Genomic DNA, 567,284 nt, shown 5'->3' with positions numbered 1-567,284 from the left:
TTGTGTCCTATCTTAAGCCCCTAGTCATACCTCTCAGACCCCTGCGCTCAGCCTGATGCCTGTGGCTCTTAACTGTAGCAGGTGAGGATGGGCCCCACCCAAGCTGGGGTTTGGCTGGGTGCCTGGGGAGGGAGGGCGGGGTGGACCTCCTAGTGTTGCCTGATGGCATTTGTACTGGCTGGTTCTGTGTGTCAACCTGACACAACACAAGCTAGAGTCATCAGAGAGGAAGGAGCCCCTGTTGAGAAAATACCTCCATGAGACTAGCTGTAAGGCTTTTTTTTTTCAACTAGCAATCAATGGAGGAGGGCCTAGCCCATGGTGGGTGGTGCCATCCCTGCGCTGGTGGTCCTGGGTTCTATAAGAAAGCAGACTGGAGGGCTGGAGAGATGGCTCAGAGGTTAAGAGCACTGTCTGTTCTCGCAAAAGTCCTGAGTTCAATTCCAAGCAACCACATGGTGGCTCACAACCATCTATAATGAGATCTGGTGCCCTCTTCTGGCATGCAGACACACAGGGGGACAGAACATTTTATTTTATTTTATTTATAAATAACATTTTAAAAAAGAAAGGAGGCTGAGCAAGCCAAGGGAAGCAAGCACGTAAGCAGCACTCCCTCCTTGGCCTCTGCATCAGCTCCTGCCTCCAGGGTCCTGCTCTGTTATCATTTGGTGATGAACAGCAATGTGGAAGGATACGCTGAGGAAACCCTTTCCTCACCGCAACTTGCTTTTTTGGTCATGATGTTTCACTGCAGCAATCAAAAGCCTAACTAAGACAGAATTCTTAGGACCAGATTTTGAAGACTCAACTTCCTCACTCTCCAAGACTGGGAAATCTATGGACACTGGGCCTAGGATGTGACACGCCTGGTCTGAGGCTCCCAGAGCTTGCCTTTTTCAGGCGACTGTGCCTAAGAAACCTAGTCCTTCTTGACCAGTGTCAACACCTTGTGTGGACGAAGTAAGAGCCTGATTTTGCTCATTAAGTCTATCTGATACCAGCACAGCGGGCAGGCAGTGCTAAGATGGCTAAGACCTAGTAGGTAAGGCCTCTCCTCTAGGTCCCTCGGAACTGAGCAAGGGGCCTGCCTGCCACAGTGTCTTCCTAGCCAGTGAGTTGAGAGTCAGAAAGGGCTGCCCGAATCAGCTCCTAAGTATGAAGACAGGACCTGTTGGCTGAGAGGCTGATGGAGATAAATGGCTCTTGTCCCAGGTTGGGGTCAGGGCTGGGTAAAGCAGCATTGGGCCTGATGGATGGATGACTCAGGGCTGGGCCAGGAAGAAAGGGAGGCCTCCGGTAGCAGCTCTGTCCAGATAGGAGATACCCAGTGCCCACAGCTTTAGAGTGAATGCCAAGCCACTGCAAAAGCCTGGTCCCCAGGCCCTGTTTATTCACTCAGCCACGCATCCATTCTCATGCCTGCCTCTGCTCTACTTCCTGCCTGCTATAAACTTTCTCTACTGGAAAGAACAGGCTATCATGTCTCCTGCCCTCCTACCACACTGGCCTCCTGGCTGTCCCTCTAACAAGCTTCTGGATCTTTGCCTTTGCCAACCCCAACCTAGTCTAGAACCTTCCTTTGCAATGTCCTCTTGCAATATTTTGACATTCGTGCCTCAACTGGTACTGGTGGTGGCTGCCCCCTCCCTCGCTTCCCTCTTTGGTTTCCTCATTTTGGAAGCATCCACACAGGCCTGAAAAATGCCTTTTTTTTTTTTTTTTTTTTAATTTCATCAGTTTATCACCTATCTTGACCAGGAATTGGGGAGTCCCAGAGAAAAGTCCCTCATCAAGCCCTCCCTAAAATGTGAGGTACTAGTTGCTTTCCCCACAAGGTCCCCAGGGCATTCAAATCAGGGTAAAACAGGATCAGCCCACGGGCCCGAAAAGAGAAGACTATTGTCCATCTCTGAGGAACTCTACAGAGGCTCATGGCTTTGGGATCCAGGCTATAGGAGGGGCTGTCTAGATGGTTCTGTATAGCCAGAAAGTAGATTGTTAGAGCCCTGCCTGGGATAGACCCCGTGGCCAGAGCCCAGAAGCGATGTTGACATAAAGTCAGGGCATCTCCGCCTCCAACATGATGGTGACAAATGAGAGTTGTCTAGAGCTTTAATAAATGACAGGGTGGCTGGTGCAGCCTGACTGATGCAGGGCTTTGTGAGGTGGCCAAGGTAAGGCGTGGCGGCGGGGGGGGGGGGGGGGGAGGGCATGACAAGATGCTGTGAGAATCCATAAACCCTTCAAAACTGTCCTTGATGGGGGGAGGGGAGGTGGCCCTGATGGCAAAGAATGGTGTAAGTCTAGGGCCCAGCTCAGCCTTAGCCACAGAGCGGTAGAGGCCTCAGCATCAATCTGGTGCTGATCTTTGGGTGGGGACTGGCAGCGGGCAGTGGAGAAACGTCACCCACTACTCCTGGCTCCTATTCCATCTACCTTGCCCTTTTTTCTCTCCTTCTGCCCGCCCTTTAAACCTTGATCTCCAGGAAAGGTCCTTCCTGGTTCACTGAGGGTGTCAGAAAGCCTGGTAGGGGTGGGTGTCTTATGCAGCCAAGCCACCGAGACCCACCCCAGAACCCCACTGCAGTTCCTCCACCCAAGCTTCTTCTTAGATTCTTTGCTTTAGAGTATAGACCTCATCTTTCCTCAACTCTTGCTGGGTCAGAGCCACAGAGAAACCCCAGATCTCTTTGGAGGTCAAGTCCACAGAACCAAAGGGATCAAGCAAGACAGCCTACCACTGCTGCCACCTGCTGGCTGAAGGAGGCAATATATTTAGTTTTTGGTTTGTTTGTTTTTAACCCACAACAACAAAACCCAAACCATGCTGCTCCAATTCCAGGAAATGTAATGGGTGAAAGAAATTACATAGGGTTGAGGCAGAGACACAGGTACTGGTGGTGGGCGGGGTAGGATTACAATGTCTTTTTTAGGCCAGTATCCTGGGCCTTCAGTTTGCTTGGTCTAGGTGTCACCAAAACCTTGTGGAAAGCTATAAAAAGCTGTGGGGCCAAGGAGCCCCGAGTAAGAGAGTGGGATCACACATAGCCCTGAGCCCCTATCTCTCCCCCATCAGGAGATCACACAGCCTGGAAACCAGGTTAACCTTCCTCTCTCCTTGTAAGGTCATCTCTAGCAGCACCTGGAATTCCTCCTTATGCAAATGAGGCATCTCCAGAACCCTGACCAGCCAATGATGTATGCTCACCTCGATAGCCCCTCCTATCCCCCCAAAAGGTTTAAGTAGACCTTGTTCGGCACCCCCAAATTAAATGAGCTGTCCAAACTGAAGCCTGTTTCACTGAATCCGTTCCTGGCAGCGGATCCTGAAAGCAAAATGTAACTTGACTAGGATCTGGGATGGCCTGTCCTGCCTGCACTCTGTTGAGCTCCTGTGACCCTGGGGGCCACATCCTGTGTGTCTAGGTGATGGAGAAGAAAGGCAAGAATGGGACCAAGAAGAGCAGAGGCAGGAAGCCTCACTGGGAGGAGGGTACAGCCCAGCCAGGCCCTTCCTGTATCATTTCATCTTCCTCACAAGTGCAACTGATCCTTTCTCGGAATGATCTGGAGTGAGACCTAGCAGGCTCTGTTTAACACTTGGCTGTCACCCACTTGAATCATAACTGTATTGTGCATAACTGTATTTTCTTGTTGCTGCGGCCAGATAGCTGACAAGAGTAACTCAAGAGTTCCTTTGACTCATGGGTTTTCCAAGGATACAGTATGCCCATCATGACGGGAAGGCGTCGCGGCAGGAGCATGAGATGGGCTGACCCAGGAGGCAGGTGAATTCTGGCACTCACTTGCTTTCTCTGCTGTTTCCAGCTCAGGACCCCAGGCCCTGGAATATGGTACCATCTACGTTCAGGTGGACCTTCTTATCTCAGACAAGCCTCTTCCCACACCTGAGGCTTGCCTCCCAGGGGATCTGCAATCCCATGACGCTGACAACCAACATTAACTATCATGAACTGGGGAGACAGTTCAGTCTCAAAAGCACCTGCCACACAAGCCCAAGGATCCGAGTTCAGATCCCCAGCATCCATGCAAAAAGCCAGGCATAGTGACAGGTGTCTGTAACCCAAAGCAGGGGATATGAAGATGATTGGATCCCTGAAACCCACTGGCCGGCCAGCCTTATTGAATTAATAAGCTCAAGGTTTAGTGAGAGAACCCACATCAAAGAGAGAGAGAGAGAGAGAGAGAGAGAGAGAGAGAGAGTCTTAGTTTGTGTTCTAGTGCTATGAAGAGACACCATAACTACCCACGGCAACTCTTATAAAAAGAAAGCATTTGAGTGGGGCTGGTTTACAGTTTCAGAAGATCAGTCCATTACCCCTGTAGTGGGAAGCACGGCAGCCTGCAGGCAGACATGGTAGCTGAGAGTTCTATACCCCGATTTGAAGGCAACAGGAAGAGAGAGCAGCACCTCTGGGCCTGGCCTGGACCCTTGGAAACCTCAGAGCCCACACCCTGTGACACGCTTCCTCCAATAAGGCCACACCTCCCAACCCCTCTCAAACAGTGCCGCTCCCTAATGACCAAACATTCAAATCTATGAGCCAATGGGGCCCATTCCTCTTCAAACCACCACAGAGTGCTTTTGTTCTGGTCTCTCCAGACTTAGTCTTGCTGCAGCCTCTCCTGGATCCCCTCCTGCCCGCCCCACCCCCCCCCCATTCTCTGGGAGCCTCATCTTTTGGTGCAGACCCAGAGTCTCAAGAATCCCAGTGGCCACACTGAGATGAAATGCAGATCAGTACCCTACTCGATGCACATCAGAGAAGCTGCTTCGTGCAGGAGATGGGGACTGTCACAGAGGCCCACAACTGGACAATGCAGAGAGTGAGACACTTTGGAGAATTCAGTCCTAAATGGATATCTCCACCAAAGCCCTCCTTCAAGGCTTAGGGATCTATTCAGAATAGGAGGAAGAAGAATTGTAAGGGCCAGAGGTAACAGGTGACTTCAAGGAATCGGTGTCTTCAAGACACGACAGGGCTGGTGTACATATGAACTCACAAAGACTGTGGCAGCACACAGCCCACCCGCCCAGGTTCAAGTTAGATGCGACCAGCACCGAGGGAGAAGTGGACACCGGTCCCACACCTGATCAAGAGGTTATCTGCAGCTGATACTGACTAACGAAGATAAAACCAGATTTCTCCAGTGAGTGTCACTGGATATGTCAACTACACTTGAGGGCAGGCCCCATGCCCAGAAATAGTTGGCCAACAGAAAACAAACTCAGTGGTATTTTTTGTGGACTTTTGGTTTTGTTTTGCTTTAGTTTTGACTTTTTTTTTTTTTTTTTTTTTTTCCTTTTTGGTATTTTGCTTCTTCATTTTGATTTTCATTTTTGAGGGTTTTTTTTTTTAATGTTTCTTGTTCCTTTTGCTTTGTTTTAGAGAAAGAGTACAAGCTGGTGGGGAGGGAGGTGGGAAGGAACTAGGAGGAGTTACAGGAAGGGAAAACATGATTATAGTATATTGTATAATTTTTAAAATAAAAAACATATTTAAAAAGTAGAAAATAATCTAGGAAGACACCAGAGACCAACTTTTGTCTCTGGTTCCACGAGCACACACACACTCACGGCATATGTGTTCTTATGTGTACAGAAACACATACATAAACGAACAGGCATATACACCACACACACACACACACATTTAACAATTACAGCAATACACTGCCATCCCCATGTTTCTCCAGAAAAATTCTGGACCTTTGCTTTTGCCAACCCTAAGTCATTCTGGAACCCTCCTGTGCAAGATCACCTGGTGAGTTACACAGAGACTTAGGCTACAGAGATGGTGTCTCAAAACCAAAACCCAGCTGGACATGGTGGCACACGCCTGTAATCCCAGCACTTGGGAGGCAAAGGCAAGCCCATCACTGTGAGTTTGAGGCCAGCCTGGTCTACAAAATGAGTACAGGCTACACAGAGAGACCCTCTCTCGAGAAAGAAAAAAAAAAAAAAGAAGAAAGAAAGAGATACGGGTGGAAATGAACAAATAGTTCACATCAAAGGAAACTTGCAGACATGCCCTTGAAGGTACAACTGCATTCCTCTAAGAGAAACAGTTAAACAGGCAGAGCTGTGTACTTGCTGACCGTGGTGGGAGAAGCAGAAATTAAAGCTATTTGTTGGGAGGAAATTGCTCAACTTCCCTGAAAGCAATTTCACAATGTCTGTCAAAATTTAAAATGCACAACCCCCTTGACCCACCACTACCCATTTCTAGGAAATAGCCTACAGATGAACTCACACACGTGTGAAATTATGCCCAAGGGTGTTCACTATGTAGTGTTTGGAAGAGTAATTGGAAACAGCTAGCCTGGGGAGCGTGTCTGGGTAAATAGGGAGTGGTCTCTTCATGTGTATTTTCAGCTACTAAAATGGATGAAGGCTGGTGGCCACATGCAGTGACAGAAACACAAGGTGTCCTGAATCTCTAGGATGTTAATCTGGTTGTTTTGTTGTGTTTGTTTTTAAGAAGCCAGTGGGGTTTGGGGAGATGGCTCAGTGGGTGAGTGTGCCTGCTGTGCACAATGAGGTTCTGAGTTCTGATCCTCAGCATTCACGTAAAATGGTGGGTTGGGGCTGGAGAGATGGCTCAGTGGTTAAGGACACAGGCTGCTCTTCCAGAGGACCCAGGTTCAATTCCCAGCACCCACATGACAGCTCACACCTGTCTGTAACTTCAGTTCTAGGCCTTCCGACACCTTCACACATGCAGGAAAAACACTGATAAACTAAATAAAAAGTTTTTAAAAAGAAGATAGAAAGAAAAGGCCGAGTTGTTTCTTCACACACATCTGTAACCTCTGGGAAGGCTGGTGGAGCTTACTGGCCACCAATCCAGCTGGAAAATGTTGAACACCAGGTTCAGTGAGAGAGTCCATCTCAATGGAATAAGGTAGAGAGTCCTAGGAGACTCCTGTGAATTGCAACTGCTCACAAACATGTACACACACACACACACACACACACACTAAAAGATGATAGCACAGAACTTAGCAGTGTCCTCCAGACTTATCTGTCTCCATCTTTACTGTCCTGTTCCAAGACATCTAGCTCTACAGTCTGGTGCCCAGTACCTAGGAGCTTAGCAGGTAGGAGGCAGAGGCCATATTCTTTGCCTTGGGCTCTCCACCACTGCATCCTCCACTTGAGTTTTCTAAGCCAGGCATCTGGTCGCCTGTGTCTGTGTGTCTCTGACTTTCTCTCTCTGTCTCTCTGTCTGTCTGTCTCTGTCTCTGTCTCTCTCTCTCTCTCTCTCGTGTGTGTGTGTGTGTGTGTGTGTGTGTGTGTGTGTGTGTGTGTGTGTGTGCATTCAAAACACTGTGGTTCCCTATTGCCCTTGGGATGGATATCGGAACTCTACAAGGCATCCGGATGTCTATTCCAGTGAGCAAGCCCATCCTGTAGACTCTATAGCATGGCTCTCAACCTTCCTAGTGCCATGACCCTTTAGTAGAGTTCCTCATACCGTAGTAACCTCCAGCCATAAAATTATTTCATTGCTATTTTATAATGGTAATTTTGCTACTGTTACAAATCATAATGTAAAGATCTGATATGCAGGATATCTGACACGCTGACCCTCAGAAGTTGAGGAGCACTGCTCTCTACCCTCTCCCAGGCTCCTAACCTCAGCAACCCTCTGCTCACTCCAGGGTGTGCCCTCAAAAGACCTTTTCATCCTCCTCAGGCTTCTGTCCTCCTGCCCTTACAATGTCGACACTACTCTAGTGCCTGCTTCCAACGCGGGCTCTCCCAGGTAACTAAAAGCAGGAAGTGTGCCTGGCCCCACTCCAGTGCCTGTGGCAGTGCAAGCTGGCTAAATGGACAGAAGTTCTGCAGGGTTCCTCACCCCTGAGGCCCTCCAGCCTTGTTGCAGCAGCCAGCTCTGGCTCTTCCAGACTCAGGAAGAAAGTGATCCTGCTAGTGGGATGTGGTGGCACACGCCTTTAATCCCAGAACTTGAGAGGCAGAGGCAGGCAGATCTCTGTGAGTTCAAGGCCAGCCTGGTCTATAAAGAGAGTTCCAGGACAGCCAGGGCTATATATAGAAACCCTATCACAAAAAACAAACAAACAACAACAACAACAACAAAAGCCACAACAACAACAACTCCCCCCCAAAAAAGTGATCCTGCTTGCCTCACCTTGAAGGCCAGTTCAAAAGAAGCCAGGGGAGCCCAGGGACTGGCACCTGGCTCACAAGAGATCAAGGCTCTGGTGTCTGGCAAGAACATCCAGTGGTTGAGGCAAGGTGGGAAAGCACATGTGTACAATCATTAAGATGCCATGTTTTTTCAAAATGACTGTACTGCCAATGATGGAGGAACAATGTACTAAATATGAGAAATAAATCTCGTTACCACGTAATGAGCTGCCTTATTAATGTGTTAAACTTGTAAGAAATACTTAAGTGTTTAATTGGCACCTAATGAGGGTGCCAATTAAGGATCATTACGCATTTCTTTAAAAATCATAATTGGCAGGGGGGCATTTCAATCAATGCCACAGGGCTGGCTCCACAGGGACTTCATTTTGGCAGTGCATCTGGTGGCTAAAAGTGTGGGCCACCATCTGGTTGCTAGCCCCATAGGAGCTCACAGCAAGGTCAGGGCTGCCTAGGTTGGACCTAGCTCCCAACCCCAGCCCCAAACACCAAGACCTACTTTCCCCACTACCACCAAGTTCTGGCATCCATCAAAGCTAATCTGAAATGACACCTCTGCCATTCTTCCTGGCAGATAGGAGGCCTCAGAGGGATGGGACCCACTGAGGACCAGGCTCACAGCTCTCCACCAATGATCTCATCTTCTAGGATCCTGAAAGAAGTTTTCCAGGATGTTCTGTGAGAGCTGGGCAGGAGGTGGGACAACTTCTTCTTCTTCTTCTTCTTCTTCTTCTTCTTCTTCTTCTTCTTCTTCTTCTTCTTCTTCTTCTTCTTCTTCTTCTGTTTCTCAAGACAGGGTTTCTCTATGTAACAGTCCTGCCTATCCTGGACTCGCTTTTGTAGAGCAGGCTGGCCTTGAACTCACTATCTGTTGGAGGTTGGTCTGATGTATTTTGATGCTAATTACTGCTTGCTGTCCCTGTGACCCACCTTGCCTAAGAGCTTAACTTATTTGACCAATAAAAGGCCATCAAACCTCGGCAGGGCAAGTGGGGTAGGTGTGGCTATGGTTCCTGGGCTTGGGGAAGACAGAGAGAATCTTGGGACGATACAGGAGGAGAAGGGAGAAGGAGTAGGCTTGCCATCATGGGTTAGATGGAGGAGAAGCACGTGGCCCGCATGGATGGAGAGTTTGGCCCAGATGAAGAACATTAGTAATTATTTGGGATCATGGATGGGAGGTAGCTTGATAGACATTATTAGAAGCAGATGGCACAGGATTGGGGCAGGGATCCCATACCTGCCCCACTATGGGAAGTAGTTTAGGGCATTGATAGCTTCCCGGTCCCAGGTTAACTAAGGCTATTTTAAAATATAACAGGTGTCTGTGTCTTGATTGATTACTACTGGGTTAGAAAATACTGTAGTAATAATTATAGGCCTGATAATAAACATTACTAGGCCTACTGGTAAATTAACAGCAACAGCCATCTGCCTGCCTCTGCCTCCCAGGTGCTGGGATTAAAGGTGTTGGCCACAATGCCCAGCCATGGGACAACTTCTTTAGGAGTAACAAGTCCTCACACTTGGGTACAGGCTGGGTACTCACTTGGGTATAGTGACAAACTACAGCTTGGAGCTCCCTCAGGGCCTCTGAAGGTGGGGCTGGGTCTCTCTCTCCCTGCTAAATCACATTCTGAATGTTTTTACAGGAGCTGTTGTATGCCTGGGCTTGCTTAGGAGCATTCAGAAAAGACAGGGCCCCTCCCACTCCAGTGTTCAACCCCCCTTCCCAGGAAAGCAAAGCTAAGCGGGTCTATATTCTAGCCCAGGCTAGCTAAGAAGAGCATCCTGAGAAGCCGGAGCATGATTAATTGCCAAATTAATTGGCAAATTAATCACCCAGGCAATTGCCAGAAAGGTGGGTGGAAGACAGAGAAAAAGGCCGGTGCCCACGACGGGCAAGGCCAGGCCAGGGGCAGAGTGAGAAGTGACCACAGCCCAGGCAGAGGGTGAGAGGGCAGAAGCAGAGACTGCATACTCTAGGAGAAGAGGGCACGGACACAGTGAGAGGCAGCACACAGGGGTCTGTGGTGGCCAGACTGGCATCTTCCTGAACTGACTTGAAGCCTCACAGGTGGAAACTATAGAAAGGCCAAGAAGGGTATGGAGGGAGCATAGTGGGGAAGGCTGGGATGGTCAGGCGAGGGTGACCAGTTAGTAAATATACGTGTGCATATAAGACTTGACGGGAGGGCTGGAGAGATGGCTCACAGGTTAAGGGCACACGCTGCTCTTCCAAAAGTCCTAAGTTCAATTCCCTGCAACCACATGGTGGCTCATAACCATCTATAATGAGATCTGGTGCCCTCTTCTGGCCGGCAGGTGCAAATGCAACAGAATACTGTATACATAATAAGTAAATCTTTATTTAAAAAAAAAAAAAAAAAAGGACTTAACAGGAAAGAACGACTGGCCTTTGGGGCTAGATAAGGCATGGTGTCTGACTTGACTACTGGCGAGGGAGTGGGTGTCGAAAGCCGGAAACTGGGGCAAAGTGCCCCTTCTACGACTGGCATATTAGGATTGACTGGGGAAGCAGCTGAGTAGCTCCCGCCATTTGCCAGTCTTCACAAACCTTAGAAACCTCACCCTTGCCCATGCAAACAATTCCCCAATGGTCTCATGAGCCAATGCTGCTGCTTGAAGCCAGGTGAGAGGGTTCCTGGCTCCAGAGCTCAGGCTCTGCCCCAGAGTCCCCAGGCCAAATCATTCCCAAGAGGTACCAGGTTAATCTGAGTCTGAAGCAGGAGACTTCCCTGCCTGGCTTTGAGGAACATGGAGGAAATCCATGTTTTCTGTTAGCCAAGGGCCACTTTACCTTTCACAGTGCTGAGGATCAAAGTCGGCTTTGTATGTGGTAGGCAAGCGCTCTACCGCCTGAGGTGTAGCTTCAATCCCCTTTTCCCCACCCCCCTTTGAGACAAGGTCTCACTCTGGAGCTCAGGTTAGCCTGCTCCAGTCTCCTAAGTGCTGGTGGTAGGAAGCCACTTCAGAACTTAAGTGTCTTGAGAGAGTCAGAATAGAGTCTGAGCCTAAATATGATTCAGAGACCTCAGCCCTGCAAAAGCCCCAGTATTTTCCAGGCCACCCTTTGGACACCTAGAATGCTATTTACTTACTAAATACGTATCTAGCATTCCTACATGTCAGGTGCTATTCAAGCTCCCTACATGTATGAGGTCTTTTAATCCGATCAAGCATGGAGGGCGTGCTCCATTTTGCAGATGGGGAAACTGAGGCAGGCGTTCAGACATTTGGTTTGGGATTTTGTGGTAGTAAGCTGGGATTTAGACCAGATTGTCAGTACAGCAAGGGACACCAAGGAAACCCCAGCTGTTGCAAGTCCTTGGGCAAAGGTGCCTTTGGCATCCAGGGAGACTAGCTGAGCTGATTAAGACGCAGAGGACCTCACCCCATCTTAGCTTCTCTGGCGAGAGGCTGCCTACTGCCTGCTGTTTGTGGCATCACATTGACTGAGATGTTGGCTTGTTGCTGTCTGCCCCATAGGGGGTGATGTATAGGGAGGAGGTGACACTGTTTCTGTCCCCCTTGGGCATACAGCTCAACAGGAACACAGGTGTGGTCTCCTGTGTCCAACGGACCCATAATGTCTTAAGGTTTCTATTGTTCTGACAAAACATCATGACAAAAAGCATCTTACACTTACTTCCACATTGCTGTTCATCACCAAAGGAAGTCAGGACAGGAAGTCACGCATGGCAGGATCCTGGAGGCAGGAGCTGATGCAGAGGCCATGGAGGGGTGCTGCTTACTGGCTTGCTCCTCATGGGCTGCTCAGCTGCTTTCTTTCTTTCTTTTGAAATCTTTTTTTTTTTTTTTTTTTTTTTAAAGATTTATTTATTTATTTTATATAGAAGAGTTCTTTCTCTGCACGCCAGAAGAGGGCACCAGATCTCATTATAGATGCTTGTGAGGCACCATGTGGTTGCTGGGAATTGAACTCAGGACTGCTGCAAGAGCAGACAGTGCCCTCAACTGCTGAGCCATCTCTCCAGCCCCCAGCCCACTTTCTTATAGAACACGGGACAACAGTGGTACCACCCACCATGGTCTGGGCCCTCCCCCATTGACCATTAATTGAGAAAATGCCTTACAGCTGGATCTCAGGGTGGCATTTCCTCAGCTGAGGCTCCTTTCCCTCTGATGACTCTTAGCTTGTGTCAAGTTGCCACGTAAAACCTGCCAGTGCGCATAACTACCAGCCCTAGTCCCAGACAGAGGGACTTAGGAAAAGAAGCAGAGGAGGCTTGTCATGTAGTGCAGGCCTAGCACAGTGACGTGCTTCATGTTTGTAGGGGGTCACTGCTGAGACTCCTGCTTCTCAAGAAGTTCTTCATCCTTTATAACTTGCTGACTGATTGTCCTTCTAGAAATGCACCCCTCTCCCATAGCCTCCTCTGAAACTTAATGCAAACCAGAGCAAGGTGAGCAGATACCTGTGTCTTTCATGTTCATGTGTGGGGATGCAGGAACCAGAAGAAAGGGACCCTCTGAGCACAGGACCCACCCTGAGGGATGTAGAGATAAATTAGACCTAATTGGAGTTTGGTCCAGGAGTCCATGACTTAGGACAAGTCATTCAGCGTCACTGAGAGTTGGCTCCAGATGGGACAGCAGCTGACTAACCCGAGCTCAGTAGAAAGTGGGGCGACACATAAGTTTATTACCATGCTGAGTGGGGCGCCAAAGAAACCAGACCTCTGAGCCCAGGACCTTCTAGAACAACCAATCATCCTGACTTAGCCCCACTCCAGATCAGCTCCTAGCAGACCACGCAGGCAGCTTTTGTACACCAGCTGCCAGGACCTCTGAACTCCGCCCCTCCCCGACCTACCCCAAATCTCCAGGCTAAATTTCAGTCAAGGAACTCCGGTCCCAGTTCCAAACCCATACCCACTCATCGCCCCTATGCCGCCGTTCCAACCAATAATCTGAACCTGTACTGCCACCTGGTGGTCACAGTGAAAATAGCTCCAAACCGTGCAGCTCTCTCCTTTGGCCAAGGGAACGGGATTCCATATCACTCATTGTCAAAACTTGGGAGAAGTCACTACTTAGAGGGTAGGAGCTGAGGACATGGGTGTGGTCTCAAAACAACATCCAAATAGATCCATCTTTACCAGCACTGGTCTCAGACAAGGCGATTTAGAAAGGGAAGAACGGGTCCACCATCTGGTGTGGGCTCCATCCCGGCGACCCCATGTTTGCAGGGGTCACCGGTGAGACGGCCATTGTTACCGGCCTTCCTCTGAAGAAGCTCTTTACCCTTCCGATTACTGTCTGCCCCAGTTGGAAATATGGCTTTATATCAAACCTAACTGAACCCAGCGCAAGGTCCGATACAAAATGCTTGTACCTTTCCTCACTTCCTGGGGAGGGATGTTGTCATTTCTCGAAGCTCTCACAACAGATGGGATTCTTCCAAGGCCAGCCCCATCTGTGCCCATCAGCATCGGAGCCCAGCAGAGGACCTTGTGGGGACAAGTTGAGAATGACCGAAGAGATCAAATAGCTAGATGGGTGGCGGCCCTGGCTTCAGAGAACATTGTCCATCTCTGGGAATTTTGGCAGTTGGCTCTGAGGTGAATGAGGCTGGGGGTCAAGTTCAAGTCCTGGTTTTTACTAGATATCCCTATTGCTTTGTGCCTTTGTTTCCCCTGTCTGTAATCTGGACACACAGAGGATGCTTACCAGGAGGTTGCTGGGAGATTGGGCGGCTCTGTTCTGTCTGTGAATGTCCAAGAGGTTTGCACACCTCGCTTGTCAGGACTTCACCTTACCCAGGCTTCAGAGTGGCATTTTATTGACTTATTATTGAGCTGATGATAGATCTCTTAAGTCTCTCATAAGCTTGTGTTCTTGGCTTCCTTCAGCGAATCAGTCTTTTACTGAATGCCAGGCAGGGAGAGTTTGGCCCATTTTGTGGCTCTCTAGGTCCTGCAGTCGGCCCGCCAGCAGGAGAGTAGAGTAGGGCCTGTTGGACCACCTAGAGACGCCTGGGTAGCGTCATGGGTCCTAGGGTGGGGTGAGAGAGGCGCCCAGGGGGTTAGTGCTCTAGTTGGTGGGAGTGCTATTGCTTTTTAAATTATCTGTATTATCTATATTATCTGTAGGCCCGGCTAGCAATCACTTAAGACACAGACACTTGTTATACTTTAAAATAGCCTTAGTTAACCTGGGGCAAGGCAGATAGCAATCCTCTAAACTACTTTTCATAGTAGGCCCTCAGGCATGGGATCCCTGTCTCAATCCCATGCCATCTGTTTTCAATAACCTCTATCAGGATACCTCTCATCTGTAATCCCAAATACTGGCTCATGTTCTTCATCTGGGCTGGATTCTCCATCCACGCCGTGGGCCATGTGCTTCTCCTCCAGCTAACCCTTGGTGGCCTCCTCTCTTCTCCTTGGGTCTCCTCTCTCCTTTCTCCTTCTAGTGGTCTCTCTTTTCTTCTTCCCAGAATTCCTCTCTCTCCTAGGCCCACCTATTTCGTTTGCCCTGCCCAGGTGGGATGGCTTTTTATTAAGCAAAAGGTAAGTCACAGAGTCAGTAAGCAGTAATTAACATCAAAATACATCAGACCATTCCCCTCCCCAACAAGTGCCGTACCAGGTCACGAGAGTGAAAGACTGGGGTTGATGGAGAGAAAGGGGAAGGGGATGGGAGGGGAGACAAAGGGAAGGGAGGGGATCAAAGGATAGGGCCAGATGACAGCTTTTGAGCCATCCGATAGGACTTGCCTGAGGTCGTCAGTGTCTGGAGTTACCAGCAGGTGGCATCATAGTTGCTATGAGAAGCTCTAAAGTAGATTAGGATCTGAGTCTTAGTTGGGGACCTGTCAGGCCCCAGAATCCCCACCCCCACTGTGCCCCACCCATGCACACCCTTCACCCCACCCCCTGCTTCTAGACCTTATCTAAAGCTCCTATCTGGAATGTTCCCAGCCCAGCCAGAAGCCCCCAGTCTGTAAGTCTGGATTGCAGTGCAGATGACCTTCTGCCTCCTGGAGAGGCCAGTCATGCAGAATGGCATCAATCAAGGGAGACTGGGATGGCCACACCTTGCCTCGTGTCAGGACCATGTACCATGGGACCAGAGTCACCAGCTGACGCCACTGCCAACACCTGCTCCATGTACTTGAGTTGAGGGGCACGGTGGATATTTGTGGGTTTCCCCATTGTAGTGAACGTAGCAGAGGGTACTTTTCCAGGCGTAAATTCTGCCTCTCCACTCAGACCGCTGCTCAGTGCCCTCTCGTTCTCACCTGGACCAAGGGGAGCGGGCTATCTCTTTGATGGGGTCTCCATAAGCAAGTCAGTCTGATCAGAAAGTGTCCCGGGCGAGTGAGAAATCAGCAGCCTTCCTGGGTATCATCAGCTCTACCAAGAGCCAGGCATGTTCCAAGATGTCCCCTGCCACCCTGCTCCCCAGCTGTGTGACCCTGAACTGGTCCCATGCCTCTCTGAACACAATTGTGCTTTCTCTGATAAAGGAATTGAAGGAAGGGATGGATGGATGGATGGATGGATGGGGCACACGTAGCAGGTACCGCGCAGTGGGCAGGAGGCCGAATACAGGGCATGAGAAGTTACTCTCAGGTACTATGCCTGGCACTTTCTTCTTCCTTCCTCCTCTCCTCAGTTTTGCCCTCCTCTTTGTCTTTGTTTTAGATAGGCTTTTCTTAAGATATATCCCAGATGAGTCCCAATCTTACAATCCCACTGTCCCTACCTCTAGAGTGCTGGGCTTGCAGATAGATGCTGTCACACTCAGCTTCCCTTTGCCTTGTTTTAGGCAAAGGAGAAGAGCCTATTGGCTGGGTCAAAGACAAGAGACAGGTGAGTATGGAAGAGAAAAGGCGAGTACACTAAGGGGTCAGGAAGAGCAGCCAGGTGCGGGATGGCCAGAGGGAGGCCCCTATGAGGGTGATCTGTACCAGGATTGTGTGTTCACCTTGCCTTCTCTTCCAGGTTACAAGGCAGCTCTCTGTGAGTTGTGACAGCCAGCAGGAACAGATGTGTCCGTGGCAGGAGGGTGTTCTAGGTTCCAGCTGGACTCCAGGTCTTCACCCAGCCTCCAGCCTTTGCCTAACCATGTCTTCTGGCCAGATGGGTGTCCGGGTGCCAGGCAGGCAGGTTTCCTTTTACCCTCACCATCTTGCCCCCGCCCCCCCCCCATCCCAGGCTCATAGGTGCCAGGCCTCTAAGATGACTCTACCTATGTCCCCTTCCCTGGACAGCTTCTGAGGGATGGGCCCTTATCCCCAGCTTTAGACCCATATTGCTCCAGGACCTGGGAAAAGCTTTCATGTATATGATTAGAGAGGTTTGTCTCCGGGGCTGTGAATGAGGGACCTACTGTGCTGGTCTTCCAGCTGGCTCAGAGATAGGAAGCCTGTGTGGCCAACACAAGGGAATCTGTTAGGAACATGACACCTTCTGGACACTGCTGTGCTTGCTGGGGTAGAGAGCAAACTTCCACAGGATTGCCTGGGGAAAGTCACAGGTGGAGTTACGGCCACAGTCACAACCACATCCCGGCCATGGCCAACAAGTGGGAAAGAGAAAGTGACTGGGCGTGACCCCGTGCCTCCTTCAGGCAGCTCTCCCTAACTAAATCTTTGGTAGCAGGTCCGGTCAGAATCCTTTCTGTAACCCAGCAGAGTCGGCCCTGGAAGTTGAGAAGTCCCTCATATGTTGTCAGACACACTGAAAATGCTTGCTTTGGCCTGGAGAGATGGCTCAGAGGTTAAGAACGTTGCCTGTTCTTCCAAAAGGTCTTGAGTTCAATTCCTAGCAACCTCATGGTGGCTCACAACCATCTATGCTGAGATCTGGTGCCCTCTTCTGGAGGTCAGGGGCACATGCAGGTAAAACACTGTATACTTACTAAATAAAAAAAGAAACTTTTTTTTTTTTTTAAAACGCTTGCTTAGTTCTGTGTACTCTGTGGGTGAGGTCTGGGAGGCCCAGGGAAGAGAGGGTGCCACATGTCGAAGACAGGAGAGCCCCCCTCCCCTTGCAAAGGGGCTTGTAGGAGCACCCAGCTGGACTGGATGGAGCAGGGAGAAGAGGGAATGTGAGTAGAATCTAGCCCAAGTCTCAGCTTCTGGGACAGGGGAGGAGGATTGGTGGGAGGGCTGACTGGAGTGATGTGACCTAGTCAGACCTGGACTCTCAGAGGGATCTTCAGGCCTGTCAGTCGCCTGATGGAGCAAGACACTGATGGGCTTGGGGCCCAGGGAGAATGGAAGAGGCAGTGGGTGCTTGGCCCAGGGATTCTCCTGTCTTGCTCTGGGCCAGGCCAAGCCTCCGATGGGGAGGTGTAGGCTGGAGACCATGTGGCAGTGTGTCTGTGAGCCTCAGGAAACTTCTCTCAGAGACAAAGGGCTTGGTACGCATTCTCCTCAGCTGGGTGTTGCAGGAGGCAAGAGAGCATCTCAGCCTCTCTCTGGGCTCACCACCCAGGGGGCAGAGTCTCAGTCCCTCTCAAGCCCTCCACAACTCTAGCCTCTTTACATTTCTGGCCACTTTGGGCAATGTTTGCCACTGTCATCTTTTAGGCCACTGTGAGGATCCATGTATGGGTCCACTCGGAAATATCACTTAGAAGGTTTGCTTGCTTGTCCATGGAACTTAGAATCCAGGGACCCATTGAGAAGCTTCATGGGTTTCTTGGGTTTACTAGTGATGTTGTCTGCACCCCAGACCTCCTCCTGCCCTTCTACCCTCTACACATTCTAGAAACCTTACACTGTGGAGGCCACAAGAAAGGAGGCCCCATCCTGTGACTGATTTTCTCTGCTTCCAAGCTAGTAGGATTTCAAGGTTGCCTGGGGCTTTTCCTCTAAAAGTGAGGACTGGGCTGTTCTGTAGTCTCATGTCAACTTGACATGGGCTAGAGTCATTTTGAAAGAAAGAGCCTCAGTTGAAGAACCCCATCCCCCACCCCTTGCCCCAAATTGGGCTGAAGAGAAGCCTCTGGTGCAGTTTCTTGAGCAGTGCTCACTGCGAGTGGTGCCACTCCTGGGAAGTTGGTCCTGGGGTGCATAGGAAAGCGAGGAACAAGTCAGTAAGCAGCACCCCTACAATGCCTCTGTATCAGCTCCTGCATATAAGTTCTTGCCCTGACTTCCCTTGGTGGCAGACTACAATGTGGAACTGTATACTGAAATCAAGTCCTTTTTTCATCAATTTGTTTATGGTAATGGCGTTTGGGAACCCTAAGACACTAGCCCAGGCTGTAAGCCACTCATCAGAGCTGGTCTGAGTCATCAGAGATAGGATCCCTGGCCGTCTCTCCCAGCCTCTCCCCTGACCTCCGAGGGACCTCAAAGTGCTCTAGTCTTCCACTTTCTACTGACCTGTCCGTCATACAGGCATCACAGGCCTGCCTGATAGGTGGTCCAACCAAGTTCCAAGGATGTCACCTTTCTGGATGTACCGTGAGAACTAGGAAGTGCAAAGTGGGATGATCTGAGAAACAGGCTTTCTGATGCATGCTCCTGCTCCCGGAGAGGGGCTAGGGAAGGAAGCCACCTTCTTAGGTAAGTCTCAGCACCATCAATTCCTCTACTCCCTTTGGAGTCTCTCTCTTGAATGAAAGCTCTCGCATTGGGCTTTGCTCTGGGGGTCTTGGTATTCTTTACCACAAAAACAAACAAACAAACAAAACAAAACCTGCACAAGATTTATTTGTTCTTTGTAAACTTATCTGTATGTGTAGGTTTGTGCGCATGAGTGAAGATGCCTCCTCTGGAGCTGAAGGTACAGGGGGTGTGGGATTCACCTGACATGGATGCTGGGAACAGAACCTAGGTCTTCTGCCAGAGCAGTCCATGTGTTAACCACTGAAAAATCTCTCCAGTCCTTCTGGAAGATTCTTATCATTATCTTGCATGTTTACTTCCCCTCACCTAGGGGGGGTTACCCAGATGTGCTTAAGAAGTCCTGTCCCCTACCCTGATCTGCCTCTGCAGGACCCAAGCTAAGGAGTATGGGGCAATGCCCACTGCCAACTAGCTCTGAGGGTGAAGTGGCAAGGGCAGACCTGGTCCCAGGTGGGATGGCACCTGCTTTGATCCTGCTTGGTCACACCTAAGGGGCCCCATGCTCTTCCCTATCCTTTTCCTCTCCTTGTGCCTGATGCTCACACAATTCTTTTTCATTTCTCAGTGTTCATGGCCTTTCGAGAGTGTTCTCTGGGAAACGGAGGCTGTCTCATCTGCAGTGGTCCTCAGGTCGTGAGCACTCAGAAGCTAGGATATCCTGAGGTTTCCCTCCCTCAGGCACTCTTAGAGAAACCCCGCACTCCCACCCTCACCCCCACCCCCAACACTGCCACTCTCCCCCCTAACATCCCCCCCCCCCCCCGCGCCAAAGGAGCACAGCTTCACTGCCTAACATGGGGACATCTGCCTTGCAACGCCTTGTGCATTCCCTGGCCTAACCTTCTGCCTTGTTTTCCATTTAGCTGTAAGAGTAAGGATATGGACACACAGGACACTTGCTCGCAGCGCCCCTCATCCTCCCCCCGCCCCCAACTTGGCATCTTGCTCTTCTGTGTAGAACAAAGTACAGTGTGGGTTGGTTCACTGAGGGAGTGCTGGGCTAAAGGGAGATGTTTCTAGAAGGAGTCTACAGGAAGGTCAGAGTATGGGCAGAGTTTCTGAGCTCTCCCCCACAAGAGCTTTCCTTTACATTCTGAAGGCGTTCCCACTGTCTGCCTGCAGCCAGCAATGGGATTACTTTATTCACTTTGGCTCCAAGGTGACACCTCACTGTTAAACAAGAGATGGCCTCCTTTACAGGCGCCCACCCGCATCCTGCCTCTTATCCCTAAACCACCCACTACCAGTGCTGATTCTTCAGACCTGAGCCCTCTGGTTGCTATTCACACACACACACACACACACACACACACACACACACACACACACACACACACAGAGAGAGAGAGAGAGAGAGAGAGAGAGAGAGAGAGAGAGAGAGAGAGAGAGAGAGAGAGAGAGAGAGAAGGACTCAATTGCCAATTTTAGAAGCAGCAATGGTGGACAATTCTGTCTTATCCTACCAACGAGGGCAGTGAGGAGAGTCCCCTTGGGCTTGATTCCTCAAGAAGAATACAACCACCAGAACCTTTCAACCCAATATTTTTCAATCCAGCACCCGGTGAAAGACATGGGAAATTGGGGATATGGATTTTCCTCAGAGAATAGAAGAAAGAGCTAGAAAACAGAACAATGTGAGTAGAAGGGACAATTTACTGCGAGGGCACCAGTCTAGGAGTAGGTGGCCTGTCACTCACGATATAGCAGCCTGCGTCTGTCACTCAGCCAGGCCTGCCCCTCAGGAAAAGGGGTCTGCTGCAGAAGAGAAGGGCACATTATCCCCCACTATCCCTGCTCCCTGGTGTCACCCCTGCTCCCCAGGCACTATTACCTCAGGATACCGAGGGACCTGCAGCGTCCACATTGCTGAGCCAAGGGGCTGACTACTAAAATGGAAACATACAGCCCGCTCGCTCACCTCACGTCCCTCCAAAGTCCTGCCAGTCTTCTGAGAGGAGAGTCCTTCCTGAGAGCAAGTCTATCACTGACAGGTCCAGCAGTAACCCTTGTGGGTGGCCCAAGGGTACACAATCCTCAGTCTTGCCTAACGTCCTATCCCAGAGCCCCCACCATCAGCCAAGCCCTTCATCATGGATCCCAGAAGAGAAGCCCCCTCCGTGTTTGATCAGGTTAGCCCGAGACTCGGTTCTCTCTCATCTCTCTCTTTTTCATCACCGACCCTGGGGCACTCCTGGGCAAACTGGTCACCCTATTGCCATTGTCCTTTAAATCTTTCTGAGCCCGACAGGTGTGTCACATACATATAGCCTGATGGACTTCCCGTTCCGTGCCATACACCCTGTACTTTGTGCTCCACAAGAAGCTGTTTTATTTTTGTGGTTCAGACATAGCTCCTGAGGATTCCGAGACACCATCTGCCACCCCACAATCTTGGGGGCATCAGGCCTTCTTCCTGACCCAATCTCACAAGATTCTGTCCACTTGATCTCCCCACAGGTATTGCGGGCACTGTCATCCCATGAGGCCCCATCCCAAAACATTTCCATGGATAGATCAATGGAAAACAGCCAGGCTGCCTGCCATCTCATAGCTGAGATCCAAGTGACTGTCCCCAGGCCTCCCACAGATCCTAACCTCACCCATTGTGTCCCTTCCTGGAGTTTTGCACCCCAAGTGTCACAGACTCCATTCCCTTTATCTAAACATCTTAATTACATCTTTAATGCTCTCACACACTGAGATGCTGCGAGTTAAATTACAGCTTTGTGCATCCTAAATTACTCACAGCCCTCCAGTTGCTCAAGCGCTAACGTATTTATAGCATCTAGAGGCAGGAATAAAACCAGAACCAGCCTCACGGGGTCCTCCTAGTCCCTCACCTCCTGACGTTTGGTATCTACCCAATTGCATATGTGCCACCCCCACATCCTTGTAACCAGCAGAGGACAGTGATAACAGTAAAGCTGGGGACACGCCTCTGCACATGCTCACGTGTGTCCCAGTGTAGAAAAACTGCCCTGTCTTTGTGGTCTGGTCTGCCCAGATGCACCTAATATCAGCCTTGCACCTCCAAGGCTTCGAGGGAGGACCAAGGGCAGAGACTCTTGTCCACATTCCAGGAACGCTGAATGGACCTTCCTTCTGATAGGATGGAAGGGAAAAACTAAAACCAGACTCATAAGTCTTTTCCTCAAAGGACACTCCCTTTCAGGCATCCATCGCTCTTCCTACCAGCTTCTGGCCTGGGGCTGCCCTTAGACCGATGGGCTCTCCCAGAACCCCGTATGGGAAAGGGAGCCGTTTCTAGAAGCAGGTCAGCCCAGCTTCTGGAGCCCACTGAAGAAACACGGTGAACAGAGGAACCCGGCCTTACTTCCCTCTTCCATGTGCCCTGAGCAATGAAGACGAGGAAGTGGCCTATGGTGGGAGTGAGCTTGCGAGGTGGAGCAAATGCAGACAGCCTCCAGCTTACTCTTCTGCTGGACTAGGTACATGCCTGTGTGACCCGCATGCACGAAGCCTTTCTCCACATCTGGGGAAATGCATCTTCCCAGTTTCCTGGTTTCATCCCCCTCAGCAGCTACCTTGGCTGCCAGGGACATGGCAGAGACCCCTGGGAGGCCTCATGCTTACCCACTCGCCATAATATCTTAAATATGGATAGTCCCTGGGTTTGGGGATCCCTTCCTTTGGTGTCTACTGGACATTTCCAGCTCTGTCCCTGGGCCTCTTGGGCCTATAAATGGTGACACCCTAACTGGCTGTGGTGGCACATGCCTTTAATCCCAGCACTCAGAAGGTAGAGGCAGGTGGGTCTCTATGAGTTAGAGGCCAGCCTGGTCTACACAGTGAGTTCCAGGATAGCTAAGACCCTGTCTCAGGAAACAAACAAACAAAAAAACAAAAAACAAGCAAACAACCCCCCTGCCCAAAAAAAAAAAAAAAAAAAAAAAGTGTTGCCTTGCCCTGTCCCCTGTCATCTGGGTGTTTGTCTTTCTCTACTCTAGACGAGGTTCCAGGCTCATAAAAAGAAATGCTAGGTGGAGCCTGCCTTTCCTCTCCCTTCCCCTTTAACCTTGTGCTCTTCCTCCCCATCAGAGAAGCAGACCTTGATGCAAGGGTTATGGCCAGGAGATCAGGAAGCCAGCAATGGCTCTTCGCCTTCCCGCACGAGGAGGGCTGTCTTCCGTGCTAGGGCCATCAGTTCAGGAGAAGTCAGTGGCCAGATGGCCAGCCTGGTCAGAGCTCTCTCTTCAAGCCTGAGAGTCAGTGGGTGGGGCCTCTCAGCACAGCTGAGCTCTGTTGCAGCCCTTTTCCTGTCTTGGTGGTGACGATGGCTCGGGTCCTGAGAATAGGTCTTGACAGTCAGGAAGTGGGCAGCACTGCCTGCACTGTGGCAGGTGTGTTTGTCTGAAGGCCGGGCCTGTTTTCAGGCCTCTCACGCGTGGATGGCATTGGCTACATCAGTAAACACCAGCCTGCTAGGCCTCTGCATCGGGCCCTGGGAAGGGAGAGTGCTCTGCAGGAAGAAAGGCAGGCGCATCAGAAACCTTGGCCAAAGGCAGTATCTGGTCCAGTCACTTCCACTCTCACTTCCTGGTGCCTGCTTTTGGTATCGGCTACGCCTTCTGCTTAGAGTAACCTTCCACTAAGATCAGCCTTGATTCTGTAGTAGAAGCTTTGGTGTCTTTAAAAACTCAGCTACTATGTTATATAAACATGTTTTTCTTTTAATCCCCGGTGTGGGATATGGGGCAGATTCAGATTGTCTACACCAGCTAACTATTTGCCTCCTGAGGGCTCAGAGATGGGCGTGGCCTTTGCCAGCTGCAGATAGTTTAATTCCGAGGACTCCGGAGAGGAAATAAATGACAGAGCCTGGAAGAGTTGTGGCCCCCGTTTACCCCCCCCAATCCCCCCCTCGAGAAAGACGAGGGATGCCGGTGCTGCCCCCTGATGCTCCTGGTTGCTGTTGATGCAGTTTGATGAGAAAAAGCTGGAGATATCCTAGAACAAAGACTGGACTTGCCCCCAAGGAACCCAACAACCCTAACCAGCAGGAAGTAGCTAAAGAGAGCTATGCCCTCTCTCCCCACTAACACTCTCTCTTTCCTACCAAGTGTTGAGTGATTGGGGTGAAAGGGACAAAGAGGCATAAGGAACCACAATTAAAACACAGTGTTTTAAAAAAAAAAAAGGGCAGAACATGATTCCTCCCCCGCTAAGCCATTCCCAGCTTGCCCTGGCACCTTGGCAGCACTTACTGTGGATTTAGCATAGGTTACTTACGCATGCATTCTTTTCTGCCAGCAGGAATATCTCAGCCCTTGACCTTCCCCCACCCACCCACCCACACAGAGGCAAACACAGGATGAATCCAGAACAGGCCCAAGCCCTTCATGATATCACGGCTGAGGATTTGGGAGAGTGGTAGCAAGTGATCAGATTGCCCAGAGGCTCTGACAAGATACGGGCATGGTGCCCACCCCTTTGCATACAGGAGGTGTGTTTGGCTTGGGTCTCCACTGCCCTGGATTGTCAGTGGCTAAGGTTCACTAGCCTATTGCAGAAGTGCCTCTGCTGAAGAGCCTGATTCACACACACCTGACTCGGGTCCATAGAACCTAAGGCTCCTTCCCCCTGTCATGTCTGCCTTTAGGTTTTGTTTGTCTCCTTTTCTGATTTCCCAGCTAGTATACGAGGATTCACAGGGCAAGAATTAATATTAGATGAGAAAACTGGCTTCAGAGATTCTAGCTGGGCCTCCAAGATCTACAGGCTGTCAGAGCTGAGCCAGGCTGGATCCCACAAAGCCCAGCTTTGCATAGTGAGTCTGCAAGGGCCACAGAACAATCTAGCAGTTTCTGGACAAATCTGAAGAGACCCATATGCTCAAGATTGCTACCTCATCACCTGGCAGGTGCTGGCAAGATGCATAGTAAGGATAGGGGGTGAGTCAGAAAGAAAGGACAGCTCCAGGCCGGTGCCCACCTTGCCCTGTGCGGCCTGCAGGGAAGCAGCAGCCTGCATGGAGGCAGCATCTCGCCCGTGTTCCAGAAGCTCCTGCTCCAGTTCATCTTGCTCCTCCGTGGGGTCAAAGTTGTACATGGGCATGAGCTGGTGGCGTAGCTTCTCCAGCCTGGGGGGTAGGACAGAGGCTGTCTGGGGGTGGGGAAAAGCCTTCTGCCCTCAGTCCTCATGGCCAAAGGAGCCACACACCAAGTTTAAGGTGTCTAAGTCTTCCTTTAGGATTCACGGACAGATCTGAACCTACAGTACCAATCTGACCCTCAGATGGGCAGCCTTAGGATGAATAAGTAGCCATTTCCCATCCCCCCACCCAGGGAAAGGAGCCTTCACGCTGTGGGCTCTTTCTGCCTTCCTACTGACATCCCCTGGATCCCAGTCCAGCCCTTCCCATAGGCTAAAGCTTCAGGGGCCCGTCTGGGGAGTTACCTCTTCTTCTTCCTGATGTATAAAACCTGCAAGAGAAGGGACAACATCAGATGGTGAGGGGAGGAGGTCCCCACCAATCCAGCCGCGCCATCAGGGTGGGTGGACTGTAGAGTACGAAAAGCAGGGTGTTTGTGGGTCCCCATACCCTCAAGGTCCCATCCCATCTTACATATATGCTTCACGTTCCCAGCGCCCCCAGCCCCCACCCCCCCAATAACCCAGTCTTGCCTGGAATTCCCTATGCAATCTAGGCGGCTTTGAACTCTCCGTCCTTCTATTTTAGTCTCTGAGTGCTAGAATAACAGGCCTGCACAACCCCACTTGGCTCCTTTGATATCTTTATATGTCAACAGATCCCAGACTGAGTCTGGAGACGCTGAGATGGGGGGCCAGGCATAGGAAAAACCAGTTAGGCCTGCCTGGAACTGGCTGTTTCCAGCTCTCCAAATCCTGACTAGCTGCCCACTCCGGCATCTGCCTGGAACTCCTCCATGCTGAAGGGGAAAGGAGAGATTTGAGCATGTCCCTTCCCCTCAACCCTCAGCGAAGCCTACAGGCAAAGAGAAAAGGAGATCAACAGCAGGCAGACCGCAGAGCAAGGCTCTAGGCAAGGCTTGGCTCACCTGAGCCCCAGGGTGACCCCAGAGCCCTGATGCCATAGGAACCTAAGGAAGTCCTTCCGTTGTCCAGACACAAAGGTAAAACGTTAGTAACCAGCTAATGCCTAGAACCCACAGGCAGAAGCAGGAAGCCTTGGAACCAAACACCAAAGAGAGAGAAGGCGGTGGGTGATGTTTGGGAGACCACGCCATGGACTACTGCCACCATCTGCTCTTCCCAAAATTGGCTTGTTTGGTTGGTTGGTTGGTTGGCTTTTTGGTTTTTTGAAACAGGGTTTCCCTGGCTGTCCTGGAACTTGCTTTATAGACCAGGCTGCCCTCAAACTCATAGAAATCTGCCTGCCTCTGCCTCCCAAGTGCCTGGATTAAAGGCGTGCACCTCTACCACCTGCAACACTGGCAATTTTTGACCATCAAGAATATGACAGCTGGCTGGGTGCACGCCTTTAATCCCAGCACTTGGGAGGCAGAGGCAGGCGGATTTCTGTGAGTTTGAGGCCAGGCTGGTCTACAAAGTGAGTCCAGGACAGCCAAGGCTACACAGAGAAACTTTGTCTTGAAAAAACCAAAATAAATAAATAAATAACATCTTGGCAGGGCGGTACTGGCGCACACCTTTAATCCCAGCACTCAGGAGGCAGAGGCAGGCAGATCTCTGAGTTCGAGGCCAGCCTGGGCTACAGAAAGAGTTCCAGGTTAGCCAGAACTACACAGAGAAACCATGTCTTGAAAAACCATACCAAAAAAAGAAAAAGAATAAAGAATATGACAGCCAGGTGTGGTCACAAATACCTTTGATCCTAGGGTCCTGGGAGGCAGATGTCTGTGAGTTTGAGGCCAGTCTGATCTACATAGTGAGTTCCAGGACAGCCAGAGCTACATAGTAAGACCCTGTCTCAAAACAAACGAACAAAAACTAGAAAAAGAATACGACAGTTTCTGCCCAGGGAAAACCACATCCTCCAGTTTTCCTTAAGCCCCTGTGGCTCCCACAGTCTTTGTAGCCCACTTAGAATTTTTTTTTTTTTCTGAGACAGGGTTTCTCTGTGATATCTTGGCTGTCCTGGACTTGCTCTGTAGCTGGTCTCGAACTCACAGCGATTCGCCTGCTTCTGCCTCCCGAGTGCTGGGATTAAAGGCATGGGCCACCATGCCCAGCCCACTTATAGTTTTAATCTGTGTAATTCCCAGTCTGGCCCAGAGCTCTCCCCATATGATCTCAAGTGGAAAAAAGCTAGTGTTCCTAGCTCATTGACCTGCCCCAGGGAGTGACTCCTTCCTGTCCTGTGGGTAGACACAACAGAAACTCAGGTCTCTGGGTCATCCCCAGTCCCTTTCCACCCTGAGCTCCAGGCATGATGACTCTTGCTCCAAATCCTGTCCCCTGTGGCCTGTGACTCAAGATAGTCTACAGGAAAAGCCAGACGAAAGCCTCGTCCCTCGTGAGCGCCTTTGCCCTGTGGCCCCTCTGCCCCAGGTGAGGATGCGCTTCAGCTTCCTCCTCAAACCTCCCTGCCTCCCACTGTCCAGCCTCACATCTCTCACGGAGCTCCCCTGCTCTGTTCCTGCCTGTACCAAGATCTTCTCCCACTCCTTTGTGAGGCACACGGGCTGGCACCAACTCCATGCACCCATGGCATGGCTCGAGGCTGGCACCAGGGGGAAGGAAGAGATATTCAGAAGACATTGCTAAGAGCCGAGCATGGTGGCGCACGCCTTTAATCCCAGCAGATCGCTGTGAGTTCAAGGCCAGCCTGGTCTACAAAGTGAGTCCAGGACAGCCAGGAATACACACAGAGAACCCTGTTTCGAAAAACCAAACCAAACCAAACCAAAAAAATCACAAGCAAACAACCTCAAAACCCAGAAAAACAGAAGACATTTCTAGAGGTCTTTTCTTCTCCTCTGTGACTTGCAGCTCTTTCCTGCCCTCCACTATCTTTGTCCGGCCACCTTCTGCCTCTCTACCTTGGTGGGAAGGTCATGCACTCTGGCCTGAATGTCCCTTAGAGACAAAGAGCAAGACAGCCATATCAAATCCCTAGGTCAAAATCTTTTGCTTAGAGCAGGACAGCCCCTGGTGTTAGGGTGTCTCAGGGTGTTTTAGCCACCACACAGGTGCCAAGGGGAAGCACTGGCAGTCTACCTCCCTCCTGCCCCAGGAAAGCTCTCCTCCCTGGCCTCTCTGCCCGTTATGTATCCTGGCCCTACTTGCTGGCCAGCAGTTGTTCCCTGGCAGCTGTCCGAGCCTGCAGGGCCCATATGGCAACCCTAGTTTAACACAGGCTTTAGCCAGGCCATGATTATCCCTGCCCTGTTTTTCTTTTTCTGTTGTTTCTTGTTTGGTTTGTTTTGGGGTGTGTGTGTGTGTGTGTGTGTGTGTGTGTGTGTGTGTGTGTGTGTGTGTGTGCTGTTTGTTTGCTTGCTTGCTTGCTTTTAGCCCAGTGCTTAAGATTGAACCTAGGACTTTGTACCTGTTATATGTGCACTTGGCTACTGATCTATATCCCCAGACCCCTGTCCGGCCCTGTGTGTCACATCAGAGCTCAAGGCTAGGCATCATTGCCTGTAAAGGGCAATGGGCAGAATGCTACTACTACTAGGCCCCCCGAGGGACTTCAGGTGCACCTCATTTTTCTTAGTCTTAACTTGTACACGCTACAGTTGGCTCTTTAGTGACATTCCTGGTGCCTGTCACCACTGAAGGATACATACAGTGATCTTCTCGCTCACCTCTGTCCCAATGGCTGCCTGTCCCTGCCCCTTCTCACGACCATGAGGTCAGGCTCCTACCTGGAGTCAGAACCCTAATTTTTCTTCCCAGCTGTCTCTGACCACCCAGCCCAGATCAACCCCCTTGCCTATTAACCCCATCCCTCATAAGAAACACAAGTCCGGACCTTGTCTCTTCTGGCCCTGGTATGTCCCCAGGGTAAAGGAAGACAGTCAGCGAATAATTGCCGAATGAACGCAAAAATGAACTGCTAACAGCCTGCCACGGCCAATGCATCCCACTCGGACTCTGTACCCCATAAAATATCCAAGCCACCTTCTGGCTTCTACTGCCATTGAAACTCCCACACTCCTCTGCTTCACTGCCCGGCTTGCTGCTTACAGAACTTCCTACCCAGTTCAAACATCTGCCTATCAAGACCCTGTGTCTGGACCCCTCTCCATACCTGATCTTATATGGCCCCAGCTCAGACATCATGTGTTATTCAGACTCATTTCTGGGTCTTCCAATTAGAATTGCTTAGCTGGGCCCCAGGAAATAAATCTCGGGGGGTAGGCGAGAGGGAGCTGCATTATCATTAATGGATGATTATCTTCTAATTAGATTGTCTATAAATCTAAACACTAGTCACCCTCCCCTAAAGGACAGACTTCCGGGCCTTCTCCAGCTCGCCCCGGCTCTCACCATGGCCACAGCCAGGCCAATCACTGTGATGATCCCAAAAGACAGAAGCATGGTACCCACACCAGCTGCACCACCCGCCATATCAGGCATTCGGGTGTCATTGAAGCTTGTGGTCTCTGGGCCGAGGGTGCTGGTCTCTGTGGTGGACCCTTCAGTGGCAGGCTCCAAGTCAGGCTCAGTGGTGGCTGGGTGGCCGCTGAACCAGCTGTGAGTAGCTGGGACCCTGGAGTTCATGCTGTTGCTGGGCAGACTGTCAGTGCTTTGTCAAACTCTGCTGGCTTCTGACGTTAGGAGTCCAAGGGTGTAGTTTCCACTACCGTGATGACCATTGGCACAGCCAGATCCTTAACAGGAGACCCCTCCTCTGCCAACCTAGGCTCTAGAAAGACAAGAATAAAAGCAAGAGTTACAGCTGGGGGCCTGCCCGTGAGATAAAGAATCTGAAGGCACCGATGAAGTAAAGGTTTCAAGACAGAGCTAAGTCAAGTTCGGGGATATTAGGATGCAGGCTTTGTCTATGGGTCCCCTATGGACATAGGGCGTGAAAACAAAGCTCCGCCTCTGCCACCTCTGCACGATGACTGTCATGATCGTATTTGGAAGCTGGGAGAAAATCCAGGAGGGCTGAAAGAAAAAGTCTACCCTTTGCACAATTATCTCTGTACTCGCTGTTTCTCCTACTCCTGCCTCCTCACTCCCTGCAGCACCCCACATCCCTCATTCTGCTTGAGGGGAAAATTTTTTTCCTGTAGCCTTTTCCTTCCTTTAAGGGAAACACTCGCCTAAAATTCAGACAGACCTGATAGACCCCCCCAGGCAAGTCACCCCTCTTATCTGTGTAGAGACATCCTCTCAGTGGGAAATGTTGTAGTTAGTGGCATTGTCAGAATGAACAAGTCCTCAGGGGGGAAAAGAACTTAGCCAAACACAAGGCCTGTCCACAGACAGGTGCCCAGTAAATGTCTCAATTCCCCCGCCCCTTCCCCCACTGTCACCCACAACCCAGGAGAAGGAGAGTACAGGAGTCTCTGGACTTAGTGGGCTGTGTGACCCAGGCTGTGGTTGGGACTGGTGCAGAGACACCAAGAGTCAGGAAAGATAGGCTGAGCCAGATCCTCTGGCAGAGGGCGGTTGGCAGGGGTGGTCACTGGACCACTTCCTTTCACTCTTAGAAATAAGGCAAGGAGTTACATCGTCAGAGGCAGTGATGGAATACCCACTTTGAAATGCCTTCTCCTCTCCCGCCCCCGCCCCATTTTGGAAGCAGAGGGTGGGGTCCGTGGGTCTTGGGTAAAACAGAGCGGGAAGGGGGTCCCTAGCAGTGCTGCAGTGGAGCAGACCTAGAAAGAGAAAGGATCCCTAGCTTATGGCTACATATATGTTTTTCTGTGTGGCTCATAGGTAGGCGTACATGGGATGCCTCCTCTCGCAGATGCAAAATTATGTGTGAGAGGTGTGCACACATCCTTCATGGTCCCTTAGGAAGGAGCAAAGCTGGCAGAGCGTCATGCATGGAGTAGACTCATTCCTTTCTGTGCTCTCCAGCTTGGCTCAGCAAGAAGTCTCAGGTTCACTTCTGGGCTCCGCCACTGATCCCAGCCGTGACCTTGGACCAGACCCTTAACTTGCTCTGAGTCTGTTTATTACGGGCCAAAAAAAGAGAGAAGGCGTCCTGCCGACTATTTTCTTGGCCTGCCTCGGGGTCCAAATAGGAAGGAAAGAACGCCGGGGGCGGGGGGCGGGGGGAGTGGTGGGCACCGCGACCTCCAAGAAGCGGCACGCCATTCTCTGTCAGGTCTCAGTCCTCCCAGCCTCAATCCCCACACCCGCCTCCGCGACCCTGTGATTCCTCCATTCTTGCTCAGAAGCTGCGGATCTCTGCACTTACTTAATCCTCTCCGGGCCGCCGAGCTCAGTCTGAGAAGCTAAGGGTGGTGGTGACAGGCGGGAGGTGTGGGCGGGGGTTTAACACCCAGGCCCGGTCGGGGGGCGACAGGTCCGACTCAGGTCCGCCCTTCCCAGCACGCAGTGAGCAGCTAGTATTAGCCTGCGCCGGCTGACAGCCTGAGCTGGGGTGGGTTCAGCCCGGACCACGGAGGGGGTGGGGCTGGGATGAGCAGCCTCGGGGGATCCCCAGGAACCTGAGTGCCTTGCCTCCCCGCCCGTCCGCGCCCCCGGGCTCTGATTGGCTGCGAGGTCTAAAGCCCGTCCAGCATTGGCCCACTCGCCTGTCCCTCGTATGTAGCTCCACCTACAGCAGGAGCCCGGTGCTGAAACCCGACTACCAAAAGAGATTCTCGGAGACTACCTCTGACCCTGGTGGCCTGCCGGAAGTTGGGCCGTGGAGTGTAGGTGGCCAGGATCTTTCCTGGGCCAGAATTCAGGCTCCTGGCCAGCTCTACCCGCACTGGGGTAGACTTGTAAGCCGAAAATGCATACATAGGTAGGGAGGTTTGCTGATAGCACTAGACCCAGAGTCTGATACGTAAATTGAACTCTGGTTCAATACTCTGCTGAGTTTATGACCTTGAATGCTAAACTGCCTCTCCACCTCTGTTTCGGCTTCCTGCTTAGATAGGAACTCTGATGAAAGGGCTTTTTGGTAAATGACTCCATCAAATGGGGCTATAAATGGAGAATCCAGTCCAGAGATGTCAGAGACGGAGAACGGAATTATCTGAGTGACATAATTGTGTACCCTGACCGAAGCAATCACACCGAAACCCGCTCATAATAGCAAAAACTCATGTCAGGACAGAAGCGCCAATTCGCTCTACCTCAGAGCTATATTCCCCAGCCTTTAAAAACGACTCCCTCCCCACCCCACAGAGTATCGCACTGTTGTCCAGGATGGCCTGATGCTATGTATCCCAGGCTGGTCTTGAACCAAGGCCATCCCTGGGTGCCAGGATTTAAATTTTTAATTAATTTTATGTGTAAGGATGATTTCTCTGCACATATGTCTGTACACTATGTTTGTGTGTGATGCCAGAGGAAAACAGAAGAGGGCGTTAGATCCTCTGGTATTGGAGTGACAGACTGCTCTTAGCCTCCATTTCCAAGAGAGAATTGAACCTAGGTCTTCTGGAAAAGCAGCCAGTGCTCTTAACCACTGAGCCATCTCTCTGGACCTTCTTGTATTTGGGACTTATAGGAATGTACTAGTATACCCAGTTCCAAGTCCCCCTCCTCTTTTTCTCCAGTTTTGTTGTTGTTGTTGTTGTTTTGTTTTGTTTTTGTTTTTTTACTTTTTTGGAACAGGATTTCATGTAGTCCAGTCTGATCTTGAAAGATGAGCTTCTGGTTTCCATGCCTCCATCTTCGGAGAGCTGGGACTGATAAGTGTGTATAAACCACACCCCATTTTATGGGCATCAAATCCAGAGTTTTGTGCATGTTAGGTGAGCAGGTCAACAACTGAGCTACTCTATGAACTATTTTTTATTTAAAAAAAACTTTTTAAAGGATTTATTTATGTATATGAGCACACTATCTTCATGCCCGCCAGAAGAGGGCGCCAGACCTCATTATAGATGGTTTTGAGCCACCATGTGGTTGCTGGGAATTGAACTCAGGACCTCTGGAAGAGCAGACACTGCTCTTAACCCCTCCCCTACCTCCCCATCCGCCCACCCTTTCCCCGCCCCCCAGCCATCTCTTCTGCCGTTAGATTTTTTATTTTATGTCTTAAAAATGTGTGTATGTGTGTGTTTGGGTGGGTATGTCCACATGGGTGCTTGGAACTGAAGTTCCGTCCTCTGCAAGAGCAGTTATGTGCGCCTAACCGCCGAACCATCTCTTCAAGGTCCCTTCCACCTTTTAAATTTTGAGACAGGCTTTTTACTAAATTACCCAGGCTGGGCTTGAACTTATGATTCTCTTGCTTCTGCCTCTCCAGTAGCTCCAATTACATGTCTGCACATAACCAGGTCCTGAAACTGCTTTGAATTTTATAAAAGGGACAACTAAAGGCTAGAAGGGTCTGGGCACTTAAACAACGAATTGCCAACATAATCAGGACTCGAATCTAGTTCGCCCGTATTCGCTGTTCTGCTATCTGTTCCAATATTCTATGTGCCTGTCAAGAGGGTCCTTAGATATTCAGGTCCTTTCCGAAAACAGAGACTGCCCCCAAACAACTGAAACCCAACCACACGCTGCTAGACCCAGCTTGCAAGGTGTTAGAACAGCTCCCTTCCTCCTCCAACTAGTCTGGCTCTCAAACCAAGCGCACGTGGGTGACACTCTCGCGGCTTGTTTCTGCCCACACACCGCCCTAGCTGGATATGTAAACGTTTGCTTCAAGCAATCACCGCAGGCTGGAGACACATCTTTGCTGCGACCTGACGGAAGACTAGTGGGTACAGCTCCCTACAGAGCACTCGCACATCTCTGCACTTTACCCCCAGTGAGACTGCGATCACGTCAGTTCAGCCTCCCCGCCATCCCACGGTCTTCAAAGGGGGAATCCGGCCTCTGCAGGAACTCTAGACCAGGGAGATGTGGTCCACCCGAGCCCTTTCTCAACTGCACCGAGGCGGAAGCAAGGCGCAGAGGGAGTACACTTCAAGCTACGCACATCCGGGGCCGACCCCGAGCCTGTTCCTGGTGCCAGTGTGTGGGTAGGGCACACGTGCATCCCCTGTAGCAGGTATGCATCAGGTGTGGAGATCTGGATGAGAATGCTTGGACCGCCACGTTGACTTTTGAGACAGAGACTATCCCTCACAGTCACGGGGAAGCAGGCTTGGAGAGAGGGCGCGCTCCCCTGAGTCGTTTCGTATTTGGGATAGAGTTGTGTCAAGACGTCGAGCTTTGGTTCCTTCTGAAACTGGGAAGGAACAGGCGGACCGAGTTGCCTCAGGAGTCCGTCTGAGCCTAATTTGTGTCCTGCCCAGTGTATTTTATAGCTTAAGTAACCGTGGGCAAGTTGCTACCTTCTTCTTGGAGCCCTGCCTTTGAGTATGTGGCAGTTAGCAGGTACTCAGCAAATGCCAGTTTGGACCTTATTTAGTTTGCTTGAAAGTACAGGGGGCCACCGATTTTAAGTCAGATAATTTATTTGTGTTAACTTAATATAGCATTGTTAATTTTTCAACCTTCAATGTATGCTAATGTCTGGGATCATGGATAAATTAGAGGGATAATTTCAGCTTCCAAATAGTAACGGTACACAAGCAAGGCTCCCAAGCATGACAGTCTCCTGCCATCTATTAGTGACTCCCTGGTGTGTGATATACTATCTTCCAGGCCCTTGACATTCATTGGTCAAGACACCATTCACCAGAGAGCTGGTGGTGTTTTCCCCCACACTTTGGATGAACAAACTAGAAGTCAGAAACAATGACTTGACTGAACTCACTCACACTGAGGTCTGACATAGGTCTGCCCTACTCCCAAGCCTACACCTTGACTATCAACAGGGAGCAAGTTCTACCAATTCAACCTACTTCAGCTGAAAATAACAAAACATTACTCGCCAAGACAAAAAGAAATCAGACGGGTGGTTTGAGCATGTGGATATAGTCCAGGAGGTGACAGATTAAACGCACACTCTTGTCAGACAGTTTTTTGAGCCTTTCCGCATCTTCCTTTAGGGTGACGACATCTGAGAAACAAAGCAATGGAGAACCAGAGCCCATGACCCATCCTTCTCCACCCAGCCCAGCCCAGGGATCACTCCCAACCCCTACCTCGGGAACTGATAGCACAGGGGAGACTTAGGAGCACGGAAACCTTTCTCCAAGACATGAAGCTTTGGGGCCGAATACTTTGGACCTTCCTATCTGGTCCCAGGGGCAGGAGGGGAGTCCCCCAGGGCTGGGCCTGCAACTCACGGAAGCCTTACTCATGTCTGGCTGGGCTGTTGAATGCCACAGAGATGGTCAGCCACTGGACGAAGGTCTTTGAGGAAAGAGGTATCCCAGAGCCCCGGGAATCCAGTGAGTACATCGTGGCTCATGTCCTTGGAGCCAAAACAGTTAAGTGCAATGTTAGGGAGGCTAGGAAGAGGGAGGAGGGAGAACTCTGGGGAACAGATATTGAGGGGCTTTTGTTTGTTTTATTTGTTGCCTCAACCAGGATGCTTGATTGAGACTGGTGGGATTTTTTTTTGGGGGGGGGGGAGCAAATGTTTCAGACATATTTATTCATTCATCCAACAAAGTATTACAGTGCGTTCCAGGCACTGTGGGTTCAGGGATGATTAAATGGCTAGTGTTGACTGAGTCCACAGACATTGTCCACACAAGAAACCTGGCTGCGTGTCCCTAGACCAAGGGAACCAGCCTCTCATATTCTCCATGGGGACAGTTTCAGAGCCTGAGACCAGAACTTTGGACCAAGCCACTGACCCCTCAACAACTGGAGTGCATCCAGGAGCTATGTAGCCATCGGTTACAGAGGTGAGCGAGCGCCCGTGGACAGATCTGAGGACTCTACAGAGATCCGTCCTTCCTTGGTTCCACCAAACTATGGTCAGGGAGGAGTGAAATGTCTACGGACTAGGGATCTGTTGGCGAGGGGATGCCTAGACTGTCCTAGGGTGTTCCCGTAGCTACAGCAGTCCTCAGTTCAGCGCTGGCTTTATTAATCCTGGCCCTGGTACCGACGACTCTCTGGATGCTCCTCCTGCAGGATGCCGGTGCAGTATATCCTTGGGGAGTGGGACTTCCAGGGCCTGAGTCTGAAGATGGTACCCCCAGTGTTCATTCCTCGGCCAGAGACAGAAGTGAGTATGTCACTAGGGCAGGAGGGAAATGAGGAAAGGTTCATGGTACCTGTCTTGCCCAAGACTTCCTCCAGAGGGTGCTGGAGCCCTGTGAACGCCACTCACTGTGTCCTCCCACTCTGTCTTGCTGGCTAGGTTGGCTGGCTGTGATAGAGGCCCTCTTGCCCTCTCTCTTTGACACTCTTCACATTCCAAGCCTCTGCCCCAACTCCAAGGACTGGAAGGGACACAGAATGCTTCAAGTAGTGCTGTTCCTGTGCTCAGCTCATCGTGGCCCTTCCTCAGGAGCTGTCTACCCTATAGGCCGTGGCAGACTCAACCCATGGAAAGTAAATGGCCTCCAGCAACTTAGAGAGCATGGGGAAGAAGAGAGGGCTCTAGCTGGACACTGAGGCCTGGCATGAGCAATGTGACTTCATAGGTGATTGCTACCTACTCTGGGCTCAGATGATGGATTGTTGACCTGTCAGGACAGGCTGTGGCTTGGTGGTCCACTCAGGTGTTCATTGTCTGGTCAGGTGATTGCTTGTGTCAGGCCCTCAGATTACTAGAGCTGATGATTGTGTGGCCCATGCACGTTGTCCCTTGGGGATACACCCTGATCTGGGAGAGATGTTTCTCTATCTTTGGACTTCCTCTTTGTTGAGGCAGAGCTGAGAGCTAAGGAGTGGATTCTGGAAGCCAGGCATGGTGGCGGCAGAGGCAGGCAGATTGCTGTGAGTTCAAGCCCAGCCTGGTCTACAAAGTGAGTCCAGGACAGTTAAGGCTACACAGAGAAACCCTGTCTCAAAAAAAAAAAAAAAAAAAAAAAAAAAAAGAAAAAAGAAAAAAAAAAGTGGACTCTGGGGTGAAGTGGGACTGTATAGGCCATGGTGACAAAAATCAGAGGGCACGAGACTCTGAAAAAGGTATTTCTGGAGAGATCTCCCAGCACATAAACATTTCTTGGGAAAACTGTCCCGTTCCACCTTTACTAGCCAGGGCCTTTGAGCTGCCAGTCTTTCACCCTTTCAATCACTGTCCCTTGGTCATGACTCCTCTGATCTGTCTGGAAAGATGGCTCAGTGGTTAAGAGCACTGGCTGCGCTTTCAGAGGATTCAGGTTCAAGTCCCAGGGCCCACAACAGTGGTTTACAACCATCTGTAACTACAGTCCCTTGAGATCTGATGCCCTCTTTTGGCCTCTATGGGCACTTCATGCACCTGGTACATACATACATGCATGCATACATGGCTGGTACATATGCATACAGGCAAAATAGTATACATACCCATTAAAAAAAAAGCATCCATTAACCACCTGGCTTATTCCCTTATCGTATGGCAGGGCTGCAGGAAGTCTGAGGCCTTGAGAAGTCAGGGTGGTCAAGGCAGGGACCCATGGGCAGCACCTGAACTTTCTGGCTCTATCCTGTTTAGAAGTGACATGACTTGGGATGGGGTATGGATACTCCAAGCAGGATGTTGCCTGTCTTTGAGGGGATTATCCTGTAGCTTTCTCCAAATATGTGACTTCTGGCCAGATCACTTGTCATCCTTGGAGAACATAGGAGGGCAGCTCTCATGGTGGCCTTTGTATCCTCTTGGAGCTGACCTGGTATCTGCCATGTGTTTGTGGATTCTGAGTGCTCGGTGTGAGCTTTCAGCTCCTGTGTGCCCCACGCACTCGCACTCGAGGTGGGTCTCAGCCAGGAAGGCAGCTTTGCTGCTGGAGGAGGGGGAGAGTGAGGACGCTGTGGTTGGCTGGGAGGCCAGGTCTGCCTCACTGTACAGACATTTCCGAGAACTCACCAGGTTTGCCCCCATGGGAAGCCACATCAGACAGGGGTGCTTTACTGAGAAATCAAGAGGACGTGGGTTGTGGCAGGGAGTGGAGAGAGCGGGTGCAGGGGAGGGGGTCACGGAGTCTATATTCTCTATCCATCAAAGAGCGGTTTTTGATGGTGGGTGTGAAAGTCTGAAATGCAGAGTTGCAAGTGGCTTGTGGCCTGATGAGTTTGGTTTTCCCTGGGGCCATATATACAGTGGGAAACCTAAGGCTGGGGTGTGAGCCATTTGCATCTCCATGGTGTGGTCTGACTGTAGGCTGGGAGAGGCTCAGTGCTGTAATTGTTTCAGGGAGGCAGTATACCTGACTAGGGCCAGCCCACCAGGGATGTGATCCTGATAGAGGGTGTGCATGGTGCTTGCATCCCGCTGAGACTGCGGGGCTACCCAAGCTGCCCCTTCCCTGCCATGGTCTCACAGTTCTCTCTGTCATACTATGCTTTGAATTCTTGCTGGATTCAGTTGGAACAGATGACCTGGCTCTGTGACTAGCTTGGCTCAGAGCCAACAGCTTTAGGTAAAGGGACTGTCTTCACTGCACAGGGAAGAACTTTCTAGACTTCCTGGATGTGGTAGCAACATAGATAGTTCCCACATAGTCCCCCAGATGGTCCTAAAATTAAGACAAGCTTTCCATAGTCTGTGGTAGAAAGGAAAGGAAGAGGCTACTGGTAGCAGTGGGGGCCCAGTCCGCCAGCTTCACACCCTGCCCCAGGTGGCCATTTGCATAGTTGGTATGCATGTCTGAGGTCAGGGATGCCTCTGTGAGGTGGCTAGCCAGTGTGGGCTGGCTGAGGGGTCATCCTCCAGCCAGAGTGGGCCATTTGTGGCCAGGAAACCCAGAGAAACTCACACCCCTAACACAGGCAGCCTCACAGTCACAGCCCTAGATTGCAGGTCCTTCACTGGTCATACGCCCAGCTTGCTGCACACACCCCTCTGCTCCTCACTCCCTCCCGGCATAGGACTGAACCAAGCTTCCTCACCTGTGGGAGTATAGAAGAGGCTTGAGGCACGGAGGGCTGCTCCAGCTCTCCAGCTTCTGTTTGCTTTGGACTCATTTCCTTTGGTGTAAGTGAGCACTGCCACTGAGATTGGGGGCCTAGAAGGACAAAATGCCTGTGGGACTCAGCAGGACAAACTTACAAGGAAAGTAGGTTTGGGTGACCTGGTGCCGTTTGCTCCACAGGGCCTGGCTGGTGCTGGTGGGTCAGGCCCAATGTCCTCTCACAATTTAACATGACAAGAGAGGCAAACCCTGTCCTAGATCTTCAAGTCAGGTTGAAGACCTTTGGGTTGTAGAGATGCCACTGCTCTGGCAGAAGTGATGATGCTCTAAGGAGACAGATGTGTCCCCCCGGTCTCTCAGATGGTTGAAACAGTGGACCCCAAAGAAGTAGGAATTTCCTGAGAAGTTTCATGCACTAGTCAGAGGGGGAACATGTCTCCCACCAAGAGATATCAGCTGTAATCACTTGGAACCACCTGTCAGAGCACCTGACAGGGTGAGAAGACTGAAACCCAGATAATGGAGGGTCAGTAGTGGGCAGGACCACACCTTGGCGTGAACTTTTTAGATTCGCTCATCCTTGGCCTGCTGCTTACATTTTGATCTCACTTGAGGACTCTGAAGATCAGCTTGAGGGGTTTGCAGATCTCTTTGTTTCTCCCCCCAGTGTGGCCACACTGAATAAACTAACTTACTTCCTCCTTTTTTTCTTTTCTGCTTTCTACTTTTAATTTGACTCTTTTTATTGGCTTATTGAGGATGAGTGTCCAGGTCTGATTTGGGGCACAGTTTGTGAGCTCCAGGTCTGATAACAGACACAGGGGCTAAGGGAGGTTTTCTTCGAAGGGGATCTCACCTGCTGCTTCTTCCCAGCTTCCTGAGCCTTGAAGGGGCCTCTGCCCATATCCAAGGGGGGCCATCTTTGAGAAGAGGCCACGTTGCCCCTCCCCTGATGCATGCCTGGATCCCCTGTACTCTGGCTAGAAACATTTCAGCTATGGGACAGCAGCAACCTTCACCCTTCATGCCCAGCTAACCCTGTATCCACCATATACTGCCTGTGCAGCCAGTAGATGGTGAGCGAGCCCCCAAACCCTGTCACAGTGGTGGGTACCATCCAGACAGGCTCTTATGCTTTGCCATGTTCTGTTTATGACACAACCACCTGCTAGTATGAGACTCGAGCAAGGACGTGTCCCTGCCCCATTAAGGGAATTTCTTGTCCCTTTGGCCTAAGAGTCTCCTGGGAAATTCCCAAAGTCAGCTCTGTGTAAATGCTGCGGACATAGTAGCCACCTCTGGTGTATTTATCTCTCACCACCCCCATGGTACCAGGGTGGAACCCAGGGCCTTACATATGCTAGGCAAGTGCTCTGCCTTTGAGCTATATTCTCAACTCCAAGCCTGATTCTTGACCCCTGTGAGCCACAGTTCAGGCTCCAGGTAGGGCCTTGACCCTTGGGTGTTAATATCTATGTGAGCCAGTGGTGACAATCCAACAGATGAACACAGGCTCTAGAAGCAAGACCAGGCACTGCGGGGTTGGCTGTCAAACATGGGTCTCAGCATTTCTTGAATATAAGGATGGGTAGATGTCTGGAAGGGCATAGCTGGGGCTTATTGTGCATGGATGCAGCAGGTGAGGGATCAGTATGTGGTTCTGATTACTCTTCACTGTGTTCCTGAGAGGAATGCTCAGTTCTGCACACGAGTAAACTGAGGCGTGGAGGGACAGAATGAACCACCCAGGGTCCTTGCCAATGTGAAGATCTGTTTGGCTATGGCTGTCCCCCACCTCCCTTCAGTAGGAGCCAGCTGCTTGGACTTTGTTGTCAATTGCTTAAGTATGGCATCCAGTCTGATCCAGACCCTCTGCCTTCCAGGAACTGGTTGGCTGGGTTTTAGAGGAAGTGGCCCAGAGGCCCCCTGCAGTGGGAGCCCAAGGTGGTCCCCTCATTCTGGAGGTGGGCTGTGGATCAGGAGCCATTGCCCTCAGCCTGCTAAGCCAGCTCCCCAAGGTAAGCCCCTTCTACATCCCTCTACCCTGCCTTTAGCACATTGAGACAGTCACTTGTGGTCTCTTCCATTCACTGGTCCTTCCTTCCCCCACGTCCCTCTGCTAGAAGCGCTGAGGGAAAGTGGCTGGAGAAGGAAGGTATGCCCAGGCCAGCACGGCCATAGCCTCTGACTTGCAGCCTGGCTGTCCAGCCAGAGCCTAACCACGGGAAGATTTCGTTACATATTCCTTTCTTCTTGGGACCTAGAGGAGGATTCCTAGTCAGGCATCTCCCAGAACTCCAGCTCTCTTCCTTTGTTCCTGGGGCAGAGTCAAGTCGTTGCTGTGGATAAGGCAGAAGCTGCTGTTAGCCTCACCCGTGAGAATGCTCAGAGGTAGGTGGGCTGGGAGGTCCAGAAGGCCAGCGCTGGGCAGTCGGACCCTTTACTGGACTCTGAACTTGACCTTTATTCTAGTGTCAAACCTACTACTAGTGTCTGACTTGCACTCTTGAGGGAGAGAGGCAATGAGGGTAGCCTGGCACTGGTGCCATGGGTTTATGAATGGACGGACTATGAGCAGTACTGCTGATATAAGGACGGCTCGCTTTCCCTCCTGGTCCTTGTAGGCAAGGGTAAAGGCTTGCATTCTGTGCTCACCACCACGTCTCCATCTCTCCAGGCTTCAGGTGCAGGACAGGATTCGGATCATCCCTCTTGACGTCACATCAGGTATATTCCTCTACACATATTCTTGGCATGGGAATCTTGGAGAGAGGTGCTGCTGGTGGGTGAGCCAATGCAGAAATGGGGTAAGGGTTTGCCAGTAATCATACCTGTGGACCATCTCAGACCAGTCCTTGCTGAGGGCTGACAAAGTGTTATTGTCTGTGGGGTCAGGGAACCATTGGGGGAGGGAGGAAAGGGGCTCAGAGCAGCAGTGGGGTCAAGGCATGCCCAAATCCCAGAAATCTATCCTGAGATCAGTAGGAATAGGACCACTCCCGCCCTGTCTGCGGCCTGTGTGGCCTTGCACATTTAGCCCTGTGCCCACACCCTTGCCCTCCTTAGGAGGTCACATAGCCTGACAGCAGGTTAATCTTCCTCTCTCCTTATAAGGTGATGTCCAGCAGCACCTGGAATTCCTCTTTATGCAAATGAGGCATCCCCAGCACACTAGCCCTGGCCAATGATGTACACTCACCTCAATAGCCCCTATGCACCCCCAAAGGTTTACATAGCCTTTGTTCCCCACAAATAAATGAGCTGTGTCACTGAAACTGTCTCTGAGTCTCTCAGCCGCCTGAGGTCTCCATCTCCAGCCGTTCCTGCCTTGCTCCCCTCCAGGGTGCATGGAGGGGAAGTGGGCCAGGAATGGAAATGGTCTTCTTGGCTGACCTGACCCATGAAGGCCCATGGAGTCACTAGCCCTCCCCCCTTTTTCCTCGAGACAGGTTTCTCTGTGTAGCCATGGCTGTCTGTAGAGAATTTTGGCCTCAAACTCAGAGATCTTCCTGCCTCTGCCTCCCAAGTGCTAGGATTAAAGATGTGCACCACCACCGCTCAGCCACAAGGTCTTTCTTACCTGCTGGATCCCCTAATACAGATAAGTTTAACTTGGGTTTATTTACTGACAAGAGGTAAACAGATGTTCAAAGGAAAGTAGTTGGGAGACAAGTATGGTGGCTTATACCTGTAATCTTAGCAGCAGCGAGGCAGGAGGACTTCTATGAATTCAAAGCCTGTCTGGGAAACATAGTTCTAGACTGGCGTGGGATACAAAGTGAAGCATCTCAAAACAAAACAAACAAAAAAAGTCAAACAAATTAAACAACATCAAAGAGAAAACCTTAGGATCAAAATACATATGTGCCCTCCTTGCATCCACCTGGCCTGGAAGAGGTGGTGAGGCATTGCCTGGCACCATGTCAGGATGTGTGCCAGTTCTGATTCTTCTGTTACTCATGGAGTCCCCAAGCTTTGTGTGAGTGTTATACACCTGGGTTAGCATCCGGTACAAGTGGGGCCTAGAGACAGCCATGAGGGGTTGTCTGAGGATGGCAGAGTAGCCCTCCATATGCTCTCAGACTATATTGGTTATAAAGCAGCACGGTGAGGCCAGGCGCCTGCAGAGCAGAGAAGCCCGTCCTCTGCCTCTGCATCAGGGAGGGCTTGCTGGAGGCGGCACTTGAATGTTGCTTACTGAGGAAGCCCTGACAGGGAGGAGAGAGCACATGGATAGTCTAGGTAAGTGGCCGCATGTCAGAGCATGTCCACTCCCAGGCAGCCTGCTAAGCAGGGACTGGAGCTTATCAGGTCTAAAGACAGGCCCATAGTATGCCTTGGGGAGTGGGATTAACTAAGGGACAATGGGCAAGTGGAGCTTTTACAAGTTGTGGGTCATTGATGCTGTGTATCCACTTCTTTGCCCATAGAGGGGTGCTGGACACAGCTTCTACCCTGGGGCCCCGTGGACTTGGTGGTCAGCAACCCTCCCTACATCTTCCACAAGGACATGGAACAACTGGCTCCAGAGATCTGCAGGTACAGGGTGGGTGGGACAGCAGAGAAGGTCTAGGAGGTGGCCCTCCCATCTGGAGAAACAGTGCAGAGCTGGAGAGTAATGCAGAACTGCTCTGTAGAGCCTGCAGGCTTCCTGGGGACGTTTTTGCCTTTGTGCTTCTGACTCCTGGAGCCCTGGAGCCTCTCTGAGCATCTGTTTCCCACTTTGAAAGAGGAGTGGGCAGTAGTGCTTGCAGGCCCTTGGGAAGGATTTTGCGTCAGGCATAGTGAAGCCCTGTAGAAGGTACTCACAGGGGATGTGTCATTTTACACAAGACCAAGGCCTAGGAGGGAAGGTGTCCTGTTAAAAGACCCACGAGAGCTCAGTGGGAAAGCCATCCTGTGTTCACATGGCCAGAAAGGCCAGTGTAACCACACGTCCCTACATAAGCAGTGGTAATATGGGTTGGGGGCTGGCTCTTCTTTTCTGGGCCTAGTCAGGTCAGCTTTAAATGCTCCAAGGGCTCTGTCAGTGGGACTCAGCAAGTCCGTCCATCCCTGCTCCATGGAGGGTTGTCTGCAAGAGAGGGGAAGGAAGGGGAGGCTGCTAATGGACCCTCAGCTTACCTATCAACCTGAGCCCAGCGGGCCCTTGTGAAGGCCTACCTGGGCTCTCAACATCAGCACACACTCCTTCCCCAGGCTCTCACCTTCCACTGTTTTCCCATTCAGTTATGAAGACCTGGTGGCCCTGGATGGTGGTGAGGAAGGCATGGACATCATTACCCACATCTTGACCTTGGCACCCCGGCTCTTGAATGCCTCTGGGTATGGACACTGGCCTCCTCCTCTTCCATTGTGTAATTGGCATGCCTTAGCAATCACTGTGTCCCCGCCTCTTGCAGGCCAGACAACCTAGAAACACAGGTCCTGGCCCTGGCTACTCGAGCTGACCCATCTCTCCTCCATGTAGAAGTATCTTCTTAGAAGTGGACCCAAGGCACCCGGAGCTTGTCGGCAGCTGGCTTCGGAGCCGGCCTGACCTGCACCTTAGTCTTGCGGCTGTACGTAAAGACTTCTGTGGCAGGTAAGGCTACAGCTCCCATAGCCACGTCACTTCCATGCACTCCACAGCCCCCACCACTTGCACATTCCTTAGAGTTCAGTTGGTACCCAGATACTCATTCTGTCTCCTCAGGCCCCGGTTCCTGCATATCCAGAAGTCTGCATCATAGTGTGGCTTATCTATAAAGGCCCGGCCAGGGCGCTAGCCTGCTGGGCGCTTGGCTGACCCTGCGGGGTGTTCTAGGAGGGAGGTGTACAGTGCCTTCCCAAACCCGAGGCATGACCCATGGTTCTGTGATTCCTTATGATGGATGTTCCTAGGAGACTCAGAAACATGGATGGAGTGTTCTTCCTAGGGCAGCAAAGAACAGAGATCCCAGAGCTGGGTGAAACTGCTGTGAAGATGTTGGGAAGTGTGACCAGTGAGGTCTTGAGAGAACAATAAATGACGAACCAGCGTTTTTTTGTTTGGTTGGTTGTTGGTTGTTTTGTTTGTTTGTTTGTTTTAATGTGCATGGTGTTATGCCTCTCCTGGGCATGGCTGTGTCTGAGGGTGAGGATGGGGCTGAGGGTCTTTGACATGTGACCCTGGGGTTGTATACACACATTCATTTAAGTGAAGGTTTGAAACAGTAGGGTGGGGGGAAAACCTACAGGACTTTAGTTTGCTTTTACTGACTATCCTTTCCAAACATAGAAATTCAAGTTTGGAATTAAAATAACCCACATATGTCTCCCTGGTTGGTGCACTGGCTTGTGACCATGATCCCAACTCTGGGCAAATTCCCAGCTACCAGAAGGCCCATAGACTAGCCTGCTGTAAACACCAACAGGAAGCCGCTCCAGTTGGTGAGTGTGGACACAAGACTGCATCTGGGTGGCTCCCAAAATGTTTGAGACACTAAGCAAGTTCATCCCACCTAGCTCTCCCCTCACCCCACCCCCCACATTTGCAAGGACCTGACCTAAAGTGCCACAGCCAGAGGCAGTGTGCTCTAAAAGGCAACAGCTCTGCCAAGACAGGAACTGGGTCCCAGGCCAGAGTCTTGCAGTTGGACCTCAGTCGTCTCCTTTCTCTCTGAGGAGCGGACGCTTGAGTCCAGGACCAGGGCAGGAAATAGCCTCGTTTTATTCTACTCTACATCAGCAGAGTAGAACATTCATGCTGGCATCCGACTGCCCACTGTCGAGGCAGGAGGGCCAAGCTGGTAAGGCCTGCCTGAAGTCCTGTGATTCAAGGCACTCACAAGGGACAAGTCCCGTGAGAAAGGAAGTTAGGGCCTCACCTTCTGGAAGTCTGTGTTTCTGGACTCATATCTGGTGTAAGTGATGTCTGCTGCTGTGGTTGACAGGCATGTGTGTGCTGGCAGAGATCACACTAAGGGTCGCAGAGCCCCAGGATCCAGCCCTGGTGACCTACCCTGTGTCCAGCCCTAGATATGTGGCCCCCAATCTGTCTCTGGCTTCCTCTAAAGGAAAGAGCCCGGCCTTTCCCTTATGCCTGTTCCAGAAAGAACCTAGGTGGGTAACCTGGGCTACAACCAGAGCAGGGCTCCTCACCTCCTGAGCCTCCTATGCCATTTGACCTTTGCTTGTCAAAGCCTGTGTGAATAGTGCCTTCTCTCTCTCTTGCCTCTGCCCTTTGGCTCTGGCTGTCTTCAGACATCTCAGGGCAGCTGTCCTGACCTCACAGCAGTCTGTGGCCTCTTGTCTCAGTGCTCAGTTCCCTGACGTTTTTTCTGTGTTGGCCTTAGGCCTGTTTCTGAGGTAAGGCCTTGGGGAGCCTGCGGGTCTGGCACCCAAGAGAATACAACAGTGGAGAGAGACGGTGGAGGGGTAGTTGGGGTCATTGGAACAGGATCCACCCTTGGGACAACTTCCTTCCCAGAAAAATGTGGGACTTGACTCCACTGGGATAAAAATCCAAGCCAAGTAGAGTAGCAAGGCAGGGCCTCCAGACTGGAGCTACCAGCCTAATTTGGTGAGCCATTGCATGTAGGGTGCTGAAGCCATCCCAACCAAGTCTGTCCCTCACCAGGGTGTGACCTCGAGCAGATGACTTTGACTTTTTTCAGCTTTGGCCTCTAAACCTTGAGAACGGGACCAAAGTCCTTTACCCTAGAGGGTGGTTGTGAGATTTTCTTGCTACATTGTGGGTGGTTTTGTTGCCTCAAGCCATGATAGAGAGAAGTCCCTGCACCCTGCTGGGTCAGCTCAGCACCAGGATGAGGCAGGCAGAGACAGTGCACTGAGCGAAGGAAAGGTGGCAGGATTTTAATCCTGAGGGGCTCTTGGCGACTCTGCCCTCTGGAGATGGAGCCACCAGGAGCAGCCACATCCTCCCATCACTGCATCTCCCCACCAGGGCCTGAATCCCTGAGGCCCAAGCCACAGCAGCCAGGGCTCCACTCTGAGAAAGACAGGCTCACATGCCCTGTCCTCTTCTTTCTCCTGGTGGGAGTGCCAGAAGCTTGGCACAAGTCAGGGAATCCCTTGGGGACAGTGCAGGAGAATGCAGTTGTACACGATGCTGTCCAGGCCCTTCAGGCCCTGAGGTCTTAAGTCCAGAGCCTGGGAGAGCAGTTCTGTCCCCTTCAGCAGGTGGAGAAACTATGGTCTTGCCTCACAGTTAAGTGCTTTTTGTAGCTCCCCATGGGGCTTATTCAGCTACCTTATGAAAATCTGTCCCCAGCTACCAGTATATCCTTTTCTGCATGTGCACTTCCACGGTCACTAGGCATCTTCCCAGTCTCTGTTCTAAACCTTAACTGGATCCCAGGACCCCAGGATGGTCTCTGTGTCCTCCAGAGTGCTGTCTGAAGAGGCCATAAGTAAGCGGTCAGGATAGAGGGTTCCACCACTGACAGGTCTGTGAACTGCTGGGATGAGGTGGGAAGCCCATTAATCTCTGCAGCCTGGCCTGTTTCTCTCTATTCACCTTAGATTCCTTACCGCCCTGGACCTCAGCTACCATGCAGTGCCCTCCCCTGAACACCTTCCCCTAGCCCAGGCCAATGCAGCCTTCTGGAGTGCCCTTGGCCACCACTGCCAATCCATGTCATAGCTGCTAAATTCAAATGCACCTGCCCTGACCTTGCGCTCTAGCTGTCCCCTACACACATCTCTGTCAGTGCCCTGCCTATATATCTGTCCCCTGAATTCAGAAACTTTCCTCAGGTCACATTCTGGGAACCCCTGTGCGACTGGCACGTTCAGGTTTAGTAAATGTCCCCTGATAAACAGACAGGATATCCATTTTCTAGACTAGAGGCTGGAACTTCCTGAGTGGTCCATATCTGACCTGACAATAACACCCACATATTCCAGATGGTAGAGAGAGGAAGCCATGAGGTCTGGCCTCCTGCCTGAGCCAGGCAGCTGTTCAAGTTGAGCCATAATCACTTTGAGGGCTCCAGTGCACCTGACACCCGCCCTGCAGCCATGCCAGGAGAACAGGCTGTCCTTGGCGGCAGCGGGAGCAGGCGGCAGCGGGAGCAGGCGCCAGGGTTCCTGGAGCTCTTGGCCTTAAGCAGCCCCCAGTCAAGGTGGTGACTAAGGTGGTGGCCTGATCTCTATGAACTCTTTGCCCCAGAGGAGACCCTGGGTTTGACCCTGTAGGCACTATAATGGTGAGTAAAGACACCTATGTCCTCATCTTCTAACCCATGACTATTACCCTATATGACACATGCAAGTTGTGTGTGTGTGTGTGTGTGTGTGTGTGTGTGTGTGTGTGTATACATACATGCACATGGAGGCCAGAGGCCTCAATCACCAGCTTATGTTTTGAGGCAGGGCCTTCCACTGACCCGGACTTCTCCCATTACACAAGCCCCAGGGTTCCTGCCTTTGTCCATGCCGGGCTTACAGAAGCATGCAGCCATGCCCAGCTTTTGCACGGGTGCTGGGTATCCTAACCCCGGTCCTTAAGTTTGTTTACCAATTGATCCTTCTTCCCAAACATGTAACTAAAAATCTAAAAAAGTAAAAAAAAAAAAAAAAAAGTGCAGTACAATCACAGGTGTCTACAGGAAGGAGAAGACAGAGGTGTCAAGGGAGAGGAACCAGGTCAGGATGGTGTGGTTGCAGGAGGAAGGAACTGAGAGCCAAGGAATGCAAACAATTTCTTCCCTAATGTCTCAGGAAAAGAATGAAATCATTTAAGCACAGTGGGATTCATTTTGGATTTCAAACCTCTACAATTATACAATGTGGTGGTGTGTATTGTTTTAAGTTTCAAAATCTGTGATAATCTTTTACAGCAACTATGGGAGATCTTGGTGCTCTATGGAGCTTGGGTTAGTCACTTTGTATTCTTTTTTACTACACTGTGTGTGTGTGTGTGTGTGTGTGTGTGTGTGTGTGTGTGTGTGTCCCTGCCAGAGCATGGTAGTGGATGTCAGAGGTAAACTTGCAGGATCCAGTTTCTATTGTGTGGGTCCCGGGGATTAAACTCACTTCTGCAGGCTTAGCCTTCAGTACATTTATCCAGGGTCATCCTGGCTAGCCTTACTCTATTCTTATGCCTTACAAGGAGGAATGATTAGTTTGGCTCAGAGCTTCAGCCCAGGATTGGCTGGCTCTGATGGGCATGTTACAAGGCAGAAGCACGGTGGAGGAAAGCTCCTCACCTCATGGCAGCCAGGATGCAAAGAGAAGAAAGAGTCCAGGGACAGTGCAGACTTTCATGGCTAGCCTTGCTTGTCAACTTGACACACCTGGGAAAGGGAGCCCTCGAGTGAAGAACTGTCTCCATCAGTTTAGCCTGTAGTCACATCTGTGGAACATTTTCTTCATTGATAATTGACGTCAGCGGGCCTGCCCACTGTGGGGAGCACCATCCCTGGGCAGGTGGCCCTGGGCTGTACTAGCTGAATGGGAAGCTGGGAGCAAGCAGTGAGCAGTGTACCTCCACGGTCTGTGCGTCAGATCCTGCCTCTGCTCTCATGTGTGAGCTCCTGTCCTGGCTTTCCTAACCTGTAAGCTGAAATAAACTCTTCCCACCACAGTTGGAAGGGGGAGGTTTTGATCCATGTTTTATCACACAGCAAAAGAAACCAAATGACAACACACACTTTAGTGTTGTTGCTTTGACACAACATTTCTCTGTGTAGCCCAGGCTGTCCTGGAACTCACTCTGTAGACCAGGCTAGCCTTGAACTCAGAGATCTGCCTGTCTCTGCTGGGCAGGGATTAAAGGCATATGCCACCACCACCCAGCCAAAAACACATACTTTTATATAAATCCCAGCTTCTTTTTCTTCTTTCTTTCTTTCTTTTTTTCTTTTTTCTTTTTTCTTTTTTTCTTTTTTTTTTTTTTTTTTTTTTTTGAGACAGGGTTTCTCTGTGTAGCCCTGGCTGTCCTGGACTCCCTTTGTAGACCAGGCTGACCTCAAACTCACATCCACCCACCTCTGCCTCCTGAGTGCTGGGATTAAAGTCTTGCACTGCCGCCACCACCACCACCTGGCCCTTGGGCTAGTTTTAATTGTGTAAGTTCTGCCTGGGTCCTTGTCCCTGCTTCTCACGGAGCTTGTGTGGTTGGCCCAGCACATCCTCCATATGTATGTCATGATGTGAACTGAGCTGTGACTAAGCGGAAAGCCTGACCACCCTCCATGTTGGTGGATAGCTGGGCTCTTTCCAATCACCCAGATAGCCCTCAGCTTGTGTAGGACTGTGTCACCACTCTATCCTGGAACTGAATCTGGTTGTCCCTAAGGATCTTAGTGTTCTGGTTCAGATACCTTGGAATAGTTCAGAGACCTGGGACTAAGGAGGCAGCCTGGACACAGATCCCCTGGACATAGTTTGGATGAAGCCAGAGGACTTGTTGGTGCTAATAAACGTGAACCGTACGGAGACTTGTATCTAAGTTCCAATTCTCCCTTCCCCCAAGCAGAAGTAGGCACAGCAGACTGGAAGGGGATGAGGCTGCCACTGGTGCCCACCTCACCATCAGAGACACAGGGATTGGCATAGCTAGGTCCTGAGCCATCTCCTACAGAGCTCAGGGCTAAGACCCACCTGTTGGAACGGGAGTGGAAGTTGCCAGAGCTGTCCCACAGGGCTTCCCACAACCACAGCAGCTGCCTAATCCTGGCACATGGAACACAGCATCAGGATCTCAGTCTCTCAAGCCAGGCTCCAGAGGGACAGCCAAACTCAAGGATCTTACCAGAGTTCACACAGCGCTTGCCTCCTGACTCCTGGTTCAGCACTCTCAGACGCCATCGTTTCCAAAGCCCTATGGCCAATAGGTGGCGCTTCTATGAGTCCCCGGATAGCTAAGTGGTTCTCAATGACCCTTTCACAGAAGCCACCTAAGACCATCAGAAAACACAGCCGTGTACATTGCAGTTCATAACAGTAGCAAAATTACAGTTAATGAAGTAGCAACGAAAATACTTTTATGGTTGGGGGTCACCACAGCATGAGGAGCTATATTAAAGGGTGGCACTAGAAAGATTGAGAGCCTCTGATACAGCTTGTATACTAAGAATTCTGATGCATAAAACCCTCTGGGTTAGGTTCATGAACCCACATAAGCCACATTTGCTCAACTGTAGCACTGGCTATGTGGAAACCTATGTCGAGGTCCTCTCTGAACTCCTGACAGTTGTGAGGAGAGGGGAGGTCCTTCACTAGACTAAATGAGTGCATCTACTCCTGAAGGAGTTAGTTGTGCACCCCTACCCTGGCTGTCTGGGCTTCCTGAGGGACTGTCTTAGGTAAGGGTCCTATTGCTGTGATAAAACACCAGCTTCCCAATGTAGTGTGTCTTTGGGGGGAAGGACGACTCAAAACAGGGCAGGAACCTAGAGGCAGGAGCTGACACAGAGGTCATGGGGGTGTGCTGCCTACTGGCTTTGTTCAGCCTGCTTTCTGAGAGCACCCACACCCACCAGCCCCAGAGAGGCTTCATCCATGGTGAGCTGGGCCCTATCACATTATCAATCAAGTAAACACACCACAGGCTTGCCCACAGGCCAATCCGGTGGAAGTTTTCTTTGTTTTTTGTTTTTGTTGTTTGTTTGGTTTTGGTTTTTTGAGACAGAGTCTCTCTGTGTAGCCTTGGCTGTCCTAGACTTGCTTTGTAGACCAGGCTGGCCTCGAACTCACAGCGATCCGCCTGCCTCTGCCTCCCGAGTGCTGGGATTAAAGGCTTGCGCCACCATGCCCAGCCCTTCCAGTAGGAGCATTTTCTAAACTGGGCCTCTTTCTTCCCAAATGACTCTGGCTTGTGTCAAGTGGAAGTAAAACTACCCAGCATGGCAATCTAAAATGACCACTGGGTGTCTCTGGCCTTATAACCAGGCCTGTGAAATACAATTTTAAGTCTCAAAGGCCTCTTTTCTTCCAGATAACTGCCTACTAGTCCTGTAGGTGGTCAGTAAAGGCCAATTTACTAGTTGAGAGAGTAAGACAAACAAAGGAAGGTTACCTTGGTTTTGCTAGGGGCCTGAACTGAGCTAACAGAGCATCCCTGACCCTTGGCCTAGCCGGGTCGTCCCTTTCCCAGGGCCTGGGTCTCCTTATGGCTTGTGCTTCTCAAAGCAGAGGCAGCCACCGAAGTAAGTGTATGCCTGTGTAAGGGCATCAGATCCCCTGGAACTGGACTTAAAGACAGTTGTGAGCTGCAATGTCGGTGCTGGGAAACAAACTGGGTCCTCTGGAAGAGCCGCGCACGTGTTCTTAACCACTGAGCCATCTCTCCAGCCTCATGTTGGATTATCTTAATCAGCCTTCACGCTGTCCTATAAGTCGGAAGCTATGAAGCCCTCATTTTACAAATAAGAAATCAGAGCATGGTCTAAAGATATGGTGGAGAGCGGGGATGGGGGGGGGGGGGTGAGTGTAGGGAAAATGCCCGGGGGCTGGAAGGCGCACAAGTAGCGATGTGTGTGTGTGTGTGTGTGTGTGTGTGTGTGTGTGTGTGTGTGTGTGTGGTGCAAAGTGAGTAGGAGTGGCCTGGCTGAACTCTTACTTATTTTTGCATGGTACAGGTGCTTTGCCTGTATGTACGTCTATGCATCCTGTACATGCCTGCTACCCATGGAGGCCAGAAGAGGGCATCAGATCCCCTTGGACTGGAGTTTCAGATGGTTATGAACTCCCGGGTGGGTGGTAGGAATTGAACCAGGATCCTCTGGAAGGGCAGTTAGTATGCTTAACCACTGAGCCATCTCTCTCCAGCCTTGGACAGGGGCCATGGGAGGCGGCTAAACACAAGGTTTTTGAGCTGAGTTCCAGGGTCATGTAGGCACTGACATTGCTCCTTCTGGGCTCAGGCAAGTAGCTGCGACCATCCAATCTCTAGAGTTGGTCCTGGGCTACAGTGGTGGCAGGAGGCATCCTGGATGAACTGACTCACAGCCATCACTGAGGAGCTGAATGGGGGTAAGGATGGGATAAGTGTGGCCCAGGGCCCTGATTGGGACTGGAGGAGCTTGGGACTTCTCTAAGCTGAAGACTGAGGATCTGGAGACAGTGAGTCTAAGAATAGAGGGTACTCTCAGAACATCCCAGAGGTAGCACTGGGCATCCAGAGATCTAGATGTGGCCATATGGGAGCATGGCATCCATTTGGGAAGATGCTCCCAGGCCTTGGGGCTGACCATAACAGTAACAAGGCATCTGCCATGTATAAGCAGTGATGAGCACAAGCCCTTGGTCCTAAGTCAGACATCAGCACATCAGGTATGCCTCCCTGGCCCACTGTCAGGATAGACCAAGGCCTGTCCAAGGTCATACAGCAAGTGTCTGTGCTGGGGATTGTGCCCCCTAACATCTGGGCCCGAGAGAAGGTGAGCAGGCCATGGAGGCCACCTGCATCCTAGGGCCTTACCTCACAGAGGATTTGGCAGCTGGTTACAGTCCCAGAGCCAACATAGGCCAGGCCCCTAGGCAAAGGAGGAAATGGCCAAACCAAATAGCACCAGGCTTTGGTGAGCCCTTGGCTGGCCAGCTTTCACATCCCGCTGCAGAGAAACCAGACAAGGAGCCCTGGGTGTGGGGCAGAGAAAGTAAGTGGTACCGAAACAGGACTCCCTGACTCTGAAGCTGAGGTGGGGCTGGCAGACTTCATGCTCTGGTTCTTGACTGGCAGGTGAGTTAAGGAGGTAAGTCCCCACCCAGCTCATTGTGAGGAGGAAGTATTTATTTCAGGTCCTCAGGGCTGGAAGGTTCTAGAAGGAGGCACTGGATGGATTTGCCTAAAATCTCTTTTTGCATACACTCCACTGCTGAGGACTTTTTTAAAAAGAAGAGTCTCACTATGTAGGCCTGGCTGGCCTGAAACTTGCTGTGCACACCAGACTGACCTCGAACTCAGCAGAGAGCCACCTACCTCTGATTCCTGATTGCAGGCTCTAAAGGCCTGTGCCGTCATGCCTGGCAACATTCTTTTTCATTTCACCCCAGCCCCTTACAACTGAAGAGCTTGTTCCTGCAAACCAAGTTTCATGTGACATTCAAATACATATTTTTTAAAAGGGTGAAAACAACATTTTAATGTTTAAAGATTGAAACTCTTCCTTAGCATAAACTCTAGCAACATGAACAGCAAAGAATGACAGTGCCTGCCCCGGGGCCTATGATGGGCTGGTTTTTGTTTTGTTTTAATTTAAAAATGTATTTAAGCTAGGCATAGTGATGCACAGCTGTAATTCCATCACTCGGGGAAGCAGAGGCAGGTGGATCGCTGTGAGTTCCAGGCCAGCCTGGTCTACAAAGCAAGTCCAGGACAGCCAAGGCTACACAGAGAAACTCTGTCTCAAAAAACCAAAAAAGAAAAATCCATAAAGATGCATTTATTTTAATTTTATACATACAGGCAGCTCGCCTGCATGTATGTCTGTGCACCACAGGCATGCAGAACTTGTAGAGCCCAGAAGGGACTGGAGTTATAGGCAGCTGGACGTGGAAACTGGAATTAAAGTCCCAGTCCTCCGTAAGAGCTGGAGTCACACTGCCTGCGGTGGGTGCTGGGAACCAAATCCGGGTCCTCTAGAAGAGCAGAGATACTCTTAACTGGTGAGCCTTCTCGACTGTCGCAGGGATTAGGAGGATGCTTACACGGGCCTAAGAATCCTTTTTCTTTCAATGCTTGATTTTCATAACAGGACCAAGGGCCGGGCATGGTGGCGCACGCCTTTAATCCCAGCACTCGGGAGGCAGAGGCAGGCGGATCACTGTGAGTTTGAGGCCAGCCTGGTCTACAAAAGTGAGTCCAGAACAGCCAAGGCTACACAGAGAAACCCTGTCTCAAAAAACTCTAAAACCAAGCAAAACAAAACAACAGGACCAAGGGACTCACAGATCAGTTAGGAGCAGTGACGGTACCTGACAGTCTCCGACTGCAGCAACAGGAGAAGACTCAAGCGCAGGCCATGGGGAAGACCGATGTGTTACAGTGGTGGGCTACACTTGTTCGGGTCTGTGGTGTTTAGTTGTGTGGGACGGGGATGTACACACACCGCAGCGGACCTTTAGGGGCCAGAGCACAGTTTGTGGAGCCTAGTCTTTCCTCCCACATTTACGTGAGTTCCAGGGATTGAAGTTGGCTTCATTAGCCTTGCATAGCAAGTGCTTCCCTCACTGAGCCATATCACTGGTCCTAAAATTGCTTATTTATTTATTTTTTACTAACTCTTTTAGTTAGCATAAAAAGATAATGCATTTTAAAGATTTATTTATTTATTGTATATGAGTGTTTTATCTGCAGAAGAGGGCATCAGATCACATTATAGATGGTTGTGAGCCACCATGTGGTTGCTGGGAGTTGAACTCCAGACCTTTGGAAGAACAGGTGGTGCTCTTAACCACTGAGCCATCTCTCCAGCCGGATAATGCATTTTTATTGTTAGGTTTTCATATATATACACATATACATTGTATCCCTCTCCCCCTGCCACTTCGGCTACCTGGGCAGGGTTTCTCTATGTAGCCTTGGCTGTCCTGGAACTCTCTTTGTAGACCAGGCTGTCCTCTAACTCAGAGATCCACCTGCCTCTGCCTCCTCAGTGCTAGGACTAAAGACATGAGCCACCATTGCCTAGCTATGTTGTATTGTGTTTTTATTCACTCCCCACTGTTCTCCCACCCCTTCCCCCATCTCGTTTGTCCTCTTCCTTCCAAATGGTTCCCCCCTCCCACCTTCCTGACATATGTAAGTATGTAGGTGGCATAGAGAGAAATATTCTTTACGTATGGGAGAAACAACCTGTCATTTTGTCTTGCCCCCATTACCCTCCTCCTCCCTCACAATCCCTCTTCTGGATACTTCCATGCCCCGTGTATGCTTGTATATGTATTCTGCTTACGATATTTGTCTTTCAGAATCTGAGTAATTTCACTTAGCGTGATGACCTCTGCTCCGTCCATTTCCCAGCAATGTTTATTCTTTAATATGAAAAAGAGAAAAGGGGAGGTGGGGGCGGGGGGAGGGAAAGAGGAGGGAGGAGGGAGACAGGAAGAAGGAGAGAAAAGAGAATGGAAAGAAAGTTGGAGGAGGGTCAGTAAGATGAGGTAAAGGTGCTTGCTGTCCAGCCTGATGATCTGTGATGCCTGCGGAAGGAGAGAAACGCAAATTGTCTTATGATCTTCACATGCACAAATAACGTGATACAAGAGATAAATGTTAAAACATTTTACGTTGCCCAGCTTTGGTGGCACACACGCCTTTAATCCCAGCACTTGGGAGGCAGAGGCAGGCGGATCTCCATGAGTTCGAGGCCAGCCTGGTCTACAGAGTTCCAGGACAGACAAGGCTACACAAAGAAACTCTGTCTCAAAACCCTCTCACCCCCCCCCCCAAATTACATTAGAAGGGAGGGAGGAGGAAGGGACGGGTGGGTGGGGTGTCAGGGGCATCATTTTCTGCTGTTGACTGTTCAGTTCCTGAAGCCTCGGGGGTCCCCAACTCTCCTGTCCTGGAGGCGCCTCCTCCCACCCAGCCTCTGTCCCTACAGCTAAATCTGGGCCATTTGTTTCTGATAGGTCCCTGGAGTCCATAGCTCTGACCTGGTGGCACAGGACACGTGCCAGGTACATGATGCCTGGTTTGAGACAGGAGAAAAAAAAAATCCGAGCGGTAGGCGTGGCCTAGGGGCTTCCCCAGGCTTCGTGGTGCCTTTTAAGATGGGCAGACTGGGGAACCCAGGGCCCCACAAAGCCTTGCGTTTCTCTGCTTCTGGGTACCTTCATTTCTGGGAACTGGCTGTGCTTTGGAAAGAGAGAAATGAGAAGCAAAACCCCTTTGGGCCCCAGCATAACTTCCACCCCCACCCCACCCCCGTTTCTGCCTTCTTCCGCTGAGTCACAGTTAAGAGCCAGGCACCTCAGCCTTCCTAGGGCCACCCGGGTGGGGCAGGATTCAGGGTCAGGTGAGGACACAGCATCCTAGACAGATTCTCTTCCCCAGTGTCCTCTTGCGAGTGGTTCTGGGGCAGCTAAGGGCTGAGACCACCTCCCCAAGCTTATGGGAGGGGCAACGGAGATCCTTTCTATGTCCTATCAACTGTATGCCAGAGCCAGGGAGGTGGGATGGTTCAGGTGGTCCTTTGGTTCCATGTCTTTAGGGAGCTGATGGATGGAGTAAACACAGACTCCTCCTGATTGGCTCCCAGTGACAGGGTCTGGGTCTTTAGGATTTCTTTTGTCAGCAACAGGGACAGACCCAGGTTTTGTCTTCTAGAGACAGCTGGCCATATTATACATGCCTATTACAGGGAACTACACACATGCCTCTTCACAGGAATGTGCGAGCATGTGCATGAGTCTGACACTTGAACACTGTCTGATATTTATGATGATAAGTTATCCATACAGACCCTCCCTTGGGTGGAGGAGCTCTAGGCTCTAAAAGCTGGATCAGAGCTGTGTGTGTGTGTGTGTGTGTGTGTGTGTGTGTGTGTGTGTGTGTGTGTGTGTGTGTGTGTGTTTGAGTATTTGTTGTGTATCTGAGTGTATATGTGAGTGTGGGTGTATGTATGTCTGAGTGTATGAGTGTGTGAGGGCGTATGTGTGCGTGTTATTATCCTGTCTCAGAGGCCCAACCACCACCTCTGAGTCATGGCTGCCTGTGGAAACTCCAGCACATCATCTCCATTTCATAGAAAAGAAGGCTCAACCTCTGAGGATCTCTCTGACTTTGCTTGCCTAGTGTCACACAGCATTTTGGGAGTAGGTATGGCAGGGAGATTACGCAGGTTCCTGATCTTTTTTGGCCTGGTAGTTGGAGCCTGACACCTACTAAGGGCTGTCCTCTATCAGCCACCCAGAACAGAGGCCATTGACTCAAAGAATCTAGCTCAGGCCCAACCCCAGGTCCTCCTAAGCCCCAGTGACCTTTCCCTAGGCTCCTCTATTCCCCACAGCTTTGCTAATAGTCTTGGCCTCCTGGGATCCATTCTCTCTCTTTAGCACCCCACTTCTGCAGAAATGTTCCCCACCTTCTTCATCCTTGGGATTTTCCTGTGATTCTGGCCTTCCATTCTAGCCTTTGTCCACTTCATGTCCACCCACCAAGGCTAAAACTGGCCCCTGTGTCACTTTCTCTTTTCCTTTATACTGTTGTGTTGGGCTGGGGTAGATATCTCAGCAAGTAAAATGCTTAACATGTCATGCGTGTGCACACACACACATGCATACACACACATGCACACACACACACACACTGTGAAAGCTGAGTTTGTATCCACCTTGTAAGCAAACGAGTTAACCTGCCATGTCAGAAAACATTAAACTTGTTTAGAAACAAGGGTCAGAGTACCTCTGCTTTATTGGAAACAAGGGCTGTCAGCTCCTCAGCTGAGCTGGCAAGGGTACAGAAGTGGAAAAGAACTGTGGCACGCAGTCTCCTAACACCCAGCCATGGCTCCTTGGCATCACTTCCATAAAAGCTACCTGCGTTAGGGTCCTTGTCTCAGTGCTCTGCTGAGGGACACAGGGAAGCTGTGTCTAGAAGGGAGCTTTGTGGTCCCAGGATGGGATGTGAAGCACATTTTAGATGCCATCTCACTTTGCCATCTCATTTTGGCTTGCTTTGAGTTTTGGTTTTTCAAGGCAGGGTTTCTCTGTGTAGCCCTGGCTAACCTGGACTCATTTTGTAGACCTCAAACTCACAGAGACCCACCTGCCTTTGCCTCTTGAGGGCTGGGATTAAAGGCATTGTGCCACCATGCCTGGCTAATTTTGAAGTATTTCATTTATCTAAGAATTCATGGTGAGGTAGACATTGGATGTTTTTGCCAAAATTATTCCAAATTTGCCTGTTGGAAATTACATCTGGACAGTTACCATTCTTTCCTCACCTGAAGCACAGTCCAAACTTATAAAATACCAGTTTCAGATAGATTTACAAGGAACGCAGGGGCATTACCAGTGCCAGGGACTGGATATAAAGTGGCTGGTGCAGGGGAGTAAGTCTGTAATCCACTCCCATGATAATAGTTCAGGCTCCAGGGAGACACAGGCAAGGTCTCCTGGTCTGACACAGTGTAAACGCAACGGCAACGCAGCCATTGTGGAGGATTTGAGCTGTAGACTGAGAAGATTCATTTTTATGAGAACATCTAATGCTCCCCTTTTCTGAGGGGTAGGGGAGGCGGGATATGGGGGAGAAGGAGGGAGAGTGGGACTGGGAGGAGAGGAGGGAGGAGGCTACAATTGGGATGTATAAATAAATTAATAAAAAAGAAACCATTTAACACATCTTAATAAAAACTTCAGGACTAAGGGTGGGCCTCAACTAGCCTGGCATATAGGAGACTGTGACTTGCGTTACCATCTCGCCAGCAAGAACGACGCTGCACACACAGGATCCTTCTGCAGTAAAGCTTTAATGCGTCTTAAGAGGGAGAACATAAGCTTACGACAAGTAAAATGGAGACCCCAAACAGCAGAAACCCATCCCTTATATAGGAAACTGTTCTCCGCTTAGGATGTGTCAGTCCCTGATTGGCTGTTACTCATCAGGCGATATGACGCCACGGGAGAGGCAGAGCACAACAAGTGGAAAGTTCCTTCGCACATGCGCAGATTACTTGTTTACCAGTTTGGGACACAGGATGTCAGCGCCATCTTGTAATGGCGAATGTGAGTGCGGCCTCTCACAGGAGACCCTGGGTTCAATCTCTAAAAAGATAAAATAGAAAAGTGAAAAATTAGGCTGGGTGGTGGTGGTGCACACCTTTAATCCCAGCACTCGGGAGGCAGAGGCAGGTGAATCACTGTGAGTTCGAGGCCAGCCTGGTCTACAAAGGGAGTGCCAGACAGCCAAGGCTATACAGAGAAACCCTGTCTCAAAAAAAACCAAGGGAAAAAAAGTAAAATTTTAATAAATTAATTTTAACTTCATCTTCACATTTTACATTATTATAAAATATATAATTTATTACTTCAGTTTTTGTTGCTGCTGTGCTAAGTTTTTGAGACAGGGTCTTCCTCTGTAGTCCAGGCTTCCTGGAACTCACTCTGTAGCATAGGGTGGCCTTATACTCATGTCAATCCACCCCCAACCTCCCAAGTTAATTTCTTTTAACTAGTTAATGATTAATTTTGCGTCTGTTTTTATCTCCGTGTGTAGGAGGGGCCCCACATGTGGGTGAGCACACATCATGCACATGCGTATGATCATAGGAGCCCCTGGAGGGCTGAGGCTACCCTCAAGAGTCTTCCTTGATTTCTCTTTGCCTTGCTCTTTGATGCTCTCAGACTCTGCCCTCCTAACCCTGGAACCGTGGCAGGCCACCATGCCTCAGGGACACTTAACATGGGTTCTGAGGAAGGGAACTGCCGTGGTCACCACTTCACCCGCGGAGCTCCCTTCCCAACCTGTATTTCATCTCTAACAAATCATCTCACGCCTAGCATGGTGGCGCACGCCTTTAATCCCAGCACTCAGGAGGCAGAGGCAGGAGAACCGCTATGAGTTCAAGGTCAGCCTGGTCTACAAAGTGAGTCCAGGACAGCCAAGGCTACACAGAGAAACCCTGTCTCGAAAAACAAAAAACAAATCATCTCACAACAACAGATGTGCCGATTTTTCTGTGTGTGAGTGTCTGCGTGTATCTGTGGGCACCACGTGTGTTCCACAGAGGCCGGAAGTGGGCATCAGAATCCCTGGAACTTGAGTTACAAGTAGCCGTGTGCACTGGGAACTGAACTTCTATAGACCAGCAAGTGCTCTTCACTGCTGAGTCATCTCCCCAGCCCCGATTTTAGTCTTTTAAAAATATTTTTTTTGGGGGGGGAGGCTAGGTGCAATGTTTGCCAAGTATGCCTGATTGATTCCCAGTACTGTATAAAACTGTGCATGGTGGCACGTGTCTATAATCCCAACACCCAGAAGTTTAAGGCCCTGTCTCAATAAATACAAAATATAAATGCTGAATCTGTGTTTTAAAATACTTTCCAGTTTTGGTATTTTTTTACTTAACATTTTAAAAATACTCTTGGGTTATACTGTGTTATTTTAACTTTGCAAACCATTACTGTCAAAAGAAATAATTACATGCAATTCTTATAATAAATGATCTTGTAAGTGCTTATAATAACATGATCATCTTTTCTAGAATAAATACAAGAACAACTAGTGATCCAGGAAACATAGAGAATGCATTATGAGCTAAGTATATCATTCTTCTTACTTAAACTGCAGACCCATCAGAGAATACCTAGATACAAATAATGATCATGAGGTTAAAAATCCTTGAAGTCAGCCAGGTGAGTGCAGTAGCACACTCCTGCAATCCCAGTACTTGGGGAGGCAGAGGCAGGCGTATCTCTGTAAGTTCGAGGCCAGCCTGGTCTATAAAGAGAGTCCAGAACAGGCAAACCTGTCTTGAGACTCTGTCTTGTAAAACCAAACCAGAAAAAAAAAAATCCTTGCTAACTCCTGACTTTCAGACTCATAAAAGCTGTTGATACTTTTATTGCTGTGTTTGTTAAGAGGTTGGCACATATTTTACTAGCTGTTTGTAGTTTATGATATTTCAGTATTTCGATTTGTGTATTAGGACCTCAGCTTGTCTCTTTGCCCAGAGCTCTGCACACATCAGCGCCTGCGCTCCATAGGGAAGGGAAGGTGGGAAGTGCAAAGTGAAGCAGAGACAGTGCTGTTGGGCTCCTGCTGGGGTGGGGTGGGGCCCAGAGGGAAGGAGATCTCAAAGACAAATGAAAAGACCAAATCTACAGTTTACTCAGTACTCCTTAGAGTGATGCCTTAAGGTAAATGATGGCACATCACAGACGGGGAAACTTGAGTTTCAGGGACTCATGACTTTCTGAAATCACAACACTGTGGGCGACCTGGCTCTGGAACTGTGTGAGCAAACCTAGCACTTCTGGCAGCTCTGTCACCTGCACTGAGCAGGTCTCAGTTCCCCACAGCAGGCTCTTTCTAACCAAGGCCAGCCTACCCAGGAACTGGGGCTCCAAGTGGCAGAGAAGTGTAGCACTTCCACTTTTTGTCAGCTGCACCAGATGACTGGTGGCTCCAAGGTGAGGGCACAGTGAAGGACTGTGTGTGTTCTGGGTTGCCTGAGCTGCCTTTCTATATGGGTTTAAGGATCTCTCTCTCTCTCTTTCTCTCTTTCTGTTTTTTCAAGACAGTGTTTCTCTTGTATCCCTGGCTGTCCTGGATTCGCTTTGTAGACCAGGCTGGCCTTGAACTCACAGGGATCCACCTGCCTCTGCCTCCTGAAGTGCTGGGATTAAAGGCGTGCACCACCACGCCCAGTTGAGGATCTCTTACTTATAGGTCACCTCTTAGCTACTCCCAGCCACTGCCCTGGCCTTCAGTCCCAGGACCAGCCTTGGGAGGGGGCCATGGTTTTCTCTGATATATGTAGGTGGGTAGGTTACAGGCTGGGAACGATGTTCAGGGAGGGCCAAATAGTGACATGCAAATGTGAGCGGAGAGGCAAGTCTCTGCTCACAACTGAGAACCAAGGCTGCATGACTGAGTGATGAGTGATACCGTCAGGAGAACCCCAGGTGACTCACTACCGAAGCTGCTCCTCCCCAGCCCCCAGCCCCCAAACACCCCCCCCTCCCACTAAGGTTCAGGGATCTGAAGCCAGAAACAACACTAACCTGGAGGCTGCCTGGAACTAACAGGAAGTCCCCTCAGCAGGGCCTGGCTCTGCTGACATCGCCTTGCATTCCCACTCTCTCTTACACCCCTTTCCTCGGACCTGGCAGTGCACTCATGCCTAACAGCCCTCTTCACCTGTGGACATGCACTCTCTTTTCTGTCCACACCCATATCTAGTTGCTCACTCTGCCCCAGGTTGGACACAAAATACCCTAGAGCCCACACCACACCTGGGCCTTCTGAAGGAGAGGCCTTCGTGTGATGATAGAGGTGAAAGAAACACATTCAATCCAGGAGGGCTTCCTGGAAGCGGGGACCTAAACTAAAGCTTTGACATTCCATCCCTTCCCCAGGTCACTTGACGTCCTCTAAGCCTCTCCTTTAAATGAGCATCGGGTTCCAGGAAGTGTCCCCTGTCTCTGCATTGCTGGTTCCAAGAACCACAGCTCCTGGCAGCAGTTGCCTGGCATTCTTTCTTAGAACCTACTTAAGCGTCCAGAGTCTCGGGGCAGGGAGAGTTGGAAGTGGAGAATGGACAGGGATGACTTCTCCACAGAGAGGACCCTTCATAAAACTGGCCACTGGGAGGTAAGCCATAGACTGTCAGGCAAGAGGGGGTAAACACACCGAGGTTGGCCATAGGGGGTCGAGATCTTCCTGCACAGGAAGGAAAACGATTCCCTCAGCCCATCACTTCCAGTAGCTTCCTGTACTCCAGCCCGGATTCCACTAGCCTGGTACCTAGAGTCCCATCCCTTAGCGAATTGACCCAGGTCTTCTTCCCCTGGCCTCAGGCAAGCAGGCATTCTGGGGCCTTGAAAGAACGTGACGTGACACCTACGCTATCAATCCTGATACGATGTCGCTTTGCCTGCTTAGAACAGAGTAAGCCGTCCCTCCAAGTCCCGCAGGCAGCACGCTGGGTGGGTGAATGGGGTCAGGGAGAGACACGCCTTGACAAATTAGCAGAGGCAAAGTCCAAATTCCCTCAAGGTCTGTTGGGCCTCTCCTCTGGGTGACTTCCACCCACCCCACTTCTGAGCTGGCACCGGGCCTGCCCGCCCGCCTGGGACCTGCCCGAGCACATTGAGCAGCGAGTTCCTGAGAAGCGTGGAAAAGCTGTTTGGTTTAAAATTAACTCCCCCGCGCACCCTCCCACCCGCCCTCCTCTGAGTTCTTGGAAGAGGCGCTCTGCTCTTCCTGGGAAGAGGCCTCCTGCCACAGCGGCTATGATTCTGGCAAAAACACCTTACCCCAGGGTGGGGGCGGAGCTGCCCACACTGTGCCTTCTCTGCCCTCCACAAGCACCCACAGGTAACCTGCTGAGGCCCAGGAGAGAAACTGGGCATAGTCAAGTTGCTCAAAGGGGGTGCTGGAGTGCTCAAAGCCCACAACCTCCCAACCCTGATACTGACCGGCCGACTCCAAATGAAAGGTACTGGGCACCTCTTGGGTAGGACACAGAGCAAACGGACCCCACAGGCAGTAAACTCAGAATTTTGGCCCGTGATGAGGATGAATATGTGTCTCAGGAAGATAAAAGCAGCCTGTTCAGAGTTGCCCGGCTTTGCCTGTCAACGCCGAGCCTACCCTGTCGATGCTAGCTAGACTCATTGATGATGGCAAGTTCCCAGGGGCACAGGCACCCGAGTGCCAGGGTTAGCAGTATACCCTTCCGGGAGGTCTCTTCCTGTGGCCCCTCCACCATTTCAGACTACCGTGGGGACCGTCTCCGTCTGCATAGACCTTCATGTCTCTGGGCTTTGAGGAAAAGTTTCCTGGGGACCTCTCTCCTCTATGACTCCTCCTACCAAACTGTACCCTGGAAGGAGCTGAAGAAAACAAAGGAATGTTGGCCAAGGGGAAAGGTCAGCGCTGTGGGCAGGTGGACACCCCCACCCCACCCCCACACACGTGCTCAGTGAGAGGATAAAGTGCTTCTCAGGAACAGGCTGAGAGCTGAGAGAGGCTCTGAGAACAGCACCTTGCCTAACATAGGCAGGAACTACAGTCTGTATCTCTGGTGGAAAGAGAACCCATGTTCTGCTTTATGAGTGCTAGAGTCGGGGAAACCCCCCAGGACAGGGTTCTGCCCCTGGAAAGTGTTTGCTAGATGCCATGCCCCGCTTCAACCACACCATCGGGATATCTCTGGGGACAGTAAGTTCCTGTGTGGGTAGAGCAGTCTTGGAGGGCTGCCTGGAGGAGTTACAGTAGCCCCAAGTTTCCCCAGCCTTCAGAGACGACCTATTGCACCCTCCCTGGGCTGTGCTTGCTTCATGTAGGCTTGGGTCACGGAGGCCATTGTCTCTCCACTGAGCAGACGGCTTTGGCTCCTTCTTTCTGCCCTCAGCGGACTGCATCTCTGGCTCTTAAGTGAGGATTGGCTTCCGTGTGCTTGGCTTTCCCCCAAAGCCAGGCTCAGCCACTCTCTATTCACCCTCTTGCCTGCAGTCTGGCCAGAATTAACCCTCCAGGGACCTCCTCTAGCTTGTGTCCCTGCTGCCCTACAGTGACCACTGGGGTGGCCCCCCAGTTGGCTGGCTGTGCTGCTCCACTGAGCCAGAGAGGGGCGGGGGAGGCCAAGTGCAAGCCTGCTTTAGATTAAAACTGGTCTAACAGGTTGGTGTGAAATGGGCTGCCCAGGCTCTCCTTCCAAATGAAGCCAGCCTCAGTGAGGTCTGTGGGGGTGGGGTGGGGTTGGAGGGGGTGGGGTGCAGATGCCCTGTGCACACACTCTAGACCTTCCTGCCTGCTGTACAGTACCCGATTTCAGGCCCCAGACCTCTGGCCCTTCACTTCACCTCAGACACATAGAGTAAGAGGGTTTCTGAGAGTGACCACAGCTGGTTGGTCATGGCTTTAGCTCCATGCAGCTGCATTTAGCCCTGGTCTAGCAGGATTTGCCCAGAGGGCAAGTTAAATGCTGGACTTAGGTCCCAAGCCCTTGGGACCAAGGGAATTTTGTTTCACTCAATACTCTTGATTGAAGCTGGGCGTGGTGGCGCACACCTTTAATCCCAGCACTTGGGAGGCAGAGGCAGGCAGATGGCTGTGAGTTCGAGGCTAGCCTGGTCTACAAAGCAAGTCTAGGACAGCCAATGCTACACAGAGAAACCCTGTCTCGAAAAACAAAAAAAACAAAGAAAACAATACAAACAAACAAACAAACAAACAAATCTTGAATGAAACATCCTAGCAAGACACGGGCCAGTTTGTCCTGCCAACAAGAGATGGGCTTCGTGGCATCTGCCCCTAAACCATTCCAGGGGCACTTTAAGTCCAGAGAGGACTACCACATAGGACCACTCTCCAAGCCCATCTTCCCCTGGCTGGGCAGAATCTTCCGGGGCCAGAATTCCCTCTAATGAGCCCCACTGTACGCCTCTCCCCTTCTTTCTGACTGACTGAGGTGTCGGCAGGCGAGAGTCTTCAGAGACAGGGTAGAGTAGTGGTTACACAAATAAGGTCTAGAGACAAGGCTTATGACGCTAAGCTGGTCTTTGTCTTTCTCTAGGCCAGTAGTTCTCAACCTTCCTAATGCTGTGGCCCTTTAATACAGTTCCCCAAGCATACAAATTATTTCTGTTGCTACTTTATGGCTGTAATTTTGCTACCGCTATGAGTCATGGTGTAAATATGTGTGTTTTCTGATGGTCTTAGGTGACCCCCCCCCCGTGAAAGGGTCTTTCAACTTCCCAAAGGGGGTCGTGACCCCACAGGTTGAGAATTGGTCCAAGCCACACCCTTACAGCTGAAAACGAGGAGACCCTCTGTTAGTGTGCAGGGCTGGAGTAAGAATTAATGGGGGAATGAACTATACCCAAAGTTGGCACCCTTGCCTCCTCAGTGTTTCCTATGGCACCCCCCGTTGCCCCCCCAAGTTCCATACCTATGAATCTTCTCATTGGCCACCTGCTTTGAAGCCTTCATGGAGCCATCCGCCCAGAATCCTTTAGTAATGAGCATCAGAGCTGAGCACAGTCCTCTGAGACACTCCACTAGCTAGAATAAAATCAGTCGCGGCCCCCTTTACCCTCCCCACTCATCCCGAGGCATGTTTCTGCCTTCCAGCCATTGTACAGGCTAGTACAATGATTGTTCCCAGTATTTGGGACAGCCCTTCCCCATGGCATCTATATGACCAAGCCCTGCTCTTTGCTCTGACTGCCAGGTACACAGCCACCCTACTCAGCACCTTCCGGGACCCTCTTTGCTCCAAGGCGACCCCACACCTAAAGCCACTCTCTGCCCCCCACCTCCTGCCTTTGCCTTCTTCACCACTCAAAACTTGCCTGTTTGCCCACGTGGTTACTAGCTTTTCCCATACGCACCACAAACCCCATGAGGATAGGGGCCATGTTTATCTTGTTCCCTTCTGTGTCCCCAGGGCCTTGATGAAGTCTGGTTCGGTCAATAGCCAAAGATTACACGTGTGAAGGGATTCAGTGGGCAAAAGGTTACCATTAATTACTGTTTTCACTATTGCGTGGGGTCCAGCATGCCCATCTCATGGCTAGTACCAGCAGGGTGGCCTTTTAGTAACCCAGGACTATCCAGGGGTGAGTGCACTGGACACCTGATTTGTCTTTTCTGCTAGGCTTGGGTTTGAGGTCCAATGACATGTTTTCTGGGCTCCCTATCCTAGGCATTGCTGTTCCTCTTTTATATGTAAAAGCTGAAATGTCAGTAGCTGGCAGCCCCTTCTCTGGTTTGAGGTGAGTTAGGGACAGCCCATTCATTGCCAGGCAGGCCTGTGGCTCCAGAGCTCTCTGCAGGTAGAGACAAGGTAGATACAAACAACTGTCAGAGATGCCATCTAGTTGCCTGTCCCCATTTTACCAAGAAGCCTGGAGACAGAAGGGCAGCTAGGGAGAGTAGTATTTGGACCCCAATCCCATGGAACACAGAGTCCTCATTCAGACTTGCACCCAGCAGGCATTCTTAGACAGTCTCGTGTGTGGGCTTTCCTGTGTTTCCTTCTGTTATAGTGGCTGAGTGTCCAGGTTGTGACACGAGGTGTGGAGAGCCAGCCTCTGGCCCCTATGTGCTCACTTCTTTCCCATTAAATGACTCAGATCTGGAGGTTAGGGGGAGCAATAGGGATTACCTCACATCTTCCAGGAACCACAAAAAGGCTAGGACCAAAGTTGAAGGAAAGGCCCTACCAAGGGCCATGGTGACATTCGGACAAGGTACACTGTTGGGCCCCACAGCCAGCAAAGGTTTTACCAGCTGCTACCGGTAGTGGGGAAGGTGTCAGGCCAAAGAGATGGGCTTGGGCACTACTTCCAGTTTTTAAAAATATCATCCCTCCTTCATTTACCTCTTGGTCACTCTAACCCAATGTCATTCCTTAACAAAACGTATTGTTGTTGTTATTATTATTACCTCTGTGTGTGTATGTGTGTAGGTACATTGAGGCCAGAAGACACTGTCACCAGAGAACATTGACTCTCTGAAAGAGTAGCAAGCACTCTTACCCTTGCTTTGAGCCATCTTTCCAGCCCTACAATGTCATTCCTATTCTGTCTCCTTGCCCTCAGCCCTGAGCCTCCCTGATTCTGGTTGTTTATTTATTTTTTTTTTAGCCTCTTCCTTATCAGGATGCCAGTCCCTGCAGCTTCCTGCTCTCAAGCCACCATTACCAGCCTCCCATCACTTGTAGCTTCCAATGGTCTCAGGACTAAGAACACATCCTGAACTGTTTCTATAAGAAGGTTATGGCGCCGGGCGTGGTGGCGCATGCCTTTAATCCCAGCACTCGGGAGGCAGAGGCAGGCGGATCGCTGTGAGTTCGAGGCCAGCCTGGTCTACAAAGTGAGTCCAGGGTGGCCAAGGCTACACAGAGAAACCCTGTCTCGAAAAACAAAAAAAAAAAAAAAAAAAAAAAAAAAAAAAAGAAGGTTATGGCTGTGAGCACACTTTAGGGGTGCTTTGCCATGAGACCCTCACACTGTATGTAGAAAGATCCCAGCAGCCTAAACAGTCCTGAGGCAGACCATCAACCCTGGGCAATGGTTTTATTTTAATTCTATTTCTGATGTACAAGATCTTGACTGAGAGGCGTCCTCTGACCCCAGACAATCTGAACCAGAATTTTGACACTTCTACTCCAGGCCAGATTCTACCAGCTCATTGGTCACTAGCCCTGCTTCAACTGATCTGCTCCACTGTACCGGAAGAGTCCTCTCAGGCCCCACGTCCTCCTGACCTTCATCATACGTTACTGCCTTTGTGTCCACTGCACTTTCCTCCTTGTAGGGCTGGCCTGAGTTCTGTGCCTCCTCTTCTCAGGTGACCGCCCTCTGTGCCCACTTGCACTTTGAATGGGTACTTCCTCTTCATACACCTCTCAGGCTTGGAGTTCCTCTGCAGCCCGCTTCCTCCCTGTCCAGCAGTGCAAGGGACAGCACCGCAGAAGGCATGCCCATGGACCTTCCCCTCCTGACTCTTGTTTCTCAAGGAGAACAAGGGAGAAGGTGAGAAGAAAGGCACCTCTGTTTCCTGCCCCCCTCTGTCCCCTGGCAGAGACCACGGGGAGTCATTAAAGGTTCTGAGCTTTGGCTTTTCCAGATGAGGGGGCGGATTGTGATCCTGGGATGAAAGGGAGCACAATATGCTCAACTCCAGATGCCCCACAGAAGGCTTCATACATGGAAGGCATCGTAATTTTATTATGATTACAGAAACATCAGTGGAAGAAAAGCTACCAAACTGGTTCTTGTGTTATAGTAACTGTTTCTATAAAGTCTCATTAGGTATGTGTACCTCCCCCTCTCACGTGCAGGCAACTTCCTGGGCAGGAAACCGACACAAAAGAGCTGCAGCAGCAGCCCTTGAGCCAGCATCTCCTTTCTGTTCCAGCAGATGTGTTCCTCTACAGGGGCCCCGCACCACAGAGAAGCCAGCTCTATGGACACCACAGCCCGGCTCTGTGTGAGCTGTTTTTCTGGCTCCTGTCTGTTTGGTTACACCAGCCTCCCAAAAGAGGCTAGGAAGAAAAGAGGGTGGGCACATCCATAAGCAAGTGGTCAGGGCAAGGACATTCAGGACTGCTTTGGGCCCATCAATATATCTTGGGATGAGGGCGGAGGTGTCTCCACAGGGAAGAACCAGATCTGCAGGGAGGAGGTGGGGGTGGGGGGGGTGCTTTGGACCACCCAGGGCTTAGGGCAGAGAAGTGGGATGGCTCGTGCCATCACCCAAAGCCCAACTCCTGCAAGGAGAATAAATAAATAAATACTGTATAAATGTATAGTCCTCCAGCCGGGCCTGCTTCCCCACAAGGGGGCTGGCATTATCAACCTCAGTGCCTCTGGCTGACACTCTCCCAGAAGCAGCAGGCCAGCTGCTCTATTGATGGGGAGGGGGCCTGCCCTACCCAGACAATTGAGAAACCAGGGCTGGGAGAACATACAATGTTTGGGTGGCTAGGGCAGGCAAGTGAATGGAGATCTGGGTCCGGCCTGTGGGGTGAGACGAGGTCCTGCCTGTCTCTGCTGTGATACATGGCTCACCACCAAGAGTCATACGGGATCTGCAGGCATTGACTTCAGAGTTGTGCGACAACCCCTCCTCCACCTGCCTGTTCTTGCTGGCACTTTCTGGTCCAGCTGTCACATGTATGCAGGCACCAGGGTGACAACTGGAGACAGCAGGACTCCAAGGCCAGCTGGGGCCTGTGTCCCCTCCCCTCCCCTCCAGGATATAACTGTGTGAGGCAGGGCAGGATGCCTGGTTCAGTCAGAGTTGGAAGGGGTACTGTCTGAGGTAGTCAGCCATGCGCCGGGGCAGTGGTAGGCAGTCCACGTCGGCCACCAGACGGTTGATAACTAGGCGACAGAGATGTTGTAAGCTTCGGGCACTGCTCCTGCGCACAAAGGGTTGTACCAATTTCAAGTGCACAGCAGTAGCCATGGGGATAGGTGACACTGAGTCACCAGGTGCATCTTGCTTAGGTAGAGGCAAGGCTGGGGTGGGAGCAGGATCTGGACTGTCATTCCGGGTGTCAGCAGCACAGGAGGCCACATAGTGCTGCACGAGGCTGACCACATCTGGGAAGGCCAGGATTCGAGGTCTTGACAAGCAGTTGGAGTCCAGTCGGAAGCTAGAATCGGCATACTCGATGCGTACGTTGGTGGGGCCACGGGTGGTTTTGACTGACAGCGTGAACAGGTAGCTGGGGTGGGTGCTATCACGTACTAGGAATGTACCCTCTGGCATCTTCTGGAGGTGCTGCCGGGCCTCACTGGCCGTGATGGAACCCCAATACCATCCTAGGAAAGTAAAGAGGAGGACTGGTCAGAGTGGAAATTTCCATAAGGGGGGGGCACCAACCCCAGGGTAGGTCAGGGTGAAGTGGCCCTTCACGTTTCCCTGGAAGATGTGTATCTCTACCATTAGTTCTTGGGGGGGGGGGGGCAGGAACCATGCTTCTCAAACCAGATACAAAAATCCAAAGCACTTAGCTCCTCCACAGACTTCGCATGACAAGGTGTGCAGCTCCCCTGAGACTCACCAGATTCCCGAAGGTAGGAGAAAGTCCTGGCTATGCACAGCAGGTCCTCCTCAGGGTCCAGCACCGTTGGTTCACTCTCTGGCTGGACAGGCGTCTCCTCTGCTGCCTCCTCTGGGAATGCCCCAGTGGGCAAGGGCTGCATGGCTGGCCCAGGCAGCTCCAGGGACTGGGCCCACAGAGGCCGCTGCCCAATTTGCTCCAGAGCCAGCAAAGGACAAGATCTAGAAGACAGGGAAGAGAGGTCTCACACAGTCTCCACTTTTAGAAAAGTCCTTTGATGGTTTCACCCCAGTATACAGATTTTAAAAAATTTATTTATTTACTTTCATTTTATGTACATTGGTGTTTTGCTTGCATGTATGTCTATGGAACTGGAGTTACAGGCAGTTGTGAGCTACCATGTGGGTGCTGGGAATTTAACTAGTGTCTCTTGGAAGAACAGCCAGTGCTCTTAACTGCTGAGCCATCTCTCTAGCCCCCAGATTTTTTTTTTTTTCTAAGACAGGATTTCTCTGTGTAGCCTTGGCTGTCCTGGACTCGCTTTGTAGACCAGGCTGGCCTTGAACTCACAGCAATCCACCTGCCTCTGTCTCCTGAATGCTGGGATTAAAGGCGTGCACTACCACACCTGGCCAGATTTTTTTTTTAAAAAGCAGGGTCTCACTACGTAGCCCTGGCTAGCATGGAACTTGTTATATAGGCCAGGCTGGCCTCTTACACTCATAGAGATCCACCTGCCCCTGTCACCCAGCTCCTATATAAAAATCTGTCTTTCTATTTTTTTTGTTTGTTTGTTTAGTTCTAGGAACTCAACACAGAAGTTCATACATGCTAAGCAAGTGTTTTACCACTGAGCTATGTATACCCATACTCCCACGTTCATAGAACCTGCTCTAAAACAGTCTTTTCTACTCTTCTGCATTTACTAGATACAAATTAACCCTCATCTTATATCACCAAAAGCACAGGCCATTCCTCATGAGCACTTTCAGCATCCCAAGCACCAGAATGGGGACCCTGTCAATGCAAAAGCTGTCTCACAGTTGTGCCCTCCTGCCTGAGGTAGCCTGTGAAATGCCAATGTACCCGGTGGAGTCACAGGATGAACTAGGGTGAGGTTCTCAGGGAGACCTCAAGACTACAGTAGAAAGCCTAAGGTCACAGGGTAGCTTCCTGTCAATAGGATATCTGTTGGGGAGTTGGGAGGGGTGATGCAGTCCACACTAGCTAGGACTTCAAGACTTTAACAAGCTCCTACCTATAACGGCCAGATTCCCATCCCAGGCTCTGCTCCTGCCAGCTGAGGGGTGACAGTGTCCTCTAAAGGCATTGGTGGGTCTCATTTCTCCTAAGTATCAGCTCTCACCAAAGGGCAGGGTACTCAACCCACATTCCAGACTCCATCCTGTCCAGCCAGCCCTGCTACACTGTATGCTTTTTATGTATAGTTTGCTCCTCTCTGGTTGCAGTTTCCCCTCCTTCTCCTCTTCCTTCTTCCAGATGAGGGCATACTTGTCCTGAGGGATTTGGCAATATTAGAGGGCTAGTGTTAGGGGAACTGAGATGGCTGAAATCTTCCTAGAGGAAGCCTACCCAGCTGGTGATGCAAGGGCCCTGCTTCCTGGGGAAGAAATAGTTGGTTCTCTCTAATTTCTAGTAAAATATGTCCCAGGCCTCAGGTCTGTGTCTAGTCCCGTGTTGGATTTTTTGTTTTTGTTTTTGTTTTTGTTTTTCCGAGACAGGGTTTCTCTGTGTAGCCTTGGCTGTCCTGTACTCGCTTTGTAGACCAGGCTGGCCTCTAACTCAGATCAATCCACCTGCCTCTGCCTCCTGAGTGCTGGGATTAAAGGTGTGTGCCACCACTCCCAGGCTTGCGTCTCAAAATAATGAAACCCTAGGCTCTGCCCACACTTGCTGGGGAAGCAACAGTGTATCAGGTATTGCTTGTAAACAAGGGCTGGCAAGGAGAGAAGCCAGAACTGACAGTGTAAGCCGTGTTGAGAAAGAAGGTCATGGTCCCGTGGCCACTCGTGAGAACGGGTGACAGGTTCTGGTATACCACAGCCTACCAATGGCTTTTCCACACCTACTCTGACTGTGCCGTGAGAGCTCTGGAATCCCACTTAGTGAGCCACAGGCAGAATTTTGAGGTGAACTGCATGCTGGGTCCCATGGCCTGATTCAGGCACTTTCTGAGAGTATGCGAGCAGTTAGCCAATCCTTCCACAGCCACTTGTGGGAAGTATCACCAGGCAGCTTAGGAAGGCCCTCTGTATAGATGCCACAAAGGTAGGCAGTAGGCATCTCTGGGGGGCTGGAGTGATGTCTAGATGTAAAATGACTGCTAATCCCCGCAGGTTGTTGGGGAGGGACTATATATCCAGGGAGGGGTGTGTCGACTACCACTGTGTCATCACGGTGGGAATGAGAGCTGGTGTGTTCCAAGAGCCTGTGTGTGCATGTCTTGGGAGTCTAGCCATGAAGTCCTGCCTTGAAGACACATGCCAGTGAGATGAACCAAACCCAGAGAAGGTGGGTTACGTTCACATCTGTTAACAATCTTGTTTTCCTAATACCTGGACACTGGCCCTGAGGTTTTCAGGGGCCTTTGTTTAGGGCAAAGTCAAAGAGGCTGTAGGGACCCAGAATGGAGACAGGGGGGTGGGGGGGGGGGTTGAGGCACCTAAGAAGGAAGGTAGTGGGTCTGCTGAAGAGTCCCCAAGTTCAGAGGATGAAGGAGCAAACATGGTAGGAGCTCCCAGGGAATAGTCTTTGTAGTGTGTCAATGTCGCCCAGTGCTGCTTAAAGCAAGGGCACTTCTGCCTTGGCCCCACCTTCCACTCTTCCTCACTTGGCACCATACCCATGTCATTTATAACAACTGCTATCGGACCACCCAGCTTTCTCTGGATTTGTAACACACACACACACACACACACACACACACACACACACACACACACACACTTTCCTCTCTTCTTGGCATTTCCTGAATTCCTGACTGATCAATGACGAAAGGGGGCGCTGAAACCTAGGGCGAACAGATGTGCCAAGACCACTCTGCTGAGGCCAAGACTTTTTTTTTTTTTTTTTTTTTAAATCAAAGCCCCACTCTCACCATCGTCCTCTAATTCCACGTCTTTGGGAAACCTTAGAGAAGACAGGCTGAAGTCTTTATCACACTGTGGCCTCAATCTGGGCTAAGAGAAGTTGTAGGGTGCTTCTAAGAGGTGGTGATTATCAGGTGCCAGCCTGGGGAGAGTCAAAGACCTCAGGCTGGCTTCCCAATGAGACCCTATTTGCAGGCCTGGGATGCAGGAATGAACACCGGAACCTCTAGAGACGGGTCTAGGAGCAGGCTCAAGGTCACCGATAGGTGTGGGGCCGGAAGGCAAGGTAAAATCTGAGCTCAAATAGTGGTCTAGACTTGAGAGCCCCATTCCTGGGGATCTTTTACAATTGGCGCCCGTGGGATCTCAGGAATGGGGGCTCCTCCCACCGCTCGCCAGCCCGGTTTCCCTATCCACACTAAGTGTGTATGTGGGTATCCTAGGCGCACCACTCGACGTTCTTTTGCACTCCAACCGGTCAAGCCCTCCCAAAATCCCGCAGCCAGCTCGAGGCCTGTGATCTCCCGTAGTTTCCGCATGGAACCTGGGCAGAGAAAGAACTGAGCTTACCCCTGTACGCAAAGGACCATGTCCCAGAGGCAACAGCGGCTCGAGGAGTCGGGGCTCGGTGGGACGGAGGCAGAAGGGAGCCAGTGAGTCCCGAGGGCGCGAAGGTCAGGGTCCCGGGGCGCACGGGCGGCGGTCAGGGACTGAGAGGCTGTGGCGCGAGGAGCCTGGAAGGACGTGGGGGACGGGCTGGGCGGGCGGGGCGGGGCCAGGCGCCTCCTAATCTTTTGTCCGCTGCGTCCCAGCCCTTCCGGGAAGCCGCATCTTCCTAGAACCGCAGGCTTTGCGGCGGCCGGGAAAGGAACAGGGGTACAGGCGTCTAGGGCTTCGGACTGAGAAAGGAAACACCTTTGACAGATTTCCAAGAACTTTCCAGGAAAACTGGGCGGGAGGTCCTCGAATTGACCAATCGCATCGCTGGGGGTGAGCCGAGCCGCTGGGCGGACCAATTGAAGTGCATGGACCCTGGACTGACGTGGCCGAGTGGGGCGGGACCTAGAGACTGGTAAGGCGAAGACTGGGTTGGGGCCAGGTGAGGGAGGAAGACTACGGATGAGACTTGGGCAACTCGAAGTCAGATTGTCTTCAGCCTGCTTCTCTGGGGACGGGTGCGCTTATCTCCCTATAGAACTACAGCGCGGGGGCAGGGACGGGGCAGGTCGTCCTAGCTAGCCGCTCCTAGCTGAGCGGACATTGTACTAGGGCTCCCTATTGGGTTACTCTTACAAGAGGACACTATGTGGAAGTGGGTGGTAAGGTGTGAAATCTGGAAAGAGACGTAGGGAGAGGCGTGGAGTGCTTAAAGGGGGGGGGGCGCGAGGAAACAAGTATGTCCATTGTGGTCACCACAGCCAAAATGACTCAGGCCACATTTAATGTTTTGTATCAAACGAGCCAATCCCATCTGTGCCTGATCTCTGAGTGAACCCCAGTCGAAATTACCCTCTTGAGGAGGTAAACAGAGACCATCAGCATCCACGTAGATAGCCCAATCTATGGCTGTCGTACCGTAAATATGGCAACTACCGTAAATACTGTGAGAAACCTGAATTAAAGCAAAGGGGGACGGTTTGGGGATTGGCTTCTAGAGGTAAGGGACAGAACAGTGACACCGCTCTCCTGTACAACAGAAAATTTGCTCCCCCCCCCCCAGTAACTCACCAGGGAGCTTTAAAAAAAAAAAAAAAAAAGGAGGATGTAGACTGTCTGGAAACTCAGTATGTAGACCAGGCTGTCTTCAAACTTCCGGGTACAGGCTTACAATGTGGAGTTACAGGCTAAGCCACCGTGTCCCGTTTACCAAGGAACATATTGAAGGACAAGAGAGTCTATGAGAACTCCCTCCAAACCCTTGGTCCAGGATATGGGGAGATAAGACCTGGGGAGCCAGCACATCTATCTACTCCTTCCACACACCCCATACAGGACTCTCCACCCAGGTTCCTCAGAAAGGCTGACTGTAAGATCTTTGGCAGGGATGACAGGCTTCTGGCAACGTGTAGAATTCTGAATAAGTGTCTGGGGATTTCCCCCAGCACAGGGAAGGCTTTGGGTGCCCCACCCAAGATAGAGAGCTGAAGATTAAGCCTTGTGAAAAGGAAGGCGTATTTAATGGTGGTAAGAAATGACTCCAGGGACCCAGGTCTCTCTGTAGCTGCCTTGGAGGGGAAGTTAGGCTCCACACAGCCCAATCAAGGCTCCCAGAGTAGAGAAAGAAGCCAGCTTCTTGGAATATAGATACGGTGGTGTTGGGGTACCCAGAGAGCATGGGGGTCCCTGTATGGCTGTTAACTCCTCTGTAGAAACTGTCTGTAACCACCCTGGCATGAAGATATGTTTTTTGTTTGTTTATTTGTTTGTTTGTTTTTTACAGGTGCCATGCAACACAGCTGTGACATACACTTTATTTACTTATTTGACAGGATTTCTCTGTGTATCCTTGGATGTCCTGGAACTTACTATGTAGACCAAGCTGGCCTTGAACTCACAGAAATCCACCTGCCTCTGCCTCCTGAGTGCTGGGATTAAAGACATATGCCAGCTGCGGGTGGGGTGGGGTGGGGTGGTGGTGGCAGCAGCGGCGGTGGCGGCACACGCCTTTTAATCCCAGCACTTGGGAGGCAGAGGCAGATGGATCGCTGTGAGTTCGAGGCCAGCCTGGTCCAAAAAGTGAGTCCAGGACAGCCAAGGCTACACAGAGAAACCCGGTCTTGAAAAACCAAAAATAAATAAATAAATAAATAAATAAAATAAAATAAAATAAAGACATGTGCCACCACTGCCAGGCACGACTTCATTTTTTAAAGAGAGAGAGAGAGAGAGAGAGAGAGAGAGAGAGAGAGAGAGAGAGAGAGTGTGTGTGTGTGTGTGGGGGGGTGTTTTCATGTGTTTGTAAGTGCCACGGCACTCATGTGGAGTCAGAGGGTGACCTGAGGGTGTCACTTCTCTTCATGTACTATGCGGGTCCCAGGGCCAAAAAATTAGGTTGTCAGGTAGTGGGAAGCACCTTGCTTGATTTGCTGATCTATTTCACTGAACCCCAGAGCTGTGATTTTTGGACTTGGATTTTTATAATGCCACATTTCAAATACTCTGCCCCAAAGCTACGTCTCTTCCATTTCCCTGTGACTGTTGGACACTACAGTGTGCTAGACACGATAGTTTCACTTTTCAGTCACAACTACCACAAATAATGCTGTCTTTTATGTAAGGAAACTAAGATACAGATTACAGCGGGCCTTAGATCTTAGAACTGGCAGGTGGTGGATTGCAGCCAAGGCCCTACATCCTTCCGCACACTTCTGGGCAGCCTCCTCTGCCCTCGCTGTAGTCTGTATCAGGACGCTGGGTATTCCCGTGAAAGTGTCCCCTACAGAGGTCAGGGATTAGGACGGTTTGTGCAAACCAGTGTCCTAAGGCTCTCTCCAATAGTCTTGTGTGATTTTGACAGTGTTATGCGTCTCGCCTGCATCCTGGAAACCGTGGTGTGCCCCTGTTCTGCCCAAAACTGCCTGCTTGCTTCATTTAAGCTTCAGTGGATAGCTGTGGCTAGTTCCTTATTATCTCTCCAGTCTCTGACTTCAATGGACCCCCTCCCTGACTACTGGACCCACACTGCCACCCAGTGGTGATCCTTCTTAAGACCTCACTAGACCAAATACCCAGAGTCTTTTCTATTGTGTTCCTCTCCAGGCACTGCAGGAATTCCTGTTGCTGCATCACAAGAATATACTGAACTGCCGGGCGGGCGTGGTGGCACACGCCTTTAATCCCAGCACTCGGGAGGCAGAGGCAGGCGGATCGCTGTGAGTTCGAGGCCAGCCTGGTCTACAAAGTGAGTCCAGGACAGCCAAGGCTACACAGAGAAACCCTGTCTCAAAAAGCAAAAACAAACAAAAAAAAAAGAATATACTGAACTATTCCCTCAACATCTGGTTTCTGTCCTTTCACAGTGAGCAGATTCCCTTTCGTCAAAAGGCAGGTGTGGGGAATGGGGACTGCCCTCCATCAGGCACTTACTGGATTGTCTATCTGGTCTCAGTTACTTTGAACACATAACTATTATGAAGGGCTAAGTGGCAGAGTCTGCTGCCATGAACCCAAGTTGCCCAAGCCCTGAACCCTGTGTTCTGAATCTTTCCAACAGTGTGAAAGGGGACATGATTCCCGGTGGTTACTACAGCTCAGCACGGAGAGAAAGCTACATATTCTGATTTCCCTGGGTTGAATAAACAGCCGGAAAACCTCTGTTTGCGATTGGTATGGGAAATGCATGTATTTGTATCATCATAGGCATTATAATTTAACATTTTGTTATTAATGACTCTGTGTGTGTGTGCGCGCACATGGGTGGGCATGTATGTCACGGTGCAAGCCTAGAGTTTAGAGGGCAATTCTGCAGTCTGTTCTCTCCTTCCATCTTTGCATAGATCCTAGGGGTTGAACCTACATCACCGGGCTTATGTAGGTAGTGCACAGTCACCCACTGATCCATCTCACCAGCCAGGGAAGGGCATTTAAAAAAATGGGGGGCTGGAGAGATGGCTCAGAGGTTAAGGGCACTGACTATTCCTCCAGAGGTCCTGAGTTCAATTCTCAGCAACCACATGGTGGCTCACAACCACCTATAATGTGCTCTGATGCCCTCTTCTGGTCTGCAGGTGTACATGCAGGCAGAACACTGTATACATAATGAATACATAAATAAGTAAATAAATAAATAAAAATTTTAAATGGGACTACTTACAGCGGGGCAGTAGTAACACATGCCTTTAATCCCAGCACTTGGGAGCCAGAGGCAGGTGGATCGCTGTGAGTTCGAAGCCAGCCTGGTCTACAAAGCGAGTCCAGGACAGCCAAGGCTACACAGAGAAACCCTGTCTTTAAAAACCAAAAGAAAAAAATGGGGGAGGGGGGCGGGAGACTACTTACTTTTTATACTTCAGTGTGATTTGAACAAATGCAGCAAGAAAGTTAGACTTCTATGACCATAATTTTTACTGAAATGCAGTGTATGGTGGCTCCTATCTGTAATTATAACACTTGAGAGGCTGAGACAGGAAGAGCCAAGAGTTGAAGGTCATCCTTGTTCCTTGTAACTTAAAGGGAAACTCCTAGCAGTGTCTGGAGGCATTGCTGTCCTGCAGAGGAAGGAAGAAGATGTCCTCAAATTCCTTGCTGAAGGAACCCACTTGGGCGCCACTTACTGTTTTAAAATTACATGTATTATCAGTAGGCTTGCCTACCAACCAATTAAGACATAGTTATATTTTTAAAATAGCCTTAGTTGACCTGGGGCAGGGCATATTATCAATCCTCTAAATTACCTCCCATAGTGGGGCAGGCATGGGATCCCTGCCTCAATCCCATGCCATCTGCTTCTAATAATTTCTACCAAGTTACCTCCCATCCATAATCCCAAATACTTGCTAATGTTCTTCATCTGGGCCAGATTCTCCATCCACATTGGCCATGTGCTTCTCCTCCACCTAACCCATGACAGTCTTCCTCTCTTTCTCTCAGGTCTCTCTCCTTGCTCCATTCTCCTACTGGTGGTCTCTCTTCTTTTCTTTCCAGGATTCCTCTCTCTCTAAGATCCACTTATCTCCTTTGTCCTGCCCAAGTGGGATGACTTTTTATTAAACAAAAGTTGGGTCACACAGATAACAAACAGTATTAGCATCAAAATATGTCAAACCATCCCCCCAACAAACCCGCTTTGGTGGCACCAACCCTGACTTTCGGATGGACCAGTACATCCACAGCAGGCTTCCTCATAAATCTGAAGAGGACCTGGGAGAAGCTGTTGTTTGCAGCTTGGGCTAGCACTGCTGTTGAGAACCCTGCTGACATCAGCGTCATCTCCTCCAGGAACACTGGCCAAGCGAGCTGTGCTGAAGTTTGCTGCTACCACTGGAGCCACTCCCGTTGCTGGCTGCTTTGCACCTGGGACCTTCACCAACCAGATCCAAGCAGCCTTTAGGGAGCTATGGCTTCTTGTGATGGCTGATCCCAGGGCTGACCACCAGCCCCTCACAGAGGCCTCTTATGTCAACCTGCCCACCATCGCTCTGTGCAACACGATTCTCTTCTGTGCTATGTGGACATTGCCATCCCATGCAACAACAAGGGAGCTCAGTCAGTGGGTCTGATGTGGTGGATGCTGGCTCAGGAAGTACTCCGCATGCATGGCGCTATCTCCCATGAGCACCCATGGGAGGTTCTGCCTGATCTTTACTTCTACAGAGACCCAGAGGAAATTGAGAAGGAGGAGCAAGCTGCTGCTGAGAAGGCAGTGCAAAGGACGAATTCCAGGGTGAGTGAACTGTGTGCCAGCTCCTGAGTTCACCACTGCTCAGCCAGAGGTGGCAGACTGGTCTGAGAGTGTGCAGGTGCCCTCTGTACCCATCCAGCAGTTCCCCCACTGAGGGCCGGAGAACCCAGCCAGCCACTGAGGACTGGTCAGCAGCTCCCACAGTGCAGGCCACCGAGTGGGTTAGAGCCACCACTGAGTGGTCCTGAGCTGCTCTGCAGACACCTGAGCAAAGGGGAAAATGGAAGGAAAATAAAGTTCCTAACAGCTGGTAAATTAATTAATTAAACAACAAATAATCAAACTTAAAAACACAATTATAAAATTTTAGAGTAATTAAAAATCTAAAAAAAACTTTGTAAAAATTTTTATTTTTAATTATGTGTGTGTGTGTGTGTGTGTGTGTGTGTGTTTGTGTGTGTCTGTACATGAGTGTGGATGCCCAAGGAGGCCAGAGGTGTAGGATCCCTTGGAGCTGATATGAGGACTGGAACTGGAACTTGGGTCCTCTGAAAGAACAGTATGTGCTCTTAACAGCTGAGCCCCCTAACTATTTTTATTTATTTATTGTTTAAAGAAAAAAAAAGAGGAATTTTTACAGGACACACACTGAGATGCCCAACCCGAGCCTCTACCCTTAGCTGCCTAATTTTCTGTTCCTTGTGGAGCCCTGCTTACAGAGGAGACCTTAAAAACAAAACAAAACAAAACAAACAGAGAAGGAAACCTTGCTGAGCCTTGGGTTCACCAGCTTCAAATAGGCTGCCTACAGAAAGCAGTGCCTGCCCCAGCCTCTTAGAAGCAAAAACTTCCAGATTGTCTGGCTTCCTTCAAGCTCCTAGATCTCGGGTCTGATTATTAGGTTGGACTGATCCTAGGTACAGCTAGGCATAAATGTGTGGGTGTAAGCATGCACGTGCCAGTATGTATCTGTGTATGTGTCTGCCTTGCACATCTATGTATATGAACATGTGTGTGTTTTGTGTGCACTGTGTGAGTGCATGTGTAAGAATATACTTGCACATGTGAATGAGTAGGCCAGGAGATAGATGTACACACACACACCTGGAAGGAGACGCCTTTGGATGGGACAGAGGTCCGGGTGGATGCAGTTCTGAATATAACCTGTAGATGGCAGCAGAGACCAGTTCAGAAGGCTTGCTTGTGGCGCCACTGGTTCTGTAAAATCTGAGACTTGTGGAAAAGCTGGCTTAAAATATCTATGACAGGCTAAGGTGGGCTCAGAAGTGGAGATCTAAATGCGGAAGAGCAAATTTCAAAGCTAATAGAGAATCTGTTTCTGGGATGGGGATAAAAGGCTTTTAATGTTTATTTCTTTATTGTTTTTTTCTTTTTCTTTTCTTCTTCTTTTCTTTTTTCTTTTTTCTTTTGGTTTTTTTTTTTTTTAAAGATTTATTTATTATTTATACAGTATTCTGCCCACACGTGTGCCTGCCCACCACAAGAAGAAGACAGCAGATCTCATTTCAGGTGGTTGTAAGTCACCATATGGGTGCTGGGAATTGAACTCGGGACCCTTGGAAGAGCAGACGGTGCTCTTAACCTCTGAGCCATCTCTCCAGCCCCCTTTCTTTTGGTTTTTCAAGACAGGGTCTCTCTGTGTTAGCCTTGGCTGTCCTGGACTCACTTTGTAGACCAGGCTGGCCTCGAACTCACATCGATCTGCCTACCTCTGCCTCCTGAGTGCTGGGATTAAAGGCATGTGCCACCACGCCCAGGTTTATTTATTGTTTTTTCAAGACAAGGTTTCTCTTTGTAGCAGCCCTGGCTGTCCTGGAACTCGCTTGGTAGGACCAGGCTGGCCTCGAACTCACTGAGATCCACCTTCCTCCGACTTTCGAGTGCTGGGATTAAAGGCATGCGCTACTACGCCAGGCTACTTTTATTTATTTTTTAAACATAATCTCACGATGTAGCCTATGTTGGCTTCACAATCCTCTTGCCTAAACAAACCGTCCTTGCGCTGGCCAGAGACATGAAACGGAAACCAAAGCCCAAAACCATGGTAAGGTAAAAAGATGATACAACCGACCAAATGGAAAAATCAAGATTTCAGATTCAAGAACGTCCTAGGTGTGTTCAATCTGCCGCCAAGGGGTCATATGCGTTCCAGGACAGCATGACTGTGGCCCAACCCATTTGTAGATGACAAGTATAAATTGCTAAGTAAAAAGGTTGGTCAGGGAGTGCACTGAAAAGAAAGCTGCCTGCTGCTAGAGAGGTGCCCTAAACCACCAAGGAATGAAGAGTGGCGAATTAAACAACAATATGCCACTTCCCAGGGCAGGCTGGCAAAAATTAAGTTGAATTCTGAAGCGCTTAGCCACCTGGAAACGTGCAAAAAGAACACCGCACTCGAGAGCCCTCAAGAGAAACAAAATGTCTTTTGGCCTGCCTCTGCCTCCCGAGTGCTGGGATTAAAGGCATGCGCCACCACGCCCGGCTGAAACAAAATGTCTTGCGCTGTCACTTTTCTAGGTCGCGGGTAAAAAAAATCCAAGGCTGGTAGGGCAGTCGGAGAAGTTTCAGCGTGTGTCCCAGGGCGCCGGTAAAGTTACAGCTACTTCAGGAGGCCACGCCCGATTTTTGTCGGGGCGGAGCCAGCCAGAGGCTCTGCCCAGGCCAGCTCAGTCCGGACTTGCCTGGCCCTTTAAGGCTGACCTAGCGGGGCCCCAAGTCCGGATGACGTGCGGGGAAGGCGGGTGGGGGGTCACGTGGGGTGCGGGCAGCGAGACTCTGGGCCCCGGGCGCCCCTCGGTTGGCAGCTCCCGCTCGTCGGCAACATGGTTTCCGTCTAGTGCATTGCCACCAAGTGCGCCTTCGCCAGGTACGCCTTTTCTGGGCCCCTGTGTGGCTGGCTCTCAGGACCTGGCGGTTACTCCCTATTCCTTCCTTACTCGACACGTGCCCGGGCTTGGGGGCGATCACCTCCCCGCTGCTGCACGTTGGTAGTCTCAGGCAGTTTCCAGCTTGTCTTGGGCCAGCAGCCCCGTCAATCTAGTTCTGGAGAAACCAAGGCTGGGGTGTGTCCAAAAAGTTCCGGTGGGGAGTGACTCTCTCCCTTTCTCTCAGGTGCCTCTGGACGCGCCAGGCTGGGGTTACCTCCGAGCGCCCCGTGGGGGCCATGGATGGCGAGACAGCAGGGGAGAAGGGGAGTCTTGGACCCCCACCAGGTGCACTCGGTGGGCCCGCCTTGGGCGGTGCTCCGGCCCCAGGTGTACGAGGAGAGCCCAAGAAGTACGCGGTGACTGATGACTACCAGTTGTCCAAGCAGGTGCTGGGTCTGGGTGTGAACGGCAAGGTGCTGGAGTGTTACCATCGGCGCACTGGGCAGAAGTGTGCCTTGAAGGTTAGTGACCCATCACTTTAGGGCTGGGGTCACCTGGAAGGACCAATATCCGTGGGTACATCTATGTCTGGGGCCTCTGTTAAACATCTACACTCAGCATCATGTTTTACTTTCGTATTCGTCCTCTAAGGTCAGAATCATGGTCTTCCCAGCCTCCCCACATGGGGACACAGAGGCTGAGCCTACCTAAGCTCCGGGTGTGTCCCGGAGAGCAAGGGGAGGAGTTAGTGGGTGTAGAGCTGTTGGACCCGGAAGGCAGGAGGGAGTGGCTGCGTGCTCTGGTTTTGGCTTGGGCTAAGTGTTCAGGCCCAAGTGGTGCTCTTATTGCTAGGCTGTTCCCTACAAGTAGCTCGTTATGGCGACGGGTCTAAGTTTCTCTCTGCTTGAGAGCTGAGCACCCCTCAAGGCTCAGAGTGTGGTTGCTTCCTCCTCATGGGCCCTGCCTGATTAGGCTGGACTATGGAGCCTCTTAGGGTGGGTGTTCTTTGCCTACTGGATTCTTGGTAACTTAGTGACCTCTTGTGGGAAAGGGGCAAGTTTTGCTTCTAGGCTAACCCACCCTGGACAAATGATGGGCGGCCGTTTAGTCACATCATACCCAAGGTCTCCTAAAAGCCTGGAACGTTGATGTTGGGTGGCATGAGAGAGTGGCTGATCTCACTCCCTGAATCTGGTTCAGGCACACAGTTCCCACCCGGAAACCCTTACCCCTACCTGTGTATCCTATCCCACTACCCCAGAATTGCTTGAATCTTTGTCCCTGGGAACTTGACTCAGTTACAGGTAATGCCGTTGGCACCTGGATGGTACAGCATGGTGGAGAGTGAGTGGCTCCTGGAAGTTAGTAAAGTCCTGATTTACAGGAGCTGGAGTGCAGAGTCCTATGGCTGTGGCTGTAATCTCTATCTTGTGTGTGCCAGCTCTGTGACCTTGGGCGATACCGTCAACTCTCATAGTTAAGTCTCTGACTTTGTTCAGGGACAAGGAACAGGAGTCGGTGTGAACTCGAAATGAGATAAAACGGGCGGGAGTTCTTGATAATAGGCCTGGAGTAGTAGGCTAGAGAGGTTCCCGAACAGACTTAAGGCATGGGATCCGCAGGAATCCGAGTGAGGGCCTGGGCTCCGGTCTCTGTCTTTGTCTTTGGTGTGAAAGGGCTGATAGTGGAGGAGGTCACCTCCCAAGAAGGACCCTGGAGGGGACCATGAAGCTGGGGCAAGGGCAGGGTAAGGGACTAACCTGGGGGCTCTGAGGTCACAGACAGGGATTTTCTGAGTCCTTCAACAGGGAGATGGCTTTTCTTTTCTTTTCTCTCTTTAAATATATTTTATTAATTTATTCATAATACATCTCAATTGTTATCCCATCCCTTGTATTCTCCCATTCCTCCTGCCCTCCCTCCCATTTTCCCCATACTCCCCTCCCCTATGACTGTGACTGACGGGACCTCCTCCCCCTGTATATGCTCATAGGGTATCAAGTCTCTTCTTGGGAAGGTGGCTTTTCTAATGACATATACTTATGAGGAGATGGGGAAAAAAATGCACCTTTATCTTCACCCTTGCCACCAGGTGTTCTCCTGCCTGAACGAAGAGGTAGTGAGCCTGGGAGAGGGTGAGTGGTTGATCGAAGCCAGAGAAGAGTCTCAGGTGCGAGGCTTTTTGACCCTGATCCCTTGGGGTTCAGATATTTGTGAGCACAAGGCAGTTTCAGCTTTGAGCAGGGCTGGGCCTACTCCTCCCCCCACAGATGATGTCTGATTGATGACTGGAGGAATTTAGGGTGGCAACAGCTTCCACTCTAGCTCTTTTTACTTAAGGGCTCCCAGGAGGGTCTCCCCGCCCTAAATTGACCCTTAAGGGAGATGTGGCCCTTACCCTGATTCTTTCTGATCCTGCCTCCTACCCTCAAGAAGGGGCTCAGTGACATGCTGTTTTAGTGACTTGGGGAGGCAAGTGGCACTTTCAGAAAAGCAAAGATGTGTTGGAGGCCTCAGCACAGTGGCAGATCTGGGCCCAGGAGCTTAGCCAGCCTCTGAGCGGATCCTAACCCTCTCTCCGGCTGTTCTAGCTCAGCCTAGGAAGGTCATGGGCTCTGGGCTCTGTGTCTTTCTAGAGCCATACCTCAGATCATTGGGCTGTCCAATCCTCATCTTGTAGCCTGAACTTGTTCAGGCCATCACTTTTTTTTTTTTTTTTTTTTTTTTTTTATGCCCATCCTTGGGCTTTGTTGCCCAAGAGGTCAGATAGCACCTAACAGGAAGCCAAGATGCAGCAGGCCACCCACAAGACAGGAAGACTGTGGTTGTTGTCCCTGTAGCTACTGCCGTTCAGTGGGGCCCTAGAGGAGCAGGCCTGCCCCGCTCTCCCCCTTTTTCTCAGCCTCTGACCACTGGTGCTTATTCTGGTCTGGTCTCGTGCGCAGCAAGGCCTCTCTCCCTAGGCCAGTTTCTGCGGCCAGCAGAGCTTTCTGTATTTCCCCAAGCCCTTGTACCGCATGTACTGTTGGAACTGGGAGGTGGGGGTGCCCTCCCGGGGAGAATATGGGGGCACACAGTCTTCATGTGCCTCCTGCTGACATCTTGTGTTCCTTCCTAGCCCCAACCAGTTAAAAACCAGATGTGACCAAGGCACTTAGTAAAGTAAAAACATGGAGGGCCCTGGGGAGACTTGGGGGGGGGGTGCATGTGGGAGGACAGGTAGGGTCCTTTTTTTCTGCTCTGGCTGCTGGACAACAGGGCTTGGGGACCCTTCCTTCCGATCAGCAGAGCCTGATGGAACCCCCTCTGGGTTCCCAGTGTCTCCTCTGCTCTTTGTTAAGGAGAATGGAATGGTGGGGTGTGGTATCTCCTACAGGGATGGGTCTCCACGGGGAGCATCCCTTCCCAGTCTCAAGGTCAGGGAGTGTCGGGGCTGAACTGTTGTCTTTCCGTCGGTGCTGGTGCTGAGGAAGGCTAGGCTGCTCTGGATGTGTCTCTGTAGGACCACAGCGACGTCCCAGAGCCCAATGCTGCAGAAGATCTATTTCCCTTGATAGATTGGAAATAACACTCTCACGACCAAGTTTACAGAGCCGGGTGTGGTGGCGCACGCCTTTAATCCCAGCACTCAGGAGGCAGAGGCAGGTGGATCGCTGTGAGTCTACAAAGTGAGTCCAGGATGGCCAAGGCTACACAGAGAAACCCTGTCTCGAAAGAAAAAAAAAAAAAAAAAAAAAGACCAAGCTTACTTCCTGTCACTGGGGGGTCTTAACTTGACTCTGTACGTTTTGAGCCTCTGAGTATGGCATACAAGCCTTCTGCAGTTCAGCCCTCTGCTCTTTGCTTCCATAGGTGGCTGACTTTCTTCTGTGACAGAGTCATTCCCACGGGTGGAGGCTCAGTCCCACTGCCACCCCCTCCAGGAAGCTGTCTGTGGAACAATGGGGTCTTTGCCCCTAAAGCTGTACTGTCTTTGTAGCCCCTGAGCTCATGGCCTGGCATACAGTAGTGGCTCGTAATGAATGCTTAGTGCTATAGCCAAGCCCGGCCCTTCAGAGTTTTGGAAGGAGCTGGACTTTTCCTAGTCTCAGGAACTAAGAGAAGGAAAATGCTGTTTCCCAGACTAAAGGCCTGGAACTTCAGAAAGGAAACCGCCACCTTCACTTTCCCAGATAGAGGCCACTGGGAAGGCTGCAGAGGAAGGAAGTACCCTTCTGTGAGGTCCTTTTGCCATCTGTCTGCCTGGGCCACACCTGTGAGCAGACTGCCTCTCTCCACCCAGAATGGCAGGAAGAAGTCTTAATGAGAGCCAAAGGCCCAGAGAGGTGGGGGGGGGGGGGTGGGGGAGTGGGGGGGGGGGGAGAGGTCGAGGGAGTGTATGTGTTGGGGGCAGGCCCCAGGTCGCCGCCCCGCCTGTTGTGCCATGGGCGGGGATGGCTTGTTGGGGCTGGTGCTGTAGAGCTGGATTTGAGGCTAGGTGGGGCTACCAAGCAGGGCAGGCTCTTTCTCATTCGGCAACCACCGCCCACTCACCTACCATCTCCAGACCAGTCAAATCAGCCTCTGCTCCATGTTACTTTAGTCAACAGGTCAGAAGCACGTGCCCAGCACTGTCCTTGGAAATGAAAGGGTTTCACTGGCCAAAAGGTCTCCACAGGCGACGCCTCACTTAGTAGGAAAAAAAAAAAAATCTGGGGAGCCTGGTGGAGGTTCCTGAACTGCCAGGGCTGACCCATTTGGTTAAGCAGGTTTCAGAAGCGCATCAGACCTACAAAGTGCAGAAGAGGGTTTAGATTTGGCTTGAGTGTCCTGAGATGGTTGTATTAGGGGGCTTCCCAATTCTCCCCACCCCCCTTTGCTGGAGAAAGCTTTACACAACTCTGGGTCCATAGATCTATAAAATAGGTATATAAATCATACATTCAAGGCATTTATTTTAAGATAATTCTTCTTCGTTATAGCCACAATATGACTCTTTATTAAAGATGAAAGCAAAATGAATGATATAAAATGTGCTTGCTTATTTTTGACACAAGAAAATCTTGGCTGAATATTTGACACCCTAGGACTTAAGAGTGTTTTTTAGAGTTGATCAGTATTATGGTTTTATAGTTGTTAAGGCTTTTTTGCATAAACATTACAAAATGAAGCTGGGCGTAGTAGCACATGCCTTTAATCCTAGCTCTTGGGAGGGTGAGGCAAGTGGATTTCCGTGAGTTCGAGGCCAGCCGGAGATACACTGTTAGATCCTGTCTGTAACAAAGAAAGCGTGCCAGATAGACGACTGAGCCGTGAGGAGCATTTGTTGTTTTTGTTTTTTCGAGACAGGGTTTCTCTGTGTAGCCTTGGCTGTCCTAGGCTCACTTTGTAGACCAGGCTGGCCTCGAACTCACAGAGATCTGCCTGCCTCTGCCTCCTGAGTGCTGGGATTAAAGGCGTGCGCCACCATGCCCGGCGAGCATTTGTTGTTTTTGCAGAAAAGTGGGGATTCTGTCCCCCGAACCCACATGGTGGTTCACAGCTGTATGTTACTCCAATTGTAAGGTATCTAGAACCTTCCTCTGGGCTCTGTGGGCATCAGACACACATACATGCAGGCAAAAACACATAAGAGAAAAAAATAAAATTGCAGATATTTGTTTAGGGCCTTTTCAGAAGCTATTGGAAATTCTGTCCTAATCTCAAGCCAAAATCCATTTTAATGATTAAAAAAAAAAATGTGACTCAGCTGCTCAAACAGCAATTTTAAAAGTCAAATATTTTCACAATGTAATGTAAAGATATAGTAGTTCAGTCATGCTGAGGAATGATGGTAGGGAAATATTAAAGGTCTTGTTTTCTGTAATTAAACCATTGTTTCTGTAAGAGCAGACAACTTTGCAAACATGGTTTAAAAAAAAAAACCTGCCACTGCTATTCATAATATACAACTGTATGAACTCTCCACTGAGGGGAGTGGTGTCAGGCCCACAGCTTCCGTGTTGCAGGGCACAATGGCATGCAAATTGCAAAGCGTGTGTGTTGTGTGTTGAAAACCAAGGCTGCGGGGAAGGCACATGATCAGCATAGGCCAGCCCTGCAGCTAGCACCTTAATTTTTGGTGGTTTTATATTCAGGAAACGTTTATTTTTGCCAAATTTTTGACAACTCCCACAGTCAGTTAGGCAGTTCCATATGGGGGGGTCTCTACCTAGTTTACTTTATACCATGCTTTGGTTGAAAAGTGGGATGCCAACCTACTTTCAAGATTCACTCTGCTGCTCTTCCAGAATCTTCTCCCCACTGTCCCCTGCTCCATCCTAAAGTAATGCCAGCCTTCCTTTGTACTGTAAGCTAAAAGTTTAAAAAATATATTTGTTCATTTGCATGTATGTGCACATCTATGGGTGTATGCATACCATGGCCTTCATGCGGAGGTCAGAGGTCAATATGCAGGAGCCAGTTCCTTTCTTCTACCATGTAGGGTCAGGACTGAAGTCAGGTTGTCAGCTTGGTGGCAGTAATCTTTACCTGCTAAGCCATCTTGATAGAGCTGGTTCTGTAGATTTGTTGTTGTTGTTGTTTTGTTTTTGTTTTTTGAGACAGGATTTCTCTGTGTAGCCTTGGCTGTCCTGGACTGGATTTGTAGACCAGGCTGGCCTCATACTCACAGAGATCCACCTACTTCTGCTTCCTGAGTGCTGGGATTACAGGCATGGCTACTACGCTTGGCTCTGTAGATTTTTTTTTTTTTAATTTGGTTTACTGTATTTAAAAAAAAAAAACTGTGTATCTGAATGTGGGTATGTGCACATGAGGGCTGGTACCCGCAGAGACCTGAAGAGGGTGTCAGATCCCTTGGGGTTGAAATTATAGGTAGTTGTGAGCTGCCTGATGTGGTTGCTGGGAAGTAAGCTCAAAGGCCCCTTGAAGAGCAATACGTGCTCTTAACCACTGAGCCATCTCCCCAGTCCCTGGTTCTGTAGATTCTCACCTGCCCGTGAACAGCTGACAGTTTTCTAGAGAAGTCTCCAATGTATGACACACATTGTTTTAATGAGTTCTCATCACTCATTGGATGAGGATACCTAGGTTCAGAGAGACCACAGACTTGCCTAAGGTGCACATCTGGTAGATGGCAGGGCTGGGGTAAAGTCTAGGAAGTTTGATGCCAGTCTTGGCATCCATGTCACCCTTACCTTGTGCAAGTCCTTAGTGACAATGGGAAGGTCTCTGAGACCTGACCTCTAGAAGGATGCTGGCATTGCCCTCTATAATTGTATTGGGAATCTTTGCATAGTCCCAGCTTAGCCCTGTGTGATACTGCTGGTGTTTGCGTGTCTCGATCCAGTTCACTCACTGGGTGGAAGTTTGTGTGTGTGAATTCTTAGATGTGACTCGATGAGGTCCGTATACAAATTTTACCTCCTGAATATGCAAGAACTCTCTGGACTGGGGCACAGTGGGGGTGGGGACTTTCTAGAAGGTGTTGCCCTCTTTAATCCAGACCTCTGGTCTGAGAAGGAAGTACAGTGACAGAGAACGGCCTGGTGTGTGTGTGTGTGTGACAATGTGTCTGGTTTAGCGCCTGCTGTGGGGTACCACTTCCTCCCTCTCAGATCAGGTCCTGGCAGGATGTGGCTGATTTCAGTGGGGCCAGTGTCACAGGCTTGGGAAACAGGAAAGGAAGAGCTTTGGGGATGTGGGTAGCTGCTAAAGCACCATTGCTGGCAGTGCCTTAGAGATGTATGGGCCAAATGGGTAATTGTTCAGGGTCTGGTCTCCATGACAACAGATGTCTCTTTTATCTTCCCCAAGCTTTGAATTTGGGATAGTTTTCCTCTTCGCATTATCACGGGAATTGGAAAACCCTGGCTCTGCTGCTCTTCAACCTCCTGTGGTCCCAACCTTGTGGCTGGCAGCTGATGCCCACATGTGAGGGCTATTATGCAAGAGCTGAGGAAGGCTGGTTTTTATCTCTGTGGTTGAACCTAGGTTTGTGTGTGTGTGTGTGTGTGTGTGTGTGTGTGTGTGTGTGTGTGTGTGTGTGTGAGCAGCATTCAGTTTTGGTGGCTGTAACTATCTTTGCATTCATGAGGAGACAGCAAAGGCTGACACACACTCTCAGAGGGTGGGGGCTCTCCTTTGGGTGGCCTAGGTACAATTTCCTGATGGTATGTTATTGGCTCTTATAGGGCTGTGCTGTGTTTTCCTCTGCATCTGGAGGAACCAGCCCTCATGGGGTGAAAGGATGGTATGCCGGAAGCTGGGGTTGCCGAACTCCTCCCCACCCTCTTGCCCTTTGGAACCGAGTGGATTAGACTGTGGGTTTCAATTGTGATAGAACCCCTGCTGTGTGGGAACCGCAGAGGCTTTTCCTTGGGCTGGAATAGAGGGCACCTGCTTTGGGAACCAGGACGCCCCGAAAGCCTTTTCATCACAGGACAGACAGACGTGCCGAGAATTTTGATTTTGCTTTCAGTGCAGGCTTGGGTTTAACGTTGCTATTTTCTTTAGACTAGGGCTTTGTCTTTGCCACTTCTCTGCACAGCACCGGTCGTTTCTTTCTCTCTTTGTCCCTCCCATTTCTCCGCTCCCCCGTCTATCACCCCTTCTCTCTCAGGCCTGGCCACTGCTTATTTCAAGTGTTTCCGGCTGGGATGGGTTCTCTCTGCTGCAGCGCACAGGCTGAGGACAGGGCTGGACAGGTGCTAGGAATTCATTCTGGTCAGCGCACCACTCCCCCATGGGGAGGGGGGCGGGAGTAGGGTGCGCAAGAGCAAAGAGTGCCTGTCCCCATGCCACTCCCAACGTCCCCTCCTCCTGTCAGCTTTGACCAGGTGCTGGCAGACTAGTGGAGTCAGGTTCACTTGGGCAGAGCTGTAACTTGAGGCGTCCCTGTGGAGAGTGGAAGTCAACTTTAGCTGCTGTCTCTCCTTATTGGATTTCTCTTTATGTCCCAGTGGTCTGAGATTCTTTCTTGGACAGCAGGGTGACTAGGCATATTATGACTCGTGAGGTTACCAGGGTCTTTTTACTAGAGCCTCAAAGCTAGCAGAGGAGCCAGGGGGTGGGGAATGGAGGGGAAGTGGGGGGGGGGCGGCGAGATGAGGGGACCAGGAAGACAAGAATGAGACTTAGAATGTGATAATCTCGGAGGCTATTTCCAGCTCTGATCAGCCACACCCATTGCTTCATTCCCAAAAGGTTCAACCTCTACAGGGGACAAGAAATCTAGTCATGCTGGGCGTGGTGGTACACACCTTTAATCCCAGCACTCGGGAGGCAGAGGTGGGTGGATCTCTGTGAGTTCGAGGCCAGCCTGGTCTACAAAGCGAGTCCAGGACAGCCAGGGCTACACAGAGGAACTTGGTCTTGGAAAACCAAAAAAAAAAAAGTCCTGTCTTGCACATTTCTCCAACACGAACAGCCCTCTTCTTGGGATGTGGCAGGAGGCCTGGTGGGGATTCTTCTCTGCGATCTCTGGTAGGGCAGCTAACCGGGTGCTGGGGGCGGGGCGTGGGGAGAGATAAGAGCCCCACTTGCTGCTGAAGGCAGTCAGCAGAGTCTGAGAATGGGCGCCCTGTCATGGCTGCAGCCACAGAGGTTGAGAAGGCAGAGTACCTTACCCATACTCACAGAGCAGGGTTGTGTCCAAGCTGGGCTGGATCCCAGGCTTGGCAGGTGGCCAACCCCTGGCTCTCTGCCAGCCCTCCCTGTGTGCCACAGGCGGCCCATCTGTAAAATGAGGGGCGGGGTGCTTTGCTTGGCAAAGGGTCTCCCTTCTAACCGGGACGCTTTGGGTGGGCAGTGCCAAGGAAATGGGCAGGCTGGAGTCCTACTCTCTGTTGGGTTTGGTCTTGCAAGCCGTTGAGCTGCAGGATGGAGACAGGCCAGAGACCACCCCCGGGGTGACTGTCCCCTAGCCACTCAGTGAATGGTGTTGCCAGGGAAAGTGCCAGCTGCGCGATGCCACCCAGCAGGGTCTGCAGTCAACTAGAGACAGGAAGTTCTGGGGTCATGACTCAGGTCTGGGGAACTCCTCTCCGTTCTTCTCCGTGGCTCAGTTAAATGTTTGAGTCAGGCTGAGCCAGTGCCAGAGAGCATCTTCAGAGGGCCCACGAGAGCAGAAATGAGTCATTGTAGCCCACCCCTTCACAAGGGTGTCTGTCACCACCATCCTGGTCCTCAAGAGGAGAGACCATGGTGGTCTCTCCCTTTCTGCTCTCAGAGACAGGAAAATTCTTCTAGAAGCTGGCTAGGTGCTAGGGACTTAGGCATACTCTGGAAGGACAGGAACAGGACTCGGGAGAGCCTGGGGGTGGGGGTGGGGTCAAGGGAATCTCGAAGTCTGGACACATCACCGGTGCTTCTGGAGGAATCCGAATGGAGAGATGGCTGCCTACGCTTGTGCAAACCTGTATGGGGAGCTGCAGGGCCGCGGATGAAGCTAAGGGAAGAGGGAACAGTGCTGAGCTGGGCTGATAGAGGCTTCAGGAACTGCAAGGCTGGAGGGTGGGGTCAGAAGGTTCCCTAGGGTCTCTTGCCATGCCAGCAATGGGATCTAGGTCACCTTTCCTGCCCTCACTTCGTTGTTTTTTTTTTTTTTTTCTTAATTACTTATTCATTTGTGTGTATGGATGTTTTGTCTGCTTGCGTGTCTGTGCATCACATGGATGCTTGGTATCCTCAGAGCCCTGGGAATAGAGTTACAGTCAGTTGTGAGATCCCTGATGTGGGTGTTGGGAATTGAACCCAGGTCCTCTGGAAAAGCAGCCAGTGCTGGCAACCACTGAGCCGTCTCCCAAGCCTCCTCCCTCACTATTTATACCATCATTTCCGTGACGGCCAGAGTAAGAAAGACTATCTCCAGAACCCGAGTGACTCAGTAGGAGTCATCTGTGCGTGGCCTCGCTTGTGCAGGTCACCCATGCTTAGACAGAGTAGCCACTGTCCCCTGTGACCCTATGCCAGCAATGTGGCCATCACTACAGCACCACAACTGAGCAGTTGAGGCACACATTTATGCCAGGCTCAGATCTGCTCCCAAAGACAGATCACCAAGGAGGCATTATTTCTGAGATCAAAACAAAACACTGTGTTTAATAAAGTCTCAGTTCTTAAGACGAAGAATCCTCTCTTTTTTTACACTATTGTGGAAGAAATAGTACTGGGGTTAACGTGAATGTTTAACAAAGTGTGAGGGTTTTTTGTATCATTAAAAAAAGTATATGTAATATACAAATATATATGTATAGATATACATATATACATATCTGTGAGTGTATATTATATATACAAATATATAATAAATTTTTTTTCTCTGTGTAATAGCCCTGGCTGTTATGGACTTGCTTTGTAGACCAGGCTGGCCTTGAACTCACAGAGATCTGGTTGCTTCTGCCTCCCAGGTGCTGGGATTAAAGGCGTGCGCCACTGTGCCCAGCTCTAAAAATACAATTTTTATTGACTAGAATTACATCACTTTCCCTCTTCTCTTTCATGTACACACACACACACACACACACACACATCTTCAAAATGGCAAGTAAGACTGTAAATTCTGCAAGTGCATACTCACTTTTTTTGTTTGTTTGTTTTTTGAGACAGGATTCCTCTGTGTAGCCTTGGGTGTCCTGGAACTTGCTCTGTAGACCAGGCTGGCCTTGAACTCAGAGATCCTCCTGCCTTCAAATTAGCCTTCATTGTTCAGGTATGTCCCACCTGAGACTCTGTGGCCACAGCTGCTGTTGCCATGTGTGACCTGAGGCACTGGAACCCTGGTTTACCCCAACTAGACCCTCATGAGCCTACTCTCCTTGCCTGGGAGACCAGTTTTGCTCTTTTTCTGGCAACATTTCTCTCCCATCCTCAGGCCCACCAGATTGGGCCCCTTTGCCTTTATTTCTGGGTTGTCTGGAACTGGCAGGAGGCAGACAAACTGAGGCCATCAAAATTTAATAAATTGGAGAAGTCTGTTCTGAGCCTGCTGACATCAGAAGGTGCCTTGGCTCTGCTGTCGGCTGTGCATCTTGGGGAGGTTGGGGTTTGGCGCTGCAGCTGCTCTCCTCCTCCCGGAACTCTCTGAGTCGCGGTCAGAGAGGTTCTAGCCTGCCAGAAATCCTGGCCTTGATCAGGAAGGGGCGCAGTCATCTGGGAGCCCTCTCTGCACCTGGATTCCCTTGCAGGGCGCAGTCTCCCTCATCTCGCCTGCTCTGCAAGGGTACAGCTCCTGAAAAAAGGGAGAAGAGAGGGAGCCAAGGCCAGTTTCCCCAGACCTAACTTCCTCATCAAACATGGCAGTGACTCACGCATATTGCCACCCCCATGCCCCCTCCCCCCCTTCTCCGCAAATACTTGAGGACAGAGTGACTGTAATGGGCATTCTCTGCCAAGTTTTGGGCCTGGCAACCAAGGTAGGGCCAGTAAGGGTTTGTGGGACCTGGGAATGGATAGGCCATGCTAGGGAAGAGAGCAGAAGCTGGGATCTCAGGAATTTCTCAGACTTGGAGATGGCCTTATGCGAATCACATGACCTGGGGGAAAGCCACAAAACCTCTGAGCCACAATCTCCTCAGCTGAAAATGGTAGGTAGCCATGCAGCTGTTGAAGGGCAAGAGCTAATGGATATAACGTGTCTAGGACAAGGCATGAGATCTGCAAACACCTGCCATTGTTGACACAACTGCCAAGCCTGTCTAGACCCAGAAGTATGGGGCCTAGGTCTAGGAAGGCCGGCTACTCCCACCCTCGCCCCAGTTTGCCCACTCAGCTTTGGAAAGAAGGTCAAACCTCTCTCTCTTTCCATGTATGTGTGTACTTAGAAGCCAACAGCTCTGGGTTCAAGTGTTGACTAGTTATCTGGCTGCATGACTTTGGAAAGTCACTTACCCTCACAGAGAGACCGTTTATTCATATCTTCTTTGGATATGGAGAGCAAAGCATGAGGTGTGTCAGCACAAACATCCTCTATACTCCCGGGAAGAACAGTTGCTTTGAAACAGGGTGCACACATTGACCCAAAACTGTCCTTCTGTAGGCATCCAGCTTGGGGCTGGACATTTGGGGGGGCAGTCATTGGTATCCTTTGAGCTGACCTCCCTGGAATGTTGTATCTGCGGAGGAGAAGGTAAGTGACCGGGGTGCTACAGAGGACACGCTGTGGTCAGAGCTTAATGAAGTGCAGCCTGGTCTGGCTTGAGGCCAGCTAATCCATAGCTGCAAAATTGGTTCCATTAGCTCGCTTAATGAGCTACAAAAGCTGAGGAAATGAGTGTGTGAGAATAATGGCACATGTCTGAGGCTCTAATTTGGAACTGTGGCTAAGGAGTTAGATTTGACATCACTACCAGCTCTCTAAATAGCACTGGTACTCCAGAGGATGCGGCCGAGGGAAGTGTGTGTGTGGGGGGGGGGGCGGGTAGGGGAGTTGTGACGCCTTTGGTTTTATAAGGTCCATGCGTAAAGAAACTCTTGTTAAGCCAGTGAGGTGGCTCAGGAGGTAAAAGTGCTTGCCACCAAGCCTGGTGGTTTTAGTTTGATGCCCAGTACCCGTATGGTGGACGGAGGGAATCCACTCCAGCAAGGTGTTCTCTGACCTCCTCCACATGGCACTACTATGGCACACGTGATCCCACAAGCTTACAGGTGTGCGCAAAATAAAACAAGTATTAAAAAAGGAGCAAAGTCTTGTCTCTGCACCATGAACTGACCTGGCTGGTGTTTGCACCCTGACCTGAGGCTGTGGCTCATGCTCTCAGAAGGCAAAGCAGTCAGAAGGGCAGGCGGAGGCCAAGGTCAGTTGTGTCAGTAACCCTTCCAGAGCGCGAGGAAGGGTGGTCTCATTAATAGGATGGAAGCAGGTATGGTTGTGGTACCTACCTGTAGTGTACTTGGGAGGCTGAAGCAGGAGGACCTGAGTTCGAGGCCAGCCTGTGCTTCATGGTAAGCTCCTATAAGACAAGCAAAAAGGTTGAAAAATGAACTCCACTATTCCAGTGTTGTCTTTTATAAGAACAGAAAAATAGCCCCCATGGGGTCACAGTCTCCAGCCACTGTAGAATTAGGAGCCAGAAAGGACCTTGGAGATGGCTGAGGTGGAGGCTCTTGACAAGGAGGAAGTGTGGCCTGTCCTTTATTTTGTAAGACAACACATACAGTATTAGGTTTTATTATGGCATTTTCAAACACAATTTGTTTTTGTTGCTCCTCTTTCTCCCACATTTCCTACGTTCTCCTCTTCCCCGCTCCACCTCCAGCAGCCCTCTTTCAGTTTCTTCGTCACATGTGTTCATGTGTGTTACCCTCAGAGACCTCTTCTCTCCCAAAACACCTGTGTCCCCCTCCCCCTCAAGTCCCCTTTCTAATTTTAGTGCATTTGCTTATTCGTAGCATCCTCTGTGAGAATATGAGCTTCCTACAGGGAAGACAGTGTGGGTCAAAAGCTGTATTTTCCTGTAACGCTGTGTTTAGTTCCTTTGCCCTAGTGCTTGACACAGGGCATGCAAGACCCTGGTTCATCAACATCTGTGAAGAAAGGCAGTGTTTCATCTTTGGGTCTGCTGTGGCCTGAGGCCAGGAGGAAACCTTTTAGGTGTTGTAGGGAACATGCCAGCCCTTGCCAATTGTCTCCTCTCTGTCCTCTGGAATCCAAGAAAGTAAAAGGTCTGGCTAGCTCGCTACTCCTGGCAAGGGTGTCCAGCAGGTGCAGTGTGCTAAGTTGTCTTTATGGGGAAATCCATATTAAATATGCCCACCTCTATCTTCCTGTATCTTCTGCAGAATTACTGTGGAATGTACTGGAACGTTTGACTGCTGCTGCCTTTCATGGAAGGAGCGATACTGAATCCCTTTTGGAGTTTGGTCTCTTGTAAAAGCAGGGGTGTGCTACCTGGTTTGTTTCATTGCCAAGTCTTCCAGGAAGCTCAGAACTAAAAAAAAAATCTGTCTTTGTTTACACTTACAAACTGAAATGGGTTTCTGGTCATCTTGGCTTTTCATTCTAGAGACAATCAAAGGCTTTTGTTTTACTTGGCTGATTCATGATTTGGAGTTACATGTAACGCTGAAATCTTGCAGTCTGTGGGCAAGGTGCTTTGTGGGTAACTGGGAGATGGAGACCCTGGGCTTGTGTCTGTGTCTGTGGACAAGACACACAGGTTTCATCTTCTTGACTTAGTACTGTCTCACTGATGGGAAAGATTAAAAGTCAGCCCTAAGCTGGGCATGGTGCCTTTTTATTCCCAGCACTCGGGAGGCAAAAGCAAGTGAATCTCTGAGATCGAGGCCAGCCTGGTCTACAAAACGAGTCTGGGACAGCACGGACTACAAGAGAAACCCTGTCTCAACAAAACAAAACAAAACCAAGTCAGTCCTTTTTCCTTGGAACAAGCGGGTGTTCCACCCTGAACCAGATCTGCCATACCTGTGTGGCAGGGGAACCGGCTAGGGCATGTGGAGGTTGTGGTTTTTTTTTTTTTTTTAAAGATTTATTTATTTATTATTATGTATACAATGCTCTGCCTGCATGTACACCTGCAGCCTGCAGGCCAGAAGAGGGCATCAGATCACATCACAGATGGTTGTGAGCCACCATGGGAATTGAACTCAGGACCTCTGAAGGAGCAGCCGGTGCTCTTAACCTCTGAACCATCTCTCTAGCCCAAGAGGCTACCTTTCCAGACCAATAGTCTTGACGACTTCCATGTGAGAGACAGATGGGGCTAGTGTGATCACTTTGATTTGAGAGAAGCCCAGATCCAGGGTAAGCTGAATCCACACAGGATGTGAGGGTGGGTGTGTGCATGCTCATAAGCGGCCCTTCTTGGGCTACAGGAGGCTGGTAACAAACACAAGGAGCTGCTTTCCAGGGCTGTGTCATTGTTGCCTCATGTGATAACCCTGAGAAGACAGAACATGTTCCCAGGCTGTTGACAATGGCAAGACAACAATTGTCCTGCAATGGATATGGGACCTCAGTGGGGAAAGACGTCTAAATGGAATTCCAGCCTCTGTCTTGGGCAAGGCTGTCATAGGTTGAGTTGTGGGCTGGACGTGGTGGCGCACGCCTTTAATCCCAGCGCTCGGGAGGCAGAGGCAGGCGGATCGCTGTGAGTTCAAGGCCAGCCTGGTCTACAAAGTGAGTCCAGGATAGCCAAGGCTACACAGAGAAACCCTGTCTTGAAAAACCAAAAAAAAAAAAAAAAAAAGAAAGGTTGAGTTGTGGTGGCAAGACCATCATTCTTTCTTGAGAATCTTCCTGTGGCCAACTGCTATTCACATTGGAGAAGCTGAAGCTACTCAGAGAAATTATGGACAGATCTTTGAAGCCCACCCTGAGAGTTCCAAGTCAACAAAATAGAGACCGGAGATGCATGCATACCCAAATGCCTGATTCCCAGCCCACCTCGTACTTTCCATACACCTTGCATATACTCCCACCCATGCACTTTGGCACACATGCACATGCCTACGTTTTGTGCAAACTTCGTGGCTCTCCAACTTGTAGCCATCCCACCCCCCACCCTCCCCTTAGATGCTCTCTCAAACCTTGGTTCTCCTCTCTCAGCCTCCAGAGTGAGCCTGAAGGCCCCAGGGCAATGACTTCATCTCCCTGAGCCTCTCTCTCTCCTTAATCTGCAAATTGAGGCTAATGGTCCCCACCCTGCTTTCCTCACAGGGTGGCACCGAACATTCCCATGAGATAAGGGATAGCTGATTGTTGGCTAAATTGCAAATTGTTTTCCAAACAAACAAATGCAGCTGTTGTATTCTTAGCCCTGGAACTCAGGAATCAATCCTCCCTTTAAGCCTTTATTTGGATGGGAATGGGCCAAATTCTGAGGTGGTGTTGGGGGGTGGGGTGGGGGTGGAGGTAGCTTTTCTGAGGCCCAGTTCCACCTGGGGATGCCAGAAGGGCACCAGCAAGTCAATGGCTTTCTAGGGTCTGGCCATCTGGCTGCCAGTTCTGAGGGCAGGAGAAAGAATTTGGCAAAGGCGAGAGAGGGAAGAAGGCAAGGTGGAAACCACTGCAGAAAAGGTTTAGACCAGAGAAGTGTCATTTCTTCAAGGGCGTGCCACCTCAAATTCTGTGCTTTGCGGAGATTCAGTGGGGTCCAGACTTCAACTATAGCCAGGAGCTCTGATTCCTCAGAAGGAAGCCTTATAGTGTGTGTGTGTGTGTGTGTGTGTGTGTGTGTGTGTGTGTGTATGTACACAGATGCCCCTCTGGGTGACTGTTTGTGTCTGTTGGGTGCTAGCTGTAGTTGTGGAGCTGCCCACATGTCATTGCTGACCCCCCCCACCTCCCCAGCTTTGATGGATCCCTGGGGAGCCCAGGAGATTTAGGACTGGAATGAAGCAAGGGTTTCTGGCTATTGGTTTGTCATAAGCTCTTGCTCTAATCATTTTGTCCCTCTCACAGCTGTGGCTGGGCAGGCATTGCCCATTCTGAATGGACCTGGGTTCAGGTGTGTGGCTCCGGGGCCCCTCCATGGGTGGTGGTGTAGTGGAAAATACAATAGGTATTTTGCCAGTAGGCCCTGTCCAAAGGATCTCTTTGTTACTAAAGCTTAGTTTTACGTTCGGCCGGGGGGGGGGGGGGGGGGGGGAGACGACGACGACACAGAGGTCCAGAGAGAATAGAGTCTGGGTCTCGTGTCCCTAAGCCGGTTCTCATTCTCATGCTTGGGGGTACCTTAAAAAAAAAAGTTCCAAGACAGGCTTCCCAGTATGTAGCCATGGCTGTCCTGGAACTTGCTCTGTAGACTAGGGCTGGCCTCAGACTCAGAGATCCGCCTGCCTCTTCCTTGAGAGTGCTGGGATCAAAGGCATGCACCACCACTACCTGGCTTGGGGGTGCTAATTAAGAGGGACCATGTAGAGTCATGAACCTGTACAAATACAGTCAACTTGTCTCGGGGACTAGAGTAAGTTGTCACGGGTCCCCGGAAGAGAAAGTAAACTCCGGGTCACCTGGGAGAACGGAGGAGGAGGGTGTACAGAAAGTTGGGGCCAGGATGCCATGCCAGTCCTCTGTGGAGCCTGCCTCTTGGTCTTATCTTGTTCTCATACGGCATTGTAAGTGTTTCCATTCCTCCTTCGTGGATGTAGTCACCTAAGAGAGAGAGCTGTGCTTTGTGGCAGGCTCTGTGCTCCAGGACTGGGAACCAGAGGTGATCAAGCAGACAGAGCCTGCTCTGTGGGCTCATGGCTTGATGAGGGGGAGGCGGCAGGATGCTGGCGTTGGGAGAGATTGGGAGAGCAGTCATGTGATCAGGGAGAGATTGGGAGGGTAGTCATGTGATCAGGGGCTAGTGGCTTCCTCTCTTTGTGTTTCAGCTTGTTATCTAAAAAATAATGATGTCCTCCTCTCCCAGTACTTGTATCATGCTCTGAACAAAGCCAGGCACATTGAAAGTACAAAGTCTATTTGTTTAGGAGTCATCAAAGAAGGAGCTAATTGGAGGCTGTGAGCACTTGGGCACGGGAGGTGGGAGGTGGAAAGGGTTGTGCTGCGCGAGCTTTCCGGGGAGTTGGGAATGTTTTCTGTCTCAATGAGGGTGCGGCTCCCAGGGTGTGTGGGATTGTCTAAACTCATTGAACCAGACCTGTGAGACCTGTACCTTTTACTGACTGTAAATTATACTCTATAGATAAACAGAAACCATGCAGACAGAAGGAGAAAAGCAAACGGTGAAAGGAGGCTGTTGGAGTCCTTTTTTTTTTTTTTTTAAAGGAAAGATGGTCAACAGAGCTTCTGGAAGGAGGTGACTTTAAGGGGAGTCTTGGAGGAGGGGGACAAGCTGGGGAGATGGGGAGAGGAGGAGGCACCAGCTGTAGGGAATGAAGATGAGGAGACAGGTTTTACAGAAGGTTGGAGGCTGACAATGTAGCTCAGTTGGTAGAGTGCTTGGTCCCCAACACTTCGTAAACCAGGTGCGGTGGCCCATGCCTGTAATCCCCGTACTCCAGAGGTAGAGACAGCAGGATCAGGAGACCGAGGTCACTCTTTGCTATGTCTATATATAGTGAGTACAAAGGCACCCTGGCCGACTCAGTGGCGCATGCCTGTAATCCCAGCACTCAGGGGAGGCAGAGGCAGGCTGATCTCTGTGAATTCGAGGCCAGCCTGGTCTACCAAGCTAGTCCAACACATCCAAGGCTACACAGAGAAACCCTGCCTGGAGAAAACAAACTAACCAAACAAATAGTCTTAGCTCTATGAGGCCTTGTTTCAAAAAGAAAAAAAAAAAAAAGAAAAAAGAAAAAAAAAAAAAAAAAAAAAAAAAACCTCAGACATTTGGGGCTAGAGACATGCTTCAGTAATAAGTAACCACTTCCTGAACAAGCTCAGGCACCTGAGTTGGGAATCCCCCGGCAGTGGCTGAGCATGTCTGTAACCTCAGTGCTGGGTGGGGCTGAGATGGCAGATTCTAGGGATTCACTGGCCAACCAATGTAGCTGTGATGGAAAACATCCGGTTCAGTGAGAGACCCTGTATCAAAAAAAAAAAAAAAAAAAAAAAAAAAAAAAAAAAAGAAAGAAAGAAAGAAAGAAAGGAAAGAAAAGGGTGATGGGGCTGGAAAAATGGCTCAGTGTTTAAGAGCACCCACATGGCAGCTCATGACTGTCTATAACTCCAGTTCCAGGGGATCTTCTGGCCTTCTTGGGTACCAGGTCCACACATTCAGTGCACATACATGTATACAAGCAAATAGTCGTACACATATAATAAAAATAATATTTTAGCCAGGCACAGTGGTGCACACTTGTAATCCCGGCCATTTTTTTTTTTTAAAGTAGAGAAGAGCCGGGCGGTGGTGGCACATGCCTTTAATCCCAGCACTTGGGAGGCAGAGGCAGGTGGATAGTGTGAGTTCGAGGCCGGCCTGGTCTAAAAAGTGGTCCAGGACAGCCAAAGCTACACAGAGAAACCCTGTCTCAAAAAACTAAAAAATAAATTAATAATAATAATAATAATAATAATAATAGTAATAATAATAATAAAGTAGAGAGGAATAGAAGAAGGCACCCGTTGTTGATCTCTGGTCTTCGCATGTTCATGAACAGGCAAGTACGTCCACACATATGCTTTCATACAGAGCGCGCACATACACACACACACACACACACACACACACACACACACACACAGATTTGAAGCTATGGTGAGGGACAAGTCAAGGCGGCAAAAGTGATAGTCTAGGAGATTTCTTGGCAGCTAGGCCTGAGTGGGCCGAGGTGTAGGGCTCTGACCCCGGTGCTCTCACCTGAAGTGAGAACGGAAGAAGCACTCGTTGCTTTACTGGGAACAGCCACTGCCCTGTGCCTGGGCCTGCTCTCAGGCCTCAAGACTATTTAGTCTACATGGCAAATAGGGTGGTGGCGGCGCCCAGCTCTGCCTCACAGCTGCTCCGTCTGCTTCTCTGTGTCAGGCCCAGCTCTGAGCTTCTGTGGCTTCTCCATGGCCATCCTCTTCCCTCCCTCGTCTCCTTCCTTCTTCCAGACCCTTCCATCTTCCCCTCCTTTGTGTGCTCAGGAACCCAGTGTTTCTTTTGAGGGCCTGCCAGGGAACCCCTGCCCACCTGCCTTGCTCTGCCCCTGCTATAACCTGGCTGGTAAAATGGAAAGAGGGGCTGTGTGGGAAGAGCCAGTGCAGCCTTCTGGCCTGGACAAACCGTTTAGGGCCCAGTGACAGCAGATGATGAGGTGGGGGAAGAAGACAGGTCTGGGTGTTTATCTAGCGGGCCCGTGGAAAAGAGACCTCTGTCTCCAGGTGAAGAAGAGGAAGGGCAGCTGGCCCGGCTGGATGCATTCCAGCTCTGGGTTTGGGCTTTCTGAGAAGAGAAAGGACTTGAATGGGAATGAGTGCCCAAGGGAGGCAGCCTGAGGAGCGGTTTAGAGCCAGTCCAAGAGGCCTGACAGGAGAAACAGGTCAGTGTGGGGAGGAGCAAGAGGTGGACGAGAGGGAAGGTTGGAAGGTACAAGAGAAACAACGTGCCTTCGAAGAAGGCTGGCTGGCTCTCCTCCAACCAAGCCTGTGGCTGAGAACGAGGGTATCTTAGCTACACCCCCCTCCCTCTCCCACCCCTAGCTCCCGGGGACACAGGGAGGTAGGCTGCTGCAGTGGTTGCAGGGGCTGAGATAAAGCCCCCAGCTCTGGTAGCAGGAAGCTGGTGCTCCAGTGTAGACCCCAAAGGTGTTCAGAGACGCCAGGCTCCATAGTATCTACTCAGTGGCCTTGGCCCACAGCAGTCCCAAGCAAGCCTACCCTGGCCAGAGTAACAGAGTAGGACACCCAGAAGTGACGGTGTGGGGGTGGGGGGTGGGGGGGAGTGAGGGGGAGGTGCATCGTAGCCCCTTGGCTCCCTGTATTTCTTGTACTGCCTGTATTCCCAGGTTGAAACAGAGAGTTGGAGGAACAGCCAAAGGGCAGAAGATTCCAGAAACTACTACTTTCCTCTCCCTTCCCTGGGACACTGCCCCTATCATTATCTGAGGAGCTTGGTTCCACAGCTGTCTTAGTTGAGCCCTGTGTAAAAGTGGCCTGGCTCTCCTTGTCTTTTTTTTTTTTTTAAAGATTTATTTATTTATCATTTATACAGTATTCTGCCTACACATATCCTGCAGGCCAGAAGAGGATACCAAATCTCATTATAGGTGGTCGTTAGCCACCATGTGGTTGCTGGGATTTGAACTCGGGACCTTTGGAAGAGCACACAGTGTTCTTAACCTCTGACCCAACTCTCCTCGTCTTATATGGGGGGAAACTGAGGCCAGTGTGTCCTAGGTCCCCAGAGGTGCTGAGCAGGGCAGAGATGACCTGATCGCTGGTCCCTGAATGAGCAAGCCTGCTGGGGGTGGGGTTGCTTGTCACTGTTGTCTCCACTCCGGGCCCTCTCCCCTGTATGCCATCTTCTTTCCTAACTCCTCCAGGCTCTCTCACTCCAGGCTTTGCTCATTTCCGATGAGCACCCTCCTGGAAGGCAGCCATAGCCCCAGGCTCTTAACCAGAATGAGATTTCTGACACTTGCCTACCTCATGCCCACTTCATTGAGATGAGTCTTGCAGGGATGGCTCTGCTATGACTACATTTCACAAGGATGTGGGCGTGGCTTAGAGCCATGCATACTTATTTAAGGTCACAGCAAGTCACTGGAGGGATTCAATCCCAAGCCTACATCCAACTCCTCTCAGCTGTCATTTTCTTCAAATGAGGGTCCTCCCTGCCCTGGGTTTATACCTCTGTGTTATAACCTGGGGTGTATAGGCATGGGATGAGGGGGAGGTCACCTTGAGGTGGCTCCATCTCTCTAGCATTATCCCTTCCTCTCCACAGAGAGATCAGGGAGGCTACAGAGTTCTGTTGAAAGCTGGAGGTCATGACCAAACAACTGTTATTGTTGTTGTTGTTATTATTATTATTATGTAGTGTGTGTGTGTGTGTGTGTGTGTGTGTGTGCATTTAAAAGACAACTTGCAGGTGCTGGTTCTCTCTTTCCACTTTGTGGGTCCCAAGGATCAAATTTAGGACATCAGGCTTGGCAACAGGCGCCTTTACCCACTGAGCCACCCCACCACCTCCAAGCATCTCATTTTAGAAGCACTTTTCTTGGTAATGACAGTTTTATTTTTTGCTCCCACTCCTGGAGAATGTGATGTCTTAATTACCTTTGTTCTTACAAGAATGCAGCCTTGTCTCTCCACTCAGGGCCAGGTCCCAGAGGGACAGACTGATGGACACAGGTCTCGACAGCCTCTGTGTGGTTCCAGAGCCTTCTCTGTATGCTGGGCTCTACCTTTTGCCATTGTCTAGGATCCCCACTTTCCCATAAGATACAGGATGAGGAACATAGGGCCTGGCTTATGTAGATCCCAATCAGCCTGGATAACTGGGTGACCCTGTCATCAACTGTAAAAATGGGCTTAAAAGATATGTGGCCTCTGGCCTGGCCCCCCCCATGACTCATGGGATTCACCACAAACCTTGCTCAGTCTCCACTTCATTGTTCCCCCGGGAAGAGAAGTAGGGACTTTTCTGACCTATGAACTCTGGCCTGTCATCTACCCACCAGGGCCATCTAGACTTATTGGCCAAGCAACTTGTGTCCAGGGCTGACCCCTCAAGTCTGGACCATAAGGCAAGAAAAACTGGATTTGAATTGTCATTCTGCTCCTCCTAGATAAATGTCTAGTGCTTGGGCACTTTGAGCAAAGGGACAGTAGCAGGAGCCTGATGCCCTTGGTGCCTACCTCCCACAGCTCCTGTACGACAGCCCCAAGGCCCGGCAGGAGGTGGACCACCACTGGCAGGCCTCAGGCGGCCCCCACATCGTGCGCATCCTGGATGTATATGAGAACATGCATCACGGGAAGCGCTGCCTCCTCATCGTCATGGAATGGTAGGCTGGTGCCCCCCAGGACCACTGCTAGACCAGGACTCTCTTCTTCAGCTAGCAGCTCCGAGTGCCACTCCAGCAGCAGAGGAGTAGACAGCCACAGGCCTCGGGTCTGTAGAGCTGGTCACCAGGGCATTTTGGCAAGGGCAGGGGAAAAAAAAAATACTGCCACAGCTCTCAGTTTCCTTCCTGGGCAGGACTTCTACCCTGCAAGGAGTTGTCAGAAAAGGCTGCCAGGCCTTGAATGTTTGAGCAGGAAGCTTTGGGGGAGGAGCAGGAGACACACAGCTCCTTGGCTTTTCTTGTAGTCCTATTGGATGCTGCTGATGAGGCCTGAGGCCAGGAGCTATCAGCCTCCGACACCTTGGGCTTCTGCCACCAGTACCCGGGGCTCAGCCTTAGTCTTCTGCAGACCCTATATCCCTTGCCTGGGTTCTTTTCGTCTGCCTTTCAAGTTAGCAAGGTTAGCCAACTGTTCAGATTTGGGGTTCAGTTTTGGCTTTGCCACCCACTAGCTGTGGGACTGTGGGCACCTGCTAATCTTTCTGAATCTCTGTAACTCACAGCTTAAATGTGGAGGAAGATTGTAGTGAGGCGTTCACCCCGAGCTTGTGACTCTGCTCCAAGCTTTCGCTGTATATCACAGAGTCAGTCTTCCTGACTCCTGGAGGCTGGTCTTATTATTGTCCTTTAACAAAAGAGCTAGGTGAGGGAAGGAGCCAGACCAGGCTTAGGCGGCAGTCTACGTGAAGGGTGGAACTCAGGGCACAGTGCACACGGAGCACTCAGGGAGCAAAGGGCTATGAAGACAACAACTGACACCTCATCATGATTCCTGGGGGGAGTACCCTTGGATAGGGTTGGGGGGTGCCCAGGGTCTCACAGCTGGCCAGAGCCAGCAGCATGGGGAACATAAAGGCTTCAGGGCAAGGATCCAGCCTTTACCACCTTTTCTTGGTTCTGAAAGTTCAGACCAACCCACCCGAGCTGACAGCCCACCATCTGCCAGGTTCTCTGTGGCACAGGGACCCAAGCCCCTGATCTAGGGCAGAGCGTGTTGGTGACACCCAGCTCTCCTCCTTTCTGCTTGTTTTGCAGCATGGAAGGTGGCGAGTTGTTCAGCAGGATTCAGGAGCGCGGTGACCAGGCTTTCACTGAAAGAGGTGTGTGTGGGCCCTGGCACCAGTGGGGGAGTTAGGATGGGAAGGCTCTACTGGGGTTGCTGTGACATACTAGGCAAGGCCTGGCCCTCGCTGAACCTCAAGATTTACTCAAAAACCAAGAAGAGTGAGACATGGTGTCTCATCCCCTCAGGGGGTTCTTTCTCTGAATCTGCAACATTGTAGATGGACTATGTATGGGTGTTAGGTGGAGAACTCAGAGGCTCTTGGTTCTCACCCACCGTTCTCACCCACCGTGGATCGGATAAGAAGCAATACAGACCTGAGGAAAGAGGCCTCAGAACATCCTTGGAAGAAACTGGAAAGCCTGGCTGGGTATCTAGGATGCAAGACCTGGGTTGCAAGACTGCCACCTAGTGTTAGCCTCCCAGACCATGCTCCAGAGAGATTATAGGCTGGGTGCCCCTCAGGTCACATGACTTTTCACTGCCCATTGTTGTGCCTGCAGAGGCTGCAGGGATAATGCGGGACATTGGCACTGCCATCCAGTTCTTGCACAGCCAGAACATCGCCCACCGAGATGTGAAGGTGAGCTGCCAGAACTCAGCCCCCCGCCCCGGGTGGGGTGGGCCTGCGGGGGGGACAAGAACGGAGTTACTCACCCTGGTGGCTCACAGCACTCACTGGATTGAGGCTGGACTCTTTGCCTCAGCTTCCCAGCTCAGACCGCTCTTTTCTCCTCCCGTGGTATCACACACTAATTCTGCTCTTGCCAGATGGACCTCCTTGTTTTTTTCAAACACCAGGTGATCCCAGTAGCCATGAGAATAGCTGCCCTCTTCCAGCCACCGGGGCCCCAACAAGCATCTCTTTTACTCCTCACCTGGCTCTCTCTATGGGATAAGGACCATTACCCATTTCATAGACAAGCACACTGAGGCTCCTCGAGCAAAGAACTGCTGTCTTGCTTTAGGCTGTGAAGTTGCTGCACTGGGATTCATTCGTCTGTTCACTTGCTCAGCAAGAAGTTTTATGATCGTCTATACGCTAGACCATAGAGAGGGGCTGCCTTGTAGTGTCGGGTCTTCTGTGACATTAGAGATATAATTTAAGCAAATTAGGCCACCGAGCAACAAACATTAGAAGCCATTTGCTGGCTATTTGAGGAAGGAACCCAGGTGGTCCCAGGGCTGGACCCTGCTTGCCTTTCCAGTGGATGGGCTTGGAAGAGAGGAAGCGTAACGCCCCAAGTTTTCTTTCCTGGGAAAACTAAAGTCTCCCAGGCAGCCCTACATCCATCTAACTATATGCATGCACACACATAAGCATTTGTGTGTGAGCCACTATTAGCACAGAACCTGTTTGTTCCTCCTTGTCTGGGTGTGCTTGCCTTATTTCTTCCTAAGCCCAGACCTAGGAGAGCAGAGAGGCTAGCTGACATGCCTCTCTGGTTGAGTCATGCCAGCCTATGCACTTACCCTTTGCTTAGGATACATAAGCAGCCAAGGCAGACCCACCTTCTAAATCTCTGCTTTGTTTGAGGACCCCCCCCGACCGAGTTCCCTTCTTTCTAAGGGAAGAAAAGCCTTCTGCAAGCAGAGTATGCTAAACCATCTCTTTGTTTATTCCAACCCAAGGTCATATCATCTCAAACAGAACCTGCCAAACAGCTCCCAGTGCATCCAAATTGGAGCACTGTCCTTCCACCCAGCCAGGTTCTGCTTGGGCATCATCCCTCCTGCCCTTCGGCATGGACCTAGATCTACCTGTTCACTAAAAGCCAGCTTTCAGGGCTGCCTCCTCCCTGGAGCCCTGCTGGCTGTCCCCATCTGCCAGCCCCATCTGTGCTTTGCAGCTAGGAAGATTTCTTCTGTGTGGCTCCTGGGGGCACGTGCTCCCCTGAACAACCTCAGGTGGGCCTGGCCCGCTGCATTTGTGGGCTTCCTTCTGGCCTGGGTGTGGAGCGCGTGCTTGGTGGTACTGGCTCCTGAGCTGTCTGCTTTCTACCCCAGCGTCTTTCTTTCTGGCGTTCCATGGTATTCACACCAACTCAGAAACAGAAGTTTCTGCCTAGGGGCTTTCTATGGCACCTGGTTATTCATGGTCTTGGCTGAGCACCTGCCTTACTTTTTCTCTCTGTGAATGAAGGTATCACTTCTGATCTTTGTTGGTGGTGACCAAGGTCCAGATATTTTCATAAAGCAGAGCCGGCTCATCATGCATTGGGATGGAGGAGGCAGGGAACCTGATTAAAGGTTACCTTGGGGCCGTGTACCCTCCTGGTACCTTCCTCTATACCAATGCTTTCTTTCTCTTCCGATGCAGCCTGAAAACCTACTCTATACATCCAAGGAGAAGGATGCTGTGCTTAAGCTCACCGATTTTGGCTTTGCCAAGGAAACCACCCAAAATGCCCTGCAGACACCCTGTTACACTCCCTATTATGTGGGTGAGTCTTAATGTGTGTGTCTTGTATGCCCTTTGCTGTATTCTGCTGTAGAAAAGGGTAGCCAGTGGGTTGCGGAAAGCAAAGAGTTAAAGCCTTGTGAGGAGGGAGGAGGCAGGAGAGAGAGGAGGGAGCACTCTTATCTGCATGGAGGCGGTGACGTGGGGGGCCGGAGGCTGCAAAAATATTCTTCCAAACTTCAGCTTCTGCTTTTGAAAATAGATCCAGGAAAATTCTGGCTGTGGCCTGTGAGCTGAATGACGTCACGGCAGCTCTAAATATATACGTGATAAAAGGCTGCCATCAGCTCAGGACGGAGCCCAACCGTGGTTGTTTTTCTCCAGTTTTCATCTTCATATGTAGAAAGTGGGCAGGGTTTTTTCTCCTACATTAGAGAGATTCAGGGTACTAGTCACCTGCCTTGTGGGAAAGGGTCCCTTGAGCCAAGAATTAGTTAGGGTTTGGGGGTGTTTCTGAGGTTGCCAAAGGCTCCTGTAACAAGTGCCCCTTCCTTAGCCGGGTGTAGTGGCGCACGCCTTTAATCCCAGCACTCGGAAGGCAGAGGCAGGCGGATCGCTGTGAGTTCAAGGCCAGCCTGGTCTACAAAATGAGTCCAGGATGGCCAAGGCTACACAGAGAAACCCTGTCTCGAAAAACCAAAAAAAAAAACCAAACAAACAAACAAAAAAAAACAAGCAAGTGCCCCTTCCCTAGGAGTTGGAAGGGCATCTAAGGGGCAGAAAGCTCCAGAAATGATCCCTTGTTTATCAGAGTGTATTCTGCAGTACTTTAATGTGAAGTCTGGCCTGCTGACCTCATTGCATTGACTGGAAGACTGGGGCTGATGGGTGGTTTTCCAAGCCGACAGTGGTGTACAGAACCCTGTGATCTAGCCTGTGCATTTAGGGACCTGAGAGGCACGGCACAATGCAGCTGGCAGACTGAGACCCACTTGTCGATGGCAGGGCCTCACCAAACTTGGGGCTGGCCTTTTCTCCTCCTCTCTCTTGCTAAGTTGAGACTGACAGAGGGGGTTCAAAGTAGCTAGGGGGCTGTCTAGAAGCATTTTTCCCCCCTGGGAGCTGTCTCTCCTCCCCCCTACTTCACACACATGCTGCCTTCCCAGAAGGTGCGAGACGCCAGTCTGCTCTGCCCTACCTCCCAGCCTGGGTACCTGTTCCTCACCTTACCAGGGCTTAAGACTCCTTCCTAGTCCCCAAGACCCTTGGGGCTGAGAGATGTCCTTATGCCCTCTGCTCTGGTAGCTCCTGAAGTCCTGGGTCCAGAGAAGTATGACAAGTCATGTGATATGTGGTCCCTGGGCGTCATCATGTACATCCTGTGAGTATCTCTCCTCCCTGACCCTCTCACCCCTGCCTCCACCCTCTGCCTCCACTTCTCCACATGGACCTTCAGTAGCATGTCGGCTTCTTACCCCTTGTGACCTTAGGGAGGGATTTATGCATGTCATCTTTGGGCCAGTTTGTCTTTTGTTTCTTGTGTTGTGAGACACACTCTTGGAAACTGCCTGAGGGCTTCCTTATGTTAAGGCTGATGGCATTCCTGGGATATGTTCAAGAGTCCTCAGGGCTGGTGTTACTGCTGTGGTGTCTGGGTGCTTGTCTCCCTAGCGAAAAGGTGAGATTGGATCTGCCTGACCCACTTGTGCCCAACCCTTGTACCAAATGACCTTTTCTTTCCCCCAGTTTGTGTGGATTCCCACCCTTCTACTCCAACACTGGCCAGGCCATCTCTCCAGGGATGAAGAGAAGGATTCGCTTGGGCCAATATGGCTTCCCCAAACCTGAGTGGTCAGAAGTCTCCGAGGATGGTGAGAGAGTGTCTCGACCCAACCTGGTCCCTTCAACCTTCATTTTTGGAGATAACCCTTTGGTGATCAAGCTGACCTGTGTTCAGATACTATCTATGTTGACCTAGACAAGTTGTCTGAACTTTCCAAGTCTCAGTTTCTATATCTGTCAAGTAGGCTCAAAATTTGTCTCCTCAGCCAGGTATAGTGGTGTATTCCTTTAATTCCAGCATTTGGGAGGCAGAGGCAGAGGCAGACAGATCTCCATAAATTCGAGGCCAGTCTGGTCTACACAGAGAGTTCTAGGACATCTGGAGTTATATAGAGAGACTCTGTCTCAAGACAAAAAGAATGCCTGCCAGGTGGTTGTTTAATCCCAGCACTCAGGAGGCAGAGGCAGGAGGATCTCTATGAGTTCAAGGCCATCCTGGTCTATGGAGCTAGTTCTAAGACAGCCAAGGCTACACAAAGAAACCCTGTCATGAAAACAAAAAACAAATGAAAAAAAAATTGCCTACCCAGGCCCCATCTTCATTGTAATTTTGTTCATATTTTCCCTCCTAGGTAGCACAAACAATTCTGCTTTGTATCAGTTATCTATTGTTGCTTAACAAATTATCCTGAGCACCTAGTGACCTCAAGCAAGAAGGAGCTGCTAGTCCACCATTTCTGATCATGAAGAATGTAGGAGGATTGATAGGCCTGTCTGACAGAGCTTGTGGTTCATGTGGAGGATTGAGGGACTGGAACTCACTGCTCCCTCTTTTCTGGGTCCCCTAGCCAAGCAGCTAATCCGCCTGCTCCTGAAGACAGACCCCACAGAGAGGCTGACTATCATGCAGTTTATGAGTCATCCTTGGATCAATGTGAGCGTGGTCTTGGCCTGGAGTAGGGCTGGCAAGGCTAGAAGGTGGTAGCCCTGGAGGTCTGGGCGTGGAGGTGGACTGGGTCCTTGTTCACTGATGTACGGTAACACCCCACCTATAACATGGCTTCGCCATTGTCCCACTCAGGCTCCTTCACCTCTCTGAGCCACTATTTCCCCACCTGACAATGGGAGAAGGGTATGTGGTGGAGGTAGCCTATGTTGTACCATACAGTTCTAGGCTCTAATCCATGGCCTTGGGGTTCCTTCCAGCAATCAATGGTGGTCCCACAGACCCCACTCCACACAGCCCGAGTTCTACAGGAAGACAAAGACCATTGGGATGATGTCAAGGTGGGTAGATTCCGTCTCAGCCTCTATACATTCCAGGATGGCATTTCCTTAGAATCTGAAGTTTGGCCCTCCCCCTGTGTTTAGAGAATGTCAGTGACTGCCTGGGTGATCCTGCTATGATTAAGAAATAAGATGCCAGGCAACAGATATGATATGGAGAAGCTTATTGTACAAGTGTGGGGAGAGCAGGAAAGGGGAGGGGTACCCCAAGGTGGGGAGAGACAGAAAAAGGGAGAGGGAGAGAGAGACAGAGACAGAAACAGAGAGAGACAGAGACAGAAAGAGACAGGGAGAACAAGAGAGGAAAAGGGAGAGAGAGAGAGAGAGACAGATAGACAGACAGATGGATGGACGGACAGACAGAGGAAGAAAGAAGAAGAGGGAGGGAGGGAGACAGAGAGAGGGGGGAGGGAGAGAGAGGAGAGAGAGGGAGAGAGAGAGATGAGGCGGGCTTGCCCTTTTTATATCCTGGGCAGCTGGCATACTTAGTGGTGGGCTGACAATGGCACCATAGGTTGCTAGGCAGGCAGGGGGCAGGTATGCTAACAGATCCAACCAGGAAATGCCACTGAGCACTGGGCACTTTCCCATGCTGCTCATGGCTTACTCTTTAGGGCGTAGATTTTAGGCCAGGGACTCAATGAAAGGATTTGCCAAGTATTGGCCGTATATTCTCTTGTGACCAACAACACTCACGACAGGAACCAGTCTTGTTTCAGACATAGTACAGACCAGGTGTGTCCCTATGAGGTAGCATCATAGAGTACTGGGGCTTCCAGGCAGTCTCAAAGCTTCAGACCATTGGGGACCCAGGGAAAATGTCATTGTCTGCAGGCCTTGTGGGTCTGTCTGAGTAGCCTTGGTATGGTCCCAGGGAGTTATCTCTTTCTTTTGCCTTTGTGAATAAACTCAGTGTCCAACACACACACACACACAATTGTAAGGAGAATTGTGTGCCCAGGGCCAAGCATAGTATGCCGTGGAGCAGTGCACACTGTTATCCTGCTGGTGATATTATTAAGAGCTTCCCAGGCATCCAGGTGGTGGTTTTTTTTTTTTTTTTTTTTTTTTTGGTTTTTCGAGACAGGGTTTCTCTGTGTAGCCTTGGCCATCCTGGACTGACTTTATAGACCAGGCTGGCCTCGAACTCACAGCAATCCGCCTGCCTCTGCCTCCCGAGTGCTAGGATTAAAGGCGTGCCAGGTGGTGGTTTTTAATGCTAGTCTACCGTCACCTTTTCTTTCTCCCATGCTATTGATACACAGGAGGAGATGACCAGTGCCCTGGCCACCATGCGAGTAGACTATGACCAGGTGAAGATCAAGGACCTGAAGACCTCTAACAACCGGCTCCTCAATAAGCGGAGGAAAAAGCAGGCGGGCAGCTCCTCAGCCTCCCAAGGCTGCAACAACCAGTAACTCATGGAGGAGCCAGTGTGACAAACTGCAATGTCCCGTCCCAAGGCTCTGGCCAGGAAGGGCCGGAGTCACTCTTCTAACAAAGGACAATTTTGTTGTTTTGAAATGCGTCACATTGGACTTGAGGATGAAGAGTTTGGCCCAAGAGTCCTAGCCAAAGTCTCAGCCTTCAGAAAGCTGTGGGGCCTCAGGGATGGGGAACCCTCTGCTACAACTGAAGCAGTTTGGACACCGTGGCTTGCTTGACGGAGGCCACGGTTATGTTCTGCCTTAGGGCGCAGCCTTACTTCCAGGCCACTGGGAGTTGTGGCAAACCTACCCTTTTTCTGCAAAGATGTATCCTGCTGTGTGGACAGATGGGTCTGGCCTTGAGAAAGGTATCAGGCCATTGGTTGCTATGGTGACCAGAGGCCATGTTGCTGTCTGTGAATACTGAACAAAGGAAGAAGGAGGGACAATCAAGAGGATCTACCTTCTTGGGGAGGTTTGTCTCTCTCACACTGGCTGCTCTTCCCCAGGCTTACTTCTCTTTGGTCTGCCAGAGGCTGCAGAGTCCAGCCTGCTTACTTCCCTGGGTGGTCCAGCCTTGTGCCTTACTGTAGCACCAGCCCATATAACATTCAGAGAGATGACCGCTCCCTGGGGCCAAGCATCCTTTCACTACCCCCTTTATCCAAAAGGTAACGTCTCATCTCAATTGAAGGTGTGGGTATGTGTGTTGGGGGCAGGTATCCTTAACCTTTTTCCATTTTGGAAAACTTCACTGTGACAAAAGCCCCTGTCTCTTCCTGCTCACCAGATCTCAGGTAGGATAACCCCTCTCTGCTGACAGCAAGGGCTACCTTTCTAGGGTATACTTTTGTAAAGGGGAGAGTTTGGCTCCCTGTTATCCAAGACCTCTTTCTCTACTCTGATCAGGCCTGAATGGTGAAGGGCTGCCAAGCCATGCTGACAAGGTCTGGTCTTGGCTTTAGCCTGAGTTAGAGCAGAGATGGTCAGTCTTCTCGGCTGACCCTAGATTTAGCCAGCTCTGCCCTGCTCTGCCCGGCCCTCCTCTGTCTAGGGTAGCGTCCAGGTGCTGCCTGGGAAACCTTAGATCTTATCAGTTAGAACAATGCTGCTGGGTTTTTTCATCCAGATATTAATAAACACCATTTAAACACTTTTCAATGATTCCTAGGTTTCTTTTTGTCTACCTAGGGGTACAAAAGTGGTTAAAGGGCAGCTCCACACCCCTACCGGTGACTTTATCCTGGCTGGAGAGGGCGCCGTGGGCCTGGTAAACACGGCCAGGCTGACTCCAGCACTCCTGCCTCACTGTGGAAAGGTCAGAAGGACCTAGGGATGGCAGCTGCCACATGCCTCCAGCTCTGTGCCGCCCCTGTGCACTGTATGTGTGACACCCACCCCCGGCCCCGTGTGTGCCAGCGTCTGCCCACAGTGGCCACCCCCAGCTGTGTGCCAGCCTGCTGAAGGGCGGGCAGAGTGCCTGCTGCAGCGCGGAGCTATTTTCAGAAGCTGCCAGGTTTCATTTGGCAGTGAGACTATCGGGGAGGGGAGGAGTGGTATGCTGCAAGACTGTCTTTTTACCACTCCAGGAGGAGAGCACCCTCACCCCTTGGGAGCCCTTGAGGGCAGCCTCAAGGGGCCCTGACTGGAGCATTTCTCCTCCCAGCTTCACTCTTGAAACCTCACAGTTTTCCAAGAGCTCATTTGGCTCAGGAGGCCGGGGGGGGGGGGGGGCACTCCTCTTCAGCTGCCCCCTTCCCTCAGGGCACGGGCGGGGGGGGGGCATGGGGGGGTGCAGAGGTGTTAGAAGGCAAGCACTCCAGAGAGATCCTGCTGCTTCCTAGCTTGGTGACCTTGGACAAGTCCCTCAGCTTTCCTGACTTCTAGCTCCTTAACTGAATACTGCAGATGAGGGTGCCCATCTCATAGTGTCAGCTAGGGGGTTCGGGTAGATGCCATTTCTGCAATACTTTTTTTTAAAAAAAAGATTTATTTATTTATTACGTATACAGTGCACATTAGATCACATTATAGATGGTCGTGAGCCACCATGTGGTTGCTGGGAATTGAACTCAGGACCTCTGGAAGAACAGACAGTGCTCTTAACCGCTGAGCCATCTCTCCAGTCCCCACTGCAATACTTTTAAGAGCATGCCTAGGTACATGATGCAAGCCTAGCCCCGTTTAGCCACCTTTGGTACCCAAATTCATTTAGAAGGAGAGAACCTAGAGTGGACTAAGGAGAAGGGAAGCTCAGTCCAGTCTCAGTTCTACCTCTGGGACTCAGCATCCATAAAAATTAGATCTTCCATATTTGTGGGGCTTCACTTCCAAGGACTTGCTTTTTGGGATAGCAACATGTGGGCTACCCTGGAGCCTTTATTGCATCTTTGGGCCTCAAAGGAGGGTGATTCGATGGCTTTGAGGGTCCCCACAGTGCCCGTGGTTCCCGTCAACATTCCTAGTGTGCTCTCTAAGGCTAATAGAATGCTGGCCATGTAGGAAGGTACATACGGCATACGAGGCATAGATGGGTTCTTTCACTTGACTGCGGAGTCCCCATGATGCCTGAGACTTGTGTTAGGTACAGAGTAGGTGACAGTAAAAGCATCAAGCAGGGTTCTCACTTCAAGGAGTTTACATTTGTGGAAAGAGGCAGAGGATACCAGGGTGGCTAATAGGGACTGAGCATCCACTGTGTACCAGGCACATCCCCTTAAGTATTGTGCAAATGGCCTTCATGTGGTCAAGGCAGTTTAAAAATTCATGGGGAGTTTAAACCAGAGAGAGAGTCTATGCAGCCTGAAGGACAGGCAGGGTACCCGATAGGTACAGGGTTTAAGAGTAGAACAGCTAGAATCAGACACTCACTCAGGAAAGACTACCCTAGGGCTCTTTCAGTCTGTGTTTCTCCTTGGGGCTGGCCTTGACTCTCTGCTGTACCCACTTCCTCCACAGGTAAGACCACAGCTGCAGAGGTTTTGGAAGAGGCTGTTATCAGGTCTAGTGTCTTCCTGCCAGCCCCAAGGGAGGGTTGTTTAGTCAGTCACACATGTGGCCTGTTACTGTTGCAAGGGAGGGAGCTTGCTCTCTTGTGGCTCTTAGGAAGAGGTGCCACAGGGGCAGTTAAGTTAAAGAGGATGCGAAGCTTATCCCTTTATCTCCTGTGTCTCCTTGGCCACTTCCATGACCTCATGAGAAAATCTAAATAAGGGACAAGCCCAGCTCAGGGCTTGGCCCCCTGATCGCTGGCATTAGATGTAGTTCCTACCAGCCAGGACTGGGAGGTTGTGTGCTGGGGCCTCTGTGTGGCTACCTGTGAAATGGACAATGGAAAATGACAATCAGATGGTAGGTATTCGATGAGCTAAGGAACCTACTGGCCACACATTCACATGAGCTAGTCTAAACACAGGCATTTATTATACATAGTAACTCTGTTAGCTTCTTTAGGAGAGAGAGAGAGAGAGAGAGAGAGAGAGAGAGAGAGAGAGAGAGAGAGAGAGAGAGAGAGAGAGAGAGAGAGAATGTGTGTGTGTGTTGTACAGAGAGAGGAGAGAGAGCACACATACAAAACACCTCTCATACACATATGCATAACACACACACACACACACACACACACACACACACACACACACACACACGTGCAGGGCCTGGGTGGGGAGTCATGACTCTGTCCTCAGAACCTGAGGCTGGCTGGCTTCCAGCAGTCTGGCTCATTGCTATTCTATACCAGCCCCTCTCCGCCCTCGGCCTGGATTCAGCCCCTCCACTGTAGCATCAGAACTGAGCCTCAAAATAAATGCAGCTTGCTACCATCTCTGCAGGGGTTTCAATGTTTTCTGGCCTCTTGAAACTTCCCCCATGAAAGACAGGAGGGTGCAGTGAGAACTATGTTGCCTGGTTCCCTTAGGTTGGATCTCTGTAGCTCTCATGGATGCTCAACGCTGCCTTTCAGCCCAGAAGGGTAAAATCCCTCCTTTTGTCCCATTGAACAGCCAGCCTGCTTTCACTTTGGAATCCAAATCAGCAGGCAGGAAGCCCACCTCATACCCTATGTGTAGGATGGGGTCTGCACCTAGCCAGACCTGAACTTTGGATTGACCAAGGCCTTGGTCAACACTGTACTCGCCTTTGAGGTTTCCTATCTATAAATAAGTGTTGATTAAGCAGGACCAGATTATTCCAGTAGCCTGGCAGACATGTAGCCACCAGTTGACGACTGAGAGGAATGCTCTGTGGTCTCAGGCAGGCTGTGAGCCTTGCTGGGTCTTAGTTTTATTATCCATTAAATGGGAGAAGCCCTCATTTAATTAGAAACAAGGGGGGCAGAGGCTGAAGAGATGGCTCAGAGGTTAAGAGCACTGACTGCTCTTCCAGAGGTCCTGAGTTCAATTCCCAGCAACCATATGGTGGCTCACAAACATCAATAATGTTATCTGATGCCCTCTTCTGATGTGCAGGTGTACATGCAGGCAGAGCACTGTATACATAAAATAAATAAATCTTGTTTAAAAAAACAAACAAACAAGGGTAGAGTAGGAGGACAATGGGAAAATGAACCACCAAAAGTTTTGGTCACCAGCATTGGTTACTAGGTGAGTCTAGTTGCCTGGCATTCTGCTAATTCTTCCTCCTTATTTCCTCTGCCCTCCCCGCCCCCCAATATAGCTGCTAACTCAAGGTAGCCAGTTTCTTGGGGCTCAGAGAGCTAGTGAACCCCAAGACCTGTTTACTGGGATGTGAGGCCATCTACAGTTCATCCAGTTAAGCATTTTGTTGATACCTACTGTGTGCCAGAACTTGGAAGAGGGTGCAAACACATCATGATGAGCAGTTTCTGCTCGCTTCCTACCTACTATGTGCTGGGCTTTACCTAGGCCACTTAATTTAATTCTCACATTCCTATTTAATAGATGGAGGAACTGAGCCCACACTCAGTTTCTGTATACTCTCCCCGCCTCCACGCCATAGGAGACAGAGGAAGGAAATGCTATTCCCAGTCTTGGCTGCAGACAATCACGGAAGGCCTCTGAGACGTAGTAACAACGTGAACTCAAAAGGATGTGCCAGATTTGGATAGAGAGATTAGGGAAAGGGCACTGCAGCTAGCAGATGTGGGGGAGGGCCAAGGTTTTCTGTGGGAAGAACAGATAACACGTCCACTGAGCAGCTGCGAGGCGGGGCCGTCTCTTGTTTCTTCATGGAGTGGGGTCCTCAGTATGAGATGGTGGACACTTAGAGGCAATTTCTTCCTCTACATGCCCCCAGTACACCCATTTCCCATCGCTACTCTTCACTCCTGTCTCTCCTAGAGATACACCCACCTTTGATGCCAGTTTGTCAAACAATCCATCCACCTCCTCTTGCTGCTGTGGCATTTGCAGTTCACTCCAGAGCTGGCTGTCAGTTGGAGCCAGGTCTCAGCTGTGTTGGACTCCCCGAACTCCCAGCATTTGGTGGAGGAGTCCTAGCTCCTTGCCTCACACTTCTGCTGCCAACAGGGAGCTATTTTATACCCTGGGATTTCTCTTGAGATTTAAATTGAGCATGAATTTATGTGCTCTAAAAAAAGTTTATGGACCACTGCACTAGACATTATCAAAATACATCTTCAACCCCACAAAGGCAAGCACTACGATCCCCAGTTTACATATGGAAAAAAACAAAAAAAACAAAAAAACAAGATTTGGAATAGTTCAGTGGCTTGCTAAGGTCCAGAGCTGGAGAGGACAGGAGACAGGGCTCTGGGATGGCAAAATGACCTCTGGGTTATTCTTTCTCCTCCTAGGCCTACCCTCAGAGAGTCCAGATTCTGCAAAAGTTGCCTCTGCTCCAGGCATAGTGTAAACTGTCCACAGCAAACCAGGGGCAGTTGCCTCTCTTGTCTGGCAGAGGTTCTCTGTGCAAGGATGAGGTATGCTTCTCAGCTTTTCCACAAAGCAGGCTTTCATCCCAGTGTGTGTAAATATCCCAGTCCAGCCTCCCTTTCAGGTGGTAGGACACCTAGGTTATTCAGCCCAACATAGATAGCTATTTTTAGGAACTGGATGAAGGGTCTTGGGCTACTGAAGAAGGCCAATCTGTTGAGGGGCTGGGCTCATTGCAAACAGAGTTTTCAGCTCAAGTTTTGTGTGCCAGATATATCTCACACGGCCTCCCTTATGTTTCTGTTCTTCCAGTAGCTTCTGAAGCAGAAGTTATGCCCATATTGCAAGCAAAGTCCCTGGAGCTTGAACAGCTATGGCATGGCCAGGGCCACGGATCTCCATAGTCTCCTCCCAAAGAAATCTGCACTGGCCAAAGAGGGTGGATGCTCTGCTCGCTTCCTAGCTGAGACATCAATGATCGGTCCTTCCCCTCCCCTGATCATCGTTATTCCTGGTTACTGGGAAAAGGTGATCTTTTGTGGCTCTGGCTGACCATGGGCATGGACAAAATGTTTAAAGTCAGGGTATTTATCTGCAAATGAGAACACCAGTCATACAACCTAGGGTTCCTTTTTGACTCTGCTGCAAGACATCAGTAATCCCTTTAGTCACTCTGATCCCATTGCTTATTAGGATAGATGGGTAACAATGCCTGTCCCTTAGATTATGAGACTAGAAAAGGTAAAACATGACATTCTGTAGAACTCTCAACTTGTCACAGGTCCTGAAGAAAAAAATCGCCTCGCACAGACATCTGTGGGGGCATGATGGCATTCAGAAGTGTTGAGTCATGGGTTGGAGCCTTCCTGGGAGGGGCTGCATCGGAGCTCCTGTCTGATGGAGCTGCCCACATCTTTTGGGCCTCTTTGTGAAGGTCCCTGCCAGGCATAGTAGGCTGTGTCATGAGACTGCCAAGGCTGCTAGGGAGATAAGGGAGGCAGGTCCAGAGATACTTACTCTCCTATAGGGTTGTAAAGGGAGCAAGAGGCTTGTGGGGGCACAGACATGCACACCGAGCCGGCTGGGTGATGGAATGGACTGGCTCTGGATGTCTACAACAGGCAAGCTTCTTGTACTCTGGCTGGAGCTGGCCAAGCAGATGGGACTCCATGTCCAAAGTTGGAGCCCACATTTGAGGAGTCAGGTAGGGGCGTTCAGCTAGGGATAAATCACCAAACGTTGGCTACAAGAAGAGGGAAAAGAAGGACACCATGGGCAGAAAAAGGAGCAAGTGATGAGGCACAAAGCAGAGGGGTAAGGAGTTCACGTTGCTCCTGGAGAGGCTGTTTCCCACCAGCCTCTTTGAAACAAGAGCGAGCATGTGGACAGCCTACCGGGCTTCAGGAAACAGCTTCCCCCGCCCCTTTTTTTGGAATGGGGTGGGATTGAGATAGGGTTTCCTCATGTCATTCTGTTTAGCCTGGAACTCTAGATCGGGCTGGCCATGGATTCACAGCAATCTGTCTGCTTCTGCTCCTGACCCCCAAATGCAGAGATTAAAGGCGTTGGACATTGTACCCAGCTGAAACAGCTCTTTGGAGGTGTCTTTCACTAGATTAAGTACTGACTGCACAGAGCAGGCCAGGCCCAGGGCTTAGGGTGGTAGGTTGGCTCAACGTATATCAGCCCTCTTCTGGCCTTTGAATCTATGGAAGAACCATATTGGCCGGTGGGGTGCACTTACTCTCTTAGTGTTGGCAATAAGTTGAACACACTAATCTGTGGATACACAGTTTTCTGGGGCTGTTAGTATCAGCAAATGCAATGGCCATGTCTTCTTATACTAAGATGTAAAAAGATATACATTGGGTTGGAGGGAGAGATGGGTTAGCAGTTAAGAGTGTGTACTGCTCTTCCAGCAGATCTGAGGTTGGTTCCCTTCTCACAAGTCGGGTCACTCACATCATCCTGTAACTACAACTCCAGTGGGAATCTGATGCCTCTAGGCCCCAAGGCCATCTGTACTCAACACACACTCCCCCATATATATAATTAAAAATAATAAAATTAAATAGTGAAAGAGATATAACTCACATCAGGATGTAGACTTGAGTGTCTGCTTTGTTCATGTGCATAATGTGTGTAGGTTTGTCTACATGTGTCTGGTGGTTGGAGGTGAGCATTGGGTGTCGCTCCTCAATTGATTCACCAACTTGTTTGTTGAGGCAAAGACTCTGACTAGACTCAAGCTTGTCAATTCATTTGGTCTGGCTGGCCAACAAGCCTCGGGAATCTTCCTGTCTGCCTCCCCAACTTGAGATTATATGTGTGCTTTTGCATAGGTGCTGGGTATTGAACTTGGGCCTTACACTTGCACAGATAACACTATATATACTGAGTCATCTCTCTAGCCTAGAGATAGAGTCTGTAAAGATAGAGTGTGCTATATCTACTAGGCCAGGGAAAGAGGGGGGCAGGTTCCTCTTGGTGAGCTCTCATACATTTCACTGGAGTTTATGTGGCTGCCTGGTAGGGTCATGTGCTCAGGTTGGGGTAATCAGAAGTTCTCAGTAATAGTTGTATATCATAGTCTCAGCCAGCAAGAGTCAAGACCCTCCTTCCCCCAGCTTGTGATCAGGACTCCCTGACTGTACCTGAAGCTGTAGAGATGTGGAAAGCCACAGCCTGTCTGTAGTGGAGCCCCTCTCTCTGGGTAGAGAGATGGCCAGCCCCTACAGGCTGTCCAGGGGGTTGTTCCTAGAATCAGGGCTGGGGAGAGATCCTGGGAAGAAAGTGGCCACTTTGCTTGATCTCAGGGCTTGAGGTAGGTTTAGAAGAAAGAGGGGACTTGGGAAAGGTTGAAGCCTGATTCTGGGAAGGGACTTGCTGAACTTGGCTATAAGAGGTGTGGCCAGCCGGGCGTGGTGGCGCACGCCTTTAATCCCAGCACTCGGGAGGCAGAGGCAGGCGGATCGCTGTGAGTTCCAGGCCAGACTGGTCTACAAAGTGAGTCCAGGATGGCCAAGGCTACACAGAGGAAACCCTGTCTCGAAAAACCAAAAAAAAAAAAAAAAAAAAAAAAAAAAAAAAAAAAAAAGAGGCGTGGCCTTAAGAGGATGGGAGTACTGTCAAGGAAGCACAAAATGTTCCCACAAGCAAACAAGAAAGATCCACCTGCCTCTCAGAGTGTGCTTTTTGGAAGGTCTTTGTCCTGTTGCTCTGGAGGTGGGGCAGGAGGGTTGGTTACTTCAGAGAGCTAGCCTCAAGGAGTAACTTGTTTCCACATGACGTGGCCTGGAGGAGGTAAGGACGAAGTGAATTCAAGGGAGCTTAGGTTTTTATGGGTGTGATGGTTTGTCTTGGTTATCAGCTCTGTGGGATTTAGGATCACCATGGAAACATGGGCATGCCTGTTGGGAGTTTCTAGATTAAGTTAATTAGGGTGGGAAGACACTACACTCTAAATGTGGGCTGTGTTGCTGTACTGGATAAGAAGGGGAACGTGAGCTGACCACCAGCATTCATCCCTTCTGTGTCATAACCCTGGACAGTCCTGCTACCGTGCCTTCCAGCCACGACAGGCTGCGGCCTCCCGTTGTGAGGTGAAATAAACCCTCCTTTCTCTAAGGTGTTTTTGTCAGGTAATTTGTCACAGCACTGAGGAAATTAACAAATTCAATGGATGATGGGATTCCATAGTTGAGTTTGGGGACTTTGGGCCCAGATACCAATCCTAGTGGTCTGCCTGGCTAGTGGTTGCCAGTGACACGGATCTGTTGGAGGATGTTTTAGTGCACTTGTGTATTCAAATGCTGGTTTCTGGTTGCAGCCTGGACTTTGGCACTGTCACTATTATGAAGCATCTTCTGTTTTGGTATGTTGTAAACATTGTTCTTCATCACCTTCTGATTGGTTAACTAAAGAGCTGAACAGCCAATAGCTGGGCAGGAGAGGGTAAGCTAGGACTTCTGAGCCCAGAGAGAGGGTCTCAGGTAGGAATCAGAGGCAGAAGTCGCTATGAAGACATGGATGGAGAAGCAGCCAGGGTGAGACTAAGATGGCAGGTAACAGGCCATGTGGCTGGAGGTAGTGTTAGAACAGCTGAGTATTTACCCAGCTATAGTGCCTGAAACATTAATAAATATAAAGGTCTCCACGTCATTATTCAGAGCTGGGTGGGGGGACATTTTACAGGATTCACCTTCGCTTTCTTCACCATTCAAGAAGCCCTAGGGATTCTCCGCATCTAGACATGAGTTCACAACCATAAGCTAGGCTGCCGGATGGTGGTGGCGCATGCCTTTAATCCGAGCACTCGGAAGGCAGAGGCAGGTGGATCAATGTGAGTTCGAGGCCAGCCTGGTCTAAAAAGTGAATCCAGGACAGCCAGGGCTACACAGAGAAACCCTGTACTGAAAAACAAAAACCAAAAAAAAACAAAACCAAACCAAAACAACCATAAGCTGTGTCCTGTACTGGCAAGGGGGAAGAGAAAACCTTCCTAAAGATGCTCCACAGTTTTCATATTTGGTCTTGTGGAATGTCACAGTCATGGATTGGGCACTTCCCGCTCAAAGGCGCTGCAGAATTTCCTAGTTCAGTTCCTTGAAGACTGGCCCTTGCCAGGAAACGCTGGAGCTCTGGGACCAGCTGTTACTTGTACTCTTTTTGTTTGTTTTTCAAGACAAGGTTTCTCTATGTAGCCCTGGATGTCCTGGAACTTACTCTGTAGACCAGCTTGACCTTGAACTCAGAGATTCACTTCTGCCCCCCATGTGTTGGGATTAAAGGCAGAGGCAGGCACATGTCTTGTGAGTTCGAGGACGGCTTGTTCTACAACGAGAGTTCCAGGGTAGGCAGCGCTACACAGAGAAACCCTGTCTTGAAAGAACAAACACAAACAAGCAAACAAGAAGGATTACATAGAATGGAATCTGAACGAGAATTTAGCTAATCTTTTTTTTTTTTTTTTTTTTTTTTTTTTTTTTTTTGGTTTTTCGAGACAGGGTTTCTCTGTGTAGCCTTGGCCATCCTGGACTCACTTTGTAGACCAGGCTGGCCTCGAACTCACAGCGATCCGCCTGCCTCTGCCTCCCGAGTGCTGGGATTAAAGGCGTGCGCCACCACGCCCGGCTTTTGAATTTAGCTAATCTTGCTCTAACTATTATGAGCATGTTATGAATTTCCAGGCAGGATTTAGAACATGTCCATCATCAGTTTCTAGTCATTTCTTTTTCTAAACCCAGGAAATAGGGCCTGATTTCTATTACCATAGACAATATCTGTCTATTCTAGAAGTTCATAAAAGGAGATTTTATGGCATGTACATGCACAGCCCTTTGTGTTTGATTTCTTTTGGAGATTTATCCACATCGCATTAGCAGCCCTTTCCCTTTTATTGCTGCTAGTATTTTTAGTTTTTGGATGTGATTGTAAGTGACAGTTAAGAATGTTTTAATATCCCAGTAGTTTATTGCTGGTTTATGGAAGTATAATTGTTTTTCTTACATTGACCTTGTGTTCTATGATTTTACTAAATGTATTTATTTACTCTTCTGTTCACCACACATAATTATTCTATCTGTGAATAAAGACAGCTTTATTTCTTCCTTTCTAATCTTTTTTTTATTTTTTATTTTTTATTTTTTATTTTTTTTTCCTTTTTTTTTTTTTCTTTTTTTTTTTCTTTTTTCTTTTTTTTTTTCCTTTCTAATCTTATTTTCTTCTCCATTCCATCTCTTTCTTGTGCATTAGGGCCTCACAGTCCAGGCTGGCCTTGAACTCACAATATTCTTACCTCCACCTCTTGTGTGCTGGTATTACAGGTATGTAATTCCTGGAATTTCCTTTTCAGTCTTGTGTGGCTCTGTTTTCCTTCCCTTGTTGAATTGATCATGACTTCAATTCAACACAACATACAGGTTGGGACTTAAGTTCTCAAGAAGTCATTATTCTTGGGGTCTGACTTTCACACGTACTCTGGTGCTTCATATTTGACCATGACTCCTGAATGGGGAGGCCTGGTGGCACTCAGAGGAAGGATAGCAGGCTACCAAGAAGAGACTTGATACGCTATGAGCATATACAGGAGGAGGAGGTCCCCTCAGTCACAGTCATAGAGGAGGGGAATAAGGGGAAAATGGGAGGGAGGTAGGAATGGGAGGATACAAGGGATGGGATAACCATTGAGATGTAACAAGAATAAATTAATAAAATAAAAAAAGAAGTCATTACTCTATGCTACACTTCACACTTAATTCCTCTGGCAGCCTGGGAAGAATCTTAGGGGCAAATGTAGAAGAAAGCAGAGAACAAGGAGATTGAGAATTCCAAGCAGAAGAAGGAGGTGGTTTGGCTTGAGAGAATGGGAGGTTTGGATGGATTTGGAGTTAGAGTCATTAAACCCACTGTGGATGAATATGGGAGAGGGCGAGGACACCAAGGATAACCAGTAAAGTCATTTGAAGAGGTGAAAAAGCTTCCACTCGAGATGAGGAGACTGGAATGGCAGCATTGTCACCTTCATTTCAAGGTATTATTTGACACTCTTGATCTTTGGAAGGCAGCTGTAATATTCCAGTTACTCCAGACACTGGGAGACAGCATGACTTAGATGTGGCTCAAAGCTATAAAAGCAGACAGAATTGGAGAGAAGCAGAGAAGAGAAGAGAATTGAGGAAAGGAGAGAGGAAAAGAGCCTGTGGTTGTTTGAATTGACAATAGCCTCAATAGGCTCATATATTTGAATGCTTGATCCACAGTTGGTAGAACTCTTCAGGAAGGATTAGGAGGCGTGGCATGGCCTTGTTGGAGGAGGTGTATCACTGGGGCCACTCTCTGAAGTTTCAAATGTCCATGCCATTCCCAGTTAGCTTTCTCTCTGCTTCCTGACTATAGATGAAGATGGAGGATCCCAGCTACTGCTCCAGCACCATGCCTGCTTGCCAGCTACCATGCCTCTGACCATGATGGTCACTGACTCTCACCTTCTGAAACTGTGGGCCCCTAACAAACTCTTTCTTTTATAAGCTGCCTTGGTCAGGGTATCTTACCACAGTACTAGAAAAGTAACTAAGATAGAAATAGGGATTGAAGGAAGATATATTAGATACCTTTTCATGACCACTGATAAAAGGCAACTTAAGAGAGGAAAGGTTTATTTTGGCTAACGGTTCATGGGTCCACCATGGCGGGGGCGGGGGAGGTAGCAAGAGGCTGTTCTTTCATATCACAGAGGATCAGGAAGCAGAGAAGAGAGAAAACTGTTGCTCAGTTGGTACTTTCACAGACACTAATGCCTTACCTGCATCTCTTAATCCACTCAAGTTGACACTCAAAATAACCATCACAGGCAATGAGAAGGTTATCAGAAAAGTAAATGGACAAAGAACAGCCAGATAGGAAAAGCAAGAGAAGACAACTGTTCCTTGATATTAATGGAGGATTGATTCCAAGAGCCCCACATGTACTAAAATCTGTAGATGCTACAGTCTCTTACATAATACGACAGTATTTGCATGTAACTTATGCATACTCTCATAAGTACTTTAAATGATTTCTAGATCAGTTTTAATACTTACTACAATGTAACTGCTATGCTAATAACTATTATACTGTTTTGTTTAGGGAATAATGATGAGAAAAATTGTGTTTAGTGCAGATGTAATTTAAAAAAAAATCTATTTCCCAATGTTGGTTTAAACCACTGATGTGGAAATCCACAGCTCTGGAGGCCTGACTAATATATAGTTTATTATAAGACTCTAAAACGCAAGTGTTCCCAGAAAGGGCTGGTTAATGCATACGATGCTTCGGAGTAGGAAAAGTAGGACAAGGACAGAGAAGCAATCATGAGAGCTGGCATTAGAGGCATCCTCTGTAGAGTCAAGGAAGGCATTTCTGTGGAGCAATAGTGCTGGAGGCCTGTTTGGGTGATGCGAGAGCTATTGATGTGGAGGCAGAGGTGTGCAGCCCATCGTGGGTGGTGGTGGTGGTGGTGGTGGTGATGGTGATGGTAGAGGAAACCTCTCTCCCTTACCTCTTAAAAAAGCTTTAAGGAGCTTTTGGTGTTCAGAGGCCTCACTGGCCACAAAGAAAAAAAAAATAGGCCCAGTGTCCTGCAAGGCAGGGTTTGGAGGCTGGCAGATGGTATAGATCAACCAGGCTAGGGAGGGTAAAGCAAGTGTAGGAAGCCCTTCTCAGAGTTGTACTGCATCTCTGTCAGCCCTGTTTGTGTCCAGCAGAGGTGAGGTCCAAGGAAGGTGCCAGGGTGGGCTCCAGTGTTGTTCAGCGCCACATTCTGCCTATGTGTGTTAGTATACTGAAAAAGTTACCATGCTTTATACATTTGACTTTAAGACGGAAACTATACATACACATTAGGAAATTGCAAGAAGAAATGGATTGTCTTTTGACATATTTTATTCTGGTTTGTATTCACATGCATTTGTTCTTGCATAAGCTCTATTATTTTTCACTGAATGTTGTATAATACATGTTTTCCATGTTGATATATGGCTTTCATAGTGAAATTGCATAGTGCAATGTCTCTTGTTCAAGCAATTCTATAGATGGTCAGTTGGGTCATATCTAATATTTATAAACAGCATTACATTGAATATCCATAGAAATAAAATAGAAATAAATACTCTTGGTCCATGTCTACAAAACTAGTAAGTGCATTTTTTTTTGCATTTATAGCCATATTTTTGGTGGGGGATCAACTGGACCCACCCCACTTGGAATACCCAGTTCAACACTCCCAACTGCCTACACATTTGTCATTTAATTTTTTAAAAAATTGATGCGCCAAAGAAGAGGTCTCATGATAGCTTCAATTTGTCTTCCTTTGGTGGTGAAATAAGATGCTCATTTTCCCATCTGTTCATTTACTGATTCTATTTCTCTCCATGGGAGCAAGCAGCTCCGAAAGAGTGAATCACATTGGTATCTTTCTCAGTGAGGTCTCTGAGTGGCTCCCCGAGCCCTGCCTGGTCTGTCCTCACTTACTGAAGTAAACCAAGTCAAATGATTGTGCCCTCCTGCCCCTCCCCCATCTTCAACCACTCTCCATAGCCACTGGCTTTCTCTATAGCCATTCTTCATGGACTTCAGAGAAACTTCTGGAAACACCTCTTAAGGGATTTATTAGTCTAGTCTCTACTGATGGCTCAGAATTCTTTAGTCTCCACCTACTGCTATGTCCCCAGAGGAAACCCTGGGCTTTAGTTTGACTTGTTTTGTTTCCTTCTATAGACCTCTATTTCTCCCCTCCCCCTCCCCGCATCTTAGTTTGTGAGACCCTCTTCCTGGAGTGCCTCTACTTACTCCTTGGCTATGTCAAGTCAAATATTCTTTGAGACATAACCTCTTTAGCCAAGCTTTCTTGGATTTTTCTTCCAGTCTACGTAGCCTCCAGCTTGCCTCTGAGTATCTTAAGCACTTGCAATATGTAGGGACCTCTTAAAAAGCCATCAGCACTCCAAAAAGTATTATTCCCCTCCTCCCACTCCACTTCTGAATAAGTTGAAAAAGGAAAGCCTAGGTAGAGGTAAAAACATTAATAATAATAATAATAATAATAATAACAACAACAACTATCACCATCATCATCATCATCATCATCATCATCATCATCATCATCATCACCACCACCACCATTTTGGTGATACAGGCTTTTTGGAGGAAACAGCTTAGTGTGAAGTCAAATAGAACTATGAACTGACCCCAGAATTATTTTCCTATCTCTCCCCAAGACTCAACTGCTCTGAGGAGGGCGCTTATATGCCACAGTCACTAGAGACACATACATGCAAGGGGACATTGGGAATGAGGTATTTGCTGCCCTCCTCACAGAGGATCCCCCAAGAAGAAATGCTAAATTTTGTCGGCAATTATAATTTTGTCACTTTGTGGATGTGGCTGTCTCAACTATGCATTGACCACCTTAAGGCCCGAAGTATGTAGAACTTCATATCTACACTGTGCTTTTAGGCAGGTGAAAAAAAGCCTCCTTAGCAAGCACACCCACTCCAGCCAATCTGAGATTCTGTTCTCTTTTGAGGGCCTCGTTTTTCTATTGATGACGGCCTAGTTATGCAAGCAGAGCTCATGGGACTAGGTTAGGAAGCTTCCATGAGGGTGCAGGAAATGAGGACACTGTTGTCCTTGCACTAGAATGGGGGGGGGGCACCTAAATAAGAGGTGTCTTAACTTACAATTGTGTCAAGAGTTTCCTGAGCCTTTATTGGACTTAGTGGTGGATGACCGGTCACCCAAGGCATAAGGAAACAACATATTTTTCACTTGCCAGGGATTTGTGGACAGAGCCAGGTTACAGAATCTGCTTTTCCACTGGCCGCTGCTTTCTAGAGCAATTTGAGCCCTCACAGAGTTTGGAGCCCACCTGCTAATGCCTGGATTCCAGAGCTGTGGGGGCACACACATCATTGCACCATGTAGAGTTAGAAAAAGATCTCTCTAAAAATAACCACCGAGGAATATTTAATTTGATAGCAAGACTGTGACTAATCCATGAAACAGAGAGTCTGTGTGACAAGACACAGTACAATAATGGGGAAAAATTCATGTTTGACCTTTAAGCAAGTGCAAAATGAAACATATCTATGGCTCAGCAGCTGAGGACCCTGTGGCTGGAGGGAGAGGGACTGTGAGCAGGGGATTTGATGGCCATGGAGGAGAATGAACGGCATTTATAGATCTCGAGGGTATTGTATCACGAAGATAGAATGGGGAAATCAATACTTTTGGTGTTAAATAAAGAGAGGAGGCTGGTGCTCATCTAAGTGCTGGCTGATAAAAGGTAGACATGGACAGCCCAGCTGGGCAGGAGTGGCCAAACCAGTTCTCTCAGCCTGGCTTGGCAGAAAGGCAGGTCCTACCCAGCACTTATGGGTCTAAGATGAGGAGAGGAGCGAGATTCCAGTGTTGAATGAGCTTTTGCCCTGTGCCATGCTCTATATTGAGAATGTTACAGGTATTATTTTCATAGGTGTCTATTGAAGGCATTGTAATTTTCACTTGCTAGAGGAAACTGGGTTCAGAGAGGTTCAATTATGAGGGTCACACAGCATGGAAGTGTCCAGGGCTGAATATGAGCCCAGTTCTGAGTCTAGAGCCTTAAGCTCTATTCTTTATTGCAAAGTTACCTGAAATTTGAAGCAAAGTTAGGAGTGGGCTAGAGTGACTGGGGCCAGGGGTGGGAGGCTGAGTGCAGAAGTAGTTTTAGCAAGGCCATTCAATGATGAGTTCTCATAAAAATTTTCAGAGGATTCTGGCACAGCAGGTTGGTAGACCAATATTACTTCTCTGCTTTATAATTCATGACTGTGCATAATACGTTCTGATCCCTCACCCTCAATGTTAATTGAAGACTAGTCTCCACTTCTTCATGTTTTTCTTCCTCAGTGGCAACAGGGTGAATATTGTTTCTCTCTGGGTCAGGACCTTGCATTTTGTAAGCACAAATTCAAGATCTGTTCTTATGAAAGTCTTTCGAGTTTTGTTTTGTTTTTCCACTCTCAATAGGATGTTTCTCAAGGAAAAAAATCACCAAGGTCCCTGATCAGATTTAGGCCCAGTTGTTTGCTGGCATGCTCAGTGCTCTTCTTTCCTCAGACCCTTAGCGTGCACAGAGTTGTAGGAAAACCCAAATTGCTAAGTCTGCACCTTGAACAGGGGGTCCCTGGACTCTTCTGCAACTCTAGAGCCTAGGCTGAGTGTGGAGGTGCACTGCTTTCTCCTTCTGAGCCTGGGGAATGGGGGCTGGAGGCCATACAGGTAGGCTGTCCTGAGAATAAAGAGGGATTGGCTCAGGGAAGAGAGAGAAAGCTGGAGTGATCCTGGGTGAGGAGTGGGCCTAGGTCATTTTTATGCGGTTAGTCTTTATTGGGGTGCTCAGAAAACTGGAAGACAAAGGTAATCTCTGAGCCCAGTACTCCAGTAGATGGGGCCTTTTCCTAGACTCGTCCTAAACATGCTCAAGATTTCTTCTAAAAGCTTTGTCTCAGAGGCCTATCTTATTCATGTGTCTTGGGATGGCTTGTTAGAGTCTGATAATGGCTAAGGCACAACGCCACAAGACCCCCCAGTGTCCCTAGACCTGGCTCTACCTCTTACTGCAGACATATCTCTTCCTGCTCTCCACTTGCCTACTTATATCCTAGGTACAGCCAGCAGTTTTCCTAGGGCATCTACCTCCCCAGTGCTCCTTCTGTCTAGAATGGTTTCTCCTTTATTTGGCTGATTCATCTGCTTCACCAGGCTCCAAGTCAAGTAGCATTTCCTCCAGGAAGTCTTCCCTGACTTGCAAACTAGGTCAGGCCCCTGACTAATGTTCCCTTCCTATAGGGGTTTTGTGTCTCTGATTAGAGATTTGCTTATGTGATAACTGGCTCACTTTCTCTTTCCCATGATTATATCATAAATCCTATGATGAAAAAGACCATGAACATCTTCTGTCACAACCCTCTTCCATCACAGGCTTGCTCTCTCTTTCTCTCTATCTCTCTCTCTCTCTCCCTCTCTTCCTGCCTTCCCCCGCCCTCTCCCTTCCCCCTCTCTCCCCTCTCTATATATGTGAAGGAATGCTGTAAAAATTTCGCATTCAATGTGAAAAGCATAGGAACAAAGTCTCAGTTCCCTTCTTAGTCCCAGTCCCATAGCAATTCAGATACTGGGTAGATAGGGCTGCGTCAAGCAAACAGGCTTAGTTTTGCACTTCAGTGAGTTGGTGAATGCATTGCAATTGGTTGCTTTTTATGTGTAGAGAAATTACCTCTGTCCTGATTTGCAATATCTGTGCTATTTTGAGCTGTTTTTCTCTTTTGGGCCTATTTGTATTAGAGCAATAATTTCACCATTTGGCTACACAGAGGCTCAATTAATATTACAAATATGGCCCCATAAAATTCACTTCTTGACATTAGAACGTTTTGTTGCTAATTACTCTCCAAGGTTTTTAATTTCAATCCCTCCTTGGTGACTTGGTATAGAAATTCAAGGGCAACGTTATTTTCCCCAAGAGGAAGGAGAACTAAGCAATGCCAAACTTCTATCTGTTGGCCCTTCCTTCTGGGGGTATCTCACTTTGCATCCTGTTTTTGCTCATTTCCTTAGCCAAAAAATAATAAGCAAATGAAACAAAGAGATAAAGTGAAAGCCTTCTTTTAGTAGTGTATTCATTCAAAGGATATTTATTGAGTGCCTACTAAGTGTGGCATCCACTGGGTCAGGCACTGAGGATAAAAAAAAAAAAAAAGGACATCATGTTACTGTCTGCAAGGACCTCAGTGTTGGCTGAGGCAATAAGTGCTGCAGGTTCTTGGGCAAATTGGGATACATCTTGGGGTGCTCCTTTTGGTGGGAAATGCCCTATCAATCCTCAAGGGTTGAAGTCAGAAGAACCTTGGTTTTTCCTCATTTGAAGACACTGGCTAACTGCAAAAAAAAAATCTGCATTTTAACAATATTTTGAATGGGTTGATTAAATAGGAACAGATGGTTAAAGTTTGTCATTTCAGGAAAAATAATGAAATATTGCATTGCTTAATCTGCTTTCTCTTTCATACTTGTCCCCATTCCCTCCCCACTGCATAGATATTCATTGCAAAAAAAAAAAAAAAAAAAAAAAGCAAAATGCTAATAATGCTTTTTTTTTTTTTTAGCCGCTTTAGGTCTCCTTACCTAAAAAGACCCTAACTTGGACAGCTATCTCTGTGTTCTGGGTTAGCCCTTTGTTCCTGGGCTGCCTCAGAGGCAGCTTCTTACACGGTGTCAGTTTGGTGGGAAAGAGGCTACCTTGGGTGTTTCTCTCCATAAAGAAAACTAGCGCTGCAGGCATTCTACCAACCGGAGGAGGCTCACACCTGGAGGGAACCAGCAGGGCAGAGGTTAATTGTGTAAGCCTCATCCTTTGCTCCTGGGCTTTGTGTGTGTTCCTCCTGGTCAAGGGAAGGCAAGGTGCCACCTGTGTCCCCTGCATTCTATTTGGATTTGCCTCTATGCCAAATGCATTTCTCTGAAGTTTTCTTACCATTCTGTTTAGACAGAGCATCATATGAGATCAACTGCTGGGAGAGAAAATGAGTGCTGTTTTCTCTCTGTTACCAGAAACTCTTGGGAGAATGAGCATCGTGTGCCACATACCCACAGCTTGCCGACTTCAGTAGCGAGAGCCTCCAGAATGCTCCTGGATAAACATCATCTTTGTGGCCACACATTGTTTTATGAGCTGAGTCATCAGCCTGGCTGGCTCCTTAAATGCTGCTTGTCTGAATCTTGAGGCAGAAGGGAACAAGAAGGTTTGAAGTGCGAGCTGACAGAGCTGTAGAGAGGGTCAGTCTCATTTGCCAAAGGTGATGAGGGATTTGCCATTATAGAGTTAGCTCATGGTAAAAGGGTTATTGATCAACGCAGGAAATATGATACTTTTCTGCATTTCTTATACATTATTTAAGAAATCTGTTTCATTACAGCTACTTTTAATAGCCACTAGAATAAAGGGATTTCCTGCTGAAAATTTGATTCCTTCCTCAGTCATCAAGTTGCAATTTATCATTTAAGGTAATGAGGCAAAACCAACAGTAATGGAGAAATGCTAAGTCAAACTGTTTGCAGGCTTCTTTGTTTCTTAAATTGTTCTACCATGTTTATCTTTTTATATAGCTGTTCAGTAAGATGGCTCATGATTAAAACTGATGTTCTTATAATAAGAAAATTTATTCTGATTAATGTGAGCTTCTGATTGGGAGGTTTGTGATTCGCTAAAGTATCCCTGTTTTCTTTGTCATCCTAATTTTATTATGGTTCCAGTGGATGTGCAGGTAGAGCATTCATAAGAGAGGATATGTCACATTCTTGTTAGGTGCCAGGTACTGTTAGCCTCTGTGTGGGCCTAAAATAAACGAGATCCTCACCACAGAGGAATAAAATGGATGGTCGTCAATGTGCCAAGCAGACACACTCTATCTTTTAAAGCAAGGTGGAGGAGTCAGTGCTGCAGGGAAGAAAAGCCCTGGTGGTAGAGAAAAACTTACTTTCTACCTGGAGAAAGTATTAGGATGAAAGAGGTTGTGGGCCGTGGGATTTTGTTCACAAACGCCCCAGCAGATCAAGAAATGGTAGACGGCAACGTCTGGAATTAGGATAGCTCTGGAGAGTTCTTAGAGAGCAGGTTTTAGGTGATAAGCTTAGAAATCGGACCGCGAGGGGCTGAGGAATCAAATAAATGACACTGACATAAAAGGACCTGGACTTAACAGTTCTCTTCTGAAGTCAGATGGAAGAGAGGTAGAAGAAATGGCTGAGGAGTGGTGAGGCTGCTGACAAGCTGGTCTTCCTGGACCAGGAAGCAGTAGAAGCCTGTGGAGCAGGGCAGGCTTCCAAAGAAAGAGTAAGAGCCTGGGTACTGGCTGGAACACAGCAAACTGGATAAAGAGGACATGGAGGTCAGTGAGGATTCTGATTTTCAGATGCAAGCTGGAAATCAGCTTACGGCTGGAGGGTTGTGTGTTGGGGGTTGTCACGTGGGCCGAGAGCCTGAGGAAGGGAAGGCATGGACCAGATGCTACTGGGACAGGAGAGCAGGCGCATTGTCCCGCTGAGGTTGGATTCTCCACAATGGATGCTGTGTCCTCCTGCTTTATTTCAAGAAAACAATCTAAATTTAGTGCCGACAGCAAAACTAAAGAGTCCAGAACTTAACCAAATGCCCTTTTACTCCTCCTTGCCTCCCCTCCCCGTATTCTCTGACTTCAGAGCCGAGATGTGCAGAAGGAGGGTGGAATTTCTTTGTTTGGAAATGGGAGTAAACTTTGAAAAAAAAAAACGGGACCTTAGGCTCTGCACCTGTCATTACATACACCACTCAAGGGGATGAAACAGAGGGTGAAATCAGAGCTTCACGCGTGTTCAGAAGACCTGTGCTGCCCGGGCCTGCCTGCTGGTCAGAGCTCTCTGGAGAGAGCTTTGTGGGAATGTGGTTCCATTCTGTGGCATGCCCTCCGTGACTGACATTGTACTGAGGTCTAAGTTCCTGGAAGAGCTAGCTAAATAAATAAGGGCATCTCTGTTGTTGTGCTTTGGCTCCTGATCTCTCTTCTGCTTTCAAAGTGTATCTGGTTATTGAGAGATTCAGTTGTTCACAGAACAGTTGTTTTCTGGGCAGGAGTGCCAGCCTTCATTGGTGGAGGAGAGAGTTCATAGACCCTTAGGTAGTGTCAGTAATCCAGGTGAGAATGAGGATAGTCAGGACACTTTGAATAAGGAACGGACAAGATCTGGCAATTACTAAGGTACTTTTTTAAAAAATTGAAACATTTTATAAAGCAAGGTCTCTGTATGTAGCCCAGGCTGGCCTCAAACATAGGATTCTTCTGCCTCACCTTTCAGAGTGCCGTAATTACAGGTTGAGTGTCACATGCCAGTTGCACCAGAATATTCTTATTCTAGTCTTGCTTTTTAATTAGTGGCCATGCACTAAATGTTGACTTGTGTAGAAGCTGAGAAATCAGAAAGACGACTTTAGCCTAAAGCTTGCCTACAAGCTAATAAGCTGACAGTCCTATGGGAGAAAGATTAGAGCTGTTAGGTACAAATGGATACCCGAAATCCCAGACAAAAGAGGTAAGGAGGAGGCTGGGAAATGGCTGCTTTTCCAGGGGACCCCTCCTCTTTCTGTCTCTCACACACACAGGCATTAAAATAAAATAAATCTTAAAACAAAAGAGAGAAAAGCTGCCGTTGTGTTACTGTGTTAACTGCAGTACCAGGTTAGGCTTCCTGGAAGAGATGCTGAGGTGGGCTTTGACGGACGAACAGGGCATCCAAGAGTGCTAGCGAGGCATGACACCAAGGCTTTGAACTTACAGTACTGGTGACAAGAGATGATTTGCTATATGCTGCGTTCAAATGTTGAGTCCTGAAGTTCCCGGTCTTTACTCAGCAGTTGACAGCAGGGGGCCATAAGGTCATGTTGGTAGCCATCAAGGTGAATGAATTCTAAGAAGGAGAAGAAGGAAGAAAGTTCTAGGAGGGAGCCGGAACTCAGGATGGCTGGAGGCAGAGACCTACGCAGCCTGCCTGCGCTTGTGGCATAGGTCTGGTGTACCTATCTACAAAGAGTCTGGAGAGGAAAGGCTTCTTACTAGGAAGGCCGCTAAGCTTCTCCAGGCTCCACACATTTCAACCATAGCAGCCAACTCAACAAAAGAACTCAGGAGGTGTTAGAGGCCTTGGCCTAGATACGACATCCTGGCACAGGGACCTGTGCACTTCACTTGCTTCCTTTGCGGTGATCCCACTCTGCTAGCCCCACTCCCCAACCCCCATGGCAGAAGAGGACCTTTTGGAAGATGTGGCTGTGACTGCACGGTGACAACGAGATGAGGTTAATGACGATGTCCTCCCCCTTTCCCCCCCTCCCCCTGGTCCCCCTATTGCTGGTCCTCTTCTCTCTGACCAGAGGGCGAGCGGCCATCTCGGTATATGCCTGGCAGGAGGCACTGTGGCCTTGCACCCGCAGGACCGCGACCCCCTTCTGCCCTAGCTGCAGCCAAAGGCTCTGGGTGGGCGGAGGGACCTGGCCTCCTAGGCCGGGCTATCCAATAGCCTCTCGCACATTTCCCTCCGCCGGCCCGCAGCGGCATCTCGTGGATTCGCGCGCGGGCTCGGGCGGCGCGAGCCCGGGTATTCGCGAGCCCCCGCGCGCCAGGGAGCGGCGCATGCGCGGGCGTCCTGCGAGCCCGCTGAGGGGATCCGAGCCGCGGCGGCGCCGGGAAGCCAGCGACCGGAGCTGTGAGGGAGCGAACGGGCGGCGCGGGGGGACGGTGGCGACGGACAGGTGGTGAGCCCTTCGCCCGCGTCGCCTGGGGCTGTTGGGCCGCCCGTGGAGCCTCGCGGTCAGGACGTGGCATCCGGCGGTGGCGGTGGCATCCCGGACGGCCTGTGAGGGATGCGCCGCCTGCTGCCCCGCGCCGCCTGACCGCCCCCGCCTTGCCTCGCGGTGCGCCACAGCCGGGCCCGCGGCCGTCCCTGCGGTCGTCCCCTCCGCGCTGTCACCCAGCCGCCGCGCCCGCGGGGCTGCGCCTAGCCCGGCCATGTGGACCCCCACGGAGGAGGAGAAATACGGCGTAGGTAGGTTGAGAGGCTCCGGCCCGACAGCCGCGGGAGTCGGCGGGGGGACAGGTGCCCGAGTCCCGGGCCCCGCCTCGATTGCTGCCCTGGCTCCTCCGCCCCTGTCCGCAGGCTGTGCGGCCTCGGCGCGGGGCGGGTGCGGTACCGGCGCGGGGCTGGGCCCGGGGCTCTTGGTGCGGGAGGGCGGCAGGGGGCGCTGGCGGTGCGGCCTCAGCAGGGGCGGGAGGGGCCGCAAGGCAAGGGGCAGTTGCGGGAGGTTTGTGGTGTGAGGCGCAGGACAGTTTACCCAAGAAGACACATTCTGAGAATCTGCTTTTTCCAGCAGTGGGGGGCGGGAGGGGGGGAACACGCCTCGATTTTTAACGAGTTTCTGCACCAAAAGTTGATGAGCCCGATGGCGGTTTATTTTTCCGATTGGAATCGTACAAAAAAGGATGCAAAAAACGTTGACATCATTTTCTCAGCTCAAAATGATCGCATATACTTGTTTTGCTTTAAGTATCAGAAATAGTTACCCTACTACCGTGGAAAGTGTTTTTGACATACATCATTGTTAAAGTTGAGTGTATTTAGTTGACATTTTTTTTTTTAATGTTTTTAAATGAGAACATTACAACTTAGTTCCATCGTAACTGTTAGGTGAAACTCCAGAAGGCTAACGGTTTCTTTTAACATTCCATTTGTTTAAAGAGAATATTCAGTTATTTAAGGGACCGAGTGCTTTACTTTTACAATGTTAGTATTTCTTGGTCATTACACGAGAAGAATGCTCAGCCACTTTACATTATTGGAAATAACTTATCGGATTTACTTAGAAATGTTTAAAATGTTGAGTGTGCAGGGTTTTTTTTTTTTTTTTCCTTTTTTAGCTTGAAATGGAAAATTTTAGAAAATTTATAGGAAATATATTGCCTAGAGGCAGATTACTATTTCAATTATTGCAACAGTTCTATCGGTATTTCGTTCATAATTCAGTACAAAGTAACTTGTAAGCTGCAGTGGTAACAATTGTTTTGTAATACAATCAGGCAAGGTGTATAAAGAGAGTATTTATAACAGAGAAACTCTATCTTGTTCTGAAAAGTAACATTTCAAAGTTTTTAATTAGCTATGCAACAGTGGACCTGGTAAGAAAGACTCCCAAATCCTAGAGCCACTTGAGGAGGAATGAGGAAACACACTGGGATTCACACCCAGGGACTCTTGCCTTTTCTATTTAAAGCATCCCTTGAATACCAAGTTGGTACTGTGAAATGAGGAGTTGATGGTTTTTCTTCTGCATAACTTGCAGTCAGGACTTCATTGGAGAAACGTGCAGTCCAGGGGAAGGTGGTCAGCTGTCCAGTGGTACTTGATTAATTTCTTTCCTTCTGGGGAGAACTCTCAAGTAGTGCTGATAGTGGGGTTCAAAGTGCTGGCTTCTTTTAGCTGGCGCTTTGAGCAAATTACTTAAATCATGTTCTTAATGTGTAAATGAGGGCTCATGTTAACATATTTTACAGGGTTGTGAAAATCAAACAAGTACACACTAAGTAGTTTGTAAATGTTAATCCCCCATCAGTACTTAGAGAGTGATAACACTATGATAACAGTGGGTGTGTTAGTTCTGAGGCTGGTATATGTGGCTCTTCAAGTACTAGGATTTGATGATTTACCAAAACAAAAGATGGAATGAGATTCTTGAATTCTTGGATTGTGTGCTTAGCTTTAGAACAATTGTTATTCCCTGTAGAGGGGCACAGCATTGGGAACAAAGTAGATCTTAAGGCTTGTTATTCCGAAGACAGCTTCTTTGCAGCTGTGGGCTGGTATAATTTGGATGGTTTTTCTTCTTTAAAAAAAGGGGGGAGGAGCTGGGTGTGGTGGCACAGGCTTTTAATCCCAGCACTCAGGAGGCAGAGGCAGGCGGGTCATTGTGAGTTCAAGGCCAGCCTGGTCTATAAAGGGTGTCCAGGACAGCCAAGGCTACACAGAGAAACCCTGTCTCGAAAAACAAAAAAACAAAAACAAAAGGTGGTGGTGGGGAGGGTGGTGGTGGGGGTAGGGTGGGGTAGGGAGGGACAACTACTTGCTATTTCTCTCACATTTTCTTCAACTCTGTCTCTTCCTGTTATGGCCTAAAAGTTTTTGTTTCAATTGTTATAACTCAATCAGTAAGGTATCTTCGATACTGTACTTAATAGTGAAAAAATAAGTTAATTAAGATGATTTTTTTCATTTGTTCCATTCTTAAATTGCTTTAAGGACTAGCTTAAAAGTTTAACTGTTACCATTGTTTCTATAAGAAAACGTTTTGAGTTCAGCTTTGATTTTAAAAAATTAAACATTTATTTATTTGTGTGGGAATGGATATACCTATGTTATGACACACACAGGACACCTTGGGGAGTCTGTCTTTTACTTTACTATGTGGGTCCCTCCCTCCCCCTTTTTCTTTTTATGGAGACAGGGGTTTTCTGTGTAGCCTTGGCTGTCCTTTACTCGCTTTGTAGATCAGGCTGGCCTTGAATTTACAGAGATATGCCTGCCTCTGCTTCCCTGAGTGCGGGATTACAGGCCTGCACCACCTCACCCTGCTACCATGTGGGCTTTGGGGATTGAACTCAGGCCATCCAGTTTGATGGCAGGTGCTTTAGCCCACTGAGCCATCTAACTGGCCCCAGCTTTGTACTAAGTGGAGTACAGATTTCTGTTTCTTTTTGGCAGTTTATAATCCTGCAGCAAGGAGGAAAGCATACTATCCATCTAATCTGGAGAACTGTGAGAAGGAACTCCTGATGCTGATGAGGGAAGGAGTCCCTGTTGCAAAGCCTCCCCTCCTCTACCTTGTATGCAGTTGTTCCACTGTGTTTTGACATTTGTAATTTGATGTTTTGAAATCTAGTAGTAATTAACTTTTTTTTTTTTTCAAGACAGTTTCTCACTATGTAGCCCCTGGCTACCCCCTCCTGAATAATTGGAATCAAAGGCGTGTGTCAACAACCTGCCCTGCCTCACAGAGTGCTGGGGTTACAGGCGTGGGCCACTGCCCATGGCTTACCCTTTGATCCTTATCTTTACAGTGTTATTGTGTTACAGGTTACACCGTTTGTGAGTTATTATTTTTCACTTAAGACTATGTCATACCCGAACCCCCTTTTGTTACAGTATTCTGTGACTGGCTTGAGAGGGTGGGGAGGGCCCTGCCCTTTTGTGAAGGTGAGTGGTGTGCCAGTCAGTTTGCTGGAGGTACCCAGTTGTGTTGCCATGCGCAGATTCCCATGTCTTAATATGGTCGCTATTAAACCGGTTTCTAATAAAACGACCTCAAGTTGGTTTTCTTCCTTCCTGTCTTTCTTTGGCCATTCAACAGTTGTATAGTCTTTTTCATTTTTTGCAGTGGGAGGTATTTTTATGACATACTGGACTGTTTTTGCTATTCTTCATTAATATTAGGGGATTAAAAAATTCTTTTCTCTGTGTTTTTAAACAAGGCTTTACTCTATAGTTTAGGCTGGCCTGAAACTATGAGTCCTTGGAAAATTGTTTTATTTCTTGGGTTGTCTTTTCAAGGAACTTCCTGCTCTACCGTGCATTAAATAAGAAAAAGCACTCGCCCCTCTCTATACTAATTGTGCTCAAACTACCAAACAGGGAAAACCAAAGCTAAAAAGAACACTTTTCTCACCCTCTAGTAACAAGAACGGGAAAAGCCCACAGAAAATAAAAATGTAATTAAGTTCATTTATTCAATAGATAAACAGCAAAGGTGTGAGTGTGTATATATTGTTTTGTTGTCCTAGATGTGTATCCTGGTTAGTTTTTGTCAACTTGACAAAAACCTCTGGGAAGAGGGAATCTCAATTGGCGAGTCAGCTTCATCAGACTGGCCTATAGTAAGCTTTTTGGTTTTTTGAGATAGGGTTTCTCTGTGTAGCCGTGCTGTTCTGGACTCACTTTGTAGACCAGGCTGGCCTTGTACTCACAGCGATCAGCCTGCCTCTGCCTCCGGAGTGCTGGGATTAAAGGCGTGCGCCACCACGCCTAGCAGTGTATTTTTCTTGATCAATGATTGATGTGGGAGGGCCTACTGCTGTAGGTAGTACCACCTGTGGACAGGTAGTCCTGGGCTGTGTGAGAAACAGGCTGAGCAAGCTACAAGGAGCAAGCCTGTGAGCAGCAATTCTTTGTGATCTCTGCTTCAGTTCCTGCCTTAGTGTCCTCTGATGGGGGACTGTAACCTGTAACCTAAGCTGCTTTTGATCATGGCCTTTGTCACAGCAACAGAAACCTAACAGAGAATGTGGAAACTGCCTCTAAAAGCTGTCTTGTTTATCCCATTACTGTTAGTAGGTTAAAAACAAACAACAATGAAAAACTCCTGCATGTGTGCACTAGGCAGGCGCTCTGCCAGTGAGCTACATGCTAAACATTTTAATAATTCAAAAAGTTGATTCTTGTTTGCTATTTTTCAGTTCTTTGTTTTTTTTTTTTTTTTTTTTTTTTTCGAGACAGGGTTTCTCTGTGTCGCTTTTGGCTGTCCTGGACTCGCTTTGTAGACCAGGCTGGCCTTGAACTCACAGTGATCCACCTGCCTCTGCCTCCCAAGTGCTGGGATTAAAGGCGTGCGCCACCACGCCCGGCTTATTTTTCAGTTCTTATACCATGAAATGTTTCCCTCATTACACTCCAGCATATTTAACATGTAGTTTTGCAATGCAATATTAATTTTTTCCTAATTGACAAAAATTTTTTTTGCTTTAATTTTCTGTTCCTTGGTTTCCCCAAGACCAGGATATGTGTGTACAGTCGTTTATTTTTCACTTAATTAAATCACTGAGGTTAACAGAAAATTAACTTCTAAGGGTCTGTGGTAGAGCCTGGTGTGGTTCATACCTCCTTGAATGAATTCAGGAGACCCAAGGATCAGGAGTTTGAGGAGGGAGAGAGCTGGTGGAAGGAGGGAAAACAGAAAGAAAGGGTGAAACAAGGAAGGAAAGGGAAAAAAGATCAGTAGTACAGAGGAGTCTAAGGTGGAGCTGGAGCCGTGTGGGAAAGAACCAGGGTCCACAATATTTGAGTAAATCCACTGGTTCCTAGAATAGTCTGAAGACAGTGGCTTCTTCAGTTATTTTATGGCCTATCAGTCCCAGGAAGGAAGCCCAGTCTTTGAAACCTCTGAGAGAGAGCCAATTCCTCTTTTTGAGGCAAAAAGGGGAAGAAATGTCACATCTCCAGAACTTTATTTTGTTCTGAAAAACAAGGATACGACCTGCATTTCATAATCATAGGTTTAGTAGTTTCACAGAATGTTAACATTTAGGATCTTACTTGAGCTTATGGCAAAAGTAAAGTAGTAAGTGCTGAGTGGAAATTTGAACCCAAGATTTCAGAATTCTAAGGCACAGATTCTTCTCTTTCACAATTTTATAATTGTTATTATCTGTGTGTGTGTGACAGATGAGGTCCCATGTGGTAGGAGACAACTTTTGGGAGTGGTTCTTTCCTTCCACTGTGAGTTCCAGGGATCAAACTCAGCTTGTTAGGCTTGGGCAACAAGTGCTGTTTTATCTGCTGAGTCACTTTGCCAGCTCTACAGAATCTTTTTTAAGAATTTTTTTTGTTTGTTTGTTTGGTTTTTGAGACATGTTTTGTCTGTGTAGCCATGGCTGTCCTGGACCACTTTGTGCATCAGGCTGGCTTCAAACTCCGAAGACCCGCCTGCCTCTGCCTCCTTGAGTGCTGGGATTAAAGGCCACCACGCCCGGCTCTCTACAGATTCTGTTATTACACCCTTTGCCTTTGAATGGAATTTGTCAGTACTGTATGCCTAGCTTAGTAAATTCAGACGTAGTCTAGAGAAGTGTTTCTCAACCTTCCTAATGTAGCAACTTTTAAATACAGTTCCTCGTGTTGTGGTGACCCTCAACCATAAAAATATTTTTGTTGCTATTTTGTTAACTGTAATTTTGTTACTGTTATGAATTGTAATGTAAATATCTGTGTTTTATGATTCTCTTAGGAGACCCCAAGAGAGGGTTGTTAGGCCCCCAAAGGGGTTGAGACCTATAGGCTGAGAACCATTGGTCTAGAGTCTTCATTTTACTTATTTTTATTTTTTAATATTTTTGGTTTCTTGAGACAGGGTTTCTTTGTGTACCCTTGGCTGTCCTGGATTCACTTTGTAGACCAGGCTGGTGTTGTGGTTAATTTAGAAGTAGGGTCTAAAAAATGTTTATTATTAACCCTATAGTTATTATTACAGTGGTATTTTCTAACCCACTAGCAATCTGTAAAACACAGACACCTATTGTATTTTAAAACAGCCCTGGTTCACCTGGGGCAGCATAGATTTCAATCCCTTAAATACCTCCCATATTGGTGCAGGTATCCCATACTCTGTCCCCAATCCCATGACTTCTGCTAATAATTTCGATTGAGCTACCTACCTCACATCCATAATCCCAGGTACTTGTTAATGTGCTTCATCTACAGTGGCCATGTGCTTCTCCTCCACCTAACCTATGGTGCTGCCTTCCTTTCCTCCTTCTTCTCTCATCTTATCTCCCAAAGGCCCAGGAACCTTAGCCATGCCTATCTCATTTGCCCTGCCCAGGTGTGATAGCTTTTTATTGGTCAAATAAGAATAAGTTCTTAGGCAAGGTTACAAACATTTTGGGGTACATGAGCCTACTCATTTGGGCAGCAACCAGACCAACCCCCAACAGGCTGGCCTCTAACTCACAGAGATCAACCTGTCCCTGCCTCCTGAGTGCTGGGATTATATCACTTATAAGTGGGTATCAGCCATAAAGTACAGGACAACCATGCTACAATCCACAGACCCAAAGAAGCTAAGTAACAAGGAGGGTCCAGGGGAAGGTGCTTGAATTTTCCTCAGAACAGGAAATAAAATAGACATTAGAGGTGGGTGGAGGAAGGGAACTGGGTAGGATAGAGCATGGTACAGGAATAGAGAAGAGGGAGAGCTGGTGGTGGAAGGCAGGTGAGAGAATGGAAATTGGAGGTGGGGGGGGGCATCTCTGAGATGTATCAGAGATGTGGCATAGGGGAGGCCCCAGGAAGTCTGTGGGGGTCACCTTGCTGAGACTCCTAGCAGCGGGGATATGGAGCCTGAAGTGTCCACCTCCCATAGCCGGGCAGGACTTCCAGGGAGGGATAAGGACACCAACCCACCCACAAAACCTTCAACCCAAAATTTGACAAAATGTGTGGAGACAAAGATGGAACAAAGATTGAAGGAGTGACCAACCAAAGATTGGCCCCACTTAAGATCCACTCCATGGGACAGAACCAATTCCTGACACTATTAATGTTACTCTGCTGTGCTTGTATACAGGAGCCCAGCATAAATTCTCTGAGAGGCGTCATCCAGCAGCTGACGGAAGCATGCTGGGAGCAATCACATGCTGGATTGGCAAAAGCAAGCAAGTGGGTTTCCTGGAGGAGGCCACTAGTTTTTGTATGGCTGCTGAACCAGTATATCTCTGGTTTAGGCAAAGCCCCAGAGGTTTTGCCTCAAGACTACTTATTGTTGCTATACTGCCCTTCCACGCTTGTCCCATATGCCTGGCACAATGCAGTTGAGCACGAACATACCCTCACTGCCTAAGCATAATATTATTGCTCCATAGATGCTGCTTTCTCTGTTGGGCAGACTTCCCACAGATGATTTTTATAATTCTTGATAATGGTTCCTGAATTGATTAAGGTAATTAAAAAACCCTCCTGCTGTATAACAAAAACAGGAGCTCTATGAACCTCCATGTGAATTACAACAAGAAGGAAAACAAGATTGAAACATTAATAATCAAGGAAATACATTCATTCTAAGTTTAGTACAAGGATAAAGCCCAGGTGTACACTATGCTAAGAAAGATCACATAAATATAGAAACAAAAAATAAATGGTTGGGCTGGAGAGATGGCTCAGTGGCTAAGAGCGCCACCTGCTCTTCCAAAGGTCCTGAGTTCAATTCCCAGCAACCAGGCCAGGCGGTGGTGGCATAGGCCTTTAATCCCAGCACTTGGGAGGAAGAGGCAGGGGGATCTCTGTGAGATCAAGGCCACCCTGGTCTAAAGAGCGAGTTACAGGACAGCAAGAGCTGTTACACAGAAAAACCCTATCTCGAAAAAAAAAAAAAAAAAAATCAATTCCCAGCAACCACATGGTAACTCACAACCATCTATAATGTGATCTGATGCCCTCTTCTGGCCTATCGGTGTACATGCAGGCAGAGCACTGTATACATAATAATGAATAAATAAATCTTTTAAAAAATGGTTATCTATACAAGACTAAGAAAGACACCTGTTTCTTAGAAAAACCTTGACATAAAAACTCTCTTTTTGGACATATAGCACATATCTCAGTATATCTAAATGGACAAATATTGCTTGTTTCTAGCTATTTACTTTCTACTTGACTTTGAAAACATACACAAGAGTCTAAATAAAGCTTATTTTGGTAAGTAACTAAACTAGTACCTAACAAGACTACAAGTTTGATTATTTTAGGTGACTGACTACTAACTTGCATTTTTAAATTGTTCTAAATAGTTTGCAATAGTAGCTTTCAAGGACCAGAACTTTATATTACATTTTAAAATGAATTGTATATGTACAATACCTTAAACAAGATTTGAAACATAGGTGCAGTATGTGCTGTGTTTGGTGAGAAATTATAAGCAGAGACATTTTCAATGAACTACATACTTTTCACATCAGTGGTCAAGGTTTTGTTTTGTTTTCTGTAACCTGGTGACTCTTGGCTGCATTTGTCTGAAATGGCTTGTACTTTTTGCTGTGGGGCCTTGAGCTACCAGACTCTCCATTGATGGCAAGACGTTGCCTTGGATATCTCTCTTGGACCTGCACTCATTTGATCAGTGATACCCCTTGCCACAACATCAGCAAACCCTGGGAAGCTTAGGGGTTCTTTTGAAGATCCCAGAAACAGCTTGTTGGCATCTCCAGCAGAAAGTACCATATTTCTCACAGTTAATGCACCAAGCATTTTAAGATATGCCTTGGAAACTGTATTTTTCAGTTATTGCATTGGACATTTTGAGATCTGAGGCTTTTAGTTTGGTCACAATTTCTTTGTAAATGGCCAAATTTGCCACAATTAAGGCACCAGGCATTTTGATATCTGAGATCTCTAGCTATAGTTTATTCTGTAGTATTGGCATGATGCTACTGAAAGCCAATGTCACTTGTGTCCCTTTTCCACTCATTCACTGGCACTGCTCATACTTTAAATGGTCTGATAACGTAAAAAATTTTTTTGTTCACTTTACATCCCGATTGTAGCCCCCTCCCTCCCTCGTCACCTCCTGATCCCACCCTCTCTCCCTCACACCCTCTCCCTCCTCTAGTCTGATAACTCTTTCACATTCAGTATTCACAATCTGGAATGCCAAGGTCTCTATCGACACCTGTCTCAAATCAGGGTCCGATACGGTTTTGTCTATAGCTGAAGCTATCTGCAAAAACACCTGTGAAGGCTTCCCCTGAGCATGGACAATCTTAGCGAGTGAAGTGGGCTTTTTCTTGAGCTTTTAAAGGCAACAGTGATACTGTGTTATAACAGCATCGTCAAGTCAGATCTGTTATTGTAGGTCAGAGTGCTGCTCTTTACTAAGGAATTGATCTTTAACAATATTCACTCCCCTTGCTCTATTTCGCTATTCAATATTTGCGACTTCCTCATTCTACCATGTTAACAATTGTAACTGCTGACAGGCATAGCTGTTCCAAGATCCTTCCAATCTTGGGGAATAATTCTATTTTGGGTAGCCCAGTTACTTAATATTTGTCTTACATAAGAGGAATGCATCTGAAGAAAACAACAGCCTCTTTAAAACTCCTCAGATCTATCATTTCTATAGGATACTATGTTATCTCATCATAACCATGATCAGCGTCATTAGCAGGCATGTGCTATACAATTACTGGGAAAACCAATAGTGATTTTAAATTCCAGGACACCCTTCCTCTGGCTGCTCAGTTGGCTCAATATTAACCCTTTCTCTGGAAAAGGGCTGTTTTTCTTTTCTTTTTTCTTTTTTTTTAAATGAGATGTGTGCTAATTTTGATTTTCTTTTTATTTTATTTTTATTAATTTATTCATGTTACATCTCAATTGTTAGCCCATCCCTTGTATCCTCCCATTCCTCCCTCTATCCTGCTTCCCCCCTACTCCCCTCCCCTATGTCTGTGACTGAGGGGGACCTCCCCCCCAATATGTGCTCTTAGGGTATCGAGTCTCTTCTTGGTACTTGCTTCCTCTGAGTGCCACCATGCCTCCCCATCCAGGGGACGTGGTCAGAGATGGGGCACCAGAGTTTGTGTGAAAGTCAGATCTCCTTCTCCACTCAATGGTGGAACAGGGACATATGCTCAACCATGTTCATAGCAGCCTTATTCATAATAGCCAGAACATGGAAACAGCCTAAGTGTCCCTCAGTAGAAGAATGCATAAAGAAACTGTGGTACATTTACACTATGGAATACTACTCAGCTATTAAAAACAAGGAATTCCCAAAATTTGTGGACAAATGGATTGAATTAGAAATTATCATGAGTGAGTTCACCCAGAAGCAAAAAGAGTTAAATGGTATATACTCACTTATATCGAGACACTAGTCCAATGGGCACGTCCCATGAAAAACTTTATTTACCAGGAAAGTGGGTCAGAGTGGAGGACATCCTTTTGAGGCTTTAGGTGAGAGAAGCCTGGGAGAATGAGGAAATAGAAGGATCCAGAGGGTCCTGGAAACCTACAAGAGGAACTTTATGACAGGCAGATCTGGGTCCTGGGGTCCTCCTCAAACTATGGCACCAGCCAAGGAAAATATAGGCAGTAAACTTCGAACCCTTACCCAGACTAGCCTTTAATCCTGTCACCTTGTATGGCTTCCCCCACCCTGCTGGCAGCACATCCAGCTCCCTGCCCCTTCCTGGGCTGAGGGGACTTGGGACTGAAAGCTTGTTCAGTCACTTGGTTTGAGCCTTTTTGTTCTCCCTCTTCTGGTGCTAATCCCTTCCAAACACTTCCAACTCTACTGTAACTTATCCATTTGTATAGTCAACTCTGCAATCTTTTCATCCACTTTTTTTTTTTTTTTTGATTTTTCGAGACAGGGTTTCTCTGTGTAGCCTTGGCCATCCTGGACTCACTTTGTAGACCAGGCTGGCCTTGAACTCACAGCGATCCTCCTGCCTCTGCCTCCCGAGTGCTGGGATTAAAGGCGTGCGCCACCACGCCCGGCTTCATCCACTTTTTGTTTCTTAGATTTCTTCGTTTCTACTTCCAAACTGCTCAGCCATTCTCCTAATCTTTTTTTGATACAGAATACAGGAAGAAGAAAAAGAACAATAACAACCACCACCACCACCATCCCCATCACCACCACCATCCCCACCACCACCACCACCATCCCCACCATCCCCACCACCACCACCACCACCACCACCATCCCCACCACCACCACCACCACCACCACCACCATCCCCACCATCCCCACCACCACCACCCACCACCACCACCATCCCCACCACCACCACCATCCCCACCACCACCACCACCACCACCACCACCCCCACCACCACCACCACCACCACCACCACCACCCCCACCACCACCACCACCCCACCATCCCCACCACCACCACCACCACCATCCCCACCACCACCACCACCACCACCATCCCACCACCACCACCACCACCACCACCACCACCACCATCCCCACCACCACCACCACCACCATCCCCACCACCACCACCACCACCACCATCCCCACCACCACCACCATCCCCACCACCACCACCACCACCATCCCCACCATCCCCACCATCCCCACCACCACCACCATCACCACCACCACCACCACCACCACCACCACCACCACCACCATCCCACCAGAAAATCCCCTCTGGGAGCAGATCAGTAGGGAACCCAGTGGCAGAAGTCTCAATAAACTTTTTGTTGATATCTTGAATAGTCATCCTTTCTTTCCTTGTGTTTCCTCTACAACATTAGTAATCAGATTTCTCATTCTGACTAGCCACTGGCCTGAGTGCTTGTAACTGGGCTTTTGGCTACTTTATTGGGTTCCTATATTTAACACCCTTCTCCACCCCAATCCCTTCCATCCCCCCAACACTAGGTAGGCAAGAAAGTTTAGAGGGGAAAGAGGGGGTAGACTGTTTTTATTTGGTCCTGTGTTTTGTTTTTTGTTCCTCAAGACAGGGTTTCTCTGTGTAGCCCTGGCTGTCCTGGACTCACTTTGTAGACCAGGCTGGCCTCAAACTCAGGAAGATCCACCTGCCTCTGTCTCCCAAGTGCTGGGATTAAAGGTGTGCACCACCATGCCCAGCAGGACATAGACTTCTTTAGACTACTTCTTGCTGATTTAGGGTGCCAAGTTCCTTGGGTCAAGTCCAGTCTTTGTTGTCAGAATATCAGTGACCAACAGTCCAATAACTAGCAATCCAGCAATGCAGCAATAGGAAAAGCAGTAGCAGGAACTGGCAGCAGTAGGGGGAGCAGCGGCCACCACAGGCCCTCTGGGGCTCTCCAACTTATACTCTCTCAAGAGTCCTCAGACTTCCAAACAAACACTCTGCAGCTGGCAGAAACCGTGCCCCTCCTAGAGCACGAGACAAATCCTAGTAAGCTGCTGTGGACAATCTAAAGCAGCCTCATATCCCACACCTGGGATTAAAACAAAAACATGTTCATATAACTGGGTTTTAAAAGAAACCAAAATTCTTACTACACTCAAGTCTCTTGCATTCCTCCTGTTAGCATTCTGCTTCAGTCGGCCTGCTTGTGATGTCATTGCTTACCTGCCACGGGAGTGTGACCCTCCTCATGGTCTCTCTCTCTACCTCCTCCGTCCCTCTTACTTCTCCCTCCCTCTTCTTCCTTTCTCTCGGGGGTTTCCTTCCCCCTTTTCCTACTCCCCCCATGCTCATTTAATAAACTCTACTACATACGTCTGATGCCTGGTGCCTTATTATACCTTCCTACTGTATACCTACCTTATCTTATCTTACCTTATCTTACTGCTTTAATTTTTAAGCATAACACCTCCCACCAGACAAATTTTGTATGGAGAAGCAAGACTTTTTAAAGTTTTTGCACATAGTCTCTGAAGATCTTTTTAATTAAAAAAATTATAAATATATCACTACCTATTTTAGTTGTGGTCCAGGTACTTGCTGTGTTACACATTAGGGGATATTGTCTTTCAGAAGCTTCCTATTTTTCTGTTTATCTACAGTGGTATAAAAATCTCAACCTCCTACTTCCATATATCCCCCCTCTTCCTTTCTTTTTTTTGTTTTGTTTGTTATTTTGTCTTTGTTTTTGTTTTTTTTTTTTTGAGACAGGGTTTCTCTGTGTAGCCTTGACTGTCCTAGACTCGCTTTATAGACCAGGCTGGCCTCGAACTCACAGTGATTTGCTTGCCTCTGCCTACTGAGTTTGGGATTAAAGGTGTGCACCATAACACTTGGCTTTGTTTGTTTATTTTTTTGGTTCTTTTTTTTTTTTCCTAGACAGGGTCTCTCTGTGTAGCCATGGCTGTCCTGACTCACTTTGGAGACCAGGCTGGCCTTGAACTCACAGAGATCCACCTCCCTCTGCCTCCTGGGTGCTGGAATTACAGGCCTGTCCCACCACACCTGGCTCCTCTCTTCTTTCAAAGAAGAAAACTAAGGGCTAGAGAGATGACTCAGCTGGTAAAGTGCTGCCATTCAAGAACAGGGACCTGAGTTTGGATATGCAGAATACGTGTCAGAAGCTGGGCATGGAGGCATGTGTAATTCCAGCCAGCCTACCTGAACCGGCTCAGCAAACCCTTTCTCACAGAGGCTGACTAAGGAGGAGATCATGGTGGGAGGAAAGGCTTAACTCCACAAGTTGTCCTCAGACTTCAAATTGTGTATGTGTGTATGTGTGTGTGTAAAACAATATGCTCCTAACATTATTTTAAATGCCTATTTACATGTGTATACAGAAAAAAACTAGAAAGATGTCAATATGTTAGCAAGAGTTATATCTGTAAAAAAACATTTACTTTTTTGCATGTGGTTTTTTTATATCTACTGATATTTCTATAATGAATATGTATCTTATATAATTAGGAAAGTGAATACAGATAAATAAACATCAAAGAAATTTAACATACTAAATTCACACTATAGAAAGACTGGAATACATTACATTGTGGAAGAACTTCAACCAAAATAGACAAAAATCTCTTCGTTGTGCTTTTAAAGGTGGAAAATCCACTCATCCAAAACACAGAATTCCCTAAAGATGCTGAACAAAAGGTAACAGGGAAAAGTTAAATTATATTGCAATTACCTGATGTAAGATTTTCTAATCACTGTTGTGATAACTGCAGTTCAAGGTGAGATAAATTGCTACTGGAATCCCCAGGCTCCCACCCAGAATCAGTCATTTGAACTCAGCCATAAGCAGTAAATCCCTAACAGGCTTAGGAAAGAAGAGTCGAGCACAAATATATATTCACAGTGTTATGTGCCTAACAACTGTATATTAGACTTCCAGCCTGTGTTTTAAAACAACCTTAAGGGGATCAAAATAAGTAAATAAGCTCTTTACTAGTTCAGACTAGACCCTGATGATAGAAACATGAAGACAATTCCATGTCCTAAAGCTGCTAAATTTTCTGGGGCAAAGAAATGCAATTAAGCACATTTTTTTTTCTAATTTTAATTTGAAATCTCTTTTATCAGGTATTAGAATTGCTATACATACTTACTTTGTTGTGCTATTAGTTTAGATTTTTAAAATCCTTTTTACCCCCGCACCCGCAGGCTATGTTTGGTTTTGCCAGTAAGGTATATTTCTTGCAGACAGCACTTAGATAGAGCTCAATTTGTTTATAAATTTTGTTTCACCGTGTAGTCCTGGCTGGCCTGGAACTCCTGTGTAGACCAGGCTGGCCTTGAACTCAACAGATCCACTTCCTTTTCCCTCTCAAGTACTGGCATTAAAGGGGTGTACCACCATATTCAGTGGAAGCTGTTATTTTAAAAATCCATTCTGTTTGTATCTTTTAGTTGAGGAATTAAGAATTAGCATTCAGGGATTTTATTGGAAGGTTCAGGAATGACATTCATTCCTGTCGTTTTGTTGCTTTAGTATTATTTACTACTTTCCTTATCTTCATTGGCTTATTTATGATTCTAGTGAATCCCCTTTGTCCTCATAGTCTCACAAATGTGTTTGTCTTTCTCTTTTGTGTATAAGATTCATTCAGTTATCTTCTGTAGTGTTAGTTCAGTTGTCATGAATGTTTTTTAGTTCTTAATTATTATGGAAAAGTTTTTCTTTCTCTATCAGTGATAAAGAATAGCATCTGTAGATATAGTAATCTGGGTTGACAGTTATTGCCAGTCATTCAGAGATTGAAATATCTTATCCTATGCCCTTTTGGCTTTTGGGTGTCTGCTCAGAAATGTGCTGTTACTTTGATGGTTTGCTTTTATATCTGACTTAGTGCTTCTCTCCTGTAGTTTTCATTCAGTAAACTTTGTTTTATATATTTAGTTTTATGGTTAATATTGTTTGTCATTTTCACAGTATCCAGAATTATTTTGGAGACAAAACTCTGGGCTTCCTGTGAGGGAGTTTCTAGGTTGGCTTACCTGAGGTAGGAATACATATCCTTAACTGTGTGTAGTGTCATTTCATGGGCTGGATTCCTAGACCAAATAAAATGAGGCAAATAAGCTGAGTGCCAGCTTAGTGTGTCTCTACTTCCTGACGGCAGGTACAGCGTGCCAGTTGCCTTATGGTTATGACTTCCAGGAAGTGATGGACTCTACTCTCAAACAGTAAACCCAGAGTGACTCTTCTTGAAGTTTGTGTTCTAGTTTTATTTCTGTTGCTATAATAAAATGCTCTGACAGAAAGTGACTCAGGGGAGAAAAGTTTATTTTAGCTTACAGTCCATTATTTTGGAGAAGTCAAAGTAGCAGAAATTCACAGCAAATCTCCAGAACAGAGAGAAATGACTGCATGCATGCTGCCTGCTTGCATATACTTAGTTCAGTTTCTTCACTCATACACAATCTAGGGCCCCTACCTAGGGAATGATGCCACCTACTGTGTTCTGGATCCTCCCACATTAAATTAGTTAAGACAATCCACCACAGACATACCCAGAGCCAATCAGTGAAGACAGCCTCTCAGAGTTCCTTACCAGGTCATTTTGTATTACATCAGGTTGACAGTTAGCCGCAGGTGGTTTTGTCACAGCAATTAGAAAAGTAAACTCGGGCTGGAGAGATGGCTCAGTGGTTAAGAGCGCCACCTGCTCTTCCAAAGGTCCAGAGTTCAATTCCCAGCAACCACATGGTGGTTCACAAAACCATCTATAATGTTATCTGATGCCCTCTTCTGGTGTGCAGGTGTACATGCAGGCAGACCACTGTATACATAATAATAATAAATAAAAATCTTTAAAAAAAAAAAAAAACAAAGAAAAACTCTTAGTTTTTAGCAGCAATATGGCATGGGGAAATAATTTTCTAGTCTTATTTGGTGTTCTAAATTTCTCCTTGGTCTGGATGTATGTCTCTTTCCGTACATTTGGGAAGTTTTCTGCAAATAATTTTATTGAATGTTTCTGTGCATTCTTCTTCAAATTCTATCAGTCATAGATTTGGATTTTTAATAGTGTCCTGTAGACCTCACATGTTTGGTTATTACTTTGTTACTAATTTTAATATTTGCCAATGATTGAATGTTCTGATTCTTCTTACTTGTCTTCAACTCCTGGTACTTGATACTGTTTTCTGCTTTATCCATTCTCTTGGAAGGCTTTCACTCAGTTTTGTCTTACTGAACTTTTAAAATATGCCAGTAAGGTGCTCGCTTCGGCAGCACATATACTAAAAAAAAATTGGACCGATACAGAGAAGATTAGCATGGCCCCTGCGCAAGGATGACACGCAAATTTGTGAAGCGTTCCATATTAAAAAAAATATGCCAGTAAGATTTTTCTAGTCTTTCTCTTTATTGAAACCTACTTTCATATCTTGTATTTGTATAGATGCCTTTTGGTTGACTATAATTCGTAGTAAATTAAAGTATTTTGCATTTTATTCATTTACCTGTTTGTGTGTGTATGTTTGTAGACACCCATTTGCTGTGGAAGACCGCTTAAGAGCGTTGATTCTCCCTTTCCACCATGAGCCTGCCAGGGATCCAACTCAAGACTGTTAGGCTTGATGGCAAAAACCGTGTTTCCCCGCTGACCTGTCTTATTTCATCTAGCAATTATAAAAAATGTTTTATTTTTAAAGTGTGTTTGTGTACATGTGTGTATGTACATGTGTATGTGTGTGTAATGCTCACAAATGCAAGATTGGATCCTACTGGAGCTAGGAGTGACTGTGAGTTGCCTGAAGTGAGTGTTGGGTGCCAAACTTGGGTCCACTGTAAGAGCAGTACGTGCTCTTAGCCACTGGGCCATCTCTCCAGCCCCCAAACCTAGGACACTTTTATATTCTTCCTGACTTCTTCAGTGACCTACTGGCCATTCAAGAGTATATTGTTCAATCGCAAAATATTTTCTTATTTTCTGTAATTTTTCTTACTATTGGTTTCTAGTTTTCTTCAACTATCTGAATAAACACAAATTACTTTGAACCTTTTCTGTTTCTATGACATGCTTTACAGGAATGGTTAAGAGCACTTGTTGCTCTTGCGGAGAACCCATGCTTCTTTCTCAGCACCCATATGGTGGTTTGGGGCTTTACAACTATTCATAATTCGAGTTCCAGTGGATCTGATACCTTCTTTTCATCTCTGGGCACCGCATACATGTACTTTACATACATACATGCAGGCAAAACACTCATACATAAAATATCTAACTATATATATTTTAAGCCAGGTATGGTAGTGGATGCCTAGTAAGATTAATTCAGCTCCCTAAGGTAGAGGCAGGTAGATCTCTGTGCATGAAATGCCAGCTTTCTGGGCTAGAATGAAGCCTGTTTTAAAGAAGATACCATGGGCTTCTGACGTGTGTATTTCATACATAGTGGGTCTCTTTACCAATTGTCTTAGTTACTTTTCTATTGCTGTTAAGAGACACCATTGCCAAGACAACTCTTATAAGAGAAAGCATTTAATTGATGGCTTGCTTACAATTTTCGAGAGCTTCTCCATGATCATCATGGCAGGAAGCAGACAGGCATTATGCTGAAGCAGTAGCTGAGAGCTTTACATTCTGATCTGCAGGCAGCAGGCAGCAGGCAGCAGGCACAGCCCCCCTACCCCCACCCCCAGCCCTGGGCCTAGCCTGGGCTTTTGAAACCTCCAAGTCCACCCATGGTGGCATATCTTTTCCAGTAAGGCCACGACCTGTACTCCTTCCCAAACAGTTCCACCAACTGGGAACTAAACATTCAAACACAGCCTATGGGGGGCATTCTCATTCAAACTGTCATATCAGTGAAGCATATTTCTTGGTGGTAACATATGTTGGGTCTTGTTTTTAATGCAGTAACCCAATCTGCATTGGTAAGTTGAGACCATTTACATTTAGGCTTATTATTGAGAGATGCTTATTAATTTTCACAATTTTGTTGGCTTGGTTTTGGTTGTTTTCTTTCTCTCCTTAGTAGTCTTAGGAGTTGACTGGTTGACTGTGTTGGATATAATGGATTTCTTCTTTAGTTTGTCTCCCAAGATTATAATTTTCTTCATGCTTGTGATTGAGACTATTTTTTTCTTTCTCTGTGGATAGTTTTTCTTTAAGAATCTTGCAGTGCTCACTTGTTATTCATGAACTGCCTTAGTTCTGGTTGTTAGATGTACTTTATTTCTCCATCAATTTTAAATGAAAGCTTTGCTGGTTATAGTAATCTTGGATGGCAGTTAGGGCTTAATATTCACTGTTGCTGTTGTGACTTTGACTTGCTGATGGGTGGTCTGATATTCTTATATATTTGCCTTTAAGTGAATTGGTGTTTTCTTTCACACATTCTAATATTTGCTTCCTTTCTGCTTATGACATTTTGAGTATAATATGTTGTGGAGAAGTTCTCTGAGCATGTCTGATTCCTTCTTTTATTTGGGTGGCTATTCTTTTCTCTATATTTTGAGCATTTTCTGTTCTAATTTTATTAAATAGATGTTTCATGCCTTTAGATTCCCCAAGAATGATGAAGGTCAAGAAAAAAGTTAGGTAAATTATATTTAGGAGAATGAAAATTAAAAAATGTATTTTCATTTATATAGAACCAATAAGATAGTAAAAATGCTATTCATAGTATAATTGAAAGAAAAAAGTGAATACTGGGTATGATAGAAAAGAAGGAAACTAAAATGATAATGGAAAAAAGATTGTTCAATAATAAAAAATTCATAAATAGAATTAGAGTAAAAATAAGAATATTTCTAGTTTTTTGTTGTAATCTCAATTTGTTTTCTGAAGCTTTCTTCCATGTTACTGACTTTTTCATTTATATTATTGATTTTTCTCATCTATTTTGCTGACTTTCCTCTGTTGTTTTCTATGTGTTGTATTGACTTTATCTGTTTATTTCTAACATCCTATTTGAGGTCATTAACTATGAAAAATTTTTTATATTATTTTACTGTGTGTGTGTGTGTGTGTGTGTGTGTGTGTGTGTGTGTGTGTGTTTTACCTGCATGTATATATATGTAGCACTTGTGTGCTTGTGCCTGCAGAGGTCAGATCAATGTGTCATTCATTGTTTTCTCTGTACGCTTCAAGTATCCTATCTACCTTGGTAAATTATTTGAAATTCTTATTGTGGAAAAGTCTATTTTTTCCTTTTTTTCTTATTCTGACTCTTTTCCTTCACTGGGTTACTTGAAAGCAACTTCTGGTCTTACCCAGAAGTCTGTATTTCTTTATGATTCAGATTTGGTAGGTCATAGTTTCTAGGCATATTTTTCTATTTCTTCTGAGTTATGAAATGTTTAGGTCTGAAAGTTTCCTAATAATTTCTTAAGGACCATTTGCATTTCTGTAGTGCCAATTATGATGTATCATATTTGTTTAAAAAACTATTTATTTATTTATTTTATGTATATTTGAGAGCTCTATCTGCATGTACACCTGCATGCCAGAAGAGGGCATGGGATCACTTTATAGATGGTTGTGAGCCACCATGTGGTTGCTGGGAATAGAACTCAGGAACTTTGAAAGAGCAGACAGTGCTCTTAAGCACTGAGCCACCTCTCCAGCCCCTGATGTCTCATATTTCATATACAATTATCATATGAGAATCATAAGAAGTGTCTGCTTTGTTCTTCATCTATTTGTTTTTGTTTTCAAAAACCAAATGCTATTTTCATTTTGCTTTTTTTCTGTTTTCTAGTCTCTATTTTGCTTTTGCTCTTATCTTTATTTTCCCTCTTCTGTGGATTGGGTTCAGTTTGTTTTTCCAACTTTTTGAGTTTTTATCTTCATGTAGGTATCTATTATAAATTTCCTGCTTAAAATTATTTGCTTCATCCCATGATTTGTATAGTTCCCAGAAATTATTTTGTGTGTGTGTGTTTGTATACTTGTGCCATATGTGGAAGACAGTAGAAAGCTTGTAGGAGTTGGTTCTCTGTACCATGTGGGTGCCAGGTATCCAACTGAAGTCCTCAGGCGTGGTGGTAAGGGCCTTTATCTGCAAACTGTTGCACTGGTCCTAAATGAGCTTTATATTTTTATTTTTATCCTATTAAAACTTTATTTTATTAATTTATTCAGATTACGTCTCAATTGTTATCCCATTGCTTGTCTATTAAAAATTTTTATTTACACTTAGACCCATTGCTTATTCAGAATATGTTCTTTAATTTCCATGTGTATGTGAACTTTCTATTTTCTTCTTATTGATTTCTAGTTTCATAGAACTATAATTTAAAAAGATAATGATTATAATATTTATTTATTGAGACAGGGTTTCTCTATTCAGCCTTGGCTGTCCTGGACTTGCTTTGTAGACCAGGCTGGCCTCAAACTCACAGAGATCCTCCTGCCTCTTCCTCCCTGAATTGCTGGGACCACAGGTGTATACCACCACACCCAGTTAAATGCAAGCATTTTAATTGAAAATGTTTTTAAGTGGCTAGAGAGATAGCTCAGCTGTCAAGAACGCTGGCTGTTCTACCAGAGGACCTGGGTTCAATTCCCAGTACCCATATGGCAGCTCACAACTGTATGTAACTCCAGTTCCAGAGGTTCTGACACCCTCACATAGACATACATGCAGGGAAAACACCAATGCACTTGAAATAAAAACAAATTAAAAGACAAACAAACAAACAAACAAAAAACCCCAAAACGAACAAAAAAAAAAAAAAGAAAAAAAAAGAAAATATTTTTAGAAAGTTTTTTTTTTCAAGACAGGGTCTCTCTGTGTAGCCTTAGCTGTCCTGGACTTGCTTTGTAGAGTAGGCTGGCCTAAAACTCACAGCAATTTACCTGCCCCTGCCTCCCGAGTGCTGGCATTAAAGGTATGTACAACCACTGCCTGGCTTGAGAGGCACACTTTGTCAGCTAGATATAAATTTAAAAAATTCAACTCCCCCATATGATATTTTCTTTCCTCTCTACATTTTATTTAATAATTTTTATCTTTTTTATATTGGACATTCATGAACAGAAACTGGAGATGAGTTACTTTTAACTCTGTGTTCTTTTAACTTTTGTACTGGAATGATACATTATATTATTCCCAATTTGACCATGTTATCTCACCTTTAGAGTGAGTGTTTTCATTTTGAAGAACTCCTTTTGATATTCCTTATGAGGTAAGTCCAGTGGTAATGAAATGTCTCAGCAGTTGTCTGGGAATCGAAACCTCTATCTCTTATAGTTCTGAAGGATAGCTTTGCTGAGTAATCTGTTCTTTGTACACATTTTTTCTTTTCTTTCATTAGATTGAATGTGTCATTCCACTAACTCCTCTCTGGAAAGTTTTTGCTGAGAAATCCACTCACAATCTTATGGAAGAACTCTTATATATGATTTGTTGCTTTTGGTGCTTTCGGAATTCTGTGTTTGACATTTTAAGATTTGATTATAATGTATCTTGGTTAAAAGCTCTTTGTTTTTCTTTTTAAATTTATTTATTATGCATACAGTGTTCTGCCTGCATGTAACACTTGTAGGCCAGAGAGGGCACCAGATCACGTTATAGACGGTTGTGAGCTGCCATGTGGTTTCTGGGCATTGAACTCACGACCTTTGGAAGAACAGCCAGTGCTCCTTAACCTCTGAGCCACCTGTCCATCCCAAAAGCTCTTTATTTTTTAGTCACTGTGTTTCATGGCTGTGGATGCTCTTTGCTTGTTTGTTACTCAGGACCTTGAGCATGCTGGGAAACCAGTTTGCTCACTAAATTATACCCCCAGCTCTGTCTTTGTTTTTGTTTGTTTGTTTGTTTCAAGACAGGGTTTCTCTGTGTAGCCTTGACTGTCCTGGAACTCACTTTGTAGGCCAACCTGGCCTCAAACTCAGGGAGCCACCTGCCTCTGCCTCCCAAATGCTGGGACTAAAGCCTGTACCACCACTTGGCTTCTGCCTTTTTTTTTTTTTTTTTTTTTTTTAAGACAGGATCTCACCATGTACCTGAAGCTTGCCTAGAGCTTGCTGTCTGTCTCAAGTTGACTCCAAACTTGTGATTCTCCCGTCTTTACCTTTCAAGTGCTAGAATTACAGGCACAAACCATGTCACACCTACTTTTCACTTTTCACTCATTCTTTAAAAACCTTCTCTACCTCCTCCCTTCTTTTGAAATTTCTATAAAGATATATAATTGGTTTACCTTTTTTTTTTCCCATTAGTCATTGCTTCAGGGATAGAGTATTTTCTTAGTGGTGTATATTGTTGAATTTTTTTTATCTTGTCCATTTAACTCTTTTCTTGATGTCATGTAGTTGTCTATGTCCTCATAGCTTACTCTGCTTTTTTTTTTTTTTTTCCTTCTGTTTTTCTGAGACCGGGTTTCTCTCTGTAGTCTTGATGTCGTGGATCTCACCCTTTAGACCCTGCTGGCCTCCAACTCATAGAGATCTGCCTGCCTCTGAGTCCTGAGTGCTGGGATTAAAGGCATACACCACTACCACTGGGCTTCTTTTTCTTTTTGCTAAGGCTTTGCTGTATTCTCCAGATTTATTCTGCTTCTTTAGGTGCTTTTTTTTTTTTTTTTTTGTGGCCAGGCATTATCTATTTTTTAAAATCTATCTATCTATCTATCTATCTATCTATCTATCAATCTATCTATCGTCAATCACTTAGTCTATTTATAATTTATGAGTCCAATATTCAAGTTAATTAAGTATTTTCTTTTATAGAGAATAGCTCTTTTCCTCACAGAATATATCCTGATTATGTTTTTTTCTTCCTGCACTCCCCTTCCATCTGGATCATTGTTTCATTAGAAAACAAACAGGCTTATAAGTGATAATAATATATAATAAAATATGTTGAAACAAAAGTGAACACATTGGAATAGGAGAAAACAAACAAGCTGAAGGAAAAGAGCGCTCCCAACAGGCACAAGAAACAGATAAAGTCACAGAGATGTATCCGGATGTACACACACTCAGGAATCCCATAAACACACTAAACTGGAAGTTGTAATACACATACAAAGGACCTATAGGATAAAAATAGAGAAAAATATAAACAATTAATCCTGCTGGGTTGCCTCATCCAGCCTTGATATGAGGGTTTATGCCTCGTCTTATTTTAACTTGTTATACCATGTTCAGTTGATACCATTGGGAGGCCTGCTCTTTTTCTGAAGAGAAATGGAGGAGCAGTGCATCTGGGGTGGGGGTAAGGGTTGGGAGGAGGGGATGTATTATATGAGAGGATAAAGAAAGAAACAAACAAAAGATTAAAAAAAAAAAAAAAAAAAAAAAAGAGCCAGGCATGAGGATGCACATCATTAACTCTAGCACTCGGAAGGCAGAGGCAGGTGGATCTCTGTGTCAGCCTGGTCTACAGAGTGAGTTCCAGGATGGCCACAGCTGTTACACAGAGAAATCTTGTCTTGAAAATCAACAACAATAACAAAAAAGAAAGAAGAAAAGACAAGGTAAAAGAAAAAAAAAAAGAGGAAAGAGAAGGAAAAGCCCTGTCATGATATTATGAGACAAGGAACCTCCTTGATGCCCCAAGATGCTGTTAAGTTCACTGTTGGCCATCTACTGCAGGGTATGTATCTTACTTACCCTTACGTAGTTTGTTTCCCCAATAAGATACTTTTGGAGAATTTGCAAGTGGTTATCAGTTGGAGGTAGCTTCTGGGTTAGGCATAGGGGCATGTGTCTACTTCTCCTTACAGTTCTCTGACCCCATCTGGTGCAGACCCGTGCAGGCCCTGTGCATGCTGCCTCAGTCTCTGTGAGTTCATGTGTGTGTGTGTGTATCCAGCTGATTGAGAGGGCCTTGTTTCCTTGGTGTACTCTATCCCCTCTGGCTCTTATTTCCTTCCTGCCTCCTCTTCTGCAGGGTTCCCTGAAACCTGAGGGGGAGGGATTTGATGAAGAGCTTCCATTTAGGGATATGTTCCAAGGTCTCTCATTCTCTACATAATGTTCAGCTGTGGGTCTCTGTATTTGTTCCCATCTCCTTCAGGAGTAAGGTGCCTACCTTTAATTGCGGTAGAGGCAGGTAGATTGCTGTGAGTTTGAGGCTAGCCTGCTTGGTTTACATAGTGAAAGCCCACTTAGGGCTACATAGTGAGACCTTGACTCCAAAAAGGGGGAAAAAAGAGGATTTTTTTTGTTTGTTTGAGACAGGATCTCACCCTGCAGCCTACAATAATTTTAACTCTTAGTGCTCCGCTAAAATGATCGTTTTGGATTGGTAAGGCAGTTTGTAGGTCTTGATTTCTTTGGTTATTTTCCTCCTCTTCCTCCTTTTTTTGTTTTTTTGAGATAGAGTTTATCTGTGTAACCCTGGCTGTCCTGGAACTCACTCTGTAGGCCAGGCTGTCTTTGAACTCAGAGAGCTACCTGCCTCTGCCTCTCAAGAGTTAGGATTAAAGGCGTGTGCCACAACCACCTGACTTCTTTTTCTTTTTGATAAGGTTTTGCTGTATTTCCCCAGACTAACTTGAACTTAACAATGTTCTTACCTCTGTTATCAGACTTAGGGTCACAGTTTGCACTAACAAGCCAGGTTCAGCCTCCTATTTTTTAATGTGACAATTAGGATAGTCAAATTAATGGTGAAAAGCAGAAAAAGAATTATTTAATGTGGTTATATTAGTAAGAGGGACAAAGAGCTCCAGTGATCCATCATCTACTCTGTAAGTTGTAAATCTCTTTCAGAAAGAGTCTTGGCTTCCCACATGCTGACACTAAAGGCAAGTGTTATTATGCCCAGTGTGACTTCATTTTAATATAACTCCCTGCCTTGTCTCTGAAAGCATGAACTATTTGCTAGTTTGTTCTCTTCTATCTTCATCTTCTATGGTGATATGACAAGGTTTGTCCCAGTTGGTGTGATTTGATCCCATTTGAGGGAAATAAATGACAGTCGTTAAGGAGCTAATGTCAGTGAACCCTTTACAACCAATTAAAAGCAGCTAAGAAGTGTTGAAGGGATGGTTCTTATAACAGGCAAACCTGAAGTTCATTCTGCTTGTCCTGTGGACACTTCCGCATAATGTCAACAGTCTAGAAAACAAAACACAGCTGTCAAGATTATCAAGTGCTTTCTCAGAATTAGCATCCAGAAGTTACAAAGCTTTGTGATAACACAACTAATGAAGTAAACCTGGCTTGAAAATTAAGTACTTGTTCATAGATTTTTAATTATTAAAAGGCACTGCTTGGAGTTCCCAGTCTTAGGGCTTGTTGAATTGCCTCTGCTGAAGAGAATAGTATTTATCAAAATTCAGATATCTATAGGTGGGTAAATTTACATCTCATTCTTTGGTTTGATCCCACGGATCAACCTGTTTTTGTGCCAGTACCATGTGGGTTTTATCACTGTTGCTCCATAGTACAGCTTGAAATCAGGGATGGTGATACCTCTGGAAGTTCTTTTTTTTTTTTTTAGTTTTTCAAGACAGGGTTTCTCTGTGTTATCTTGGCAGTTCTAGGCTCGCTTTGTAGACTAGGCTGGCCTCGAACTCACAGCAATTCACCTGCCTCTGCCTCTCGAGTGCTGGGATTAAAGGCGTGCGCCACCACACCTGGCTTGGAAGTTCATTTATTGTATAAGATAGCTTTAGCTATCCTGGTTTTTTTGTTTTTCCATATGAAGTTGAGTAGTGTTCTTCCAAGGTCTGTAAAGAATTATGTTGGAATTTCGATGGGGATTGCATTGAATCTGTAGATTGCTTTTAGTAAAATGGCTATTTGTACTATGTTAATCCTACCAATCCATGAGCATAGGAGATGTTTTCATGTTCTGATAGCTTCTTTAATTTTTTTCTCTAAAGACTTGAAGTTATTGTCATACAGGTCTTTCATTTGCTTACTTAGAGTTGTACCAAGATATTTTATGTTATTTGTGGCTCTGGTGAGGTGTGTTGTTTCCCTCATTTCATTTGTTATTCGTATATGGGAGGGCTACTGATTGTTTTTTAAAGTTAATCTTGTGTCCAGCCATTTCCCTGGAGGTGTTTATCAGCTGTAGTGGTTCCCTGATAGAATTTTTGGTGTCACTTATGAATACTATCATATCATTCCCTTGATCTCCTTAAATTGTCTTATTGCTCCAGCTAGAACTTCAGGTACTATATTGGATAGATATGGAGAAAGTAGACATCCTTGTCTTGTTCCTGATTTAAGTGGCCTTGCTTTGAGTTTCTCTCCATTTAATTTGATGTTGGCTATAGGCTTGCTGTAAATTGCCTTTATTATGTTTAGGTGTGCTCCTTGTAGCCCTATTCTCTCCAAGACTTTTATCATGAAGAGGTGTTGGGTTTTGTCAAAGGCTTCTTTGGCATTTAATGAAATAATCATATGGATGTTTTTCTTTTGGTTTGTTTATATGGTGGGTTCTATGGGTAGATCTATGGGTAGATCTTCCTATGTTGAACCACCCTGAATCTCTGGGAAGAAGACCACGTGGTCATGGTGGATGATCTTTTTGATGTGTTCTTGGATTTGGCTTGCATGTGTTTTATTGGGTATTTTTGCACTAATGATCATAAGGGAAATTGGTCTGAAATTCTCTCTTTGTTGATTAATTGTGTTTGGGTAACAGGGTGACTGTGGCCTCACAAAATGAATTTGGCAATGTTCTTTCTGTTTCTATTCTTTGGAATAATTTTAGGACTATTGGTGTTAGCTCTTCTTTGGAAGTCTGGTAGAATTTTGAGCTAAAACCATCTGCTCCTGGGTGTTTTTTTTGGGGGGGGGCAGGGTGTAGGGGGGCAGGGAAAGATTTTTAGTGACTGCTTTTACTTTTTTTTTTTTTAAAGGAGTTATAGGTCTATTTAAATTGTTGATCTGAACTTGATTTAACTTTGGAAAGTGGTATCTATCAAGAACATTGTCCATTTCTTTTATATTTCCAATTTTGTGGAGTACAGATTTTGAAGTAAAACCTAATAATTCTTTGGATTTCCTCAGTGTCTGTTGTTATGTCCCCATTTTTGTTTCTGGTTTTTCTTGATTTAGATATTCTCTCCTGCCTTTTAGTTTGTTTGGAAAATGGTTTGTCAGTCTTGTTGATTTTTCTCAAAGAACCAACTCTTTGTTTCATCGATTCTTTGAATTGTTCTCTTTGCTTCTATCTTATTGATTTCAGCCCTCATTTTGATTATTTCCTGTCATCTAGTACTCGTTGGGTGTGTTTGCTTCTTTTTGTTCTAGAGCTTTCAGGTGCGCTGTTAAGTTGCTAGTATGAGATCTCTCCAATTTCTCTTTTCCACTTAGTGCTATGAGCTTTCCTCTTAGCACTGCTTTTACTGTGTCCCATAAGTTTGGGTATGTTGTGCATTCATTTTAATTGAATTCTAGGAAGTCTTTTTTAAAAATTTTTATTAATTTATTCATATTACATCTCAATGGTTATCCCCTCTCGTATCCTCCCATTCCTCCCTCCCTTCCATTTTCCCCCTACTCCCTTCCCCTATGACTGTGACTGAGGGGGACTTCCTCTCCCTGTATATGCTCATAGGGCATCAAGTCTCTTCTTGGTAGCCTGCTTTGCTTTCTCTGAGTGCCACCAGTTCTCCCCATTAAGGGGACTTGGTCAAATATGAGGCACCAGAGTACGTGTGAAAGTCAGACCCCACTCTCCACTCAACTGTGGAGAATGTCCTGTCCATTGGCTAGATCTGGGTAGGGGTTTGAAGTTTACGGCCTGTATTGTCCTTGGCTGGTGCCATAGTTTGAGCGGGACCCCTGGGCCCAAATCTGCCTATCATAATGTTCTTCTTGTAGGTTTCTAGGATCCTCTGGATCCTTCAACTTTGCCATTCTCCCATGCTTCTCTCATCTAGAGTCCCAATAGGATGTCCTCCCCTCTGTCCCAGTTTCCTGGTTAGTGAAGACTTTCATGGTACGTGCCCCTTGGGCTAATATGACTCTTTCTGCTTCTGGGTGGGACACTTAGGCTGTTTCCATGTTCTGGCTATTATGAATAAGGCTGCTATGAACATGGTTGAGCAAATTTTCTTCTTGTGTGCTGGAGCATCTTCTGGGTATATTCCAAGGAGTGGAATAGCTGGGTCTTGCAGAAGCCCTATTCCCATTTTTCTGAGATAGCACCAGATAGATTTCCAAAGTGGCTGTACTAGTTTGCATTCCCACCAGCAATGAAGGATTGTTCCTCTCTCCCCACATCCTCACCAGCATGTGGTGTCACTTGAATTTTTGATCTTAGCCATTCTGATGGGTGTAAGATGGAATCTCAGAGTTGTTTTGATTTGCATTTCCCTGATGACTAAGGAGGTTGAGCATTTCTTTAAGTGTTTCTCAGCCATTTGATATTCCTCTGTTGAAAATTCTCTGTTTAGTTCCAAGCCCCATTTCTCAATTGGGTTATTTGGTTTGGTGATGTTTAATTTCTTGAGTTCTTTATACATTTTGGATATTAGACCTTTGTCAGATGTAGGGTTGGTGAAGATCTTTTCCCAGTCTGTAGGCTTTCGCTTTGTTCTCTTAACAGTGTCACCTGCCTTACAGAAGCTTCTCAGCCTCATGAGGTCCCATTTATTAATTGTTGACCTCAAGGCCTGAGCTGTTGGTGTTCTGTTCAGGAAGTTATCTCCTGTGCCAATGTGTTCCAGGCTCTTCCCCACTTTTTCTTCTATCTGACTTAGTGTCTCTGGTTTTATGTTGAGGTCTTTGATCTACTTGGATTTAAGTTTTGTGCAAGATGACAAATATGGGTCCAGTTGCATTTTTTTACACATAGACATCCAGTTAGACCAGCACCATTTGTTGAAGATTCTATCCTTTTTCCATTGAATGGATTTGGCTTCTTTGTCAAAAATCAAGTGACCATATGTGTATGGATTCATATCTGGGTCTTTGATTCGATTCCACTGATCCACCAGCCTGTTGCTGTGCCAGTACCATGCTGTTTTAATTACTGTTGCTTTATAGTACAGCTTGAGATGGGGTATGGAGATTCCTCCGGAGGATCTTTTATTGTACAAGACTGTTTTAGCTATTCTGGGGTATTCTAGGAAGTCTTTAATCTCTTTCTTTATTTCTGCCTTGACCCAGTAGTTATTCAGTAGAGAGTTGTTCAGCTTTCATGGATTTGAAGGCTTTCTGCTGTTTCTATTATTATTAAAACTGTTTTTATCTGCAGTGGTCTGATAGGATACAGGGGGTTATTTCAGTTTTCTTGTATCTGTTGAGTCTTGCCTTGTGACCAAGTATGTGGTCAGTTTTGGAGAATGTTCTGTGAGGTGCTGAGAAGGTGGCATATTCTTTAGTATTTGTATGAAATATTCTGTAGATACCTGTTAAGGTCTATTTGGTTCATAAATCAGTTCCTGCCTTGATTTCTCTGTTTAGTTTTTGTCTGAATGACCCGTCCACTTGTGAGAGTGGCATGTTGAAGTCTCCCATTATCAAAATGTGTGAGTTTTGATGTATGATTTAAACTTTGAAATGTTTCTTTTACAAATATGGGTGCCCTTGTGGTTGGAGCATAAATGTGAAGAATTGAGATGTCATCTTATTGGACTTTTCCTTTCATGAGTATGAATTTTCCTTCCCTGTCTCTTTTGATTAATTTTGGCTCAAGTCTGCTTTGTTAGATATTAGAATGGCTACGTCAGCTTGCTTCTTGTGCCCATTTGCTTGGAAAATCTTTTTCCAAGCTTTTACTCTGAGGTAATGTCTATCTTGGATGTTGATGTGTGTTTGGTTTCTTTTCCTTTCCTTTCCCTCCCCCTTTTCTTTCTGTCTTTTGTTTTGTTTTTTTCCAGATAGGATTACTCTATTGTACCCTTGGATATCCTGGACTCACTTTGTAGACCAGGATGGCCTCAAAATCACTCATAATGATCTGTCTACCTCTGTCTCCCTGAGTGCTGGAATTAGTCATTTGCCACCACGCCTGACTGAGGTGTGTTTCTTGTATTCAGCAGAAGGATGAATCCTGTTTTGCATATATTTTGTTAGCCTGTGTTCTTTTATTAGGGAATTGAGTCCATTGATACTGAGAGATATCAGCAAACAGTGATTTTTAATCTTGTTATTTTGTTGTTGGTAGTAGTAGGCATGTGTGTGTGTGTGTGTGTGTGTGTGTGTGTGTGTGTGTGTGTGTGTATGTTTGCTTGCTTTCTTGCTTTGGTTTTTCTGGTTGAGATTATTTATTTTCTGTGTTTTTATGGGTATAATTAATTTCTATGGGTTGATGTTTTCCCTGTAGTACTTTCTGTAGGTCTGTCTGGATTTGTAGATAGATAATGTTTAAATTTTGCGCTCATGGAATATTTTGTTTTCTTCATCTATAGTGATTGAAAGTTTCACTGGGTATAGTAGTCTGGACTGGCTTCTGTGGTCCCTTAGAGTCTTGCAAGACATCTGTCCAGCCCTTTATGGTTTTTAGAGTCTCTATTGAGAAGTCAGGTTAATTCTAATAGGTCTGCTTTTATATGCTACCTGTTATTTTTTTCATTGTTGCTTTATTATTCTTTTTTTGTTCTGTATGCTTAGTGTTTTGATTATTATGAGGAAAGGGGAATTTTTCTTTCTGGTCTAATCTACTTGGTGTTCTGTAAGCTTCTTGTACTTTTATAGACATCTCCTTTAGATCAGGAAACTTCTCCTATGATTTTGTTCAAAATATTTTCTGGGCCTTTGAGCTGAGAATCTTCTTCTTTTACCATTATCTTTTAGGGTTGGTCTTTTCATAGTGTCTCATATTTCCTGGATGTTTTGTGTCAGGAGCTTTTTAGGTTTAACATTTTCTTAGACAAATGCATCAGTTGCTTGTATCTTTTATAGCACCTCTAGTATTCTGTTGGTCACGCTTGTGTCTGTACTTTCTGTTCATGTACCTACATCTTCCATCTTCAGTATTTGCTCAGTTTTTTTATTTTCTTCATTGTTTCTTTTCCCACTTTCAGGTCTTAAATGGTTTTATTTCTTTCTTTCACTTTTTTTTTGTGTTTTCTGGCTTTCTTTTTCTTTCTTTCTTTGTTTCTTTTTCTTTTTTCTTTTCTTTTCTTTTTTTTTTTTTGGTTTTTCAAGACAGGTTTCTTTGTGTAGCTTTGGCTGTCCTGGACTCACTTTGTAGACCAGGCTGGCCCTCCAACTCATAGAGATCCACCTGCCTCTGCCTCCTGAGTGCTGGGATTAAAGGTGTGTGCCACCATTGCCCAGCTTGGCTTTCTTTAACAGGTTTATTTCATTTCCTCTTTATGAACCTCTATTATCCCTGGGCATGGTGGCACATGTCCTTAATCCTAGTAGTTGGGAGGTAGATGGATCGCTGTGAGTTTAAGGCCAGCCTGCTCTACAAAGTGAGTTCTAGGACACCCAAGGATACACAGAGAAACCATGTCTTGAAAAAGAAAACAAAACAAAAAACCTCTATTATCATAAATTTGCTTGTAAGGTTGCTTTCTTGTGCTTCATCTGCATTGGAATATTCAGGGTTTGCTGTTAGAGGACAGCTGGGTTCTGGTTGTGCCATATTTCCCTGCCTGTTGTTGATTGTGTTCTTATACCGGTGTTTAGTTATCTAGATTTGGGATGAGTATAGGTTTAGGTGCTTTTTCTGAATTTGTTTTTGTAGGGTGGTTGTTTTATTCCTTGGTTTCTGTTTTATCTAAAGTGTTCTGGTCTTTGTGGTCTGTATTTCTGGTGGTTGGTGTGACCTCTGGTCCAGCAGGGAATCTCTTCAGAGTTCGAGACTGGACTTCTGGCAGCTAGTTTGGACTTTTGTTCATGGGTGTGTGTGTCTCTGTTCTTCTCACTGGTGTGGTCTAGACCGGTTCTGACGGGCATGGCTTGCACTTGAACAGTGTATATCTGCCTGTGTACTGGTGTGTGTGTGTGGGTATGACCATAGGGATGCAGAGTGAGGTGGAAAGTGGTGTCAGCTGGGTGGGTCATTGGGATCTGAACTGAGGGTATGGGAGAGTTCCAAGGGCAGGTGGGGCTCTTACCTGTTCTGAGTGGTGTGGCCTGCATCCGAGCAGCAGATCTAGCATTGCATTCTTACACATAGAAGAATTACAAAGAAAGGTTTTAAAAAAATTACTCTTAGAAAAATTTATGGAATAGTGTTAGTTATTACAGACAGGTTGTATACAAGTATATGCCATTTTATTATATTATTTTGTTAGGGAAAAGTACACATATATGTATATATTTTTAGACACATATATTCATACATACACACACACACGTACATACGTTTCAAATAGCATGATTGTTCAGATGACAGGTTTTTTTCCAGATGCCTTTTTAAGTCTGTAAGACATTAATAGGGCAATGTTATACCACATGTAATGAAACTTTTAAAAAGTTAAAAACAATTTTATGTGTATGAATTATGCCTGCATGTATGTCCATGCACCACATGCGTACAGTGGCTTTGAAGACTAGAAGAGGGTACTGGGTCCCCAGAAATGGAATAACAGATGGTTGGGAGCCATCATGTTGGTGCTGGGACTCATACCTGAGTCTTTTATTCATTTTTAATTTAACTTAATTTAATTTTTTAAAGGTTTATTTATTTAGCTAGGAGTGATGGCACACATCTTTAATCCCAGCACTTGGGAGGCAGAGGCAAGCAGATTGATATACGTTCCAGGCCAGCCTGGTCTACAGAGTGAGTCCAGGACAGCCAAGGCTAACAGAGAGAAAACCCTGTCTTGAAAAACAAACACAAACAAACAAAAAGGTTTATTTATTTATTATTATACATGAGTGCTCTGATTGTATATACACCTGCAGGCCAGAAGAGGGCATCAGATCACATTATAGATGGTTGTGAGCTACCATGTGGTTGCTGGGAATTGAACTCAGGACTTTTGAAAGAGCAGTCAATGCTCTTAAGCTCTAAACCATCTCTCCAGCCCCACCTAAGTCTTTTAGAAGAACAGCTGCTACTCTTAACAGTGGAACCATTTCATCCCCATAATGAAACTACTTACAGAAAGTAGGATCTCCAAAGGCTCATCACAATCAGGTTCTAGTTTGTTAGTAGCTAAGGGAACTAGAGAAAAACATTAGCAAGTCCAGTGCAGTATGAAATGATCCCATCATTTGTATCAGTTAGTATAGCTGCATGGATGGGAGGAATTTTCTTGTTAGCTTTCCATAATTTACTATCTCTGAGTTGTTTCTTGTTCTCATTCAGGGTATTGGCATGGAACTGCCTTGCATTTCTATGTGCCCAGGGGGTTATCTCAACCTATTTATCCTGACCCAGAGCCCAGGGAAAGCAGGGCTGTGCTCTGGCCTCCTGTGCCCATTGCTCAGGCTGGCTCTGGTTGCAGCTGCTGTATTGTCAGCTGTACTTAGCTGCTGAGAAAGCCCTGGGTGAGCAACAGCTGTTAGCTGGCTGTTTTGAATGCATTGACTTTATATGTCTTTCATTATGTAAACATTTTTATATTATATGAAGTTCAGATACATAGTTAATATAATTCTGAAAGTCATATAGATACATAGGGTATCATTTAAAGATAGTTGCCTACAAAGCTGTTATTTCAAAGACACAAAGAGATACTTAAATGAATTTCAGTTTTGCTAAGGTAATTTCCTAAGAGCCCAAGTCTGAAACATTAAAACAAAACAAAACCTTGTCTTTTTTTGTTTTTCAAGACAAAAGTTTTTGTGTAGCCCCAGCTCCCCTAGAACTCACTATGTAGACCAGGCTGGCCTTAAACTGGCAGATCTGCTTGCCTCAGCCTCCCGAGTGCTGTGATTAAAGGCACGCGCCACCACTGCCTGGCCAAAATTTTGTCTTTTAAGTTAGACATAAATTGTCATTAGAGCAGAACAGTAGTCATATATAAGTTTTAAAATGTCATAAGATGGCATGTAGCTATTTAGGGCCACAGGCTGCCTTATATTTTTCTCATGTCTCTAACAGACAATTTAAAAATAACCATCCATATTTTCAGAGCCAAGAAAGTGAACAGTCAAGTTTCTCAGCATCCTCATGATTCTGAACTGTTGATAACATGGTTAGTGGATGACTAGAAAAGAAAACCCAATTTTTGAATTTATTTTGGGTGTCTGTTCCTTAAATTTTGATTTCTTGAAGACTTGAACTAATCTAATTTTTAAACTCATGAGTATTTTTAAGACTTTTACAAATATCAAAATGTTAAAAAGGAACCTATGCTTACATGAACATGGGGGTTGGAGGGGATGGGGGAAGGACAGATGGCAAAAGCTGCCCAAGCTGCCCAAGCTGCCCAGGCCTCCCAGACACCACTATGGAGAACAAATGTGTGATGGAGAGGTGGGAATGATGGAAGGGAGGAGTGCTGTATGTGCTATGGAGAGAGGCCAAGTGGGAGCTGTGAGGATGGTGACGGGTGTGAGAAAGGGCTGTGGTTGACAGTGGAACATGTCTTTTCCCAGTGGGATTGGCAAGGTGGTGTGCAGCAGTCTGGAGCTTGTGCAGGCACAGACTCAGATGCCCAAGATGTTTCACTTCTTGAACTAGACATCCTCAAAGGATTGCTGCGGCCAGTGATTCTGCTGAGGGCTTGTGTGGGTTTGTGGTCTTGATGCTGCCAGGCCCATGTAACACCATGTGATTGTCCGTCTATTTGTGGTCTGAGGCCATGTTGATGGGGGGGGGGGGAGGCATGCTGCCACAGAGAACTGTCTGGGTCTCTGGTCCTACTGCAGCCAGGATCTGTGTTGATATCTGTGCCCCATGTCACCACCAAAGGCCATGTAGATATCTGTGGCCTGCACCAACTGGATTTGTTTGCTCTTGTTTTGTTGAGAAGCCGCAATTGCTGTGGGTATGTGGATATATGGAAGGACTGGGATGTAAGTGTGGTGAGGTGTAGGATGTGAAATTCCACAGAATTAATAAAAATATTATTGCGAAAAATGTTTTTAAAAGCTACTGTTTTTTCCTGTAATAATAACCAGGAGCTTGTAATTGAATGATATTTTTAAATAGTTTAGCAAAGTGAAAGCCTACAAAACTAGTTGAATAGTCAACTTATAATTTCTACTGAAATCGCTTAAATCAAACATACAATGAGATAAGAATTCAAGATACACAAGTACAGTAACATTTTCAAACCAATTTACAGGTCAAAATACTAAAATGTCAAGTCTTAGGGAAGAGTGATTGAAAAGAAGATTGTATAAACCACAGACACAGATGTACAGAAATTAGATTTTGTGAAAGCTTTTGCCTTTCTTTTCCTAAGATACTTCATACCTACCTATGTAAACTTGAGCTGGACAGTGCATTCAATTCTAGTCATTAGGACATTTCTTTAAAAAAGACTAGGCAAAAAGGAAGGGTGAGTGGACTGGTGCTGTTTCTTAGCAGTATCTATGGTTCTGTTTAAGTGTATAACAGACAAATTTAAGTTAAAACTGCACATTTTAAAATCAAAGCATAGGACACAGGTTAATAAAGATAAATGTTAATTCTAGAAGTGTTTTACCATTAAAAATATTAGTTCCTTCTTAGAAAGAGTTTACATGGAGCTCATCTAACACCCTAAGCACAGAATCATCACAGAAGGGAGAAGACGCAATATTGCAATTTTAAATATGTAAAATAGCAATCTACTACAATACTGGATTTTCCAACAAGTTTCATATACCTAGGAAATTTGAACAAAGGGGAATATGAAGGAAATGGTTAGGTAAAGATGGCCAGGGCTGCTGCCCTAATGCCTTTATTACAAGAATGAGGTTCTTTATTAAAAAACAAACATGAAAAAATAAGTTCTCAAATTGAATTGATGTTGAAACTGTTATATGCTGCTAATAGCAGTAAATATGCATATGTAAAACAAAAAGGTGAACAAAATCTCCAGTAGCATTTTCTTCATTGCATATGTCAAGAGTTACATAGCATATCTATAAGACCATTCTGTCTACAGATATAAATATGGAGTTTAATAGTCCAACAAACAGAGACCCTAAATTCAATGTCTTTTTGTGAGCTACTGGTTTTCTCTTTTCCCCTAACAGCTGCCACGAAGTGTTTTTATATAGGAGGATGTTCACACCGCTCAGGAATAATAATTTTGCCACAATGTGTGTAACTTTCTGATGAAATGATATTAACCTTTCACAATATATTGACTATGTTAAAGAGGCTTACACATTAAAACAAGAATTATTAAATAATGGAGAGTTTATAAGGAAAATTCAGTGTTTAACTCAGTGACTCTGATTGTGAATATTTAAAAAATACTAACTGATATGTTTATCCTTGCTTTTCTAGTGATATGCAGCTTTCGAGGATCTGTACCTCAAGGACTGGTCTTAGAAATAGGAGAAACAGTTCAGATTCTTGAGAAATGTGAAGGTAAGTATGGGCCTATAAAACACATAAATAGTGCTCAGTTACTGTTAAGGTTATGCTAATAGATTTTAAAGCAATCCTTGTGAAGCCATTATCAACCGTATTAAATACTGTTATAAAATCTTTGCTAATTTATATTCAACACAAAGGTGTAAATTTTTGGCCTTAATGTAGTAACAGACATTCCTGGCCATCAGAATATTAATTTAACATATTATGTCAAATGATCATTTTTAATTTCCTGTAAATCTGTTTGTACTTATCTGCATTTGAGTGAATTGTTATTGGTTCATCTTTGTTTTTCTGTCAGATTGACTAGGTATCTTTAGCTGTTGTAAGATCAAATATATGCTCCAGTGAAGTCTGATTCCATTACTTTCCTTTTCTCTTATATATGTCCCATTTTTACCATGACATTTATACATTCTGAAAATATACTTTTCAAAATTCTGCAATAAAATCAAGTTAGAAGCCAGGCGGTGGTGGTGCACGCCTTTAATCCTAGCACTCCAGAGGCAGAGGCAGAGGCAGAGGCAGGCAGATAGATCTTGTGAGTTTGAGGTCAGCCTGGTCTACAGAGTGAGGTCCAGGACAGCCAGGGCTACACAGAGAAATGCTGTCTCTAAATACCAAACAACAACAACAACAAAAAAATCAAGTTAGAAATTATACAGAATCAAAGCATTAGCAAAAAATTGGGGTTCAGGGAAGATAGCTCAGATGTAAAGGTACCTACAGCTCACACAAGAAGGTCTGAGTTTGGACCTCCAGTGCCATATCTGGAATGCTAGCACTAGGGTCTCAGACAAGCAGATCACTGTAGCCAGCCGGTTTAGCTGAATCTCTCAGCTCCAGGCTCAGTCTCAAATATAAGATGGTGGCGGCTCAGTGGTTAGGAACACGCACTGTGCTTTCAGAGGACTCAAGTTCTATTCCCAACACTCACATAAGGAGGCTGACCTGTAACTCTAGCTTTAGTGGGACCCGGCATGCTTGGCCTCCGTGGGCACCTACATTCTCATGCATATTCACACGCATACAAGTGAAAAAAGAATGAGTGGTGAGTGATTGACAGCAACACCCTACATCAGCCCTGGCCTCCACATGCATACGCACACAGTACATACAGCCACTTGTACCAGTGTACCTGCATGAACATTTGTGCACACATGATTGCACACACATGCCATACACACAAACACATATTCAAAACCAAGTAAGCAAACAAGCAACCGTGCCCCCCCCAAAAAAGAATAAAATTGATGTAATTGGAAATAACTTCAACAGCGTAGTCTATCCTTTCAGTACGACTAGAAGTCCCTTTAAATGATACAAAGGAGAGGAGCTGCTGTGTTGTGGGCATGTGGTAGTGACGCTCTGATCCAGTTGGTTTGTTGCTATGCGGGCTTATAAATTTAACCTAACATGACTGTGGAAACATATAAATTTTCTAAAAATATTTTTAAATTAGATTTAAAAAAAAAGCTTATGTATATAAATGTCTTACCTTCCTGTTCTCCTAGTATCCCCAGAGGTCAAAAGAAGGCCTTGAATCCCTTGAAACTAGAGTTATAGATATTTGTGAGCCACAGAACTAAACTCAGATCTTCTACAATAGCAACAAGTGTTATTTACTGCCGTCTCTCCAGCCCCTGGAAACAAACAAGTTTAGTAGTATGCTTTGCTGGAAAATTATCTCCAACGCAGTGCTCATTTTAAATATTCTTAGAAATCAACATTTTTTCACATTGTGATCAAAATACAGTTTTTGAAAGAATAACCAAGAAAAAAAATCATAGAACTAAATTAAACATAACAAATTAGGAGTTATGAAACATAGTGGAGAAAGTTCTAAGAGGAAACTTTATAGTTATTAAAGTGCCTCACTAGCAGCAGCAGCAGCAACCACCACCACCATCACCACCACCACCACCACCACCACCACCACCACCACCATCACCACCACCACCACCAAGACATCAACCAAATAAATTCTCAGGGTCTCAGAAAAATAAACCCAGAAAAAATGCAAAGAAAAAAGGCGGGGAGCTGAAGAGACGGTTGTGTGGTCGAGAACATTTACTACTCTTGCAGAGGATCAGACTTGAATTTCTCTCTCTTTTTGAAAATATAATAAGGTTTATACAAGATAAAATTTATTTATATTTAGGTGAACTTTCTCAGTTGGACTTGGTGTGATTCAGTGGCAGTTTTCCCACCCAACACATTCAAGGCATTTGGGTCTCACCCCTAGCACTATACAGAAGAAAATAAATAGTGACAACTACATCATAAAAACAAACATGATATGGAAATGAAGTAATAACTAATTTAAAACAAGAACCCTTACAGCACCAATAAGAATAGCAAAGAAAGGGACAATAAACAATGAACTAAATAGTAAAAAAGATGAAATATTTCAAAAAGTAGTAAAAAAAATAAAGAGGGGAACAAGAGAAAAAATCTGAAGAATAAGAGAAAAAGAAAAAAGTAAGAAATTTTAAAGAAGAAAAGAGAAAAGATATGTGTGTATGTGTTCAAGCTAAGCAGATATAACAAAAAATCTTAGTAGAAATAAAATTACATGAATTAAAGTAAAAGTCTCCTGTCTGCCAACATTAGTTACATGGAAGGGATGGATTCTCTTAACTTGTGCTAAACAGATGCTCTTTCAGTTATTTCTCAGCTGTGTGCCTCTTGGAGAGAACCTAGGCCATAGATGGCTCTCTTCAGTGCTTAACACTGCTACTTCTGTATTAGTTACTTTTCTTGTTGCTGTGATGAAATACTTGACAAAACCAGTCTATAGAAGAAGAGTTTATTTTGGCTAACAGTTTGAGGTCAGTTCATCCTAGAGGGAGGCCATGGCCATAGGAGCATGAGGTTGCATTTGCAACCTGAAAGCATGGGATGAGTGCTCTATTGGCTTTCTTCCTTTTATTCAGTCCAAGACCCTATAGAATGGTTTTTACCAACATTTAGGGTATGTCTTCATTCTTTACCCATTTTTGGAGATATTCTCATAGACATGCCAATTGGTCTGTTTCCATGGTGATTGTAAATTCAATAAAATTGACAGTAAAGAGTAATCATCACATTGTAATGGTTGGTTACTAGAGCCATGTATGACATTTCTGTTATCTTGCAAATAGGAGATAGGGCACTATCCTGCTCTCCTAGCAATTTGCCCTAGTATTTGTTTGTTTGTTTGTTTGTTCACATTCATATAACACAGTCTGACACTACAAGCCTATCTGATCCTGGCACCTTTGATGACGCCTGCTGGGGACAGATAGGGTGATGCTATGGGTTAACTATCTTCCACAGTAAAATGGGGAGGGCAGTATAATGGCAACTTCTTCACACATTACTACTCCATAGACTCTGCTGTTTCTAGACTTAGCTCCTACACTTAGTCATATTTGATCACTTGTTGCCCTACTTTATAGTCTGGGGGCGAAAGCAACCTTTGTTCCCTTGTATACCACAGATGCATTTACTTCTACATAGTCTACATATCAGTGTCTTTTGCTTTTTTTTTTTTTTCAGAATTTTTTTCTTATAGGCAAAGTAGCTTGCAAGGCAGATACCTTAGTCACTTATTCAGTAAATTGATACTTGCTGTGGGCTAGAGATAGGAACATACAGAGATTTCTGACTTCAAACTAAAAGTCTCAGACGAGACCTTCTCAAGATGACTAACTCCCTGAGGACCAGTGATGTGACACTTACCGTAATGTCTGATGACCTGAGTTCGATTTTTCAGAACCCATGAAGTAGGAGAGACTTGACTTACACACACACACACACACACACACACACACACTCTCCTTCCCTCCCTCTCTCTCTCTTTCTCTCTCTTACTCTCTCTCCCTCTCCCCTCCTCCACCCCCACAGACATATATACTAAGCTTGCATGTGTGTGTGTGTTCAGAAAATGTCTCCCTTTTGTCTATAAGATATTTTGGGAAGTGAGTATATACCATTTGAGTCTCTCTGCTTCTGGGTTAGCTCACTCATTATGATCATTTCTAGTTCAATCCATTTGTCCACAAATTTTGGGAATTCCTTGTTTTTAATAGCTGAGTAGTATTCCTTAGTGTAAATGTACCACAGTTTCTTTATCCATTCTTCTACTGAGGGACACGTAGGCTGTTTCCATGTTCTGGCTATTATGAATAAGGCTGCTATGAACATGGTTGAGCAAATTTTCTTGTTGTGTGCTGGAGCATCTTCTTTACCTACCAGGAAAGTGGGATAGAGGTGAGAACATCCTATTGAGACTCTAGGTGAGAAAAATATAGGGGATAGAGAAGTAGGTAGATCAGAGGGTCCTAGAAACCTACAAGAGGAACATTATGATGGGTGGATCTGAGCCCAGGGGTTCTGTTTGATCTAAGGCACCAACCAAGGACAAAACACGCAGTCATCATCAAACCCCTACCCAGATCTAGCCAAGGGACAGAACATTCTCCATAGTTAAGTGGAGACTGGGGACTGACTTTCACACGATCTCTGATGCCCCATATTTGGCCATGTCCCTTTGTTGGGGAGGCCCAATGGCACTCGGAGGAAGGATAGCGGACTACCAAGAAGAGACTTGATACCCTAGCACCATATTTAGGGGAAGGAGGTCCCCCTCAGTCACAGTCATAGGGAAGGGGGATTGGGGTGAAAGTGGGAGGGAGGGAGGAATGGGAGGATGCATGGGATGGGATAGAAAATGAGATGCAATATGAATTATTTTATTTTTCAATAAAAATGTGTTAAAAAAAAGATATTTTGGGAAGAGGGGAAATCTACCCAATCTGGAATGGCACACAGATTCCCAGATCTATTGCTTTTTTAGACTGGTTCATGATTTATAAGCTATTTTGACTTTGACTCTGTCATGTGCTTCTGTAGGTTTTTCACTTGATTCCAGTTTCTACTGTAGCCATAAGGTTATTGTGTAATTAAAATGCTGATTTCTGTACCCTCGATATCTGGTTGCAATCCTTGTTCTGAGACTCTCTTGTCTCATGTTGTATACTGTTCCCCAATTTTCCCCTGTCAGCAAAGAGGCTTGGCAGCTAGTGTCTGTCTGAGCAAGGGAGAGAACAGGGCTGGACTTCCTGCCAGCCAGAGGAGTAATTGGAGGGGAAGTAGGATTCAGCCATGGGAGAGGTCCAAATACATCAGAAGGGGCTGAGGCAGGAAAGCTACAAAGTGCAAGTATCTCTGGAATGTTTGCTGGGAAGGAACCTGATTAGCTTAGAGGGTTAAGAGTCGAGTAATAACTACTCAGTTATTGTTTTTGAAGCTTATTATTAAACACATATTAAAGAATCTCAACTATTGTGTGATAGCCAGGTTAAGAGAGAAACTGAGAAACAAACTCAGTTTTATAAAAAATAATTGCAACATTTACTTAACACTTCTGCCTTCTAATTCTCTTATTATTTTTGGACTTAGCTGTATGTTCTTGTATTACCTATAGTCTTAAAATTGATGCTGGCTGTTCTATAAGAGTGTTTCTATTATCAAGTTGGAGAGAATAAATCTGTTTTCTTTTTTGAATTATATTGTAGATACAATTTCACACAAGTTTAGTAGTCTTTTTTATTATTTATTTATTTATTTATAATTTTTTGAGACAGGGTTTCTCTGTGTAGCCGTGGCTGTCCTGGACTCGCTTTGTAGACCAGGCTGGCCTCAAACTCACAGAGATCCTCCTGCCTCTACCTCCCAAGTGCTGGGATTAAAGGTGTACACCACCACGCCCGACAGTAGTCTTTTTTTAAAAGTAGTATTGAAGAAATGAGTAAGCCAATGTTAAAAAATAGTTCTTTTATGGCTGAGCAGTGGTGGTGCACGCCTTTAATCCTAGCACCCAGGAAGCAGAGGCAGGCGGATCTCTTGAGTTCAAGGCCAGTCTAGTCTATAGAGTGAGTTCCAGGACAGCCAGGGCTACATAGAGAAACCCTGTTTTGAAACAAAACAAAACAAAAAAGTCTGTACTTTTTCCTGAAGCTTGAAGATAGCTTCTGTTGGGCAGAGGAGGATTTAATTTGTTTTGTAGTTTTGTGTGTATATTTGAAACCAAATTTATTAGAGTTTCAAAATGACATTGATAATCTCTCATGTGTCTCATGGAATTGAATGGCTTCTGGCAACTCAACATGATAGATATTCTTTGTGTTTAGACATCTGAGCTACTTACTGTTGTCTCGTCTAATATTGGATATGCCCTTGACTTTGCTATTGTCTCGTCTAGTATTTCCGTTGGATATGCCCTTGACTTTGTGGAGGTGATAGTGAGGTGGGTCATGAGAAACCAGAATTTTGTATATAGCTTATTATGGGTGATTTAGTGCAGTGAGCATGACCTCGCTAGCCCTCAAGTTTTCTTTCTGTAAAGTAATTAAAATTGGTACTTGTAGTTATTCTGGGCATGTGAGGCTGCTTCCAGAGCAGCATAGCTAATGGGGAAGACTCATCCTGGATGTGAGTGCTACCATTCTGTGGTAGTATTATTAAATTTTGTTTAGGGCTCTCTAGAATAACTACTTTCAAGACAGTAATGACTCATTTGGAAGCATATTCTCAGATTTTGAATGCATATTTAGTTATTGCTGATTACCAACTTTTATAGTTATAGGTCATAAATAGCAGTAAATTATGTGAATAAATATACAAGATTATTCTTTAGGCTTTTCAGTGAAAATAGTGGAAAGATAATTTTGAAAGTCAGCCTTTCGAATAATTATGTTTCCACTTTTTGGGGCTGAATTCTGCTAAAATTTTCTTAGTTTTATAATTGATTGGCACTTTCTTGCCTATTATTAGTTACATAATTGGAAACTACACCAAGAATTTTCCAGGCTATGCATATTTTTATTGACATACCAAATTAAGAAAGTAGTTTTTAAAGATTGTAGGATTTGTGTTTGGCCCTCAAATTCACAGTTGGTTTCTTACATGATATTTAGAATGTGCACTCAGTCCAATCTGTCCTTCACAAACAAACAATTAAAATTCTTTTTTATCATTATTTGTGTGTGCAGGCATGTGTGCCATGGTGCATGTATGGAGGTCAGAAGACAATGTTGTGGAATTGGTTCTTTTTTTTCATCTTTACTTGGTGCTGAGGATTGAACTCAGGTCACCAGGCTTGCGCAGCAAGTGTTTTCACCTGCTGAGCCATCTTACCAGCCAGCATGATTTTAAAAAAATTAAATCAGACTAATTTAAATTATGGGATGGATAAGAGAGTGTACTTGCTTTTTATGTATCTTTTGCTTGTCTGTGATCTCCTACAAAGGTATTTGTTACTCTAGTTAAGGACCAATAAGTTTGGATTCTTTTACTTTTGTCAGTGAAAAATGTGTTACATCTTTGAAATAAAAGGCTTGAAATTTCATGTCAAAGCATATACCTCTTCGAGCTGCAGTTGGTACTTTTGATATGACTTGCTTGATTTGCACCTGGTTTGGCTGCTGATTGTTGACTGTCACATGGCATGGTCTGTATAGAGGCTCCATTCTTTGAGTTAACACTGCTCACATTGTTCTGTAGCCTCTGTATCAGCAACAGTTGGAGTGGTACTTTTTGCCTCTTTGGGGTTGGCTTCACTTGCATTGGGGGACTAGCAAGTTCATTTTACAAATCTCAACAGTAACACATATTTACCAAAGTGATATTCATCAGTGTCTGAGATAATAGATGGTAAAACTTCTAGCACAGAATGTGGCACAAGCCTAAGTCATTACCACTTTACCCCCTCATCATTACCATGTTATGCATGTGTTTAAATGTTATGCCTTTCACATAAATTAATCTCTTATTTATACCAAGACTATTTTTCAAATAGATTTTTATTAGTATTTACCTTATTTGTTTGCTTATTTAATATAACATAATTAAAATGAAATAAATAAAACAAACAATTTTCAAGTTGATTTGAAGTGACTTTAAGTTAATATGAAGTGTTTGGTGTGACTAATGACCAATGTAAATCTCACAGCTCTCACTTTATTTTCACATCAGGTAGTTGCTGAGAACTTAATTGATGTAATCACAGTTGCAAACTATTGTGTGTCCTCCTTTTATGGAAACTGTCTAGTGTTCTCAGTTTCTTCTCTTGGACATTAATGACATTTAAACAGTCTATAATATTTTTATGAATTTATTACCTTTGAAAGTATTGTAAATCCAGGTCTTCTAAAACTCATGGTTTGTTTTTTTCTTTTCAGCCTAACACAGTTATTTTTGTTTAAGAAGAGCTTCCTATAATATTTTCCTTTTCTTTGGGAGCCAATTACTTAAGCAGAATGTGCTGTGGTTAACCTTACCACATAGGAGATCTCTAGCATATACAGAGATGTAATTTAGCAGAGAAGGGAAAATTGGCCATAAATGTGGGCAGCATCATTTCTCAGGTTGGGGCCTGGGAGTGAAAAGAGAAAAAGAAGGGAGGTATCTTGAGTACTGGCATGTGTCTTTCTTTGTTGCCTTATTTTAGAGGTAGTGTGGCCAGCTGTCTTGTGTCTGCTCAGTGGACTGTCTCTTCAAACCATGAGCAAAACCAATCCTCCCATAAGTTGCTTTGTCAGGTACTCTGTCACAGTACAATAAAAGTAACCATTACACTCATAATTTTAAAATCCCTAGTATAAGAGAGGAATTAATATTTATATGCCAGAAATTTAGTTTTATTTCATACCTTAATTTTGTGTGTGTGTGACTTCTTCCTTAGATCATGGGCATGAAAAGCCCCTGAATATGGATGCCTATTTTTATTTTTTCATTTGAAATTATTTATTCATTTTACATCTGATTGCAGCCTCCTCTCTCCTCCCAAGTTCCCCTCCTTGCATGACCCTCTCCTCATTCTCCCTTCTCCTCTTCCAGAGAAGGGGGAGGTTCCCCATGGGTACCAACCCACCCTGGCACATTAAGTCATTACAGAACTAGGTACGTCCTCTCCCATTGAAGAAACTAGGTGGTCCAGTTAGGAGAACTGGATACAAAGAGAGCATCAGAATCAGAGAGGGCTCCCATTCCTGTTTTTGGGGAGATGCACATGAAGACCAAGCTGTGCATCTGCTACATATGTGCAGGGGGCTTAGGACCAGTCCATGTATGTAGGTCTCTGCATCTGTTCCCATCAGCTGCTGGGTGAAGCCTCTCAGAGGAGTTATGCTGGGCTCCTGTCTACAAGCATAGCAGAGTAACATTAATAGTTTCAGGGATTGGTTCTCTCTCATGCGATTGGTCTCAAGTCCCTGCATATCTTGTTCCTGCACATCTTGTCAGCAGGACAAATTTTGGGTTAAAAGTTTTGTAGGCAGAAGTCCTGCCTGGCTACAAGCTCCATATCCCCTGCTGCTAGCAGTCTCTGCTAGGGCGACCCCTATAGACTTCCTTGGGCCTCCCCTATCCCAGAGATGCTGCCCATCTCTGATTTCACTTTCTTACCTGGCTCTCTCTCCCTTGCTCTTCCTACTCCTATCCCTAACTCCCCTCCCCATTCCCTCTCCTATCCAGCTCCTTCCTTCCCTCCATCTCCAGTGCCTATTTTATTGCTTTTTCTGAGTGAGATTCAAGCACCCTCCCTTGAGCCCTCCTTGTAACTTAGCTTCTTTGGGTCTGTGGATTGTAGCATGGCCATCCTGTACTTTATGGCTAATACCACCTTATAATCAGTACATACCATACATGTCCTTTTGGGCTTGGGTTATCTCACTCGGGTGATTTTTTTCCTAGTTCTATCCATTTTCCAGTATATTTTAGGATGTTTTTGTTTTTAATAGCTGACTAGTAGTTAATTGTGTAAATGTACTACATTTTCTTTATTCATTCTTTGGTTGAGGGACATCTGGGTTTTCAGTTTCTGGGTATTAAGAATAAAGCTGCTATGTACATAGTTGAGTAAGTGTCCTTGTAGCATGGTGGGGCATCTTTTGGGTATGTGTCCAGAAGTGGTATAGCTAGATCTTGAGGTAGAACTATTCCAAATCTTTTGAGAAACTGCCAGATTGATTTCCACAGTGGTTATACAAGTTTGCACTCCCACCAGCAATAGAAGACTACTCATTGTTCTCCACAACCATGCCAACATGTGCTGTTGCTTGAGGTTTTGATCATAGCCAAACTGACAGGTGTAAGATGGAACTTCAGGGTTGTTTTGATCTGCATTTCCCCTCCCCTAGACCTCTGCCCTATTTCCCTCCCCTAGACCTCTGACAGAAGGGGACCTCCTCCCCCACCATATGACCACAGCCTATCAGATCTCATCCAGATAGCTTGCTTCCTCTTCCTCTGTGTACCCACTGGGCCAGGATTGTTTTAGCTATACTGGTTTTTTTGTTTTTCCATATGAAGTTGAAAATTGTTCTTTCAAGGTCTGTAAAGAATTGTGTTGATAGTTTGATGGGAATTGCATTGAATCTATAGATTGCTTTTGAGAAGATGCCATTTTCACTATGTTAAGCCTACCAATCCATGAGCATGGGAGATCTTTCCATCTTCTGAAATCTTTTCAATTTATTTCTTCAGAGACTTGAATTTCTTGTCATACAGGTCTTTCACTTGCTTGGTTAGAGTTACACCAAGATATTTTCCATTATTTGTGGCTATTGTGAAGGGTGTTGTTTCCCTAATTTCTTTCTCAGCCCATTTATCATTTGTATAAAGTAGGCTACTGATTTTTTTAACTTAATTTTGTATCTTGCTTCTTTGCTGAAGTGTTTGTCAGCTGTAGGAGTTCTCTGGTAGGATTTTGGGGGTCACTTATGTATACTATCATATCATGTGTGAATAGCAATACTTTGACTTCTTCCTTTTCAATTTGTATACTCTTGATCTCCTTCAGTTGTCTTATGGCTCTGGCTAGGACTTCAAGTACTATATTGAAGAGCTACAGAGACAGTGGACATCCTTGTCTTGTCCCTGATTTTAGTGGAACTGCTCTAAGTTTCTCTCCATTTAATTTGATGTTGGTTATGGAATTGATGTATATTGCCTTTATTATTTTTAGGTATGCACCTTGTCCCCTTGGCCTCTCCAAGACTTTTAACATGAAAGGGTGTTGCCTCTTTCAGCATCTAATGAGATGATAATGTGTTCCCCCCCTTTTTGGTTTCTTTATATAGCAGCTTACATTGATGGATTTTTGTATATTAAGTCATCCCTGCATTCCTGGGGTGAAGCCTACTTGATCATGATGGATGATTTTTTTCTTTTTTAAAGATTTATTTATTTATTATTTATTATGTATACAGTACTCTGCCTGCATGTACACCAGCGGACCAGAAGAGGGCATCAGATCACATTGTAGATAGTTGTGAGTCACCATGTGGTTGCTGAGAGTTGAACTCAGAACCTCTGGAAGAGCAGTCAGTGTTCTTAACCTCTGAGCCATCTCTCCAGCCCCGGATGATTTTTTTAATGTGTTCTTTGATTTGGTTTACAAGTATTTTATTGAGTATTTTTGCATCAATTTTCATAAGGGAATTTGGTCTGAAATTATCTTTCTTTGTTGGATCTTTGTGTGGTTTAGGTATCAGGGTGACTGTGGCCTCATAGAATGAGTTGGGCAATGTTCCTTTTTCTATTTTGTGGAATAGTTTGAGGGGTATTGGTATTAGCTCTTCTTTGAAAGTCTGGCAGAATTCTGCACTGAAACCATCTATCCCTAGGCTTTTTTTTTTTTTTTTTGCTTGGGAGGATTTAATGACTGCTCTATTTCTTTAGGGATTATAGAACTATTTAAATTGTTTACTGGATCTTGACTTAACTTTGGTAGGTGGAATCTTTCAAGAAAATAATCTAGTTCATTTTGATTTTCTAATTTTGTGGTGCACAGGCTTTTGAAGTCGGACCTAATGATTTGGATTTCTTAGTGTCTGTTGTAATGTCCCCCTTTTCCTTTTTGATTTTGTTAACATGTATACTTTCTCTGTGACTTTTGGTTAGTTTGGTTAAGAGTTTCCTTATCTTGTTGATTTTTCTCAAAGAACCAGCTCTTGGTTTTATTGATTCTTTGTATTGTTCTCTTTGCTTCTAATTTATTAATTTCAGCCCTGAGTTTGATTATTTCTTGCCTTCTACTCCTCTTAGATGTGTTTGCTTCTTTTTGTTCTAGAGCTTTCAGTTGTGCTGTTAAGATATCTCTTCGATTTCTTTATGAAGGCACTTAGTACAATGAACTTTCCTCTTAGCACTGCCTTTATTGTATCCTATAAGTTGGGGTATGTTGTGCCTTCATTTTCACTGAATTTTTAGCAAGTCTTTAATTTTTTTCTTCCCTCACCCATTGGTCATTGAATAGAGAGTTTTTGTTTAGTTTCTATGGGTTTGTAGGCTTTCTATTGTTTCTTTTGTTGTTGAAGTCCAGCTTTAATCTATGGTGATCTGATAAGATACTCTGGGTTATTTCAATTTTCTTGTATTAGTTGAGGCTTGCTTTTTGACTGGATCAATTTTGGAGAAGGTTCTGTAAGATGCTGAGAAGAAGGTATATACTTTTGTGTTTGGATAAAAGTTCTGTAGATATGTTAGGTCCATTTGACTCAGGGATATTAGTTTCATTATTTCTTTGCTTACTTAATGTCTTGATTACCTGTCCATTGGTGAGAGCAGGGTGTTGAAATCTCCCATTATTAATGTGTGGGGTTCAATGTGTGATTTAAGATTTAGTAATGCATCTGTTTACAATGTGGGTGCTCTTGTATTTGGGACATAAATGTTCAGATTTCAGGTGTCCTCTTGGTGGATTTTTCCTTTGATGAGTATGAAGTGTCCTTCCCTATCTTTTGATTAATTTTGGTTGAAAGTCTATTAGATATTAGAATGGTTATACCAGCTTGTCCTTGTGTCTGTTTGCTTGGAAAGCCTTTTTCCAGCCCTTTACTCTGAGGTAGTATCTACCTTTGTTGCTGAGATGTGTTTCTTGTATGCAGCAGAATGATAGATCCTGTTTTGGCATCCATTCTGATAGCCTTTGTCTCTTTATTGGGGAATTGTGTTCTTTGATGTTGAGAGATATTAATGACCAATGATTGCTAGTTCCTGTTATTTTGATGTTGTTGTTGGTGGTGTGTGTGTGTGTGTGCGCGCGCGTGCGCGCGCTTGCGCTTCTTTTGGTTTTGCTGAAATGGCGTTATTTCCTGTGTGTACTTGGGTGTAGTTAACCTCTTTGGGTTGAGTTTTCCTTCTACTATATTCTGTAGGGATGGATTTGTGTATAGATATTGTCTAAATTTGGTTTTGTCATGGAATATCTCGTTTTCTCCATTTATGGTAATTGAAAGTTTTGCTGGGTATAGTAGTCTGGGTTGACATATGTGGTCTCTTAGGGTCTGAAAGACATCTATCTGTCCAGGCCCTTCTGGCTTTTAGAGTCTGTGTTGAGAAGTCAAGTATAATTCTGATAGGCCTGCCTTTATATCTTATTTGGCCTTTTCCTTTCACAGCTTTTAATATTCTTTCTTTGTTCTGTATATTTTGTGTTTTGTTTATTATGTGGTGGGAGGATTTTCTTTTCTGGTCCATCAATTTGGTAAACTTCTTATATGTTTATAGGCAGCCCTTTCTTTAGTTTGGGTACATTTTCTTCTATGTTGTTGTTGAAAATATTTTCTAGTCCTTGGAGCCAGGAATCTTTTCTTTCTTCTAGTCCTATTATTCTTAGATTTTGTCTTTTTATAGTGTTCCTGATTTCTTGGATGCTTTGTGTCAAGAACTTTTTAGATTTAACAGTTTCTTTTATTAATGTATTGATTTCTTAAATTATATTTTCTACACCTGAGATTTACTCCTCATTTTCTTGTATTCTGTCAGTGATGCTTATATTTGTTGTTCCTGTTCTCCTCAAGTTTTCCATCTCCAGGATTCCCTCAGTTTGTGTTCTCTTTATTGTTTCCATTTTCATGTCTCGAACCATTTTATTAATTTTCTTCACCTGTTTGTATTTTCCTATATTTCTTTAAGGAATTTATTTGTTTTCTCTTTAAAGGCCTCTATCATCGCCATAAGAATAGATTTAAGGTAATTTTCTTGTATTTCAACTGTGTTAGAATATTCAGGGCTTTTGTAGAAGGATCACTGGGTTCTGGCGGTGCCATATTGCCCAGGCTCTTGTTGATTGTGTTATTACCCTGATATTTAGCCATCTGGTTGTCCCTGGTGTTGGCTGGGTGTTTTTGGTGTCTACAGGCCTCCTCAGGAAGTCGTGTATAGCCCTGGGCCAGAGGCTGGGAGTTCCTGGTGTCTGACAGCCGTCCTCGGTAAGGCAGGTTGGGCCGTGGGTCAGAGGCTGGAACTATGTGTCCCTAGGGCCCTGGCAGACTGAATGATCCTGTGGTCTGGTCTGACAGGTCTCCTCTGGAAGGCAGGTAGAGCTGTGGGTCAGAAGCTGGACATTCCTGGTGTCCAGCAGCCTTCCTTGGTTCTTACCTTAATTTTTAATTACATTTGGTTACACATGACGTTTAAATTATTTATTTATTGTGTCCATGTGTATCATCACACATATGTGTGGTATTTGTTTATGGGAACATGTGCCGCAGTATTTGTAAAGAAGCTAGAGGAAAACTTTGTCAGTTTCTTTTTCCACTTTTTTTTTTCCGAGACAGGGGTTCTCTGTGTAGCCTTGACTGTCCTAGACTTACTTTGTAGACCAGGCTGGCCTCAAACTCACAGCGCTCTGCCTGCTCCCGCCTCCTGAGTGCTGGGATTAAAGGCGTGCGCCACCATGCCTGGCCCTCTCTTTCCACTTTTATGTCTCATTCAAACTCAGGATTCTGTGCTTACAGAACATGCACTTCTACCCACTGAGCCATCCTGTAGTCTTTTTTAAATAAAGAGTTTAGGTTTTTAGTATTTTAATGTAGATTTTTTGAATATACATTACTGAATTTATATCTTTACTAAATGTATTTAGATAAATAATAAATTTGTTGAAATGATTATTATTTGATATTGATTTATAATTTCAGTAATATCACTGGTTATTCCTTAAACTAGTTTATATACCCAAATAACCACACAGAGACACCAGGACCTATTTAATTAGCCTAAAGCACAATGTTGCACAATGATTAGTCCATTCTAAACCTCCAAGCTAGTGTAGTTTCCTCCCATTTAAATTTCCCATATTATATTTGATTTTTACTCATATCCTAGGTCTGGCTCATTCTTCCTGCTGCTTCCTGGTCCTCTCCATGTGCATCCCTCCTGTCCTTCCTGTTCTTTCTCCTCCTCTTACTGACCAGGATGTCCCACCCTATTCTTTGTTACTGCTCAGCTTTGGCTAGTTGGCTTTTATTCGCAATACAGAGAACAAATAGTGACGTGTTTACACAAACGACGCAGGAAATACTTAGAATAAACATCACAATGCAATGTACAGATTGAAACCAGATAGTGAGGTAGAGAAATCAGCATTTGAATGAACAAGTGTAAACTGCCGACTGTCCACAAGAACATTACTTAACAATTTTTTTTTTTGGTTTTGTTTTGTTTGCTTTATTTTTTATTTTTTTTTTGAGATAGAGTTTCTATGTGTAGCCTTGACTATCCCGGACTTGCTTTGTAGAGAAGACTGGCCTTGAACTCAGTGTTCTACCTGCCTTTGCCTCCCTAAGTGCTGAAAATAAAGGTGTGCACCATTATTCCCAACTAAATTTATTATTTTTATTCAATGTAATTAGTAATGTTTGCAGTGAAAGAGAAACACTTCATTTTCAGTCATCCTCACTATAATTACAACGTCTGAGTGAAAAAATTAATACAGAATAGGGCCATTTCTATTTCAAATTAGGCTAATTTTAGAAGAGTCAAAACAATATTTTAGAGCCAGCTGGGCGTGGTGGTGCACACCTGTAATCCTAGCACTCAGGAAAGCAGAGGCAAGCAGATCTCAGAGATCAAGGCCAGCTTGCTCTACAAAGCAAGTCCAGGACTGCCAAGACTACAGAGAAACCCCATCTCAAAAACAAACAAACAAACAAAACAAAAAAACCCCCAAAAACCAAAAACCAAAAAAAAAAAAAAACCAAAAAACAAAAAACAAAACCAAGAACAAAAACCCCCACCAAAAACCAACCAAACACAAAACAGCAACAAAACTTCAAACCTTTAGAGCTCTTAGTTTTACTGTTGCCTTTTCTGCATTCCTCTCATTATTTTGTTTTTTTTCTATTTCATTTTAGAGGCCTTAAAAATCAGTCATTCTTAATATAAGCATTCTGATTATCTAGTCTTTTAAAAAACATATACAAGAAACTAAATAAAGCTTATTTTATAATTAAATAATTTAATATCTAATAAGATTTATACGTGACCAACTATCAATTTCTATCTCCAACCATCGTGAACAAGTTATAACAGTTAGCTTTCATAAGACTAGAACTATACATCACCTTTTCAAATGAGTTATACATGTATAATACATTAAGTAAATGTCGAGCAAAATGATCTTAAATTTCAACCAACATACAATATACAGTTTTAAGTTTCTATCAATATACAATGTACAGTACATAAAACAAAAGTTAAATAAAATAGTCTTAAATTTCCATTGATCTACAGTACCAATGTAAAATATTTAAATACCAATATAAAATATTTAAAACTAATAGATTCAATAATCTACTTTTTATTCTATAAATCTATATCCTCCCTTATATCCTTCCCTTATTTCCTTCCCTTAGAGAATTACAGACCAATTTCTCTTATTAATAAAGATCAGTGGTTCTCAATCTGTGGGTTGCGACCCCTTTAGGTCATATATCATATATCATATATCCTGCATCTCAGATATTTACATTATGATTCATAACAGCAGCAAAATTATAGTTGTGAAGTAGCAATGAAATAATTTTATGATTCAGGGTCAACACAATATGAAAAAAATGTACTAAATGGCCACAGCATTAGAAAGGTTGAGAAACACTGACATAGATTCAAAAATTCTCAGTAAAATACTTGTAAACAGAATCCAAGAACTCATCAAAAAAAATCATCCATCATGATCAAGTAGGATTCATCTCAGAGATATAGGGATTGCTCAACATACATAAATTGGTAAATATAATCCACTATATAAACAAAGTGAAAGAAAAAAACCACATGATCATCTCATTAGATGCAGAAAAAGCCTTTGACACCAACATCCCTTCATGATAAAAGTCTTGGAGAGATTAGGGACACAAGGGACATACCTCAACATAATAAAGGCAGTTTACAGCAAGCCCATAGCCAACATCAGCTTAAATGGAGAGAAAAATCAAAGCAATTCCACTAAAATTAGGAACACAACAAGGTTGTCAGATAGTTTTTCAGGTGAGTTTGCATTGTTATTTGTGAAGCTCTTGATGGATTGCTCATCCATTTTCTTCACCTAAGTCCTTCCTGCTTCTGACAGCTCCAAACTAGCCTTCAAACCAGCACTGGGAAATGGGGACCACGTGATTGAACACATGATTCTATGGGAAACATCTTACATCTAACCCTAATACTTGGAACACTGAACATCTCTGTTTGTAGAAGAATAAAATATGACCCTATCTCACATTACATAAACCAACTTAAAATGAGTTAAAGTTAAATGTCAGACCCTTAAAGTATAAAACTTCCAGAAGAAAAACATTGTGGAAACATTTTATGACTTTGGTTGAGCAAGGAGTTTTTGGATCAGGTCTGAAATGCACAGGCAACAAAAGCGACTATCAATTAATGAAATGGAAATTTGTGAAATTGAAAAGCTGCTGACTGCAAAGCAAAGGGAAATAACAGAGTGAAGACATAACTAACAGAAGGGGGAATACTTGTAAACTATGTACGTGACAAAGAGCTATTATTAGGAATATAGAAGAACACACTAGCAAAGAAGCAAGCATTTTAAAACGGGGCAAAAGTTTCTTTTTCTTTTTCTCTTACTGTCTTTTAAAATTGTATTTCTTTATTACACATAAATAAAATAAACTACACACAGCAAGAAGAACCACAAAACAACCAGGAAATATATAAATGTTACATTCATAGTGTTTTGGCTATTTATATTTGGCAACCTTGAAGAAAACATCTTTCCTATTTTGGTGAGCCTAAAATTCTGAATGTAAATCAATATCTATCATATCTCATTTCTGTCAACTTAAAACATCTATCTCGACCTAAAAACATCTCAACCCCTAAACAACTAAGCTTAATTGTAAGACTAAACTATCTGGTCTTCAACCCCATCGGAGACTTGAGAAGGAATAAAACTAATTACCCGAGTAAACTGCAAGTGCAGGTTAGCAGCTTCCAAAATGAAAAAAATGACAGAGATAGTTTACTGCCTCAGCAGTCACACAAAACTCTCTATAATGGTGGAGCATCATCTTCAGCCTTCAGGTTCAATATATTTGACAGACATATTTGTGAGGCAGGAACTATTGAGGACCTGCCTACCCTGTTTTGGCAGAGTTGGCGGTGGAATTTGCCTGCATCCAAGCTTGCCTATTTTTAGGCAGAACTCTGTCAATGGTTGAAATGAGGACATTTTCCCCAGTGGCTGGTTTGCCACATTTGAAGCCATCTCCATAAGGAGGTTCTCTGATGTTCTTTGAGGTAGGCTGGGTGTTGCCAGGAGATAACCTGTCTTATTGTCAAAGAATCCTTAAAACAATAAAAAATCTCTAAATGCAATATTCTGTAGGATTCTGAGGTTTTTGAATACCTTATCTAACTATTTTGCCTTATCTGTATATAGAATTACACCTATCTGTTACACCTAGGATGTATATATTCTTGTGATAAAATAGACCAGTAATTGACATGACCATGATTTGATCAACTAACAGTAAAGTTTCAAGCAGACATTTCTCAAAGGAAACTAAAGTTGCCAGGCAAAGTAACATGTGAAAAATACCCAGTATCACTAGTCACCAAGGAAATACAAATAAAAATCATAGTGTGTTGTCATACCCCTGTTAGAATAACTGTTATTAAAAAGTAAATATAAGCGGACAGGTCTGTTCAGTATTTCACCAAGGAGTCCTCAACCTTTAGATGCTCTGAGCTTTGTGCTGGTGGAGCTGCTGTTTGTATTTCTTGTTTCTTCCAGTGTTTTGAGGCAGGAGACTGTAAGTGCTGTTCTCACACATACTTAGTGATGCACTTGATCTAACAAGGCCTACGTATTAGAGGTTGTCCAAGGACTATAAACAATTCTTGAAACAAGAGCAGTATTTCCCAAAATGAAATATTCAATTGTGTTTTGTTATTTAAGTTGTAATTTGGCGTGACTTGTGATTATGGTGGCAGAGGTAAAAAAAGAAATAAAATTAGCCTTCAAGTACTTACTATCATCATTGTTAGATAAATACAGTTCAAAACTCCAAGGAAATACCTTGTTACTTCAATTAGAAGATATTATAAACAGACCAAAAGTAACGAATGCTGGTAATGTTGTGGAAAAAAGCAACGTCTATATACTCTTGGTAGGAATATAAATTAGAACAGCTATTATGCAGAACAGTTTGGAGATTCCCCAGAATGCTATAAAATTAGAATTACCATATGATTCAGTTATTCCTGTATCTGGTAGCTGTCCAGAGAAGATGAAGTCAGTGTAACAAAGAGGTACATGCACGTACACATTTATTGTGGCACTATTCATAGTGGCTAAACTAAGTATTCAACCTGGATGCCCACCAGAGTATTATTAAAATGTAAATAAGATCAGAGTCCTGTCATTGGCAATACAATGAATGGAGCTAGAGGACATTGTGTTTCATGAAATAATCTAGACACAGAAAGACAGTTACTGTCAATTCTTTCTCATATTTAGAAGTTCAAAAAGTTAACCTGAAAATTAAAGTTATTGCTAGGGACAAGTATACATTGGGGTAAAGTTGGAAAAGACATTAGAGTTTATCACTGCACACCAAATATAATTGTACAGAAATAGTACACTCTGACTCAGTAATATTACAATTAATTCATGATAAGAAAGAGAAAATGTGATACCCAAAGTTCAGTGAGATCAATGCTCATGACCCTCAGAGTGGTTGCAACTGAGGGTTTCTTTGTGTAGACCAGGCTGGCGTTGAACTCAGAGACCCACCTTCCTCTGCTTCCTGAGAGCTGGGATTAAAGGTGTGCAGCACAACTGCCTTGCTCATAACACATTTTTGAAGCTACATAGATTGGTACTTGCCAGGAAAGATGGCTTGGGAAAAGGGTTGACTGCAAGGGAACATGCTATTTTACATTTTCCTCATGTGGTATTAATAATGAACACATTTAAAGGACTACCTAGCATTTGATGTTACCAATATTCCGGATTTAGGTGATTCTGTGTGTAGTTGTATCATTAATTTGCAATTCTCAAATCAGTTAATGATGATGACTGTCTTTTTTATTCCATCTACCTACCTACCTACTACCTACCTGTCTGTCTGTCTGTATTCTTTAGTAAGATGTCTAGTTTTATCTTTTATCTATCTTTAAATTTGGTTTCCTCCCTTTCCCTCCATTCTACTCTCTTCATTTAATCTTCCTTCTTTACACCTTTTCTCCTTTCTTTTCCCACACTTTGACTAGCTGTTTATTTTCTTCCTGTTGAATTGTATGATATATATATATATATATTTATTTATTTGAGGTACTGCTATTTTTACCAGATATGTTCCCTGTAAAGGTTTTCTCCTACTCAGTAGACATTGTCTTTGATAGGGCAGAAACTTTAAATTTTTATGTAGTCTAGCTTATCAGTTATTTAATGAATCATGTTTTTGGTTTTGCATCTAAAGAGTTATTATTATACCTAATATTATAGGAGTTTTCTCCATCTTCTGAGAGTTTATAGTTGGCACTTTACATTTGGGTATATGGTCCATTTGAGTTAATTTTTGTTAGAGGTAGAAGGCCTGTCTGTCAGTCTGTCTCTCTGTTTCTGTTTCTCTGTTCGTCTGTCTATATATCCATAGAATATATAGATACATAGATTATATAGTCTTCTCTCATACAATACATCTCTTGGCCACAGCTTCCTCTCTCTCAAGTACTTCCCCTACCTTCCCACCCCCCCGTCCACTCCCAGAAAACAACAAGCCTCCCAGGGGTATCAACCAAACATGAAACAACAAGATACAGTAAGACTGGCCATAAACCTCACATTAAGGCTGAGTGAGGCAACATAGGAGGGAAAGGATCCCAGAGCAGGCAAAAGAGTCAGAGACAACTCAATCCCATTATCAAAAGTCCCCACCAAAACACCAAGCCAACATCCACAACATATATGCAGAGGACCTAGCACAGATACATGCAGGCTCCTCAATTGTCTCTTCAGTCTCTGTGAGTCTCCAAGAACTCAACTTAGTTGATTCTGTGGGTTGTTCTCTCCCGATGTCTTTGAACCCTCTGGCTCCCACAATTCTTCCTCTCTGTTGATGACTGGACTAGGCACCAATCTATGAGTAGAGTAGAACATCATTAGGAAGCCTTTTCTGATTTTTTTCTCTAGTTGTGTTTGATTCTATCCTAGGTCTCTGGCTATCTAGCCTACTGTTTTTGGTCATCCAGGCAGTGTCTGGAATGGACTCCCTCTTCTGTCATGAGCCTCAAATTAGACCACTCATTGGTTGGTCACTCCCATATGTTCTTTGTCACCATTGCCCCAGCATATCTTGCAAGCAGGACAGGTCAAAGGGTTTGTGGTTGTGTTGGTGTCCCAGTACTACCACTGGAAGTCTTGCCTGGTAACAGAAGATGGACAATGATTCAGCCTCTATATCCTCTATTACTAAGAGCCCTTGCTAGGGTCACCTTTGTGGATTCCTAGGAGTTTCTACTGCACGAGGTCTCCACACCGCCCCCAATGCCCTCCAATTTCAGTCATCTCTCCCCATACTCTCTCCCTTCATCCCTCCTCTCACACCTGATCCTTCCTGTTCCCAGCCCCATCTTCCCCTACTCCACTTGCAAAAAATATCCTATTTTCCTTTCCCAGGGAGATCCATGCATTCCCCTAGAGCCCTCCTTGTTACTTAGTCTCTCTGGGTCTGTGGGTTGTAGCATGATTATTCTGTACTTTATAGCTAATGTCCACTTCTAAGTGAGTACATACGATGCTTGTCTTTCTGGGGCTGGGTTACCTCAATTATTATTATTTTTTTCTAGTTTTATCCTTTCCCACTGAGGCCATACAAGGAAGCCCAGCTAGGGGAAAGGGATCCAGAGACAGGCAACAGAGGGAGAGACAGTCCCTGCTCCAATTGTTAGGGGACGGACCCACATGATAACCAAGCTGCACATCTGTTACATATGTGTAGGGGGCCTAGGCACAGCCCATGAATGCTCTTTGGTTGGTGGTTCAGTCTCTGTGAGACCCAATGGGCCCAGGTTAGTTTACTCTGAAGGTCTTCTTGTGGAGTCCCTTGACCTCTCCAGTTCCCTTTATTCTTCCTCCTGCTCTTCCACAGTACTCCCCACGCTCAGCCTCTTGTTTGGCTGTGGTCTCTCCATCTGTATCCATCAGCTGCTAGATAAAGCCTCTCAGAAGACAGTTATGCTAGATTACTGTCTGCAAGCATAGCAGAGCATCATTAATAGTGTCACAGGGGTTGGCTCTCTCTCATGGGGTGGGTCTCGAGTTGGGCCATTGTTTGGCCATTCCCTTAATCTCAGCTTCATCTTTATCCCTGCATATCTTATAGGCAGGGCAAATTTGTGGGTGGGTTGGTGTCTCTCTCCCTCCACTGGCTACAGGAGGTGGCCACTTCAGGCTCCATATCCCCCATTGCCAAGTGTCTCAGTTAGGGTGACCCCCATAGACTTCTGGGAGCCTCCCTTGTCCCAAGTCTCAGGATCATTTCAGAGATGAGCCTCCACTGACTTCAGTTCTCTCTCCCAACACTCTTCCAGCCCTGCTTTCTCCACATCTGATCCCCTCCGCCTCCATTCCCCTCCCAACCCTGTTTTCCATCCAATTCCTTCCTTCTATCCACGTCTGATGTCTATTTTATGTCCCCTTCTGTGTTTCAAACATCCTTCCTTGGACTCTGCTTGATACTTAGCTTCTTTGGGTCTACGGATTGTAGCATGGTTATCTTATACTTTATGGCTGATACCCACTTAAAAGTAAGCACATACATGAGTGTCTTTCTGGGTCAGGGCTACCTCACTCAGGATGATATTTTCTAGTTCCATCCATTTGCCTGCAGATTTCATGATGTCCTTCTTACTAATAGCTGAGTAGGATTCCGCTCTGTAAATGTAACACATTTTCTTTATCCATTCTTTGGTTGAGGGATCTCTAGGTTATATCCAGCTTCTGGCTATTATGAGTAAAGCTGCTGTGAACATAGTTGAGCAAGTATCCTTGTTGTATGGTAGAGCATCTTTTGGATTTATGCCCAGGAATGGTATAGCTAGGTCTTGAGGTAGAACTATTTCCAGTTTTCTGAGAAAGTGCTAGTTTGATTTCCACGGTGGTTGTGCATGCTTGCACTCCCACCAGCAATGGAGGAGGGCTTTGAACATTTCTTTAAATGTTTCTTAGCCATTTGAGATTCCTCTGTTGAGAATTCTGTTTAGATTTCTACCCTATTTTTAAAATTGGGTTATTTGGTTTGTTGATGCCTAGTTTCTTGAATTCTTTATATATTTTTGATATTAGCCCTCTGTCAGATGTGGAGAAGGTGAAAAATCTTTTCTAATTCTGTAATTTTGTAGGCTGTCATTTGTCCTGTTGATATTGTCCTTTGCCTTACAGAAGCTTTTCATTTTCATGGAGTCCCGTTTATTAATCTTAGTGCCTGTGCTATTGGTGTTCTGTTCAGGAAGTTGTCTCCTGTGTCAGTGCATTGAAGGCCATCCCCACTTTTTCTTCTATCAGGTTCAGGGTATCCTGCTTTACATTGAGGTCTTTGATTTACTTGGACTTGAGTTTTGTGTAGGGTGATAGATATGGATATATTTGCATTTTTCTACATGTGGACATTGTTAGACCAGCACCATTTGTGGAAGATGCTTTTTTCCCCATTGTGTATTTCTGGCTTTATATAAAAATAATCAAATATAGATATAAGACTGGGTCTTTTATTTGATTCCATTGACCAACCTACCATGTGCTATCACTATTTCTCTGTAGTGCAGCTTGAAATCAGGGATCATGATACCTCTGGAAATCCTTTTACTGTATAGGTTTGGTTTTGGTTTATTTATATATATTTTTTCCCAAGATAGTTTTTTTCTGTGTAGTCTTGGCTGTCCTTTGTAGACCAGGCTGACCTTGAACTTAAAATGATCCACCTGCTTCTGCCTCCCTGAGTGCTGGGATTAAAGGTGTGTGCTGCCATGCCCATTATAGGTTTGTTTTACCATCCTGGGTTTTTTGTTTTTCCTTATGAAGTTTAGTGTTTTTTCAAGGTCTGCAAAAATTGTGTTGGAATTTCAATGGGGATTACATTGGATCTGTAGATTGCTTTTAGTAAAATGGCCATTTGTACTATATTAATCCTACCAATCCGTGAGCATAGGAGATGTTTTCATGTTCTGATAGCTTCTTTAATTTTTTTCTCTAAAGACTTGAAGTTATTGTCATACAGGTCTTTCATTTGCTTACTTAGAGTTGTACCAAGATATTTTATGTTATTTGTGGCTCTGGTGAAGTGTGTTGTTTCCCTCATTTCATTTGTTATTCGTATATGGGAGGGCTACTGATTGTTTTTTAAAGTTAATCTTGTGTCCAGCCATTTCCCTGGAGGTGTTTATCAGCTGTAGCGGTTCCCTGATAGAATTTTTGGTGTCACTTATGAATACTATCATATCATTCCCTTGATCTCCTTAAATTGTCTTATTGCTCCAGCTAGAACTTCAGGTACTATATTGGATAGATATGGAGAAAGTAGACATCCTTGTCTTGTTCCTGATTTAAGTGGCCTTGCTTTGAGTTTCTCTCCATTTAATTTGATGTTGGCTATAGGCTTGCTGTAAATTGCCTTTATTATGTTTAGGTGTGCTCTTTGTAGCCCTACTCTCTCCAAGACTTTTATCATGAAGAGGTGTTGGGTTTTGTCAAAAGCTTCTTTGGCATTTAATGAAATAATCATATGGATGTTTTTCTTTTGGTTTGTTTATATGGTGGGTTCTATGGGTAGATCTATGGGTAGATCTTCCTATGTTGAACCACCCCTGAATCTCTGGGAAGAAGACCACGTGGTCATGGTGGATGATCTTTTTGATGTGTTCTTGGATTTGGCTTGCATGTGTTTTATTGGGTATTTTTGCACTAATGATCATAAGGGAAATTGGTCTGAAATTCTCTCTTTGTTGATTAATTGTGTTTGGGTAACAGGGTGACTGTGGCCTCACAAAATGAATTTGGCAATGTTCTTTCTGTTTCTATTCTTTGGAATAATTTTAGGACTATTGGTGTTAGCTCTTCTTTGGAAGTCTGGTAGAATTTTGAGCTAAAACCATCTGCTCCTGGGTGTTTTTTTGGGGGGGGGCAGGGTGTAGGGGGGCAGGGAAAGATTTTTAGTGACTGCTTTTACTTTTTTTTTTTTTTAAAGGAGTTATAGGTCTATTTAAATTGTTGATCTGAACTTGATTTAACTTTGGAAAGTGGTATCTATCAAGAACATTGTCCATTTCTTTTATATTTTCCAATTTTGTGGAGTACAGATTTTTGAAGTAAAACCTAATAATTCTTTGGATTTCCTCAGTGTCTGTTGTTATGTCCCCATTTTTGTTTCTGGTTTTTCTTGATTTAGATATTCTCTCCTGCCTTTTAGTTTGTTTGGAAAATGGTTTGTCAGTCTTGTTGATTTTTCTCAAAGAACCAACTCTTTGTTTCATCGATTCTTTGAATTGTTCTCTTTGCTTCTATCTTATTGATTTCAGCCCTCATTTTGATTATTTCCTGTCATCTAGTACTCGTTGGGTGTGTTTGCTTCTTTTTGTTCTAGAGCTTTCAGGTGCGCTGTTAAGTTGCTAGTAAGAGATCTCTCCAATTTCTCTTTTTCACTTAGTGCTGTGAGCTTTCCTCTTAGCACTGCTTTTACTGTGTCCCGTAAGTTTGGGTCACAGTATTATATATACAATACTCTGCCTGCATGTACACTTCAGGCCAGAAGAGGGCATCAGATCACATTATCGATGGTTGTGAGCCACCATGTGGTTGCTGGGAATTGAACTCATGACCTCTGGAAGAGCACGCAGTGTTCTTAACCTCTGAGCCATATCTCCAGCCCTGGATCCTGTTTTCCCATCCATTCTTTTAGCCTGTGACCTTTTGTTGTTGTTGTTGTTGTGTTGAGGAATTGAGTCCATTGACGTTGAGAAATATCACTGACCAACGATTGTTAATTCCTGTTATTTTGTTGTTGTTGGTTGTGGTGTGTGTTTGTGTGTATGTTTGTGTGTGCACGTGCGTGTGCATTCACTTGCTTCCCTTTTTTGTTTTTCTGGTGTAAGAGTATATATTTCTTGTGTTTTCTTTGGTGTAGTTAACTTCCATGGGTTAGAGTTTTCTTCTTACTACCTTCTGTAGGTCGGCATTTGTAAATAGATATTGTTTAAAGTTGATTTTGTCATGGAATATTTTGTTTTCTCCATCTATGGTGATTGAAAATTTCCTTATATAGTGCTGGTATCTGTAGTCTCTTAGAGTCTACCCAGCATCTATTCAGGGCCTTCTGGTTTATAGAGTCAAATTAATTCTAATATATCTGTGTTTCTTTATATGTTACTTTCTGTTTTCCCTTTGCAATTTTTAATATTCTTTAATAGGCTTTATATTTTAATATTCTTTCTTTGTTCTATATACTTAGTGTTTTGATTATTATGTGGAGAGGGACTTTCTCTTCTGGTCCAATCTATTTGATAGTTTTGTGCTTCTTGCCCCTTATTATAGGTACCTCTTTCTTTCAGTTAGTAACCTTTTTCTATGATTTTGTTGAAAATATTTTCTGTGCCTTTGATCTGAGATTATTCTCTTTCTTCTATTCTCATTCTTTTCATGGTATTCCAGATTTTCTGTTTTGTGTCAGTAATTTTTTAATATTTAACATTTTCTTTCATGGGCATATCTATTCGTCTATTGTATCTTCAACAGTTGAGATTCTCAAGTGTTGGTAAAGCCTGTCTTTGTAGTTCCTGTTTACTTACCTAGATTTTCTATTTTCGGCTTTCTTTCAATTTGTTCTTTTTTAAAATTGGGTTCTCTGTCTCCCCCTCCCACTCTCCCTCACCATTCCCCTTCCCCTCTCCCTCCTACTCCCCCTCTCCCTTCCACTTTTCCCCTCCCTTCCCTCTCCCTTTCTTTTTTCCTTTTCCTTTTTCTTTGAGATAATGATTTTCTGTGGTGTAGCCCTGGCTATTCTGGAACTCACTCTGTAGACCAGAATGATCTTGAATTCAGAGATCTGACTGCTTTTACCTTCCAAGTGCTGAGATTAAAGGTGGGCACTACCATCCTCTGACAATTACTTTTATTTCTGTTTTCAGGTCTTGAACACCTTTATTCTTTTTCTTCAACTCTTTTTTTTTTCTTGTTGGTTATATTTGCTTTTTCAAAAAGATTTTTCTATTTCTTCCAACTTTTTGTTTGTCTTTCCTTGATTTCTTAACCACTGAAGCCATCTCTCCTTGATGTATTTTTGGATTCATTCATTTCTTCTTTATGGACTTATCTTCTTCATAACACTGGTTTTAAGGTGTCTTTTTTGTGGTTCAGCTCTGTTGGTATATTCGGGGGTTGCTATAGGAAGATAGCTGGGCTCTGGTAGTGGCATATTGATTTGGCTGTTGTTGATTGTGTTCTCATGATGACCTGGAGGCATCTGAGTTTGGGGTGATTATAGGTCTTGGTGATGTCAGTTTGTCTTTGTTATATGGGTATTTTTTTCTTGATTTCTGTTTCCCTTCTGGTGTTCTGGCAGCTGTGGCTTTTGGTTGAGCCTGGGATCTCCACCAGAGTTGGACTCTTGGTGGTTGGCATGGTCTCTGATGAAGCATGAGGTCTCTGCCTGAGTTGGGGGCTAGGACACAGTGATGAGAGGAGGGTTGGATTAGGGTTCTAGTGGAGGGGCACCAATAGAGTTGGAGAGGTGCCAGCTTGTCTACTTAGACTTCTGATAGCTGATGTGGCTTCTGATTAAAAAGTAGGGGGTCTCTGCCTGAGTTGGGGTCTGGGATACATATACAATGTATGTATTTTGCAAGTTGATGCCAGTTGTTTAACAGCATTTGCTGAAGACATCTTATATTGTGTTGCCGTTGTTACTTTGTCAGGAGTCAGTTGAATTATGTATGTCTGCTGATGGATGTTATCTGTAGTTTTGTATTGGTTGCCTATTTTTTTCTCAGTGGTCCACAGTTTTGAATGCTGTAGCTTTGGAGCTTTTTCATGGCGCGCATATATATATATATTTTCAAGGTTTTTAGAGGCCCTCCTTCTGCCATGTGGTGTCTCTTAATATATTCATGTTATGTATAGTAAAATTATAATTTAAAATGTTAAACGAAGAACTTCAGGCTCTGCTTGTGAAAGTAGTTATTGGAATTTATTGTAGCTATTGTTACTAAAAGAAGCAGAATTTCCATTCTTTTGTAGTCTGTTGTTTTCTTGTGAGAAAATTATGTTTCTTCTTTCTTTCATAGCAGTGTCATGAGATTTGAAGATGAGTACATGGAAAAATTCCTAGCCAAGGGCAGTGGCACAAACATTTAATCTCAGCATTCTGGGAGGCAGAGGCAGGTGGATCTCTGAGTTCGAGGCCAGCCTAATCTACAAAGTCCAGGACAGCCAAGCTACACATAGAAACCCTGTCTTGAAAAAAAAAAAAAAGAAGCAGAAAAGAAAAAAAAAAATCCCTCAATTCCAATATTTAGAATTAATAACAAAATTTCTCGGTTAACATTAGCTGTTATACTCCATTTTATTTTTCTTTTGTAAGTGCTTTTCTTGGTTTATATTTTTACATGCTGTTTCCTCTCAAACACAAGTGAACAATAGCAAAGCTCTGAAAATAATAGATTAGTACTGAGAAACATTGCTAATAAGATTTCCCTTGCTTCTTTTATTATACTTCTCTTGTGTAGTTGGAAATTTTGTTAGCATTGCTGTATATGAATGCAGAAAGGAAAAGGGTTGATCTGTCTGCAGGAGTAGGGATATGGACATTATCAACTTAGCAGAAACAATAACAACAAAACAAACAAGGGAATAATATAGAATGCTGCATCGGAGAGTGAATGAATCAGGAAATACAGTCTGAACTGTACTTCCTATCTGCCATACAAAACAAAATTAAATAAAAATAAAAGCCTGAGACCTGGTGGCACTCAGAGGAAGGACAGCAGGTAGCCAAGAAGAGACTTGATACCCTATGAGAATATACAGGGGGAGATAATCCCCCTCAGGAACAGTCATAGGGGAGGGGAATAATGGGAAAATGGCGGGGGTGGGGGGGAGGAATGGGAGGACACAAGGGATGGGATAAACATTGAGATGTAACAAGAATAAATTAATAAAAAAAGAAAAAAAATTAAATCACTGACATTTGGCAGAGACAGCTAGCTAAATTTTAGCCTTAAGTGTCACTCAAGATTCAATTCTCTGGCCTAGGTCTCTTTTGCTAATAAAGATATAATTCTCTGAGTGTAAAAAATAAATAAATAAATAAATAAATAAATAAATAAATAAATAAATAAAAGCCTGTTTCTTCAGGAGTAACCTGCTAGCACCCTTGTAGATCCTAATGAAGCCAAAATATATTAAAGAAAATCTCATATGCATCTGCTGTTACAAAACTGCTATTATGTCTCTTACAGAATAGCAATAACATTATTTTAATATCTTTTTAGGTTGGTACAGAGGAGTTTCAACAAAGAAGCCTAATGTAAAGGTAATGGAAAGTTCACTCTTGTGTTCCTTCACGTGCAGGATCTGCATTGTATGTCATTGTAACAGTCAAGAACAACAGTCTCTACTTGACGGCCAGCCCTTTATAGCAGCTGCAGTCACCTTTCTGACAGAACTGTGAAAGTCTCAGAATGTTCAGGCAATATTAACATGATTTTCAGAAATTACAGAAAATGCAAATGTGGCCATAGTTACATGCTTGTCATGAAGAAGCCTATTGATACTGTTAAGTGATTTTTCTTTAAGATTTGACAAAAACTAAATTGATTTATTTATAGTTTTAGTGTTACAGAACTGTATGTCTAGTTAGATGAATTTACTGCTAAGATACAAAGTGGGAAAAATGAAAATAATGCCCAACTAGGTATTCATTTGTTGATAATAAGATTGCATGGAATACTGATGTCATATAATAGTTTCATATTTTCAGTCTGGCATAATTAGTAGCAACTTAATAGAATATATTTTAATTAGTAGCTGTAAATAGAAACATTGTTTTACAAATCCATTTTATAACATTTTTTTTGCTTACTCTAATTTTCCAGTGCAGTGCTGGGGATTTGAATGACAGGGTGTTGCACATGCTAGACAAGTGTAGTACCACTGACTGAGACCCCTGTCCCTACTTACTCCTTCATAATTAATATTGTTCACATTTCCTATCTTTTGGTAGCCTAATATTGAAAGCATCATTCTTTTTCTTATATTGAAAACTATATATACATTATATTATCATTATTTTCATTAAAATGTATTAAGAGATTTAGGCATTAGTTTGCCAGTGGAAGCCTGCATTTTACTACTTTTAAAGGTAATTCCTAGAAGGAAAATAGTACCTTCAAATTTTAATACAGCACTGCTAGACCCTTTCTTTGTTGGCATGACGTTTTGTTCTGGGCAGTTATTTGCTATAAGAAACCATCTTGTATGATGTAAGCTGTTTAGTATAACATGTGGCCTCTATCCACAAGAAGCCCTATTATTCCCTTCTCTTCTGCCTGTTTCCCCCCATGTTGAAAGACTGAAAAAGGATGCAAAACGTTACTAATGTTATGGGGCCGAACTTGAGAACTTACCTTTCAAAGGTAGTTTTCTCCATGTATTTTCTAAACTTGCAACACTATAGGTTTTATTTTCTTTCAACAATGTTTATATGAGAATAGGTAATTCTACATTTGTTTTTAAGAATCTTGATTAACTTGTGACATAGTTTGAAGTTAGATAAATGTGAATCTTAAATATTAATGGAAAGTAATAATTAGTGATGTTACACACTTTTTATTTGTGCTTAGTATCTGTGGATTTTACAACTCCTTTCCTTGCTTCCAGTACTAGTGCTTGTGGTTACTGTTCAGACTGTGAATAATGCTACCTTTAAAATGTTAAAAATACTTTTTTTTTCTGGGTGCATGTGTATGGAAGCCAGATGACAATGTTGGGTTTATTTCTTAAGTGCTGTCCAGCTTTTAGTTTTTGAGACAGTGTCTCTCACTGGCCAGGGATTCTCCAAGTAGGTGAGCTGGCTGGCAAGAGAACCCCAAGAAACCATGTGGCCTCTACAGCTCTGAGAGTACAAGTGTGCTGTTGTGTCCAGATGTTTTTATGTGTGTTCTGATGATCAAACTCAGGTCCTCATATCTGCAAGGCAAGCACTTTATTCCTAATGAACTTTCTCCCCAGCCCTAAACATATTATTTTCATTATCTGTTGATTGACAATAAAGTACTTCAAAATATCACAAATTAAGTAACTCGACTGAGTGAACTCACCCACTCATTTATTTTGATTCTTTGAGTTTATCTGTAGCTATAGTTGTCTGCAGTCCTACCTGGCCATCTTGGCAGATGGCTGCCTTCTTCATTATTTCTTCTTCAATAAGATATTGAAACCATACATTGTGCATTAATTCAGAAATAACACATAAAACAGTTAATTCAATGACTACTTTCTTCACTCTGATAACAAAATACTACTAGTAGAATCATGATAGAAAGGTGGCATAGACCTTAAGCATCACGATAAATGAATTACAGCCTTCCGTTCTTTTTAACAGTTCTTACTAACTCCTATTTTAGCTTTTGGCAATTTGGTCATGATTTAAAACATAATGTACTGGAGAGATGCCTCAGAGGTTAAGAGCACTGGCTGCTCTTCCAGAGGTCCTGAGTTCAATTCCCAGCAACTACACAGTGGCTCATAACCATCTATGATATGATCTAATGCCTTTTTCTGGTGTGTAGGCAGAGCACTCTATAAATAATAAATAAATAAATAAATAAATTTAAAATAAAATTTAAAAATAAATCTATTAAAAAACATAATGTACAAATAGAAACTTCCAGGACCACTGAACTATGGTAATTAGGCTACATGGTCTTTAGGTGTGCTTTCTTCTAGCTTCTTAACTGATTTCTCCAGAAAGGTAACTAATATTTATTTTAGAATGAAACAAAATTGTATACCTGTTTCTAAATTCTTTTTTATGATATAGTTACTTGGATTTTGTGAGAGAGTCATTTTGTGGTTAGTCTTTGAAACATTTGATAGCCAATTAAATTGGAAAGTTACATTAAGCAATGTTAGAAAAATCTTTGTGACCAATTAGATTTCATTATTTTTATGCAAATATGGTAGTTCGGTGACTGTATAGTTTGGTAATACCAACTTTCTTCTAGAACTTTGATGGCTATAGCATTTACTTGTACTAGATATTCATGTCTTAAGTTTGTATTGGCATTCCTTTTCAACACTACTAAAAGAGTTCAGTTTTGCCAACAGAGTTCATACACAGTGTGAACAAAAGATTGAAGCATGCCTGTAATATCTTCACCAGTTAACATTGTAAACATTCGAGAAGAGAGGGGACTGACTTTCATGCGAACTCTGGTGCCCCATTTTTGACCACGTCCCCTGGATGGGGAGGCCTGGTGGCTGGCACTCAGAGGAAGGATAGCAGCCTACCAAGAAGAGACGTGATACCCTATGAGCATATATGGGGGAGGAGGTCCCCCTCAGTCACAGACATAGGGAAGGAGAGTAGGGGGAAAGCAGGAGGGAGGGAGAAATGGGAGGATACAAGGGATGGGCTAACAATTGAGATGTAATATGAATGAATTAATAAAATATAAAAAAAATAAATGTTCAAGAAGTAATTTTTTGTTATTTGATGTAATTATATATGTGAGAGGTTTTTTTTTTTTTTTTTTTTTTTTTTTTTTTTTGTAAAATGGCTGAGGCTATTTGATAAATACAGATTTATAAGTTAATTTCTGGAAATTTCTCTGAATTATGTAATTTTTTTTTCATTTCTGTCCAGACTTCTAACTTTTTTTTTTTGGTGGTATTTGGGATTGAATTCAGTCTCAGGAAGGTGACGCAAGCACCCAACCCCAGACCAAGACTACTTATTAGCACAAATATAATCATAGTATAGTGATATAATGGGTAATATATGTGCGTGTGTCCGTGCGTGTGCACGTGCGTGCGTGTATGTGTGTGTGTTTAGGATACAAAACAACCTTGGGTTTGTTTACTAGAAAATTTCAAATGTTCCTGAAGTACATATCTCATATATGACTTACAGCACTAATGAGTCAAGCACAAAATACTCTATACTTAAACATTGTTTATGCATCTTTCATTTCATTGTCTTTAGTCTGCTACTAAAAGTTGATATGAACTACTTAATGTAAAAAAAAACCAAAAAACTATGTGTATACCTGAATCAGCCACAACTTACCACATTCTCTCATGTAAACACTTCGCATAAATGATTTTAGAATTGAACTGTATCAGTACTTGATTTAATACGGTGTTAATGCAGTATTGTTGTTGTGTCTGAAATTATGTCTGTGTATTTGCATACCTGCTACCTGTGGAGACCGGAAGAGAGCATTAGATTCCCCTGGGCCTGAAGTTACATACAGGTGGTTTTAAGTTGCTGCGTGGGTGCTTGGAATTGAATGTAGGCCCTATGGAAAAGCAGCCAGTCCTCTTAACCACTGAGACATCTCTCCACATCCTAATCATTACTTTTTATAAATAAATAAGTAGACAAATCTCAAAATTTTGACTGTAGAAGTGTACATTGAAATTACAATATTAATCTCTTCCCAGTTTAAAAGTGTACATCAGTTACTTGTTTTGACTATTCAGTGTTAGCAATATCTAAAGAGTAAGTGTCTTAGTAGTTTCTAGTGTGAGTCTTATTTTCATTTTGATTTTAAGACTTAATTAATTTTTTTGAGACAGGGTCTCTTTATGTTGTCCTGGCACTTGCTCTATAGACCAGGCTGGCCTCAAACTCAGAGATCATCTGCCTCTGCCTCCGGAGTGCTAAAATTAAAGACGTGTGCTATCACACCACCACACCTGGCTTAAAATTTTAAATTTTAATTAAAACAGAATTGTACCATTTCCTCCTTTTTCCCTTCAATTCCTTTATTTCCCTCTGCCTCCTCAAATTATGGCTTCTTTTTCATTAATTATTGGTACACATAAATATACCCATATATATGAATGTGGACTTGTTTTTTGATTAATTTTTTTCATATTCATTCCTTGTCATATTTTTTTCACTTCAAATTCTCTGGTGTTTTCCAAGGTATATATTTTTGACAAAGAACTTTTTATATTTATACATTTAAATTATCTAACACTGAACAAAGTTTGAATGACAGCCCAAGGCTTTGGACATTCATGGCAGGTTTTTCTTCAAGTATACATTTTCTTAGATGCAGGGAAGGACAGACCATAGTGCCAGTCAGCGGGCTGTTTCTCTAGGCAGATTGAAATCTTAAGTAGTGGCTGGGGAGATGGCTCATTGGTGCAGTGCTTATTGCAAAAGCCTGATGACCTAAATGCAGATCCCTGGGCTCACATAAAAAGCCAGCACAGTTGTGCAAGTGTCTGTAATCCCAGTATACTCCTATTGAGAGACAGGAGGTGGAAAGAAGAACGGTCTGGAAGATTGGTACACACAACAGTGAACAACAAACTAGAAAGCAAAGGCCTGACCTGTACCTGACGTGTCATGTGATGTTCACATGTGCTCTGTGGCACATGCATATCACACAGAGGTGGGGTGTGAGGGGAGAGCCAGGCTGGAAACTTATTGTTCTAGGCTTTTAATTGGTAGTTATTTAAGCCTCATCTTAAAAAAAAAAAAAGTATATTCTCTCTCTCTCTCTCTCTCTCTCTCTCTCTCTCTCTCTCTCTCTCTCTCTCTCTCTCTCTCTCTCTGTGTGTGTGTGTGTGTGTGTGTGTAGTGACACACATGTAGAGGTCAGAGGACAACTTGAGGGAATTAGTCTTGGAGAGAACTCAGGTGGTCTGACTCGGTGTTAAGTGCCTTTACCCACTGAGCCATCTTTCTAGTCTTCAGCTTTTAGCAATAAGTGGTCAGTTCCCAAAGCCTTGGCTTCTAATAGTAGCTAGTAGCTCTTGGGGATCGGGTATCAAGATTCTAGAGTTTGGTAGTTCCCTGGAACTCTCCCAGTAGTCACCACCCATAATGCCTTGTCTTTGGCTCTTCACAGCCATCTCTGTACCTCTACCATCCTTTGTCCTCTCAGATACCTGTTTCCCACCATTTCTGCTACTGAAGCATTTTCTGGAATTCTTCAGTCACTTTTTTGTCAGTATTTTATTTCTGTTACCACTACTATGGCTGCTGCTATTGTTGCCACTGCCATTACTACCAACCCAATTTTCTTCTTTGTTTTTACCCACCCAGCCTTCTCCATTTTCGAATAAAAACCCAATTCCCATTAAGAAGATGCCTTTTAGTAGGCTTAATGTTGCAACACCAGTGTTGTTTCAGGATATTTGATCCCATCGTGAATCCCAATATTGTGAATTGTAAACACCTGTTTATTGTTTGTGGCTCAGCCCTGGCACACACCTTTAATCCAAGAACTTTCTGTACACAGGATTTAATAAAGTTAACCCTAAGTCAAGAGGCAAGAGGCAGAGCAAGAAACTAGGTGACAGGAATTAAAGGGAGGGACTTTGAGAGAAGAGTATTAAGCCGGGCATGGTGGCGCACGCCTTTAATCCCAGCACTTGGGAGGCAGAGGCAGGCAGATCACTGTGAGTTCGAGGCCAGCCTGGTCTACAGAGAGAGTCCAGGATAGCCAAGGCTAACACAGAGAGATCCTGTCTCGAAGAAAACAAAAAACAGAGAGAGAGAGAGAGAGAGAGAGAGAGAGAGAGAGAGAGAGAGAGAGAGAGAGAGAGAGAGAGAGAGAGAGAAGAGTATTTAAGACAGCTTGGAGAAGAAGAGGGGTTTCTTTAGCTCTTTAGCTTTTTGTCTTTAAGCTCTTGGCTTTTTCCTCCTGAGCTGTGTGGTGAGCTAGCAGCCCTTTTCCTCCTGAGCCATCAGCTGAGCTAGCAGGCTTTTTGGCTTTTGGTTTTTCTTTCTGGGATGTGAGCCAAGTAGGAAGGTCAGCTGGGTGCTTTCTCTTGTTTCTGCTCTGAGCTAGCAGGTTTTCACCCCAGCATCTGGCTCCTGAGTCTTCATTGGTAAAATCGAACATTTCGGGTTTTCTTTCATTTCTGGCAAACACCAGAGACTAATACAAGAGGGTGTTTTCCAGGTATCCTATTTATATATCAGGGGAGGGTAACTGTTCGTGCAGATGATGGGTTGTGTTTACACTAATTAGAAGCCTTTACCTGGCCACCGAGGGAAGTGCTCACTCTCTGGTATGGTAGGATGAAAATGACTGTAAAATATTTTGGAGTACTGCTTTCTAAGCAAGATATAGCCATGCTGTGGTTGTAATGGTCCTCAGAGTGACTGTGTCTAAAATAGCTATGTTTCTAAGGGACAATTTGGCTAGTTGACAGTAAAGGATTTCTTGGCTGACAGTTGCTTTCTTTCTCTCTTGATTTTTTGAGACAGTGATTGACCTGCCTCTTCGTTTTGAGTGCTTGGATTTAAGGCATGCACCACCATGCCCGGCTACAGTTAATCTCTTAAGGCTACTATGTGTAAGAAAGAGACTTATCAATCAAAGGTATCAAATATTAAGTAAACATTTATAGTTTTAAAGAACATACTCAAACTAGTAAAGAATCAGAGAACAAAATCAGAAAAACCTATTGCTTAATTACAGTTTTTGCTTTCTATAAAGCAAATGCTTAAGAGGGAAAAACAAACAATTCGGTAAGAGTTGATATTTACTTGCATTATGTGATTTCAACTATACACTAATTATCAACAGACACCTAGAATTACATGAGTTAGGAAAGGGGCCTTATAGAGTGTTTTATATGGTAGAAAAATTTACTAGGCATGTTCAAGCAACAACAAATAATGCAAGCCAGGTAGAGTCCATTGTTGCGAGAATGATGGTTGTTATGATAGGAAAGTCAGACTTGTATTTAGAGTGTTACATGCCAAAGAATACAGAGAATGGTAAGGACTTTAGGCTTTTCACTGGCCACCTGAGTTGCACATGCACTATTGTCACATAGTATTCTAACTTTCAGTTACTACCATGAAATACATAAGAAAATTAACTTAATGAAGAGGTTTATTTTGGGCACATAAGTTTAAAGCTTCAAGTCCATGATTAGGCAGCCTGTTTCATGGAGCCTTTGGGATGGTTGTACCAAATGGCAATGGCCATGGGGCATACGGCCGAGCACTCTGTGCACAGTATGAGCCTGGAAGCAAAGCAAGGAAATCTGTATAGGTGAGGATACCAGAATTTCTCATGGATGCTGCCCTTAATGACCTCTCACGGGCTTTACTTTCTAAACAACCCATTAATTCCCAGTAGTGCCACCCTGAGGACCTTCAACACATGTAAACCACAGCACACAGTATAAGACTTATAAGAGAAACTATTATTTTATTTATTTATTTATTTATTTTGGTTTTTCGAGACAGGGTTTCTCTGTGTAGCCTTGGCTGTCCTGGACTCACTTTGTGGACCAGGCTGCCCTTGAACTCACAGCCATCCACCTGCCTCTGCCTCCCGAGCACTGGGATTAAAGGCATGTGCCACTGCCGCCCGGCAGAGAAACTATTATTAATGAAACATACTAGTGAATTTATAGATGCTTTCTGAAGTGTACTCTATAGTACTGCAGTGAGTGTAACTGGGGAATGATGAATCAACAGTGTGTAGTACTGTTTAGAATTGTTAACTACTGTTAAGTACTTGAGTGAGAATTGCATTTGTTTCATTTTCTGAGATAGGGTCTTGCTGTTTAGCTCAAGCTGGCCTCAATTCAGTATGTAACCTAGGATGAACTCAACATTTAGAATCTCTGCAGAAGTACAGCTAAACACTATTGGAATTGGTAGTTTATTGTTGAGGTTTCCTTAAGTCTTTATAGGAAATACCCTTCTTAGTGCTTTCTGTGACTCATTTTGTTGGGGTCCTTTTTCTCTGAGAGGTTGTGTGTAGGTAAGGAGTTCTGCTGGCCTCGGACGGTCTTTATATCTCTTGGCATTTGGCAGTGGTGAGTGGCAGCAGCAGACAAGAATGAGCATCAGCAAGCGTTTCCCTCTGACTTCACAGCTCTTGTCTCAGGTCCTACGTACAAGGACCCTTAATTGTGTGTTAATAAGCATTACTGCTCTTCTTCAGGCGTAGCTTACAAGGGTTACATCTCTTACAGAAGGCTGGGAAGTTGGAATTCCTTAGCCCTTGCAAGTATTGCAGTTAATAGATCGAGGCATTGAGATTCAGCTTTTGTTGTTGCTTGTGTCTCTCAAGGTTCCTCCTTGTATGTGGCTATCAAAGCAACTTGCAGCTCCACTGCTGCTTTTCCACCATCTCTGCTGATGTTGTTTTCTTTCTGATTCATCCCAGCTATCTCTATTAAAATTAGGCAAGAAAAGCTCTCAATCCCTAATGCCATGTATGCGCCATCACCTTTCCCTCAGAAGACACGGGTTATTAAATGAAAATTCCTGTACCGGGTGTGTGATACCTCCTCACAAGTTATTAGTCAGGGAGGCTCCAAAGTTTGATTTGCATTTCCCCATGCAGAAACTATTAAACAAGCTTTAAAATAGTAACAACAGCCAAGCCACACCTGGGATGCTGAGATCCTGGAATTGGGAAATTGGGTCTTTGGTGCTGAGAGCCACAGTAGTTGGAGTAGTGCCAGAATAACTCTCATTGGGGGTCACTCAGTCCACAAGGTGGGATGACGCAATAGTCCCAGTCTGGCGCTAGAGCCCCAGTAAGTTCCTAGAAAGCTGCTGTTCTCTGTTCCCTGATGAATTCTTAGCAATGCTGGCTCTACTCATTGAAGCAAGCAGTAGTAACAGCAGCAGCAGCAACACCAGGACAAATCAACACAGTGGCAAGAGAGCAGGCCAAGCAAGCAACAGGAGAGAGAACACACTTCCTTTAAAATACCCTTAAAAAAAAAATCTGAGCTCCTATTAGTAGGTGCTACCCACGATTGCATTGAGTCTTCCCACAATAATCAGGACGGCTCTTTAGGTGCACCCTCTTACTCAGCTGATTCTAATTTGTAGTAAATTAACATTAAAACAATCCATAATAACAGCTACGGTTATTAAACATGCTTTCGTATTTTTGTTGGCCATTGTTTTTTTCTTCTTAAATAAAAGATTTATTTATTTTTATTTTATATGTATGCATGAGTGCCTGTATGTATTTATGAGCACTATGTGCATGACTGGTGTCCATGGAGACCAGAAGAAAGTATCAGGCCTCCTTGAACTGGAGTTACAAACAGTTGTGAGCTACCATGTGGGTGTCAGGAATTGAATCCAGGTTCTCTAGAAGAGCAGCAAGTGCTATTGACTGTTGAGTCATCTCCAGGCCCTTGTTTTTATTCTTTTGAGAGCTGTTTACTCAATTCATGTACCTATTTAATGATTAAATGGATTGGCTTGTATGTGTTTTTAATTTTTGGTGTTTTCTTTTTTTTCCCCTAAAGATTTATTTATTATTATGTATACAGTGCTCTGCTTGCATGTACTCCTGAAAGCCAGAAGAGGGCACCATATCACATTATAGATGGTTATGAGCCACCATGTGGTTGTTGGGAATTGAACTCAGGACCTTTGGAAGAGCAGGCAGTGCTCTTAACCACTGAGCCATCTCTCCAGCCCCTTGATGTTTTGTTGATGTGAGATGAACATGAGATATTGCATACAAGATAACTATCCAACAAAATTTTTCTCCATTATGTGGGCTCGCTCTTCACTGGTAACTATTTTCTTTGTTGAATAGAGGCTTTTAACTTTATTTATTTTTATTAGGTTTTTCTTACTTCTTTCTTTTTTCTTTTGCTTACCTTTATTTCATGTGCATTGGTTTCCTGCCTGCATGTATGTCTATGTGAGAGTGTCAGATCTTGGAATTACAGATAGCTGTGAGCAGCTATGTGGGTGCTGGGATATGAACTTGGGTCCTCTGGAAGAGCAGTCAGTGTCCTTAACCGCTGAGTCATCTCTTCAGCCCCTTTTTTTTTTTCTTTCTAAAAGACAGGCTCTTTATATATAGTCCTGACTGTTTGGAACTCATTATATAAACCAGGCTGGCCTGGAACTCACAGAGATCCACTTGTCTCTGCCTCTAGAGTGATGGGCTTAAAGGTGTGCACCATTGCACGTGACTATTTGTATTAGTTTTTAAAAGATTAATATAAAAAGTAAGGGGAATTCACCATAAGATCCTCATACATATTTTTTGACATTTTAAAGTACTTTTTAAAAATAAGTTTCTTACCTGTGAACTTTGTATCTTGATAGTATCATTGTCCTTCCCCCTCTTTTGGCCCTTCCCATCTTCTTCATCTCCTCCTCCTCCTCTTGTTTCTTGCTGCTTGCTGCTTGCCTGCACATCGGTGTGAGGCCGATCACCAGAACATGAGCAACCTGCCAGCAGCCACATCCCCAGAGAAATACAACTCTCCCTCTAGCAGCCCTGACCAATAACTCTTTGGCTAACAATGAAGCCTCATGAGTCCTTCTCCCTTGCATGATTGGATATTTCTTGGCTTGATCTCGTGTGGGTCTTGTGCAGGTCACCACAGCTGCTGAGGTTCCTAAGTCTAAGGCCCATGCCATTTCACAGAAGACACACCTCCTCATCCTCTAGCTCATACATTTTTTTTTTTCTCTGCCCCAACTTCTGTCATCTTACCTAAACCATGTGTGTGTCCCTCCCCATCCTGGTTTGTTTCGTTTACTTATTTGGTCAACTTGATGTAAGTTAAAGTTATTTGAGAAAAGGGAACCACAACTGAGAATGCTTCCATAACATTGGCTCGTAGGCAAGCCTGTGGGCATTTCTTTTTCTTTTTTTTTTTTCAAGACAAGGTTTCTCTGTATAGTCCTGGCAGCCCTGGACTACCTTTGTAGACCAGGCTGGCCTTGAACTAACAGCAATCCACCTGCCTCTGCCTCTGCCTCCCTGAGTGCTAGGATTACAGATGTGCACCACTGCACCTGGCTGTGGGGTATTTTCTTAATTAGTGATTATTGAAGGAGGTCCTGGCCCTTTGGTAGTGTCATTTCTGGGCAGTTGGTCCTGGGATGTATAAGAAAGCAGGATTCCAGTAAGCCAGTAAACAGGATTCCTCCTTGGCCTCTTTTTCAGTTCCTACCTCCAAGTTTCTGTCCTGCTTGAGTTTCCTGCCCCGACTTCCCTCAACCATGGACTGTAATGTGCAAGGTGATTTAGCATCTTCCTCAGGTTGTTTTTTGATCATGTTTTATCACAGCAATAGTAGTAACAGAATAAGAGAGTGGGAGAGAGCATGTGTGGTCTTATTTAGGGCTGAACAATCAGGGTCACTTACTCTCAACAGTTTAACCAGTTATATATGTCTGTATTTAACTGTTGCCCAGAGCAAAAAGAGATTTTTCTGGCCAACATGGACTGCAGCATTGCTGTATAAACACAATTTAGGAAGCAGTTTGACAACATGTCAGTTTCCCCTCTAGAGGTGGTGGGAGAATGGAGCCTCTGCATGAGGCTGATTAAAGTCTTATGCAGTAGCCAATTTTATTCAGAGCATTAGACAATCTGTTCTCTGAGGGTTAAGAGGAGTCACATGAGTAAAGTACGGGCAAGCCACATGTGGTGGGCAAGCTGCTTGTAGCAAAAACATGTTTTCCAGCGAGACATATAAACAACAATAGCCAGTTTCAGTGAAGTGTTGGCCTAATGTTCTTGTGGACAGTGGGCAGTTTACACTTGTTCATTCAAATGCTGATTTCTCCACCCCACTATCTGGTTTCAATCTGGACATTGCCTTGTGATGTTTATTCTAAGTATTTCCTGCTCCAAGTTTGTGTAAACATGTCACCACTTGTTCTCTGTATTGCCAGTAAGATCCAACTAGCTAATGCTAGAGAGAATAGGGTGGGACATCCTGTTCCAGTGAGAGGAGGAGAGAGAGAGAAGGGAGGACAGGATGGAGCCAAGAGAAGGAGACCTGGAAACATCAGGAGAATGAATTGGGTCTAGGATATAAGTAAAAAGCAAATGTAAAGCGGGAAATCAGAATGGGAAGAAACTATACTAAACTAGCTTAGAGGCTTAGGATGGAGTAATTATTGCGCAGCATTGTACTACTGGCTAATTAAATAAATCCTGGTCTCTCTGTGTGGTTATTTGGGTATAAAGCTAGTTAAGGAGTAACCGCTGATATTACTAAAATAATAATTCAACAGTGAATTATCTGAAGTAAACCCACTCCTATCTATGATATTTGGGAGGGGCATGAAAGCATAATGTAAGAACAACTTTATGTTTTTGGAGAAAAAAGTTATAAGACTTTTTATTTTTACATAATAGTCAACTTTTATTCAGCACATCAGACAATTTAAACTCTGAGGTTTAAGAGGAATCACCTGAGTAAAGTATGCAATCACAAGGATTGACTTCATGTGACAAAAGCATGGTTTTCTATAGAAGCATATAAAAAATAACAATAGCCAGTTGTAATGAATAATTTGAAATAAACTCAATCTGCTACACCCGGGAGGAGCACGAAAACACACTCCAAGTACAATTCCATGTTTTGAAAAAACTGAGGTCACAAGCCATTTTGTCTTGTTTTCTCACAAGCACTCAGAATTCTCCTCACGTGACTCCTTTCTTGGACCTGCCATCTAGTGTTGCCCTAGCTGCTCCTGCTCGATCTGTGTCCTCATAACTTTCCCATGGAGACCTTTTTTTAGTGACCTTCTTTAGTTACAGCACTTTTGGAGTTTTTCACAACTACTTAGAAGTCTCACGTGAACTTCCTTCTATGGTATAGGCCTTGTCTAGTCAGATGGTTGGTGACTCTCATAATAGTCATGTCACTCTTTCATCAGTGGCTGCCTGGCAGGCTGATGTTTTAGCATTCAGAGTCTACTGCTAGGTAAGACTGTAATTGGCTTTTCTCCCGCAGTAGCCTGCATAATACTTCTGGCTATTAGGGAAAACATTTCCAGGTCAGTGCTAGTTTGACTTCTCTGCGTCCTGTACCACAGTTGTGTCTTATCTTCTAATTACAGTGAGTAACCAAGACCAATGACAATGGCCTGTATTGTTTTGGGGGCATCTATGTCCCCTCTGATTAATAACTCACAGGACTATATATGATGTCTGGTACTGAGATTTTCATTTACTATTGCAAGTCTTCCTGAAGAAGCATTGTTCACTGGTGTTCAATTTTTTAAAGTTAAGTAATATTTTTAAATTAACATCCAAAGTAGTGGTTTCCATATGGCTTTTTCATACATTGTTACTTTTCTCTCCTTTACTGCCTCATACTTTGTTTTGTTGTTTCCTTTCCCTTAATCTCCCTGCTTAATTCCCCTGCACCCCTCATGCTAATTGCCTTTCTTATTTTATGTTACATGTATTCTGCTATCCTGTTTTTTCCCCAACTGCAATCCTCCCTTTAAATCCCACTTTCCTTTCTTATGATCTACTTTCTAGTCTTATCACCTGTACGTCCCCACATATATAGTGCATAAATAAAAACTAAAATCTAGAATCTGCATATAAGAGAAAAACCAGGATATTTGTCTTTCTAGGATACTTAACTCAGATATAATTTCCAGGTCAATTTATTTCCTATGCATGTCATTATTTTATTTTTCTTTATGGTTCAATAATATTTGTGCATATACATCACATTTTCATTATCCAGTTATCTTTTATGGACACCTAGGTTGGTTCTGTTTTCATGTTAATGTGAACAGTGCGTCAGTAAACATAGATATGTAAGTATCTCTTTGTGTCTATTCCCAGTAGTAGTATAGTTCCACCATATGTTAGTCCCATTTTTAGTTTTTGGAGAGAGATACATCCTGATTTTCATAGTGGCTGCACAAATTTGCAGTCCTGCCAGCAGTAAATATGGGTTCCTATTTTCTTTTGTCTTCCCAGCATTTGCTGCTTCTTGTTTATGATAGCTATTCTGACTGGGATGAGATATAATCTTAAAGAGTTTTAATTTGTATTTCCCTGATGCATAAAGCTGTAATGTACTTTTCAAATATTTGCTGGCCATATGTTTTTCTTCTTTTGAGAACTTTCTTTTTGGCTCATTTACCTATTTATTGATCAGAAGATGTAGCTTTGGCATTAGATTTTTGCTATTTTTTAAAATACTCATCTAGATATTATTAGTTTCTCATCTGAGATATAGAATCTGAGATTCTATAGCCAATCTCTTCACTCTGTTTGACTTATTGTGAGGAAGCCTTTTGATTTCTTTTAATACCATTTGTCAATTCATTTATTTCCCACTATTGTCCTTTCCAGAATAACAATTTAAAAAATCTTCAGGTGATTTCCCTAGATTTTCTTCCAGCAGTTTCAGCATTTCAGGTTTTAAAGATCAATTTTAATATAAACAAATAAATAAAATGCAGGGCAAGAGATGCAGGCTAAGCTTCACTCATGCATACAAGATACCTGTTTTTCCCAACACTCATTTGCTGAAGAAATCTTCCCTCTCTGACTTCAATTTATGGTTTTAACACCTTTGTCAAAATTTAGGTCGCCATAGCTGTGTGAGTTTATTTCTGTATTTTTTTTTTCTTTCTATTCCCTTGGTCCACATGTCTGTTTGTGTGTTAGTACAATGCGCTTTGCCACACTGGCTAATTTGAGGTCAGATATTGTGAAGTCTGGGTTTCTTTCTTTTTTTCTTTGCTTCTTTCTTTCTTTTTCATTTAGAAATGCTGTGGCTTTTTGAGGCCATTATATTTTTCTATGAGTTTAGACTTTTTTTAAAATTAAGTTCAACAAGGAATGTCACTATATTTTGATGGGGATTACATTGAATCTTTAGAATTCTTTTAGTAATTTTTTCCACAGTATTAATTGTGCCAGTCTCTAAGCATGCAAGTGTCCTTTTATTTTCTCGTGACTTTATCAATATCAGTCTTCAATGTTTTCATTGGAGGTTTTCTTTTCTTTTTCCTTTTTTTAAAAAATCTCCCCAATGAGGCTTATCCCAAACTTTAAAAAAAGACATATCTTGTAATTTATGTTTGTGTGCATGTGTGTGTATGCATACATGTGTGCCAGTGCTCATAGAGCCTAGGAGAGGGCATCAGATCTCCTGGAGCTTGAGTTATAGGACATTGTGAGCCCCGGACATGAGGGCAGAGGAGCAAGGTCCATTCCTCTGCAAGAACACTCTTTTCTCCACCCCTCCCCCATTTTCTTTTAAAGCTACTGAAAATGAATTATTTTCCTAATTTCTTTGTTGGCCACTTTGTTACTGGTATATAGAAAAACCTACTGTGTTACAATAAAATGGATCTGTTCAGCCTAGGAAGCCAATAACTGACACAAAGAAACTGAAACATAATTCAAAGCTGCAAGCACTATGCCCGGCAGAACTAAAATAAACTACTCTAATCCTCATAACCTACATATGTCGCAAGCACTTGCCAATCTGCTACTTCTTGGGCAGCTTCTCTCTTCCAACTCTCCATCAACTGTCAACTGTCAACTCTAACTGTCCACTGCCCGCTCCTTCCACTCTCCAGGAAGTCCTGCCTTACAGTGCCTGTTCTTTTGCCCAGCTGATTGGTTAAACAGCACTTTATTGACAGTTGTTACATCCACTCAAGACATTCCTCCACACTACTGATTTTTTTTTTTAATGTTGCTGCTTTTTTTTTTTAATTCTGCTGCTTTGATGAAAGTATTTATCAGACTTAAAGAGTTTTCTGGTGGTGTCCATAGCATCCTTTAAGTAAAAGATCATGTCATCTGTAAATAGTGATGATTTAACCTCTTACTGTCTTATTTGTATTTCTTCTCTTATTGCTCTAGATGAAGTTTTGAGCACTATATTGAGAATGGGCCCCTTTGTGTCATATCATATTTTGGGGGAAATGTTCTTAGTTTCTCCATTTAGTATAATGTTAGGTTATAGGTTTGCTATATGTAGCCATTATTATATTGAGATTTGTTTTTTCTAGTCCTAATTTCTGGAGGATTTTGTCATGAAATGATGTTGGATTTTTATCAAAAGGCTTTTCTGTGTCTATTTAGATGGTCATGATGTTTAAGTCTTTTTTGTATAGTTTATTACATTTATTACTTTGCATATACTGACACAACCATGCATCTCAAAAATGAAGCCAGCTTGATGGTCATGTAAGATCTTAATGTGCTTAAATTTGCTTTGTGAATATTTTGTTGAGAATTTAAAAAATTATGTTAATTAGGGAAACTGGGGTATAGTTTTCTTTGTTGTGTTATTTAGCTTTAGTATCATGGGAATACTGGTTTCATAGGAACTTAGTACTGTACCTTTGTATTTTTCCAAACAATTTAAGGAGAATTGATGCTAGGTATTCTTAAAATATTTGGTATCAATGAGTCCTTTTGGTCGTAGAATTTTTCTTTTTCTTTTTCTTTTTCTTTCTCTTTTCTTTGTGTGTGTGTGTGTGTGTGTGTGTGTGTTTGTTTGTTTGTTTGTTTTGTTTTTGTTTTTGATTTTTTTGGTTCTGGAATTTTCAGTGTGAGGATTGTAACTAGTGCTTCACTCTTATTGCTTCCTATCCATAGATCTATTTAAATTGTTTATATATTATTTAAATTTGGTAAAGATCACAATTGTTTAGGAATTTAGTTTTTTTTTTTTTTTTTTTTTTTTGTGGATATTCCTTCTTTTGCAGTGTAAAATTTCAAAATAGTTTCTCACAATCACCTGGATCTTATTGAAGTCTGTTATAAAATACTCTTTTCATGTCTAATTTTATTAATTTATCTTTCTCTTTTGCTTAGGTTGGCCAGAATGATCTTTTATTTTTAAAAGATCAACTCTTTGATGGATTTTATGTATTGTTCATTTAGCCTATATTTCATTAATTCTTGCATTGAGATATATATATATATTATAATATAAATAAAAATATGTTGTTTCTTGAAGCCTAGTACATTTAGATTTGTCTTCTTATTTCTCTAAGTTTTGGGGGTATACCATTAAATTATTTATTTCAGAGTTTACTGATCTCTTTCAATGTAAGCACTTATGGATATGATTTCCTCGCTGTATCTCAGAGGTTCTGGGAAAATTTTGCTTTTTGTTTTTGTTTTTTCATTAATTTAAGTTTATTTTTAAAAAATTATTCACTTTACATCCCAATGACATCCCCCTCCCTCATCTCTTCTTGCTTCCTCTTTTCTCTTCCTCTTCCCCCCTGTACCTCTTCCCTAGTCCTCAGAGAAGGGGAGCCCTTTCCCCCATCAGCTGACCCCAGACTACCAAGTCTCATAAGGATTGCCTGCATTCCCCATGGGGAAGCGATCAAATAGCAGGCAACAGAGTCCATGGCAGACACAGCCCCTGCTTCCCTTTCTAGGGGACCCCTATGGAAACTGAGCTGCCTATTGGCTACATCTGAGCAGGGGGCCTAGGTTCTCTCTAATGCATGCATGGTCCTTATTTGGTACATCAGTATCTGCCAGCCCCCCTGGGCCCAGATTTGTTGGCTCTGTTGGTCTCCTTGTGGAATCCCTGTCCCTTCTGGGTCTTTCTATTCTCCCTCCCCACACTCTTCCATAAGGCTCCCTGCCCTCTGCCTAAAGTTTGTCTGTGAGACTCAGCTTCTGCTTTGATCCCCTGCTGGGTGAAGTCTTTCAGAGGAAGTCTATGGTAGGCTCTCATGTTGTTCCCTGTCTTGTACAGCTTCCAATGTCAATTCTATTCGCCCTTCTGAATGAAGTTCTGGGAAGTTTTGTTCTTATATTTTAATTTGATTCTAGAATTTTTTCAATTGCCTTCTTGATTTCTTAGTGACTCAATGTTCAGTCAAGTTTGTTGCCCAAGTATTTGTGTAGATTTTCTTGTTGATTTTTAGTTTTATTCTACTGTAGTCTGATAAGATACAAGGAATGGTTTTGATTATTTTTGTATTTGATAAGGCTTTTTTTCCTATTAAAGTCTGCATTTTTTATTCCTTTATCAGTGGATTAAAAAAGTTGTGTTTTCCAAAGTACTGATTCAGAGATTCTAAGTTTCACAAAGAATTAATATTCAGTGACTTTTTAAATGCAATTTTAATCCTTATTATAAAATAAGTGAAATAATAATTTAATACAATAAGTTAAATATGCACAAAGTCCGCATATTTTGAATTATAAAAGTGGTTTATAATACACTTGATTAAAATCATTTGTATAGTGAAATATGCATTTCCACAATGAAAGTGCTTACAGATGTCAGTAAAACACTACTCCCGACATCAGCTTTGTGAGCACAGCCATTCCTGCTGCTGAAAGCATTTACATTTAGCTTTAATATCATCAAGGAAGGTGAGGTCTATCAAAGCTTAGCAAATATGTTATAAACACCAAAAGTTTTTAAAATAAAAATCACTTCAATACAGAAAAACTGATATAAAAAATTCAGTTTCTTTAAAACACTGCAGTTCTCTGAGGGGTGCTGACTGAGGAGTTCACTGAAGAATGACAATACAGCGCCTTCCTTCCAGGAAAATAACAACTGTTCTTTAGAAAATAATATTAAAACAAATGCTTTATTACAACATAACCATTCTTTAAAGGTGTGTTTCCTTAAGAGAAACACAAAGCAGTCACCGTCTGTAATGCCATCCCCGGCCATTGCTGTCTAAGGACTTTAGATGCATAGAGCACATGCCTCAGCTTTCACAGAGTCAACAGGATACTTAGATGTCACATGTTGTGCACCTACGGCACATTGCTTGTCATGCACAAATGTACTTATCCTTTTCAGGTGGCACTAGTCACCAAAACCCAGTAAGCAACTCAACTATGGTCAGATAAGGCAGGAAATCAATGATGTGCATTATGAATCTAAAATGAGAGACCTGTTTTATTGCATGCCTAGCTGCCAGGATATTACTGTAGAAAACAGTTATGATGTATAGTTTCCACAGAAAATCACAAAACTTCAGAATTTACAAAAGGTGTCAAGACCCATAGTTGGCTTTTTCAAAAACTTTTCTAGCTCCTTTCATTTCTTCCTTCTTGGTAAATAATCTTCAACTCTACCAAATCTCCTTGGGCCCTCAATCTTGGCTTCCAATTACCATTGCCTTGTGAGTATTTTCAGTGGTGAACTCCTCTGACAAGATCATCAAGAAGTTCCAGTGTTTTCAAGGATTCTGTCATCCCTAAACCCATACACTTAGGCCATAATTCTTTTTTGGGTAGAGGTTGTTTGTTTGACACAAAGTCTCTCTAAGTATCTCTGGCTGTCTTGGAGCTCACTATGTAGACCAGGCTGGCCTAGAACTCACAGAGATCTGCCTGCCTCTACCTCTGCCTCCCAAACCTTGGGATTGAAGTCATGTGCCACTATCCCTGGCATGCATTGTAATTCTTTAGGAAAAAAGGTATATTTCTTTTACCCTCTCCCCTTTATACTTCTCCTCCAATTTCTTCCATCTTCCTCCTCAAACGTGGAGTCTTCCTCTTCATCTGCCATCCTGCCGACCCAGCAGCCTGCCAACTACCTCCTGTTTGTTAAGATGTGTTCTAAGGCTGTAATGGGATCAGTTTTGAGAAGGTTCCTTAGGCCCTTGAGAAGAATATGTATTCTTTTTACAGTTAAATGAAATTTTTTGTTTATATTTGCTAATTCCTACTAATGGATTGTATGATTATTTAATACTGAAGGTTCTTTATTGGTTTGAGTTACAAAGACCTACCTAAAACTCATAATGAGGCATTGAAACCTCCTTTTATTGTTGTATCAATATTTATCTGTCCTTTAATGTGCTTCAGTGTTTATTTCATGCTATTGGGAAGCCTTTACATTTTTTTGAATTTTTTACAGTAATTATACCATCATGATAAATTGTTCCCTTTATTAACATGGAGTTGTTTCTTTACCTCTTCTACCTAGCTTTTCTTGGAGGGTATTTTATCACACTTGAGAGTTTTATTTTGTTATTTCTGTGTGCAGTTGCACATTTTAAGTCTATATATTCTCTTAGGTTATTATTCCTTATCAGTGTACATATTATCTTTTGTTATGAGCCATTATATAAAATGAATTACTATAGTTCAGTTGCTGGTAGCCTCATATGTACTATATATTATTAGTTGACTTTATCATTTATTATACCATGGGTTAAAGGATAACACTTTATGCCATTGGATATCAGATTTAGGCCATTCATGTTTTATTTCAAGGAATTTTCATGTATCAGGATAAAGTGAAGTGATTGGAAAACTGAAATGGCTTGTTAAAAAATGTCTTTATGGGCGGGTAAGATGACTCAGTTGATAGGACACCAGTCACCAAGCCTGACCACCTGAGTTCAAGCCTCAGCGTTCACGTGGTAGGAGAGAATGAACTCCCATAAGTTGTCCTCTGACCTTCACACATGCTGCACACACATACAAACTAAATTAATTAAAATGCAATTTAAAAATTAAAAATATATTTCTAATAAGTGAAAATAGTTTGAAAAGAGTAAAAGAAGAAATATTTATAAAATCTTCCAAATTGATGCATTCTTAAACATTAGCAAGAGTCTGAAAATTGGTTCTCTCACTCAGAGCTGGATAACTCTAAGTCATGATAAGATGATGATGTGGGTTTAGGACACAAATGACCTGTACACAGTACAGGTAGCTTGTGAGTCATTTGATAGACTATTTCTACTTTGCAATTACCTTGTTGTAATTTTTAGTATTTTATTTATGAAGTGTTCAAGGCGGTAGTTTTCTTTTTAGGATACAGTTTACTTATATATGGCCATAAAACCGTAACCTAATGCTCTTTGTTCAATTCTGTATTCTTGATGTGCAAAGTGATTGATTGTTTAATAGAATATCTACTGATTTCTATTCTCTTTTAATGTATATGAGATGTTAATCACAGTTTATATTTTATTAACTGGACTTTTGTTTGTTTTACAGGGAATCTTTCCTGCGAATTATATTCATTTGAAAAAAGCAATTGTCAGTAATAGGGGGTGAGTAATTAGCCTAAATTAATTTATAATCATTAGAGGTTGCAGAGGAAGTCTGACTTGGTTCATAGTTTAAAATATATTATTGACAAATGTTTTTAAAAATATATAGTTATTATTATATAGCATCCTAATCTCTAAATATTTTAAACCATATTCTGGAAAAATACTCTTAGCTATAAGTTTTGTCAAAGCAGCTACATATGTAGAGTGTTTATAAATATATTAGGTATGATTTTGAGAATAATCATTTATATACTGGGTTTTAGAGATAAGTTTGTCATTGCATTGTTACATGTCAAAGAGAAGGAAACTTTTAAAATCTTTTGTTTTATAAGTAGAGATTAAAATGTTTAAAGATATACCTTATGGATACAAAGTGTTATGTATGCAAAATGGATACATTAAAGCACACACTTGGCTTTGTTTTTGAGACAGGGTCTTACTAGCCTGAACTTGCTATAAGTCTGGCTGGTCTTGAACTCATAGAGACCTGCTTGCCTCTTCTTCCAGAGTGCTAGAATTAAAGGCATGTGCCACTACAGTTTAGTATTTTTATAGGTTTCCTGGGTGTACAAATGAGTGGTCTCTGACTCTTGTGTCTAAGCTGGACTCTTTTTCTGTTTTTTGAGAGTTTGATGTGATTTTGTTTTATTTTGTTTTATCTTAATATTATCCCTTAAAAGCCTGTTTGTCTTCAAATGAAAGATAGAACAGAAACGATGTGAATCTGGATAGGAGGGAAGGTGGGGAGAAACTGCGAGGAGTAGAGGGGGGCGGGAAACTGTAGTCAATATATTATGTAATTAAAAATTATTTTAAGTAAAAGAATATAATTTAAAATATTAAAAAGACATTTATTTTTATTATTTATTTATTTATTTTTTAATTTTTAATGATGGAAATGAAAATATACCTAAAAGCGAAGCTTCTGGAAAAACCATTTGTTCTTTCCTGTCTTGTATCGTTCCTCAAACTTGACCTTGGCCTCCCGCCGGGCCTTGCATTTCAGGGCTGGGTCTCTAAAGACGTCCTTGTTGACAACAGTCTTGTCCAAGGGGATATCCACAGAGTACCTGGTGGGCATGAGGTGATTGTAGTTATAAACTTTCACAAAGGACTTGATCTTTGACCTCTTGGCGATTTTCTTCTTGCCCATGGCAGCTGTCACTTTTCGGGGATAGCAGTCAATTCCAGCCACCAGGGCATGGCTGTAAGGGCGGTCTGAGGTGCCATCAGCCACCAGGGCACGCCTGTAAGGGTGGTCTGAGGTGCCAACATTGATGTTCTTCACGATGATGGCTTTGTGTCCGGAGTAGTGCCCAGCCAGGACCAGCACCACTTTCCCGGGTTTCATGAACTTGCCCATTTCAGCAGCAAGCAGCCGGAATCCAGCAGAAAGGCTAAAAAGACATTTATACAACAATAAAACAAAAAGAAAAACAAAAGTAATCCTCACAAAAAAGAGATGAGAAATAAATATACCAAGTGCTACCATTGTCTTTTTTACATGTTGAGAGTGCTTTATAAGAAATTTGTTATTGTCACTATTTTATAAAGTGATTTACTTTTTCAAAATTCATTTTAAGTGTAAAATTTAAGTGCTACTTAATTTTCAACTAAAAAAGCTTTTGAATAGAGAGTGAATAAGCCTTGGAGTATTGTAGTCATTTAAAGTTCAATCATGAAAACATAAAATAGATTAGTAAAATTATGACATGGAATTTAATATAGGACACTATTTATGCTCATGTTTAAAGAGTGAAAACCAAAAGAGGAAATACTTATATCAACCAAATAATAATAACAGATATCAATCTACTCAAATGTCTAGGACACAGAGTACAATAGGATAGAGATACCAGATCCTCAGAACTGGAGGGAATGGGTCTTGAGATATTGGAGCAAAAAATATTTGAGAAAGAGGGAAGGCAGGGCTGCTGGTGGTGTTTGTGAACAATGTCGCAATAGGGCAGACTCTATCCTTGCCAAAGAAAACTGGATGCTAAACCAGTTTTTGTCGCTAGAGAATTGTTTATAGGAACCATTTTTCTTGATATCTTTCTAATGTCTGCAGCTGACAAAAGAGATTGTGTAACAGAGTTTACATGCTCAACCTTAAGATCAATTCTCAAGCTGGGCATGGTGGCGCACAGCTGTAATCCCCAGCACTCAGGAAGGCAGAAACAGACTAATCTCTGTAAGTTCAAGGCCAGCCTAGTCTACAAAGCAAGCCAAGGCTACACAGAGAAGTTCTTCCTGTCTTCGGGACAAAAAAAATCAGTGCTCAGAAGGGTATGTTTGGAAGTGGTAGTTACTAGTAAGTCACTGATCTGTCTCTCAAAGTAAAACTTGTTATTAGAGAATTATAAGAATTATTTCAACATTAAAATACTTATTTATTCTCTTCCTCTTTTTTTTTTTATTTTGTGTGCTGGGAAGTAAACACAGAGCCCAATGTGTTATAAATAAGTAGTCTACCATTGCACCCTGACATATTTCTTATTTTTCCCTCTTTCCTTTGTATAAAATGACATACAATAAGTGTATGTGTGTGTAAACTTGAAAATCCCACAGTACAGAATCTTTGCAAGATATAACTTGGCACTTCAAATGTTTAAGTAAGGACTGTCAAAAGTATAAACACTATGTAGAAGTCGTAGGAGTAAAAGGGTGTATCTAGCCTCAGAAGAGGGAAGGTACAGATCTCAGAAGTTACAAATGTATATTTTCTGAGTTGAAATGGCCAATAGCAAAACATAAAATGTTATTCTTGATCTGTAGCATTGTGGTCTTTGACAGAAGTACCATGGGAGTGAGTAGAAGGACTTACAGAGAGTAAGTAGTGATATAGCAATAGAGTGCCTCAGGAAAACCCAGCAAGACAGTTCTTCCTCATGATGTGTGACTCACCTTGAGTTCAGGAACCATGCACCTTATTTTTAATAACCATGAAGGCTTGAGAGACAATTTGCTAGCCCAAGAACATGCACCTGAATTCTGTTTGCTTAGGGAAAGCAGAGTAGCTGTAGCTATGCTGAGGATTACTCAGAGCAGTTGTGTTTATTGTATGCGCTCTTTCTCTGTGGGTGCAGAGCAGCCGAGGTCTTTGGATATAAGTCTTAGAAATCTACCTAAAATTAACTGTTGCACCTAGATGCTTAGCAGGGTCATTGTACAGAACAGACGTTCTAAAACCCAGATTAAGTATGAAAAAAAAAAAAAAAAACCCACTTCTGCAGGCACTGGAAAACAAGTGGCACAGACAGGATCTTTAAATGCTCTTTTGCTTATTTTCTTTTTTACTTGTTGATATGTGGTTTTTCTAGCCTTGGCTACCCTTTTAAAATTTTGGTAAGGATTTTTCAAGGTTCTTATTTATTAAGGAGCAGATGCACACAGGAGGAACTTCATGTTCACTTTCCCCCCTCAGAAATTGTCAGTTTGCCGTCATGTGGTGAAACAGAGCCCAGGAAGACAATGGTAGTCTTTCTTGGCATCATCAAGATGGAATGGTAGAATAAGTGCTCACTTTGGCAGCACACATAATAAAAATGGAACAATACAAAGATTAACATGGCCACTGTGCAAGGGTGGCACATGAATTTATGGAGAGTTCATATTTAAAATGATAAAAGATAGAACAGGAAATTCCGTCCCTCATCCTTTACAGAAACACTGATTTAACAATCACATACACAGTAATATATATTATATATAATATACATTTAAAGATTAATTTATTTATCATGTATGCATAGTGTTTTGCCTACATGTACACTAGAAGAAGGCACCAGATCTCATTATAGATGGTTGTAAGCCACCATGTGGTTGTAGGGAATTGAACTCAGGACCTTTGGAAGAACAGCCAGTGATCTTAATCTCTGAGCCATCTCTCCAGCCCACAGTAATATATTTTTATGAGTGGTTCAGAATCCAGTTAAGATGATTCAGGAACCTAGAAAGCACAAAACTGGTAACACCCACTTTTGAAACATTTAGGAACAATCTCATTTTTCCTGAACCATTTCTTCTCCATGAGAGCTAAGATAGAATTTACATCAGCTGATCTATTCCACTAAAGCAACATAAAATGAATGGAGTATACTTAACATCTTTAGCATTTCTGGGCACTGCCCAAGTGGCATATTTTAACCTGCTTTACAACAACACTGCTGAAGTTACCTGCATACTTTAAACTTTCAAGGAAAACTAAAAACAAAGAAGAGGAGTAGCAACTCACTGAAGCTTGCACAATTCTGTAAGACTGAGAATAGTGCAAAATCAAGACTTCTTTCCATATGGAATAAAGAGGAGTGTTAACAGTGTTCCAGCTTTTTAGTATACTGCTTTAGATTAAAGGGATATGTATCTCCCTGTGGTCAGTATAGTTCTGCAAGATTGAGAAAGGATATATAACTCAGAGTTATTCTTAAAGGGAGAGAGAAGAACAGAATAGATATCTGGTGCCCTGGTCTTTTCAATACTGTACCCTAGTGAAAAGAGATGTGTGATTTACTGTGTCTATTAATGGGTCTGAAAGAGTAGAAGAAGATTCATGATCTTGAGACTCTGGGGGAAGAATGGGGCACTAATACATATCCATAGAAAAAGTCTGAGAGGTTCCCAGATTCTCAGGTGGATTGATTACTGAGGGTCTTTCCTTATTGAAGCCACTCCATAAACATCAGGGAAGGTGGCTCGTTTATTTTCATTTTGCTAATAGAAAAAGTCAAATCTACAGGGAATATGAAGTCAGATAATATAATATCTTATAACTGATGCTAAAGAAATGAAGTTCTATGAATCCCCTGAGAAAAAATTCACATAATCTCTTATAATACACTGGCTAAAATATAAGAAAATAGATACAGACACATTAATTAGAGAAATTCTGTCAGAACAACATAATAAACAAATAAATAGGAAAAGGAAAAGAGAACCTAACATAAATTCTGAAGCTGAAGAAGATACACGAATTGAAATATCCAATAGAACAGCATTCTTGGAATAAGAGAAATAATTGGTGAACTCAGAGGTAGATCACCTGAAGTAATCTGTGCATGGGAAAAAGAAAGCCTATGACGTTTATGGGATACTAGGAAGTACCCTATTATATGCCATATGGAATTACTAGGGGAGGTGAGAGAGAAAGGGACAAAAACTTGAAAGAAATAATGACTTTTCAAATATAAGGCGGGAAATGTACCCAAAGCACACTATTGAGATAAATTTAAATCTAGATCAATGCATGCTATAATCTGATTGTTACAAGTCAAAAACAAATATACCACAGAGGTCCTCTGAAAGACTCCATCCAGCAGGTGTTCAAAGCAGATGCTTAGACTCACAACCAAACTTTGGGGTGGAGTGCAAGGAGTCTTCTGGAAAAGTTAGGGCGTAGAATGACCTGGAGGGGACAAGAGCTCCGCAAGAGACCAATGGAGCCAACAAATCTGGGCCCAGGGCGCCCTACAGAGACTGATGCACCAAAAAAGGACTGCATGATGAGGACCTAGGGCCCCTGCTCAGATATAGTTGATAAGCAGCACAGTCTCCTTGTGGGTCCCACAATATGGGTAGTAGGGGCTACCTCTGACATGGACTCTGGTGCCCACTTGTTGATCACTTACTCCTGGTGGGGGAGCCTTGCCAGGCCACAGAAGAAGAGGATGCAGGCATCCAGATAAGACTTGATGTAGGCTGGAGCCAGATAATAGGGAAGGAGGACTCCTCCTTTCTGAGTACTAGGGGAGAGGACAGCGGGGATGAGAAATGGAGAGTGGCACTGAGAGGAAACAAGATGGGGCTACAGTGGGGATATAAAGTGAATAAATTAAAAATAAAAATAAAGATAAAAAATAAAACATAAGTAAAAAGAAAAAGAAACATGTATAGAAGAAGCCTTTATAAGATACCGCAGACTTCTCAGTAGAGACTTTTCAGAGTAGAAGGGAATGGAATTATGGATTCGGCGTACCATAGAAATAAACAATCTAGCAGAAATACTGTGCCTAGTAAAATGACCTTTTAAAGATGAAGAGAAAGATTTTCCCATACAAATAGTAGCAGAGGTAATTTATCACAAATAGACTTGTTTAACAAGAAATACAAGGAAAGAGTTCTTTAAGTTGGAACAGAAAGGGTGGTGCTTGCTATACGGCATAAAGGAAAATGAAAGTGTAGACTTTATAGATAAAGGCAAAAATAGAAACATGAAGACATGAATGTTAGCAAGGTAGTATATAAGTCACTTGTAATTTTAATACAACAATAAAAGACAATTATTAAGAGTAATTATAGTTGTAAAACTTATCAGCAAATGCATGATGTTAATTATGATGTCAGTGACAGAAATTTGGAGAAGAAATTGAATTTTTGTATGCAATTAAAATTATAAACTTAGAGGCTGAGGAAATTGGCACATAAGATAACATGAGATTCTGACTCCAAATCCCTGGCACCCACATAGCAAGGCAGGCGTGGTCATGTGTATTTGTAACTACTGTGCTGCCTGGGATAGACTGGAGGACCTCTGGAGTCTGCTAGCTTGTAGAAACCCTGCCTCTAGAGAATAAGGTGAGCAGGAGTGGTGGCACACACCGTTAATTCCAGCATGCAGGCAGCAGAGGCAGGCAGATCTCTGTGAGTTCAAAGCCAGCCTGACCTGTCTACAGAGTGAGTTCCAGGACAGTCAAGAATATACAGACAAACTCTTATCTTGAAAAACTGAGGTGGGGGAAGGGAGAGAGGAAAAGAGGGAGGGAGAGAATGAATGAGTGAGATTAAGATGGAGCATGATAGAGCAGTATACCTGGAGTCCTCTTCTGGCTGTCACATGGAGACAGACAGACAGACAGACAGACACACACACACACACACACACACACACACACACACACACGCTTCCTCCCCAAATCAGCTTAGAATAGCTGGTTATAAGATGCTTTATCTAAGCGTCACGGAAACCACAAAGAAAATACATATAGAAATCTAGAAGTGGTTTAGGCTATGCATAGCTTTGTAGAAAAGTGGTTACCTGGTATGCAAATGTCCTGTGTTCAGTTCTCACCACTGGAAAATCAGAGAAGATAAAGGAAGATTATACTAGTTCTTGGAAGACACTGTGCTGGCTTAGATGCAGATGTTTATTAGGGTGATAGAAATGGTAAGGTGCTGTATCAATTTTAGCATTTGAGCTAAATATATACACATATATGCATATATATGTAGAAAAAGATGAAATTTTCAACCAAGGATGCTGTCACCATTAAGAGAGATGTGTAGTTTAGAAAAGGATATGTTTTTAAGACATAAAATATTGCAAACTTGAATATGTTAACTTTGAAGACTTACATGTTTAAGGAGAGGTATAAATTTGGCAGTTGCCTGACTGAATGTGAAATTGTATAGAGTTGGAAGTCAACAGTTTTCAATTGATTTTAAAGCCAAGGGGCTGGTTGAAAGCAATTAAGGAGTGAATGCAGTTAGAGATAAATTGTAATGTAGACAGATTCTGGGGAATTGTAGCATTTCAATTTAGAGAATTGAAATTCTCAAGTGCAGAATTCATCATAAAGTAATGAAATGAAGCACAGAAAATGTGCAGAGAAAGAACCAGTCAGATATGTGTTAATGTTGATGTTGAATAGAATCAAACCTGAAAGTGTGACTATTGTATTTGGCAACAGGAACTTATTGCAGATTTTGAAGAGCATAATTTTGATTAAAAGGAAAGAGAGGAGACTTGAATGAGGACAAGGGAAGAGTAAGTAGAGTGTAATGACTATTCCTTTTTCTCTAGTTCTTTTTTTAGTCATTTGAAAAAATTTTTTTACGTATACATTTATATCAGTACACACACATACAATAAACTACATCAGGAAGAACCATGAAACAATCAGGAATTGTATAAATGTTATATTAATAGTGTTTTGGTTATTTGTATTTGGCAACCCTGAAGAGAACATCTTTCCTATCTTGGTGCATCTAAAATCTGAATATAAATCAATATCTAATGTATCTCATCTTTATCAACTTAAAACATCTATCTAGACCTAAAAACATCATAACCCCAAAACAACTAAGCTTAATTGTAAAACTAAACTATCTGGTCTTCAATTCTATCCGAGACTTCAGAAGGAATAAGATTAATTATCTGAGTAGGCAGGAAGTGTAGGTAAGCAGGTTCCACAATGAGTAATGACAGGGACAGTTTGATGCCTAAACAGTCACCCAAATCTCTCTAGAATGTTGGAAGATCATCTTCAGCCTTTTGGCCTAATATATCTGATGGACATATTTGTGAGGCAGGAACTATTGAGGACTTTCTTACTCTGTCTTGGCAGAGTTTGCCCATCAACTCTGCCTGCATCCAAGCTTGCCCATTTTTAGGCAGAATTCTTTCTGTGGCAGAAACGAGGACATTTTGCCCAGTGGCTGGCTTGCCACATTTGAAGCCATTTCCATAAGGAGGTTCTTTGATGCTCATCATCTTCTTTGGATAGGCTGGGCGTTTCCAGGAGTTAACCTGTCTTGTTTCAAAGAATCTTTAAAATGATAAAAACATCTTTAAATGCCATATTCTATAGGTCTGTGAGGTATTTTCTTTGTTGAAGGGTGGGACCTCTTTAGTATTTTCCCTTTCACGTAATCATGTCTAGTAGTGTTGTCATTGTTTGGGTTTTGTTAGGAAGACATATTTATTGTTGAGGTATCATGGGTATAACTTTCCTGCCATTTCTAGGAGACGCAAACTCACATCAGACTTCTATTCATCTGGCTCTTAATAATCTTTCTACTTCACATATCTTGTTTTCTGAGTCTTAGGTGCAGGAGTTGAGTTATAGATGTATTCATTGGGTCTGGGCATACACAGTCATTCAAACTCAAATTTTGATACATATGATTGCTTTAAATAAAGCGCAAATAAACATTTTTTACCCTCTTAGAATCTGCTTTTCATATTTTATAAGCCTTCTTTCAACATCTACCTATAGTTAAAGGCTATAGACAGTAGGAAGGTATAAAATTGATGGTTTCTGGGGAGGGAGAGTGAAATTTCTCTGTGTAGCCATGGCTGTCCTGGACTCACTTTGTAGACCAGGCTGGCCTCGAACTCACAGAGATCCACCTGCCTCTGCCTCCCGAGTGCTGGGATTAAAGATGTGTGCCACCAAGCCCAGAAGAGTACATTTTCTTTAAGGATGTGACTTCTGGTAGGTTGACCACACTACCGTGGTTGGTCTCACACTCAGAATTTAGTGAATAGCACAAATTAAATACAATGGATTATTGAAAAAATTTTTTGAAAAATGCACAAAATTGGGGCTTAAGGGGACATAAGGGTAAGTTTGGAAGGAGTTAAGGGAGAAATATATATATATATATATATATACACCCAAATTCTGGTCCTGCTAGAAAAAGCACTAGGACCCCAAATCCTAGTCTAGTTGGGAAAAGTACTCAGGATATTTGGATTGCATTTCTGCCTAGATTTTGTTATGGAAATAGAGAATCAGTTTTTCCACTGAGATTTTTCCAGGGTTGGGGATATTATTTCTTATTTAGAAGTCTGATAAATTATGGGGCTGAAAAGATGGTTCAGTGGTTAAAAGCACCAGCTGCTTTTCCAGAGGTCTGAGTTTGATTCCCAACAGCTACAATGGCTAAACCAGTTCCAGGAAATCCAATGCCTTTTTCTGGCTTCTGCAGGTATTTTACACACACACACACACACACACACACACACACACACACTGCACAAACATACATGCAGGCAAAATACCCATACACATAAAATAAAATAAGGGATCCTAAAAAGATTTAATAAATTCATTAGTAAATCCATCTGGTACTGACCATCTATTTGTTGTAGACTTTTAATTATTATTTCTTCAATTTCATTGTTTATTATCCATCCATTTAGGTTCTTAGGGATTTTTACTTTTTGAGGTAGGCTATATATTTGTAGATATTTGTCTATTTCTGTTAGATTTTTTGATATAGTGGGATATAAGTTTGCAATATGTCCCTAACAATCCTTTGGATTTCAGAGGTGCATGTTGTAATAGCTTCATCTTCACCTGTAATTTCATTGATTTTAGTCTTTTTTATTTTCCCGAGACAGAGTTTCTCTGTGAAGCCTTGGCTATCCTAGACTTGCATTGTAGACCAGGCTGGCCTTGAACTCACACGGATCCACCTGCCTCTGCCTCCTGAGTGCTGGGATTAAAGGAGTGTGTCACCACCACCCGACTGATTTTATTCTTTTATTTTAGCCGTTTCTTTGTGTAGCTCTGGCTGTCCTAGAACTCTCTCTCTGTAGACTAGGCTGGCATTGAATTCAGAGATGTGCTTTCCTCTGTCTCCCAAGTGCTGGGATCAAAGGTGTGAGTCACCACTCTCTGAGCTCCCATGGACCCAGGGCTCATCTTTTATTTTATTAATGACTTACTATTTGTTCAGTTGTGTAATTTAATTACATGTAGATGTGTATATATGTATATGGGTTTGCACATGTGAGTACACTGCCCTTGGAGGGCAGAAGAGGGTGTCAGATATCCTGGAGTTGGGGTTACAGGCCTTTTTGAGGTGTACAGTGTGGGTACTGGGAACTAAGTTAATGTCCTCGAAGAGTATGATGTGCTTTTAACAGCTCTCATTGTATATTTTTTAATTAGTTTATGCTTATGTGTATATTTTTTTTCTTGTTATGGATTTTCAGTTTATATATATTATGATTTGATAACTTATACAAAATTATTTTAGTGGTTGGTTTTGAGTTTAAAACTTGCTTTATGGAGTTTCAGTTTATGTTTAAACTGAAACATCTGTATTGGAAAAAGTCTCAGGTTTTTAATGTCCATAGGGTTGGATAGGATAGTTGTTGATGTTTGTTAAGTCTATTTGCCCTATAGAATAGATTAATTAAAAAAATTTCTTGGACCACATTATTAGTGGATGCTGAATTAATCTGTTTTTATATTGATGCTCATCTTTTTTCTTTTTTATGTTTGGTTAGTCTTTTTGTTTGTTTGTTTGTTTGAAAATAGATAATTCACTCATACAATATGTCCTGAGCACAGTTTTCCTTTCTTCCACTCCTCTGGCTTTTATCTTTTAGATGCCCAATTGTTTATGTCTAGCAATTAGGTTTTCCCCCTATTAATTAATTTATTTAATTACTTTACAGCCTGATTAAAGCCCCATCCCTCCTCTCCTCCCAGACCTACCATCATAACTCTTATCCCTAACTTTCCCTCCTCCCCCATGGGTACCAACCTGCCTGGCCCATCAAATTGCAACAGCCCATCCTTTCTCACTGAGGCCACACAAGGCAGCTCAGCTAGGGGAAAGGGATCCAAAGGCAAGCAACCAAGCTGCACATCTGCTACATATATGTAGGCGGCCTAGGTTCAGCCCATATATGCTCTTTGGTTAAGTCTTTGTGAGCTTCCATGAGCCCAGGTTAGTTTATGCTGTAGGTCTTCTTGTGATGTCCTTGGCACCCCTTCCCCCTGCCCAGTTCCCTCTATCCTTCCTCCTACTCTTTCAGGAGACTCCCTATAGTTGGGCTGTGGGTCTCTGCATCTGTTTCCATCAGCTGCTGGATGAAGCCTCTCAGGAGACAGTTATGCTGGGCTCCTGCCTGCAATCATAGCAGAGTATCATTAATAGTGTCAGGGATTGGCTTTCTCCCATGGGGTGGGTTTCAAGTTGGACTAGTCATTGGTTCTCTGTTCTATCTTTATCCCTGTATTTCTTTCAGGCAGGACCAAGAGTGGGTTGGTGTCCTCCACCTCCACTGGAAATTGCACCTGGCTTCAGGAGGTGGCGATTCAGGCTCCATTTCCCGTGTTGCTATGAGCCTCAGCTGTGGTAACCTGCATAGACTCTCCTGAGCCTCCGCAGCCCCAGAGATGCCCCCAATCGCTGACTTCAGTTCTTCCTTCCAGTCCTCCCCCTTCCCCTTGCTTTCCTCACACCTGATCCCCAGCCATGTTCTCCTCCCCACCCTTCATCTACTTCAGATGTCTATTTTATTTCCTCTTCTGAGTGATATTCAAGCATCCGCCTTTGGGCCCTCTTTGTTACTTAGCTTCTTTAGGCCTGTGAACTGTATATGGTTATCCTGTACTTTTATGGTTAATATGGACTTATAGGTGAGTACATACCATGTGTGTCTTTCTGTGTCTGGGTTATCTCACTCAGGCTGATCTTTTTTAGTTCCACCTACTTGGTTGCAGATTTCATGATGTCTTTGTTTTTAATAGCTGAGTAGTATTCCATTGTGTAAATGTATGAAACTGGGCACAGTGATGTTCCCTGCACATTTATTTAGAATCTTTATATTATCTTGATGACTTATTTCTTTAGTTAATATGTAGTGACATTCTTCGTCTCATCTAAGTTTTGCTTGAAACATGCTTAAGTAATAAATACAAGGGTGAACTAATGTTTGAGTTCAAATTCCATTTCCTTAGAATATAATTTTCTGTCCTTGCATCCTGGCTTTGCAGGTGAAATCAGTATCTTTTAGGTAGACACAATTGAGTTTTTATGTTTTAATCTAATTGCTAAGCCTGTGTATTTTAGTTGGAAAATTAAGACTATTTGCACGCCAGTTTATTGTTGAAAGCTATGTCTTCTATTGGGACTCTAGGTGAGAGAAGCAAGGGAGAATTGAGGAAAAAGAAGGACCCAGAGGGTCCTAGAAACCTACAAGTAGAACATTATGATGGGCAGATCTGGGCTCAGGGGTCCTGCTCAAACTATGACACCAGCCAAGGGCAATACGTGCAGTAGACTTCAAACCCCTAACCAGCTCTAGCCAATAGACAGGACATTCTTCACAGTTGAGTGGAGAGTGGGGACTGACTTTCACACACAAACTCTGGTGCCCCATATTTGACCACGTCCCCTTGATGGGGAAGCCTGATGGCACTCAGAAGAAGGATAGCAGGCTACCAAGAAGAGACTTGATACTCTATGAGCATATACAGGGGGAGGAGGTCTCTCTCAGTCACAGCCATAGGGGAGGGGAGTAAGGAGAAAATGGGAGGGAGGGAGGAATGGGAGGATACAAGGAATGGGCTAACAATTGAGATGTAATATGAATAAATTAATAAAATATATTTAAAAAAGAAATATATGTCTTAATTTTGATGTTGTTGTTTTTGAGACAGGTTTCTCTGTGTAGCCTTGGCGGTTCTGGACTCACTTTGTAGACAAGGCTGGCCTTGAACTCACAGGATCCACCTGCCTGTGCCTCCCAAGTGCTGTGATTAAAGGCATGCACCACCATGCCTGAGTCTTTCTTTCTTCTTAATGTATTTGAAGCTTTCAACTGTGTGTGTGTGTGTGTGTGTGTTTGTGTGTGTGTGTGTTTTAAAAAGAAGACAAAGCATGCAGGTTTATTTTTAATGTTTTGTGCACGAGAGTGTCATAGAAGAAATGAATACCCAAAGCAGCAGTGAGATTTGAGAGCTCATTATACTATTTTAGTAGAGGAAACAAAGGGGAAGAGAGGCACTTCTGCGAAAATAAATGGCTTTTTAGACGAGTGTGGGGGGAACAGAGATGCGTGGAAGCACAAATGACATCTGAAAGGTAAATAGGTTTTGAGAATAGTTGGGAGACTTGAAAGTTTGCAAAATGTTTATCCTGTGTATTGTGTGAGTTTTGCCTGGTCTCTTATGATGCATTAATTTTTGGCTAAAACTCCTACTAACAGGAAATTAACGATGATTTTTTAAAAAGATCTATTTTTGCATAGTGAAAAGAAAACTTCTTCCTTCATCAATTGATTTTCAGATGTCTTCATCTGTAAAAAGTCTTTATGCCCTCCTAGCAAAGCTGGACTTTTTTGGTATTAATATGCTTTTAATGGATTATGTTACTTTGTCAAAGAAAGACTTTTTTTGTTTTTTGTTTTCTTTTCCCTTGGTTTTTCGAGACAGGGTTTCTCTGTGTAGCCTTGGCCATCCTGGACTCACTTTGTAGACCAGGCTGGCCTCGAACTCATAGCGATCTGCCTGCCTCTGCCTCCTGAGTGCTAGGATTAAAGGTGTGCGCCACCACACCCAGCCATCAGAGAAAGACTTTTAAACGCAGTAGGTGCTAACAAGGAACTAATTCTAAGTAATTTTTTTTCTCCCTGAAACAACTTATTTTTTCACTAACAGTTTGGGTTTCTGTTTGGGGTCTTTAAAAGCAATCATTGTGTATCAAAACTGCTGAGTATTATCATTTAATATTTTATATAACTTGTGGAATTATATACATGGAATATAACAAATTTATCAAAATGAAAATATATCTAGACTGAGGAAATAATGTAGTGGGAAAAACACTTATTACATAAACATGAAGACCTGAATTCAAATACTCAGAATTCATGTATAATCTGGAAATACATCATCAGCATCTATAGTCCCAGTGCCTCTATAGGTAGAGGAGATAACGGAGACAGGAGAGTCACTGAAAACTTGTGGGTCAGCTAGCCTGTCATACATAGCATGTGTTAGTTAGGTTTGTTTGTTTGTTTTTTTAACAGAATTGATATGATGAAAAAGATATATGCTAGTTGTTAGAGTGTCTTACAGTCTGTGGTCCAGGTAATACAACCACGGCCATTTTCTGTGGGAAAGGCAAAGAATCTGGTAGTTGTTCTGTCCGTAAGACTGCGTGTCTCGCCGGATGATGGTGGAGGTACCCTTTAATTAAAGGAGCACGTGCCTTTAATCAAAGCACTTGGGAGGCAGAAGTAGGTGGGTCTCTGAGTTCAAGGCCAGCCTGGTCTATACAGCAAGTTCTAGGACAGCTGGAGCTATACAAAGAGCCCTTATCTCAGGAAAACAAAATCAAAAACAGAACAAAACAAAAACAAACAAACAAACAAAAGCAAACAAAAGACTGGATGTCTCAGCAGCCCCAGTCTAGTCCTGGAGTCCTGGGGAATTCCTAGAAACCTTCTTGTATTCAGTCTGTGTTGGAATCCTGAAGATGCAGAATCTGATATGAGTAAAGGAATATCAAAGCAGCAAGATAGATGAACTGGCCAGCAAGAATGAGGACAAGCAGACAAACATCAAGAGCATCTTTCTTCCACGTCCTTTTATGTGGGCCACCACTAGAAAGTGTTGCCCAGATCTAGGGTGAGTTTTCCCATCTCAAATGATCCAATCAAGAAAGTTTTTTCACAGGCTGGGTGAGATGGCACATGCCTGTGATTCAGCAGTTTGGGAGGGAGAGGCAGGCAGATTGCTGTGAGTTCGAGGCCAGCCTCATCTACAAAATGAGCCCAGGGCTCAGCTACTTGGGTTTTTAGTTGACTGAAGATTAACCATCACGTGGCCAGAAAACATCAGAGACCTTTGGAGGGGGAAGGTGAAGACTGACATGCCAGGTTGCCTTCTGATCTCCACATGTATACTTACCTGCATTCATAGGCATGAATACACACAAAACCATACATATATTGTATATATTCAATGGACACACACACACACACACACATACACACACACACACACCCCTACCTCTTTGTCAGTGGTAGAGAAATTTAGCTGAGTGCTTTTGTTATTTTGAATTTTTCATTTTCAAGATTTCTGTTTCTTTTCTTTTTTGAGCTTCCTTTGTCTTATTTTGGTTTCTCATACCTTGCATTGTTTTATGTCATTCAATTATTTTCCTGTGTTTCCTTTTGAGGATGGGTAGGACAGGTCTTAGCTATAGATCATTGTCTAAGAATCAGTATCTGTTTAATTAAGATACTTAATTGTGTGGTACTAGATTGTTTATGAATCTGTATTCCAGGTAGGGAACATCATCAGCGCCTCAGATAATCAGTACCCAGGACGGAGGCTAACTGGTTCGTGGCTAGTAAGGCTTCAGAAATACAGTTGTTTTTTCCAGTAGACTCTATCAAGCCTTGAGATCCTTTCACAGCCTATATCAGAACCCTAATCAGAACATCAGAAGTATATTAGCTGTTTGGGGCCATTTGTCCTTTGTCAGAGTCTACAGTTGAATCCACTCTGGTCTGTGTACACCTTTACCTCTTCAGGAGGAGATATAGCAAATGTCTCTAATGCCTGTGTCTGATTAACTACTAGTTTTGCTTAATTGAAAGCCATAGTACAGCTTCCGTACTAATTCCCACTCATATTTTAAAGGGACCTTAATATCTGAACCAGATGTGAGACAAAAGCCCACAAGTAGCCTAGTAGCCTCACAAGATTCTATATTGACTTGCTCATGTGAGGAAGACGAAAAAGTTGTGCTTTGTCTCTTACAATCTGTGGCAATACTTGGATCTTACTCAACCAGACAAACTCCCCCAAATATTACCAACAAACCAGGTCATTTGGACTTTGTTTATATTCATGGCCCCTCTCCTCTCAGGTGACCTAGAAAGCTTCTAAACAAGACTGTATATTTGGAGGAGAAAGAGGTTTGAATATCATTGATATACTGAGACATTTGAGTGGTTGGTGTGGTCCATGGTACTAGATTAAATATCACTATCCTAATGTTTATGTTGGGCTGTGCATCTTCTCTGAGGCAACACAGTAGTCCATTAAAGGCTACCTGAAGGAGAGATGAACCTGTTTTTGTTATGTTCCCAAGTGTGGGATGGGGAACGGTGTTGTGGGAGAACAGGTGATGTTAATCCACTAGAGGCAAACCACCTTGTATGGGAGCTTGATTGTTGCCAGCTGAAAAGATCCCGTGACCAGACTCTGGGAGGAGATATATAAATGAGCCCATATCTGGAGGCGGGGCCTTTGGAGTCTTGGGATAGTTTTGACTGTTCATTGCCTCACTTGGAGAGGCTCCTAAAGAGAACCGCTTGAGGAAAGGCTTCTTTCTGGGCTCTGGGCTCCTGCTGAGGTTCCAGGTTCTGGTTACTCCAGGTTCCAGCACAAGAAATCCTGCTGATTACACTAGGAGAATCATTCCTCAGAACTGATATCCTTACAGTTTTGCTATTCTTTAATCTCCTTTTCCTATCATTTAGGTTAGTCGGGTTATAAGTGATATACACTTGGTTAATAAGTTTGTAATAAAATATATTTGCTAAGAAAATTGAGCCTACAGCTACCAGTTAAGATTGTTCTTGTGTCTATAATTACTTATCATGGGCTTTTGGGACTATCTGCTTTTTTTTGTTGTTGTTAGAATCACCAAAAGCTTAATTTAAAAGTTTATTTGCAGGGCTTGACTTACTGAGTAAAAATGCTTGCTAAACATGAAGGCCTGAGGTCAAATCCCAGAATCCAGTGAAGATCTGGGTATGGTCTTGTGAGTCTGTAATCCCAGTGCTGTGGTGGGCAGACATAGGAGGGTTGCTTTGGCTTGTTGGCTGTGAGATACAGGCTTCACAAGAGGCCCTGTTCCAAAGGAGTAATGCAGAGAGTGAAAGCACGACACTTAACTCTCTCCTTTAGCCTCATCCACTCTTGGGCACTCAGTTACATGTGGTAATAGACTGTGCACTTTCAACACACATATATATGTACAATAAATGAAAAAAAATTAAATTAAGTTTTCTTTGGAGTATCTGAGATTCCACTGCCTCCGTGTGAGGTTTCTTCCTAATGTCTAGAGGAGATACTGCTTGAACTAAGTTTGTAGTAATACCTGGCCCTAGGGAAAACAATAACTGAGTCATATTTATGTACCATCCTTCTTTAAGTTGGGTGTTTCTAGATCTTATTGTGAATTACTCAGACCTTCTGCAATGTGCTTAAGCTTTCTAGGCTTGTCTTCACTGTTTTCTATTTCCATTTTAAAATAATTCTTAACTTAGGACATAATGACCTGAAGTCCTTTCTTGCCTAAAGGTATTTTCTTACTTCTTTAACCTTTATCAAAATACATTTATATCTATAACTTTTTATATATGTAGTTTTAGGTTATAAGTTATTATTGGTCTTATTTAGAGAGAAAACAAGATTGGATGCAGGGATATCTCTCTTTTCCTTTATCTTCCATTCGTAGGTTTGGACATAGGGGTTGAAAAGAAAGAAGGAGGAATATAGAAATATATAGGGAAGATAGAACAAAAAGTAGATTAACGAAACTACTCCTCAACTTAATGCCTTAATTGTTACTCACAAGGTTATTTTTATTTCATTGGTATAGATTTTAAAAAATTAAAATATGTGTGTGTGTGTGTGTGTGTGTGTGTGTGTGTGTTTGAGCCATTCCATAGCCCTTCTATATCTTTTTGCACTTGGTGGCTTCTTTCTGTCCTTTAGAAAACATTTCTTTCTTAATATATTTCAATGAAAACACAGGAAGTTATAGCTGAAACACAGGCAAAACATATTTACTGTCCTTTATATATATTTTTTCTTCTTCCGAAGACAGGATACAAGTATCACTGCTCTGCCTGTACTCACGTTTGTCTTCTTTCCCTTGGCTTTTCTGCTTTACTCTGTACATAGGCATATCCCAGCATAGAGATAAGTAACTGTCCTTAATAAACCTCTGACTAGCTGAGCAGGCAGCAACAGCTTGGTTTAAAAATGACAATTTTTTTTTTCTGTAATCCCAAATTGGCTAAGATAAGAATGTCGGAAAACCTGTTTTTCAAAAGAAGGGAACACAGGCAGATAGGTTCCTGTACCTTTATGCCATAATTGAAAGTTTAAAAATTATACTAAAGTTTTATTTTCAGATATATGCATACATACATTTTAATGAGATATGCCAAGAATGATAATTCTGGTTTACAATAAGTTAAAAAGTATAAAATGCAGTGAGATAGGTTTTGTTAAACAGTTATTTCAAGAATTCTAGTGGCAGATTGAGTTTTTTGTTCCATGTTGTTTTAGATATAAAATGACACACAAAAGCAATATTCATGGAAACACATTACACAGTTGACTTAATAAAAATATATTCTTAGTAAAAACAAAATAGGAAGTCTAGTAAAAATAAAGTAGAAAGGTTGCATGTGTGTTATGTTTGAGAAGTCAGAAGATAGTTGGTGAAAGCAGAGACAATGAGGAGGTGGGACTTGTTATGCAGTCTTGCTAATTATTACCTTCTCCTGTACAGTGAGTAAGAAAAGCTGCAAAGGATTAGCTGAGGCAACTTAAATTATTCTCAAACCCTTAGCTATTCTCAAACCCTTAGCTAGCCCCTGGAGAAAAAAGGGTAGGATTTTCCCTTGTGTACATAACCTCTCTAATCTTGTCATAGCTGACAAATTTCTTAAAACAGTTTTCTTGGGAGGAGGTTCTCACCCTGTGTCCATTAAGGTGTTGTAATCCTAAGCAGTGGGGTCTTGGCCTGGGAAGAGTCTGTGCTCTAAGGAGGTGCCTTTTGGGGGTTTTTGAGCAAATGGTATTGTCTGATGTCTCTTTGCTTCTTCCTAGCACCTTTGTTTTATTTCAGGAGTATAAGAAATCTGATTAACTGTGACCCATTTCAACTTTGAGACAAACTTTCCTATCACACATCTTTTATTGAGTCTAGACAATGTTAAAGTAAACTATTAGACTTTTCTTTAGGATTAGACTTACCCAATTCTTGAAGATATACTATAGTGGAGGAACTAGAAGCAATTGTATTTTGGAGATAAGAGAAAAAGAGGACCTTTGAAGTGGATGTAAGCATTAATACAGCTCCTGTGCAGAGTCCTCACAAATTGGGGTCTCCCCTAGTTCCATCATGCTACTAAGTGTCTCTGAGGAACTGAGAATGGCCTAGTAGAGGCTTAGAAACACTGATTTGAACTCTAAACCCTCCTGGGGTTTCTAATCTCTCCTGGCATTTGAACCAATTCTAGTACTGTCTCTAGGGATCATATATTTCACAGTAACTGTCCTGGAACTGAGATAGGAACTGTTGCTATGAGCATATCTGAGGTTATTTCTTTTTACCCAGGTTGAACAAGATCTCTTTTAAGGACCTCTATAAGGGCTCAGTTTATTAGGTTCATCAGACAGAGGTTTGCTTGTATGAACAGCTGTAGACTCTCCCCAGCAAAAGTACAAAATGATCAGTCTGTTTCCTAGATCTCATGTTGAGGCAAGCATCTTACTACTTGGAAAGTAAATCTCTTAGAGATGGCTTTTTTCTATTATGAAAGAGCAGAAAGTGTCCCAACAAACTAAAAGTAAATAAACTTAGTAATCCAAAATGGTGGTAGGGAAGTCTGAAGCACAGTTACCAAAAAGTGCTGAAAAGGATGAGTGGGGATAGGTAAGCAAAGCTCCTGTAGTGTAGGGAAGCCTAAGAAGGCAGGAGTTCTTGGTGGAGTGGAGGGGTAAGATATGCCACAGCTTGGGGGCACACTGCCATTGCTACTTCTGAGAAACATCCAGCATGATGCTTTCTGCCTGTGTCTGCTGGCACTGCACTGCCTTTGGTCAGGGAACTGAACCCCTAGAGTAAAAACAATAATAAGCACCTAGCCAGCCCCTCCCTGTCTCATATCTACCATCCCTGTGAGCCTCAGGAAATTGATAGGAGGAGGTGAAGGGAGGGAAGAAACTAAAAAATTTCTCAGCTTTTTGGAAATAATTATGTTTTTATCAGCAAGTTGTCATAGGATATTTTTGCATTTTTTTGTTTTGTTTGTTTGTTTTTGTTTTTTCGAGACAGGGTTTCTCTGTGTAGCCTTGGCTGTCCTGGACTCACTTTGTAAATCAGGCTGGCCTCGAACTCACAGTGATCCACCTGCCTCTGCCTCCCCAGTGCTGCGATTAAAGGCGTGTGCCACCATGGTAGGCTGTCATAAGATGTTTGCAGGCATGATTTTACAATGTGCCTTGATGGATGAACATTTACTTACACCTGGCAAGGGACAGTTCTAACCTCAGCTAATGACTAGATTATTCTGCCATAGAAACCGAAGCAGAAGTGGCTCTCTAATGGTGTTTAATTTCCAACCCATGCTTACAATTTGGAGTGCCGTCTCTCAGGTGCCTCCAGAATGATTACAGCATTTAAGAGAGCAATGGCATACATCTTTCTGGTTGTGTCACAAGTTGATATCAGTGTACAGTATGCAATCCAGAGGGATTATAGGGTTTTTGTTTGTTTTTCAAGATAGGGCTTCTCTGTGCCATGGTGTCCTGGCACTCACTCTTTAGACCAGACTGGCCTTGAACTCACAGAGATTCGTCTACTTCTGCCTTCCAAGGCCTGAGATTAAAGGCATGAGCCACCACCACCTGGTGGGTTTTAGGTTCTTGTTGTACAGAGACACAGTTGTAGTAGTTGTGAAAGGTGAGGGAGGACACTTTCATGGGAGGAAATTCACTAGAGCAAAGAGAGCCCTGCTGCAGCATGGATGAGGGTTTTGTTGTTTGTTTTTTAATGCCAAGTAGTATATTTGCTCTTTAGGTGATTTGCATGATACTGGCTTTCTGTCACATGTTCTGTTTATGTAGTTCCACGTACAACTTCAGGCGTTTTCTGTTTGATTAGTGTCCCAAATCTCCAACCAGGGTGTGTGTTTTAGTATTATAATATGCCATAAGGTCACCTTCAGCCACTGTGGATTGCCTCTGCCTGTGATAGCTGGATTTAGTTACCCTCAGCTGGAGATTTCCAGATTTCTTCTTTGCTTACTTGCTTCGTTCATATAGTAACTTGACAGCCTATGCCTAAGCTCTCTGGAACTCATTCTCTACCCTATTCTATTGCCTCATTTTGTCTGGGGATCCCAACTTCCATGAGAGATTATAGTTCAGATGCTCACATTAGGTCCTTGTGCCCTCATAGGTGGTAGAGTGATATGGCCTGACCTGCATACCATGAAATTTCTCATTGACTTGATCAAGTTTTCTTGTCAGGGCATCCATGCTGTCAGCCGTGCCAAGCTGGTATCTCTTTTTAGTTTTAATTCTTTTTTTTTGTTTTGTTTTGTTTTCTGAGACAGGGTCTCTCTGTGTAGCCTTGCCTGTCCTGGACTCACTTTGTAGACCAGGCTGGCCTTGAACTCCCAGCTATCTGCCAGCCTGTCTCCCAAGTGCTGGGATTAAAGGCATGCACCACCATGCCCAGCCTTAGTTTTAATTCTTTGGGTAGTCTGTGAATCTGTGGGTGGGCACCCACAGCTTTGTTAGAGGTATCATCCAACAGGGGTAGTGCAATGAATAACCAACTACCACTGCCACTCTGCCACTTTCAGGATATTCTCATACTTAACATGATGGTTCATGTGAATCACACAGTGAGGCGTCTTAAAACTACATAAAAATCTTGGGCCTGTAATTTTTCTCTTCTGTGCCCACTCCAAGATGTGCTTTATTGTATTTCTTTTTGGTATACTGTTGACTGTGCCATTTGTTAAGCAAAACCAGAAGTCCCCTAAGCCCCAGAGTACTGTTTCAGGGTACCAGAGAAAAACTAGGAGGGTGAGGGATGGTGTATATGGCAGGAAATGACTTGTGTTGATCCCAGCACTCAGGAGGCTAAGGCAAGAGGGTCATAGCAGTTCTTTGAGACCAGTTCCGGCTACATAATGATATTCAGCTCAGCCTGGAATATAATGTGAAGCCTGTCTGAAAACCAAATCAACCTTTTTTTTTGTCTTTTCATCTCTTTTTTGGAAGCTGACCAAAGCTTGGATATGCTTTCCTTGGTGTTCTGGCCATTTTCTCTGAAGGGCTCTTCCCCTTCCACCATCCAGCTGCTTGCTTATCTCCATTGTATAATGTCCATGTAAGGGAAGTGTTACAGTGTTTCATTGCCAAATTTCCATTTCTCATGAACTCAAAATCTGTTAAACCTGGGGTTCCTTTGGATTCAGTTTAGTAATTTGGTATATTCTGAGTTTTTGTAGTGTTATAAATCATTCTATTTGGTTTATGTAATAATGTTTACATATACTATTTCTGAATCTTAACTACATTGATTATATATTATAGCTTAAGAGAAGTATTAATGTAGGTTGACATTAATATAGATTTCAGTGTTAGAACTTTTGTAACTTTAAAATAAGAAAAAATTAGGTCACAAATGCTGATGATTTTAGTAGATTAAAAACAAAAAGAGGAAGTTCCAAACAAATGGCATCCTACTATTTGTCTTCTGTGTCATTTCTGTATTAATTTTGCTATAGTATCAAGGTTAAATCTCTTAACCTTCCAATTGACAATAATCTGTCATATCAGATGTATCATTACCTTGCTGTCCCTTGTACAAGTCTTCTTTAACACGCGTTTCTCGTTGTTTTCATGTTTCTTTTTATAACATAGCATAGTGTGCAGAGCCCCGCTTCATATTCATTTGCCTTTCAAACCTAACCCTCTCTTAGCAACTTCAGTTCTTTCACAGATGTTTATCCTTTTAAATAAATTTATTTTTAATTTATTCACTTTACATCCTGATTGTAGTCCCCTCCCTAGTCTCCTCCCCATCCCACCCTCTCTCCCCACATATGTTTATATTCTAAGAACTTGTAGTAAACCTTTTCATATAAAGCAATTCTAGAACATGATAATTTGTATTATGCAGTTGTCACATTTTTATATTTGTTTTGTTATTAATAATGTTATTTCTTTATATCCACTAGTTATCTCTGCCACACTCTTAAGACTATAGAATTAACTTCTAAAATTGTCATTTGCATCAGTTATTCAGTAGCTTGAAAAAAAATATTCTCATTCAATACAGTTTTTTCAAGTATGACATTTATCACTGATTTCCCCCTTTTTTTTTTTTTTTATTATTTGTTTACTTTTCATCCATTCTCTCCTCCCAGTCTCTCACTCTCAGCTTCCCTTCACCTATGACCTTTCTTCCTCCTCAGAGAAGTAGAGACTTCCCATGAATATCAACCCGCCTTGGCATATCAGGTTGTAGTAGGACTGGGCACATCTTCTATTGAGGCAAGACAAGGCTGTCCAGTTAGGTGAAAGAGATCCAAATGCAGGCAGCAGAGTTGGACACAGCCCTTGCTCCTGCTGTTAGAGGTCACACATGAGGACCAAGCTGTGCATTGTTACACATGCATAGGGGGCCTAGGCCCAGCTCATGCAGACTCTCTGGTTGGTGCTTCAGTCTCTGTGAGCTTCTATGGGCCCAGGTTGACTGATTCTGTAGGTTTCTTGTGGTGTCATTGACCTCTCTGACTCTTTCAATCTTTTCTCCCCTTCTTTCACATGATTCCCTGAGCTCCACTTGGTGTTTTGGCTGTGGGTCTCGTCTTCTGTTTTCATCAGCTGCTAGGTGAAGCCACTCAGATGACAGTTATGCTAGCCTCCTGTCTGCAAGTATAGCAGAATATTATTAATCGCATCAGAGTGGTCTCTCTCTCTCATGAAATGGGACTCAAATTGATTTTCTTATCTGAGAAGAATCACGTTGTCATACTGGTTAAAAATGATAAACCAAGTTAAAACATTCTAATTTCAGAACTTTTACAGTTGGAGTTGAATTGATTGCTAATGTTGAATCTGGGATTTGCTAACTTGGGTCCTGGCAGGAAAAGTAGATTTATTATTATTTATTCTTTTTTCTCCTTTTAATAATTCTTTACTGTGAAATCTATGACATTTTCTTGTAGTTTTATTAATGTGTAACTGTGTGTATGTAAATTATACCTTATGAAATGATTACCAGGATCAAGATAATTAATATTCTTATCACCTCACATAGTGAAATTATTTGTGTGTGGTTAGAGAAAGAGAATACATAAATCCTTCAGCAAAGCTGAAGCTTACAGGGTATTATTGTCAGTTGCAGTAACCGTGTAGCCATTAGGTCTCCAGAGTTTACTCATCTTATAACTGAAAACATATAACCTCTGGTTTACCCCAATTTCTCCATTCTTGGTAAACCAGGTTTGTACCTTGTTTCTGTTATTTTAACTTTTATAGATCCTATAAGCATGTCTGCCTTGCCTTTCTCTGTTTGGCTTATTTCATTTAGCATAATATTTTCCAGGTCCTGCATGTTGTCACAAATGTTAGCATAGCATACTTTTAAGGCTGAGTAAAATTCTGTTATTGTATGTACAGTGCATTTTCTTTTTCCATCTCTTGACCTGTGTGTGCATTGGGGTGGCTGAGGAATGCTTGTTGTATACAAGTGCATATGCACATGTGTGAAAGCGGGGCCAGAGCTCAACCTCTGGTATTGCTCCTTAAGAGCTGTCTGCCTCATTGTTTTGAGACAAGGTCTGTCACTGAGACCAGCAGGACATGAAGGTCTGACCCACCTGTTTCTGCTTCCCCAGTGCTGAGTTGGAAGAACATCCAGCTTTTTAAGTGAGTTCTAGACTTAGGTTGTCATGCTGTGTGGCAAGCACTTGCTGACTGAGCCATCTATCTCATTAGCCACTTGACAGACATTTTTATATCTTAGCTGTTCTGTGTTAGTGGACTGAGAAGAATAAATATTTCTTTGAGATAATGATTTAATTTCCTTTGGATATATATTCAGAACTGAAATTGTCAGATCATATGGTAATTCATTTTTAATTTTTTGAAGAACCTCTTTATTGTTTTTCATAATTGCTATAACTATTTTATATAACTATAAATACAACTATATTTCTACCAACAAGTATAAAAGGGCTCTGTTTTCTCCACAGCTTTCTCATTATTTATTATTTTCTGGATATTTGATATCACTTCCCAACGCGTGTAAAGTTTTGATTGACGTTTTTGTATGAATATAGAACTTCAACACCTTTAATGCATGTTTGCCTCTGTTTCATATGTATATATTTAGAAATGTATTTTCATGAAGTATTTTCTTATTTTTGATGCTACTATAAATACAGTTTTTTGTGGTATTGGGCACAGAACCTCACACACTCTATGAAAACACTCTTATCACTAAGTTACATTCTCAACCATTGTAAATGGAATTTTCAAAATGTTAAGTGTTAATATATAATGGTACTAGTATGTTGGTTTTGTCTTCTGCAATTTTACCAAATCAGTTCATTAGTTCTAACAGATTTATTTTGGTGGACTCTAGGGTTTTTTTTTTTTTAATTTCATGTACATTGAATTTTTGCCTGCATGTATACCTGTGTGAGGGTGTCGGATCCTTTCGAACTGGAGTTTCAGACAGGTATGAGCTGCCATGTAGGGCCTGGCAATTGAATCTGGTCCTCCAGAAGAGTAGCCAGTGCTCTTAAATGCTGGGCCATCTCTCCAGTTTGACTGTAGGGCTTCTTAATTTGAGAACTAATGATATTCTTTCCTTTCTCTTTTGTATATCCTGTAGAGCTTAGTTTCATTTTCCTCCTTTTTCCTTCCTTCCTTTCTTGCTTGTTGAAGACCAAACACAGGGCCATGGATATGCTAAGCACGCTGGTCTGCCACCGAGTCACACTCCTACCCCCTGAGATTCTCATTTGCTTATAGATCATCTCCCTTAGTTCATTGACTTGCATGTTTTGTTTTGTTTTTAAATTCTAGGTCATGTTTTTTAACTAAAGTGAGAAATAAAACAGACTCTTTCCTTATTGCCTACATATAGCTATAGTAGAATTAACTGGCTCATTTGATACTTGACTTATCTAGGCCTTCCCTGCAAGTCCTGAATGAACAAAGTATTGTTAAGTTACAGTCCCTGCAAAAGATCACTTGGAACCTAATCTCTACTTAAGGTCATTTGTTCAAATGGCAGCTAAACACATCTTGTGGTTTGGATTTTAATTTATTAAAGCCACCTGCTACAACCTTTAGTTGGGGATTGTATAATCTCTGTGGTCCTTTAGCTTTAGATAAAATGGGAAGTTCCTTTGTCTAGTAAAAAAATGCTCTCAATCTAGCAGGCTGTAAGTCCAGTAGTGCATCACTCTCATATGAATGGTCCTCCTCCCCTTTCACCCTAGTCTCTCATGGCATTAGTCTGGATCATCCTCACAACTGCCAAGCCCTGCTGGCTAGCTCTTATTTTCCATTGTAGTTAATTGAGACTTCTTAACATAATCATTTTGAATTATTTTTTGTGACATTCATAAATCATTTATTTGGTATTGGTTATTAGCATGTTATTCTAGTACTTCAGTTGTATAATTTTAACTTGCGTATGTGTTCCTTGGAGATTTCCACTTCTGTCTTCCCATTTGAATGCAAAGTCACAGTCTCCAGTCTTACCTACCTGGTGTCAGAAGAATGCCATCACCAAACAGTATCCTGGGGACTATGAGTTTGTTCAGAACTTTTGGTCTATGCTATGAGCTAATTTGCATTTCAGAAAATGTTAAAGGTACAAGTAATTCTAAAAAATTATCTAAGCAAGAGTTTTGCAGTGTTATGCTTTTTCTAAAAGAAACAAACTTAATGTTTTAAGACTATGCTAAAAAACAAAAAAAGACTCCCAGTGTTTTCTAGGCAGCCTTTCTACAAGCAATTAGAAGTTGTGTAACAAAAGCAAATATGTTTACATCAACTTTGCCCAGTTACATCAACTGCCTGCAATCTGCCAGTTAGCTGTGTTTCTCATTATGTTTTCATGATTTTAATATTTGAGTTTAGAACATTGAAAAATGTAGCAAGTGGCATCTAAGATTTTTTTTTTTTTTAATCAAAGATAATGTGGCTGTTGTGATTTTGGTTCTAGGCAGTATGAAACTGTGGTTCCACTTGAAGATTCTATTGTGACTGAAGTTACAACAACTCTACAAGAATGGGCCAGCCTGTGGAAACAACTCTATGTGGTAAATAGTTCATTATAATTTACTAGAGCAGTAAAGTTTTGTTGTATCATGTGAAAAGAAAGTCTGGCTTGGTGCCAATACTTTAGTTTGAAATTTTAAAATATTTCCAGTTTCTAAATGAATGTTCTGATTATCACTTGAAATGTAACAAACCAAATTTTTTGAACCTGAACAGAACACATTTTTATATATTAATACATATGGCACCTTTACCTTGATCTGATTATTAGAATGTAAGTTCCATAACCATGATGCTTAGCTATCTTATAAGTTGCATGTCCACTATATGTTTTGTTTTGTTGGTTTTTCAAGACAGGTTTTCTTTGTGTAGCCTTGGCCGTCCTGGACTTGCTTTGTAAACCATGCTGGCCTCGCACTCAACAGCGATCTGTCCGCCTCTGCCTCCCGAGTGCTGGAATTGAAGCTGTGTGCCACCACTGCCCGGCTCCATTATATGGTTTTATAAACATTCGTCTATTGAATGAAAAACAAAAAACTTGGGAATTCCTTAATTTTTATTGTTTGTCATCTTAATAGTGGTTTAGGCCAAGAACTTGTATCAATGGTTTTTTGCAACTACTTAATTTAAAGAATGTATCATATGTAATGCTTTGTTAGTCTGGAAATTAATTGAAAAATTTATTAGAAACCTATGATAATTGTTGTCTCTCTGACAAGACACTTAAAAGAATAAAGAAAGATGTCAATAAAGGAAGATTTAGCATGGGTTGCGGTTCACGGTCCCTTTCACTCCATTGCTTCTGGGCCTGAGCATAATAATGCCTCCTGATAGAAAGAATATAGTGGAAGAAAATGGCAGATTGCAGGCAGTTGATAATCTTTTAATTATATCAGAGCATCTCATGATCCTCTTACCTCTGCATGAGTGGATCCGCTTGTAAGGAACCAGGCTTTCAGTACCTTAGTCTTTTAGGGATAACTAAACTCAGTAAACGAAAAACAATAAACATCTTAGAAAGAAAACAGAGAATGATAAGATGTGCAAATAATTGTATGCTAAAAATAAGTAACAGAATTTGACTTCTGAGCAAGATGCTCTAAATACAACCCATTTTAGGTTTGCATCTTAGTCAAGATGGAGCAAGCACATTAGTCTTTAGCACTGAGTTTTTGTTTTGGGGTTTTTTTTGGCTGTGCTAATTTTCACACCTACCAACTATGTTTACGGTTACCTTTTCTTTGAATCCTTGCTAATATTGTTGCTGTTGTTTGCTGATAATAGCATTAAACAGAGAATCTCTGGCAGAACAAATAAACCATATGACAGAAGGTGCCAGAAGATAGAGTAGAGAAGGGAAGGTACTTGATAGGGGCAGCAAAAGCATACTTCTCAAAGAACAGCTGGTCAGATTAGACAGTAAAACCTAGAGTTTTGCCTTGTGAACCACCCTAGTAAATGGAAAAGATAAAACTATAGACTATAAAAAACTTTACAAATCACATATCCCTAAAAAGAGATGTATGTAAAATATATAAAGCATTCTCTAAAATGAAAAATAACAAAATTATTCAATTATACAATGGGCAAAAAATAACAGACTTCATTCAGAAGTGTATGTAGATAGCCAGTAATATCATGAATATTTTCCTCATCATTAACCATTAGAATAATATAAAGCAAGGTTGCATAAATATACATCTATTTGAATAACTGAAGTAAAACATAAGTATTTTCCAGTGGGATATAGATATCTTGTCTATCAATCTCTGTGGTCCTTTAGCTTTAGATATAATGGGAAGCCACAATTGTTTGTTTTGGGAAAAAGGAAAAAGATAATTCTGTGTGTGATTTCAAATAGTGATTTATACAATAAAAAACTAAGAGAAATGAAAAGGAAATTGATGAATTGGACTGTTCAGCAATCTGGATTGGTCTCAAGAGCACCATGTTGCATAAACTTTATAAGACTCTTGGAGTTGAGTAGAGCGATTCTGCTTGTGTAGCATCATCAACGTGAAGGAATCCCACCTGCCTGAAGCGGGTTGACTGGGCTTACAGTGTGACTAGTCAGGGCAATTCCAAGAAACTTTCTACTGATGATCTGACTGTGCTGATACCTATTTCAGTTAATCATGATTTCTGTAAGTTAACCATATTGTAAAAATAACTATTTCCTGATTTTGACAATGGATTGTAGCAATACAAGGTACAATCAATGGCTGAAGTTACATTTAGAGAATTCTTCATTTACTAATGTATATGATATGTAGTGACAAGGCAGTTTGATCACCTGACAACATTTTCTATATATAGAAATAAATGGACATGAAATATGTTTCATTTATATAAGGAGATTTTTTTGGGTAATATGATATATAAAAAATATAATAGAAAATTTTCATCTCTCTGAGGCATCAAACCACAATCTCCCTGTCTTTTTTGTATAATGATTATGTTTTTCTGTTAAATTAAGATTGTAAGCTAGGTGTAGTGGCACATGCCTTTAATCTCAACACTCTAGAGGCAGAGAAATCTCTGATTTCAAGGCCAACCTGATCTACAGAACAAGTCCTAGGATAGCCAGGGCTACACAGAGAAACTCTATCTCAAAAAACAAAAGAAAACAAAAACAAACAAACAAACAAACAAACAAACAAAATCCACAAAAAACCCACACCAAAACCCAAGATTGTCCAATTTTAAGCACATATTTATGTTCCAAATAACTTTTTTTTAAAAACTATGAGCCCAAGCTGGGCATAATGCTGCACACCTTTAGTCTCAGCACTCTAGGAGCCAGAGGCAGGAGGGTCTCTGACTTCCAGGGCAGCCTGGTCTACGTGGTAGATTTCAGGACAACCAGAGTTACATAGTGAGACCCTTTCTTGAAAAAAAAAAACCAAAAAACCAAAAACCATGGCCGGGCGTTTTGGCACACGCCTTTAATCCCAGCACTTGGGAGGGAGAGGCAGGAGGATCACTGTGAGTTCAAGGCCAGCCAAGGCTACACAGAGAAACCCTGTCTCGGGGGTTGGGGGGGAAAGAGAAAAGAAAAAAACAAAAACCTAAAATATATAAGCTCCTTTGAAACTACACACAAAAGTTATCTTTCTCCTATTTTCTAAAACAAATGACTGATCATCAATATTGTTAGACAAGGCGTTGTTTCCCAGAATTTTATTCTTTTTTCTTTTTTTCTTTTTTTAGTGTGTGTATTGAGACAGGGTTTCTCTGTGTAGCCTTGGCTGTCCTAGACTTGTTTTGTACACCAGGCTGGCCTCGAACTTACAGAGATCTGCCTGCCTCTGCCTCCCCAAGTGCTGGGATTACAGACATACGCCACTGTATCTAGCTTTACTTTTATTCTTAATTTTAAAGAATTACCATAGTCCATGCTAGGCGTTGAAACTACTCCCATTACCATTTCTATGCAAGATATGCTAAGGAATTGAAGTATTTCTGGTTATTATAAATCAATTAAGTAAAATCTATAGTGCAAAATTTTAAGAGAATAATTTTATAAATAGTTATATAATGTTTATATATTTTATATGGACTTTCATGATGCACCCATTCAACCCTTTGTTGATTTGTTTATTCATACATGTGTGTCTCTGTGTGTTATTTTTTTTTATCAAAAAATTTAAAAATTTTATTTATTTATTATGTATACAATGTTTTGCCTGCATGTACACCTAAACGTCAGAAGAGGGCACCAGACCTCATTATAGATGGTTGTGAGCCACATGTGGTTGCTGGGAATTGAACTCAGGACCTTTGGAAGAGCAGCCAGTGCCTTTAACCTCTGAGCCATCTCTCCAGCTTGTGTGTTATATTTTAGTCAGGTTCTTGCTATCTCTTCCAGGCTGTCCTGGAACTTATTAAGTAATATTACTTGACCCTGAACATCTGTCCTCCTGCCTCAGCCCCATAAGTGCTGGGATAGAGGAACAATTCTTGTGTCCCTTGTTTAAAACATAGACTTCTCACGGGGATGACTACATATAAGCTAACAAAGTTCAAAGTAAATGGGCAATTGGAATGATGCTTAGTGATTATATTCTCACTTTGACACCTTGATTTTTCCAACCCATGTGTTTGACTCTGGATCTGAATGTAGTTTCATTATCAGTTAATGACCTGTCAGTTCTACAGGTAAAATCTCACTGCCATGATTCCTTGGTCAGTTGTAATCATCCATGTATTCCAAGAGTGTGGGGATAAGGTATTATGTGAGTCCATGGATAGGGATACTGGAACAATGATTACCAAGGAAGACAAAGCTATATCTAGAATATATGCCTATTTAGTAAGTTTGGTTCTGTACTCCCTCACCATTAAAAATCCAATTTAATCTCCCTATCATTGCATTCCCAAGAGAAATAATGCCATATCAAGGACACAGTGCTGCTTTTTGCTGTTGATAGACTCAACACTCATCAATAACATTAGTCATACCACCTTCAATAAGGAGATATCAGTGTAGCTGAGATTATGGGCAGCTTCTGTCCCTGTCTCCCTGGCCACCTTGCTGTGGGCCTATTGAGCAAGTGCTAGGATAGCTAAGGAGAAAAAGATTATTCATATTCACAGGATGTGTCCTTTTCCATCAGTCTTGTGATAAGTATCCTAGTAGGACTTCAAATATCTTCTAGTTCAGGGAACTCCTACAGTTGATAAACACCTTCAGTGAAGTGGCTGGAAACAAGATTCTCTCAAAATAAATGAGTCGCCCTCCTATATACAAATGGTAAATGGGCTGAGAAAGAAATCACAGAAGCAACACTTTTCATAATAGCCACAAATAATATAAAGTATCTTGATGTAACTCTAACTAAACAATTGAAAGACCTTTAAGTCTTTGAAGAAAGAAATTGAAGAGTATACCAGAAGATAGATTTCTCATGTTCATGGATTGGTAGAATTAACACAGTAATAATAACCATCTTACTAAAAGCAATATGTGATCATTTTCTTAAGTACATGTATATCCACACAATATGTCATGATATTACTTGTGGCTTCTAATTCAACTATCATTTGTTTGCTACCAAGGAGCTGCCTCATTTGCTCTAAGCAAGTGTATTTGTAATCCTGAGTGTAGGGGAGTGAAATGTGAAAGCTAGTCTATAGTATAGCACTTTCTCAATACATTTCTGTATTAAGTTTCTATTGTGTTGCATTTTCTCTAAACTCTAAACTTTCTTTACTATTTGATCTGCTTTTATTGGCTATTGGTAATGCTGCTACTTCATAAAATGGCATTTAGGTCATTGAATAATTTTTTACCTCAGTTATAATTTTAAATATTCTTAATTTTATCATTCAGATAAGCTGCCTTATTTGAAGAATTTTCAAGAGCAATTTAAGAATGAAGGCACAGCCAGGCATCAGTGGTGGTGCATGCCTTTAACCCTTGCACTTAGAAAGCAGAACAACAAAAGAATGGTGGCACATGCCCATCACCCCAGCACTGTTGAGCGGAAGGCAGGAAAATTGGGACTTCGAAGCCACCTAAGCTATATAAGAAGTTGGAAGTGAGCTTGGGCTACATGGTGGAACCCTTTCAAAACTTTATTCCCCTCTTTTGGGGCGGAGGTGATAAATTTGTTACGGCCTCCAAAAAGACTTGTTCAAAAGTGGCATTTGAGGGCTGGAGAGAGGACTCAGCAGTTAAGAGAATATATTGCTTTTACAGAAAATAGTAATTTGCTTCTGCACATCCACACAGGACTTCTCACAACCACCTGTAACTCCAGTGCTGGGGGAGGGAGGGGTTGATACCCTTTCTGGCTTCTTTAGAGACTGCATTCATGTGTGCACCCTCCCATGCACACATAATTAAAAATTTTTAATGTAAAATCTTTAAAGAGAAAAAAATCAACAAAATAGCATTTGACCATCTTTGTGTATGATCATTATTTAAGTTGGCCACTTGAGTCTTTAATATGAAGGAATATTTGAATCTATGCTATAGCATTTATGTTCATGTATCTTATGTGGCCGGGCGTTTTGCCATAGGAGCTTTGAATGATGTTGTTTCCTTATGTTCTGCTAATCAGGTATGGCAGGAGCCGCAGGCGCTGCAGGGGCTGGCACGTCATAATGTGGCTCATGCTGAGATTCTCTGCACTAACATATTTCTAAGTTATATATCAGCTATACTTGTTATATCTTTGGATCAATTTAGGTCGTTCCTCATGTGATTTAGTATTTTTCATATTTTTACTTTTATCTGGGACAGTCAAAATCTTAGATCTATGTAGTTTATGATATTCAGATATACAGGCAGTGGAACAAACACATGAGAAATACAGGAAAAAAATCAACTGGGTATGGTGGCACACAACTTTAATCACTCAGACAGCAGAGGCAGGAGGATCTCTGCGATTTCAATGCCAGTCTGTTGTATGTAAAGAGTTCCAGGCCAGCCAGGGCTGCATAGTGAGATCCCACCTAAAACAAACAACAACAAAAGTGTAAAAAATAAACTTTGATAAAGTTTTCAAACATGAAAGCAAAAGGGAAATTAAAAACTATTTGAGAAACTTAAATGGTGAAACGAACCATTTAATGTAAAGAGAGAAGACTCCTTATATAAATAAAACCAGGTCCAAGCATAGTGCTGCCTGTATGTAATTCCAGTATGAGTGTGAGGTCAGCATCATGGGCTACATAGTAAGACGCTCTCAGAAATTGCACTGAATAGATAATGTCAGAACTGAAAGATGCATTGTATCTAATGCTGCTAATAAAAAATAAGGATATGTTATGAATATCTATGTGCCAGCCAATGGCAAAGTAAAAGTAGATAAACTCTCAAAGACATATAACCTCCAAAGACTGAATGATGAAGGAAGAGAAAAACTGAACAGAACAGTGGCAAATAAGGAGTTTAATGGGTGAATTCTGCCAAACTTTTAGAGTAGAACTATAATAAATCCTTTTAGACCTTCTCCAACATTAAAGAAGTAAAAACAGTGAAACTGTATGCTGGTGATGAGAACAGTTCAAAGCCCTAACTCTAGAGGAGGACAAGCATTTTCTAAGGAAAAGTTTATCTTGAAGCCAAATCTACACACGTGCATTTCCTGCTTTTGAAACTTTCATACCTTGTACACATGTATGATCTTGGTCACATCCCTTTCCCTGCTTCATCTAGCTATTTCTTTCACCCCTCCCAATGTATTTCCAGCCTTCCTCCTTCATGTCTTCATGTCTTTTGTTTTAATAACCCACTAAATCTAGTATGTGCAGAGTGTAGGGTCATTCCCTGTGACATGAGAAACCTACCAATGTTCATCCCCTCTTCAAGAAAAGTGACTGTCCCCTCAGCAGCTGTCAACTGTCATTGGCCCCTGAGCTAGAGCTGGATCATCAGGAGCCTCCCTTGCTCCTTGTTGGAATTTTAAACTTACTTAAATCTTGTGTGGCTAACTATCGCTGCTGTGAGTTCATGAGTACAGCAACCATTGTCATATCAGGGGCTGACCTTCACAGCAGTCCCAAGCATCCTCTAGCTCTTAGGCTTGTTCTGCCCCTCTTCTGTGATGGTCCCTGAGCATTGAGGAAGGGGTTGACATGTATGTCTTATCTGTAGCTGAGCATGCATAGTCACTCATTCTTAGTACCTACGTCTCTGCATTAACTACTCCCCTCTGCAACTAGACATTTCCCTGACCAAAGTTGAGAGCAGCACAAAATCTATTGATATAAAAATAAATATTTATATGGAAGCTTGACAACATACCCCTTTAATAAAAATAACATGAAGAGGTTTTCTCCTAGGGCCTGTGGCTTCCTAGCTATGGGTTCTTATTAAGTTTTATAGTACTAGACACTAAATTTCCCTCCTATGGAGCAGGCCTCAAATTTAGTCAAGAGATTGGTTGGTCAAGTAGGAATAGGAGTGTAGAGATGTGGGGAAAATAAGTGGGCGTGTCTTGCTTGGCAGGTCACTGTTGTAGCATGTGGGGTACAGCACTTGGTCAGACCATTCATGTCCTTTCTCCCTCTCCTCCAGCAGCCTGCATAGTAGTTTCCATCACTATAAACACTAGCTAGCAGGGTGGGAGTGTCCTGTTGAGTTCAGTATTGATTTCTTTGTATCTTAAGACAGAAGTGTACTGTGTTTTCAGCAAACGGGGTCATACTATTTATTTATGATAAGCAGCCAAGAACAATAACAGTAGTCTATCTTGTTTAGGGTGCCTGACATTGAGATTTCCATTAAATAACTCATATATTAGGAACAGCATTGCTCGCCCATGCTAGTACTTCTGCTCAATCCCCCTTTAGAAATGATGCTTCATTGCTTAAGTGGTGCTGGGGATTCATAAAGCTTCTTCATAAATCTTTAGTCTTAGTTAACACACCCTGTGTCCCCTGTTTTCCTACCTCCCTGTCCCTATCCTTACTTAACCCTAGCTCCAGGTATCCCTGTGTCACATACATCTGCTGTCCTCTTTCATTATATTTTGACTTAGGTTGCAAGATCATAGGTTCTCAGGTGGCTTTTTTATGCACACTTCATTTTTGTTACCCCTTCCTCTGTCCCTGCGTTTTCCTATTTCTATTACTCCCCTTCCCCTTTTCTAGCTATCTTCATTAGACCTCTTAAACTACCATCCCCTTCCTCAAGTGGATCACTTTGCCCACTGGCCCATTACTTGTTTCCCAGCTTTCACATGTATTTCAGGCTAAGCACACAAATCATAAAACGAGAAGGTAGTGCCTATATATAGAAAAGATGTGGCTTCACTGTGTGTAGTTTTTCCAGTTTCATCCATTTACTTACAATTTACATGATTTCAGGTTTTGTTTTGTTTCGTTTTTACTATTGAGTGATATTCCGTCATGTATATGTGCCACATTTTAATTATCCATTTACCAGTTGATGGATAGCTGGGTTGATTCTCTTTCCTAGCTATTGTGAATAGAGTAGTAATGAGCATGGATGTACAAATGTCTCTGTATAAAATAGAAAGTTCTTTTGGTCTGTGCCTTTGAGTAGGTCATATGATAATTATATCTCTAGTTGTTTAGAGAGCTCCAGACTGATTTCCAAAGTGGCTGTACCAGTTAACATTCCCGTCAGCAGTGATGAGTTCCCCTTTTGCCACATCTATGGCAGTATTTGTTGTGATTTGTATTCCTCATGATGACCATTCTGACTGTAGTAAGATGGAATCTTAAAGTAGTTTTAACCTGCTTTTTCCCATGTTAAATACATTTTTCTATTATTTTTTTATTTATTCACTTTACATCCTGGTCATAGCCCCCTCCCTCTTAATCTCCTAGTCCTACCTTCCCTTCCCCCTCCCGTATTCCTCAGAAAAGGGAAGCGCCCCTGCTCACCTACCCCAGCTCATGAAGTCACACCAGGATTGAGTTCCTCCTCTTCTGTAGCCTGGGCAAAGCAATCCTATCAAGGGAAAGTAATTGAAAAGCAGGGAACAGAGTCCTTGTCAAAGAACCTGCCCCCCCTCCCACCGTTCCCCTTACTAGGACCATGCCCACAGTTTTTCTTTTCTCTGCAGGCCTTCTGTCATCTATCCCCCTGACCATAGCCCCCCATTCCCCCTGTCCCAAAGGCTGATCTCCACTTTCCTACCTTGTTCTCTCTCTTCAACCACCACCTCTGCCTATTCTATTTCCCTTCTGATGGAAATTTAAGCATCCTCCCTTGGGTCTTCCTTGTTACTTATATTTTTTGGGTCTGTGAATTTAATATGTTTATCCTGCACTAAGTGGCTAAAATCTGCTTAGGATGTTGACTGATTGACTATCTGTGTTTCTCCTTTTCATAACTTTATATTATTCATAGCCCATTTTTAAATTGGGCTGCTTGTTTTCTTGATGTTTAATTTCTAAAGTTCTTTATATACCCTAGATAATAATGTATAGTTGGCAAAGATTTTCCTCTGATCTGTTAGGTTTTTCAATTGAAGAGCTTTATGTCTCTACTTTTGGTCAATCTAGAGAAAGATAGATTGAGGCTGGAAGGAAACAGAAGAGAAAATGGGAGATGGTGAGGGGGAAGGGGACAGGAAAACAAAGAACAGAAGGGGAAGAGGGAAAGAAAAAACAAGTAAGTTCTTTGTACAATTCCTACCTTTTTTATTGTTGGGTTTTTTTAGGGGGGGTGGTTGCTTTTTGGATGCTTGTTTGGTAAAATTATGAACAATTAATCTCAGATTCTGGTTACAGAAATACCACTAACTTTACGAGGAAAACAAGTAACTTTACAAGGCAAATATCACCCCATTTTCAAACTCAAACTCCAGAAGAAATGAAAAGCACAGACCACCATCCTTGATAAATTAACCTACACAGTCTTCAAACAAATATTTGCAATCAGAATCCAGCATCATTTTAAAGGATCCTACACCACAACCAAATTATATTCATTGTACATGTAAGAGTGGCTAAACATGTACAAATTAGTGCGTGTGACATTCCCTGTTAACAGAAGAAAGATGAAAATCTTAGGATCATCTTAGTAGATATAAGAAAAGCATTTAACAAAATTCAGCACCTTTTATGATAAAAGTTACTTAGTAGTATAAACAAATGTGATTTTATTAGTTCATTGCTGGAAGAAAAAGTGCTGGACCAAAGCAACATAAGGAAGTGAAGCTCTTGTTAGACTTATAGTCATGACCGTCATAGCAGTACAAGCTTGAGGTGGCTGGCCATGTTAATGGACAGTCAGGAAGCAGAGAGAGACAATACTGGTGCTCAGCTTGCTTTCTCTTTATTTTCCCTGGGATTCCAGATCATGGGATAGTGCTACCCACATGCAGGGTGAGTCTTCTCTCCTCAGTTAGCCCAGTCTAGAAACTCTCATAGGTATGCCCAGAGGTTTGTCTCTTAGGTCATCTAGATCCTGTGAAATTGATACAATAATAAGTACACTTCAACACAATAAAGTAATATGCCAACTTTAATCTACCCAGTGGTGACAAACTGAAGCTTTTCTTCTAAGATTAGGAACAAGACAAAGATACCTGCTTTTATAATTTTAGTCCTGGAATTCCAAGCTGGAACAAATGGGCAGGAGAAAAACTAAAGGCACTGAAATAGGTAAAGGAGCAAAACTATCTCTTTTTAGAGAACTATCTTATATGTAGAACTACCTGGTAACTGTGTGCATCTGTATACCTCATTAGAATTAACAAACAAATTCAGTAAAGTTTTAGCATAGAAGGAACAGACTAAAATCATTTATGTTTCTATAAAACTAGCAAACTATCTGAAAAAGAAATTAAGAAAACAATCCTATTTATGATAGCATCAAAAATAATAAAATACTTGTAAAGTTATCCAGGAAACTGGAAAATTTACACACTGAAAGCCAAAACATTGCTGAAGGAAATTAAAGGACAACTGAAAAGTAGAAAGACCCTGTGCCATGACCATTCATATTTGGCTCCAGAATAAATGAGCTTGTGCTTACTTGGAAATGATGGCTGTGCTTTTGTATCTGGATATTGTTATGTATAACCACATATGCTTTTCATGATAACTGAAAATGCCTTATTAACATTAAATGTATAGTTTTATGCTGACTGCCTTTTCAGATCAAGTCTAAGACTTTATAAGTAACTATCTCTCTCTAAAAGAAAGTCAGCTATCACTGACTTGTTTACCTTATTCACAGCAGCATATATTCAGAAGTAAAGGTTAATTTCATCAGGAAGATACAGAGGTTTTATATATGACAGTTGTAAAAACAGATAAAAAATGAGCCATACTTTTAAAAGGAATCATGTATACAAATAGTTAATATATAAAGGGACTATAAGATACAATCCAAGATTTTCATTACCAATTGGGTGTTAAAAAGCATTATTGTTAGGTGGGGTGCTTATATATAGGACACAGGGGCAAGGGTTAGCTGCTGTGTTATCTGGTGGGTTGCTGGTGGTCATGTTAGAATATCATCTGGCAAACTAGGTGATATTTTGAGGCCAGGTTCAGAGCAGTGTCCGCGGCAGAAATAACAAAAGTAGAAGTGTAATAATAGCTACAGTTGCAGATAGACTCATTTCTTTCTTCCCTCTCTCCCCTTCTTCCCTTCCTTTCCCCCAGTGAAAAGACCAAAGCATACCACAGACGGTAGTAAATTTTGCCCAGAGCACTATGACTGTTAGAGATAAAGCACCAAGCCTTCTTGACCCTATATCTAGTATCCCTTACCCACTGTGACATATTGTTAAAGAATATTAAACTTCAGAGGAACAATCAGCAGTAGGAAGGTAGGGAAGGTTCTCATCTTATTGCTAATGATGAACCTGAGAATTCCCTTGGGAAGGAGAGGGGTCAGGTGTTCAGTGTTTAATTTAAAGCGTGCAGCTTTTTCCTTCCCCAGTAAGAAAGAGAGACCTTTAAGAGAACGCAAGTAAACCAGATGTAGGCGTATTAGTATAGTATAAGACTGGGCCTTTAATAGGGAACTCTCGTGTTTCCCCGGCATTAGGTCCTGCTATGAAGTGACTACTGCTGTGTTTCTAGACAACTGGATGTAAATATGTACCTTCCGCCTTTTTCTTTTTCTTTACTGTTACAGGGTGACTGAAACCCTGAAGGGGCGTTGGTTGGCTGGGTAGCCTCTACCCCTGCCGCTCCATATGTACTACCACCAGAGTGGGAAAGCCATCCGTGGGCAAATGCCATGCTGTAGTTAAGACACAAAGCTTTCTCCAGGGCCACCTTCTGCTGTGGAATGCACTTCATTTCTCGTGTGTTCCAGGACTGAGACATACAAGTGATGTAGCTTTTGTGTTTATCTGAAAGGGAGTCATTGTACTTAGACATTAGACAGATTTGTTAGTTCCATTTATCAATATTTAAGTTGGTAAGGAGTGAAGGCTGTGCTCAGACTCAACTTTGTATCCACAATACCTCGGTTGGGGTGGGAAATGAAGAAAGCCTTTTATAGTTGAGCTTATTCAGTTTTATCTTTTACAACAGTCAAAGGTGCATGTAAATCTGGTTTTAAGTTTTATACACTAAGGACTGCTAGTCATTTAATTAAATGTGGGTCCTGGTGCCTTCTCTTCCCACTCCTAATTCTGAGTCCATACTTTTTTTTCTAGATATTTTAGCTATTTCTTCAGTGTTTTACATTTCTAATAATATTCCCCAAATGGATGTCTTTTCTAATCTTTAGGTATTATTTAATATTTTTCCTCTTGTAAAAGGCAATAATTAAGTTGAGTTCACACGCACCTACACATATACTATCCCCTCCTGCCTGTGTCCAAATCCCCAATCACCACCCTTGAGTCAATAGTCGGTACTTACAATGTTTGTATAACTATCTTCATGAATTTCATATCACTCTTTTTTGAGTCAGTATTTACTTGCTGCACTGTTTGTAATTATTTTCATAAGTAAGGAACTTGGTTGTGCTTCCTTTCTCTTATTGCTTGTTTTTATAGTTACTGACTCTACTTTTAAAAATATGTAACCTCTTAGCAGAAGTAAAAATCTCCATTGAATATGCTGAAATATGTTAGGTATTTAATCAACATAATTTTCTTCCGTTATATCCTGTGTGGAACCCGCCACCTTCTACATTAATGTGACCCGAAAAATGTCTTTGTTTCTTTCCTAGGTCCCTTTATCGTTTAGGCTAAACCACTTTTGCCTTAATTTTTCACTTGACAAAACACTTACAATAGCTTTCTGAAAAAAAAAAAAATAAAATAAAAATTAACACTTCTCATTTAAAAATACATTAGCCTACCTTATTCAGGACAGCATATACATCAGAAGTAAAGGTTCATTTCATTAGGAAAATCAAAGGTTTTGTATCACCTGTAAGTTACAGGTTTGATGGGTCTAATTTTTTTGCAGCTAGAGGACTTTAGCTAGGTGTGGATATACACACTTATGCTGGACAGCACTCAGAAGGCTGAGGCAGGAGGATCAAGAGTTTGAGTTCATCCAGGCTCGAACATTCAGTGAGACTCTTTGAAACAGACAAGGCCACAACAAAAGCAGACAGTGCAGAGCTTCAAAAGCACCTCTTCGTTGTCTTCATTGTCCAGTGCTATTGTTTCTGTCGTGCTATGGCAGTGCTGTTCTAGTTCCTCTTACTTAAAGTTTGTCTCCCTGAAAGTGTATGGCTCATCCCTTTGTCCTCAGTATTGTAAATTTTGCAACAATGTTCATGATTGTATTTGTTTCATATTTTTGTTTTGTTTTATTGCTGGTTTTGGTGACTATATATCCAGCTATTCCAGTGTGGGAACTCATTCTCTTCTGGCACATGCAGTTGTGTGTCAGTTTAATTCAGGAGTTAGCGTGCTAGAAGCTCTGGTTACACAGAACTTCCACTGAATCGACGTCTTTAGGTTCTTATTTTGAGAACTAAAAGAATGACTTTTATGACAACAGGTAGGGTAAGATTTTAGGAAGGGAATTATTATGGTGAAAGCAAGCTAGCAGAGCTCCTGTGTGTGAGGGGCAGTTCCTAGAGAAAGCTTGCCACTCAGCTCAGTGTAGAGTACTAGAAAAGAAATCAGCACCATATTGATCGCAACAATAGTGCTACTTTCTAATTATATCAGCCATTTCATTCTTACTCTATATTTACACAAAAGGCTAGGGCAAGTTTTCCTACCTTTTCATAGTTAAATGAGAATGGATTTTGTACTAGATAAAAAGTTACCTATATATACAAGCCAGCAACAACCTAGACGTTTCAAACAACTGTTAACTGTTTTAATAGCCCAGTTAATCAATTTTATCTTATGGTTTCTCATTCTGTTGCAGTTAGATAGTTATAGGGTGCAATAGGCCTCTGATGATTTGTTAAGGCTAGGTATACAGCATTACTCACATATTCAGAAACCGTTATTCGGGTACCTACTTGTGGCTTCAGCATGTAGCTTCTACTTTGAAAAGCATGATCACTTTATTCATTCATCTATTCTTGCATGCTAAGAGACAGCAATAAATGGACTACTTAAAGGCTCACAACTGACTTAATTCACTACTGTTACGTTCTATCGCTCAGAACAGTCTGAGGATCTGCCTAGATCCATGGAGAAACACGCTGTCTTTCCTTTCAGGATTGCCAGCATCACATTGTTACAGAAGAGCAGGGTATGAGAGATGCTATCATCTCTGGAAATTTTAATAGTAGAGCTCATTATTAAAAAAATAATTATGTGTAATTCCCTAAAGACTATACCAACACAGATATTATGTACGTATATGAGTGTATATTACATGTGCGTATGCTTATAAATGTATGTATACCCATTAAATAATTATATGCATATGCATTATACATATACACTTAGTTTATTAAGGCTGCTATATCAAAATTCTAAAACTGTAAAGAACAGAAATTTATTTTCTCAGTTCTGGAGTTTGGGAAGTCTAAGATGAAAATACTCCCCGAATGACTGTCATGGGAGAGCCCATATTTGCATAAATATCACCCTCTTACTACGTACTCACATGGTGTAGGAGATGAACAAATTCCATTGAGCAATTTTATAAGGGCATTAATGCTATCTGGGTTCTGCCTTCCTGATTTTAATCATCTCTCCAAAGGTAATGACTTACACCACTGCTTTATGGGTTATGGTTTTGATAATGTGAATTTGGTGTGACACAAACATTTAAATGGTAGCACATGGGCTGCAGAGATGGCTCAGCAATTAAGAGCACTGGTTGCTTTTTCAGAAGACTTATATTAGATTCGTAGCACTAACGTGACAGCTTACAATTGTCTGTACCCCCAGTTTGTGGTAGGGGGTATCTAGTGCCCTCTTTGGTCCTTTTTGGACATCAGGCTGGCATGTGACACACAGACAGACCTTTATGCAAAACACTGATACTCATAAGATAAAAATAAATCTTTAAAAACAATAAATCATAGCACATATACAAACATATGTAATGCACTGATATCAGTACAGTCCGTTAGTTATACTTGGCCTAAAACAAAGAACCTCATTTTTAGTAAGTGTTCATAAATCTCAGAACTGCCTTGCAATTGAAGCTATTTTTCTCCTCTAATTCAAGTTAGCATTCCCTAAGAAACTGTTTTGTGTTTTCTACAGCCTCAGCATCCTTTTGTATCACTCTCAGCCAATAATCTTGCCTGTTCTCTGAGAATGAAGCAATCAAAGGAAAACTATAGTCATTTTATTAAATTTCCACCTCTCTGTGTCATTACCCATTTTGAGGTCCTTTCCTTTCTGTGACAATACAGTTGCCCCTTTCTATCCGTGCATTCAAGCAATTGTGGAACAAAAATACTTGGAGAAAATTGCATCTTTAGCATGTGTTGATTGAGCATTAAGAACATTCTTTATAGATTGGTTACATTCCAAAATCTTCAGTAATGACATAAAATCATGTTTCTCTCTAAAAGAAACAGAATCCCACGTATTCAATGGTCAAGATTTTGCTTCTGTGAAATAAGACTTAAGTTCTTAAATTTATATTCTTAACAGTTTTTGAAGCACCAACTTAGTTTTTTGTTTTTACTTGCAAGGTAATAAACACTATAATGCCCTTAATTAACTTCATTATGATGTTTCTACTTAACTTTTGTAAATGTAAGGATCTTTATTAAGCTGAAAGGAGTAGAAATCTACTACTCTAGGGACACACACTGTTTAAAAGAAGCTAATTAGAAAGCGAGATGAGGCCTAGAAACTAAGAAAGGCATCTCACTCCAGAGACTGGCTTTATATGAAACCTTCGCTGCTTCAAAATAGGGCAATTAATTCTCTTCCCTCCTTCTTTTAACTTGACTATCCCTCCTGATGGAACTTGAGGTGTTGCCAGATGGCTGAAGTCTTTGCTGTTAAGGGCATTATTACTTCCGTTGAGATATCAGCTTTGGGCTCCTGTGCAAGTTATTTTTCTGATTAAGCTTAATAACTTTGATTTACTTGAGATGAGTGGACCAGGATTGGGTAGAGGGGCGGTGCTTTTTCCATGATCTGGATTAGTTATGATGTCTTGCTAGATATCACTGTGCAGTTTTAGATGGTAGGAAGTCACACTTTGTTTCTAAGTAAGCTCTTTCTTACATTGCCTTTACAGTTCAGGGAAATGAGCACTTTTCATAGTTTAACTGTTTTTCTTTCTCTTTTCATTCCCTTTCCATATCCCTTTTATATTTCACCCACACCAAAATACCTTTCAGAAACACAAAGTAGATCTTTTCTACAAACTACGCCATGTGATGAATGAACTTATTGACCTGCGAAGGCAGCTACTGTCTGGTCACCTGACACAGGATCAGGTGCGGGAGGTTAAGCGGCACATCACCGTGCGCCTGGACTGGGGTAATGAGTAAGTATGACTATTACTTGGGCATCTCTTAGTTTCATTGTAACTCAGTCCTCATAGACTTTAAACTTGATTTAAGTTTATCTTTAGTGGCTAAAAGATAGTATAGTCTCCATACAGTTTTACTAGGTATCATTACCCCCATCCCCCACCCCCAGTTATCAACAAGCATTCACTAGTTTTAGCCTGAACTTTTCTTAGCCTGTATTTTATTTCTGGAAAGAATTAAATAATTGGACTAGGTTATTCTCTGAGCTGTCTTCCAGGAGATCACATTCATTTATTTTACACTGTACTAATCACAGTATACTTAAAAAAAAATTGGTGCTTTAGAAAAAAAGGGAAGTCAGTACAGGAAAGGTGGCTCAGTAGATAAAGGCACTTGCCACCAAGCCTTTTCACCTGAGTTGGGTCTCCAGATTCTGCAAGGCGAAAGAGAAACTGACTCCTGTGAGTCCTATGATTTCATCATGGGCATCTTCATGCCCACCCACATAACACATAAATGTATATGCTTTGTGGGTGTGTGAGATTAGCATTTGTTATAGATTTTTATAGCCATACGATTAATATGAATAAGCATAACCTACAAATGATTTATACTTCAGAGTATCCTTAACTCTTTTGTTATTCAGAAAGATCCTACAGTGGATGTGATGATTTTCTTTGTGCCCTTAAAATAAAGTTTGGAGTCTGGAGAGATGGCTCGGTGGCTAAAGACACAGGATGCTCTTTCAGAGGACCTGGGTTTGATTGCCAGCAAGAACATGGCAGCTTACCAAGGGTCTACAACTCCAGTTCTAGGGGATCTGCTGCTCACTTGTGGCTTCTCTGGCACTGTGCATGAGGGCAAAATACTCATACACATAAAAATAAGTGTTTTAAAATAACAACTTGAGACTTTGTCATTATAAGCCGAGATATAGATTACAGTTGTATTTCTTCCTAAATTTAATAATGATTCAGATCCACTGAACTTTTAAGCAACCAGTTGTTTTCTACTTCAGATATATATATATATTTACTTAGATATATTTAAATATTTATACTTATTTCTATCAACCAAGGCATTTTGAAATGATAGAAAAGAAAAGGAATGGGATGGGTGTACCCATCAGTAAATTAGATGTGTAAACCTATTTCTGAAAGGTAGAAAGTAGGTTACTGACAGAAAAAGCCAATATAGGCAGAGAGAACTTTAGCTAATGTTGGAGCCAGTCTTCTCTGAAGCTTCCAGAATCAGGGGATAGGAGAGGGACCTTAACAGGTCGCACTGATGGTTTGAAAGGCTGTATGAAGCATAGAAACATTAATGGCCAGTTGTTTTCCCTTTAGATAAGCAAATATAGAGACCAACAGCCTCAGAGAAACTTGGAAACTAGAGGGAGAATTAGGACCTCATGTATTGTGTCGTTTAAAGGCTTCATAGTGTAATGACCAGGACTCCACTCTTACCAGAAAGGAAAGCTTGCCAGTTATCTATTTTTGCATAAAACTTCTTACATTTCTTCCAGTGCAGTTTACATACAAGTGAACAACCAAATTTCACTGATATTTAAATAAATTATCTCTCAGGGAAGAGGGAGAGCATGATTTAAAAAAATACCTGGGCCCAGGGGGAATGATTTATCCTTTGAGATAAATTTAAAAATTTGAAGGACAAACCAAATTCCTCCATTATCTATTAAAAGAATTAAGAAGGCTATGAAGTAGTATTTATAAAGAAACAGAAATGCCCAGAGCCCAAAGTAAGCAGCTTCCAGATGGAAAGGGCTTGCTATGCATTTAAAGTAATGAGTGGAATTCAAACAGACAAACAAACGAACCCCACGTTAAGGTACATTAAAAATTTTATTCCAGGAATGAAGAGAAACTCTTAAAGATCTTTAGATAGAAAGCCAGCTTCTTTTACAAAAGAAAGTAAACACATTGGCCTCAAAAATTTTACCATTAAAGACAGATACTGGAAGATAATATAGTTGCTTTGGAATTCCATAGGGAAAATGATACACTAGCCAGAGTTTTGTTAGTAGTCACACTAAGACCAAATAAAACAAGTTTTAGATATTCAAAGATGCATAATAGCCATCTCTCATTTCCTTTCTGTAGGTGAAGCTTAAGGATAGAAAGTTCAAAGTATAAAAATAAATCAGGAAATATAAACTAATAAGTCTGAGTGAATCCAATTAAGAGTGACAGTTGTTATTACTAGAAATAAGAGAAATGAAATTGAAGTTGATTGTAATTTTTCTGAAGAGACAAGAGTCTATCCTGGTTGGTTTTGTTTTATTGCCTCTGACTGTTCTTTGTTATCCTTGTTTATATACTAACTACTTACATACTGTAGTATACATGAATTAAGGTTCCTCCTGACTTTACACTGTAGCTGTTATTATATACTAAACTACTTCTATGCTATAGTATACTTGAATTTAAGTACACTGATCAGATAGTGTTCTCTAAATTAATGATTTGGAAAAAAACCTAAGTAAAGCATAGTATGTTAATTTATAGCACAACTAATAAATATACCTCCTCAGCCCCAAATACTACCTACTGTACTATAGACTATCGTTGCATTTACTTTGAGAATCAGAAGTAATAGACAGAAGTGGTAGTGCACACCTTCTATCCCAGCACTGGGGAGGCAGAGGCAGAGGATCTCTGAGTTTGAGGCCAGCCTAGTCTACAGCATGAGCTCCAGGACAGCCAGGACTAAAGAGAGAGACCCTGTCTCAAACAAAACAACTTAAAACAAAAATCAATAGTAGAAAATTAACTTGAATCAATGCCACTAATAGTTATAGAATTCATCATGTTACAATTTAACTGCAATCATAAAGCCAGCAAATATGGTAGATAATTGTTTTTGAAATATCAGTTGTCTTTTTACTGTAAAGCTCAAGACAAAAAACAATCATATTTTACAATCTTAATGAGTATAATTTAAAGTGATGTCTTAGAAACAAGTATAGCTTATTTTTTAAGCAAACTAAAAACACTGGAAATACCTTTTAATAGCTATAGAACTTTTTCAACTTTTCCTCAGTGAAATATATATGTGTGTGTGTATACACACACAAACACACACACACACACACACAGTATATATGAGGGTAATATGTCCATTTTAACAAAGAAAGAAGCACAATTCCATTTCTTTGCCTCATTCTCTTCTTTCCATCCTCCTCCTTCATTCAGTACTCCTTTCCTCCAGTTTTCTTTTTCCCCAGTAGAAAATAAAATTGAAATCCAGATAAAAGCATTGTAGATCTGTCTCTATTTTTGTTGTTTTCTTTCTCTTTTTATCTATTCTTTTCTTACACAGTACATTCCGACCATAGTCTCGCATCCTTCCAGTCCTCCCAATACCCCCTCCCCACCCCACCCCCTTTCTCCAAGATCCACTCCTCCTCCATTTCCCGTTAGAAAAGACCAGGCTTCCCGGGAATGTCAACCAACCATGGCATAGCAAGATGAAATAAGACTAAGCACAAACCCTCATTTCAAGGCTGTGTGAGGCAGCCCAGTAGGAGGAAACAGTCAGATCCCTCCATCCCTGCCACACTGTTAGGAGTACCACAAACACCCAAGCTAAAACCTACAGCATATATTCAGAGGACCTAGTGCAGACTCATTCAGGGTCTGTGTTTGTCACTTCAGTCTTCCTGAGCCATGCTTAGTTGATTCTGAAGGCCGTGTTCTTGTGGTGTCCTTAACCCCTGCCCCTGGTGCCTGTAATCCTTCCTCCTCTTTTCTGCTGGGTTCCCTTAGCATTGCCTAATGTTTGGCTGTGGGTCTCTGCCTCTGCTCCCATCAGCTGCTGGAGGAGGCCTCTCTAATGACAATTGGGCTAGGCACCAATCTGTGAGTACAGCAGAGTATTATTAGAAGTCATTTCATTGACTTTTTTGTTTCTATTAAAGGAACAAGCAAATAGACAAATCCAAAGCATATCTTTAAAAATAATACAGTTATTACTTCTGATTCTTGCTTAAAGTTTAATTTTTCTTTGTATTTCAAAAGAAGAGATGATTTATTGTAATGATAATTCATGAATTTAAGTTATGTAAAGATTATTCCACACCAAAGCTGAGTTCAGAAAACCATATCCATCATTCTTGTGTATACCAGACTATTTCCACACTTTGTATTTCACAATACTTGATAAGTGCCTGAAACCATTGATACATAGCATACATTGGCATGTAGTAGATGCACTGTCAGTATTTGATGAACACATTTTAGTGTAATTAAGACTTAGTCATAAGCTAAACTTTTATGCCTTTTCTATAAGCTCTGACATATTATAGTTTACTTTTTCAGAATCAATTTTATAAAATATTAATATCTATTAATAGTATATATAAGTAACTTCAGCATTGTGACAAGTGCAGGGATTCATTGGTAGCACTTACTATAATGAAATGCTCCTATGACCTTCCAAGACAAAAGCTTTGTCTTACCTAGTGAGAGAACTACCATCAAGATCTTCTTAGTGTTCTGTCATGGAGTGAGTGCTGGAGTTGGCATTTATACCTAGGGTGGATGCTAAAACTCATACTTTTAGAAGACTGTTCCTACTTGTGTAAGAAATAAAATTCAGCTACTTGTCACCAGTATTTGTAGTTTAGATGCTATTTGGTTTTTGTTTTGTTTTTCTCCAAGTATTGCCTCTCCTTCTTTCCTTCCCTCCCCATCCCATCTCATTCCATGTTCTTTTCTTAAATTTTAAAATAAATGCCTAACTTCTTATTTCTTTTTTTAGACATGGTCTCACTATATAGTGCTGGGTGGCCTGGAGCTTGCTATGTAGGCTTTGAGATCACCTGCCTCTGGCTCCCGAGTGCTGGAATTAAAGGCATATGTCACCATGCCCAGCAGTATTGTATTTTTATATTTTTAGGAACAATGGTACAGGAAGGGTATAATTCAAAGTTGTGTTCAAGTGAACTATTCATTCTCTGCCCTAAAGTATCCTATATAGAGTAAGCCCAATAATTATATTTGGTGTAAGGAGTTCAAAAATAATGTACCTAGAAATAAATTTCAATTAATTAATTATTATTATTGGTCTTTTCAAGACAGGGTTTCTTTGTGTAGCCATGGCTGTCCTGGAGCTCACTCTGTAGATCAGGCTGGCCTAGAACTCACAGAGATCTGCCTGCCTTTGTCTCCCAAGTGCTGGGATTAAAGACATGTACCACCCCAGCTATTAAATAATATCTTCTATAGAGACTTTTCCCTAAGTCTTTAATTTCATCACTATAGTAAATATAAAATAGGTAAATTAAAATTGCAGCAATCCAGAATTGACATAGGTAATCTGATTGTTGCCTGATAAAAATACTCAGAGGGAAATATTTTTATTTTTAAAAAATTTATTGCTTTTTTTTTTAAAGATTTATTTATTTTATTTATTGCACATGAGTGCTTTATCTGCAGAAGAGGGTATCAGATTACATTATAGGTGGTTGTGAGCCACCATGTGATTGCTGGGAATTGAACTCAGGACCTCTGGAAGAGCAGGTGGCGCTCTTAACCACCGAGCCATCTCTCCAGCCCCCAAATTTATTGCTTTTATTTTTTACAATAATATACAATTTCCCCCTTTCTTTCCTCTCTTCAAACCTTCCCATATATCCCTGCTTGCTCTCTTTTAAATTCATGACCTCTTTTTTCATTAATTGTTGTTGCATGCATATATGTATATTAATATGCATATATATAATCCTTAATACAACCTGTTCAATCTGTATAATGTTACTTGTATGTATGTTTTCAGGGCTAACCATTTGTACTGCCCAGCCCATTGCTGTGTTCTTCCCGCTCTTGAGCATTCATTAGTTATCTGTAATTCTTCATGTAGAGTTGGGCCTTGTGGTCTTTCTCCCATCGTCTTTAGCATTTCTGTTGTTGTTGCCTTGTTCAACTCATGGTTTGTCAGTCATGTGGGTGATAGTTTATGGGTGTAGCTTCTGACATCACTAGAAGATAAGTCTCACAGCAAACTTCCTGATCCTCCAGCTCTTAGAATCTTTCTACCCCCTCAACTGCAGTGCTCCCTAAACCTTAAGTGTGGGACTTTTTTTTTTTTTTTTTGTAGATTTATCCACTGAGACTGGGCTCTACAATTCTGCATTTTGATTGTTCGTGGTTTTCTGTAGTGGTCTCTGTCTCTTGCGAAGAGTTTACTTGCTTTCATGATGCAGAAGGTACCAGGAAAGCTTCCAAAGGCAGGAGGCAAACCTGTTTAACCACACTGCTTATGAACAACCAGAATGTCATAATAACCCTATGTGTGCTATAGTGGCATGCACTCAAAGAGATTGTAGGACTTTATATGTCACATTCTGTAGAAAGAAAGTTTAGATTTGAATAATATGCAAGTATTTTTAAAACTTTTGTTGATTTGGAATTATGGTTCTATACACTGTTATAAAAGTGAAATTGGCATTTTTATTGTAAAGTCAAAACTTTTAAATGTATTATTTGTAAATTTATACTTCTAGTTCTTTTATTTGTGTTTGTTTCAGAGTCTGTCTATGTAGCTTAGCCTGACCTTGAATTTGTAATTATTCTACCTCAGCATCCTGGGTATTAGGCTGTGTATCCTGCCACTCTGCCTAGCCTTTTGTTCTTTTTTTTTTTTTTATTAATTTCAGAAAATGTTATTTATCAAACAAAAACATAGTATATCAGGTTTGTAAGTGGTAATTAGGGTGGGAAAATGTATACTATTAAATGCCTATAATAGAAAATGAGACACAATTCTCAAGTAGCAATATATTATTACTCCTTAACTTTTATTCTTTCTTAATCTCACTTTCTCTTTATAATTTTTCTTTCCCCTTTTTATACCTCCACTATCAGATTTTTATCTATAACAACTTCTCCATATTTCTTTCCTGACTTAGTTTATGTCCTTTTTCTAGGTAATTGTGGTTAGAGTAAGTATCACAAGTGGTAGTTTGGTTCATAATATGCAAAAAGTATCACTTGATGATTTTCTCCTCAGTAGATTTTGAGGTAGGATTCCTGTTTAAGACATGGTCATTTCTTTCTCTTAGGACAGATGAACCCAGCAGAAGTACCCAATGACTTCTTAGCTACTTCTGGTGGTTGAGGTAGTGTCCTCAGCAGCAGCTCTTGTTCTGTTTAAGAATTTTGACTATGTGTGGTCAAAAAAAATGCTTGAAGTTTGACTTTCAAACCAATCAGTGTCTCTCTTTCTCCCACTATTCCCCCCTCCACCTTTCTTTCATTTTCTCTCTTCTTTTCTCTTCCCTTTCTTCTTTTCCTATCATTATATTTTTTTAGTTAGAACAATGCCTGCCCTTGGTAGTTAGTACAAAAATGTAGTTTTGTATAAAAACTCTTACCATGCCTAGTGGTTACTCATTAACCAGTTGGTGTTTCTTTCTAGATTGAAGTACTGACATAGAATTTGATTATCCCTCAAACTATCAGAACTAAACTATTATAAATATAGTTGTTTATAGCCATTAGTACTTAGACAGATGTCACTATACAGCTAATGATTATAATGGAAATGCTATAGGTTCGGAGCGAAATAGGCCAAACTTGAGGGAAACTCAGCTCTCTTCCCTAAGAGGGTACTTTTAATCTCTCTGAACCTTCATTTTCCTTAAAATGTGTTTAGCTGTATAGGTGCAGGCCTATAACTCTAACTACTTGGGAGAGTGAAGCAGGAAGATCAAAAGTTACTACACGACAGTTAGGGGTCAAGGTCAGCCCAAACTTAATAACTCTACTCAAAAAGGAAGAAAAGAGCCAGGTGCAGTGTCACATGCCTGCCAGCCCTCAGGCAGGCAGAAGCAGGTGGATCTCTGTGAATGTGAGGCCAGCCTGGTCTACAAAGTGAGTTTAGGACAGCCAAGGCTACACAGAGAAACCCTGTCTAAAAAAACAAGGAAAAAAAAAAAAAAAAAAAAGAAAAGGTAAAAAGGTAAGAAGAGTCTCAGTGGTAGAACACTTACCTAGCTTATGCAAAAAGCCTTTAATTCGATTCTTAGAACTGCTGGAAGTGGGGGGTGGCACCAAAATAGAAAGCTGGAAGGGTTGGTGATGTTACACGTAGTAAGAGTAGCTATGCTAGTAGCTGTCCACAGTTCCAGACAGTGGTGAGTGTTTACTCAAGGTAGTAAGGAGAGCGTATCAGTCAGTGTTGCTGGGAAAAGTAAGGTACAAACATGATGAGACGTTGGAGGCCGTCATGTTATTCTGCTGTACTGCTGCTATACTGCTGCCTCCCTTTGAATGAAGGCATGTTCACAGGCTTTGAAGTAGTTTACTGGAAAAAAAATGGCCAGAAACTTCTTTTTCCAGGATGAGATTTGTAGGAGACATGTATTAATTACATTTCCTCATGCAGTAACTCTACTTTCTTCAAATGAGAATAGTTACTAGTTTAACTTTGGCAGATTTTTCTTCCTGAGTTGAAAATGGCCACAATAGGGCGAGAGAGGAGCATCAACAATCAAAATGCGTTTTGCTAGTGCAGAAGACCTGAATTTGGTCCCTAGCAGCCATGCCAAATAACTCAGAACTATCTGTAACTCCAGCTCCAGGGAATCTGATGCCCTCTTTTGGCCTCTTCAGGCAACTGCCCTAACATGCACTTAACCTCCCACACAAATAACACATGCATACACTTAACTAAAGGTGAAATAAATGTTTTATTTTTAAAAATGGTCATAGCACATGTAATCCAGTTTTTCATTTTTACTAGATCACTTTTTAATTATTCTCTATCTCCTAAGATAATGAAATTGATGAACTGAAAAGGCACTTCATTCTTGCTACTTCTAGAAACAGGCAAGCATTGACCTTGAGGAGTAAGGCTAATAAATAACATTTGCTTGTCACAAAGCTGGTATATTCCTTGTGCCTAATAGTGTTATGATAAAAAGAACAAGAACTTCAGAAATGTTCTGTGTAGATTGGGTGGGACAGTGTATGGTTGTGTAGCTGAGTGGACAAGCAGGCTAAGGTGCCAGGCCCATCATTACATGTGTTGCACAGAGCATATTTACATTCAATTCCTGCCATACTTACTTAGATACCAATGAGAGTTTTAAGTTCTTGTACCTAAAACATCTGTTTTTCATTGGGCTATTTTCTTAGTTTCCTTTTTTGTTACTTAATTTTTATACTTAGGTTATTGCATGGATGTCAGGTTCCATATCCATAGATTAATCTGGCCATAAATAGAAAATATTTTTCTTAAATTACATGTTTTTATTATTTCCTAAACAATGTAATATAACACTATTTATATAGCATCTACATTATAGCATACTACAAATAATATAAATGACAAAGTATACAAGGAAATCGTATGGATTATATATAAATTGTGTGTTGTTTTATATAAGAAGCTTGACCACCCTTGGATTTTGGTATTCTTGAGGGCTCCCAGTCTAACCCCTCTTGGACATCAAGAGACAGCTGTACAATTCTGAACTTTCAGCAGTTAAAGGATACATGTGAAATGTTTTGTTCCCTCCCACCCCTTCCATATGTTCTCTGCCCCCTCCCCCATGGATACAGATCTTATTGTGTGGCTGGCCTACAACTCCTTATCTCTTTGCCTCAGTGAGTACTAGGATTTATACACAATCCGTTTTTGTGTATGTGTCTTTTGTTTAGAAAAATTTAAACAGCATGGCTTATAAAGACTTGGAACATATTTTAAACGATAATTTATAATTAGAGTTTTCTAACATAAATACCGATATGGTTCTTTTCATTCTTAATTATAATAGTGGTTTTACTGTTAATGCTTGCTTTTACTACGCTGGCTTCTGTCTTCCTCGTGTAAGTTTTTTGTTTGGTTACTTGGTTGGTTTTTGGTTTTTTGAGACAAGGTTTCTCTGTGTAGCTGTGGCTATCTTGAACTGGCTTTATGGACCAGTCTGGCCTTGGACTCCTAGAGACCTGCCTGCCTCTGGCTCCCTGAGTGCTGGGATTATAGGCACGCAGCACCATGCTCAGCCCTCATATCGTTTTTATTCTCCATTTTTATCTTATCATCATCTTTTTTTTTTCCTCCCCCACCATATGGTTACAGCCTATCAAGTCTCATCTTGGTAGCCGGCTTATCCTTCCTCTGAGTGCCACCAGGCCTCCCCAACAAGGCAAGTGGTCAAATATGGGGCACCAGAGTTCATGTCAGAGTTAGTCTTTGCTCTCCACACAACTGTGGAGAATGTCCTGTCCATTGGCTAGATCTGAGTAGGGGTGCAATGTTTACTGCATGTATTGTCCTTGGTTGGCACAGTAGTTTGAGCAGAACCCCCTTGGATCCAGATTTGTCCATCATGATGTTCTTCTTGTGGGTTTCTAGGACCCTCTGGATCCTTCTATTTCCCCATTTTCCCATATTTCTCTCACCTAGAGTCCCAATAGGAAGTCCCCACACCTATCCCAATCTCCTGGTAAGTGAAGACTTTCATGGGACATCCCTTTTGGGCTAGTGTCCAATTATGAGTGAATATATACCATGTGAGTATTTCTGGGTCCTTTGTAGATCCTTTCTAGTCCCATCCATTTGTCCGCAAATTTCAGGATTTCCTTGTTTTTAATAGCTGACTAGTATGCCATAGTGTAAATGTACCACAGTTTCTTTATCCATTCTTCGATTGAGGGACATTTTAGGTTGTTTCCAGGTTCTGGCTATTACGAATAAGACTGCTATAAACATGGTTGAGCATATGTCCTTGTTGTGTGGTGGAGCATCCTTTGGGGACATTCCAAGGAGTGGAATAGCTGGGTCTTGACGTAGCCCTATTCCCAGTTTTCTGAGAAAGCACCAGATTGATTTCCAAAATGATTGTACAAATTCTCAAAGATGCAGCTTAAAACATTTAACTGTTTGAATTTCTGCAAACAATCCTCAAACTGCTGTGGCTGTTTATAGTAACACTGAAGGCCCATTACAGGAATGCTGTTGTCTCCCAGGCAAAAGAATAGAATCGATCTCTGGGTGAAAACATGCCATTGTTTACTCCCTTAATACTTAATTCAGTTGGGCTAGTCAATGCGTGCCTAAGAGATCACCCCCTTACTTAGTGTGTGTGAGAGGTGGTTCTTGTCTGATGCTATGTTAAAGAGATGTAAGTAATGAGTAACCCTTTATGGGAGAATATACTTTTCCTTCCCAGAATCCCTGCCTCCTTAGCTTAGTCCCTAAGAGCAGCAGTGAGGTTTTGCTTATCTGTCCACCTATCTGAATCAGAAAAACATAGTCTCCACCACCACCACCACCACCCCTTTTTTTCTTTTCTCTCTTCTTTCTGATGTTGGTCAGAAAAAGTATGCTTTTTCTATGACTTTGGGCTTTTTCACTCTTTCTAATGCTCTCCTTTCCTTGCTTGACCACCATGTGGCTGACTCCATACCATGCCCACTTAAGCAGCCTGACTTTATCTTTTTCTCTTAAATTCCCACCTATGCGTCTATAATAAACTCATCTATAAAGCTCACCTTTAGTAGTTGACAAATTTCATTCTTAGAAGTTGGCAGGATAAGAAACCTTAAGCCTCTGGCTAGGAATGGCTCTCATGGTCACCAAGTTTTCAGGAAGACGTGTCAAGATTACCGTATCATTAGGTTGAAGATGCACCAATAGCATGGGCTTTAAGCTGGCCACAAAGCTAAAAGGTAAATGATCCACAGTTGTTTTCTTTGGTTCTAAGCTAACTACTGAAAAGCAAGCTCTGTCCATATCTGAGAGCTCAGCCGTTCTAGTTTCATTACTGATGGTGTGATAACTTATCATCATCTTGTGTTTTTAAATTTTATTAATTTATTCAGATTACAACTCAATTGCCATCCCATCACTTGTATTTTCCCATTCCTCCCTCCCTCCCACTTTCACACTATTCCCCTCCCCTAGGTCTATGACTGAGGGGGACCTCCTCCCCACTATATGCTCATAGGCTATCAAGTCTCATCTTGGTAGCCTGCCTATTCTTTCTTTGAGTGCCACCAGGCCACCCCACCAAGGGGAGGTGGTCAAATATGGAGCACCAAAGTTGATGTCAAAGTCAGTCACCGCTCTCCACATAACTGTGGAGAATGTTCTGTCCATTGGGTAGATCAGAGTAGGGGTTCGATGTTTACCATTGTATTGTCCTTGGTTAGTGCAACAGTTTGAGCAGACCCCTCTGGGCCCCGATCCACCCATCATGATGTTCTTCTTATAGGTTTCTAGGACCCTCTGGATCCATCTATTTCCCCATTCTTCCATGCTTCTCTCACCGAGAGTCCCAATAGGATGTCCTCCCCTCTATCCCACTTTCCTGATAAGTGAAGACTTTCATGAGACATGCCCCTTGGAATAGTGTGCAGATATAAGTGAGTTATCATCCTCTTGTACTGTGATACTTTAAGTTCAGATACTTTGCTGTAAACAGCTTCTTCTTTGTTTTCTGATGCCGTAGTAAATAACACAATACCAAAAGCAACTTGAGGAGGAAATTGTTTATTTCCTCCTGGCTTGCTTTCATGCCTTTCTCAGCCTGCTTTCCTATATAACCCATGACCAGATGTGCCCAGAGGTGGTACTACCCTCAATGGATAGGCTCTCCCACATCAATTTTAATCAAGAAAATGTCCAACACACTAGCTCACAGGCCAATTTGATGGAAGCATTTTCTAAATTGAAGTCATTCTTCCCAAATCATTCTAGCTTGTGTCAAATTGACAAAAAACAAAAACAAAGAAACAAAAACACCTAGCACAAAGCTATAAACTATAATTAAAATAAACCTACATTTTGGATGCACAACTGACTTTATTTTAAACGAGTAGGAGTTTGTGTACTGAAAGAACTTACAGAATTAAATTTGCTAATATATTATGAAAAAATTCATAGTTTAGTTGAAGTAGGGTGGTGGTTGTTTTTTAAAAGTCCCGTGGAATAATTTTGTCAGTCATAGTAATTCATAACCTTATTTGAAGTCAGGTGATCACAGAACCATCTTTGAAACTCTGACATTTTTCTTTAGAAAAAAATATGATCTTCTCCAGTCTAGTGTCACAATTTAATTCATAGGTCCACACCCCTCTAACCTCATTGATATTCAGGTTTAGAGCTAGTATCTTAGACTGTGAGATGGGGACTAACATATATTGACTATAAATTGTGTCTGGAGTTCTTTCCACTGTTTAATGCTAACACATAACCAACTGAAAATTATCATCATTTCTTTTTTTTTTTCTGTCCACAATTATACTATATCTTCTGAATTATCTTGCTTGAATAGTAGTATTCCCTGTCCCTCTGTCTAATGTTAAAGACATTGCAGCTTATATGTGTTCAGGACTTACCAATATTAATATTAGATTGGAAACAATAAGCAACTAAAACACATTTTTAGGACATGTAGATTTTTTTGCTTTGTTTTGTTGAGACAGAGTCTCACTGTATATTTAGTCCTGGCTGTTCTGGAACTTGCTTTGTGACCCAGACTAGCCTTGAATTCACAGAGGTCTACCTGCCTCTGCTTTTGAAATCTGAGATTAAAGGTGTTCACTACCATGCTGAGTGCTGAGACATGATTTTTATGTATTGATTTTTTTCTTTTAATGAAAATAATGTATAATTGAACTGTGAACATATTGGTATGGTGGGAGAAATAGAGAAATAAAAATGGCTTATTATTTGCCTAACAAAAAGTAGTCTTAATGAAATAAAGTACTGTTATAAACATACTGAGCAAAAGCTTTTTATAATTACTAGTGGAACTGCTTGGTAACTAGAATTATGTCTGAAAATCCTTTGTTTAGTTTACTTTCCCCAAAGTGAACACAATTAGATGTTACTAGATAAAGGCATGTCCCTTCTAGGGCAGTGGCCGAAGCTCTGTCTACAAAATCATGACAGGTATAGTTTCCAGTTCATTAGAGAGGTGAGTAATCTGAGGACTTGCAATTCTGAGAGTGGTCTTTCTCTTTATTAGGCATTTGGGCCTGGACTTGGTACCTCGGAAGGACTTTGAAGTAGTGGATTCAGACCAGATTAGTGTCTCGGATCTCTATAAAATGGTAAGATCTTAATAAGGGATGGATTGTTTCTTCACCCCTCATTTTTCTCCTCTTTTTTCCATGATAATGTTGTAGATTATGGTTATGTTTTAAAGCAACATTTTAAAAAACTGACCTTTTGCTTCTGTCTCCATAGTCTTTTTCTGATGTCACACTTTGTAAATGGAAATACAAAGCAGAGATGTTAAGCTCACTATACTTTTTAGGGGTCATTCTCTGTTAATTCTTCTCTGCTGGCTTTTCTGCCACTTTCTGTAGTTAATAACATTATATACCCCATCTTGCCTTTTTATAATGAAAAGATGGTTAAAGTTGCAAAGAACTAGTTGTTAGTTGAAATAGTGATTGGGAAAAAGGTGATTGAATCTGAAAATAATATACCTGATCTTTCTAGATACATGCTATTGTTAAGAAGCATATTCAGAGTCCTGCTCTCAATCACTGTACTCAAAATGCTTATACATGGGCTAAAAGCAATTAGAAAATGGAGGGAACTAAAGTTCCTTAACATACAAGGGTTTCCATTCTCAGGATAAACATTGTGGATGACAAAGCCTATAAATATCTGATAGATTCTAGATATATGTTAGTTATTATAAAATATTTAAATTACTATTTTTATATTATTATCTAATATATTATTAAGTATATTAGACAAGTAAAATTGAACTCTAATTAATGTGGTTTTTTTCTAGTTATCAGATTGAATTGTAAACTCAGACTAAAGTAAGGATAATCAATAAAAATGATAAGCTTTAAACCTTGTCATATTATTCAGTAGTTGTGTGGCATAGTTAACCATATTTAAACACTTTTAGCAATACACTGTGTATTGCTGTATAATACCTAAAGCATATGATAATTATAGGAATAAGACATTGTAACTAAGTATGTATAACATTTTGAGCACAAAGTAAATGGTTAATAGATCAAAGTAACCATTTTAATTTTAAAAATCTACTGGGTTGATTGATAACCACAACTATATTTTACATGCTGTATGATAGATTTCAAAAAGCAACATTGTGATGTAAAATACAGTAGAAATGTAAGGCAAGAAATTCAGACTAAGGCACTTCACTTTGAAGAGTTTATAGTGATTGAGAATATATGATGAAAACTGCAAGTTTTAGAAACCTTTAAGAAAAATGACACACTTTTCAGGAACATAGTACTGATTAGTGGAGAGTATTCCCAGTGCCTGCAATCATGAGCCTATGTTAGAAGCTCTAGTCTCGTGTATAGGTCACAAAATTGCCATTGTATTGCTACACAGCATAAGTAAGGTTCATGTTGATGTTATTAGAGTCACTGATTAGTATTCCAGGGATTGGAAAGGTAGGGAGAGGACTTCCAAAATGGCACAAAACCTAAGGAAATCATGGTTCCAGAAAAATGTGAGGTTAATTTTGGCTAAGAATGAATGAATCAGGAGCTGAACTGTAAAGAGCTTTGAAGGTCCCAAATTAAATTCTCTCCAGAGGTTTGATAGAACATGATAGTGACGTGGTAAGTTCTTTAGATCATAAAATGAAACCACAGCAAAGTCTTTTAAATAAGAGATCTTAATTTCGGTTCTTTAGGCTAGAGCCAGGACAGTAGAAGTGGTAAGAAATTGTTGGATATTGAATATACTTTGGCACTAGAGCCAAACTGAAATGGTATGCATCGCTACAGGAAAGTGATAGATTGGAGAACAATGGCTCCTGTGATGGCAAAAGTACAATGAGGAACTGTATAGAAGAATCAGATTTTGAGGAAAGCAGTAGGGAGCCAAGAATACTAGATATTTTGCTTCATTTAGTGTGTCTTCTAAGCTTTAAAAAAAAAGGTATTTAAAGTCTGTGATTCAGAATTACAGCTTCGTTATAACAATTTAGAGTCATCAGAAAAAATATCTGTGTTTAAGCTGGACAAGAGGATTACTTTCTTTTTCAAAACTTTCTATAGTGAAACTCAGTGTGATGATAGATCCCACATAACATTTTTAGATAGCCATGCATGAACCAACAAACAAAAATCCACATAAAAGTTAGAGAACATAGCAAGTAATGTATAGAAGATTCAGGCAGGAGGAAACAGTTATTGTTGTCTACAAAGAGAAAGGAGAAGCAAGTACAAAAAGAGTATTGTGTTCTACACAACTTCAAAAAAATCTAAACCAAGCCAGGTGTGATGGCACACACCTTTAGTCTCAGCACGCAGGAGGCAGAAGTAGGTGGATCTCTATGAGTTGGAGGCCAGCCTGGTCTACAAAGTGAGTTCCAGGACAGCCAAGGCTACACAGAGAAACCATGTCCCCCAAAAAACCAAACACAAAACAAAACAGAAACGCAAGATCATTAGAATAAATATGGTATAGAAGGAAAAGACAATCTCCCTGGCCCATCCTCAAATGGGACACGAATAGCAAAACACAACTCCTATGCCCAGGGCCCAGGGATTATTGTGGATAATGGTGTGAAAAGATTGTAAGAGTCAGAGAACAGGGAGAACTACTTTGAAATGGTGTCTTTTAAACATGACAAGGATGTTGCTCTGTGAGCTTTCAACAGCTATGGTTACTTGTACAAACCTACAAGACCATAAAAGTCAACATCCCAGCATGATTGAGTAAAGAACTCAAAGTTCTACCCCTCTTTAGGAGCTACAGGTGATTGATGGCCATTGAGAAAGTGAGAACTGAGCCCTCTAATATGTTGCCCATGCCCAAGAGGTTATCTCTGTGCTCAAGTATATATGGGCAACAGTAACAAGACCCAATAGGGATGGATACATACATACATACATACATACATACATACATACATATATAATACATATATATAGCAATAATAATTATAACAGAAGAGGACATTATTTTGAAAACAGAACATCAAAATAAGATGAAAAAGGATGTGGTAGATTATGGCTCAGTGATTAAGAGCACTTACTGCTTCTTTAGAGGATTTAACTTTTGTTTCTAGCACCCACCAAGGTGGCTCCTAATGGTCTGTAACTCTAGTCCCCAGAGATTTGATGCCTCTGGCCTCTACAGTCACCTTCACTCACATACATCTTTCTTTATGTAGATGCCTAGGCCTACACATATTTTAAAATAATAAAAAGAAATCTTAAGAGGATAAAAGTAGGAGAGAAAAGCTACAAAAATGAGAGATTTAATCTCAATATAATGGGATTAATGGACTTCCAGAAGGAAAAATAAGACACAAAGGAGAGAGAGAGAGAGAGAGAGAGAGAGAGAGAGAGAGAGAGAGAGAGAGAGAGAGAGAGTGTGTAAGTGGCCCTTTAAAAGATAGTATTGAAGAGTAAATTATTCCATCAAAATGAAAGAGTAGACAAGGGGTCAAGGAGGGAGGGAAAGGAGGAGACAAAGGTATTATGTGCCCTGCAAATGAAACCTGGCCCCAAATGAAATGGGCAAAGAATTGTTATGATCAGTCTAGGGAAGTCCCAAGGTAACATTTGTAAATGTATCTAAGAGAATAACTATTGAGAACTGGTCCACATTAGATGAGCAGAAAGTAACCAGGAAGGTTATCTGCAGAAGAAAAACTGGATATTTGATGGCCTTTGTTTTCTAGATCATTCAATTAAAAGGTATTTTATAGAGCTACTGGAGGGCATAAGGAAAGACCACTTATAATTGGTAATCTCTTATTTATGGGTTCCAAATCTGAGGATTTTACTAACTTCTAAAAGAAAATATTCAGGAAAAAGTTATATCTGTTTGAAACACAACCAGGGATGGCACCACCCACAATGGGATGGTCCTTCTCACATCAATCACTAATTAAGAAGATGTTCCATAGGCTTGCCTACAGGCCAATCTTCTAGAAGCATTTACTCAACTGTAGTTTCCTCTTCTCAGATAATGCTAGGTTGTGTCTAGTCCATAAAAACCCAAGCAAGGAGATATTTCTAAACATGGTGGTATAGCTTCTTATTATATGATATTCACATTATATCTGATATTTTAAGCAGTTGGGAGATGATTTAAAAAGCAGAATGTGTGTAGGCTTGTATCCACCTTACAGGTTTTGATATCTGTGAAGACTTAGAATAAATTTCTGTATAACAAAGAATGACTATAAAGAAAAATAATTATACCCATGATAAAAATATAAAACAAAAGAAATAATTGACATGTATTGACTTATTTAGCAATGAACAATGTTTAGGATATAATATTATGAGCAGTTTCAGCTAAAAGTTTTGAGAGGAAGACAGATGAAAGGAAGATGTAAACAAGAGCTTAAATCTTAAGCTGCCATGATAAAAAGCCATTAGATAACTACAAAAGTTGGTAAAGAGAGAACAGTATAAATATAACATTTAGAAGTATTTAATAAGTTCTAGAGAAAAAAAAGGAGTTAACACTGCTTATCTCTGTGGAGCAGGACAGATGGGGGAAAACTAATAATTTTTATTGCAAACCATTAAAGACATTTAGCTTTTAAAATATATGCTTTACCTTTAGTGATTTTTTTTTTTGTCAAAATACTAATGTATCCTAAAAGCTTAAATTCAAGCCTTTTACTTTCTATTCTATTTTTCTCCTGTGTTGTATATTTGTCTTTGACAATTGAGAGAATCAGCTATACAATAAGCTGAGGACAATGGTGCAAACCTTTAACCCCAGTACTTGGGAGGCAGAGACAAATGGAGCTCTGTGAGTTGAAGGTCAGCGTGATCTACATGAGAGCCAGAGAATAAATAGTGAGACTGTCTTGAAAATAGAAATAAACAAGCCAACAGAAAAGTATTAGCTATAATGAAGAAAAACTGGTTGAGAATTTACAAAATCACCTCTTAGGGGTTTTATGTTAGCTACTATACAGAAATGTGAATAATTTGGGTCTGATGTGTATAAGCAGACATACTTTACTGCTCTTGCAGAAGTGCCAAGTTCTGTTCTCAGTACCCTTGTCAGGCAGCATACAACTGCCTGTAACTCCAGTCACAGATGATCTGATGCCCTCTTCTGGCCTACATACACACACACGTACACACACAGTCTCTCTGTCTCTCAACCCCACCCCTCAATCAAGAAATAAATCTTTTGGAGAGCTGGAGAAATGTGTATTGGATACTTTTTTCTGGGTTTGGTTCCCAGCACCCACATGGCAACTAACAAATATCTGTAACATCAGCCCTGGGGGATTTGGCACCATTTTCTGGCCACAGGTACCAGGTACACACACATATATAGGCAAAACACCTATATACATAAATAATAACTAATAAAATTAAAAACCCAAATATTTTATAAAAAATAAATTAGTAATTAAGTTATCAATGAGGTCCAAAAAGTCTTTATATTAAAATTTAAATAAAATTAGAGATTATAAAATCTAGGCATGAAACTTTCTAATTTTAGTACTCTTTGTTAAATGTTTTCTTTAAAAAGCACCTTTCAAAAAAAATAAAATAAAAAGCACCTTTCTAAATATAATTTATGTTGTATTTAGTGCATTGTCTTTTTCATTAGAAAAAAATCAAGCCCCAGTTGCAAGTGTTGGACAATAATTATTAATGAAATTGTAAATACACAGTTTATATTTTTTACTATTTGAAGAAAGTCCTTGTATATCTTTTTCATCTTTCATCAACAAGTATAAACCCATTGTTAGTAACAGAAAGCCAACTGTGTAGAAGTTGTTAAAGCATTTTTAAAGACTAACAACAAGGAATTTGTGTTGATGTTTATGAAATGGATACAGGTGGAAATTACAGAATAGGCAAATTGTGGCAGCCTCTGGCGTGTCACTCAATACATTGTAGCCCTTGCTTTATTCTTACCCTTTTTACCCAATATTGTTTTAATTTGGAATTCTGTTATTCTATTTCCTTTTATACTAATTAATATATTTCAAAATAAAGCCCTTATTTTAAAATTGTAATTAGTATTTAGTGTATAAATGTTCTCTCATTTCTTGAATTAATCACTTGACTACTATTTATCAAAATTTAGATTTCATTGATCTTACATTTTCTTGTAAGGTTCACAATTTTTTTTTTGCAATTTTTAAAAATATTTTTTTTACATATACGTTTATATTATTAAGATTCACAATTCTTTTTTTCACAATTCTTTTTTACAGATTTATTTATTTATTATTTATACAGTGGTCTACATGTACATCTGCAGGCGAGAAGAGGCCATCAGATCTCATTATAGATGGTTGTGAGCCACCATGTGGTTGCTGGGAATTGAACTCAGGACCTCTGGGAGAGCAGTCAGTGCTCTTAACCTCTGAGCCATCTTTCCAGCCCAGATTCACAATTCTTAACACAGTCCCCAGTGTGTACAGCTTAATACTATGTTCAATGATGTATAGTTTTGTTTTCATATTGGTAGATCTGATAGACTAAATGGACTAGGGATTTTAAAGGACTGAAAACATCTGTATTGGAGGAAAATAGACAGAAGTAGTAGTGTAGTCTATGCATGCCTTCATTTTTAAAAACTTTATTCTTTGTGAGCTTCATATCATGCACACCAGACCTGCTCATCTTCCTATGCCCTCATAACCACCCTTCACCCTTGCAGCTCCCCCCCCCCTCAATTAAAAAACACAAGCAAACAACAACAAAAAGCATATAAAACATTTCGTCATGAAAACTGTAGTATGTCATAGTGTGTCCCATAGTGTATCCCTCTATCCACAAATCTTCACTTGCAAATGTTTATTGCAATGAGTCATTGATCTGGTTCGGGTTCTGTGGCTTCTGTGACAGCATCAATATTGGATCCTCATCGAAACTCCTCCCGGTTATTCTGTTGTTGCCCTGTGTCATAGAGATCCTGCAACTTTGGATCAGCAGGACTGGCCCTTTCACATGTCTTAACTGTTCACAGATGGTATAGATTTTGGGCCAACTCAGTGCCCTGGATCTGGGCCTGGGTGGCAACTGAGCTAGTCAGTGCCCTGGCTTTCCCTTACCCTCACCACCAGGTTGAGTTTTCCAGTACTGCTCCAGCTAGGCCACCCAATTCTGCCATTGGCAGGAGGCAAGGTCAGCTCTCCTGCTCTCATGCCCACACCTCCAGAGCTGGCTCTACTGTGTTCCCCTGTCAAGGCTTGTTCTCCCTAGTGCTGCAGCTTGTGAGGAGCTGGGACAGCTCTCCTGCTTTCACACGCTTGGGGATAACTCACCTGTGCCTTTGCCATCAAGACCAGCTCACCTGCTCTCATGACCCCAGGGCTAAGTCTTCTGACTGGTTCAGGTACCAATGTGTTGGGGAGAGCATCACCCACACCCACGGACCTCAGGGCAGTGGTGGGGCCAGCTCTCCCACCTCTCCCACCAGGGGAGGTGCAGGGCCCACTTTCCTGAGTGCTGTAATTGGTGAGAGTTGGGGACATCACCTCTTCCCCCATACTACCCCACAATAGACTAGTGGTGGGGTCAGGTTTCCTACACTCACGCTCTTGGGGCTGGATCACCCACACTTTTGCCACTATGTCTAATTCCACTGTAATGCCTAGTTGAGGCACAGAGCCTGCTCTCCTGAGTGCTGCTGCCAGTGACAGGTGGGGCTAGATTTCCAGAGTGCCACAGCCAGTGAGGAGCAGGACCAGTTCTGCACAGCCCCTGAACATCCATGTGGTCCCAAGAGCAAGCAAAAGAGAAAGGTAGATCTCCGGGTTCGAAGACAGCCTGGCCTACAAAGCGAGTTTCAGGACAACCAGGCCTACACTGACAAAACCTATCTTGAAAGCAAGCAAACATATGATAGTGACATATGATCAAGGAACCATAGAAAACCTGAGTTTTTTGAAGCCTGGTTGGTTTGTAAAGTTTGTTTTTTCACTGTCCGAGATTAAGCCCAGAGCCTTGTTCAGACTAGATAAGTGCTGTAGCCAACCCTTAAAGTGTTTTAAAACCAATTTTATATGTTTTCCTTTGTGTAATATACATTTTATTAATAATTTGCCCAGCTTAGAGACTTGATTTTATTACTTTAATATGTATCATGGGAATATACAGTTCCAGGAGTAGACATTAATAATCAATAGTAATTATCTAATGTTGCTAATAATATAAATAATTATGACATTTAAGTTATTTAATTTTAATTAGTTATTGTAGTATTTGTGGATGAAATTAATTCATTACAATAATAATTCTTATCTAAGCTATGAGAAGCACCAAATGAGTTCTGCTACATACTTTTAGGCACAAAAAGAAAGCGGGATAGAAACAATGATTAAGAATTTACTAGTACCAGGCACCAAATGTTTGTGATGTCATGATGTTCTTGGACAGAATTTACTTTTAAACATGAATGACTTTTTCCCCTGTAAGAGTAATACCAGCTTTTAAGAATAATACCAACTAAGAATAATAAGAATACTAACTGTAATTACAATTATCCTCATACAATATGATAGGTACTGTTGGCCTTCCTGCCCAGATGGGAAGGTATCCAGGAAACCCACAATTCAAAAGCCTGGGAAGGTATCCCAGCTCTGAGGTGGGGAGGGGTATCCCAAGGCATGAAAGCCCAGGAAGCTTTGAGAGGAGGCCTTCTCAAGAGAGAAGTTGGAACTCACACGGGAGGGTATCCCCAGCTGAGCTCAGGAGCTCAGGAGCCTCAGCCCTGCTCCTTCATGGCTTCTTCTGATGAGAGTTACACCAGGAAGCAAATCTCTGAAAAGAGATTTATTGGAGGGACAAATCCAGGAGTGGCTGTCTCTGCTCCCAGGAGAGGACAGCAAGGAACTGAGCACATACAGCCTTTATATAGAAATTTTTAAAAGGGGGCAGAACTTTCTAGGGTAGAGATTTCCAGAGTGAGGACTGGTGGTATTTCAAGTCCCGAGCTTGGGGTAGCTTAGGGATTGGTGGGGTTTTGTTCAGACTTTTCACCTAAAAATAGCATGAATCCACCCAGGGCCTGGAGATGGTAGTTGTGACAGAGGCTGGAACTGCCAGTCTGACAGAGAGGTGTGGAGGGAGGACCTGTTAATTCATGCCTTAAGTGGTTTACACAAACTGAGCAGTTTTCCTTACTAAACTATGAACTTATACTAAGGGCTCAGATTCCTGGTCCTGGTCCCTGACTGACAGTACCAAACCATACAAAGCTTGGTGCCTTCAGGGAAATGACTAGTTTATACATTGTTGCCACAGAGATGACCCTGGAGCTCACAGACTAGCTCTAGTTGGAAACATCTCCTTCCCACTGAGTTTCCTGTCAGCAGCAGCCTTAACTGGGGTGCTCCTGCTTTCTCTGTGGCTTCAGCTTCTTAGTTTCTTTTCTTTTTTTTTATTAAATATTTTTATTTTTTACATGTATATTTATATTACACATATGTACAATAAACAACCTATAACAAGAAGAACTATGAAACAACCAGGAACTATATAAATGTTACATTCTTAGTGTTTTGGTTATTTGTATTTGGCAGCCTTGAAGAAAGCATCTTTCCTGTTTTGGTGTGTCTAAAATTCTAAATGTAAATTAATATCTATCATATCTTCTAATTATCAATTTAAGACATGTATTAGCCCTAAAAACATCTTAACCCTCAAACAACTAAGCTTTGTTGTAAAACTGAGCTACCTGGTCTTCAACCCCATCAGAGACTTGAGAAAGAATAAAATTAATTACCTGAGTATAAAGGGAGTGCAGGTTAGCAGCTTCTCAAATGAGAAGGTGACAGAGGCAGTTTGCTACCTGAACAGTCACCCAAAGCTCTCTATAATGTTGGAGCATCATCTTCAGCCTTCTGGCCCAATATAGCTGACAGACATTATTTGAGGCAAAGAAGCCACTGGGCAAAATGTCCTTGTTTCTACCACAGACAAAATTCTGCCCCTCCCCCGAAAAAAGGCAAGCTTGGATGCAGGCAGAGTTGACGGCCAAACTCTGCCAAGACAGGGTAAGCAAATCCTTGATAGTTCCTGCCTCACAAGTATGTCTGTCAGCGTCTTAGTTTCTAGAGGAGTCTGATCTCAGGCCCCAGGGCTTTGGAAATTTAGCCTCAGCTGCTCTGGAATCCTGAGATGTTGCTCTCCAGAAATGTAGAGAGGCAACAGCACAGCCTGACTTTCTGAGCCCCCCCCCCCCCCGTTTCACTGACCACATCTGGTAGCACCCAGAGGAGCTGAAGAGCTGAAGGGAGGTACCCAGGGAAAGATGTAGGGGGAGCCCAGAGGCAAAACTTGAAGCAGCTCTGCTGCTGGAACTCCTCAGCAGGGGCAATGGGGTCATTTTCCTGAAAAGTTAATCCATTTACAATATGATTGCTACTATATTGAGTTAATCCACATAAACTTCTATGAAGATTAAAGCACAAATTTTTACATACAACTTATAGATGAGAAAATACCCATCTAGTAGACATGAGTCAAGATTCAAAACCACAATCAAACTTCTGTAATTAAGTTCCTAACTAATAATATAAGAACGATTCCCACTATGTAATTTGAGCACCAAAAGAACTTCCTCTGGGATCCCTGGAATTCCTTGGATAGCAAGCTTAGCGAATTGGTAGTTTTAAGTTCCTTGAGAGCCCTGTCTCAAAAATTAAGATGGAGAGCAATTAAAGATATTCAACCCTGACTTCTGGCTTATTCACATACATGCACATGCACACACACCTGATGAGACAAGCTCTTGTCTTAGTTTTATTGTTGAAGAAAATCTCTACTGGAAAGCTTGGGTTGCTTTTTGTTTGTTTTGTTTTAATCTTGCAACCTATGTGTGGGGGAAGAGGTCCTGAGCAGTGAGGTTGTTGCTGACCCTCCTCACCTACATCGTGTTCCAGTTCCTGCTTGGTTTGATTTGGGCCAAGTGGTTGATGTGTTTCTGGCTCAGAACTGTAACATGCATGCCAAGCCTAGCTAGAAACATGAAGAGACTACAATTTTTAAAAGGACTTAGAAGCTGAGAAGAAACACCCCAGGTCCTGATGCCCACCCCAGCATTGCATTCTGGATACACTGGTTCCACCTCTTGGGGGCTGCTTCCTTTACAGCCTCATTCTAAAGCTTGTGTGCTCCTCTGGAGTCTCAGACCCTGTATGTTGCCACAGAGCCAACACGGGGCCAGAACTTAAAGAGTCACCATTTCTGTTTCCAACAGCCTTCCTATTTCCCATATCTTCCTTTCAGCTTTTCAGAGGTTCTAAGCCTGGAATTGTGATGCTAGATTTGCACACACACAACCTTTAATTAGTAGTTGTTCACCTGTCCTTTCACATTCCTACCACTTACTGTCCAAAAAAAAAAAGCTTTTAATACGTGATCAGAGAAGTAATGCTGATTTCACTGTCTAGCAGTTGTTATTAGGGATTGCTAGATCTCTGCTGTTTCAAAGTACTTAAAATGAGTTTCTCAACAAGAAGGTCACAGTCTGTGTGATAGAGCTCAAATTGTGATTTGCATCTTATAGCTTCAGCTAGTGATAAAGGAACATCATAGAGAGGTGTTGGGGAGATTTTGTTAAAGGGCCCCATTATGGAAAGCCTGAAGAAACTGCATCCAACAGCACAGAAAATTATACAATGTGAAAGATACTGCCAAATCAGAAATCTAGTAACAAGCATCCACCTATGTGTGGTTTGGCTATTACTCAGGAATAAAGAGGCTTGGGGTTTTCATACAGATGATACCACCTCTTGTTGTGTGACCTTCAGTAAGCCGGTCCTTTACTGTTGCCTCTACCAAGTATGAATAACACTTATTTAAATGAGATCATGACAATAAAAGGCATAGTAGACTGAATAAGTCAGATGGGTACTTAATAAGAGTTAGTTTCCTTTACCATAGAGTGACTCTTCTGTATTTCTTTCTTTCTGTAGCATTTATCTAGCCGACAGAGTGTGCAGCAGAGCACATCCCAAGTAAGTGGCTTCCTTAAACTTCCCAGTTTTTTCCTTCAGCTCTTTCTTTTAAGAGATCACACACATGAAAACACCAAGAAATGACAGACACCATTCACATTTGGGGGCGGGGTGTCCTCCTTTGTAAATTTTTTAGGACATATACAAAATATGGGTTTTCTTTATGACACTTGCATAGCATGCATATTATTGTTTTTAGCTCATATTTGCCTCCCTAAAACTTTGATAGTATTACACCTTCGTTCTAAGAAACTTTGACCTCTAAGCAGCTTGGTCAGTCTCCATTCTTCTCTGCAAATTTATTTAGGCACAGTTAAAAGTAAGTAGACTGTGGAACTGAACAGAATCCATTTGGAAAAGTATAAAATTATATCTAGAATGGTAGCTATCACTACCTAACAGTTTAAATCTAGTACATGAGATGCTTGCCCAGCTCCATCTAAGTCTGCTGTAGTAGTCCATATTGCCAGAGAAACCATCTTCAATCCTACCTATTTAATAATTCCTTTTGTCCGTACAATGAGTTTGTAATTTATTTTTATTTCTTAATGATGAATATAATGAGCAATTAAAATATAAATCACAATGCTTTACTTTCCTCACTAGGTAGATACAATGCGCCCACGCCACGGGGAAACCTGCCGGATGCCAGTGCCACATCATTTCTTCTTCAACCTAAAGAGTTTTACCTATAATACCATTGGGGAAGATAGCGACGTCTTCTTTTCTCTGTATGACATGAGAGAAGGCAAGCAGATCAGGTGAGAGCCCTGGAAGGTTCTGGCGAGGTTGATATTTAAGTTTGTGCTTGTATTACTTATAGTTATTGGAATGGGAGGGCTCAAAGGCAGCTCTGGCTTTCAGAGTAAACATATTGAGGAGATAAACAAGGTAAACTAACTTTGTCTTATTAGCTGGGGCTTTGGCTCCAGTTCCCAGTAGCCCTTGAAGTCATCCAAACTCTCCCATGTTGTGTTAACTTCACATCACTGTGACAACATACCTGAATTGGGCAACTTTCAAGAGGAAAGATTTATTTTCAATCACTGCCTTAAGGGTTTCAGTCCATGCTTGGCTGTCTTCATTGCTTTTAGGCTTGTTGTAAGGCAGAAGTGCACCATGGGAATATGCAAGTTTATTACATGGCAACTGGGAAGTAGAAATAGAGGAAAGGCTGGAGTCTGAATGTACTCTTGAGTGGCATGGTCCAATAGCCTACTTCCTCTAACTGAGCCTGGCTTCCTGTAGTTTCTCAGCACCTTCCAGTTATATCACCAGGTGGGACTAGAACCTGCAACACATGGGTCCTTGGAAGGATATTCCAGAGCATGCCTGCAACACAAACAGCTTCTTTTTCTTCTATACCTAATTCCATGTGGAAGCTCAAAATTAAGGTTTGGCTCTCACTTCCTCAGAAAAAGTGTGTTGTGTTTAACACTAGAGAAAAGGCAGAGGAGAAGCATGGGGCAGAGATGCCCAGCCCCAGATACAGAAAGGGCTTGCTGTGCTTTGTGTGCGTGAGAGGGCTCACAGACAAAGAGTTACATCTGAGGGCAGCTTTGGCCCTCAGTGCTGTTGTCGCCCTGTGAGAAGGAGGTCATCTTCTGAGCAGGAGGGAAGAGGAAGGCTGGCATTGTCACTCATTTTTCCCTTTGGTTTGGAAAAAAAGGCAACAAAATGGCTGGTTCACAGTATACTATATCAGTAGAGCTTTGGATCCTTAAGCATAAGTAAGTACAGTACTGCTTTCTGATTTCACGGGTAGAGAAAACTTAAGGAGATCCTGGGCTTTTGTCTAGAAGATACAAAGATCTGATAATGTGTGGTGGCATTTGTAGGCAAAATGCCATTCTAGAGAATTCAGACATTTCTCTGTGGTCATTTACTAAGTGGATCCAAAAGAAAAAAAAAAAAATTGGGGGGGGGGAATACTTTTATATTACTTAGGAATTTTCTCATCATTGAGTACTTTAATGGAGCTTTTATTTTGTTTGGGGTTTTTTGTTTGTTTGCCCTTTTACTTAAATTCACTTTGAGAATTATATGTTACACATAAGATAAAATTTTTAATGAAAGTTGAACCATGTGAAAGAAAAAGTTAATTTCCCTGTTCCACAATGTTCTGATCTTGGCAAAAAAGAAATTAAAGCACTGCCTACCTTTAGCAAATAAGTAGATTGCTAGACTACTGATCATGGCCCAGGAGTAGTGATAGCATCTATGGTTGATAAGACAGGCAGGATTGAAGTCCAGGGGTAAATAGATAGAGACTGTGGCTGGTTTTATTTATTTCTTAAATATTTTTGAACATTTTATTTATTGATTATTTTTATTTGTATGGGTATTATGTCTTAACTCAGGCTTCTATGACAGAAGGTCATAGAATGGAAGCTTTTATTTCTTACAGTTCTTTTAAAGTCTAGAAAGCTCAACATAGAGGTGCCAGCTGAGCTAGTGCTTTGTGATAGCATTCTTTCCAATTTACAGATCACTGTCCTTTTTCCCCAGATGACTAGAAGAAAAATCTGTCTTAACTCCTTCTCAACCACTCTCATTTCTTCTTTTTTAAATATTTATTTTAATTATGTGTGTATTATGTGTGTGGGCATGTGCACCTATGTGAAAATGCCCAGAGTCATGTGATCCCTGCAGCTAGAGTTATGGGCAGTTGTGAGCCACCCCAAATGGGTGTTGCCAAGTGAACTCAGGTCCTCTGTGCTCTTAACCACTCAGCCGTCTCATCAGCCCTCACTCTTGAGGGGTCTATCCTCATGACCTAACTACCTCTCAAAGACCCCAACTCCCTATATAGATTTAGAATTTCATATGGTTTATAACCTTCTATCCCTGTTACCCCCAAATGAATATCTTTCTGACATATAAAATACATTCGCTTTGGGCTAGAGAGATGGCTCAGTGGTTAGGAGCACTGGCTACTTTCTTCCAGAGGACCCAGGTTCAATTCTCAACACCTAGTGGCAGCTCACAACTGTCTGTAACTTCAGTTCCAGAGGATCCAAAACCCTCACATAGACATACATATGGGAAAAACATTATGCACATAAAATAAATATTTAAAAAATACATTCATTTTGTCCCAACAGAATTCTACTTTGTTCCAGCATCAACTCTAAAATCCCAAATGTCATCTGCACACCTAAAACAGTCTGGTGGGACTTAAATAATTCATTCTATGTCAAAAGGTACCTCCATCTGTGAACTTACAAAAAAATTTACATACCTCCGAAGTACAATGATGAGGTAGACATTCTTATTCCAAAAGGCAAAGATAATAAAGGATGTGTGATAGATCCCACATAAGGCCCCCAAAGACAAACTTTATGAAATCTTTTCTGTTTTTGTTTTTCAAGACATAATTTCTCTGTGTAGCCGTCACTGTCCTGGACTCCTTTTGTAGACCAGGCTGGTCTCCAACTCAAAGAGATATGCCTGCCTCTGCTTACCAGTGCTGGGATGACAGGTGTGTGCCACCACGCCTGGCACTTAGTGAAATCTTAAAGATTAAGAATAATTCTTCTTGGGTCAGAGGAGAGGATATCCGATTGAGACTTTAGGCAAGAGTAGCATGGAAGAAAGAGGAAATAGTAGGACCCACAGGGTCCTGGAAACCTACAAGAAGAACTTTATGACAGGCAGATCTGGATCCTGGGGTCCTCCTCAAACTAAGGCACCAGCCAAGGAGAATGTAGGCAGTAAGCTTCGAACCCCTACCAAGACCTAGCCGATGAACATGATACTCTCCACCATTGAGTGGAGAGTGAGATCTGACTCTCACATGAACTCTGGTGCCCCTTTTCTGACCATGTCCCCCGGATGGGGAGACTTGGTGGCACTCAGAGGAAGGATAGCTAGTTACCAAGAAGAGACTTGATAGTCTGAGAGCATTTATAGGGGGAGGAGGTCTCCCTCAGTCACAGACATAGGGGAGGGGAGAAGGGGAGAAATGGGAGGGAGGGAGGAATGGGAGGAAACAGGGGAAGGGCTAACAATCGAGATGTAATATGAATAAATTAATAAAAAAAAAGAATAATTCTTCTTGGTTCCACACTCTGCTTTCTGTGGCACCAGCACCCCCTACAGCTTGTCAAACTGGCCACCAATCTTTTCTAGTATGTGAATTTCCTTATTCACAAAAAAGTATCGCTGTTTGATATATTTTTTCTGTATCACTGATGTCTTTGGGTCTGTGTTATTAGGCCTAGGTCTTTTTTACTGGACTTCTGCAAATTTAGCAGTCTTCAGAAGTCCCAGGGTGCCACTGTTTGATTTTATAGTCACCTGCCATCCCATATAGAGTCTTTCTATGTCAGGCTTTGTAGTTGTGTCTTGAGAGTAAGACCTTGTCCTCAGAAAGTTACCGGTATTCATTATCACATATAAAACCTTACACTAGCCATCATTATATGGATACTGTACAAAGCAAGCTACAACATCCTCAATTCCTTCTTGAGTTTACTCAGCATTTAAAATACCCTTACACAGAATACTTTTTAAAAAAAATCAGCTGCTTCTTTAATTGCAGTAGAAAACTCTGAGAGTTAAGCTTTCTACTTAAGCAAGACAATCTGGATCTGATGTATCAAGAGCCCCTGGAGAGAAATTTTCATTTAAAATTATAGGTGAGCACTCTGTTTATTAAAGTGAACAATTTTGTTTCCCTCTGCAAAAGAGGCTATGCCTTATAATGCAACTAGAGCTTATCTTTGGGCGCTTGGGCACATAATTATAGACTATCAGTTAAGTCCAGGTAAACTCTAGATGTCTTAACTGTTCTGGCACATGGGCTCTAGCTCATCACTCAACATCCCAGGGAGATTTCCTTTGAGTCCCAGCAGGAATAAGACAGGAACCATCCAGCCTTTGGTACTTATGAGCAGCACCTTTCTTCTTTATTCTACCTGACACAAGTTAGGGATCTGAGGCTTCTGTATTAAATGATATTATGTGTAATCCTGTTGTCTTTATTGTCCTGTCATTATATTTTTTATATAATCCCAATCAGAAAGTTAAGCAAATGAATGCAAATTGGCTTTAAAAGCTCAATACTTTTCTTACGAGTTGCCAGGCTATCTTGACATACTGCTTCTGTGTTCAGTATATCAAATCTTATTTTAAAACACTTAAGTTAAAGTCATCTGAGAAAGCTAGATGCAGAGTGAAACTTTAACTTTAGATATGTTCTTTAGTCTGTGGTTAAACTTTTGCCTTTTCATCCATGAATAAGATCAGGTGTTACTGTCCTGTGTTTGTCATCTTTCTGTGTTCTGAATCTACTGCTCAAGTTGGGAAAACGATGACATTCAATGTAAAAAACAGTCAATGTGTCATTCTACAGATATGGATAAAAAACAATTTATTCATGTGTCTTTTTAAAGTTTTATGTTCTTTATAAAAAAATTTTAAGTTGTATGCATAGAGCTTGAATTAGAGTAGAATGACTTCTGATTTAAGTTCAGAGAATTCATCTGCTGAGATATGAAGAGGGCACATCCCCTCAAAGAATGGAGGTTCCAACCTTCTTTTAATTTTTAAAAATAAATTTTATTTATTTATTTATTTATTTATTTATTTATTTAATGTACATTGGTGTTCTGCCAGCTTGTATGTGTACGTGAGAGTGTGTCAGTCCCGTAGAACTGGAGTTAAAGACAGTTGGAAGCCACAATGGAAGCTAGGAATTGAACCCAAGTCCTTTGGAAGAGCAGCCAGTACCCTTAACCACTGAGCCATCTCTCCAGCCCCAGTCCAACCTTTTAAAGGTCCACAGGTGCTCCTAGTATCACTACTCTAAGAATAAAGTTTTCAACATGTTAGGCCTTAGGATGGCATTCAATGTCTAAACCATAGCACAAACCAATCCCCTTCTGTTCCTTAGAGTATGATGCATGGAAACAAAGGTATTGCCAAACTTGAAGTGAGATGAACAGATTAAATATATAAACTTCTTATAGTACAAGATGGACTCTCAGTATTAAGTCTGTAGTTAAAAAAGTAACACTGTAGAATCTCATTGAATTCATATTAAAACATTCTATACTTTCCCATTTTAGCTCTTCCTTGAAGACAAGAGTCATAGGTAGAATGACTCAAGTGAGCACTCTTTCCCACCCCTGTGTCTCTTGGGCTAAATACGAAATTTGAAAAACTATTAAAGAATACTTGATGAAGGAAAATATAAACAGATTAAAAGTCAAAACCAAAGTTTAAAAGTTTTTGTTAAAATATATTTTGTTTGGAGAGATTTAAACTAATTTTTTATTTATCTGAGACCTGGTACTTGGTGAAACAAGTGTCTGTTGTCTTTGGAATTTCAATGCTTGAAGGTCTCTGTAGCTGGGTTCCCTGAGACACAAATTTTAGTGATTGGAGGTGATTGTCTGAAAGAAGAGAATTTTCTCATCACACTAAATCATGCACTTCTCTTCTTTCCTAAGCAGTGTAAAAAAATCTGTCAGGCCTTAGATCTGCAGCTATTAAAGACCATGTCAGCTGGGTGTGATGGAACACGCCTGTAATTCCAGTACATAAGATACAGAGGCAGTAAGTGTCCCTCAGTAGAAGAATGGACTAAGAAACTGTGGTACATTTACACTATGGAATATTACTCAGCTATTAAAAACAAGGAATTCCCGAAATTTGTGGACAAATGGATTGATCTAGAAATTATCATAATGAGTGAGTTCACCCAGAAGCAAAAAAAGACAAACGGTATATACTCACTTATATCAAAACACTAGTCCAAGGGATACGTCCCATGAAAAACTTTATTTACCAAGAAAGTACGTCAGAGGAGAGGACATCCTATTGAGACTTTAGGTGAGAGTAGCATGGAAGAATGGGGAAATAGTAGGACCCACAGGGTCCTGGAAACCTACAAGAAGAACTTTATGACAGGCAGATCTGGGTCCTGGGGTCCTCCTCAAACTAAGGCACCAGCCAAGGAGAATGTAGGCAGTAAACTTCGAACCCCTACCAAGACCTAGCCGACGAATAGGATATTCTCTACCATTGAGTGGAGAGTGAGATCTGACTCTCACATGAACTCTGGTGCCCCTTTTCTGACCACGTCCCCTGGATGGGGAGGCCTGGCAGCACTCAGAGGAAGGATAGCAAGTTACCAAGAAGAGACTCGATATTCTAAGGCCATATATAGGGGGAGGAGGTCTCCCTCAGTCACAGACATAGGGGAGGGGAGAAGGGGGGAAGTGAGAGGGAGGGAGGGAGGAATGGGAGGAAACAGGGGAAGGGCTAACAATCGAGATGTAATATGAATAAATTAATAAAAAAAAGATACAGAGGCAGAACTAGCATAGTGCCTCATGCCTTTACTCCTACTAATTGAGAAGTGGTGGGTGGGGAGATGGGGAGTGGGAGGGGGGTAAGGGGAGTGATGATGGGGGTAGGACATGACAGATCTTTGTGAGTTTGAGGCCATGCTGGTCTACCTAGTGAGTTCCAGAACAGCTATGGCTACATAGTGAGAGATATATACATCTGTCTTAAAGAAGCAAAAACAAAACAAAACAAAAAACCAAACAGCAACAAAAAAACACCAACCAAGCAAACAAACAAGCAGAGACAGGAGAGAAATAAGTTTGAGGCAAGCATGGGTGAAACAACAAGACTCTTGTCTTTCAAAAAGAAAAGAGAAAAGAAAAAAGTCTCAAGATAGATCAAGAGTTTAAAAAGTAGATATTTAAATCCTTACGTGGAAAAGGTAGCACTGTTGACACTCAGTTCTCTTGATCAGTCAGTACATTAAGACTCATTTTGAGAAATGTACTGACTAGTGGTTAAAAGCAAAGACAGATTGCTGCAATGGTGGCATATAGCTCAGTAGTAGAGCACATGTTTAGCATGTGTAAACTTGGGTTTAATCCCTAGCAGCAGCTCACCCCTCCCCATGCATCTAGGAACTGATGAGAAGTCAGCTCAGAACAACACAGGCCTAGTGCCATAGAGCAAGAGATAACAGATGCTAAGGTAACCTCTAAATAGGTAAAATAGTGGGGAATAGCACCAATAATAGGGAGCTTTGAGACTAGGTATGTCTTCAGCAGTTAACAGGAACCATGACTCCACAATTATTGTTTGTTGCCCAGAGCAAAAATAAAGTGTGAGGGGAAATAGAAATATAATTTCAAATACAAAATATATACAATTATATTAAATTTTAGATAGAAAAAGAATATTTTATCTAAACATCGCTAAATAAATATTTTATTTTATTGGTATCTGCCACTAATGGCTGCTACTTTTGAGAAGGAATGTTTTAGATAGCTTTCCCTGGTCATGGGAATAGACTTGAATTCACTTGAAATTAGATGCTGCTAATTAGTTACCTTCAGCTTGGTTCATTATTACTGAAATGATCCCACCCCATAATTATGTTTCATAATAATTCTTTAAATCAAGCTTGTAAAAAAACTACTAAATACCTTGATTTACATTTAAGGGTTTTTTTTTTTTTTTTTTTTTTTTTTTTTTTTTTTTTAACCTAAATACATAAAAAGGCAGTCACTTTGGAAATCTATCTGGTGCTATCTCAGAAAACTGGGAATAAGGCTTCCTCAAGACCCAGCTATTCCTCTCCTTGGAATATACCCAGAAGATGCTCCAGCACACAACAAGAAAATTTGCTCAACCATTTTTAGAGCAGCCTTATTCATAATAGCCAGTTCATGGAAACAGCCTAAGTGTCCCTCAGTAGAAGAATGGATAAAGAAACTGTGGTACATTTACACTATGGAATACTATTCAGATATTAACAACAAGGAATTCCCAAAATTTGTGGACAAATGGATTGAACTAGAAATGATCATAATGAGTGAGTTAACCCAGAAGCAGAAAGAGTCAAATGGTATATACTCACTTACATCTGCATACTAGCCCAAGGGGCATGTCCCATGAAAGTTTTCACTTACCAGGAAACTGGGACAGAGGGGAGAACATCCTATTGGGACTCTAGATGAGAGAAGCATGGGAGAATAGCAAAGTAGAAGGATCCAGAGGGTCCTAGAAACCTACAAGAAGAACATTATGATAGGCAGAATTGGGCCCAGGGGTCCCGCTCAAACTATGGCTCCAGCCAAGGACAATACAGGCCGTAAATGTCAAACCCCTACCCAGATCTAGCCAATGGACAGGACATTATCCACAGTTGAGTGGAGAGTGGGGTCTGACTTTCACACGAACTCTGGTGCCTCATATTTGACCACGTCCCCTGGATGGGGAGACCTGTTAGCATTCAGAGGAAGGATAGCAGGTTACCAAGAAGAGACTTGATACCCTATGAGCATATACAGGGGGAGGAGGTCCCTTCAGTCACAGTCATAGGGGAGGGGAATAAGGGGAAAATGGGAGGGAGGAAGGGATGGGATAACCATTGAGATGTAATAAGAATAAATTAATAAAATGAAATTTAAAAATTTTAAAAATACATAAAAAGGTATCCTTTTCTTTCAACATCTTTTAATAAAAAATAGAAACACTTTACCACCTCAAGGAACAGGATGGAGAGACATATAGCAGATTCAGTAAACTGATTATGATACAGGCCTGGGAGTTTGGGCTGGAGGAAGCTCTGTAGAGAAGTGAAGGAGAGTGAGCTCCAGGACATCCAAGCTACTGAGAGAAACCCTGTCTTGAAAAACAAAACAAAACAACAGCAACAACAAAAAGGTAGTTCTGTTGTTGCTGTCTTGTTGTCTTTGCAATGTGCTAAGGAACCTATTTTCTGGGAGGGATGCAGTGAGGGAGGGAGAGAGAAAGAGAAAGTGGGAAGGGTGGGTAGAGGGGGAGAGAGAGAGCAAGCAAGTGGTCTTATATGTAAAGACCTTTGTATGGTTCAACGAATGCTCCACTATAGCCATATTTTCATTTTGAATGAGTGGATCTGTTAACTCTACAGCAAGTTAGAGTAAAGAATGAACAGTAAGTCACTGTAGCTGTATAGCAAAACATGATCAAATCAGGCATGCAGGGGAAAGCAGGCCTTTTAAGGCAGCCTGTTGGAGTTCCAAACAGAGTACCAGCAGAATAAAGAGGCCCATTGGGGAAGGCCCCCTAGCCAAGGAACGGTGCAGAAAGGTAGTGTCATCACATTGCGGCCTTAGAACCTCAGCAGAAACCAGCTGGATTCCCAATAGAGAGAATCCTGGGCAGAGCCAAGTGTCCTCTCCAGTGAGATTTCCGAGGAAAAGTACAAGTTAGCAACAGATAGAGGTAATGTCAAGTCAAGTGCTCAACAGTATGCAGCAAAAAAGCCACGAGGGAAGTGGAAGTGGTCAGCTGGAGGTCCAACCGAGTCTTCTCTCTACGGCAGAACTTGCTGCCTCCCTGTCCCATGGCAGACACTCTTATAACACAGCACAGACAATAGCAACATCTGTTGTAAATCGTTTACCTCGTAGTTCTCAAGGACACTGGCTTCACTCTGATGCTATTTTCTGTCTTTCTCTCTGTGTAACAGATTTAGCAGGATCAGTCCATCACAGTTGCCTTAGGCGACAGTTTGAGAAATATGCTTGAGCCTGAAATGAGAGTAAAGGGAGACCCTGCTTTCAAAACCAGCTTCCCAAAGAGCTTAAACAACACTAGACAGTTTGACAGTTTAATGTACATTACAGAGCCTCAAGCAGACCATGCCTAAAGATTTGAAAACAGCCGACTCTGGTGTCACTGAAGCAAAGTGAGCAAGAAAGAGGAAAGTTTCTAGGGCAAAGCAGAAGGTGAGGCCAGAAGAATAAGTGGTTGGCCTTAATTAGGGAGTGATGGAGAACTATGGGGTTTAGTGGCATCATAAGTACTTTGGCCTTTACTCTAATGAAAAGCCACTGGGGCTTCTGAGTGGAAGGGCAGCAAATCTGATTTTGTTTTGTTGTTTTTCGAGACAGGGTTTACCTTTGTAATGGCCCTGGCTGACCTGGACTCACTTTTTAGACCAGGCTGACCTCAAACTCACAGAGCTCCGCCTGCCTCTGCCTCTGCCTCTGCCTCCTGAGTGCTGGGATTAAAGGCGTGCACCATCATGCCCGGCTGTGAGTCTGATTTTAAAAAACTGCTTAATATGTCATAGTATTTGGGCTAAAGATACTTAAAGGAATATGATGCTGTCATAACTCATTTTCAGTTGGGGTGAAGTGACCTTGGTCCATGCACAAGTTACATATATCACATTTTTGTCAATAAACCTGGTGAAATTTCATGGTTATAAGTTGCCGTATACACTGACCAAGCTGTCAGTTGCTTACAGTTTTTTTTAGAAAACTATCTGCATTTTCCTTATGGATGTCAAAATGTTACCCCGTCATTGAAAATGGCCATAAAGGTGCACATTCAAGCGACAGTCCCTTAGAAATGTGAGAAGTAATGGGTGAATATTAGGTGACAGCTGACTCTATACAAAAGGAGAGGACATGTTTAAAAGAAGAGGTTTCGGACTAAAGGTTTTTATTTCTCTTTTATTGCTATTAAGACAGGATCTCACTACATAGCCCAACTTGCCTCTAACTAGCCAACTTCTGGCCTCTGTTTTTCAAACACTAGGATTACAGGCTATGCCATGCCTAGCTCATACTAGTAGTATCCTTAACATTTTCTGCATATTAATTTCAGTTCCCAGTTCCCAATACCCATGCCATTGCCCAGGACAGTTAAATCACGAAAACTTACATAAGTCAATGTGTAAGATCCTTTACCTTCAACAGCTGAATTAAGTCTACCTGCTGAATTTTTAGTCAACTGCTCCATGTAGAAAGTAGTTGTAGAATATTGGATATAACTTGTTAATAATATAGTTATACTTATTTTAGTTTTTCCTTTATTTTAAGACATGGTTTCTCTGTGTAGCCTTGGTTTGTCTGGACTCTCTTTGTAGACCAAACTGGCCTGGAACTCAACAGAGATCCTCCTACCTCTGCCTCCCAAGTGCCGGGATTAAAGGCGCGCGCCACCATACCTGGCCCATTATACTTATTTTTAAATATTTACTTTTAAAACTTGAAATGCAAAAATAAGGTGCTGCACTTTTTAGATTCTCAGAAGTTAATACCTACTGAGCAATACCCACGTAAATGGCATCAGTTGCAGACTTCCTCAGGCACTGACATATAAAAGACTCAGCTACACACTGGTAATGGAAGACAGATCCTCCTAAAAGCTGTACAATCACTGAAACTGTTACGTTCTTAAAACACTGATAGTCCTAATCCTACAGGCTTCAGAGATACTCATACCTCCCCTCCTTGAACTATAAATCAGACTGACTCCTGTCACTGAATACTCAGATACCATAGCATCTCAAATCACTGGGCCCACACAGATGCTTCTGTTACTGGCCTAATGTAGCTGTCATTCCTTCTTTATTTATTCATTCATTTATTTTATTTAGGTGTTTTGAGACAAGGTTTCTCTGGGTAACCCTGCTGTCCTGGAGGTTACTCTGTAGACCAGACTGCCCTTGAACCTAGAGATCTACCTGCCTCTACCTCCCTAGTGCTAGGATTAAAGGCGTGCACCACCCCCTGGTTCTGTCATTCTTTTACACCTTAACATGACATAGGTTATATTCCCTCTCTTCACATTCGTGCTCATGTTCATGTATTACCCTTCACAGTCGAAGCCTCCTGCTGCCTACACTCCATAGTAGGTACTCCTTTTCTCCTTGGTTGTTTATTGTAAACACCTTGGCTGTGTGTCCTTAAGACTCCCCAAGTTGTAATTCTTCCTTACATTCAAGTCCAAAGAATTTACTAATCTCAAATGTCAGCTCCTCCTCAAATGGTGCCCAGATAAAGCACTCCAATGTATAACAAGTGAAAAATGGATTTCTTTTCTAGTGCTGGACTGCCAAAAAGAGGAGTCACTGTCACCCCCAATTCTCCCACTGGACTTAAGCCCTGTGAGAACTGTCTACGTATCTTGTGACCAGGAGGGCCAGTCTGTTGCTACCCAGATTACCTGGCTCATCTAATATGTTGGCTTCACCTCTGCCATCTCCCATTCCTTAGGGAGGTGGAGTTGTAGCTATGAGATGTTTCCTGCTTTTCTCCATAACCTATTTGTTTATGCTTCTTCAGCTATCTTACATTTTCTGATGCCTTCTCTCTATTATGCTAATTCTTTTCATTCTAGTTACACAGAGGATGCTTATAATATAATATCTTATCCTGGAAGCAGCTATTAGCAATTTTTGGGGATCCGTATTAAGTCCTAATTCACCATTTAAGTACTATAATATGAAGGACAGTTTAAATGAGTATATACTTTGGAGAAACCAGGCAGGCCAGAATCTTGCTTTTATAGCATACTAGCTGTATTACTATACTAATTTAAAATAATATCACCAAAGTTTTTACATTAAGGGTGTGCTACTCTTCTTGTTGCTGTTCAACAGTACATGACAAGCACAGTTAAGGAAAGAAGGACTACTTACGTTAGCTTCTAGTTTGAAAATGCAGTCCATCATGGTGAGGTAGGCATGGCAAACTGAGAATGAGTCATCCTGTCAACCTGGTGTCCGTGGAGGGAAGCAGAGAGAGGAATGATTGTACTCAGCTCACTGTCTCCTTTTCATTTGCTCTAGGACCCCAGTCCTTCGCCTGCTACAACCCAAAGTTAGAGTGGATCTTCTACCTCAACATATTCAGCTTAGAAAGTCATAGACATTCCCAGAATTCATGACACAGATGTTTATATATCTTGTCACTGACAAGTGGATAATATTTTTGTGTATATGTGAGTATATATACATGCATATACATATGTGTACCACATACATGTCTGGTGCCTATGGAAGCCAGAAGAAGTTGTCAGATTTCCTTGAACTGGAGTTATAGGGGGTTTTGATCTACCATTTTGTTGCTAGGAACTAAGCCTGGATCCTCTTGCAAGAATAGCAAGGACTCTTAACCATTGCGTTATCTTTCTAGCCCCTAACAACCATCACAAAGAGAAAATGTGTTACCATCCTTTCATTATTACAATAAACACCCAATATAATCAACTAACAATGAAAAGAGTTCCACTCCAGGATTGCTTTTAGCCTATGGAGGGGCAGTACATACATAGTAAAGGTCTATGGTAGAGCAAACCCATTTATCTCATGCTGGAAGAAGATATTATTTGTTTTGTTTCACTGTGTTATATAAAAGCCTTGTACATTGAACTGTTGGAGAGATTAATGTGTGCTTGAAGTTTAATTTACCCTCAGGTCCTGTTGAGGACAGAATGAACTTTTGAGATTGTCTTTTCCCAGTTACTAGATATCAATTAGGAAATGCCGTGATTGGATTATGTTGAACATGGCCTTTCATAAAAGGGCGTCAACCACACGGTAGAGCATTTGTGTAACTCTTAAATAAACTGTAAATAAAAGAAATAAACTAAATAAACTGAAAAAGAAAAAGGCTGAACATGATGGCTCACACTTGTAATCCCACTGCTTGAGAAGTTAGGACAAAAGGATTCCTGAAAGTTTGAGGCCAGCTTTTATTACATACTGAGTTCTAGGCTAGCCTATGCTAGAGTGAGACTCTATTTGAAGAAATAAACAAAAGTATAATAACTCAATAACTAGGAAAACTTAAATGGCATTATCAGTGATTGTGCTTTAAGTATGTTAATTTTTGGGTTAATACTTGGTTATTTACTTAAATCACTCAGATAATTTGAGAATATAGCATTCTGTATACTTGATTAAAGACTTCTTAGCTAAGTTGTTTTCTTCACCTTCAATTTATTTATTCACTTACAGTTCATTTAGGATTTGTTCAGCATTGCTAGATCTAGGTTACATGAGAAAGTTGTAAAGAGACCTTCTAGAACGGATACATTTACATGAGACAAAAAGGTCTGTTCCCAAATTAAAGGAAGCAGCTGTTGTCCTAACACTGCTTTTCTTTTTTTAATCAAGTTCTTAATGTGATTATTTTTCTGTGGCTATTTCAGATTGCATAACTTTTAGCTGAGAGACATAAGAGTAGCTTTAAATCCTCATGAGCAAACCACGTGTAAGGCAAGCTAACTTGACTGTTCTGTATAATGGTATGAGAGTTAGAGATTGCAAAGATAAACTGACTTAGCATTGTGTGGTCCTGTCAGCAGAACTTCACCTCGCTTCATGACTGTTTGTTCATCTGTCTACTATTTGTGCCTAAGAGCTTGATTCTGAGGGAAGAGAGGAAATCATGAGTAAAAGTAACTGTAGCCCCGATATAATTGATCATTAAGCTATCATTGAGTTAATTTTCGTGAGAAGTATATGATTTCTAAAAGCAAATAAGGTTTGCTGTTATAACTATAAAAATTATAATTATCATTTATGAATATGTGATAAGAGACTCATATGTTGCCACCCTAGGGAAAATGAAAGGGACCTATTTCCTAGGATTGTTTATCATTCAAAGAGTCTCTGATTACTTCAAATAAGGAAAATATTGACACTATTATTTCTACCTTTTAGTGTGGCTGTTATGTCCTGTCAGTGGATGAGGTGCCTCCAAAAGTACTGGAGTAGGAGGCTGATATGGACTTCCTAGTCAGAGGAACTGAAGGATCCATACAGGGGATAGGCTACTAAGGCTAGCTAAGGAGTCCTCAGATAGCACTCTGGAGCCTATGCAGGATAAGGCTTGCTTTGTAGAATTTCCCAAATATATTGCCCACGGAATCTACTCTTACATGGCAAGCTTTCCCTGGAGAGATACAACAAACATGTCTATTCACCCCAGATAAGGAGTTCACAACAGACCTAAGTATGGATATGACAAGTCAAACTTGGTGGACCAGTGAGTTTTATTGGGATTACTTACCGGACTATGGATGAGGTATTGCTTACAGGAGTAGAAATGATTCAGAGACGGCTGCATCACCAAATCCTTTTCCAGTATGGGTGACAGCTCACACCACTGGAAGTTTAGACCTCATTGCACAGCTTACAGGCAGTTCAACAGGTTGGAGAGTGTCCTTTCCTGGTGGCTCAGTTGGTCTGTGTGTCTTCCAAGCAGCCTAATCTTTGCTTCTAATGAAGTAGCTGAGCTTGTCTAATAATTTTTTAACAGCTTGGCTTGTCTGAGAATGGCTCTCTGGAGTCTTTTATGTTTATATATTCTTGGGAAGGGACAGGGATAGTGAATCTTGTCACTTTCAGAGACTTCCAGAAGCTACTTTGGATTGTTTACTTACTTCCTGTCTTAAAGAGCTTCACTGTAGGATGGAATGTTTAAGTATTGGAGGAAACTGCTACAAAACACCTACCTACCCTGCCAGCCCTTTTTTTTAATGCGTATCTCTTAAAGTTAAATGAACAGATAAAGTATGGGCTTTGAAGTGAAGCAGATCCAGATTTAAATGTTTACTTGACCAATTCTGCTTTTTCATCTCAAACGAAAAACGGTACCTCTTTGACTACTTAGTTTCTCCAGAGGTGATAAAATGATATTGGGAAGAAATGAATGCTTGATACACATGAGGATACCCATTAAGTGCTGCTGTTCCTGTGGCTACAGCAAGGTGATGAATACTGGAGTCTCATCTGCATTTTTTTTCCTGAACTTCACATGGATTTTCTGCTCACCTTCATGTCTCATACATCAAATTGAGCACGCACACTTGAATTTTCTGTCTTCCTTCTCTGTATCATCTCTGGTTGACTCCAGTGAGCTGCTAAATCTGGTCCACTTTGTCTCCTTAAATATATTTCAAATCCATTTACCTCTTTAGTCCTAAAACATACAATAACTTTTTGGGACTATTGTGGTTCCCTGTGTCACTAATCTGGCTTCCACGTTGCTCACACTCCCATTCTAAACACTTATAATCTTGCTGCTCCTTAGAGTTTAACTTTCAATCTGAGCTAAGACCTAAATGCAGATTTTTCAAATTATCAAGCCTAACAATTTAAAAAATACAAATTGTTAAACATTATCCAGGATCCATCTTCTGAAGGGATTCTGCTGCAGAGTATCTAACGAGGTGCCCCAAAATGTGCATTTTGAACAAACTTCCAACTGTTCATATGGATATATGATTTCACAATGATGTGCAACACTTGATTACCCTCCAGATTTCCAGTGCCTGAGCATCCTCATGGGACAAGCTACATCAGACTTTTGAGTCTTTTGACTCTCTTCTCTTCAAAACCTTTTTTTGTTGCCACTACTACTTGTTAAATAGTAAAAGACTAGCCACACTTCAAGAACCTATTTGAATATACCTCTCTGTGACTGTTTATTTTCTCAATAGTTGGTCTACCCCTTTCTATATAGAAGGAAAAGTATTGGCTCAGGACCCCCAAGACAAAGTTCTCAGCACAAAAAAGATTTATTTGCCCCAGAAGACAGGGGATAAGAGACAAAGAAGATAGAGGACAAGGGAGAAAGGGAAAGGAACAAGAGAGGGGGCAGAGGTATTTGTCCTCGAGGACAAAGGATTGCCCCTGGATGGACAGGAGACTAAGTGGCCACAGACAAATGGCAGTTTGTAAAGATAAAAGGGAAAAACCCTATGTTAGAATAAAGTATTTAATTTTAATTTGGTATATTGCTTAGGTGAGCCAAAAGGGGCTTTTTACTGCTGGACATCAATACTTCAATAACTGGACCTTTGTATTCAGCCTCAGGAGAGGGGGATGGCCATATAAGAGCATAGTCTTTGCTAGCTGGCTTTAGGAGTATCCTCTAACAGTTTTTAGCAAGGCAGAAGGTAGAAGAGCAAGGCCTGCCAGAGCCATGTTTGCTAGGCTGGGCTGGTCAGAGTCCCTTCACTATGTGTAGCAGTTTTATATTGCAGTTTTTAGCTTCTCTTTGTGTCTTACTAGACTCAAAACCTTGGTGAGGAATAATTTTGTTTCTATGTGCCTAGCCTAAAGTCAATTTTTAAAACTGCAGTTTTTGAAATTATATCATTTCCTCCTCTCCTTTCCCCTCTCCAAAACATCCCGTATGTCCATCCCTCGCTTTACTTTCTCAAATTCATGGCTTTTAAAAAATTATTGTTATATGTACACACACACACACACACACACACATACACAAGTACAACCTGTTCAGTCTGTATGTTACTTACATAGGGCTGACCATTTGGTGTACTTTTCTCTGGGGAAGACTTACTTCTCCCACTCGGCGTTCTTTATTTTCTGTAGTTCTTTGTATAGGGCTGGGACCTTGTGGTCTTGTAACATTTCTATGGGTGTCCTGTTTATCTCATGTTTAGTCCACCATGTCAGTGAGACTTTATGGGTGAGCTCTAACATGAGTAGGAGACACGCCTCACAGCAGACTCCCTGATCTCCTGGCTCCCTGGTTGTTTGTTCTGTCTACAATGTTCCCTGAGCCTTAAATTTGGAAATTGTTATGTAGGTGTATCCATTGGGATTGGGCTTTACAACTTGGTATTTGATTGGTAATGGTCTTCTTTAATAGTCTATTGATTTTCTTGATGAGAGGTGAGGCCCACACTTATCTGTGGGTATAAATACAATGTTTAAGATGTAGTTAGGGATTATGTATGTTTAGTAAAGTGTTAAGTTCTTCTTCAAGATCCATGCTTCACTAGCCTGGGTAGTTGGTTAGGTTTCAAATTCAGTCCTGATTTCCCTCTTGTTAAGCAGGTCTTAAATCTGATAAGAGAGCTGTTGGTTACCACCAAAGTATGAATGCCAATATTATATTGGAGGAAAAAAGTATGCATACCACTACTGTACCCTGAGGGTTATTGTGCCATGCTAGTCATTGTTGTGGTTCATATGCACCATAGCTGTGTAAGGCTGTTGGTTGGGTCTCTCCTTTGGAAGCTTGCATGGATTCTGGTTAAAAGCTAGTTCTCCTGTTAATAGCGGAATCCATTTGGAGACTGAGCTGCCTATTGGTTATATCTGAGTGGGGGACCTAGGTCTCCTTTGCATGTATGGTTCTTGTTTGGTGCATCAGTCTCTGCTGGCCCCCTCGGCCCAGATTTGTTGGCTCTGTTGGTCTGCTTGTAGAGCTCCTGTCCCCTCAGGCACTTCTATCCCCACCTCATCCATGAGACTTCTTGAGCTCTGCCCAAAGTTTGGCTGGAGACTCAGCTTCTGCTTCAGTCCTCTGCTGGGTGGAGTCTCTCAGAGGAAGTCTATGGTAGGCTCCCCATCCTGTTCCTTCTCTTCAATTGCTTTCAGTGTCTAGTCTATTAAGGGGACCAGGGGCTGTCCCTGTCATGAACTCTGTTGCCTGCACTTTGATCAACTTACCCCCGATGGGGTGCCTTAACAGTCCACAGAGAAAGAGGATGCCTGCAGTCTTGATGAGATTTGATGGGCTAGGGTCACTTGGTAGGGGAGAAGGGCTCCCCCTCTCTGAGGACTAGGGGAGGGGAATAGAGGAGAGGAGAGAGGGAGGGTAGGGCCAGGAAGAAGTGAGGGAGGGGGCTACAATTGAGATGTAAAGTAATAAATTTAAATTTTATTGAATAAATAATTTAATTCCATCTTAAAAAAAAAACAACACTAGTTCTCAGGGAGAAAGGATTCAGTTTAGTTCCAAATTGGGGGTATGTGGGCTCTGTGCATGGTGTCTTTGGCAATAGGAACTTACCTTCCACCCTTGGGGAAACTGTAACAAAGTGTAATAGCAGTTATTGGTCATGTTTGTAGCCATAGTATAATGTCTGTTAGACAACCCTAGCCAACAACTCAAAGGAAGGCCTTGCATTCCTGGTCTTGTGGTTTTTGTTAGATGATCTTTGGATTTTGAAAGGAGCATTGCCAGCCCAGATGAGAACATTTTACTTAAACTATAATTTATATATAAACTTATACGCAGACATGAGTACTTCAGGGTTTATTTTAACTTACTGTTATTTTTACCCTCATCACTCCTTCTGTATTTATCGCCCTGCCTCTCCCTAATTAGAGTTCTCCCTTTCCCTTTTTCCAATACTATCTCTTGTATCCTACTAATCTCTATTGCTCCTTGACTCACCTACCCAAGGAATAGACCCTTTTCATTTTCCTGATTTCTTTAGTTACTCCAGGATATGTACTCATATCTGAAGATTGGAGCTAGGAGCCTCTGATATCTTTCTGGGGCTGGATTACCTCACACAACATGAGTTCCACCCATTTACCTGCAAAGTTCATTATTTCATTTTTCTTTACCACTAAATAGTAGTGTGTGTACCACATTTTTATTATCTACTTGTCAGTTGAAGGAAATCTAGGTTGTTTCCTTTTCCATTTCCCAGCTATTGTGAATAGAACAGCTATGAACAGGGCTGAGCAAGTATCTGTAGAATGGAATATGGAGTCCTTTGGGCATACACCAAGGAGTGAAATAGCTGAGTCATAAGGTAGGTTTCTTTTTAGCTGTTTGAGGATTCCCCACACTGATTTCCATAGTGGCAGCACCAGATTGCAGTCCTACCAACTGTGATGGAAGTTGCCTTTCCTCCACACCCCTTCTAGTGTTTGTTGTTGGTTATTTTGTTGATCTTTGACATTCTGACTCCGGTAAGATGAAATCTCAGAGTTGTTTTGATTTACATTACCTTAATTGCTAGGGATAATAAACACTTTTGATATATTTCTAAGTGCCACTTCTAGCATTTGAGAACTCTCTTTTCAGATACTGGCCTATTTTTGAATGGGTCACTTCAATTTTTATTCTTTGGTTTTTGAGTTCTTCATTTATTCTTTATAGTGGAGGATATTCATCTGTCAGATGAATAGCTGTAAAAAATTCTCTCTCACTCGGTGGGCTTTCTTTTTACTCAGCTGATTGTTTAACTGTGCAGAAGATTTTTAATTTTATGAGGTCCCGTTGGTCTGTTATTGGCCTTAAGTTTTTGGCAAATGGAGTCCTGTTCAGAAGGTCCTTTCCAGCCAGGTGTGGTGGCGCACGCCTTTAATCCCAGAATTTGGGATGCAGAGGCAGGTGGATCTCTGTGATTTCAAGGACAGTCTGGTCTACAAAGCGAGTCCAGAATAGCCATGGCTACACAAAGAAACCCATTCTAAATAAATAAATAAAATAAAAGAACAAAAACAGAAGGTCCTTTCCTACACTTGCATTATGTAGGCTGCTGCTTATGTTTTCTTCTAGCAGTTTCAGTGTTTCAGGATTCACATTTAGGTCTTTGATCCCTTTGGCGTTAGTTTTCATGAAAGGTGATAGGTACAGGCCTGATTTCATTCTTCTGCATGTGGATACTTTTCTCAGCATCATCTATTGAAGATGCTTCCCTGCTCTCCAGCATCCTTGCCAAATATTTAATGGTTGAAATTATGTATACTCATGATTAGGTCTTCAATTTTGTTTCATTGGTCTACTTGTCTGTTTTTGTGCTAGTATTGTATTGTTCTTACTACTATGGTTCTATAATGTATATTAAGATCAGGAATGGTAATCCCTCCAGTCTTGTTTTAATTTTTTTAACCTCAGGATAGTTTTGGCTATCCAGGGTCTTTTGTGGTTCCATATGAATTTTGAGATAGTTTTTTTCTGTTTCTGGATTAGGTTGGCTATGGGTATGGTATGGAGTCATTGTTATGTTGATGCTCTCTCTAGACTTACATTTTCTAAGACGTTTATCATAAAGACATGTTGGATATTATCAAGGACTTTTTCTGCCTCTATTGAGATGATCAAATGATTTTTATCTGTGAGTTCATTTATAGGATTTATTACACTTATTGACTAGCATATGGTGAAACATCCCTGTATTTCAGGGATAAAGATAACTTGACCATGGTGGATAATCATTTTATATATGTCTGTATTCTGTTTGCAAGTTGTATTCTTATTGCAAGTTCCTCAGAGATACTGGCCTATAGTTGTTGTATCTTTATATAATTTTTGATATTAAAGTGATACTGGATTCATAGAAGAAATTTGGGAGTGTGTTAACAAACATTTCTACAGGATTGGCAGGTCCTAGAGAGGAGATACTGGTTTGATCTTTTATATTGTTCATATATTTGCAATGAGATCTGAGCATGTGGACTTCCTTTGTTCTAAGTATGATATGTCAGGGCAGCTTGGGGCAGAAAAAAAGATGTGGAACTAGTTTGAGTGGAACTTAAGAAGTCAGGTGGATAGAGGAATGAAACTGTTACACAGGATGTGCCTCCTAGTCCAGGCTTGGAGTGTGGAAGTAGATCTGGCTGAGTGAAGAGACTGGATGTGGCATGGGAGATTGTGAAGTTGAACCTTTGGGTTGGGAGGTAGGCATGGTGGTCCCCGAGGAAGCCTAGAAATTGGCTATTGTGCAGGCAGGAATGGCTAGGCTAGGCCTTGGCACTAGATATGGGAGCCCATATTAGATCTGATTGGTCAGGAAGGATGTATACAAAGGAAGGTCAGACAGACTCAATGGACCAGACCTTGGAGAAGGAGGTGGTCTGGATGGGTGGATAGGTTGGAGGAAGTGCAGCAGGAGCCTGTGGGTCAGTGGCAGGTAGGCTGGGTCTTGATGGAATCCTAGAGGTAAGTTACTGAGTAGGCAGAGGTGGCCTGACAAAGCCAGGGCACTGGATATTGATTCCCAGCTAGACCTGGCTGGTTTAGGGGAGGGTATGTGGAGAAGAAGGTCAGGCAGACTCACCCAGCTAGACCCTGGAAAATGGTGTGCAGGATCCCAAGCTCTACAACATGATGAAGGTAAAAGATTTGGTGAAAAAAGTGAAAGGCCAGGGAAAACTGTAGGAAGATCCTGTGCTGGTACAGAAATGTTATGATCTCACCAAAGTAACTCTGCTCTTTAATTTTTCCTGTGTTGTTGAACAGTAAGACTTTGTTGAAGAGGAGAGGAAAGCAGAAAATAAAAATAAATCTGGAAACCATGGCACTGGACTCTGGTTTGCTTTTATGAAACAAACCCTTTTGGGCATGTTTGCTCTATCTACTTTAATGTGAAGTGGGAAGCTTAAGGAACTTGAAAAATAAAGCTAAGTGATCTGAATTAGAAAATGAACCTATGAGGGAGTGTTAGATTTTCTAATCTGTTAGGATATACAATGTAGTACATCCTTGGGGCTACTTGCCAGTTTTCAAGCACCTGCCCAGTTATCATGAGAGAGATGCTAAATGGCGGGCATCCATCTCCCAGGATGAGAAGCATAAAAACTAAATTGAAAGAGTTGGGAGAATTCAACTGATTTAATTTGAGGAAACTGCGTTTATTTTTAAAGCTTAGTCTTTAGCAAAGTCTGCTCTTAGGATGAGAGATTTTACCTCTGCCTTAGTGCACCTCATTCACCAAGCATTTGCTGTAGGGATGTATGAATTTCCAGCAGTGAAGTATATGAGATGCCGTGCCATCAGGAACTAATAATGTTCATACAAGCAAGTGCTCTTAAAATAAAGATACATTAGACTTGTCCCAGATTCAAATTATGGAATTAATTTGTAAGACTTGTTTTATATGAAATTAATGTAATTCCAAATAGTGTCTGTCTGTAGTTCATCACTATAAAGACAACTAAATGTAGAGTTCTCTGGTAATGTAGCTCACTGAAGAGAAAAATTTGGAACACAGTAGTGCACACCTGTAATTCACGCAGTGGGGAGACAGAGACAGGAAGACCGTCACAATTTTGATGCCAACCCAATCTATATAGCAAGTTAGAAGCCATCCAGAAATACTAACACAATCCTATCTCAACAAAACGAAAAAGGAAAAGAATACTACTCATCTCTTTTCTCTTGAAAGAGACCAAATAATAAATTAGAGAGTTTTTCACCTGTTGTTTAAGAGAAAGACTGACCTGTTGTGATCACCTAATATATGGGTGTTGATAAAATCTATAAGTAGAGACAATTGCACTAGTACATATCTTTAATCCGAACACTCTGGAGGCAGAGGCAAGTGAACATCTGTGAGTTCAACAATCCTAGTCTTCATAGCAAGTTCTATTCCAGCCAAGAATATATAGTGAATTGCTGCTTTAAGAAAAAATATCATGAAAATTTTACTCTTTGACCATAATTATTTTAAACCTCTGAGGAATATAAGCAGTTATTGGCAAGTAGGTTCAACGTAATATTTTCCCACATACTTTTCATCTCCATGAATTCTTTGGTGAAAGATCTATTCAAATCTTATTTCTATGTTTTTTGTCTTTTTCATGTGTATGTATGTGCAATGTATATGTGTGTTTGCATGTATGTGAGTAAATTGTATGTGAGGATGTGTATATATGCATATAGATGCTTGAGGGTCATGTTAGTTGGAAATCTTATTTGATTACTCTCTACCTTTATTTTCTTTTTTGAGGTGTAGTCACTCTCAAATCTGGAGCGTACCAGAGTCAGTTAGCCATGCTGCTTTAGGGATTCTCTTTTTCTGCTTCTGCCTTCCGAGGCTGGAGTTACAGGACAGGCACCTTGTTGTGGATTCTGTGGATCCACATTTAGGTCTTCTTGCTTGCACGGCAAGCTCTTTAACCATTAAACCATTTTTTTTTTTTATATTACTGAATTGAATTCTTTATATAGTCTTAGTAAAATTCCTTCTTAGAAGAATGTTTGCTAAATATTTTCTCCCAGCCAGTAGCTCATCTTTTCATTTTCTTAGCATTCTGTTTCAAAAAGAAGATAGTTTACACGGGATAAAGATTCCTGTAGCTTATGATATCTTCCTAATAACCCCAGGCCACAAAGTGTTTTCAGTTTTCTATTGAGTATGAAAATACAAATTTTAACAAAATACAGGGCTCTTTATTTCTTATCCTGTATTTCACCTTTTTTATTGTGGTTGTTGTTGTTGTTTTATAATTTGGCTTGATACATTTAAGCATGTGATTCATTCAAGTTAATTTCAGTGGATAAGGGTCCACGCTCATTTTATTCTTTTTTGATATATATTTTATTAATTTATTCATATTACATCTCAATTGTTATCCCATCCCTTGTATCTTCCCATTCCTCCTGCCCTTTCACTTTTCCCCTACTCTCCTCCCCTATGACTGTGACTGAGGGGGACCTTCTCCCCCTGTATATGCTCATAGGGTATCACGTCTCTTCTTGGTAGCCTGCTATCCTTCCTCTGAGTGCTGCCAGAACTCCCCACCCAGGCGACATGGTCAAATATGGGGCACCAGAGTTCGTGTGAAAGTCAGACCCCACTCTCCACTCAACTGTGGAGAATGTCCTGTCCATTGGCTAGATCTGGGTAGGAGTTCGAAGTTTACTGCACGTACTTTCCATGGTTGGTGCCTTAGTTTGAGCAGGACCCCCAGGCCCAGATCGACCCGTCATAATGTTCTTCTTGGAGGTTTCTAGACCCTCTGGATTCTTCTATTTCCCCATTTTTCCATGCTTCTCTCACCTAGGACCTAGAGTCCCAATAGGATGTCCTCCCCTCTGTCCCACTTTCCTGGTAAGTGAAGGCTTTCGTGGGACATGCCCCTTGGGCTAGTATGCAGATATAAGTGAGTATATACCATTTGACTCTTTCTGCTTCTGGGTTAACTCACTCATTATGATCATTTCTAGTTCAATCCATTTGTCCACAAATTTCGGGAATTCCTTGTTTTTAATAGCTGAGTAGTATTCCATAGTGTAAATGTACCACAGTTTCTTTATCCATTCTTCTACTGAGGGACACTTAGGCTGTTTCCGTGTTCTGGCTATAATGAATAAGGCTGCTATGAACATGGTTGAGCAAATTTTCTTGTTGTGTGCTGGAGCATCTTCTGGTTATATTCCAAGGAGTGGAATAGCTGGGTCTGAGGAAGCCTTATTCCCAGTTTTCTGAGATAGCACCAGATAGATTTCCAAAGTGGTTGTACTAGTTTGCATTCCCACCAGCAATGAAGGAGTGTTCCTCTTTCTCCACATCCTCACCAGCATGTGGTGTCGCTTGAATTTTTGATCTTAGACATTCTAATGGGTGTAAGATGGAATCTCAGAGTTGTTTTGAATTGCATTTCCCTGATGACTAAGGACGTTGAGCGTTTCTTTAAGTGTTTCTCAGCCATTCGCTATTCCTCTGTTGAGAATTCACTGTTTAATTCTGAGCCCCATTTCTCAGTTGGGTTATTTGGTTTGGTGGTGTTTAATTTCTTGAGTTCTTTTTTGGGTATAGATTTTGGATATAGATTCTTCAGTGCTATTTGTTAAACTACTGTGCCTCCCTCTGAAAGTTTATTTATTTGTATATGTGTTATTTATATGCATGTGTCTGTGTGCATGTAACATCTATGTGCCCTTGGCAAAGTGGGAGGTTGATAAATCCCCTGAAACTAATGTTATAGTCAACATGAGAGCTAGAAACCAAATTCAGGTCCTCTGGAAGAGCAACAAGTGCCCTTAACCATTGAGATACCTGTCCAGTCCATACTTGTGTCTTTGAATGACCTTGAATAAAAGTCATTTGACTGTATCCATGTGGGTTATCTTCTAATTTAACTAAGGTCTTCCTTAACTCCATGTGACTATTAACTAAAAGCACATCACTTTGGTTTTATAGCCACGCTTTTCACAGAGATATAGATTTGCTCTTTGAACTTGTTATTCTTCTAACACAGGCATCCTTCTCTACTCTTCTCCTGAGGCAGCTCTCCCTAGAATCATCACACTATTCTAGTGTCTGGTACACAGGTTTGTCCATAGCACAGCTGATTCTTTATGGGCTTGATTAAAACAGCATCCTGTTATCTTTATTTTTTTTCTTTGGTGATGTTTGTCCCTGTGTATCTATGTTGTTAGTTCTTCTTTTGCCTGTTTCTTAAATCTCAGTACCTTTAGGATTCTGATCAAAGCCTCTTTTTTTCCCTTCTCATTCTTAAGTGGTCCCTGCAGGTATCCAGGCAGGGAAGTGAACCCTGCAAAGAGATAAGAATGAAAACTGGTGCAGATTGACTTTGTCAACCTGGATCAGACTTCAGTGAGTCTTAGTAACAGGCAGTTTATTCCCAATGTATTTAAACCCAGTATAATTTGGGGGGGAGGAGGGGAATCCTGGTGTAATACAATCCCTGATGCACAAGGCAGCATAATTACCTTGAAACTCAACTCAGGGTACATGTCATTTCTTCCAAGAGGGTGGATTCTAGAGATAGGCTACCTGTACTAGCTGTGCTAGCTTAAGGGCCTAAGGGTCTGGCTAGGTCTCAGTCATACAGATAGCATAGAGGTCATTGGGCTATTAGCCACTCTGGTCCTGCTTGGGTGGGCTTGGGGGAGCTTCTGGCTATAGTGGTCATTTAGATTACCAGCTACCTCTGGCCCTGGTTGTAGGATCTTGATATGGCCTGGCCCAACAGATAATGCAGATCACCAGGCTGCCAATCACTCTCAGCTCTCAGCTTTCTAGATGGAAGAACAGGTTTTTTATCTTTGCCATTGGAAAGACAGTCCCGTGTGATTAACATTCTTGGTTTCTTCGGAGATCTGTAGATGCAAGGACCTCTGTGTTATGCTTCCAACATCACTCTACTTTTATTCCTTTCTCATTTTCATCAACTCATTCAGATAAAGAATGTCAAATTTATATCTAGCCTAAACCATTTGAGATTTGGTTGTGCACATCTACCTACCAGGTTCAAAGATGAAAGAAACGTATCTTGTATATATCTTGTTCACATTTGTAGTCCCATGTTTAGCACATAGAACCTCATAGAAATTTATGACTGTTTACTTAGTGAACAAATAAGTATATGAAAAATTAATCAAACTTGATAGGATATGTCTTATTATTCTAAGTATAATATTTTAATGCCATCCTTCTGCTAATATCACATACATTTAACAAGTATAGCTAGTCACAAAAGGAAAGTACATTCACTTATAATGTTATGTTTGTTTTTACTGTGGCTTAATGTTGCTGTTACAGTTGGTAAGGAAGGAGTTTTTTGAGCTGGGTGGGAAGGAAATGAAAGAACAAGGGAATATTTCTCTAGATGTTGCAAATACTGATTCTGATGTGTTTTATTCCATAATTTCCTACAGGAATAGTCTATATGACTTGAGAACAAAATATTTACTGGCTCTGTTAAGTTCTTATTGCAGCAAGAGGAAAAATACTTGTAAAGACATAAAGCTTAAAAAACATATATAATAGTTAAAGCTCTAAAATAATTCTCTAGAGTTGTATATAGGAAGATGTAAGCTGGATAATATAGCTTCTTTTAGTTCTAGTGTGATACATGTTTTTACCTACAGCAATGGGTGTAGACTCAGACCCAAGCTTCTTTGAGGGGAACTTATGGAGAAGTGTAAACTCATTGCTACTCTCAAAAAGCTTACAACCTCACAGAGACTAGATGCACAACCCCAACCAATAAATAATCATCTATGAGGAGGTTTAGAATATCCATTGCAAATTGCTTGGCACAACAAATAAGGTATTCAGCCAATACACACGGTTTTATCCTTGCCTGCCATAATAAGCTGTTTCATAAACATTTAGAGATTTTTCTGCATATACCGTCTTAATCTGCTCTAGAATATGTAGTTAGTTATATTTTTCTGTCTCTTTCTTTCCTACATTTCAGTGAACGGTTTCTGGTGAGACTGAACAAGAATGGTGGGCCAAGGAACCCAGAGAAGATAGAACGAATGTGTGCCCTCTTTACAGTATGTGCAAATTCTCTCTCCCCTTTATGTGTTGACTCTAACCAGGGGCCTGCTGTGTGTATATTGTTACTCCGGGAACAACCATCTGTTCTTATCCCCCTGGCTCCCCCTGGGGAGAATAGGAATTGATTTATGTTTCCATCAAGTTTTAATGAAATATTTGCATAGTCCTTCAATTAGATGTGGTTTTCTATTGAAATTTTATTTTAAAAAACTCAAGAACCTATTACTAATGTAGATTTTATAAGTTACTTCATATAAAATCTCTGATGTCCAAGGCATCCACCAGATCTATAGTTTAGGTGACTTTTAGTAAATACATATAAACTAACCCATCTTCTTTCAAATACCAAATGGTGAATCTTTTTCTACTCTCATCTGTACTTTAGATTTTCCCAAATAACCATGTTATTACTTATCCTCTTTACTCATGACGCCATCATGTCAGAAGGCTTGGCAAATAGGCTTATTGAAAACTGAATCTCATAATAATAATACACTGTCTTTTGTGTTCTCCAAATCAACTTTTATTTATTTATTTTTACTAAGTAAAAACTGTCCACATTTATTTATTTTAATTACTTATTAATTTATTGAAGAAGAAGAAGAAGAAGAAGAAGACGACAGAGTGTATCACAATTTAAAGCACTTTGACCCTTGTTGATGCTTTTGCCTATTTCAGTGATAATTAAGATATATCATATTTATTGGCTAGACATAGTTTGCTTTTGCTGTTAATAACTAGCTGGTTGGGAGGCATATGCTAGAAGATTAGCAAGATTCTAGCAAAAACAAAACAGAACAAACCAAACAACTTCATGAGCTTAGGAAGGTGTAATAGTCTCACAGTGTTATTGGTCTTACATGTGGCCTATGAATGGTAGTTGTAGACATTTTTTTTTTTTAATGAAGACATATCTTAAAGTGACTTGATGCCTCTCAAGGGCAAATAGTATTTATCTGAAGAGCATTTTTTCACTTGATTTAAAATCGTTTACTACAAATTAATCTTTCAAAATGTAAAATGATGGTACAACAGAATAAGAAACTGTCATCACATGAGTAGCTTTCACTGGAAATGTTCTCAGTGCTCTTCATATAGGAAAAGATGCTGCAGGTGTCCAGAAGGATTTGGAAATCTAGCTAAGCTCAAATAATGTTTTGTCCATGTCAGAGCTCAGCATTGCCTTACATTATCTCCTAGATAATGCAAGAAAGAATAGGAAAAGCAAATCTGTGACAGTTATTGAGGGAGTTAAAATGGCTAATCTAGAAAGAACAGCACAGTCTCTTCAGCACCATACAGAAAGAAGGGAAGAGTCTAGATTGTAGGGAAACATTAGCTGAGAGCAGCTTTTGAAGTGAGAGTGCCTGACTGAGTCTCTGTGAGGCCTCGTTTCTAAAGCAGGAAGTGAACGTCTCAGTTAAGAAGAGGCTTCCCTGGATCTTAATTCCCTCATGGTCTCTGGTAAATCAAGAGGAAAGGTTTATGCCTAAGTAAGCTGTTGTTGAAGTCTTACATATGAATGTTCCTTGTCTCTTGAAAAATGAACTTAATTATGAAGATGTTTGGATGTAATTACAGTAAGTCAAATTTTTTATTTAGCACTTTAATTATCTATATGAGTCCAGAGCCCAAAGCTGTAGCATCACCTGTATAAATAAAAAGCGTGCATAGTACTCATGATGTGTTCCTCTTCTGCCACAGTGGAAAGCACAAGGCTGTGAAATACATTGCTCTATAGTTCCCTTTGTACTGCAGCCTAGATTTGTAAAGTTCCCAAGCATTAAGCATTATTGGAGGAGTATTTACAGAGTTTTAAATACTGTTTTATTAATTCCTTGAGCATTCCATACATGCTGTTTTTATCATGTTCATGCCCTTCCCTGAGTTCCTCCATACTCATACCCATTCCATCCTCCCCAAATTGTGAGCTTTTTTTTTAATTGAGTCCCAATTTTTGCTGCCTATATACTCTTGGGTATGTGGTCACCCACTGAGGCACTGTTGATAATGATGGGTAGGCATTTTGAAGTGTGGGTTAAGAGTAATTTAGGCTATCTGGATGGAATTTCCTTTGAAAATGTATCCAACTTTCTATATACTTCAGGTATATGTAATTTTGTTTGTTTGTTGAGACCAGGTTTCTCTGTGTAGCCTGGGCTATCCTTGACTCACTTTCTAGACCAGGCTAACCTCGAACTCAAAGAAGTCCACCTACTTCTGCCTCCCAAGTACTGGCATTACAGGCATGCGCCATCACACCTGGCTGAATATGTAATTTTTAGTCTAAGAATGAGCATAAAGGGGGCTAGAAAGATGCCTCAGTTGTTAAGTGCTTCTCTTCTAGAGGCCCTGGGTTCAGTTCTGAGCACCCACATTGCAGCTCACAACTATATGTAACTCCTATTCCAGAGAGTCCCAACATCCTCACACAGACATACATGAAGTCAAAACAATGTACATTAAACAAAAATAAAGAAATTATTTAAAACAGAATGAGCATAAAAGAGATGAAAATGTTTTGTTTCTAATTTCTATAATTTATGATATATTCTATAAGTGTCAAAATATGAGTGTTATCTTGAAAATAACATTTTTAAAAGTTTTTATTTAACTTTTTAAGATTTATTTTATGTATGTGAGTTTTTCTATTACAAACACATACACGTGTATGTACCCTGTGCAAGCCTGGTACATGTCGGAAGAGGACATTTTATCCCCTCTTCTGGAACTGGAGTTCCGTATGGTTGTGAGCCACATGTAGGTGCTGTGAACTGAACTCCATTCTCTCTAAGAACAACAAATGCTCTTAACCATGAACCATCTCTCTAGCCCCTAAAATTCAAATTTTTGATTAGAAAAACGTGCAAAATGGAGTCCAACACATCCACTCTCTATTAAAAGATAACTTTCTTATTTAAAAAAATACCTTTGTGATACAGAGACTGTGTTCAATAAAATTTTGTAACTTATTTCACTATTACTATTTAAGAAGAAAAAACTTCACAATATATGGTAACTATTTAGAATCCAAAACTTCAATTTCACCTTTGTTAATTACCTCGTAGTGTCTGTCTCCCTGGTCCTGTTGTCTGTTCAGAGTCATTCAGCAGAGCAGAGCTGGGACTAAAGCTTAAGACGAGCAGCACACAGGCACCCACAAGTGAGAGCCTCTGCATTTTGTAACTTAGGTCGCTTGCTCGCTTTACCTTAATTCTAGTCCAATAAACGTATATAAATCAGGAAACATGCTAACTCCACGTTCATAAGCTGACCCCAAATTATGACTACTCTTTTATCCTTTATTATTAAAAGAGAGACAAACATGTGAAACTAACCAAAGATGAAAGATAGACAGGAAATGGAGCTGAGGGGCTTTTTCCTAGAATACTATCAATAAAATAAAATTTCAAAGGAATATGATATTCAAGTTTTCACTATATAAATGTTTTAAGTTTTTAATATAATGAAAATTTTCATGCAATGTATTTTGATCCTATGTCCTCCTCTCCAAGATAGTCCCAAGATCCTTCCAACTTTCCTATTCACCCAAACTCGTGTTCTTTCCCTCTAAAAGAAAAACAAAGAGAAATAAAATTAAAACAAACTAAGAAAAAGACAAAAATAAAAAAACAAAATGAAACAAATTTCCCCCTACACACACACAAACATGGAGACCTTTTGTATTGGCCAGCTACTCCTGGGCGTAGAGCCTGCTCTGAAATGTGGTTAGTATACTCAGTGACACTCATCAGGAGAAAACAGATTTGTTCTTCCTGAGGAGTTTTCAATTGCAAACTGTGTCTTAGAAGTGGGACTTTGGGGGCTGGATAGATGGCTCAGAGGTTAAGAGCACTGGCTGCTCTTCCAGAGGTCCTGAGTTCAATTCACAGCAACCACATGGTGGTTCACAATCATCTATAATGCGATCTGGTGCCCTTTTCTGGCCTGCAGCTGTACATGCAGGTACACATTGAGCAGAGCAATGTATAAATAATAAAATAAAATAAAAATTTAAAAAAAGAAGTGGGACTTTGTACCCACTAACCCCTTTGGAATTTTTGTATGGTTGAACCTGTGCAGATCTTACAGTGCTGTCATGGTCTCTGTGAACTCATATGTGCATCAGTTCTGTTGTGTCTGGAAAATACTGTCTCCTTGGAATTGTCCACCATGTCAGGTTCTTACAATCTTTCGTCCTTTTCTTTGGCATAGATTCCTGAGCCTTGAGGGGAGGGGCTTGATGAAGACATCCCACTTAGGACTGAGTCCTCCAATTCTTTGCACATTGTTCAGTTCTGGGTCTCTGTTAGTTCCTATTTCATGCAAGAAGAAATTTCCCTGATAAGAGGAGAGCAAGGCACTTATCTGTGGGCATAGAAGTATGTCATTAGGAATCATTTTATTGCTGTGTTCTTTTAGCAGGATAATAGTAGGTTTCCCCTGGAGCCCATGACTTACTTAGTCTCAGTTCTTGGACATTTGAGCAGTGTCAGGTATGAAATCTGTGTCAACTCCTAATACTTGTGCCACTGTTCTTCTAGTATACCTTGTAGGCACGTTGCTATTGTAGGTCATGGATTTTGTACCTGTTTGATATTGGTGATTGCTTTTTCTTACAGTAGTATGTGGAGTACCTTCCAGCCTCATGAATACTAGTTAGTAGGGGTCAAACTTCTAGTTGAGCATGAACTCAATTTTTCATTGTTCAGTGACATAAGTAAGTATTAATTTCAAATAACAGGGCCTCTCCTCTGTATAAATCTTATATGTATTAAATGTTGTGTTCTATAATCTCCCTTCTCGCACATATACTAAAAGCAAACTACTATGAAGTTCAAATGAAATCTGAATGAAGTGAAATTTATCATTTTCTATGTATTATTTGCCTGTATTTATTTATTCTTTTTCATTCCTTAGGATCTGAGCAGCAAAGACATGAAGAGAGATTTATACATAGTTGCCCACGTGATCCGAATAGGTATTGTCCACCTTAACTATTCTCATGATTAAGACTGGCCAAACTTGGGATACATGTACATCTGAACTTTGTCTTCTCCTGTTATTTCAAGGTCTCTCAGGATTAGAATCTGGCTTTTTATTTTAAGCTTTGCCTTTAGACTCAGCTGTTGCAGTAGCTGGATTTGATGCAAATGAATACATGGTTTTCCCACCTCAGATTTTCTGTTCTCTTTTGCTTTTGGACCCAAACCTTGTATTTTAAGTTGTCTGCTTTTTTATATTCTTCCTGTCACATTGCCTGCTTCTGCATTTATCTTTCTCCAGAGTTCTTATAGTGATAATAGAGTGCCAATTGAACAGGTGGTACTTGCCCATTGCTGTAGTTTCTGTCCAAATACGCACCTGTGCCATTTCCCACAAAATTAGTTATTGTTGCCACTGCACAAAGATGAGTAGCATCTTATTTCTACTCAAACTGAGATGAAAGAAATAGACTTTTCACTACTGTTCCATTGTTGGATTGTCTGTGCATATTTACAGTTTGGTTAATATGACTAGCCAAGTTTTCCTTCATAGTTTAAGTTCTAGAATATGGTATACAATTTTGTCAAAATGTGTTTAATCCTTTGACAATATAACAACTATTCTGCCCTGCCCAGCTTTTGCACATCCTTATATCAGGGTTGGCACAGCCTTGCTCAAGTGGAAGAACATGCAGCCATCCACAACTAAAATTCCTCTCACTCCACAGTAATTCATCAGCACCTTTTAGCATTAAATTTTGGCGAGAGGGAGAGCATAGTGTCCTTTTTACTTGTGAATATACAGTTTATGAGTGTAGCTAAAAATACTTTGAAAAACTAAAAAACTTTTATCGTTAGTACAGCCATCAGGTTTAAATCCATAATCATGCTAATTTTTAAAAGAAATCCATCAAGTCATTCTTATTTTAATTTGATTAGTAAATGTACTGTAGGTGTTAACTGACCAGATGTGACACAGAAAAAGTGCTTTGGCCAGAGGCTAATTTGGTGTTCTTGTACAGATATCCTTAGGTGACTCACTTCAGCTCCTTGTTCTTCTTAGAGGATCTCTTAGGCACCTGTAGCTCTGGTGTTAATGGATGATGATGAGAAGATGCTAGCGAGGAGCATGGTGCCCTCTGTCTAATTGGTGTTCTCTGCTGTGCCCAAGGCCGGATGCTCCTGAATGACTCCAAGAAAGGTCCAGCTCACCTCCACTACAGGAGACCATATGGCTGTGCGGTTCTAAGCATTTTGGATGTTCTACAGTCACTTACAGAATTAAAAGAAGAAAAGGATTTTGTTCTTAAGGTTTACACGTGAGTAATACTACATATAAGGAATAATGGTGATTTGCAGCATGCCTTGAGAGCACCAGTTCTCAAGGCTTATGAACATACACACCACTATGTAGCATAGGGAGGCTAGCGTGAAAGCAAAGATTTTCATCTATGATTTTAAAGGCCCAGGCACGTATTGTCCTTGGCTGGTGCCATAGTTTGAGCAGGACCCCTGGGCCCAGATCTGCCCATCATAATGTTCTACTTGTAGGTTTCTAGACCCTCTGGATCCCTCTGTTTCCCCATTCTCCCATGCTTCCCTCACCTAGAGTCCTAATAGGAAGTCTTCCTCTCTGTCCCTCTTTCCTGGTAAGTGAAGACTTTCATGGGACATGCCCCTTGGGCTAGTGTCCAGATATAAGTGAGTATATACCATTTGACTCTTTCTGCTTCTGGGTTAACTCACTCATTATGATCATTTCTAGTTCAATCCATTTGTCCACAAATTTTGGGAATTCCTTGTTGTTAATATCTGAATAGTATTCCATAGTGTAAATGTACCACAGTTTCTTTATCCATTCTTCTACTGAGGGACACTTAGGCTGTTTCCGTGTTCTGGCTACTATATGTGAAATAAACTTCAAACCCCTAACCATATCTAGCCAATGGACAGGACATTCTCCACAGTTGAGTGGAGAATAGGGACTGACTTTCACACAAACTCTGGTGCCCCATATTTGACCACATCCCCTTCATGGGGAGGCCTGGTGGGACTCAGAGGAAGGATAGCAGGTTACTAAGAGGAGTGATACCCTATGAGCACATACAGGGGGAGGAGGTCCCCCTCAGTCACAGTCATAGGGGAGGGGAGTAAGGGGAAAGCGGGAGGGCAGGAGGAATGGGAGGATACAAGGGATGGGATAACAATTTAGATGTAATATGAATAAATTAATAAAATATATTAAAATAAAAATAAAAATTTTTAAAGGCCCAGACATTTTTATTTTTAATAAAACATCTGACTTTGGAACCTTCTATCCTAAAGTGAGTGTCTGATAGAACACATTTCTATTTTGTGCTATAATATTCATGTCCTCCATTCTCCACAGTTATATGGAGAGCACGGACTAACTTAGACATGAACTCAGGAGCCCCATATTTACCACCTCCTCTTGGTAGGGAGGCCTGATGGCACTCAAAGAAAGAATAAGCAGGCTACCAAGATGAGACTTGATAGCCTATGACCATAGACCTAGGGGAGGGGAATAGTGTGAAAGTGGGAGGGAGGGAGGAATGGGAGGATACAAGTGATGGGATAACAATTGAGTTGTAATCTGATAAATTAATAAAATAAAAAAATATATACATCTTTAAAAATCATGTCCTCTGTAGAATAAGCCATCTTTATTATATATTTTCAGAAAAGCTTAACAGTATAATTTCTCATGTATCTTAGATACAAAAAAATCTTATTTATTTGTACTTCCCCAACAGTTAGTGCTGCTAAGCTAGCCAAGAATGCAGATTATTAAAAAAATTATTATGAGTCAAATTACGATGTATTTGAAGGCTAGCCAAAACTTTTGCAGATCCAACATCTTCCTCTTCTGCTGCCACAGATCTCTTATGTCATATCCAGCATAGCATGGACCTATTTTTAATATTCTTCTGCCTTATAGATGCCTTCTATCTCCTCATGCCCTTGTTCAACAGTGAGAATGGGGTAGGAAAAACAGAACACGAACATATAGTCTGTCTTTGCTTATGAGGAATCCAGAAATAAGTAATAGTCTTAAAAATGATTAGTGGTGAATTTAGTGACTTTCGTTTTGTTTTTGCTTTTCTAATAATGAAGTTATTTTGAGACAGTCGGTAGTCCCAGCTGGCATGGAATTCACTATGTATTCCAAGCTGGCTAATGATGATCCTCCTGTTTCAGCTTCCTGTATACTGAGACTGCAGTCATAAGTTACCATGCCCATCTTTAATGGATTTTTTTTAACACATGTATCTCTGATAATTTTTTTTTTCTCTGATAATTTTTAATATTTATTTGTATGAATGTTTTCTCGCATGTATATAAGTAAACCATAGTATGCCTGGTGTTTGCAGAAGTCCGAAGAGGGCTTTGGATCCATCCCTTGGAACTGGAGTTATGGATGGTTTAAGCCACCATGTGGGTGCTGGAAGTCAAATCCAGGTTCTCTGCAAGTATAGCCAGTGCTCTTAACTGCAGCCCTTATTTCTGGTAACTTCCTAAAAACCAGCCCTCTGTTAGCTTTAACATAGCATCATTTTCCCAAATTAAGTCAAATACCATCAGTCAACTTGTTAATGTATTTTTACCATAATATTATGTGTACATTTTACTGTTTTATCTGTTTTGTCTGACTCAGATATGGAATGAACTTAATTTATAATTACATTTAATTCAGGACTTTCTATAACCAAGTACATTTGATGGATTTCAAAATAAAAGTACAAATGTATTTATTACATTTTTTTCATCTCTGCTCAATTTATGGGGTAAAGCTCTTTTGTGAAAACAGTCATTTGCAAAGGAAAAATTGTCTGGCTTCCTTCTTAGTCTATGAGTCAGAGTTTCTAAAAATGCTGAGTTTCTTCTTTGATGGGTGGTAGAACCTGCTTCTTCACATTCTTTCCCTTAAAAGAGAGTAAACAGAAATCCAAGATCATTGTTATCATCATCTTACCCCATGACATTCCTTCCAGTGGCAAAAGGTTGAAGGACAGGACAAAAGAAGGTGTGTCTGCACATAGCAGCAATCTTTCTTTCGTACAGAGCTTCATTGTCGACGAGTAACTTTCACCGCATCCCTTCTGAAATCTTGCTTCGAGGCTTACCTGCCAAATTGCCTCTAAAACAACAGCTTTTGGTACTCATGTGCCACTGTGCAAGAATGGGATTCATGAATAGTATTTCCTTAGCTCCTTCCTACAGCCTGTGTCAGTTCTAAAAAGAAAAAAGAAAGTTGTGTTTATAGAAAGGAATAGTTGTTTTTCCTTTTGAAGGAATAACAAAGTTAAAATGTAGAATGACTTTTCCACTTGAAGAGATTACAAGACTTTGAAACAGATTCCCAAATGTAGGATTGTGAAGTTGATTTTTCGTGCAGCTTGGAATCCTTCTAGGATTAGTTACTGAAATCCATACGGTCTCATTGGACCTAGCTCCCAGAAGAAGCAGTATTTTCAGTATATTTCAGGTGATGTGCTTGTTGATTCAATTAAACTGTAAACCTAAAGGCTTTTCTAATTTGTACTCATTGCGCTTTAGCCTTTGCTATGATGGAATTTTCTAAGTATGAAAACCTGTTCTACAGACTTAATCAGTAGTGGGCAAAATTACCTCTTCAGTTGCTAACATTCTCATTATATTTTATATTATGCAGAGTCAACCTTTAGTAGAGGAGATGCAAACCTCCTACCAACTCTATCAAGTCATGGTATTTTTAAATACCGTGTGTGTGTGTGTGTGTGTGTGTGTGTGTGTGTGTGTGTGTGTGTGTGTCACATCCTTTAATGGAAATGGTAACAAGGAACTGAGACATGAAAACTAAGTTGTTTGCTGAGTCAAGTGCCTTGAAATCATAAACAAATAAATATATAACCGTCATACGCATTTCAGTCTGATACATATTTCATGTTTCTTGTCGCCTAGAGGGATCACAAGCAGGAGCAAGCATGTTGTCAGGCTTAGGAAACTTAAGAAGAGGAGTGCCAGGAACTAAAGCCAATATTTGGAAGGGATATGTATCCATAAGTAAAAAGTGTGACCAAATACAAGAAGATCTGAGTACATGATGACCACTGTTTAATTTTACATTCACAGAAGTTTAAGTAAACATTTATAAAGGACAACTTTAATAAAAGAAATGTCACAAATATATTAAAAGTATAATTTGGGTTATATTTTATATTGCTTGTTATATATTTATTATAAATTATTCAATTATAATTATATTTATTAAAATTACTATTTATTATAAATTATGCACTCCATCTCATACATTGTCAAATTAAGAGATGTTGCATATTCTCCAGTCTCACATTTTGTGAAGAAAAAAAAAAATCCATGAATTCATCATATGTAGCCATGCCATCATGACTTTGTTATCAGTAGAGCCACTTTCTATATCAACTGACAAGATTTTCCAAGGAACATAGTTTTTACTCCCGTCAGGTTGCTTTTTGATGCTTTCTTTGATTCCTTAATGATAATCTCTCATCAAAAATTCATTCTGAGACATAGCTGTTTATTTGCTAATTGAACTGTGATTTGGTGGTGGTGACTGTTTTAAGTCCATACGTGTGAACTCACAATATAACTACGACTTTTTTTCTGCTTTTAAGATGATTTGATAAGGAGTTTGGAATTTGAATGAGAATAGATGAGAACACATCAGAGTTTCATCTACACATTTTAAATTTTTGGATGAACCTCTGTCCTGTTTTCTATAACAGCTATACCAACTGACATTTCCACCAAGAGTGAATGAAGGTTCCCCTTTCTTTACCCCACAAACATGTGTTGTCATGTTTTGATTGTAGACTTTGTAGACTGTATGAACTTATACCTCATGGTGGTTTTGGCAACTTTTCATATACTTTGTTATTTGTGTGTCATTTTACATATGTTTATTTGATCCCTGACCAATTTTTTAATCATTAATGTTTTTAAAATATTTATTTTATGTGTGTTCATATTTTGCCTTCGTGTATATATGTGCACTATATGTGTACCTAGTACCTCAGAACGTCAGAAGAGAGCATGGGAGCCAGGTGGTTGTGAGTTACTGTGTTGGTGCTGGGAATCAAAGCAACAAGTGTTCTTAGCTGATGAACCATTTCTCCAGCCCCTATTATTAATTTCTAATTAGCATGCAAAATAATGGACTTGATATGACATCCTCATACATATATATTATTTTATTTGCTCATCTTAGTAAGGTTCCCTCATTATACCCCTTTGTCTCCCTCCTCCTCCTCCGTTGGTCTCCTTCAGTTTTTTGTGTATGTGCGCATGCGCATATACATCTAGATTCAACATGAGAAAAATGTGCCTATGGTTATGAAACTATTCTTTTTTATTTATTTTTATGTATTGGGGTTTTACCTGAATATCTGCCAGTGTGTCCATTACATGTGTGCCTGGTGTCTGGCTCTCCTGAGGCCAGAAGAGAGCATCAGATTCCCTGGTCCTAGAATTACAGACAGTTTTAAGCTGCCATGTCATTGCTGGGAATTGAACCTGGGTCCTCTGACAGATTACCCATAGTTCTTAAATGCTAAATCATCTTTCCAGCCTGTATTCTTTACTTTTAATACCCACTATCTCTACCTTCGGAACCTAATTGGATTTGTGTATTAGTTCTGCTGTAGTAAAGAACTTAATGGTCCATAATGCAAAAGTTATCTCAAGGTAACTGTTGTTCATGCAGGAGTAAGCAGCTCACAACAGGAATCTAATACAGATCCCATTGTTAATTTCAAGGTTTTGTTTTTGTTTTTGTTTTTGTTTTTGCCACAAGATTGGAAAACACATCAGAATATTTTCCTTCTTTTTTCTGTTCTACTAGTCTACCATAGTGACAAAAAGAAATAATCTGCTCAAATAATAGACAAATATAGAATATTGAATGCTTAACCTGCTTAGCAAGCTCCAAGCCCATGAGAAACTCAACAACAAACAAGATGGATAGCACTTAAAGAATAACATCCAAGGTTGACCGCTCCTCCCCACTATGTACACACACCAGCATGCATGTAGGTATATACACATGTACAAATTAAATGGATCTAAGATAAAGCTGGGCGGTGGTGGTGCACGCCTTTAAACCCAGCACTTGGGAGGTAGAGGCAGGCGGATCGCCGTGAGTTCAAGGCCAGGATAGTCAAGGTTACACAGAGAGACCCTGTCTCAAACCCCCCCCACCCCCGCCCCAAAATGGATCTGAGGCTATAGCTCAGTGGTAGAGCACTTGCCTAGCACTTCTAAGGCCCTGGATGTGATTCTGGTCCAACCACCTCCCAAAAAAAGTTCAAGGTTAGGTAAGTAGATATTTAACCTTATTTAATCATTGCACAATGTATACATATATGGAAATATTATGTACCACTCAATTAATAAATGTAATTTTTGTTTTGTTTTTGTTTTTGAGACAGAATTTCTCTGTATAGCCTCAGCTGTCCTGGAAGTCAGTCTATAGAGAAGGCTGGCCTTGAACTCACAGAGATCTGCCTGCCTCTGCCTCCAGAGTGCTAGGATTACAGGCGTGAACCATCACCGCCCAGCTATAGATGTAATTTTTATGTTTTATCTGTTCTATATATTTTATGTAAAGACAGTTTAATTTAAAAAATATTGTTTAACCTATAATTGTTCCTAAAGAACAATAACAACAAAAATACTAAGAGTAATAATCATCTCATAAGTTTATACAACATGCTAGTTTCAAAGTATCATTCTTTATAATCAACATTTTATTCTTACTGATTTTGAATTACCATATTTCTTACCCAATAATAATAAACATGCACATATTATATTAAAAGACTATGTTACTATTTATTTTAGTTAAAAACTTGGATACAAGAAAAAAAGTCAGTCAGTTAGAAAAGTGAATATAGTCTATGTAATCATTCATCACAAACATGAAGAAAGAACATAGACCATGCAGTTTAAGAGCCGCCCATTAAAAACAAGACAGAAGAAATCTCAGCCTGTATCAGATGTAATGACAAGTGTACATGAGATGAAAAAAAAATCCTATAAGAAAATAATTCTCTACAGAGTAAAAAACAAATCCTATATATTAATAAATTTCATGAAGGTAATAAAATTTTCACAAAAACAGAAATATAAAATAAATAGGATAGGGGCTGGAGCAGTTAAAGAGCATTTGCTCTTATAGAGGGCCTGGTTCCCAGTACTAACATGGTAGCTCACAACTATCTGTAACTCCAGTGCCAGGAGATCTGATGCCTTCCTTTGACCTTCATGTCCTCTATACATATATGGGCCACATACATACATGCAGGCAAAACATTCATACACATTAAAATGAATAATACATTAAGCATAGTAATAAAAATAGGTTGTGTATAGTCAGAAACCAGCAGAATGACAAAATTCACATACTAATGATAAAATAGAAAGTGTAAGATATAGTGTACAGAACGGGTGTTAGGACATCAGGGATTGATGCAGAAAGAACACACCTCCTTTTCCAGGGGCTAAGTTTTCCTATGCCATTCTCTAAGAACACGTTGTTTCCGTGGGAAGTAAAGCAGCCTCTCAAGGTAGGCACAAAGACAGCCTCCTTTTAGCTTTAGGATCCCCGACAAGACCAACAACTGCTTGCTTGTCTCTGATAAATAAAAGCTATTTGCTGTCTTCCCCACCCCCCCCCCTTCTTTCTTTCCTTCATTAAGTTATTTATTTACTTTACATACTGATCACAGCTTCCCCTCCCTCCTCTCCTTCAGTTCCCTCCCTCTCCCCTCCCCCATCTGTCTGTCTTCCCTTTTTCCTTAGAGAAGGGGAGTCCTCCCATGGATGGCAACCTGCCTTGGCTTATCAAGATGCAGTGAGACTAGACACATCTTCTTCTATTGAGGTTAGGCAAGGCAGTTAGGGGAAAGGGATCCGAAGGCAGACAGTGTGGCCAGAGACAGCCTCTGCTCCTGCTTTAGAAGTCCCACATGAAGACTCAGCTGCACAGCTGTTACACATGTGCAGAGGGCCTAGGTCTGCCCCATGCACACTCTCTGGTTGGCAGGTCAATTCAGAGTTCACATGTCATTCTTGGAGAATTTCCCCAACAGTCTGTGTATTTCAGTTACAGGAACACTGATCGAATTGAGCCTTAGCACTTCTATCTTGATACCTGGGGAAAAGCAGACCCTCTGCCTCCACTTCTTTGCTGTTACAGAAAACCTTGTCTCTATGTTATCTACAGGAACAGACGGGTCATTTCATATCAGTGCATAGTGGATTACATAATGAAGATCTCAATGCATTGACCTATATGCACATAATATTTACCCAAAGCCAACTTACTAGAAACAGAAAGACTACTAAAATAGAGGAAAGATGATTTTGTATCTCTTAACAGACAAAAAGACCAAAATTAATCTGTATGGGGAGAATCTGGTAGTTAAGAAAATATGAGTAAGGTTGATATACCAGATAATAGCATCATCGACATACACTATGGTCATTATCTCTCTTTTACAGAAAGAAAAGGGACACATGAAAGAACTGAGAGTCTCTATATAAAATTAATCTGAATAATATGTAAAATAATTTACATTTTTTTCATAAATAAAAGTGATTTTAAGGCTGGAGATATAGCTCAGTTGGTAGAGCTTGTCTTTCAAGCATAAGGCCCCGGGTTTAATTCCCAGCTCTACAAAGCAAGGGGGATATAATTTTCGATGTATCTTCTATGAGCTGCTCTTAAGAACCTTGTTTAGAAATGCATACTGTCCACTAAATACATACAAATGAATATCAACTGTAGATTTTAAAAGATGGAAAGGTAATCAAAGAAAATAAGACTGGAGGTGTAGTTCAGCAATAGAGTTTTACATAATGAGTACAGTGCCTTGTGTTTAATCCCTTGCATCACCAAAAATAAAAATTAAACTACAAAATTCAGGATAAAGGTTATCTCTGACTGTTAATAGCCAATAGTTCAGAGCTATAAGGTAGGAGCCTCTGAGCCCCTCCCCCTTTCTTGACTGGTTGTTGATGGAGTTGGCCCTGTGTAGGCCTAGTGCAGTAGCTGTAGGTGTGAGTTACTGACAGCTGTAGTTGTAATGAGTCTAGAAAATGGCATTTCACAGCCATTCACCCTATCTTCCAGCTCCTGCATACTTCTCACTCCTCCTTTTCCCCTTGATGATTGTAATATATTTGACTTTCAAACCAAACTGAGAATGGCACATCCTCTAAATGGTGCAGTGAATTATTTTTATCTTTACAGGCCTGGGTGTTAAACTATAATGAAAATTGTTGTTTCTCCTGTTAACAGATACTCCTAAGAGTCTTATAGGAGCAATTATTTGAATGATTCAATTAGACAGTAGGAAAGCAAACTAATATAGCTAAAACAAGAATTGTTACAGGTTTTTGAATTATGTTTTATTTGTACTTCTGCTGAGTGATTTGATGTGCCCTTGATGAGAACTTGACCAGTAAGCAGCAGCCTGTTGCTCTTCCTTCCCAGGTTGGACCTTTTTGTACTAATCCCAGTTCATGAACTGATTAATGTGTACACTGAGCCTCTCACACCTGCCAGACCTAAGCCTAGTTGTCACCTATAAGCTTTGAACCCCCGGCCTTTCTCCATGTTTTTGTATGTCCCTTTTCTACAAAAAATAATTTATACCAGTTCATTTCTACTGTGTGTGTATAGTTTTCAGTTTTCCCTTATATTTATGTTTCTGCTTTTTTCACCATACACTTAATGACACGATACAACTCAAGAATGGGAATTGTGGTAGTTGTGTTTCTATGAGGTTTTCTTGTGTGATAGTTGGGCTTCCAAAGGAAGGATTTAAACTGGTATTATATACATTATTGTGTACTTTTAATACTGAGACTACCTATTTCATAGAACAGATTATTGACACTGTTTTATCCTTTATGGTCTTGACTTGATTGCATAAGTTCTCTGAGCCTCCATTTCTGACTTTTAAAATAGAACTAATGTTTGCCTGCCTCATACAATTATGTGTATGTCCATATTTCAGTATATTAATGTTGCTTAATATAGTGCCTATGCTCACAGAAATGGGGTTTTGTAATTTTATTTTCCTAAAACAATGCTTAATATAAACATTTTTGGGAGAAAGACCCCTTTTCAAAGAGAAACATGTTGATGGGACCTGATTTGAAAACACAATTCAGATGCCTCAGCATTAGGTTTTTTGTTTTTGTTTGTTTGTGTGTGGGACTGTGTACATTCATGCACACACACATGCCCACGTGAGTGCACGTGGGTAAGGAAACCAGAGTTCGACCTTTATTTCTCAGGTTCCCTTTACCTTGGTTTTTGTTTTTTGTTTTGTTTTTCGTTGGTTTGGTTTGGTTTGGTGGGTTGGATTTTGGTTTTTCAGACAGGCTTTCTGTATATAGCCTTGGCTATCCTGTAGACCAGGCTGGCCATGAACTCAGAGAGCCACCTGCCTCTGCCACCACTGCCTGGCTCTCTGTTTGTTTTGTTTTGTTTTGTTTTTTGAAACAGGATTTCTCCATGGGACTTGGGGCTCACTGAGTAGGCTAGGCTAACTAGCTGGTGAGCTCTATACTAAGATTACAAGTGTAAGTGGTCACACCACTCCTGGCTTTTTATGTCAGTTCAGAGGACTGAACTTGGGTCTTCACACTGTTGGCACTTCACTGGCTGAGCTGTCTCCTCAGCCCAGCTTTGGTCTTTTTATTGCTTAATGTTTGCCTGGCTCTGCTTGATGTTTGAAAATACTATAACTTGGTCAAAGTACCCATGGGAGGTTCATATTATTATTGCCATTTTTATAGATGAGTAAATTGATATTAATTGGTTTCTAGAATCCAACAGAAATTCATAGATTTGAACCCAACTCTTCTTACTTCATTCTGTCAGCATATTTTTTCTGTTTCACATTTCAAGTATGCATGCATGTGTTATATTGACAAGAGCCTACATTTAGAGGTTCAGTGATAGAGACTCGTGAACTTTGTGACTTTGAGCCTACTCTATGAGCTTCAGTTCTTTTCCTGTAAGGTGAAGATCGTGGTGCCTGTTTTAAAAGATGAATGACTAAATCTTGTAAGATAATGAACATAAAATAACCATCACAGGTGATATTGGGCTATTTTCTACATCCAGGCACTCTGGTAAACATTTGGCATGGTAAACCAGCTTGACCTTTATATACACTTGGAGATCCTCTAAAGCTTTTATTTCCATGCCTTGCACAAAAGGCCTGCCCAGCTAATGACGGTTTCTCATCAATTTTAGCTTAACAGGAAGAGGTTGGTTCAATCATGCACTTCTTGGCAGCCCCTCCAGCTGGAAATGCCCACATTTCTGATGCAACATGGCATTAGATATGTGAGATGGAACTTCTGATATAAAACAAAACAAACAAAAACAACAACAAAAATCCAGCAAAACAGCAGTTTCTTCCTTACGAAGTTTTCAAATGTACTTTTAGTTGAGACATAGAAATATGTTAGGGGTCTAAACAGTTTTCATCTGGACAATAGAGGACAGATATGTTTCATGAGAACTCACCTAAAATCAACTAGATTGGTCAGTTTGTATCACCTTGGTCTTAAAGAATCCGTTTGATTAGTCAGGTCACTTTTATAGAAATGTTTTTTTTTTTTTTCAATTCATCCTTCTAATTTCTTTATTCTCCTTTTTGCACTAAAAGTAAAGTCTTCATGAACTAATGATCAGTATTGATGTCCCTAAATATGTAGGTTACTGCCTAATCTAACATAAGACCTTCAACTAAATAAACAAAATCAAATAGAACCCAGAGATAAATACATAAAATTTTAGTCAATATTAAAAGCAGTTAAATCAAGCCTTGACCAAAATTTAATATTTACAGTTAGGAAGAAGTGGACAAAATGAGAATACTGAGTGACATCGGGCAGACAAGGACCTGGAAGCCTAATGTAAGCGTGAGGCTCTGCAAGCCTATCTTGCTCCCCCTAGTCTGCCTTTGGGGCCAACCAGACCTATGTTTGGGTTCTGTTCTGTCTTTTTCTCCTTATCTGAAAAAAAAAAAAACAAACAAACATGGTAATACCTACCATAATATTTTCTTAATTTTGGAAAGTAATGCAACAGTTACTAAGCTTTCACAGACACACCTTTTTTGTTGTTTTGTTTTGTTTTTAGATGAATGGAAGTTTATTAAAATAAAAGACTTTTAACATACCCAAAGAAAAATACAACCAATGGGGAGGAGATGCTATAGAAATGGAGGAAAATGTTTATAAACTATTTATAGGATAAGGACTGATATCCAAAATATATAAGAAATTGAAACAACTCAGTAAGAACAAAGTACCTACTCCAATTAAAAATAGATGAACAACCTAAACCTGCATTTCTCAGACAAAGGCAGACTCATGGCAAATGAGCAATGAAAAGAATGCTCAAAGCCACTAATCATTGGAGAAATACAGGTTAAAAATCATGGTGCCATCACTGCACAGGTGTTCAAATGGCAACTATCAGAAAGCAAAGAACAATGAGTCTTGATGCTTTGCAATTGTGTTCTTACCTTGGACACTGTTGATGGTAGTGCAACTTTCTATACTCAGTATAAAAGTCAGTATGGAAGTTTCTCAAACATTACATCCAGAACTGTTCAATAATCTAAGAACCCCACTACTCTATAAATAGTCACAGGAAATGAAACCAGTATGTTGAAGACATAGATGTGTTCCAATGTGAACTATATTATTAAGCATTATAATCAAGACATGGAATCAAAGTTTCCATCAAAAGATAGATTTAATAACTATGGTGGATATACACAATTGAGTACTATTTAGTTGTAAAAATAACGGAAATCCTTCCATTTAAAACAAAATGGATGAACCCTGAGCTTATGTTAACTGAAACAAGCCAAGCACAAAAAGACAAATATCACATAATCTTATTTATATGTGATGTCTTAAGAAATTGATCTCACTGAAATAGAGCATAGAATGGCAGTTACCAAGGGCTAGAATAAGTAAAATTGGGGAAGAGAGTGTTGGTGACAGGATGGAGAGATGGCTCAGTGAATTCAACAGGGTCCTCTGGAAGATCAGCTGGTGTTTAACCAGACACACCTATAAAACTTACATGTCTTAACAGCCCTCTAAAATATTTTAAATGTTGTTTTTGGACGACCTAACCAGGGAAATATGAGTGAATATTTATCAGAAGCACAGAAATCAAGAGGATAATAAAATACTAGGGGAGAAATAAATGATGAAATGTGCTTCCACGCGTGAGAAGAGTGTTATGAACTCTGTTGGCCTGGCACACCTGCCCTGTGCTTCTGAATGCTTGGAGCACCCATGTGGAAAACAAAAGTTTTCTATCCCTCTAATTTAATCCCTGGACATGCAGTGGCTGAAGTGCCCCCCAATTGTCTGTGCTTGTTGTCCTGTTGTGAAGAAAATGGGCTGCCACAGCAGTGTACAGATGATGAAATCATGCATCTTATAAGTGAAGACAAACTATTGACATCAGTAATCATACTCTACATGTTAATTTGATTGGGTAGAACATAATCATGTTTCATTATAATCATGAATCATTTGATTATTTAATAAGTTCTCACATTTAAATTTTTCCTATAAAATATCCTAGTGATTAGATAAAACATACTGATGAATCTACATCCATCTGAATAAAATGTTTTGAGTAGCTTCTCTCCTTAGCCTGTAGTTAACATCACTCGTATCCTCATCCTTGAGCATATTTCTTAACTGTCATTTGCCTTGTATACATCCTAATGAAGTTAGCCTCTGCTTCTAAGTCATAGCAATGAAATATGTCTGTAGATATTACAAATGACCCTGAGAGAAGGATCAGCCCCCATTGAGAGTCATTGTTAACAATCTAAGAATGGGCCTTTTTCTATTTTTAAATCTGGTAATTTCTATTTCACTTTCCTCTAGAGCCATGTTTTTGATACATAATCATGGTATATTAGCCTGCTCTGGGCTCTTTGTTTGTTCTTTCTGCCTAACTCATTCAACTTTCATTTTCAATGCCTTTTTTCTTCTAATGTCTGTCCTTATGTCTGTTTTCATATTTCTGAGGCTTAAAATGCTCAATATATCCTTGGTGCTTTTTCTTTTTCTTTTCCTTTTTATTTTAAAATCATTTTCTTTTTCAAAACTCATTGAGCTAGATGTAGTGATACATGCTTGTAATTCTGAAGATAATGAGGAAGGAAAATCATGAGCTGTATGTCAGCCTGGGCTACAGTTTGAGGCCCTATTTTTTTTAAAAAAAGTCATAACAATAAAAGAAGTATAGGCCAGAATGATCTGTGTAGGTATGGAAATGAGGTTGAAGACATCAATATGAACTTGTCTATCTTAATATAGGGGTAGATGGTTGCATATAGACATATTTATAAATACCTCCATGTACACAGATTTGTGTACACATATCTTTTCTTGTTCTGTCAGCTGAAGGTGCCTAGAAGCAATGATATCCCAATTACAATGATCACATATAAAGCACAAATCTTGTTTTGAATACTATTCTTCAATTAAAGGAACCAGGGATTTTTGGAAGAGTAGGTGATCCAAGGACTAGAATAGGAACTATAGAAAATTATCCTGAAACAAAGAAAGGAAATCCTCAGGATTTTTTTTTAATGTTCAAGGAATAGCATAAGGGGTGGTATGTTAAAGGAACATAGGAAGAGCCAACTGAATGCATTTCAGTGACCAAAGATATAATTGAAACAGTGTTTTTAATTCAAGATAATTAAAATTATCTCTAAGTCATTATCATTATAAATATTATTGAGAAAATAACTTTCAGAGAAAAAACAAATCTGTTAAGGAGGATCTCAGATAATACATGTAGATATTAAACCCAAGATACATAATTTGTTATTTTTTAAGAGTGGGACATTGCTTAAGAATACATACTACTTCCGTCTCCCCCATTCATTAATACTTACTTTACAGTAAATATTATCATAGCTTCCTCTCTCTTCCCTCCCCCAATAACCCTCCCTTTCTCTTCAGAGAAGGGGAGGCCTCTCATGACTATCAACCACCTTGGCATATCAAGTTGTAGTAGGACTAAGCACATTTTCTTCTATTGAGACTAGACAGGCTTGTAGAGGACCAGAGTTCAGTTCCTAATAGTCAGGTCGCATGGCAGGTACTTCTAACTCCAGCTCCAGGGATCTCATGCATCTAGCCTCCATGATCACATATACTCATGTGCATACACTCTCACACATACATGCACATAATTTTAAAATAAAATAAATTGATAATCAGAGAGCCTTGTGTGCCTGACCTAGGCCCTCTGCATGTGTGCTATGGTTGTGTAGCTTGGTGTTCTTGTGGGACTCCTAACAGTGAGGACAGGGGCTGTCACTGACTCCTTTGCCTGCTTTGGGTACTCTTTCCCTTTAGGGTGTGAGAGGAGGTGCCTAGTCCTACTGTAACTTGATGTGCCATGTTTGGTTGATATCCATGTGAGGCCTGCCCTTTTCTGAAGAGAGACAGAGGGAGAGGAGTGGATGAAGGGAAGGGGGAAGAGGTGTGGAGGAGGGACTGGGAAGAGGGTAGGAAGGGGAAACTTCAGTTGGATGTCATGTATGAGAGAAGAATATTTTTAAAAAACAGTAATGTATTGATAGTATGTGCCTCCGATGTGATGTAATAAAATATCACTTTATGTTAGTGGTCTTCCTCCCCAAATAAATTGCCTCAATCTAGTGAGGAAAAACATGCAGAAATACAGGTTTATAGCTATATATAGTAACTGACAACTAACAATTAATTTGTATAACTTACTTATCCTAAAAACCCTGCAATAGCACTTTGAAAATTTTGGAAGTAAACCTTGTATTATAATTGAATTGTATGGGTATAATACCTCATATTAGAGTAGAAATATATATAATGTGTGTGAGGAATAATCTTAAATTTGAATTATATGCCAGTGTAGCAAAAATTAAACTTATTTTGCAACTATATACAGAATTCTATACCAGTGAATTAAAAATAACCTTGTGAGTAACCAGGCATTAAATTGAGGAGTAGATTCACTAATCTACTTTTTGTCCTATCATTCCTATATATTTCTATATTCCCCTTTCTTTCTTTTCAACCCCTACTCAAAACCTAAAAATGAAAGATAAAGGAAAAAAGAGAGATCCCTGAGTCCAGCCTTGTTAGAGAGACACCCCTGAGTCCAACAAGTTAATTTTTGATCAAATCATGGTCATATCAATTGCTAGTTTATTTTTATCACAAGAATATACATCCTAGGTGTAACAGATAGGTATGATTCTGTAGAAAGATATGGTAGAATAGTTAGATAAGGTCTTCAAAAACCTCAGAGACATACAAAATATGGCATTTAAAGATGTTTTTATTATTTTAAAGATTCATTGACAATGAGACAGGTTAACTCCTAGCAAAAACCCAGCCTGCCTCAAAGGAAAAGATGAGCATCAAAAAACAATTGATGGAGATGGCTTCAATTGTGGCAAACAAGCCACTGGGCAAAATGTCCTCATTTCTACCACAGACAGAATTCTGCCTAAAAATGGGCAAGTGTGGATGCAGGCAGAGTTGACAGCCAAACTCTGCCAAGACAGGGTAAGCAAGTCCTCAATAGTTCCTGCCTCACGAACATGTCCATCAGATATATTGGGCCAGAAGGCTGAAGATGATACTCCAACATTATAGAGAGCTTTGGGTGACTGTTCAGGCAACAAACTGTCTCTGCCATCTTCTCATTTTGGAAGCTGCTAGCCTGCATTCCCTGTATATTCAGGTAATTAATTTTATTTCTTCTCAAGTCTCTGATGGGGTTGAAGACCAGATAGTTTAGTTTTACAGTTAAGCTTAGTTGTTTAGGGATTAAAATGTTTTTAGGTCTAGATAAATGTTTTAAGTTGATAATGGTGAGAGATGATAGATATTGATTTACATTCAGAATTTTAGATGCACCAAGATAGGAAGGATGTTTTCCTCAAGGCTGCCAAATACAAATAGCCAAAACACTATGAATGTAACATTTATATAATTCCTGATTGGTTTGTGGTTGTTCTTGCTGTAGGTAGTTTATTTTATTTATGCGTAATAATATAAATGTACATGTTAAAAAAAGGAAAAAGAAGAAACTTGAGACTAGACACAAAATAGGGTACAGTGTGTATTACATATATAAATTATAATAAACAATAATTAAGAAAAAACAGTCAATGGAAACCAACTGTTGATTTTATCATCTTTATGTTTAGTATTATAAAACTATCATCTTCAAATTAAAAATAATAATAAAGTAACTGATAGCCAGTGTGGTGTCGCCCAGTTGTAATCCTAGCACTCAGGGAGGCAGAGGCAGGCGGATCTCTATGAGTTGAGTTTGAGGCCAGCCTGGTCTACAAAGTAAGTCCAGGATTGCCAAGACCACACAGAGAACAAAACCCAAAAGTAAATTAAAAAAAAACAACAACAAATAAATCAATAAATTAAGTAACTTACAGTTGCTCCTCAAGACTGACAAGGTCATTCTTAAAGGAAAGTTTGAGAGTTATCATAGTTGAGGACATCGTTGCCACAATGATAAGGCACCCTGGATGGAAACTTGGAGTAGAGAGAAAAGTAAGGACTTAGGTAATAATCATATCTAACAATAAGGCTTAAATGTTATTCCTTATTTTGACAAATATACTACAATAACATAACATGTTGATAATTGGATAAATACCATAGGGATTTATGTGAGCCTTTTGTAATATTTTAATTCTTCCATATATGTAAGGCTGTTACAAAATGATATATGTACTCAAATAGAAAGAGGCTACCTAGCATAATGGCCTCTCTGTAGTAATGAGCAGAGGGCACTTTCAATATAAGCGGCATTTAATAAGTAGTCTGTAAGTAGCAAATGATGGACTTTATACAGACAGATGTGTGCTCAATCTCCTATGTCCAACTTAAGGCTTTGCTTTTCTTGTTCCAAGATAGTAAAGCTTCTTCTTAACGGATAAGTTTCATCAGTGTTTGGATAGAGGCATGTGTCAACAGGCCTGGCCAAAAAATTATGATATTCTAAGAACAAATGAAGCTTATAATTATGTTAAGTATTTTAAAGCTAAAACAATACTCCTTATTTAAATACATTACACTGAAGACAGAATAGGTTTCTAGGTAAGAAAAGGGCCTATATTTTTTTAATGTTGATAACATATTACAGAGGTGCTCTCTTTTGCTAGTCAGTAATGTGAAAGAAAAAGAAAAGGGAAGACACAGAAAGGGAAGAAGCCAATTTGCAAGTGAAGATGTGTGCAAGTCTGTGGGTTTGAAACTCACTTCCTCTTTATGATAATCCAAACTAATGACTTGTGGGTAAGAATGGCCATATAAAGGACACATTGGTCAGCCCAGAGTCGGATTTTTGTTATTTAAATGTATAAAGTATTTTGTCTGAATACACCAATAACAACAACATTGGTCATGACTTAGGGCTCCTGCTAGAAGAATGGGAAGATAAGATAGAAAGTCATGAAGTGATCAGGTCTAAAAAGTAACTACTAACTTCATAAACTTAGAAAAATGTCAAGAAAAATGTCAGTTGGATACTTCTGGTGTTTTGACTGCTTGAACAAGCGTACAAGTCGGATAGGAAGGCCTGGATGTGCAGCTGCCAGCACCTCTTATTTTTTGTTACCAGCTGAGTTATAAATCATAAACAATTACTTTAAAGCACTCTCCTTTGTTTAGAAAGAATTCTGTTAGCAGAGGTTATCCTCAGAGCTCATGCATCAGAACAGTTGGGAGCAATGCGAAGTTTATTGATTTGATTAAAATGTCCAAAGAACTAATTCACTAACAAAATGAATCTAGTTACTTGTCTCCTTTATGTGGGTGGCCTTTAAACAAATCTTTTCATTTAAAAATGTGTGGTGCCCTGTACTTGTAGATGGGATGTTGCTCTATAACTTTTTTTTTTTTTTTTTTTTGGTTTTTCGAGACAGGGTTTCTCTGTGTAGCCTTGGTCATCCTGGACTCACTTTGTAGACCAGGCTGGCCTCGAACTCACAGCGATCCGCCTGCCTCTGCCTCCTGAGTGCTGGGATTAAAGGCGTGCGCCACCACGCCTGGCTTGCTCTATAACTTTTATACTGGTGTTTTCTTCTGAAGTGGGTACTTCTAAGTGATCAGTAAAAGATACTGAGATCCTGTGGGGTTTCTCTTTGTTCATGAATCTAGTTTTCTGCATGTGGTAGGACTGTGAACAAAGGCTTGGGGTAGGATTCTAGAGTGTCAAATGGAAATTTCAAGAGATGATGCAAACCTCATTGTGTTTTATTGGAATGTCCTTTAGGTTGAGGGATTATTTGCAGTAGTTCTCTTTGAATTGCCCTTTATAGAGTCACTAAACACCAGAAAGATTTGTGTTCTTCCTCCATTCTCTCTTTTGTCCCAATCTCTTAAGTCCCTTGGAAGGAATTTTTAGTTCTCATATATTCAGGAATCCAGCCAGATCTGTTAGGCTTTCCATCCCTAGGCCACAGAGCACTTCAGCCACTCTCAGAAGCTTTTCCTTTTCTCTTCTGGTTGAAAATGGAATCCACATTGCCTACTCTTAGTAAGGCTGTCCTCTAGGGCTAATATAATAACAGTTGGATGACAGCAAATGCTTGAATTATTTTACTCCAAATGAATAAAAAGTGTTGAGGGAAAAAAACACCACCCAGAGCAGAGACGATAATTGTTCACACTAGCAGATGGGCTGTATATTTGGCATCCATTTTTCTAAATAACTGAGTCCTGGATGTTTTTAGTCTTACTAGGATTGTGTGACTACCAGGAAATCTTTTCAGGGAGGGAAGAGGGTGGGCATGAGATTGACTTTAAAATTTTTTTAAAAAATTACCTAAACTTTTTATTAAAAGTAAAACATAGGGCTAGAAAAATGGCCAGCAATTAAGAACACTGTTTGCTCTTCCAGAGTTCCTGAGTTCAATTCCCATATGGTGCCTCACAACTATCTATATGATCTGATGCCTCTTCTGGCATACAGGTGTACATGTAGATTGAGCACTTACATCAATCAATCAATCAATCAATCAATCTTTTTTTTAAATTAAAACATTACATTGTTTTGCTCTTCTGTTAATAATGTTACTTAGTCTCTTGGACCTGCTACTGCTGACTTGACTCACGTAGGGGAGGTTCCACTAACCTATGTGGGTCAATATGTAAGCGCTTAAGCTCTGTATTAATCACAAGAACATCACTGACCCCTTTTTTTCCTAAATGGACATACTTTCAGCTTAAATATAAACTAGAAAATGATTTCTATTGTCGTATTTTTTACATTTCAGGAAGCCATCACACTTGGGCCATCTGATAATAAAGTGCCATCAGAATGTAACACTGAACAGACAAACTGTTTATGCCAGAGATGAAGCTAAAGGGTTAATCAGTCAGGTTTGAAAATGTTCATTTACTGAACACCTATGCAAATTGTCACCTCAATTTAAATATACCTCATTTAATATACTGTTAAATATACCTCATTAAAGATTCATATAGTTAAGAAATAAAAACTAATGCCATGGCAGTTTCAAAACACTACTATTTGTTGAGAAAAACTTTTTATCAGGAATCCCCCTACCTCCCCTAACCCTTACCCCCTGGTGTATGCAGAGCTATAAAAGAAAGAATTCATTCTACTTCAGAGATGAACATGTTTTCCTGCTCAAAAAATATATGTACCTGGTGATGTAGCACAGTGGCAGAAAATGCATTTAGTATAACAAGGCCTTGGCTTCGATCCTTATAGCACCCCCAGAAGTGTGTGTGTAGTATGTATGTATGTGTGTATGAGCATACTAGCAAATATTCATTTTAAAGTTTCAAAATTATATATTAATATGCATGTTGTTATATGCATGTATGTAAGGGTTCATTTTAGTGTCCCCAAGTGTCAGTCTTCTGCACCTAACAGTAAAAGAGCCTGGTCTAATTGTCAAGCATAGACTCATTTCTGTAGAGCGTGAGAAATTCTTTTCTCTTTAAACTTATTACTACACACTGAGCCACCAGACAGATGTTTTAACTTCTTGAGCCATAAAATGTGTCCTTCTATTACAGATGTAACAATGAGAGTGAATGGACCCAGATTCACGAGAACATCATTCGAAAGTCAAGTACCAAGTACTCTGCTCCCAGCGCCAGCCATGGTGATGTATCTCTTTGGCTAGAAAATTTTGTGTTGTCTTTGTATGTGCTAATCATGTAACACTGCAGTGGTTGGTGTTGACTGACTGTGCTGTGTAATGTTAATTTTGTATCTACATTTGCTTCCTTCTTAGGAGTTTTCTAGTAGTAGTTCTTTATGTAATCATTTAAGACTTTTTGTTTTCCAAAACAAGGTTTCTCTGTGTAGCCTTGGCTGTCCTGGACTCCCTTTGTAGACCAGGCTGTCCTTGAACTCACAGCGATCCACCTGCCTCTGCCTCCCAAGTGCTGGGATTAAAGGCATGCGCCACTACACGACGCTCGTTTTATTATCTCTTTACTGAAATACATTTTGGTCTTTTTAATGATGAACTCTATACACTTTGCTAAGTAACTTGAGCTCCAGTCCAATGATCAAGATGTTTCAAGGTTAGTTACATTGTGAAGTCTGCTTTCTTTAATAAGAAGACAAATATTAGTGTCAGTTCTCTTTCTGTTCCTGTTGAATGTCAGCACCATGAGGAAAGCCTGACACAAATGAGCGAGTGAAGAGTCTGCCAAATTCAGTCTGGAACAGAATAGAACATCTTCGAAAGCAGCTTTCATCTTAATTCACTTTTCTTTTCCTTCCTTTTCTTTTAAACCTATGTTTAAATCATTTATATATGAATCTCAGTGAAATTTTACACTGTAGATTATGTTTTCTAAGTTGAAATTTTTTATGATTAGGAGTACTACTTAAAAGTACAAGAGCTTTTATATACTGTTGTAGATCTAATTTATATAGAACAATGTTTTTCCTGAGTTTCTGCCTTCAAATAATTTCAAAGCCTCTTTTATATAGCTTCTCTTTTAACCTTCATAGGACTTGTTGGAAATTAAAATTAGTTTTATATAGCAGTATATAATTGTCACAAAGCCTGGCAGTTTTTTGTTTGTTTGTTTGTTTATAGAAACTTCATGCTGGGGGGTGGGGCTTCAAAGGAAATCCATATCAGAAGCTAAAAAGATTGAAATCTTAACTTAGAGCCAATTATTTTTTCTAAAATCTATAGTATGTGGTTCCTGAGAACCTCTTTGATGGTTTCATTATAATTGTTTTGGCAGCATTGGACATTGAACCTGGGGCCACACAGCTTGTCTAACTCCCTGAGTGCACAACTCATATAGCTCATCTACACCATTCCAAGTCCCTTAGGGACTGGCAGGCCCTAGGTAGGTGCTGAGAAGCTGGAGGGAACGCTAAGATTTTAGGCTAGTTTGTGTTTAGTAGACTAATTTTGTGTGATATTCAGATCACCTTAAATTTTTTTTAGCTTTTAATTTGTGCTTCTTCAAATAGGGCAATGGTGTAGGTTAGTGAAGTGCTTGCCCAACATGTAACCCTAGATTCTCTCCCTAGCACCGTGGCAGGAGAGATGGAAAAGAGACCAAATGTGGTGTCTTTCCCAGAACAATGCACTACGCAGATGTGTGGTTCTGAATGAGAAAATGTTTTGTTTTGTAGGTCTTATTATCTCCCTACAGCTTTTTCGTGGTGACATGGAACAGGTCCGAAGAGAAAACCCCGTGATCTTTAACAGAGGATTAGCAATTACAAGAAAGTTGGGATTTCCCGATGTCATCATGCCAGGTAGGAAGAGCTGCTTGCGGGTGAGGAGGGAGGTGGATTAGCAGGATGGCAGTTAGTGCTCCTCTCTGGAGCAGGTGGTAAGCTATACAGCCCTTAGAGTCTGTGCCTCCCAAGTCAGGTGGCTGACAGTAGTTTCCGGCAGTAGTTGTCTGGGTCTTATGAGCATGTGTTCTTTACCAGAAGCCTCCATACATTGTTCCCCAGTGCAATATGACAGTTCAGCAGATGGGCTTTGTGCAGTTTTGGTGATAAAAGAATCAACATGAAATTTCTTCATAGACATGTGTTTTGATAACCTTCTCTTCCATCACATTTCCTGGTTGAGGATTACTTCACAATAATTTCCTGCTTATGGAGAAGAATTTATCAGAATATGTACCTACACTAAAATATGAGCCTACACTATCAGAGATTCCCATTTGTGTAGGAATTACAGGTATATTTTAATGTTATAGAAAATAGATCATACATGTGGTATATATAGTTTTAGGCATTCTAAATATTGCTGCCTGGACATTTTCTCAGCAGTTGTCTCAATGGAAATACAAGGCAGAAAGTAGGGATTCTTTGCTTCTCGTGTATGCTTCTACTCAGCAAATACTAGGTTTATGTTTTCTATGAGGTGGACTGAGATGAGTCTTGGACAAGTAGATCCAAATGAGCTGTTAGCTGAAGGAGCTGCTAAAGTGGAAGGGCTGGGTACAGACTGGTGGCATTTAGCTTGATAATCAGGAGATGTGAAGGAATAGGGAGCTCAGTGCAGGCAAACTGTCTGGAGAGATTCTAGGAGAGGTGGGGCTACCCTCTCAGTTGAGTTTTAATTCCTTGTTCAGAGCTTGTTTTGTTGAGAAGATCTAGGTCAGGATAGGCTAAATTGTGACTACTTTAGATATCATCTGTTAGTTCTTCCTGAGTCTTCACTAAGTTCTCCTGTTGGAAACATTTGCCAATACAGACCCAAAGTGGAATGTGAGCATAAAGGAGACCCACACAGTATGCTTAACTACATTCCAGCAACTCCATCTTGCCCAGATTTATTTTCTATCATATTCATCCTCTCCCAATGGTCTCTGTGAATGCAGAGCAAGCTGCTGTGCACTGCCTTTATTTCCTGCTTATGAACACAGGGGCCTCTTTGGGTGGCAAATTTAGGCCAACTACGTCAATTATGTTTATTGCTAAGTGCTAAGAGACTTGATGCTTATGAAGGGCCTCCATCTGGCTGTTGTACAGGTGAGTGTTCCATTGGAAGTTGCTCCTATACTTTTCCTGATCCTATTCCTCAGCCCTGTCTGCACCTCGTAATCAGGGAAAGAAAAGTCCAAACAACAGTCTCTAACTTTGCAGCAACATGGTTTTGAAAGGAGAATAGAGGCTTATCAAAATTGATCTTTTCAAACTTAGATGTCTAGGTGCTGCTAACTGTGGAATATTGTGTGTCCTTTAAATCCTTCCTTTCTTCTCTTAAGTTCTTTTTTAAAATATTTGGACATTACTTTCCTAATAGCTTATAGAATTAAAACTAACTAGACAGAATCTGAAAAAAAAAATAAACATCAGTCAAAATTGTACATAAAAGCTGGGAGCTGGCTCTGTCAGTAGGTAGAGTGCTTCCCTTGCAAGCATGAGGACCTGAGCTCAATTGGTAGAGCCCATTTTTTAAAACTGTCTATGGTAGTGCATGGTGTAACCTCAGCACTTGGCCGGGAAGCAGAGACAGGCAGGGTCCTGAAGCTTGCTGGCCAGCCAGCCTAGCAAACTTGGCAAGCTTCAAGACAATGAAAAACACTGTCTCAAGAAAGAGCCAAGGTGGACAGCTTCTGAGAAATAGCACTTGACTTTTCTTTGGCCTCCACACATGCATATATTTGTACAAATTATATTAGCAAGATGCATTTAAAAACCTTCATCTATGGAACAAGACCTTCCACTTAAATTCTCTCCATTACTTTGTATCATTGACCCACAGGTCATAAGGGATTTTTGTCTACACTAAAAATGACTGTGAAGTTTTGTAATGCCAGGCATTAGTAAGGCAAGCCAAGGGTAAGAAAGTATTCTGTTTCCTGAGAGCTAAAGTGTCATCAGGTGATTTTCTCTACAAGGCAAGACATTGGGCATTTCTTAGAGACCTGAAGCAGAGACATACATGTCTTCTAGATTGTCTGCTTTTTTAGTACTGAGTGTAATAGCTAAAAGTAAGCAGTATTTTGTACATATTCTGTCCCATCCTCAATCTTTCCACCTTCTTAGCAAAGTGCCTTTTACACAATGGCCACCCCTGAACTTACAACTCTCATCTTCTTCTATTGTGCTCCTATATATTGTCAGAATGGGTTTCACCATCCTTAGACAGGGTGATGATGCTGCACATCCAGGTTCTGCTAAAGCAGTTCCGTGTGTGTGTGTGTGTGTGTGTGTGTGTGTGTGTGTGTGTGTGTGTGTGTGTTCCATGAGTACATGTGTGCACACATGCATGTGTGTTAGATTGGGGTCATTCTGTCTTGGGAACAATGACTGTAGGAAGAAAAGCCTTGGAGAGTCTTGTATGTAAGTCCTAACCATTCTTCCTTCTGAAACTGGGGTGCCCTCCTTCTAAGAGAATATTGTACCTGGGTTTCAACAGTCCCTTATCTTCCCAGTGCTGACCAACTTATAAGAAGCTGCAACTTCATTTTATTGACACATGGACACATGGAGCAAGAACAAGAAAAGAAACTATGTCAGAAACTGTGAGCTTATCAACACTAAAGTCTAAGAAATTATAGTAAATGAAAAATTAGGATTACTCGTAAGCTGTGATCCTTATTTTTAAAGTACCCAGCATTTGGCAGAAACTACCAGATACTCATATGGAGAGGCCTATTTTTGTCAGGCTGGCCCAGATAGATCCCTGTCAAAGCATGTTGCTAAAGCTTCAGGGAGGAGTTAAGCCAGACTCTGAACACAAGTACCTAACATGCCATTTCTAAAAAGGTCTTTCTGACATCTTTTCATTGCTTTACATCAGAGTTTATATATTGGACATTGAAAGCAGGAGAAACCTCGTGTGCCACAACTGATTCCCTAAATAAGTCTTTCTTGCTCTGCTCATGCCCTTTAAAGAGCAGGAGGCAGTAGTGATAATGGAGGGATTCTGAGAACCGTTGCCCTCAAAGCCCCATAGAAAGGCATGCCAAACTAAAAACGCCATGTTATAGTATGAAAGAACAAATAGATATGGGGATTTGAGCCTTGATTGACTGACAAATGATGGCTTTGACCTCCTTATTAAGTGAGTATAAGTGTGGCTGGTCTTGAACTCTTGATCCTTTTGCCTCTACCTCCCAAATGTTGCTAGTACAGGTTAGCTCCACCGTATCTTGATTCTTGATCATAATTTGTTCTTTGCTTATGTAAGTGTATGGTATTGTGTGTGTGCATGTGTGTATGTGTATGTGTGTATTCATATGTTTATTTACATGTATATGTATGTAGACGCCAAAGGTTGACACTGGGTGTTTTTGTCCCCCCCCCCCCTTTTTGTTTTTCTTCTTTTTCTTTTTTTTTTTGAGACAAGGCTTCTTACTGAACCTGGAACTCACCAATTGGCTAGACTAGCTGGCAAGCAATCTTCTGGGAATTGAATATCTCCATGTTCTCAACTGTTAGAGTTAGACACATACCCATGTACTTGGCTTTTTATATGGTGCTAGTGATCTGAACTCAGGTCCTCATGCTTGTGCAGCAGGCACTTTACCAACTAAGCCATCTCTTATTTTTCACACTGAGCACATAAAACCTTTATTGGTTAACCACAATGTTTTTCTATTTTCTCCTTCCTTCAAAACCATTTTTATTCAGTACAAAGCAAATAACTCTAACACACTCTTAGTACTTTCCTGTGTTTTTAAAAGATGATGAGGAAGAAAGACTGGCCTAGGACAGATATTTCAGAGGAACAAGTAGATGTTCACATGGTTCCCTGTGACTTACGGATCAACATTAGCTACAGTGATACCTCTAAGGATGTTGGCAGCCAATAGACTGTAACATGCTTAAAATATCCTGTTGAGGGCTGGAGAGATGCCTCAGAGGTTAAGACCGTTGGCTGTTCTTCCAAAGGTCCTGAGTTCAATTCCCAGCAACCACATGATGGCTCACATCCATCTATATGTGATCTGGTACCCTCTTCTGGCCTACTAGCACACATGCAGGCAGAATACTGTATAAAAAAATCTTTTAAAAATACATATCCTGTTGAAGAAGGTGCTGTACCCTTGTACTCTTGTTCTAAGCCATACTTCATCCAGCAGCAATGTGCCAAAACTTTCTGTGTCCTCTTGCCTTATTTCTTGTCTTTCCTGGAAAGCCTGTGTCCTGTGGTTGATGGAAATTCTGAATTCTTTTATAGTTCTTGAAATGTACAATGTTTTAACCTGTTCTCAGTCTTGAAATTCTAAGGTTATTTATTGTCTCTGGTGGGTATGGGCCAAGTTTCAAATTAGTTAGTCTTCTACCTTAATATAAAAGTCCACCAGTGGTTGTGTATATTGCTCTTAACTAGAATAAGTCTTCCCCTAAAGCAGTAGCTCTCTAACTTTAATATGAGTCTAAATTACTTGCAAGACTTAGAAACACAAATTGTTGTGGCTACCTCTAAAGTTTCTAATTTATTGAATCAGGGCCCAGCAGTGTGGCTTTCTCACGGCTCTTAGGTAATGGTGATGCTGGTTTGGTAACCTCTTTGAGCACCACATCTTAGGACGAGAGATGGCTCAGTGGTTAAGAGCATGCACTTCTCTTACAGAAGGCCCAAGTCCAGCTCCCAGCACTCATACCGTGTGGCTCAAAACTGCTTGTAACTCCAGCTTCAGGAGATCTGACTTTCTCACCTGGGCTTCACACACACAAGTACATGTACACACAAACACACACACCACACACACACACACTTATACATGCACATTTATAATTTTTTAAAATGTATGCAAGAACCATGTCTTAGAACTAGCAAGGTGGCTTAGTGAGTTAAGGTACTTGCTGTGTAAGTCCAAGTTTGATCCTCAGAACTCAGGATGGAAATAGCTCCTGAAAGTTGTCCTCTGACCTCTATTCATATATCAGGACTTTAATAAACCCACATTCACATACACATATCATACATGCATACACACAATAACAATAAATGAAATTTAAATTCAAAGTGTAAGAGAGAGAGAACACCATAGCTTAGAAAGTACTCTGCTTTGGTATGCGTGGTTTGTTCATGCAGAATCAGATATAAGGTAAACAGTATTTTCCTTGGGTTGCTCTGGACTTGCACCCTAGAAAACAGCTATACAGACATGCCAACCCTCGTAAGGACCTCTGATTTTTGCCTTTGTGCTTGTAAATACACTCTTGTCATTTTCTTTGATCCTTAATAAAAAGTGCATGCTTCATCACTGACCTACAAGTGATGTTTCTTTCTCTTTTCCTATTTGTCTTAATTGTTGTTTTTCTCTGTGCTGTCCCCCTCATTCCCGCCCCTTTCTTTCTGATGCAGAGATGAAGATAGTTGGGTGTAAGTTCTTTATTTTGTGTGTCCTGACTACTTATTGCCTGCTTTGTTCCCATCACCATTTGTTTCATGGAATGTTGCAATACTGGGGTGGGGTGTCATGTACATTATTAATCCTTCATCAGTCTCCTACCTGGTAACTGACAAGAATGAAAAGAGAAGCTGCCACCCTAACTAAAACACCATATATTTCTTTGGGTGTTCATTAAGATCTAAGGACATTTAAAAATATTTTAACAAGTCTGAAGTATGTAGATAGAGGAAAGGACTTTTAAATGAGACATTATGCATTACTGCACTTACAAAGAAAATGAGCCACACAGTCAGAAAGGCAAAAAGTGTCTCTCTTTAGTTATGCTAATACATAGCTCATAAGAACCCATAGAAACATGGCTTTTAGGGGGAAGTTATCCACAAGGCCAGTGATAGAGTAATTTACTACAGATGTGTTCATAGGACTGTGGTCAGTCCTTACCAAATGACTCTTTGGCCAAGGTATGTTTGACCTTAGGGTCTTTAAGGGAGAAAAATGAGGCTTTGGCCATATCTCTAAAGTATAGAATATCCCTTTTGAGTTACTCATTATCCAATGAAAGCCACACATCCAAGAGTTTATGGGCAGCATACATGACTTGACAGGTGTTAGAAAAACAGACACCAAGTTGGGTGGGTGGAAGGGGTGGGTATGGTCAAAACACATTGTATGAAATTTGAAAAGACTAATACAGTTTCTTGAGTTGGAAGATTCATCACATTTCTGACCCAAAAAGGATTCATTATATATAACCATATCACTTTTGTCACATACTGTCATCTTGTTAGAACAGAGAGCATTTATGACTTTGTATTGAGAGAAGCCAAAAGTGTATGGCTGAAGACATTGTGGGAATAATAGCCCATCGTTTCTGGGTGAAGTTTGTTGGGTGAAGTCTGCCCAACAAGAGTCTTCTTCCTCCCCTTCCTTAACAAAGTAAGAAGTACCACAAATAAAATGTGGGCCTCTATGCCTGAAACTCCATGTAGAATGGCACCTCCACATTTTGATAAATGCTGCTAAAATACATCTTCCTTTTTCTGCCAAGAGAGAATTGGCATCACCTCAGGGAAGCGGCTGTCCTCGAGGAGAAAGTCAGTTTTTAGTTTCAGTCTCAAAGGGGAAAGCATGTCCACAGAAGCCCTTGCTACTCCAATCTAGAACAAAGTATAAATGTTATAGTATTAAGTACTACTTTACTTAAACTCACAGCCCCCTACTCTGTCGTATGAGTAATCTATGTAGGATGGGTGTGAATGTAAGACAAACCAGAATGCATGCATAAATCTGTGTGGACCTCGTGGACCGTTTCTACCAGGATGGAATTACCGATAAGCCAGAATGATACGATGCATATAACCCAAAACTCCCAAGCCAAGAATGGAGTATTTAACAAGAGAGTCTTGCCAGCAGAATGTTCTGGTATCTGAGCTAGAGCCCAGAGGTTCTGATATCTGTAAGGAGATTCCTAGAAGAAACAGTCATGTCATGTGCAACGTTTCTTCAGAGACATTAGGATACAAAGTTTGGGAGGCCAGACTGTCAGAGTGCTCCCCAACCTTCTAAGGTTTCAGTTAGCTGAAGAGAACTGCTACCTTGTCAGAACTCTTTCTTTATAAGGACCCTAAAGGCCAGGCAGTGATGGTGCACACCTTTAATCCCAGCACTCGGGAGTCAGAGGCAGGTAGATCTCTGTGAGTTCGAGGCCAGCCTAATATACAAAGCAAGTTCCAGGGCAGCTGTGGCTACACAGAAAAGTCCTATCTCCAAAAACATGATGATGATGATGAGGATAAGGATAAGGATGAGGATGATGATAACCCTAAGGAAGTATTTCAGGCCTGTTCCTATCATGATAATGTGGCCTCATGTTCAAGACTTTGCTTCCAGAAGTTGTTTCTATAGCCTCACAGGAATCTGGGTTTTTTTTTTAAATGTATAGTATTCATATATATATATAAATATTCCAGTCTCCTGAGCCAAATCTAGCCAGAAGTCTATTTTTGGCTTGTTTGTTTGTTTGTTTTTACTACTTACCAGCCAAAAATGTTTTATTTGTCTTTTGAGGCATACCTCTCTGTATAAATTAGGTTGGTCTTGAACTTAGATTCTTCTACCCCAGAATTTTTTAACATAATAAAGGATTGTGAAAACACATAATATGCAACTGACCCATGATACTAGCAGATCTGAATAGGAAACTTGCCTATTTCTGCTTTCTGTTAAGTAACTAGTCCTTTGACCTGCTTCTATACCAGCAGCTGATGCTGGCTATAATAAGAGTTGTGAAAGAGGAGGAGACAATATATTCTGAGGCACTCTAATAAGAATGAACTAAATTAATTCATCTCCAGGCAAGAAACAATATTGCATGGCACCCACGCACTAAGCACTGAAAGAAATAAAATATAAATCCCTCTGCCACCATTAGAAAAATTGAGAGTGCCCAACAAAGAGAGGCAGGAATGCCCAGCTCCATTCCTAAATTATGACAGCCATTAACAGGACAACAGTCAGCAATGCCACACTCTGCATAAAAACCTCACTCTCGCAGCACTCTCCAAAACTGCTGCCTGAGGGCTGCCTAGGCCTTTACTCTCAGCAAGCCTCCTGGTATAAACTAGGGAAAATATTAGAAATCACCTAATGACATTTTTTTTTAAATCTACACACGCAAGACCCCCTATAATTCCAGTGGGTAGATGCTAGAAATCCATTTTTTTAAAACGTGCTTTCTGGGTGATTAAAATACAATGAGCCAGGCACTAGCCTACAAACCTTCAAAGATAGTACTCAAGCCCTCTCTTGCCCAGCTTCAGTACAAAGTGCCTGTCTCCCTGGGAAATAGTCCCTAGCCATCAGTGAGTGTTAACTTTCTCCTGAAGGCAGTGTCTTAACCTTGAAACACAATTCCATTGATGGGTTTGGAGAGCATAGAACATGCATTGGAAGAGACTGAAGAGCATTGTAAGGTGCACTTAGGCTGCCCACACTTGCTTTTTAGGTTTTCTCCTAATTTCAGGACAATTAGTGGAGAATGTGGTTTTAGTGACCACCAAGACCTTTTGACAAGAAGCCTGGCATCACCTCTAGCAACATTAACCTTCACAAAGTGTCATTTTTTTAAATGAAACATAATTTGCAAAATTACAACCCATAAGGCAGCCTAATGCTTTTCTGATTATCTCTGGTCTAGGTGGCTCTGCTCTCTAAATAAAGAGCAGCCGGGGACATGGTGAAATCAAGCTGCCTCAATCCATACCTTGGAGGGTAGCACTTTTGCTAAAACTTTTGAAGGGTATCACAAAGGCACTCTATTTCAAAGGGAGGGAAAACTAAAGCAAAATCTAGCTTAGCCCTTTATTTTAAAATTGCCAGCACTTTCACTTAAAATGTCCTTCTCAAAAAGTATGAGCTTATTAAATAAAGCCACACAGATCAGATTTTGTCACTAACGGTCTACAAGATAAAGACCCAGTTTTGTATTAGCACTCTGGGTTGTTATCACCAAGTTTGTAAACATTTAATTTCAACGTATGTTTATTGTTGATCTACACATATAGCCATAGAAATGAAAAGTTTGTATGTGTTAGAAGAATATTTCAGGTAGCCAGCATATACCTGCTTTTAAAAGCCACATGGACCATTTCTAAAATAACTCCCAGAAACTGAAAAATAGAGTAAACCAGCACCTAGTCTTTAGATTGGACATTAAAATTATCTTAGTTCATTTATTCAGTTATAATGCTCAATCATTTTAGAAACTGAGTTATTATTTAAATTGCATAGGAAAGTTAATGTGCAACTAAAAGGCTTTTATTAGAAGAGGCTGTTTCTGTTGTTAAAAGTTCCATGTGTCATCAGTTCTGATTGGTGCCATTTTAATGACAATAGTCAATGGTAAATTTCCCAGTTAAGTTCAAATTTTAGCTTTAGGGGATTTCAGTACATTCAGGACTAATTTTATTCAGCCTGTCAACAGACAGTTACAAACTGGTGAATTTGAGTTTCCTTTTTCTGTCTGCCTTCCCTACCCTACCCGTACAGATCAGTACTGTTAATGGTATGCTAGGAAGTCTGAAATGAAGCAGGTTAAGGTTCTAAATTTATCAGAATTTAAAGCACAGACTACCCAACCAAAGGAAAAAGTTTGAGAGAACTATAGAAATGGACACCCTCAAACCTGGTATGTGTGTGATAAGAACGCTCACGTATGACTTTAGAACACATGTTCTTCCTCCCTTCATGAGAGCCTGAGGGAACAAAATGGCTTTCAATATTAGAGAAAATTCTCCAAGATCCTGGAAAAAATGTATTTGTCATGGACTGCTCTTCTCTACTTGAGCCAAATTACTTTGAAAACTTAGTGTGCCCTATAACTGTGATTGTTAGGTTGCATGTGTAGACTAGGAGGCTGACCTGGATAATGGAAGGAGGAATCATGAAGACCTCAAAAGAACCTTTGCATATAGGCCAGGCCTCTTCAAGGTGATGCCCAAGACACGTTCAAAGCCAGAGAGGAGAGACAGTTGGTACAGGAAAGGCAGCAGTGCTGCTTTTGTCTCACCAAACCAGGAAGCTCACTAGCTAACAAAAACCAAATTTTGTTTCTCTCATTGTGACTCTAGGCAATAAACACAATTTGATAAGCCTCCAGAAAGAAGAATGCCCTTTATTCAGACTCTGAAGCTGTGAGAGTTGTAAAAAGAAAACTATGAAAGAAAAGTCTCTTAGAGGAAAGAGAAGGGAGTAGCAGCAAGACAGACATGATTAAAATGAGTTCTAAAATCTTCCTTCTTGGAGAGGCTTATTCCACAGCCATGGAAGAAGGGAGAGACCGAACACCAATAATCCGAGATAGGATTCTCTAGTAAGCTGTAGTGAACACCTTTAGAATTCAGACTTAGAGAATATGTAACTAACCTTCTGAGTACTGCTGCACTGGTGTTGGTGGACAGTCATTTGTTATTAACCAAGCTTGGAATGCCCCAAGGATCCAATGCTAGCCTGATCTTCCATGCAAATGGGGCACTGAGGCTTCTATGGTCATGAGCACATTGCATTTTTTTCCCTCAACAGGTGATATCCGCAATGATTTGTACCTAACCCTGGAGAAAGGGGATTTTGAAAGAGGGGGAAAGAGTGTTCAAAAGAATATTGAAGTGACCATGTATGTACTTTATGCAGATGGAGAAATCTTGAAGGTAAGACTTGTTAGTGATTTGGAATGAAAGCTAATGTGTTTCCATGGACTTTGTCCAGACACTCCTTTCATTTAGGCAAGACTGAATTCATTTTGCCCAATATGCATTTTTTTTTCTACCTTCTTTTTTCATCCAGGAAACTCTACAACGTGGTTTGAAACGGATTCCTAATGTCATTTAGTCCTTGCATTAATTCTTCCTGGTGTCTGGCCTGCATGCCTCTTACTCCAATTTAGACCTATTCCCTGTAGTTCTACCCTGCGTGTTATCTGTTTTCCATTCTGCCAAGTACAAGAGCAGCCGATTTTTTTCCTGATGATTACTAGGTCCTATTTTGCCTTTTTGCTCTTTGAGATAACACACAAAAGTATGTTTGTAATTTGATCAAGGATAGAATTTAAATTCCCTCTTTCTCGTGCCAAGTTTCAGAACAGATAACAGATTCAGCCCTAGAAAGTTATTTCCAGTAATGTAGCACAAGGGTTCTTTGCTATTCTTCAGTGAAAATGGAGAGCCAGAGGGCTGATTTTCCCTCAGTCCCATCGTGGTAAAGACCTTGGTGAACAACACTTAGGCTCCATCCCAGTGCACTTGTCAGATCAGCCTTCTATACGCCTCACTTTGGTGTACTGGCTAAACCCATGAAGGAGGCAGAACATGAATTATTACCTCTACTATACTGAGGGAAAAGGCAAAATTAGTTGAGGTTGTCTCCCAAACCACAGAAATAGAGGAAAATGTTTCCAGGGATAAAACATTAAGTAAACTCAACTCAAGGACCCTAAATAGGCATGTTTATTGCTTACATAGGAAAGCACCAGAGAGGCAGAGAGAGCTGTCAGCCACTCATGTGTGTGTGGAAAAGGAGCTATTCTTACTTTTATTGCCCAAAACTCTTTCCACGGCAAGAGGCAGAACCATGCTAAGTCTGCATCGTTGTAGTAATGTTTAAATGCTAGAGTCAGATTAAATATGATCTATCTTGTTTATGGAAAGTTAGTAAAGATAACCTAAAATAGTCCAACATAGCATTGAGGAAAATTAGAAAGCAGCCTTTCTCTGCCTTGTAACTTAGGATTCCTTGGTCTGATACGGTGTCATGTATGACGACTTCTCTCAGAGAACTTCTTACCACCCTTCTCAGCAAGATTGAGAGTTACTGTGGTGATGCAGATGCACCAGGTAGCTCCTCCCAGCTTGTCAGTTTGTGTAGTGACCTTTGACCCAAGGAAAATGAAGGGCACTCTAATTGCCACCAGGAATGCCTAGGTTTTTGACATCTACAGATGTGTTGGGCAGCATTCGTACCTATCCTAGGGTGCATGTGGCCCAAGATAGGCCTCAGATTAGGCAGTCTGGCACAATTATACCGTCTATACAGTTACTTCCAAAAATGCTGAATTAAAATCAAATATGTTATCATCTGGTCAGGTGCAAAAAAAATACAATCTTCACATAGTAAAATAAAGTATTCTAATGACAGAGAGATTGAAGTACTTCTTCCATGAAGATAACATCTTATTTTGCTTCTCTTTTCCAGGACTGTATCAGCTTGGGGTCAGGAGAGCCAAACAGGAGTTCCTATCACTCCTTTGTTCTATACCACAGTAATAGTCCTCGTTGGGGAGAAATTATCAAATTACCTATTCCCATTGACAGATTCCGGGGCTCCCATCTACGCTTTGAGTTCAGACATTGTTCCAGTGAGTGAGACCTCCTTTCATATTCCCTTGAGGATAAAAATATAACTCCATTCTTGAAGTAGAATTGTGAGGATTCATCAGGCTTAGTGGCGCATGCCTTTAATCCCAGCACTCGGGAGGCAGAGGCAGGCAGGCAGATCTCTGTGGGTTTGAGGCCAGCCTGGTCTACAAAGTGAGTCCAGGACAGCCAGGGCTCTTGTTTCACAGACCAACATTGTCTCAAAACAAAACAAACGAACAAACAAAAAAGCAGCCACAAAAAAGAATTGTAAGGATTCTTGTTATTAGGTCTTGAAAAGTAGGAACCAGAAATAAACAGAAATAGGATGTTATCAGAAGCTATGTCTAGTACTGTAAAAGCAGTGGTTCAGAGCTGGGTTTGGGGCTGGAGAGATGGCTTAGCTATCTGCTCTTCTAGACTGGCATCAGATAATTCACAACAACCTTTACCTCCAGCTCCAGAAAATCTGATGTCCTCTTCCGGCCTCATGCACACATGTGGAGTGTACACATGCATTAGTTTATGGGCACACGTGTGCATGCACGCTCATACACACATACACACAAATGAAAATAACTATTAAAAAATCATTGGACTCTAATATTGTCTTTCCCTAACATCTGAAATGTCCAAATGTTATTTGGGGTGTTTTCTTTTGTACTTACTGACTACTTTTAAAGTACCTTTCCCATTTCATTAAGACCAGAAATTTAGCTTCTGCTGTGGTCATGTAGCCTGTAATACATTGGTATTAAATGGAAATTCAGACCAGCATATTTCTCATTATCCTGCAATCAGGTTGCTACCTGAAGTTCAAAAGAGTGTGGGTGACAAACACAAGGGGATTTCTAATAACTGGCTCTGCTTGCAGCAAAGGACAAAGGGGAAAAGAAACTCTTTGGCTTTGCATTCTCTCCCCTGATGCGTGATGATGGCACCACACTGTCAGATGATATTCATGAGCTTTATGTGTATAAGGTACGGACCTGGTTTTCTTTCATCTCCATTCCTTATCCTACTATGGCCATTCTCAAGTGTGATTCTCATTTAAGTACTTTTCTTTGGTTGGGGCAGAGGATTCTAGATAGTACAACTGGTTGGTGACAGTAAGACAACTATAATCAGGCTTTAGTTTTCTAAGTGCATTGGCCCTTCTCCAATAACTAATGCCATCAGGACCTTTGTTTCCCACCTCTCACTTCAGTAGAGAGAAATCAGTTACCAACTCTTCTGTGCCATTATCATTTTAACTAATATGATCCAAGTCCTGATGTTGTCAGTTGCCACAGCATACCTGCTAACCAAGGTTGCTTGTATATCAGGTAGAGGCCACATATCCTACCGTGTTCTAGAAAATTCATGAGCAGAAAGCAATCCTGTAAGAGACCTGCAACCCAAGGTCCAACCTGAGGAAGATAGTAATAAACACTAACTCAGGAGTTCCTTGGGCCTGTTTTTTGCGTATTATGTGGCTTAGGAAATATTTTCTGTTCTCTGTGTTTGCCTGCAGTGTGATGAGAATAGTACATTTAACAACCATGCTCTGTACCTGGGCTTGCCCTGCTGCAAAGAAGATTACAATGGCTGCCCTAATATTCCCTCCAGCCTCATCTTCCAGCGTAGCACCAAAGAGTCTTTCTTCATTTCTACACAACTTTCCTCTACCAAACTCACACAGAATGGTAGGTAGGGGTACCTGCAAGGCACCCCCATTGCTTTTAGTTGTTTCCACGCTGCCTGCGTGTGTTAAGATAGAGACTGCTTATTCATGATAAAGAAGGGACCATTTTGGGTTTTTTTGGTTTTTGGTTTTGTTTTTAAATAGAAGGAATTTCTCAATAAATGTATCCCACAAAGTTGTCCATGTTTTTTGTAGTCATAAGGTTCACATCCAGGGTGCACAGATTTATCTTTGTCCTTATTTTCAGTACTTAAAGAATCCTTAATCCTGTTGCAACTAGATCTATTACCCTAGATTCCACCTGTCTTTGTCTGAAAGAATCTGAGCCTTGCTTAGCTTTATAAAATTCACTATCTTTTGGGTTTCATTTTTAGTGGACCTCCTTGCTCTACTGAAATGGAAGGCCTTCCCAGACCGGATCATGGACATACTAGGACGATTGCGGCATGTCAGTGGAGAAGAAATTGTTAAGGTATGTCTGTCACTCAATCTGAACATTCTGTCTGAGGCAGAATATGGGCAGAAGGCCTTCCCTGTGATTTTGCCAGTACACCTCCAAGACCATTTCTCCAAATACATAATAGAGGAATAAGAATAGTTTAGGAGGTTTTTCTTGTTTTTTTTTTTTCCCCAGTTTCTTTGCTAGCTACATTATTTTTCCTTTTTAAAAAGTTTGCTACCTCTAAAGATTACATTTAAATTATAAATCTATTTCATGATTCATTTAACTTCCACAGGGAAAAAAAAATGATACTAAAGAATAGTGGTAAAAAAGTATCTGCTCAGAGTCATTCCCAGTGGTTGTGCTGTCTGATTTTTTTTTTCTTTCTTTAGGTCTTTCTTATTTTTATTACTTTATAACTCTTCAACACACAGAGCCAGGTTATTGATTATAAACCCTCCTACTACTGTTGGTTAACTTGTAGTTGTTAGTTTTTCCTATTTACCTGGAATCCACACTAGGGAACTCTTTCTTACCCTGTAGCACAGCTGCTTTCTCTGTGTACCTTTGTGATATTTCCCCTCTAATGAAACAGAGTCCTTCCCAGTTGTATTTTTAGGACTTTGGGTTTACTATAAAGAGCAATAGAACATCACCAATTAACTCATACTTTTTAAAAATAAATTGTAAATGTTGCATCATCTAATCTCTGACTGACAAGATAAGTTTTCCAAGGCTCCAAGCACTCACTGTTATTTACTATTATATCTCTTAGTTTTTGCAGCTTAAAAAAAAGCATATACTTAAAACAAAAATTAGCAACAAATAACACTGCCAGATTTTTATCCACATTGAGAGCTCTCGTTGGCTGCATTTCCCTGTCTCCTGAGATAGTAATTTCCAAACCAAGAAGTACCTTTCTGCAGATGAAGCCTAACTCACTGTAACCTCATCCAGACAGACTTCATATAACCAGGCTACAGCAGAGAGTGGAAGACTGCTATATTCTCTGCAGGCCCAGAAAAATGCTCACAAAGGGAATTGGGTGTCAGAATCACTGTTTTATTTCAAAACAGGTATTCTATCTGGATGTGTTGTTGCTGTTAACTACTCTTTCCTTAGAAATTTAGCATTGGCCAAATGAGAAGAGCTACTTTAGATGTTCTCAAGAGCCTTCAGCTATATGTAACTCCAAGAGTCCACCCAATTATCCCTTAGCTAGGTAGAGGCAGGTACTACGTGGGTTTTATCATGCTTTTAAGTTTTTTTTTTTTTTTTTTTTTGGCTATTTGGAACTTAAAATCATTGTTGTATGAAAATGTGGCCATGTGTCCGCAGTCCTGAGGCATGGCCCTCTGCTTCCTATGTTGTTACAGTTCCTGCAGGACATCTTAGATACGCTCTTTGTGATTTTGGATGATAATACAGAGAAATATGGCCTTTTAGTCTTTCAGTCACTGGTAAGTCATTTCCTAAAGTTTGGTTTTTTTTATAATTTTTATTCTGCTCTCATATAATACATCCCAGCCCCAGCTTTCCCTCTCCCAGCTGCTCCCACCTCCTCTCTCCCCCAGATCTATTCCCTCACCCGAGAAAAGAGCATGCCTCCCAGGGACATCAACTGAACATGGTACAACAAGATAAAATAAGACCAGGTATGAACCTCTCTTCAAGGCTGGGCAAGACAGCCCAGTAGGAGGAGTAGGCTCCCAAAGCAGACAAAAGAATCAGAGACAGCACCCACAACTACTATCAGGAGTGCCCCCAAAACACCAAACCAACAACTGTAACATATATGCAGAGGACCTAGTGCAGATCCATGCAGGCTCCGTAATTGCTTCTTCAGTCTCTGAGCTTCCAAGAGCCCTACTTAGTTGATTTTGCCAGTGATACTCTTCCGATGTCCTCAACTCCTCTTGCTCTCACAGTTCCTCCTCCCTTTCTTCTGTGGGGCTCCCCAAGCTCCTAGGTGAGGGGCATGGTGGCCCTGGGGACTCTCTCTCTCTCTGCCTAATGTTGGGCTGTGGGTCTCTGCATCCGCTCCCATCAGCTGCCAGATGGAACCTCTCTGGTGTTGACTGTACCAGAAACCAATCTGTAAATATAGTAGAGCATCATTAGGAATAATTTCATTTGGTTTTTTTTTTTTTTTTGGTTGTTGTTGGTTGTTTGATTGGTTTTGTTTTGCTTTGTTTTGGTTAGCCAGTCATATTTGGTTCTACCCTAAGTCCCTGGGCTATCCAGACTCCAATTCCTGGTCATCCAGACAGTATTGGGCATGGGCTCTTTATTAATTATTCCCATCATGTGTTTCAGAAAAATCTAAAGGAAGCAACTTATTAGACTGAGTTAGCAGAAGATTTGTTTTCAATAGAAAAGGGTCTGAGGATTATCACCCAAGAAGACTAACTAGCCAACTTACATATCAGATCCCTCCAAGATCGAGTTTGAAGAATTAGATTTGAAAGCCAGAGAGATGGCTCAGCAGTTAAGAGCACATACTACGCTTACAGAGGACCCAGGTTGAGTTGAGCTTGATCTCAACTCCTGAGGTAACTTTAGTGAGGATGGATAGTGATGTCAGTGTTTGGCACAGTTTTCTTAACACATACAGTCCCACAGGAGAGTTGTGTATTCAAGATGAATTGGTTCTCCAATCTAAGGGATAGGGAATTGAAGCTAAAACTGGAATGGACACTTGCAGTTTTCTTCCTCCTTCCTTCCTTCCTTGGTCATGAGACCATTTTGAAAGAACAAAGCCTTCCACGGGCCTAAATTACCCACTTCTCCAAATTTTGGAGGACACTATTGTCTGTTCCTGATCCATATTGAACCACTCATCGTTGTTGTAAATGGAGAGGCTCATGGTAACATAGGCACAAACCGATAAAGTACAGATTTGTATTGGAAAGTTAAGGGAAGAAAAAAGCAAGACATAAATACAGACAATGGAAATCTTATCTTTAGTTCCCATAGGGAACACTAACAGTTTGATTTTTGAAGAACAAGAATCTGTTCCCTCGTACAGATTTTTTTTTGAGGTCTTTATTGAACCATGGTGGCCTTCTTTCTATCTGTCTCAGGTTTTCATCATCAACCTGCTTCGAGACATAAAATATTTCCACTTCCGACCTGTGATGGATACATATATCCAGAAGCACTTTGCTGGAGCTCTGGCTTATAAGTAAGTTGCATTTGGTACCATGATAGCAACTAGCATTTGAGTAGAAAATCAGAAATTTAAGAAGTTCATTTGTATCCAACATTCATTTAGCTGACTTTTTAAACTTTGTTTTGTAGCTGTGGATATATATATTACACACACACACACACACACACACACACACACACACATATACACATATTATAACATTTACTATCTTAACCATTTTCAAGTTTATAATTCCATATAGTTAAAACCCGCTCATATTGTTATACAGCCGTCACCAGAACTCCAGAAGTCAAAACTCTAAAACTGTGTAACATTCAACTTCTCAGTCTCCCCAGCTTCTGGAAAACATTGTTCTTTATGTCTTTGAATTCTGATTGCTGTTAAGTACCTCATATAAGGGTCAAAGTATTTGTCTTTTTATGAATAATGTGTTTCACTTTTTATGTCCTCAGAGTTCATCCATGTTGTAGCATATGTCAGAATTTCCTTTTTGAAAATAAACAATAGGAATCTGGAGAGATGGCTCAATGGTTAAGTGCACTGGCGCTCCTCCTGAGGACCAAGACTCAGCCCAAGCACCCCTATGGCACATTCCCTCTCTCCAGGGTCCATCAGTAACTAGTAGTTTCCAAGGCTAGCAGGGCTCCGTGGGCTCCTGAGTGACAGCTGACAGTCCCAGTCTTATGCTGTCAGTTCACTGTAGCAATGGCCATGGCATGACCAGAAGATGACATTCCACAGCCTCTCTTGCTGTCATCTGGGTCTTAAATTCTTTTTACCATCTCTTCCTTTACATCCCTGCTCCTTAGAGAGAGTGATATAGATGTCCTGTTAGGGCTGAGCACTCAGCAATTACCTATGCTTAGCACGCTGAGTAGCCATGTCTATGCATTCAGTGCCATCACTACAAGAGCCTGTTTGATGGAGGCTGAGAGCGGCACTTGTGTATGAGCATGGACATAAAGACTGAGAAGGCAGCTTGATGCCGTGTCCCTTTAGCAAAGCAACAGTGATAAGGCCGCCCCGCCCATGTTTTTTAAATCAGGTTTACAATGTCAAACATTGAATTCCTTCTTGTGGACTAGACCTCTAATCCAATTAAGGAACCGTTAGTTAACGTCAAAACACTGTTGCACTGGTGGTCTTATTTGGCAGGTTAGTATTGTAGCTTTTAGAATTCACTACTGGATAAAACATTTGATGGATTTTCTTCCCCTGCCACCTACCTAGCATCTTCTGGCACCATGTGTGACAGCCATTGGGAGGGAGTTTCTAGTTTGGTTCCAGAATGATTTCTCTATGTCCTGCAACCAGGAAATGTGGTGTCTTCAGCAATAAGGTCTTACCAACTAGAGAGCAATGGCCATAGCCTGTGTTGTTTTTGTATCTGTGAACCTTCCTGACCAACAACTCACAGGAAGGTATGTTACATCTGGCCCTGGGATATTTGTTTGATTGCCTGTGGCTTCTGAGATTGACATCCAGTCCTGTAGGTTACCTCTATTCAAATTCATTTTTATATATTTTAATTAGATTATAGAGTACTAGGTTTCCATATAATTTCTTATACCATTACTTTTAGCCTTTCCCCCACACCACTCACCCTATTTAAACCTTTCCACCCAGTATTCCTCCCTGTCTGTTCACATTTCCCATGTGTTCTACTGTCTGCTCCCCTTCAGGCCTCTTTCCAGCTATCTACTTTAATTCTATTAATTTTGTTGGGAGATCTTCAGTGACACACACACTGTCATGACAACTAGTAGAGCAATAAGAAATGAACATACATGAGACCTAAACACAGAGATATTTTTGCTTCTTTACTTCAAATTTAGATGCCTTAAAATTATTTTTCTTACCTTATTGCTATAGGTACAACTTCTATCTGTCCATAAACAAACAAACAAATGGTTAAAAACAAGTGTCCTTTCCTTTTTCCTCATCTTAGAAGAGATGCCAGTTGGTCACCAATAAATACAGTGTGAGCTACGGGCTTTCTGGTGGGAGTTTAAATACAGTTTATTACATAGTTGCTCTACTTTTTCTTCTAAGGACTGATGGTAGAGATACTGAAATTGTCTTACTTGCATGAGAAATATGAGACTCTAACATTAGAGCATCCCAAATAAAGATCAAACAAAACAAAAAGATACTTCATATGAAACAAATTAGCTAAGCCTATTGGGTAAATAAAATATTGCCATTTTATGAAATTAGCACAGTAAAGCTGCACAGTTCTTAGAACTTTGGCACTTTGGAGAGTATACGCTATGTGTTTTATGTATCACCTTCTTAGTTTTCAGCAATAACTTTGAGATGTGCTGTTATTTCCTCCCTGTGTTGAATAAATAGAATGAGGCACAGTGGGATTAAATAATGCACCTAAGAACACAAAACTGCATATTAGTGGACCCCACAGCCTGAACCGTTTGCCTCTGTGATCTCTTGCCATATAAATGTATATACCTTCCTGTTATATCATGGACCTATCATTTTAACATATAGTCCCTTAAAGAGATTAGGTGCAACAGCCCAAGAGAAATCAGGCCACATACCTTCTGTGCCCGATCCCTAAGATCAGAAAACTGACAGCACCTGCTATGACTGTTAGAGGAAGCCCAGCCTTCCTTCTGCCATTAAAGATGAGACATCTTTAAACTATGGTCTTACCTAGTGCCTGCCTCCATTTCAAAAGTCACACAGGCTAGGCCAAAAAGTGTGAAGCTTCTCCACTTACTCTGGCAACCTGTAAGACTCAGAAACCCTGTTTGTTCCTTAAATTTGAAAGCTCTTTCCTTCGAGACCTTGTCACATCTCTTCTAATGCTTTTCTACTTCAAGGCTTGCACATGGCTCCTTTAGTAGTGGCATCAGCCTCCTTATAAAGCATATTCTGAAGGGTAATTTGTTTCAGTTTCTCTATACAAACCTGCTAAATCTTCTCTTTTAAATTATAATACTTCTGACCTAGTTAGCTCATTGCTCTCAGGTGGCTTGGTCCTCAGGAAATGAAGTGTGGAATGGAGTGGCATTTAGAAATATACACTTTTATTCAGTCTACTAGTTAATGTTGTATGTGCTGGATATACTGCAATTTAAGAAAATCAAAATATATAATACAATCTAAGTTTTGGAGAAAATGAGGATAGGAAAGTGTGTGTGTGTGTGTGTGTGTGTGTGTGTGTGTGTGTGTTTGGTGATAAAATTCTGTAGCTCCTTATAGACAGAGAATGTATCTCTCTTGAATAATGTGAGAATTGCATAGCTGTGATGGACCCATCACTCTTAACTCACCAGCAGAGTATTATTTCTTATTTGACAGTTCTTTGTTGATTTTTCTATTTGACTAAATACACATTCAAGACCACATTGCCTTTTGAGTAAATGAAATTTCTGTAAATTTCCTCTTTCCAGGGAGCTCATCCGCTGTTTGAAGTGGTACATGGACTGCTCAGCAGAACTGATTCGGCAGGACCACATTCAGGAAGCCATGCGGGTAATGTCCTGAGCTTGCCATACATAGGGGGGGCATTCCTACAGTTACTTGTGAGTAATATCATTGGTGTGTTGTTCAAGACAATTGTAGTGTGCCATCCTACTTTGAGGAATGAACGCCTTGGTCCATGTAATCTCCTTTCCTCTCCTCAGTTGTGCTTCAAAGATCATTACCCATGATCATTTTACCTGGAAGCAGGAAGTGTACATGGATTTTGGCCATCCTCTTCTGCCTCACTTTTACCAGTAGGATCAGTGTACCACCTCACTGGCCCAAGTCTTGATACCGCTTCTAAGCTAATACTGTTAGCAACATTGGTTAGCATTAAGTGTGAACACCATTCCCTCTTTGGTGGTTACTACATACTGTTTTGGAGACTGCGTTAAACAAAAAGAAAGAAATGGATAGATGGACCATATGTAAAGAGAACCTTAAAACCTTGGCTTTAAAGAGAACATGGAGTCTTCTGCGGTCTGATGTTGGCATGTTGGCTTGAGTAGGTTCCGGGGCAGTGCAGCCTGCTTTTCATCGCTGGCTGGCAACAGCTGGTGAGAGGCTGTTTACTGGAAGTCAGCTCTAGGCTGTTAACTGCTTGTAGTTACTTTCTATACAATAAAGAGCCGTCTCAGAGGAATAAAATCCTTTTTGTTCAAATGTACTTAAGAAAGCTTTCACGTCTTTTAGAAATGCCCTCAAATGACCATTTTCTGCCTTGCACTGTATTTGTACCCTGGTAGTTGTAGTCTTTTTAATTATGTTTCCCACCCTTTCCACATAGTCATAAAAGGAGAATGGCTCCAATGTTGTTTTCTGTCTTCTTTTAATATCACATATCTACAATAAGTATTGGCCCCCTGTCATATATTGTTCTTCCTGCTTACATGGTACACTGTAACAGAGAACATGGGTAGAATTTTAATCACAAATCTCTTTTTACTTAACTTGACTCTCAGAGCATAACACCTGGAGCTATAAGTTTTGGTTTTTTTCCTCCTTTGTAATAAATAGCTACTATCTGTTTTGGGTACTAAAAACTTATATAGGACCAGCTCATCTCCTAAAAGTTGAGTTAAATCCAAAAGATTTTGTGTGAACCCATTAATTAATTACTTAAAGATACTGTAGAAAATTTGGAAGATTTCTCCATCCACATTGATATGTCAATATGCAGGTCTGTTTAGAAAGCCATATTGTTAAGATTTCATGGATACATCTTTTCTGTCTTGGATAAAAGATACTGTCTCACAACACACATTGTGGTCCTCTGGCTGTTACAATTTTTCTGCCCCTCTTCTGTGATATTCCCTGAGTCTTGGGTGTAAGGACTGTATTGTAGATATATTAGTTGGGGTTGGGCACCCACAGTCAGCTGTTCTTTGTATTTTTATCAGTTGAGAATTTTTATAATAGTCTCTATCTGCTGCAAAAAAAAAAAAAAACAAAAAACAAAACAAACAAAAAAAAACAAGCTTTTTTATGAAGAGTGAGAGCTACATTTATCTGTAGAAATAGGAATGAGTGTTTAAAATACAGTTAGAAGTTACACTGGCTTAGGAAAGTAGCAGTAGCAGGTTCTCCTCTACGGTACATGGCCTCTCCAGCCATGAGTAGGTGGCTGAGTTTATAATACCACGCATGAATTGTCTCCTATTGAGGGAACCTTAAGTCTAATTAGACAGTTATTGGCTGCTTCTCAGATAGAGGTGCCACTTTACAACAATGGGAATGTCCTGCTGAGCTGGTCATTGCTGTTCGTAGGCTTGAAGCTGGATAGGAGTATTGATTTGCTCTTCTCTTTTGACAGCTTGCATAACATCTATGAGGGATAGTCTCAGGGAGGTGGCTTCCAGGTCAACTCCAGCTTGTTTCTTCAAGTCTGTTGTCTGAAGTGTCTTTAACAATAGAGCCTTACCTTCAAGTTCTGGGAGGCAGCCAAGACCAATGGCAGTAGCCTACTTTGTTTGGGGTCTCTTGGACTCCCTTACTAACAACTTGAAGGGAAATTTTCCATGCTTGACACTGAAGGCCTTATTAGATAGTCTATGGCTGTTGGGTAGAGCATTATTACCCCTTGTGGCATGTCTTAGTCACTGTTCTATTGCTATGAAGAGACAGTATGACCAAGGCAATTCTTATAAAAGAAAGTATTTAATCAGAGGCTTGCATGCACTTTTAAAGGTTTAATCCATGATCATTATGGTTAGAAGCATGACAAGCAGACATGGCAAACATGGTGCTGGAGACATAGTTGAGAATTACATCCTGATCCACAAGAGACACCGGGCTTGGCATGGGCTTTTGAAACCTCGATGCCAACCCCAAGTGACACACTTCCTCCAATAAGGTCACACCTCCGAATCCTTCTAATCCTTTCAAATAATACTGCTCCCTGGTGACTAAGCATCAAATATATGTGCCATTCCTATTTAAACAACCACATGGCAGAATTCTGTTAAATACACGCACACACGCACGCTCAACTTTTATTCACCTGAAGTAATTGTCAGCTCCAAGACTTATTGCCTACCTTTGCTAACCTAGGGCCTACTCTTGAAGCTTCTAGCCTTCTTACAACCCAATCTAGACTAGAATGCTTTCAGCCTCTGAGACTTACTGCTGAATAAGCTTACCCTCTCTAGTTCTTTCTGAATTCTTGCTGGTTGGTCCAACTCAGCTGTTCTGGCTCAAACGCCTCTCTAAGCTTACTGATTCAACCTAGCTTCTCTCAGTTTCTCACTGAATTGCTCTGCTTGGCCTCAAACTAACTCAAGAAATCTGTTCTAATCTTCTGTCTCCTTACTCTCTGTCTTCACCTGTGTCTAGCTTGTTATCTCTTCAACCTGTCTCTCTAAAACTTTCCTGGAAAAACTGCCTCCTCTTTTTCTTTCTCTATGCTGCTTTCCGGCTGCAACTGCCTCTGCTGACCTGTACCGAATGCACTAACGAAGGCCACTGCGCTGCCTGTTAACTCACTCGCAGCCAAACTGCCTGAGCCGCACTGACTAAAACTCACAGATCTGCATATCTCTGTCTCCTGAGTGCTGGGATTAAAGATATGTAGCATCATGCTTAGGCCTAAGCATTTCTTTACCTGAAACTTGCTCTATACCAATCTGGCTTGAACTCTGCCTCTGTCTCCTGGGATTAAAGGCATGTCTGTATTCCAGCCAGATCACACAGACCTAAAAAGTCTTTGGATGTGATCTCTTGCCAGAGCAGCCATGTTCTGAATTAAAATTCCTCTACACACATGTTTGTATGCATGCATATGTGAGTATGTTTAAGTAAACATAAAATAATGTTTCACTTTGGTTTTTTCAAATATCATTAATGTTATTTATCTTTTCTCCCTGCTCCTCCCCAACTAAAGCTCCCTTCCCCATTTTCCCCATTTCTCTTTCATAGCACCAGTGTCCTACTGTCCTTCCTTTTCTTGAGTCATCCCCTTTCATGGTCCCTTTTTATTTTTCTGGTTTCTATAGTTACACCCAAGTTACATACTAACAACTAAAGATTCAGAACTAGGATCCACAAATGAGAGAAAACATGTGCTGTTTGTCTTTCTAAGTCTGGGTTACATCACTCAGTATATCTAGTTCCATCCATGTGCCTGAAAATTTTGTTATTTCATTTTATACCTCAAGAGAATTCCATTGTGTGTATACCACATTTTTTTTTTTTTTTATTAATTTATTCTTGTTACATCTCAATGTTTATCCCATCCCTTGTATCCTCCCATTCCTCCCCCCCCCCATTTTCCCATTATTCCCCTCCCCTATGACTGTTCCTGAGGGGGATTACGTCCCCCTATATATTCTCATAGGGTATCAAGTCTCTTCTTGGCTACTTGCTGTCCTTCCTCTGAGTGCCACCAGGTCTCCCCCTCCAGGGGACATGGTCAAATGTGAGGCACCAGAGTATGTGAGAAAGTCGTATCACACTCTCCACTCAACTGTGGAGAATGTTCTGACCATTGGCTAGATCTGGGAAGGGGTTTAAAGTTTACCTCCTGTATTGTCCTTGGCTGGTGCCTTAGTTTGAGCGGGACCCCTGGGCCCAAATCTGCCTATCATATTGTTCTACTTGTAGATTTCTAGGACCCTCTGGATCCTTTTATTTTGCTGTTCTCCCATGCGTCTCTCATTTAGAGTCCCAATAGGATGCCTTCCCCTCTGTCCCAGTTTCCTGGTAAGTGAAGGCTTTCGTGGGACATGCCCCTTGGGCTAGTATGCAGATATAAGTGAGTATATACCATTTGATTCTTTCTGCTTCTGGGTTAACTCACTCATTATGATCATTTCTAGCTCAATCCATTTATCCACAAATTTCGGGAATTCCTTGTTTTTTATAGCTGAGTAGTATTCCATAGTGTATATGTACCACAGTTTCTTTATCCACTCTTCTACTGAGGGACACTTAGGCTGTTTCCATGTTCTGGCTATTATGAATAAGGCTGCTATGAACATGGTTGAGCAAATTTTCTTGTTGTGTGCTGGAGCATCTTCTGGGTATATTCCAAGGAGTGGAATAGCGTATACCACATTTTTATTAGCCATTCATCAGTTGCATGACGTTTGTTTCTAGTCCCTAGTTATTGTGGATAGGATGGCAATAAACATAACTGAGCAAGTATCTGTGGAATAGAATATGAGGACGGCTTTAGACAAGGTGTTCCACAAATATAGCACAGTTTCCACTGCTGAGCTGTGTTACTTCCTTAGCAGGGAGCAAGGGGGCACAGTGAATCTTCTTGGTGATAAAACATTTATAGTAGAGGTTGGAGATTACTCAGTAGACATGAGTACCTTCTGTGTAAACATGAGGACATGAGTTGAATCTTAGCACCCAAGAAGGCTGGCATGGCCACAAGCATGCCTAGAACCGCAACTCAATGGGAGGCAGAAATGAAGGCTTTCCCACCAATAGCCTAGCTCCAGATTCTATGAGAGACCTTGTCTCAAAAGAATAATTCAGAAGCCTGAAGTCTTCCTCTAACATCTACACATGCACACTAGTGTGTACACTCACCAATTATGCATCATACACACCTTGCCTCTCTTATACACACACAAAGAAAGAAAAGTTGTAATCTCCTCTCCTTTCTGATTTATTGAGAAAAAACAGGTTAGCTGCTTTAACCACAACTAAATGCTTCATTTTCTCCAAACAGGGTTAGGAGCAGTCCCTTGAATCTTGGACAGATATCCTAAGGTGTACCCTTCACCTTTGACCCTGTTCTGCCTTGGGGTCTCAGACGTAGCAATCTGGTTATCAAGAGTTAGAAAGGGAGAGATCAGGTGGTAATGGGAGATTTGTAGTAGGCTTGTTTTTCTTACACAGGACTTTCTTTGACAGCACCTTGTGTTGCTTTGCACACCATTTTGTATCATAGAACCTAGTAAGAGAATTACGCCATCATAGGTGAAAAATGCAAGCAACTTTACTATTATATTCTGCCCTCCTAAACTATTAAATATTTCTTAGTACATCTCTTGTAGTTGTCTTTTTGCTTTTAAGGAAAAGAACTAAAAATTACAACTCTTTATTTTTAAACTACCAAGCACATTGTCCTTGCTATTTCTTTTTTTACATATACATTTATATTATTACACACATATACAATAAACTATGTGCAGCAAGAAGAACCAGAAAGCAATCAGGAATTACATAAATGTTACATTCATAGTGTTTTGGCTGTTTGTATTTGGCAGCTTAGAAGAAAACATCTTTCCTATCTCAGTAAGTCTAAAATCCTGAATGTAAATCAATATCTATCCTATCTCATCTCTATCGACTTAAAACATCTATATAGACCTAAAAACATCTTAACCCCTGAATGACTGCCTAAAAATGGGCAAGCTTAGATGCAGGCAGAGTCGACAGCCAAACTCTGCCAAGACAGGGTAAGCAAGTCCTCAATAGTTCCTGTCTCACAAATATGTCTGTCAGATACACTGGACCAGAAAGCTGAAGATAATGCTCCAACATTATAGAGTTTTAGGTGACTGTTCAGGCAGCAAACTGTCTCTGTCATTTTTTTTTTTTTCACTTTGGAAGCTGCTAACCTGAACTTTCTGTTTACTCAGGTAATTAATTTTATTCTTTCTAGTGTCTCTGATGGGGTTGAAGACCAGATAGTGTAGTTGTCATTTATGATATTTAGCAAAGAGCTAAGCAGTGGTGATAAGAATATTTTCTTTTTAAAATTCAAGATGTGTGTGGTAGATAACTAGATATAACAGCTATCCTAGGGTTTCATTTTTTTAAAATAACTTTTTTAAAATCTGTTTTTCATGTTCTACAGTATCACTAACCCTTTGCCTCCTGAGGTTAGGCATCTGACAGTAAGGCATATAATGCACTCGCTTTGTACACTAAGCATGTGAAAATTCTGAGATATTTCTCTGGGGCTGAGAATATTTGTGTTAAAGTAGAAGAAGTAACTCCTGCTTGAGTTACTGGCATAACTAATAAATGAGATTGGATCTTGGTATTTGATATTATCTGCTGCACAGGCATGAAGAATCACTAAAGAGTAAATAACACTGGAACAATAGCAGTGCATAGCTTGCAAGTATTTATCTGGAATTATAAATTAACAGGCTTTTCAAGCTGTCTGGTCAATGTTAAAAGGCTGTGGAACGGGGCCCCAGCACTTTGTGAGGCCACTGTTTTCATTACCTTTTTCATTAGTGTGATCAAATTCCCAATTAAAAAAAAATGTTTTGGCTAACAGTTGAAAGAAATGCTGTTTATCATGGCAGGAAGCCAAGGCACAGACTAAGAAAGTAAGGAAGGAAAATGCAAGTCCTTATCTGGCTTTTTTCTTCCTCACCCTTAAAACAATTACTTCATTTGTTTATTGGAGGTGGGATGTGCACATGGAGGGCAGAGAACAACTTATTAGACACAGTTTCCTAAACTAACAATCACTCATATGAACCAAATTTTCTGAGCCAGACCTGACAGGCTAAAAAGAGGCTAAGAGTTGTTTTCTTAACTGGATTTTACTTGTTTTAATCCACTGTCTTTGCCTTTCTATTATCCGAGATAATGGAAAGATATTTCTTTAATTAAAAAACAGTGTGAGGCTGGAGTCTGTTCTCTTAAAGGAGAATTGCTCTGTTGATAAGCATCGCCCCAAATTACAAGGACCCATCAAAATCAAATTCTACTCTTAAGTCAATTTTTAAGAACATTGTCTTCTGTGTTGCTCATGAAATGTTAATGGCAGATGTCATGGCTTGGAGGAAGTGGAGAATGAATATGTCAGGCATACTAGCTGCTGTATAACCTAGGACTAGTTTTCTCCAGACTTCTTTGACTTTGTATGAGACAGACCCCACAAGTAATATAAAGTTTGGATCTATTAAAAAAAAAAAAGATTTTTAAAAAATAAAGTACCTATTTTTTGCTGTTTTTCCCTTACATTCTTTTTTGTTTGTTTGTTTTAATTTTATGTGCATTGTTTTGCCTGCATGTATATTTGTGTAGGGGTGTCAGATCCCCTAGAACTGGAGTTACAGGCAGTTGTAAGCTACCATGTGGGTGCCAGGAACTGAACCCCAGTCCTCTGGAAGAGCAGCCAGTGCTCTAAACTGCTGATCCATCTCTCTAGCCCCCTGCCCTTACATTCTTGGTATGTAAGTTTCTGGCCATCTTCAGTGCCTCTCCATTACTTTTTCTCCCACATTTCTAGGCCCTGGAGTACCTTTTCAAGTTCATTGTGCAGTCACGAATCCTGTATTCAAGAGCCACGTGTGGGATGGAAGAAGAGCAATTCCGGTCTAGCATCCAGGAGCTTTTCCAGTCCATCCGGTTTGTGCTGAGTCTGGACAGTAGAAACTCAGAAACACTCCTCTTCACTCAGGTCTGTGAACTGGGGGAAACAGTGTAGGGTTTCTTGTCGCTGTTGTGTTGTGTTGTTTGGGGGATTTTTTTTTTCAAGACAGGGTTCCTCTGTGTAGCCTTAGCTGTCCTGGACTCGCTCTGTAGACCAGGATGGCCTTGAACTCTCAGAGATCCACCTGCCTCTGCCTCCCCAAGTGCTGGGATTAAAGACATGCATCACCATGCCTGATAATTTCGGGGATTTTTTAACTTAATTATTTCTTTGACGAACATATACAGCTTTTGATTCCTTTTCCCCCAACCCTCTTTTACCTCTTTCCATCCTTAACAACTTTCTGCTCTTCCTTACCAGTCCCTTTCCAAGATTCTTGACTTTTGGCTTGGTTTTGTGGCCCATTGAGTTTAATCATGGCCGTCTGTGTGACCATTGGATTGGAACTTCTGTCAGTGCCTGGTGGGGTATCCAGTGGGTGTACAACTGAAGGCAGTGATCTCCCCTTTCTCTGAAGCCATTAGCAGCAAGTAGTTTAACAGTAGGGGTAGGACCTTAATAGTGACAGGCACATTCATGGGCAGACGTCTACATCTACTGTGGGGGGAAGCATTGCTTCTAGAAGCCTTTGTCTTAGCAGGTGGTTTCTTTGTCCCGATTTCCAGAAATGAGGAAACTGTGATGAGATTCTGTTGTTGGCAAAGAGGTGATTTACAAGGAAGTATCTGGTAGTACAAATGCTGCTGATTGCTTTGCATCAGCTATGAGGTATGAAAGAGTTTAGTGGCTTTATACAGAAAAGCAGCAGAGCTTTGCTAGTATGCATTCTCTTTACACCAAATTTGTTAGTTACCTTACTATACTAGTTATGAACATTGTATTCACAGGGAACATTTAAAATATACAGGTAATTTTATTTCCTAGTTAATTTTTATTACAACTTGTCCATTACAGATGTTAAGAATGGGATAAATTGAAAGCTAATAGGAATAATTGAATGCACTAAGAATTAGAGCTAGATTCTATTAGAAATATCAATGTAGAAATTTTATTTCTAATATCAAAATTTCCTGGTCTGTTACCTTTACCAAGGCAATTTATGCTATAATAAATCAAACATTTATTAATCCACCCACCTAAGGGTTATTTTCTCCTATCAAATTAGCACTCTTTTATCTAAGGGATTATAGTTCTTTGGCTTCTTGAAGCCAGTTATGCAAAAAAGTGTCAACAGAGATCAGATAGCTTCTCTGTCTACCTATTCCATTACTGCATATGTTATTAGTGAAAATGTATATTTAAACCCTATCTCATTTGAGTTTAGAATAGTCTGCTATTTTTTTGTGTGTGTGTGTGTGTGTCTTGCACTTGTTTCTATATTGTCTCTTGATTCCCATAAATAACCTTTAGGTTCCTTGGCCAAACAGCAAGTGGTCATCTGGGAGCTGTATGAAAAAACAAAACCAAAAAAACCTCAAGGTTTTCAACAGCTCCTCAAGGCCGGGCTTGGTGGCACACGCCTTTATTCCCAGCACTCGGGAGGCAGAGGCAGGTGGATCTCTGTGAGTTCGAGGCCAGCCTAGTCTACAAAGCTAGTCCAAGACAGCCAAGGCTACACAGAGAAAAAAAAAAATCAAGAGCTCCTCAAAGGAAACTCCTTCTGTGGTCTCACTTTAAAGTACCACTAGAAACTCAGTTTTTTCTCCCCAACTTTTTCCCAATCTATCTTTTCCTTCTAAAAGGAGTCAAGGCTACCTGCTGTTTCTCCCCCACCCCCAGCCAAAAATTGTTATAGGGAGAGCAGTGGTAGCTAACAGAGCAGAGTAGATATGCTTTCTAGGTATTTGGTGATACTTTGTACAAACAGTGGTGCTCCTACCACATCAGGACAGATAGTTAGACCTACCTGGTAGACCTGGTATCAGCTTAGCTATGTTCAGGGTGCACATCTGATTCTTTGTTGCCAAGCTTATTTCATGAGTTTCAGAACTCTTGAGAAATTTACTATTCAGTTAGACCATCTTTGATCCTGACTATCAGAAGTTGTTAGAGTAAAAAAAGAAGAAGAAGAAGAAGAAGTGAAGAATTGCAGGAAATTTCATCATGTACAGGAAGAAATTGGCTACAGTGTTATTACTGATATGACATACTTACCCCGCCCTGTTTTGTCTTTTGTATCTGAATTGTTTATATGTTTGGGTGCTGGATTTAACTGCTGTAAAATAATTTTTCTTGTATTTCATATGGTTTTTTTTTTGTTTTTTTTTTTTTTATTTTTTGAGACAGAGTTTTTCTGTGTAGCCTTGGCTGTCCTGGACTCACTTTGTAGACCAGGCTGGCCTCGAACTCACAGCGATCCAACTGCCTCTGCCTCCCAAGTGCTGGGATTATAGGCGTGCGCCACCACGCCCGGCCTGAATTTTATACTTTAGTCTGCCCTTAACATAAAGGACAGTAATACAGGCCTTTCCCATGACATAAATTTTCACTCTACACCACTATCTACTGACTAACGAACCATTTAAGAAAAACATTCCCACACACACTGACACCCCACAATCCCAGCTCAGTTGTTAAAAGTGAGATGCTACCTCTGTTCTTAAGGTGATACTTCTGTTTCCCTTTTAAACCTTGTTTGTATTAGTGGTATGAGAAGACTAAGAAGTATAAAAACTTTCCTTCATGGTATTTTCAATAAATACTGGGAGAAAATAAGAGCTACTTCATCTTGGCTTCTTTTCTCCCTGCTGTGGTAAAATATTGTCACAAAAGCAACTCATCATAGTTCAAGGTACAGTTCATCACAGCGGCCATCAAGGCAGCAGGAGCTTGAAGCAGCTGGCCACACCGCATACCCAGTCAAGAAGCACAGAGCAATGAATGCCTGTTGCTGCTCAGCTTTCTCCATTTATACAGTTCAGGATCCCCTGTCCAGGAAATACCTGCCTATAATAAAGATGGGTCTTCCCACATTAGTTAACATAATTAAGTTCATCTCTAACAGGCATGACCAGAGACCCATCTTCCAGGTGATCCTAAACTTTGACAAGTTGACACTTAATGTCACAGAGCTTTTATTGAAGAACTATTGTGTTCTAGGTACTCTGCTGGAAACAATGCACCTAATGCCCATATGCCAGTAGCAGCATTGCCCCCACTTTATAGATGAGAAAAACAAGGATTAGGACAATTTATCAAACATATAGCACTGAGAATTTACTTATTTATATTAAGTCTTGTTATATCATCCAGGCTGGTCTTAAACTTGCAACCCCCTGCCTCAACCTCCTGAGTAGCTGAAATTACAGACATGAAGCACCACCCCTGGCTTAAAGCTGGAATTTGAACTCATATGTGTCTAATTTAAAAATCTATTATTTTTCTCCTATAGTGTTCTGCCTCTCAAAAGTTATGGATCAATATTATCAGATTGGGGCAGCAAGATGGCTCAGCAGGTAAAGGCTCATGATGCCAACCCTGATGACCTGAGTTTGATCACCAGGTCCCACATGGTGAAATGAGAGAACCAACTCCCACAAGCCGTCCTCTGACCTCCACATGAGCATGTGCTCCCCCACTAAATAAATAAATAAACAAATGTGATCTAAGTGAATAAATAAGTAAAACTACTAATGCCATCATGCTTCCCCCACCTCATTAAAATAAATTGTCATATTTTCCTCAAGAGACCACATCTTGCTTTCAGAGCTTAGATCCTAGAAACCCGTGTACACGTTATTTTCTCTCTCCCTCTCCCCTCCCCTCACACTCTTCCTCTCTCCTCCCCTCCTTGTTTGGGTCATCTGAGTCACTGAATTCTTCGCATTATCAGTAGTCCTCAAGAGTTTATAACTCATGAATCCATATGTTTCTCATATTTATGAATTTATACTTGAGACTGCCAGAGAGCACATGTGGGAAATTATTTTACATAGTCCTCAGATTATATGATTATATACAAATATCACTAGCCCTGGAAAATGGTCTAGTTCTTAAAGCTGGGTTGCTGCGATTAATGGAGTCCAGCTGGTGCTTTGTGAAGGCACTCACCTTTCATTGGGAACTAAAATTAAAAAGTCAAAAGCTTAGTCATAAAGGCAAAAAGTTTAAATCCACTTAATGAGGAAAATTAGCTGTTTCTCTTAAGCTACATTGTGCAAATTTATCCTTATACCTCCTTCTTTTGTCTGCAAATGCCTTCAAGTGGCCTGAGCCCTAGTAAAAAATCTCTTGTTTTGTTTTATTTTTGCTCCAAGAGTGCTGTAGGGCTGAGTAGAGTCAAGGGCCAGGCAAGAACCCTCACAAGGCAGGGGTGCTACAGATTGCCTTTTGAAACTCTTTCAACCTCATACCTTTGAACATGCAAGATAAGCACAAACCTAGCTTTGCACTAACCACAGCTTTACTTGCTCCCACAGGCTGCACTACTTAATTCTTTCCCCACCATCTTTGATGAGCTGCTGCAAATGTTTACTGTACAAGAGGTAGCAGAGTTTGTGAGGGGCACACTGGGGAGCATGCCTAGCACTGTGCACATTGGGCAGTCAATGGATGTGGTGAAGCTGCAGTCTATCGCCAGGACAGTGGACAGTCGCCTGTTTTCTTTTTCAGGTAAATTAAGTTGAAAAGAGACTCAGATTTTATTTCTTCCCTTCCTGGATGGTAGCCAAGTTTAAACTGTTAAAAGTATCCATTTAACAACAATGATGTAAGAAGCCACTGACCCTTTAAAAGTGTACAGATTTTAGTAAACTATGTGACACCTTAGGACATGCTCATCGGGTATTGTGTTAGTTCCTTCACTGCTGTAGCAGTAACATTTCATAAGCTAGGTGGCTTTAAAACAAAAAATAGTGCTGGGTATAATACCAGTTGTATCTCTGAGTTCCAGGCCAGCCTGGGCTACATAGGAAGACGTGTGTGTGTGTGTGTGTGTGTGTGTGTGTGTGTGTGTGTGTGTGTGTGTGTGTGTACACATGAGGACAAATGCCTGTAATTCAGCACATGAAAATTAAGGGTGATCCTTGGTTCCGTAGCAAGTTTGAAGTCAGCCTGGGTTACATGGAACCCTGTCTCTAAAACAAAACAAAACCTAAAAGGTTTAAATGCTTAATTTTTACATTTCTAAAGATTAGAAAGTTCAGGATCAAGGTGCCAGTAGGTTTGATGTCTAGTTGAGCCTACTTCCAGTTTCACAGGTATCTCTCTTCTCTGTTTTATCACCCAGCAGGAGGAGCAAGAGAAATCTCTGAGATCTCTTTTAAAGGGGCACTAGTCTCAGCCAGGCAAGGTAGCACACATTTCTAATCTCAGCACTTGGGAGGTAGAGACAGTCAGATCTCTATGCATCAAGACCACCCTGGTCTACATATCAAGTTCCTGCCACACTAGTCAGATGAAAGGACAAAGGGGGAGGAAAGAGAACAGAAGAAAAGGGTTCATTCCAAGAAGATGAGGATAAGCCAACAAAGTTTAAAAGGCCCAGAAAGGGGGCCTGGAAAACCCTATGCTTGTTTATTTCCTTGACTCACCAATCAGATTCTTTTACTCTTTTTCTTTTTTTAAGAGAATTGGAGCTCGGTGTGGTGGCGCATGCCTTTAATCCCAGCACTCAGGAGGCAGAGACAGGCGGATCTCTGTGAGTTCGAGGCCAGCCTGGTCTACACAGCGAGTCCAGGACAGTCAAGACTACACAGAGAAACCCGAGAGAGAGACAGAGACACAGACACAGACACAGACACAGACACAGACACAGAGAGACAGAGACAGACAGAGAGGGAGAAATGGACAGAAAACCTTTCATAGTCCTTAGGCCATCAGGACAGCCATTAGGCCATCAAGAGTCCAGGATACCTTTCAGAAAGAGCCTTTGGATTTATCCTTGAAACTATATTGCTTGTGATCAATTTCAACCTTCCACAGCATCAAATATGAGCCTGAGTACTTAAGTAGGATACCACTGTTCTAGAATAAACCTCCAAGCACAGGAATAAATCTGAAGCGTCAGCAAAAGTTATCTGAATTTTCATAATTAGAACTTTACATATTAATTTTTAATGTTTGACTTCAAAGCATAAGAACAAGTTATTAATTCAGTGCTGTATGCACTTGGAATACTAAGGAGCTGTTCTCACTGACTTAGCTTTACCAGTGTAGAACACTGCTGAGGGTACTGCTGTCATGAGATCAGCCCTCCTCCAGCAGCTATTGGTGATGAACTGCTCTCTCCTGCTTTAGGCTGAAAATGTTATCAGTGATCTGGACTCTGTCCTTATAGTTCTCACTTTATGTATTGTCAAAAAAGAGTGCTTTCAGAAAATGAAATATACAAGTGCTCTGACTGACATTTTTTGCTTCTATTATTTTTGTATGTGTTTAAATGCTTTCCACAGTCACTTAAGAAAACTCACATTGGACTATGTAGTTGGATTTTATGACAATCCACCACTAAATTTTCATTTGCATTTTATTGTAATTGAGTTATAGCACCTTCCCTAAAACAGGCTCTTTACCATTGACATCATATACACAATTCTTTATTCTCTGAACATACCAGTTGTCTTTGGCATGTTCTAACAACAAACTGCAGTTCTATCTGAAAGCAGTAGCTGGTTGTTACAAATCTATGTTTGTATTTTGTTCTAAAATACAAATATTATAGAACAGCTATCTGTTCTTTCTTAACAGCTTGTAAGTATTTGACAAAACACTGTCAAAATCCCTCATACATCATGTAATTTATCTTTGGCTTAATTTTTTTTTCTGGAGGCCATAGACACGGTTTAATGGTTAAGAGCACTGACTACTTCTCCAGATGTTCTAGGTTCAATTTCCAGCATCACCCACCTGTAATTACTGTCCTAGCAAATCTACTGCCCTCTTTTGACCTCCATAGCCACTGTATGTATGTAGTGTACAGACAAAACACCTATATGCATAATATAAACATGAAAGAAATTATTTCTGAAGGTCATGTAGAAATTTTTCTTGCGGGGAGTGGTTTCAAGACAAGGTTTCTCTGTATAGCCTTGGCTGTCCTGGACTCGCTTTGTAGACCAGGCTGGCTTGAACTCATAGCAATCCACTTGCCTCTGCTTCCCGAGTGCTGGGATTAAAGGTGTGCGCCACCACTGCCCAGCTTTCATGTGGAACTTTTAACTATGGTCAAATATAAATAATAAATTATATTTTCCATGGTTTGGGTTATTTTTCATCTAACTGAATCATTATGGCCAACTAGGACAGTATCTGCAGGGATGCACAATCACTATCGTGTAAGAGTTTAGGGTACCAGAAACATGTTCACAGTGGCATTTTACTTAGTGGAAGCGGCCATTAATACCCCATTTTACACAAAGGGAAAATCAAGCCTATGAGAAGAGGTGTCAGTCTGCTTAAGAACTTGAAATGAGGGCTGGAGAGATGGCTCAGTGGTTAAGAGTGCTGCCTGCTCTTCCAGAGGTCCTGAGTTCAATTCCCAGCAACCACACGATGGTTCACAACCATCTGTAATATGATCTGATGTCCTCTTCTGGCCTGCAGGTATACATGTAGACAGAACACTGTATACTTAATAAGAAATAAATAAATAATTTTTTAAAGAACTTGAAATGAATTAGTAAGGGAGTTTGAATATAATTCAGCCTGTCTGAATTAGGGGTTCCAGACATGGTTTCTTCTTCATGAAATGCTATTCTGGTAATATGAAGAAGAAGGAGGAGGAAGAAGAAGAGAAAGATATTTTAATGTATTCAGTACGTTTGGCATAAAAGCTCCCTAGTTATCAAAGGCTATGACAGGCTAACATTACACTCCTGTTCCACTCCTGTGAACATGCCAATAGCAGTCTAACAGAAAAGTGACAGAAAAGAGATAGGCCAGATGGTTTGACAAGGTGAGTGCATACCAGAATAGGAACGGCAGGCTACTTAGCCATGGCATGAACAGCAGCAGTTGGTAACTCCTAGTAAGCCTACTAATCTGGTTCATGATAAGTGTGACATCTACATGGATTTTTGTTCACTACAAACTGCTTTTAATTTGGTGTTTAATCATCTAAGAGATATCATTTGGAAGCAGACTTCTACTTATCAGATATCATTAGTGTAGGAGTCTAAAATAATAATAAAGGAAAAAAATGGAGAAAGCATGTCATAGGATGACTTACAATTTCCTTTTTCTTATTGTTTGGGATTTGTTTGTTTGTTTGTTTTGTTTTGTTTTTGAGACAGGATTTCTCTGTGTAGCCTTGGCTGTCCTGGACTTGCTTTGTAGACCAGGCTGGCCTCGAACTCACAGCAATCCACCTGCCTCTGCCTCCTGAGACTTATAATTCCTAGGCACAAGACTTTTAGACTTTTGGAAGTTGGTAAGCTCTCCTGTGACTCTATTCTTAACTTCACTTCCTTTTTTGTTTGGTTTGGTTTGGTTTGGTTTGGTTTGGTTTTTTGAGACAGGATTTCTCTGTGTAACAGCCCTGGCTGTCCTGGAACTCACTGTGTAGACCAGGCTGGCCTTGAACTCACAGAGACCCACCTGCCTCTGCTTCCCAATTGCTGGGATTAAAGGTGTGAGCCACCACCGCCCGGCTTAACTTCACCTTTAAGTCTCACAGTGCCACTGTCTTGTAGTAGTAGCTAGCTGTCCTCCAATGGACAACCTCATCTCTGTTTTCTATCCTAGAATCCCGTCGCATCCTACTTCCTGTGGTTCTTCATCACATTCATCTTCACCTGAGACAGCAGAAAGAGTTGCTCATCTGCTCAGGGATTCTGGGCAGCATCTTCTCCATCGTCAAGACCAGCTCTCTGGTAGTGACCCCACACACTCCCCTCTTACCTCTGCCCTGATCGTATGTTATTTTAGTCAGGAGCAGGCCAACAGCGATCACTTTGTACACTTGTCCATCAGAGATGGCTTTATTGGTGAAAGAAAAGTGCCCAAAGCCTGTGTGTGCCAAGCAGGTTTCTCATGCAGTGCATCTTTGGTGTATTAATAATTATACTATTATAAATGTACACTGGTTTATCACTTCCCATGGATTCAGTCAAGAAATTAAACACTACCAAACCAAATAACTCAATTGAGAAATGGGGCTTGGAACTAAACAGTGAATTCTCAACAGAGGAATATCAAATGGCTGAGAAACACTTAAAGAAATGCTCAACCTCCTTAGTCATCAGGGAAATGCAAATCAAAACAACTTCTGTGATTCCATCTTACACCCATCAGAATGTCTAAGATCAAAAATTCAAGTGACACCACATGCTGGCGAGGATGTGGGGAGAGAGGAATACTCCTTCATTGCTGGTGGGAATGCAAACTAGTACACCCACTTTGGAAATCTATCTGGTGCTATCTCAGAAAAATGGGAATAGGGCTTCCTCAAGACCCAGCTATTCCACTCCTTGGAATATACCCAGAAGATGCTCCAGCACGCAACAAGAAAATTTGCTCAACCATGTTCATAGCAGCCTTATTCATAATAGCCAGAACATGGAAACAGCCTAAGTGTCCATCAGTAGAAGAATGGATAAAAAACTGTGGTACATATACACTATGGAATACTACTCAGCTATTAAAAACAAGGAATTCCCGAAATTTGTGGATAAATGGATTGAGCTAGAAATGATCATAATGAGTGAGTTAACCCAGAAGCAGAAAGAATCAAATGGTATATACGCACTTATATCTGCATACTAGCCCAAGGGGCATGTCCCACGAAAGTCTTCACTAACCAGGAAACTGGGACAGAGGGGAGGACATCCTATTGGGACTCTAGATGAGAGAAGCATGGGAGAATAGCAAAGTAGAAGGATCCAGAGGGTCCTAGAAACCTACAAGTAGAACATTATGATAGACAGATTTGGGCCCAGGGGTCCTGCTCAAACTAAGGCACCAGCCAAGGACAATACAGGCGGCAAACTTTAAGCCCCTACCCAGATCTAGCCAACGGTCAGAACATTCTCCACAGTTGAGTGGAGAGTGGGATATGACTTTCTCACGTACTCTGGTGCCTCACATTTGACCATGTCCCCTGGAGGGGGAGACCTGGTGGCACTCAGAGGAAGGACAGCAGGTTGCCAAGAAGCGACTTGATACCCTATGAGCATATATGGGGGAGGTAATCTCCTTCAGGAACAGTCAAAGGGGAGGGGAATAATGGGAGAATGGGAAGATACAAGGGATGGGATAAACATTGAGATGTAACAAGAATAAATTAATTAAAAAAAAAAGAAATCACAAAAAAAAAAAAAAAAAAAAAAAAGAAGCTCAGTCATGTTTCATCATCTGTTTCTATCCAAAGAGATTAAGTTTGGATTCCTGGGAATTTTCTTAGAATTGTAAGTACAAATACCAGGAGGCAGACGCAGACTAGCAGGGAAGCTTGCTTTTTCAGGCAGTTTGATGGCGCTCTGACATCTTACCAGTTGAGGTCAGGGTGTGTATGCATAGCTATACGCTGCCTATAAGAATGCTGAGCCTGTGAGATGTAGGGTTATTCTTTAGATGTCAGGTTTTAACTAATGATGATTTAATCTATTTTATCTGTTTTCTTTTAAGGAAATATGTGGTAGAAGGAAAGAAATTGAGTAGGAGGAAAGCAAAAGCATAGAGAGAGTAGAATTTACTTTCATAATATTTATTTTATATACTTTCAATAGAAGAATTGTGTATTATAGAAAATTGAAAGGCTATAGGAAAGGTATAAAGAGAATGAAGAGCAAGCATGGGTTTTTATTACATAGTTTTCTTAAAGTTACTGCTCCTGGAATAAAATTTAAGTCCATTTAAAATAAAGGATAAGGCCCAGGTGATAGCACACAAAACTAGATAAGTTAGGTGGAACAAAAGAGGCTCCTAAAATAAAGACATACCATATATATATATATGTATAATAATATGAATATATATGTAAAAAATAAAAATGTTTATTTAATAAGAAACAAAGACATACTTCATTTGAGCAAAAGGCAGAAACCCAAAAGGAATCTCTAGTGTCCAGAATTAAAGTACCATCTAATGACAGAGGCACAACTTCCTCAGAAAGTGGTGCAATGATTGTAGTAACCTTATTGTTTTTGTTTTGGTTTGGTTTGGTTTTTTGGTTTTTGGTTTTTGGTTTTTTTCCTCCAGACAAGACCTGGCAACTCTCATTCCTACCAGGCCTCATAGAAGCCACACCAACCACATAATATCTAGTAGTCCAAGATCATAGATGAGGTGGCTTATTGCTAAAAGAAGGGAAGAAACTGAAGAAGGGTTTAAAAAATAAAAAAAAGGAAAAATGGAAACCAGTGAAAAAACCTAAAATATGTACTTTGGTTGTATTGGAGGAGTAGAGAGTTGAATATAATTAGTTAACTACAGCTGCTCAAACATGTATCAAAGAAAAGAATGTTATAATCACTTTGATAGATGGGAAAAATTAATTTAGCCACAACAGCCAAATCCTTGTGTGAAATAGGGCAGAATATAATTATGTTTGGTGAGCTGATAAAAGGAGATGAAATTTAAGCTCTGTGAGATCAGAAATAGTCTCTCTCTCTCTCTCATTCATCTCAGTATAGTCAGGTTCTCGAATAATGAATGGCCCATAGTAACAGTTAAAGGATGATAAGGTGGGTGGATAGAGGATGAGCATTATGATCAGGAGCAGTACAAATAATGTGAAGGGCTGGAGAGAGGGCTTAGTGTTTAAAGTGCTTGCTTTGCCGGCACAAGGGTGTGAATTTGGGTCTTCAGCACCCATGTAAAAACCTGGCACAAAGGTGCATATGTCTGTCACCCCAACACTGTGGGGAGGCAATGAACGGAGGAACAAGAAGATCCAGGAGGCTTGATGGCCAGCCATTCTGGATAAAATGGCTAACTCCAGGTTCAGTTGAAGACTTGATCTCAAATGATAATAATAAATAATAGTAATAATAATAATGGTGATGATGTAGAGAACAATAGAAGACATCTGTGTTGACTTCTGGACTCCCATGTGTGTGCACACAACTGTGTTCACCTGCATATATATGCCCCACACATGAACCACACACACACACAAGCCGGACTTGGTGGCGCATGCCTTTAATCCCAGCACTTGGGAGGCACAGGCAGGTGGATCACTGAGAGTTCGAGGCCAGCCTGGTCTACAAAGAGAGTCCAGGAAAGCCAAGCCTACACAGAGAAACCTTGTCTCAAAAAACCAAAACACACACATACACACACACACACACACACACACACACACTAAGAAAATAAAAAATGTAAATATATTTTGGAGAAGGGACAGTGGGAATCTCCTTGAAAGATGATTGAAGCCACCCTACAAAATTTGAAATGAATATGTGGTGTCCATAAAAGGGTAATACAGACTCTTCTAAAGGTCTGATACCTGGGAAGTAGCCTGTAATGAGAAGACATGTTCTGCTTTGGTAAGCTGTCAGAGAAAGACGGGTTGAGAATAAAGTCTTTCAGATGAGTGGGAATAGCAACAGACAGCAGCTAACAATGGCCGTAGAGGAGGTTTGCAGATGTTGAGGGTGTGGAGGGAGGAGCGAGGGGAGAGAGAGGGAGAAGGGGAAAAGCAAAAGCTGCCATTTCTCTGACTTGATTTTTCAAAGTGTCAGGAGAGGCATGCTATCTCTTCAGCACCTATAGAATCAAAGAAAAATTTTAGCTCAGGGCATTCACCTCTGTCCTGTGTATCAAAATTAACATGTCTGCCTGCAATTGAAATTTGTGGCTGGCATTAGTAAAAGCAAGGCCTCAGCCACCATGCTTGGACGGTAGAGCAGGCACGTCTCACCTCCTGCCAAAGTCATTGTCCTGGATTCCTTGCACACTTTGTATTGGTGAGTCTGCAAGATCAGTATTGGAGATCTAGTCAGAAGATCCCTCCTAATGTGGCTTAGTGAGTTCGCCTAACTGCATATCTGCCTAATGCTAACAGTGTGCTCTCTCATGGCTCACTCCAGGAGGCAGATGTCATGGAGGAAGTAGAGATGATGGTGGAGAGCCTCCTGGATGTGCTCTTACAGACTCTGCTCAGCATCATGAGTAGATCACATGCTCAGGAGGCGGTAAGAGGGCAGCGGTGCCCGCAGTGCACAGCAGAGATCACTGTTAGTAACTAACACTCAGGTGTTCTTGCTTTCTTCTCTAACCTGGGGCTTCTTACATCACTCCCAGCTCACCACCCACCATTTTCATCTCAGCTTTCTCCCTGCATGGTGGTCAGCATGTCACCCTCTCCACTCGGAAAACTCTAGTTTCCTACTCCCAGGAGACTACTTTAGAGAAGATTCAAGGAATGCTTTTTGTATGGTTTTCCAAACATAGTTGTAGTTGGTCTATGCCTTTAAGCCAGGTCACTTTTTATAAATGTTGAATGAAGCAGTGGTGCAGAAAAGTTGCAGGAAGAGACTAAAGATGAACAACAGGCAGGCCACCTCCTGTAGGAAACCTCCCTTATAGCTCTGCCAAATGGTAGGACAGAACAATTTTCTCTGAATTTTCTTGGGTCTACAGATTAATTAGTTTAGCACATAGTATTTGTATCTAAATTTTTGACATCAATAAAAATATAATGTAGAATTTTAGAGGTGGTGTTGAGCAATGATTTTAAATGACCCAATTAAGAGAGAAACAAACTGGAAAAGCATCTCAGAAGGAATAGAAATACAGAACCTTTGGCACCCAACCCCACTTGCATATCCAGAATGATTTTCAAGCCCTCATATGGTACCATGATAAACAGTTTGTGTGAACTCTTCCATTTGGGAGATGAGAGATTATAGAACTGTCTTTTAAATAATCATCTCTCGGAGCAAGCCAAACTAGCATGCCAGGGTGAGCATGTATTCTGGAGCATTTGGCCTAGGAAAAGTGTCTCCTCCATTAAGAACCCCTGTTGAAAAACATGAAGCTTAATAGGTTGTTTTTGCTTTTGTTTTTGTTTTTTTTTACTGTATGCACTGTCCTATTGCACAAGTCTGTGGTGTTCCTTAATGTGGCACCCTAGGAATGAACAGAAGTGGGACTCACTTGTAGGCTGTCAGGGTTGAAAGTCAGACCATTCATTTGTTCTAGTCAGATCCTAAAGTAAACTGCAACAAATTAGATATCAGAGATTTCAGATGGAGAACTTTTGTTTTTACTCCTTTGCCTTTTTTAATTTAATTTTCTTTTTTGATCACTTATGTCCCATTTTCCCAGTTCATCTGTCCTTCCCTAGAATACCCTTGTTGAAGGGCTGCCCTCTCCCAGCAGATGATCCTCATTTTGTCCCGAGAAGGAGAGGCTCTTTTTCTAAGTAACCGCTACAGACTTCAGTATTGTACTCCAACAATGAAAGACTATTTATCCAAAATTTTGCTGTAGAGAAAATGATAGTATTTCACTTGGCAGTACTTCATGTTATACGTGAAGGTTTTTCAATAATCTTGTGCTACAGAAGCTTTATTAAAACTCCAAAGCATTCCTAGAAAAAGAAAAATTCATTTTCAAAAACACAGTTGTCACCTTTCATCATGACCATTTGGGGCCATTTCAAACCCTCCCTTCTCTCCTTACCCTCTGTGATTTGGACAACAAAGCCCCTGTGACTGGCTGTGCTAAGTGGTTCTGTTCTTGTTCTTGTTTTTGGATTGGTCCCTAGGGTGAATATGTGTCCTGCCTCCTCTCACTGCTCCGTCAGATGTGTGACACCCATTACCAACACCTCTTAGACAACTTCCAGAGCAAAGATGAACTCAAGGTAGGTAACATATCACTGGCTTCTCACCCAAGAAAGGAGGTAGGCAGCCATAACTGCCCACAGGCTTCTCCCTGTCACAGGGCTGTATTCAAGTGCCCATCACTGCCTAGGGTATTAGATTCAGCCGACTATGTGACCTCCAGAAGCTGAAAGCTGGCAGTGCCCTTCACATAGCCTGGCCCCAGGTTAACACTTGGAAACGTTTCCCTGGCTGATAGCAGCCTTGTGAACATTTGCCTCTAGGAGAGAGTAACCTGACGCACACTGGGTCAGAAAGCCGGCACGCTCCCTTTCTTATGTTTTTTTATTCTATGCAACCAGGCTTTACTGCTTTAATCACTATAGTAATGGTGCTGCTGACAGTGTTTCTTTATTTGAATATAGTTCTGGGAACTACCTGTAGGGAGCTAAGGTATACCTTTCCTGCCTTGAGCTGCCACACTTGGAATTTGAAGGTCTGAGGGGTAGATGGTACAGAGAAACAAGCCTGGAGTCCAGACAACAGAAGAGCACCGCTCTTGCTAAGCATAGCGTCAGCTGCTCAAAGACTGCTAGGGTTTGTATCTGTGTCAGACCATGCTGCTTCCTCTTTGGGCCAAGAACATCAAAGACGCGGGTCTGTATTCTGCTTTTATTCAGAACTGAGTCACTTGCATGTCACAGTGATCCACCACACCATAGTCCACTTACATTACCTTCACTGTCACCTTCTGGAGTCTGATTCTGCCTTCTCTCCACAGACAGAGCTCTGCAGGTTGGTATCACATACTAACTACCTGTAAAGACAGGTAAAGACAACCAGAACCCAAATAGAGGGCAAGCAGTGCTCAAGCTGAGGTGCAGAGCTAAAAAGGACAGACTTACCTGTGCTAGGCTGCTTCCTTCCTGTGTGTGTAATGCTGAGTCTGTCAGACTAACATCGTTTGCTTTGTCTTCATTGCAGAAATGCTTTTATAAGATTATAAAAACCGAAACTACCCACAAAGTTTATAATATATTAAACAGTGGTTCCTTGGTTTAGCTTGGCAAATACCCAGTCCTTTCTCAAAAGCAGCTATTTTTAACTTGCTCTTCTTCAGAAAGCTCCTGCTGAAAATGGATAGATATTGTTATCTATTTTCTTCTTCTCAATAAAAATTAGCAGCATGCTCTTCAATTATTTTTTTTCACATGCCCACCTTTCCTGCTATTCTTCCCATGTAGATTTTATGCATTTTATTTAAGTTGGCTAATTTTGTTTACGTTGGTAATGAGCCAAGAGCTGTAATACGATTGTTTCCTTTCTTTTCTTTTTGTTTGTTTGTTTTGTTTTGTTTTTTGTTTCTTTTCTTGTACATGTTGCTTGTCCAGAAATTGACTGCCTCATTTCTAATGTGCTTGTGCTTTGTTTTGCGTTCACATCTGGCTTCTTTACTCAGGGAACCATCTTCTTAGTGTACTGCTCCTCTCCACTCAGCTCACTGTCAAAGCCATCAGGTACTGTAAGGTCATTTTCCCCCTGAAAACATCTTTGTCTTTATTTGTTTTAGTCTGGCTTGCTTTATTTTGCAGTGCTGGCACTGAAACTCATGCCTTGGCCTGCCAGACAAACACCTTTACCAATAAGTTATATCCCAGCCCCACTTTTTTTTACAGGGAATGGGCTCTTGCTGGGTAGCTTGGTTGGTCTTGAGCTCACTGTGTTCACCAGGCTAGTCTTAAATAGCAGTCCGCCTACCTGTACCTCCTGAAAGTTGACAAGTGTCAATAGATAAAGAAGAAAATGTATAAGGAAACTTATTAAAGAAGTATGTTTATTTCAAGGAATGTTAAATAATTGGCTAATTCTATCAAAAATTTTAAGAAGAATAAATGCCAAAATCTTCCACAAAAGAGACCATTGTCCAGGTCATTTTATGAAATCATTGTTAAAATCAGAACTATCCCATTGTGAATATAAGCCAAATTAAAAAAAAAAAAAAAGTCTTTAGCAAAATACTATCTAATTCAGTAGCAGAAAGGCCCTGCATTCAATCCTCAATGACATATACCCAGTCCTGCATGCACGTGCATGATCTGAATCCAGAAACATAATACAAGGATAAAATACATTGATCAAATGAATTTATCTCTACCAAAATGCCAGATTAGCATAACACACAGGAGTCAAGCAATGTAACTTCCCATTATTCAAGTATGTATAAAGGGCCAAAAAAAAAAAAAATCCACATGATTATCCCATTAGTGGTAGTAAAGAAATTTGTAAAAATAAACCTTTTTTGTAATAAAATAATTCAACAAACTAGAAGTAAAAAAGAACATCTTTGACCTGGTGAAGAACATCTGTGAAAATTTGTCGGTAGTGTCACTTAATAACAAAAGGATGGCTGCTGTAGTCACTGATATTTATTATTAATGCAGAAGAACTCACCTGAAGTAACTAGGCTTGAGGGGAAAAGTGAATTTTAAAGGAAGTAAAAATATTTCTACCTACAGATAGCATGACTTTATATACTAAAAACTCCACTGGTATCTAATGACAACAAACATCTAACAAAAGTAGCTGGGTGGTGATGGTTCACACCTTTAATCCCAGCACTCAGCGGGCAAAGGCATGGGATCTCTGAATTTTGAGGCCAGCCTGGTCTAACAGAGCCACTGGAGCTCTTCAGAGAAATCCTGTCTTGAAATAATAATAATAATAGTAATTTTTATTATATTATTATTATTATTTAAGCCCCAAGACTGCTTCATAAAAAATAGTAATAAACAAATTCAGCAAGGCTTTGGAATGTAAGATCAATGTTCAAAACATAATTCTGTTCACTAGCACTAAATAATATAAAAACTGAATATAAGACAATTCTTGGGAGGGGGCCATGAAGAAGTGCTGACCTCCCTTCCAAACTCCCGGCCCTGACCCAGGTTTGCAGGCTCAGTCCAGCAGCTTCATTTCCTGCCAAGTGTACCAAGAAGCAAAAGGGGCCTTGGAAGACAAAAGAATAAATAAGAGAGACATGGGGTGCTAAAGAAGGGTACTCACCCCCAGAGTCTATACCTCTGTGAACCCACAAAGAAAGAAGGGGGCAGATTCAGAGACCAGAAAGGGAACAGGAGAACCCTAGTCTACATCCTGTCTTGAGAGTCTCACCTAAAACAAGACAAGGAACTCTGTGTCATCATCTTTAATGCCTCTGTGAACAGCCTTCAGCAAGTGCATGAGAGGAAAAGGAGGAGGGTATGTTCCAGGGAGAGAAGCAAAGATGAGGGTATAGGCTCAATTTTCTTAACAAATATAGTTTATTGTGAACTTATTAATCAAGAGTACCTCACTTACAACCTGACTAACCTGAACAATAGGAAAAGAAGATTAAAGAATACAATAATGAAACTGTAAGGATATCAGTTCCGAGGAACAATTCTCCCGGCGTAGTCAGCAGGATTTCTTCTGCTGGAACCTGGAGCAGCCAGAACCCAGAACCTCAGCCGGAGCCCAGAGCCCCGAAGCCTTGAGTGGTTCTCTCTAGGAGTCTCTTGAAGTGGAGCAATGAACAGCCAAAACTATCCCAAGTCTCCAAAGGCCCCGCCTCTTGTTTTTGGCTCACATTTATACCTCCTCTCAGAATTTGTTCAAGGATGTTTTTCAGGTGATTAACAACCACTCTTCTACACACGGTGGTTCGACTTTTAAGGGGATAAACATCACCTGGTCTTTCACAAGTCTTTCTCATCCCTCACTTGTGATCTAAACAAAAAACGTGTTTATCTCTTCTTCTTGAGGGTTATCTGCAGATAGATTGTCCTGTTGTTTTCTAGATTTTGGAAACTCTGTAGAAGCCTTTCTGCTTCTGCATGCAAATGTGGTAGTGGTCTCTTCATGGTAGCTTGTTACGAGTTTCAAGTACAAGAGTACATTATCTGTATCATTAGTTTTGCTTTAGGAAGAGTGATTAAAATAAAATTGAAGTAGGAAAAAAAATTCTGAGCTGAGAAAATGGCTCAGTTGCCAGAGTGCTTGCTGCACAGTATGAGGCCCTGATTTTATTGTGTGTGTGTGTGTTTTAACTTTTATTTTTTATTAATTCATTCATATTACATCTCAATTGTTATCCCATCCCTTGTATCCTCCCATTCCTCCCTTCCTCCCATTTTCCCCTTACTCCCCTCCCCTATGACTGTGACTGAGAGGGACTTCCTCCCCCTGTATATGCTCATAGGGTATCAAGTCTCTTCTTGGTAGCCTGATATCCTTCCTCTGAGTGCCACCAGGTCTCCCCATCCAGGGGACGTGGTCAAATATGAGGCACCAGAGTTTATGCCAAAGTCAGTCCCCACTCTCCACTCAGCTGTGGAGAATGTCCTGTCCATTGGCTAGATCTGGGTAGGGGTTCGATGTTTACTGCATGTATAATCTTTGGCTGGTGCCATAGTTTGAGCAGGACCCCTGGGCCCAGATCCACCCGTCATAATGTTCTACTTGTAGATTTCTAGGACCCTCTGGATCCTTGTTATTTCCCAATTCTCCCATGCTTCTCTCACCTAGAGTCTCAATAGGATGTCCTCCCCTTTATCCCACTTTCCTGATAAGTGAAGATTTTCATGGGACATGCCCCTGATTTTAGATTCCCTAGCACCTACATGAAATCTGGGTAAACCAGTAGTCCAGGTACTAAAGAGGTAGAGACAGAAGGATCCCCTGAGCTCACTGCGTAGCCAATCTCATTGAATCAGTCAAAGACCCTATCTTAAAAAAATAGAAGCCTGGGTGTGCACATATGCATGCCACACATATAAATGTAAATAAATAAAAATGTACATGTATTATATCAAGATGAATAAAATAATTATGGAAAGAAGTTAAAACCCAAAAAATGGAAAGATAATCCCTATCTTCACGGATTTGAAATTTTTATTTTGTCTTTTTTTTTTTTTTTTTTTTTTTTTTTTTTTTTCAGAGCTAAGGACTGAACCCAAGGCCTTGCGCTTGCTAGGCAAGCGCTCTACCACTGAGCTAAATCCCCAACCCCAGATATGAATTTTTTATGTTGTTAAAGGGGGAGTACTTCCCAAATTGATTTTCCATTTTGATGTAAGATTTATCAAAATTCCATCTCCATTTTTGCAGACTAATGCAGTTTTTGTTGAATTGAAAAGGACATTGTTGGGCTGGAGAGACGGCTCAGAGGTTAAGAGAACTGGCTGCTCTTCCAGAGGTCCTGAGTTCAATTCCCAGCAACCTCATGGTGGCTAATAACCATCTATTGTGTGATCTGATGCCCTCTTCTGACATGCAGGCAGAGCACTATGTACATAATAAATAAATATTTTAAAAAAGGACATTGTTGAAAAAAGTACAATATTGGAAGATTATACTTACCCACTTTAGAACTTACTACAAAGTAACAAGTAACCAAGATCAACCCTGGCAAGCTGGAGGGTGTTGATACAGGTGTTCAGTACCAGCACTTGAGGAAGAGGCAGGCAGAGCTCCGTGAGTTTAAGGCTGAGCCACTCAGGGCCACAGGGTAAGAACCTGTCTTTTTTTTTTTAATTCCTTTTTTTACATATACATTTATATTATTGCACACACATATATATAATAAACTATATACAGCAATAAGAACCATGAAACAATCAGGAAGTCTATAAATGTTACATTTCTAGTGTTTTTGGCTATTTGTATTTGGCAACCATGAAGAAACCATCTTTCCTATCTTGGTGAGTCTAAAATTCTGAATGTAAATCAATATCTATCATATCTCATCATTATCAACTTAAAACATTTATCTAGACCTAAAAAAACATCTTATATACCCTAAACACCTAAGCTTAATTTAAAACTAAACTATCTGGCCTTCAACCCTATCAGAGACTTGGGAATGAATAAAATTACCTGAATAAACAGAAAGTGCCAGTTAGCAGCTTCCAAAGTGAAAAAAAAAAAAAAATGACAGAGACAGTTTGCTGCCTGAACAGTCACCCAAAACTCTATAACATTGGAGCATCATCTTCAGCCTTCTGGCCCAGTATATCTGACAGACATATTTGTGAGGCAGGAACTAAGAACCATCAAGGCCTGCGGATCTGGGCGCAAGGAGGCCTGCACAAACTGATGCATCAGTCACGGACAATGCATGCAGAGAACCAAGACCCCCCCCCCACCCCCGTTCAGATGAAGCCGATGGACTGGGGGAGAGGAAGAGACGGCTGCTGAACTTCTGACATGCACTTGGTGCCCACATTTTGGTCACTGCCCCTTGTCAAGATGGCCTAGCAGGCTATCCTGACAAAAGCTAAAGGCTCTTAGCAGAGGTCCAGGGGAGGGGAATGGGCAGGAGAGGGAGGGTGGGAAGAACCTGTCTTTAAGAAAATGCAGTTGATGTTGGCAAAAAGATAGATAAGTCAATAAATCTGAGCTGAATATGTTTATACCGTTCATTTCTAATAGTGAAGCCAAAACAATATAATGAAGAAAGGGGAGGCCTCAACAAGCAATACTAGAATGATTTGATATCTGCACACAAAACAAGAAAATTGTGTTCCTTTATACATGCCTCCATGTTTCTCTCTTTTCTCCTCTCAGTGGATTTTGTTTGTTCTATATATTTCATTGTTTAGTTATGATATGACAAGGGAACATTCTTTCCTGGCCTTGTCTGTTTGATATTCCAAATGTCTCTCCTGTATCTGAACTAGCATCTCTTTTGCTAAAATTTGAAATTTTTTTCTGCTGCTATGTTGAAAATGTTTTCTGTGCCTTCAGAATGAAGTTATTTGACTTTTATGTGTCTATGATCTTAGACATGTTTCTTCTCTTCATGCTGTCTCTTCCGTATATCTTGGAAAAATCTAGACACTTACCTAATGTGGCGACTCTGGAAGTCAGAGTACTCCCATGTCAGGGTCTGTTGTGGCTTTTTATTGTTTTTGCTAGTAGTGATGTTTGGTTTGGTTTGGAGTTTGCTTGTTTGTTTTGAGACAGGGTTTCTCTGTGTAGCCTTGGCTGTCCTGCAACTCACTTTGTAGATCAGAATGGCCTCAGACTCAGAGATCCACTTGTTTCTGCTTCCCGAGTGCTGGAATTAATGGCTACACTACCATGCCTGGTTGTAATGTTTTGTTTTGTTTTTATGTACTGACTTTTTTTCCTGAACTAATTCTTTAAGTCACAGGTGGGTTCCAATTACTTAAACTGGTGATCATGTAACAGTTAGAGATGTTCTTAAATGTTCAAAACCAGTAAATCTCTGTAGTTTGCTACAGGGCTCTGTGCATATCCTAGGGCTTACCTTTAATATGCCAACATTTTACAGGACTATCTCTTTGCAGTTCTGTTGTACAGAACCTCATGTTCAGTCAGAGATGGAATATTGAGCGTCTTGAGTCTTTTCTGGCAATATGAGCAACCTAGCATGTGTGTGGCCTTCTAGAATCTAAGGAATATGTCAAATCTTTTCACAGGTCCCTATAGATATTTCATCTTCAGATTTTCCTTGAAGCTTTTTGGCAGATCTGTATTTGTTTCATTTAACGTGAATGTATCATGTTTCTAGAATGTTAAATTATATGACTTTTTTTTCAACAGATGTCCTGTGGATAGCTAGATAAGCTCTGAATTAAATTAAATTAAATAAAGATAAGTGCTGACCATAGGCTTGTCCAAGGAGCTGCCTAGCAGTTCCAATATTAGCAGTTCTCTAGAGAATGGGCTTTGGGGGCTCTAAAACTGCCTTATCCCAATGGGTGCTAGGCTCTTGGTTTCTGTGGCTGCTGTAGTTCTATCGTTGAGTGTTGAAGTAGTTAGAAAAGAGTAAAATGTAACAAAATTCATCCAGTTTTTCCTTACTAAACTTTTTTGTCCTTGTTTGATTTTGTTGCTGTGGTAAAGTACTGACCAAAACCACCTTGGGAAGGATGGGGTTTATTTATTTATTTACAGGGAAGCCAAGGCAGAAACTAGAGGCAAGAATCTAGAGGCAGGAATAAAAGCAGAGACCCTGGAGAAGTGCTGTCTAATGGCTTTGCACGACTTGTTCAGTTTACTTCATAAGCAACCAGCCAGAGGTGGTACCACCCACAATTGGACAGGCTTCTTCCACATTAAAAAAAAAAAAAAAAAAAAAAAAAGCACCACAGGTCAATCTGATCAAAACAATTCTTCCTCGCTGACTCTGAATTGTTATTTTTTTTTGTTATTGTTATTTGTTTTGTTTTGTTTTTCGAGACAGGGTTTCTCTGTGTAGCCTTGGCTGTTCTAGACTCACTTTGTAGATCAGGCTGGCCTGGGACTCACAGAGATCCACCTGCCTCTGTCTCCTGAGTGCGGGGATTAAAGGCGTGCACCACCATGCCCAGTGACTCTGAATTGTTAAATCAATCTTATTTGCTTCATTATATTCATGGATACATATCTATTAGAGAGTTTGTGGGGTTTGCTTTGTTTTTTGAGGGGATGACCTTGAGAATTGAACTCAGCCTATTGGGTATGCTAAGGATACCTTTACCATTGACCTTCAGCCCCAGGAATTTTTGGATGTTTTTAACACTTCCATTCCTTAATGTGCTCCTAATATTTTTTAAAGTGTGTTCTTACTATTAAATGCTTCAATTGGACTCTTGCTTAGAGAGTGGTACCCATGGACTCACACTGCCAGTTCTGCTGGATGCCACTCTGCCCTGCACTCTTAGGTTTGAGGTCTGGATCTAGAGTTGATGTAAAGCTGCTCCAAGTCTGCCAGATTTGGCTCTGCTCCCATATGGCCTGGAAAAATGTCCTGAATTCATTCTATTGTAACCTGTAAAAGAGAAGCAACTCAGAGAGGGACTGAAATCTAACCCACTAGTCCCATGTATTCTCATAGCAGGTGGTTCAGAAAGGGACAGCAGGAGTAGCATTGTCTCACATTGGCTTTTCTTCTGTGGCCAGGAGTTTCTGCTGAAGATTTTCTGTGTGTTCAGAAACCTAATGAAGATGAGCGTCTTCCCTCGAGACTGGATGGTGATGAGACTATTGACAAGCAAGTGAGTAAGGAAAGTCCTGTCCTATATCCATAGAGCTCTACTCAGGCTGGGCGGTAGGTAGTATGGATATGTGAGCAAGAGGACTGAGAAGAGAGTGGAGTTGTCAAATGGAAAATTTATTTGGAGATATAATCCATAGGATTTGGCCACTGGTCATAAAGACAGTAAAGAGAAAGAATCAAAGATAACTCAAAAAGCAGAGTCTACAGTACTGAGTCTACAGTAGTGAGGACTGAAGAAGATATGGAAGATGGGAGATACAGCACTAAGAGGGAGCCATTAGCCTCTGTTACTCTGCATCTTCAGACAAAGCTCCCCTCCTGCTTTGAGTCATGTTGTCTGCCAGACAGCACTTGCCTCCTGGAGTCAGTGCTAACTACCCACTTCTGAGGAGAGAGACATAATGCTAAGGCTGTCCTTGTCCTAACATGTCTGCCCCACTCATATTTCTAACCTGTTCTTCCTCTTGCAAACTACACAAGTGACACATGTAATAAGGGATTTGTTCATTTGAGCTCAGTCTAAATAGAACTTGGTCTTCACTATTAGCCTGCTGCCTCCTCTCACTGATCTGCCTTTTATGTTGGCATTGTATAGAGTGCAGTCGAATTATTTATGTTAGATATGTTAGCAAAGCAATGTGATTTTTTTTCATGTTGAGCTCTTTATAGGACCCCTTTTTCCTTAAAACCTGGAAATGTTTGGTCTAGAACGAAGAATGAGAGAAAGTTGCACAAATATTTCCTCAAATAGTGATTATCTGTGTAGATCCTTCCTGTTTTTGTCTCTTAGCTCCTCTTTGGAAACTTCAGCTATTCTAGCGTGTCCTGCAGGAGTAGCCGCTGATCTTCTACCCTAACCCTTGTCGACAGCCTGCCCTGCTGGAAGACTGGTCTCTTCTATATACGTTTTTTCCTTTTCTCCTGTCCCAGACAAAGACCCAGATGGCTACTCTTTTTTCTTTTTATTGAAGATAATTTTTTTTCATATAATACATCCTGATTACAGCTTCCTCTACCTCTACTTCTCTCAGTTCCTTCTGACTTCCCCTGCCATCCAGATCCACTTCCTTTCTGGCTCTCATTAGAAAAGAGAAGGCTTCTAGGTGATAGTAATAAGATAAAACTGCATAAAATATAGTAAGAAAGAACAGACTATCACACTGGAGTTAGACAAATGTGATAAACAGATGGAAAACCAACAGGAACAGAGCCCAAGAGAAGGCACAAGAGTCAAAGATCCACTGTTCACACACTCAAGAATCCCATTAAAAACACGAAACTGGAAGCCATAATATATATGCAAAGGACCTGCTGCAGACCTGTGCATGCTGCCTCAGTGTCTGTGAGTTCCTAGGAGCTTTGGTCATGTTGACCTGGAGGGCCTTGTTTTTGTAGTGTACCTCACGCCATGTTGCTTTTACACTCTTTCTGCCTATACTTACCTGCTAGGGCAGGTAGCCACTCGTAAGCATAGTTCCTTTGCCACATAGCCAAGACCCTCAGTAATAAAACCCTAACTACCCATCACACTTCCCTTCCTTTAGATTTCAACTCATGCTCTTAATTCTAGCAGGCTAGCTTCCCCTTATATGTGCCGGGCAAAGATTAAGAGTGATACTCTCGTTCAAAGGCTGAAGTCAGATGAAAGTAATACATGACAAAAGGAAATATTTAATCACTATAAATCCCTACTAGCTTGTAAAACAATAAAATTATGCTCTAAATCTTACAAAGTGATCATAGTCTGTCTGGTTATCCAAAGATCCCCAGAATACTAGAAATTACTGTTTTAGCTACTTTTTTAGAAACCCACAGAAGAACCACAGGGCTTTAGAGAGAACATCTATCAATGACCCACTGATATCCTTTGCTGTCTTACCTGCTTACAGGCATTTTCTGAAAAATGATTTTCTGTGTAGTTTGTACCATTCCTCTTGCTTTAAAGCCACATCTTACATAATATGTAAACAAGTTGTCTTCAAGAAGTTTGCCTGCAGACGGACAACTGATGCTGGCTGTACCACTGCTAAATCCTACCAATGCCTTGTTTCCTCACTGCAGCATCATTGTCACCACTGTCCAATACCTGTCCTCTGCACTGCACAAGAATTTCACAGACACAGACTTTGACTTCAAGGTAGGAGAGCCTGAATACTATCAGTGTCACAGTGGCCCAGAAAGCTAAAGTCCACACTTAACCCTGTGTTCTTTAATATATTCATAGCATTGTAGATTCTGAGGCTGATAGTTAATATAATATGACCTGAGAGCCTCCCTGGTGAGAGTATTGGGAGCCAGGCATCTGTGAAGATGCTTGCTGTTGGCTTCAGAAAAAAAAAAAATCAAGAAAACAAAGACGGGGAAGGTCTATTTCTAAAGATGATTAAAGCGGGAAATCTTAAGAAAATGAGATTATAAAATGGACTCTCTGCTACATGCATGTATTTAGTAACTTTCCTTGTAATGTTAAGGACTTAGGCAGTCATGTGATTCTTTTTCTGTCTCTCTAGGTGTGGAATTCTTATTTTAGCCTGGCAGTTCTGTTCATAAACCAGCCAAGCCTTCAGCTAGAAGTCATCACTTCAGCCAAGAGGAAGAAGACACTAGATAAGTAAGCAGATGTCTTCTGTTCATGTCTCTACCACTTGCCCAGATGGGGCTGTTTCTATGGCAGGCTCTTTCAGAAGTCCACAAGCTTCTCACATGGGTGGTTCCCCAAGTAGCCAAGTATTAAAGTTCCGCCAATAACCAAATGGCTTAGCATTTTGAGAGCATTAGAAATAACAGTCTGATGTACTGACCTCATTAGATTTTCAGGTCTATCTCTGTGAACCTCTTCCACTAACAGTTGGCTTTTACGTTACTATTTTCAGGTACGGAGACATGCGTGTGATGATGGCATATGAACTGTTCAGCATGTGGCAGAATCTGGGTAAGTCTTTTCTACCGACTTTTCCCTTTCATGTACCCCATCTGTAAATAAAAATTACAAGAGCTAATAATTCCCCCCAAAGCTTTCTGAATATCAGTCCAGACCCCAAGGATCCTCACACAGCTTTGCTCCAGCACCCCAGATGAGTGATGTCATATAGCATATGTGCACAGCACCCTTCTCTGGCGGGAAGAGCTTGCCTGAGGCGGCCCTAGTGTGACATGTACACTCCATTTTGAGAACTGAAGTTTTAAGAGTATGAAGAAGGCTCAGTTTTTCCTGTTTGGGAATCTGTGTTGTAAATGTCTCTATAGTGTTCACGGTCCCTATCTAGTGTTACAGGCTCAGAAGTATAGATCATGGAGACACCATGAAAACAAGGACAGGTATTGATTTTGATAATGATGAAAATAAACTTTGCACCTTAAGTGTTTAAGTATCCAGGTCATACACCTGATGTCATTTACATGAAGAGGAGAGCCAAAGCCTTAGTGAGACTGGCTTTGGCTTTTCCTAAAACGCCTCGAACAGATGCATCTAAGAGTGGTCAGGTCGGTGTTTCTAGTAGTCTTCCAGTCATCTAGATGACTAGCTGAGCCACCCGGAATTCTGGAAAGATGAGGAGTCTTTTGTCAGGAAGAGTTTTTAAAAAATTAGTTATGTTTCCAATGAAGTGTGATTTAAGCTCAGCTTGTGCCTCTGAAGCCATAGCAATGATAGTCATAGAACCTTAAGGTCACCTATGAACCATTCTCACCCTGATCTAGAGGTGAAAAGTAAGGTGTAAAACAGTAACAGGGAGCACTGGAGAGGTGGCTCAGCAGTTCAAAGCACCAGCTGCTCTTTTAGAGGTCCTGAGTTCAATTCCCAACACTCACATGGTGACTAACAACTATCTATAACTTCATTTCCAGGGAATCTGCCCTCTTCTGGTCTCCACAGGCACTAGTCTAATGTACATGCAGGCAAAGAACCCATGCACATAAAATAATAAAATACTTTTTTAAAAAAGAAAGCAAGAGGGCTGGAGAGATGGCTCAGAGGTTAAGAGCACTGGCTGCTCTTCCAAACGTCCTGAGTTCAATTCCCAGCAAATCACATGGTGGCTCACAACCATCTATAATGAGATCTGGTGCCCTCTTCTGGCAGGCAGGCACACATGCAGGCAGAACACTGTATACATAATAAATAAATCTTTAAAAAAAAAAAAAAAAAGGCAGCAATAGGACTTTTCATCCCTAAGTAGAGATATGTTTCTCCAAACAGGTCTTCTAGCTTTATCACTCTTACTACCTTCCCACAACAGCATTTGGATATATATTTTAACATTGAACTTGACTTTGCAATTCCTAGGAACACAAGAAACTGACAACTATACCAAGTACCAAGATCAGAATATGCAAAAATGAACCTCATAACTAACATTTGCTTCTTGGATAGGCTTCCAAAATGAAAGAAATAAAAAAAGATATTAGCATAGGTTCAGTCCCCAATACTGCCAACTTTTTTAAGATATTAAATTTGTCTTTTAAAACCATTCATTGTTTTTGAAGGAAGTAACAGTCTCTCTCTGGTCCCTAGCTTTACTTGACTGTAGCAGTTACTATATAAGCAGACAGTTCCCCTCTGTAGTCTTTGGGGGACTGAAAGCAGATATCTGAAGTTAGTTCTTTCTGTTACTCCATTACAAAGAAAAGTCCCCAAGACTGGCCCTAGTTCTAGGAATATTCCCTAGAGAATAGGCCAGTTTTCAGAGGAAAACTGTAGCACTCATGTCCCATAGGATGGCCTCATACAGGAAATTGGGGTAGCGAGCAGATCTGATCAGAGTGGATGTATTCCCTGCCACAAGAATGCAGTGTGAATAACAGGGATGGGAGGGTACAAAGAGATTCTAAGTCTTCAGCCAGCCTATTAGGATGAAGCTATGCAGTAAGCTCTTAGCAGGTCAGGTAGAGGGTTTTTGAGACATTTGACTATGGGCTTTTAAGAGGTCCGTGGACTTCAGGCATTTGGTTTCTTAAGACTTGGACTGGATTCCTGTACTGAAATGTCTTCCAGAAGTAGAATTTTCAGGGAAGCCCATTGTGTTTAAGCAGAAACTTCACATATTTTTCTTACTAAACAAAAGCTTTAGATGGATGTCTGAAACTCGTAGCTCATTACTCATCTGTAGAAATCAAACTCTGTTTCCTTGCTCTAAAGATTTTCAGGTAGTTAATAAAGCTTCACAGGAAGTTTTTTGAAACAGCAGTTTTGTGCCTTGAACATCTTTTACTCTTGGAAGCATCTACTATAAATAAGCAATTGAAAGCAGGTTATGTTGTTTTGACTTTTTCAGTGCTGAGAAATTCAGATCTATATCAGGACCCCATACACACTAGGCAAACATTGTACCACTGAGCCTAGATCTCCAGCCCTACTATAGACTGTAGTGCGTGCATGGCCCCACTTATGAGTCTTCTGTGTAAGGAACAAAGCAGGAGTAGTGAACTAATGCTTACTGGGTTCTGCTGTTCAGGTGAACACAAGATCCACTTTATTCCGGGCATGATCGGTCCTTTTCTGGGTGTGACGCTGGTCCCACAGCCAGAAGTGCGGAATATCATGATTCCTATCTTTCATGACATGATGGACTGGGAACAGAGGAAAAATGGCAACTTCAAGCAGGTAAAACAATAACTGTCACTGTCACTGGTGTGCTCTTCTCTGAAATTAACCTATTCACATCAGGTGGGCTAGATGGGTCCTAGTAGGATAGTTAGCCATCTTAAATCCTGCTTCAGAGTTTTTGTGTGACTTGCTAGCCAAAATTAGTAAGCAAATTTTCTTCATCAAGTTAGAGACCAGAGCCAGGCGTAGTGGCACACGCATGTAATCTGAGTACTTGGGAGGCAGAGACAGACAGATCTCTGTGAGTTTGAGGCCAGCCTGGTCTACAAAATGAGTCCAAGACAACCACGGCTACACAGAGAAACCATTTCTCAGAAACCAGAAGAGGAGGAGGAGGAGGAAGAGGAGGAAGAAGAAGTTGTTAGAGACCAGATTCTAGCATTCAAGAAACTGGAAAAGGAGAATTTCCATGAGTTTGAGGCCAGCCTGAGCTACATAGCAAGTACTAAAGCCTGGACTGCATAGCAGTAACTTGTCTCTAAGATAAATAAGCAAATAAAATAATTAGAGGACGTGTCTAGTTAGAAGATGTCCTCTTCAGTCTCTGCTACTAGTAGTCTCTGCTAGAGTCCCCCTCATATCCTTCCTTGAAGCCTACCCTATCTTAGGTCTCCAACTTGTCACAGAGATGCCCCTACCCACAGTTTCTCTTTTATCTACAGTCCTTTTGTCCTCCCCACTCAGGTTTGATCTCCACCCTCATATTTCTCTGTGTTTCCTCGCCTACCTTGTTCCCTCTCTTCAATTACTACCTCTGTCTATTCTGTTTCCCCTTCTGAGTGAGATTTAAGCATCATCCTTTGGACCCCTCCCCCTTGTTACTTACCTTTTTTAGGTCTGTGCATTCTATTATGTTTGCCATTTAACTAGATAATTCTCCTAGTAGAGGGAGGAGAACACCAAGCCACCCACAAAACTTTGACTCAAAATTCACCCTGCCTACAAGATGTGAAGGGATAAAGATAGAGCAGAGAGTGAGGGAATGTCCAACCAATGCCTGGCCCAACCCAAGACACACCATGGGAGAGAGCCAACCCCGGACACTATTGACAATACTGTGCTATGCTTGCAGACAGGAGCCTAGCAGAGTTGTCCCCTGAGAGGCTTCCTCCAGCCGTACCTTGAAACAGATGCTGAGACTCACAGCCAAACATTGAGTGAAGCATGAGGAGTCTAGTGGAAAAGTGGGGCAGGGGCAGACAAGGACCTGGAGGTAACAGGAGCTCCACAAGAAGATGAATAGAGCCAACTAACCAGGGCCTGCCGAAACCGAGGCAACAACTTTGCATGGACTTGACCTAGGCCCTCTACAAAGATGTAGCCAATGGGTAGCTCAGGCTTTATGTGGGTCCACTAGTAAGGGGAGCAGGGGATGTCTCTGGCATGGACTCTCTTGCCAGCTTTTTGATCACTTCCCCCTGGTGAGACTGCCTTGCCAAGCCACAAGGGAAGAGAACGTGCTCAGTCCTGAGGTGACTTGATGAGCTGGGGTGGGTGGTTAGGGGGATTCCCCTTTTCTGAGGAATGGGGAGGGGAGAAGGGGGAGAAGGGAGGATGGAGGGATGGGGCAGTGAGGAGGGATGGGGATACCACCAGGATGTAAAGTGAGTGAATGAATGAATGAATGAATACATAAATACTTAAATTCATAAATAAAAGAAACTTTTAAGAGAAAGAATTAGCAGAAAGGGATAAATATGGTAAAGAAGAAAAGGATGACTTGACATTGAGCTCTCCTGTTTCAGTTGGAGAGGGTGTCCTGGGAGCATGTGTCCTTCCTCTACTATATGGGCCAGCAATTTCTAAGGCTGGAGCCAGACCACATGACTTTTTATAGTTTTCATAGAATAACCCAGGATTTCAAGACCATGGATGTAAGAGATATTTCTGTCAGTGTGCTCTAAGTGGTCCCCTTGTTCAGGTCTTCGCCACCACAGTTAGCCAAAATCCCATCCACAGTCAAGAACAGAGAAAAATGAATGCATGACTGCTTAGACCTTAGCCAGCTTTCTCTACTTTTAAAAGTCTTGTGCCCCAAAACAGGGAATGACACCGCATACTTTGGGACAGGCTCTTTCCACATCAGTTAAGACAGCAATCACAACCTGCCACAGACATGCCCTCAGGCCAGCAGTCTCTCATGGAGATCAGGTTGTGTCAAGTTGACAATTAAAACTAGCCATCATAGATACACATTTCAAAACTGCCTTTAGAAAATAGATTTTAAATGTTCTTACCAAAAAAGGGAGGTAAGTAGGTTAAGTGACATATATGTAAGTCTTATTTAGTCATTCCATGGTACCTGTATCAAAACATCACACCAGGCCTGGAGAGATGGCTCTGCAAATAAGAGCACTGGCTGCTCTTTCAGATGGCCTGAGTTTTGTTCCCAGCACCCACATGGCAGCTCACCTGCATCCATAACTCCAGTTCCATGGGATCCCTCTTACAGCCTGTGTAGGTACCAAGCATGCACATGATATACAGACATACATGCCAGCAAAATAATGTAAAATAAAAATAAATCTTAAACACAAAATGAAAATCAGAATACTGTACCCCATACATGTATACAACTATTATTTGTCGGTTTTTGTTTTGTTGGTTTTTCGAGACAGGGTTTCTCTGTGTAGCCTTTGCTTTCCTGGATTCTCTTTGTAGATCAGGCAGACCTCGAACTCACAGAGATCCACTTGCCTCTTCCTCCCCAAGTGCTAGAATTGCAGGCATGTGCCACCCCACCTGGCTACCAGTTTAAATTTTTAAAACCCTTTAATCATGTTTTTGTCAATCTTTCTGGACACTCCAGAGAACTTGAGTCATCCTTGTTAACTTTCTGTTGCTGTGGTAAAATACTGACAAAGCCTAGTTGGGAAGGAAAGGGCTTATTTGTCTTACATAGCTTAGTCACAGTCTATTGCTGAAGTAGTAGGCAGGAAAGGCACAGCAAGCAGGAGCAAAGCTCGAACCATGAAGAGAAGTTGCTCACTGGCGTGTTTCCATGTTAACATTCAGCTATCTTTCTGAGACCTCCCAAGACCACCTGCCTGGGGGTAGCACTGCTCACAGTGGATTGTGTCCTCCACATCAATCAATGGTCAAGGAAATAACACGCAGACATGGCTATAGGCCAAGCTAAGGGAAGCGTTTTCTCAATTCAGTTTTCTTCCTCCTAAGTAACTCTAGTGTGTGTCAAGTTAACAAAACTAACCAGTACACAAATAAACTTTGTTGTATTTAGTTTTAAAAGTATTTCTTTGCCTCCCTCTGCTGTCATATTTTTAAGTGGACTGCTTTAATTCCATGCTTGCATTTCATTTTCTATCCTCCAATCATTTTGGTCTGCTATGTATTCTTTAACACTTTTATCACACTTATATATTTGTGTTATGTGTATGGCTTATAGGTATCATGGTGCATGTGTGGAGAGTAGAGGATTAATTTGCAGGACTTTACTCTTTCTATCCTTTAGGTCCCAGGGTCAAACTCAAGTTGTCAGGCTTAGTGGCAAACACCTATATCCATGGGCCATCTCACTGGCCCTCTGCTATATATTCTATACCCATCTTTATTGAAAATGCTTTGTTGAAGGTTACTTATACCCTTCAAGTTAGTAAAATCCAAGGATTTTTTAATCTTAATTCTGATCATGCTTTTTTCACAACTTTGGTGTTAACCACATCAGTACTTTTGCTATCTATACAAATATATTTTTGCTGGTTATAAAACAGTATTTAATATAAAGGAAATAAAATGCAAATAAGCTATGATGAAAATGTAAAAACCCTATTCCTAGAATATTAATAACTGAAGAAGCAGTTTGTGTCTTTTTTTAGACTATTCTCGAACACATAGACTTTTTTTTTTTTAATGGAATGATTGAATATATTATTTTGTAATCTGTAGTTTTAGTAACAGCTGTCATGACTAGCTGTGTCATTTACTGCTCCTCTGTACAACACTATTACCTGTAGAGTCCTTCTACTGTAAGACTAGACTCTCGTGTATTTAGTCAAATTCTTAAGAACTTAAGTTCATTTCAAATTTTGGCTGTTAATGTTGTGAAAACTATCCAATCCTATTTTTCTTTGTATGAATATATGTAAATGCATGTCATGTGGGTGTATATACATGTGGAAGCCAGTGGTCAACTTCAAATGTGGTTCCTCAAGAGCCATGTACCTTGGTTGATTGATTGATTGATTGATTGATTGATTGATTGATTGAAAACAGGGTAAGACATCTCACTGACCTAGAGCTCACTGAATAGTCTAAGCTGGCCCAGCTAGCAAGCCTTAGTGAGTGCAAGTGTTTTTCACTACACCCAGCTTCTCTGTATAGTTCTGGGTCGGTCTCAGATTCTCTTGCTTGTAAAGCAAGCACTTCACTACTTGAGTTTTACCTCTCCTCCCTTATTTTCTTAGGTAGATTTCTCAACCTTTAATCACTTTGTCAAAAACTGTCTTGTCTTACTTGCTGCACTAAAGATATGTTGACCTGGGCTGAAGAGATAGCTCAGTGGTTTAGAGCACTGACTGCTCTTCCAGAAGTCCTGAGTTCAATTCCTGGCAACCACACGATGGCTCACAACCATCTATAATGAGATCTGGTGCCCTCCTCTGGCATGCAGGTGTACATGCAGGCAGAGCACTGTATACATAATTAATAAACAAATAAATAAATAATCAGTTTTTTTTTTTAAGATACATTGAACAAAGGCATCTTGGAGAAGAAAGAGTGTTTTTTGCAGGGCTGGAGAGATGGCTCAGAGGTTAAGAGTACTGGCTGCTCTTCTAGAGGTCCTGAGTTCAATTCCCAGCATCTACATGGTGGCTCACAACCATCTATGATGAGATCTGGTACCCTCTTTTGGTGTACAGGTACACATGCAGGCAGAACACTGTATACATAATAAATAGATAAATAAATAAACAAATAAAAAAGAGTGTTTTTTGCTTACACATTCCAATCACAGTTCATCATTGAAGGAGGCCAAAGCAGGAATTCAATAAACAGGATAAGAACCTGGAGACAGGAACTGAGTCAGAGATCATGGAGGGATGCTGCTTACTGGCTTTCTCCCAAGGACTTGCTCAGTTTGCTTTCTTACACAACCTAGGACCTACCTGCTCAGAGATGGTGCTGCCTTTAGTGAGCTTTCCTACATCAATCTTAATCAAGAAAATGCCCCCAAAGATTTGCCCACAGGCCAACCTGATAGAAGCATTTTCTCAACTGAGAATCCTCCTTCCCAGATGATTCTAACTTGTGTCAAGTTGACAGAAATCTAACCAGCACGAAGAGTAAAAATTCTTAACATTTTATAGCTCTCTTTCTTGAAACTCAGTTGTGTGTTAAGATCTCAGTGTTCAGACTGCGGCTTCTAGGTGTCCCTGAGCACTTCTCACGCTGAACCCTGACCGCTGTGGCCTCCGTCTCCCTTACTGAATGATGGGTCCCCAGGAACCAGAATGATAGTGCAATGTACTTCTCAGAACTCACTGTGGTACTTGGCACATGGTGGGTTGTAAAGATAACAATCAAAACTAATATTGTGGAACGTTTCCCAAAAGCCAGGGCATAGTGACACCATGAAGGAATGTTACCATGACAACTCTTTCACGAATGAGGAAATTTGAAGTTAGAAAGGTGGGTGTTCAGAGCACCATAGCTGAATATATCACAGGATAAATGCTGAATAGAGAGTAAGGTGTTGCTATTAGTTCTGCAGAGACACTGGTGTCTTCAAATCTCCCCATCATTAGTTGTTTGCTGATTCAGAAGTCTTAACAGCCAGATACACATCTACGGCTTCTTAAAACAATTTGTGGACTTTTAACCCCCCACACCCTGAGTTTCTAATCCCATCAGATATAGAGAGGCCTAAGTACTAGTTTTTAAACAAAATCTGTGGTGAAACTAGCCTACAGGCCCAGGGACCCATTCTAAGAACAGTTTGGAGCCCAGTGGACTACTGAAGCTCGTTTGTGCTGCTTATACTCCCTGCTACTGCAGTCCACTCCCTACATGTGCTCTAGTCCAGCCAACACTAACTATCTCTGTATATGAAGAGAGAACCAGGTTAGTCAGTATTAGGCTATTTTCTTAGGGAGTTTCTTAGGGAGCCCCACTCATTGGGTGGGGCTAAGCATGCTCAGGATGAGGACTAAGGTACTTTGGCTTGTAGACCCACCAGAGCATACTTAGTTATAATTCAGTCCTGTAGTCATCCAATTGAAAAAAAAAAAAAAAAAAGAAGCTCGTTGCATGATCTTTCCTTGTTCAACATTAGTTGAGTTTGAATGAGCTACATTTCCTTCAGACACTTTCAGGGTAACAGGCTCCACTCTTTGTGTTCATAAAACCTAAAACTCTTGAAGCTGCTGCTTTTTCTTTTTTCTGTCTCTTTTTTTGTTTGTTTGGTTTTGGTTTTTTGTTTTGTTTTGTTTTTTTGAGACAGGGTTTCTCTGTGTAGCCTTCGCTGTCCTGAACTCACTTTGTAGACCAGGCTGGCCTGGAACTCACAGCAATCCACCTGCTTATGCCTCCCGAGTGCTGGGATTAAAGCCATGCACCACCACACCCAGCAAGCTGCTGCTTTTTCAGTGCCGTGTGACTGAGCCCCTACACTGGGCTACTGGATTCCTCAATTGTGAGGAACAATACTATATTATTCCTTTTCTACAGTTCTGTAGATATAGTTTGTACATAAAATCCTTTAGATGGTTATTTTTAAACAAAGAACTATTTGGAGCCTGTGGATTGCTCAGAGGTTCTAAAGGCCCTCTTCACCAAACCTGAGGGCCTGAGTTTGACCTCCAGGCCCCACAGAGTAGGAAAGAACCAGCTCCTTGTAGGTTGTTCTCTAACCTCCACATATGAACCCTCACCACACACAAAATAATAAATGTTAAAAGTTTTTAAAAGAAAGAAATATTTGGGAGCACTGAAGAAGTGATGTAAAGATTGTAAGAGAGTCAGGGAGGACTGGAATAAAAGAATGTCTTCTGGACATTACAGGACTGATACACTCATGAACTCACAGCATCCATGGTTGTCTGCACAAGACCTGCCTCTGAGGGGAGGGATTTAATAGAGACGTCCCATTTAGGGCTGAATGTTGAAAGATCTCTCTCCCTCTGCACAGTGTCTGGTGGTGGGTCTCTATATTTGTTCCCATATGCAGGAGGAAGCATCTCTGGTGATGACTGAGCAAAGCATTGTTCTATAAGTATAGCAGAATGTCTTTAGGAGTCATTTTATTGCTATGTTGTTTTTGTTTGCTTCTTTGCTCTTTAGAACAGATTTTTTTTTTTAAGTTTGTTTTTTAGAACAGTTTTGTTTTACTCTAGGTCCCTGGGCTATCTAGTCTCTGGTTCAGAAGACAAGGTTTTAAATGCTGTAAATGAGATCCTATCTTTGCTGGAATTTACTTGTAACTATGATGAAGTATAAAAAGCAGTTTTCCATGATCCACACATAGCCACAAGACTGGAGATTGTCCTCTGTCTGTGTTGATTTGAGCCTGCGAATTCCGTTTCCTTATAGGTGGAGGCTGAGCTGATTGACAAGCTGGACAGCATGGTGTCTGAGGGGAAAGGTGATGAGAGCTACAGGGAACTCTTCGGCCTGCTGTAAGCTACTCCTTCCCCAGAAGCCCCATGTTGGGAGAAGGGGTGATGTGGGCCAGTGAAGGGTAGCGATGAAGCCTGCACTGGGTAGGCTCCAGGGGTTGGGTACCAGGAGAAACCCAACTGATTCTGGTGGTAGCAGGACCCATGTCTGTCACCAAGAAAGAAAGCACTCTTAGGGATTTCGTGGTTGACTGGAGAGGTCTGAGGAGCTAAATACTAATCCAGCTCCTAGGTCTGCTACAGAAGTCATTGTCTATCCTCATAGCATTCCCTGCGTCCTGTTGGACAAGCAGCACGTGAGGACTTACTCTATTTAGGGCTCAGTTCTGGCACTTCTGGGAGGTTAGGTATGAGCTCTCTTCTAGGAAACATTGCAGCGTGGTAAACACTGCAACTGGTTCTTGAATAAACCACACAGCCTCTCTGGGCCATTTTTCAATTAATGAAATTATCTGACTGTACTGCATGATACCAAAGCTCCACCAGATCTGTCACTTTAATAGCTTCTTTTTTAAGTGTACGAAGGCCATCAGAGGCCTCATGAGACATTTACTTAGAGTTTTCAGTATATAAAATGTATTGGTATTTTATTTGTTAAGATTCTAAGTTATTGCTGGGCAGTGGAGGCACATGCCTTTAATCTCAGCACTCAGGAGGCAGAGGCAGATGGACCTCTTTGAAGCCAGCCAGGTCTGCAAAGTGAGTTCCAGGACAGCTAGGGCTACACAGAGAAAATTAATGAAAAAAAAAAGATTCTGAGTTGAGTTGTTTCATTTATATTAGCAGTTATTATAAAAGTACCATTACCTGTGTCAGATCCATCATATCGCGTTAATAATAGAAAATAGTACTTTTCACACGAACTCTGGTGCCCCTTTTCTGATCACGTCCCCTGGATGGGGAGGCCTGGCGGTACTCAGAGGAAGGATAGCAAGTTACCAAGAAGAGACTCGATATTCTAAGAGCATACATAGGGGGAGGAGGTCTCCCTCAATCACAGACATAGGGGAGGGGAGAAGGGGGGAAGTGGAAGGGAGGGAGGAATGGGAGGAAACAGGGGAAGGGCTAACGATCGAGATGTAATATGAATAAATTAATTTAAAAATCTCTTAATTAAAAAAAAAGAGGAGAGCCCTTTTAAAAAAAGAAAATAGTACTTTTAATTGAAATATAATTTATTTTATAACATAATTCCTGTGTGCTTTATTAATATTATATCAAAATGACAAATTTAACAAAATGTATTACCGTTATATACCTTAATTTTAAAAATTAAGCTTCAAAAATTTTATAAGTTGACTTCTAGACTTGACTCTGACAACACACTTGCAAGAGTTGTAGAGTGAGGATTATCCTCCTCTTCTCAGAAGTGGTGAGACCTGGCTCAAGGCAATGCTAGCTAGCATGCTATCAGCTGGCTGACCTCTGAAAAGGCACCTCTGAAGGGAGGGCCCTCAGCAGCAGTTTCAAGAGGGGAATTCCTTCTGGTACACTATGTCTGCTGGTCTTTGATGAGCCATAAGAATTTTATTTAAAATTCACGTTAGAACATACTCATCTTCCACTACTTCTAACAAAATATTTCCAGTTGTAGAAAAAAGACATTGTCTACTAACAAATGACTTTATTACAAAGGAAAAAGTATAAAAATAGTCCACAATTACTAATTACCTATCCAAATTGTGTTTGTAAACACCTTTAAAGTCAGTTTGAGACATGAGAGCTATTGATACAATGAGCATCATTTCACAGTTTTAATTTGGAGGTGATGTTTGTAGGTATGAGAAAAAAGAGTAAAAATGTGTGCAGATTTAATTTCCCATGCTGCGGATTCACAGAACACCGCTCTAAAATGTTCAGAACAACAAAGCTCCATAACAGTTGGAGAATAGTGTAGTGCTGTAGTCCACACGTGTTAGAGGCTGGAGCCTATAGTTTTTTCTCCTTCCCAGCCTGACCATAGAAACTTGTGCTTTCCCTGAACGTTTGGCACAGGTGTGTCCTGTACTGAGAAGCAGTGATCATAGCAAAGAGCATAACAACAACCAAGCTGTGAGTTGAAGTCCCCGACTCTTGTCCCCAATCCTGACAGTTAACTCCAGATGACTCTTAGAAAGTTCAGAGAGCAAAACATGCTCATAAGAAATCATCAATATAGCTGTGTGGAATGAGATCTAGCCTAAGCTCATGACCAGAGCAAGAAGAAAGCAGCTTCCTAGAAGAAGCATATGGGATGCCAGTGAATCTCAAAAGCCAGGGTTTTTGGACAAGCCAAAAGCTGCCTCGAAGAGACAGAAGCGTGGTGCTGTTGGATTTTTTTTTAATGAGTTCTACATTGAGCTTGTGTCATTGTCACACACTTTGGAAGCCTCTCTTGACTGAGGTGGTAGCAGGGTACAGCTCGTGACTTTGCTCTCTGCCCCCATGCTGGGCTCCTGGGGCTTCTGGGAAGCTTTGACTTCTATGAAGAGGTGGTTTTGTATGTTGACTGAAATGGCTCTAGGCATTAGAAGCAGATAGCCAGTTGGCAAAGCCAGACTTACACCAACACGGGCTCTTAATTCAGGCATTCCTTGAGAACAGACCTTAGAGTGTATGGCTTTCTCACCTCCACTTCAGTGGTATCCTTAGGAACGTGCACAGGAGCTGGGTGGTGGTGACGCACGCCTTTAATCCCATCACTCAGGAGGCAGAGGCTGGTGGATCACTGTGAGTTCGAGGCCAGTCTGGTCTACAAAGTGAGTCCAGCCCAGCCAAGGCTACATAGAGAAATCCTATCTCGGGGGGGAAGAAAAAAAAAAAAAAAGGAACATGCACAGGGAAATGGGAGAGATGTTCATTTGTTGCTGCCAATCCAATAATATCCTTGTCTTTGCTTTCTGCTGCATGGAGTAGAACCCAGCTGTTTGGGCCCTACCCCAGGTAAGACTTCAGTATGGCAAGTCTCCTGTCTCCAGATGTATCAGCCTCCACAGGCTCGAGGACCTCACTCTTGTCACCAGGAAAGACTCATGAATTATGTTTGCTTCTTCTACCAACAGCCTTCTGGAAAAGGTTGAACAGGAAACATGGCGCGAGACTGGCATTTCCTTTGTTACCTCAGTCACTCGCCTCATGGAACGCCTTCTTGACTACAGGTATTTTTTTTTTTTTTTTTTATTTTGAAACTTCTCTAGCCCTCCTCTGGTAAAATATTCTCTTCCGCAAAGGTACTCACTTGACCTTAAAACTGAGACCACAGTGGGGATTGGAGAAATGGCTCAGCAGTTGAGATTACCTGCTGCTCTTGTAGTGGATGTGCATTCGGTTCCCAGCACCCACATGGCAACTCATAACTGCCTATAACTCCAAGTCTAAGATATCCAATGCCCCCATCTGCATTCTGTGGGTACCAGGCATGCACATGGCATACATACAGGCAGGCAAAATACTCAGACACATAAAATAAAAATAAACCTTAAAACAACAACTGCCAGCCAGACATGGTGGCACACACATTTAATCCTAGCACTTGGGAGGCAGAGGCGGGCATATCTCTATAAGTTTGAGGCTAGCCTGATATACAAAGCCATTTCCAGGACAGCCAGGGATTCACACAGAGAAACCCTGTCTTGAGAAAAAAACAGAAAAACAAAGATAAAAACAAAACAAAAAAAAGCTGTCATGCATGGTGACATATCTCTTTAACCCCAACACTCAGAAGGCAGAGGCAGGTGAATCTGTGATTTCCAGTCCAGCCTGGTCTACACTAGCGTTCCAGACCAGGCAGGCCTCTATAATGAAATCTTGTCTTTACAAACACGTAAGAAACAGGCATGGTGGTGCATAGCTATAATCACAGCACTGGGGAGTCTAGGGCAGAACAATCATACATTTGAAGCTATCCTGGACTATATAGCATGACCCTGTTTAACAACAAAAATCACTGTGTCTTAACATAGGAAGGACTGACTATTCTGGTTCCATTGGCTATATTTAGCAATCCTCTGATGACCAGTAACAGAATACTTTTTCCTCAAGTATAAGTTAGAGATTCTTGGGGTCCCCCTAAGACTGAATGTAACCAAAAGGCATCCCAGGGATGTGCAGCCATATGGCCTTCCATCTGGAAAAGTCAAGGCTCAGAGGAATGGACATACCAAGAGGGAAAAGAAAAACTGTCTTCATAGCGAGTTAGGGAACAGCTGTAGTTCCTTAATGAAGACCCTCCTCAGCCATATGGAAGATAAACAGGAACTATCACCTACTGCCAAAATATGACAACTTTTCATTGCTTCTCCAGGGACTGGGAACACCCCTTTTCTCATGCATATATATATATATATATATATATATATATATATATTTTTTTTTTTTTTTTTTTTTTTTGGTTAAAATCTAATTCTGTCCCCTAATCCTAGCCATGGTAACAGATTAGAGAAAATGTTTCATGAACTCAAGAGATCTCTGTTATATTCAGCCTGAGAATTCATGTGGAATTAAAATTTTTCATGAAAGCTTGCCTTCCTAATCCTGTCATGACTGTTGAATTGCTCTGAAAATAACAAAACAACCACTGCAGCCTTAATTGTCTCTCAGTGGGACTAGGATAGTCACTACAGTGTTTTCTGGAAGTCAAGAAGATGAGGATGATAAAGGGATAAAACTGAACCCAAGCAACAACCCTACAAGATTTATAAACCCCTGGACCAAGACATGACAAAGCTGGGGCTTCCTCAGGGTGCTTCTGAAGGGGAAAGCATGGTCATTCAGCAGACTCAGAAGGCAGTGTGCTGACTTGGAAGTGGAGTTCCCATCCCGAGCATCCCCTCTTTCTGTAGCACAGCTGTGTTTGAGAAAGCTTCTACCTGTTTTTCTTGGGCCTTAGGTCAAAGCTAGCCTTTGTCTGTCCCTTCTAAAGCAAAAGGCTTCCTTTTTACATGTCATATCCCAAGCCTCTCCTGTACCTGCCATCAGACAGAAGAGAAGTGGGCTAAAGCCCAGTATCTTTCCCTTAGTGCAGTATTTACTGAAGGTTGTTCATATTCACTTCCATCTACCTAAAAGACCCAAAATCAGTTTCTAAGACTTAAAGGCTTTCTTTTAACTGACTGATTTTTCTTTCTGTCTTCTATAAACAAATGAAACTCACAGTCAGACCAATTTTAATCACCATGTCTTATCTCCAAGTATTACTCCTTGTGAACACCATGATTATTGTAGTGGTTCTAGCTACCTAAAACAAAACAAAGAAACAAACAAACAAAAAACCTGCTACATTAATGTTGTATATACATTGCCTCTAATTTCATTTGCAGCCCTAAACAGTTATTCTTGTAGTTATCAGTGAAGAAGTACATTTGAAAAGGTCTATTGCCAAAAGTTGAGCCCAAGTTCTAGCTAATTCAAAGGCTGTGGTCTAGATCCCCATCCTTTTTTTTTCCTCTTCTTCTTCTTCTTCTTCTTCTTCTTCTTCTTCTTCTTCTTCTTCTTCTTCATTGATCTCTTGCCTTCAGATTTCTTATGCTGGGTCATTTTCTTAGAGTCCCCCCTCCCAAGTCCAAACCATCAGGGAAGCTTTCCCTAGCCAGGAGCTCACTTGGCTTTCTGTATATACCTCCAATATACATCATTTGCCACCCTCTGACTTAGTTTGACAGAAAAGAGTCAATTCCTTGAAGGCAGGATCCTTGAACTTTCTTCCTGGTGCTCTGCTTATCCCTGGCAGGTGCACAGTAAATAATGATCAGTTAGACTTGCAGGTAGACTATGCCAAAATCAAGAGCATCTTTTCCTTTACCCAAGAATTTAAACAGTTCTTGAAAGTATGTGTATGTATAATAAATTATATATATAAACTTCATATATATGACAATTAGATATGTTATATATAAAGTTGTAGAGGTTTTCCCAGTAAGTGGTGGCCCAGCATGACTTGGGACCTTTGGTGTAAGACTTATTTTTAGACTAGCCAAGCTTTAAGTATTCTAAGAAGTACCTCCTCAGCTTTGACAGTGATGTCTTTAACTTTATGTGAATTCTGGAACAGATTCATAGCTCCTCTCTCACAGATTGCCACAAAACAAAATTTATCCTTTAAGAATCACTCTGTGAAAAAAATAAAATAAAAAGAATCACTCTGTGCCTCCCTGAGAAACTTAAGGATTTGGCCTTATGCCTTAAAGACACATCCTTGGGTAATAAAGAAATTTGCAAGTGCCAGTTAATTCCCTGATGATGCATCTGGGTTCTATACCCTACAACTGGAGCAAGGAGCTCTACAGAGATCTTTGAACCCCAGGATTGGGGGAATCTCACAATGTAGTCCTCCTCTGTTGAAGTACTCCGTGTTAGAAGGCACGCTACTTTTAGATTTGGCCATACCAATGTTCCAATGGTGCTGCTGTTTTTCTGTGTTGTCCCAGGAGATGCCATTTCATATCCTAGACAGTCGTCTGTGCTCTCTTTTCCAGGGACTGCATGAAAGGAGAAGAAACAGAGAACAAGAAGATTGGCTGCACTGTTAACCTGATGGTGAGGACACGAGTTCTTCCTCCTGCTGGACACAGCCAGGCTAGCTGGAGCTTGAAAACTACATTTAAAATGGGGCAGATGCTTGCGTCTTACATACATTTCATTCTCTTACAGAACTTTTATAAATCTGAGATTAACAAAGAGGAAATGTATATCCGATACATTCACAAGCTTTGTGACATGCACTTACAGGCTGAAAACTACACAGGTGAGTCAGGAACGGAAGAGCTGTGTCTTTTCATTAGGACAGACTTGGGAGGGGGGGCCCTATACAGAGGGAGATATCCAGCGCCATCCTGCCAGATCTCAGCAGGAACGGCTTCCAAGGTTTCCCTGCACCTCACTCCTGCCCTTCTGCTCCTTTGTAGTGAGGATATTTTGTTTTTCCCAGTGTGCGCTCCATGAATGTCTCCTACTGTCTGCGGCTGTTCACTCACCTTTCATTCCTATCCAGGTCTCTGAGACTCAAGGGTAACTTCCAAATTCTGGTGTTTTGTCACTCCTCAGAAATAGAACTTGCAAAGATGAAACCAACCAAGACCATAGCAAAGGAATATCTCCTTAATCCTAGAACTTCTACACTCACTGGTAGATCTGGCTCTTGCCCTGCAACTGCACACCAACTCTCGTGCTGAGCTCCCAGTGCAGTCTGGACAGTATTCATCTTCTTGACAGGCCAAATAAAAGGCTTTTCATTATGTCTACAGCCAGTGCAAGTGCCTGTCATGATCTGTTAACTGAGAACAGCTCCTAATGAAAAGGAAGGATGAACACATGATGTTCTCTGTGATTCCTTTGTACCACAGTGTTCCCGGAGAGCCATCTTTTCCACTGTAACCAGACCCTATTCCTATCCCTGAGACTAAAGGACTTAAATTTGTCATCTAAATGTGGAAATGAGATCTATTTTTATTTGCAAATCTTAACTAGAATTATTAAAATCAGAACACCCTCCTTCCTTACCCTTGTCTTTAGATGTTAGGAAGTGGTATATATCCTGTTTTTTTCTGTTAACACAACTTGGAAAAAAGAACAAGATGGATTAAATGACTGGTCTGCCTATACTCAGGAAGCTAAAACATGAGATGAGCCTGAGGTAAGCCTAGTATATATATTGAGACTATCTTTAAAAGATGACAATAGGGCTGGGCATGGTGGCGCACACCTTTAATCCCAGCACAGAGGCAGGCAAGCAGGTTTCTGTGAGTTCCGGGCCAGCCTGGTCTACAAAAGCAAGTCTGGGATTGCCAGTGCTGCACACAGAAACCCTGTCTCAAAAAATAAAAAAACAAAAAATTGAAAATTTGAAGTTAGGGTCTGGAAATATGGCTAAGCAGTTAAACACACTGGCTGCTCTTCCAGAGGACTTGAATTCAATTTGTAGCACCCATGTGGCAGCTCACAACCGTCTATAACTCTATTCCAAGGGGATCCAGTGTTGTCCTTTAGCCTCTGAGGGCATCTGGCATGCACAAGGTGCACAGAGGTATTCATACAGGCAAGACACCATACACATTAAATAAATATTTTAGGAGAAATTATATGACATTGCACAACATGACTGAATTTGCCATTCTTTATACCAACTAATTATTATCTCAGTAATTCTGAAAGAGTGGTGAAGGGAAAGATTTTTATTTATTACTTGTACTAGGCTGGAGAGATGTCTCAATGGTTAGAGAGCACTAACTGCTCTTAGAGATGATCCAGTTTTGATTCTTAACACTCTCGTGGTAGCTCACAACCACGTGTAACTCCAGACCCAGGGGATCCAACATCCTCCTCTGGCTTCTGCAGGCACTGCATACCTATGGTGCAAAAACATACATACAAACAAAACACCCATACACATGAAAATAAATAAGTAATCCCAGCATTTGGGGAGGCAGAGGTAGGCCAGTCTTTATGAGTTTGAGTCCAGGTCTGTGTATTAGCATAGACATTTGCTAAACTCAAGGACTGGGCTATCACTTGAGAGGCTGAGTCACCAGAAGGGAAAAGAGCTCCACAAGAAAACCAGCAGAGCCAACTAACCAGGGTCCATGGGGACTTGTAGAGACTGAAGCCCCAACTAAGGATCATGCATGGCCTGACCCAGGGCCCCCAAACAGATGTAACTGATGGCCATCTCAGTCCTCATATGGGTACCCTAGTAAGGGAAAGGGGCGCTAACTCCAACATGGACTCTGCTGCCTGATTTTTATCACTTCCCCCTGGTGGAGCTACCTGACCAGGCCACAGGGGAAGAGGACACCCTCAGTTGTGATGTGACTTGATTTGCTGGAAGCGGGGGGGGGAGGGGCTCCCCTTCTCTGAGGAGTAGGGGAGAGAGGGTTAGGGCCAGAAGGAGAGGAGGGTGGGGGCTATGACCAGGATGTAAAGTGAATAATTAATAAAATCATTCAAAAAGAAACATTTTTTAAAAGGAGGCTGAGTCATGGATACGAACAGAGAAGTGCTGTGCTTTGTCTTTATTTTTTCTTAACACATTTTTATTGAAAGATAAAATAATTCATATTACATCTCATTTTCTATCCCATTCCATACATCCTCCCATTCTTCCCTCCCTCCCACTTTCACCCCAATCCCCCTTCCCTATGACTGTGACCAAGGGGGACCTCCTCCCCCTGAATATGGTCCTAGGGTATCAAGTCTCTTCTTGGTAGTCCGCTATCCTTCCTCCGAGTGCCATTGGGCCTCCCCATCAAAGGGACATGGCCAAATATGGGGCACCAGAGATCCTGTGACAGTCAGTCCCCAGTCTCCACTTAACTGTGGAGAATGTTCTGTCCCTTGGTTAGATCTGGGTAGGGGTTTGATGATGGTTGCATGTTTTGTCCTTGGTTGGTGCCTTTGATCAAGCAGAACCCCTGGGCTCAGATCCACCCATCATAATGTTCCTCTTGTAGGTTTCTAGGAGCCTCTGGATCCACCTACTTCCCTATCCCCTATATTTTTCTCACCTAGAGTCTCAATAGGATGTTCTCACCTCTATCTCACTTTCCTGGTGCAGATTTTCATGGGACCTTTATAGCTTTAGGTGTTACATATAAAAATAGCAAAGACAAGTGTCTTAAGGTTTCCATTGCTGCGATATGAAACACCATGACCAAAAAGCAAATTGGGAAGGAAAGGGTTTGATTGGCTTAAACTTCCCCATTTCTGTTTGTATAATATACTTTGATCAAATTCTTTATCCTTTACCAATTCCTCCCAGATCCTTCCCACTTACCTACCCACCCCACTTCATGCCTGCATGCTCTCTCCATCCTCTCTCTCTTTCTTTCTCTCCCTCCACCTTCCTTTCTCCCTCTTCCTCTCTTTCAAAAAACAGTAAAAACACAAATAAAAAAACTAGTAAGACAAAAGTAACAAAAAGTGCCACTTCAAAAAAAATGGAGTCTGTTTTGTGTTAGCCAGCTATTTCTGGGCATGGAGCCTGTGCTGGGGTGTGATTAATATACCCAGTGAGGCACTGTTTTAGAAAGGTAATTTCCCTTCTCCCAGTAGGTATCAATTGCAAATAGCTTCTTGGTTAGGAGTGGAACTTTGTGTCCACCTCCTCTTCTTAGGTCTGGGACTGTCTGGTTTTTTAACCTGTTGAGGTCCTATGCCTGCTGTCACAGTCTCTGTGAGGTCATATGGATATCAGTTCTGATGTATCTGAAAGAAGCTGTTTCCTTGGAGACATTTATCACTTCTGCTTTATAATCTTTCCACCTCTTCCACTTGGATCCCTGAGTCTTGAAGGGAGGGGCTTGATGCAGACATCCCATTTAAGACTGAGTCCTCCAAACTCTCTCACTCTACATATTGTTCAGTTGTGGGTCTCTGGGGTACTGATCCATGGGCATAGCAGTATGTCATTAGGAGTCATTTTATTGCTGTGTTCCCTCGGGAGAATGATAGTAGTAGATTTTTCTCCTGGGTCCTATCACTTATTTAGTCTCAAGTTCTTGACCGTTTGAGCAGTGTCAGGTATGGAATCTATCTCATAGAATGGACCTCAGAAAATAGTTGGTTATTCCATTATTGCACCAGTATGTCTTGTAGTCACAGAGTTTGTAGCTGTGTGATATTGATGATTACTTTTCACCTCCAGTAATGTGCAGAATACTTTCTGGAACCATGAATGCTAGTCAGTAGGGAGTGAAGCTTCTATCTGGGCTCCAGCTCCATTTCTCTAACGTTTGATGGCGTAAGTAAGTGGTGTCTTCAGCAATAGGGCCTTACCACCAGGCTGTAGAGAATAACCAGTCGCCTTAGGGCTCGTTCATGATGGCTAGGGTGTTCTGTAGCCCTTTTGGCAAACAACTCAACACGATGTAACTCATTCCTGGCACTAGGGGTCTAATTTGGGGGTGGGGTGGAGAGATGGCTCAGTGGTTAAGAGCACTGGCTGCTCTTCCAGAGGACCCAGGTTCAATTCCCAGCATCCACATGGAAGATCACAGCTGTCTGTAACTCCAATTCTGGGGGTGCCTACACCCTCATACAGACATACATTCAGGCAAAATACTAATGCACATGAAATAAAAATAAATAATTTTTTAAAAAAATAGTTGAGACTCTTTTTTAAAAAGGTGTCTAATTGGGGCCATCATCTCCCCATTATACAGTGACTCCATTTAAATCCCTTTCGTACATATGAAGCTCCCACAGCAGTCGGTTTTCAGATGCGAACCATTCTTTATTCCTTAACTAGAACTAAAAACAAGTGACTAGGTACTAGGAGCATTTATAGCTCTTTCATTCTGTGAACAGGGTTATTAGCTAGACAGTCCTACTGTCTTACCTTTGGTATCTTGTTTTGTTTTTGGTTTTGGTTTTTTGGTGTTTTGTTTTTGTTTTTGTTTTGTTTTTTTGTTTTTGGTTTTTTGAGACAGGGTTTCCCTGTGTAGCCTTGTCTGTCCTGGACTTACTTTGTAGACTAGGCTGGCCTTGAACTCACATTGATCCGCCTGCCTCTGCCTCCCAAGTGCTGAGATTAAAAGTGTGAGCCACCACGCCCGCTTTTTCCTTTTTTTTTTTTTTTTTTTTTCTTTCTTTTTTTTTTTTGGTACCTTTGGTATCTAGAATTCCTGACTGTGCTACCCATGCCCTGCTCTGACATTCTTGCTCACCATGGACCCTTAGCACAGAGCTGTTCTGGGCCCCAGAGGAAGCCTTGAGCCTCTACACTGTCTGTCCCTACAGAGGCTGCATTCACCCTTCTTCTTTACTGTGAGCTGCTGCAATGGGAAGACCGGCCACTACGGGAGTTCCTGCACTACCCGTCCCAAACCGAGTGGCAGCGGAAAGAGGGACTTTGTAGGAAGATCATCCACTACTTCAACAAAGGCAAGGTAGGTGTCAGAAAGCGAGCCTTCAGCCCCTCGAGTTGTGCTGTAGTGTGGTTCGTGTTAGAAACTAAGAATAGCCTGGCGGTGGTGGCGCACGCCTTTAATCCCCACACTCGGGAGACAGAGGCAGGCAAACTCTGTGAGTTTGAGCCCAGCCTGGTCTACAAAGTTAGTCTAGGACAGCCAAGGCTACACAGAGAAACCCTGTTATGAAAAACCAGAAACTGAGAATAACTGAGGTTGATAATGGGAATCTTAAATTCATCATGTGTAAGTTTGAATTAGAATTTGGAAGTTGGGGAGAGTAAACTGAGTTAGATACCTTGTAAACTGATGTTACACAGTGCCTAAGAGAATGAAAACACAATAATGATGATGATGATATGATGAAGAAGAAGATGGTGATGATGATGATGACAGTGGTAGAGAACTTACCTAGCTTTCACAGGGCCCTGGGTTTAGTCCTCAGTACCACAAAAAGAAAACAATATACTTGATCTTAGCCAAAAGGCCGAGAAACGATAACAAAAAAGAAAGAAAGAAAAAAAAAAAAAAAGAAGGAAATGAACAATTCTTCAGGCACCTGTTAGATGGGCCCACTGCTTTAACAGGAACTGCATCACAAAAGCAGTCTGTTCTCAAACTAGGCAAAGAATATCTGAAGCCTAAAGATCTATAGTCTTTTCATTTAAAAAAATGAGGGGCCTACTGCCAGGTCTTTGGAAATTCCTTTATGCTTGATTGCCATAATTTTTAAAAATAATCTCTACCAAAAGGTTTACAGTCCCTTTATTAACTTATTAAAGAAATATTGAGTAGCTGCCATACCTGCTATTGTTCTAGGATCTGAAAATATAGTAAATAAATATAGCTTTCTCCCTCATGAGGTTTATCATCTAATAGAAACTAATACAACAAAAAGTAAATATATTTTTAGATGAGATAAGAATAACAGACCAAGCCGGGCGGTGGTGGCGCACGCCTTTAATCCCAGCACTCGGGAGGCAGAGGCAGGTGGATCGCTGTAAATTCGAGGCCAGCCTAGTCTACAAAGTGAGACCAGGACAGCCAAGGCTACACAGAAAGACCCTGTCTTGAAAAACCAAAAAAAAAAAACAAAAAAGAATAACAGACCAAAACACACTGAGAAGTAGGTAAAGGTAATCAAGAGAGTCATGGAGGCTAAGGCATGGAGGAAAAAACATGAAAGCTCTGAATAGGCCAGAAAACCACAGTGCTGTGTAATACTGTCTACAAATTGGTTTTAAAGACAATATTCCTTGTAATACATGAGTCAGAGCTAGACTTTTGTTATAGTCTTTCATATGTTCAATGGCATCTGAGAATGCCAGAGGTGCTGAAGCCGTGTTTTGATTTTTGGTGTTTGTTTGTTTTTCTACAGAGCTGGGAGTTTGGAATCCCTCTGTGTAGAGAGCTGGCATGTCAGTACGAGAGCCTCTATGATTATCAGAGCCTCAGCTGGATTCGGGTAAGCTGCGCCTCTTCCTCCGTATGCATGACCAAAGGCTACTGGATGTCCTGGCATCTGTTCCTAAGTGATTCCTAAGGCCCTTAGCTTAATACCATGGACAATGGCTACATTTCTGCCCTCAAGATACTTGCAGTCTGACAGGAGAGAACAGAAGTACATAGCTGACAAATGACTTTATGATCTGAACCCTAAAAGCCACTTGTACTCAGGATAAGAAGAAGACATAACAGGATAGTGATTTCCAGGGGTGAGGGACCACCAAGCTTCATGAAGAAGTTTTTCATAAAATAATTTTGTTCAGTGATATATTGTATATATTTAAAAACTTTCAATTTATTCTTTGTGAGTGTTGATAATATAAGGGAGGCATGCATGATGAGGTACATACGTAGAGTGAGGAGACTACTTTGTAAGGTCCATTTTGTCCTTCCATCTTTACGTGGATTCTAGAGATCAAACCCAGATCTCCAGGCTTATGCTGACAGTAAGTGCTTTTACACTTCACTGGCACCTAAAACTTTTTTATTATACGCGTTTTCCCCCATTGCATCTTGTAGTTACTTAAGCACTTTGTCCTTGCTCCCTTTCTTTGAAGCAAAATATTCAAAAATTATACCAAATGTCCCATGGATTTTGAAGGTCTTTGTAAAGTCTTTCCGTATTGCCAGTGCTATCTTTCAAATTATGTTTTCTTATTATCTCATCAGCAGAGAAAGACTACTCTGCTCTTAGATGAGGGTCTACTACACGCTCATCTAAGGCTAAGCCATCTGGGCAAAGACCAGAAATCTCTGGTCTAGATTGGGATTTGGACATGATTCCCTAAAGTAGTTTTTTGGCTAATTTTTAAGGGCTACTGCCTAACGGTGGTTAAATGTCAAGCTAGCATATCCATACTGAAAAGCTTGCTGACTTTGTAATGTTGGACATAATGAAGATTGGTTATCTTTTCAAATTTAAAATCTCCTAAATGGCAACCAGTACCAGTGATGCTGGCAACTGAGGCTTCTCAGTTGTAGTTAATAATATCTTAAATCAAATAATCAATGAATAAGAGTGGATGCAAATGCACTGGCGTGTACGGGAATGAGAGTTGTTAGTAGCCAGCTACCAGGAACCCTCGTCTGGGATCAACTAGTACAGCAAGCGTCAGTCAAATCCATGCTAAATATTTTCTTCGCAAATCAGGCCTCAGAGCTCTGTGGTTGGGGGACCACGCCCAGGGAGAATATTAAGAGCAACTGCACAGGGGTAGAATAGGCAGGCTTGCCTTACCCTGTCATCAGAGGGCAGTGAAGAGGGAAGGGGGGCTTTCCTCTTCCATAACGCAGCTCCCTGGAGAGAGGCTGGTGGTGTCTAAGGGTTACTCCCTTGTCACCTAGATTGATTGTCTTGCTCCCTCCCCAGAAGACAATGTCTAGCTGAGCCTAGGAGAACTTGCTTTGCATACCAACCATAACTTTATTGTTAACAGAAAATGGAGGCCAGCTATTATGACAACATTATAGAGCAGCAACGCCTGGAGCCTGAGTTTTTCCGAGTTGGGTTTTATGGCAGGAAGTTTCCTTTCTTCCTTCGGGTGAGTCCATTCAAGTGGTCACAATAGTTGTGGGGGCCTGGGGGAAGAAGTAGTGGGTATGTGCATATACATGCAAAGGTCACCTTTTTGAAAAGATTTCTATGTATTTGTGTGTGTGAGAGACAGAGAGAGAGACACAGAGAGAAATTGAGAGATTGAGAGAGTATGTGTGTGAGAGACAGAGACAGAGTAGAAGTGCAAGTGCTTGCAGAGCCTACAAGAAGGCACTGGATTCCTGTGGGGCTGGAGTTACAGATAGTTGTGAGTTGTCTCATGTCAATGCTAGGAAATTAACTCAGATCCTCTGCAAGAACAGTAGGTGCTCTTAACTGCTAAGCCATTTCTCTACCTTCTCTACCTTATTTTTGTTCAATTTATTTACTTTACATCTCAAGTGTAGCCCCCTCCCTCATCTCCTCCCTGTCCCTCCCTCTTTTGCTCCCTCCCTCTTCCCCCTCCTCCCTCTCCTAGTCCTTGGAAAGGGGGAGCACTCCTCACCCACCATCTGGCTCCAGCCTGGCCTCTCACTGAACCTGAAGCTCATCGATTCAGTTAGGCTGTGTAGTCAGTGAGCTTCATGGATCTATGTGTCTTCACAGGTGCTAAGGTTAGATGTACACACCTCCATGACCAGCTCTTTACATAGATTCTGGGGATCCAAACTTAGTTCCTCATTCTTGCACGACAAGTACCAACCAAACCGTCTCCCCAGCCCACAGAAGATTTATATTGTACACATAATTCACTTAGTACTTGTACACTCTTCTTTCTTTTTCATGTACTCTACTGACTGCTTCTCTCCGAAGCGCTGATCGGTCAACAGAAGCCATTTGGCTTTATTTAACAATTATTCTGTGTTTACTAGGAATGTATCCAGAAGTGACTAGTGCCCCCAAAATCTCCTACATAGGAGAAAACCGTCCAACTTCTGCCTCTAGTGCTTTAACTAGTAGTATTAGTACAGCTTTCACCTCAACAGTAGGCACACCTCTTGTGTATTGATCTAAAATGATGGGGTGTTTTTTTCTTCTGAATATACTGTAAGCCGTGTAGGCAGGATGGAGAATGGTTGGCTTAGAAAACCCTAGAGGACAGTAAACTTAGCTCCCAGGTCCTTATGAGAGCTCCAAGTGCTAAGATCAGCTGAAGAAAGATTAAGAAGCCATTTTCACGACACAAGATACAACAGCAACTTCTCTTTTTCAATGGGAGAAAAATGTCCGAAAGTCTGGCCCAAAGTATACAGAGTGCAGAAAGACAACTTGGTCTTATACCTGGTGACAGTAAGTAAAGCCTTTGTGAAGTAAAGGGTGGAAATTAATTTTTTTTACAGGTCACTGCAAGATAGGAAATTAATGGAAATATGAAATCCATTCAGAGGACAGGCTTCACATAGTATGTATAGTTTAGAATTACGGTTCAAGTACAGTTTAATTTTTTAATGCTACAGTAACAAGCTACATTTTTACAGCATTGTTAAGACAAACATTATAACACACCTGTAATCCCAGCATTTTGGAGGTGGAGGCAGGAAGATCTTGAGTTTCAGGCCAACCTGTAGTACACAGGACCTTTTGTACAAAAAAAAAAAAAAAAAAAAAAAAAAAAAAAAAAAAATGTGTTAAAGAAGCAGTAAGAAGGGGCTAGGGAGATGGCTCAGAGGTTAAGAGCACTGGCTGCTCTTCCAGAGGTCCTGAGTTCAAGTCCCAGCAACCACATGGTGGCTCACAACCATCTATAATGAGATCTGGTGCCCTCTTTTGGCCTGCAGGTGTACATGCAGGCAGAACACTGCATACATAATAAATAAAATACTTAAAAAAAAAAAAAAAAAAAAGGAGCAATAAGAAAAACTTACTATAAACAACAGACAACTTCTTGCCTCAGCTATAATATTTATTTGGGTTGGTTGTGTTTCGGTTTTGGTTTTTTGAGACAGGGTTTCTCTGTAGTCTTAGCTGTCCTGGACTTGCTTTGTAGACCATGATGGCCTTGAACTCACAGCAGTCTGCCTGTCTCTGCCTCTCTGAGTGCTGGGATTACAGGTGGGTACCACTGTGCCCTGCTTTCAGCTGTAATGTTTAAATGTAAGGTCCCAGTAGTCCCATCCTAAATTTGCAAAATAAAGTATTCAGAAGTAGTTTCTGACACATTTTGATCCTCTTACTATTTTTTGTTTTGTTGTTTAGTTTTTGTTCTTGAGACAGTGTGACATGTAGTCCAAGCTGGCCTTGAACTAGTTATGTAGCTGAGTCTGACTTTGAACTCCTGCTCATCCTATTTCTGCTTCCTGATTGTTGAGAGCCTGGTGTTATGAAGTGTTGAGAATCAAACCCAAGGCTTTGTTCATGCTAGGCAAGTGTTGTCCCCAGACCTTGATCTTCTCATTCTACTAAAAACTATTTTTCAATTAAGCTTGATAATGTCTTGTTCACCGATTTATTTTTATAAGGCTTTGTAGATCCTCAGTTTTTTTCCCTCCACATATTCTTTAATCATTATACCAAGTTTGTTCATAGTCTAGAAGACAATTGGAGTGGTTCAGAATAACTAGTTACATTCTGAGAACCTCTCACCTAAGAAACCCCTCAGTGGGTCTCTTGTGTCACAGTAAATAAAGTATACACTCTCTGCAAACCTTCCACCACTCATATAGTTGGTCACAGCCTAATGAATTTCCTTTTGTATATCCAACTGTGCCTTAGAGAGAAAACCAGTAAAAAGTAGGACTAGTCCATAAAGTGTAGATTTGTTTCTGCCCTGAGAGCCGTCTGCAGTGTTTGACGTTGTCCCTCTTGCTTCCCTCTGAATAGTACTAGTTTGAGGCTAGCAGGCCGGGAAATACAACAGGTACTCCTGCCTCTGTCACAGCGTGACATGCTTATCTCTTCCAGTGGCGATGTTCTCTGTAGCTTTTAGCATGGGGGTTACAGTTGTCACTTCAACAGATCCTAGGGGCTTCATGGGCTGAAGCGCAGCTCTTGTTGACATGACAATTTCCTGGTGTTTGGACCATCACCATGGTAGGAAGCGTCTTAGCAGTATCTGCTGAAACTTCTAGATCTTCATGATACCAGAAATGAATTAAAAGTAGGAAAAAGTTATTCAACAGCATCTAGTAAGATTGCAGGATCTGCCAGGCGTGGTGGCGCACACCTATAATCCCACACTTGGGAGGCAGAGGCAGACGGATCTCTGTGAGTTCGAAGCTAGCCTGGTCTACAAAATGAATCTAGGAAGGCCAGGCTACACAGAGAAACCCTGTCTCAAAAAACAAAAACAAACAAACAAAAAAAAAAAGTTCAGGATTCATAGAGTGACAAGCATTTGAATGTATCTAGGTAAGACTGTACCATACTAAATGTAGTATACCAGGAACTGCAGAAAACTAATACTGGACCAACTACACCATCCTTGATAACTGAGTCTAAGAGAACTAAACCATCATCTGCAATATATCCTACAACGCACATAGCTGCTCACTAATGTGAGCATGGGAAGAGGCTGACAGAGATAACCACAACATTGGTCTCTTCTGATTTCCCAGAAGCAGTCAACAGACTCATGCAGAAAGGGACTATAATCAGCTCTGCCCAAGGAGAACACACAATTTAGAATCAACCCTGCCTGAATTATGTTGCTATGGGGATTTTTCCCTAGAAAGCAATTCCCTAACAGTGTCAGTAGCTTAGAGCAGATTTTCTAAATTGTTGCTTTTTATATCTTTGAGGATGTCATCACAGACCAGTTCACAGTACTTTTGCTGCTGTGGTTTTCCTTCTGGGGGGGAAATGCCATCATCAGGAAACAAACTTACATTTCTTCTTTACAGCACCTGGTTGTCTCTCCTAGATTTCCTCTTCATAGTAACTTCTACCCAGGGACATCCCTTTCACAGATTCTCACTTTCTGGCTAATTAGCATTTCCATTGGTAAATCTGGAAATGAGAGACAAAGGGGAAATTTGCATGAGGGACTGAAGGTTCCTTGAGAAGTGGAGCAGACATCAGGGAACAGAGCAATTACCATGGTGCAGCCCAAAGGTGGTGTGTGACTTTATTTATTCAGTGTAAGCCCTATGATCCAGTAGTCATTCTGTGCCTGTAGGCTGTGTTCCACTGACATTTATTGTTCTCAGATGACTTAACTAAAACTAGCTCTGACTGTTCCCAGTTGAAATAAATTTCAATGTCCACAAATCTCAGCCAACAAATGAGAAAGATCACAATATTCCCTTAATATATTTAAGACCTCATTAGGAAAATTTCTTTAGCCAGTAAGCAAAAACAAGTTTAATATATCAAGATTCTGCTGGTTCCCTGGTGGGGGGGGGGGAACCTAGTCTACTAAGAGTTGGGATCATCCATATTTAATATGTAAAGCATGTCAGCTTTCACTTTTTCTAGGAAGTACTCATTCTTGGCTAAAAGAAAAAAATATCTACACTATAACACGTACTATAAGAGAGAGGGCTAACTCTTTCTACCTAATACTTATGATCCCTAGGAATGACCCAACTCTGTTCTAAAAGTGGACTTTCTGAGGAGTAGGCTTCCTTGGCCTGTAGTGGTCATCCAGCCCAGGCATTTCAGAAGTGGCACATTCGTTACGCCAGTACTCAAAGGTCTATAATAGCCTGAAGTGATGGTTTGTTTGCAGTCACAACCCTTCTCTCTTCCAAGCAAGTCCATAACAGGCACACAATTTACCTCATACAAAGTTAAGATATCTTATTGGCATAAACAAATGAGACTTATCCTACATACTGCCATTTTGTTTTCAGACTCCATTTTGATCATATGGTAAAATTAATTTCAAGCTCACTTTTACCTAACATCCTGTGACATATACATGTCACAGACTATATCAATGTATCAGATTCTTAGAAATTTTGAACAAGAAGGACCAACCATAGAACCTATACCTTATGCTTGCAAGTAATAGTCTGTCTGTTCATTGTGGTTTCAAAGGCTCCAATAATGGAAGGAAAGCCAATAGTGTTAGGAAATACCACTTGTCAGTCCATTCCTCTTGCTTATGGAGAGTAGCACCTAACGAACTGATTCAAGCATACAGATTTCCCTGGCTTCACCTTATGATATCTTCCCTTCCTTGAGCTGCTCAGTTCAACTGGGGCAAATGGAAGTAGATGGTAAAAAGTGCGCAGTAGTAGCAGCCGGATCTGTGGTTTTGTGGGAATGCTTGCATTTGAGTACAAGTGTATAAGAGACCAACAGGCAGCCTCAAGGACAGCACTTGTGTTGCTTCCTTTTACTGGGCCTTCCCCACAAGGTTCAACTACTCCTGCACCACCTCTGACTACACAGACCATCTGTTTCTTTAGTTCACTCATCTTGTTTTCCCTGGGTTATCTGCCTCCCTCACCTCACAACTAGGATTATCTGCTAATCTTCAAGGAGATGGGAAAGCATCCAGCCCTCTTTTCTTGGGAGACTCCTATTTCTCTTCATTTGATCCATAAACCGATGCTTCTCGGGATTGTGTGCATGTTAGTGGATGTTGAAGAAGCCAGTTCTTCAGAGGTACCGTCAGCTACTGTATCCATGGGTTCCACATCTGCAGATTCAACCAACCACAGGCAGAACATACTTGGGGGAATTCACCTCTACCAAATATATACAGATTTGTTTTTCTTGTCATCGTTCCCTAAATAATACAATTAACAACAGTTTTGTAGAATTTACATCCTGATATTTTTTCATACTATAAAATGACTTGAAGTAGTCAGGCATAGTGGTACATGCCTTTATTCCCAGCACTTGGGAGGCAGAGGCAGGTAACTCTTGAGTTCAAGGCCAGCTTCGTCTACAGAGTGAGTTCCGAGACAGCCAAGGCTACACAGAGAAACCCTGTCTCAAAATAAATTAATTAAATTAAAAAGACGACTTGCAATATGCAGGAAAATATGCTCTGTTTACATATGAAGGCATACCTTTACATAAGGGGCTTGTGCTCTGTGGTCTTTGGAGTCTTTGCTCTTAATAGTTTTCCATTCTGATTCACCAAAATATGTGGCTCAGCCTTATTTGAGTTTACCCATAATGATAGGTTGAGGTGCACCAAAACCTGGCCTGTGATCAGCTCTGACCCAGGAAGTATATAGCTGCTTTAATGGTAATATGGCTTTTCTGCCTCTCTTTTTCTTCTTCCCCTTAAAACCCCCCCTTTCACTAAGACATGTCAAGAAGAGATGCCACTGTCTGACGTGACTTGTTGAAATGGGCCTGGTGAGCCAGCGGGATGGGCAGTATGACTAGTAGGCTTCTTAAGTATTCTTATTGTGTGAATGCTTGCATCTGTGTAAGTGTGTGAGCACGTGTGTACACACACAGGTGCCCTCCTCAATCATTCTTTCCCTATTCCTTGGAGGCAGGATCTCTCCTGAACCTAGGGTTCATATTTCCTCCACTAGGCAGGAAGGCAACAAACTCAATAATCCTGTATCTCTGCTCACCTCAGAGCTGGCACGACAGGTGTTGCTAGGACACCCAAATGTTACATGGATGCTAGGATCTGAACTCTGTTCCTCATGGTTGTACCGCAAGCACTCTTAAACTGTTGAGCTATCTCTTCAGCCCCCACCCCACCCCCGCCTTCCAGTAGGCTTTACTGGGGCTTCTAGCTATTCATACTTTGCCAGCTGTGTGGTATGCAGAGCAACAGGAGTTAAGGAGACTTAAGTCACAAAGAGAAAAACAGACCTAGCCCAAGCCAAATGTGCAGTGCATGTCTGTAACCCCAGCATTCAGTAGGCTGAGGCATGAGGCTTGCCTCTCATTCAGAGCTGTTCTGGACTGTGTAATGAGACTGAAAGAAATATAGATTACTATTTGTTCTGCTGGTAGACATATTTGCAAAGAAAGTTGCTACCAAAGGGGTACTAGACACACACTCCTCATTTAAAATTATTTGTCAATACCATGGCATTTACTTCTTAGAACCTTAGAGGTGCTAATCTCTCTAGCCACCCTCTTACCAGTTCTACAAACATAAATGCTTTCTTGTGTTTTGGTTGTTGCTTGGGTTGTTATCTTACGTACAGCTTGCTTCTCCCCACTCTCTGTAGTAGGCTAACCTTTCGGTATTTTTTAAAAACATTGATTCTTCTAAAGTCCTTTCCCATACTTTGCTTCCCTTCACAGGTTCCTAGATGTCTGTACCCCTGCCCAGGACTGCCACACCACAGAGCAGTCATTTCTTCATCTGTCCCTCTCCCTTCTCCGCTATCATCTCTTAAGAGAGAGACTGAGTGCCCTGCTCTATACCTGTGCCTAGGTCTAGCACAAAGGAGGCTCCTAGGACATGTTTATGGGATGGGTAACTGCTAATATGTAGAGATGGAGGCAGGGTACATGCAAGGCATAGAATGTACTTTCATGGGTTTTTTTTTTTTTTTTTTTTTTTTTTTTTGGCAGAACAAAGAATATGTGTGCCGTGGTCATGACTACGAGAGGCTAGAAGCCTTCCAGCAGAGGATGCTCAGCGAGTTCCCACAGGCCGTTGCTATGCAGCATCCCAACCATCCTGATGATGCCATCCTACAGTGTGATGCTCAGTGTATCTTTTGAAACTTGGTAGAGTAAGAAGGGCTGGGATCCTAAGAGGTAAGACCCACCCAGCCAACCATTGCTCTACCATGTGGCTGGCCTTCTACCTTTATTTAGGCTACCTGTCATCCTAAACCTGGATGTCTTTACCATTGAGCCCACATTTGGCAAGACCCTTAGTCCTCTTCAGAGGCAGTGGCATTCCATTAGCCATGGATGGCCTCGTGGGTGGTTATAGGCTGAGCTTCAGGGATTGATTGTCAGGCTAGTTACTGTCATGACTTTAGTGTCTGCCCTGGACTCTGGGCCTGGTCAGGAAATCAGGACTGTTCACTGGATGAGGTGTCTGTGCTTCCAACAGGCATCCTAGCGCAGGCTTACCACCTATTATGCAGCCTGTTCTACTTCTGTGCGGTTACTGTCCCTGGTCTTTGTTAAATTGCTTACAGCAGCGTGCCAGGGAGGAGGAGGGCAGAGAATGCCTCTGATTCGACGGCACTTGGAAGTTTCAGTGAAAACACTGGCCTACCCCTGACTATCGACTTTGCACAGCTTTCTTGAAAATTATATGCTAGTCACCGTGTGATAAAGTTGTTCCAGAGAGGAGAGGGCAAATAGACTCCCATTCGCATTCTCTTCACAAAGATGTCAGAAAGTACTTTAATTAAAAGATTGTTTTGACTGGGCCTGTGGTACAGGCCTGTAATCCAAGTCACTTGAGAGACTAAAACAGGAAGATATGAAGCTTAAGGCCATCTTAGCTACAGGTGAATTCAACACTGGGTAATTTAGTGAGACCCTGTGTCAAAATACAAAAGGGACTGAAGATACAGCACAGTGGATAAGCACTTACCTACCATCCAGATCCCAAAGCCTTGGTTTCAAGCCTTAATGTCACCAAAAAATAAAAATAAAAAAAGAAAGAAGTAATGAAAAAAAATGGAAAAGCAAAAAAGGTGGTTTTATATAAAAAGCCATCTAGCTACTGTGAGCAGGCCCAGACACTTATTCCTATGGCATGGATGTTTCATCTCCTGCTTGCTTAATCCCGCTCTTGAAGGGACAGCACAGGACATTTGCCATCGTATCTTGGCTGACTTCATGACATTCACTGTTGGAGCAGGAGGGGAAGGGGGCAGATAGGTTTACCTGTGCTTAGGTCTGATCTGCACCATAGGATGCTGCGGCCTCCACCACAACTCCAGTAGAGAACAGGGCTGTAGTGCACTTCACCAAGGGGATGGCAAGAGGATGCTACTCCAGCCTTTTTCTTTGCCAAGTCTAGATTTCTCCTTCACTTCATGTCCAGATTTACAAATCTATGCAGTGACACCTATTCCAGATTATGTGGATATTCTACAAATGGATAGAGTACCTGATCGTGTCAAGAGCTTCTATCGTGTCAACAATGTGAGGAAGTTCCGGTATGACAGACCTTTCCACAAAGGCCCTAAGGACAAAGAGAATGAATTCAAGGTACAGAGTTCAGGAATGTGAATACAGTGCTTTCCGCAAGTCTAGGCGAAAGGCCTGCTTCTCGGGGACTGACCACTTTTGGTCCCTCAGTTAGGCCACGTGTAGCAAAGCTTCTTCTAGCTTCTTACATGTCTGTGCCCTTCCTGCAGAGCCTGTGGATTGAGCGTACCACCCTGACACTGACCCACAGCTTGCCTGGCATCTCTCGATGGTTTGAAGTGGAAAGGAGGGAACTGGTAAGTTATGCCTCAGAAGATGTAAGCTTCCTTTCTCCTCAGACTCATCTCCAGGGAGCTTTCTCTGAGGACTGAAAAAAGAAAAAACTTTGGTCAGCTGCCTGGCCTTGGTTCCCTAAGGTCAGTCCTATGCCAGAAGCTTTGATGCCTTTTCTTACCTAGACCACAGGACACTCCTAAGCATCGGGTATTTTTCAGTTTACAAAAAAACAAAAACATTTTTTTCTGAAGTTCAAAAAGCCAGCAATCCCTGACTTTGAAACTAATGCCCCTGACTATTATCTGCGCTTGTGAGTGCCTTGACTCAAAAAAGTAGAGGACACCCAGGCCTGTGATGTCCGCAGGAAGGAGGGGGAGAAACAGCATCACAAGTTACCAGGAATGTGATGACGCGTTAGCATCCCTGAGAAGACTCTGCTGTGTGCCCACAGGTGGAGGTGAGCCCTCTGGAGAATGCCATCCAGGTGGTTGAGAATAAAAACCAGGAGCTGCGAGCTCTGATCAGCCAGTATCAACACAAACAAGTGCACGGCAACATCAATCTGCTCAGCATGTGCCTGAATGGTGTCATTGATGCAGCTGTTAATGGAGGCATTGCGCGCTACCAGGAGGTAAGATGCAGACCTTAACCAAACTCAGGCAGGCAGTCTGGCTAAGAACACAGTTCATTGGCCCTTCTTCCCAAAATTATAACCTCCTTGGAAAACCTTCCAAACTAGCCCTCTTCCGGGTGAGGTAGGTAGTTTGAGGTGGTTCTAAGATACAGTTGTATGCTGCTGGCCACTCACTATTTCTGTAGCACAGATCTGTGGTAGAGTCTTTCCCCATCCTAATCTTTGTCAGATGGGTAACTCATCTGATTATAGAAATTAAGTAGCCTCCTGAGGTCCTTAAGAAATCCAGCCCTTCATGAGCCAGGCTACCTAAGAAAGTGATAGAAATCTCAGGCCACTGGCTGTGCTTGGCATACCCAGGCAGTCCAAGCTTTGTGAGAAGCTAGAGCAAGCATCCAACCTTAGGAGAGTGGGCCCCACCTCTATCCTTTTCCAGGCACTGAAAATACATAGTTACTGTCAGTTTAGACCAGGCTAGACATACTGGCAAGACACTTGTGAGGAAGCAGCCTGGCTGCCTTCTAAGAGCTCCATCTGAGTAGGCATCCTGGGAAGAGTCTCCATCACATGACTTTCCTTTCACAGGCCTTCTTTGATAAAGATTATATCACCAAGCACCCAGGAGATGCTGAGAAGATTGCCCAGCTCAAAGAGCTAATGCAGGAACAGGTATGATTTGTAGGGCATGGAAAGCCCACAATTAGTGAAAAGTTACATACTGCACCAATGACCCAGTTCTCAGAGGCTGCCCCCTGCTTATTTGGCAATTCCCATAGGTCCATGTTCTTGGAGTTGGGCTGGCGGTTCATGAGAAGTTTGTGCATCCAGAAATGCGGCCTCTGCATAAGAAGCTGATTGATCAGTTCCAGATGATGAGGGCCAGTCTGTACCATGTAAGCTGACCCCATACCTTCCCATTAGAACCAGGTTTCACTTTCTCTAGGCCTGTGCCACAGTCAAAGAAAAGTAGGAGGGAGGGTGAGGTGAGAGAAGCTGTGCCTGCCACAGAAGAGTAGGGAGGTGAAGATAATGTGTACTGCATCCAAAGTAAGGTGTTTAGCTTACTCTTATTGATGCGCTCACTCCTGGAAGGAGTCAGATTCAGAGGCAAAGAACATTTTCAGGCACTATGCTAATAGATAAATTTTTTTCACATAAGAAAGGGCTCATTAGCCGGGCGGTGGTGGCGCACGCCTTTAATCCCAGCACTTGGGAGGCAGAGGCAGTGGATCTCTGTGAGCTCGAGACTAGCCTGGTCTACAAAGTGAGCCCAGGATAGTCAAGGCTACACAGAGAAACCCTGTCTCGGAAAAAACAAAACAAAAAACAAACAAAAAAAACAAAAAACAAAAAAAAGAGAAAGGGCTCAAGATTTTTCTTGCCAGTAATCTAAAGACTAAATGTATGGTCTGAATGGGCCCTCTTGTCATCTGGTTTTTTCTCTACCTGCCCATTTTATCCTCCCTTTGTCTCTTCCCCTCGTCTGTCCACCTTCTCTTCTTCCTTCATTTTCTTTCCCTCTTTACTTTTTTCTACCCATCTCAGTTTCTTCCATAATGAGTTATGATCCAGGTTCACATCTAAGAAAGTTTCTGTCACCAAATACTTTAATTCTGGCTGCTCTTAGAGGTTTTGGGCAGTTCTAAGGCTACACCAGCCCCCCAAATTATCTACCCAAGTCTGCCCTACCTCTTTACCCTCCATGGCAAGTTTGGCCCAAGTACCTATATACACAGGCAGGACTTGTATTCCAGGGTCAGTTTTCCTTGGATGGTCTTAACATAAAATGATGGCAGGTAGAATAAGATTCATGCAGCCCTGAGTCCCCAAGCCCCTATTCACATCACATAACCTTACCCAATTTTTAACCACAGGTCTGACTCTAAGTTATTTCTAGAATAGACTTTCTGTTAAATATCCTGGTTCCCAGACCTCAGGGGCCATGAGTCAAATTACCTGCCACTACCTAGCCAGCTCTCTTCTCATTTTACTGATGGCTACCAAGTGTAAGTATTAGGGAAACAAAGAAATACAGCTTTCAGATGCTGAGCCATGCTATCCTCTTTAGAGATGGTGTAAAGGCCTGGGGAAAGTTGAGCCATCCCAGGACTCAGTGAGCTCATCCCTCTTGGAGCTGGCCTGCTTTGTTCTTGGATGCTGCAAGACCCTCAGTGCAGGCCTCACCTGGTTCCTTGCAAGAGTGGACAACACGAAAAGAAGCTAATTACAGTTTGAGAGAAATTTCTATAGCTCACAAAATGTCTCCTCCTTAGCAGGGTTCTCCCACCATGGGATTTCAGTGAAACATGCAGACCATCAGTGTTTCCCCTTTAAAGCTGAGGCGGCTGGTTAGTCAAGGGCTTGGGTAGCATCACTGAATCTGATGGGGATTCCACCTCATTATGCTGGTTCCTGCCAACACAGCTGGGCTTTGCTCCATGCTGACTTCCCAGGTGGTAGCCCAGGCAACCTAGAGCTGGCACCAGGGGAGGCTCCCCGCTCATCTCTGCAGTCAGGTCACTGCAACAAAGGCACAACCTGCTTGTCCATGTGCATCAAGCTCCCTGCTGGGCACACAGCAGAAACACACTTGGAAAAAGAACCTAAAAAGTGTGCTGCTTCAAGTCCAGCTCAGAGGCATGCCCAGTAGACCAGAGCTTTTGTCCTTTATATCTTATGGAAAGTTGTGCTTTAAACTTTCCTCAGTGTCACAGAGACAGAGACCAATATGCTTTCTGTCACCCAGTGGGAAGTTAGATTAGAAGTTTCTGCCTCGAAGTCTACATACTTAGAAAGAATTTAATTATACTAAAATAGAACTGTGCTGTTTTCAATTACTTACATCAGGACTTTGTTTCCTGTTTCTCCATAGACTGTGTCACAGGCAACTTAACTCAGGTCACTAAGAGCTGGGCCATTTAGCAATCTAATAAAACCCAGCACCAGTTGTTATGTAAGAGTTTGTACTGACTGCCAGGTGAATAATAAAGTCTTCCTCTCCTCCTACCCAGCCATTGTTCTACTTACTCTGAAGTAAGGAAGCCTGTAAACACTCTCCTGCGAACTCAGAGTCACTGCAGCCTAGTTCAGATATGTCTCTCTTAATGGAGCTTGACTGGGCCTTCACGGGATCTGGCCTAGGCTCAGAGGAGGGAGCATTCAGTAGTGAAGGAGTGGGTGCCCAGAATCAAGCCACAAGCATGCCATAGGCTCTCTTTTTGTTTGTTCGTTTGTTTTACATTTTTACCAGCAATCAGCTTATCTCTCCTAACCCTTTACTTACCTGTTCTTTGCTCTCTGTGAACAAGCATGCATTTCTCAACAGGAGTTTCCAGGTTTGGAAAAGCTAAGTCCTGCATGTTCAGGCAGCAGCACTCCACGGGGAAATGTTCTGGCATCCCATAGCCCTATGAGCCCTGAGAACATCAAGATGACCCACAGGCACAGGTATGGCATTAGGGCTGGGGAAGATTCCCTCCAGAGAGGTAGGTCTGGAGGATGCACATCAGAGGAAAAGAACTGCAGAGGCCTTGTGTGTACTCACATCCTCTGCCCCGAAGTCTTGCTTCAAGCAGCTCCTTGTACTTAATAGACAGGAGTGTCTGACCTGCATTAGTAACTGCCCAACATACAGAAGCATACATGTGATATTCTGCATATACAGAGGAGAGGACACTGGGATAACTCTTGAAGGACAGACAGACATTTGCTAGGCAGAAAAGGGTCCAAGTTAGAAGAGTGAAGGGACGATACCCAGGCAAAGGAACTTACCCATGCATGCTGTGACCAAGGCAGCCCAGCCAGCACTGAGTAGAACCAAAAGGCAGAGGTGCAGGACTCCTGAGCGTGGAAGAGGCCAGCGCCAGCTTGGCATGAACCTTGTTCATATGTACCTTTGAGCATGATTCCAAAGAGAATGAAGATTGTTGATTGTTTTTAAGGAAGAGAATAATTTTGGTGGTGTGAGGTTCAAGTAATGACTGCTCAAAACTCAAGAGTTCTGACCTGAGCAGCTCAGGTGGGAATACCCAAAGCTTTAGGATAGAAAAGCCAGGTTTAGGAAAGAAAGCCAATACAAGGAGTCTCTCACTTAGATTTATTTCCCAGCATGAATAGCAACTCAGAAGAGTGGCCACTTGGCAAATGAGAAGTGGAAAAATGAACAAAAGGCCTCCTGGTATTGATAAAGGAAAGTTGTTGGGAAACTTAGAGCCAACAGATAGTTTACAGCTGTTTCTTTTGATCATGTCTTCATGCCATCTGATCTCAGAGCAGATCTCATAATAGTGTGTGCTGGGTTAGGCACTGCTCAGACTGACATCTCATAGAAAGAAGGGTATAGGATCCTTGACCTGAAGTATCATCTCTCTTTCATTCTTCCTGATAAGCTACTAGTGCCTTCATACTGAATGGCTATAGTCCACTTGACTCTAAGGAGAGATTGAACTAGCATAAGCCTTCGCGGGCCGGTGGCAGAGTAGGGCTCAGCAGGTGTGAACATTGGCTATAGGACCCTCCAGATGAGTGCTGGCTAAGGTTGAGTATCACTGTTGCACACTCACGCCATTGCTCCTGCTGCCTAGCATGCTTCCTTAGCTGTTGCCTGACTGCTCCATATTTCCTGTTCTTGCTCACAGCCCCATGAATTTGATGGGCACAGGCCGCCATTCATCATCCTCTCTCTCCTCACATGCATCTAGTGAAACAGGAAACATGGTGATGATGGGTGACAACTCTATGGGTGAAGCTCCTGAAGACCTCTACCACCATATGCAGGTACCTGCACTACGCAAGAGTGAGCAGGGGGCCATGGCTAGAGGACTCAGCCTTTCTGGAGTCTGTTCTGATGGCTGAAAACTCAAGTCCTCTGGTTTCTGGATTCAGAACACACCTCTCCATAGCTAGCCAGGCTGCCTTCTTTCTCTCTCCCACCCCAAGTTTTAGTTCCCATGCCTTATTTTGCAAGCAGGAACTCCAGCTTCAGACCTACCTGCTATTACAGAGTGCATGTCAAGCCTCCTGCTTGGCAATCCAGGTGGCTAAATCTTGCATTCTTCTCATGCGTAGCACAATAGAGCCAACACAACTGTCTTATTCCATGTGGGTGGTGTGGGTAGTCCTTAGTGCATGCCATCAGCCCAGCCCCTAACAGGGTCCAGAATAAAGCAGCAGTCACTTAGCCTGAGTACTTCAGGACAAGAATGTACAAGCCAGCTCTCTTCACAGTACTGACCATTCAGAGTGCTGATTTCTTTTCTTTGCAGCTTGCCTATCACAACCCCAGGTACCAGGGCTCAATCACCAACGTCTCTGTTCTGTCCTCGTCCCAGGCAAGCCCTTCTTCCTCAAGCCTGAGCTCTACTCACTCAGCGCCATCCCAGATGATTACCTCTGCCCCGTCTAGCACCCGAGGTAAGGATGACAGGATGCTACTTGCTGAAGGAGAGTAGAAAGTTAAATGAACCCTACTTGTCTTCCTTTCATCTGTCCCTATGTTTTTTAGATTGGCCTTGTTGTCACCAAGGGACACTGAATTTCTTTTGTAGATTGATAAAAAGAATTTAAAAGCAGGTTTAGAAGAAAAATCAAGGGAAATTTTATTGAAGTTAGAGGAAAAAAAATAGGGCAGGCAAGCTGGAAATGTCACCAGCATCATGGAGGAGAGAGACAGTTACACTTTCTGAGTTAGAAGTCAGAAAGCAGGTAGGTTCCGCAGTATAAACGTGCAGGAAGCAGCAGTAATCTCTGAGGTAGGAGTACTGGGAAAGGGCGTGCCCAGAGTGTTGGGACATGAGGGTTAGAATTGGTTGGGTGTCCAGAAAAGGGAAATGGAAAGAGGAGAGAGAGAGAGAATCACACCTTTAATAGAAGGAAAAGTAACAAAAATGCATTGGAAAGGGAGGTGAGGACAAGAGAGAACGGAGTATATAAAGCTTTTATGGTTTGATGGCGGGGGGGGGGGGGTGTTTTGGGTTTTTGTTTTGTTTTGTTGTTTTGAGATAGATTCTCACTATGTAGCCCCTAGCTGGCTTGGACCTCAGTGTGTAGTCCAGGTTGACTGGAAATCCACCTGCCTCTGCCTCCCCAATGCTGGGTGGGGTTAAAGGTGTGCACCATGCTTGGCCTGCTTGTGTAATTTTTATTGATGGGGTACAAAACTGCCTTCCTAGGAGAGTGACATAGATCTTGAGTGTAAAAGCACTGTTCTACCTTTTGGGCCCACTAAGGAGGAAATATTTAAGTTTGGTTTAGCCTTGTGGCTTGCTGAGAGTTTTTCTTGGTAGCTTAGAATGTAGGGCACACCCAAGATAGAAGTATAACTATCTGCATTTATTATTATCAGTTTTACCTTCTAGATTTCTTAGATTTGGGCCAATAATGAATGAACAACAACATATATTGCCGTCAATTTACCTTTTGGGTTTGTTTGAGGCTAGTTTGGAGCCCTTGTTACTGATTTAGATCTAACCTTAGTTACAACCAATGTGTGGATCTTCATCGCTTACTAAAGGGCCAGTATTGTTTATTTTTAATCTTTCCATGGAAGGCCAGCATTTGGAAATGTTATAAGCATCGTGGAAATTTAACATATGATATGAATTTTCCATATCGTATGCAAAATCTGTCTTCTTTTAATAGTCTTTAATTCCATGTCTTCCAGGGTATTACTTACCGCTGATTATAATATTTGTCACAGAGGACTCTGGCACTGATATTTATATGCCTTAAATGATGCCTGAAAAGCTGATGGCCACTTAGGGACTGTTCACTCGCTCTCTTTCTGCCTAACAACCCTGCTGTTGTGGTAGAAAATGCTTGCATTTTCAGCACCCCTCCAGCTGACTTTACATCCTGCTCTGGCTATATTTGCTGCCATGCTACTGCTTGGTAGCCAGTACGGCATCTTTACCTCAGTAAAGGGACATGGCCCAGGAGAAAACTCAGTTCTTTCCCACTAAATGTTTGCCATGCAAAGTGGTCTGAACCTGTCAACCAGTCACTGACTGTTGGCTTCAGGCTTCAGAAGAATAAGTTATTTTTGTTCTGATTATTTTGTTTACAAAGGAAGACAGCGCAAACTTCTAACAGTAAGCAAGAGCTCTATCCAAAGTATACAAACCTGTGAGGTCCACAATAGGCGAGATGGAAAGAACTGATGCAGTGAGGCCTGGTGGAAAGATGCAGTGGCCAGCCAGGAAGACCTTGTCAGAGTGCAGGGAAGTGAGCAAGGCTGCCGCAGAGCCTCCACGGACTTGAACTTACAGCACCTTTGACTGTGTCCGTAGGTACAGTGAAGAAATGAACGCTGTATTTGGGGTACATGTCTTTACACCACCAACCTGTACTGTTTTCCTGACATAAACTGTGAGATCCAGACAAGAGGGGCCAAGTTTAGGAAACAGTTGATGAAGGCTGCGAGCAGGGACAGGACCATGTATTATGAAAAGGGCCTGCTAAAAGATGGCTTTTGGAATAGAAAGGAGGGAAAGCCCAAGAAATAGCTGTGGGTGTCTGGACATTGGTGTTTACAGTGTCTTTTAGTAAGTGCTCATTAGAGCTGCAGAAGTAGACTGTACTGCCATCTAGGCTTTGTTGTTTTCCTTAACCTGAAGTCCCTTAGATGTGCTCAGCCATATTCAAGACTTTATCTGGCTATTCTTACAGGTTAATGATGTATACTTTAGCTCAGTAATACTATGATGCTGCTTTTTAAAAAAATTATATGTATGTCAGATTTCCTGGAACTTGAGTTACAGACTGATGTGAGCTGCCTGATGGGAGTGATGGGAGCCAAACTCAGATTTTCAAAGGAGCAGCAGGTGTTTTTTGCCACTGAGCCGTCTCTCCAACCCTGATACTGCTTAACACACCTCTGTGCTATGGCTACCATTAGAGACATTTCAGGCTAGCTGTTACCACCTGTGTCTGGTTACTTGTATCATTGCTGTGACTAAATAGCAGAAGTTGTTGCAGCAGGGGTGTGAGGCACACTCACTGGCTTCCTCCTGACTTTCTAGGTGTTCTACTTAGGGCTCTGGCCTATGGGATGGGTCTTCCCTCCTCACTTACACCGAGAAGTCTGTCTCCTAGGAAATGCTAAATCCCTTAGGAGTTTTACAGACTGGCCTGCAAAGTATAGTCTAATTCTTGTAAATCCATGGCTCGGCCCCTTGTACTGAAAAGGCTGATTAAGCTTGGGAAACAGATTTGTAATCCAGTGGCACTAGGAGCCCACCTCCCTAGGGATTATTGGAGTGCAGCTGAAGCAGTTCAAAAGGACAAGCCCTCATGGTGTTTAAACGTCTTAATGAAAGTTAACATCACCCTGTCCCACCAAGGGATTGGCTGCCTAGGGCAAAGGAAGTGAGGCAGCTGAATTGAAGAAAATTAATGTACAGCACTCCTTTGTTATAACATACGAGGGATCACCACAACTGGAATGTAAGTCCTCAGCAGAGCCCCTAGACCTTCAGGATGATGTTCCTCCATCCCAGCCCCCAGCGTGAATCAAGGCAGCACATATGGATGCACAACTGGTATCATGAGCCAGGCTTCCTGAGGTTAGAGAACATAGCCTGAGGGAAGAAATTCCAACCTATGCCTAGTGTGGTATGGACATTAAATAGACTTTTTGGCTGAGCTGGTGTCAAAATGATGTTTCTTTTTTTCCTTTGTGGATAGTCATGTTCAGATACTGTCTACAGGGTTTAGAGGCATTCACGTCACTCAGTTGGAAAGACAGACAAATCATCAGGATTTGGAGCCTTTTTTAAATTTTATTTTCTTGCTGAGCATGGTGGCCTATGCCTTTGAGCACTTGGGAGGTAGTGGCAGAGGATCTCTGTGAGTTCAAGGCCAGTCTGGTCTAGAAAAGGAGTTCCAGAGAAACCCTACCTCCTCCTCTCCTCCTCCTTCCCTCCTTCTCCTTCTCCTCCTCCTTCTCCTCCTCCTCTCCTCCTCCTTCCCTCCTTCTCCTTCTCCTCCTCCTTCTCCTCCTCCTCTCCTCCTCCTTCTCCTCCTTCCCTCCTCCTCCTTCTCCTCCTCCTTCTCCTCCTTCCCTCCTCCTCCTTCTCCTCCTCCCTCTCCTCCTCCTCCCCTCCTCCTCCTTCTCCTCCTCTTCTTCCTCTCCTCCTCCTCCTCCCCCCCTCCTCCCCCCCTTCTCTTCCTCCTCCTCCTTTTCTTTTTTTTTTTTTTTTGAGACAGGGTTTCTCTGTGTAGCCTTGGCTGTCCTAGACTCACTTTATAGACCAGGCTGACCTCAAACTCATAGAGATCCACCTGCCTCTGCCTCCTGAGACCTAGGATTTACAGGAGTTCACCACCACACTTGGCTTGCCATCTTCTTGAAATTGCCTAAAAACACAAATTTTAAAAGAGAACAAAAATATCTATAAAGCCACAAAACAAGAAATTTTGTAACAACCATGCTTTATACATTCCCTTATCAGTGAAGGACATTGTAAAAGATAAAGGTCCTAAAGCCTGTCTAGAGGTTCTCTCAGGACAGCAGTAGAAAACGTTACAAAGATAACTGTGGGGAAAGTTACATGCTGGTATTTATGCAGATTTTTTGGACTAAGTGAACACAAGGATTTCTCCAGGACTCCTGCAGTAAGCTGGCTGCAGACCTGAGTTTGCTTTGGTTTGTTGGCTCTTTTTATAGTTCTGGGACCACAGGCTCAGAAGAGAGCCCCAGCGACAGTGGGTTTCAGGGACTCAGAGCCCCTCTAGGATCTGCAGATTCACCTGTCAGCTGGAGCCCATGGGCTAGTGTCCCCAGCTCAGCTCCTCAGAGCTGAGTCAGCCAGAAGCATTGAAGTCCAGGTGGCTTTGCCATGAAGGGACTGGTAGACAGGCTGTTGTTAATGCAGTGAAGTGTTTATTTGTAGAACTGTTCACATTACCCTATTACAGGAGAGCTAGTGTATTATCTTACTGATTCTATTGAAAGTGTTCTTTTAAAAAAAAGTGTTCTTAAGAACCACAGGTGGGAAGTTCCTCAGCGTTTTAGTATTACCTCAGCCAGAGTCACTGTCATAGAAAAGGGACATGAAAAGCAGCAAAGGGAGCTGGGCAGTGGTGGTACACTCCTGTAATCCCAGCACTCAGGAGGCAGAGGCAAGGAGTGAGTTCCAGGACAGCTAGAACCACACAAACCCTGTCTTAAGAACAAGAACAATACAGCCTGGACCCAAGCCCCTGGCTTCTGGGTCACTTCCTGTGAGCTCCAGGGCCAGCAAGGATCAGACCCGCCTGGGTGAAGGGCCCTCGGCGTCCAGCTAGCCTCACGTTAGAGCTGCAATAGGTCCAACAGGTAGGCAGAATTGAGGTTCTGGTAGCCTACCATCTAGAAGGGGTGTGCCAAAAACGATGTAGGAAGCCAGTTGAAAATAGAATCACTGGCGTTTGAAGAAGGTAAGTGTATGTAAACCCAGTATGTCAAGTCAAACCATGTGATTGTTATTCTAAGTGTCTCATGTCTTTGTGTGATGGATCCATCACAAGCCAGCCTTGGCCCATACCCGGGTCCTCTGGAAGAGGCCAGTGTCCAGGCCACACCTTTGCCCTGGCAGTACACGGTTCAGATCCCCAAATACCCTGCACCAGGCTTCAGCTACCCTTTTCCTCTGGGTATCATGGTAGCCTCTCTCAGTGGGTGTGCCTAAGCCGAGGTACCAGATACAGTCTTCATCATCTAGCCTCTGGATCTGCTTCAATCCTCTTGTGTTTTGTTGAGCTCACCTTAACTCTAAGGGACACCTACCCTGGCCCCCAGTCCTAAGGATGCTCGGCCGCTGAGCCCCTCCATCTGTGGTTTGTCATCTGTTCGTGATTGTTCTCACTTGGTTACAGGCTCTCCCTCTCTGCCAGATAAGTACCGACATGCCCGGGAAATGATGTTGCTGTTGCCCACACATCGGGACCGCCCAAGCAGCGCCATGTATCCAGCAGCCATCCTGGAGAATGGACAGGTAGCAGATCTAGCCCTGACTAACTGGCCTCTGCTACAAGTGTGTTGGCTTGGGCTCCCACATTGCATTTGCTAAACCTTTGCACAGGCTTGCATGCCTCCCTCATTCTGCTCTAAGAAGGCTGTTAGAAAGAAAAAGAAGGGGCTTGAGAGATGGCTCAGAGGTTAAGCGCACTGGCTGCTCTTCCAAAGGTCCTGAGTTCAATTCCCAGCAACCACATGGTGGCTCACAACCATCTATAATGAGATCTGGTGCCCTCTTCTGGCATGCAGGTACACATGCAGACAGAATAGTATATAAATAATAAATAAATCTTTAAAAAAAGAAAGAAAGAAAAAGAAAAGAAAAGAAGAAGGCTGTTGGATTGCTGGTTGGGGAAGACAGTACATCTGAGGGCCAGAAATCAAGACAGAATGCAGGTCTAAGTAGGCTGCAACAGGGTTGAGATGAGGTGCACTTATGTATCTATCTACCCTGTGGCCAGCTTTCTGGACGACTCGTCCCCTGTTCCTCTGCCATACGCAATTGGTTTTTATCACATCCTGAGAAGGCTGTAGTGAGCATAGGTAGGAAGCTGTCTGTGTGTCTTGCTAGAGTTGCCCTCCAAACTTAGGTCTCTAGACACCCTGCTGGGACCAGCAAGTAGCACTTGACCCTGTATAGTTTGCCCCTGCCTTTCTATTCAAGCCGATAAAAGTCACTTCCAAGTAACTGTCCTAGGCTCAATGTGCCAGGGGTTTCTCAGTGGTACCTCTCTGCCAGGCAGAGAGCAGATCTGATGGGAGCTGCTCAGTAGAGCAATGGGAGCTGCCTTTCTCTCCTTCAGTGCTAATGTGGATCTGTGTGGCGCTAAGAATTAAGACCTATCAGTGCTCATGGGGCAACAGGGTCTTTAAAAACTTTCTGTCAGTGGTCTCCCTGGCAGACAAAAAGATGTAATAACCAACTAATGGAAGGCACTTATGTCCTGCACAGAAACTTGTGTCACCTCAAATATCCCTGCAAGTGCTCAGATCCATATTTACCTGGACTATTGTAACAGGCTTCCCAGGGCTGCTGTGGCTCTCAGCACACCTCAAGCATGCGCCATCTTAACTGCTTTGATATCCTCATCTGTGCTTAGAATGTCCTGCCTCCTGTAGTCCATAACATTGCCTCCCAAGATGTAGCTGGCTGTTTTTACACTCTTTGATATCTTTCTCCTTCCCTCAGCCACCAAACTTCCAGCGGGCCCTGTTCCAGCAAGTAGTTGGAGCCTGTAAACCCTGCAGTGACCCCAATCTGTCTATGGCTGAAAAAGGTATTTTCCTCTCTCTAGGAACTTCCTCGTGTTTGTCCCATCTGAGTGTCTGACTCTTGTTCCTGAGTCACCAACTGTCCAGTCCTGAGCCACAACCCAGGTCTGTCAACCTAGACATAGTGCTAACCAGTTCCTCAGTGCACCACTTAGACCACAGCTGGCATGGATCCTGTTTGTCTGTCTGTATCTCTCCCTCTCTCCAGGGCCCACCCACAGCTGCCTTAAGTTTTTGTAACTCAGGTTGCTGTGGGCACCTACTCTCCGAGGTTCTTCCTAATGACTTGTAGACTTTAGTGTGCCTAATGGTCCCTTTGAGGCTTCAGAAACTTCTCCTTGGAGCTCAGAATGGACTGTAGCCAATGAAAGCCCCAAAGAAATGGAAGAGACAGTACAGTAAATTTCCCCAAACTAGGTTTCTACAGGGAAGGCTCTGAGTGCTTCAGTGCCATCCAGCCGCTCTTTAGCCACTCTGGCCAGCAACTACAATGCCATGCCTAGAACTGCAGCTGGTGGCAGGTTGCCCTGTGCTGTGCAAGCTGATACAGGAACCAGCATCTAACCTCTGTGACCTTGAGCTGAAGCCCCAGACACCTGAATTAGTTTCAGCACAGCAGTACCTGAGTGGGGCTCAGGCTAAGCAAGTCTGCCACCTAGAACCCGGCCCCACAGTTCTGTCCTCTCCTCCGTCTGTTGTGCTAAGTGCATATTCACTTCCCACCAATATAGTCTGTTGTCCCTTAGCCCATCAGACCATGTCCCTTCAAAGCTTTCATCATGTTGTCATTGCACCTGCTTACCAAGTGCTGTCTGTTGTCCCACTGTCATTGTGACCCCTCTTGATTATTGTAGAAGACAAACTCTTGACCTTTTTAAGGAGTCAAACACTGGGTTCAAAACCTTGGTTCCTAGTAGGCATTAGTGCCAGATTCTCAGCCACACAGAACCTACCGAAGATGCCTTCCTCACCTCAAGGCTGCACAGCCTGAAAAAGTAGCTTCTTGGATTCCTGTACCTATGACCCCCAAAACAATGGGCCTTTTGCACCTGGAAGGCCAGAATCCACAACGGGTTCTCTTCATCTAAGGTGCATGTCAATCTCAGAACTAGCCAAGAGTCACAAAGCTCAGAGCACAAATGGCTATCAGTGGGCAGACCAGGATGCTACGTCAGCTGGACACAGAAGAGCTACAGGCCTCAAGCCACACTTGGATCTGGACATGCCCTCCCTAAGTGTATGAGGGAAGGACCGGTGTCTCCAAACGAAAACTGAGCCCAGAGCTCCCATATTCAGAACACAAGGTCAGCAGTTAGTGTCAACAAATTAGACAACTTCCCATTGGTAACACACAGGCAGGAGTACCAGTTCCCCTAGAACCTACCTTTCACCTGTAGGTTCTTTCCTTGTCAGTCACTCCTGGACAGACAAGCCTGCCCTCTGTCCAGGGACTGTGCACTGGGGACCTCGGGCCAGTGCTGTTAATGCTGATATATGACAGGACAGAGTAGGGGCTGCTCTTGTACTAGGATAAATCATCCTCTTGGCCGCTCCACACGGCGGCAGTCCACGGGCCGCTCCACACGGCGGCAGTCCACGGGCCGCTCCACACGGCGGCAGTCCACGGGCCGCTCCACACGGCGGCAGTCCACGGGCCGCTCCACACGGCGGCAGTCCACGGGCCGCTCCACACGGCGACAGTCCACGGGCCGCTCCACACGGCGACAGTCCACTGGCCTCACTGCAGATGTGCGGCTTCTGGTTGCCATGGAATGATTCCCCCCAGACAGCATTTTACATACACGACTGCAGCCTTCCTTCTATCATTCTTCCCCTATAGCATTCCTGACCTCAAGGGCCTTTGGACCCTTAAGGATTTGCAGCCCCTTCAGTTCTTTCAGGAGTTGGGGACAACCTGAGACCAGATTGTCAGATCCTGGAGAGCCCAGGACAGGCGCGCCTAGTCTTGCGCTCAGGCTTCCAGGTGACACCATCTGATGCTTAGCAGATTCGAGGTTTTTTACTTATACCAGCTCAGCGGCCACTCACCAGATTCAGATGCCTCCTTCCTGCCATTCGCCATCAATATATCGTGAGATTAAGCATTCCTTAAAACTGAAGTTTTACCTGTGTTGTGTTAGCTAGTCCATGAGCTGAGAGAAGGGAAATGCTGCCATCCATGAGATGCCATGTGCCCAGCACTTTGGACCACATCCTACTCAAAGGCTGCACTCCAGCTCTTCTTAGAGACTCCCAGCTCCTCTTAGCCCTTGGAATTCTCCACTGATCGTCTGGGCCAAGAAAGCCCAAACCTTGTGTATCTTGAGCTCCCTCTAGCTACCACTACCTTAACACAGAGCCGGCACCAGACACCTGGACTCTGTGGGCTGCACTTCCAAAAATCTCCATTAGAGGAGAGGCGTGTTTCTTCTTACTAGCATTTGTTCTCTCAAAAGAACCAATTAAACGTGCTTCACATTTCTTTTTCTGTACCTGCAGAGTAGCCAAACCCCAAATTGAGAAATCTAGCCACTGCCCTCTTTTCTCCCCTTTTACAAAGAACTTTCACACTAGCTGTAGCCAAAGAGCCAGTGCTGAGGCACTGGACTGTGTTCTCTGACCTACTCTATTCTGCATCCAAGGGCTCCAGAGCCTCTCCCTTTTCAGAAACCAATGTGTTCTCCTGGGCCTAGGCCAAAACTCCTAGGCTTTGTAACTTTACTCCAGTGGCCACCTTAAATACTTCTACTTGCTAGAAAGATGTCTTGCTCTTAAATGCAGCCAGTAGGCATAAGGACAGCAGGGATGGGGCCGTGTTCTAGGTGTTTCCACAGGCCTTTTGTGAAAAGATACTGTCTCTTTCTCCTACCCTGCTTCCTGCTGTCACATGGAGCATGAGCAGGGCAAGGGCCCTGGCCTAACTCTTGACTTGTGCAGAGCTCTGTGTCCTGTGCTCTTGTGTTCCTGATCTCACCTGCCTGTTCTGTTCTCTTGTCCTCTGGTCTTCTGGTTTTTCTTCTGACAGATCCCAGAGACTGCAGGTGTTTGCTCCTTACTGCACTTTCTCTCAGTTTGCCTCATCCTGAACACTCTTCAGAAATCAGCTTACTCTGGCCATCACAGGCAGCTTCAGTCTCTGGCCAGTCATCTCTCTCGGCCACGGTGCCTTGTTTGGCCAGTACTTTCAGCTATAGGGCCTGACATGCCACTTGTATGCTGGCTACACAGAGCAACCTAGAAAAGCCTCAGGCTGTAGGCAGCTTCTCTAAAGTGGGAAGTTCAAGAAGTAACCTCCGTTCACACCATCTCTTTCCACCCTTCAGCGGTGCCAGCAGCCCCCAGCAGCTGGAGCCTGGATAGCGGAGCCCAAGAGGCCCAGCCCTTCCTGTCTGCCCTCATGGGGCACATCCTGGCCCCCCCAGTGCCTCCCCGAAGCCTGCTGCATGGTAAGCGGGTCCCCCAAGTAGTTTCTGGTCTCAAACTCTGACCAAGGGCTAGATCAGCTGCTGTCTAGACCATCGCTGCCAAGAAGAACTGATCCACACCACAGAAAGGAGCCTGCTGAGTATTGGGGCCAGTAAAGTTCTGAGCCCTGCAAGCTAGCTCAGTAAGGCCACCTCAGCAGGGAGGCTGAAGACAAGACCAACTGTGCCAGATACACCACTCACCAGCCTGCCATCAACCAGCCAGTGGACTAGAGCTTCTCCTCATGGGCTCTGAAGCACTCAACTTTCCTAGCCTCCTGTGTGAAACCTGTATTTTGTAGACTGTCAAGTGTTAAGAAAGGTGTTCTGTGGCCTTCAATAGTGAGGTATTCTCAGGGGACTTTTCCACACCTGCCCAGTGCCCAGCAAGGTGATACTACTGTGCAACTTGTGCAAGGGTCCCCAGCTGAGGCTCTGGTTCTGTTCCTATTCCAGGTCATTACTCCCTACACTTTGACGCCTTCCACCACCCCCTGGGTGACACCCCCCCAGCTCTTCCTGCCCGGACGCTGCGCAAGGTAATGTACTGAAGCAAGTGTCCCACCGCCTCACCTGCCGTAGTCACCCCTGGGGCCTACAAGAGGAAGCTGAACCCTCCCCTGCTCCTGTCCTGAAAGCCTAAGCTGGCAGAAGCTGGGGGTGGCCAGAGCCACACTAGAGCTGCGGGTGACCCATGCATCCTGCAACAAATTCGATGAGGACAGGGAGATCAGAGGGTCTTGTGGACAACACATGGCAACAAGAGTATATGCATAGGGAGCACTGAAAAACTTGGGGGGGTCTCTGCCAGTAGCACAGGCTCTCAACACACTATAGTCCAATAGCTAAATAAATGTCCCTGTGGTAGATTATACAGTTTTAAAAACTAGTTTCAACTGGAAATGAGAAACATCAGGCAGTAAAGTTTTATGAAAATTTCAAGAAGTAAAATTTGAATCCTGTTGTTAGCTTAACTTTTTTGCAACTGGGAAAAGACCAAGTCTGTGAGAGATTTTAGCAGCAGAGTAACATTTGATCTATGGCCAACTAGGGTTCCTTCTGCCTGATGACTCAGCCTTCCTGTCAGTAACTCAACTACACCCAACCTGGGTCTTAGCCCCAGGAACATCAACACCAGCAGCCAGGGCAAAGCATTTATTGGCCCTCTCAAGTATTTGATTCTGGGGCTTCACTAGCTTGCTTTGGGGCGGTGGGAGATAATTAGGGGAGTCACTGCTGAAGAAACAAACATGAAGCTGTTGAGATCTTAAATTCATGGATAAGCAGACTCTTGGCCTCCACATGGCAGGCCAGGCCACCTGTCTAGAGAGAGGGGTTCTAACTTACCCACCCTTTCCTTCGCACAGTCTCCTCTCCACCCCATCCCAGCCTCCCCTACAAGCCCCCAATCGGGCCTGGATGGCAGCAACTCTACGCTGTCTGGCAGTGCTAGTAGCGGTGTGTCCTCCTTGAGTGAGAGTAACTTTGGGCACTCCTCAGAGGCCCCACCTCGAACAGACACCATGGACTCCATGCCGAGCCAGGCCTGGAATGGCGATGAAGACCTTGAGCCACCCTACCTCCCTGTCCACTACAGCCTCTCTGAGTCTGCTGTCCTTGACGCCATCAAGTCCCAGCCGTGCAGAAGCCACTCAGCCCCAGGGTGTGTCATCCCTCAGGACCCCATGGACCCACCCGCGCTGCCACCCAAGCCCTACCACCCCCGCTTGCCCGTCCTAGAGCACGATGAGGGTGTGCTGCTGCGGGAGGAGGCTGAGAGGCCCAGGGGCCTGCACCGCAAGGCCTCGCTGCCTCCCGCGAGTGCCAAGGAGGAGCAGGGCCGCATGGCCTGGGAGCACAGCCGAGGGGAGCAGTGAGGAGCCAAGAGGCAGCTGCAGCACCATCTTCCATGAGCAGCTTGCCCCAGGCACTCCACGTCTGAAAAGCAAGTCCCTCCCAGGGAGCTAGAGGCTTGGCACTCAGGAGAAAACCACCAGAGTCTCTGTCCTACTGCCGCGAACTCATGTATTGCCATGTGCAGAGGCCACAGCAGCATGAAGGGTTGTGGTTTCTCTTTTATTTTACTTTTTGTTTCCATTTTTCTGGGTTTTTTCTTTATGCAGTAGTTGCTTTCTTCCTCCTGCAGTTCCAGACCACATGGAGCTATCTGGAAATATTGCACAGACAGAACTGCTTTGCAGTATTGCAAAGTCCAGGAGTAGGAGCCCAGGCCCGCCCCTCCAGGGTAGAGATTTGAAGAACGGAAATTGCACTAGGGACCTCTTCCTTTGCCGTATGGACAGAAAAACGAATGATTGCATTCAGGGATTGCAAGGACCACATGGACTACATGTCACAGGTGGACAAAGGGGCCGTTTTACACAAATGCTTGCCCACCCGCCCACTCTTCCATCTAGGAGTGTGCAACTGAGGCTAGTCAGGCACATGCCTGGCCTAGCTGCATGCCCGGGGCACACTGCCAGGCTCCCACGGCCAGCCTTGCCTCTTATCCCACTTTGGACATTATTCATCACTTTTATTTCAGACCCTTTGCTCCTTTCCACTCAAAACACCTCATGATCTGCAGAAGCCTCCCTGGCTCAATGGACTTGCAAGGGTTCTCTCTCAAGCCCTGCGGCCTGGATGAAGTGAAGCTAGAAGGGCTGTCGCTCCTGCAGGGAGTCAGGCCTCTTCCCTTGTACTGGAGAGAGCTGGTGTAAGAGTGAGGCTGGAGTGAGGCAGGGGCGAGAAAGCCTCTTCGCTTTCACAGGTGGCCCCAAATGCCTGCCATTTAGCGCCTGAATCAGGGATTTTCAGCACTACCTCTGAGCCTTGGGGTTGGCTGCCCAGCCTGGCTTCCAGGCCCTGAGGATGTGTGGTCAGGTTCAGCAAGCTCCTGGGTTTAAAAAAACAAAACAAAAATGGTGGGAGGAAACCTCTCCTTTAGGAAGCAGAGAGCCACACAGGTAAAACTTAACTTCCAAGCAGCCAAGTACTGAAACCCCCACTCCAAACCTCTAGGGACTGACCGCTGCCACTCAGGGTTCAGGACAGGCAGAGGGCAGTTTTTCAAACCTCCCCAGTCTGTTAGGCAGGGCAGTGGTGACTTTATAGGAAATTCTTTCATGTCAGGGCACTGATTTTTCTCTTGGTATTATGATGGGGGTGTGGTAATATTTTACCAGGGTGCTTCTAAGCTACTTTTTAAGATAACTTGAGACAGTTGTTTTCCTTTCATTTGCTTGCATTCATATCAGTGATGGCCATAAGACTGCCTCCTCCTTGTTGGGCAGGTGCGTTGCTCCCCCACTCCCTTAACTTGTTGGCCTTCTGGCCTCCTGTGGCCAAATTCTGGGCCTTAGCTGCTCATCCCTTCTCCACAATTCTTTCCCCAAACAGAAAAACCTATGGTCATGGTGTTTTTCTCTTATATACAAGTTTAATAGAACTGCCAGCAAATAACCTATGGAAAAAGATAGAGGCCCATTTTCCTTCTGAGTGTGTTGGGGTCCAGGAACCAACAGTGTAGGGCCTTCTGATACCCTCAGGGTCGTTCAGGCACAGTAAAGCAGACTGCTGAGGATTTAGGCCAATCCAAGAAGCCCAGGCTCCAAGGGCACACACCTGTTCCTGAGCCCAGACTCACTGGTGAGCTTGTCTCGGACCGTTTGGGTGCACAGGCATGAGGGTCAAGGTGCAGCTTTGAATGTGATTCTTAGGTAGGGCAGCTTCAGGTTTCCAGGCACATTTGAACCTCAGTCCACGGAGGCAGCCAACCATCACATGCAGACATCTCCCTTCTCCACTTGGTGGCACAGGAGGTAGGGAAGGGAATGGTAGGGCTAAGTTCCTTGGCCTTGCTTTGTGCAAGGTGAAATATATTTATGCTGTCCCTCTCATTTTCCCTAGCTGGATGAAATGGACCTGTTCTGAATACTTCTTTTTATTGAAAAACCAGCCATTGTGAGGGAAATGGGAGGTCAGAGATCAGAATCCTTTGAAAAGATTGTGAAATACTGATTTTCATTCTTTGAAGCTTATTTGTAAATACCTATTTGAATGCTGTGTATTTGTACAGGAATTTGAGCAAAAAATGTATAGAGTGTGATGTCTAATTGGTAATAAGCCCTATAAATGTGTTTTTAACCTCTGGCATTCTGTGCTTATTTAAAACAAGAAAACTTCTAACCATTTCTTTTGTGTATTCATGTCTAAAGAAAAACTGGTTTAAAATGATCTTACCTGTACCAGAAAAGTTAAAGAAAAAAAAATTTGTGCCGGTGTCCAAGAGGCATTTTACTGTATATATTGTGGTAGCATGTTATAAATCCAACAAGTCATGTGAATTTTAGATGTAAATACTGCCGATGGCCTCCCCCACTCCCTTGACTGCTGTGATGTGAATTAAAGATGAATACCTGATATTGATCCACTGATTTCACTGAATGGGAGCATAAAGTGCCCCTCTCAAAACCCTGTCGCCGGGCTCCAAGCCCTTTTAACTCCAGAATAATACCTTTCCGCACTTAGCCGGCCGCTCTCTGTACTGTGCCTTCAAAGGGCTAAGCCCTTGCACTTGGCTTCGGGGCAGTCCAGTTCCCGTCTCCACGGTTCCAAGAGTGGGACACGAAACCTCCCAAGTCCCTCTGGCCTCCACTGGGAAACTCCCAACGCCCCGGCTCGCAGCCTTTTCGGCAGGGTGGGTCCTCAGAGGTCCAGACAGCAGCTGACTTGGCAGGCCTCGAGCCTCTCCTCTAGGAGCCTCTGCAGTCCGACCCAGTATAAGGCGGGGTCTAAGCAGCGGGCGAATGAAGGTGGACGCTCCCAAAGATTGGTTCGCCAATCCACGTGGCGTTTAAAAACAAGGAACTGCTTCTGACCCGAGCTTGCGTCGCCTGTCCTGCTGGATATGGGCTGCCGGAGATCTTGCACTACGAGTCTCGGGTCCGGGAGGGAGTGGGTCTGGAGCCAAGACGGGGTACTCTGGACTAGTAACTAGATTGTGTGGGTGCCCCGTAAACAGTAAAGGCGGCTGCCCTTACCCGACATGGCGGCCCGTGCAGCTTCCGCCCAGCCTCTTTCTATGGACCGCCCAGGTTCAATCAGCAACCGACAACTGTCTGGGGTCCGGACGCCACCAGCCAATGAGGAAGGGCAGCGTGGAGCCGTCGGTCTGGGCTCCGGGGCACGTGGGCCAATAAGAACGCGGCATATGGGTGGGCGCGGGGGCAGCCTGCCAATGGGAAGCTCCGGTTTGTGTTCCAGCGCCCCCACCAGGCGGCGCACCGCGCCGGGTGCGGTTCATTCGCTCGGCGGCGGCGGCGGTGGTGGCGACTGCCGAGGAGGATGTGGGCTACGCGCGGGCTGGCGGTCGCGCTGTCCCTGAGCGTGCTGCCAGACAGCCAGGCGCTGCGACCAGGCGACTGCGAAGGTGCGGGGGTCGGGGCTGGGAGGCGCGGAACCCAACCAAACGGCGGGCGGGCGGGCGGGGGCGACGGCCCATCCCGGGGAAGGGTTGGGGGGGGGTCCACTGGAGCAAGGGGCCTCGGAATTATTTCCCGGGCCTAGAAACGTTGACCCGTCGAAGGGAAAACTTGGCTGGAAGCCCACATCGCGGGAGTTTTTATCCCTTCCCATCACTTTAGAGGTTACGGGAAGGGACTCCGCGGGCCGCAACCGTCTCGCGGTTGCCAAGCTGCATTTAAGACTTCGGGGTTGTATTTGGAATTGAGGAGCGTTTTGATCGTTTTCTTCAGCCTCTAGTCTGTCCCTTATGAGGTCACAGTGAGCTCCCTCTCAAGGACACGTGTCCACTCTCCGCGTAAACTTGAAAAGAGCTGGGAGGATTGTGTGTGTGGTCACTGGGGTAATGGTCATTCCCGACATGCACTGGGTACTAGGACCCCAGCAACCTAAGGGTTCTGTGCACCTGTGAGTACCTGAGACACAACCAGTGATGAAGAACGTTTAAATGATCACCTCATCCCTTCTGTCAAAACTACTGACAGAGTTTCTTCCTGGTAAAATGGGGGCTAGTAATTGCTTAATATCTTCCCTCTTTTCCAGTTTGTATTTCTTATCTGGGAAGATTCTACCAGGACCTCAAAGACAGAGATGTCACATTTTCGCCAGCCACTATTGAAGAAGAACTTATAAAGTTCTGCCGTGAAGCAAGAGGCAAAGAGAATCGGTTGGTGAGTAGCTGTCCCCGGCTCTTGTGGACGGTCCAGTAGTCTGTAAACTAATGTGAGACTGAAGTGCTTTTCGCCTCTATTGACTAAGCGTCTACTGTGAGCCAGTATTTGTAATGACAGTCAAATGCAAGCATGTGCCATGAAGAAAGTAAGACTAGGATAGGTAGGCGCTTGGGGTGGGAGCTGTTAGAGGAAGTAGTCAGAGGCGTCTCTGAGGAAGGGGATCAGAGAAATACAGTGAGTGCTCAAAGGCCAGGAAGGGTTTGCTGTGTTTTGGATCAGAAGGAGTTAGGTGCCCCAAGATGGCCAGAGCCAAGTCAAGGACAAGAGTCCTGGGACAGCTTCAGCCTTTGTGGCTTTAGTTTCCGTGGCCGTCTCTCACTAGAAATCTGATGACGTCTAAACTTATCAAAACTCTGGACTGAGCATACATCAAGTGCCTAGGGCTTAGCTAGATCTGGACAGTACTGAAAAACTGAGGCCCTGGCAGAGAGGTTTTCGTTTCGTTCATTTGTTTTTCGAGACAGGGTTTCTATGTGTAGCCCTGGCTGTTCTGGACTTGGTAAACCAGGCTGGCCTGGAACTCACAGAGACCCACCTGCCTCTGCCCCTCTGGTGCTGAGATTAAGGCGTGCGCCCAGCTGGCAGAGGTTGTCAAGATGACCTAAGGACTGTTTGCTGGAGCTAGCTGGTCATGGATCTGTGCTGCTCTTGCTGAGGGCCTGAGCTTAATTCCCAGCACCCATAACACCCTATAACTCCAGCTCCAGGGAATCTAGCGCCTGCACATACATTCATTTACCCATGCACATACTTTGGGGGATGTGGGGGGGAGGATTTCGAGACAGGGGTTCTCTGTGTAGCCTTGGCTGTCCTGGGCTTGCTTTGTAGACCAGGCTGGCCTTGAACTCACAGGGATCCACCTGCCTCTGCCTCCCAAGTGGTGGGATTAAAGGCATGTGCCACCACGCCCAGCTCTATAATTTTTTTTTTTAAGATTTTTCTTTTTCTTTTTTCCCCTCCAATAGTGCTACTACATTGGGGCCACAGATGATGCCGCCACCAAGATCATCAATGAGGTGTCGAAGCCCCTGGCCCACCATATCCCTGTGGAGAAAATCTGTGAGAAGCTGAAGAAGAAAGACAGCCAAATCTGCGAACTAAAATATGGTGAGTGTGGCCCCAAGCTGAATTTTGTAGCCAAAAGAGTCATTGTGAGTGGGTGTATAGCATAGTTGAGGATCTCTGTGTTGCAGGGACCAGACTGCTACATCAAAGCTAGGTAGGCCAGGAGTTGAGAGGGTGACTTGTTAGCACACTTTGAAGGAAGAAGAATTAGCCAAAAGGCCTGCTGATAGGAAAGCAGTGCAGATGGAGAGTGTTGTGTGCAGGACATGGGTGGACAAGGTGCTCAGGGCCTTGGGGTTTGGTGAGGAATTTGGATTTCAGTCTTAGTGAAGTTGGGAGCATTAGAAGTTTTCAAGCAGAGTTTAACAGACTTGTCATGGCTGTACGTCTGTTGGCTTTAAAACCTATCGCCCAAGTGTGATAGTTAGAGCATCACCATGGCAGAGCCCATCTGGTTGCACGTAATCCTGTAAAGTCTAAACCGTGCCAGTGTTTATTGTACCTAAGTGTCCAGGAGCCTTGTGTTGGCGCATTTGGTATCCTAGTTGGTTCTGGTATAAGTTTGTCTGGGTCACATGAGTTATGGGGTAGGAATCGGACTCTGGTGCCTCATGGGGAGTCAGGGGATATGTCTGCTTCACCATCAGCCTGGAATAGTCCTTCTATGAAGACACATAGGAACTAGAGCTGTGTTTCTCCTCTGAACCCTGTGGGCTCCCTGCACTGTGTGTCCTGTAGTGGACACTGACAGCCTGAGGTGGCCCTCGTGGTGATGAGTGCCAGTTCCCTCATGGGTACAGTTTGCATGTCTGCCCTGCCGCAAATAGAGCTGCGTCTTGAGGAATGGTTGGCATGCAGCACCTCCCACCAGCCGTTTGCTCTCCTGCTCTCCCTGCAGACAAGCAGATTGACTTGAGCACAGTGGATCTGAAGAAGCTTCGCGTGAAAGAGCTGAAGAAGGTCCTGGACGACTGGGGCGAGGTGTGCAAAGGCTGTGCAGAGAAGTCTGACTATATCCGCAAGATAAATGAACTGATGCCTAAATACGCCCCCAAGGCAGCCAGTGCTCGGACTGATTTGTAGTCTGCCCAATTCCTGCTGCTCCTGAGGGGAAAGTTCACCTGTCTCTTCCCCAAACACCCGTTTTGTAATTTATTTTTTAAGCGGGCTCCTGACAATGCCATGTGAAGGCTGGAGCTTTCCTAATGACGACCCTGGCTCTTCGGTGCCCCCTAACCCCACTCGCAGGTGGGGAAGAATTTACTTCCTCTTTTTGCTGGTTTACTCTAGGACTTAAAAGTTTGTCTGGGATTTTTTTATTAAAGGAAAAAAAAATTTTGTCTTTGGAGAGTTGAGCTGACACAAGATTCTGTCCCTTAAATCTTCTGGTTTATCTTTCCAATCTGAAAAGGTCCCTGGGCCTGCCAGTGCTGAGGGCTAGAAACTCCCATAACAGAGCTTAAGGGCTTGGGGTAGCCCAAGTGTGTGGGTTCTGGGCTTCAGGGTACCCCATACTTCAGCCTGATAAAGTTAGGCTTGACACCCCCCACCTCCCCAAGCCCCTTTCCAATGCAGTAGGAGGGCCTGAAGATGGGCCTGTGCCTGGGCTGAGGTTAAGTCTAAGGCACATCTACATTTTGGCTCAGCATATGCAGAATAAACAATTAAATGCACTTGAGTGCAGGTGGTCAGCATCGCACTGTACCCCACTCACTCGTCCTTTGTGGTTCCTGTCTAGTGTCGGAACAAGGCCCCTTGCTTCCTTGGATTCTTCCAAGGAAGGCAGGAGTCCGTTTTCACAGAAGCAGGAGAGGCCGAGAGCTGTGTTCAGTATGGCTTCCAGCGCTCCCTTGCGCTTGTGAACTGTGCCTCAGTGGGGACATCTGCCTCTTGCTGCCTCCAGTGATCATGTGAAAGGCTGAAGTTTTCCAATGAGCTGATCTTACCTCACTTCTTGTGTGGTCCCTAAGTTTACTTTGCATCCCTGGGGCCTGCCTTTGATCCTGCCACTCCTGTTTCTTCCAAGTTCCTCTTGGATTTGTCTCCTGCCAGTTGCTTCCTGCTCGTGGGAGGGAAGAGCTGAGTGCATTCTTCGTCACCCTGCATGTACTTGATTGGATCCAGCAACCATCTATCCGGGGAGTACTTACACCCTGGTGGCCTTCAGGTCCCCTTGCCCAGGCTTCACCTCACCTCCTGGTTGTGACCAGAACACTAGCCAGCAAGATGTCAGCACGCCAAGAAGTGATAACTAATGACACTACCTTGGCTCCACAGCCCTACCTTTCCAGCCTCCTGTCCGACCAGACACCTATAGCAGAAAGTTGGATCCAGTGGCGCCAAGATGCTTGTCTGTAGGCTACAAGTGCATTCTTTCTAGTTACTGTGCTTGGAGCCAGGGAGATTTCAATCTGCACCTATAGTCTTTGTTTTCAGAGTTGTCAGGACAACGCCTGAGGAATCTAGACACAGAAGATGCCTGAAATGTGGGTCCTGGACAGGGTGTAGCGATCCCTGTGTGCCCACCTTCAAGGATGTCCCCTTTGGTCTCAGTCAGAAAACGCCACGGAGGGGAATAGGATTTCTTCAACCTAGTGGCAGGTTCGAGTGAGATACAACATTTAAAGAAGCCGCGGGTCAAGTGGCCACTCCTGTTCCAGTGGACACTGGATCTAGCTAGCCCTGGAGCACAAAGCCTAAGCTCCAGAGGGAATCCGCACACGCACGGCAGCGGGGTGCCTATAGCCCCCGCCAGCCACGCGGTGGCGCTGGAGCCCGCAATCAGGCTGGCTCCCCTGGGTGCCAAGATGTCACGTGGTGCCGGGCCGCGGAGCCCACTGATAGGCGCCGAGCGAAACTCTCGTCCCGCCCACCTCGGTCACGTGGTACGACCGGCGCAGCTTGATAACGCAGCTCCCGGCCCCTCGGCGCCGCTCCCGCCCCGCCCCGCCGCCGCCGCCGCGCCGAGTCCTTTTGTCCAAGATGGCGGCGCCGGGGGCGCTGCCTCCTGGGCCGCCGCCACTGCCGCTGTGAGGAGCCTGCGGGCCGCCCGCCCGCCGCGCCGGCGCCATGAAGCGGCAGAACGAGCGAGACTCCAGCCCGAGCGGGCGTGGCTCGTCATCGTCCGCCAAGCGGCCGCGGGAGCGCGAACGGGAGGCAGAGGCGGGCGGGCGGCGAGCAGCACACAAGGCCTCCGGAGGCACCAAGCACCCGGTTCCAGCGCGGGCTCGTGACAAGCCCCGAGGCAGTGGCGGCGGCGGCGGCGGCGGGCATCGCGACGGTCGCGCTGCCGGGGATGCGAATCACCGAGCGGGCAGCGGGCGCTCCTCGGGCGCGCCCGGAGGCGGAGGACGAACCGGCAAGGCCTCGGGGGACCCGGGTGCTGGCGGCGCGTCGCCCCGCGCATCTCCACTCCCGCCGCCCCCGCCGCCCCCCGGGGCGGAACCTGCGGGTCCCGGCTCCACGGCGGCTCCGGAATACAAGACGCTCCTCATCAGCAGCCTGAGCCCCGCGCTGCCGGCTGAGCACCTGGAGGACCGGCTCTTCCACCAGTTCAAGCGTTTCGGTGAGATCAGCCTGCGCCTGTCGCACACACCGGAGCTGGGCCGCGTGGCCTACGTGAACTTCCGGCACCCACAGGACGCGCGCGAGGCTCGCCAGCACGCCCTGGCCCGTCAGCTGCTGCTCTACGACCGGCCGCTCAAGGTGGAGCCGGTGTACCTGCGCGGCGGCGGGAGCAGCCGGCGCAGCAGCAGCAGCAGCGCCGCCGCCTCCACGCCGCCCCCGGGGCCCCCCACGCCCGCCGATCCTCTGGGCTACCTGCCGCTGCACGGGGGCTACCAGTACAAGCAGCGCTCGCTGTCTCCGGTAGCCGCCCCGCCCCTGCGGGAGCCCCGCGCTCGGCACGCCGCCGCTGCCTTCGCCCTGGATGCTGCGGCCGCCGCCGTGGGCCTGTCTCGGGAGCGGGCCCTGGACTACTACGGGCTGTACGACGACCGCGGGCGCCCCTACGGCTACCCGGCCGTGTGCGAGGAGGACCTGATGCCGGAGGATGACCAGAGAGCTACTCGGAACCTCTTCATCGGGAATCTGGACCACAGTGTATCAGAGGTGGAGCTTCGACGGGCCTTCGAAAAGTACGGCATCATTGAGGAGGTGGTCATCAAGAGGCCTGCCCGCGGCCAGGGTGGTGCCTATGCTTTCCTCAAGTTTCAGAACCTGGACATGGCACACAGGGCAAAGGTGGCTATGTCTGGCCGGGTGATTGGCAGAAACCCCATAAAGATAGGCTACGGCAAGGCTAACCCCACCACCCGCCTCTGGGTTGGGGGTCTTGGACCTAACACCTCACTGGCGGCCCTGGCCAGAGAATTTGATCGCTTTGGGAGCATTCGGACCATCGATCATGTCAAAGGGGACAGCTTTGCCTACATCCAGTACGAGAGCCTGGACGCGGCCCAAGCTGCCTGTGCTAAAATGAGGGGCTTTCCCTTAGGTGGTCCAGAACGCAGGCTCCGGGTGGATTTTGCCAAAGCAGAGGAGACTCGCTATCCCCAGCAGTACCAGCCCTCACCTCTCCCTGTGCATTATGAGCTGCTCACTGACGGATATACCCGGCATCGAAACCTGGATGCTGACCTTAGGGTGCGGGATAGGACCCCTCCACACCTTCTGTATTCAGACCGAGACCGGACCTTTTTGGAAGGGGACTGGACCAGCCTCAGTAAAAGTTCGGACCGCAGAAACAGCCTAGAGGGCTACAGCCGCTCAGTGCGCAGCCGGAGTGGTGAGCGCTGGGGGAGTGATGGGGACCGGACCATAGCCAAGCCCTGGGAAGAGAGACGCAAGCGGAGGAGCCTTTCCAGTGACCGAGGGAGGACAACTCATTCCCCTTATGAGGAACGGAGCAGGACCAAGGGTGGGGGACAGCAGCCTGAGCGAGGCTCAGACCGCACCCCTGAGCGTAGCCGAAAGGAGAACCACTCCAGTGAAGGGACCAAGGAATCAGGCAGCAACTCCCTCAGCAACAGCAGACATGGTGTGGAGGAGAGGAGCCACCATCACCACCACCACGAGGCTCCAGACTCTTCCCATGGGAAGAAGAGTAGAGAGAGTGAACGCAATCATCGGACCACTGAAGCAGAGCCCAAGACTCTTGAAGAGCCAAAACACGAGACCAAAAAGCTAAAGACTCTTTCGGAATATGCTCAGACGCTGCAGCTGGGTTGGAGTGGGCTTCTAGTGTTGAAAAACAGCTGCTTCCCAACATCTATGCACATCCTAGAGGGGGACCAGGGAGTTATCAGTGGTCTCCTCAAAGACCACATCTCTGGCAGCAAGCTAACCCAGCTAAAGATTGCCCAGCGCCTTCGACTGGACCAGCCCAAGCTGGATGAGGTCACCCGTCGCATCAAGCAAGGGAGCCCCAACGGCTATGCCGTGCTCCTAGCCATCCAGTCACCCCCCAGTGGGCCTGGCTCTGAGGGGATGCCCACGGTGGAGCCAGGCCTACAGAGGCGGCTTCTCAGGAACCTGGTCTCCTACTTGAAACAGAAGCAGGCTGCAGGGGTGATCAGCCTGCCGGTGGGCGGGTCTAAGGGCAGAGACAGCACTGGCATGCTCTATGCCTTCCCACCCTGCGACTTTTCACAGCAGTACCTCCAGTCAGCATTGAGGACATTGGGCAAGTTAGAGGAAGAACACATGGTGATAGTGATAGTAAGAGACGCTGCCTAGCCCACACCTGTTCTTTCCAGCTGTGTTTGCGACACACAAGCAGTTATTTTAAAAATCTGCTCCCTTCTCTACCTACCTTACCCCTTTGGTTGGAATTCTCTGCTGGGTTGTTGTGGTTCATGTGGTGGCCTCCTGTCCACTGCTGAAATTAAATTCTTAGATTTGGGAGGGGGGATTGCTGGTCTGTTTTTTTTTTTGTTTGTTTGTTTGTTTTTATAAGAAGAAACTCCTGTTATGTTTCCTGTGTATGAGATACTGTCTGCTGTATTCTGTATTTTTTTATATTTTATTTTATTTTTTGACTAACTGTATGGAAAATTGTCAGTAAAGCCTTTTGTCAGAGGATGGATTTTTCAATCCCTCCAGAGTCCTGGTTTAATCGGGTTTTGTTCTTGAAAAATGGAAGACTTCCCTCAGCGCGTGTCCTATGTCATGTTGTTGGCACCACTGCTTCTAAAAGTTGTGCTGCATTGGTGGCCAGCAGGCTTATGTTGTATGGGCCCTGTTACGCACCCTAACCCTAGCCCATTCAGAGCAAAGGCCTAAGATCAGTGCCAACAGCTACAGGTAGTTTTTGTTATTTTTCCCTGCCCTAAATGTGTGCTTTAGTTTGAGCAATGGCTTTTGGACAAAGCGCCCAGTTAGAACACCTGTTTAACAGGGTAGTTTTCAGTTGTATAGTCTTGCATTTGGGGGAAGGAACAGTGCAATATTGATGCCAAGAGGCCTTGTGTGTGATGGGACTAGGTTCCCTCTGGTTCAGTCTTTTGATCTTCCCATAGTTTAGGGTCTTGCAGTATCAGTCAGCTGCCTGATTCCCAGGGGTCCTAGAGGCAAAACACTAGCGTGCAGGGTGAGAGGCAGCCTGACTTGCTAATCTTGAGTGTGCTTCCTTTGATCTCTCAGGGCTGTCAGAGCGGCCTGTGCCACATCAGACCTCCAGCTTTGTGGCAAACAGACTCCAACTACAGTGCTCAGAGCTGCAAGGGAGTCAGTGCCAGGAAGATGTCCTTAATGAGTGACATAGTGTTCCATGCCCTGACACAGATACCAGGTAAGGAAATGGATACTCCTTTGTGAGAGTTGTTAAGTGGTGGGCTAGAGCCCAAATCCTTGTCAACTATGGTGAGGAAGAAGCAGGCTGAGTAATCCTATGGCTGGGAGGCAAAGTGGCCTGAGGAATTTTAGGCTCTGCCTTTGCTGTCTCAAGTAGGAAGCCAGATCAGGCAACAATTGTCACCACAGAGCCACACCCAGGCTCAGAATGTGGCAGTTTGGTGGTCCAAGCCAGTCAGGCTGAGGAAAATGGGACCCTGGTCAGAGGTTCTAGCCAGGCTGGTGCTTAGGGTCTGGCCCACTCCCTGAGGCAGCACCTGTGATCCCCAGACAGACCTTGGAGGCTGTATGGAGGTTCATGCCTCTACAAGGACAAACTGCAGAGGGCCTTGGCCAGTATAGACCAAGTATGGCTCTAAAGCAGCTGTTGTCAACCTGTGGGTCACAACCCCTCTGGCAAGCCTCTCCCAAAATAGCTACATTGTGATTCAGAACAGTAGCACAATTAGTTATGAAGTAGCAACAAAATAATGTTACAGAGGGGGGTCACCACAGCATGAAGTGTATTAAAGGGCTACAGCATTAAGAAGGTGAGAACCACTGCTCTAAAGCATTAACATGAGAGAATGTTAACTTATCTGCGTATGTCTACCCCAGGGGTTGGAGCAAGTCAATCAGCCCTGCATCCCAAACAAAAGAGACCAGAGCAGGCCTCATTTTTGAAAGCCTGTCTTACAGGTCTTGAACAATGTCACAGAACAGTTGTGGCACATCTGGGCCCCTGTAACAAAGCAGGTTTCATCACCCAAGGGTACCCTTCCCAGGCAGAACCAAGTCACCTTACCCGCAGTGTCTTTAACTAACCCTCTTTGGAAAGGGGCACCCTTTGGCTCTAGTGCTAGCTGGTTCTGAGCAAAGAATCACACCGCACCCTAACCTTTCACTTTGGACCACCTTAACCACTTCCTTTTAGTCCTTAAGACGTAGCAGGCTCTGTGGCCTCTCAGCCAGCCCTAGAGAAGGTGAGTCAGGCGGGCACTGCCTGTGGTGTTGCATGAAGGCAAAAAAAAAAAAACAAACAAACAAACAAACAAAAACAAAAAACTCAGGTTTTGAACCCTAGTCGAACAATGAAGATAGATGTTTCCTCACGAGGTACATTCCCAAGGGAGTGTTGTCAAGTCAACCAGAATTGTGGTTTCCTATTAAATGTGCCATCTCCACCTCAGGAGGCCTGTGGCTGCTCCCAAGAGCTCCTGGCAGATGAGATGCACTAGTGACACAACAGAGACCTTGCTTTATCTCAGAGCCAGCACCAGACACCTACCAGCTGCTGCCAGTTAACCATTTAATGCCACGGCATGAAGCAAGTAACGACCTAAATGGACCTAAAACAGAAAGCCAATCTTTTGCCAAGGCTTTCTTAAAAGACCAGGCTGCACCTCTGGTACAGACCACTTCAGTGTGTCAGGTTAGGCACTACTTACCCCTGCAGAGTTTTCACTGCTCTGTGTTGCTTTACCTTCTAACCAGTGCAACCTTGACAGAAAAGGGATAAGTGTGTCTGAGGCTGTGAAGTGCTGTGTAACAGAAACAGGAGCCAGAATGTGGGCAAAATCAGAGATTGACCTTTTCTATTTGCTGTGGAAAGAAAAGTGGGATGAGTAAAACATGAGCCCCTGATACTTAGCAAGTCCAGCCTGACCAAGCCTCAAGTACCTCTCAACTTTTAGCACTAAAACTGCCCGAGTCCCCCTAATCCCAGTCAAGGGGTGGCCAGCATGTTCCTTAAAGGTCACCTGTGGACAGAGATGGAGGCCACCCGACCCCTTCCACCCCCATTGTTATCCTCACAAGGCCTCCAGTAATTTCAGGCCAGGCAGAAGCGACAGCCACTGTCTTCCCTGAGGACGTGCTGTGGGAAGGCTGTGTTCTCTCACTGTGGAGTGCTCTGCCTTCCTCACAAGTCATGTGTGGTCTTTGAAGAACTGAGGAGACAGGGAAACCCCACTTGGGTGAAAGAAAACAAGGAAAGGGCATAAACAAAGACAGACTTGTAGTTTATTTTGTATTTTTTTTTAAATAAATACACTTTACATTAAAGAAAAAGACCTTTGATTTGTAATTTCCACATTGGGGAGAAAGGGAAGGGAAAAAAAGACTTTTGAAAAACTGAATCACAAAGAGAAAGAGAGGGAGTGAATTTATACCCCTAAAGTTCTCTCAACTCCACAAAACCAGGGTCCACATGACTGTCTGCTGCCTGGCCACAAAGTAGGGAGTTAGGCATTTTCCCCAGTAAGCAGGCCGTGCCTTCCTTTCCCGTCTAGCACAAAGGAAAACAAATTAACTTGACAGCATATGAGGCAACAAAACAGGTTAAAAAATCATATATTATATTTATAATAAAATATTCTTAATCCTTATCAATTTAAGAAACCACGATTTTCCTCTTCATTTAAATACGTATGTAAAAATGCCTCTATATTGTTCTTTACCGTCATTTTCTTCCAAAGAAAATGAAGTGAAGACTGGCGGTGTAAGCTCAGACCCGCGGTTATAAATGCCTGTTGGTGTTTGGTTCTTGTTTTTTGTTTTTTGTTTGTTTGGTTTTTTTTTTTTTTTTTTTTTCATTTTAAAGTTTTATAAAAAACTATTTCTTGTTCTTTAAGTAAAGAACATTATACAAAGAAAATATATTGTGAAACCCAGAGACATGTTTGTTTTTTTCCCTTGAGGAAAGTTATGTCCGTCCTAGGAAGAGGGGACGCAAACTAGGGCCTAGTCCCTGTAGGCTTTTTTTTTTTTCCTTTTTGTGGTTGTTATTGTTTTTTAGAAAGGCCCTCAGATTCCAGGGAGACACTAAATCATAGTCCTCTGAATGTAGGGCACACAGCTCCTTAACAGACAGCCCTGGGAGGCAGCAAAAGGCAGGTGTTCTGAATTCATTCACTCTTGCCTGCCAAGATTCTCTTCCAAGAGGGGATGGCACATCACTCATTCAGAGATAAGATGATGTCATCTTCCAAATCAGAGTTGTCCGAGCTGTCTGCTGAAAGGTAAGAGAAGGGAGAGACAATTATATGCTAGGACTGTAGGACACCCCTGCATTCAACAGACTTATGCCTGAGCAGGGTTAATTACCACTTTCCAGAAAGTAGAAAACACATCAATTAACTCCTTGGAGCTTGGCTCCAGAGAATATGCCTGTTGCTGACAACAACAGCCACCCTGGGATCTCTGGCTCTCTTGCCTTTCAAAAGACCTGAACTTGGAGTCCCTGCTTCCTGCCTGGGATGCCCCAGAGGGATCAAGCAAGTGTCCTCAAGCCTCCACCAGGGCACTGGGCTGCACAGGGACAGGGCTGAGAGGAGCACAGAGGTCCCTGCCCCTAGCCTACTGTGTCCTTATGGCAGGATCCTGACCCCCAAGAAACACTAAAAAGGGAGGATGGTGGGCTGTCGAAGTGAGTTCCAGACCAGCCTGGTCAGGGCTGGGAGAAAGGAAGAGGAGGGGCGAAGTCAACCGCTTTAAAGTAGCAGATGTGACAGATAAACAAGTCTAGAGTGCTAACACAACAACAATACAAATAATAGTTATTTTCTGGATCAGACCTAATGAGATTTCTTAGCTGCTCTTGCCAAAGAAAGTGGGTGATGATGAAATAGTAACTATGCTCATCTTTTCACTAGAGTCAACTTTTTATATGAATCCCCACACTTTGATAATGGATACCTTATGTGGACACACTAAAATTTATTTTTAAAATGATAAGCAGGCTCAATCCCTTTCTCCAGGCCTCAGAACCTACAAAGGCAAACAATCCCAGGACTCAATCCTTGTCATGCAGCTACAGAAACAGCTATCTGTCACAAACAAGTAGGAAGTCAGCAGAAACACAGAGACCAAGGGCCCCAGACTCACTCTGCAGGCAAGGAATGAACTCATTAACCCTTCTGGAAGAATCCACTGAGGAATGAAACTAACTGGGAGCAAAAGAGCTCCTCAAAGCCAACGGTGCAGGACCTATCTACAGTCCTAATCTGGAAGACTAAAGCGGAAGGCGCACCGGTTCAAGGCCCACCTGGTTACAGTGAGACCTTGTCCTAACTTCCCTCCACCAAAGGACCCTCAAAGGTACACCATGCCAAGCAAAGTCCAAGAAAACTGGTAAGTACACTTAAGGCCTAGTTTTTATTCAAGAAGCTATGGAAAAGGGCTATAAAGTACGCCTGCAGCAGAGGTCCCTGCCACCCAGCCTGCCAACTTGAGTTCTACCCCTGGAGCCTACATGGCAGAGAACTGACTCCCGCAGACTATCTTCCTGACTTCCACACACTAGAAAGCATGAAATTCAAACTTTTTCTTAAAACATGCGTATGGGTGTTTTGCCTGCATGCTTATCTGTGCAACAAGTGTGTCGAATGCCCAACAAGGTAGAAGGCATCAGATCCCCTGGAACTGGAGCTAGACAGTTAAGACCGTCATGTAGATGCTGGGAATCAAACCCAGGTCCTACTCTTCACCAGTGAACCATCTTAAAAGTTTTAAAAATAATAACAAAACTGGCCAGGCGTGGTGGCACACACGTATAATCCCAGCACTCAGGAGGCAGAGGCAGGCGGATCTCTGAGTTTCGAGGCCAGCCTGGTCTACAAAGTGAGTCCATGACAGCCAAGGCTACACAGAGAAACTCTTGTCTCAAAAAAACCTAAAAATAAAAAACAAAAACAACAAAACTGGAAATATTTTCATAAGGTGCCCAGAAATGTGGGCAACATAGCCTAAGGCCTGAAACACCTGGGCTCAGCCCTGGCTTGTCTATGTGGAAAGGGGTGCCCATAAGTACAAAGCTTCGCCAGCCACTCCAAGGTACCTGAAAATTCTAGCACAAGGTAAGGAAGGAAAAACAAAAAAATGGCCCAACGTGGTAAGGAGTGGGAAACGCAATGGAGTGGTCGCAGGATAAATGCTGACACCTGAATCTAACCAGACCATGTCCCAGCAGCTGCTGAGACAAAATTTTGAGGAAGAAGGCACTGTCTACTCCCCAGTGCCACACACAGCACCTGCCTTGCCAGATGCCTCTGCAGATTTCTAAGGATCCTCCAGTGCTTGCATTATAGGCAAGCCAACAATGCCAGGCCTACCTGCCTGAGACACCCCCCCAAGACAGACAAGGGGTTCAACCCCCTACCCCACAGTAAAAAGAGAAGCCAAGACTTAACTCTACCTAAGGGCTGAATAATGGCTAAGAGAGCTTCACAGCAGCAGCCTTCCTCTCATACAACAGGGGTCAGGTGGCCAGACTTTTACCTACATGCCCTAACCTTTTCTCAGGCCCAAATGGTGCTGTGACCCAATCACTCCCCAGCCTCTGATCAGGACCTACCATTCTGGAAGTCTTTGCAGCAAAGGCAGATGAACTGTAAATCCCGCCAGTGGTCTGACCTGCTGTTGCCTTACAATATCCAGGCTTAAGAGCAAGGGGTCCCCAGAAGCTGAGCATAAAGACCCTGAAAACAATGTGCCTCTTTTCAAGAACTAGGGTTCTGTATCTGGAGCAGCAACCCATGGGTGTGGGTTTCTATGGTTTCCACCATGTAAGACTCTCTAAGTTCAGGAAGGCCAAGTTCCTTCAGAGAAGCGGAATGAAGCTTGTAATGGTGATACTTGTAAACGGGTTTCGCAGTCTGTGTTCCACTGACAGCCATGAGGGATAGCAATAGCCACATTGGACAGCCCATAGAACACAGGGAAGAGCAACTGAGGGAAAGCTGCAGGTGCCACTCCTGTGCCTCCACCTCAGCATCAAAGCAGAAATATCCACATGTGCTGTCGTATAGTACACATCAATATTATAGTTACCATATTCTCCTAATTTATAGAATTAAAGGTTTTCCAGATTACCTTTGCTTTGAGAGAAGGAATTTTCAGAATGGCAAAAGGAAGGTGTACTGTTACCAAATACAAATTGAGAGGGTTTATATTCAAATGACCAATGGAAACCCTGCAGCTGGGTGTGGTGGCACATCCCTGAAATCCTAGCACTCAGAAGATGAAGAGAGACAGACTGGGGAACTTGAGCCAACCTGGGCCACACATTAAACCATGTCAGGTGAGTCAGGATCTGAGATGACCATGCTGCCCCATAAGATAAAGTAAATCCAAGTGTTGTTGGATCAACCCTACCTATCATGGAAGTGCAACAGCTGAGGTCAATGTGCATCAATTGTGCCATCACTGCTGCCCAGAATTCCCCCTTTCAGAGAAACACTAAAACAGCTCAACTGTCCCGGCCAGAGTAGGACCCAATGTAGAACTTAGTGTTTCATAACCAAAATGTATTATCCCAGTGCAGGAAAGCTAGGGCTGTGCTAAAGTGTCTGGAAGGCAAGCTGTACCCAGCACTGGGACAGTGCAATTTACTATCAAAGCAACCAAGTCCGCGCCCTAGAGGAAGCTGGAGCGTGGATCAGGCTCCATGCCGTGAGTAACTCCTGAGTCCATCTCATCACCACATGGGTGGCCCTGCTGCTCTACCAAGACTCCTTCCATTTTCCTTTGCATTTAATGGGTGGGTATACAGGCTTAGAGACATTACAGAATAGAAAGCCCAGATATCTTCGCTCCTCTGGTGATTAAATGCACATTAGCACATCTATGTCTCATTTACTGTTGTAAAGCATGAGCAGAAGCTGGAAGTGTCATCTGGATTGTTGGGACACGGTCACTGGTAGCGGCTCTCTGCTTTCACTCACTGCCCCATCATGGATTAAGTACACAGCCCTGTGGATGAAGGCAGTTGTCAGGGTTAGAGGAGGGGTAGGAAGGTTTCTCTAGCTTATCTCTGATGGGGAAGCAGTTTTATTTTCATTGTCTAGGTTATATTTCCCCTGTTTTATGGAGATCTCTATACTGGTTAAAAGCAGGGATTCAGTTCTTAGGAATATGCTGTCTAGCCACTTCTCGATGTAAGCAGGCTTGGGGAGGAACAGGACTGACTGAACAAAAAGGGAACACCCAATAATAGTCTTGCAACCCTTGTGGGTAATATTCTAACTTTGTTGAGTCTCTCCTTCAAAAAGCAGCTTTTGGCTCTTCTGTCTAGTCTATTTGAAAACTTTTAAATCTTGGGTTCTGGTAAAGTATTTTTTATTTAAAAACAAAAACAGCACATCAAGTGACACTTACGCATGGAGGTGGCACCAGCTTCTTGCTATTGACTGAGCGTACCTAACCTGCATTACTAACAATTGAAAGGGGGTATAATTTGTCTCTAATATCTCACTATTGATATATTGTTAAGAATATCCCTGGGTCTTTACCTGGCTCTCAGGACATGACCTGGGGCTAACCCACAGAATCACCTCAACCTTTAAATAACATACACAGCAGATGGGTGGGTACAGGCAAGCCCACTCCCACCAAGAGCTTCAGGTACTGTGAGGGGACTTGCTAAGTCTCCCCTAAGGCAATCAGCTGTCAGTCTCAGCTCTACCAGCACATAAGAGGTATTTGTCCTAAAGAAAATGAGGTGGAGAATAAGTATTGTTTATGCACAGTACATGTAACAGGAGTATCTGTATTAAAAACACACTGTTCCCCACCTCTCACCTAGCAGGGCCATGCACAGAGACCCTCTAATGGAGCAGCTTGGAGTTTGCTTGGCCTAGGCCATCACAACACAGCTTCCTGTCATGATGTAAATGGATGTGTTCTTACTGCTCAGTATAGTAGCAGCAAACGGCTACAGAGCATTTGTAAATGAGAAGCTAATTCTTAACTAATTCCAAGTGAACACCCCTCTGTGAAAAGCAGCTCTCATTACAGAGTGCCTGCCATGCCTGTGAGGATGCTGGCTGTATCGGCTAAATGACCAGACCCTCTCACTCAGGCAGCAATACAAAGGACCAGGACCACAGCTGGAGAGGTCTGCCAACAATAGCACTCCTGCGGCAATGCTCAGACATGGAAGAGTGGGATGGTGCTGCCTGCCCAGTCTTAAAAGCTGTGGTTGGCTTATTTGGGGTTCTTCGGAAAAGGCCTCTCAGAAAAAGTGGGAAATTTACTACACAAACTCGAGTTTGTTCTCTAGAACAAGAAGTGGGGGAAATAAAACAGATCCATTTGTTCCTCGGCCTTCAGGAGGGACTGGCCAAAAGCAATGTGGAAAAGGGCTCTCCCACAAAAGGCCCTTAATTTGTACACGACAGTCAAAGGGGCAGAGAGCCTGTGAAGCGCTCCTTCAGACCTCCTCCAGCGTATCCCTGAGGTGACAGCTATGCTTCCGCCAAACCTTTAAAGCAGGAATTCAAAAGCTGTAAGCTCACCACCTACTTTGAGAATAGGTTCTATTAGAACACAGCCATAAACCTCAATTTATGTGAGGCCTGTGATTGCTTTCTCATTATTACAGCAGAGCTGAGTGGCTGCGACAGAGACCACAAGACCTGAGAAGCAAAAAAAAAAAAAAAAAAAAAAAAAAAAGCACTGACTTTGCTCTGACAGAAAAAAAGAAAGTGTACAAACCTTTGCTTGAAAGTTAAGAGGTGGAGCCCAGCATAGTGGCACAAGCCTGTAATCCCAGCACTCAGGGAGGCAGAGGCAGGTGTATATCTGTGAATTCAAGGCCAGCCTGGTCTACAAAGTGAGTCCACGGAAGCCAAGGCTACACAGAGAAATCCTGTCTCGAAAAAACAAAATCAAAAACAAACAAAAAAGTTAAGAGGTAGGAGCCAGTGGCATGTTTACAAAGCCTGACAGGAGAACGTTCCTCAAGGGACCCGAGTGATGAGTCAGCAGAAGCCAAGCACAGCTGTCTTCTGGATTAGGTTGGTACAAGAGGAGGGACTTGGCCCTGGGTACCAAGGCTCATCCCAAACTCTGCCCAATACTTACTGTCCCCCAAGATCAGCTCCACTTCCTCATCTGCATCAGAGTCTTCATCTTCCCCCTCCTCGCCCTCCTCTAGAAGGTTTGCTAACTCCTCATCAGAGGGAGAGAAGTCATTGTCTCCATCCTCTCCTGCATTGTCATTGTTGTCATCCTCCTCCAGTTCAGCCTCCAGCAACTGGTCAGTGTCTAGATCATCTAAATCATCAGTATCATCATCATCATCATCATCATCCTCTTCCTCCTGTTCTTCCTCTTCCTGATAAGAGAGCATAAAGTCCATTAGGACAAACACAAAGGCTTAACCCACATGGACCATGTGGTAATTCCTATCCAAGGGGACAGAGGAATAAACTGTTAGTAGAACAGACTTGCCAGTGGTGATTGGGACAGGCAACTATGTTTAAGGCATTTGAAATCACCTCAGCAAGGATTACTGACCCTCCAAAAGGCGAAGAGTCACCCTGTGGAGTCAGGCACCCCATTTTCCTGTCAGGCTTTGTAACCATGCCAACTGTCTCCCAACTCTTAACTTTTTTTTGTTTGTTTTTGTTTTTTCAAGACAGGGTTTCTCTGTGTAGCCTTGGCTCCCTTGGACCCACTTTGTAGACCAGGCTGGTCGTGGAGCTCTTATGCAAAGAAACAGAAAATCTGCCTCACAGGTGTCTCAAAGGCCATCAATAACCTTGATAGACCAGGGGGACTCTTCGCCTCCTGCATCAACCAAAGTGAGCTCAGACACTGGAACAAAAGGTCTGCCTGAAATGTAAAGCTCCACATTCTAGCAAAACACATTCTAGAAAGAACACAGCTGCTGAGCTGCCCAGCTCCTAAACCCCTCAGCTCCTACACAACAGGCAGATCCCTACCAGAGCTGCTAAGTGCTCAATATGAACACTTCAACAAAGCAGACGCACAAGACAGAGTAAATAGACACCTATCTTTCCTGCTATACAGCAATGACAGATGATAGATACAGACAGATCATAGACAGACAGACATGATAGACAGAGTGCCAGAAACCTCATCCATTCTTCTATTCAACAGTAATTTACCAAAGATACGAACCTACCAGAAAAACGGTGAAACATTTTCTCTAGGTACCCTGGATTCTAAATCTCCTGCCACTCACCTTAAAAAAAATAAGCACTTTGTTGACAAGACCCTGGGTTCAAACCCCAGCACCACAGTGAAGAAAAAAATCAGGGCTATAATATAACACAGACTTGCCAAGCAGCTCTGCTTTAAGGACTCTGGGGGGGGGGGGGTGGGGGGGGCGTGTGTGTGTGCGCGTGTGTGCGCGCGCGCGCGTGTGTGTGTGTGTGTTTTCTTTGGGTGTTAGTACAGCTGGGCACATGTGTGCCACAGAACACATGTGGAGGTCAGAGGATAACCTCAGGTGTTGATCCTCATCTTCCACCTTATTTAAGAGAGGATAGAATCACTTGTTCTTCTACCATATTATCTAGTCTGGTCTCCAGGCCTCTGGGGATTCTCCTGTCTCTCCTCCCCACTCACTATGGAATTGTGAGATGACAGTTGTCTGCTACTGTGGGTTCAATTTCAGGCTCATAGTTGTTTGGCAAGCACTTTACTTACTCAGCCATCTCTGTAACCTGTATAGAGGTCTTGATTAAGCTGTTTGATGCAGTGATTTATACTTTCAACAATTTATGTATCGCAGCTACACGGGGAAAACTAATGCTGTCCAGAGATTCTAACATGCACTAGTATGTGACTATGGAGGGGGAGGGGGACACGCTGGAGACTACTATCCTACAGCTGTGGTTATATATAATTTCCAGAAACAGAGACTCAGCAGTTACTAAGCACTGATCCACCTGAAAGGAGCTAAAAGTGTCTGGAGGAAGCCAAGTGAATAACACAGACAAGCTCACACACATAGAAGATAAACCAGAGGGAGCCAATCAGGAGAAACCCAAAGTGGTCATCAGATCATAACTTCAGCTCCTTTGCAAGCACATTTCCATTGCCTTGACCAAAATTAGCTATCATCTATTAGCAAAGGACCAAAGTTAAAAATAATCAGAGGGGAAAAATGATAATAATAATAATAACCAAAAAGGAAAGAATCCAGGACCATATGTCTCTCTACTCCATATGGAACAAAACAATTATGTTTAAAATTTATGACAGATGAGACCTGTCAAAAACAAACAAAAAATTATTAACAGCACAACCTTCAAGCTTTTTAGGGGAGTTTGCGGGGAGGTTCAAGGGAGTAGAATGTATGGGGTTGGGATACAAACCAGGACATCATTCGTGTCAGGCAAGCACAAATGTTTACTACTCCAGCCAAAGACAAGTTTAAGAAGAACTGAGAAGTGTCCAAATCAAGAGCACTGCTGAAGACCAGGGTCAGCCCCAGCATCTACAATGCAGCTGTTAGGCTGAGGGTTGGCCCGTTAACTCTGGAAGGCCAACTGGAAAGGAAGAGCAGACTGAGGAGGAAGTGAGGCACACTGTATTACCCTCAATGTCTCTACTCTGAACGACCAATGCTGGTGCGTGTGCTGTCACAGATGGGTGTGTCCATCTTACTGGCAACGTCAATTTGAAACCTGGATCATGGAACAAAGGCTCCCAGACCTATCTGAATTTTGCGAAAGAGTCTAAGCCTATGTTGTACCCAAAAAGATATTCTAAGGAAGCAACCTTTAGAGCAATCTGTGAGCCACAGTCCTGAGACAGCACGAACTCTCTCTTGCTATCTAAATAAGTCTTCCCTCTCAAGTCTTCCCTAAGGACTTAAAAGAGTTTATAGGAACTAAGGACCAGGGCATTTTAAAAGTTACTAATAAGTTTTAGAACTGAATGAAGTATAAAATGCTTTTCTCTCTGAACTCATCTGAGTCAATTTCATGATTATCCAAAGCCCCTACAGCCTGCAGCTAACAACCCACCCTCCTCCTGCCAGATCAAAGGCCAAAACTCCCTCCTCTGGTGTCTGGCCCTAAACTTGACTCTGGCAAGCTTCCTGCTCGGGGCATGAATCCACCTTGGGAGCCTGTTACCACAGGTGTGTTTTTTACATCCCTGCCTCAGCCATCTGCACACTTCATCCACTGCGGCTCACTCCTTATACAGAGATTCAGCTCCTCAAATCTAGCAATTTCTCTTTAGCACTCAGGTCCCAAGTGCCTTCCGCCTATCTTATGTTGAAAAGACTACCACACTTGCTCACTTAGTCTTTTTCTCACACAGGGACAGCTGGCTTCTGCCTATAACACTCCACAAGTTATGATGTGCTCTGAAATCAGGCTGCCTCTACTGAGCCCAAACTCTATTAGCATGAAGACCAGCTGACCAGCTGTGGGGTAATTTTTCAGTGGTACTTTATAATTGCTATTTTGGTTTGTTTGAGAGAGGGTCTCACTATGTAGCCTTGTTGAGCTAGAACTCACTAGAGTAAACAAAGTTGGCCTCAAACTCAGAAAGATACAACTGCCTGAGTGCCAGAAGCAAAGCACACTGGACTACCATGCCCAAGAAGTAAGTTTTTGTGGATGAAGTTTGAACAAGTGGAATTGTGATATGAATTCCTAATTAAGAACATGAAGATGCTAGCTCAAGCACTCACAGCTCTCAAGCTCCACTTTTGGCTGCCTCACCTTCCCCAGGACAGAATCACAAGTAAGTCCCCGCAATGCCATTAGCCACCTGTGCTACAAACCAAACTATCTGGTTCTTCAGGATTTGTGTAAAATATTCACAGCTGTGCTTAATTTATTTAGTGTAGCATTTGTACATAGATATCTCAAAATTCTAGAATATCTGTTTTTTAAGAGAAATGGCTTATAGCCTATATTTCCTTCCAAAATATAACCCATCAGAAAACCAAATTCCGGGCCATACATTAAGACAGTTAGTCCAAAACAAGGAAAACTTTTTTTTTTAAAAATTCAGATACAATGCTACTGTCCAACATTTACTGTTCCATACTCACCTACTTCACACTCCTACTGCCTTAGCGCTGTTCCTGGACTGTCCTAAAACATCACAGCTTCTTTCCGTGTGACAGACACATGTGCTTTTCTCTCTTTACTGACAGAATTTAACTCTAGAACAATTTTCTTCTTGGTTTTTGGTTTTTTTTTTTTTTTTTTTTTTGAAACAGGGTTTCTCTGTATAGCCCTGGCTGTCCTGGACTCGCTTTGTAGACCAGGCTGGCCTCGAACTCAGAGATCTGCCTGCCTCTGCCTCCCGAGTGCTGGGGTTATAAGCATGCTCCACCACATCCAGCTTTCATTTCTTTTTCTTTTTCCTTTTTTTTTTTTAAGGAAAGGGGGAAAAAAAAAAAGACCCTTTCAGGAGTCAGCACATTCACCTCTGGCCAGGGATGCAGTTGGTGTGGACTCACCATCCGCTTCTAGGCAGTGGAGAACACACAGGAAGCACAGATTCCAAACAGAGATGAAAAAAGAAAACATTATTCCCTTGTTCAGAGTCTTCTTAATAAACTTAAAGTTAATAGTATTTAACTGACAACTACTGACTTTTCAAAATCTAGAAAAAAATTATCAATCTTCAATCTTTGGCTTCAGAATTTTCCCCTAAAAGCCAACAACAAAGTTGACTAAATTAGCTTTTTGTAATGCACACACCAAACACTGAGTGAATAATATGACCTCTAGCAGGTGACAGCTCATCAGTGCTCTTATGAACTGCCAGAAGCCATGCAGAGTAGCTGCCTCAGGACCAACTATGGAAGGCTAAGTCTTCCAGTACATTTCACTCATCAACATGATGGTCAGTTCATCACTTTCTGTAAAATCTCCAAACTTATTTAAGCCTCAGAATAATTGGCAACTTTTTCCACTTGCGCATACATGTGTGCGTGCATGCATGAGTGTGCATGCATGTGTGTGCATGCATGTGTGTGCGTGCATGTGTGTGCGTGTGTGATGTGCTCGAGTATGTACATAGATTAGAGGACATCTTGTGGGAGTCTGTTCTCTCCTTCCAACATATAGTTTTGGGGACTGAATTCAGGCATCAGACTAGATGCGGGCCTTTGTCTGTAGGTGGAGGAGACACACCCTCCTGGTAAGCTTTGTGCCCCAACGAAGCTGGTTATAAGTGAGTGTACGCCCTGCTGACATGAACTCACCAGACTCCCCCAAACCTGCAGAAAAGGTGTCAAAAGCTGGCTCTTTGAAGAAAGACATATCAAAGGTGCCCCAGAGACAAGTCCCTGGAAGTGTCCTGGGAGTGTCTCCTGCTATTGAGGTACGTTGGTTTAAAAACCCAGAGGTTGAGGGTTGGCAGGCGCATTCCCCGTTTCTCCTTCTGTAGCTCCCTGTCTTTGTCTTTCTTCTATCATTAAGCTTAGTGAATTAAAATCTCGCTCTTTGACTCTTGACTGTCTTTATTTTAACCAAGTGCGTTCAGTTATCTGGCCTTTCACAAGTCAGAGGCTCCCTTCCCATCCAGTGCTGAAGCTGGGGAATCTGGCCTGAAAGGTCCCTCCTGCCCAGGAGGCCTTCCTGGTGACCGGTTCTCAGGACAAGGCCTTCTTCAGCTGGCCTCCAGAAGGCTGAAGAAAGCTCTGGGACCAGATCCTCAGCCCAGCCTCCCGCAGAACGGAACCCACAACTAGACAGCAAATGACTAAATGCTGAGCCATTTCAATGATTGAAATGGGAATTACATTTGTGGTATTTAAAATGCATCTCAATAAAGTTCTCTCAATAACTACCATTTTATACAAGTACTTTAAGGCAACTGACCATTCATTACCCTGAACTTGTTTTGCTAAGGTGAAAAGGCAAATTCAAAGGTGTTGGTCACAGGTGCTTGCTTGCATCCCTAAGCCACACATGAGACACCCAAACCATCTGAGAAGACCAAAGAGCAGGTAGCAAGACCAGGATAAAATTTTGAATAGCAAATAACTCATATGAAAATGAAAAGTCTAGTTTTAAAAATCAGGTGAAGCATATAAACCAAAGTGGGCATTTAAAAAATTCAAGGAGGCATTCAAAAAGGTAATGAAGAAAGATCCAATGGGAACTGTAAATACATCACACCATCACAATAGTCTAGAAACAATTTGGATCAGCACAATAATGATACAAAGGGGACTAATAATGATAAATAATATAATACTTGTCCCAAACATCTGCCTTTTAAACTTGAAATGTGGCGGGTGGTAGCAGACTGCAGGTGTTAGCGCACAGTGAACTTAGCTTAAATTCTGAGCAATCTGAAAGTAGTCCTAGCTTGCCCATGCCACACACCTATGCACACAGCAAAGACCCTCTGGGCTAGAAAGTTTTCGCACTCATCTACACACTGGGTACCAGAGCAACTTGCCAGGGCCCACCTGAGCCTGCATACTTAGACACTGGCATCCATGCTGGGATAACCTCTACTGTTCTTTCAGAACCATAAAGTCAGAGCCCTTAACAACAACCTGTCCTCATTCCATCATCTTTCTGACTTAATTATTCAAAGGGAAAGCCAAGCAGACTCACACACAGAACTGGTCTTTTTCTTAACACATGCTCCCTGGAGAGGGTGGGGAGAGAAGTGCCACACTTAGGTTCGCTTGCTACTTCATAAAGGTCCCTGACTGCAAAGCTACAGCCTACCTTCAGTCTTTGCCTCTCTCCCCACCCCAGGCACTCAGGAATGAAGCCAACAGAATGAACAGCCCTTTACCTGTCCTGAGCAACCCTAGCTTCCTTTCAAGCTCCACCTTAAAAGACAGACACTAGGACTCACTGCTGATCCCCAGAGGAGCCTGCAGCCCACAGCCTTACAATCTTCAAAAATACGGAAGGCGGGCATAATGATGTTACACGAGTAATTTAAAGTACATATCAAGCTTGCTTCAAATGTACAGCTCAATATGCCCAGCCACCCCGTGTGCAGGGCTTGCCTGGCAATCAGGGGGCAGATGATGCGCTTGTAACTGTAAAGCCAAACAGGGAACCCAACACCAGAATTTCAAAGCTGCACAACAAATCACCCTTGTTTAATCAACACTAAAGTGTGTTAAAGAAGAACCTGAGTCCTTAGCCTACTGCACACAGAAAACTGCTGGGGTTTTTTTTATGTGTGTGTGAGTGGTTTTTTTTGTTTTTGTTTTGTTTTGTTCTAGTGCTGTTGTTTGTTTTGTAAATTTGCTTTGGGGTTTGGTTTTGTTGTTTTAACAGGGCATGGGCAACTTGGTTATACCCTAGGTCAAAGTTAAAAACAGTAAGGGGCTGGGGTGTGCTTAACCTGTGTTCATCAGTCTAGTGCCACAAAAGAAACAGAGAGAGCATGCACAAAAGGGAGCAAGAGAAAAAAAGAAAGTTAAACTTTAAAATATTTTTGTAGGGCTGGAGAGATGACTCAGCAGTTAAGAGCACTGGCTGCTGCTCTTCCAGAGGTCCTGATTGAGTTCAATTCCCAGAGGTCCTGAGTTCAATTCCCAACAACCACATGGCAGTTCACAACCATCTATAATGTGAACTGATGCCCTCTTCTGGTGTGCATTATCATATATATTAAATAAATAAATAAATAAATCTTTAAAAAAAAAAAAGAAAGAAAGAAAGCAAATGGAGAGAGCAGAGTTCTTCTCACCCTATGGCACATCCCATCCAGGTCCCTTACCTGTAGGACCAAGATTAAAAGTGAAGAAATTAACTCAAGATCTAGAAAGGGCTATTTTACTGCCCCTCATAATCTGGAGTCAAACGCTAATCCTTCAATTTCAACGGTGTCAACTCTGTAGCAGACCCTTTGAACAGGACAAAGGAAGTACACTAAGAGGGTCCTCCTGCAGGACCACTGTGAGCCCAGCATCATGAAATGCCGCTGATGCTCTCAAGTTGGAGACACTCTTCAAAACTGATGGTGACACAGCAAACATCAACAGCACAGACCTGACTTGTGAGAAAGGCAAAGCTAAGACCATGGGACATTAAACAGCCTATCTGTATCATGCTTATGTTTCAATTTCTCAAAACCATCAAGACGATCCTTACCTAGTCATTCCACTCTTACTAGCACCCATCTCCAGCAGAAGTGACTGCCTGGCTTACCCGGGACACCGGAGTATGACATCTGCTTCTCTTCTTATTACCATTATTCACATGAGGGGGCGGGGGTGGCACAACGCACATGTGGAGGTTAAAGAACAACTTGGAAAACTTAGAAAAAAATGGCTTTTCCTCCTTTTACTACCTGAGTCCAGGGAACTGAATTCAGATCATCAGACTTGCCAGCAAGCAATTTTAACCAATGAGCCATCTCACTGGCCCTACAGAAGCTGCTATCTTGAAGCCCCAAAAGGACACTATAAGAAGCATGGAAGTAAAATCAGAGATTGCTAGACAGCACATCATAAATAGGGAGCATGGGATCACTAGGTACTTGGTTTTTTTGTTGTTATTGTTACCATTCTGGTTTCAGATTTGTGCTTTGAGATATGGGCTGATCAGGTAGCTGAGCTGTGTAGACTAAGCTAGCTTCAAAATTGCAAGCCTTCCATTTTAGCATCCTAAGTACTGAGACAGTAGGTATCTCAGCAATACTACTTTGCTTATTTAAAACCTTGTACTACTGACAGCAGTTTCCTACTCCCTTTTTGTTTTAAATGAGTGTTGTAATACATCCATCTAAAAAAAGCTTTATACTAACAAAATTTCACTTTCTGTAAGTTTCAGACATATTAACAGGTCTTCCAAATATGGCAGCATGTAGAAGACTTATCTTAAAAATCCCCTCCAACTGCTAGGCATGGTGCCACACCTTTAATCCTGGCACTTGGGAGGCAGAGGCAGGGGAATCTCTGTGAGTTTGAGGCCAGCCTGGTCTACAAAGTGAGTCCAGGATAGCCAAGGCTACACAGAGAAACCCTGTCTCCAAAAAATATAAAATAAAAAATCAATCAATCAATAAGAAATCCCCTCCAACAGAAGAGCAGAGCACATATACCCCAAAGCTTAAACAGAAAATTCAAAGATCTCTGACCTGGTCCTCCTCTTCATCCTCATCTTCTGCCAGACGCTGCCTGCCCACTTCATAAAGTCTGCATACCGTGTCCATGTTCAGAGCATCCATACTGCCTTGATTCTGAAATGGAGCGGCCATCCTGAAGTAAGCAGTGAGTCAGAGGGCCTACTTCCACACTACAGCTCTGACTGGCGCCTTTTGCCTTCCTTGACCCTGTAACTAACAAAGCTGCCAGTTCCTACAATTATTTGGCTGACTCTGAAAATGTTACACCTAGAACAGAGTTGGGGGAAAACAGGACAGACGTTTAGGCAGTGGTAGCTGTGAGCACAGGAGATGCAACAACCACTGGACCAAGCTCATCTCACCTTGAATGGGAGACAAACCCTCCTCTGAGGAAGGAAGGGCAATCTGAGCTCAGAAGCCAGGAACTGAAAAGGGGGTTTTTCTCACTGTTTCTCTTAAGACTACAAATCTCCCAAGCCCTAGCAATCGAGTAAGTTATCAGGAATATTACTTTAGAATACATTGGTGTCAAATAAAATGCCTAAATATAACTTGGAAATTACCTTAAATACCAGAACAAAAGAAAAGTGTCTCTGAAAGCCCTCCTTACCTCAATGACAGCAAGATAGCAATCTTTGGTGTCTGTACACAGGTCAAAGATGTTCCGTTTCACATCAATAGTTGCTGAAAAGTAACATGTGACTGAGAATTAAAGTATTGCTGCGACCCACCTAAATGCCTGCTTTTTGTTTACAGGAATGAATTAAAGGACAATATTTAAGACTAGAAAGATGGCTCAACAGTTAAGAGGGCATACATGCAGAGGGTCCAAGCTCAGTCCTCAGCACCCATGTTGGGTGGTTCACAACCACCTGTAACCAACAAGGGGATCTGATGCCTATGGCTATTGTGGGCACCTGAGCTCTCATGGGCATACCCTTACACAGACATACACAGGCATACATTTAAAAAAATCTTAAGGGCCAATATTCATAGGTATTTCTATAACTTCTGTATTTGTCAGTAAGAAGTCCTCCTGGAAAAATGGAGGATTTTTAAGGAAGGATACAAAAACATAAAGGAAACAATGAACAGTATCAGCCCTTTTCAGACTTACCTATAGGTTTATAATCAGTTGCATTAAATGTTCGGAAGGATGACCCAAAAGGGCTTTTCATCCTCTCTTCCAATAAGTCATCTTCGTCATCTGCCTGCAGCATTGCTAACGGGGAGGAGAGTAATGAAACAGTGCTAAGTACCAAAAACACAAGTGACCCACAAATGAGGGAATTATAAAGGTCAACTAAGATTTTAGTGAGTATCCTTGCAAACCAATTTATTCTGCTTTTAGTTAGTTCTTCCCCAGGAGTCCTCATTACATATCCAACACACTGCAGCACACAATAGGCTCAATCTCTCAGTAAGTATTGTAGCTGAAGTTTTATAAAATATCCCAAGAAAAGCTGGATGTGAGGCAAGCAGATCTCTGTGAGTTCAAGGCCAGCCTGGTCTACAAAGTGAGTCCAGGACAGCCAAGTCTATTTAGAGAAACCCTGTCTCAAAAAAGAAAAAACCAAAACAACAACAACAACAAAATTATCTTTAAAATAATTGCTTTTTCTCCTATAACAACAAAAATGTTCATCTTCTCTTTTGTCATCATTTGTTCTTTTTTTTTTTTTTTTTTTTTTTTTTAAGCTTTTAATTTAACTGCTTTTCACAAGTGAAAACTTCTAAAAGTGAAGCATCCAATTAAGTGTGAGTGTTGAATGAGGAAAGAGAATGAAGCAAAGGGCTTGTTACCTCCATACATCACCGTCCCGGTGTGGTTAAACACCACGCGACACTGGTCCAGAGCAGGAACAGTGTGCAAAAGATGGAAAGTTCGAAGGTCCCACTAGGAGGGATGTGATTAAGGGAAACTGTTTTATACAAAATTGAGAGCACTTGGGTAGGACTGCGCTAGGCTTGGCAATCACTCTGTCAAAGAAGCTACATACCCCCAACCCAAAGAGGTTCTTCTCTACACCTCATGGAAACTGAGTGTCATTTCCTTTTCTCTAAGATTTATTTCTATTTATTACGTATACAGTGTTCTGCCTGCCATGTGTGCCTATAGGCCAGAAGAGAACACCAAATCTTACTATAGATGGTTGTGAGCCATCATGTGGTTGCTGGGAATTGAACGCAGGACCTGTGGAAGAACAGGCAGTGCTCTTAACCTCTAAGCCATCTCTCCAGCCCAATGTATCATTTTTCTTCCTACTAGGCACTGATACTTTAAATGCCAACACATAATATTGATATTCCTGCAAATAATCCGATATCCTTAAATGCTAAGTAAGCTACCCACTCTCCTCTTTTCATGTCTAGCAACTGATTTCTATAGAGCAGGTAGAAAGTAGTACTGAAATATCTCTGCATAACAAATCAGGTAACAAATGGAAAGACACGAGTGGCAAGGATACAATTTCTGTATTGATGATGACTTCCAGCCCATTTGGATGGAAAACACCACTGATATTCATGTTGAATTTGTCAAACTTGTGGATAGCCTGTGCAGAGCGGACATCCCAGAGGACGCCATCATTTAAGACAAGATCATCTGTAGGATTAAAGGTGGCACAGTTCCTCTTGTAGTTGTTGGCAAGATCTGGGTTAAACAGAGTCAACAGCTTGTTGCCAGTCTGAATATCATAAATCTTTAGAGAAGAAGGGGCGGGAAGAGAAAAATCAGACCAGTTTACACAGTGGCAGGTTTAAAGAGAGACTGATATGCCTCTCCATGCTCTCAAACCCCAGCACAGAAGCCCTGAAGCTGTACAACTGACTGCTGGGTTCCTGCCTGAGTGAATGCTGAGCACACCAGTTCCCTGCCGAGCTTGGAAAAATCCATTTCCCACAGTAAAATGAGAACTCAAACCACATTAAGAATTTAAAATAACCATTTTCTTCTTCTGTTTTAAAGAAACAGAATGTGTTTCCAAGGTTAAAACTTGGTAAGTTGTCATCAAAGATCAATGACAAACCACAAAATACTACTCAAAAGCTGTTAGTGAGATACCTAGTATTTCCTTAAAATTCCAGAGCCTATTTTAGCTCCATCATACTAAGAAATTCTCAAGTCTCACAGTCATAGAGGAGGGGAATAAGGGAAAAATGGAAGGGAGGGAGGAATGGGAGGGTGCAAGAGATGGGATAACAATTGAGATGTAATATGAATAAGTTAATAAAATATATTTTAAAAAAAGAAAATTGTAAAGTCTACAGTTTGCAACTGATACAGAGACCAGATCTCTCCATCAACTAAGACATGCCGTAACAGTTCCCGTTTAAAAAGATCCTCCTCTGATGCAAAGAAGGAGACATCATAAAGAAAGAAACAGCCTAGATTATGGACAAGACAACCAGCCTGGTTATCTCAAAATTCAGAGTCAGGAAAACTGGAGGAAAGAGCCTTACCCTTAAAACATGAGTAAGATGTAACCCAAATGGCATTATAATGAATCTTGACTAGGTCTTGGTTTAATAAAAAAAAGAAAAAGAAAAACCTTTGAAATCAAGTTCACCAGGAATAATTAAGAAAATTGAGTGTGGACTGGACAATAGATATGTGGGAATTATTCGGAATTGATTATATAATTATATTATTGTTAGAAGATAAATAGCATATAGATAAAAATGCCATAATGTCATAACCTCATTTCAAATATCTTTTAAAAAGAGAAATTTACACAGAAAATACTGTAAAATATTAAAATGAAAAATCTCGGTAACGAGTGTCTATATTTTCTTTCTTACATTTTCCAATATATTTTTATGTTTCCATAGGGGGAATCCTCTTTGGTTTACTGCCTCACATCCTCCCCAAGCTCTCACTTAGCCCACTTTTCCAGCTGCTTGAATGATAGTCACACTTCCTTCAGGATTCTGCTTAAAAATCACTGTTTTTGGGGGCTGGAGAGATGGCTCAGTGGTTAAGAGCACTGGCTGCTCTTCCAAAGATCCTGAGTTCAACTCCCAGCAACCACATGGTGGCTCACAGCCATCTACAGTGAGATCCGGTGCATGTAGTTGTACATGTAGATAGAGCATGTACAATAAATAAATAAACCTTAAAAAATATTTTAAAAAAAAAAAATCACTGTTTTTACTCTGCAACACTTACTACACAATATATAATATTTCTTTGTCTCCCTTATGAGGCTCCCTGAAGGCAGGGGTTTTGTTTTTAAGATTGACTGATTATGTATACAATAGTTCTGCCTGCATATGTGCCTGTCTGCCAGAAGAGGGCACCAGATCTCCTTATAGATGGTTGTGAGCCACCATGTGGTTGCTGGAAATTGAACTCAGGACCTCTGGAAGAGCAGACAGTGCTCTTAACCTCTGGGCCATCTCTCCAGCCCCAAGGCAGGGGTTTTATTTCATATAAAACTTGATAAGAAATCAGTAAGCTAGCCGGGTGTGGTGGCGCACGCCTTTAATCCCAGCACTCAGGAGGCAGAAGCTGGTGGATCGCTGTGAGTGCAAGGCCAGCCTGGTCTACAAAGTGAGTCCAGGACGGCCAAGGCTACACAGAGAAACCCTGTCTCAAAAAAACAAAAACAAAAACAAAAAAAACAAAAGAAAGAAAGAAATCAGTAAGCCTCTGCTGTCAGTTGTGTGTGGCTGACCCACACCTATCCTCCTAGAACCTGGTAGACTGAGGCAGCAAGATCTCAAGTGCTACAAAAAGAAATCCTGTATTAAAAAAAAAAAGAAAGAAAGAAAGAAAAGAAAAAGAAAAAAGGAGACAGGCAGACTGCTGTACTAATAGTCTTTTCAAACTGCCAGATTCATACTGCACCCTTTCACATTTTCCCCATATAGCTTACTGTTTGTGACAAAGTCTCACTAGTGGTCAGTACTAGTCTTGAACTCTTGATCCTCTTGCCCTCAAAGTGAGGAGTCACCGGTATTCCCAGTCATGTCTGGCTCTCTTGTAGTTTTCAACTACTTTATTTACTTGGATTCTGACTACAGGGTTGTTTTGGGGCTTTGGGGCTTGGGTACTTTGTGGTCTGAGATACTATAGGTTGGTTCTAGATCATGTTAGGCAAGAGTGCTCAGTGAGCTACATTCCCAACACAGGTCCAGTGTTTTACCTCGTGTTTTAAAGGAGCTGGGTGCAGTGGCACACACCTGTAGTCCCAGCACTCGGGAAACAAAGGCTGGCAGATATCTTAGTTTGAAGCCAGCCTGGCCTACAAAGCAAGTCTAGAACAGCCAAGGCTACACAGAGAAACACTGTCTTGAAAAACCAAGATAGATATAGATAGGTAGATAGATAGGTAGATAGAAAGAAAAGAAAGAAAGTAAGTTAGTTTTGAAGAGGCTCACTACTTGCTCAAGCCAGCTGTGATGCTGCAGTTTCCCTGTCTTAGTGTCTGGAGTGACTGGGATTACAGACATGGACTAGTATACTCACACCACTGAGTAATTTCTAGCTGCCAACAAGAAACAATCTCACAGTACCTCCAGGAGATTTCAGTGTGAGCACATGGGTAAAAACAACTTGTAAGAAGCAGTCTCTTAAGTACTTACATGGGCAATGTCTCCTTTCGTGCCTATGACCCGATCCTGAGAGTGCTTGCTGAACTCAACATAGTGATCTTCTGTGAAGGAATGCCTACGAATAATAAAATTACTGAGGTAATGGACTGTTAAGACAGACTCTTCAATCACCTGCAACTTCAGGTAATTTTCCATCTTGCAAATCACATGCACCTGAAGATCCTTGGTTTGCAAAGAACAATTACATACATAGATTAAAAAGCAAAGGCCCTCCATCAGTCCACCAGAGCAGATCACAAGAATGGAGTTTGCTGGTTGGAGAAATGGCTAACACAGGACATGTGCTTTTGAGATATCCCAGAAGTCAATACAACTGTCATGTGAACAAAATACATAAACGTCCATTTGGAGCTTGTTGAATAGCCCACTGTATAATGGGAATATAGGCATCAAAAGATTATTTGTAATAAACTCAGATAAAGCCTTATTAAATATGAATTTCAATGAGAAAGGAAGAAATTATCAACAGTTAACATTACTCCTCTTTTCCCAAAACAGCTTGTAATTTCAAATAGGATGAAGGGAAATAAAGTGGATAAATAAGACACAAAATACAAGATACTATGCTATAAAAGCAAATAAATACATACTTCATATCAAATACTGATTTCATCCCCCAAAGTGCAGACAAAGGCTGACTCCAAGTGGCCGATGTCAGAAGCAAGGACCCATCCTACAAGAGGAAGGAGTTAAAAATCACTAAGATTTTAATTACATGTGACTACAGGGTACTAAAAAAAATATATTTACAACCAGGGGCCTAAAGATGTTTTTTTGTTTGTTTGTTTGTTTGTAACTTACTTATTGTGCATGTGTGTATGATTTGTAGATATGGGGATGTGTGTGCCATGCATGCACAAGTCAAGACAACTCTATAGAGCTGCCTTCTTCCACCCTCACACGGGTTCCAAGGAACAAACGCAGGTAGTCAAGAGCTGCACAGCGAGCACTTTACTCACTGTCCCAGCTTGTGGGCCTGGCTTTTATTTGTTTTTCTTTTGTTGAAATAGGATCTATGTACTCAGGCTGGCTGAGAACTTACTCTGTAACCCAAACTGGCTTTGAACTCACAATCATCCTGGCTCAGTTTCCCATGTACCACCACCATACATAATTAAAACTCCCCTATCAATACCTGGCCAATCCCTCACTTTCCTTCTGAAATACAAGTCAACATCAACTAGACTTCCTAGCTAATTACTCATCTAAAATAAAGCCCCATAAACATGAAGTCTCCTTTAACTCTAACTCCCCAATCCACCTCAAAATGAGAGCACCAGGAAAGAAGCCCTCACCCTGGAAGGTTCCAGATGTGTGATGGCTGAGTTGTGACAGTTATAGCTGGCCTCTTCCTGTCCACTGAAGACATTGTAGAGCTTCAACTGTCCTGTACAGGTACCCAGCATCAAGAACCGCTCCCGGGCTGAAAATGCACAGCAGGTAAAGCCACTTTCATCTTCATTAGCTTCCCGGAACACTGAAATAGGGCGAAATCTAATTGGAAGAAAGGGGTGGGTGGGATAAATCAGAACAAAGAATGTCTAGGAACTCTGAAAAACAGTAACTTTGCTAGAAGGTATGTGAGAAGCATATTATGTTTCAAAACGTGAAATCTTTCAAACAAAAGTGGATTCTAAAGCAGTACAATGACCTTCAGTAATTTTTTGGTTTAGTTTTTTCTGATTTTTCAAGATAGGTTTTTCTGTGTAACAGCCCTGGCTGTCCTGGACTCACTCTGTAGACCAGGCTGACCTCAAACTCACAGTAATCCGCCTGCCTCTGCTTCCCAGTGTGCTGGGATTAATAGTGTGCACCACCATGCTCAGCTAACCTTCAGTAGTTTAAATTCTCAATGAAAAAGACTAAAGTGTGTGGTCCCATGTGTGTAAGATTTATAAAGAATCACACAGAAGGCAACTTGGCTGGCATAAAAGGCAAGTTTGAGAAATGGCTATAAATAGTGAGTTCTAAAAAAAATGTATTGATTGTGATGACAGCAAAGGGGTCAAAATACTGCCAAGAATCTAAAACAAATCCATAATTAACTTAGTTAGCTCACACAGCACATAAAATGACATTCAGTAATACCTCAGGGCAACAAATGACCTTAACTAATCACCCGGTAATGATACTGACCAAACACTGATTTAAATAAAAGAAAAATTCCAAGGAGTGTGGAGAGTCTCTCCTTACCTGCTAAAGATAAGGTGCCTATCAAAGCACCCGCCATCCACCCCTCCATATTTTGGAAATGCTGCCCTGCGGTTTAGCCTGGAGGTAAAGTTTATTGGCGCTTGTCGCCTCTGTTTTGGCTCAGGACACTGGTGAGGAGTAAAGAGAGAAAAGGGAGGACAGGTGGCAACAGGATTCTTGCATCGAGCATGCTGCTCTCTCAGATACTCTGTGATGATACTGTCCAACGTAGGTGGGGAAGGAAGATGTCTATCCAGTTGCTTTTTTATGGCAGGGCTCTGACTATATGCGCCGTGGTCCGACTTCTGCCGCAATACTCGAATTTTCCTGCCATTGCACGGTGATGGCCTCTCTCTAATAAAGCTGATCCTACCAATCAAAGGGGAGTTGCCAGCATATGATGGGCCAGGCAAAGCCAATGAACCCTGGGGGGCGCGTGGTGGAGGATGGGCAGGGGGGGCAGAAGGGGCAGAGGCACCCACAGCAGCATGGCTACCCAGTCGACTTGCAATGCCATTGGCAATCCGAGGGGTCCGGGGAAGAGAGACAGGAGAAGCAGCAGCAGTTACTGGGGTAAAGGCAGAAGAATGTGAGGCAGCGGTCATGGGCAGGTCAGCCTCTCTTGTCAGCACAGTTGCTGTCTCTCCAAGCCCTTTAGAAATGAGGTGGTTTCGTATCAACAGGAGCAGCTCCTTCTCTGGGAAGGAGATCCTCGACTGAGCAACAACATCTGCTTTCTGTAGTCGTGCCAGTGACACGTCAGTGCCAATGAGAAGAGGCTTTCCTGACACTCGCTCAATGAGCTCAGCAGCATACTTGCAGAACTTGACATGGTCGCTGCGCTTGTCCTGCAGCACAGGCTCCTTCATCAGCTGTTGAATCTGGCAGCTACTAAAAAGGGGGAGTTTGCTGATGATCTGTCGAACAGTGCTGCTTCGAGACAGGCCCACCAGGGCCTTGCAGGCCAGGGCCCGGATCTGGTCTGCATCTGTGATGGGCATCTTGATGGACAATAGGGATAGAAGCACCTTGATGCCATTGTTGGACTGGACCACATTCCACATCTTGGCTAGAGTATGCTCACTGCTCTTGGGGGTCTGAGATAGCTTTCTCCGAGGAGTTCCAGAAATAAATTTGCCAATACTGGATATTCGGTTATCTGGGCCACATACACAGTTGATGATAATTTGAAGTGCTGATTTCTGTATTTCAGCATCATGGATAAAGAACTCACCCTCAGCCACTCCCAAAATAATGCTGATACCTATAACATAGAAAAAAAAAGATACTGTTCCTCATAAAACAGCTAGAAGGACCTAAGCAAGCACACTACAGGGACACTCTACGCACCGTCTTTATTACAGACTATTCACAACAGTCAAGTTACGGATCTGCCAAAGTGTCTATCAGCAGACAGATGGACAAAGAAAACATGGCATTATACACAATAGAATCTTTCTTAGAAATTAAAAAACTGAAATTACATCATTTACAAGAAAATAGATGAGGATAGCAAGACGGCTTATAAGGTAAAGGTTCTTGGATTCAAGCCTGGAGACCTGAGCTTCATCCTGAGACCCACATTTGTGAAAGGCAAGAACTAACTTTAGCAAGTTGCCCTCTTAACCTTCACACATGCACCATGGTATGTAAGAACACACACAAAACAAATAAATGTAAATAAGAATAAAAAGAAAATACAAGGATCTCAAGATATTAACTAGTAACGCATTTGCAAAAATCTAGAATTAAAACAGAACAAAAGCCCACTCAGGAGGCAGAGGCAAGCAGGTCTCTGTGAGTTCCAAGCCAGTTGGGTCTACAAAGCAAGTCCAGGACAGCCAAGGCTACATAGAGAAACCCTGTCTTGAAGAAAAAAAGAAGGGGGTGAGGGGAGGGGAGAGGGGAGGGGGGATTCCAGGTGATAGGAGGAAGAAAACAAGGAAAAAAATAGTTTGTCCTATATGCAGAATCTAAATTTAACTATGTGTTTGTGTGACATGAAAGTAGACAGGTAACATGTAGTGACAAGTTTTGAGAATTCTGAAATTTTGGTTTCTTTTAAAAAGTACAGACAGGGTTGTAGAGATGGCTCAGCGGCTAAGAGCACACTGACTGTTCTTCCAGAGGTCCTGAGTTCAGTTCCTAGCAATCACATGGTAGCTCACAACCATTTATAATGTGATCTGATGCCCTCTTCTGGCCTGCAGGTGAACATGCAGCTAGGGCACTATATTCATAATAATAAACAAATAAATATTAAAGAAAAAAGATACAGACATACTTTAAGTGTTTTCATTTTTATCTCAGGCTTGGGGATATGAGACTGCTTCAAGAGCCGGGCGTGGTGGTGCACGCCTTTAATCCCAGCACTCGGGAGGCATAGGCAGGTGGATCGCTGTGAGTTCGAGGCCAGCCTGGTCTACAAAGTGAGTCCAGGATGGCCAAGGCTACACAGAGAAACCCTGTCTCGAAAAACCAAAAAAAAAAAAAAAGGAGACTGCTTCAAACTGACCATAGCAAGCAGACTATGGTTTGCTTGTGCTATAGCAGAGGCATGGTTTTGCCAGCTGCACATAGTTTCTGTGATTGAGTGACTTTTGGAATTCTGGGAACTTTTCAGAAGATATATAAATGCTAGAACCTGGAGGTTTTGGGGGTGGTGATGACTGTTGGTCATTTAAGGAGGATGGTTGTAGTTTATTAGTAGCCATGGTCAAAGAAGAAACAAATTAGATTCAGGGATTTTCCTAATTCCTCTCTCCCCTCTATCCTTGTTTCTCTCCTAGCTAGTGTTAGGAAATGAAGTCAGAGGTTAAAGGGTGGGGGAAAAATTACAAAGTAGTAAAAACTAGCTACAGAGACAACAGGATGAGGAGGAGGAAGTGGGAGACATATATGAGCAAGATAGTATGATAAACATTATGAAACATAAAGAAACCCATTATTCTATAGAGCTTTAAGGGCCATGGAGCTAGCTGAGAGTAAAAGGGCTTGCAGCATAAGCCTGATGGCCTGAGTTCCATCCCCAGAACCCATGTAAAAAAGCACTTCTACAGGAAGGTAAAGATGGGAGAGCAGACTGGCTGGAAGCTCACGCACCCACAGCAACAAGATGAAAGAGAGCTAACACCAAAGGTATCTTCTGATTTCTTAGTGTGCTTCATCTACAGGTACGTACACACACATACACACGTACACACACACACACACACGCATATACACATACATACAAATATACAAACACATATATACACATACACAAACACATACACACACAAAAACACAATTTTTAATCTTTTTTTAAAGCTAATGGCTGTCTTCAGTATTGACACAACTTCATAATTTGAAGTTCTATTCATTTTGCTCCATTTAAGAAGGAAGGAAAGGGGCTGGAGAGACGGCTCAGAGGTTAAGAGCACTGTCTGCTCTTCCAAAGGTCCTGAGTTCAATTCCCAACAACCACGTGGCTCACAACCATCTATAATGTGATCTGATGCCCTCTTCTGGCCTGCAGGTATACATGCAGGCAGAGCACTGTATACATAATAATAAATAAATATTTTAAAGGAAAAAAAAAAAAAAGAGGAAGACAAACATCAGCTCAGACCTGCACGTCAAGAAAAAAGGGCTGTGTGCGTGTGTGCATGCCTGCCTGTGTGGTACATGCACATGAATATGAAAATAAATAAATAAATAAAAAAGGAAGGAAGGAAGGAAAAATGCAAAGATAGGCAGGCATGCAGCTACACAGCAGGTCATCCTCAGTACCTCCTGAGTTAAGAGACCAGCCTGGGATCCATGAAACCCTGTCTCAACACACACACCATCCAAAAACAACTGCAAGTAAGTATTCCGCTGCATGTTCTGTGCCTTACTGGGACAGTATCTCATGTATAGTGGGTAGACAGTGGGAAGTGTGAAAGTCAAAGTTTGTGTGCATATTTAAAGCAGTGGGAATAAATTAAAACCAGCTAGAGGAAGGCAAAAGACTCTCACTTAGCAGTTATCTCAGCAGTAAGAACCTTACTCACTATACAGGAAAGAATTAAGTAGTGCTTCAGCCGTAGGCACTTTCTTTCCCACAGTATGGGCTGAGGATTCACCTCAGTGGCCTTCTCACACAGCTTCTTCCTTTCCCATGTTTCTGAAATACTACTCAGGTTACCAAGCTCTTGTCTTTCGCTCTTGGTCCCAACTTACTGTCATAAAGGTAAAGTTCTGGAAAGTGTATAACACTAGTACAGAAATATCAGAACCACTTAGAAGCCCTAAGTTCATTAGTATGACTCTCTTTATATAAACTGTACAGTGCCAATGACACCATAAAGGAACCCTCTATTCCAATGATTCTTAACCTTCCTAACGCTGCAACCCGTTAATACAATTGCCTCATGTTGTAGTGATCCCCAAAGCATAAAAGTATTTTCATTGGTATAACTGTAATTTTGCTACTATTATAAATTTTTTTCTTTTCCTTTTTATTTTTTATTATTTTTGTCAAGACAGAGTTTCTCTATGTAGCATTGGCTGTCCTGGACTTGCTTTGTAGACCAGCTAGCCTCTGAACTCACAGAGATCCTCCTGCCTCTGCCTCCCCAAGTGCACCACCATGCCCAACTACTGTTATAAATCTTAATGCAAATACCTGGTGTTAGAACAAATTAAGTCCAAGACAGCCAGGACTACAAGAGAAACCCTGTCTCGAAAAACCAAAAAAAAAATAAAATAAAAAACCTGATGTGAAGGATATCTGATATATTACCCAAGAAAGGGTCATTCGATTCCAAGGGGATTGAGACCTCAGGTTGAGAACCACTGTCCTAGTCTAACAACCTGAAATTAGGATACAAGCATGACCAGAAGAACACAGGCAAATCTACATTCACACAGCAACAAAGATGGCAAGATGCGGTTGAGACAGCTGAGTCTGGAAATTATTTGCCTGCCTATCACAGGATGAAAGTTTGATCCCTAAAACAAACAAAGAAAGGTGCTGGAGAGGTGGCTCAGTGGTTAAGAGTACTGTCCTTCCAGAGGACCAGGGTTCAATTCCCAGCACCCAGATGGCAGCTCACAAGTGTCTGTAACTCCAATGCCAGAGAATCTGGCCCCCTCACATAGAGACACATGCAGGAAAACACCAATGCACCTAAACAAACAAACAAACAAGTAAATAAATAAGTAGCATGAGGACACATACCTATATCCTACTACTGGGAAAAAAGGAGAAAGTCCAGGCCCAGGAATCAATGGTCAGCTAGCCTACTTGGTGAGTTCCAAGTATCACAAAAAAATATGGCTGATGCCTGAGGAACGACACCTGATGCTATCCTCTGGCCATCACACACATTCATGCACCTGCAGTTACAAAGACCAGCAGGGTAACAAGGTGCAACCTACCTACAGTGGAGACAGTAGAGCCAGCCTCATCCAGCACATCCACTGACTCCGCCAACTGGAGCTGGATCTTTGGCACCACAGTGAGAATAGCCAGGACATCCAAAGCAAAGCGCACAGTGTCATTCCTAGACAGGAAGAAGAATTAGTCAAAGGGGGAACTGCAATACAACTACAAAAAAACAAAGATATAACTGACTAAAACCACCATTTGGACAATTCTAAAAAACTTTCTTACCTGGGCATGGTAGCACAGGCCTTTAATACCAGCACTCAGGAGGCAGAGGCAGGCCATCTCTGTGAGTTAAAAGGCCAGCCTGGTCTACCAAGTGACTCCAGGACAGACAGGGCTACACAGAGAAACCCTATCTCAAAAACCAAAAGTTTTAAAATGTGTTAACTACGAAAATGAAGATACACAATTACCTGGGTTCTACACACCTCAGCCTCAAAAGAGACATCAATCATGAATACACTATTACACAGAAATACAGTATTTTGAATATTAATGTGAAAAAAGCAAATTGTAAAAACACTAACATAGGTGGAAATAGTAGTAAATGTCTGTAATTTCATTATTCAGGAAACAAAGCAGAAGGACTCCAAGCTTAAGGCTGCCCTTAATTACATAATGGAACCCTTTATGAGGGCTAAAGAGGTGGTTCAGCAGTTAGGTACATCAGCTGCACTTCCAGAGGACCCAGGTCTGATTCCAAGCGTACACGTGCATCTTATGACTCCATCCCTAGAGGATTCAATGTCCTTTTCTGGCCTCCATGGGCACTGTACACATGTAGTCCACAGACATACATGCAAACAAAATATCCATATACATAAACAATTAAAAAGAAGAGGAAAAAAGCTGGAGACGTAGCTCAGTGGTAGCAATCGCAAGGCCCTTGGTTAGACTTCCAATGTAGTTACACATTTTAATTTCTAGTACAGAAAATACTAATAAATATAACAAAACATTTCAGAGTGTTGTATAATTTCTTTTGTTTGTTTGTTTTGGGGGGTTTTATTTTTTTTTTGTTTTTGATACACGTTTCTCTGTGTAGCACTGCATGCCCTGGAACTCTGTAGACCAGGCTGGCCTGGAATTCAGAGATCCATTTGCATCTGCCTCCTGAGTGCTAGGATTAATAGCAGCGGCACCACATGCCACCTTCCTTAGTACACAATAACTTCTAATATGGTAAAAGGAGTTCTAAGGCCAGAAAGTTTGAGAATGGCTATTCCAAAAGAAACTCACTAGATTTAGGTTGGTTTTGTTTGTTTGTTTGTTTGTTTGTTTGTTTGTTTGTTGAGACAAGGCTTCTCTGTGTAGCCTTGGGTGTCCTGGAACTCACTCTGCTGGGATTAAAGACATGTGTTCCCATACCCAGGGACACAATATTTCCTGATCCTTTTTCATTTCCTTCACTGCCTTAAAGTTAAAAAGGGCCTGTCAGGGGCTAGAGGGTCTTTAGTCACAGAACCTGGGAGGGAGAAGCAGATGGATCTCTGGGTACAAGGACAGCCTGGTCTAAGGAGTGAGCTCCAGGACAGCCAAAGCTACATAAAGAAGCCTGTCTCAAAGGGAAAAAAAAGTGTCAAAGCCAGTTGTAAGGATGGACACATCCCTATAATTCCCAGCACTGGGGGCAAGTAAAGGAGCCGGGACTAAGCCTGGGAGGAGCAAGGGAATGAAGAAGGGATAGGTAAGAAAGGGTAGGCAAAGAACAAACTTCCCTGCTTCCAAACAGTCACCTTGCCACATATGTACACAGACAGAGAAATGGAAATAAATTTTTTATTATGTATGCAGTGCTGTCTGCAGGCCAGAAGAGGGCACCAGATCACATTATCAATGGTCATGAGCCACCATGTGGTTGCTGAGAATTGAATTCAGGCCCTCTGGAAGAGTAGTCAGTGCTCTTAACCTCTGAGCCGCCTCTCCAGCCCGAGAAGTGAAAATTTTAAGACAAAAATCACACTTTTGAGGCCAGGGAGATAGATCAGCAAATATAGTTACTTGCTACCAACCTGACTCAATCTGATCCCTGGGAATCACACAGTGAAAGGAGAGAAGCAACATCTGTGAGTTGTCTTCTGACCTATTAAGTAAGTAAAAAGTGTTTTTGTGGGCCAGGCGTGAGGGCACATGCCTTTAATCCCAGCACTCAGGAGGCAGAGGCAGGCAGAGTTCAAGGCCAGCCTGGTCTACAAAGTGAACCTAGGACAGCCAAGGCTACACAGAGAAACCCTGTCTCAAAAACTAAAAAGCAAAAATCAAAAACAGTTTTTGTTTTTTAATAGCTGGGCATTGTGGCACACAGCTTTATTACCAAGACTCAGGAGACAGAGGTAGGTGGAACTCAATGAGTTCCAGGCCAGTCAGAGCTACATAATGAGATGCTGTCTCAAAATATAAAATAGTAAAGCAAGATGGCTAGAAAGATAGATCAGGGGCTGTCTTCCAGAGGACATGGGTTCAATTCGCAGTACCCACACAGCATCTCACAACTGTCTCACTCTAAATTTCAGAGTATTTGATGCCCTTTTCTGCTCAAGATCCTGCACATGAGGCACGTAAGTTTACACAACTATACACACACACACATTTTAGAAAAGAATAAATCAATTCAACGTCAGCTTGCTAAGCATGTACTGTGTTATGAACTTCATATGAAACGTCTAGTCCTACCTTGCATAATACGTCTTCCAATTGCAGGCAATAGAAATAAGCTGCAGTAAGAGCTGCACACAGGAAAGCTTGAGGAAGACTTCAGCAGGTTCCCAATACAGCTGAGCTGGGCCATATTCTATCAAAAACTCCATCATTTCCACAATCTGCTCATGAGTATATGAGCACGCCTATAAGAAGTATATATTATTATAATACATGTAACTGTATCATTTGCTACTTTCTCAATGCTTGCCAAAAGATTTTAATAATAGCTTCCACAAGTCCTTTTTTTTTGGGGGGGGGGGATAAATTTCAAGACAGGGTCTCTCTGTGTATCCTTGGCTGTCCTGGACTTGCTTTATAGACCAGGTCGGCCTGGAAATCACAGTGATCCACCTGCCTCTGCCTCGCAGTGCTTGGATTAAAAGCGTGTGCTACCACGCCCAGCAATTTTCACAATTCTTAAGTCAACAGTCCATATGTAAAGCAGTGTCACATAATGCCTAGTTATTTGTAACAACACACATAATTTAAAAAAAATAAGAAGGCCAATTTGTGCGTGTTTATGAAAGTTAGAAAGAGAAAGCAGCACCATGTAAACAGGTATCTCTTCAACTTGTGATTTTTGAAAAATGCAGACACTGATCTTAATCCCGAACCTTTTAATAAGTTCTAAAACGATGAGAGCTACATTCATGTACACATTCTCCCCAAACGATGAGAGCTACATTCATGCACACATTCTCCCCAAACGATGAGAGCTACATTCATGCACACATTCTCCCCAAACGATGAGAGCTACATTTATGCACACATTCTCCCCAAAAAGAAATTGTGCAAAAAAAAAAAAAAAAAAAAAAAAAAAAAGAAATTGTGCACAGGAGGCAGAACTTCGGACTCTGCACAGAAGCAAGCAGTCTGACTCATTCTTCAATCCAAACTTTAGTTCTAGTGCCAGAGAAGCAGGGAGTCAAAGGTGGAAACAAAAAAAGGTCCTTGAAACCCATCAATTACCTCTACTTTCAACTGTTCTGAGTTCATGTAGGGCAGGTGAAAATGCAAAGCTGTATATCCTACAGACATGACACTTGTCTCTGTGAATTTCAGACCTGGAGCTGCCGCAAATTATATTAACTTTTAAGACTTGGATCAGAGCCAGGCACAGTGGCGCATGCCTGTAATGCCAGCACTCAGGAAGCAAAGGCAGGTATATCTCTGAGTTTGAGGTTAGCCCCGTCTACAGAGCCAGTCTAGGACAGCCTGGTCTACACAGAAAAACTGGGGGCGGGAGAGGGGAGACTTTGTCAAGGGTCAGAATGTAGTTAAGTTTTACAGCACTTACCTGGTTTTGATCTCCAACACACACACAAAGAAGCCTAGCTGGGCATGGTGGTGCACATCTTTAATCCCAGCACTCGGGAGGCAGAGGCAGATAGCTGTCTATGCGTTCTAGGCAGCCTGGTCTATAATTAAGAACCTGAGTGATGGCCAGTCTTGGTTGTCAAACTTAAATACATTTGGAATCAACTAAAACCAAATAAACTGGACATACCTATAAGAGATTTCTTTTCATAATTAAATCATTTGAAAGGGCCAGACTATAGTGGCACATGCCTGTAATCCCAGCACTCAGAAGGCAGAGGCAGGTGGATCTCTGTGATACACAGAGAAACCCTGTCTGGAAAAATAAACAAATAAATCATTTCAAGTGGGAAAATCCATTATTAATCTGGATCTTTTTTTGTTTGTTTTTCTGGGTTTTTGAGACAGGGTTTCTCTGTATAACAACAGCCCTGGTTGTGCTGGACTCACTTTGTAGACCAGGCTGGCCTCAAATCAGAGATCTGCCTGCCTCTGCCTCCAGAGTACTGGGAGTAAAGGCGTGTGCCACCACGCCCATCTTTTAATCTAGATTTTTAAAAATGTTTTATTGGTGTCAGATCTTGGAGTTACAGACAGTTGTGAGCAGCTGGTTGCTGGGAATTGAACCCTGGTCCTTTGGAAGAGTAGGCGGTGGTCTGAAACACTGAGCCATTTCTCCAGCCTCCTTAATCTGGATCTTTTAAGATAGGAAAATACACCACTAATCCAGACCTTTTGAGCTAGCAAGATCCACCTAAAATATGGGCCATACCTCCTGGGTCAGCCTATATAAACGACATGGAAAAAGAAAGCGCCACATATACACAGACAATCTAAAAGTTTTTCTTGTTTGTTTTAAAAGATTTGTTTATTTATTTATTATCTATACATACAGGGCTCTGCCTGCATGTACACCTGCACAACACAAGAGGGTACCAGATCTCATTAGAGACGGCTGTGAGCCACCATGTAGTTGCTGGAAACTGAACTCAGGACCTCTGGAAGAGCGGCCAGTACCCTTAACCTCTGAGCCATCTCTCCAGTCCCAATCTAAAAGTTTTAAAGTGTACTCTGGAAAGAAAATCTTCTCTCCAGCAGCCACAGAGCTTAAGTTGTGTTAAATCAAACAGAAGCCCTCATTATTAGACTAGGTGAGTACAGAAAAAGTTAAAGTCTAAGCCTCAGAGAATGTTAAAGAAAGAGCACTAACTGGTAAAGAATGGGATCGTGTAACTTGGGGCTGAGATGTGTATGAGAACCTTACTGAGGCTGAAAACTTTGAACCTTCTGATTTTGAAGGATTTATCTTACCTGAGAAGATGTTTATTCCACCCTCATCCCTTGAAATAAATGCCTTTGGGTTTTTTTGTTTTGTTTTGTTTTTAAAGAGACAGAGTTTCTCTGTGTGGCCTTGGCTCTTTGTAGACCAGGCTGGCCTCACACTTAAAGCAATCCACCTGCCTCTGCCTCCCGAGTGCTGGGATTAAAGACATGCACCACCACTCCGGCTGTCTTTTGGGCTTTAATGGAGGAAATTAACTCCTCATTGTATGCTAAGCCAGCAGAGACTTTCCCTGAAGGAGATGCCAAGCAAGTCAATATAGTCCCCAGGACCCACCAACAGTTGCCTCTAGACATATAACGTGGCTAAAGGTTACGCAGGCTCCTAGAAGGGAGGTAAAAGTGTAGTCCATGAGGAACCACACTACACTACTAAACAGCTTAATGAGTTTGCTAATTCATCCACGCATTAAGTCTGGAGAATATGTGTGCAAATGGATCTTTTTTTTAAAGATTTATTTATTCTGTATACAATGTTCTGCCTACATGTATGTAACACCTGTAGGCCAGAAGAGGGCACCAGATCTCATTATAGATAATTGTAAGCCACCATGTGGTTGGTGGGAACTGAACTCAGGACCTCTGGAACTACTCTTAACCTTTGAACCATCTCTCCCACCTGTGCAAATAGATTTTAAGGGTCTGGGTTAACGGTAAAAGGAACATAAAACTGGATCAAGATGTTTATTTCTGTGGCTTCACTGGGTAGAGGTTTAATATGGGAAGTTCACAGATTAAAAAAGGTGCCAAAAGTTTGTTTAAATGGCTGGCTGAAGCCTTTGTCACAAGATGGCCTACTGAAAAGGAATGGGAGATGTCTGATATCCTTTTTCTTAGTGTCGATGAAGGGATTTTAAGGCTGAGGATAATTGCAATGCTAGAACAGATAAGCTGTCTAAAACCTAATCCTCTATAATGGGAAGGCCCAGAAAACATGCCCTTCACTAATTCTATAAGCCAGAAAATGCTGGTGGCACCAGCACATTTGTCGAGCTGTTTGTCACCCTTTCCTTACTTATATCAGGCCTTAGGATGGGAGATATTGCTCTCAGTTAGTAAATGTAATGCAACGGGTTTAATTGGACCTCAAAGTAACAGGGGCCAGGTGGCAACACCTAATTGTTAAAAGCAAGGTGATCATAGTTATTGTAATGGACAGCATAAACCAAGTAATGCCTATAATGGCCTGATCTGTAACAGGCAGTGAAGGCAGTGATTTTTATGGTGGCATGACTCATATAGACCTTTGGCACTGGCTAATCAGCCAGTGTTTCCAGGCATGAAATGGCTGAGAGACCTACCGTGTGCGTGATCTGCTCAGGAGGAAACACTCTCAAACAAACGAAAGACTACATCAGATCGTGGCAGAAGAGAGTCTCTGCCCATGAACCAACTTACAGACTTAGGCCAGTAAGCAGCACCACTCTACAGCCTTGGCATCAGCTTGTGCCTCGAGGTTCCTGCCCTGTTTGAGTTGCTGCCCTGACTTTCTACAACGATCAACAGTCATATGGAAGCATAAGCCAAATAAACCCTTTCTTCCCGTGCGGCTTTGGTCATGGTGTTTCATCACATCAACGATAACTCTAGGATACCCTGTCTCAAAAATATAATTAAACAAATAAATGACGATCCTCTTACCTTGTATGGAGGTTGAGGGTGAACAAGAATGCCCCCCTCAGTCCTCTGAAGTGACTGCTTGACTTGTTCCAATTTAATGGCCAGATGAGCCTCAAAATACTTTCGCAGAGCCATGCAGGTATGTTTTCCTGTTTGGCGGCTAGCAAATATTTCATCATCACTCAAAAGTGCACCCTGGTCTTCCAAATTTAAAATCTCCAAAGTACTGATCTATTAGTAGCAAACAGATATCAGATTGCAAAGGAGACATGGAAAGGACACAGGGAAGAGAAAAGTAAAAGGAAACAAAAAGATTCTGGTAAATGTTTGTTCAACAATACTGACAAAAGTCAGTCTATCCACATACAACATGCTGACAGCCGTATGAAACAAGCAAACAACAGCTTCTAATCATATTAAGATATATATACACAGGGCAAAGTACATCCTCATAGTCCAGCACTTGAGAGGCTGAGGTACGAAAATACTAAATTCCAGGCCAGCCATTCTACATAGAAAATTCAAGGCTAATCTGAGCTATAGAGAAACTCTTAAAAATCAAAAAGGGAGCCGGGCGTGGTGGTGCACGCCTTTAATCCCAGCACTCGGGAGGCAGAGGCAGGCGGATCGCTGTGAGTTCGAGGCCAGCCTGGTCTACAAAGTGAGTCCAGGATGGCCAAGGCTACACAGAGAAACCCTGTCTCGAAAAACAAAAAACAAACAAAACAAAAAAAAACAAAAAAAAAAAAAAAAAAAATCAAAAAGGGAAAATAAAAATACACCAGCCTAAAATTGTTGCCATTTGAAAAGATCAGAATTAGCCGTGCAGTGGTCCATGCCTGTAATCCCAGAACTCAGGGAGGCAGAGGCAAGTGGATCACTGTGAGTTTGAGGCCAGCCTGGTATACAAAGTAAGTCTAGGACAGCCAAGGCTACATAAAGAAACTCTGTCTTGAGAAAAGATAAAAATTAACCGGACAGAGCATATGGTAACCACAACTGCATTAGAAAGCTTGACCCAAATTCAAAAAAATATGAGAAAAATTTAAGTTATCACAGCAGCCATCCTACAAAACTACTATATCAAAAAAATAAATAAATAAAATTAAAAATTTTTAAAGCCTAAAGTAGGATGGTAAATCCTCCAGCCACCAAAGAGACACAGAACAGGACTGAATACAACAGTTCAGTGGTACAGTAAATGTTTATGAGGCCCTAGGTTCAATCTTCAGCACCAGAGGAGAAAGGGTTTAAAAAAAAAAAAAAAACTTATAAAGGAGGAAAAAAAATATTTATGAAACAAATGCCCCAAAAAACCCACCAGAAATGTTCTCCTAGTTGGGCTACATGACACCTAGATTCAAACAACCATAAAGAAATTTCCTTTCTTCTACACGATGTCTTGCAGGATAGCTGAAACAAGCAGGACCCCCTACAGCTAACTGAAGAGCCAGTGGAAGAACCTCACCAAGTTTACCAGGCGACGAAGACCATCATAACGGTCAAAGAGCTCCAAGACAGCCCGAAATGAGAAGCAAATTGAGAAAAACATAGTAGCATGGCAACATCCTGAAGCATGAGAGCATTCCATTAACCACAGGGTATAGTTTACCACATCAGATAGAACATTGTGAGGATGCATGCAAACCTGCACAAAAAATAAATAAATATATTTTGACATTTGTGGCAAAGGTATCTTTTAAAATGATGAAAATTTACCCATGTAGATAGAAATGTTTACAGAACACAGTGATTATTCTAAAGTCAGTTCTATTGCAAACCTGAAAACTACCTACATTTAATTAAGCACAGCCTATACTTCCAGAGAGGCAAAAAATACATCATTTAATGCTTCTAAATAACTCAGTGCATAAAGCATTAACATCTTGCTTAACAAGTATGAAGTGGCTCAGAAGTTACGGAAATTTTTTTTTCTTTTCTTTTTAAAGATTTATTTATTATGTATAGGGTGTTCTGCCTGCGTGTGTGCCTGTAGGCCAGAAGACCAGATCTCATTACAGAGAGTTGTGAGCCACCATGCGGGTGCTGAGAATTGAACTCAGGACCTCTGGAAAAGGAGCCAGTGCTCTTAACCTCTGAGCCGTCTTACTAGCCCCTTTCACATTCCTCATATTTTGCATAAGAATTTCATCTTTTCAGCTATGAATTTATTCTTATCCAAACATTCATCTGTGAATGTGGTGCTTTAAAGAGATGGTCTCCATCAAATCCCACTCTCGTCACCTGAATGGAGTAGACTTACTCTTTCCATAGCATCCTGGTTGTAGGACAGGTAATACAAGCACATGGACACACCAGTTGCAGCCATAGAAGGACGAGGAATTTCCAGTAACTTCTGTACTCCACCATGTGCAACAAATTCTGTAGCAAATTTGTTATGAAGCAGGAGAGATGCTAGGTGCTAAACAGTAAGGACACGTGTTACAGAGGGATAATAAAAAAAAAAAATCACAAATCTCTTAGCATAATATTAAACTGCTATAAAGAACCATGTAATTAAAGAATCAGCCTCTCACAAAAGAAAAGCTAGAATAGAGGAAAAGGGGAAGAAAGGGAAGAGATAGGAGAAAGAAAAAAGGAACAGAAGTAAAAGAAAGGTTTAAAACTCTAACACCCTCGTTTCCTTCCTAACACAAAAGGTGTTGATCTCTTGAAGATCCGTTAGGGTTGGGAGGAGGGGCAGGAACAGAACCTTGGGCTTTGCTAAGCATGAGCTACACCAGTGAGCTACAGCTTCAGCACACTGAAATTTGGGGGGGGGGGGGGGGGGGTTTTTGTTTTTGGTTTTTCGAGACAGGGTTTCTCTGTGTAGCCTTGGCTGTCCTGAACTCACTTTGTAGACCAGGGTAGCCTAGAACTCAGAGAAATTTACCTGCCTTTGCCTCCCTGAGTGCTAGGATTAAAGGCATGCACCCAGCATCACCCGGCACACTGTAGGTTTTTATGCAGGTTAAAAACAAGAACTGAGCGACCTGTAGTATTATTACTGCCCACCCTTGTAACTAATAAGCCTGTTTTATTTTTCTTTAAAAAAAAAAGTTTCTACTTCCTCGCTTCCCAAGATGTAAGGAGATGAAAAGCCGCAGCTATTATATTCCTGCTACTGTGGAGCTACACACTGGCATGCCTTGCCTTCCCTATGTGATGGACTATATTTTATCCCTTCAAACTGTAAGCCAAAATAAGACCTCCCAATCCCAGCAGAGGCAGGGGGATCTCCCTGAGTTTGAGGCCAGCCTGGTCTACAGAGCGAGTTCCAGGATAGCCAAGGCTAATACAGAGAAACCCTGCCTCGAAAAACAAACAAACAAACAAAAAATAAGCCCTCCTTCTATTAAAGGAGGAAAAAGAAAATCAAACAAAGAACAGTGAGCTATGTGCAGCATGGCATGCCCAACCTCAGCAACTCAGTAAGCTAAGACAGGAGATCCTCAGCTTCAAGGCCAGCCAGGAAACTAGTATGGCCCAGTCTCAAAATTGAATACAAAGTTAAAAAGGCTGAACGACACAGATTCTTAGTAGAGTGCTTGTATAGCATTCAGAAGGCCTATGTTAATTCTCAGTACCCACAAACACAAAGGTTAATAAACTGGGCTGTGAGCAATGGCACAATTTTACATTCATTTTATTAGTACATTTTATTTGTTTTTTGGTTGGGTTTTTTTTTTTAGGGTGGAAGGGTTGAGACGGGGTTTCTCTGTGTAGCCTTGGCTGTCCTGGACTCACTTTGTAGACCAGGCTGGCCACAAACTCAGAGATCCACCTGCCTCTGCCTCCCTGAGTGCTGGGATTGCAAGTGTGCACCACCCTGCCTGGCTTAGTACGTGACTTTTGCTAACCTTCCCAATTTAATTTTTCATACATAATCAGCTCAGTGTTCTAATCTAAGTTTGGACTTTATGAAGTCCAAAACATTTTCTTTTATATTTATTTTCAATATAGCCCTGAACAATTAAAAAACAACAACAACAAAAGCTTGATGGGACAAGATTTCATTGTGTCCCACACTGGCCTCTACCTCCCAAGTGCTGTATTACAGCCTCCCAAAGAACCACCTTAAACAAAGTATCAAATATGGTAGAATCCTGATGTATCAGAATGCATTTTTAGGCAGGGCAGTGGTGGTGGCGCATGCCTTTAATCCCAGCACTCCGGGAGGCACCAGCAGGCGGAACACTGAGTTCCAGGCCAGCCTGGTCTACAAAGTGAATGCACTACAGTCAAGGCTACTCTAGAAAAAAAGAAAAACGCCGAAATGCATTTTTAAAAACTAAATCTTCTCATTTTTACTAGCCTCTCAGGGTGAAATAATCTGTACTTTTTTTTTTTCTTTCTTTGTTTTTGTTTTTGTTTTTCAAGACAGGGTTTCTCTGTGTAGCCTTGGCTGTCCTGGACTTGCTTTGTAGACCAGGCTGGCCTCGAACTCACAGCGATCCACCTGCCTCTGCCTCCGGAGTGTTGGGATTAAAGGCGTGCGCCACCACCCAGCTGATCTGTACAATTTTAAGGACAGAGAGTACATACAAGAAGGAGGATTCTTCCTATTTCTGACCCAGGGGCCTCAGGAGAACTGAGCTCCCCCTCCTGCTTCCAGAACAGACAGTTCAGATTTGCAGTTACATACTTGAAGAGATAAGGTCAACAGCACCACTAACAGGCAGGGATACACCCTCTTAAGAAGTTCAAGGCCTAGAACTGGACTAAGCCTTAACATAAAACTCAAATCCCTTCATTTTTCCTTTTTTTTTGGGGGGGGGGGGGTGTCATATATGTCTACCATTCCTCCACCCAATTCTCTCAAGAAGAACCTAAACTAAGTATCCAGTCCCATTAACTTAGGCCACATGAATGGTTTTCTCATGTCATTACCATACCACCATGACAATTCACCATCACCTAGGTGAATAACCAGGCTTAATGTTTATTACGAAACCAAATTATATTCTGGTCCTCACCACCTCCAAACCCACCTCACCTCACCCTGTGAATAGATCCTGTCTGTTTTCTCTCTTTTTTGATAGTTCTGTCCTGGAACTTGCTGTGTAGACCAGGCTGGCCTCTAACTCGGAGATTTTCCTGCCTCTGCCTCCTGAGTGCTGATATTAATAGTGTGCACCAGCATACTCAGACTCAATTTTCTTTTAACCTATTTTCTATTAGATTCAATATCTGTCCCTTCTCTTACAGAATTTGAATCTTCCTTTTGAACAAAAGGACACCCAGATATAGACAGACAGATAAAAAAATAGATATATAGACATTTTTCCCCCACGACAGGGTTTCTCTGTGTAGCCTAGGCTGTCCTTGAACTCTATTTAAAGGCCAGGCTGGCCTCAAACCCGGAGATCTGCCTGCCTCTGCCTCCCCAAGTTGTTGGTCTTAAAGGCATATGCCACCACTACCCAGGTCACACCCAGATTTGTGTGCATGTGCACAACAGGCCAAGCAGTGGTGGCACACGCCTTTAATCCCAGCACTTGGGAGTCAGAGGCAAGCGGATCTCTGTGAGTTCGAGACCAGCCCGGTCTACAGAGTGAGTTCCATGACAGCCAAGGCTACACAGAGAAAACTTGTCTCAAAAAACAAACAAACAGAAGGGGGGGGGGGGGGAGGCAGAATGAATACTGTCCGAGGTATTATGTGGGTGCCCAAGGAGAGTATCCTATATCCTGGAGCTGAAGATACAAGCAATTACAAGCTGCCAAATGTGAGGGCTGGAAACCAAACTTGGTTTGGGGTTTTTGCATTTTCTTTTTGGTTTTCCAAGACAGGGTTTTCTGTGTAGCCCTAGCTATCCTAGAACTCATTCTGGGGACCAAGCTGGCCTCAAATTCACAGAGATTTGCCTGCCTCTACCTCTGAAGTACTGGGATTAAAGACACACACTTGCACACACACTGCCTGGCCAAACTTGGTATTTTTAACTGCTGAGCCATCTCTCCAGCTTCAATTTTGTTTTTAAGGAAGATCTTTTTTGGGGGAGGGGCGGGGGGGGTGTTTCTCTACTCATACATATTTTATCTTTTTATCCCTTATATAATGTTGTATAGAAACAGATGAATGACAATACCCGTTGTAATTTCAAAGAGATCAAGCAAACATTCAAGGCCACTCTCCAACTTCATCTTGTTCAAAATCAATGTTATAACTGAATGCAGTATTTCCGGGCCACTGGACACAGCTCTGACCTCTAGTGCCATTTTACTGTTCAAGTTATAACCACTGAGTGCAAACAGATAGACAGACTGACAGACAGACAAGACCCAGACACACGCACACAACCACCACACATACTAGTCTAATTCTGCCTGACCTCACCCAAACCTGAAGTGCATAGGGACTAAAGGAGATACTGTTTGATACAGCAGACACTGGCGACACGTGGGTTCACCTAACAATTTTAGAATTTAAAACCAGGCATGCAGTAGCTCACAAACATAATCGCAGCAGCAATGAGGCAAGAAGGCTGCTGTAAGCTGGAGGCCAAACTCATCTAGATACAATGAGGTCCATGCTAACCTTGCCACAGACTGAGAAACCCTGTCTCAAAAATACATAAAGGAAATGTCAGTTCTTCAGGGGCACTATATTTTCAAGTGCGGAAAAATCACAGCTAGCCAGCTGACACTACTGTACTAAGCTCGCTGAACATGAGTCTCATAAGCATCAGTACTCATAAAATACTCAGTTTTTGAGAACTTTACCTTGAGTGCCTCAAAAGTAAGCAGGACATCATTAGTCTGTTTCAGATCAATATAAAACATCATCAACTCTCGGGATCCAAGTTGCATGAATATGGGAAGTAACTGAAATGAGGACCAAAAATAAGTCTTAAATTTTGGCTTTTTCACATTCTCTGTATTTCATGAAGGAATAACATTAAAGAAATGAAACACCCCCACATAAATATGTTCACATGTTCACATGTCATGTTTCTATGAATACATTTTCATCAAAAGAACCTTTACGAGGAGTGACCTGCATAAAACCGTATTGAGATGAAGACCTTTCTGGATTGGAATTAAGACTGTGTCATGGGGTCAGATACAACATAAAAATCCCTAGAAGTAAACCTAAGAGTCCCAGAGATGAGCAGCACCCTATCCCAACAGCTTACCTCCTGATACTCTCCTAGAGGGGTCAAATACTGGAGAATAAGTCGTTGCTCAATAGCAGGAGTCATAGGATAGAGGGTATAATTGGTGCCAATCACCCACGGGGACATTTCTGACCAGCTACTATTAGACAGCTCCACGGACACCCGATCAGGGTCAGAAGATGAGAAGCCCAGCTTCTGCTTGGCCTTCCTGAAGTTCTCTCTGTCACCGTGCTTGGCTGGCCTGTTCTTCTTCAGTGCTCCTTCCTCAGGCTTAGTTGCTGAGTTCACTCTACTACTGGTCTTGTGACTTGAGTCAAGACGAAAGGAGATCTCCATATCTCTAGAAGCATCTTGCTCTCCATCCACAACATCTACTGCCATGTCACCATAGTCCATATCCACAGCCTCCTCATCCAGAGGCAACAGTGGTTCTGAAGAGAGCTTCCGTGGACTAGGGCGCTTACTGTCCTGCCGAGAAGCCACTTCCTGGAGCTGTAGCTCCCTCAGTCTGCGAAGCACGATTGCTACCTGACAGCAGTCATTTGAGAAGGAGGAGTTATTTATTCTGAATTTGAATTCACATGATTCTTATTACATAAGTTGTCTTATGGTTTGTTTTGAGATTAGAATCTCTCAAATGCTAAGGATTATAGGCCCATGCCACCACAAACCATTTATTATGCATTACTTCCTATTAAAGAGAACGAAATACTCATGCAGTTAGCCCAATGCTTGGAAACAATAAAGATTTGGTAAGTGTTGATTTGATTCCTATAATTTGATGAAATAAGCTATGACTAAAAATCTAGTGTAAGCCAGGCACAGTGGTGCACGCCTTTAATCCCAGCACTCGGGAGGCAGAGGCAGGCAGATCGCTATGAGTTCGAGGCCAGCCTGGTCTACAAAGTGAGTCCAGGACAGCCAAGGCTACACAGAGAGACCCTGTCTTTAAAAAAAAAAAAAAAAAGTCTACTTTAAATTATATCTATTTTTTTCCAGAAAACCCAAACCAGAAGATTTACATATAAAACACACCAAGGTAGACTAGACTACCCATCACACTTTAAAAGGCAGAAGCTAGATTTAGCTATAACCCTTTTGTTTAATTGCCTTTGAAAATCAAGACTGAAGGTATAAGAAATTTACTAACTACACAATGAACGGCATACCACCTACATAATCTAGGTTAGAGGATCCTTTCTGAAACCATTTCTTTTTTTTGGTGTTTTTAGACAGGGTTTCTCTGTGTAGCCTTGGCTGTCCTAGACTCACTTTGTAGACCAGGCTGGCCTCAAACTCACAGAGATCCTCCTGCCTCTGCTCCCAAGTACTGGGATTAAAGGCATGTGCCACCTTTTGAAACTTTTTAAGATCTATTTATTTACTATTTGTACAGTATTCTGCCTGCATGTGTGTCTGCCCACCAGAAGAGGGCACCAGATCTCATTATAGATGGTTGTGAGCCACCATGTGGTTGCTGGGAATTGAACTCAGGACCTTTGGAAGAACAGACAGTGCTCTTAACCTCTGAGCCATCTCTCCAGCCCCCTTGGAAACCTTTTAAGTACATGCTTTTAGAGCCAATACTAAAAAGTAGTACTTGTTCAGTTGAATACAGCTATATGCCTGTAACTTCCACTTGGGAAACTGAAGCAGAAAAACTAATGCAAATATGAAGCTAGCCTGAGCTACACATAGGGAGTTCAAGGCAACATTGGTTACCCAGAAAGAGAAGGTCTTTTTTAAAAAAATTTTTTTCACAAACAAAAAGAAATAGTAAAGCAATAGAGTGCTAATACACTACTACATTAAAAGGGTGTTTCAAGGGCTGGAGAGATGGCTCAGTGGTTAGGAGCAATGTCTGCTCTTCCAGAGGTCCTGAGTTCAATTGCCAGCAACCACATGGTGGCTCACAACCATCTATACCCCCTAATACCCTCTTCTGGCATGCAATGTACATGCAGATAAAACACTTGTCTCCATAAAATAAATAAAATCTTTTAAAAATAAAATAAAAAGGTGTTTCAAAAAAAAAAACAAAAAAGCAAAAAACAAAAAAAAATAGAGCCAGCCAGTAGTGGTGGACTCCTTTAATCCCAGCAGTGAGCCAGCCTTGTCTACATACAGATCTAGTTCCAGGACAACCAGAGCTGCACAGTGAAACCCTGTCTCATTAAAAACAAAAAAGAAGGGGTTTGAATCTAGAATTCAATATCAATTGTATTTCTAGTTTTAATACTCAGATTTTTTGTTGTTGTTGTTGTTGGGTTTTTCGAGACAGGGTTTCTCTGTGTAGCCTTGGCCATCTTGGACTCACTTTGTAGACCAGGCTGGCCTCGAACTCACAGCGATCCGCCTGCCTCTGCCTCCCGAGTGCTGGGATTAAAGGCGTGTGCCACCACGCCCGGCAACACTCAGATTTTTAAAGATTTATTTATTTTACATATATGAGTGTTCTATCCTCATGTGCACCTGCATGCCAGAAGAGGGCATCAGATCCCAGTATAGATGGTTGTGAGCCACCTATAGACATGGTTTCTGTGAATTAAACTCACGACCCCTGGAAGAGCAGACAGTGCTCTTAAACCACTGAGTCAACTGTCCAATTCCAAATTGCATTTCTTTTAAAATTAAATTTTAGAATAGTACGTAAATGAAGGGTAGATGAGAAAATTAATAATAGAGCCTAGCAACGTGTTAATAATCCATTCAACAGCCAGGGCTACTACACAGAGAAACCCTGTCTCAAAAGACAAAATAAGGGCTGGAGAGATGGCTCAGAGGTTAAGAGCACTGACTGTTCTTCCAGAGGTCCTGAGTTGAATTCCCAGCAACCATATGGTGGCTCACAACCATCTATAATGAGATCTGATGCCCTCTTCTGGCCTGCAAGTGTACATGCAGGCAGAGCACTATAAACATAATAAATAAATAAATTTTAAAAAAGAAAAAAGACAAAACAAATATAATAACCCATTCAAGTAGTGCAGATTCAACTACTCATTGCATTCACTTGCTATGTTTTTAAATCTTCAAAACATACCAGGTGTTGATGGTGCACCCCTTTAATCTCAGCACTTGGGAGACAGAGGCAGGTGGATCACTGTGAGTTCAAGGCCAGCCTGGTCTACAAAGCAAGTCCAGACCAGTCAAGGCTACAAAGAGAAACCCTGTCTCAAAAAAAAAAAACAAAAAAAAAGGGGGGGGGCAGAATGAGAAATGAGAACAGGACATAGACAATGGTTTATGTCAAGAACCTTGACAAGAATTAAAAAAAAAAAAAAAAACAGGTAGTTTAAGTATAAAAAAAAAAAAAATCAAAACTCTTTTACTATGGAAAAAAATCTCTAAGTGCTGATAGAACTATTTTGAGGGGTTTTGGTTGGTTGGTTGGTTGGGTTGGGTTGGGTTGTTGTTGTTGTTATTTGTTTTCCAAGTCAGGGTCTCTCTGTGTAGCCCTGGCTGTCCTGGACTCATTTTGTAGACCAGGCTGGCCTCCAACTCACAGTGATCCACCTGCCTCTGCCTCCCTGAGTGCTGGGATTACAGGCGCTCGTGAGCCACTGAGCCAAGTGTAGTATAGGTTTTTGATAAGATATAACTTTTCAGATTCAGGCAGCAAATGTGCAACAACTCCTCCTAAGATGGTCCTTACCAGCTGTGAATTTTCGTCTCTGTAGTTGGCGGCAATATCTTGATTTTCCATAGCACCTCCCAGTAGTCCTGTAGAGTATGTCCTCAGTGGTTGGTCAGCCTCTCGGGCCCATTTAAAAAGATTTTCAACAATTCCTTCCTATATAGTAAAGGTCAAGAAACATATAATTCAGAAAGGGCCTATTTTCATAACTAAAATTATAAACTAAGGTTTCTGTCTTACTGAGTATTTCAGTGGTGGGCTAGAAATGCTTCAGGCATGAAGAGAGCTTACTGAAGCTGGGCGTGGTGGCCCACGCCTTTAGTCACAGTACTTGGGAGGCAGAGGCATGGGTCTCTAAGTTTGAGGCCAGCTTGGTCTATAGAGGAACAGCCAGGGCTACACAAAGAAACTCTGTCTTGAAAACCAAAAAATAAAAAGAGGAGAGAGAGAGTCTAAAAAATACTATTTCACCCAAATAGCAGGTAGTTGTGTTATTGTTTTGCTTCTGTTGTTGTTTTATGTAGACAAGGTGGCCTTGAACTCCAAATTAGCAAAGAATGACCTTGAACTCCTTAACCGTGCCCACGCTGAGACTGCAGCTCTATACCAATGCTCCAGTAACTTGTTTGTCCACCATAGCAACTCTGCTACTTAATTAAGAAAAAATTAACTACTGTAGTAACATATATCTTAATAATTCAATCCACTCAATTTTAAAAAATGACTTTTTTCTACCGAGTACCTTTTCTTGAAAGACAACTGCAGTTTCTAGCCCTGGCATGATGTCCAGCAGCAGTCTGCAAGCTGCAGTGTTTAAAGGGGGCTCTCTACTTGTCATCACATATGCATTCACCAGCTGTAAAAAGAGGGAAGAAAGAAAAACAAAGGGACAGGAATGAGACTAAAAAAAGTGTGGAGTCCCACGACCAATGTATACTTCATACATATAGAAATATTAAAATGAATCTCATCAATCTGTATAAACACTATGTGTTAATAATTACAATTTTTAGCCAGGCCCGATGGAACATGCCTTTAATCCCAGCACTTGTAAGACATGTGGATCACTGTGAGTTCGAGGCCAGCCTGGTCTACAGAGTTCCAGGACAGCCAAGGCTACACAGAGAAACACTGTCTCAAATAAGCAAACAAAAAAAGTAATAATAATAATTATATATTTTATTTATGTATTTATTTTTTATTTTTCAAGACCAGGTTTCTCTTTGTAACAGCTCTGGCTATCCTGGAACTCACTCTGTAAAACACGGTGGCCTCACACTCAGAGATTCACCTGCCTCTGCCTCACTGGGATTAAAGGCATGGGCCACCACTGCCCAGCTAATAAATATAACTTTCAAGAAAGGCATAAAGAAGTCCTATTTGTTTGGAATTCAATTCAATCAAATTAAGGAAGTTTAATAAATCCTTAATATATTCTATGGCTTTTTTGGGGGGGTGAGGAGAAAGAGGGTCTTATGTAGCTCTATCTGACCTCACACTGACTTTTTCTCCTTCCGCAGCCGAGTGCTAGGATTGCTTACAGACATGACTCATCACACTGGCTCTCATCACTTTCTACCTCTAACTCCTAATATCCATAATTTCTTGAGCTCCTGCCATTTTCAGGAAGTATGAGAGAAATATGTACATAGCATGAATACATACTTATTTACTCTTTGACAGAGACAAAAAGGACCTTCCTAGGCATTCACATATCACAGCACACAGCAGTTTCAGTGCTGTCATACACTGGCTACCACTCTTACTTTTCCATTCAGGAATCCAAGAGACCATAACGTTCTCTTATTAGCACAGGCCTGCGAAGAGCGAGCACCAATGCCCCACACTAGACAAAGCACACAACAAAGCAGATTGCTTTATCACAACCACATTTTTTTTTTGAAAACTACTTTTTTAAAGATTTATTTATTTATTTATTATGTATACAATGTTCTGCCTGCTTGTACCCCTGCAGGCCAGAAGAGGGCACCAGATCGCATTATAGTTGGTTGTGAGCCACCACGTGGTTGTTGGGAATTGAACACAGGACCTCTGCAAGAGCAGTCAGTGAGTGCCCTTAGCCTCTGAGCCAGCTCTCCAGCCCCACAACCACATCTCTGTTGAGAAAGAGGCTCCATTACTTTTTCAATCAGTCAAATGTTTAAAAAAAATCTACCCATTCTACTCTTGACTTTAACAAAGTTTTAGATGGCAGAAAACGCTTAAATAAACAAATCTATGTATGATTATTGTCTGATAATTTCTGGAGAAAAGAAAAGGCAAGCCTACTGCATTCATGAAGTCGTCATTCTTGAAGAGTATTCTCAGCAAATGGCCCAGCATACATTCTGGATCAGCTCGACCTACCAAAAGAACAAGGAGGCACAGAAACAGGTCAGCCAGCCCCTCACAAGTCAGCTCTGCAGAGCAGCAACAGGTCTTGTAAGGATGGCTAATGAACTGTCAGCAAAAACAAACATGAAGACAAGGTTCTTGTGAGTAAATTCAGTAAGAAACTTTTTTTTGGGGGGTGGGGGGCTGGGTTGAGACAGGGTTTCTCTGTGTAGCTTGGCTGTCCTGGATTTGCTTTGTAGACCAGGCTGACCTCAAACTCACAGCGATCCGCCTGCCTCTGCCTCCTGAGTGCTGGGATTAAAGGCATGCGCCACCACGCCTGGCCAGTAAGAAACATTTTTAGGGCTAGACATGGCGGCACACATCTTTACATTCACCAACATTTAATCCTGAAAGTGATCAGGTAAGCTCGACATGTGCCTCTTAGCACATACGCCCCCATAGCATGCACATCCCCACACTCACAGATAAAGAGCATTAACAAGGCCAGGTGGAAGAGAGCGGGAGAGAGAGAGAGAGAATGAATAACAGCAATGAGATAATACAGGTCATGGCTGCCTTTAATCCCAGCACTCAGGAGGCAGGAGCAAGGAAGTTTCAGTTTAAGACCCACTTGGTATGCAGAGTTCTAGGACAGCCAAGGCTACACAGAGAAAACCCTCTTTGAAAGGTCAGAAAAAAGAGATCCAAGTTGTTCTTTAAGGTATACATAATTTAATTCCTTATGTTCTATTTGATCTATAACCATCACAAATACTCAATTTTACTGAAATTTTATTTTTCTTTTTTGTTTCTCACCTTAAGAAACAGCATAACATGTGAGTTCGAGGCCAGCCTGGTCTACAAAGTGAGTCCAGGATGGCCAAGGCTACACAGAGAAACCCTGTCTCGAAAAAAACCAAAAAAAAAAAAAAAAAAAAAAAAAAACCAAAAAAAAAAAAAAAAAGAAACAGCATAACAAATGTAAGTTTTTGTGTTTGTTGTTGTTTTTGAGTGTCTCACTATGTAATCCTGGCCCTTAGCTAGCCTGGAACTCACTATGTAAGTCAGTCTGACCTCGAACTCAAAGATCCACTGCCACTGCCTTCCGAGTGCTAGGATTAAAGATATGCTATCATGCCCAGCAAAATTTGAGAACTTAAAATTTACCATAGAGGATGTTATATAAATTGAAAAATACAAAGCTAGAGAGATGGTTCATCAGTTAAGAGCACTGTCCGCTCTATCAGAGGTCCTGAGTTCTATTCCCAGTAACCACACGGTGGCTCACAACCACCTGATGCCCTCTAATGCCCTGCAGGTATACATGCAGATAGAGTACTCATATGTAAAATAAATAAATAAAGTTTAAATTGAAAAGTACTGTCAGCAATTTTCTTTTTAATGGTTTTTTATTATTATGTGTTGGAGGCACATGTAATGTACCAAATGTGTATATGAACATGCCATAGTACTCAGGCACATGTGTGGAAATCAGGTGACAATTCTGAGAAGCAGTTCTCTCCTTCCACCAGAGACCAAACCCAGAATTCAAGCTGTCAAGCTTGCAGCAGGCACTTTTACCCACCAAGCCATCTGCAAGGCCCAACACTTTTCTTTTGTAAGAAAGAACAACATTTGGGCACAGTGGAACACACCTGTACCCCAGCTACTCAGGAGGCTATCTATCAAGGGAGAAACCAGAGTTGGAGACCTGTGTAAGCAACATAGCAAGACCTTCTTTCAAAAGAAATAGAAAATAAAAAAGTCACAGATGTTAAGAGTACATCTTACCAGGATGCCGATCATCAAATGGGTCTGGATCTCCTTTCCGATATTCTTCAGTTTCTTTTTCAATTAATTCAGACATCCTAGCACAGAAAGAAGAGAGTCAACTTCTAAAAATGCATACAAAAAATACCAGGCACAGCAGCATATGCCTCTACTCCCAACATTCAGATGGCTGTGGCAGGGGGCCTGCTTTACACTCATAGGCAACCTGGGCAACCTAGTGAACATCATCAGGTCAGTCAGAGCCATATAGCAAGACCATAGCCAAAAAAAAAAAAGCAAAAATAACATTCAAAAAAGTGTACCACAGAGATCAATCAATAGGCAATGCACAAAACACCAAGTTAGAAAACATGATTTCCATGATGAATTACAAAGTCTAAATAATTACCTCATAAAATAATTCCATTCTCAATTTTATTCTTTTTTTCTCCCCCTTTGGTTTTTGGTTTTTGGTTTTTGAAGACAGGTTTTTCTGTGTAGCCTTGGCTGTCCTGGACTCGCTTTGTAGTCCAGGCTGGCCTCAAACTCACAGCAATCCACCTGCCTCTGCCTCCAAGTGCTGGGATTAAAGGCATGCGCCACCACCGCCTGGCTTACTTCTACCAATTTTTAAAAAAAAAAATTTTTTTTTTTTAAAGTATATGAGTGCTCTGTCTTCATGCACACCTGAAGAGGGACTCAGATTCCATTAGTGATGGTTGTGAGCCACCATATGGTTACTGGGACTTGAACTCAGTCCTCTTAACCTCTGAGCCATCTCTCCAGTCCCTAGCATCTACCAATTTTGTGAATGCCTCTTTTACTCCTCTCTCTCTTTTATTAAACTACAAACACATGGTCCTCTATGGTATTCAAAAAATCTAAGTTCATTCCTGCTTCAGGGCCACTCCATATTCTATTTTGTTAGCCTATAATGGTCATTCCAACATCTAGGCCTCCACTGTGGTCCCAAGAAAACATTCTTTTGTTTTTACAGAACATTTAATTTTATCTGTTCCAGAATTTCACATAAATAAAATCATAAAAAGTATTACTATGCCAGGATCCTTCTGAAAAAGTAGTCATGTTGTAATATCAAATTACGTTATATTCATGAACTCTTTTTGGTTCCTGTGTATGTACAGGTACATGGAGGCCAGAAGACAATCTAAGTGTCACTCCTCAGGAATGCAGTCCATGTGGTTTTTCTTTGAGGCAGGGTCTCTCACTGGCCTGGAACTCACCAAACAGGATAGGTAAGCTAACCAACAAGCCTCAGAGACTGTCCTGTTTCTATCTTCCCAGCAATGAGATTAAAAGTGTACAACATCATGCCTGACTTTAAAGACAAAAAAAGCACTGAGCTGAGAAGAGGTGGCACACACCTTTAATCCCAGCACTTGGGGGTTGGGTGGGGGGCACAGCAGATCTCTCAGAGTTCGAGGCCAGTGTAGTCTACAGATCCAGTTCCAGGACAGACAAGGCTACACAGAGAATAACTGTCCTTAAAAGGGACAACAAGCCGGGCATGGTGGCGCACGCCTTAATCCCAGCACTTGGGAGACAGAGGCAGGCAGATCGCAATGAGTTCAAGGACAGCCTGGTCTACAAAGGGAGTCCAGGACAGCCAAGGCTACACAGAGAAACCTTGTCTCGAAAAACCAAAAAAAAAAAAAAAAATACTTTCCTCCAACACCTTTTTTGTGTGTATATGTGTACACACGCACATACGTTACACGTTAGGTCCCCATGAGTGGAGAAGAGGGTGTCAGAGCTGTAGATATAGGCAGCTACAAGCAGCTCAATGTAGCTGCTGGAAAACAAGTTACACGAATAACAACTGTTCTTAACTGTTCAGCATCTTACTAGTCCCAACACACCTAATTTCTAAAATATACTTTTGTGTATATGAAAAAAAAGATGTTTCACATGGAGAAACAAATTATTCTTACCTGGTAAGGATAGGTACCATATCCTGCCCACTGCCATGGTCCTTTTCCCACTGCTCCAGCAGGGTGGTGAGCTCAGCTTTGGAGTCCACATGTACCACTACTGTAGTCATGGCTTGACCTAACAAGCCAAAACAGTAAGAAATTAACAAAACAAACATATTTTACATAGTTCTCACAAGAAGAAGAGTGTGAGGGAGCAGTTAAAGAAAAGCTAGGCTCACTTGCTAAGAATCTGAGGCCAGCCTTCTATACAGAGGGCCACACTTAGACACCATGTCTTCAAAGGGGGAGGGCGATAATAAGGCTTGAAACTAAAATGGTGGTGGCTGCAATCCATTGTGAATCTACTAAATCCCACTGGGTTGTAAATTTACAATCTTGGGAGATGGGGAGACAGGCTCTCAATTGTAGCTCCAGCTTACCAAGATTTCACTATGTAGCCACCATACCAGGCTTACTTTCTGCCTATGTTTTAGACTTACTTTGTACCTAAGAAAGACCTTGATTTTTTATCCTCCTGACTCTACCTCCCAAGATCTAGAATTAGAGACATATAGCCATCACAGTAGGTTTATGCAGTGCTACGGATTGAACCCAGAGCCTCAAGCACACTAGACAAGTGCTCTACGACCTAAGAACATCCCAGCCCTTCTCATTTTTTCCCATATTTTTAATGTATGTTTAAAAGTTAAGAAAAAAACAGACATGATATCACAATGCCTTTAATCCTAGGACTTGGGAGGCAAAGGCAGGAGCATCTCTGTAATTGCCAGGACAGCCAGGACTACTACCTTAGAGAGAGAGACCCTATCTCAAAAATAACAAGCTGGGTGTGGGGGTACACAACTTTAGTTCCAGCACTTGGGAGGCAAAGGAGGGGGAATCTCTGAGCCTGAGGCCAACCTAGACTACAGAGTAAATTCCAGGACAGCCAGGGATACAGGGCTATGCAGGGAAACCCTGTCTTGATTTTTTTTAAAAGAAGAACCATGAAGTAATGCCCTTAAGCAAACAGCCTTCTAAAACACACAGTGTTACAGTTATGTGCTTCTTTCACTTATTTTCTTTTAGTTGGTACTTTTGTTTTTGAACCCAGGACCTTGCTCATGTTAACTAAGAACTCAATTACATCCTTAGCCCTTGATTTGTTCATTTTGTTCTATGGTACCAGGAGTTCTAGAATCTCAAACGTGTTTGGGGGTTTTTGGTTTTTGTTTGGTTTGAGTTTTCATCCTAGACTTGCTTTGTAGACCAGGCTGGCCTTGAACTCAGAGCCTGCCTCTGCCTCCAGAGTGCTGAGATTAAAGGGGAGAGCCACCACTGCTGGGCAAGTCTCAAACACGTTAAGCAATCACTCTAAGACTGAGCTACATCCCCAGTGTATATTTTGGTTTGAGGGTTTTTTTGTTTTGTTTTGTTTCTGTATCTTTGAGACAGGGTCTAGTTTAGTTGCCCAGGTTGTCCTTGAACTCACTTTGTGCCCCAGGTAGATCCTGAACCTTGGATATTCCCAGTCTGGCTTCCTTTAGGCCTGTCACAACAGGTCCATGTATCCTGTAGGTTTTTTTTTTTTTTTTTTTTTTTTTTTTGGTTGGTTTTTATTTTTGTTTTGGGGTTTTGCTTTGTTTTGTTTCTTTGAGAAAGAGTGTCACTATGTAACTTGGGCTTAAACTCATTCATGACTGTTCAACTTCAGCCTCCTGAGTCCTGGAACTGTAAGTGTGTACCAGCATACCTAATACATTAATATATTCAAGGTTCCTCCACACATCATACACACAATGTAAAGAGGAAAAAAATGAGCCAGGACGTGGCGCGCGCCTTTAATCCCAGCACTTGGGAGGCAGAAGCAGGCAGATAGCTGTGAGTTCCAGGCCAGCCTGGTCTACAAAGCGAGTCCAGGACAGCCAATGCTAACACAGAGAAACCCTGTCTAGAAAAACCAAAAATAAAAAATAAGAAAAGCCAGGCATGATGGCTAAGGGAGACAAGACTATAAAGAAGTTCACAACGAAAACAAATACACGCGCGCGCACGCACATACATACATACACACACACACACACACACACACACACACACACAGGCACTAGAAAAAATATACAGAAGGGGGCAAAATTCAAGGTTATTTTTGGCTATATGGTGAATTTAAAGCTAGGTAATTAAGTGGGTAAGTGTGCCTGCTGCTGAATCTGATGACCTAAGTTTGATTCTTGAGACCCGCCCACATGGTAGAAAGAATTGATGCCTAAAAGTTGTCTTCTGATCTCTAAATGCAAGCCACAAATACAAGTGCCCTCATTCACAAACACTAGAATGTAATAAACATCTTATTTTGTGTGTGTGTTTTCCTGTAATGTACGTATGATATGCAGAGGGCAGAGAGGGATGTTACAGTAATGCAGGCTGGACAGCTGTGCACTGCCACGGGTGCTGGGAACTGAACTAGTTACTCTGCAAGACTAGTAAGTGCTTTTAAACACCAAGCCAACTCTCCAGCCAAAAGCCAGCTTCTGACTGGCAGTTAAGTGCCTTGCCTAGCATGTTCTACATGCCCTAAGATTGACCCTTAGTCTAAGTATGATGCACCTGTGATACTTTCACAATTTCTAATGATCTGTGTCTGAACATAATTGTAACTGTGGGAAATGACTTTCCCACAGGTAACAGGAACCTAACCTGTATCACTGGGGAGAATACACTCTCCCTAGCTCTCCTCTGACCTCCACATAAGCATACTCACAGCCATCCACACAGAAATAAATGTTAAAAATGTTTTTAAGCATGAACGCTTTGTGGCAGCGCACAGCTTTAATCTCAGCCCTCAGGACACAGGCCGATGGTTCTAAGATTGAGGCCAGCCTGGTCTACATAGTGTGTTCCAGCACAGCCAGGGCTATGTAGTGAGATCTTGTCTATTAGATATAGATAAATAAATAAACAAACACCACGAATGTGAACTTATCTATCATTGAAAGGCTTTAGTAATATAAAACTTACAAGGTAAAATCATTTTGTTTGGCATAATATAATCTTTGTTTTGTTTTGTTTTTTCAAACAGGGTTTTCTGTGTAGCCTTGGCTGTCTTAAGCTCATTTTGTAGACCAGGCTGGCCTGGAACTCACAGTAATCTACCTGCCTCTGGCTCCCTGAGTGCTGGGACTAAAGGTGTGCTCCACCACGCCCCCACTTTGGCATAATACAGTAAGTACGTATCATTTAACTCACCCTTTCTTTGTTTTGGAGGGGGATTCTCCGTAGGCCTAGCAAGTCTGGAACTCTCTATATACACCAGACTGACCTTGAACTCATAAAAGAGCTGCCTGCCTCTGCCTCCCAAAGCTTAAAGACATAAGCTACCACCGGTTTTTCTAAGTATGCAAAAATTATGAGATATCTAATGATGACAATGGTCACCAAGAAGGAACACCCAGTCTAGGGCATTGAGCTAAGTGATTTACTTACCTGATTAAATTTCACAGCCACCCTGCCAAGTGACTTTCACAGATAAAGAAATGAATTAGAGAGGTCCCCAAGACCACCTAATTGGCACATGCCAGAAAGGCATTTACAGTTTAAAAGGACTCAAATCCCAACTCTGCAGATTCTTGATTACTTCTCTAAGCATCAAATCTACCCCTCCCCCCAAAAAAACCTTCAATTTCTCTATTAAATAAAAATATTAGATAGTTGTGAGGAACTAATGGTAACTCTATCTCTATTGAAGAAAATAAATTCTTAAATATGCTTAAGATATGTATTTATACACATGGAACCTCCTTGTTCATAAGAATGTATGCCTCCCCAAAAATAAAAAGTGTACCAAGGGGCTGGAGAGATGGCTCAGGGGTTGAAAGCACTAACTGCTCTTCCAGAGGACCCAGGTTCAATTCCCAGCACCCACATGGCCGCTCACAACTTTCTAAAATTCCAAGATCTCACACCCTCACACAGACATACATGCAGGCAAAATAACAATGCACATATAAATAAAAAATGTTAAATGTGTGCCAAAGCATTTAGAGGGGATGTGCCTACCACCGCAAAATAAACACAGAATTATCTGTTGAAACTGAAGGATAAACACTATTTTCACTTTCCTACTAAAAAGTTTTAATAAAAAGTTGGAGGGGCTCGAGACGTAGCTTGGTTATAGAAAGAACAGAACCAAGCAACCCTAGACTCTAGCCCCAAAACTATTACCACCAAACAAGAAAGAGTAAAAACAAAACACTGGAACTGAACTGATTCTCAGATATACTGGGATTTTGGGTGGGTTTTTTTGTTGTTGTTGTTCTTTTTTGAGGTTTTTTGTTTGGTTTTTGGTCTTTTCTTGGTGCTGGTGTTATTGGTTGGTCTTTTGAAACAGGGTTTCTCTGTGTAGCCCTGGCTGTCCTGGAACTAGCTCTGTAGTCCAGGCTGGTCTTGAACTCACAGAGATCTATCTACTTGCCTCTGCTTCCCAAGTGCCCTAAATTCAATTTCTAGCACTGCAAAAAAAGGAAGAAAAGCCAATCAGAGCTTGTAGTGCACACCAGTATCACAGCATTGAAAAGGCTGAGTGAGGCACACTCACTAGTCTGAGGCCAGCCTGGGCTATAGCTATACAGAGACGTCTTCAAAGACCTTAAGGGAGAGAAAAAAAAATTTCTAACAAGAGAGAGGTCCTGGGTCAATCCCCAACACCAAAGAGGAAATGGGGGAAATCAGAATTTACAGCTTCAAGCAAAAACTTTAACACTATGACATTCGATCATATGTAAATTTATTACTATCCATGAAAATCTCCTTTACAAAACAGCACAATGGTAAAAAATAAATTTAAAAAACCAACTCCAATTACTTTAACTTAACAGAGTTCGTTTTATCATATTTTATTAAATTAACAAATAAATGACACCATAACAGTAAAATACTATGCTCTAATAATGTGTACAAATTCCTCAAATTACCTTAACAACCAAAAAATATATTCCCCACTCAAAAATGATTAATGAATAACTGGTATCTACAAACACACATCTTAAGGTGGACAGTGTTGGCTCACACTTTTCATCCTAACACTCAGGAGGTGAAGGAAGGCGGATCTCTGAGTTCGAGGCCAGCGTGGTCTACAGCGCGAGCTCTAGGGCAACCATGGCTACACAGAGAAACCCTGTCTCAAAAAACAAAACAAAACCCCACAAATCTTGATATCCGGCAGAAATATACGCACCCTTATAAAAGCCTTAAAGGAAAAGGGGGTGCCTTCAGGTGAACTTCCCACGCTATACATTAGCTTACAATAGGAAGGGGGAAAAAAGGCAACATGAGATGGATAAAAAGGAGCCGTGTGTCACCCAAAAAGTACCACTACACACACTCCAAGAGTATTGCCTCAACAAATGGAAAAACCACAGAGCTATCACTGCAGTAAGAGGAAAACAGACCCACACCTTTCTAAGAACAGAAGACAAAGTATGGCAAACGCCCTTGAAAGCCCAACAGAAAACAACTAAATGCCACCACCACCACCCCCCCCACACACACACACACCCCGAACAAGCGCTCAAGAAGCCTGGCAGGCGACCTTAAGTTACACTCGGCGTCTGGGCAACCGCGCACCTCTCTCCCCTGCATCGTAGAGGTGGGAGGGGTTCCCAGAGAGCTCCGCCCCCTCGCCCGGTCCGAGAGCAGGGCGGGTGCAAGTGGGAGGTGGCACCCAGCCGACCGAGGGAAAAGCCCGCCCAGGTGACTGAGGCTGGAGGCGGAGACACCGTCCGGGAAAAGGGGTCCGCCGTGCGGCCCGGGAAAAGGGAGCCCTCGGCCCCCTGCGGAGCGGAGACTGGGAGGGGACCAGAGAGATGATTCTAAGAGCACCTCCTTCAGGTAGAGGAGAGCAGCACCCCAGCACCCCCGCCCCCTCCCCACTCCCGGGCGGAAGAGTTACTCCAAGGAAGCTTCTTTAGAAGACTGGAGGAAGAACCTGGAGGCCCCGCCCCCGGGCCGGGACTCAGAAAGAGGAAAGTCTGGCCAGGACCGGGCCCGGCCTCCCGGGTGGTCCCGCCAGCCCCCTCACCGCCCGCAGCCTAAGCAGGTGCCGCCCCTCCCCCAGCGCGGCGCCCACTCTCCCGCCCAGCCGGCCGCGCGCTCCGTCTCCTCGTGGCCCTCCCAGAGAGCCGGCTCCTTCCTTACATCGCTCACCTTCGCGGGCGGCTCCGCCGCTTCTCCTCCGACCCCTCCAGCGGCCACGGTTCTCACACACACACCGCCTCTGGTCCCGCACTCACTCTCTCCCTTCACTCACACACACACACACATACACACAGCGCGACCACGGCTCCTGAGCGGCCCACATATTATGCGTCACTCGCGTGCTTACGTGCTGTGCGCGCGCAAAGTTGGCGCGAGGCTCGCAAACGGGGGCGGGGCGGGGCGGGGGAGCGGAAAACGCCGGCGCGAGGGAGCGAACAATCAAAGGGCTCCTGGGAAATGAAGTTCGGCTTTTAAGGGCGGGGGATGGTGGGGGGGAAATAGACACACTACAAAGCGCCTCCCCGTCGTATTGGCTTCTGGTATTTGTAGTTTTCTCTAGTAGACGTGAATTGCTTTGTATTCATTGGCTGTTGCCAAAGGCGGACGTGAAAAATGAAGGAAGGATCGGTCTTTCTAAAGCCAGGCTGACTACAAATGCCTGCTAACTTTGTCAGTACTTAACACTGTGACATCGGAAAGGCTTGGTAGTACTGGGATTGCCACATCAACCCTAGAATATGCCAAGGCCAAAGAAAATGCATTCCGCACAAATGTACTCGTCAAACAGAAACTCACTGGTTTTCCTTTGTCTTTCTGTTAAAGACATTCGGAAGGAAACAAAAAAAACATTCGTTGCCTGGTATTCTATGTGAAGCAGAAAAGATGGGAAAAGGTCCTTCGGCAAAGACTGAACTAATCACGGAGGTCATCTAATTCAGTTTCTCAATTTTAGAATTGAAGAAAGTAAAACCCACAATGAGTGACTTGCTTAACATCACCAACCAAAGCAAAATACCATTAGAAGGATCTGGCTTTGACCCAGAGTTTCTGTGTGAGGACATGGAAGATAAAGATAACGCCACAATTGGGCAGAACCTTGACAAAACCTACCCAGACGCCAAGCTTGATGCAACTCGTTCTTGCTGTTGGCGTTCTGAGTGAGTTCTGTGCGTTTCCATAGAGTTCTCGCAGCCAGTACTTTCGCGAGTAAAGTGTAAGATACTGGGGCCCTATTGTCATGATCAAATTCTACAGCTGTTAAGTTGTATTCCCCGAGAGATGGCAGCGAACCCTTTTAATCCCAGCACATAGGAGGCAAAGAAAGACAGATCCTCTCGGTTCCAGCCTGGTTTACTTAGTAAGTACCAGGACAGCCAGGGCCACACCAAGAAACCTTGTCTGGAGGTGTGGTGGTGCATGCTTGTATTCCTAGCACTTGGGAGGCAAAAACAGGCAGATCTCTCTTGTTTGTTTGTTTGTTTGTTTGTTTTCGAGACAGAGTTTCTCTGTGTTAGCCTTGGCTGTCCTAGAGTCGCTTTGTAGACCAGGCTGGCCTCCAACTTACAGGGATCCGCCTGCCTCTGCCTCCCGAGTGCTGGGATTAAAGGCATGTGCCACCGCACCCGGCTCAGGCGAATCTCTTAAGGTCAACGCCAACCCGGTGTACAAAGTGAGTTTCAGGACAGCCAGAAATATATAGTGAGACCCTGTCTGGGAAAAACGAAATAGCCAGGCGTGGTGGCTTAAGGAAAAAAAAAAAAAAAGAAAGGCGTGCTCCACCCTGCCCTGAAAGACTAGCTAACTTTATGGAGGAGAAATCAGAATTAGTAAGGTTGAATCAAATGGAGTGCTAGTGGACATGCTATCACAGGCCTTTAATCCCAGCAACTGTAAGGCAGAGGCAGGTGGAGCTCTGAGTTGGAGGTCATCCTGGTCTAGCCATTGAGTTCCAGTATAGCCAGAGCTACATAATGGAACAACACTGTTTAAAAAAAAAATAATAATAATAATGATGATGATGATGTATTTTGGGACTGGAGAGCACTCAGCATGTAAAGGGACATGTCCTTCTTCCAGAGGACCAGATTTGATTCCTATCCCCCACATGGCAGTTTACAACTGTCTGTAACTTTGCTTCCAGAGGATCAGATGCTCTCTTCTGGCCTCTGGGCATTATGCATGCATATGGTGCTCAACATTCATGCAAGCAAAACACTCGTACACAGAAGATGTTTAAACATTTTTTTCTGCTTTCTTTCCTTTTTTTTTTTTTTTTTTCAAGACACGGTCTCCCTGTGTAGCCTTGGCTGTCCTGGACTCACTTTGTAGACCAGGCTGGCCTCGAACTCACAGCGATCCGCCTGCCTCTGCTTCCCAAGTACTGGGACTACACATGTGTGCCACTATACCCAGCTAGATTTTCATCTTGAGAAAGAGAGAGAGATGGAGTCCACAATACTTACAATACTATTTCAAGCAGCTTTCCTGCCATGCCTCCCTGGGCTGTGAACCCAAACTGTAGAGGGATGGGTCCTGTAGGTATCGTCCCTAGTCCTTTGGATACCTTCCCTCTGCCTGTGGTCAGCTCTAAAAGAGCCTTTGTGAAAACACAAAGTCCAGTTCATCCGGGCAGTGGTAATGCACGCCTTTAATTCCAGCATGTGGGAGGCAGAGGCAGGCGACTTTCTGAGTTGGAGGCTAGCCTGGTCTACAAAGTGAGTTCCAGGACAGCCAGGACTGTTACACAGAGAAACACTGTCTATAAAAACAAAAACAAAAAAATAGATTACACAAAGTATAGTTCATCAAAGTGGGAGCACTGCCTCATTCTGTCACCAGATGGCAACACTCCACTTTGGGAACCCAGTATAGGCGAGGTGGGGGTCCTAGGCTGGTGGTGGTCCAAAGGGGCATCAAAGAGGGCACTGGGGTAAGCTAAATCCGGGACATTGTAGTAGAAGAACACAAATACAGGGCCTGTCTAGGACCAACCCCTTCAAGAATCTCCACCATGCGAGGCAGAGGTGGCACACACCTTTAAGCCCATCACTCAGGAGGCAGAGGCAGTGGGCTCTCTGTGAGTTCGAGGCCAGCATCATCTACAGAATGAATTCCAGGACATCCAGGGCTACTCACAAAGAAGCTATGTCTCAGACACTAAAATCATTATCATCATCATCATCACCACCACCATCTCCACCCTAAGCTGGCGATGGCAATGGAGCCTTCAACCCCAGTACTTGTGTGGAGAGATAGGGGTCAGAAGGTCAAGATCCTCCTCGTCGAACATAGAAACTTTGAGGCAAACCTAAGACACATGAGGCCTTGTCTCAAACAAAACAAAACAAAACACCCCATCACCCTCCAATTCAGGAAGGACAAGAGGAGCCCTAGCTCCACCCCCAAGATCAAGAGTTATAGTCCTTTTTTTTTTTTTTAAAGATTTACTTATGTATACAGTGCTCTGCCTGCATGTACACCTGCAGGCCAGAAGAGGGTGCCAGATCTCATTATAGATGGTTGTGAGCCACCATGTGGTTGCTGGGAATTGAACTCAGGGCCTTCAGAAGAGCAGCCAGTGCTCTTAACCTCTGAGCCATCTCTCCAGCCCAAGGGCTATAGTCTTAGACATAATCTACCTATCTCTGACACAAGTGTGCCCATTATTTATAGGAAAATCCACAGTAACCAGTCCTCTGGGCCTTATGCTCCACCTCCTATAACTCCTTTTCTCCAGCGCCGCCTCTCTAGGTTCACCCAACCAGGCGTTTCTACCCTGGTGTCGCCCAATACCACTTGCTTGCTTCTAGAACTGAACAAGGCTAGAAGAGGAGGAGTACTGTTAACTAAACAAAACTAAACTACCAGTGTCACAGAAGCTGCTGAGAACAGTATCAGTGCTACCAGAATCTGGCATCCTAGCCTGGGCAATAAGGAAATCTCAGTCATTCACTAGTTGGGCCTGCCCAATAAGCTCCAACAATCCTCCAGAAAATAAGTAAGAGAAACACTACCCTATCCCCCCGCCCCCCGCAAAGTGCGTGCAGAATGGGCTCTCCTGCCCAAATATCTATGTCCCCCACTTTGTTTCACAGTGAAATAAACTGAGGCTCTACAAAGATGATGGCTTAATCCCTACCTTATCTGATGGGTTCAACACCATCCATAGAGGCCAGAGGGAAATAAGACAGTGATCTCCATATCTATCTACCCAGCTCCCACATTCCTAGGCCCAAGACAGGGAAGAGAGACCTAAATAAATATTGAGGACAATAATAGGAAAAAAATTAGTTTTCTTGAAATTCAAATTCAGCTGACCATCCTATTATTTCATCTGACAGCCCTGCATCAGAAGCACTGCTCAAGGACAGACTCTCAAAGATTCCCATTTCTGCTTTTTCTGGAGCCTCATTTTAATCTGAGAAGTAGTTGGGCATAGTGGCGCACGCCTTTAATCCTAGCAAATAGGAGGCAGAGGCAGGTGGATTGCTGTGAGTTCGAAGACAGCCTGGTCTACAAAGGGAGTCCAGGACAGCAAAGCCTACACAGAGAAATCCTGTCTCCAAAAACCAAATCATCATCATCGTCATCATGTAATCTGAAAAGTGATGAGAAACAAAGTAGAGCGAGCATGGCAGCAGCTGCCAACAGTCTGAGCACTAAGGATTAGGCAAGAGGAACAAGAGATAAATGCTGGCTGGGCAGTGGTGGCGCACGCCTTTAATCCCAGCACTTGGGAGGCAGAGGCAGGCACATGGCTGTGAGTTTGAGGCCAGCCTGGTCTACAAAGTGAGTGCAAGACAGTGAAACCCTGTTTCAAAAAACAAAAAAAGAAAAAAAAGGCCGGGCATGGTGGCGCAAACCTTTAATTCCAGCACTCGGGAGGCAGAGGCAGGCGGATCGTTGTGAGTTCAAGGCCAGCCTGGTCTACAAAGTGAGTCCAGGATGGCCAAGGCTACACAGAGAAACCCTGTCTCGAAAAACCAAAAAGAAAAAAGAAAGTTAAAGACAAGCCTTGCCTATAAGGTAAGGCCCCCATCTCAAGCTTCAGTGATAGCACATACCTTTAATCCCAGCACTCCAGAGGCAAAAACAGGTGAATCTCTGTGAGTTCCAGGTCAGTCTGGTCTACAGAGAGAAATAGAGACTTATTGCAGGATACTCGATCCCATTATGAACCCCAAGATTGTAAACTGTAAAAACTTGTCTTTTGTTTGGTGTGGTGCATGCCTAACTCACACCTTTAACCCAAGAAAGTTCTGTTTGTGGTGATTAACAGGTAAAGATTATGGTGTGGTTCAGCCCTAGCACACACAATTCCAAGAGTGTTCTGTTTGTGGTAAACAGGTGATTATGGTGTAGCTCAGACAGCCCTAGCACACACCTTTAATCCAAGAGCTTTCTGTCCACAAGATTGATAAAGTTAACCTTAGGTCAAGAAGCAGAGCAAGAAACCAGCTGACAGGGATTAAAGAGTAGGAGACTTTGAGTTGAAGGGCATTTCAAACAGCGTGGATAAGGAGGAGGAGCTTTTGGGCTTTGAGCTAGCAAGCTCTTTGGCCTTTAGGTTTTTGTCTTTTCCTCCTGGGCTGTCAGCTAAACTAGCAAGCTTTTGACATTGGGTATTGTGCTTTTTGGTTTTTCTGCTGGGATGTGAGCTGAGTAGGAAGGTCAGGTGGGTGTTTTCTCTGCCTTTTTGAGCTCGCAGGGTTTCACCACCCCAGCATCTGGCTCCTCAGTCTTTATTGGTAAAAGCAAATGTTTGGGATTTTCATTTTTTATAAAAACAGAGGCTACACACAAAAACTCTGTCTCAGAAAACAACAAAGTATAAGAATGTTAAGTACAAAGCCATCCTGGACTACATACAGCAGGCTGGGTGGATTAGATAGCAAGATTCCATCACAAAAAACAAAACAAAACAAAACAAAAAAACAGCCAGGTGGTGATGTCGCACCCCTTTAATCCCAGCACTTGGGAGGCAGAAGCAGGTGGATCCCTGTGAGTTCGAGGCCAGCGTGGTCTACAAAGCGAGTCCAGGAGAGCCAAGGCTACACAGAGAAACCCTGTCTCAAAAAAACAAAAACAGAAAACAAACAAAAAACCAGAAGATTAGCTGGGCGTGGTGGCGCACGCCTTTAATCCCAGCACTCGGGAGGCAGAGGCAGGTGGATCTCTGTGAGTTCGAGGCCAGCCTGGTCTACAAAGTGAGTCCAGGATGGCCAAGGCTACACAGAGAAACCCTGTCTCGAAAAAACAAAAAAAAAAAACCAGAAGATTAGACCATTCTAGGAGTCTGGGTTCCATTATCTAAAACTTGATGATCAATAGCCAGGCTCACATCCCCCTGACTCTAACTGTATCACTGAAGGTCAGGGATAAACCATTTGTTTTACTCTAGTAGAATTTGGAGAAGTAGATGGTTCCATGCAGCTTTGGAGGCAGACAGACCAGTCCTAATACTCCTTGTTGCTGGTTAATTACACAGCTAGTCATTGGGAAGAGGGACTTTCAATTGAGAAAATGCCTCCAATAATGCGAGTGAGAAGTGCCTTGTTTGTTTGTTTTTAATGTATTTATTTATTTACATAAATTTATTTATTATGTATACAGTACTGCATACTGGAAGAGGGCATTAGATCACATAGATGCTTGTGAGCCACAATGTGGTATCTGGGAATTGAACTCAGGACCTCTAGAGGAGGAGGCAGTGCTCTTAAACTGTAAGCCATCTCTCCAGCCCTGTTTGTTTGTTTTGTTTGTTTGTTTTTTCAAAACAGGGTTTCTATGTGTAGCTTTGGCTGTCCTGAACTTGCTTTGTAGACCACGCTGGCCTCGAACTCAGAAATCTGTCTGCCTCTGCCTCCTGAGTACTGGGATTAAAGGTATGTGCCACCACCATCTGGCTGAAGTGCATTTTCTTAATTATTGATTGATATTGGAAGGTCCAGCCCATTGTGGGTGGTGCTACCCCTTCCCACCGACCAGCTCCAGGAACCAGTGAAAGGAGAGAAGAGAAAGTCTGGGTGGATCTGCAGTAGGGAGAATTGAGCAGCTGGTGCACAGCTAGTTAGGGGAAACCTATCATTGGTGAACAATTAGCTATAGGAACTAGCTATTGAGGAGAGATTGAAGAGCCCATCCCCAGGAAAAAAGAAATACTAGACACAAGCATAAATTGTGATACAAACTGAAAAGTCTTAAAACCCAAGAGAACTTTAGTTTTCTGTCTCTCTGTGTTGTTTGCTTACTCTTGGGCCAACCCCAGTACTTTATTTAAAGTGAAGTTCAATTTCTTTCATTACAGATTACATCATGATTTTCTCAATTTTTTTTTTTTACAATCAATGGGACCTTCAAAAATGAATAAAGCAAGAGAACAGTCTAAGAAGGAAATACAAGCAGCAAAAATCAATTCCCAAACAATAGTCAACATGACCTGATTATTTCTTTCTTTCTTTCTTTCTTTCTTTCTTTCTTTTTTTTTTTTTTTTTTTTTGTGTGTGTGTGTGTGTGTGTGTGTGTGTGTGTGTGTGTGTGTGTGTGTGTTTGAGACAGGGTTTCTCTGTGTTAGCCTTGGCTGTCTTGGACTCACTTTGTAGACCAAGCTGGCCTCGAACTCACAGCAATCCACCTGCCTCTGCCTCCCGAGTGCTGGGATCAGAGGTGTGGCTATGATGCTGGGCTTGATTATTATTTCTTAAACAATACTCAAGAAAGTTTAATCATAAATTTCCCCAGGCTAACGCCATTGTGTTTACATAATTGCCATAGCAACATGGCTTGAGATAAATATCCTCTGATAAAGAAAAAACATGACTTACTCCCAGTTCCAAACCAACAGGTATGCTATGTAAGCCTAGGTTAACTTCCAAGGGGTCCTCTAATGTAAAATATCTATAAAACATGATGGTCCAAGCCCACCTTCTATTGTTCTCAAAGCAGATTCTAAAGAAACCTTTCTCCACCTAACAGTATCTAGCCAGGGACTGTTATGTCAAGGTCCTAACTTTCGGTTTCTTCCGCTAAGACAAGACTCTATCATTGTCTCAAGCCTTTGGCCGGATGCCTTCTCTCAACATTCTCTGTGGTAAAAGGTTTTCCAGGGTGAATTTCATTAGGGCTGAGAAATAAAGAGAAAAAGACAATTTTAGGAGAAAAAGCAGATTTCAAAATAGTTTTTAGACAAATTTACACCAGGAGCATACATAATATTTAAGGGTAGTGGTGATCAGCTGGAGATCTTTGTCAAGCAAAGCCTCAGCAGCTGTTCAGGATGTCTAGAGATCATGTGGGACAGTCTGAGGTCTCTAGAACTTTGTCAAGCAAAGCCTCTATGATTTGTCCTTATGTCTTCAATACCCCCTGGGCTGCTGATCCTGGGTGCTGTACACAAGCCATGGGAGAGCAAGCCCGAAAGCAATATTTCTCCATGGCCTCTGGTCATATTCTTTTTTTTTTTTTTTTTCTTTTTCCGAGACAGGGTTTCTCTGTGTAGCCTTGCCCATCCTGGACTCACTTTGTAGACCAGGCTGGCCTCGAACTCACAGCGATCTGCCTGCCTCTGCCTCCTGAGTGCTGGGATTAAAGGCGTGCGCCACCACGCCCGGCTCCTCTGGTCATATTCTTATTACATGGAAATTCCTGCCCTGATTTCCTACCCTGGCTTCCCTCAGTGATGGATCTATATGCTGTTAGATAAAATAAACCCTTTTCTCCCTGTTACTTTTTGTCAGGGTGTTTTATCACAATAGAAAAGCTAAAACACTGCTGTTTCCTTTTGCCAGCCCTGGGGCTTTAAGTTACTTCATTTCTCTTGAGCGTCAACGTTTCTGGTTGAAAATATGGCTTCCTCAGGGATGGAAAGATGGCTCAGAGGTTAAGAGCACTGCCTGCTCTTTCAAAGGTCCTGAGTTCAATTCCCAGCAACCACATGATGGTTCACAACCATCTGTAATGAGATCTGGTGTCCTCTTCTGGCATGTAAGCAGCACACATGCAGGCAGAAAACTGTATACATAATTTTTTTTCTTTTTTGGGTTTTCGAGACAGGGTTTCTCTGAGTAGCCCTGGCTGTCCTAGACTCGTTTTGAGACCAAACTGGCCTTGAACTCACAGGGATCCACCTGCCTCTGCCTCTTGAGAGCTGGAATTAAAGGTGTGTGCCACCATGCCCGGCCCTATAAATTTTTTTTTTTTTTTTTTTTTTTTTTGGTTTTTCGAGACAGGGTCTCTCTGTGTAGTCTTGACTGTCCTGGACTCCCTTTGTAGACCAGGCTGGCCTCGAACCCACAGCGATCCGCCTGCCTCTGCCTCCCAAGTGCTGGAATTAAAGGCATGTGCCACCACGCCCGGCTAAATTTTTTTTTTTAAGTTAAAGAAAGAAAAATATGGTGGCCGCGTGGTGGCACATGCCTTTAATCCCAGCACTCGGGAGGCAGAGGCAGGCAGATCACTGTGAGTTCAAGGCCAGCCTGGTCTACAAAGGGAGTCCAGGACAACCAAGGCTACACAGAGAAACCCTGTCTCAAAAAACCAAAAAGAAAAAAAAAGAAAAATGTTGCTTTCTCCTTTCCAGGACTGCCATGTGGGTTAAACATAAAGTGCTTAACCTGTTACACATTAAGTACCAGATCCCTAATTCCCACAACCTTAGCTCTGGTTGGTTACTTCGCTCCTTTGATGACTTTGGAGGAGTGTAAACTTTCTACCTTTAAATGAGAAATGAGCTCCATATCACAAAAGTCCTACAGCACATTTCAGCAGCCCTGGACAGTAGTAGAATAGCCACTTTCTTTTGAGGGGTAAGTGGATTTTGAAACAGGATCTCACATAGCCACCCAAACTGGCCTTTAGCTTGTGTGTGTGTGTGTGTGTGTGTGTGTGTGTGTGTGTGTGTTGGATGACCTTGAACTCCTGATCCTCTTTCTCCACCCCCAGAGTTCTTGGGATACAGGACCATGCCTATCAAGGTAGAATAGCCACTTCTTGGCCTGTTTCTCCACCCTTTGTCCTAGCAGAGAACTGAAAGCCATGGAGGCCGAGAGCAGAAGAAAGAAGACCTTCTCTGGGCTTTCTCGCCATTGAAAGCCACACATCTAATCAAAGCTGAAGGGACAATAAAAGCCAAGGAGTCTCCTGGATGTGAAACAGACATGTTCACTTTTCCCACCAACCAGCGCATCCATCCTGACTTCCTGTTGGGTTGCTGTCTGTATTTGGAATCTTTACCTAAAGCACACTTGCTTCCCTGGCAGAAGGGTAATGTAATCAAACAAGAGGCCAAAGGGTGTGGCCAGAGATAATATGTCCTTCCAGGTCCTCCTCCATGCCCACTCACCCCTACTTCCATCCACCAGTGAAGTTATCAAATCATGCCTCTGAGGACTGGAGTCTTGCCCCTCCCAGGGGCCATGCTCCAGGTGCAGGTTTGGGAGAGGGTGTACAGAAAAGGCTAGAAGCAATCATCCCAGCTTCTTTAGCCTCAGGTTCCTTTAAGAGGAAACAGTGGTCGAGTTGACAGCAAACAGATATACTAGCCTTGCCTTCAAGATCCCAAAAGACTTTGGACTGTTGACAAATATGCTTATAGCTACAAGATTTCTGTAGAATGAGCCAGGCGTGGTGGTGGCGCACGCCTTTAATCCCAGCACTCGGGAGGCAGAAGCAGGCGGATTGCTGTTGAGTTCGAGGCCAGCCTGGTTTCCCAAGCGAGTCTAGGACAGCCAAGACTACCCAGAGAGACCCTGTCTCAAAAAACAAAACAAAATTAGCAAGTACGTGGGATTATGGATGGGAGGTAGCTTGAAACAAAAATTAGAAGCAGATGGCATGGGATTGAGGCAGGGATCCCATACCTGCCCCACCATGGGAAGTAATTTAGGAGATTGATATCTGCCCTCTCCAGGTTAACTAAGGCTACTTTTTTTTTTTTTTTAACTAAGACTACTTTAAAATAAAACAGGTGTCATGCTGAGCAGTGGTGACGCCCGCCTTTAATCCCAGCACTTGGGAGGCAGAGGCAGGTGGATAGCTGTGAGTTCGAAGCCAGCCTGGTCTACAGAGTCTAGGACAGCCAAAGTTACACAGAGAAACCCTGTCTCAGAAAAAAAAAAAAAAACAGGTGTCTGTGTCTAGATTGATTGTTAGCTGGGCATACTGATAATACCAATAATTCAAAATCAACAGAGAAGAGTCTGGTCTCACCTGATCTCACCCTTCCTGCTTCTCCCCATTCAGAGACGACCACCATCACGCAGAGTAACTACTTCCTGCCTCTGTGTAAGTCTAGATTCACTGAACCTGGGTCTCTGAGATACTGCCCAATACAGCCTAGAGTGCCCATCCAGGCCTGGAAGCCAAAGCTATCAAGGAGAGACATTGCTGGGTGCAGAGAGCATCCTGGGTTCTTACCGTGGGGATAGCTCTTCTTCATTCCCTAATAGGTAGTGCGTGTATCTTATCAAAAGTCACATGATGTTCCTGAGGGGAGCTCCTGCTGCCAGGGTCTTGATTCACTGCTTCAGACTTGTCACAAGAGATTTTTGTGAAGTCACAAAGCTGACTCCCTCCACACAAGGCCAAGGACCAGGACAATCAGGAACTAACTGGACTTTTTTTTTTTTTTTTTTGAGACAGGATTTCTCTGTGTAGCCCTCGCTGTCCTGGTCTCACTTTGGATTACATAATACAATGTTTCACAAACTAAAATGTTCATAACATGGTCAAAATTCATACTGAGTAAATAAAAAAAGTAAACCCCAATGTACACTGAACATGAGATACTTTTTGTTTTTGTTTTTGGAGACAGGTTTCTCTATGTTAGCCTTGGCTGTCCTGTAGTCACTGTAGACCAGGCTGGCCTCGAACTCACAGTGATCCACCTGCCTATGCCTCCTGAGTACTGGGATTAAAAGTGGGCACCACCACCACGCCCTGCTTGAACTTTAGATAATACTGTTGCCTTTATGCAAGTTCATCAATTTTTAAAAGTTAAAAACAAAATGAGGGAAGTACTCATGAACACAAGTTGAACTCAAACACACTGTGTAGCCTGAACGAAAAAAAAAAATGAACAAGCTGGGTGGTGGTGGCGCACACATTTACTCTCAGCACTTGGGAGGGTAGAAGCAGACCTCTGTGAGTTCAAGGCCAGCCTGGTCTACAGAGTGAGCTCCAGAACAACCCAGGTTACACAGAGAAACCCTGTCTCAAAAACCAAACTAAAACCAAACCAATGAAAAACAAACTAAAAAAGCAAAGGAGGAGGAGGAGGAGGAAGAAGAAGAAGAGATGACAGCAAGGAAGAGGAAACAAACAACCCAGAAAATCCCTTAGCAAAGCAGAAAAGAATTGTGTCAAGTTTACCCTTGTTCATTCAAGTGTTGAATTCTCTGGGGTGCATTGTGATGTTCATTCTCATTATCTCTTGTCTCAAGTTTGTGTGAACATTTCACCATTTGTTCTCTGTGTTGCCAAAAACAAAAAACAAAACTAATCAATGCTGAGCAATAACAAAGAATAGGGTAGGTCATCCTGATCCAGTGAGGGTGGGAGGAGGAAGAGGAGGAAGGAGAGGACAGAGCCACTAGGAGAACTGTGGGAAGCACCAAGAGGAATCAGCTGGACATAGGATATGAATCAAAAGCAAGTATAGCCAGATGTGGTGGCGCACGCCTTTAATCCCCTCACTCGGGAGGCAGAGGCAGGTGGATCGCTGTGAGTTCGAGGCCAGCTTGGTCTACAAAGTGAGTCTAGGACAGCCAAGGCTACACAGAGAAACTCTGTCTCCCTGTCTCGAAAAAAAACAAAAACAACAACAACAAAAAAAAACTATCTGCTGCTGTTAAAGAGCCCCTCTCAGAGCCTGCCAGAGGCAAATAGTTTACTGCTGTGGACAATCTGAATCAGCCCCATACCCCACACCTAGGATTAAAACAAAAACATGTTTACACATCATAACTGAGGTTTTGTTTTGTTTGTTTGTTTTTTGAGACAGCGTTTCTTTGTGTAGCCCTGGCTGGCCTGGACTCTCTTTGTAGACCAGGCTGGCCTCAAACTAGCAGATTCCCCCAGCCTCTGCCACTGGTGCTAGGATTACAGGCGTGTGTAATTGTGCCTGGGGCAACATACAGAGTTTTTAAAGACACTAAAACTTCTGCTATAGACCTTTTTTTCCAAAGGAGAAAGACAGAAACAGACAGACAGACCACACAGATAGACACACAGTGATTTTGCTGCCTACGCTGGCCTAGAATTCTTGGGCTCAAGCAATCCTATCTCAGCCTGCCAAGTAGCTAGGACTACTGGTATGTGCTATTGCGCCTTGCTGGGTTTTTGTTTTATTGCTCTCTCTCTCTCTCTCTGACTCATGTTTCCTCTCAGCTGCTACTATTGGAGGGATATCCAGAGAATCAGCCCTTTCTCTCAGTATGCTGAAGCATCAAGAGTCTTTGTGACTAGTTCAGCTACAGGGCTTAATAGGTACTGTTGCAAGCCAGGCCTCTGGGAACAACCCCTGATCTGTCAGGACCAGTGTTCCGTCCTGTCAGCTCAGACGTCTGAAAGGCGATAGGTACCTACCCATTTTATGCCATCCCAAGCACAGTGTTATGGCTGGAATATGACATAATCCATTGTCTCCTTTATTTACCCTTAATTAATCAGTGATTGAAATAAGGACATATTTGCTCTATCATGCTTTCCCCCACCTCACCCCTGAATGGGGTGGGTTGTTTTATACAGAATAGGATGGAGCCAGACACAGTGGTCTAAAAGTGTAATCTCAGAAGTCCGGATGCGGAGGCAGGGGCATCATGAATTCTAGGCTAGCCTGGATTATATAGAAAGACCCTGTATGGACCAAACAAAGGGAAGAAGGAAGAGCAGGAAGTACCTTAGTTTTGTGTTCTTTCAGGTGGTGCCTGTGCCTTTTCTCCCATTGGCTGGAACCCAACCTCACAATTTTATTCGATTATCTAATCTGAAAAGACTTGGCCCACCACAGCAAATGGAGAAAAAAATCACTGTGCCAGACCATCAAATTCCTGCAATAGAGCCGGGCGTGGTGGCGCACGCCTTTAATCCCAGCACTCGGGATGCAGAGGCAGGTGGATCCCTGTGAGTTCGAGGCCAGCCTGGTCTACAATGCGAGTCCAGGACAGCCAAGGCTACACAGAGAAACCCTGTCTCGGAAAAAAAAAAAAAAAAAAAAGATTGTACTTCCTTGTCCAAAACACAAGTGTTATAGTATTTGAAAATACTACGGCTTCTGTTTGATATTTCTCACACTATGTAACCAGAACTATCCTTGAAATTTCAATCCTCTTGCCTTAGCATCTTCAGTGCTAGGGTTATAGATGTATTCCACCATACCCAGAGGAGTTCCGGTTTTACTATAATTACATTGGTGTGCTCGGCTCACCCAGAAGCCCCAGGGGCTATGTGGCTTTGTCTTTGTATAACAAATCCCCAGTCTGTTGACTGAAACACAATCCCCATAGGCATATGGGTGGTTTGAGGAACCCAAATCTCCCCTGCAATACATGCTGATTGGACCCAACCCTAAAGCAAACGTTCAGGCTATTGAGACTGACCTGGCTGCTCTCATCTGGAGCAGACAAAAATTCTACCAAGAATGAGATGTTGCAGCCAAGGTCATTGCAAGCATGTAGGTAAAGTCTGGAGAGGTCCAGCCAGCCTTACACAGATTGTGCAATTGCCTTAAGAGTGCAGCAGTCGGGCCGGGCGTGGTGAGGAACGCCTTTAATCGCAGCACTCAGGAAGCAGAGGCAGGCGCATCGCTGTGAGTTCAAGGCCAGCCTGGTCTACAAAGTGAGTCCAGGATGGGCAAGGCTACACAGAGAAACCCTGTCTCGAAGAAAAAAAAAAAGTGCAGCAGTCAGGCTGGAAAGGTGGCTCAGCGGTTAAGAGCACTGCCTGCTCTTCCAAAGGACCGGGGTTCAATTCCCAGCAACCACATGGCAGCTCACCCCTGTCTGTAACTCCAAGATCTGACATTCTCACACCAACACACATAAATTTAAATTAAAAATATTAAAAAAAAAAAAAAAGAGTGCAGCAGTCCAGGCAGGCAGTGGTGGCACCAACACCTCCCACCTTTAATCCCAGCACTTGGGAGGCAGAGGCAGGCGGATCACTGTGAGTTCAAGACCAGCCTGGTCTACAAAGTGAGTCCAGGGCAGCCAAGGCTACACAGAGAGATCCTGTCTGGAAAAAACAAAAACAAAATAGATACATAGAAATGTTGTGTTTCAGACAGGTTTTTTTGTTGTTGATGTTTTGGTTTGTTTTGATTTGGTTTTTCAAGACAGAGTTTCCTCTGTGTAGCCTTGACTGTCCTGGACTAGCTTTGTAGACCAGGCTGGCCTCAAATTTTCAGGGATTCAACTGCCTCTGCCTCCCAAGTGCTGGGATTAAAGGTGTGCACTACCACACCCGGCTTTGGTTTGATTTTTCAAGACAGGGTTTCTCTATGTAGCCTTGCCTGTTCTGGAACCACTTTGTAGACCAGGCTGGCCTCGAAGTCATGGCGATCCACCTGCCTCTGATTCCCGAGGACTGGAATTAAAGGCGTTTGCCACCACTGCCCAGCCTGGATCCCAAATCTCTTATCTAGTGCACACAACACACACACCTGCACCTGCCTCAACAGCTCCTCCAACCAAGCTGCTGATCTGACCCTCCTGAGGTATGTCTGAATCATTTGTCTGTTCAGCTCTTCAGCCTGCTTTGTGTCCTCCATGTGGCACTGGCTCCTGCAGCCAGCTGACATGTCTTTCTGCAGCCAGGCTGTGCTAAGCTAAGTGCTCTCTCTCTTTCTCCCTTTATAAAGTCAGATTTTATTACAACAGCTTGGCTTCATTCAATGGCCCAAAACTGGCGCACCTGATTTCCAAAGTCCCACTCCCACTGATTCACAGATACCTTTTTGTTTGTGTTTGTTTTTGTTTTTCAAAACAGTATTTTTCTGTGTAGCTTTGGCTGTCCTGGACTCACTTTGTAGACCAGGCTGACCTCAAACTCACAGAGATCCACCTGCCTCTGCCTCCCAAGTGCTGAGACTAAAGGCGTGCACCACCACGCTAGGTTGAGTGTTTATAGTTTTAACTCAAAATTGTTTTCCAAGCCTCTACTATGACGCAAAGGTGTGAGTCCATACAATATGTGTTTTAGTACAGATTACAAACAGAGGTAATGCTAATATGTCTAAAATATATCTCTTTTTGGAAACATAAATTCTTCTAAGTTTCAGGGAATGGACTGAATCCACATCTTTTTTTAAAATTTAATTAACTTATTCAGATTGCAACTCAATTGTTATCCCATCACTTGTATCCTCCCGTTCCTTCCTCCCACTTTCACACTATTCCCCTCCCCTAGGTCTATGACCAAGGGGGGGCCTCCTCCCCCACTATATGGTCATAGGCTATCAAGTCTCATCTTGGAAACCTGCTTATTCTTTCTTTGAGTGCCATCAGGCCTCTCCACCAAGGGGAGGTGGTCAAATATGGGGCACCAGAGTTCATGTCAGAATCAGTCCCTGCTCTCTACCTACCTGTGGAGAATGCCCTGTCCATTGGGTAGATCAATGTAGGACTTTGATGTTTACTATTGTATTGTCCTTGGTTAGTGCAATAGTTTGAGCAGACCCCCTTGGGCCCTGATCCACTCTTCATGATGTTCTTCTTTTAGGTTTCTAGGATCCTCTGGGTCCTTCTATTTTCCCATCTTCTATATTTCTCTTACCTAGAGTCCCAGTAGGATGTCCTCACATCTATCCCATGGTCCTCAGGAGGCAGAGGCAGGTGGATCACTGTGAGTTCAAGGCCAGCCTGGTCTACAAAGTAGTCCAGGACAGCCAGGGCTACACAGAGAAACCCTGTCTCGAAAAAACAAAATAAATAAATAAATAAATAAATAAATATAAATTAAAAAAGAAAATTGAGCCAGGCAGTGACGGTGCACACCACCTTTAATCCCAGCACTTGAGAGGCAGAGGCAGGCAGATCGCTGTGAGTTTGAGGTCAGCCTGGTATACAAAGCGAGTCCAGGATAATCAAGGCTACACAGAGGAATCCTGTCTGGAAAAACCAAAAAGAAAGAAAAGAAAATTGAGTACTGGTTGGGTGTGGTGGCATATGCCTTTAATCCCAGCACTCAGGAGGCAGAGGCAGGTGGATCACTGTGAGTTCAAGACCAGCCTGGTCTACAAAGTGAGTCCAGGACAGCCAGGGATACACAGAGAAACCCTGTCTCGAAAAAGAAAAGAAAAGAAAAGAAAATTGAGAGTACTGGAGAGATGGCTCAGCAGTTAAAAGCACTGACTGTTCTTCAGAGGTCATGAGTTCAATTCCCAGTAACCACATGGTGGCTCACAACCATCTATAATGAGATCTGATATAAGGCCCTCTTCTGGCCTGCAGGTGTGCATGCAGGCAGAATACTGTATACATAATAATAAAATGAAATACATCTTACAAAAAATTGAATCAATATTTCTACTCTTTTGACTCAGGTTCAACCTTGGGCATGCGTGTTTGTCTGTTAATGAGAAATACAAATGGTGTGGCCCTTCTCTGTTTTCTTCTGTGTATTTCACAAGAAGACAGAGGGGAGGGCGTGTAGCAGTGCTGTTAAGTCGCTGATGTCTCAGCTGAGCTTTGCCAACAGCACTATGGGGGAGCAGTGACCATGCAAAGAAGACCAGGTCACTTGCCTTCCACACATCTGTGCCCTGCTTGGTTTGTAGCAGCCAGGTGCTTCTGGTCAGGCTGGCTCCTCCACACCTGATGGAGGTGTGGATGGAATGTTCTGGCAGATTGTGTCACAGGGTGATGCCCTTCAAGCCAGGCATCAGGTCTTCAATCTGTAGGTTGTCAGTTGATGTCAGTACAAAGACAGCTTGTCTGACCTGCTCAGGTGGTCACGCTTTCCAACATTGGCTCAACTCCGTGAATCTACTTTGGTCCTTTTTTCTCTCCATCTTCAGAGAAATAATGGATGGACAAACTTCTTCGAGATATCCTAGTGTGTGCAGCTAAAGCCATTAGACCAGTGGTTCTCAACCACCTACTTCTATGACCCTTTAATACAGTTCCTCATATTGTGATGACCCCCAATCATAAAATCACTTCTGCTAGTTCATAATTGTAATTTTTCTTTTCTTTTTTTTTTTCAAGACAAGGTTTCTCTGTATAGCCTTAACTGTCCTGGATTTGCTTTGTAGACCATGGTGGCCTCGAACTCACAGTGATCCACCTGCCTCTGCCTCCCAGAGTGCTGGGATTACAGGCGTGTGTCACCACACCTGGCTAATTTCGCTACTGTTACAAATCATAATGTAAATCTCTGTGTTTTTCAATGGTCTTAGGTGACCCCTGTGAAAGAAAAAGAGTTGTTTGAACCTCAGAGGCGTCATGACCCCACAGGCTGAGAAGAACTGCCAGCTTCTGAATGAAATGCTCATTCCTCTGGTATGATCTAAAAGGAATGTGACAAAACCCACTTTTCAGAGTTTAAGAGATAGCTCAGGGGTTAAGAGCACATACTGCTTCTACAGAGGACCTGCATTCAGTTTCCAGCACCTATGTTGGCTGGTTCACAACTGTCTGTAATTTGAGCTTCAGAGGAGCTAATACTCTCTTCTGGCCTCTGCATGTACCTGCACTCATGTGCACATACCTCATACATACACATACACATAATTTAAAATAAATCTTAATAATGGGGATGAAGACATAGCTCAGCAGTTAAGAGCACTTGTAGTTTTTTGTAGAGGGGCCAGGTTCAATTCCCGGCACCAACAGTAATGGCAGTTCTGGAAGGTTTGACTGTCTTTATCGACTTCAGAGGCCACCAGGAATGCACCTGGTCACATAGATCCATGTAGGCAAAACACTCATATATATATATAAAAAGAAAAAAAATTTTAAGAATTTTAAGTTAAAGCCGAGCGTGGTGGCGCACGCCTTTAATCCCAGCACTCGGGAGGCAGAGGCAGGCGGATCGCTGTGAGTTTGAGGCTGGCCTGGTCTACAAAAGCAAGTCCAGGACTCAGAGAAGTCCTGTCTCGAAAAACAAAACAAAACAAAACAAAAAAAGCCACTACAGAGGCTGGAAAGATGGCTCAGCAGTTAAGAACACTGACTGCTCTGGGTTCAATTCCCAGCACCCACATGGCAGCTCACAACTATCTGTAACTCCAAGATCTGACACCTTCACATAGACATGCATGCAGGAAAAAAACCAATGTACATAAAAAAAAATTTTTAATTAAAAAAAAAAAAGCCACTACAGATCCACCATGAGATTGGGTATTTTCAACCTTTCTTCGCTGTCTGAGCTGGCTAGAGCCCAATTATGTAGTCCCTGAAACTTTGGTTTTATTTGTTTGTTTGTTTGTTTGTTTTTCGAGACAGGGTTCCTCTGTGTAACCTTGGCTGTCCTGGACTCGCCTTGTAGACCAGGCTGGCCTCGAACTCACAGCAATTCACCTGCCTCTGCCTCCCAAGCGCTGGGATTAAAGGTGTGTGCCACCACCACCCGGCAGATTTTGGCTTTTTAAAATCTTTCTCTCTGATGTTCCTCTCTGCTCCATGTGGCTGACTCCATGATGGTTTAACTCAAAAGGCATGATTTTTTTTTCTTTCTTTTTTAAAGATTTATTTATTATTTATACAGTATTCTTCCCGCAGTGCACCTGGCCGCCACAAGAGGGCACCAGACCTCATTACAGATGGTCATGAGCCACCATGGAGTTGCTGGAAATTGAACTCAGGACCTTTGGAAGAGCAGATGGTGCTCTTAGCCTCTGAGCCATCTCTCCAGCCCTGGAGTGTTTCTTTTAACCTCCAATATAATTGAACTTGCATTTAAAAAAGAAAAGGGAGCCAGGCGTCGTCGTGCGCACACCTGTAATCCCAGAATTTGGGAGGCAGAGGCAGGCAGATCTCTGTGAGTTTGAGGCCAGCCTGGTCTACAAAAGGAGTTCGGTTCAAGACCACACAGAGGAACCCTGTCTTGAAAAACTAAGGAAGAGCCGGGCGGGGTTGCACACGCCATTAATCCCAGCACCCATGAGGCAGAGGCGGATCTCTGTGAGTTCAAGGCCAGCCTGGTCAAACAAACAAAAAAACCAAAAGAAAAAAAGAAAAGAAAAGAAAGAAAGAAAGGCTGGAGAGCTGGTTCAGTGGTTGAGAGAACTATGACTGTTCTTCCAGAGGTCAAGAGGTCAATTCCCAGAAACCCCATGGTGGTTCACAACGATCTATAATGTGATCTGATGCCCTCTTCTGGCCTGCGGGTACACATGCAGGCAGAGCATTGTATAATAATAATAAAAATAAATAATAAGCAAATAAATCTTTTTTTTTCTTTCGAGACAGGGTTTCTCTGTGTAGCCTTGGCTGTCCTGGACTCTCTTTGTAGACCAGGCTGGTCTCAAACTCACAGCGATCTGCCTGCCTCTGCCTCCCGAGTGCTGGGATTAAAGGCGTGCGCCACCGTTCTTGGCCCTTTCTTTCCTTCTTTCTTTCTTTCTGTCTTCTTTTCTTTCTTTCCTCTCTTCTTTCTTTCCTCTCTTCTTTCTTTTTTTCTAATAAATCTTTTTTTTTTTTTTTTTAAGAAAGAAAATCAACAAAACAAATGTCAGGGTTATGTATTTTTCCTTTTGGCTCTGTGGGCTATTTTCTACTTCGGTTTGGTCTTTCTGTTTCTCTCTCCTTTCCTATCTTCCACCCAGCCCCTTTTTGTTCTCACAGTATTTCATTTGTACCCCAGGATGGCTTGGCATTCACCTTGTAAGCCAGGCTTAACTCTTAGTACAATCCTTGCTCCTGTCCCAGTCTTCTGAATGTTGACATTATAAGCATGAGCCACAATACCACGCTCCTAGTATTTTTTAAAAGAGGTGTGTGTGTGTGTGTGTGTGTGTGTGTTGCAGGTAACCACCTAGGTAAGAACAAGAAGTTGAATCCTTCTAGAGCTGCAGTAGCAGACAGTTGTAAACGGCCTAATGTCAGTGTTGGATATAGAACTTGGTCCTCTGGGAGAGCACTGTGTGCCCCTAACTACTGAGCCTTCCCTCCAGTAGCCATTTCTGTTGCTGAGATAGATTCTCACTATGTAGACCAGTGTGGCCTCCAGTTGGTAGTGGTCTGTCTGCTCTGTCTCTCTTCTCTCTTTCTCTCTCTTTTGTTTTTTCGAGACACAGTTTCTCTGCGTAGCCCTGTCTGGAATTCAGTCTGTAAACCAGGCTGGCCTTGAACTCAGAGACTGACTTGCCTCTGCCTCACAAATGCTGCCAGTGGGCCATCCCCACCCAGCTTCTAGCTCTGTCTGTCTGTCTGTCTGTCTGTGACTCTCTCTCTCTCTCTCTCTCTCTCTCTCTCTCTCTCTCTCTCTCTCTCTCTCTCTCTCAGGTTCTTTGAGACAACGTTTCTTTGTGCCAGGCTGGTTGCCCTGAAACTTGCTCTGTAAGCCTTGACCTCAGAGATCTAGATGCTTCTGCCTCCCGAGTGCTGGGATTACAGGTGTGTGCCGCTATCTCCCAGCTGCTGCCTCTCTTGAGTGTTGGGATTGCAGGCCTGAGCCGTCTTTCCTGTTTTCTAGTATTATTCGTTTCTCTCCTCAGACTTCATTCTCTCCTTTGCTACCCTGAGTTTTCTCATTCATGTCACAGGCAGGACTTTTTTTTTTTTTTTTTTTTTTTTTGGTTTTTTCGAGACAAGGTTTCTCTGTGTAGCCTTGGCCATCCTGGACTCACTTTGTAGACCAGGCTGGCCTCGAACTCACAGCGATCCGCCTGCCTCTGCCTCCCGAGTGCTGGGATTAAAGGCGTGCGCCACCACGCCCGGCTCCAGGCAGGACATTTCTACTCTGCCATCTTCCTTCAGAACATCGTTACATCTTTGTACTACGCTTCCCTCCCCCGATGTTGTTTGGTTGTCTTAGACCTCCTCATACTTTTCTTAAAGTTAAAAACAAGTGATTTATTTACTTGTTTCTGCATATGACTGTCTTGCATGTATGTATGTGCACTATGTACATGCTCGATGCTCTCAGGAGTCAGACGATAGCACCAGATCCCCAGGAACTGCAGTTGCAGATGGTTATGAGCCACTGTACAGGTGCTGGGAGTTGAACCCAGGTTCTCTGCGAGAGCGACAAATTAACTACTGAGGCATCTCTCCAGCCTTGACCTCCTCATCCTTAAAGGTCCTTCTTTACTCAAAGTTTTCCATTGCTCTACACATCTACCTTGTGCCAGAGAGCTTCTTTCCCCTGTTTCCCCATGGCCCATATCTGTAGCATCCTTAGAGAAATTACCTCACTGAGGTTTTACAGTCTACACAGGGCCGGGTGGTGGTGGCGCACGCCTTTAATCCCAGCAGTCGGGAGGCAGACACAGGTTGATCCCTGTGAGTTTGAGGCCACCCTGGTCTACAATGCGAATCCAGGACAGCCAAGGCTACACAGAGAAACCCTGTCTTGAAAAACCAATAAGTAAGTAAGTAAGTAAGTAAACAAATAAATAAATAAAATAAAGACGTGTGCCACCACGCTTGGTGCTAAATATATTTTTTGTCTTATTTTGTTTTGTTTTGAGACAGGGTTTCTCTGTGTAGCTCTGGCTGTCCTGGAACTCCCTCTGTAGACCAGGCTGGTTTAAACTCAGAGAGATCCTCCTGCTGGGATCTAGTCTTCATCTGTTCTAGGTATTGAGAATCTTGGTCAGATAGATGTCATTTCTTTGTTTTCCTGGACCTCACTTTTAAATATGAAAAATAAGATATGAAATACAAAATATGCGCCACAAAACATATAATATTAAGTTTTATTATATGAGCATGTGGGGAGATGGAAGGGGGCGCCTCAGGGGGACAGAGAGAGATAGAGACAGAGTAAGAGAGACAAGAGAGAGACACATGAGTAGGGGTTGTCCCTTAATATACTCCTGTGCAGTGGCAGGTAGGTAGTGATGTCATAGGTTGCTGGGCAGATTGGGGCAGAATTCCTAACATCCCTCCTGTTTTCTAGTATTAAAAAATGAGGATGTTAGCTGGGCGTGGTGGCGCATGCCTTTAATCCCAACACTCGGGAGGCAGAGGCAGGCGGATTGTTGTGAGTTCGAGGCCAGCCTGGTCTACAAAGTGAGTCCAGGATGACCAAGGCTACACAGAGAAACCCTGTCCCCTGTCTCGAAAAACCAAAAAAAAAAAAAAAAAAAAAAAAAGAGGGTGTTGGATCGTTTTTCATGTAAGGTAGGTTAAAGTATATAAATGTAGGTTCATTGGGAGCAGCTTTTAGCTGCCATGTAAGGGGGGAAAGAGAGAGAGGGGGAAAAAACTAACAGCTTACGGGACTGGAGAGATGGCTCAGTGGTTAAGAGCACTGACTGTTCTTCCAGAGGTCCTGAGTTCAATTCTCAGTAACCACATGGTGGCTCACAACCATCTATAATGTGATATGATGGTCTCTTCTGGCCTGCAAGTATGCATGCAGGTAGAGTACATAATAATAAATAAATAAATCTTTAAAAAAAAAAAAGTAACAGTAACAAAATGAAGTGGTGGCAGCGAAGGAAAAGCCCTGCCCTGGAAAGCTCAGGGCAGAGGGTGGGGCGTGTCAGCCATGTCCTGCACAGACAGGGACTGAAGGGTGCTGGGAGAACCTGGAGCTGCTGTCCCTGGTCTGGAGCACGTATTTCAGCTTCTTGTAGATGGATAAGGGATGAGGAAATCAGTGTCTTTGACTTCTTCCTGCTGACAGTAGGGTGGTGACAGGGGGTTAAAAAGCTGAAATGTTGGCCAGGTCCAGGAAGAGCAGGTTGTTGTATTTGCTGTCCAGGGTTTGAGAACATCTGAGGCTAAATAGAACAATGTAGGTTCAGCTGACATGATCTGTGAGGTTGGGCTGGAGCACCTGTGGATAGCTGCTTTGATGATTTTCTGGGTGCAGGAAGTCTGGCAGGATACTGGAAAATATGTGTGGGTGAGCAGAAGGCAAAGTTAGTAGGTTAGGGAGAAAGTTTCGTTTAGGTGTACATTTGAAACTCTTGGGAGAGCAAAGGATTGAAAATAAGGAGCCTCCTTCTATTTTACCTTAGAAAATGCTTGAACACGGGCGACTTCCTTCCATTTTACCCGATCGGTGGTGGTAGTTAAAAGTTTTGTTTTGGATCTCAGGATCTGTCTAAGTTTGGTTGCAGAGGTGTGTAAACTTAGCAGGCCTTAATGTGGGGACAGGGATTTGAAATTCTCCAGAAGACATCCCAGAGGAGCCTGGAAAGGCGGCCAATGGACTGTTTCCCATGGGGAGGTGAGGTCAGTAATCCATTAGGGCATCCCCAGAAACAGATTGGGACTCAAAAAGGCAAGTACAAGGCCAGCCTGGTCTACAAAAGCAAGTCCAGGACAGTCAAGGCTACACAGAGAAACCCTGTCTCAGAAAAACAAAAACAACAACAACAGCAACAACAACAAAAGGCAGATACAGACTGTCCCAGCTTTGTAGACCAGGCTGGCCTTGAACAGATCTTCCTGCCTCTGCCTCCGAGTGCTGGGATTAAAGGCATGCACCACCACGCCCCGCATCCCACATTGATCCTTAATTAAGAAAATGGCCTATAGGTTTGCCTGCTTACAACCAAGTCTTCTGAAAACATTTTCTCAATTGAAGTTCTTACTTTTTTTTTTTTTTTTTTTTTTTTTGGTTTTTTGAGACAGGGTCTCTCTGTGAATCCTTGGCCGTCCTGGACTCACTTCGTAGACCAGGCTGGCCTCGAACTCACAGCGATCCGCTTGCCTCTGCCTCCCGAGTGCTGGGATTAAAGGCGTGCGCCACCACGCCCGGCCACTAAGTTCTCACTTTTCAGATGACTTTAGCTTGTGTCAAGTTGATATCCAACTGGCTAGCATTGACCGATTTCCTTTTCTGTCCCCTACCTTTGTGATAGAGTCTTAGTATAAAACTCAGACTGGTTCCAAGTTTAAAATCCAGTGTGGTTGGCCTCATGCGAATGATCCTCCTGTTTCATCTTCCTTGGGTTACAGGCATGAACCACTGATTCCCGCCATGGGGACAGATTTCTGTTTGTCACATTTTATACATTAGGTTTCTCAAAAAACCTTTGGACCCAGTGCTTTGCTTGTTTTAGCACATGGCTATAACCATGCGCTCTGAATTCAGAGGTACTCCCACTCCCACCCCTCTACCTCCCAGCTTTAGTTTTCCACCTTCAGGGTAGGATGGGGTATACTTTTTAGTATGTTGACGTAAGGGCTAAATGAATAACATCCGTGTAAGATGCTTAACGCTCTGCCTGGCATGCCTCCTTATCAGCATCTACCACAGTGTTCAGGGTAAGCTTGGCACCAAGTAAATGCCTAAAAATGGGGAGATCTATAGTCCTACACTCATTCCAGGCCTTGATTGCCAAAATGGATTAAAAATATCTCCCAGGGGGCTGGAGAGATGGCTCAGAGGTTAAGAGCACTGACTGCTCCTCTAAAGGTCATGAGTTCAATTCCCAGCAACCACATGGTGGCTCACAACCATCTATAACAAAAAATCTGGTACTCTCTTCTAGCCTGCAGGCAGAATGCTGTCCCATTCTGGAGTTTTGTTGTGTTTATTTAAGAGGGGGGGGGGTGGTCTCAGTAGGCTGCCTTGGCTCATCTGGAACTTGAGAACTGAAGCAAACCTTCTACCGCGGTCCCTCTTTAAAAAAAATATCTCCCAGGGGACTATAATATGGGTGATGTGAAACGTACACAACTAGAAAATGGGGCCGGAGAGCCCTTGGGCTGGTGGTGTCGCTCACGGGTAGGGTTGCTTGTCTACCATACACATGGTCCTGGGTTTGATCTCTCCATTGGTGACCACAATTCTGGAGGAAACAGACCACGTGTTCCTGGGCATGAGGGAGCAGATGGTGTCTATTCCCTTCTTTCCTTCTCTTTCCTTCCCCCTCTCTCCTTTCTCTCTTTCCTTTTCTGAGATGGTTATCCTTGAATTAGAGCTGCCAGGATTCAGTTTGAGTTTCTGAAAAGCCTAATCCACTGTTTTTTTTTTTTTTTCTTTTAAAGGTTTATTTATTATTATGTATAGTGTTCTGCCTGCATGTACACCCGCGTACCAGAAGAGGGCACCAGATCCCATTACAGATGGTTGTGAGGCACCATGTGGTTGCTGGGAATTGAACTCAGGACCTTTGGAAGAGCAGGCGGTACTCTTAACCTCTGAGCCATCTCTCCAGCCCCTTCCTAATCCATTCTTTCTGTCAAAACAGGATTTCTCTGTGTAACAGAGTCCTGGCTGTCCTGGACTCACTTATGTAGCCCAGGCTGGCCTCTAACTCACAGAGATCTACTTGCCTCTGCTTCCTGAGTTCTGGGACTAAAAGCTTTCACCACCACACCTGACTCCTAACTCATTCTTAATTTCATGAGATAAATAAATTAAAACTTTCAAAAATAGATCTACTTGCCTAATATTTAGAAGAAGTTCCCAGATCTTTTAAGCTTATTTAAAAGAAGATCCATCGAGCGGGGTGTGGTGGTGCAGGCCTTTCATCCCGAGCCAGTCTTGGCTCTTGTTAATCCAAGCTCAGTTATGAGAGAGAAAGGTATAAGTGTGGATTTTTGTTTATTTGTTTGTTTTTTGAGACAGGGTTTCTCTGTGAAGCCCTGGCTGTCCTGGACTCACTTTGTAGACCAGGTTGGCCTCGAACTCACAGCGATCTGCCTGCCTCTGCCTCCCAAGTGCTGGGATTAAAGGCGTGTGCCACCATGACTGGCTAAGTGTGGGTGTTGTTGATAGTTGGGCTTTTCATCTTCATTTCTCAAGTCTCTGGCCAGCCTTACTAGCCTCATTTTTGTTCTTCTGGTCATCTATAGAACTATTATCTGTACACATTTAAACTTTTGTTTGTAATTTTGAGAAATGGTCTTAACAGCTGGACTGGTGGTTGCACACCTTTAATCTCAGCACTCAGGAGACAGAGGCAGGTGGATCTCTGAGTTCAAGGCCAGCCTGGTCTACAGAGGGAGTTCCTGGATAGCCAGGGCTATACAAAGAACCCCTGACTTGAAATCCCCACACCCCATTTAAAAAAAAAAAAAGAAAGAAAAGAGAGCCGGACATGGTGGCTTACACCTTTAATCCCAGCACTCGGGAGGTAGAGGCAGGTGGATCGCTGTGAGTTCTAGGCCAGCCTGGTCTACAGAGTGAGCCCAGGACAGCCAAGGTTACACAGAGAAACCCTCTCTCAAAAAAAAAATCCTACTATGTAGCCCAGGCTTGGCTGGCCTGGTATTTACTATGTAGCCCAGGCTTGTCTCAAACTTGTGACAATCCTCCTACCTCATTCTCCAAAGTGCTTAGGTTTCAGACATGTATTATGCTCAGTTTTTGAGCTTTTTCAACTTTTTCCTCCTAGTTTTTCAAGACAGGGTTTCTCTTTGTAGCGTTGGCTTTCCTGGACTCACTTTGTAGACCAGGCTGTCCTTGAACTCATGAAGATCTCTTTGCCTCTGACTCCCAAAGTGCTGGGATTAAAGATGTGTGACGCTATGCCCAGGTTTTTTGTTTGTTTGTTTTTGAGATAGTGTTTTTCTGTGTAACAGCCCTGGCTATCCTGGAAGAGGACCAGGCTGGCCTCAACTCACAGAGATCTGCCTGCCTCTGCCTGTTGGAGGTTGGTCTTGTGCACTCTGTATTCAGATGCTGCCTTCTGTGTCTGGAGATTTGTTTGCAGTCCAGACATGGGCATTGTCATTTTTATGAAGAATCTCCTGTCCCAGTGTTGTGTAAATAAATTGCTCCCCAATTGATTCAAGAAGCTGAGCAGAGGAGACAGAAGGCGAGACTTCCGGTCCCAGTTAGGGGGTCTCAGGTAGGAACCAGAGAGGGAGGAAGAAGTGTCTTCATGAGGAATTTGTCACAGGAATAGAAAAATACAGCTGAAATACATGCCAGAATGAGACTAAGATGCCAGGTCACTTGGCTGGGAAGTAGCCAGACTAGTGCAATTGGGCCAGACTAGATGGATATTTGCCCAGTTATAGTACTTAAAGCTTGTGGAATAATTTTTATATAATTTATTTTTTTGTTATCTACATTGGTGTTTTGACTGCATGCATGTCTGTGTGAGGGTGTCAGATCCCTTGGAACAGGAGTTATAGATAGTTGCGAGCTGCCATGTGGGTGCTGGGAATTGAACCCAAGTACTCTGGAAGAGCAGTCAGTGCTCTTAACTGCTGAGCCATCTCTCCAGCTCCCCTGCAGGATAAATTTAATAAGTCTTTGTGTCAATTACTTAGGAGCTAGTGCAGGTACCAGAGTGGGCCCCAACTAAAAGTGTAATTCAACATCTGCCTCCTGAATGCTGCGGTTAAAGGCATTTCCCACCACGGCCTAGCTACCTTTCCAACTCTAAAAGCAAAATTCGCTTCATCTTTCACCCAAGGGTGAAAGGGTGAAAGGGTGTCCTTCAAGGTGGACAATGGGGAAAGTGAAAGTCTGACCTCAGGTGCCACAGGGAAGTAAAGCAGGTCTGAGGCATGTTTTGTCCACGCACAGCCTAGGCTTAAGTTCTTAACAACAGCAAGGAATTCCTAGAAATTCTGAGCATGCTGATTTCTTTGTTTTTGTTTATTTTGTTTTTATTTGTTTTGTTTTGTTTTGGTTCTTCGAGACAGGGTTTCCTTGTGTAGCTGTGGCTGTCCTGGACTCACTTTGTAGACCAGGCTGGCCTCAAACTCACAGAGATCTGCCTGTCTCTGTCTCCCAAGTGCTGGGATTAAAGTGTACACCACCATGCCTGCCAAACATGCTGATTTCTAACCCAGGGTCCTGTGTTAGGATTTTGCTGGGGGCTCCAATTTTAAATTTTAGTGAGATATGAAATATGAAATATGTCCCACGCAACAGATATGATGAGAGGTTTATTATATAAACATGGGGAGAGAAGGAAAGGGAGTTCGGGGTGGGGGAGAGAGAGGAGAGAGAGAGAGAGAGAGAGAGAGAGAGAGAGAGAGAGAGAGAGAGAGAGAGAGAGAGAGAGAGAGGAGAACAGAGAGGAATAGAAACAAGAGAGGTAGGTGGGTTTATCCTTTTATAATCCTGGGTAGGGCCACGCCCTGTGCCAGGTAGACAATGACATCACGGGTAGGCAGACTGGGGCAGTATGCTAACATTTTGCTGTTCAACAGATTCTAGAACGCCTTTGTAATTTCCAGAAAGATAATCTAACGGAACTGTATGTGTATGACACAGTGATAAAACCTTCAGGTGCAAGTGACTGAGACTTTGAGCCTTTGAGAACAGTTGATGGGAACAAGAGAAGAGTATCAAAGAGTCTCAGAAGTCAAGCAGATGAGTAAGAATGGAAAACTGAGAATACGCATTAGTTTTTTAGGGGAGCATCTGCAGCATATCTAGATTTCCAAATCGGCAGTTTGGGAAAGCACACTTGTATTTTGATAGCCTAATTTATTATGAAATAGCCATATCTCATATGTAGAGATGTGAAAGCACGGAAGAGAGATGGGTTGGAGAGGGGACTTTTTATAGTCTTAATTTCATGAGGAAAACCAAAATAAAGCCTTTAAAAACAGACCCATTTACTTAATACTTTCTCTCCATCCATATTCACTTTTTGGGGGCGGAGAAGAAAGAGCCAGGGGAATGTACGGGGAAAAGACAACAACACAGCTCGTAGGAAAGTGGGGCGTATTATGTTAACAATCTCCAACTTCAGTTTAACCTGCGTTTGAGTGTCGGTGATTACCCCCTTACACCTCCCCCGCCCGCCCCCGCCGCCTTTTCTAGTCTTCTAGATAATTCTGAAGACAGTTTCAGCCAACAGGAAACCCGCGGCAGGTAGGGATGACGAGAGGGAGAATAACTTTTGTTGTAGGTGACAGCAGTAGGAGATTTGACTATCGGCAGCACCAGCAACGAACTTACACTAATGTAAAGCCTCATATCCGCGCTGTTTTGTTCCGGGTAAGTTTTTATATTATCCCAAATTGAGGAGCGTAGGAGCTCAGGCTCAATTGTACTGATTAGTGTGTAGCTTTGGCGGCTAGTGAATGCAAATCCTTTCAGTTGGATCTAC

At 43.1% G+C, this 567,284-nt stretch overlaps 9 protein-coding genes, 2 long non-coding RNA genes and 2 other non-coding genes across 15 annotated transcripts; 8 read left to right on the top strand and 5 right to left on the bottom strand.

Annotated features, from left to right (window-relative positions):
* Positions 1–22,843: 22,843 nt before the first annotated feature.
* On the bottom strand, positions 22,844–29,583 carry C32H3orf18 (chromosome 32 C3orf18 homolog). 2 transcript variants are annotated; one of them, XM_051140587.1, is made up of 4 exons: positions 29,289–29,583; positions 25,251–25,276; positions 24,786–24,933; positions 22,844–23,313 (listed from the first exon to the last, which is right to left on the bottom strand). In XM_051140587.1, the coding sequence occupies exons 1-4, from the start codon at positions 29,520–29,522 to the stop codon at positions 23,233–23,235; spliced, it is 489 nt and encodes a 162-aa protein (XP_050996544.1). In that variant the 5' UTR covers positions 29,523–29,583; the 3' UTR covers positions 22,844–23,232. The 2 variants fall into 2 exon arrangements, with proteins under 2 accessions (XP_050996544.1, XP_050996545.1); XM_051140588.1 differs by having other exon boundaries at positions 29,349–29,583.
* A 4,886-nt stretch (positions 29,584–34,469) lies between these two features.
* Positions 34,470–44,604, top strand: Hemk1 (HemK methyltransferase family member 1). Of its 2 annotated transcripts, none has more exons than XM_051140490.1 (10): positions 34,470–35,230; positions 35,601–35,692; positions 35,925–36,018; positions 40,738–40,872; positions 41,181–41,245; positions 41,532–41,581; positions 43,285–43,393; positions 44,084–44,179; positions 44,325–44,438; positions 44,550–44,604. In XM_051140490.1, exons 1-10 carry the CDS (start codon positions 35,159–35,161, stop codon positions 44,584–44,586), a joined length of 864 nt encoding a protein of 287 aa, XP_050996447.1. In that variant the 5' UTR covers positions 34,470–35,158; the 3' UTR covers positions 44,587–44,604. The 2 variants fall into 2 exon arrangements, with proteins under 2 accessions (XP_050996447.1, XP_050996446.1); XM_051140489.1 differs by having other exon boundaries at positions 34,472–35,268.
* Positions 44,605–70,223: 25,619 nt separating this feature from the next.
* Cish (cytokine inducible SH2 containing protein) lies at positions 70,224–75,044 on the bottom strand. Its single transcript, XM_051140573.1, has 3 exons — positions 74,718–75,044; positions 71,038–71,258; positions 70,224–70,795 (listed from the first exon to the last, which is right to left on the bottom strand). The coding sequence occupies exons 1-3, from the start codon at positions 74,735–74,737 to the stop codon at positions 70,263–70,265; spliced, it is 774 nt and encodes a 257-aa protein (XP_050996530.1). The 5' UTR covers positions 74,738–75,044; the 3' UTR covers positions 70,224–70,262.
* Positions 74,497–80,199, top strand: LOC127184276 (uncharacterized). Its single transcript, XR_007830106.1, has 3 exons — positions 74,497–74,821; positions 75,072–75,219; positions 80,085–80,199. It is a non-coding gene; the product is annotated as an uncharacterized LOC127184276 (long non-coding RNA).
* Positions 80,200–83,238: 3,039 nt separating this feature from the next.
* Mapkapk3 (MAPK activated protein kinase 3) lies at positions 83,239–115,933 on the top strand. The gene is made up of 11 exons (XM_051140072.1): positions 83,239–83,374; positions 83,620–83,896; positions 106,618–106,757; positions 107,853–107,917; positions 108,384–108,463; positions 110,201–110,324; positions 111,587–111,662; positions 112,028–112,152; positions 112,912–112,997; positions 113,270–113,350; positions 114,616–115,933. The coding sequence occupies exons 2-11, from the start codon at positions 83,672–83,674 to the stop codon at positions 114,766–114,768; spliced, it is 1,155 nt and encodes a 384-aa protein (XP_050996029.1). The 5' UTR covers positions 83,239–83,374; positions 83,620–83,671; the 3' UTR covers positions 114,769–115,933.
* Positions 115,934–133,995: 18,062 nt separating this feature from the next.
* Positions 133,996–138,368, bottom strand: LOC127184217 (uncharacterized). The gene is made up of 4 exons (XR_007830103.1): positions 138,130–138,368; positions 137,538–137,669; positions 134,817–134,947; positions 133,996–134,108 (listed from the first exon to the last, which is right to left on the bottom strand). It is a non-coding gene; the product is annotated as an uncharacterized LOC127184217 (long non-coding RNA).
* A 55-nt stretch (positions 138,369–138,423) lies between these two features.
* Dock3 (dedicator of cytokinesis 3) lies at positions 138,424–467,039 on the top strand. The gene is made up of 53 exons (XM_051140503.1): positions 138,424–138,803; positions 175,717–175,800; positions 205,642–205,682; positions 227,083–227,138; positions 254,688–254,784; positions 271,929–272,077; positions 286,063–286,147; positions 297,964–298,005; positions 298,612–298,766; positions 326,498–326,579; positions 331,504–331,564; positions 332,740–332,887; positions 353,748–353,836; positions 355,342–355,467; positions 366,123–366,247; positions 367,788–367,950; positions 368,823–368,929; positions 369,462–369,633; positions 370,007–370,104; positions 371,451–371,534; positions 373,158–373,258; positions 376,660–376,741; positions 384,441–384,611; positions 389,003–389,195; positions 393,267–393,394; positions 397,553–397,699; positions 399,235–399,333; positions 408,239–408,333; positions 410,397–410,472; positions 410,846–410,946; positions 411,209–411,267; positions 413,789–413,937; positions 421,489–421,574; positions 424,470–424,496; positions 424,616–424,711; positions 428,027–428,087; positions 428,202–428,295; positions 433,284–433,432; positions 434,832–434,918; positions 436,396–436,500; positions 443,937–444,078; positions 445,378–445,544; positions 445,694–445,780; positions 446,212–446,391; positions 446,980–447,063; positions 447,171–447,287; positions 449,720–449,841; positions 451,032–451,170; positions 451,659–451,806; positions 457,249–457,367; positions 458,580–458,667; positions 462,583–462,665; positions 463,494–467,039. The coding sequence occupies exons 1-53, from the start codon at positions 138,767–138,769 to the stop codon at positions 464,001–464,003; spliced, it is 6,093 nt and encodes a 2,030-aa protein (XP_050996460.1). The 5' UTR covers positions 138,424–138,766; the 3' UTR covers positions 464,004–467,039.
* LOC127184480 (U6 spliceosomal RNA) lies at positions 155,716–155,827 on the top strand. Its single transcript, XR_007830125.1, has one exon. It is a non-coding gene; the product is annotated as a U6 spliceosomal RNA (small nuclear RNA).
* LOC127184227 (60S ribosomal protein L27-like) lies at positions 228,052–228,504 on the bottom strand. The gene has a single exon (XM_051140502.1). It carries the CDS (start codon positions 228,502–228,504, stop codon positions 228,052–228,054), a length of 453 nt encoding a protein of 150 aa, XP_050996459.1.
* LOC127184492 (U6 spliceosomal RNA) lies at positions 230,660–230,763 on the top strand. Its single transcript, XR_007830135.1, has one exon. It is a non-coding gene; the product is annotated as a U6 spliceosomal RNA (small nuclear RNA).
* A 360-nt stretch (positions 467,040–467,399) lies between the features above and the next one.
* Manf (mesencephalic astrocyte derived neurotrophic factor) lies at positions 467,400–470,834 on the top strand. Its single transcript, XM_051140501.1, has 4 exons — positions 467,400–467,557; positions 468,193–468,320; positions 469,349–469,490; positions 470,347–470,834. The coding sequence occupies exons 1-4, from the start codon at positions 467,473–467,475 to the stop codon at positions 470,529–470,531; spliced, it is 540 nt and encodes a 179-aa protein (XP_050996458.1). The 5' UTR covers positions 467,400–467,472; the 3' UTR covers positions 470,532–470,834.
* A 1,632-nt stretch (positions 470,835–472,466) lies between these two features.
* Positions 472,467–475,190, top strand: Rbm15b (RNA binding motif protein 15B). The gene has a single exon (XM_051140206.1). It carries the CDS (start codon positions 472,518–472,520, stop codon positions 475,182–475,184), a length of 2,667 nt encoding a protein of 888 aa, XP_050996163.1. The 5' UTR covers positions 472,467–472,517; the 3' UTR covers positions 475,185–475,190.
* A 3,648-nt stretch (positions 475,191–478,838) lies between these two features.
* Dcaf1 (DDB1 and CUL4 associated factor 1) lies at positions 478,839–537,429 on the bottom strand. Its single transcript, XM_051140688.1, has 24 exons — positions 537,311–537,429; positions 531,128–531,245; positions 529,197–529,273; positions 527,358–527,431; positions 525,811–525,924; positions 525,087–525,224; positions 521,450–521,959; positions 521,037–521,138; positions 516,575–516,733; positions 515,780–515,959; positions 514,333–514,542; positions 510,007–510,176; positions 507,324–507,448; positions 501,921–503,184; positions 501,023–501,221; positions 500,318–500,400; positions 499,698–499,782; positions 496,580–496,813; positions 495,915–496,008; positions 495,229–495,333; positions 494,722–494,795; positions 494,124–494,225; positions 485,142–485,394; positions 478,839–479,292 (listed from the first exon to the last, which is right to left on the bottom strand). Exons 2-24 carry the CDS (start codon positions 531,235–531,237, stop codon positions 479,234–479,236), a joined length of 4,521 nt encoding a protein of 1,506 aa, XP_050996645.1. The 5' UTR covers positions 531,238–531,245; positions 537,311–537,429; the 3' UTR covers positions 478,839–479,233.
* Positions 537,430–567,284: the final 29,855 nt, after the last annotated feature.

Source organism: Acomys russatus, chromosome 32 (genome assembly GCF_903995435.1).
Source record: "Acomys russatus chromosome 32, mAcoRus1.1, whole genome shotgun sequence".
NCBI classification, from domain to species: domain Eukaryota; kingdom Metazoa; phylum Chordata; class Mammalia; order Rodentia; family Muridae; genus Acomys; species Acomys russatus.
This window is presented reverse-complemented; position numbering and strand designations above follow the sequence as displayed.

What these genes read in the sequence shown, in the direction of transcription:
- C32H3orf18 (XM_051140587.1), bottom strand. Translation starts at nt 29,522, where the DNA reads ATGAACTCCAGGGTCCCAGCTACTCACAGCTGGTTCAGCGGCCACCCA. An exon ending in TTGGCCTGGCTGTGGCCATG is followed by an intron (nt 25,277 to 29,288) that starts GTGAGAGCCGGG and finishes CTTCTCTTGCAG; the next exon opens with GTTTTATACATCAGGAAGAA. An exon ending in TACATCAGGAAGAAGAAGAG is followed by an intron (nt 24,934 to 25,250) that starts GTAACTCCCCAG and finishes CCTACCCCCCAG; the next exon opens with GCTGGAGAAGCTACGCCACC.
- Mapkapk3 (XM_051140072.1), top strand. Translation starts at nt 83,672, where the DNA reads ATGGATGGCGAGACAGCAGGGGAGAAGGGGAGTCTTGGACCCCCACCA. An exon ending in TCGCCCACCGAGATGTGAAG is followed by an intron (nt 108,464 to 110,200) that starts GTGAGCTGCCAG and finishes CTTCCGATGCAG; the next exon opens with CCTGAAAACCTACTCTATAC. An exon ending in GTCAGAAGTCTCCGAGGATG is followed by an intron (nt 112,153 to 112,911) that starts GTGAGAGAGTGT and finishes TGGGTCCCCTAG; the next exon opens with CCAAGCAGCTAATCCGCCTG.
- Dock3 (XM_051140503.1), top strand. Translation starts at nt 138,767, where the DNA reads ATGTGGACCCCCACGGAGGAGGAGAAATACGGCGTAG. An exon ending in GCTGGAGCTCTGGCTTATAA is followed by an intron (nt 373,259 to 376,659) that starts GTAAGTTGCATT and finishes TCCTCTTTCCAG; the next exon opens with GGAGCTCATCCGCTGTTTGA. An exon ending in ACAAAGAGAATGAATTCAAG is followed by an intron (nt 445,545 to 445,693) that starts GTACAGAGTTCA and finishes CCCTTCCTGCAG; the next exon opens with AGCCTGTGGATTGAGCGTAC.
- Rbm15b (XM_051140206.1), top strand. Translation starts at nt 472,518, where the DNA reads ATGAAGCGGCAGAACGAGCGAGACTCCAGCCCGAGCGGGCGTGGCTCG.
- Manf (XM_051140501.1), top strand. Translation starts at nt 467,473, where the DNA reads ATGTGGGCTACGCGCGGGCTGGCGGTCGCGCTGTCCCTGAGCGTGCTG. An exon ending in GCGACCAGGCGACTGCGAAG is followed by an intron (nt 467,558 to 468,192) that starts GTGCGGGGGTCG and finishes CCTCTTTTCCAG; the next exon opens with TTTGTATTTCTTATCTGGGA. An exon ending in AATCTGCGAACTAAAATATG is followed by an intron (nt 469,491 to 470,346) that starts GTGAGTGTGGCC and finishes CTCTCCCTGCAG; the next exon opens with ACAAGCAGATTGACTTGAGC.
- Hemk1 (XM_051140489.1), top strand. Translation starts at nt 35,038, where the DNA reads ATGAAGCTTTGGGGCCGAATACTTTGGACCTTCCTATCTGGTCCCAGG. An exon ending in ATGTCCTTGGAGCCAAAACA is followed by an intron (nt 35,269 to 35,600) that starts GTTAAGTGCAAT and finishes CCATGGGGACAG; the next exon opens with TTTCAGAGCCTGAGACCAGA. An exon ending in TGTAGCCATCGGTTACAGAG is followed by an intron (nt 35,693 to 35,924) that starts GTGAGCGAGCGC and finishes CTCCTCCTGCAG; the next exon opens with GATGCCGGTGCAGTATATCC.
- Cish (XM_051140573.1), bottom strand. Translation starts at nt 74,737, where the DNA reads ATGGTCCTTTGCGTACAGGG. An exon ending in ATGGTCCTTTGCGTACAGGG is followed by an intron (nt 71,259 to 74,717) that starts GTAAGCTCAGTT and finishes CCTGTCTTCTAG; the next exon opens with ATCTTGTCCTTTGCTGGCTC. An exon ending in CTCCTACCTTCGGGAATCTG is followed by an intron (nt 70,796 to 71,037) that starts GTGAGTCTCAGG and finishes TTACTTTCCTAG; the next exon opens with GATGGTATTGGGGTTCCATC.
- Dcaf1 (XM_051140688.1), bottom strand. Translation starts at nt 531,237, where the DNA reads ATGACTACAGTAGTGGTACATGTGGACTCCAAAGCTGAGCTCACCACC. An exon ending in GAGACGAAAATTCACAGCTG is followed by an intron (nt 521,960 to 525,086) that starts GTAAGGACCATC and finishes GACTGCTGTCAG; the next exon opens with GTAGCAATCGTGCTTCGCAG. An exon ending in CGAAAGGAGACATTGCCCAT is followed by an intron (nt 496,814 to 499,697) that starts GTAAGTACTTAA and finishes TCTTCTCTAAAG; the next exon opens with ATTTATGATATTCAGACTGG.
- LOC127184227 (XM_051140502.1), bottom strand. Translation starts at nt 228,504, where the DNA reads ATGGGCAAGTTCATGAAACCCGGGAAAGTGGTGCTGGTCCTGGCTGGG.